Genomic DNA, 521,810 nt, shown 5'->3' on the forward strand with positions numbered 1-521,810 from the left:
TTAGCAAAAGAGGGAGGACTTGGCGTACCAAATCTGCAGAATGAAATATCAGCGCTGTCATATACAAAGAATGCTCGTAGTCTCTTGGCCACCGACCACCCGGTCAACGTATCTGGTCGATATCTTTTGTCGAGTACACTGTCAACCGTCTTCAACCTTACTTGTAACAGATGTGTCCCTCATGCCGGAAAAGTCCACCAGTCCTACAAGGAATTCACGGATCAAACGAGAAATCTTAAAATAAAAGTACACGATTTTGATTGGAGTAAGATTGCTAATAAACAGGTTTGCGTATTAATGAGAACTGATGACGAAGTCAAAGTTAAGCGGGACCATCCAAACATGAACTGGGAAGCGATCTTTTGGGAAGCTTCAAACCGATCGATTGAACCGTCTCGAAGAGATCTACTCTGGAGAACAGCGCATAAAATTTTACCCTGTGCATAGCCAACTAGAACCCCCAACTTTGCTCTCTTTTCCAACTTACGTTTTCGACTTTGTGGAGGTATGTGAGCAAAAACCAGACAACCCACTCTTCTCAAATACGCTGCGCTAGGTATCCGGCCTATGATGTATTCTAGTGGTACTTTTTCCAGTAACGAAAGACGAGATAAGTTTCGCAAGTGTGCAGCAGTATTTATCAGTTCAGCCCATAATGGTATAGGTAGTTTGGATTCCTCCATCATAGCTCGAATACCATTCAACAACCCCAGTAGCACACGGAATCCGATTTCAGATCGGATAAGGGTCGCTGAGTCGGGAAAGGGTCTGCGTCGTATGACACGCTTCATGCCGACTTAATGCCGACTAAACATTTTGTTTATTTTTTTCCTAACAGTCGGCCCGACGTTATATTAAGGGGCTGTTAAAAACCTGCGACTCAGTTTTTTTAAGTCAGATTGTGCTTGCTATGCCAGCGCATATCCGACGGTCGGGCCAACGATATTTGAAGTATATTTTCCGGACTTTTTGGAAGTGGGGTTGTGCACTTCATGAAGATCCAATATCGACTTGTGCATTTTTCTTCCATTTTATGTAGAGGTCGGGCCAACGATATTTGAAGTACATTTTCCGGACTTTTTGGAAGTCGGGTTGTGCACTTCATGAAGACCCAATATCGACTTGTGCGTTTTTCTTCCATTTTATGTAGAGGTCGGGCCAACGATATTTTAAGCGGTTTAGACAACATAAATTCCAGAAATATTTAGGGTCGGGTTGTGCACTTCATGCAGACCCAATGCCGACTAGGGTATGTTTTGCTTCGGTTTTATTTAGACGTCGGGCCAACGATATTTTAAGCATGCATTCGGGACTTTTAAGGAGTTGGTCTGTGAACGTCATGCAGACCGATTGCCGACTTGTGCGTTTTCCTTCCATTTTATGTAGAGGTCGGGCCAACGATATTTTAAGTGGTGTAGACAACATAAATTCCAGAACCTTTTAGGGTCGGGTTGTGCACTTCATGCAAACCCAATGCCGACTAGGGTATGTTTTGCTTCGGTTTTATTTAGACGTCGGGCCAACGATATTTGAAGTATATTTTCCGGACTTTTTGGAAGTCGGGCTTTGCACGTCATGAAGACCGAATATCGACTTGTGCGTTTTCCTTCCATTTTATGTAGAGGTCGGGCCAACGATATTTTAAGTGGTGTAGACAACTGACAACATAAATTCCAGAACCTTTTAGGGTCGGGTTGTGCACTTCATGCCGACCCAATGCCGACTAGGGTATGTTTTGCTTCGGTTTTATTTAGACGTCGGGCCAAAGATATTTTCCGGACTTTTTGGAAGTCGGGCTTTGCACGTCATGAAGACAGAATATCGACTTGTGCGTTTTCCTTCCATTTTATGTAGAGGTCGGGCCAACGATATTTTAAGTGGTGTAGACAACTGACAACATAAATTCCAGAACCTTTTAGGGTCGGGTTGTGCACTTCATGCAGACCCAATGCCGACTAGGGTATGTTTTGCTTCGGTTTTATTTAGACGTCGGGCCAACGATATTTTAAGCATGCATTCGGGACTTTTAAGGAGTTGGTCTGTGAACGTCATGCAGACCGATTGCCGACTTGTGCGTTTTCCTTCCATTTTATGTAGAGGTCGGGCCAACGATATTTTAAGTGGTGTAGACAACATAAATTCCAGAACCTTTTAGGGTCGGGTTGTGCACTTCATGCAAACCCAATGCCGACTAGGGTATGTTTTGCTTCGGTTTTATTTAGACGTCGGGCCAACGATATTTGAAGTATATTTTCCGGACTTTTTGGAAGTCGGGCTTTGCACGTCATGAAGACCGAATATCGACTTGTGCGTTTTCCTTCCATTTTATGTAGAGGTCGGGCCAACGATATTTTAAGTGGTGTAGACAACTGACAACATAAATTCCAGAACCTTTTAGGGTCGGGTTGTGCACTTCATGCCGACCCAATGCCGACTAGGGTATGTTTTGCTTCGGTTTTATTTAGACGTCGGGCCAAAGATATTTTCCGGACTTTTTGGAAGTCGGGCTTTGCACGTCATGAAGACAGAATATCGACTTGTGCGTTTTCCTTCCATTTTATGTAGAGGTCGGGCCAACGATATTTTAAGTGGTGTAGACAACTGACAACATAAATTCCAGAACCTTTTAGGGTCGGGTTGTGCACTTCATGCAGACCCAATGCCGACTAGGGTATGTTTTGCTTCGGTTTTATTTAGACGTCGGGCCAACGATATTTTAAGCATGCATTCGGGACTTTTAAGGAGTTGGTCTGTGAACGTCATGCAGACCGATTGCCGACTTGTGCGTTTTCCTTCCATTTTATGTAGCGGTCGGGCCAACGATATTTTAAGTGGTGTAGACAACATAAATTCCAGAACCTTTTAGGGTCGGGTTGTGCACTTCATGCAGACCCAATGCCGACTAGGGTATGTTTTGCTTCGGTTTTATTTAGACGTCGGGCCAACGATATTTGAAGTATATTTTCCGGACTTTTTGGAAGTCGGGCTTTGCACGTCATGAAGACCGAATATCGACTTGTGCGTTTTCCTTCCATTTTATGTAGAGGTCGGGCCAACGATATTTTAAGTGGTGTAGACAACTGACAACATAAATTCCAGAACCTTTTAGGGTCGGGTTGTGCACTTCATGCCGACCCAATGCCGACTAGGGTATGTTTTGCTTCGGTTTTATTTAGACGTCGGGCCAAAGATATTTTCCGGACTTTTTGGAAGTCGGGCTTTGCACGTCATGAAGACAGAATATCGACTTGTGCGTTTTCCTTCCATTTTATGTAGAGGTCGGGCCAACGATATTTTAAGTGGTGTAGACAACTGACAACATAAATTCCAGAACCTTTTAGGGTCGGGTTGTGCACTTCATGCAGACCCAATGCCGACTAGGGTATGTTTTGCTTCGGTTTTATTTAGACGTCGGGCCAACGATATTTTAAGCATGCATTCGGGACTTTTAAGGAGTTGGTCTGTGAACGTCATGCAGACCGATTGCCGACTTGTGCGTTTTCCTTCCATTTTATGTAGCGGTCGGGCCAACGATATTTTAAGTGGTGTAGACAACATAAATTCCAGAACCTTTTAGGGTCGGGTTGTGCACTTCATGCAGACCCAATGCCGACTAGGGTATGTTTTGCTTCGGTTTTATTTAGACGTCGGGCCAACGATATTTTAAGCATGCATTCGGGACTTTTAAGGAGTTGGTCTGTGAACGTCATGCAGACCGATTGCCGACTTGTGCGTTTTCCTTCCATTTTATGTAGAGGTCGGGCCAACGATATTTTAAGTGGTGTAGACAACATAAATTCCAGAACCTTTTAGGGTCGGGTTGTGCACTTCATGCAGACCCAATGTCGACTAGGGTATGTTTTGCTTCGGTTTTATTTAGACGTCGGGCCAACGATATTTTAAGATTACGTTTGGAAATTGTGTGAAGTCGGGCTGTGCACGTCGAGCTGACCTTTCATTTTATGAAGACGTCGGGCCAACGATATTTTAAGCGGAAGATAAAACAAATTCCGGCCTATGTTAGAGTCGGGTTGTGCACGTTATGTGGACCCAATGCTGACTAGTGATTGTTTTGCTTCCTTTATATACGAAGAATTCGGAAAAATTATATTTAATTTAAGAATTAAGTTGTATGTATTCTAGCTTTTTCGTCTGTATTCTGGTGCTCATTTAATTTTTATCCACCAAAATAATTAAGGGGTGGAATTACATTTGATTTGTATTGTTCTTAACTAAATATTAAGTTTTTAGTTAGATTTTTGTGTTATTTAATCCTTACGCGTGTTTTCTGGCATACCTGTCAATCGGCTTGCCGTATATCTGGCAGCCTTGGTTAGAAACGGCAAGTCGGCAACTCAGAGAACGAACGAGGTTCAGCTAGTCGAGACTCGAGAGAGTGCATGTTAGTTTTATGTTTTTAAAGGAAAATATCTTATTTTTGAAAGGATTTTTATACTTCTGAAGGTATGTAAATTCATTAATAATAATTGTATCTTAAATGCAATTTTGTTTGTAATTGAAAAGTATTTATAATACAAATGTTATACCCACGTTAGGCCTAGCCTTAAAATTTCCAAGACAGGAACGAGTTTTCAAAGAGGCAAAGGCTTAGGCACAAAATAAATTACCCTAGACACGGTTTATAGAATTTACACAGGTTGGAGCACTTGGGATATGGGAGGGTCCACTTACTAGCTACTCTCGCGGTTAGAAGTTTGAAATCAGGCTAAGGTACCGAAAGCGTCATCTGGCGAAAACTACTGATTTAATTTTACTAAATATTTCGGGACTCCAACAGAATCCAACTCATGGCTCATGCGCAGGTTTTATAAATTTCATATTTAACTGAGGTAAATATATTGTTTATTATAATTCTTTATTTTTTATATTATTTAATCCTAAACGCCTTATATTTTTTAAAAATTGTATTTTGGAATGTGTTTTAAGCTTCCTATTTAAAACTATTATATTATTATTAAGCCTTAGCGTAGATAGACACGTGGATTTTTTATCTATAATCTTGGTGGTTTATTAGGATGTCTTGCTCCGTTTTTAAATGTCCTTCTGGAAAGAAAAAGGGAAATTAAAAAATACACATTTTTCGAGCAAAAGATGACAAACAGCTGGAAGTATGGTCTAATGTTAATAAAAGAAAAGATGGCAAACATCTCACATCTAAATCACGGATATGCCACAAGCATTTTGCGGATAAATATATCCTTAATTGTTATGAACACATAATTAAAGGAGAAATTGTGAAAACACCGAGAGGTCGTTGGGATTTATTGCCAGATGCAATTCCGGAACTTGAACCGTATAGGCCTGATACAGTATTTTCTGATATAACTAATTATCCAAGAACATCCTCTTTATCAACACCGTTAACTAGCCATCATACAAGTACCCCAAAAATAATTTTGCAAATAGGTTCTACTGGTTTTTCCCCTTCTAAAAAGAAGACGAGTCCTATAAACAAAGAGAACAGTTTCGCATCATTCTTGGAAAATGAAATTTGCAGTGATAGCGAGTTATCATTATCCTATATTGATAAAACCAGCACACTTGAGAAGCGAACCGGATTATTTAACATTGATAGTATAGAAAACATATCTAAAAAAATTACTAGTTCTCTAAATAACGTTGAAAGGGCACTAGAACTATTTGAAATTATTCATGAAATTAAACTACCAACAAGACAATGGAATATTTTAAAATATAACGTTGAAAGGCAAACTTCTTTCATTTATCACGAGCGACAAAGTGATGGAACATATTACCCTTCTAAACAAATATTGATTGAACCAAGAAAGTCAACACAAAATCAGTACAATATCAAGGTTTTTGTTAGATTTGAAAAATTAGATATCTCAAAATTTAAGGATTTTCCAGAATACTGCTCTACTCTAGAAGAAGTTTCAAACGTTCTAAGCATTTTACACAAAATGGTAATTTGTTACGGAGCGCAGGTCAAGGAATTGTTTCACAAAAGCAAATACTCTGAAAAGTGTTCAATAGTGGTACTGGATGAAGATAGCAACCCTCGATGTAAATCTAGGTGTAAATTATGCCAACTTGCATATTGGGCCAATGATAAGGCAGATAAATCTGCTACCAGCACATCATTATCTAAAGCTCCAAGGCTATCCTTGAAAAACATAAGAAATAATACAGCGTCTAAATTAAAGCTTTTTCAAAAAAAAAATATAGCTCCAGAAGAAAAACTCAAAATCTGGCGAAGAAACTTAACAATTTAAGAAACACCATTTCTGATTTGCAAAAAGATTTTTCTAGTGTTAAAGAAGTGACATTAAATCAAATCTTGGATAAACTAGAACCTAAACAAAAACTAGCGTTTGAATGTTGCATTGAAAATGGCCGCAAGAGCCCAAATGGATTTCGCTTTAAGACTGATTGGCTGCTGGAATGCCTAATGCTGCGGATCAAATCCCCCAAAGCTTACAGGCATTTGAGGGACGAACAAATACTACAATTGCCACACGAAAAAAACAATTTTAAGGCTTTTGCGTGGAAGTCCTTGCTCTTTTGGACTTAACGAGTTTGCTTTGAAATCCATTCAAAAAGAATTCGAAGATAAAGACAAAAGAAGCCGCATGGGGTGCATTGTATTTGATGAAATCAAATTAAAAGAAAGTATATCCTTTAATAAAGACACACACCTGTTTGATGGATTTGTTGACTTTGGTGATGAGACGAGAGTGGAAGACCAAAATAAACTTGCTGATCATGCACTGGTTTTCATGTTTAAGCCGTTTAATGCAAATTGGGCACAGCCTGTGGCTGTATGTGCATCCAGAGGGGCTGCACCGGCATCAGTTCTGGGGAAATTAATTTTATCGGTGATTGTTCAATTGGAAGAGCATGGATGCGAAGTTGTTTCCATTGTTAGTGTTGGTGCCTCAGCAAATAAATCAATCTGGAATTCGTTTGGAGTGAGCGGAGAAATTGACAATACTACTAATAAAATTCCTCATCCATGTCGGCCAACGGAGGACTACTTACATTTCATTTGTGATGTTCCTCATATTATTAAGTGTATTAGGAACCATTTAATGAAAGTAAACAAAGCTCAAGTACTTTCCCACATCCCAAAACGTTTTGTATGGTTATGATAACAAAACATTTTGTATGGTTATGATAACAAAACATTTTGTATGGTTATGATAACAAAACATTTTGTATGGTTATGATAACAAAACATTTTGTATTTTTATCAGTGGGGTGATCAAACCATCTTTTTCGACTCCTATGGATTTCTCTTAATTGCTGATGAAAGTGATACTGGTTTGCGGGCAATTAAAAAACTGTCTCAAGCCCATGTGAAACCCAATAACTTTCAAAAAATGAATGTGAAACTGACAGTGCAGGTAAGACTTTATCATCAAGCTTTTTAGCGCTCTTTATTGTTTAATTTTTAAACATATTAGTAACATTGAATGTTTGATTTTCTTCTCTAAGACATTTTTTATCGATATTTTAAACTTACTTTTCTTATTAAAATGGTAGTAGGCCTATATGAAAAAATTAAATTAGGGTTATTTAACTTATTTTGGACTTTAAACTGCAAACTAATAAAGTATATTTTCAAAATTCGCGGTTTATTTTTAAACCAAAATAGCAACTCTATATTTTCGTCGCGTTTTAAATTTAAATTTTAAAATATATAAATTAAATAAAAAAACAGGTGAAGATTTGTTGTATTTATATTTCAAATGAACTTTTAACAAATTGTATATGAAGAATATTAGTACTCTTTATAACATACAGGTGGCGCATAGATAGCTTAATCTGGAACAGGGTTGGCAGGCAGTAGAAAATAAGTGGACCTAATCGCTAGCAGGTACGAAGGCACAGAGAGCTCCAACCTGTGTAAATTCTATAAACCGTGCCCTAGACAACAATGACTTGAATTCTAGAGGAGACTATATAAAGTTATTGGGATAGAAGAACAAGTAGAAATAGATAGAACAGCTTTGGAGCCTGTTAGAAGGGTAGCGGCAACAGAAGGTGGAGGGGTAGATTCAGAAGCCAGTGACATAGTTGTTCCCATGACGTTTCTCTACTTTTTAACTGGAGTGGCGGAAATGGGAAAATTACACTCAAAGATATGCAATTAAAGCATGTCATAATAGGTATAATTGATTTAGTTAAATATTTATACGTTGAACCCATTGATTAAAGTTATTTATATTTAGATGCTGTTTTCTACGAACCTGAAAGTGGTGAAAGATATACACGTAGAAAGTGCCATAAGAATGTGACCGACAAGGTGGGCGACTTAAAAGAAATTTAAAAGCTCAAAAATCTAACGCTAAAGTGAATGAGAACGATTTGGAAGTGGAATGAAGTCGCTGAAAGCATACAGACTTTTTTACTGCATTTTAAAAATTTTGTTGTGTATGGATCGTTGAAGTACAATCTAGTCTAGCTTATTGTTATTCAGATTTTTTTAAAGAAATCTCAGAAGTATGAGCTATGAAAATATAATTTTTTGTGCTAAATATATAACGTCTCAAGAACATAACATGTGATAATTTAAGTTATGAACTTGAAAGTTTTTGTGGTACCGTAATTGAAAATTTTAGTGCCCAAGACTCGTCCTCAATGGTTTTTAGTTATCTTCTATTTTGTGTGAGAATTTTGTACTACAGGAATTTAGCATTTGAGTTCCTAGTGTGTGGCCTCTATGTTATTAAAACTGCAGTACAAATATGTGAAATTTAATGAATATTTAATTAACTAATGCAGTAATTATAGTGACTTAAAAAATAATTTTTAGATGTGAAAAATTTCATGGTCAAAGATTCTCAGCCTCCATAGTTAAGTGGCTTAGAAGTTATATATGTGTTATTTTTATATTTAAACATTTTTGGTAGAGAAATTGAAAGTTATTACCTGTAATATTCGGCCTCTATTTTCATATTTTTATACGGTGAACATTTTGTGATAGAGGAACTAAAAGTTTTAGTTCTGAAGCGGCCACTTTAATATATGTGCCATGATTGTACAAATATTGAACATTTTGTATTAAAACATTATAACGTTAAATATAATGTTATGTACCGATATACCCATAAAAATAGTTAGCCTCTAAAAACCGGTTTAAGAAATATTTTTACAAGTAACTATCAGTATGACGCATATTGGTAGGGCCGACTACTGTTTTATGGGTGGGCTTTAATGAAAGAAATTGAGCCAATTAATATGCTGACCTCGACGTTACGACTCACTGCCGACTTAAAACATGCAGTCGGCCGACGGTGAAGTTAGGACCCTTTGGCGAAATAAAAGCCGACCAAGTCGGCCCGCAAGGTTAATTGAGGAGGGGGCGTATGTTTAGAAACCCGTCGGGCCGTCTGATATACAGTCTTCTGGTCGTTAAAATAAGGGTTCCCAAGACGTAGCGACTCACAGCCGACCAAAACCATACAGTCGGCCGACGGTGACATTTTGACCCTTTAGCGGAATAAAAGCGGGGAAGGCACTTTCAGCGACTTCGGCCCGACGATTTCGTGCTACTGGGGAAGCTTCTGTTGGCTCTTTCTGCGACCCCATTCATTGGTGGCGAATAAACATTGGTTCTTTCATGAACGATACCTTCATCTTGACAAAAAGAGCCAAATTGCTTCGTACAGTATTCTAACCCATCATCGGTTCTAACGGCTTTTATTTTTAGGCCTGTTTGCCGTTCCATCCAAGCCTTATAACGCTTGAAACACTCAATGGCTTCAGATTTACGGGTCATGGTATACACTGTAATAAAACGACTTCTATCATCGATAAATGAAATGTAATATTTGGCTCCCCCTAGCGAAACATCGGGGGCTGGTCCCCACACATCCGAATGTATTAACTCAAGAATATTCCTGCTTCTGATAAGTCCATTAGTCTTATGAGCCTGTCTCGTGCTCTTAGATTTCTTACATGCTATACATGTATCCAAATGTCCTTTTAATGAGTCAACACCTCTCAACATACCATGATTCGCCATATACTTTAGATCCGCCTCGTTTAAATGCCCCATACGTCGATGCCAGAGCTCAACATCCTTTAACGGATGAACATCCTCCACCATCATTGCGCATGAATTATCGCCCTCATTATCAGGTGGTTCAGCTAGCATCGACAATATAGAAGTTATCCTTAGATAAATCAGCCTCAAAAGCGAACTGTCCCTGGGGGAAAAATGTCTGAAACACTGACTTTTTAAAGTTCCAGAATACCCAGCTTCGTCCATCATACGGATGGAAATTAAATTCCTTCCCATCTTGGGCGCATTTATGACATCCCGTAATAAGAAATAATTCTTCGGCTCACCTGCCATTTGTAGCCATATGTCCCCACGACCTGCAACCTTTGATGTGCCTTCTCCAACTGTTGCTTCTGATGAGAGGCTCGTGAAGGTGTAAAACCAGTCCCTCCGGTTGCAAAAATGGTGCGTGGCTGCACAAACGAGTACCCACATATCTGAGGTAGATGTGGTAACCATCGCTGATGCGTAAAAAGCACCCTTTAATGTGGCCTTCGGTTTCTTCTTCATCTTGTCAGTATTCTTTTGAGTACAATCTGCGGCACGGTGACCTTTACGTCCACATACATAGCAACCGCCATGGAAAGGCTTGGTTTTCTTGTCTTGCGCCTTATCATTGGATGGGGCTTTCTTGTCGATTGTAGCGGTAACCGTCTTTCCCTGAACAATAAATGCGTCGACTTTATTTGCGATCTCTTGCTCCTTTTGCATTTGTCTGCCCTGTTCAGTAATCAGCATCTTTTTTATCTTTTTGGGTTTAAAATCGGCATCAGCTGATTGGTATATCTGATATGATAGGGCATCATAGGACTCTGGTAGCGATCCTATAAGTAAGTATGAAACATCGTCATCACTAGAGCTCGGCGTTTGGATAAGAATTAATCACTTTATTTATTTTTATCCAAAACACATATTTATCCACAAATTATCCAAAAAAATCTATTATTTTTACATGTTACATTGCTTTTTAGTCTGGATAATATCCACGAATAAACAGTTAATCGTAATTTTTATGGTTAATCGAAATATTAGCGGTTAATTTATCTGTTTCGCCGAGCTCTAGTCATCACTCACAGCTCTCCCTGCGTTTTCAAGTTCCCTCTTGATGGCATAGACTCGGCCAACGAACCCAGACATACTCTCTCCCTCTTGATAGAAGACTCCGAAAAACTGTTTCTCCAGCATGGCAATCCTTGCCCGTGATTTAGGTTCGAAAGTTTCCTCAGAATGGTCCAAATCTCCGTAGCATCCGCTGCCCCTTCTATGATACTTCGTAAATCATCGCTGATCGCTAGAGCGAGCATTGCATGAGCCTTGGACTGGTTAACTTCTTCTGATGCCACTAATTAAAACTAGTTCTAACTAACGTTTTTAACTCTATAATATTCTCCAGAAGAACTTTTAGAATTGGGAGAGCTTTACCTTTAACTAGTCCTAGACGGAGGGGTAGCTAGGCTAACCGTAAACTTTTTCATTAAAAAGACGTTAACGTTCACTATTTAAAAACTATCGGCTTTATTTCTTTTGAGAGAAAAAATATTCGGGCTTCCGCTCGCAACAAATTTCAAATGACAACAGCCAAAAAAAACCCCGCGATTTCTTGCGCGTTAACCTCTCACGTTCTAATTTTAAAGTTTAACAATTAGATTACATATGTGAGTTACGTACAATTAATTTAGGTACTACAATTATTGGAAAAGTTGTCAAATTCTACACTCCCCACAAAAATAATGACACTTATTTTTATACAAGAATATTGTTGCAATATTATTCTGTAACCTCTAAATTGTACAGGAGTTGGATGGGGCGCCTGATGATGTTGCGATTGGGCATTCTTACTAGACAAGACCTGATGATACTATCGCGGCACTTCTGTACTTCAGATACGACTCCCATTTTCCAGGTATGTTTGGGAGCATTCTCATCATGCACTATGACTACACTTCCAACTTTTATAGGGTTTTCATTTTTGGCGATTTTTACGTGATGAGCTGCGCGTAATTCTATCAAATATTCGGCTCTCCACCGTTTCCATAAACGTTCTGTTACTGCTAAGCAATGTTTATGCCGCCGCAAGAGGTCATGTCTGGAATTCAGAACTAGCTAGTGCTTTACATTTAGCGGGGGCATCTGCGTTATGCGTTTCTAAAGTAAGAAATGTGCCGGCGTGAGTGGCGTAGGTTCTTCTGTCTCACTCGCGATATACGTGATGGGCCTCGAGTTTATTATGGCTTCTGTTTCTAACAGCACTGTCTCCATTTCCGGATAGGTTAGTTTAGAGCTGCTAAGGTGTTTCGTTCCCACATTCCGCCCCACCAGGTGTCTCTGTCGGCGATAAAATGCCAAACTATTCCCTTGTTTCCAAAAAATTGGCGAACTTCTTCGTTTTCAATATTCTTCCAGATTAGTTGTAGGTCCTTGTTGGCGCGAACAAAGGTCTTCGCATTGTCGGTGTAAACAGTGTGGGGCACCCCTTTGCGGGAAATCAACCTTCGGAAGGCGAGCAAAAACTCGGTATGTTGTCATGGACGGAACCAACTCGAGATGTATCCCACGGGTCACTGCACAGGTGAATTGACAAATGTATGATTTCTCCATCTTTTTCCCGATATTTACGTAAACAAGACCCGCGAAGTCGATTCCTACAGTTTCATAGGCTGGTGCTTCTACTATTCGGTCCCTAGGTAGTTGGGCTACCGGAGCTTCGCCAGGCTTAGCTCTTGATTTCTTACAAATTGTATAGTTTCTGACAACGACTCTCGCCAACTGTCGGCCCGCTATAATCCAATATCGACCACGCGCTTGGGTAAGTGTGTTTTGGATGCCTGAATGGTAGACTTGTTCATGGCTTCTTTTTATAAGTAGTTCGGCTAGTCTTTGCGTTCGATTTATTATGATAGGGTGCTTTTCTTCTTCGCTCAGATCCGATTGGTCCAGTCTTCCGCCGACACACAGTAAGCCATTTTGGTTCAGTATTGGCTTCAATGTTTTCACTTTGGAATTAATGCTGATTTTGCCGCCAGCCTTCAAGCTTTTGATTTCGTCGGCATAATCTTCGTGCTGAATAGCGCGAATCCAATGAATTTCGGCTTCTCCTATTTCCTTAGCTGTGATAGCGCCTTTAACTAGTTCTGAACCCTGTAGTCTTCTGACAATTCGGTAGATGAGAGCCGTAATTTGGAAAACCTTGTCAATGGAATTAAATTTTGTCAGATTTATTGAAGTCGGTAGTCCAGTTTTGTTTTTACAATAGTTAGGGCTGATATCATTATTTTCGATATTTCGGCTTCGGCGTCTTCTGTATTTGTTTCCGGCTTCTTATTTACTGGCCATTTCGAGCTATCGCTCAAAAGCCATTTTGGCCCGTGCCACCATTGGTCGTTCTTCACGAGTTCGTCGGCTCTTATTCCCCTGGTGGGAATATCCGTGGGGTTCTCAACTCCTGGACAATGGTTCCAGTTATCTCTATTAGAATTTTTCTGGATCTCAAGAACTCGATTTCGGACGAACGGTTTAAATTTTTTGATGTCGATATTTTCTTTCTTGATCCAAGTCACGCATATCGTCGAGTCAGTCCACAGAAACAATGGAATACCTTCCGATTTAAAAATGTTTTTTACACTCGCTATTAACCGTGAGCCAATTAGGCATCCCATGAGTTCCAAGCGTGGAAGATAAATTTATTTTAGAGGTGCTACTCTGGTTTTGCATGTTATGAAAGAAGCTCCAACCTTGTTTGAGGACGTGATATAACGAATGTAGACGACAGCTGCGTAGGCTCGAGTACTCGCATCGCAGAAACAGTGAATTTCTCGATGCACGATTTCTTCTGACTCTGTAAAATAGCATCTTCTTATATGCACGTGGTGGATCAGCGGCATCTCCTCTAGTCATTGTTGGTACTGGATGCCGATATTAGCTGGTAATTTGGCGTCCCATTGGATTCGGGGTGGTTCCCAAAGTTTCTGAAACAGAAACTTTGCCCTGACGGTGAAGGGTGGATCAAAATGCGCTCTACGGCACTCAAGACTGATCTCTTGGTCATCTTGGCTTCTTGAAGGACTTCAATTAGGTCGGATAAATCGAATGATAACAAGTCCGGCTCCGGGTCCCATTTGAGGCCCAAGATTTTCTGATTTCCAGAATCTGATTCCACATCAAATTTAATACCCTTTCCTGGGGACGCAGCATCGTCTCCCCACCTTTGGCGTAGTTCCTCCGAGTTCGTTTTCCATTTTCGGAGGTTCATACTGGCTCTATTGAGAATACTTTGAGCCTCCTTTGAGAGTTTGTAAGCCTTATCCACGGTGTCTGAGCCCCGTCACGTAGTCATCTACGAATAAATCTTCATCTGAGGTAGCTGCCAGAAGAAAAGGAGAAGATTCATCTTCCAGGACTCTGCCTCCTTTCTCTTTCATCCACAAAAACCTTACGGAATCCCTTTCTTCGGCTTGAAATCCTATTTGGAGAAAAGCCTTCTCTATGTCGGCGGTTACTGCTATTTGGTGAGTTCTAAAACGTAGAAGCAGCCTAAGCGTATCGGGGTTTAAATTTGGGCCACTGTCTAAACATTCGTTCAATGAAGGAGAATCTTTAGAATGCGATGACGCATCATAGACGACACGCAATTTGGTTGTTGAACTTGCTTCACGTGTTACTGGTTGATGTGGTAAATAATATGTGCCTTCCGGAAAGGGTTTCTGAGTATTAACTGGTTCTACGATTTTGTTCTGGAGTTGTTCTTCTATTACTTTCTTGTAATCGTTGTATAACGCCGTCTCTTCATTAAATCTTCGGGCTAACCTTTTGGTACGGTTTGTCACTACAGTTATTTGGTAATTCTGTTTTGGTTGTTTTCCATGGCAGACAAACGGAATATCGATTATTTTCCTATGTGCATCGGTTTCGGAACTGGTTTATGGCGTCTTCGGCCGTTGGATCGGCTTCCACTTGAGTGCTGACCCCTAAAGACTCCAGGTCCCAAAAGGACCTCAAGGTGGACTCCAGTTGTGTTTCTGCTAGATTTACTCGCATCACCGTTATGTTATTGCATTTTTCTTTTTGGCTCGGTCTGCCGGCCGTCTGGACGGGCCCTTGCATCGCCCAACCGAACTTCGTTTCCAAGGCGACTAAAGTGTCCCCAAATCTTTATATTTTTCCGGTAAGTACGTCCCAATAAACATCGGCTCCAATAAGTATACCAATACTTGTGATACTGGATGTTTCTTCGGCTAACTCAAGGCCTCTGGAATTTGCATAGGCTTCAATTTCCTTGCAGTTTACTGAGGTGACAGCGTTGCATAGGTACAGAACTTCAATTGCGGACACTTCTATGACCTGATTCGGATCATAACGTCACCTTTACTATTTTACGTCTGGCCTCTCCTGGATTCTGGTTTCCGAAGTTTTTGATCGACATTTGCTTTTCGCCGATGACGGGTAAATGGAGTCGTTTCGAGATGTCTTCCTTAATGAATGTTGCCTGGCTTCCAGCATCAAGCAGCAACCTCACTCGCTGGTTGTTTGGAGGATAGAATGGATTTTTCGCTATTACGCGTGCGTTTTGAAGGAGTACGGTTTTCTTCTTATTTATTAGGGTTTGGGTGACGACCGTTGGTGTGGTTTCGTTGGTGTTTTTCGATGGGGTAGTATCTTTGGGTCTTTTGTGCGCGGTGTTATTTTCGCAGAGGGCGCTACTGTCTTTCTTTGGGCAAAAACGACACGGAAACCTTGAATTGCAATGTTTAGCGCGATGGTTAATACGGGTACAAATGTAACACCGTCTCGAATCACGTACGAGCCGTTTCTTTTCTTCAAGGGTGTAATTGGAACAGTCCATTGTAGCATGCGACGATCCCTTACAAAATATACAATATATTTTTCTTTCGGTGACGCCGGTCGTAAGGGCCGAGAAACTGCTTGGCTGAACCTTCTTGGTTGATTCGATCTTTTGATATTTAGAATGGGTCGATTTGATATCGCGTTTGATATTACCTTTTAAAATGGCACTTGTTTCTCTACCCTCTACTTCCTTTCGAATAAATTCGATAAGGGCGTCTACATCGAAACTGGAATTGGTATCACATCCCAAACCATATTTCAATCGCATATCACCAGGCAAACAGCCAATGAAATGTGAACATAGGGAGTCACTGTTCGCGACAATGTCGACTCCTATAGCTCTTAAACTTCTTACACTTACTGAACAAGTATCGTAAAATTTACGTAAAGTTAACAAATCATAAGTGTCATCTATGGGTTTCAGTTCATGGATTTTCTTAAATAAATCTTGCTTAACGAGATGGGTTTTACTGTACCTTTCGATTAAAATCTTTAGGGCTTCGTTATAATTATCGTCTGACGCGTGCATTTGCATTAGTAAATCTCTCGGGGCGCCTTCAAAATAATTTAACAAGTAATTGAACTTTTCTATCTTTTTTATTTTCTTTCCTCCTACCGCGGATTGAAACTGGCTATAAAATCCAGGTCACTGTAATATGTCCCCTGAAAACGTCTTAAGCGTGAGCATTGGCAATCTTGATTCTTCGTAATTGATCTGCACCACTGATCTCCCTGATTGTCCTTGGCTTGGTGACGAATTGGACCTTGAGGTTTTCTTTCCTTGAATCCACCTGTTGACCTGTTGTCTCATAAGTGTTATTTTCTCACTATATTCCTGCTGTGTATCCATCTCTTTCGCAATCATGTCTACGGAGGCTCCATCCATTAGGTTTATTATTTTTTAGTCCGTTTTCTGAAGGCTTTCTTCCTTTAACTCTATTAGGGCCAGCTGATCTTCTACATCATTTACTGTCGAGTGGTTATCGGTTAACATGTATTTAATCTTGGTTTCAAGGGTGGTAGTGTTCTGACGAACAATGCCTCGCACTGTTCGTAGCCTCTTCAGTTTATTTATTTATTTATATAATTGCTCAATAAGCCTCAGGTGGGCTTTTGTTTGAGCATCGCTACAGAAAGACGCAAAACCAAAAAAATTAAAAAAAAATAAATAAAGGGAGAAACGAAAACAAATGAGTAAATTTGGAAATATTGGTTAAAAATCAAGTAACGCGAGAGGTATCATTAAAATGAAAAAAGGCAGAGACATGGCGGCGAAACGTGTGGCGATTGGGGATAGAAACAATCTCTTGGGGAAGGGAATTCCAATCATTAATCACACTACAGGAAAAATGATTTAGACGCTGAGCGATACGAACTCGGGGCTTGGAGAGTTTGAGGGAATGGCCCCGGGTTTTGGAAGGAGCTAAGAGAGAAGAAATCGTCAAAATTTAGATTTAAGTTATTATAAAAAAAATCGTGAAGCAAACAGAGATCATTAACACGGTGTCGAAGATGTACCGGGTTGATGCGAAGGTGCGGCAGGGAGAGACGAAATTTTGTGGGGAAGCTTAGCGAAGGCATTTTGAGCTTTTTGGAGAGCAAGGATATCCGATTGGAGACGAGGGCGCCAGATTGGGGAACAGAAATCCAAGTGGGGGAGAATTAGGGAATTATATAGGGTACGAATTAGCCTAGGAGAGCGGAAGAAAATATTGCGACGGACAACACCAGTAATAGAGCGAATTTTCTTAGAAATTTTATTTGTGTGACTCGAGAATTTCAGAGAAAGATCCATAATAATGCCTAAATCGCGTTCAGAGAGAGTGGTGTTAATTGGGGCATCCCTAATAAAATATGTGTGATTGGGGTTATTCCTTCCTAAGTGTAAGACGGAGCATTTGTCGGTGTTAAAAGATAACCCCTTAGAGTCGGCCCAGAGAACAACAGCGTTAAGGTTAGATTGAAGACACAGACAATCAGGAGAGGATTTTATACAATGAAATAATTTAGTGTCATCCGCAAAGAGCTCAATGAACGCATCACGGACAACATCAGGGAGGGAGTTAATTAAGACGTTAAACAGAAGGGGACCAAGGACAGAACCCTGGGGGACACCACAATGGACATCAGCCCAATCAGAGACTTCACCGTGAATCACAACACGCTGTTTACTAGAAGAAAGGTAATCCGCGAGCCAAGCAAGCGCATCACCACAAACACCGGTGTCTTGAAGGGCGGAAAGATTAGCGGCGTGGGGGAGGGAGTCGAACGCCTTTCTAAAATCCAGAAGAATTACGTCGACGGTGAAGCCCTCATCAAGCCAACTTGACCAACGATTAGAAGCAGACAGGAGGTTAGAGATACAGGATCGTTTAGGTAGAAAGCCATGCTGGGCATTACTGAAAAATTTTGAGGAAGAGAGGAAGCAAAGCAGCTGTTCAAAAGCCAAGGTTTCAGACAATTTAGGAACCTGGTTTAAAACGCAAATGGGGCGAAAGTTAGATGGAAGATCGCGGGGACCCTTTTTGTGAATTGGAGTGACATTTGCCTCCTTCCAAGAAGGAGGCAACGAACAATTCGAGAAGGAGAATGAAATAAGAAGGTAAAGGGGGAAAACAAGGGAAGTGGCACAATTGCGTAATAAGAGTGGATGAATACCGTCGGAGCCCGGAGACTTGTCAATTTTTAGTTTCCCAAGTAGACGACTAATATCAGCTGGCGTACAGGTAAATTTGTCAAAAGTAGAGAGAGGGGCAGGGCAAGAAGGAGACGGGACATAGGGCAGAGGTTGAATAGCAGAGGCAAAATACTGATTAAAAACATTGGCGGCCTCCATGGAAGAAGTCGTAGAGGAGCCATCAGATTTTTTAATTTCAATTATTTTATGGCGAGTAACGCGAAATCGATTGACGTGAGAATAGAAAGCTTTAGGGTTGATCTTTACGAGACTGGAAAGAGCTGCCTCAGATTTTCTCCTCAAATTACGCGAGTGATTAGTGTGGCCGTTGCGAGCCTTACGATAAGAGGCAACATGTCCAGAGATAATTGACTGGGAAGCGTGTCGTTTTTTAGATTGATTTAGGCGACACCAGGCAATAGATTTAGCTTTTCTGCTTAAGGCAGAGCGGCGGTTAGAGTTATTATTACGCTGCTTCGGCTTACTAAATGGGATAAAGGACGAAATACCGGCAGTTAAGAGGGAACTAAAGGCAACCCAAGAGTCAGCGAGGGAATCACGGGAAAGCGTCAGAGACCAATCAATACGTGAAAGAAAGTCATTAAAAGCGTCATAGTTCCCTTTGTAAAAATTAGGTTTAGGCCGAAAAATGGGAGCCATACAAAGCAAGGCAAAATTGAAGAAAATAATACCGTGGTCACTAGTACCCAAAGGAGGAAAAAGAGAAGTGTTCGAAACCAGACCGGGGTCAGAGGAAAAAATTAAATCAAGAGTGTTGTCGCGACACAGTGCACCGCCAGATCTAGTTGGGAAATTAACAAACTGGGAGAGGGAGGAATCAGTTATACAATCAAAAAAGAGTTTCGTTTGGGCACAGGCACCTACACGCGGAATATTATTAAGCCAGTCTATAGAGGGATCATTAAAGTCTCCTAAGAGTAATAAACTATAACGCTTCGCGTCACAATGAGAACAAAGAGCAGAGATTAAAGAAATAACATACGCGTGGTTGTGATAATGAGCATTATTCGAACGATATATAACGCAAATAACAATAGTTAGATCGGAGGTTACGACCTGGACTGCGACAGATTCGACACCATAGAGATCAGTGCCCATTGAACAGTCAATAGCAACATCATGAAAGTTAAAAGGCCGAACCAATAGAGACTCTTGGATAAACAGCGCAACACCTCCATGAGGGCGACGAACACCCCCCATAGGGTCTTTAACACGATCGTGGCGAAACAGCGAGAAACCTGGTATGTTTAGTTCAGCGCGAGAAATGTCTTTGTTCCACCAAGTTTCGGTAATAGCGACAAGAGTTATTCCAAATTTTAGGATCAGCGAGTTCAGTTCATCAATTTTATAACCCGATAAACCACCAGCATTACAAAAGAGAGCATTAGAGACTCTAGGGGAAGTATCAGGGGGCAAACCTAAAACAGCGTCGGAGGTCCGATGGTATAAAGTGGACAGTTGGTCCGTTAAACATTTAACGTAGGTGGGTCGAGAAGGACGAAAGGCAACTAGGGGATAGTTCAAAGTTGAGTTGTCTGGAGTTCCGGGAGCAACGAGAGTTGGGGAACATCATGCACTGTATGAAGAGGCACCGTAGTAAGGAAATGATCCTGGCGAGTTCTGGAGTGGTGGTGGCTGTAAACGTTGCAAAGGTGCCGGCTGCAGAGTAGGGAACGTGAAATTCTGGGAGCTAACACGAAGAGGCGACGAAATTCCAAGAGAGTGCGGTGGATGATGAGAAAATGACGCCTTTGGGACCGCACCATTGGCAAGACTGGAAAGCGGACGCAAGGGAAGCGAGGGTTGGTTCCACTTTACAACATTGAAGTTACGAATAGTCCAGCCCTGCTCGCCGGCGTTGATCTTCGCGTTCAGTTCGTCTTTGGCCTTGATGAAACGTCGACGCTGATTTGGGGTAAAATCAGAGCGGGCAGCGAAGGGATACGAGTTGTCAGCCATGTGCTGCTGGCGGACGAAGGAAAAAACTTTCTCCTTGTGGTGAGGGAGCTCCAATACCACCTTGATGGGGCGAGGCCGAGAAGTAATTGGTGGAATCGTGCGACCAAGTCGGTATAGCCGGACGAAGCTATTAATACCACACTGAGAGAGAAAGCTAGCGACGTCAGCATGATCACCAGAGGAAGAGGATTCCGGGAATCCGAAGAGAAGTACGTTGTGCCAGCGCGAAACGGCTGAGGCAGATTCACTGCAGGCAGTGTCAATGGCGGCAAAAATCGTGGATGAAGACTTGGAAATCATTTCAGCCACTTTGGTCTCGGAGCAAAATGTTGATTCCAGTTTTTGAAAAGAGTCTGAATCCCATTGAGTTAGAACAGGATTTAATTTGCTTAAAACATCGTCAGCGATAGACGAAGCTTGTTGGTGAAGTAATGTAGTCAACGCTGCGTGGCGAGAGTCCAATTCATTCCTAACACTTGTAGTTTCGGCAGAGATCAAGACTGATAGGTTATTGATTTCAGTCTTGTTGGAAATTTCAAATGCAGTAAATTTAGATTGGAGATCAACCACCGAGGAGTTACATCGGGAGATTTCATCACTAGTGCCGCAAAGTAGTTTCTAGTGCGAGGAGCCTGTTATTAGCAGATTGTTCGGAGTGGCGCAAGGATGCGTTATCCAATTTCAGGAGATCGAATTCTTTCTGGAGCGTAGATTGAGTATGCTCGATGGTACAAAACTTACAGGTAAAAGGAGTTGAGTCGTTTATATCCTCGAGCTTGATTTGGTTGAATAGCGGCGTATTCTCGAAGAGTACCCATCGACGACAAGCTTTACAACTAACCCAGTCAATACTACTGTCGATAACATCACGTTTAATGTATGGAGTTTGGAAGCTCTTGGAAGCAGAGTCGCCTGGACTCTACTGTTTTTGTCCTTGTCCTTGACCATGGCGAAGATTACCAAAAGAAGTCTTCCAAAAGATTTTATTTAACTTGTGTATCACTTTTGCAAAGCGAATGGAGTTCCCACCAATTCATAGAAGTATCACAAACAAAATACCCTAACCCTAACTTTAATTAAAGAAATATACTTGTAAATAAATATGCTAGGCCTAACATATATAGATTAGCTAAGCCTAACTCTTAAAAAAAAGAGAAATTCAAAACCAAATTTGAAAAACGGCGCGAGAAAAAAAATCATGCGACTGCGCGTGTCAAAGCTTAATTTTCTGTGTCGTTGTCGGAAGCCGCACTATCCTCTGTAGGTACTGTTGGCATTGTCTTTAGGTTTCGATTTCCGATTTTTATTTTACCGTATTTTCCCGGGTTTCGGCACCATATAATATTTTCCGGGAGAGCTTTACCTTTAACTAGGCTAATAATAATAATAATCAGCTAGGCTAGTCCTAGCCGACTGAATAAACTAGGATCTAGACGGAGGAGTAGCTAGGCTAACCGTAAACTTTTTCATTAAAAAGACGTTAACGTTCACTATTTAAAAACTATCGGCTTTATTTCTTTTGAGAGAAAAAATATTCGGGCTTCCGCTCGCGACAAATTTCAAATGACAACAACCAAAAAAAACCCGCGCTTTCTTGCGCGTTATCCTCTCACGTTCTAATTTTAAAGTTAAAAAATGGGGCTAGAAATGTCATTAACAATTAGATTACATATGTGAGTTACGTACAATTAATTTAGGTACTACAATTATTGGAAAAGATGTCAAATTTTAGTTACAAGATGTCGCGTAAACAATATTTTATAAACTCCAGCCTAGAAACCAGCCACTTTACAGACTCTTTTCAGTTTGGCGTGATCAGCCTTCTATGATGCAAAGACCAAGACAAGATGGAGGAGTAAGGTGCTGGGAGGCCTTTGACACTTCTCAATGTCGACCGGAAACTGTTTGCAAAAATTCTTGAAAATCGTTTACCGGCAGTCATGGAAAATATAATTGGCCCATCACAGACGGCTGGAGTAAAACATCGTACTCTGTACAGTAATCTTCTAGTTCATACCACAGAGAGGAGAGCATCCGGTGTCTTACTGGCGGTGGGCCTCAACAAAGCTTTTTATGGGTTGGACCAAGATTTTATTTCTAGAGCCATGACAAGTTTTTGAATTCCGAATGATTTCATTCAAGCCGTCCAATGCCTCTACAAACATTCGTATAGCAGTAAAGTTTTCTTCACGAGAAATTATGCTACTACGTAACGTAACAAAAGATAAAAGTCCAACTTGACCAAAAAATGGACTCCGTTCTTCTCGACATTTATTATCGTTCTCCCATTTTTCGCGCTTTCTTTCTAAAAATAACCGTTCGGTACCAGGCACGGAGATGCCCTTACAAAAGAAAATACCACTCCCCGTAGAAATAAAGAAAAACAGGAAAAAAAGGCTATTCCCGATGAGAGAAAGTTCTCAATAGATCGATGACCTTGAAATGTTCGAATGTCCTCCTTTTTGGGAAAACAATATGGTCAAAACCCATTAGGTTTTTCTACACTCCCGGGCCATGAGCTTGCTCATCACTGAAACAATATCTGTTTCTTTCTTTCTATTTATTAACTTCCAACAAACACAACAACTTAACACCATCGCAATTTCTCATCGCGACCGAAATTACATTCGAGGACTCGAGCGACTTTCCATTGTTGCCTTGGCAACTTGTCATCGGATATAATGACCACGTCTCCTGCCTTCAGTTCTCCTTCTTTGTCAACACGTTTGCTTTCATGTGCCGTCTTCATTTCTAGTAGGTATTCATGGCTCCATCTCCGAAATAAGCGATTCAGGATAGTATTCTGATACTTCCATCTTTTTCGTAAGTTACTGGAACTAGCGTCTCGAACTGTCAGGGGAAAAGGAATAGAGTATAATCGTCGACCGATAAGAAAACTGGATGGGGTTAAAGGTTCAGGGTCGATAGAATCATCGTTAAGGTACGTGATTGGTCTGCTATTGATGGTGGACTCTGTCTCTGTTAAGACAGTCCCCATCTCTTCAAAATTGAGGAACGCATTCCCCAACGTCTTCTTCAAAGCAGTCTTTATCGTCTTAACCAGTCTCTCGTAAAATCCTCCGTACCAAGGCACTCTCTTCAATAATGAATTTACATTGGATGCCTCGAGAGCCTTCTTGAAGGTCTTAGCGTTGTCCGAATAAATCGTACTGATCAGAGCTCTTCGGGAAACAAACCGCCGAAGAGCCAGTAGGAAACATTCGGTTGTCAAATTGGACACCAACTCTAAATGCACAGCTCTCGTGGTTCCACAAGTAAATAAGGCGATATAAGCCTTCTCCCGCTTTCCGTTTAGTCCCTTAACGTATACCGGGCCGGCGAAATCCAACCCTGTTACTACGAAGGGAGACGACTCGTTGATTCGATCTCGGGGTAAAGGGGCCCACTCCACGTCCATGGGCTTCAATCTCCATTTCTTGCAGGTAAAACAACCTCGCAAGACCTTCTTCGTTGTTTGTCGGGCCTTTGGTATCCAAAAAAATTATCTCAATTCTGTTAGCGTGGCCGCCACTCCAGAATGCATTACTCTGCGATGAGCGGATAGGATGAGCATATGAGTAAGTTGATGATCATTCGGCAGAAGAATAGGATGTTTAGTCTCAAATGAGAAGATCGATTCTTGTAATCTGCCTCCTATTCTGATGATTCCCTCATCGTCTAGGAACGGTTTCAGGTTCCCGACTTTCGATTGGTGTGGAAAATCGGCTTTCCTTTCCATGGCCACAACTTCTTCTTCGAATTTTTCCAACTGGCTTTGTTTTATCCAGTAGAGTTTAGCTTGCCAAAGTTCTCCAGCGGTTAAATTGTCGGGCTGATTTTTCCTTCTGACTGTTGCTAGAGTATATCGCTTTACCCAAGCGGTGACTGACTAATTTTTCGACGTTTTCATACCTGTTAATATCTAACAAGGCTTCTCGTTTGGGTCCGATTACAACGTTATTTTGAGTTGTCTCTTGACGCGACCCTCTTCGTTCGTCTTTCATCTTCTCATCGTCAAGTTTTATCTCAGAGCGGTTTACCCAGAATTCATTAGGCTGACTGAGCCACGGGGGACCGTGCCAGCAGGTAGCGTTCCCTTTCAGTTTTCCGATTCCTTGGCCTCGACTCAAAAAATCCGCTGGGTTCTCCTTTCCTTTGCAATGTTTCCAAGCCATTGGTTGCGTTGAGTTTTGGATTTCGGAAACCCTATTGGCGACAAAGGGCTTCCAATCTTCTGGCGAACCTCTTACCCAGCTGATTGCGATTGTTGAGTCACTCCAATAGAAAACATCAGATTCTTGAACCGGAAATAACTTCCTTAGACGGGTAGTTAGTCGAGCACCGATCAACGCTCCCAACAACTCTAATCTAGGGAATTTTACCCTCTTAAGGGGTGCCACCCTTGTCTTCGAGGAAACCATATTTACGATTATTTGTCCCGTATTAGAGACGAATCTGACATACAGGACCGCTCCATAAGCCTTTTCGCTCGCGTCCGAGAAACAATGTAATTGACATTGCGTTACACTTTCCGAGCACCAGTCATGCCATTCACGGGACAATTCTTCAGGTAACAGATCTTCCCAATCTAATCCGCATTGAAAATTCTTTGAAAAATAATCTTAATCCTTACCACAAAGGGTGATATGAGACCCAACGGGTCAAATAGTCGGGCGGAGGTTTTCAATACACTTCGTTTGGTGTCCTCTAGCATCGTCAACAATTTTATTAGGTCTTTGGCGTCGTACGAAAACTCATCCGTTTGAGGATTCCAGGGAACGCCCAGTACCTTTCTGATTGGGAATTCTTCTATGGACGATACGTCAATTTCTTCTTCTTTCAAACGCTCACATAGTGATTGCGAGTTCGATTGAAACTTTCTCAAGTTCATTTTTGCATCCCGTAGAATACCTTTGGCTTCTAGAGCGATCCGATAGGCTTCTTCATCATTCCTAAATCGTCCGCGTAAGTATCGTCGTTGATTATCTTCACTGTTTCCGGGTATTGATTTACGTATTTTTCCGTGTGGTATCTTATTGTCCTTGCGAGTATGAAAGGGCTGGACGAGACTCCGAACAGAACTCGAGTGAATCGTAGATGAATTATCTTCGTGGGCTCTTGTAAATCAATCGCTTCCTGGAACCACAAGAATCTTACGGCGTCTCTGTCTTCCCGTTGAATTTCAATTTGAAGGATGGCCTTCTCAATGTCCGCCGTAATTACCACTCGATGAAAGCGAAATTTGACTAATACGTCCTGAATATCTGGGTTTAAATGAGGACCCGTTAGAACGCAGTCATTTAATGATAATTTTCCCTTTTCGTGGACTGAGCCGTCGAAAACCACTCGCACTTTCGTTGTCGCGCGTCCGGGGTCAACTACCGCCCGATGTGGCAGATAACTAATAGGCCTTCCAATTATTTTATCATCCACTCGCTCAACGATTCCTTCTTCCAGATACTGTTGGAAAGTATTTCGGTATTCGGAGAATAATTCTTCATTTTCCTTGAATCGAGTGACGAGGTTCAGAAGTCTTCTTTTAGATGCCTGGTAATTGAGCGACAATTCTTCTGGTGGTTTTGCCCACAGAAGCGGTACAGAGTAGCGGCCATTTTCGTATTTTACGGAACTATTAAATAGCTTTATCGCTTCTTCATCCAGCGCACCTACTTTTCAACCAGAGTCCGAGTCCGCTATTCCTAATGACTCCAATTCCAAGAATTTTCGTAATTCTTTCGATATTTCTTCCTGTTCGAGAAATTTAGTATTGATAAGGTTAACACAAACTGTATTAACTGCCCTTCCATCATTCGGGTTCGAGCTTTCCGTGGGTCCTTGTACCACCCACCCAAACGGGCTTTCTACGGCGGTTAACCCCTCTTCGTTTAATTTTTCTATTCGGCCTGTTATAATTCTCCAATAAAAATCCGAGCCTATTAAAACGGATATCCCGTCTTCTCTGTCGTTCTTGTCTTTGTATAGTGGTTTATCAGCCATTGTTAGCTTTTTGTTTTCAAGTGCTTTCTTTATTTCAGTTCCTGGAACGTTGAAAGCTGCCGTGTTAATAGAGGGCGTTTCCAAAGCTACCACTTGAACCCATTTCTGAGGCTCGGTTAGACTTCTTAAAGTTAGTAGAACCTTCCTACTTCGCACCTTTTTCGGCGTCTTCCCTCCGAACGTATGGATTTCGAGATCTATTTCCCCCACAACGGGGAGGTCGAGCTTCCTAGACAGAGCTTCTAAAAGGAAGGTTCTTTGACTACCGCTGTCAATCAAGATCCGTACGGGTTGGGATTTCAATCCCCCCCTCCGCCTTTACTCTCGCCGTTTGTAAGAGAACGGAATCTGACCATTCTCTCTCTTCCGTAGCCACCGAGTTGTTACTCGTGACGTTACTGTCGATTTTGGGGGTTATTTCCCCTTTTTTCTTTTCTTCCGCCTCGGGCTCTTCGCATACGGCTTCGTGATGCCTTCGCTCGCATCGTGAACACTTTATTTTCTCCGAGCAGGTTCTCGGTAGGTGGCGACCGTATACGCATATGTAGCAACGACCCAACTTTTTCAAAAACCCCTTCCTTTCTCCTACGTCAGTTACCTTAAAATAAAACAGGCTTCGCTTTTGTGATTTACCTTTTGGCAAAATAAACAGGGAAATTCTGTACCCGTAGCTAAACTAGCAGCGGATGCCCTGCTTGGTTGAGTGCTGGTAAGCTCCGATTTCGGTGGGTCAGGGCGCCTCCAATTTGAATTTCCCGCTCCTCGGACTTTATATCTTTGTGACTGCGCGTCATTCTTTTTCTTCGAATCATCGGTCTCCTTAGCTTTCGCTGCCTTCGTGCTTTTATATGACCGGGCTCGTTCCCTACTTTGTACTTCTTTCCTCAGAAATTCCATCAAATCCAATAGGTTTAATTCGCTATCATTTTCGTTTGTTCGGGTATAGTACAAATTAATGTCTTCTGGTAATTGATCTAAAATCATTGGGCATAATATTGTTCCATAGTTATTGCCCGCCGCTACTCCTAGCACGTGTAGGCTTTTAACTTCAACCTCGCATTTATCAAAGAAATTTCGCAACCCCACTACGTCTTTTGAATTTACTATCGGTTCCATGTGTCTTAACTTATTAATGTGGACTATAACCTGATCGTTCTTTCCTTCAAATCGCTTCTTTAGTAATTCTAAGGCATTTCTGTAATTTTCTTCACCTAATTCTAGGCCTTCTATGACATTCGCCGCGGTTCCCTCCAAATATGATCTGAGGTAGCAAAACTTATTTATGGGGTTTATTCCACAATTGTTATGAATTGCCGCCTCGAATAAGAACCAATTATTTTACCACTTGTTTGTGTCACCATTGAATTTAGTAATTCTAGCTTCGGAAGATAAGTGATTTGAGGAGGAGCAAAGGGGTTCTGATTTCCTTGACTTTGCCCCGACGGCTGAGTTTGGGCAGTTAAACTAGCTTGAATAGGATAAGGTATTAAAACAGGAGTAGTTACCACCGATCCAGGATGATTGGAGGTCGACGTTAATCCAGCGCTGATTGGTTGATTAATCACGATTGCTGGCGAAGCAACCATCGCTTCGAGTGAATCTTCAATCTGGTATGACCAAATTAACACAGTTTCTTGAAATTCTTCCGATTGTGAAATATCCTCTTCTATTTTTTCAACCTCTAATGCATCTTGAATAATAGTATCCATCCCTTTAAGTGCTTCCGCTTTTTCTTCCAGTGTCTTAAGCCACGCTTTTAATTTATTTTTGTTTACACCCTCCGGTCTATCATATTCCTCTTTTAGTTTATTACTCGTCTTCGTAATTTGCCCTCTGGCCGCTGCTCTCCTCTTTATTAACCGTTTCAGGTCTTCATCTTCAAATACTGGGTCTTCTAAGAATTGGTTTCCACCTGGTTGTCCGTCTGCCATAGCACCTTCTTGTATTTCTCATTCTTTATTTCTCGCCTTCTTTACTAATTACGCGAAACAATTCCGTCCTAATCTAAAGGAATTCCCGGGTTTCGGCACCATAAAGTTTTCTTCACGAGAAATTATGCTACTACGTAACGTAACAAAAGATTTATTTTACAAAAATTACAAGTTAAAAATGAAAGTCCAACTAGACCAAAAAATGGCCTCCGTTCTTCTCGACATTTATTATCGTTCTCCCATTTTTCGCGCTTTCTTTCTAAAAATAACCGTTCGGTACCAGGCACGGAGATGCCCTTACAAAAGAAAATACCACTCCCCGTAGAAATAAAGAAAAACAGGAAAAAAAGGCTATTCCCGATGAGAGAAAGTTCGCAATAGATCGAATGTCCTCCTTTTTGGGAAAACAATATGGTCAAAACCCATTAGGTTTTTCTACAAGCAGAATCTTGGTAAATGGGCATTTATCGGAAAAAGTTCGCAGTGAACAGGGTGTTTGTCAGATGATATTAATTTTCTTCTAGAAGATTGCGAATCTTTGGTCCTTACCATGGACACAATTCAGAAGTTTTGCTTAGCGTCAGTTATTTTAAACAAATTAAATATCAGATATTGTAAATTTTGAATTATAAATTGATACTTGTAGATTCTTACAAAATAAAATATCAAAGGGACTGATACTTCATGGTTTTAAAATATTTATTTTCTTGGAGCTTTCGGACCGAGGTCCTTCGTCAGCCGTTAACTCATTATTAATAAACATTTTACAAATTTAAACATAAAAAATTATACTAAAAAACATAATTCTACAACAATTTTTCATTAAACAGCATTACCCCATAAACTGGTTTATTTTTCAGTTTTTTAATTTTATTTCCCCCCACCCTTTTAAATTTATATTCCCTTTATCTAAATTTAATTCACCCCTATCGTTAATATACACCGCCTCTTTAAAACATCGTTTAAACCATTTTTCTTCTTGGCATACAATTTTTGTGGATCCCCAGTCTATTTCGTGTCTATTCTCTTTTTTTATGTGCATAGCAAGTCCATTGCTTTCATCTTTTTTCTCCACACATTTTTTGTGTTCGTTTTGTCTTTTTTTTAGCTGTCTCTTTGTTTGTCCTATATATTTTTTATTGCATTTGCATTTAATTTCATATACCACTCCTGTTTGATTTTGATCGACTACTTTAGGTTTATTTTAAAGTATTTGACGTTTTATTTATAAGAGTGATATTATGTTTTTTTAGTTGCCTAGCAGATTTTTCAGAAATTCCATTTAAGTAGGGTAAAGTTTAAATATTTTTAGGTTTTTCTTTTTTTATATTATTTTTAACTAGATTTTCATTAAATATCTGCGCAACTAATTGTTTTGGGTAACCGCTATTTATAAATTGTTTTTCAAAAATATCTTTATCTCCTCGGGGATCATCTGATAAACATTCGATCTTATTTTTAAAGGACTTTACTATTCCTACTTTTATATTTTTTTGATGGGATGATTTAAAATTCAAAATTTTTTTAGAGTGGGTATCTTTTTGATATAAAGTACAATTTATGGTTTTATTATCATGTTTCAATCGGAGGTCTAAAAATGGTAAACTTTTTTTATTTTCATTTTCAAATGTAAATTGTATATCTTTATGAATTTTATTTACTATTTTTAATAATTCATTTTCCTCTAGCTGTCTGTTTTTAATTAAAAATACGTCATCCATAAAACGTCTCCACAATTTAACATATTTGATAATTTTTGTTTTTTTCATTATACTATCTTCTATATGTTCCATCACTAGATTTGCTATCGGGGCTGATAAAGGGTTCCCCATTGCTAGCCCTTTATTTTGAGTATAAAATTCTCCTTCAAACACAAAATAAGTATCATTTAAACACACTTCCGCAAGACTTAAAATAGTTGCTACACTTAAAGTAGTCCTAATTCCTAGATTTTTGTCTGCTTTTAATTTTGATTTTAATATATTCAAAGCTAAAGATATCGGTATACTTCCGTATAAATTTACCACATCGAGACTACACAATTCATCGTTCTCATTTAGTGTTTGTTTTTTTATATCAGTCAAAAATTCATATGTGTTTTTTAACGACAGTTTATTTTCCCCTAATTTATAATAACTTGTAGATTCATTTGAAAATAAATTTGTTATTATGAAAAGGCTTTTACAATTCATTTTATTTATTTTAATGTTTTGTACTAATTTAATAAACAATAAAAGCCTTTTACTAAAGTTTTGGGATCCCTGGCAAATTCATTCAAACCGTTAAAAACCTCTACAAGAATTCGTACAGCAGAGTCTCGGTAAATGGCCACCAAACCGATAATGTTCTGATCAATAGAGGTGTCCGACAAGTCTGCCCATTGTCTCCGGCGCTTTTCACGATTGCCATAGAAGTCCTTCTGTACAACGTGCGTCGAAACCACAATATCCGGGGTATCGATGGTCCAGGCTTCATCCGTCAAGAAGATAACATGTCGATCAGTCACGCCGACGACATCAACGACATCAACTTTCTTCTGGAGGACAGCGACTCCCTGTCTCAAACCTTGAAAACGGTGCTGGACTTTTGTTCAGCATCAGGAAGTCGCATTAACATGGAGAAGACGAAAGCTCTCAAACTGGGTCACGCCGCAGCAATCGAAATACGTAAATCGTTGATGATTAGCTACTCTAACAAGCCATTGAAAATACTAGGAATCCTTTTCTCAAGTAGCGGACCTTCCCCACAAAATGCAGAAATCTTTCTCGGTCGTTTTCGAGATGACGTACTACGCTCCTGGGAAAAAGTGGACTTATCCCTTTTGGGGAAGGCTCAAGTAATTCGTCAAATCGCAGATCCATCTATGACGTACTGCGTGCCACTATTTTCCTTCGCTAACGAAGATATCGCCAAGCTCATTGCTCTCATGCTTAAGTTCATTTGGTCGAATAAACCCGAATGGATTTCTCGCAGCACACTGTATCTGCCGGCTAAAGAGGGAGGTCTCGGTGTCCTGAATCTCCAAAACGTAATTTCTTCTCTGGCATATACGAGAAACGCTCGCTGTCAATCGGTTCTCGACCATCCAGTCAATGTTACAGTTAAATACCTTCTATCGAGCACTCTGGTCACCGTATTTGGTCTTTCATGGGACAAATGCTCGTCTCACGCCGGAGAAATCCATCAGTTGTACAAAGACTTTACCGTACTCACGAGATAATTTAAAACCAAAGACAAGGACTTCGACCAGAGAAAGACCTCGAATAAACAGGTTGGCACTCTCTTACGGAAGACAGTGAAAATCAAAGTGGTACGTGACCAACCCAGGATGAACTGGAAAGCCATTTTCTGGGAGGCATCCAACAGAGCGATCGAGTCGACAAGAAGAGATCTCCTTTGGAAAACTGCCCATCGGATCCTGCCAGTACGGGTCTATCTTCGAAGGCATAAAATGTCCATCCCATTTGGCAACAGCTACGCAATTTCTTCAGGCTACGTTTCATCTCCGCAAACGCCGCCGTCTTCCAACAGCCTCTTCCAGTCATCACTCCTCTCCGATATGTCTTTCGAATCATTGCTTCCGAACTGCGGTTTCAAGCGTGGGATGCAAGGAACTCAGAGGTATTCGGAAAGAAAGCCGTTTCAACGTTCCTAATGTTTGCCAAAGCAGGGGCAAGAATTCTTTAACGGGCCAGAGCTGATCTCCAACAATTAAAAAGAGCTGCCGCGATGAACTGACGATTGTTCGAATTATTGGGGAAGAAATCAAAGATCTTTTATTTTAATTAAATGGTTAGGCTGTGTTAAATTTTACTGAAGCTGCCTTTAATTTTATTTTTACGACTATGATCATGTATACCATAACAAGTTTATATTTTATATATATATTTTTTCGTTTTCACTTAAAATGCAACAAGCTTAAATATATTTGAAAAGAATCATTGTAAAATTTGAAGAATATTCAATTTAGCAAATTTGATTAGGCTTTTTTTACAATTCAATTTATTTTTTGTTTTGTAAATAATGTAACAAACAATAAAAGCCTTTTACTGTAGTTTTTTTTAAACGTAGTCGGGTTAGTTTTCGTAGTCATGGCGCCTTCGGGGCGTCTTAAGCGCCCTCTCTCACTGAAAGTGGATGTCGGTGGAGACAGCCTTAAGTTTTTGGACGTTGCCAAGGCCTTCTACGATCAATTCGGACCAACTTCCATCAGATGTTGCCAGCCAAAGGGTCGTGGGCTCTTCCACATGACCTATTCTTCAAGTGACGAATTTACCAAGATCTTTATGACTGGGTCCATCAAGATCAGCCAAGGTTCTTTTGAAATTTTGCCAGTGGACTCCGACGAGCTGGTGATCACTGTCATCGGCGCTCCTTACGAACTGGATCACGCAGTTGTGAGCAGTAGTCTTCGTCCATATGGTGACGTCCTTTCTTGGGACTTCGAGACGGAAAAGGATTTTCCGCAACTAACCAACGGTAACCGAGTGCTTAAAATGAAAGTCCGAACGCCCATCCCCAACGTCATCATGGTAGGAAGTTACAGAGTAAACATTCAGTACCGGGGCATGTAACGCCAATGCTACAAATGTGGAGGAATGGATCATCTAGCGAGGTCGTGTACTACAGAAGATCGCCGATGGGTTCAAAAAGCCGCCGAGTTCGCCATTGAAGAATACCAGAGGTCCCTCAACATTTCCTCCGGGCTAGAGGAAGTACACGCGGAAACTGTCGATAAACAACCTGTTACCAAAGATCTACAAACGAATCCTCTTATCTCCTTTGAGGACGTGCCAAGTGGTAATCCATCCCAGCCAGCTGGTTCGACGGCAGGTACTTCCGAGCAATCCTGGGAAAGCGCCGAGGAATTAGATCTTGTCAAAAGAACTGAAGATTCCAGGGCAAACCAGCATGTCCCACAGTCATCTTCAAACCCAGCTTCTCCTAGTCCCTCTGTGAAAGAGCCATTATGGGCCGACGATCCAGACTTACCACCCCTAGAGGTTATTGTTATGTCACCGATGATATGAGGCAAGTGGTGACAATTAAAACAACTTTATTAACAGTGAAGATAAAACGAATGAACATTTACAAAGTGAACCATTACGAGTTTGAGGCCAGACTCCCTTATGATAGGATTGATCGGCTTTATATATTGCCCGATAATTGGTCAAATGGTTTTTTTTTCTTTAGATAAGACAATCTTATCTTGACCAAACATATCCCCCACGTTTTTAGCGCCAGAAAGCTACGTAGTCGTGACGTACTGGTTGTTTTACAACGCTTCCAAACCGGGTAGTTACTTGGGAGCTTGACCCCTGACGATGGGTACTGTTGGTTAACTCTGTGTCCGGAGTCGAATCAGGATTTGCCCTTGTAGACGTTACTCCACTCGATGACGTGCCCTGATTGGGATCTGGAACTTCTGATAGCGAACTCGGAGCCGAAAGTTGACCAGGTACAGTATCTGCTTTTGGTGACGCAGGAACAAATTGTGCGGTGACCACAGGCTCTTGGTGATGTAGCTGCGGTAACGGGATCAAATGATGACGGTTGCGTTGAATGACTCCGGAGGATGTCTTCACCAAGTAGGATCTCGGACGAACTGCCTTGCCGATGACTCGTCCCTCCGTGCGTTTGTCAACAATCCAGACTCGCGTACCCTCGACTAAGCCCGTGAGAGTCCTCGTTCCGTGATGACGATCGTAGTGAAACTTTTGCATCTCTTTCGCGCGTTCCTCTTTCTGTACGACGACCTCCTTGTCAGGAACTGGCAACAGTAGTGATGATTTGACAGGAACAGTTGTTCGGAGACGCCAGTTCATCAACAGCTCCGCCGGGCTGTACCCATATCCGCAGCAGGTCTTCAAGGTGAACAGCCTCTAGTCGATAGAAAAATGTAGTTAAGGGAAGTCGGCAAAACCGATCCGTAACTTTCGGACAAGGATTGGCTCTGAGCGCTGGGCCGGTCGGGCTGAGGTCAGAAGGGGGTCTGGCACTGCACCGAGACTGGGCGAGACTGGCCGGCAACGGTTCAATTGAGCTCGGACCAACGTCCCACTGTCCCTATCTGGTGGTGTGATGGGGTCACTGGAGCCTGTGGGGGGCTCCATACCCGGCTCTCAAGGTCATGTGATCGGGGCGCTGGGTCACTGGAACCTCATGGGTGTTCCACACTCGTCATTCTGTGACTTACTAAGGAGGGTAGTTTGCAGTGGAAGAGGAAGCCACTCTAGTCCTCAGCTGTGCGAGGGTGGGTCTCGGGCAGCCCATGGTGTCGCCTTTTGTTGGGCCATGATGAGGGCGTTTGTTTGCTATATGTGAGGCAGTCAAGATGGCTGTCTCACTGGCCGAACGTTGTTTCGCAAAGCGCACTTTTGCCCGGGGCTGGTTGTTTTAGGTGGCCGCTGTAGTGCTTAAGGCGGAGCAGCGGGGTACAAATACATATACTTATGTCTAATTAAAAGCATTACAGTAACCCCTGTAATGCTTTGGCGGTGCACGGGGTATATAAATACAACAATCTGATGTCTAATTAAAACCGAGCATTGCGATGGCCGTTGATCGGTGTTGACGCAATCTGATTTCTGCCCAGTGCTCTGAATGTCAAAGTGAAGAAATTCAACCAAGCGCGGGTAACTATGACTCTCACCTCTGATGAAGTCGCCTCTGCGGTTCGTAGTCAATCCGCTTCGTCTCCTGGTCCATATGAGTTGTTATTGAAGGATCTGAGAAACAAAATGTTAAATTCTCATCTCACTTTGATATTTAATATTTTCCTATTTGTGAAAAACGTTCCCGATGACCTCAAGCAAGCAAGAAGGGAGGTCTAAAACAAGCCTCTAATTGCAGACCTATAACTATTTCTTCCATCTTAATTCAAATTTTCCACAACATTCTTGCTAAAAGATTAAGTGAAGCACTTGATCTGAACCCCTGCCAGCAAGCATTTCTGCCTCTTGATGGTGCCATGGCTAATACTTTAATTCTGGATCATGTAATTAATCGTGCCAAGAAAAAAAGGAAGAGCCTGTCATTAACGTCTATTGATCTTGCAAAGGCCTTCGACTCGGTCTCCTTATGGTCTATTAATAGAAGTTTAAATCGTCTTGGAATTGAGGAGGAATTCATTGAATATATAATAAATACATATACAAATTCAACAACGACCATTTCCTTAGGGAACTTCATGACCGATGTCATAAATATTCACAGAGGCGTGAAGCAAGGGGATCCAATATCCCCTCTTCTATTCAATGCGTAATCGATGAGCTGTTGGATTCCTTACCTGATCACTTGGGAACTCAATGGCTGAGGGGGTCATTACTGCTTTGACCTATGCAGACGACATAATTTTTTAAGCGACTCAGAGTACGGCATGCGTCGCATCCTTGACATCGCGTCTCATTTCTTCTCTGCACGTAGTCTTAAGATTGATATTGGAAAATGTCTGTCATTGGTTCTAAGAAAGAAAGGCAAGACGGGCAAAATTGTCCCGCATCTTTTGCCAATTTTCAATTTGGAGGGTCAGTGTGTCAGAATTTATAGCCCGGTGTACCTAGTAACAGAGACCATACCACCGGAGGTCTATCATCATAGTGCCCTACGCCAGCGTCCACCTAGCCCGGACAGGTGACAAATCCAGCATGGGTAGCAGAACCCTACTACTGATGGTCGCACCTTTGACGCAAGCCACTCAACCCAGCAGAAGGTGCAGCAATGGGTGGACCAATCCCCACTTCGCACACAGCAGTGGGATTTAGAATGGATGCTATAGCAACTCCAGCCGACACCCTACCTACGTAGGTAAGGAGCCAAACCCTTTGGAGAGAGCTCCTAAAGGGGAACGACGAGCACACAGCAGTCCAAGTAACCCGGCACAGCTGGCACCGGAGATCCTGGTGTGGTTCCAAAAGCCCGGAAACAGGACCGCCGTGCCCGCATATGGAGGCCCGCCGCCCCACAGCAGGCTACCCAATCCGCCGAGGCGACCAGTTTGCCTGGACAATCTCCGTTAGCCTGAACCGAAGCTCAGTATCCAGCCCAAACCTGACCGAAGTCGGAGGTGGAGATAGGACCATTTGATCAGAGCTAACATCTCCCAGTGCGCCACCGCCCTTATGGGTTACAAGAGCCGGACCCCGACTCCCCGGTAAAGCCACCAGTTATTGCACACTCTAACCCATTTAGGGCCAATTTGGAGGGTCAATGTATTCCGGCTTTAAAAATCTGTGCCAAATTTGTGTATCTGGGCGTGGATTTCAGTTTTGATGGCAAAGTCGAACACCAAATTCCATCTTTGGTCGAAAAACTTGAACTTCTGCGGAGGACTCCCTTAAAACCTATGCAGAAAATCGTAATTTTGAGGATGTTTTTATTACCACGCAACGTACATGTACTTACTTTGGGCTACTCGTGATGGGGGCTTGGGAATACCACCTTTTTCCCTGAGAATGCCTCTAAATATTTTGAATAGACTTGATGCCCTGAAAACTAATCGGTCAGATATTGTGCGTAGCCTCAGTACCTCGTCTACACTGGCTCAACAGGTTGCCCGTGTGCAGCAATTTTTGGGAGGTCTGGGTCAATCGGCAGCAGCCATAAATCTATTTCATAAAACTGAATTGTCTCGTACGGTGTATGGCGCCGGTCTTCAACAAGGTGATCCAAGGATTGGTAACTTCTGGCTGGGTAAAAATGCAAAGGCGTCAAACGGCGAAAATTCTATTAAAAACCTGAAGTTAAGGACCAATTTACTTCCATGTCGTGGCGCACCAGCAAATAAAAATGGAGAGAGACTTTCTCGTTTTGGTTGTGGTCGAGTTGAGTCTATTTCTCACATTAGTCAGGGTTGTCCGGTCACGCATACGGCCAGATGTTCTCGTCATGATAAAATTTTCGATTTTTTGTTAAAATCCGTTAAGTTGAAACATTGGATTGTTGTGAGGGAACCCGTTTTACGTGTACCGTCTGAGAGTCTGATGAGCTTTACTGTGAAGCCTGATATTATCCTGATTAGTCGCTCTGAGGTTATTGTTTGTGATGTAGGAGTTGTATGGGAAAGCCCTAGAACCCTCAATGAATCTTATACTGCCAAAGCCAACGTATATGATAGACCAAATGTCCGAGATTATTTTGCTGAGAAATACCCGGGTAGAGTAATTTCGTTTCATGCCTTTGTGGTATCTGCCAGAGGACTTTACTGCCAGAAAAACGATGAATTTTAAGATAAAGGTGGTTGAGATTGTTATGGAGCAAACTATCAGAATTTATCAATCTTTTATGAGGGCTGTATATGTGAGGGCTTTTGATGGCTCAGCTCGTTCAACTTAATGAATTTTATATCTGAGAAAAATATGAATTGAAATGTATCTATTGGTTATATATCTTTTAATTATTTTGGTTATATTAGTGTATTTATTTTTCTATATTTTTATCTTCTGTTGTGTCAACGCCCGAGATTGGTCCTTTAAGTAGGAGCTCAAGCCATCCCCTCTGATCTTGGGTTTTTTCGGGGCTCTGGCGCTCTACCTGGGCAATACCAGTTTTTTACTTCGATTTTTCAAAATTATATATTTTTATTAACAAATTTTGTTTTAACTTGTCAAAACTGATTTGGTGTCGGAGTGTTTTTTTTCCGGGTGGCGTCCGGGGCTCTCTTGGGCTCCGGCGTCAGCCGTGATTCTGTAAACTGTTATCATTGAGTGATCCTAATGAAAATAAATAATATTTAGCCAAACGCATCGTCATCTAATTAGTGATGCGCATGAATATATTAACGAGATTCCCACGGTCCGTATCTACTATCTAGCGAAACCACAGCCAAGGGAACGGGCTTGGCAAAAACAACGGGGAAAGAAGACCCTGTTGATCATGACTCTAGTCTGACTCTGTGAAGAGACATGAGAGGTGTAGCATAAGTGGGAGGTCACTTGCGGCCGCCGGTGTAATACCACTACTTTCATCGTTTCTTTACTTACTCGGTGAAGCGGAGAGCGAACCGAATGGTTCACCTTTCTAGCACTAAGTGCCGGGGACAGTGTCAGGCGGGGAGTTTGACTGGGGTGGTACATCTGTCAAAAGGTAACGCAGGTGTCCTAAGGCGAGCTCAGCGAGGACAGAAACCTCGCGTAGAGCAAAAGGGCAAGTGCTAGCTTGATCTTGATTTTCAATATGAATACGGACCGCGAAAGCGGGGCCTATCGATCCTTTTGACTTTAATGAGTTTTAAGCAAGAGGTGTCAGAAAAGTTACCACAGGGGTAACTGGCTTGTGGCGGCCAAGCGTTCATAGTGACGTCGCTTTTTGATCCTTCGATGTCGGCTCTTCCTATCATTACGAAGCAGAATTCGCCAAGCGTTGGATTGTTCATCCACTAATAGGGAACGTGAGCTGGGCTTAGACCGTCGCGAGACAGGTTAGTTTTACCCTACTGTTGACATGTCGTTGCAATAGTAATCCTGCTCAGTACGAGAGGAACCGCAGGTTCGGACACTTGGTACATGTGCTTGGTCGAGCAGCCAGTGGTGCGAAGCTACCATCCGTAGGATTATGACTGAACGCCTCTAAGTCAGAATCCTGTCTAGTCGCTGCATTGATATCGTTCGTGCCTTTTGCGTTTGTTGGCTACGCTAGTCGAGATGCGTTTCGGCGCGGTCTCGGCGAAAAAGCCTTCTTAAAATAGCATTGAAAAGCTTGCAGAGTTTCGCGGCTTTGGCTTGTTGATTTTAATCTTCGGAGAAACGTTATTGCACCAAATCGTCCGTAGACGACTTAGGTACCGGTCGGGGTGTTGTACTTAATAGAGCAGCCACCATACTGCGATTTATTGAGACTCATCCTCTGACTGGAGGGTTTGTATTTTTTTTCTTTAGATAAGACAATCTTATCTTGATCAAACAATTATACCTGCTCCTGAACCGACTTACAGCGAAACCTTGAAGAAAAAGACGTTGTCCACCGAGAAGAACGGAATTCCCGCCGAATCCTTAACTTTATTGAAAACATTTTTTATTTAGGTTTTAAAATTGTTACTTTAAACATCGAGGGTCTAAGACGTTTAAGAAAGTAAAGAAGTCATTGCAACGTTTATCCATGTGGAAAAAGTAGACATTTTATGTATCCAAGAAAACATTTTGTTAAATCTGATAACTGAAAGTACTATTTATTTAAAAAATTATTTAATTTTTATAAGTTACGAGTAATTTTAAAAACAAGTTCTTTTAAATTGTAAATATATTTTGATTTGATATTTTTAATGTGTTTTTTCCTTTAATATATATTTCTGTAATATGATTAGGCTTTTTTTACAATCAAAATTTTTTTTTGTAAAATAATTTTATAAACAATAAAGCCTTTTACTAAAGATTACCGTGGGGAGGAGCAATATCATGAGCCTTTAAGCTATTTTTGAATACTCTACCTTGTGGTAGAGTTCGCTATGAATCTAATAATAAACACCTACCTTCGCAGAACACCTGTGTTTCAATGTTTCGACGTTTAAATTTCACGAATGACTATAACGCCGCTAGCTACGGCGTGGTTTTTTTTTCAAATGGCATCAAAAATTTTAGAACGATTAAATGATACTTTTGGTCATGGTCATCAGTTAAGCGAAGGAAAAAAAGAAAATTGCAGACGATTCCTTTAACAATTACATTTTGAGTTAATAACAAAATTCCTTTTTTAACACCTTACAAGAAAGGTAATTTGTGCGTATCTCATGATAAAGTAATATTAATAAAATATAGTGTAAAAGGGTTTGATACAATAATCGTTTAATTTATAGTAGCCACGATACATTATGCTCTAGCTTCTCCTCAATCGCTTTAATCTTTCGCCTTTTACTAAATTTTTTATTGGTAGTTTTTTATTTTAACGCAGTCGGGCCGTCTTAAGCGCCCTCTCTCGCTGAAAGTTGACGTCGATGGAGACAACTTGAAGTACCTGGATGTTGCCAAAGCTTTTTTCGACCAGTTCGGGCCATTGTCAATCAGATGTTGCCAGCCGAAAGGCCGAGGGGTGTTTCACGTCACTTGCTCAACTACTGATGAATACGGAAAAATCTTATCTGCTGGAGCTGTCAAGATCGATCAAGGCTCGTTCCAAGTTCTTCCCGTTGATTCAGATGAGCTGTTGATCACAGTCAGCGGCGCCTCTTATGAATTAGACGCAGCAGTAGTAAGCAACGGCCTACGACCTTACAGTGACGTTTTGTCTTGGGATTATGAAACGGACAAGGACTACCCGCAACTCACCAACGGAAAAAGAATCATCAAGCTAAAGGTACGAACGCCAGTTTCCAACGTTATCATGGCTGGAAGCTACCGGGTCAATGTCCAATATCGTGGTATCAAGCGTCAATGTTACAAATGCGGGGGAAGCGACCATCTAGCTAGGTCATGCGATTCTGAAGACCGTCGTTGGGTTCAGAAAGCGGCAGATCGTGCTCTTGGGGATTACGAAAAGTCCCTCAATGTTGCTGTCGGAGAAGAAGATAAGGAGACCCATGAGACGGCTAAATTACCCGAAGGACAATCTATCAGCGTCATTAACTTCGAAGATTTGCCTAGTGGAGCCCCATCCCACTTTGAAGAAGAACAAGATATTCCCAACGAATATTCTCAAGAGAAGGCGGATGACTTAGAAAACTAGGAGATTGCCCAGGATACAAGTCGATCAGTCTGCCGTGGAGCCCATACCAGCTTCGTCTAGTTCGTCTCAAACCCACCCTTGTGGGCTGACGATCCTGATCTACATCCGAACCTACTTATAGTGATACCTTAAAAAACAAGCCGGTACCTATTGAGAATAAAGCTCCTTCGACCGTTCCTCCCACGTTGTTGAAACCCCCGCAAACGAAGAACAGTCAACCCGCTACGTCAAACGCAGCGCCAACCAGGGTTAGAACAGCCCCAAAGCGTCCTGGCAGCGCTACGGGTGGTAACCCACGTAAAAAGTAACTTTCTTTTGAATTATTACTTTTTCCAAAGTTTTATATCGACATTTTAAGATATTTGATATTTTATCTATCTTATAATGAGTGTTTTAAAAATTGGTACTCTTAACGTAGAAGGTTTACGAAATTTTAATAAACAAAAAGATATTGCCGCTTTTTTTCGCTCGGAAGAGCTAGATATTTTATGTATACAAGAAAGCCATTTAATTAGATCTGATAATTTTGCATACTTAAAGAAACTTTTTAAAGCGCAGGAAATTTTTTTATAGCGTAGGTAGCAACTTTAGCCGCGGCACCACTATTTTCGTGAAAAAAGATGCTCGCACTCGTTTCCGCAGCCTCCGCTTGGACGATTCCGGACGCGTTGTTTGCGTAGACATAGATTTCAACGACTCACGAATAAGAATTTTAACCGTTTACGCTCCCAACAGAATGGGCGAAAGATCACGTTTTTTCGACAGCTTACTTCAGTACGTGGATGGACCGTTTTCTTACCTATTCGTACTTGGAGACTTTAACTGCATTCCGGACACGAACCTGGACAAGGAAGGTGGTAATGTCCTCGTCGACGCGTCGGAAAACCTGCTGGAGCGTAAAATGGGATCTTTGGACTTGGTAGATATCTGGCGTCTTCGTAATCCGGGAGCTCGCGAGTTCCCCTGGGAAGCCAAAAAAGTTAAATGTCACCTAGATAGAATTTACTCATCGCATCACTTGGTACCCAATGTCCGAGTTTGCACCATTACTCGCTTGAGAAGCTCGGCAAATTACGTCTTAGATCATCGCGCTGTCATCCTAGAGGTCAATATTCCGCAATCAGTTCCGAGAGGCAAAGGCGTTTGGAGACTAAATGATTCCGTTCTGGAGGATGTGGACTTTGTTGCGGAAGTGAAACCCACAATCAATAGTCTGAGTGAAGCAGTTCATTCAACCTCCGATTGGGAGACCTGCAAAACTAAGCTCACTGTTCTTTTCCGGAAGGAAGGAAAAATCCGCGCTTCGGCATCTAGAAAAGATGCTCATTTTTTGCGATGGGCCTTGTCTTTGTTGGAACGTCTTCCAAAGGAAGCCAAGGACATATATAAGAGGTAAACTCCACGAGAAATACGAGTCAAAACTACGTCACCAGAGAGCCAGAGAACACGGGCAAGACCTGGCAATGGAAATGAAATTCAAATCCGATTTCTATTGTCGCCGAGCGACAAAACGAAAAAAAAAACAGCTTTATCCGAAATCCACACCGGTACAAGAATTCTTACTAATAAGAATTCCATCCAGGAGGAAGTAAGAAGATACTACCAAGAACTGTAGGAGAAGACAGCCACTGATCGTTCCAACCTGGCCTCCTTACTACAAGACCTTCCTCAAGTTCCTGAGCATATGAAAAATTCGCTTACTGCCAAAATCTCTGTCACTGAATGCACCACGGCACTGAAGACCTTTTCACGTCGAAAAGCTCCAGGACCAGACGGTCTGACGATTTGGTTTTATCGAACTTTCTGGCAAGAACTAAAGCAGGTGCTTACCAACGTCTTTAACGAGAGTCTAGAGAATGGCCAGTTCAAGCAAAAGTCAATCCAATACCAAAAAGCGTAACACACCTTACCAATAATAAAGTACAAAACAGCCACTTAACTGAATATTGAAGATTAAACGACCGCTCGTATATCAATAAACGTCAACTATATCATACATTTTAAGTCGATAATAAAACCCGTAAAATAAATTACAGATTTTCGACGTAGTTATAATCAAACCGGATAAGCTTCAAGACACAACGTCTACAATAAATAGGTTTCTCTACAGATGGTCCATCTCGAGGAAGAAGTAAACACGCTTAAAAAATTAACAGAAAAAAATAAACGACACAAAGTTTCCTCCAAAAATGAACCATTTCGAGGAAGAACTAAATACGCTTCAAAAAATTAAAGATAAAAATTTACGTCAGGGAAAAAACAACGATACCAAAGAATATAAAAGAAAAAAACGATCTCGTTCAGTAAAAAAACTCAAATAAAAGTACCATCAGACCCTTCCTTTGCCTGGAATTCAGCCACTTATTATATTGAAAAAAATTATAATTTTAAAACAAAATTTGTGTATTCGAAAACAATTAAGTCGCGATTTGAGTGGAGCATGGACGAATTACTTCTGTAACGCTATCTCGAAAGTTTGTTACTGCATCGTATCAGCTTTGGCGGATTCAGGGAGGGAGAGACGCGCGCTCGACTTTTCAGGGGCATGACATGTGATCCCTACGTCATTTTCCAGCCGGTTCCGTCGTCCGCTCTCGAAGTTAGTTCTTTCTAATTTCTGAAATACGTACTTGTTCTGTTATTTCATGGATTAAACACTTGTGTTTAATGGTTATTTGATCTACAAGTTTATTACCAAGATCTACAAAATATAATTTAGGTATAATAAATTATTTATTTTATATTGGTAATATAATATGAACTGGAACCACATTGTTATATTTCTCAATTAATTTTTTTCATAGGCATTATCTCCTTGTCGAACCCTTGGACATTCTAGTCCCTGCTGCTATGTCTGTCGTTTGCACGTTCGTGAAAGAATATAGCGGAAGGTGTCATTATCTTCAGAAAAATGAGCTGAATCCGAATTTCGATGGTGGAAGCTCGTCAAACGTGTCAGGGGGGCGCTAGGCCACCGAAACCACTTAATTATGGTTTAATTTTTAAATTATTTCATTTAAAGTGAAATAAATATTTTAAACGCTTATATTTGACAATAGGCCGTAAATATACTTGAATAAAAATTTCAACGTCCTAAGTTGATTATTTCCGCGGCGGGGAGCCACTAAAGCCAGCCCCGCCCACCCTTAGCGGAAATCTTCAATACTTTTCATAAATATGGGATATTAGGTATCAAACGAAAGCTAAAAACCTCTTCGAAATACTCTTTAAAGAAAATATATAAATAAATTGAAACTAGAAACCCTATTTTATTTCCAATATATGGGAAAGGGAAAGTTCGGTTCAAAGTTTTTTCGACGGGCCATTTTACTTGGGTAATTATGGGATTAAGGTCGGCTCGACCGCTACCAAAGGTTTCCAGTGTCGGGTGGCAATTTTGTTGAAAAGAGAATGGATACAGGCAGTTTCTCAGTTTTGTTTTGAAGGAATAACGGCAGTTCGTTATCATTTTTGGAGGCGCATAGTTGCTACAGTGTATATTGTGCTGTTTTATAATTATGTCTAGTGTGTTTAAAAGAGAAAACTGCATTTTCTGCAAAATCCTGAAGAGCAATCGTTACAGAAAATTTCTGATCTGATCGTGGAGCTGGCTGCGCTTAAAGATGAAGACAGTCAAATATTTTTAACGAAAATGAAAGGTGATGTATCACTAAATAATCTTAAACTTAATAAATGTTCTTGGCATCTATCTTGCTACAAAAGGTTTACGCATAAATCGTATAAGCAAAGAGTTGTAAAACACTTTGAGAAATCTGTCGAAGATAAAACGTGTTTTGAAAATGTGGTTCCCGAACCTTTGATTTTAGTCCCCAGTTCTTCACCAACTTTTACTAGAAGCAAAACTTTGAAGTACCTAAAAACTCAATGTTTTTTCTGTGATGAAAAGGGTTCGAAAAAAAAACCCCTTGCATGCAATATCATATGATCGAAGTGGCGTATCTCTGAAGCAAGCAGTTGATTTGTGCAATAATGATATTTGGCGCGTGCGACTGAGCGAATGTATAAGTGACATAGACGCGTGACATAGACGCGCACGCGGTAGATGTTATGTACCACCTCAACTGTTGGAACAAAAACGTTATAAAAGTACTGCGTCGTAATAAACATTTTGAAAATCCAGTTCAGAGACAAAACGCGGCCATAATAGCTTCGGAAATAGAGTTTATTAACCTGGTCGAAGAATGTCTCGTTGGAGAGAATGTATAACTACGATAGCTGACTTACATAATGCGTATTTAAATATATGCATTTGGACTCAAGTAAAGACGACCTAATGTCTCGAAGAAAACTGAAAGATTTCTTAAATGAAGAAATTTTAGGTATCGAATTTTCACAACCAAGAAAAAACGCGAATCAGAACGCGTTTTTTTGAAAACCACGAAGAATTCGGCATTGATAAGATTGGAGGAAGACAATAATGAAGACCGTCTAAGGTCCCTTTTTAAGGCCACGAACGTAATCAGAAACTTAGTTACATCTTCAAAAAAATGGGAATATAACGGGTCTATCGAAATGGATGAGACCGCTTTACCGCGAGAGCTGGTTTTGTTTTTCAAGTGGTGTATGGTTGGAAAAGCCACGCTTTTATCTGATTCCCGGCGGGGCAGCGAAATTGACCACAGATCCATTCGCCTCGCTCAATCTCTAATATTTGAGACCTTAACACCTCGACAAGAGAGAGAAGGGTTACCCCTGGGGGATTGAGATAATGAATCTGATATCTTATCACAATCCCCCAGCGGTAACAACAAGATTTTCTCTCTCTGCTTTCCCCCTTTCATCCCCCAATCCCCCAATGGTAATCGCAAGATTTACTCTCTGCTTCCCTCCGAGTTATCACAATCCCCCAGATATCTTATCACAATCCCCCAGCGGTAACAACAAGATTTTCTCTCTCTGCTTTCCCCCTTTCATCCCCCAATCCCCCAATGGTAATCGCAAGATTTACTCTCTGCTTCCCTCCGAGTTATCACAATCCCCCAGATATCTTATCACAATCCCCCAGCGGTAACAACAAGATTTTCTCTCTCTCTCTCTGCTTTCCCCCTTTCATCCCCCAATCCCCCAATGGTAATCGCAAGATTTTCTCTCTGCTTGCCTCCGAGTTATCACAATCCCCCAGATATCTTATCACAATCCCCCAGCGGTAACAACAAGATTTTGTCTCTCTCTCTCTGCTTTCCCCCCTTTCATCCCCCAATCCCCCAATGGTAATCGCCAAGATTTTTCCTCACGCAGATTTCTGGAGGATGGACTTTACCCCTCAGCTATCTCCCATTCTCCAGAATAGTTTTCCTCGTGCAGATTTATGGAGGGTGGAATTTACCCCTCTCTACTCTTACCCCCACCTCGTTAACCATAATTTCCACTATGGCTTCCGAACCCCTTAATTTCTAATCTCTAGGCAATAAAAACAAGAAATACACATTTCCAATTTTTTTTTACTTTTAATTACATGATTGCGTAAAACAGGTTCTTATATTAGACCGACAATATAAATAACGCGTTTAAATCGTATTTTATCAATATAAAAAAACTAACTCGATCTTCGTAAGGAATATGTACAATTTCATTTAAAGGGTTGAAACGAACTACCTTCTGCAAGTGCAGTTTGTATAAATAATTTTATTAAAAGTTCTACCTCACCACGTCTGACCGGAATAGATATGAAATCGTCATCCTCCAGTGCCGCTGACCTTGGTGGTGCCGGGATCTCCCATTCTTGCGAAAGGTACTTTTTTTCCGATGGTGAATTATCCCTCGACGGACAGTGTGGAAAGAATCTAGCATGTTCCCATTCTGGTACGTCTCCTGATTCCCAGTGTTCTAAGATTCCATGGCACTTGTAACATCGTACTTCATCGCCCCGCTGAATATAGTAGAATCCAGCCTTCGCTAGTTGTTCCTTAGTGACGTGTGGATTTCTCCAGTGACGAAAAGTTTCAAGTCGATACGCTTCGATGTCCATACTGTAAAACTGATAGTTTCTATAAGCTATTGTCAACATTCTTAAGCCTAATTGGTTAAGCCTAAATTTCAATAAATTATGTTTTTCTATTTATTTTGGTTAGAGTCTAAGGATATTTGGTTAGAATCTAAGTCTATTTACTTAAATTTAAACAAGGCCTAATTTCCCACTACAGTAAAATAATAAAGTCACTTACTTTTACGGAAATCCTTAAGCCTCTGCCTGTAAATAGAGTCGAGAGGTCGGCGTACGGAGTGCAAAAATCTACGTGTCTCTTCTCGAGGGGGTCCAGGAACTAAAAGAACGCTGAGTCGTATATCTAGAGATCAAATAACACTCGAAACTACAAGTAAATCCTGATTTCTCCTTGGCTGAAACAAATTGACGTCACGGGAGATTGTAAAGCATAACCAAAAATAGAGGTTACTGCTCATTGGTTGTCAATAAAAAATTCGTCACGTGTTAAATTAGGCAAATTAGAATAGCTGAAAATACATTGCGCTTACTTCGCCTCTAATTTACTTCTGATACAACTTTGATAAAAATTAATCGTGTTTCGGGGCTCCCGCTGGAGGAAATCTTAGAGACTATTAACTAGGCAGAATACACTATTTTAGCAATTGCATATAATCCTGGTTATTGTAATGGTTGATATATACTGAAATGATTATTGTAGGATAGGAAAATAAAAGAATCGTGATAAAAGTAATTTTTTTTATTCCATAATAATTGGTATGGAGAGTAGTATAACTGGGGTTCTTCGGTTTCCCCTTCCATAAAAACTTGTCGAGGTTAACGGTAATAGTTAGTGTAGGGAGCTGTTGGCTCGATCTCGTGGCATGCAGGGCTTGCCACCACCCTCCTACGCATTGTAACCCGGCCACCTGAATTAATGGCTTCAAAAGTCGCTTGATGACTTAGGCCTAAGGTGGTGCCTTGGGTATTAGCCTAGCTGATTGATTATTATTGATTGATTGATTATTGGTGTTCTACAAATTGTAGGAACATCCGATTTCCAGCGGCGTCCTCTCTCTCCTCAATGCTAACAGAACAATACATAAAATTTTAACTTTAGTACAGCATAAATAATTCGTGAAATTTAATTTATTACCTTATTCTAAGCTCAAATTTTATAGAATCATCATTCCTGCTTGCCCATAAAACCCTATTTATCTCTTCAATTCTACATGAAGAAAATTCAAATCTTAATTTTTTTGTCCCAAAAGTTATTTAAATGTTAAAATAATATTTCTCCTTCTTTCCCTTGATGAAATCTAAGTTAGAGAGTGTGGAATCTATTCAGTGGGTAAAGTCGGTAAATTTTTCCATGGGTTAAATAGTGTTCGTAGATAATTAATTTCGCGAGACTGGGGATTTCCACCATCTTCCTCTTAGCGTACGTCACGAGAAGATGGTTTAGGTTCGTGCAAAGTCTAACAAATTTACAGATAAGAGTCCGCATTGTAGTACGTTCTTGCAGAGGACTGGTTGACTTAACGAAATTCTGGAAAAAAGGGGTAAGTGATTTTCAATAAAGAGTCTTTTTTGTTACGTTTTAAAGTATTTATTAAGAGTGAAAAAAGTTACATAGGAAAAATTGTTTACAATTGTTTTTTCGCGTACATGAGTTTATATTATTAAATAAAATGGCCGAGTCAAATTTCAATCTTTTTTATCATTACAAGGCCCAAAGCTAACTAAATCTCAGTTAAATTATCTAAGGCAATGTTTTTTTTTTCACCAATCTTATTTTGCGTGTACTAAAGATATTTTGTTAGTGACGGGTAAAAAACATCTTTCAATGGTTCAAGACGGTAACAGATTTCAATGACTTTTAGAGAGTACTTTAAATAGAACGTGCGGAAATAATGCAATAATATATTTCTACCAATGTTTTGTTTTCATGCTAGATTGCGTAAACCACCCTGTTATCCTAACTATTATACCAATACTTTCTGATTATATTTTAATTTTTTTGTTTTTGGATGGTTTATTTTATTCGAAAGTAAATGGTTTGGCGCTCGTAGAAGCGCGCGCATGTTTTCGAGAGAGGTCGGGTCATATCTCTAAAAGATACCAGATAGCGTGGGAATATATTGTTTTATCCTCTGGAAATGGATTTTTTCCAGTCAGTCACCATACCTCTCTCTCTAGCTATTGGATTCGCCAAATTCGATGTGATGATTTTTCTAGCATGATTTGCGAAAGATAAAAATATCTTGCGGTCGTTTTTTTCCCAATTTTTGGAAAACTTTTGGTAGTACGTTTTTGTACTCTGTCCTTTAGTTCTATGCAAAATATACATTACGCAATATTCACCGCAAACGTTACTAGTTAGTCCTTGCAATCGTCTTTTACTAAATGTCCACGTCTTACACAATTAATTTAAATATTTTCTGATTGGTGATAAAAAGGGAGGAAGCCCCATTGAATCAAAATAGAATCCTCGTTTTCAGCCATCAACGTAGAGGCAAATCCAATGAGAACCTGTTTCTCTCCTTTTATCAAAATTAATGATAAGCGATTGTGGATATTTCGTGAGGGGTTTTAAATTATCGGAAGAAAAAACGCCTAAAAAGTTCGGTGTTTTATACAGTGCCTGAAATAAGTCAACGTTTGTCGTAGTCATTTTAATAGTCTCGAATAATGTTCCTATTTTTATCTATCTGTAAACAAGATTGAAATTCGGCGTACACGATAACGACTGTAGAATCTTTTAAATGGGTACCAAATCCTAAATATAAACGTAGTTGCCCTCTCTTTACGGAGTTCCAAAACGTGACGTCACTGGCCGAATTGTCAGGTTTTAAATCAAAAGCGTATAAGGCAAAGCCTAGAGGAAAGTGAGCCAAGGCGATGTGGTTTCCCTCGTCTTTGTAGAGTATCCCAGTTCCCGAGAATAGCGAATGATAGGCTAGCGTAAATTGTTTACTATTAAAATTAGGGGTCAACGCTTTCGAAGGGATTTGTTCGTTATCAACGTATAGAGCCAAATAATTTAGGTCGAAATTTTCAAAATTATAAGGATTAGACTTAACGGAGCCCTAATACGCTTTGTTGGTGGCTAAACCAATAATGACTCTGTTGGGCATCGGACCTAAGAATATATTGTCAAAACTATCGTTCTGAATAGAACTAGCCAATGTTTTAGCTTTAATTTCGGTACGAGTAAAGGGATATTTGGCATTGCTACGTAATAATCCTTGCTGATGGGCTAATAAAATTTTAGGCATAATTTTAACTTTACGTACAATTAGAGCAGCGTCTATAAATTCGACTTTATACGCGGCGACAGTGTCGCTAAAAAGGGTAAAATTATCGCTATTTCTAGTTAGTGAAACCTTAAGTTGTACGCCATTAATTAAATATTTGTTGAAATTAAAAATGTCACAAAAAATGTTCCCGTAAAGTTCAATTTCTTTTGATTCAGCGGCTAGAGCCTGACGTTTTATGAATCCGGCGTTTGTTATCAGATCCATACTTCTAGCCGTGTCATCGTACCATCCAGATGTCGCTAGGTGAGTGTTTTTTGCATCGTACCCAAAGTTGAGCAAGGTTTCGATATAGGCCCTATAGGGGTAATTCGCGGCCGATGGTGAAACCGTCGTATCATTGAGTTTCACTTCGCATTGTTTGAATAGCGAATGCAGAGAATTGTTCACGAGCGAAACGTTAGACCCGGCATCCAAGTTGTCACCGTTGGTCTTGACGATTTTGACTTTACAATATATCATTGTCATTGCCCAATCTGTGTAAGAGTCTCCCGTACCCGGTACCACGAATTCGATGATAGAACTGCTGTCGATAGATGAAATTGGCTTACACCATACCGTTTGACCTTTTTCAACGCTGAGTTGAGTTGGTAGTTCGTTGAAAATATTTAATTCGCTTTTAAGTACTTCCATTTTTAGAGAGCAAAAATATCGCGAACCGTACGCGTGAACTTGCGGCGTTTAACTGAACTTTTTTTCTTTGTGCGGGGCTTCTTCAATGTTTTCTTAGTAGTTTTTCTTCTCTTGCGACGACCCGAACCTTCTTGCGCAGCCATTTCGTCCACAGTTTCTGTCATTCGTTTATTGGCTGACGTTTTTAAGTCCTGACCTTGCAAGACGTCTCCGAGTACTTTCTTTCCTGTAGAAAGAGCCCTTTTTCCCACGTATTTGGCAGACTGTTTTAGGAATGGGAATACAAACCTAGCTAGCCCTGAAAAAAAGCTACCAATTCGGGTCCTTTTTGTCCCGCAAACCCAGAGAAATAAGGTAAATCTACTCCGCCCCCCGCCTGATTTAAATAATATTGCATGTAGGGACAATTTCTATCAACGTACTGGTAAGCCATTTTTTACGGAGCTCGTCGTAAATGTACTTTACACGTGACTGAACCAAACTGAAATGGCACGAATTCCCCTAAACTAGTTCTTATATTAATGTCGATACTGTTTAAGGTAATGCGGAGAATCGAAAGTTTTTGAAACGGTTGATAAATGGGGCGCGTTTTGGTCTACAACAATTGTTCGCAAAAGGGGGGCTAATGTATCCCCTACCATTTCATTTCTAACCAAATCGGAATACACGAACATAAGATCGGGGACGAATAAGTTTAATTGCATAGGGGTATCTGATCTGATTGCTTGCTTAGGAGAAATATCAGTAAAATTATCTCTAAATCCTAAAATTTTCCTCAACTCTGGCGTTAACTCGAGTTTGCAATAATGTTTACTATAGGAAGTGTATTGTACGTGTCCACTTTCTAAACTATATTCAAATTTTCCTAAAGAATCATTATCGAACTCTGAATTAGCGCTTTCCTTTAAATCAAGGTTCAAACTTTTAATACTTTCATTAAATACAGCCAAAAGTTCATGAGGATTTTTGTAGTAGCCCTGAGGTATCTCGCGGAAGTCGTACGTATATTTGTAATCTACTATGTGGGCTGGAGGGTTCGATAGTAAGTCCTTAATTTCTATTCCGCACCCCATTGGTTCGCTTACGTTATAAAAAGATAAAGGATAAATAATTTCTACCAGGGCAATTTCCCAATCTCCGCGTAAACTAATGGGTTTGGCCAACGTTGTAGTATACGAGGCTAGAGTATTTTCTGAATTGTTTTTATTCTTATCTCTAGTATTACTAGGAAAAGTTATGTAAATCCCAGACGTCATCTTGATTAACACAACTATTAAACGATGGAGGATATCCTAGCCAACTAACGTACAATTGTTTTACTCCGTTTTTAGTTCTCTCTCGTAAAACCTTGTTTAACTTGAACGAACGAGGCGCGCTGACCTTTTGAAGCTCTCGAAAATAGAACGTCCCTTTTATATCGATTTCTGATAAGTCTTTTATTTTATAAACGGGGGGATATCTTTTAACTATAGCTACGACTTTAAATATTTCTTCGGTATAATTAGCTTCGAAACCCTTTTGAAATATCATTTTAGTTGTATTTATTCTAACCAAATCCCCTACTTGGAATTGCGGTTTCATTTTCAGTTTCTCGGCATAATATTTAGAGTAAATATTATTGTACACACGTAATACGTTATTTTCCGAAACGTCATTAGGGGCCATTTTAATTGAGCTATGGTAAGAGGAATTGTAAGCTTCGACCAAGTCCTGTAAGACTTCCAAATAACTATTTGTGGAGTTATGGGTAAAATATCTATACATTTTTGTTTTTAACGTTCTATTAAACCTTTCTACGATAGGGGCTTTTATCTCGTCATTTTCGGTACTAAAAAATTTAACTTTATTCTTTTTGAAATATCCTTGTACTTCTTTATTTCTAAATTCCGTGCCCTTGTCCGATTGAAATTTATCAGGAATTCCGTCTTTAAAAACAATTTTTATATTTTTCAAAACCTCTTTCCCCGATTTAGTTTTAAGAGGTAACCCCCACGCTTTTCTACTAAAACAGTCTATAATTGTTAAAATGTATTTGTATCCGTCATTATCAGCCTCTAACGAGCGCATATCGTTAATATCCGCCTGGTATTGTTCCCTTATATTACTAATTACTATTTTATTTCGTTGAAACTTTTTATATTTCGGCCTATGCATCGTAAAAGCGTCGATTCCTCTTAACCATTTTTCTACAGTTTCCCTACTTAAGCCGTGAGACTTTACGGACTTTAATAACCTTTCAGCGCCTCCGAAAGACGCCGGATGCTTCGGGTCAAAATATATTTTTTCTAAAATAGCTTCGCCCATACTTCCGACTTTTGCGCGCGACTCCTTGTTTGTTTATAAGAGTGATGAGAAGAGTCAGACGTGGAGTTATCTCGGTCGAGGCTACGAGTGGAGCGGGGCTTATCTGTCCTGCGCGCGCGCCCTCTTTGAGGAACCGGATACTCGCGCTTAACGGGAGAACGTCGTTGTCGGGCGCTCGGAGCTAGCGGGGAGGGAAAGCCTGGGATCGATGGTGAAGAGTTAAATTGGGTTAAATTGGAAATAAACGCGAAATATCCGATAGGTTTTGGCTAGGCTTTAGGATTTAAATACGCTTTGGCAATTTCGCTAATATTGGAACCTTTAATAGGTCGACCGTTTATTACGAGCTCCCCGTTTTCATCCCACCGTATTCTTTCGGGTACAGTTTCCAACTGATCCACCATGTTTGCGCTTTTTGGTAATATATCAAAGGCAAATCGTCTATCCAGTCCCTACTTAGCGAGTCGAATGCGGGGGCAATTTCGATTTCTTTAGGAGCCGAGGCTTGCTTACGTAGATTTCCGTGTCTCATTAAAGCTTGTTCGTATAAAATCCATTTCGAGGCGTCGTCTAAATCTTTCATATTTAATATTTGGTCCATCTTAACGTCTAATTCAGAGACTGTCAGAGCGAGGGGGTGCGGGAACGGGTCTGGCTTTAAAACGCCGCTAGGGACGAGAATCATTTTTCTGGCGTGTTTCATTGTTTACTACCGAATATAGAACCAAGAAGGGTTGAAACGACGGGTAGAAGAAACGAGAAAAATCCGCCCCCAGACTGAACTAACAATTTCTTTTTACTTTTCCAAGCTACCCGCTTACTAGCTAGTTTTCGAAGGGTATTTTTATGACGAGATAACCTGGTTTTTTGGGTATTTGATAGTTTTACGTTACCAATTAAAGTGTTATGAATACATTCACTGATAGCGTCTATGAGGGATTTGTCGGCTTTAGCTAAAATGGCTTTTCTTTGAACGGGTTTGCAACGACCGAGATATCGGAGAGCGTCTCTCTCGATACGTACTCTACGAGACATGATTCATAACTGATAGAAATTACGAAATGTTAGTTCTATTTATTTATTTAGGGAGATAAGCGTAGCACGTTTCTCCCGGTAAAATATTAGTCAAGACTCTTTGATCTTCGGGACAAGTTTGAGTTAAATTGAATACAAGGTAACCGTGAGGTCTCGAAGTCGCGTCTTCGTAAGCGTCAACTACAAAACGCCACTTATCAGGGAACATTTGTCTAGCGAGATAAGCCACTTGCTGACGGTCTCGGGGGCTTTTCAATAAAATTATGTAATGCGAATTCAGGGAAATGGATCTGCTATCTTTTGATTGATGGAATAAGTTCTGTGTAATAAAAATAACGCTTAGAGAACGGTGATGGGTCCCTTTCACGAATAAATCACCAATTTGACCTTTACTCTCGCTCATCTGGTCGTCGATAACTAATAATATAGGATCTTTTCCGTCATAATCAGATAAAACAGGCAATCCTTCTTTAAAAACTACCCTGTGCTTCATTTTATCGTATAGAGCTTGCCATTCTCCGTAATACCAATGTATTTCTTTGAAACCCGGAACAAACATTTCTTCTTCGTGATTAATTATAGATTCAATTAAATAGCTTTTGCCACTCTGACTCGGGCCTGCCGTTACGCAATTAAACGGATGAATAAATTGCATGGTTATCTCCCTTCGAGTACTAGCGTACAAATGAAAATTGTACGTTCTCAGCTAAGCGCTGAATGCTGTCCGTACTGAGGGACGACATGATAAAATTATCTTCCAAAGATAAAGAGTGACATGTGTCATCTGATTCTAGAAAGGGTGAGGGAGCATCCATAGGCGTATACGAGGGCGAAAAACGTACTTCGTCAGGTGGAATAGAACTAGGTCTTAAAAGGGGTGAAGGTAAATTATCGATAGGGGGCGAACAGATTTGATGGGTTAGTTGATATTCTCTAAGATAATCTCGTACCATTGTCATTTCTTTTAAACGTTCCAATTGCGAATCAGTTACTGTAGTTAAGGAAAGGGTAGGGTCTTGGGTATCAGTTAAATCTATTATTTCCATTTCTGGAGAATTGGGTAAAGTTACTATGGGTACTTCCGGGAGCTCGTTATCAGTTATATCAATCAATTCAGGGGAGTCGATTATAATCATTTCCGGGGTATCAACTAAATTAATTTCTGGGTATTGTACACCTTTCATTTTAATGCCGATTTACTTAAACCTTATTCAAAAAATTACGATAAAAAAAATCAAAATAAACTTACGTAGAGAGAGAGAGAGAGAGAGAGCGCGCTTCAAAAATCCTGGTACTAGACGCACAAAGAACAACAATAGAGTGACGTTCCCCCGGTTCAGGCACCCCCCCTTATATAGGGCCTAGGGGAAGATAGTAAGCTTATCTCTTATTCCCCAAAGAACTTGTTCAGTTCTCGAGAATATATTAGGGTTATGCTAAAATTTATACTTATTTACGCAAAATATTCCATTTAACTTCATTTCCGATATGGACACTGAAGTACAAACATCTGCCATAATCACCGTCCTGAAACAACCTTCTAAAATTATAGCCGTAGTGATTATTTTAATTACAATTTTCTTATTTGAGTTCATTTTGTGGTATTTTGAAAACGTTTCTACCGTAAAATTGTAACTTTTTTCACTGTAGTTCACAAAATGGTATTAAAAGTATACTAATTTTATGTTAATTTCTATTAAATGTATTGTTTTCTAGGATATGATTGCATCACAAGCTCTCGAGAGGAAACTACAATGGGTTTTTTTCTTCTTCCAAGTGGATTAATATGTGACGTCAATGGGAATAATTAGAGGCAGTTTCGAGCACGGGACGGTTTAATTTCGAGTGTCTAGAACTGTTATCTCAGAGAGAGAGAGAGCCGATAGAATTTGAGGGTTATTTGAAGTTTAGATCACGTGATGAATTAATCTCAACAAGATAGGAACTGCGTCATTTCTCTCTGAGACGCTGAACTGAAAAGAAGTGCATCCTCATCTACCGTAAACATGGAAAAACGATCTATTGGTAAGCATTATTTTATTAATACTATTACTATTTCAATAGACAAAGGCTTAACATTTTCATTTTCTATAGCCGAGACGCATACCGTATCCAAACGCAGGGGCCAAGAAAGACGTATCAACATAAAAATCACGTTAGGAGGATCAGTCTACATTTCTTTTGGTTTCGACGGATCAAAATTACAAGTTCTCTTCTTCAAAAAATCGAACGAAAATATTCTGTTCCTGACCTCCGAAGCTTTCACCAATCTACTCTCTCTTTGGGGAGAGCTTTTCGCCGCTACGCAAACCGGAGCATCGTCTCTAACCCACAACATCATCGACTATCACGACAACAACGTATCCGTCGTCGCCACTACCAACAACATCAAATTGAACTCTGCCTACGGTCATGTTCTGGATCTGGGAGCTCGCGAAATCGGTGAGTTCCAAAAAAAAATTGATTTTATTCGGTTTCAAATAAATCTTTTAAACGAACATAAAAATGTTATCGAATGCATGTACTTAGCTATTGTTAAAAACCTTAAAAAAATTCACGAATTATTATATGGAAAACCTTTCGAGGGTTTATTTTTGTACCCTGATCAATTTAATTCGTACCATCAAGTAAAATCTTATTTTGGCTGTTTTAAATCACCCTCGGAAGTACTACAAGATTTTACTAATTTACTCGTAGATAATCAATTAACCTGTAAACTTAGCTACTTTAATTTGTTTTCATTGTGTAATGCACAAGATAACCATCTAATGGAATATCTGATAGTACCTACTAACATGTAAACAAAGTTCTAAAATAAAATAAAAAATTAATTAAATTGAAAATAACTTGTTATTATTGCCTAGAGATTAGAAATTAAGGAGTTCTGAAGCGATAAGCAAACGGGTAAAAATCTATTCTCCAGATATCTGCGCGAGCAAAACAAATTCTGGAGAATGGGGATGGGGGAAAGCAACTGGTGATTAGAAGGGGTGAAAGCAATGGGGGAAAGGAGCTGGTGAACGAGAGATAAAGTATCCAGTGAATGGGGGTTGGGGGAAAGCAACCCGTGAACGGGAGAATCTGGTGATTAGAAATTCTGGTGATTGAGATGAGGGAGAGGCGCGGGTGGGGGAGGAACGGGGGAACAGAGGGAGCCAAGCTACAGCCCCGAAACAGGATTAATTTTTATCAAAGTTGTATCAGAAGTAAATTAGTGCGAAGTAAGCGCAATGTATTTTCAGCTATTCTAATTTGCCTAATTTAACACGTGACGAATTTTTTATCGCTAACCGATGAGCAGTAACCTCTATTTTTGGTTACATTTTACATTCTCCGCTAACCGATGAGCAGTAACCTCTATTTTTGGTTACATTTTACATTCTCCCGTGACGTTAATTGGTTTCAGCCAATGAGAAATCAGGATTTACTTGAAGTTTCGAGTGTTATTTGATCTCTAGATATACGACTCAACGTTCTTTTAGTTCCTGGACCTCATCGAGAAGAGACACGTAGATTTTCGCGCTCCGTTCCCCGCCTTCTCGACTCTATTTACTGGCAAAGGCTTCAGGATTTCCGTAAAAGTAAGTGACTTTATTATTTTACTGTAGAGGGAAATTAGGCCTTGTTTAAATTGAAGTAAATAGACTTAGATTCTAGTCAAATAGTCATAGAGTCTAACCAAAATAAATAGAAAAACATTTATTGAAATTTAGGCTTAACCAATTAGGCTTAAGAATGTTGACAATAGCTTATAGAAACTATCAGTTTACAGTATGGACATCGAAGCGTATCGACTTGAAACTTTTCGTCACTGGAGAAATCCGCACGTTACTAAGGAACAACTAGCGAAGGCTGGATTCTACTATATTCAGCGGGGCGATGAAGTACGATGTTACAAGTGCCATGGCGTATTAGAAGGATGGGAATCAGGAGACGTACCAGAACTTGAACATGCTAGATTCTTTCCAAACTGTCCGGCTAGGGATAATTCACCATCGGAAAAAAAGTACCTTTCGCTAGAATGGGACATTCCCCCGACGCCAAAAGCAACTACGGTCTCTGACAAAAGCTTCTCACCTGTACCAGAAGAAGACGTTTGTGACTGTCCCTCGGATGTCAGACGATACTGTTGCTAAACACTACAAATACGTGAGTTAGAACTTTTAATTAAATTAAGTTGCAGGAGATCGTTTCACCCCATTTAAATGCCTGTAAACTTAACTACTTTAATTTGTTTTAATTGTGTAATGTACAAGATAACCATCTAATGGAATATCTGATAGTACCTACTAACATGTAAAACAAAGTTCTAAAATAAAAAATTAAATGTAAATAACTTGTTTTTATTACCTAGAGATTAGAAAATTAAGGGGTTCTGAAGCGATAAGCAAACGGGTAAAAAATCTAATCTCCAGATATCTGCGCGAGGAAAACTAATTTTGGAGAATGGGGATGGGGGAAAGCAACTGGTGATTAGAAGGGGTGAAAGCAATGGGGGAAAGGAGCTGGTGAACGAGAGATAAATTATCCAGTGAATGGGGGTTGGGGGAAAGCAACCCGTGAACGGGAGAATCTGGTGATTAGAAATTCTGGTGATTGAGAGAGAGAGGCGCGGGTGGGGGAGGAACGGGATAGGCGCGGGTGAACGGCGGGAGCCAAGCTCTTTGTGTCCTTCTGGTGATTGAGAATGAAATTCTCAATCACCAGAAGGACATCCCCCTCTCTTTCTTGGTAGTATCTTCGTACCTTCTCCCGGATTTCGTTCTGAGTGGTTAAAGTCGTCGTGCCAGCTTTGACTTCCGATAGTACTTCTCTCTTACGAGACAACTTTTGGCGACAGTAGAAGTCTCAATCAAATTTCGTATCCATCACTAGTTCTTGACCATGTTCCTTCGATCTTTGTAGCCGGAGTTTAGATTCATAAAGTGCGTGAAGTTTGCCTCGGATGTTAGTTAGATCTTCCCAGGTGAAAGATTTAACTCCCGGATTACGAAGTCTCCGGATATCGACCAGATTAAGCGAATCCATTTTCTAGGAGAAAATTGATGTCGTCGGCGTGGCTTATGGATTTCATTAATTCCTGGTGGGCCATGCCCGGGCCAGCGATGCCTTTGATTTTATGGTTTCGGCGAACACTGTGCAAGAGTACTTCTATCACGATGGTGAAAAGAGCCGGAGACAAAGGGCAGCCATGACGCACTGCCCGTTCGATAAGAACTTTGTCTGAAAGATGACCATTTACCATGACTCTGCTATATAGAGGCATTGGACGGCTTGAATAAAAACATCCGGAATTCCAAATCTTGCCATGGCCTTGTAGAGAAAATCCTGATCCACCCGATCAAAAGCTTTATTAAGATCAACAGCCAGTAAGATACCGGATGCCTTTCTTTCTGCGGTATTTTCTAAAAGATTGCGTAAGTAAAGAAGATTGCTGTACAAAGTACGACCTTTTACACCTGCCGTCTGTGATGGGCCAATTATTTTCACCATTACTGTTTACAATCAATTTTCCAGAACTTTGGCGAACAACTTCCTGTCGACATTTAGTAGAGTTAGAGGCCTCCAGGCGCCTAACTCTTCCATCTTCTCCTGGTCTTTGCAAAGAAGGCTGATCATGCCAAACTGGAAAGAGTCCGTAAAGTGGCCATCATCTAAGCTCGCGTTAAAAACATTAGTCTTGCTTTAACTCTTGCCAATAAGTACGGTAAAAAGAAGCCGTCAGTCCATCAGGACCAAGTGCTTTGCAACGTGAGAAAGACTTCAACCGTGATAGCGCCCATTAGAGATGCCCTCATGTCATCAGGAACCTTTGGCAAGTCGTGGAAAAGCGAGTCGAGATAGAAGTTGTCTGTGGGAATATTTTCATACAGCTCCTGATGGTACCATCTCACCTCTTCAATAATCTCTTCTTGACTGGTTAAAGTCGTGAAACACTTTGAACCTTCGACAAAGTGACTTTTTGCCGAGCCTTCTTTTGGCGACAGTAAAAATCGGAGCTGAAATGCAATTCCGCTGCAATTTCCTGGCCATGTTCTTTCGCTCTCTGTAACTATAGTCTGGATTCATACAGCGCATGTAGTTTACTTTTGATATTCGTTATTTCTCTGATGACTCTCGTGTCCTTGTCTCTGTTCGGAATGCACTCCAGTAAGAACAGGGACCAACGGGAAAATTGAGCCTCCTTTCGAGTTGACGCTGCCCGAGCTTTCCCATCGGTTCGAAAAATTTCTGCCATCTGGACTTTGCAGGTTTCCCAATCTTCACACGACTGCACCGTAACAGCAAGACTACTAATCTTTGGCTTGACTACCGCTTCAATATCCATGTCCTCTAAAACATAATAATTTAAACGTCAGACACCCATACCTCTAGGAATGACTTGAGGTATATTGACGTCCAAAATGACTGCCCGATGGTCTGTGACGTATGACGTTGTACTGCCCAATGGAGTGATCAAGCAGTCCCTAACACTGGAAACTAGGTTGGAAGGCACATAGATCCTGTCTAGACGACATTTTACTTTTTTGGCCTCCCAAGTAAAAGCTCGGGCTGCAGGATTGCGCAGACGCCAAATATCCACCAAGTTGAGAGATTCCATCTTCCGCTCGAGTACCATCGCTGACGCGTCTACTAAAACGTTGCCGCCTTCCTTGTCAAGGTCAATGTCAGGTACGCAGTTGAAATCGACGAGAATGAATAAGTGCGGAAATGGACTATCCAAGTACTGGTGAAGGCTGTTGAAAAAACGTCTTCTTTAGCCCATTTTGTTGGGAGCGTAAACAGTAAGAATTCTTATTCGGGAATCGTTGTAATCAAAGTCGACGCTGACTATACGGCCAGATGAATCCGGTCGAAAACTGCGGAAAAGTGTACGGGAACCTTTTTTGATAAAAATAGTTGAGGCCAAGGAAATGATTGATTCAATAACTTTTTCAGTTGATTCTTCGTCGAACGAAATGAGGACATCGGAATTTGCTTCGAGAGTGTCTTCAGCTATTACTTTCTTCTCCGATGGCAAAGCGACCGAAGACTTGGTTGCCATACCCAAGTCGTGTTCCATTGGCTTCTGCGTTCTTTCGTACTTTTCAAAAGCACGATTAGCGGCTTTCTGTACCCATCGACGATCTTTTGAGGTGCATTTTCTGGCAAGGTGGTCGCCATCTCCACACTTGTAACATTGGCGCTTGACGCCACGATACTGGATGTTTACTCTGTAGCTTCCGGCTAAGATGACATTTGGAACTGGTATTCTAACTTTTAATTTGATAAGTCTATTTCCGTTTGTAAGTAGCGGGTACTCTTTGTGGGCTTCATACTCCTAGGACAGGACATCGCCGTATGGTCGTAATCCGCCACTGTTAACAGCAGGATCCAGTTCATAAGGAGCACCAACGACAGTGATCATCAGCTCATCGGAGTCAACGGGAGATACTTGGAACGTACCATGACCAATCTTAATGGCACCGGCACCGAAGATCTTTTCATATTCTTCCTTTGACGAACAAGTGACATGGAACACTCCTCGACACTTGGGCTGACAAAAAATGATTGAAGCCGGACTAAACTCATCGAAGACGGCTTTGGCAACATCAAGGTACTTGAGATTATCTCCTCCTACGTCTTGTTTCAAAGAGAGCGGACGTTTCAACCGCCCTGAGGACGGTGCCCTGATTCGAAATCACCCGACTGCGCGACAAACTATTTAAAAATTATTAAAAAACAAAATCACTTTTTAGTAAAAGGCTTGTATTGTTTATTAAATTAGTACAATTAAAAAATTAATTATTAATTAGTTGTATAAAGCATTCTCAATTTTTTAAAAATAATACAACAAAAAACATTTAAAATATTAAATTAAAAAATATTTACAAATGACAAGAGCATGTTTTTAAAATGACTCGGAACTTATTTAAAATTAAATTTTTTTAAAAACGTACTTATAATAGCGTAATATTTAAAAAGCGAGATGCAACTGTTCATTTAAAGCTGAATAATGGGGAATTTGCCGTGGCACCACTTATCAACGAAGTCAGTACGATTTAATTGCTCGTGGTCAGATCTTGCCCTGAGGCGAATCCTCGAACGAGCTTTTGCCAACATAAGAACTACGGGCACATCCTTTTGGGAGTAGACTCAAGGCGGATGCACACAGAAGGTTCGCGAGCGATTTCGTGCGAAATTTACGCGCGCAATTCGCGTCGAATCGCGGAGGTTTCGCGCGACGGCTATACACACTCGAGGTCTCTACGGCCGCGCAAACTCGCTGTCAACATGGATGCTGTCAATATGGAGGATCTGGGGATCACGTTATTACTTCGAAGAAGACAGTTATTATTATCAATAATAAAACTTCGCAGGCAGAAACAAATTAAGAGGTCGAAATGGGTTAGAGGAATATTTCTAAGAAGATTACAACAGGGAGCTTATCATAATTTAGTAAATGAAATGAGGATGGAAGACAAAGATGGTAAGCCTTTGCCCAATGACTTTCATTTGAAGTTTACGTTTTATATTATAATAACCAATTTGTAGGTTATTTCAATTTTATGCGTATGACTCCCGAATCTTTTGACGATCTATTAAAACTGGTAGGACCTCTAATAACCAAGAAAAATTCTAATTGGAGGAAATGTATCTCAGCACCAGAGAGATTAGCCTGCACTTTACGGTACCAACATATTGACACAGTTTAAATATACAATTACTTATCGGTATTATAATTGACAGATTTCTGGCTTCTGGTGAATCCATGGTTGACATTAGCTATCACTTTAGAATTGCACATTCAACCGTGTCAAAAATTGTACGAGAAACTAGTGAAGCACTGTGGAAAGTTTTATTGCCCGCATATTTACCTGTTCCAAGTTGTGAAAAATGGCAGAAAATTGAAAAGGAATTTTGGGAAATTTGGAATTTCCCAAATTGCATTGGGGCCATTGATGGCAAACATTGTGTGATGCAAGCACCAGCAAATGGTGGATCATTGTTATATAATTACAAAGGCACTCACAGTATTGTTTTAATGGCAGTTTGTGACGCGAACTACTGTTTAACACTTGTGGACATACGTGACTCTGGTCATCATAGTGATGGTGGAGTGTTTGCAAATTCTCAATTTGGAAAAGGTCTAGAAAATGGAAAAATTAATGTTCCTAGACCAAAACCATTTATTGGATCTCAAGGGCTAGAAATACCACATGTTTTAGTAGGTGACGAGGCGTTTCCATTAAAGCCTTATTTAATGAGGCCATTTTCTGGTTGTGATTTAACATTTGAAAGGATAATTTACAATTATCGACTTTCTCGAGCTAGGAGAGTAATTGAAAATGCGTTTGGAATTTTGGCCGCACGCTGGAGAATATTTAGAAAACCTATCATCGCTGATACCCCGAATGTGGAAAGCTTTGTTAAAGCTACTATTGTTTTACACAATTATTTAAAAAGAAATGATGATAGAGGAAAACCTGAAGAGAGAAGGTATTGCCCACCAAAGTATGCGGATTATGTAGACGCAGAAGGAGAACTTCAAGAAGGTGCCTGGAGACAGGAAGAAACACTAGGTCTAATTAATGGTGGCCAATTTGGCTCCAATAGATCTTCAAGAGATGCAGTCAACATTAGAGATGAGTTTCTTAATTTTTTTAAATCACCAGTAGGTGAGGTTGCATGGCAAAATGACTATATTTTAAGGGGAACAAAGCCTACTAATTCTAAATGAACACTGTGGTGGCTTTAATACATAAGAAACCTGGAAAATGCATAGGGCCTCGCATAAACACATATTCACATTTACCCATATTTATTCCCGTTTACCAATATTTATTCACCGTTAACCATATTTATTCATATTTACCCATATGTATTCTGATTTACTCATATTGGCATTTCCCATGTCTATTTCCATTTACCCAAATTTATTTGTTTACCTCCATTTATTCTAATTTACCCAAATTTATTCGAATTTTACCCAAATTATTAAAATTTATTCAAATTATTAAATTTACCCAAACTTATTGATATTTACCCAAATTATTAAAATTTATTCAAATTATTAAATTTACCCAAACTTATTGAAATTTACCCATGTATATTTCCCTTTACTCAAATTGTATCGCATTCACCCAAATTTATTTCCATTAAATCAAATTTTATAGCATTCACCCAAATTGTGTCTCATTTACCCAAATTTAATAGTTTTTTCCTTATTTACATGATTCTAAATTCTACTCTTATCGTTAGGAGTTAAAGAAAATTTTCATTAGCTCCATTGAAATTGTATTTGGTAACGAAAAATTATTGTTGTTAAGTAGATAACGATAAGAGTAGAATTAAGGCTCTGAATTACACTAATTATTCATAATTAATGAAACATTAATTAGATATTAAAAAATTGTGAAAATATACAAACGTTTTACTTTTATTATAAAACATTTTTAATAATTATTTAAACAACTAATATAAAAAAAGGTGTAAGACAAAAAAGTTAATGATAATTAAAATTTTCGTAAATTTTCACTAATAGAATGTTAAAAATGGTTTAAGATAAAACGAAATTAGTGATAATGATATGAATGAGCATGAAAATATCAATTGTTATGTATACATAACACCATTATGTAATTAAAATTTTATTGTTCTAATTTATTTAACTGGGCTAATTTTACTTCATTAATTATGTTTTGAATTTTAACAATGCTGTGTATCTTATCATGCTCATTCATATCCTTAAGTTCAGCTGCAATATAGGAACCAAAAAGGTCTTCCTTATCATTTTTGTTTTCTTTTCCACTAGGTCGGTTTACGACTGCCTCAATTATTTTGTCAGTTTTCTTTAAAGAATTTAAAAGTTCATCTTCAGTTTCTTTTCTAATTTTTTTATCACTTTTTCCTTTTTTCCCAGAACTGCTTTCTACATCTGAAGTTCCCACCATATTAAATTTTCTTTTTTGGCAATTATTTGTTTGTGGAGATGGACTGCTTGAGATTGAAACTTCAGTGTTTACCACCTCGAAACTTCTATTTTCTGATATATTATCGAAACTCAAATTAATGTCTTTCGAAACTCCGCAACCTCCTTCCTCATTTTCAGACTTTCCATTCTCAATAGAGCTAAAAATTGCCTCCGCCTCATCATCATTAAGGACATTCCCAACAGATCTGTAAGATGTAAATGTATTACAATACTGAAAATTGTTACCCATTTATTAGAATATTTTACTGTATGTTGAACGTGGTCCCATAAAAATGACAACTTATTAAACAGTGGCCATGTCTTTCCATGAGAACCACTGGGTTTCTTTATTTCTTTGACAAATTTGTCACGAATTTTTTTACAGTGTTTTTGGGCCTCTTCAACTGCAAATGAATTATGGGTTATGGCAGAGTTGGCACTTACAATAATAAAATGTTAAATCTTTTCCCTACCTGAAAAATTCAACTCTTTTGCTATGGAAATCCAAGAGGAGTTTTTATGTCCCTGTGATGGAAATGTTTATGCTGCATGTTATACAAATGCTCGTACTTTCGAACCTCGTCAATAACTTTCATATCCAAATCCATTTTTAATTTTTAATTAAAATTTAAATCGTCGAAAAGAGAGAAAGCGCCAAAATTCCCAAAACGAAACAAACAATTGTTTGTAATAAGCTTATTTTGATCACGTGAAAAAAAGTATTCTTTCTATTGGTCAGCCTGAAAAAGTTGCGCGAAGTTCGCTTGTGAAATTAGAGAAAAATCCTATTCCCGGCGAACCGTCGCTCGCTCGCTCGCGAAAGGTAAACGTTTTCAGGGCGCATGCGCGCGATAGTTTCGCGCGAAATCGCTCGTGAACCTTCTGTGTGCATCCGCCTTTATGCGTTCCTCGAATCCCACGCTTGAAAACGGAGCTCCGCTGCTATGATACGGAAGGCGTAGCGCAAATGACTTGGAACTAGGATGATTTCTTGATAGACCGCTGATTTGGCCGAGAGGAAACGCAGATAGAAATTTGCTTGTTTGTCGCTGATGTCCAATCAAAGCAAGTGTCTCTTGTTTTGAACTTCTTGACCTGCTCGACGAAAGCCTTGTACAGATGGTGTACTTCTCCAGCGTGTAAGCGGTGACTGTCCCAAGGAAGGCGGAACAAGGTGCTGACTGTACTTGACAGGAAGTAGATCGAGGAATCGTGGATCGGGTGGTCGGAGGCTTGTACCGAGCGCGCATTTCTAGTGAATGAAAGCGCTGCGATTTCGTTCCTCAAATTTTGAGCGCCAATTCCTCCTTCTTTTGGCGACTGGTAAACGGTGTCTCTCGATACCCATTCTGGTTTTCAGACCCGATGAAGCTGAACATGAAGCTCGTGAGTCTGGTATTGTTGAAGTGCGAGAAGGAAACCAAGGGCACGCCGTACGTCAAAGACGGCACACCAATCTGACGCAGAACTTGCGTTTTACCGAGGAAGGACAGCTTAATTTTTTCCCAAGACCGAAGAACCTCATGGAACCGTTTTAGAAAGACTTCTTTGTTTTTTTCGGATGATCCACTGCTGGTGAAAAGGATGCCGAGTATCTATAGAGGCTTGTCCGAAAAATTTATATTTAAGGACTTTGGAATTTCGTAGATTCCTGTGCAACCCATTTCCAGAGCCTTTGTCTTCGCCAGGTTGATTCGGCTTCCAGATGCCGAACAGAAAGAATGCGTCAGGGCCATGGTTTATTGTAATGACTCGCTGTCCTCCAAAAGGAACTTGATATCATCGGCATGACGGAGTGATTTGTGGTCCTCATCTTGAGTGGACCCTGGACCCTTTAGACCTCGGATCTTGGGATTTTGGTGGACATTGTGAAGAAGAACTTCTAAACGAGAGTGAAAAGCACCGGCGATAGCGGACAGCCTTGACGAACTCCCCTCTCTATGAGAATTATTCTAGATAGGTGATCATTAACCATCACTTTGCTGTACAAACTTTGGATTGCCTTGATAAAGGCTTTCGGAATACCAAAACGCTCCATAGCGCCGAAGAGGAAGTCCTGGTCCACACGATCAAAGGCTTTATTCAATTCCACCGCCAACCATTTCTTTCCGTCATATGAACCAAGGTATCACGTAGGTAGAGAAGGTTGTTATACAGTGACCTCCCCTTGAATCCCGCTGTTTGCGTCAGATCGATTAATTTGTCTATAACCGCTGATATGCGCATTTCGAGGATGTGGGCAAACAACTTTCTCCAGGGTCCAAGTTCTTCCTTTTTCTCTTCATCCTTGCACAGAAGGCTGATCATGCCAAACTGGAAGGAGTCGGTGAACTGACCATTTTCTAAACATTGACCATTATTTGTTTCAGTTCTTGCCAAAAGGTGCGATAGAATAAAACCGTCGGTCCATCAGGCCCTGGAGCTTTTCGGCGCGAGAAGGTCTTCAGTGCTTTAGTGCATTCGGTGGCAGTGATTCTGGTATTGAGAAAATCTTTCATGTTCTCAGGAACCTGAGGGAGATCTTTAATTAAGGATGTAAGTCTGGCACTGTCAGTGGCGCCCTTCTTGTACAGTTCTTGGTAGAACCTTCTAACTTCCTCTTGAATTTCATCCTGGTCAGTGATGGTGGTCGTACCCGTAAAAATCTCTAACAACGCTACTTTCTTCCAATTCATCGCTTGACGGCAGTAGAAATCGTATTCGAATTTCCTCTCCATGGCAATTTCTTGAACATGCTCTCTCGCTCTCTGGAATCTTAGCTGGGATTCATACTCTTCGTGGAGTTTGCTCCGAATTCTGGAGATTCCAGTAATCACTTCAATGTCTATGGCGTCCTTCGGAAGACGATCCAACAAAGATAGAGACCATCTAAGGAAGAGGACTCTTTTTCTAGATGACGCAGCTCGGGATTTTCCAAATTTCCGGAAAAGATTGGCGAATTTGGTTTTGCAAGTCTCCCAATCGTCGCAAGAATGGACGGCTTCGGCCAAGTTATGAATTTCCGGTTTCACATCCGCAACGAAGTCCAAGTCCTCCAAAACAGAATCATTAAGCCTCCAAATGTCTTTACCTCTGGGAGTGGCTTGCGGAACTTCCACCTCTAAGATAACAGCCCGGTGATCGGAGACGTACGAGGCTGAACTGCCTAGGGGAGAAATGGTGCAGGAACGGTAAATAGATACGGTCTAAGCGACATTTTACATTTTTTGCTTCCCAGGTGAAAGTGCGGACTCCAGGATTACGAAGCCGCCAGATGTCAACTAGGTTGAGGGATTCCATTTTCCGCTCCAAAAGTTTTGCCGAAGCGTTGACGCCTTCCTTGTCCAGGTTCAAATTAGAAACGCAGTTGAAGTCGCCGAGTACGAGCAAGTGAGAGAACGGGCCGTCGGGCATTTAAATTAGTTTCCGTTAGACATATGATGTCTAACTCTTCGTCAATGAGATTAGTATAAAGGTTATTTAATTTGATGCGAACACCTCTAACGTTCGGTTATTTAATTTTCAATATCGCGTTACTCATGGTGTGAGTATAATTAAAGCAACGGAGCTGTGACTGGTTACTATGACTTTTCTTATACTTCTACGATGATTGGCTTGTTCTTAGTAATGGTAGCTTCAGACGGGCGTGGGAGACAAGTTTTGTTTAAGTTAGGATTAATTTCTGCTTTATCCAGATCGGTTGTATTAATTTCTACTATTAGGCACTAGTCGGTAGTTTGAGATAGGTGGAGGCGTCCTGTGAATTATTTTCTTAAAATGTTCTATGGCCAAATCTCGGTTAGTAGTAGCTGATGGAAGTCTGAAGATCTGGGGGAAATATAGAATGAGTCGTATGTATTGTATTTGGTTTTTAGTTTGTAGATATTGAAGGAGCGGAATTTAGATTGGTCATGTATTAATTCTTTAATTTCGTTAGCTGTCGTGTCGGGCTTGAAGCGTGTGACGAAAGCTGCAGATTTCTTTAAGATAGTTAGTTTTTCAGACCGGGGTGCTTGATACGATGGATTGTTAGAGTTGCCGATGATTATATTACTGTTGGAATTCGTTCTCGATGGTCTCTTACGGTTAGTTATCAATGTCCAATTACTGCGTTTGTCCTTTCCTTGATCGTCTGAATTTGTCGTATACGTTCTTTGACCGCCGTCTCCCCGCACTCTTCTTCGCATGATAATGGATTATTAGTATTAATTTCTCAAAGGGCATTTGTAATATCGGCTCGGTCAGAAGTCAATAAGATACCATTTTATGGGGAAAATTTAACGATCTAATTCTAAGTCTACGGACAACGAAGACTCTGAACAAACCAAAATGTCCAATACAGAGCTATTAAATGAATTAAATCAATTAACACTAAGCTTGGAAAATTAACTAATAAAGTACAAGAGACAAAATTAGTAATCCAATCAACTATGACCTTTTTTATTTCAACTTTCCTTAAAATTATGGTATTTCGATTACTGACATTCTTTAGTTCTGATTTAACCAACTCCATTTCGGTAATAGATTAACGATAGTTTGAAAAAAGTGATTAAGTATGGATGTCTCATTTCTAGTCTCAGTTTCCCGCCGCTGCAGCTCCGTTATCATATAAAGCATGGATGAGAATATAAACTGAGTTTTGACTGGCGTAGCATCTTTTTTCATAAGTGGCTTCGAACCGAACAGAAGTACACTATTTACATGGTCCGGGAAGCTGAAAATAAGATCCCTACTTATCTTGGATCGTTTTCTTGACTTAGAATGACGGGATCGAGTGCGGTTCTTTTTCTATAAGTTCACATTTATTGCAAATCCCACTAACTTTGTCATAAATTTTAGACAAATCTTCAATGAAAATACCCAGACATTTTAGAGGATGCATTTTTTTGGCAGTACCGACAAAGTAATTTACTTTGGGCACCTTTGAATAGTTCCTCGCATATAGGGCAGTTGTAATGGCTGCTCGACATGATGGCTAGATAAGATTATTTTTTAACGTACACAAATAAGATAACTGGTTGCAACAGGATTCAATGTTATTCCTATTAAAAAACCACCACTTAAACAGCCGAAAGTTCCGACGGAAAAGTTTTTGATTTTCACAAATGTTTATCGTACAAAAAAACACTGAGTATTTAAAGTATATACAAATTAAAAATAAACAAAATATAATTAAAAATGAAAAAGTTTTACGTAATGTTAAATTATGCTTAGTTTAAGCCATTAGTTTAGTCATTCGTGAAATTTAAACGTCGAAACATTGAAACTTTAAAGGTTTTCACACAGGTGTTTTGCGATGTGGGTGTTTATTTTTAGATTCAAAGCGAACTCTACCACAAGGTAGAGTATTCAAAAATAGCTTAAAGGCTCATAATATTGCTCCTCCCCACGGTAATCTTTAGTAAAAGGCGAAAGATTAAAGCGATTGAGGAGAAGCTAGAGCATAATATATCGTGGCTACTATAAGTAAAATGATTATTGTATCAAACCATGTTACACTATATTTTATTTGTATGAATTACAAGTAATAAAGCGAAGATTTTAATTACATTACTTTATCATGAGAAACGCACAAATTACCGTTCTTGTAAGAAGGTGTTAAAAAAAGAAATTTTGTTATTAACTCAACATGTAATTGTTAAAGGAATCGTCTGCAATTTTCTTTTTTTTCCTTCGCTTAACTGCTGACCATGACCATGACCATGACCAAAATTATCATTTAATCGTTCGAAATTTTTTGATGCCATTTCAATAAAACCCCGCCGTAGCTGGCGGCGTTATAGTCATTCGTGAAATTTAAACGTCGAAACATTGAAACTTTAAAGGTTTTCACACAGGTGTTTTGCGATGTGGGTGTTTATTTTTAGATTCAAAGCGAACTCTACCACAAGGTAGAGTATTCAAAAATAGCTTAAAGGCTCATAATATTGCTCCTCCCCACGGTAATCTTTAGTAAAAGGCGAAAGATTAAAGCGATTGAGGAGAAGCTAGAGCATAATATATCGTGGCTACTATAAGTAAAATGATTATTGTATCAAACCATGTTACACTATATTTTATTTGTATGAATTACAAGTAATAAAGCGAAGATTTTAATTACATTACTTTATCATGAGAAACGCACAAATTACCGTTCTTGTAAGAAGGTGTTAAAAAAAGAAATTTTGTTATTAACTCAACATGTAATTGTTAAAGGAATCGTCTGCAATTTTCTTTTTTTTCCTTCGCTTAACTGCTGACCATGACCATGACCATGACCAAAATTATCATTTAATCGTTCGAAATTTTTTGATGCCATTTCAATAAAACCCCGCCGTAGCTGGCGGCGTTATAGTCATTCGTGAAATTTAAACGTCGAAACATTGAAACTTTAAAGGTTTTCACACAGGTGTTTTGCGATGTGGGTGTTTATTTTTAGATTCAAAGCGAACTCTACCACAAGGTAGAGTATTCAAAAATAGCTTAAAGGCTCATAATATTGCTCCTCCCCACGGTAATCTTTAGTAAAAGGCGAAAGATTAAAGCGATTGAGGAGAAGCTAGAGCATAATATATCGTGGCTACTATAAGTAAAATGATTATTGTATCAAACCATGTTACACTATATTTTATTTGTATGAATTACAAGTAATAAAGCGAAGATTTTAATTACATTACTTTATCATGAGAAACGCACAAATTACCGTTCTTGTAAGAAGGTGTTAAAAAAAGAAATTTTGTTATTAACTCAACATGTAATTGTTAAAGGAATCGTCTGCAATTTTCTTTTTTTTCCTTCGCTTAACTGCTGACCATGACCATGACCATGACCAAAATTATCATTTAATCGTTCGAAATTTTTTGATGCCATTTCAATAAAACCCCGCCGTAGCTGGCGGCGTTATAGTCATTCGTGAAATTTAAACGTCGAAACATTGAAACTTTAAAGGTTTTCACACAGGTGTTTTGCGATGTGGGTGTTTATTTTTAGATTCAAAGCGAACTCTACCACAAGGTAGAGTATTCAAAAATAGCTTAAAGGCTCATAATATTGCTCCTCCCCACGGTAATCTTTAGTAAAAGGCGAAAGATTAAAGCGATTGAGGAGAAGCTAGAGCATAATATATCGTGGCTACTATAAGTAAAATGATTATTGTATCAAACCATGTTACACTATATTTTATTTGTATGAATTACAAGTAATAAAGCGAAGATTTTAATTACATTACTTTATCATGAGAAACGCACAAATTACCGTTCTTGTAAGAAGGTGTTAAAAAAAGAAATTTTGTTATTAACTCAACATGTAATTGTTAAAGGAATCGTCTGCAATTTTCTTTTTTTTCCTTCGCTTAACTGCTGACCATGACCATGACCATGACCAAAATTATCATTTAATCGTTCGAAATTTTTTGATGCCATTTCAATAAAACCCCGCCGTAGCTGGCGGCGTTATAGTCATTCGTGAAATTTAAACGTCGAAACATTGAAACTTTAAAGGTTTTCACACAGGTGTTTTGCGATGTGGGTGTTTATTTTTAGATTCAAAGCGAACTCTACCACAAGGTAGAGTATTCAAAAATAGCTTAAAGGCTCATAATATTGCTCCTCCCCACGGTAATCTTTAGTAAAAGGCGAAAGATTAAAGCGATTGAGGAGAAGCTAGAGCATAATATATCGTGGCTACTATAAGTAAAATGATTATTGTATCAAACCATGTTACACTATATTTTATTTGTATGAATTACAAGTAATAAAGCGAAGATTTTAATTACATTACTTTATCATGAGAAACGCACAAATTACCGTTCTTGTAAGAAGGTGTTAAAAAAAGAAATTTTGTTATTAACTCAACATGTAATTGTTAAAGGAATCGTCTGCAATTTTCTTTTTTTTCCTTCGCTTAACTGCTGACCATGACCATGACCATGACCAAAATTATCATTTAATCGTTCGAAATTTTTTGATGCCATTTCAATAAAACCCCGCCGTAGCTGGCGGCGTTATAGTCATTCGTGAAATTTAAACGTCGAAACATTGAAACTTTAAAGGTTTTCACACAGGTGTTTTGCGATGTGGGTGTTTATTTTTAGATTCAAAGCGAACTCTACCACAAGGTAGAGTATTCAAAAATAGCTTAAAGGCTCATAATATTGCTCCTCCCCACGGTAATCTTTAGTAAAAGGCGAAAGATTAAAGCGATTGAGGAGAAGCTAGAGCATAATATATCGTGGCTACTATAAGTAAAATGATTATTGTATCAAACCATGTTACACTATATTTTATTTGTATGAATTACAAGTAATAAAGCGAAGATTTTAATTACATTACTTTATCATGAGAAACGCACAAATTACCGTTCTTGTAAGAAGGTGTTAAAAAAAGAAATTTTGTTATTAACTCAACATGTAATTGTTAAAGGAATCGTCTGCAATTTTCTTTTTTTTCCTTCGCTTAACTGCTGACCATGACCATGACCATGACCAAAATTATCATTTAATCGTTCGAAATTTTTTGATGCCATTTCAATAAAACCCCGCCGTAGCTGGCGGCGTTATAGTCATTCGTGAAATTTAAACGTCGAAACATTGAAACTTTAAAGGTTTTCACACAGGTGTTTTGCGATGTGGGTGTTTATTTTTAGATTCAAAGCGAACTCTACCACAAGGTAGAGTATTCAAAAATAGCTTAAAGGCTCATAATATTGCTCCTCCCCACGGTAATCTTTAGTAAAAGGCGAAAGATTAAAGCGATTGAGGAGAAGCTAGAGCATAATATATCGTGGCTACTATAAGTAAAATGATTATTGTATCAAACCATGTTACACTATATTTTATTTGTATGAATTACAAGTAATAAAGCGAAGATTTTAATTACATTACTTTATCATGAGAAACGCACAAATTACCGTTCTTGTAAGAAGGTGTTAAAAAAAGAAATTTTGTTATTAACTCAACATGTAATTGTTAAAGGAATCGTCTGCAATTTTCTTTTTTTTCCTTCGCTTAACTGCTGACCATGACCATGACCATGACCAAAATTATCATTTAATCGTTCGAAATTTTTTGATGCCATTTCAATAAAACCCCGCCGTAGCTGGCGGCGTTATAGTCATTCGTGAAATTTAAACGTCGAAACATTGAAACTTTAAAGGTTTTCACACAGGTGTTTTGCGATGTGGGTGTTTATTTTTAGATTCAAAGCGAACTCTACCACAAGGTAGAGTATTCAAAAATAGCTTAAAGGCTCATAATATTGCTCCTCCCCACGGTAATCTTTAGTAAAAGGCGAAAGATTAAAGCGATTGAGGAGAAGCTAGAGCATAATATATCGTGGCTACTATAAGTAAAATGATTATTGTATCAAACCATGTTACACTATATTTTATTTGTATGAATTACAAGTAATAAAGCGAAGATTTTAATTACATTACTTTATCATGAGAAACGCACAAATTACCGTTCTTGTAAGAAGGTGTTAAAAAAAGAAATTTTGTTATTAACTCAACATGTAATTGTTAAAGGAATCGTCTGCAATTTTCTTTTTTTTCCTTCGCTTAACTGCTGACCATGACCATGACCATGACCAAAATTATCATTTAATCGTTCGAAATTTTTTGATGCCATTTCAATAAAACCCCGCCGTAGCTGGCGGCGTTATAGTCATTCGTGAAATTTAAACGTCGAAACATTGAAACTTTAAAGGTTTTCACACAGGTGTTTTGCGATGTGGGTGTTTATTTTTAGATTCAAAGCGAACTCTACCACAAGGTAGAGTATTCAAAAATAGCTTAAAGGCTCATAATATTGCTCCTCCCCACGGTAATCTTTAGTAAAAGGCGAAAGATTAAAGCGATTGAGGAGAAGCTAGAGCATAATATATCGTGGCTACTATAAGTAAAATGATTATTGTATCAAACCATGTTACACTATATTTTATTTGTATGAATTACAAGTAATAAAGCGAAGATTTTAATTACATTACTTTATCATGAGAAACGCACAAATTACCGTTCTTGTAAGAAGGTGTTAAAAAAAGAAATTTTGTTATTAACTCAACATGTAATTGTTAAAGGAATCGTCTGCAATTTTCTTTTTTTTCCTTCGCTTAACTGCTGACCATGACCATGACCATGACCAAAATTATCATTTAATCGTTCGAAATTTTTTGATGCCATTTCAATAAAACCCCGCCGTAGCTGGCGGCGTTATAGTCATTCGTGAAATTTAAACGTCGAAACATTGAAACTTTAAAGGTTTTCACACAGGTGTTTTGCGATGTGGGTGTTTATTTTTAGATTCAAAGCGAACTCTACCACAAGGTAGAGTATTCAAAAATAGCTTAAAGGCTCATAATATTGCTCCTCCCCACGGTAATCTTTAGTAAAAGGCGAAAGATTAAAGCGATTGAGGAGAAGCTAGAGCATAATATATCGTGGCTACTATAAGTAAAATGATTATTGTATCAAACCATGTTACACTATATTTTATTTGTATGAATTACAAGTAATAAAGCGAAGATTTTAATTACATTACTTTATCATGAGAAACGCACAAATTACCGTTCTTGTAAGAAGGTGTTAAAAAAAGAAATTTTGTTATTAACTCAACATGTAATTGTTAAAGGAATCGTCTGCAATTTTCTTTTTTTTCCTTCGCTTAACTGCTGACCATGACCATGACCATGACCAAAATTATCATTTAATCGTTCGAAATTTTTTGATGCCATTTCAATAAAACCCCGCCGTAGCTGGCGGCGTTATAGTCATTCGTGAAATTTAAACGTCGAAACATTGAAACTTTAAAGGTTTTCACACAGGTGTTTTGCGATGTGGGTGTTTATTTTTAGATTCAAAGCGAACTCTACCACAAGGTAGAGTATTCAAAAATAGCTTAAAGGCTCATAATATTGCTCCTCCCCACGGTAATCTTTAGTAAAAGGCGAAAGATTAAAGCGATTGAGGAGAAGCTAGAGCATAATATATCGTGGCTACTATAAGTAAAATGATTATTGTATCAAACCATGTTACACTATATTTTATTTGTATGAATTACAAGTAATAAAGCGAAGATTTTAATTACATTACTTTATCATGAGAAACGCACAAATTACCGTTCTTGTAAGAAGGTGTTAAAAAAAGAAATTTTGTTATTAACTCAACATGTAATTGTTAAAGGAATCGTCTGCAATTTTCTTTTTTTTCCTTCGCTTAACTGCTGACCATGACCATGACCATGACCAAAATTATCATTTAATCGTTCGAAATTTTTTGATGCCATTTCAATAAAACCCCGCCGTAGCTGGCGGCGTTATAGTCATTCGTGAAATTTAAACGTCGAAACATTGAAACTTTAAAGGTTTTCACACAGGTGTTTTGCGATGTGGGTGTTTATTTTTAGATTCAAAGCGAACTCTACCACAAGGTAGAGTATTCAAAAATAGCTTAAAGGCTCATAATATTGCTCCTCCCCACGGTAATCTTTAGTAAAAGGCGAAAGATTAAAGCGATTGAGGAGAAGCTAGAGCATAATATATCGTGGCTACTATAAGTAAAATGATTATTGTATCAAACCATGTTACACTATATTTTATTTGTATGAATTACAAGTAATAAAGCGAAGATTTTAATTACATTACTTTATCATGAGAAACGCACAAATTACCGTTCTTGTAAGAAGGTGTTAAAAAAAGAAATTTTGTTATTAACTCAACATGTAATTGTTAAAGGAATCGTCTGCAATTTTCTTTTTTTTCCTTCGCTTAACTGCTGACCATGACCATGACCATGACCAAAATTATCATTTAATCGTTCGAAATTTTTTGATGCCATTTCAATAAAACCCCGCCGTAGCTGGCGGCGTTATAGTCATTCGTGAAATTTAAACGTCGAAACATTGAAACTTTAAAGGTTTTCACACAGGTGTTTTGCGATGTGGGTGTTTATTTTTAGATTCAAAGCGAACTCTACCACAAGGTAGAGTATTCAAAAATAGCTTAAAGGCTCATAATATTGCTCCTCCCCACGGTAATCTTTAGTAAAAGGCGAAAGATTAAAGCGATTGAGGAGAAGCTAGAGCATAATATATCGTGGCTACTATAAGTAAAATGATTATTGTATCAAACCATGTTACACTATATTTTATTTGTATGAATTACAAGTAATAAAGCGAAGATTTTAATTACATTACTTTATCATGAGAAACGCACAAATTACCGTTCTTGTAAGAAGGTGTTAAAAAAAGAAATTTTGTTATTAACTCAACATGTAATTGTTAAAGGAATCGTCTGCAATTTTCTTTTTTTTCCTTCGCTTAACTGCTGACCATGACCATGACCATGACCAAAATTATCATTTAATCGTTCGAAATTTTTTGATGCCATTTCAATAAAACCCCGCCGTAGCTGGCGGCGTTATAGTCATTCGTGAAATTTAAACGTCGAAACATTGAAACTTTAAAGGTTTTCACACAGGTGTTTTGCGATGTGGGTGTTTATTTTTAGATTCAAAGCGAACTCTACCACAAGGTAGAGTATTCAAAAATAGCTTAAAGGCTCATAATATTGCTCCTCCCCACGGTAATCTTTAGTAAAAGGCGAAAGATTAAAGCGATTGAGGAGAAGCTAGAGCATAATATATCGTGGCTACTATAAGTAAAATGATTATTGTATCAAACCATGTTACACTATATTTTATTTGTATGAATTACAAGTAATAAAGCGAAGATTTTAATTACATTACTTTATCATGAGAAACGCACAAATTACCGTTCTTGTAAGAAGGTGTTAAAAAAAGAAATTTTGTTATTAACTCAACATGTAATTGTTAAAGGAATCGTCTGCAATTTTCTTTTTTTTCCTTCGCTTAACTGCTGACCATGACCATGACCATGACCAAAATTATCATTTAATCGTTCGAAATTTTTTGATGCCATTTCAATAAAACCCCGCCGTAGCTGGCGGCGTTATAGTCATTCGTGAAATTTAAACGTCGAAACATTGAAACTTTAAAGGTTTTCACACAGGTGTTTTGCGATGTGGGTGTTTATTTTTAGATTCAAAGCGAACTCTACCACAAGGTAGAGTATTCAAAAATAGCTTAAAGGCTCATAATATTGCTCCTCCCCACGGTAATCTTTAGTAAAAGGCGAAAGATTAAAGCGATTGAGGAGAAGCTAGAGCATAATATATCGTGGCTACTATAAGTAAAATGATTATTGTATCAAACCATGTTACACTATATTTTATTTGTATGAATTACAAGTAATAAAGCGAAGATTTTAATTACATTACTTTATCATGAGAAACGCACAAATTACCGTTCTTGTAAGAAGGTGTTAAAAAAAGAAATTTTGTTATTAACTCAACATGTAATTGTTAAAGGAATCGTCTGCAATTTTCTTTTTTTTCCTTCGCTTAACTGCTGACCATGACCATGACCATGACCAAAATTATCATTTAATCGTTCGAAATTTTTTGATGCCATTTCAATAAAACCCCGCCGTAGCTGGCGGCGTTATAGTCATTCGTGAAATTTAAACGTCGAAACATTGAAACTTTAAAGGTTTTCACACAGGTGTTTTGCGATGTGGGTGTTTATTTTTAGATTCAAAGCGAACTCTACCACAAGGTAGAGTATTCAAAAATAGCTTAAAGGCTCATAATATTGCTCCTCCCCACGGTAATCTTTAGTAAAAGGCGAAAGATTAAAGCGATTGAGGAGAAGCTAGAGCATAATATATCGTGGCTACTATAAGTAAAATGATTATTGTATCAAACCATGTTACACTATATTTTATTTGTATGAATTACAAGTAATAAAGCGAAGATTTTAATTACATTACTTTATCATGAGAAACGCACAAATTACCGTTCTTGTAAGAAGGTGTTAAAAAAAGAAATTTTGTTATTAACTCAACATGTAATTGTTAAAGGAATCGTCTGCAATTTTCTTTTTTTTCCTTCGCTTAACTGCTGACCATGACCATGACCATGACCAAAATTATCATTTAATCGTTCGAAATTTTTTGATGCCATTTCAATAAAACCCCGCCGTAGCTGGCGGCGTTATAGTCATTCGTGAAATTTAAACGTCGAAACATTGAAACTTTAAAGGTTTTCACACAGGTGTTTTGCGATGTGGGTGTTTATTTTTAGATTCAAAGCGAACTCTACCACAAGGTAGAGTATTCAAAAATAGCTTAAAGGCTCATAATATTGCTCCTCCCCACGGTAATCTTTAGTAAAAGGCGAAAGATTAAAGCGATTGAGGAGAAGCTAGAGCATAATATATCGTGGCTACTATAAGTAAAATGATTATTGTATCAAACCATGTTACACTATATTTTATTTGTATGAATTACAAGTAATAAAGCGAAGATTTTAATTACATTACTTTATCATGAGAAACGCACAAATTACCGTTCTTGTAAGAAGGTGTTAAAAAAAGAAATTTTGTTATTAACTCAACATGTAATTGTTAAAGGAATCGTCTGCAATTTTCTTTTTTTTCCTTCGCTTAACTGCTGACCATGACCATGACCATGACCAAAATTATCATTTAATCGTTCGAAATTTTTTGATGCCATTTCAATAAAACCCCGCCGTAGCTGGCGGCGTTATAGTCATTCGTGAAATTTAAACGTCGAAACATTGAAACTTTAAAGGTTTTCACACAGGTGTTTTGCGATGTGGGTGTTTATTTTTAGATTCAAAGCGAACTCTACCACAAGGTAGAGTATTCAAAAATAGCTTAAAGGCTCATAATATTGCTCCTCCCCACGGTAATCTTTAGTAAAAGGCGAAAGATTAAAGCGATTGAGGAGAAGCTAGAGCATAATATATCGTGGCTACTATAAGTAAAATGATTATTGTATCAAACCATGTTACACTATATTTTATTTGTATGAATTACAAGTAATAAAGCGAAGATTTTAATTACATTACTTTATCATGAGAAACGCACAAATTACCGTTCTTGTAAGAAGGTGTTAAAAAAAGAAATTTTGTTATTAACTCAACATGTAATTGTTAAAGGAATCGTCTGCAATTTTCTTTTTTTTCCTTCGCTTAACTGCTGACCATGACCATGACCATGACCAAAATTATCATTTAATCGTTCGAAATTTTTTGATGCCATTTCAATAAAACCCCGCCGTAGCTGGCGGCGTTATAGTCATTCGTGAAATTTAAACGTCGAAACATTGAAACTTTAAAGGTTTTCACACAGGTGTTTTGCGATGTGGGTGTTTATTTTTAGATTCAAAGCGAACTCTACCACAAGGTAGAGTATTCAAAAATAGCTTAAAGGCTCATAATATTGCTCCTCCCCACGGTAATCTTTAGTAAAAGGCGAAAGATTAAAGCGATTGAGGAGAAGCTAGAGCATAATATATCGTGGCTACTATAAGTAAAATGATTATTGTATCAAACCATGTTACACTATATTTTATTTGTATGAATTACAAGTAATAAAGCGAAGATTTTAATTACATTACTTTATCATGAGAAACGCACAAATTACCGTTCTTGTAAGAAGGTGTTAAAAAAAGAAATTTTGTTATTAACTCAACATGTAATTGTTAAAGGAATCGTCTGCAATTTTCTTTTTTTTCCTTCGCTTAACTGCTGACCATGACCATGACCATGACCAAAATTATCATTTAATCGTTCGAAATTTTTTGATGCCATTTCAATAAAACCCCGCCGTAGCTGGCGGCGTTATAGTCATTCGTGAAATTTAAACGTCGAAACATTGAAACTTTAAAGGTTTTCACACAGGTGTTTTGCGATGTGGGTGTTTATTTTTAGATTCAAAGCGAACTCTACCACAAGGTAGAGTATTCAAAAATAGCTTAAAGGCTCATAATATTGCTCCTCCCCACGGTAATCTTTAGTAAAAGGCGAAAGATTAAAGCGATTGAGGAGAAGCTAGAGCATAATATATCGTGGCTACTATAAGTAAAATGATTATTGTATCAAACCATGTTACACTATATTTTATTTGTATGAATTACAAGTAATAAAGCGAAGATTTTAATTACATTACTTTATCATGAGAAACGCACAAATTACCGTTCTTGTAAGAAGGTGTTAAAAAAAGAAATTTTGTTATTAACTCAACATGTAATTGTTAAAGGAATCGTCTGCAATTTTCTTTTTTTTCCTTCGCTTAACTGCTGACCATGACCATGACCATGACCAAAATTATCATTTAATCGTTCGAAATTTTTTGATGCCATTTCAATAAAACCCCGCCGTAGCTGGCGGCGTTATAGTCATTCGTGAAATTTAAACGTCGAAACATTGAAACTTTAAAGGTTTTCACACAGGTGTTTTGCGATGTGGGTGTTTATTTTTAGATTCAAAGCGAACTCTACCACAAGGTAGAGTATTCAAAAATAGCTTAAAGGCTCATAATATTGCTCCTCCCCACGGTAATCTTTAGTAAAAGGCGAAAGATTAAAGCGATTGAGGAGAAGCTAGAGCATAATATATCGTGGCTACTATAAGTAAAATGATTATTGTATCAAACCATGTTACACTATATTTTATTTGTATGAATTACAAGTAATAAAGCGAAGATTTTAATTACATTACTTTATCATGAGAAACGCACAAATTACCGTTCTTGTAAGAAGGTGTTAAAAAAAGAAATTTTGTTATTAACTCAACATGTAATTGTTAAAGGAATCGTCTGCAATTTTCTTTTTTTTCCTTCGCTTAACTGCTGACCATGACCATGACCATGACCAAAATTATCATTTAATCGTTCGAAATTTTTTGATGCCATTTCAATAAAACCCCGCCGTAGCTGGCGGCGTTATAGTCATTCGTGAAATTTAAACGTCGAAACATTGAAACTTTAAAGGTTTTCACACAGGTGTTTTGCGATGTGGGTGTTTATTTTTAGATTCAAAGCGAACTCTACCACAAGGTAGAGTATTCAAAAATAGCTTAAAGGCTCATAATATTGCTCCTCCCCACGGTAATCTTTAGTAAAAGGCGAAAGATTAAAGCGATTGAGGAGAAGCTAGAGCATAATATATCGTGGCTACTATAAGTAAAATGATTATTGTATCAAACCATGTTACACTATATTTTATTTGTATGAATTACAAGTAATAAAGCGAAGATTTTAATTACATTACTTTATCATGAGAAACGCACAAATTACCGTTCTTGTAAGAAGGTGTTAAAAAAAGAAATTTTGTTATTAACTCAACATGTAATTGTTAAAGGAATCGTCTGCAATTTTCTTTTTTTTCCTTCGCTTAACTGCTGACCATGACCATGACCATGACCAAAATTATCATTTAATCGTTCGAAATTTTTTGATGCCATTTCAATAAAACCCCGCCGTAGCTGGCGGCGTTATAGTCATTCGTGAAATTTAAACGTCGAAACATTGAAACTTTAAAGGTTTTCACACAGGTGTTTTGCGATGTGGGTGTTTATTTTTAGATTCAAAGCGAACTCTACCACAAGGTAGAGTATTCAAAAATAGCTTAAAGGCTCATAATATTGCTCCTCCCCACGGTAATCTTTAGTAAAAGGCGAAAGATTAAAGCGATTGAGGAGAAGCTAGAGCATAATATATCGTGGCTACTATAAGTAAAATGATTATTGTATCAAACCATGTTACACTATATTTTATTTGTATGAATTACAAGTAATAAAGCGAAGATTTTAATTACATTACTTTATCATGAGAAACGCACAAATTACCGTTCTTGTAAGAAGGTGTTAAAAAAAGAAATTTTGTTATTAACTCAACATGTAATTGTTAAAGGAATCGTCTGCAATTTTCTTTTTTTTCCTTCGCTTAACTGCTGACCATGACCATGACCATGACCAAAATTATCATTTAATCGTTCGAAATTTTTTGATGCCATTTCAATAAAACCCCGCCGTAGCTGGCGGCGTTATAGTCATTCGTGAAATTTAAACGTCGAAACATTGAAACTTTAAAGGTTTTCACACAGGTGTTTTGCGATGTGGGTGTTTATTTTTAGATTCAAAGCGAACTCTACCACAAGGTAGAGTATTCAAAAATAGCTTAAAGGCTCATAATATTGCTCCTCCCCACGGTAATCTTTAGTAAAAGGCGAAAGATTAAAGCGATTGAGGAGAAGCTAGAGCATAATATATCGTGGCTACTATAAGTAAAATGATTATTGTATCAAACCATGTTACACTATATTTTATTTGTATGAATTACAAGTAATAAAGCGAAGATTTTAATTACATTACTTTATCATGAGAAACGCACAAATTACCGTTCTTGTAAGAAGGTGTTAAAAAAAGAAATTTTGTTATTAACTCAACATGTAATTGTTAAAGGAATCGTCTGCAATTTTCTTTTTTTTCCTTCGCTTAACTGCTGACCATGACCATGACCATGACCAAAATTATCATTTAATCGTTCGAAATTTTTTGATGCCATTTCAATAAAACCCCGCCGTAGCTGGCGGCGTTATAGTCATTCGTGAAATTTAAACGTCGAAACATTGAAACTTTAAAGGTTTTCACACAGGTGTTTTGCGATGTGGGTGTTTATTTTTAGATTCAAAGCGAACTCTACCACAAGGTAGAGTATTCAAAAATAGCTTAAAGGCTCATAATATTGCTCCTCCCCACGGTAATCTTTAGTAAAAGGCGAAAGATTAAAGCGATTGAGGAGAAGCTAGAGCATAATATATCGTGGCTACTATAAGTAAAATGATTATTGTATCAAACCATGTTACACTATATTTTATTTGTATGAATTACAAGTAATAAAGCGAAGATTTTAATTACATTACTTTATCATGAGAAACGCACAAATTACCGTTCTTGTAAGAAGGTGTTAAAAAAAGAAATTTTGTTATTAACTCAACATGTAATTGTTAAAGGAATCGTCTGCAATTTTCTTTTTTTTCCTTCGCTTAACTGCTGACCATGACCATGACCATGACCAAAATTATCATTTAATCGTTCGAAATTTTTTGATGCCATTTCAATAAAACCCCGCCGTAGCTGGCGGCGTTATAGTCATTCGTGAAATTTAAACGTCGAAACATTGAAACTTTAAAGGTTTTCACACAGGTGTTTTGCGATGTGGGTGTTTATTTTTAGATTCAAAGCGAACTCTACCACAAGGTAGAGTATTCAAAAATAGCTTAAAGGCTCATAATATTGCTCCTCCCCACGGTAATCTTTAGTAAAAGGCGAAAGATTAAAGCGATTGAGGAGAAGCTAGAGCATAATATATCGTGGCTACTATAAGTAAAATGATTATTGTATCAAACCATGTTACACTATATTTTATTTGTATGAATTACAAGTAATAAAGCGAAGATTTTAATTACATTACTTTATCATGAGAAACGCACAAATTACCGTTCTTGTAAGAAGGTGTTAAAAAAAGAAATTTTGTTATTAACTCAACATGTAATTGTTAAAGGAATCGTCTGCAATTTTCTTTTTTTTCCTTCGCTTAACTGCTGACCATGACCATGACCATGACCAAAATTATCATTTAATCGTTCGAAATTTTTTGATGCCATTTCAATAAAACCCCGCCGTAGCTGGCGGCGTTATAGTCATTCGTGAAATTTAAACGTCGAAACATTGAAACTTTAAAGGTTTTCACACAGGTGTTTTGCGATGTGGGTGTTTATTTTTAGATTCAAAGCGAACTCTACCACAAGGTAGAGTATTCAAAAATAGCTTAAAGGCTCATAATATTGCTCCTCCCCACGGTAATCTTTAGTAAAAGGCGAAAGATTAAAGCGATTGAGGAGAAGCTAGAGCATAATATATCGTGGCTACTATAAGTAAAATGATTATTGTATCAAACCATGTTACACTATATTTTATTTGTATGAATTACAAGTAATAAAGCGAAGATTTTAATTACATTACTTTATCATGAGAAACGCACAAATTACCGTTCTTGTAAGAAGGTGTTAAAAAAAGAAATTTTGTTATTAACTCAACATGTAATTGTTAAAGGAATCGTCTGCAATTTTCTTTTTTTTCCTTCGCTTAACTGCTGACCATGACCATGACCATGACCAAAATTATCATTTAATCGTTCGAAATTTTTTGATGCCATTTCAATAAAACCCCGCCGTAGCTGGCGGCGTTATAGTCATTCGTGAAATTTAAACGTCGAAACATTGAAACTTTAAAGGTTTTCACACAGGTGTTTTGCGATGTGGGTGTTTATTTTTAGATTCAAAGCGAACTCTACCACAAGGTAGAGTATTCAAAAATAGCTTAAAGGCTCATAATATTGCTCCTCCCCACGGTAATCTTTAGTAAAAGGCGAAAGATTAAAGCGATTGAGGAGAAGCTAGAGCATAATATATCGTGGCTACTATAAGTAAAATGATTATTGTATCAAACCATGTTACACTATATTTTATTTGTATGAATTACAAGTAATAAAGCGAAGATTTTAATTACATTACTTTATCATGAGAAACGCACAAATTACCGTTCTTGTAAGAAGGTGTTAAAAAAAGAAATTTTGTTATTAACTCAACATGTAATTGTTAAAGGAATCGTCTGCAATTTTCTTTTTTTTCCTTCGCTTAACTGCTGACCATGACCATGACCATGACCAAAATTATCATTTAATCGTTCGAAATTTTTTGATGCCATTTCAATAAAACCCCGCCGTAGCTGGCGGCGTTATAGTCATTCGTGAAATTTAAACGTCGAAACATTGAAACTTTAAAGGTTTTCACACAGGTGTTTTGCGATGTGGGTGTTTATTTTTAGATTCAAAGCGAACTCTACCACAAGGTAGAGTATTCAAAAATAGCTTAAAGGCTCATAATATTGCTCCTCCCCACGGTAATCTTTAGTAAAAGGCGAAAGATTAAAGCGATTGAGGAGAAGCTAGAGCATAATATATCGTGGCTACTATAAGTAAAATGATTATTGTATCAAACCATGTTACACTATATTTTATTTGTATGAATTACAAGTAATAAAGCGAAGATTTTAATTACATTACTTTATCATGAGAAACGCACAAATTACCGTTCTTGTAAGAAGGTGTTAAAAAAAGAAATTTTGTTATTAACTCAACATGTAATTGTTAAAGGAATCGTCTGCAATTTTCTTTTTTTTCCTTCGCTTAACTGCTGACCATGACCATGACCATGACCAAAATTATCATTTAATCGTTCGAAATTTTTTGATGCCATTTCAATAAAACCCCGCCGTAGCTGGCGGCGTTATAGTCATTCGTGAAATTTAAACGTCGAAACATTGAAACTTTAAAGGTTTTCACACAGGTGTTTTGCGATGTGGGTGTTTATTTTTAGATTCAAAGCGAACTCTACCACAAGGTAGAGTATTCAAAAATAGCTTAAAGGCTCATAATATTGCTCCTCCCCACGGTAATCTTTAGTAAAAGGCGAAAGATTAAAGCGATTGAGGAGAAGCTAGAGCATAATATATCGTGGCTACTATAAGTAAAATGATTATTGTATCAAACCATGTTACACTATATTTTATTTGTATGAATTACAAGTAATAAAGCGAAGATTTTAATTACATTACTTTATCATGAGAAACGCACAAATTACCGTTCTTGTAAGAAGGTGTTAAAAAAAGAAATTTTGTTATTAACTCAACATGTAATTGTTAAAGGAATCGTCTGCAATTTTCTTTTTTTTCCTTCGCTTAACTGCTGACCATGACCATGACCATGACCAAAATTATCATTTAATCGTTCGAAATTTTTTGATGCCATTTCAATAAAACCCCGCCGTAGCTGGCGGCGTTATAGTCATTCGTGAAATTTAAACGTCGAAACATTGAAACTTTAAAGGTTTTCACACAGGTGTTTTGCGATGTGGGTGTTTATTTTTAGATTCAAAGCGAACTCTACCACAAGGTAGAGTATTCAAAAATAGCTTAAAGGCTCATAATATTGCTCCTCCCCACGGTAATCTTTAGTAAAAGGCGAAAGATTAAAGCGATTGAGGAGAAGCTAGAGCATAATATATCGTGGCTACTATAAGTAAAATGATTATTGTATCAAACCATGTTACACTATATTTTATTTGTATGAATTACAAGTAATAAAGCGAAGATTTTAATTACATTACTTTATCATGAGAAACGCACAAATTACCGTTCTTGTAAGAAGGTGTTAAAAAAAGAAATTTTGTTATTAACTCAACATGTAATTGTTAAAGGAATCGTCTGCAATTTTCTTTTTTTTCCTTCGCTTAACTGCTGACCATGACCATGACCATGACCAAAATTATCATTTAATCGTTCGAAATTTTTTGATGCCATTTCAATAAAACCCCGCCGTAGCTGGCGGCGTTATAGTCATTCGTGAAATTTAAACGTCGAAACATTGAAACTTTAAAGGTTTTCACACAGGTGTTTTGCGATGTGGGTGTTTATTTTTAGATTCAAAGCGAACTCTACCACAAGGTAGAGTATTCAAAAATAGCTTAAAGGCTCATAATATTGCTCCTCCCCACGGTAATCTTTAGTAAAAGGCGAAAGATTAAAGCGATTGAGGAGAAGCTAGAGCATAATATATCGTGGCTACTATAAGTAAAATGATTATTGTATCAAACCATGTTACACTATATTTTATTTGTATGAATTACAAGTAATAAAGCGAAGATTTTAATTACATTACTTTATCATGAGAAACGCACAAATTACCGTTCTTGTAAGAAGGTGTTAAAAAAAGAAATTTTGTTATTAACTCAACATGTAATTGTTAAAGGAATCGTCTGCAATTTTCTTTTTTTTCCTTCGCTTAACTGCTGACCATGACCATGACCATGACCAAAATTATCATTTAATCGTTCGAAATTTTTTGATGCCATTTCAATAAAACCCCGCCGTAGCTGGCGGCGTTATAGTCATTCGTGAAATTTAAACGTCGAAACATTGAAACTTTAAAGGTTTTCACACAGGTGTTTTGCGATGTGGGTGTTTATTTTTAGATTCAAAGCGAACTCTACCACAAGGTAGAGTATTCAAAAATAGCTTAAAGGCTCATAATATTGCTCCTCCCCACGGTAATCTTTAGTAAAAGGCGAAAGATTAAAGCGATTGAGGAGAAGCTAGAGCATAATATATCGTGGCTACTATAAGTAAAATGATTATTGTATCAAACCATGTTACACTATATTTTATTTGTATGAATTACAAGTAATAAAGCGAAGATTTTAATTACATTACTTTATCATGAGAAACGCACAAATTACCGTTCTTGTAAGAAGGTGTTAAAAAAAGAAATTTTGTTATTAACTCAACATGTAATTGTTAAAGGAATCGTCTGCAATTTTCTTTTTTTTCCTTCGCTTAACTGCTGACCATGACCATGACCATGACCAAAATTATCATTTAATCGTTCGAAATTTTTTGATGCCATTTCAATAAAACCCCGCCGTAGCTGGCGGCGTTATAGTCATTCGTGAAATTTAAACGTCGAAACATTGAAACTTTAAAGGTTTTCACACAGGTGTTTTGCGATGTGGGTGTTTATTTTTAGATTCAAAGCGAACTCTACCACAAGGTAGAGTATTCAAAAATAGCTTAAAGGCTCATAATATTGCTCCTCCCCACGGTAATCTTTAGTAAAAGGCGAAAGATTAAAGCGATTGAGGAGAAGCTAGAGCATAATATATCGTGGCTACTATAAGTAAAATGATTATTGTATCAAACCATGTTACACTATATTTTATTTGTATGAATTACAAGTAATAAAGCGAAGATTTTAATTACATTACTTTATCATGAGAAACGCACAAATTACCGTTCTTGTAAGAAGGTGTTAAAAAAAGAAATTTTGTTATTAACTCAACATGTAATTGTTAAAGGAATCGTCTGCAATTTTCTTTTTTTTCCTTCGCTTAACTGCTGACCATGACCATGACCATGACCAAAATTATCATTTAATCGTTCGAAATTTTTTGATGCCATTTCAATAAAACCCCGCCGTAGCTGGCGGCGTTATAGTCATTCGTGAAATTTAAACGTCGAAACATTGAAACTTTAAAGGTTTTCACACAGGTGTTTTGCGATGTGGGTGTTTATTTTTAGATTCAAAGCGAACTCTACCACAAGGTAGAGTATTCAAAAATAGCTTAAAGGCTCATAATATTGCTCCTCCCCACGGTAATCTTTAGTAAAAGGCGAAAGATTAAAGCGATTGAGGAGAAGCTAGAGCATAATATATCGTGGCTACTATAAGTAAAATGATTATTGTATCAAACCATGTTACACTATATTTTATTTGTATGAATTACAAGTAATAAAGCGAAGATTTTAATTACATTACTTTATCATGAGAAACGCACAAATTACCGTTCTTGTAAGAAGGTGTTAAAAAAAGAAATTTTGTTATTAACTCAACATGTAATTGTTAAAGGAATCGTCTGCAATTTTCTTTTTTTTCCTTCGCTTAACTGCTGACCATGACCATGACCATGACCAAAATTATCATTTAATCGTTCGAAATTTTTTGATGCCATTTCAATAAAACCCCGCCGTAGCTGGCGGCGTTATAGTCATTCGTGAAATTTAAACGTCGAAACATTGAAACTTTAAAGGTTTTCACACAGGTGTTTTGCGATGTGGGTGTTTATTTTTAGATTCAAAGCGAACTCTACCACAAGGTAGAGTATTCAAAAATAGCTTAAAGGCTCATAATATTGCTCCTCCCCACGGTAATCTTTAGTAAAAGGCGAAAGATTAAAGCGATTGAGGAGAAGCTAGAGCATAATATATCGTGGCTACTATAAGTAAAATGATTATTGTATCAAACCATGTTACACTATATTTTATTTGTATGAATTACAAGTAATAAAGCGAAGATTTTAATTACATTACTTTATCATGAGAAACGCACAAATTACCGTTCTTGTAAGAAGGTGTTAAAAAAAGAAATTTTGTTATTAACTCAACATGTAATTGTTAAAGGAATCGTCTGCAATTTTCTTTTTTTTCCTTCGCTTAACTGCTGACCATGACCATGACCATGACCAAAATTATCATTTAATCGTTCGAAATTTTTTGATGCCATTTCAATAAAACCCCGCCGTAGCTGGCGGCGTTATAGTCATTCGTGAAATTTAAACGTCGAAACATTGAAACTTTAAAGGTTTTCACACAGGTGTTTTGCGATGTGGGTGTTTATTTTTAGATTCAAAGCGAACTCTACCACAAGGTAGAGTATTCAAAAATAGCTTAAAGGCTCATAATATTGCTCCTCCCCACGGTAATCTTTAGTAAAAGGCGAAAGATTAAAGCGATTGAGGAGAAGCTAGAGCATAATATATCGTGGCTACTATAAGTAAAATGATTATTGTATCAAACCATGTTACACTATATTTTATTTGTATGAATTACAAGTAATAAAGCGAAGATTTTAATTACATTACTTTATCATGAGAAACGCACAAATTACCGTTCTTGTAAGAAGGTGTTAAAAAAAGAAATTTTGTTATTAACTCAACATGTAATTGTTAAAGGAATCGTCTGCAATTTTCTTTTTTTTCCTTCGCTTAACTGCTGACCATGACCATGACCATGACCAAAATTATCATTTAATCGTTCGAAATTTTTTGATGCCATTTCAATAAAACCCCGCCGTAGCTGGCGGCGTTATAGTCATTCGTGAAATTTAAACGTCGAAACATTGAAACTTTAAAGGTTTTCACACAGGTGTTTTGCGATGTGGGTGTTTATTTTTAGATTCAAAGCGAACTCTACCACAAGGTAGAGTATTCAAAAATAGCTTAAAGGCTCATAATATTGCTCCTCCCCACGGTAATCTTTAGTAAAAGGCGAAAGATTAAAGCGATTGAGGAGAAGCTAGAGCATAATATATCGTGGCTACTATAAGTAAAATGATTATTGTATCAAACCATGTTACACTATATTTTATTTGTATGAATTACAAGTAATAAAGCGAAGATTTTAATTACATTACTTTATCATGAGAAACGCACAAATTACCGTTCTTGTAAGAAGGTGTTAAAAAAAGAAATTTTGTTATTAACTCAACATGTAATTGTTAAAGGAATCGTCTGCAATTTTCTTTTTTTTCCTTCGCTTAACTGCTGACCATGACCATGACCATGACCAAAATTATCATTTAATCGTTCGAAATTTTTTGATGCCATTTCAATAAAACCCCGCCGTAGCTGGCGGCGTTATAGTCATTCGTGAAATTTAAACGTCGAAACATTGAAACTTTAAAGGTTTTCACACAGGTGTTTTGCGATGTGGGTGTTTATTTTTAGATTCAAAGCGAACTCTACCACAAGGTAGAGTATTCAAAAATAGCTTAAAGGCTCATAATATTGCTCCTCCCCACGGTAATCTTTAGTAAAAGGCGAAAGATTAAAGCGATTGAGGAGAAGCTAGAGCATAATATATCGTGGCTACTATAAGTAAAATGATTATTGTATCAAACCATGTTACACTATATTTTATTTGTATGAATTACAAGTAATAAAGCGAAGATTTTAATTACATTACTTTATCATGAGAAACGCACAAATTACCGTTCTTGTAAGAAGGTGTTAAAAAAAGAAATTTTGTTATTAACTCAACATGTAATTGTTAAAGGAATCGTCTGCAATTTTCTTTTTTTTCCTTCGCTTAACTGCTGACCATGACCATGACCATGACCAAAATTATCATTTAATCGTTCGAAATTTTTTGATGCCATTTCAATAAAACCCCGCCGTAGCTGGCGGCGTTATAGTCATTCGTGAAATTTAAACGTCGAAACATTGAAACTTTAAAGGTTTTCACACAGGTGTTTTGCGATGTGGGTGTTTATTTTTAGATTCAAAGCGAACTCTACCACAAGGTAGAGTATTCAAAAATAGCTTAAAGGCTCATAATATTGCTCCTCCCCACGGTAATCTTTAGTAAAAGGCGAAAGATTAAAGCGATTGAGGAGAAGCTAGAGCATAATATATCGTGGCTACTATAAGTAAAATGATTATTGTATCAAACCATGTTACACTATATTTTATTTGTATGAATTACAAGTAATAAAGCGAAGATTTTAATTACATTACTTTATCATGAGAAACGCACAAATTACCGTTCTTGTAAGAAGGTGTTAAAAAAAGAAATTTTGTTATTAACTCAACATGTAATTGTTAAAGGAATCGTCTGCAATTTTCTTTTTTTTCCTTCGCTTAACTGCTGACCATGACCATGACCATGACCAAAATTATCATTTAATCGTTCGAAATTTTTTGATGCCATTTCAATAAAACCCCGCCGTAGCTGGCGGCGTTATAGTCATTCGTGAAATTTAAACGTCGAAACATTGAAACTTTAAAGGTTTTCACACAGGTGTTTTGCGATGTGGGTGTTTATTTTTAGATTCAAAGCGAACTCTACCACAAGGTAGAGTATTCAAAAATAGCTTAAAGGCTCATAATATTGCTCCTCCCCACGGTAATCTTTAGTAAAAGGCGAAAGATTAAAGCGATTGAGGAGAAGCTAGAGCATAATATATCGTGGCTACTATAAGTAAAATGATTATTGTATCAAACCATGTTACACTATATTTTATTTGTATGAATTACAAGTAATAAAGCGAAGATTTTAATTACATTACTTTATCATGAGAAACGCACAAATTACCGTTCTTGTAAGAAGGTGTTAAAAAAAGAAATTTTGTTATTAACTCAACATGTAATTGTTAAAGGAATCGTCTGCAATTTTCTTTTTTTTCCTTCGCTTAACTGCTGACCATGACCATGACCATGACCAAAATTATCATTTAATCGTTCGAAATTTTTTGATGCCATTTCAATAAAACCCCGCCGTAGCTGGCGGCGTTATAGTCATTCGTGAAATTTAAACGTCGAAACATTGAAACTTTAAAGGTTTTCACACAGGTGTTTTGCGATGTGGGTGTTTATTTTTAGATTCAAAGCGAACTCTACCACAAGGTAGAGTATTCAAAAATAGCTTAAAGGCTCATAATATTGCTCCTCCCCACGGTAATCTTTAGTAAAAGGCGAAAGATTAAAGCGATTGAGGAGAAGCTAGAGCATAATATATCGTGGCTACTATAAGTAAAATGATTATTGTATCAAACCATGTTACACTATATTTTATTTGTATGAATTACAAGTAATAAAGCGAAGATTTTAATTACATTACTTTATCATGAGAAACGCACAAATTACCGTTCTTGTAAGAAGGTGTTAAAAAAAGAAATTTTGTTATTAACTCAACATGTAATTGTTAAAGGAATCGTCTGCAATTTTCTTTTTTTTCCTTCGCTTAACTGCTGACCATGACCATGACCATGACCAAAATTATCATTTAATCGTTCGAAATTTTTTGATGCCATTTCAATAAAACCCCGCCGTAGCTGGCGGCGTTATAGTCATTCGTGAAATTTAAACGTCGAAACATTGAAACTTTAAAGGTTTTCACACAGGTGTTTTGCGATGTGGGTGTTTATTTTTAGATTCAAAGCGAACTCTACCACAAGGTAGAGTATTCAAAAATAGCTTAAAGGCTCATAATATTGCTCCTCCCCACGGTAATCTTTAGTAAAAGGCGAAAGATTAAAGCGATTGAGGAGAAGCTAGAGCATAATATATCGTGGCTACTATAAGTAAAATGATTATTGTATCAAACCATGTTACACTATATTTTATTTGTATGAATTACAAGTAATAAAGCGAAGATTTTAATTACATTACTTTATCATGAGAAACGCACAAATTACCGTTCTTGTAAGAAGGTGTTAAAAAAAGAAATTTTGTTATTAACTCAACATGTAATTGTTAAAGGAATCGTCTGCAATTTTCTTTTTTTTCCTTCGCTTAACTGCTGACCATGACCATGACCATGACCAAAATTATCATTTAATCGTTCGAAATTTTTTGATGCCATTTCAATAAAACCCCGCCGTAGCTGGCGGCGTTATAGTCATTCGTGAAATTTAAACGTCGAAACATTGAAACTTTAAAGGTTTTCACACAGGTGTTTTGCGATGTGGGTGTTTATTTTTAGATTCAAAGCGAACTCTACCACAAGGTAGAGTATTCAAAAATAGCTTAAAGGCTCATAATATTGCTCCTCCCCACGGTAATCTTTAGTAAAAGGCGAAAGATTAAAGCGATTGAGGAGAAGCTAGAGCATAATATATCGTGGCTACTATAAGTAAAATGATTATTGTATCAAACCATGTTACACTATATTTTATTTGTATGAATTACAAGTAATAAAGCGAAGATTTTAATTACATTACTTTATCATGAGAAACGCACAAATTACCGTTCTTGTAAGAAGGTGTTAAAAAAAGAAATTTTGTTATTAACTCAACATGTAATTGTTAAAGGAATCGTCTGCAATTTTCTTTTTTTTCCTTCGCTTAACTGCTGACCATGACCATGACCATGACCAAAATTATCATTTAATCGTTCGAAATTTTTTGATGCCATTTCAATAAAACCCCGCCGTAGCTGGCGGCGTTATAGTCATTCGTGAAATTTAAACGTCGAAACATTGAAACTTTAAAGGTTTTCACACAGGTGTTTTGCGATGTGGGTGTTTATTTTTAGATTCAAAGCGAACTCTACCACAAGGTAGAGTATTCAAAAATAGCTTAAAGGCTCATAATATTGCTCCTCCCCACGGTAATCTTTAGTAAAAGGCGAAAGATTAAAGCGATTGAGGAGAAGCTAGAGCATAATATATCGTGGCTACTATAAGTAAAATGATTATTGTATCAAACCATGTTACACTATATTTTATTTGTATGAATTACAAGTAATAAAGCGAAGATTTTAATTACATTACTTTATCATGAGAAACGCACAAATTACCGTTCTTGTAAGAAGGTGTTAAAAAAAGAAATTTTGTTATTAACTCAACATGTAATTGTTAAAGGAATCGTCTGCAATTTTCTTTTTTTTCCTTCGCTTAACTGCTGACCATGACCATGACCATGACCAAAATTATCATTTAATCGTTCGAAATTTTTTGATGCCATTTCAATAAAACCCCGCCGTAGCTGGCGGCGTTATAGTCATTCGTGAAATTTAAACGTCGAAACATTGAAACTTTAAAGGTTTTCACACAGGTGTTTTGCGATGTGGGTGTTTATTTTTAGATTCAAAGCGAACTCTACCACAAGGTAGAGTATTCAAAAATAGCTTAAAGGCTCATAATATTGCTCCTCCCCACGGTAATCTTTAGTAAAAGGCGAAAGATTAAAGCGATTGAGGAGAAGCTAGAGCATAATATATCGTGGCTACTATAAGTAAAATGATTATTGTATCAAACCATGTTACACTATATTTTATTTGTATGAATTACAAGTAATAAAGCGAAGATTTTAATTACATTACTTTATCATGAGAAACGCACAAATTACCGTTGTAAGAAGGTGTTAAAAAAAGAAATTTTGTTATTAACTCAACATGTAATTGTTAAAGGAATCGTCTGCAATTTTCTTTTTTTTCCTTCGCTTAACTGCTGACCATGACCATGACCATGACCAAAATTATCATTTAATCGTTCGAAATTTTTTGATGCCATTTCAATAAAACCCCGCCGTAGCTGGCGGCGTTATAGTCATTCGTGAAATTTAAACGTCGAAACATTGAAACTTTAAAGGTTTTCACACAGGTGTTTTGCGATGTGGGTGTTTATTTTTAGATTCAAAGCGAACTCTACCACAAGGTAGAGTATTCAAAAATAGCTTAAAGGCTCATAATATTGCTCCTCCCCACGGTAATCTTTAGTAAAAGGCGAAAGATTAAAGCGATTGAGGAGAAGCTAGAGCATAATATATCGTGGCTACTATAAGTAAAATGATTATTGTATCAAACCATGTTACACTATATTTTATTTGTATGAATTACAAGTAATAAAGCGAAGATTTTAATTACATTACTTTATCATGAGAAACGCACAAATTACCGTTCTTGTAAGAAGGTGTTAAAAAAAGAAATTTTGTTATTAACTCAACATGTAATTGTTAAAGGAATCGTCTGCAATTTTCTTTTTTTTCCTTCGCTTAACTGCTGACCATGACCATGACCATGACCAAAATTATCATTTAATCGTTCGAAATTTTTTGATGCCATTTCAATAAAACCCCGCCGTAGCTGGCGGCGTTATAGTCATTCGTGAAATTTAAACGTCGAAACATTGAAACTTTAAAGGTTTTCACACAGGTGTTTTGCGATGTGGGTGTTTATTTTTAGATTCAAAGCGAACTCTACCACAAGGTAGAGTATTCAAAAATAGCTTAAAGGCTCATAATATTGCTCCTCCCCACGGTAATCTTTAGTAAAAGGCGAAAGATTAAAGCGATTGAGGAGAAGCTAGAGCATAATATATCGTGGCTACTATAAGTAAAATGATTATTGTATCAAACCATGTTACACTATATTTTATTTGTATGAATTACAAGTAATAAAGCGAAGATTTTAATTACATTACTTTATCATGAGAAACGCACAAATTACCGTTCTTGTAAGAAGGTGTTAAAAAAAGAAATTTTGTTATTAACTCAACATGTAATTGTTAAAGGAATCGTCTGCAATTTTCTTTTTTTTCCTTCGCTTAACTGCTGACCATGACCATGACCATGACCAAAATTATCATTTAATCGTTCGAAATTTTTTGATGCCATTTCAATAAAACCCCGCCGTAGCTGGCGGCGTTATAGTCATTCGTGAAATTTAAACGTCGAAACATTGAAACTTTAAAGGTTTTCACACAGGTGTTTTGCGATGTGGGTGTTTATTTTTAGATTCAAAGCGAACTCTACCACAAGGTAGAGTATTCAAAAATAGCTTAAAGGCTCATAATATTGCTCCTCCCCACGGTAATCTTTAGTAAAAGGCGAAAGATTAAAGCGATTGAGGAGAAGCTAGAGCATAATATATCGTGGCTACTATAAGTAAAATGATTATTGTATCAAACCATGTTACACTATATTTTATTTGTATGAATTACAAGTAATAAAGCGAAGATTTTAATTACATTACTTTATCATGAGAAACGCACAAATTACCGTTCTTGTAAGAAGGTGTTAAAAAAAGAAATTTTGTTATTAACTCAACATGTAATTGTTAAAGGAATCGTCTGCAATTTTCTTTTTTTTCCTTCGCTTAACTGCTGACCATGACCATGACCATGACCAAAATTATCATTTAATCGTTCGAAATTTTTTGATGCCATTTCAATAAAACCCCGCCGTAGCTGGCGGCGTTATAGTCATTCGTGAAATTTAAACGTCGAAACATTGAAACTTTAAAGGTTTTCACACAGGTGTTTTGCGATGTGGGTGTTTATTTTTAGATTCAAAGCGAACTCTACCACAAGGTAGAGTATTCAAAAATAGCTTAAAGGCTCATAATATTGCTCCTCCCCACGGTAATCTTTAGTAAAAGGCGAAAGATTAAAGCGATTGAGGAGAAGCTAGAGCATAATATATCGTGGCTACTATAAGTAAAATGATTATTGTATCAAACCATGTTACACTATATTTTATTTGTATGAATTACAAGTAATAAAGCGAAGATTTTAATTACATTACTTTATCATGAGAAACGCACAAATTACCGTTCTTGTAAGAAGGTGTTAAAAAAAGAAATTTTGTTATTAACTCAACATGTAATTGTTAAAGGAATCGTCTGCAATTTTCTTTTTTTTCCTTCGCTTAACTGCTGACCATGACCATGACCATGACCAAAATTATCATTTAATCGTTCGAAATTTTTTGATGCCATTTCAATAAAACCCCGCCGTAGCTGGCGGCGTTATAGTCATTCGTGAAATTTAAACGTCGAAACATTGAAACTTTAAAGGTTTTCACACAGGTGTTTTGCGATGTGGGTGTTTATTTTTAGATTCAAAGCGAACTCTACCACAAGGTAGAGTATTCAAAAATAGCTTAAAGGCTCATAATATTGCTCCTCCCCACGGTAATCTTTAGTAAAAGGCGAAAGATTAAAGCGATTGAGGAGAAGCTAGAGCATAATATATCGTGGCTACTATAAGTAAAATGATTATTGTATCAAACCATGTTACACTATATTTTATTTGTATGAATTACAAGTAATAAAGCGAAGATTTTAATTACATTACTTTATCATGAGAAACGCACAAATTACCGTTCTTGTAAGAAGGTGTTAAAAAAAGAAATTTTGTTATTAACTCAACATGTAATTGTTAAAGGAATCGTCTGCAATTTTCTTTTTTTTCCTTCGCTTAACTGCTGACCATGACCATGACCATGACCAAAATTATCATTTAATCGTTCGAAATTTTTTGATGCCATTTCAATAAAACCCCGCCGTAGCTGGCGGCGTTATAGTCATTCGTGAAATTTAAACGTCGAAACATTGAAACTTTAAAGGTTTTCACACAGGTGTTTTGCGATGTGGGTGTTTATTTTTAGATTCAAAGCGAACTCTACCACAAGGTAGAGTATTCAAAAATAGCTTAAAGGCTCATAATATTGCTCCTCCCCACGGTAATCTTTAGTAAAAGGCGAAAGATTAAAGCGATTGAGGAGAAGCTAGAGCATAATATATCGTGGCTACTATAAGTAAAATGATTATTGTATCAAACCATGTTACACTATATTTTATTTGTATGAATTACAAGTAATAAAGCGAAGATTTTAATTACATTACTTTATCATGAGAAACGCACAAATTACCGTTCTTGTAAGAAGGTGTTAAAAAAAGAAATTTTGTTATTAACTCAACATGTAATTGTTAAAGGAATCGTCTGCAATTTTCTTTTTTTTCCTTCGCTTAACTGCTGACCATGACCATGACCATGACCAAAATTATCATTTAATCGTTCGAAATTTTTTGATGCCATTTCAATAAAACCCCGCCGTAGCTGGCGGCGTTATAGTCATTCGTGAAATTTAAACGTCGAAACATTGAAACTTTAAAGGTTTTCACACAGGTGTTTTGCGATGTGGGTGTTTATTTTTAGATTCAAAGCGAACTCTACCACAAGGTAGAGTATTCAAAAATAGCTTAAAGGCTCATAATATTGCTCCTCCCCACGGTAATCTTTAGTAAAAGGCGAAAGATTAAAGCGATTGAGGAGAAGCTAGAGCATAATATATCGTGGCTACTATAAGTAAAATGATTATTGTATCAAACCATGTTACACTATATTTTATTTGTATGAATTACAAGTAATAAAGCGAAGATTTTAATTACATTACTTTATCATGAGAAACGCACAAATTACCGTTCTTGTAAGAAGGTGTTAAAAAAAGAAATTTTGTTATTAACTCAACATGTAATTGTTAAAGGAATCGTCTGCAATTTTCTTTTTTTTCCTTCGCTTAACTGCTGACCATGACCATGACCATGACCAAAATTATCATTTAATCGTTCGAAATTTTTTGATGCCATTTCAATAAAACCCCGCCGTAGCTGGCGGCGTTATAGTCATTCGTGAAATTTAAACGTCGAAACATTGAAACTTTAAAGGTTTTCACACAGGTGTTTTGCGATGTGGGTGTTTATTTTTAGATTCAAAGCGAACTCTACCACAAGGTAGAGTATTCAAAAATAGCTTAAAGGCTCATAATATTGCTCCTCCCCACGGTAATCTTTAGTAAAAGGCGAAAGATTAAAGCGATTGAGGAGAAGCTAGAGCATAATATATCGTGGCTACTATAAGTAAAATGATTATTGTATCAAACCATGTTACACTATATTTTATTTGTATGAATTACAAGTAATAAAGCGAAGATTTTAATTACATTACTTTATCATGAGAAACGCACAAATTACCGTTCTTGTAAGAAGGTGTTAAAAAAAGAAATTTTGTTATTAACTCAACATGTAATTGTTAAAGGAATCGTCTGCAATTTTCTTTTTTTTCCTTCGCTTAACTGCTGACCATGACCATGACCATGACCAAAATTATCATTTAATCGTTCGAAATTTTTTGATGCCATTTCAATAAAACCCCGCCGTAGCTGGCGGCGTTATAGTCATTCGTGAAATTTAAACGTCGAAACATTGAAACTTTAAAGGTTTTCACACAGGTGTTTTGCGATGTGGGTGTTTATTTTTAGATTCAAAGCGAACTCTACCACAAGGTAGAGTATTCAAAAATAGCTTAAAGGCTCATAATATTGCTCCTCCCCACGGTAATCTTTAGTAAAAGGCGAAAGATTAAAGCGATTGAGGAGAAGCTAGAGCATAATATATCGTGGCTACTATAAGTAAAATGATTATTGTATCAAACCATGTTACACTATATTTTATTTGTATGAATTACAAGTAATAAAGCGAAGATTTTAATTACATTACTTTATCATGAGAAACGCACAAATTACCGTTCTTGTAAGAAGGTGTTAAAAAAAGAAATTTTGTTATTAACTCAACATGTAATTGTTAAAGGAATCGTCTGCAATTTTCTTTTTTTTCCTTCGCTTAACTGCTGACCATGACCATGACCATGACCAAAATTATCATTTAATCGTTCGAAATTTTTTGATGCCATTTCAATAAAACCCCGCCGTAGCTGGCGGCGTTATAGTCATTCGTGAAATTTAAACGTCGAAACATTGAAACTTTAAAGGTTTTCACACAGGTGTTTTGCGATGTGGGTGTTTATTTTTAGATTCAAAGCGAACTCTACCACAAGGTAGAGTATTCAAAAATAGCTTAAAGGCTCATAATATTGCTCCTCCCCACGGTAATCTTTAGTAAAAGGCGAAAGATTAAAGCGATTGAGGAGAAGCTAGAGCATAATATATCGTGGCTACTATAAGTAAAATGATTATTGTATCAAACCATGTTACACTATATTTTATTTGTATGAATTACAAGTAATAAAGCGAAGATTTTAATTACATTACTTTATCATGAGAAACGCACAAATTACCGTTCTTGTAAGAAGGTGTTAAAAAAAGAAATTTTGTTATTAACTCAACATGTAATTGTTAAAGGAATCGTCTGCAATTTTCTTTTTTTTCCTTCGCTTAACTGCTGACCATGACCATGACCATGACCAAAATTATCATTTAATCGTTCGAAATTTTTTGATGCCATTTCAATAAAACCCCGCCGTAGCTGGCGGCGTTATAGTCATTCGTGAAATTTAAACGTCGAAACATTGAAACTTTAAAGGTTTTCACACAGGTGTTTTGCGATGTGGGTGTTTATTTTTAGATTCAAAGCGAACTCTACCACAAGGTAGAGTATTCAAAAATAGCTTAAAGGCTCATAATATTGCTCCTCCCCACGGTAATCTTTAGTAAAAGGCGAAAGATTAAAGCGATTGAGGAGAAGCTAGAGCATAATATATCGTGGCTACTATAAGTAAAATGATTATTGTATCAAACCATGTTACACTATATTTTATTTGTATGAATTACAAGTAATAAAGCGAAGATTTTAATTACATTACTTTATCATGAGAAACGCACAAATTACCGTTCTTGTAAGAAGGTGTTAAAAAAAGAAATTTTGTTATTAACTCAACATGTAATTGTTAAAGGAATCGTCTGCAATTTTCTTTTTTTTCCTTCGCTTAACTGCTGACCATGACCATGACCATGACCAAAATTATCATTTAATCGTTCGAAATTTTTTGATGCCATTTCAATAAAACCCCGCCGTAGCTGGCGGCGTTATAGTCATTCGTGAAATTTAAACGTCGAAACATTGAAACTTTAAAGGTTTTCACACAGGTGTTTTGCGATGTGGGTGTTTATTTTTAGATTCAAAGCGAACTCTACCACAAGGTAGAGTATTCAAAAATAGCTTAAAGGCTCATAATATTGCTCCTCCCCACGGTAATCTTTAGTAAAAGGCGAAAGATTAAAGCGATTGAGGAGAAGCTAGAGCATAATATATCGTGGCTACTATAAGTAAAATGATTATTGTATCAAACCATGTTACACTATATTTTATTTGTATGAATTACAAGTAATAAAGCGAAGATTTTAATTACATTACTTTATCATGAGAAACGCACAAATTACCGTTCTTGTAAGAAGGTGTTAAAAAAAGAAATTTTGTTATTAACTCAACATGTAATTGTTAAAGGAATCGTCTGCAATTTTCTTTTTTTTCCTTCGCTTAACTGCTGACCATGACCATGACCATGACCAAAATTATCATTTAATCGTTCGAAATTTTTTGATGCCATTTCAATAAAACCCCGCCGTAGCTGGCGGCGTTATAGTCATTCGTGAAATTTAAACGTCGAAACATTGAAACTTTAAAGGTTTTCACACAGGTGTTTTGCGATGTGGGTGTTTATTTTTAGATTCAAAGCGAACTCTACCACAAGGTAGAGTATTCAAAAATAGCTTAAAGGCTCATAATATTGCTCCTCCCCACGGTAATCTTTAGTAAAAGGCGAAAGATTAAAGCGATTGAGGAGAAGCTAGAGCATAATATATCGTGGCTACTATAAGTAAAATGATTATTGTATCAAACCATGTTACACTATATTTTATTTGTATGAATTACAAGTAATAAAGCGAAGATTTTAATTACATTACTTTATCATGAGAAACGCACAAATTACCGTTCTTGTAAGAAGGTGTTAAAAAAAGAAATTTTGTTATTAACTCAACATGTAATTGTTAAAGGAATCGTCTGCAATTTTCTTTTTTTTCCTTCGCTTAACTGCTGACCATGACCATGACCATGACCAAAATTATCATTTAATCGTTCGAAATTTTTTGATGCCATTTCAATAAAACCCCGCCGTAGCTGGCGGCGTTATAGTCATTCGTGAAATTTAAACGTCGAAACATTGAAACTTTAAAGGTTTTCACACAGGTGTTTTGCGATGTGGGTGTTTATTTTTAGATTCAAAGCGAACTCTACCACAAGGTAGAGTATTCAAAAATAGCTTAAAGGCTCATAATATTGCTCCTCCCCACGGTAATCTTTAGTAAAAGGCGAAAGATTAAAGCGATTGAGGAGAAGCTAGAGCATAATATATCGTGGCTACTATAAGTAAAATGATTATTGTATCAAACCATGTTACACTATATTTTATTTGTATGAATTACAAGTAATAAAGCGAAGATTTTAATTACATTACTTTATCATGAGAAACGCACAAATTACCGTTCTTGTAAGAAGGTGTTAAAAAAAGAAATTTTGTTATTAACTCAACATGTAATTGTTAAAGGAATCGTCTGCAATTTTCTTTTTTTTCCTTCGCTTAACTGCTGACCATGACCATGACCATGACCAAAATTATCATTTAATCGTTCGAAATTTTTTGATGCCATTTCAATAAAACCCCGCCGTAGCTGGCGGCGTTATAGTCATTCGTGAAATTTAAACGTCGAAACATTGAAACTTTAAAGGTTTTCACACAGGTGTTTTGCGATGTGGGTGTTTATTTTTAGATTCAAAGCGAACTCTACCACAAGGTAGAGTATTCAAAAATAGCTTAAAGGCTCATAATATTGCTCCTCCCCACGGTAATCTTTAGTAAAAGGCGAAAGATTAAAGCGATTGAGGAGAAGCTAGAGCATAATATATCGTGGCTACTATAAGTAAAATGATTATTGTATCAAACCATGTTACACTATATTTTATTTGTATGAATTACAAGTAATAAAGCGAAGATTTTAATTACATTACTTTATCATGAGAAACGCACAAATTACCGTTCTTGTAAGAAGGTGTTAAAAAAAGAAATTTTGTTATTAACTCAACATGTAATTGTTAAAGGAATCGTCTGCAATTTTCTTTTTTTTCCTTCGCTTAACTGCTGACCATGACCATGACCATGACCAAAATTATCATTTAATCGTTCGAAATTTTTTGATGCCATTTCAATAAAACCCCGCCGTAGCTGGCGGCGTTATAGTCATTCGTGAAATTTAAACGTCGAAACATTGAAACTTTAAAGGTTTTCACACAGGTGTTTTGCGATGTGGGTGTTTATTTTTAGATTCAAAGCGAACTCTACCACAAGGTAGAGTATTCAAAAATAGCTTAAAGGCTCATAATATTGCTCCTCCCCACGGTAATCTTTAGTAAAAGGCGAAAGATTAAAGCGATTGAGGAGAAGCTAGAGCATAATATATCGTGGCTACTATAAGTAAAATGATTATTGTATCAAACCATGTTACACTATATTTTATTTGTATGAATTACAAGTAATAAAGCGAAGATTTTAATTACATTACTTTATCATGAGAAACGCACAAATTACCGTTCTTGTAAGAAGGTGTTAAAAAAAGAAATTTTGTTATTAACTCAACATGTAATTGTTAAAGGAATCGTCTGCAATTTTCTTTTTTTTCCTTCGCTTAACTGCTGACCATGACCATGACCATGACCAAAATTATCATTTAATCGTTCGAAATTTTTTGATGCCATTTCAATAAAACCCCGCCGTAGCTGGCGGCGTTATAGTCATTCGTGAAATTTAAACGTCGAAACATTGAAACTTTAAAGGTTTTCACACAGGTGTTTTGCGATGTGGGTGTTTATTTTTAGATTCAAAGCGAACTCTACCACAAGGTAGAGTATTCAAAAATAGCTTAAAGGCTCATAATATTGCTCCTCCCCACGGTAATCTTTAGTAAAAGGCGAAAGATTAAAGCGATTGAGGAGAAGCTAGAGCATAATATATCGTGGCTACTATAAGTAAAATGATTATTGTATCAAACCATGTTACACTATATTTTATTTGTATGAATTACAAGTAATAAAGCGAAGATTTTAATTACATTACTTTATCATGAGAAACGCACAAATTACCGTTCTTGTAAGAAGGTGTTAAAAAAAGAAATTTTGTTATTAACTCAACATGTAATTGTTAAAGGAATCGTCTGCAATTTTCTTTTTTTTCCTTCGCTTAACTGCTGACCATGACCATGACCATGACCAAAATTATCATTTAATCGTTCGAAATTTTTTGATGCCATTTCAATAAAACCCCGCCGTAGCTGGCGGCGTTATAGTCATTCGTGAAATTTAAACGTCGAAACATTGAAACTTTAAAGGTTTTCACACAGGTGTTTTGCGATGTGGGTGTTTATTTTTAGATTCAAAGCGAACTCTACCACAAGGTAGAGTATTCAAAAATAGCTTAAAGGCTCATAATATTGCTCCTCCCCACGGTAATCTTTAGTAAAAGGCGAAAGATTAAAGCGATTGAGGAGAAGCTAGAGCATAATATATCGTGGCTACTATAAGTAAAATGATTATTGTATCAAACCATGTTACACTATATTTTATTTGTATGAATTACAAGTAATAAAGCGAAGATTTTAATTACATTACTTTATCATGAGAAACGCACAAATTACCGTTCTTGTAAGAAGGTGTTAAAAAAAGAAATTTTGTTATTAACTCAACATGTAATTGTTAAAGGAATCGTCTGCAATTTTCTTTTTTTTCCTTCGCTTAACTGCTGACCATGACCATGACCATGACCAAAATTATCATTTAATCGTTCGAAATTTTTTGATGCCATTTCAATAAAACCCCGCCGTAGCTGGCGGCGTTATAGTCATTCGTGAAATTTAAACGTCGAAACATTGAAACTTTAAAGGTTTTCACACAGGTGTTTTGCGATGTGGGTGTTTATTTTTAGATTCAAAGCGAACTCTACCACAAGGTAGAGTATTCAAAAATAGCTTAAAGGCTCATAATATTGCTCCTCCCCACGGTAATCTTTAGTAAAAGGCGAAAGATTAAAGCGATTGAGGAGAAGCTAGAGCATAATATATCGTGGCTACTATAAGTAAAATGATTATTGTATCAAACCATGTTACACTATATTTTATTTGTATGAATTACAAGTAATAAAGCGAAGATTTTAATTACATTACTTTATCATGAGAAACGCACAAATTACCGTTCTTGTAAGAAGGTGTTAAAAAAAGAAATTTTGTTATTAACTCAACATGTAATTGTTAAAGGAATCGTCTGCAATTTTCTTTTTTTTCCTTCGCTTAACTGCTGACCATGACCATGACCATGACCAAAATTATCATTTAATCGTTCGAAATTTTTTGATGCCATTTCAATAAAACCCCGCCGTAGCTGGCGGCGTTATAGTCATTCGTGAAATTTAAACGTCGAAACATTGAAACTTTAAAGGTTTTCACACAGGTGTTTTGCGATGTGGGTGTTTATTTTTAGATTCAAAGCGAACTCTACCACAAGGTAGAGTATTCAAAAATAGCTTAAAGGCTCATAATATTGCTCCTCCCCACGGTAATCTTTAGTAAAAGGCGAAAGATTAAAGCGATTGAGGAGAAGCTAGAGCATAATATATCGTGGCTACTATAAGTAAAATGATTATTGTATCAAACCATGTTACACTATATTTTATTTGTATGAATTACAAGTAATAAAGCGAAGATTTTAATTACATTACTTTATCATGAGAAACGCACAAATTACCGTTCTTGTAAGAAGGTGTTAAAAAAAGAAATTTTGTTATTAACTCAACATGTAATTGTTAAAGGAATCGTCTGCAATTTTCTTTTTTTTCCTTCGCTTAACTGCTGACCATGACCATGACCATGACCAAAATTATCATTTAATCGTTCGAAATTTTTTGATGCCATTTCAATAAAACCCCGCCGTAGCTGGCGGCGTTATAGTCATTCGTGAAATTTAAACGTCGAAACATTGAAACTTTAAAGGTTTTCACACAGGTGTTTTGCGATGTGGGTGTTTATTTTTAGATTCAAAGCGAACTCTACCACAAGGTAGAGTATTCAAAAATAGCTTAAAGGCTCATAATATTGCTCCTCCCCACGGTAATCTTTAGTAAAAGGCGAAAGATTAAAGCGATTGAGGAGAAGCTAGAGCATAATATATCGTGGCTACTATAAGTAAAATGATTATTGTATCAAACCATGTTACACTATATTTTATTTGTATGAATTACAAGTAATAAAGCGAAGATTTTAATTACATTACTTTATCATGAGAAACGCACAAATTACCGTTCTTGTAAGAAGGTGTTAAAAAAAGAAATTTTGTTATTAACTCAACATGTAATTGTTAAAGGAATCGTCTGCAATTTTCTTTTTTTTCCTTCGCTTAACTGCTGACCATGACCATGACCATGACCAAAATTATCATTTAATCGTTCGAAATTTTTTGATGCCATTTCAATAAAACCCCGCCGTAGCTGGCGGCGTTATAGTCATTCGTGAAATTTAAACGTCGAAACATTGAAACTTTAAAGGTTTTCACACAGGTGTTTTGCGATGTGGGTGTTTATTTTTAGATTCAAAGCGAACTCTACCACAAGGTAGAGTATTCAAAAATAGCTTAAAGGCTCATAATATTGCTCCTCCCCACGGTAATCTTTAGTAAAAGGCGAAAGATTAAAGCGATTGAGGAGAAGCTAGAGCATAATATATCGTGGCTACTATAAGTAAAATGATTATTGTATCAAACCATGTTACACTATATTTTATTTGTATGAATTACAAGTAATAAAGCGAAGATTTTAATTACATTACTTTATCATGAGAAACGCACAAATTACCGTTCTTGTAAGAAGGTGTTAAAAAAAGAAATTTTGTTATTAACTCAACATGTAATTGTTAAAGGAATCGTCTGCAATTTTCTTTTTTTTCCTTCGCTTAACTGCTGACCATGACCATGACCATGACCAAAATTATCATTTAATCGTTCGAAATTTTTTGATGCCATTTCAATAAAACCCCGCCGTAGCTGGCGGCGTTATAGTCATTCGTGAAATTTAAACGTCGAAACATTGAAACTTTAAAGGTTTTCACACAGGTGTTTTGCGATGTGGGTGTTTATTTTTAGATTCAAAGCGAACTCTACCACAAGGTAGAGTATTCAAAAATAGCTTAAAGGCTCATAATATTGCTCCTCCCCACGGTAATCTTTAGTAAAAGGCGAAAGATTAAAGCGATTGAGGAGAAGCTAGAGCATAATATATCGTGGCTACTATAAGTAAAATGATTATTGTATCAAACCATGTTACACTATATTTTATTTGTATGAATTACAAGTAATAAAGCGAAGATTTTAATTACATTACTTTATCATGAGAAACGCACAAATTACCGTTCTTGTAAGAAGGTGTTAAAAAAAGAAATTTTGTTATTAACTCAACATGTAATTGTTAAAGGAATCGTCTGCAATTTTCTTTTTTTTCCTTCGCTTAACTGCTGACCATGACCATGACCATGACCAAAATTATCATTTAATCGTTCGAAATTTTTTGATGCCATTTCAATAAAACCCCGCCGTAGCTGGCGGCGTTATAGTCATTCGTGAAATTTAAACGTCGAAACATTGAAACTTTAAAGGTTTTCACACAGGTGTTTTGCGATGTGGGTGTTTATTTTTAGATTCAAAGCGAACTCTACCACAAGGTAGAGTATTCAAAAATAGCTTAAAGGCTCATAATATTGCTCCTCCCCACGGTAATCTTTAGTAAAAGGCGAAAGATTAAAGCGATTGAGGAGAAGCTAGAGCATAATATATCGTGGCTACTATAAGTAAAATGATTATTGTATCAAACCATGTTACACTATATTTTATTTGTATGAATTACAAGTAATAAAGCGAAGATTTTAATTACATTACTTTATCATGAGAAACGCACAAATTACCGTTCTTGTAAGAAGGTGTTAAAAAAAGAAATTTTGTTATTAACTCAACATGTAATTGTTAAAGGAATCGTCTGCAATTTTCTTTTTTTTCCTTCGCTTAACTGCTGACCATGACCATGACCATGACCAAAATTATCATTTAATCGTTCGAAATTTTTTGATGCCATTTCAATAAAACCCCGCCGTAGCTGGCGGCGTTATAGTCATTCGTGAAATTTAAACGTCGAAACATTGAAACTTTAAAGGTTTTCACACAGGTGTTTTGCGATGTGGGTGTTTATTTTTAGATTCAAAGCGAACTCTACCACAAGGTAGAGTATTCAAAAATAGCTTAAAGGCTCATAATATTGCTCCTCCCCACGGTAATCTTTAGTAAAAGGCGAAAGATTAAAGCGATTGAGGAGAAGCTAGAGCATAATATATCGTGGCTACTATAAGTAAAATGATTATTGTATCAAACCATGTTACACTATATTTTATTTGTATGAATTACAAGTAATAAAGCGAAGATTTTAATTACATTACTTTATCATGAGAAACGCACAAATTACCGTTCTTGTAAGAAGGTGTTAAAAAAAGAAATTTTGTTATTAACTCAACATGTAATTGTTAAAGGAATCGTCTGCAATTTTCTTTTTTTTCCTTCGCTTAACTGCTGACCATGACCATGACCATGACCAAAATTATCATTTAATCGTTCGAAATTTTTTGATGCCATTTCAATAAAACCCCGCCGTAGCTGGCGGCGTTATAGTCATTCGTGAAATTTAAACGTCGAAACATTGAAACTTTAAAGGTTTTCACACAGGTGTTTTGCGATGTGGGTGTTTATTTTTAGATTCAAAGCGAACTCTACCACAAGGTAGAGTATTCAAAAATAGCTTAAAGGCTCATAATATTGCTCCTCCCCACGGTAATCTTTAGTAAAAGGCGAAAGATTAAAGCGATTGAGGAGAAGCTAGAGCATAATATATCGTGGCTACTATAAGTAAAATGATTATTGTATCAAACCATGTTACACTATATTTTATTTGTATGAATTACAAGTAATAAAGCGAAGATTTTAATTACATTACTTTATCATGAGAAACGCACAAATTACCGTTCTTGTAAGAAGGTGTTAAAAAAAGAAATTTTGTTATTAACTCAACATGTAATTGTTAAAGGAATCGTCTGCAATTTTCTTTTTTTTCCTTCGCTTAACTGCTGACCATGACCATGACCATGACCAAAATTATCATTTAATCGTTCGAAATTTTTTGATGCCATTTCAATAAAACCCCGCCGTAGCTGGCGGCGTTATAGTCATTCGTGAAATTTAAACGTCGAAACATTGAAACTTTAAAGGTTTTCACACAGGTGTTTTGCGATGTGGGTGTTTATTTTTAGATTCAAAGCGAACTCTACCACAAGGTAGAGTATTCAAAAATAGCTTAAAGGCTCATAATATTGCTCCTCCCCACGGTAATCTTTAGTAAAAGGCGAAAGATTAAAGCGATTGAGGAGAAGCTAGAGCATAATATATCGTGGCTACTATAAGTAAAATGATTATTGTATCAAACCATGTTACACTATATTTTATTTGTATGAATTACAAGTAATAAAGCGAAGATTTTAATTACATTACTTTATCATGAGAAACGCACAAATTACCGTTCTTGTAAGAAGGTGTTAAAAAAAGAAATTTTGTTATTAACTCAACATGTAATTGTTAAAGGAATCGTCTGCAATTTTCTTTTTTTTCCTTCGCTTAACTGCTGACCATGACCATGACCATGACCAAAATTATCATTTAATCGTTCGAAATTTTTTGATGCCATTTCAATAAAACCCCGCCGTAGCTGGCGGCGTTATAGTCATTCGTGAAATTTAAACGTCGAAACATTGAAACTTTAAAGGTTTTCACACAGGTGTTTTGCGATGTGGGTGTTTATTTTTAGATTCAAAGCGAACTCTACCACAAGGTAGAGTATTCAAAAATAGCTTAAAGGCTCATAATATTGCTCCTCCCCACGGTAATCTTTAGTAAAAGGCGAAAGATTAAAGCGATTGAGGAGAAGCTAGAGCATAATATATCGTGGCTACTATAAGTAAAATGATTATTGTATCAAACCATGTTACACTATATTTTATTTGTATGAATTACAAGTAATAAAGCGAAGATTTTAATTACATTACTTTATCATGAGAAACGCACAAATTACCGTTCTTGTAAGAAGGTGTTAAAAAAAGAAATTTTGTTATTAACTCAACATGTAATTGTTAAAGGAATCGTCTGCAATTTTCTTTTTTTTCCTTCGCTTAACTGCTGACCATGACCATGACCATGACCAAAATTATCATTTAATCATGGTCAGCAGTTAAGCGAAGGAAAAAAAAGAAAATTGCAGACGATTCCTTTAACAATTACATGTTGAGTTAATAACAAAATTTCTTTTTTTAACACCTTCTTACAAGAACGGTAATTTGTGCGTTTCTCATGATAAAGTAATGTAATTAAAATCTTCGCTTTATTACTTGTAATTCATACAAATAAAATATAGTGTAACATGGTTTGATACAATAATCATTTTACTTATAGTAGCCACGATATATTATGCTCTAGCTTCTCCTCAATCGCTTTAATCTTTCGCCTTTTACTAAAGATTACCGTGGGGAGGAGCAATATTATGAGCCTTTAAGCTATTTTTGAATACTCTACCTTGTGGTAGAGTTCGCTTTGAATCTAAAAATAAACACCCACATCGCAAAACACCTGTGTGAAAACCTTTAAAGTTTCAATGTTTCGACGTTTAAATTTCACGAATGACTATAACGCCGCCAGCTACGGCGGGGTTTTATTGAAATGGCATCAAAAAATTTCGAACGATTAAATGATAATTTTGGTCATGGTCATGGTCATGGTCAGCAGTTAAGCGAAGGAAAAAAAAGAAAATTGCAGACGATTCCTTTAACAATTACATGTTGAGTTAATAACAAAATTTCTTTTTTTAACACCTTCTTACAAGAACGGTAATTTGTGCGTTTCTCATGATAAAGTAATGTAATTAAAATCTTCGCTTTATTACTTGTAATTCATACAAATAAAATATAGTGTAACATGGTTTGATACAATAATCATTTTACTTATAGTAGCCACGATATATTATGCTCTAGCTTCTCCTCAATCGCTTTAATCTTTCGCCTTTTACTAAAGATTACCGTGGGGAGGAGCAATATTATGAGCCTTTAAGCTATTTTTGAATACTCTACCTTGTGGTAGAGTTCGCTTTGAATCTAAAAATAAACACCCACATCGCAAAACACCTGTGTGAAAACCTTTAAAGTTTCAATGTTTCGACGTTTAAATTTCACGAATGACTATAACGCCGCCAGCTACGGCGGGGTTTTATTGAAATGGCATCAAAAAATTTCGAACGATTAAATGATAATTTTGGTCATGGTCATGGTCATGGTCAGCAGTTAAGCGAAGGAAAAAAAAGAAAATTGCAGACGATTCCTTTAACAATTACATGTTGAGTTAATAACAAAATTTCTTTTTTTAACACCTTCTTACAAGAACGGTAATTTGTGCGTTTCTCATGATAAAGTAATGTAATTAAAATCTTCGCTTTATTACTTGTAATTCATACAAATAAAATATAGTGTAACATGGTTTGATACAATAATCATTTTACTTATAGTAGCCACGATATATTATGCTCTAGCTTCTCCTCAATCGCTTTAATCTTTCGCCTTTTACTAAAGATTACCGTGGGGAGGAGCAATATTATGAGCCTTTAAGCTATTTTTGAATACTCTACCTTGTGGTAGAGTTCGCTTTGAATCTAAAAATAAACACCCACATCGCAAAACACCTGTGTGAAAACCTTTAAAGTTTCAATGTTTCGACGTTTAAATTTCACGAATGACTATAACGCCGCCAGCTACGGCGGGGTTTTATTGAAATGGCATCAAAAAATTTCGAACGATTAAATGATAATTTTGGTCATGGTCATGGTCATGGTCAGCAGTTAAGCGAAGGAAAAAAAAGAAAATTGCAGACGATTCCTTTAACAATTACATGTTGAGTTAATAACAAAATTTCTTTTTTTAACACCTTCTTACAAGAACGGTAATTTGTGCGTTTCTCATGATAAAGTAATGTAATTAAAATCTTCGCTTTATTACTTGTAATTCATACAAATAAAATATAGTGTAACATGGTTTGATACAATAATCATTTTACTTATAGTAGCCACGATATATTATGCTCTAGCTTCTCCTCAATCGCTTTAATCTTTCGCCTTTTACTAAAGATTACCGTGGGGAGGAGCAATATTATGAGCCTTTAAGCTATTTTTGAATACTCTACCTTGTGGTAGAGTTCGCTTTGAATCTAAAAATAAACACCCACATCGCAAAACACCTGTGTGAAAACCTTTAAAGTTTCAATGTTTCGACGTTTAAATTTCACGAATGACTATAACGCCGCCAGCTACGGCGGGGTTTTATTGAAATGGCATCAAAAAATTTCGAACGATTAAATGATAATTTTGGTCATGGTCATGGTCATGGTCAGCAGTTAAGCGAAGGAAAAAAAAGAAAATTGCAGACGATTCCTTTAACAATTACATGTTGAGTTAATAACAAAATTTCTTTTTTTAACACCTTCTTACAAGAACGGTAATTTGTGCGTTTCTCATGATAAAGTAATGTAATTAAAATCTTCGCTTTATTACTTGTAATTCATACAAATAAAATATAGTGTAACATGGTTTGATACAATAATCATTTTACTTATAGTAGCCACGATATATTATGCTCTAGCTTCTCCTCAATCGCTTTAATCTTTCGCCTTTTACTAAAGATTACCGTGGGGAGGAGCAATATTATGAGCCTTTAAGCTATTTTTGAATACTCTACCTTGTGGTAGAGTTCGCTTTGAATCTAAAAATAAACACCCACATCGCAAAACACCTGTGTGAAAACCTTTAAAGTTTCAATGTTTCGACGTTTAAATTTCACGAATGACTATAACGCCGCCAGCTACGGCGGGGTTTTATTGAAATGGCATCAAAAAATTTCGAACGATTAAATGATAATTTTGGTCATGGTCATGGTCATGGTCAGCAGTTAAGCGAAGGAAAAAAAAGAAAATTGCAGACGATTCCTTTAACAATTACATGTTGAGTTAATAACAAAATTTCTTTTTTTAACACCTTCTTACAAGAACGGTAATTTGTGCGTTTCTCATGATAAAGTAATGTAATTAAAATCTTCGCTTTATTACTTGTAATTCATACAAATAAAATATAGTGTAACATGGTTTGATACAATAATCATTTTACTTATAGTAGCCACGATATATTATGCTCTAGCTTCTCCTCAATCGCTTTAATCTTTCGCCTTTTACTAAAGATTACCGTGGGGAGGAGCAATATTATGAGCCTTTAAGCTATTTTTGAATACTCTACCTTGTGGTAGAGTTCGCTTTGAATCTAAAAATAAACACCCACATCGCAAAACACCTGTGTGAAAACCTTTAAAGTTTCAATGTTTCGACGTTTAAATTTCACGAATGACTATAACGCCGCCAGCTACGGCGGGGTTTTATTGAAATGGCATCAAAAAATTTCGAACGATTAAATGATAATTTTGGTCATGGTCATGGTCATGGTCAGCAGTTAAGCGAAGGAAAAAAAAGAAAATTGCAGACGATTCCTTTAACAATTACATGTTGAGTTAATAACAAAATTTCTTTTTTTAACACCTTCTTACAAGAACGGTAATTTGTGCGTTTCTCATGATAAAGTAATGTAATTAAAATCTTCGCTTTATTACTTGTAATTCATACAAATAAAATATAGTGTAACATGGTTTGATACAATAATCATTTTACTTATAGTAGCCACGATATATTATGCTCTAGCTTCTCCTCAATCGCTTTAATCTTTCGCCTTTTACTAAAAAATTGAGTTTGTTTTTTTTAAATAGTTTTTCGCGCAGTCGGGTGTTTTTGAATCATGGCGCCGTCCTCAGGGCGGTTGAAACGTCCGCTTTCTCTGAAATTAGATGTAGGAGGAGATAACCTGAAGTACCTAGATGTTGCCAGAGCTTTCTTTGATCAGTTTGGTCCGTCGTCAATTATCTGTTGCCAGCCCAAGGGTAGAGGCGTGTTTCACGTAACCTGTTCAACGAAGGAAGAGTACGACAAGATTTTCGGATCCGGAGCTATCAATATTGGTCAAGGTTCGTTCCAAGTTTCACCTGTCGATTCTGATGAGCTGATGATTACCGTCGTCGGCGCCCCTTACGAATTGGATCCTGCTGTTGTCAGTGGTGGACTGCGACCATACGGCGATGTCCTGTCATGGGAGTACGAAGCTGATAAGGAATTCCCTCAACTTACGAATGGAAATAGACTAATCAAGATTAAAGTCAGATCACCAGTTCCAAATGTCATCCAAGCTGGTAGTTACCGAATTAATATACAGTATCGTGGAGTTAAGCGCCAATGTTATAAATGTGGAGACTGCGATCATCTTGCCCGGGATTGTACTTCCGAAGATAAACGATGGGTTCAGAAAGCCGCCGATCGTGCGTTGGAAGAATACGAAAGAACAAGGAAAACTAATGGATCAGAGTCAAGTACGGCCGACATGGCGTCTTCTGACACGCCTTCGTCTTCTAACGATGCTGCGGACATTAAAGAATCAGACAACATTCCTCCAGGAAAACCCGACGTTCTCATCTCCTTCACCGAAGAGACACCACGGACAGATGCTCAAACTGGCACTTCGAATATACAGGGAGACGTAGTTCCCAGCTCCGACAAGCCTAGCCCTTTGGTTACCTCACAGTCTAACACATTGTCATCAAGCCACTCGAATTTTCCGCCTTTGTGGGCCGACGACCCAGGCCTCCCACCCTTGAAGGAACCTACAGATCGCACATTTAGTGAGTCAGTGCAAAACACGAACTGTACTACAGCTAAGAAGGACCCTCCAGCTACACCTTCTGCAGCCCAAAAATCGGGGCAACCGAAGAAACCTTCCTTTAGTATAGCTCCAGAGAGAACTAGGACCACTCCAAAGCGCCCCGGCAACTTCTCTGGTGGTATTCCAAGTAAGAAGTAACCAACTTTTTATTGACTTTTAACTGTATTTTATTTTGTTTTTAAACTTAATAATTTTTATGAGTGTTTTAAAAATAGGGACTTTAAATGTAGAAGGTCTACGCAAATTTAAAAAGCAGAGAGATATAGCGGGTTTTTTTCGTTCAACCGAATTAGATATTTTTTGCATTCAGGAGAGTCACTTAATTAAGACCGATAATTTTGTTTATTTAAAAAAGCTCTTTGACGCGCAGGGTATTTATTTTAGTGTAGGAAGTAATTTCAGTCGCGGCACCACTATTTTTGTAAAAAATAGCTCCCGTTTACGTTTCTGCAGCTATCGATCGGACTCTGTCGGCCGAATAGTTAGCGTCGACATTGAGTTGAACAGTTCACGAATAAGAATTTTAACGGTTTACGCTCCCAACAAAATGGGAGAGAGAACTCGTTTCTTCAACACTTTGCACCAGTTCTTAGACGGCCCATTCTGTCACTTATTTGTTCTCGGCGACTTCAATTGTGTCGCTGACATGAACCTCGACAAAGAAGGCGGCAACGTATTAGTGGACGCGTCAGCCAGGGTACTTGAACTAAAGATGGATTCTCTCAAGTTGGTCGACATTTGGCGTCTGCGTAATCCAGCAGTAAGGCGTTTACGTGGGAAGCGAAAAAAGTAAGGTGTCGGTTGGACAGGATCTACGTACCGTCCAATCTAGTTGCTGGCGTGCAAGACTGCTCTATCACACCATTGGGCAGTGCCGCGTCATATGTCTCCGACCATCGAGCCGTTTTTTTGGACGTTATGATACCCCAAGCCATCCCAAGAGGTAAGGGTGTCTGGCGGCTAAATAACTCTGTTTTCGACGACACGGAATTTTTAGCGGAACTTAATCCCGAAGTAAGCCGTCTGGTGGAGGCGGTGCAGTCCTGCGAAGATTGGGAAACCTGCAAAATCAAGCTCGCGGACCTGTTTCGAGCCAAAGGAAAAGCTCGGGCCGCGTCGAATAGAAAGGAAGCTCACTTTCTGCGTTGGTCCCTGTCCTTGTTGGAACGCCTTCCTACTCGAGACAGAGATAAGACAGTCGTCGCTGAAATATCTCATATCAGAAGTAAATTGCACGCTCAGTATGAATCCAAATTACAGCTACAGCGAGGGAGAGAGCACGGACAGGAAATTGCAAGAGAAATGCATTTCAACTCCGACTTCTACTGCCGGCAAAAGATGGCTCGTCAAAAAGTTGCTTTGTCCGAGGTTGAAACCGACTCGGCGACTCTTTCTAGACAGGAAGACATTTTGGAAGAGGTTAGACGCTACTACCAGGAGCTGTATGAGGAAGGTGCAACGGATCAATCCTTTCAAGAGTCGTTATTCCAAGATTTGCCGAAGATACCAGACGATGCGAAGGACGCCCTTACGGCCAATATCACGGTTGCTGAATGCACGAAGGCAATGAAATCTTTCTCCCGACGAAAAGCTCCAGGCCCTGACGGCCTAACAGTTACCTTTTATCTCACCTACTGGCAAATTTTAAGACAAGTTCTGACTAATGTTTTTAACACGAGCTTAGCGAATGGCCATTTTACAGACTCCTTCCAGTTTGGGATGATTAGCCTTTTATGCAAGGACTGTGAAAAGAAGCGAGAGCTGAGCGCCTGGAGACCTCTATCTCTACTCAATGTCGACCGGAAATTGTTTGCGAAAATTCTAGAAAATCGATTGTCTGCCGTTATGGATAAAATAATTGGCCCATCGCAGACGGCAGGAGTTAAAGGTCGGTCACTTTATAGTAATCTTATTTACCTACGCAATCTTTTGTTACATACCTCAGAAAGGAAGGCTTCCGGTATTTTACTAGCCGTCGATCTAAACAAAGCATTTGACCGGGTGGACCAGGATTTTCTTTATGGCGCTATGGCAGGGTTTGGCATTCCGGAAGGTTTTATTCAAGCCGTCCAATGCCTGTATAAAAACTCGTATAGCAGAGTCATCGTTAATGGACATTTATCAGAAAAAGTACGCGTTGAAAAGGGTGTTCGTCAGGGCTGCCCCTTGTCTCCGGCCCTCTTCACCATCGCCATAGAAGTTCTGCTACACAGTGTCCGCCGAAACAGCAACATCCGGGGCATTGCTGGCCCAGGCGTCACCCATCAGGACAGTCACAAGTCTATCAGCCACGCAGATGACATAAATTTTCTACTGGAAGACAGCGACTCTCTGGTCCATACCATGGCTACGATCAATAAGTTCTGTTCAGCTTCGGGCAGTCGCATGAACTTAGAGAAAACCAAAGCCCTGGAACTTGGTCGTGCAGGTAAATACGAAATACCGAACTCATTGAAAATCCAATTTACAGACGAGCCCCTGAAAATACTTGGCATACTCTTTACGAGTTGCGGTCCTTCCATGGGAAACGAGGAGATTTTTCTCGAACGTTTTCGGAAGATTCTTCACTCCTGGAGCAAGGAAGATTTGTCTCTATTGGGAAAGGCGCAAGTACTTCGCCAGCTTGGAGTACCCGCTTTGTCATACGGCGTTCCTTTGGTCAACTTTTCGACGGAAGACATCCAAAAGATCACGGCTTTGATGTTCAAATTTATTTGGTCGAACAAACCTGAGTGGGTGGCTCGAAACACCCTGTATCTGCCAGCAAAGGAGGGAGGCTTGGGGGTACCAAACCTCAGTAATGAAATCGCAGCGCTGTCCTACACGAGGAATGTCCGGAGTCTGCTGGCGACCGACCACCCGGTCAACACATCAGTCCGCTATCTTCTGTCAAGTACCTTGTCCACCGTCTTTGGTCAATTTTGGGACAGACGTCTTCCGCACGCCGGGGAAGTCCACCAGTCATATAAGGATTTCACCGCTCAAACGAGGGATTTCAAAATTAAAGACAGAAATTTCGAATGGAGTAAGTCCACTAATAAAGAGGTCAGCGCTTTTTTACGAACAGATCCTGACATCAAAGCTAAGCGAGATCTTCCAAATATAAATTGGGAAGCGATATTTTGGGAAGCGGCTAACCGAGACATCGAACCGTCACGAAGAGATTTACTCTGGAAAACCGCGCATCGTATTCTGCCTGTCCGGTTCTTCCTACAGGCTCATGGGATGTATAATTCTTGGACGTGTCCCTTTTGCCGGGACCCTGAAACCGTAATTCACGCTCTCTTCGACTGCCTCTCCGTCAGACCAATTTGGCATCACCTTCGACGTTTCTTCCGCCTTCGTTTCATCACGGCGAGAGTCGCTGTTTATCAAGAAATTATCCCGGTAACCGGTCCCCTTCGCTACGTCTTCCGGATCTTGGTATCGGAACTTCGGTTCCAGGCGTGGGACGCGCGCAACTCTAAAGTATATTCTCGCCAAGACGTGTCAACCTTCGTAATGCTTGCCAAAGCCCGCTCTCGGATACTGCTAAGGGCCAGAGCCGACTTTCTCCATTTTCAGAAACCAGACTTTACCGATAAGTGGTGCCGCGCGGAATTACCATTGGTTCAGATCAAAGATAATAATGAATTAGTTCTTTTATTTTAACGTTTCTTTTAAATTTACAAAAATGTACTGTGTTGCTTTTAAAATTTTTTGAAAAATGTAAAATTTATTGTTATTTGTAAATATGTATAGGCTTTTACAATTCAACTATTTTTATTTTTGGATTGTATTAATTTAATTACAAACAATAAAAGCCTTTTACTAAATTTTTTTACTGGTAGTTTTTTAATTTTATCGCAGTCGGATTTTTTAGCGTAGTCATGGCGCCTTCGGGCCGTCTTAAGCGCCCTCTGTCGCTGAAAGTGGATGTCGGTGGAGATAACCTGAAGTTCCTGGATGTTGCCAAAGCCTTTTTCGACCAGTTTGGACCCGCTTCTATCAGATGTTGCCAGCCAAAGGGTCGTGGACTCTTCCACATCACTTGCTCCTCAAGCGACGATTTTTCTAGGATATTTGCATCTGGTTCTATCAATATCGGCCAAGCCTCCTTTGCAGTTCTACCAGTGGACTCCGACGAGTTAGTTATAACTGTCATCGGCGCTCCTTACGAACTTGACCAGGCAGTAGTTAGCAGTAGCCTTCTTCCATATGGCGACGTCTTATCTTGGGACTTTGAGATGGACAAGGAATATCCGCAGCTTTCCAATGGAAACCGAGTACTTAAGATGAAAATCCGAACGCCAATACCCAATGTCATCATGGCAGGAAGCTACAGAGTGAACATTCAATACCGGGGCATGAAACGCCAATGTTACAAATGTGGAGGAATGGATCATCTTGCTAGAGAATGCGTGAATGAAGATCGCAGCTGGGTTCAGAAGGCGGCCGATCGGGCTTTGGAAAAGTTTCAGAAATCAACGGCGGACACGGAGGATACTCCATCAGACGCTTCCTCCAAAGGGGCAACGTTGGAAGTCGAGGATCACCATGCGCAAGACCAAAGAAACCACGAGCTTCAATCACAGGTTAAAAAGATAAATGCTAAACCGGAATCTGCCGTCTCTTCGGAAAAAGTGCCCAAGGAAATTGTTTCGCAAAAAGAAGGTGTCAATGGTAATAATGAGCAGTCCAAAGAAGTTCAAGAAAATAGTTCTCCAGTTTCCTCTCAGTCCTCCCCGACATCTCCAGTTTCTCCAAGTCTTGACGGAACTCCGCCACCCTCGCCTCCCAATCAATGGGCAGATGAGCCAGTTTCGCAAGATCGTTCATCCAGCAACACCGTTAAAACGTCAACAGTTCCCGTTTCGCCAGAGAAGAAAGGCCCTATCACGGCTGTATCGGTGTGGAAAGCACAACAAAGGAAAAACAGTACCACAATCACGCCCACCTTTGCTCCAGGAAGGGTCAGAACAGCGCCGAAGCGCCCAAGTACTTCCTCTGCGGGGGGAAACCCACGGAAGAAATAACAATTCAAGAGATCTGTCGTTAAAAGTAGTGCTGCCTTGATTTTCGATAGGATAACATTTTAATTGAAGATAGTAGCTCTGTTAAATTTTATTGATTTTAAAAGATATAAGTGTATAAATATTATTTTTTAAGTGTTAGATTATGTGGATTTTAACGTTGATATTTTTTCGTCTTTATTATAATTGAAACTGGAATAACTTAAGGAAAAAAAAAAAAAAAAACGTAAATTTTTATGTAGAAATATTTGAATAGGCTTTTTTTACAATCAAATTTATTTTTTTGTAAATAATTTAACAAACAATAAAAGCCTTTTACTAAAGATTACCGTGGGGAGGAGCAATATTATGAGCCTTTAAGCTATTTTTGAATACTCTACCTTGTGGTAGAGTTCGCTTTGAATCTAAAAATAAACACCCACATCGCAAAACACCTGTGTGAAAACCTTTAAAGTTTCAATGTTTCGACGTTTAAATTTCACGAATGACTATAACGCCGCCAGCTACGGCGGGGTTTTATTGAAATGGCATCAAAAAATTTCGAACGATTAAATGATAATTTTGGTCATGGTCATGGTCATGGTCAGCAGTTAAGCGAAGGAAAAAAAAGAAAATTGCAGACGATTCCTTTAACAATTACATGTTGAGTTAATAACAAAATTTCTTTTTTTAACACCTTCTTACAAGAACGGTAATTTGTGCGTTTCTCATGATAAAGTAATGTAATTAAAATCTTCGCTTTATTACTTGTAATTCATACAAATAAAATATAGTGTAACATGGTTTGATACAATAATCATTTTACTTATAGTAGCCACGATATATTATGCTCTAGCTTCTCCTCAATCGCTTTAATCTTTCGCCTTTTACTAAAGATTACCGTGGGGAGGAGCAATATTATGAGCCTTTAAGCTATTTTTGAATACTCTACCTTGTGGTAGAGTTCGCTTTGAATCTAAAAATAAACACCCACATCGCAAAACACCTGTGTGAAAACCTTTAAAGTTTCAATGTTTCGACGTTTAAATTTCACGAATGACTATAACGCCGCCAGCTACGGCGGGGTTTTATTGAAATGGCATCAAAAAATTTCGAACGATTAAATGATAATTTTGGTCATGGTCATGGTCATGGTCAGCAGTTAAGCGAAGGAAAAAAAAGAAAATTGCAGACGATTCCTTTAACAATTACATGTTGAGTTAATAACAAAATTTCTTTTTTTAACACCTTCTTACAAGAACGGTAATTTGTGCGTTTCTCATGATAAAGTAATGTAATTAAAATCTTCGCTTTATTACTTGTAATTCATACAAATAAAATATAGTGTAACATGGTTTGATACAATAATCATTTTACTTATAGTAGCCACGATATATTATGCTCTAGCTTCTCCTCAATCGCTTTAATCTTTCGCCTTTCACTAAAGATTACCGTGGGGAGGAGCAATATTATGAGCCTTTAAGCTATTTTTGAATACTCTACCTTGTGGTAGAGTTCGCTTTGAATCTAAAAATAAACACCCACATCGCAAAACACCTGTGTGAAAACCTTTAAAGTTTCAATGTTTCGACGTTTAAATTTCACGAATGACTATAACGCCGCCAGCTACGGCGGGGTTTTATTGAAATGGCATCAAAAAATTTCGAACGATTAAATGATAATTTTGGTCATGGTCATGGTCATGGTCAGCAGTTAAGCGAAGGAAAAAAAAGAAAATTGCAGACGATTCCTTTAACAATTACATGTTGAGTTAATAACAAAATTTCTTTTTTTAACACCTTCTTACAAGAACGGTAATTTGTGCGTTTCTCATGATAAAGTAATGTAATTAAAATCTTCGCTTTATTACTTGTAATTCATACAAATAAAATATAGTGTAACATGGTTTGATACAATAATCATTTTACTTATAGTAGCCACGATATATTATGCTCTAGCTTCTCCTCAATCGCTTTAATCTTTCGCCTTTTACTAAAGATTACCGTGGGGAGGAGCAATATTATGAGCCTTTAAGCTATTTTTGAATACTCTACCTTGTGGTAGAGTTCGCTTTGAATCTAAAAATAAACACCCACATCGCAAAACACCTGTGTGAAAACCTTTAAAGTTTCAATGTTTCGACGTTTAAATTTCACGAATGACTATAACGCCGCCAGCTACGGCGGGGTTTTATTGAAATGGCATCAAAAAATTTCGAACGATTAAATGATAATTTTGGTCATGGTCATGGTCATGGTCAGCAGTTAAGCGAAGGAAAAAAAAGAAAATTGCAGACGATTCCTTTAACAATTACATGTTGAGTTAATAACAAAATTTCTTTTTTTAACACCTTCTTACAAGAACGGTAATTTGTGCGTTTCTCATGATAAAGTAATGTAATTAAAATCTTCGCTTTATTACTTGTAATTCATACAAATAAAATATAGTGTAACATGGTTTGATACAATAATCATTTTACTTATAGTAGCCACGATATATTATGCTCTAGCTTCTCCTCAATCGCTTTAATCTTTCGCCTTTTACTAAAAAAGTGAGTGTGTTTTTTAATAGTTTTTCGCACAGTCGGTTGTTTTCGAATCATGGCGCCGTCCTCAGGGCGGTTGAAACGTCCGCTTTCTCTGAAATTAGATGTAGGAGGAGATAACCTGAAGTACCTAGATGTTGCCAGAGCTTTCTTTGATCAGTTTGGTCCGTCGTCAATTATCTGTTGCCAGCCCAAGGGTAGAGGCGTGTTTCACGTAACCTGTTCAACGAAGGAAGAGTACGACAAGATTTTCGGATCCGGAGCTATCAATATTGGTCAAGGTTCGTTCCAAGTTTCACCTGTCGATTCTGATGAGCTGATGATTACCGTCGTCGGCGCCCCTTACGAATTGGATCCTGCTGTTGTCAGTGGTGGACTGCGACCATACGGCGATGTCCTGTCATGGGAGTACGAAGCTGATAAGGAATTCCCTCAACTTACGAATGGAAATAGACTAATCAAGATTAAAGTCAGATCACCAGTTCCGAATGTCATCCAAGCTGGTAGTTACCGAATTAATATACAGTATCGTGGAGTTAAGCGCCAATGTTATAAATGTGGAGACTGCGATCATCTTGCCCGGGATTGTACTTCCGAAGATAAACGATGGGTTCAGAAAGCCGCCGATCGTGCGTTGGAAGAATACGAAAGAACAAGGAAAACTAATGGATCAGAGTCAAGTACGGCCGACATGGCGTCTTCTGACACGCCTTCGTCTTCTAACGATGCTGCGGACATTAAAGAATCAGACAACATTCCTCCAGGAAAACCCGACGTTCTCATCTCCTTCACCGAAGAGACACCACGGACAGATGCTCAAACTGGCACTTCGAATATACAGGGAGACGTAGTTCCCAGCTCTGACAAGCCTAGCCCTTTGGTTACCTCACAGTCTAACACATTGTCATCAAGCCACTCGAATTTTCCGCCTTTGTGGGCCGACGACCCAGGCCTCCCACCCTTGAAGGAACCTACAGATCGCACATTTAGTGAGTCAGTGCAAAACACGAACTGTACTACAGCTAAGAAGGACCCTCCAGCTACACCTTCTGCAGCCCAAAAATCGGGGCAACCGAAGAAACCTTCCTTTAGTATAGCTCCAGAGAGAACTAGGACCACTCCAAAGCGCCCCGGCAACTTCTCTGGTGGTATTCCCCGTAAGAAGTAACCAACTTTTTATTGACTTTTAACTGTATTTTATTTTGTTTTTAAACTTAATAATTTTTATGAGTGTTTTAAAAATAGGGACTTTAAATGTAGAAGGTCTACGCAAATTTAAAAAGCAGAGAGATATAGCGGGTTTTTTTCGTTCAACCGAATTAGATATTTTTTGCATTCAGGAGAGTCACTTAATTAAGACCGATAATTTTGCTTATTTAAAAAAGCTCTTTGACGCGCAGGGTATTTATTTTAGTGTAGGAAGTAATTTCAGTCGCGGCACCACTATTTTTGTAAAAAATAGCTCCCGTTTACGTTTCTGCAGCTATCGATCGGACTCTGTCGGCCGAATAGTTAGCGTCGACATTGAGTTGAACAGTTCACGAATAAGAATTTTAACGGTTTACGCTCCCAACAAAATGGGAGAGAGAACTCGTTTCTTCAACACTTTGCACCAGTTCTTAGACGGCCCATTCTGTCACTTATTTGTTCTCGGCGACTTCAATTGTGTCGCTGACATGAACCTCGACAAAGAAGGCGGCAACGTATTAGTGGACGCGTCAGCCAGGGTACTTGAACTAAAGATGGATTCTCTCAAGTTGGTCGACATTTGGCGTCTGCGTAATCCAGCAGTCAAGGCGTTTACGTGGGAAGCGAAAAAAGTAAGGTGTCGGTTGGACAGGATCTACGTACCGTCCAATCTAGTTGCCGGCGTGCAAGACTGCTCTATCACACCATTGGGCAGTGCCGCGTCATATGTCTCCGACCATCGAGCCGTTTTTTTGGACGTTATGATACCCCAAGCCATCCCAAGAGGTAAGGGTGTCTGGCGGCTAAATAACTCTGTTTTCGAGGACACGGAATTTTTAGCGGAACTTAATCCCGAAGTAAGCCGTCTGGTGGAGGCGGTGCAGTCGTGCGAAGATTGGGAAACCTGCAAAGTCAAGCTCGCGGACCTGTTTCGAGCCAAAGGAAAAGCTCAGGCCGCGTCGAATAGAAAGGAAGCTCACTTTCTGCGTTGGTCCCTGTCCTTGTTGGAACGCCTTCCTACTCGAGACAGAGATAAGACAGTCGTCGCTGAAATATCTCATATCAGAAGTAAATTGCACGCTCAGTATGAATCCAAATTACAGCTACAGCGAGGGAGAGAGCACGGACAGGAAATTGCGAGAGAAATGCATTTCAACTCCGACTTCTACTGCCGGCAAAAGATGGCTCGTCAAAAAGTTGCTTTGTCCGAGGTTGAAACCGACTCGGCGACTCTTTCTAGACAGGAAGACATTTTGGAAGAGGTTAGACGCTACTACCAGGAGCTGTATGAGGAAGGTGCAACGGATCAATCCTTTCAAGAGTCGTTATTCCAAGATTTGCCGAAGATACCAGACGACGCGAAGGACGCCCTTACGGCCAATATCACGGTTGCTGAATGCACGAAGGCAATGAAATCTTTCTCCCGACGAAAAGCTCCAGGCCCTGACGGCCTAACAGTTACCTTTTATCTCACCTACTGGCAAATTTTAAGACAAGTTCTGACTAATGTTTTTAACACGAGCTTAGCGAATGGCCATTTTACAGACTCCTTCCAGTTTGGGATGATTAGCCTTTTATGCAAGGACTGTGAAAAGAAGCGAGAGCTGAGCGCCTGGAGACCTCTATCTCTACTCAATGTCGACCGGAAATTGTTTGCGAAAATTCTAGAAAATCGATTGTCTGCCGTTATGGATAAAATAATTGGCCCATCGCAGACGGCAGGAGTTAAAGGTCGGTCACTTTATAGTAATCTTATTTACCTACGCAATCTTTTGTTACATACCTCAGAAAGGAAGGCTTCCGGTATTTTACTAGCCGTCGATCTAAACAAAGCATTTGACCGGGTGGACCAGGATTTTCTTTATGGCGCTATGGCAGGGTTTGGCATTCCGGAAGGTTTTATTCAAGCCATCCAATGCCTGTATAAAAACTCGTATAGCAGAGTCATCGTTAATGGACATTTATCAGAAAAAGTACGCGTTGAAAAGGGTGTTCGTCAGGGCTGCCCCTTGTCTCCGGCCCTCTTCACCATCGCCATAGAAGTTCTGCTACACAGTGTCCGCCGAAACAGCAACATCCGGGGCATTGCTGGCCCAGGCGTCACCCATCAGGACAGTCACAAGTCTATCAGCCACGCAGATGACATAAATTTTCTACTGGAAGACAGCGACTCTCTGGTCCATACCATGGCTACGATCAATAAGTTCTGTTCAGCTTCGGGCAGTCGCATGAACTTAGAGAAAACCAAAGCCCTGGAACTTGGTCGTGCAGGTAAATACGAAATACCGAACTCATTGAAAATCCAATTTACAGACGAGCCCCTGAAAATACTTGGCATACTCTTTACGAGTTGCGGTCCTTCCATGGGAAACGAGGAGATTTTTCTCGAACGTTTTCGGAAGATTCTTCACTCCTGGAGCAAGGAAGATTTGTCTCTATTGGGAAAGGCGCAAGTACTTCGCCAGCTTGGAGTACCCGCTTTGTCATACGGCGTTCCTTTGGTCAACTTTTCGACGGAAGACATCCAAAAGATCACGGCTTTGATGTTCAAATTTATTTGGTCGAACAAACCTGAGTGGGTGGCTCGAAACACCCTGTATCTGCCAGCAAAGGAGGGAGGCTTGGGGGTACCAAACCTCAGTAATGAAATCGCAGCGCTGTCCTACACGAGGAATGTCCGGAGTCTGCTGGCGACCGACCACCCGGTCAACACATCAGTCCGCTATCTTCTGTCAAGTACCTTGTCCACCGTCTTTGGTCAATTTTGGGACAGACGTCTTCCACACGCCGGGGAAGTCCACCAGTCATATAAGGATTTCACCGCTCAAACGAGGGATTTCAAAATTAAAGACAGAAATTTCGAATGGAGTAAGTCCACTAATAAAGAGGTCAGCGCTTTTTTACGAACAGATCCTGACATCAAAGCTAAGCGAGATCTTCCAAATATAAATTGGGAAGCGATATTCTGGGAAGCGGCTAACCGAGACATCGAACCGTCACGAAGAGATTTACTCTGGAAAACCGCGCATCGTATTCTGCCTGTCCGGTTCTTCCTACAGGCTCATGGGATGTATAATTCTTGGACGTGTCCCTTTTGCCGGGACCCTGAAACCGTAATTCACGCTCTCTTCGACTGCCTCTCCGTCAGACCAATTTGGCATCACCTTCGACGTTTCTTCCGCCTTCGTTTCATCACGGCGAGAGTCGCTGTTTATCAAGAAATTATCCCGGTAACCGGTCCCCTTCGCTACGTCTTCCGGATCTTGGTATCGGAACTTCGGTTCCAGGCGTGGGACGCGCGCAACTCTAAAGTATATTCTCGCCAAGACGTGTCAACCTTCGTAATGCTTGCCAAAGCCCGCTCTCGGATACTGCTAAGGGCCAGAGCCGACTTTCTCCATTTTCAGAAACCAGACTTTACCGATAAGTGGTGCCGCGCGGAATTACCATTAGTTCAGATCAAAGATAATAATGAATTAGTTCTTTTATTTTAACGTTTCTTTTAAATTTACAAAAATGTACTGTGTTGCTTTTAAAATTTTTTGAAAAATGTAAAATTTATTGTTATTTGTAAATATGTATAGGCTTTTACAATTCAACTATTTTTATTTTTGGATTGTATTAATTTAATTACAAACAATAAAAGCCTTTTACTAAAGATTACCGTGGGGAGGAGCAATATTATGAGCCTTTAAGCTATTTTTGAATACTCTACCTTGTGGTAGAGTTCGCTTTGAATCTAAAAATAAACACCCACATCGCAAAACACCTGTGTGAAAACCTTTAAAGTTTCAATGTTTCGACGTTTAAATTTCACGAATGACTATAACGCCGCCAGCTACGGCGGGGTTTTATTGAAATGGCATCAAAAAATTTCGAACGATTAAATGATAATTTTGGTCATGGTCATGGTCATGGTCAGCAGTTAAGCGAAGGAAAAAAAAGAAAATTGCAGACGATTCCTTTAACAATTACATGTTGAGTTAATAACAAAATTTCTTTTTTTAACACCTTCTTACAAGAACGGTAATTTGTGCGTTTCTCATGATAAAGTAATGTAATTAAAATCTTCGCTTTATTACTTGTAATTCATACAAATAAAATATAGTGTAACATGGTTTGATACAATAATCATTTTACTTATAGTAGCCACGATATATTATGCTCTAGCTTCTCCTCAATCGCTTTAATCTTTCGCCTTTTACTAAAGATTACCGTGGGGAGGAGCAATATTATGAGCCTTTAAGCTATTTTTGAATACTCTACCTTGTGGTAGAGTTCGCTTTGAATCTAAAAATAAACACCCACATCGCAAAACACCTGTGTGAAAACCTTTAAAGTTTCAATGTTTCGACGTTTAAATTTCACGAATGACTATAACGCCGCCAGCTACGGCGGGGTTTTATTGAAATGGCATCAAAAAATTTCGAACGATTAAATGATAATTTTGGTCATGGTCATGGTCATGGTCAGCAGTTAAGCGAAGGAAAAAAAAGAAAATTGCAGACGATTCCTTTAACAATTACATGTTGAGTTAATAACAAAATTTCTTTTTTTAACACCTTCTTACAAGAACGGTAATTTGTGCGTTTCTCATGATAAAGTAATGTAATTAAAATCTTCGCTTTATTACTTGTAATTCATACAAATAAAATATAGTGTAACATGGTTTGATACAATAATCATTTTACTTATAGTAGCCACGATATATTATGCTCTAGCTTCTCCTCAATCGCTTTAATCTTTCGCCTTTTACTAAAGATTACCGTGGGGAGGAGCAATATTATGAGCCTTTAAGCTATTTTTGAATACTCTACCTTGTGGTAGAGTTCGCTTTGAATCTAAAAATAAACACCCACATCGCAAAACACCTGTGTGAAAACCTTTAAAGTTTCAATGTTTCGACGTTTAAATTTCACGAATGACTATAACGCCGCCAGCTACGGCGGGGTTTTATTGAAATGGCATCAAAAAATTTCGAACGATTAAATGATAATTTTGGTCATGGTCATGGTCATGGTCAGCAGTTAAGCGAAGGAAAAAAAAGAAAATTGCAGACGATTCCTTTAACAATTACATGTTGAGTTAATAACAAAATTTCTTTTTTTAACACCTTCTTACAAGAACGGTAATTTGTGCGTTTCTCATGATAAAGTAATGTAATTAAAATCTTCGCTTTATTACTTGTAATTCATACAAATAAAATATAGTGTAACATGGTTTGATACAATAATCATTTTACTTATAGTAGCCACGATATATTATGCTCTAGCTTCTCCTCAATCGCTTTAATCTTTCGCCTTTTACTAAAGATTACCGTGGGGAGGAGCAATATTATGAGCCTTTAAGCTATTTTTGAATACTCTACCTTGTGGTAGAGTTCGCTTTGAATCTAAAAATAAACACCCACATCGCAAAACACCTGTGTGAAAACCTTTAAAGTTTCAATGTTTCGACGTTTAAATTTCACGAATGACTATAACGCCGCCAGCTACGGCGGGGTTTTATTGAAATGGCATCAAAAAATTTCGAACGATTAAATGATAATTTTGGTCATGGTCATGGTCATGGTCAGCAGTTAAGCGAAGGAAAAAAAAGAAAATTGCAGACGATTCCTTTAACAATTACATGTTGAGTTAATAACAAAATTTCTTTTTTTAACACCTTCTTACAAGAACGGTAATTTGTGCGTTTCTCATGATAAAGTAATGTAATTAAAATCTTCGCTTTATTACTTGTAATTCATACAAATAAAATATAGTGTAACATGGTTTGATACAATAATCATTTTACTTATAGTAGCCACGATATATTATGCTCTAGCTTCTCCTCAATCGCTTTAATCTTTCGCCTTTTACTAAAGATTACCGTGGGGAGGAGCAATATTATGAGCCTTTAAGCTATTTTTGAATACTCTACCTTGTGGTAGAGTTCGCTTTGAATCTAAAAATAAACACCCACATCGCAAAACACCTGTGTGAAAACCTTTAAAGTTTCAATGTTTCGACGTTTAAATTTCACGAATGACTATAACGCCGCCAGCTACGGCGGGGTTTTATTGAAATGGCATCAAAAAATTTCGAACGATTAAATGATAATTTTGGTCATGGTCATGGTCATGGTCAGCAGTTAAGCGAAGGAAAAAAAAGAAAATTGCAGACGATTCCTTTAACAATTACATGTTGAGTTAATAACAAAATTTCTTTTTTTAACACCTTCTTACAAGAACGGTAATTTGTGCGTTTCTCATGATAAAGTAATGTAATTAAAATCTTCGCTTTATTACTTGTAATTCATACAAATAAAATATAGTGTAACATGGTTTGATACAATAATCATTTTACTTATAGTAGCCACGATATATTACGCTCTAGCTTCTCCTCAATCGCTTTAATCTTTCGCCTTTTACTAAAGATTACCGTGGGGAGGAGCAATATTATGAGCCTTTAAGCTATTTTTGTATACTCTACCTTGTGGTAGAGTTCGCTTTGAATCTAAAAATAAACACCCACATCGCAAAACACCTGTGTGAAAACCTTTAAAGTTTCAATGTTTCGACGTTTAAATTTCACGAATGACTATAACGCCGCCAGCTACGGCGGGGTTTTATTGAAATGGCATCAAAAAATTTCGAACGATTAAATGATAATTTTGGTCATGGTCATGGTCATGGTCCGCAGTTAAGCGAAGGAAAAAAAAGAAAATTGCAGACGATTCCTTTAACAATTACATGTTGAGTTAATAACAAAATTTCTTTTTTTAACACCTTCTTACAAGAACGGTAATTTGTGCGTTTCTCATGATAAAGTAATGTAATTAAAATCTTCGCTTTATTACTTGTAATTCATACAAATAAAATATAGTGTAACATGGTTTGATACAATAATCATTTTACTTATAGTAGCCACGATATATTACGCTCTAGCTTCTCCTCAATCGCTTTAATCTTTCGCCTTTTACTAAAGATTACCGTGGGGAGGAGCAATATTATGAGCCTTTAAGCTATTTTTGAATACTCTACCTTGTGGTAGAGTTCGCTTTGAATCTAAAAATAAACACCCACATCGCAAAACACCTGTGTGAAAACCTTTAAAGTTTCAATGTTTCGACGTTTAAATTTCACGAATGACTATAACGCCGCCAGCTACGGCGGGGTTTTATTGAAATGGCATCAAAAAATTTCGAACGATTAAATGATAATTTTGGTCATGGTCATGGTCATGGTCAGCAGTTAAGCGAAGGAAAAAAAAGAAAATTGCAGACGATTCCTTTAACAATTACATGTTGAGTTAATAACAAAATTTCTTTTTTTAACACCTTCTTACAAGAACGGTAATTTGTGCGTTTCTCATGATAAAGTAATGTAATTAAAATCTTCGCTTTATTACTTGTAATTCATACAAATAAAATATAGTGTAACATGGTTTGATACAATAATCATTTTACTTATAGTAGCCACGATATATTATGCTCTAGCTTCTCCTCAATCGCTTTAATCTTTCGCCTTTTACTAAAGATTACCGTGGGGAGGAGCAATATTATGAGCCTTTAAGCTATTTTTGAATACTCTACCTTGTGGTAGAGTTCGCTTTGAATCTAAAAATAAACACCCACATCGCAAAACACCTGTGTGAAAACCTTTAAAGTTTCAATGTTTCGACGTTTAAATTTCACGAATGACTATAACGCCGCCAGCTACGGCGGGGTTTTATTGAAATGGCATCAAAAAATTTCGAACGATTAAATGATAATTTTGGTCATGGTCATGGTCATGGTCAGCAGTTAAGCGAAGGAAAAAAAAGAAAATTGCAGACGATTCCTTTAACAATTACATGTTGAGTTAATAACAAAATTTCTTTTTTTAACACCTTCTTACAAGAACGGTAATTTGTGCGTTTCTCATGATAAAGTAATGTAATTAAAATCTTCGCTTTATTACTTGTAATTCATACAAATAAAATATAGTGTAACATGGTTTGATACAATAATCATTTTACTTATAGTAGCCACGATATATTATGCTCTAGCTTCTCCTCAATCGCTTTAATCTTTCGCCTTTTACTAAAGATTACCGTGGGGAGGAGCAATATTATGAGCCTTTAAGCTATTTTTGAATACTCTACCTTGTGGTAGAGTTCGCTTTGAATCTAAAAATAAACACCCACATCGCAAAACACCTGTGTGAAAACCTTTAAAGTTTCAATGTTTCGACGTTTAAATTTCACGAATGACTATAACGCCGCCAGCTACGGCGGGGTTTTATTGAAATGGCATCAAAAAATTTCGAACGATTAAATGATAATTTTGGTCATGGTCATGGTCATGGTCAGCAGTTAAGCGAAGGAAAAAAAAGAAAATTGCAGACGATTCCTTTAACAATTACATGTTGAGTTAATAACAAAATTTCTTTTTTTAACACCTTCTTACAAGAACGGTAATTTGTGCGTTTCTCATGATAAAGTAATGTAATTAAAATCTTCGCTTTATTACTTGTAATTCATACAAATAAAATATAGTGTAACATGGTTTGATACAATAATCATTTTACTTATAGTAGCCACGATATATTATGCTCTAGCTTCTCCTCAATCGCTTTAATCTTTCGCCTTTTACTAAAGATTACCGTGGGGAGGAGCAATATTATGAGCCTTTAAGCTATTTTTGTATACTCTACCTTGTGGTAGAGTTCGCTTTGAATCTAAAAATAAACACCCACATCGCAAAACACCTGTGTGAAAACCTTTAAAGTTTCAATGTTTCGACGTTTAAATTTCACGAATGACTATAACGCCGCCAGCTACGGCGGGGTTTTATTGAAATGGCATCAAAAAATTTCGAACGATTAAATGATAATTTTGGTCATGGTCATGGTCATGGTCAGCAGTTAAGCGAAGGAAAAAAAAGAAAATTGCAGACGATTCCTTTAACAATTACATGTTGAGTTAATAACAAAATTTCTTTTTTTAACACCTTCTTACAAGAACGGTAATTTGTGCGTTTCTCATGATAAAGTAATGTAATTAAAATCTTCGCTTTATTACTTGTAATTCATACAAATAAAATATAGTGTAACATGGTTTGATACAATAATCATTTTACTTATAGTAGCCACGATATATTATGCTCTAGCTTCTCCTCAATCGCTTTAATCTTTCGCCTTTTACTAAAGATTACCGTGGGGAGGAGCAATATTATGAGCCTTTAAGCTATTTTTGAATACTCTACCTTGTGGTAGAGTTCGCTTTGAATCTAAAAATAAACACCCACATCGCAAAACACCTGTGTGAAAACCTTTAAAGTTTCAATGTTTCGACGTTTAAATTTCACGAATGACTATAACGCCGCCAGCTACGGCGGGGTTTTAATGAAATGGCATCAAAAAATTTCGAACGATTAAATGATAATTTTGGTCATGGTCATGGTCATGGTCAGCAGTTAAGCGAAGGAAAAAAAAGAAAATTGCAGACGATTCCTTTAACAATTACATGTTGAGTTAATAACAAAATTTCTTTTTTTAACACCTTCTTACAAGAACGGTAATTTGTGCGTTTCTCATGATAAAGTAACGTAATTAAAATCTTCGCTTTATTACTTGTAATTCATACAAATAAAATATAGTGTAACATGGTTTGATACAATAATCATTTTACTTATAGTAGCCACGATATATTATGCTCTAGCTTCTCCTCAATCGCTTTAATCTTTCGCCTTTTACTAAAGATTACCGTGGGGAGGAGCAATATTATGAGCCTTTAAGCTATTTTTGAATACTCTACCTTGTGGTAGAGTTCGCTTTGAATCTAAAAATAAACACCCACATCGCAAAACACCTGTGTGAAAACCTTTAAAGTTTCAATGTTTCGACGTTTAAATTTCACGAATGACTATAACGCCGCCAGCTACGGCGGGGTTTTATTGAAATGGCATCAAAAAATTTCGAACGATTAAATGATAATTTTGGTCATGGTCATGGTCATGGTCAGCAGTTAAGCGAAGGAAAAAAAAGAAAATTGCAGACGATTCCTTTAACAATTACATGTTGAGTTAATAACAAAATTTCTTTTTTTAACACCTTCTTACAAGAACGGTAATTTGTGCGTTTCTCATGATAAAGTAATGTAATTAAAATCTTCGCTTTATTACTTGTAATTCATACAAATAAAATATAGTGTAACATGGTTTGATACAATAATCATTTTACTTATAGTAGCCACGATATATTATGCTCTAGCTTCTCCTCAATCGCTTTAATCTTTCGCCTTTTACTAAAGATTACCGTGGGGAGGAGCAATATTATGAGCCTTTAAGCTATTTTTGAATACTCTACCTTGTGGTAGAGTTCGCTTTGAATCTAAAAATAAACACCCACATCGCAAAACACCTGTGTGAAAACCTTTAAAGTTTCAATGTTTCGACGTTTAAATTTCACGAATGACTATAACGCCGCCAGCTACGGCGGGGTTTTATTGAAATGGCATCAAAAAATTTCGAACGATTAAATGATAATTTTGGTCATGGTCATGGTCATGGTCAGCAGTTAAGCGAAGGAAAAAAAAGAAAATTGCAGACGATTCCTTTAACAATTACATGTTGAGTTAATAACAAAATTTCTTTTTTTAACACCTTCTTACAAGAACGGTAATTTGTGCGTTTCTCATGATAAAGTAATGTAATTAAAATCTTCGCTTTATTACTTGTAATTCATACAAATAAAATATAGTGTAACATGGTTTGATACAATAATCATTTTACTTATAGTAGCCACGATATATTATGCTCTAGCTTCTCCTCAATCGCTTTAATCTTTCGCCTTTTACTAAAGATTACCGTGGGGAGGAGCAATATTATGAGCCTTTAAGCTATTTTTGAATACTCTACCTTGTGGTAGAGTTCGCTTTGAATCTAAAAATAAACACCCACATCGCAAAACACCTGTGTGAAAACCTTTAAAGTTTCAATGTTTCGACGTTTAAATTTCACGAATGACTATAACGCCGCCAGCTACGGCGGGGTTTTATTGAAATGGCATCAAAAAATTTCGAACGATTAAATGATAATTTTGGTCATGGTCATGGTCATGGTCAGCAGTTAAGCGAAGGAAAAAAAAGAAAATTGCAGACGATTCCTTTAACAATTACATGTTGAGTTAATAACAAAATTTCTTTTTTTAACACCTTCTTACAAGAACGGTAATTTGTGCGTTTCTCATGATAAAGTAATGTAATTAAAATCTTCGCTTTATTACTTGTAATTCATACAAATAAAATATAGTGTAACATGGTTTGATACAATAATCATTTTACTTATAGTAGCCACGATATATTATGCTCTAGCTTCTCCTCAATCGCTTTAATCTTTCGCCTTTTACTAAAGATTACCGTGGGGAGGAGCAATATTATGAGCCTTTAAGCTATTTTTGAATACTCTACCTTGTGGTAGAGTTCGCTTTGAATCTAAAAATAAACACCCACATCGCAAAACACCTGTGTGAAAACCTTTAAAGTTTCAATGTTTCGACGTTTAAATTTCACGAATGACTATAACGCCGCCAGCTACGGCGGGGTTTTATTGAAATGGCATCAAAAAATTTCGAACGATTAAATGATAATTTTGGTCATGGTCATGGTCATGGTCAGCAGTTAAGCGAAGGAAAAAAAAGAAAATTGCAGACGATTCCTTTAACAATTACATGTTGAGTTAATAACAAAATTTCTTTTTTTAACACCTTCTTACAAGAACGGTAATTTGTGCGTTTCTCATGATAAAGTAATGTAATTAAAATCTTCGCTTTATTACTTGTAATTCATACAAATAAAATATAGTGTAACATGGTTTGATACAATAATCATTTTACTTATAGTAGCCACGATATATTATGCTCTAGCTTCTCCTCAATCGCTTTAATCTTTCGCCTTTTACTAAAGATTACCGTGGGGAGGAGCAATATTATGAGCCTTTAAGCTATTTTTGAATACTCTACCTTGTGGTAGAGTTCGCTTTGAATCTAAAAATAAACACCCACATCGCAAAACACCTGTGTGAAAACCTTTAAAGTTTCAATGTTTCGACGTTTAAATTTCACGAATGACTATAACGCCGCCAGCTACGGCGGGGTTTTATTGAAATGGCATCAAAAAATTTCGAACGATTAAATGATAATTTTGGTCATGGTCATGGTCATGGTCAGCAGTTAAGCGAAGGAAAAAAAAGAAAATTGCAGACGATTCCTTTAACAATTACATGTTGAGTTAATAACAAAATTTCTTTTTTTAACACCTTCTTACAAGAACGGTAATTTGTGCGTTTCTCATGATAAAGTAATGTAATTAAAATCTTCGCTTTATTACTTGTAATTCATACAAATAAAATATAGTGTAACATGGTTTGATACAATAATCATTTTACTTATAGTAGCCACGATATATTATGCTCTAGCTTCTCCTCAATCGCTTTAATCTTTCGCCTTTTACTAAAGATTACCGTGGGGAGGAGCAATATTATGAGCCTTTAAGCTATTTTTGAATACTCTACCTTGTGGTAGAGTTCGCTTTGAATCTAAAAATAAACACCCACATCGCAAAACACCTGTGTGAAAACCTTTAAAGTTTCAATGTTTCGACGTTTAAATTTCACGAATGACTATAACGCCGCCAGCTACGGCGGGGTTTTATTGAAATGGCATCAAAAAATTTCGAACGATTAAATGATAATTTTGGTCATGGTCATGGTCATGGTCAGCAGTTAAGCGAAGGAAAAAAAAGAAAATTGCAGACGATTCCTTTAACAATTACATGTTGAGTTAATAACAAAATTTCTTTTTTTAACACCTTCTTACAAGAACGGTAATTTGTGCGTTTCTCATGATAAAGTAATGTAATTAAAATCTTCGCTTTATTACTTGTAATTCATACAAATAAAATATAGTGTAACATGGTTTGATACAATAATCATTTTACTTATAGTAGCCACGATATATTATGCTCTAGCTTCTCCTCAATCGCTTTAATCTTTCGCCTTTTACTAAAGATTACCGTGGGGAGGAGCAATATTATGAGCCTTTAAGCTATTTTTGAATACTCTACCTTGTGGTAGAGTTCGCTTTGAATCTAAAAATAAACACCCACATCGCAAAACACCTGTGTGAAAACCTTTAAAGTTTCAATGTTTCGACGTTTAAATTTCACGAATGACTATAACGCCGCCAGCTACGGCGGGGTTTTATTGAAATGGCATCAAAAAATTTCGAACGATTAAATGATAATTTTGGTCATGGTCATGGTCATGGTCAGCAGTTAAGCGAAGGAAAAAAAAGAAAATTGCAGACGATTCCTTTAACAATTACATGTTGAGTTAATAACAAAATTTCTTTTTTTAACACCTTCTTACAAGAACGGTAATTTGTGCGTTTCTCATGATAAAGTAATGTAATTAAAATCTTCGCTTTATTACTTGTAATTCATACAAATAAAATATAGTGTAACATGGTTTGATACAATAATCATTTTACTTATAGTAGCCACGATATATTATGCTCTAGCTTCTCCTCAATCGCTTTAATCTTTCGCCTTTTACTAAAGATTACCGTGGGGAGGAGCAATATTATGAGCCTTTAAGCTATTTTTGAATACTCTACCTTGTGGTAGAGTTCGCTTTGAATCTAAAAATAAACACCCACATCGCAAAACACCTGTGTGAAAACCTTTAAAGTTTCAATGTTTCGACGTTTAAATTTCACGAATGACTATAACGCCGCCAGCTACGGCGGGGTTTTATTGAAATGGCATCAAAAAATTTCGAACGATTAAATGATAATTTTGGTCATGGTCATGGTCATGGTCAGCAGTTAAGCGAAGGAAAAAAAAGAAAATTGCAGACGATTCCTTTAACAATTACATGTTGAGTTAATAACAAAATTTCTTTTTTTAACACCTTCTTACAAGAACGGTAATTTGTGCGTTTCTCATGATAAAGTAATGTAATTAAAATCTTCGCTTTATTACTTGTAATTCATACAAATAAAATATAGTGTAACATGGTTTGATACAATAATCATTTTACTTATAGTAGCCACGATATATTATGCTCTAGCTTCTCCTCAATCGCTTTAATCTTTCGCCTTTTACTAAAGATTACCGTGGGGAGGAGCAATATTATGAGCCTTTAAGCTATTTTTGAATACTCTACCTTGTGGTAGAGTTCGCTTTGAATCTAAAAATAAACACCCACATCGCAAAACACCTGTGTGAAAACCTTTAAAGTTTCAATGTTTCGACGTTTAAATTTCACGAATGACTATAACGCCGCCAGCTACGGCGGGGTTTTATTGAAATGGCATCAAAAAATTTCGAACGATTAAATGATAATTTTGGTCATGGTCATGGTCATGGTCAGCAGTTAAGCGAAGGAAAAAAAAGAAAATTGCAGACGATTCCTTTAACAATTACATGTTGAGTTAATAACAAAATTTCTTTTTTTAACACCTTCTTACAAGAACGGTAATTTGTGCGTTTCTCATGATAAAGTAATGTAATTAAAATCTTCGCTTTATTACTTGTAATTCATACAAATAAAATATAGTGTAACATGGTTTGATACAATAATCATTTTACTTATAGTAGCCACGATATATTATGCTCTAGCTTCTCCTCAATCGCTTTAATCTTTCGCCTTTTACTAAAGATTACCGTGGGGAGGAGCAATATTATGAGCCTTTAAGCTATTTTTGAATACTCTACCTTGTGGTAGAGTTCGCTTTGAATCTAAAAATAAACACCCACATCGCAAAACACCTGTGTGAAAACCTTTAAAGTTTCAATGTTTCGACGTTTAAATTTCACGAATGACTATAACGCCGCCAGCTACGGCGGGGTTTTATTGAAATGGCATCAAAAAATTTCGAACGATTAAATGATAATTTTGGTCATGGTCATGGTCATGGTCAGCAGTTAAGCGAAGGAAAAAAAAGAAAATTGCAGACGATTCCTTTAACAATTACATGTTGAGTTAATAACAAAATTTCTTTTTTTAACACCTTCTTACAAGAACGGTAATTTGTGCGTTTCTCATGATAAAGTAATGTAATTAAAATCTTCGCTTTATTACTTGTAATTCATACAAATAAAATATAGTGTAACATGGTTTGATACAATAATCATTTTACTTATAGTAGCCACGATATATTATGCTCTAGCTTCTCCTCAATCGCTTTAATCTTTCGCCTTTTACTAAAGATTACCGTGGGGAGGAGCAATATTATGAGCCTTTAAGCTATTTTTGAATACTCTACCTTGTGGTAGAGTTCGCTTTGAATCTAAAAATAAACACCCACATCGCAAAACACCTGTGTGAAAACCTTTAAAGTTTCAATGTTTCGACGTTTAAATTTCACGAATAAAAAGAAATTTTGTTATTAACTCAACATGTAATTGTTAAAGGAATCGTCTGCAATTTTCTTTTTTTTCCTTCGCTTAACTGCTGACCATGACCATGACCAAAATTATCATTTAATCGTTCGAAATTTTTTGATGCCATTTCAATAAAACCCCGCCGTAGCTGGCGGCGTTATAGTCATTCGTGAAATTTAAACGTCGAAACATTGAAACTTTAAAGGTTTTCACACAGGTGTTTTGCGATGTGGGTGTTTATTTTTAGATTCAAAGCGAACTCTACCACAAGGTAGAGTATTCAAAAATAGCTTAAAGGCTCATAATATTGCTCCTCCCCACGGTAATCTTTAGTAAAAGGCGAAAGATTAAAGCGATTGAGGAGAAGCTAGAGCATAATATATCGTGGCTACTATAAGTAAAATGATTATTGTATCAAACCATGTTACACTATATTTTATTTGTATGAATTACAAGTAATAAAGCGAAGATTTTAATTACATTACTTTATCATGAGAAACGCACAAATTACCGTTCTTGTAAGAAGGTGTTAAAAAAAGAAATATTGTTATTAACTCAACATGTAATTGTTAAAGGAATCGTCTGCAATTTTCTTTTTTTTCCTTCGCTTAACTGCTGACCATGACCATGACCATGACCAAAATTATCATTTAATCGTTCGAAATTTTTTGATGCCATTTCAATAAAACCCCGCCGTAGCTGGCGGCGTTATAGTCATTCGTGAAATTTAAACGTCGAAACATTGAAACTTTAAAGGTTTTCACACAGGTGTTTTGCGATGTGGGTGTTTATTTTTAGATTCAAAGCGAACTCTACCACAAGGTAGAGTATTCAAAAATAGCTTAAAGGCTCATAATATTGCTCCTCCCCACGGTAATCTTTAGTAAAAGGCGAAAGATTATAGCGATTGAGGAGAAGCTAGAGCATAATATATCGTGGCTACTATAAGTAAAATGATTATTGTATCAAACCATGTTACACTTTATTTTATTTGTATGAATTACAAGTAATAAAGCGAAGATTTTAATTACATTACTTTATCATGAGAAACGCACAAATTACCGTTCTTGTAAGAAGGTGTTAAAAAAAGAAATTTTGTTATTAACTCAACATGTAATTGTTAAAGGAATCGTCTGCAATTTTCTTTTTTTTCCTTCGCTTAACTGCTGACCATGACCATGACCATGACCAAAATTATCATTTAATCGTTCGAAATTTTTTGATGCCATTTCAATAAAACCCCGCCGTAGCTGGCGGCGTTATAGTCATTCGTGAAATTTAAACGTCGAAACATTGAAACTTTAAAGGTTTTCACACAGGTGTTTTGCGATGTGGGTGTTTATTTTTAGATTCAAAGCGAACTCTACCACAAGGTAGAGTATTCAAAAATAGCTTAAAGGCTCATAATATTGCTCCTCCCCACGGTAATCTTTAGTAAAAGGCGAAAGATTAAAGCGATTGAGGAGAAGCTAGAGCATAATATATCGTGGCTACTATAAGTAAAATGATTATTGTATCAAACCATGTTACACTATATTTTATTTGTATGAATTACAAGTAATAAAGCGAAGATTTTAATTACATTACTTTATCATGAGAAACGCACAAATTACCGTTCTTGTAAGAAGGTGTTAAAAAAAGAAATATTGTTATTAACTCAACATGTAATTGTTAAAGGAATCGTCTGCAATTTTCTTTTTTTTCCTTCGCTTAACTGCTGACCATGACCATGACCATGACCAAAATTATCATTTAATCGTTCGAAATTTTTTGATGCCATTTCAATAAAACCCCGCCGTAGCTGGCGGCGTTATAGTCATTCGTGAAATTTAAACGTCGAAACATTGAAACTTTAAAGGTTTTCACACAGGTGTTTTGCGATGTGGGTGTTTATTTTTAGATTCAAAGCGAACTCTACCACAAGGTAGAGGATTCAAAAATAGCTTAAAGGCTCATAATATTGCTCCTCCCCACGGTAATCTTTAGTAAAAGGCGAAAGATTAAAGCGATTGAGGAGAAGCTAGAGCATAATATATCGTGGCTACTATAAGTAAAATGATTATTGTATCAAACCATGTTACACTATATTTTATTTGTATGAATTACAAGTAATAAAGCGAAGATTTTAATTACATTACTTTATCATGAGAAACGCACAAATTACCGTTCTTGTAAGAAGGTGTTAAAAAAAGAAATATTGTTATTAACTCAACATGTAATTGTTAAAGGAATCGTCTGCAATTTTCTTTTTTTTCCTTCGCTTAACTGCTGACCATGACCATGACCATGACCAAAATTATCATTTAATCGTTCGAAATTTTTTGATGCCATTTCAATAAAACCCCGCCGTAGCTGGCGGCGTTATAGTCATTCGTGAAATTTAAACGTCGAAACATTGAAACTTTAAAGGTTTTCACACAGGTGTTTTGCGATGTGGGTGTTTATTTTTAGATTCAAAGCGAACTCTACCACAAGGTAGAGGATTCAAAAATAGCTTAAAGGCTCATAATATTGCTCCTCCCCACGGTAATCTTTAGTAAAAGGCGAAAGATTAAAGCGATTGAGGAGAAGCTAGAGCATAATATATCGTGGCTACTATAAGTAAAATGATTATTGTATCAAACCATGTTACACTATATTTTATTTGTATGAATTACAAGTAATAAAGCGAAGATTTTAATTACATTACTTTATCATGAGAAACGCACAAATTACCGTTCTTGTAAGAAGGTGTTAAAAAAAGAAATTTTGTTATTAACTCAACATGTAATTGTTAAAGGAATCGTCTGCAATTTTCTTTTTTTTCCTTCGCTTAACTGCTGACCATGACCATGACCATGACCAAAATTATCATTTAATCGTTCGAAATTTTTTGATGCCATTTCAATAAAACCCCGCCGTAGCTGGCGGCGTTATAGTCATTCGTGAAATTTAAACGTCGAAACATTGAAACTTTAAAGGTTTTCACACAGGTGTTTTGCGATGTGGGTGTTTATTTTTAGATTCAAAGCGAACTCTACCACAAGGTAGAGTATTCAAAAATAGCTTAAAGGCTCATAATATTGCTCCTCCCCACGGTAATCTTTAGTAAAAGGCGAAAGATTAAAGCGATTGAGGAGAAGCTAGAGCATAATATATCGTGGCTACTATAAGTAAAATGATTATTGTATCAAACCATGTTACACTATATTTTATTTGTATGAATTACAAGTAATAAAGCGAAGATTTTAATTACATTACTTTATCATGAGAAACGCACAAATTACCGTTCTTGTAAGAAGGTGTTAAAAAAAGAAATTTTGTTATTAACTCAACATGTAATTGTTAAAGGAATCGTCTGCAATTTTCTTTTTTTTCCTTCGCTTAACTGCTGACCATGACCATGACCATGACCAAAATTATCATTTAATCGTTCGAAATTTTTTGATGCCATTTCAATAAAACCCCGCCGTAGCTGGCGGCGTTATAGTCATTCGTGAAATTTAAACGTCGAAACATTGAAACTTTAAAGGTTTTCACACAGGTGTTTTGCGATGTGGGTGTTTATTTTTAGATTCAAAGCGAACTCTACCACAAGGTAGAGTATTCAAAAATAGCTTAAAGGCTCATAATATTGCTCCTCCCCACGGTAATCTTTAGTAAAAGGCGAAAGATTAAAGCGATTGAGGAGAAGCTAGAGCATAATATATCGTGGCTACTATAAGTAAAATGATTATTGTATCAAACCATGTTACACTATATTTTATTTGTATGAATTACAAGTAATAAAGCGAAGATTTTAATTACATTACTTTATCATGAGAAACGCACAAATTACCGTTCTTGTAAGAAGGTGTTAAAAAAAGAAATTTTGTTATTAACTCAACATGTAATTGTTAAAGGAATCGTCTGCAATTTTCTTTTTTTTCCTTCGCTTAACTGCTGACCATGACCATGACCATGACCAAAATTATCATTTAATCGTTCGAAATTTTTTGATGCCATTTCAATAAAACCCCGCCGTAGCTGGCGGCGTTATAGTCATTCGTGAAATTTAAACGTCGAAACATTGAAACTTTAAAGGTTTTCACACAGGTGTTTTGCGATGTGGGTGTTTATTTTTAGATTCAAAGCGAACTCTACCACAAGGTAGAGTATTCAAAAATAGCTTAAAGGCTCATAATATTGCTCCTCCCCACGGTAATCTTTAGTAAAAGGCGAAAGATTAAAGCGATTGAGGAGAAGCTAGAGCATAATATATCGTGGCTACTATAAGTAAAATGATTATTGTATCAAACCATGTTACACTATATTTTATTTGTATGAATTACAAGTAATAAAGCGAAGATTTTAATTACATTACTTTATCATGAGAAACGCACAAATTACCGTTCTTGTAAGAAGGTGTTAAAAAAAGAAATTTTGTTATTAACTCAACATGTAATTGTTAAAGGAATCGTCTGCAATTTTCTTTTTTTTCCTTCGCTTAACTGCTGACCATGACCATGACCATGACCAAAATTATCATTTAATCGTTCGAAATTTTTTGATGCCATTTCAATAAAACCCCGCCGTAGCTGGCGGCGTTATAGTCATTCGTGAAATTTAAACGTCGAAACATTGAAACTTTAAAGGTTTTCACACAGGTGTTTTGCGATGTGGGTGTTTATTTTTAGATTCAAAGCGAACTCTACCACAAGGTAGAGTATTCAAAAATAGCTTAAAGGCTCATAATATTGCTCCTCCCCACGGTAATCTTTAGTAAAAGGCGAAAGATTAAAGCGATTGAGGAGAAGCTAGAGCATAATATATCGTGGCTACTATAAGTAAAATGATTATTGTATCAAACCATGTTACACTATATTTTATTTGTATGAATTACAAGTAATAAAGCGAAGATTTTAATTACATTACTTTATCATGAGAAACGCACAAATTACCGTTCTTGTAAGAAGGTGTTAAAAAAAGAAATTTTGTTATTAACTCAACATGTAATTGTTAAAGGAATCGTCTGCAATTTTCTTTTTTTTCCTTCGCTTAACTGCTGACCATGACCATGACCATGACCAAAATTATCATTTAATCGTTCGAAATTTTTTGATGCCATTTCAATAAAACCCCGCCGTAGCTGGCGGCGTTATAGTCATTCGTGAAATTTAAACGTCGAAACATTGAAACTTTAAAGGTTTTCACACAGGTGTTTTGCGATGTGGGTGTTTATTTTTAGATTCAAAGCGAACTCTACCACAAGGTAGAGTATTCAAAAATAGCTTAAAGGCTCATAATATTGCTCCTCCCCACGGTAATCTTTAGTAAAAGGCGAAAGATTAAAGCGATTGAGGAGAAGCTAGAGCATAATATATCGTGGCTACTATAAGTAAAATGATTATTGTATCAAACCATGTTACACTATATTTTATTTGTATGAATTACAAGTAATAAAGCGAAGATTTTAATTACATTACTTTATCATGAGAAACGCACAAATTACCGTTCTTGTAAGAAGGTGTTAAAAAAAGAAATTTTGTTATTAACTCAACATGTAATTGTTAAAGGAATCGTCTGCAATTTTCTTTTTTTTCCTTCGCTTAACTGCTGACCATGACCATGACCATGACCAAAATTATCATTTAATCGTTCGAAATTTTTTGATGCCATTTCAATAAAACCCCGCCGTAGCTGGCGGCGTTATAGTCATTCGTGAAATTTAAACGTCGAAACATTGAAACTTTAAAGGTTTTCACACAGGTGTTTTGCGATGTGGGTGTTTATTTTTAGATTCAAAGCGAACTCTACCACAAGGTAGAGTATTCAAAAATAGCTTAAAGGCTCATAATATTGCTCCTCCCCACGGTAATCTTTAGTAAAAGGCGAAAGATTAAAGCGATTGAGGAGAAGCTAGAGCATAATATATCGTGGCTACTATAAGTAAAATGATTATTGTATCAAACCATGTTACACTATATTTTATTTGTATGAATTACAAGTAATAAAGCGAAGATTTTAATTACATTACTTTATCATGAGAAACGCACAAATTACCGTTCTTGTAAGAAGGTGTTAAAAAAAGAAATTTTGTTATTAACTCAACATGTAATTGTTAAAGGAATCGTCTGCAATTTTCTTTTTTTTCCTTCGCTTAACTGCTGACCATGACCATGACCATGACCAAAATTATCATTTAATCGTTCGAAATTTTTTGATGCCATTTCAATAAAACCCCGCCGTAGCTGGCGGCGTTATAGTCATTCGTGAAATTTAAACGTCGAAACATTGAAACTTTAAAGGTTTTCACACAGGTGTTTTGCGATGTGGGTGTTTATTTTTAGATTCAAAGCGAACTCTACCACAAGGTAGAGTATTCAAAAATAGCTTAAAGGCTCATAATATTGCTCCTCCCCACGGTAATCTTTAGTAAAAGGCGAAAGATTAAAGCGATTGAGGAGAAGCTAGAGCATAATATATCGTGGCTACTATAAGTAAAATGATTATTGTATCAAACCATGTTACACTATATTTTATTTGTATGAATTACAAGTAATAAAGCGAAGATTTTAATTACATTACTTTATCATGAGAAACGCACAAATTACCGTTCTTGTAAGAAGGTGTTAAAAAAAGAAATTTTGTTATTAACTCAACATGTAATTGTTAAAGGAATCGTCTGCAATTTTCTTTTTTTTCCTTCGCTTAACTGCTGACCATGACCATGACCATGACCAAAATTATCATTTAATCGTTCGAAATTTTTTGATGCCATTTCAATAAAACCCCGCCGTAGCTGGCGGCGTTATAGTCATTCGTGAAATTTAAACGTCGAAACATTGAAACTTTAAAGGTTTTCACACAGGTGTTTTGCGATGTGGGTGTTTATTTTTAGATTCAAAGCGAACTCTACCACAAGGTAGAGTATTCAAAAATAGCTTAAAGGCTCATAATATTGCTCCTCCCCACGGTAATCTTTAGTAAAAGGCGAAAGATTAAAGCGATTGAGGAGAAGCTAGAGCATAATATATCGTGGCTACTATAAGTAAAATGATTATTGTATCAAACCATGTTACACTATATTTTATTTGTATGAATTACAAGTAATAAAGCGAAGATTTTAATTACATTACTTTATCATGAGAAACGCACAAATTACCGTTCTTGTAAGAAGGTGTTAAAAAAAGAAATTTTGTTATTAACTCAACATGTAATTGTTAAAGGAATCGTCTGCAATTTTCTTTTTTTTCCTTCGCTTAACTGCTGACCATGACCATGACCATGACCAAAATTATCATTTAATCGTTCGAAATTTTTTGATGCCATTTCAATAAAACCCCGCCGTAGCTGGCGGCGTTATAGTCATTCGTGAAATTTAAACGTCGAAACATTGAAACTTTAAAGGTTTTCACACAGGTGTTTTGCGATGTGGGTGTTTATTTTTAGATTCAAAGCGAACTCTACCACAAGGTAGAGTATTCAAAAATAGCTTAAAGGCTCATAATATTGCTCCTCCCCACGGTAATCTTTAGTAAAAGGCGAAAGATTAAAGCGATTGAGGAGAAGCTAGAGCATAATATATCGTGGCTACTATAAGTAAAATGATTATTGTATCAAACCATGTTACACTATATTTTATTTGTATGAATTACAAGTAATAAAGCGAAGATTTTAATTACATTACTTTATCATGAGAAACGCACAAATTACCGTTCTTGTAAGAAGGTGTTAAAAAAAGAAATTTTGTTATTAACTCAACATGTAATTGTTAAAGGAATCGTCTGCAATTTTCTTTTTTTTCCTTCGCTTAACTGCTGACCATGACCATGACCATGACCAAAATTATCATTTAATCGTTCGAAATTTTTTGATGCCATTTCAATAAAACCCCGCCGTAGCTGGCGGCGTTATAGTCATTCGTGAAATTTAAACGTCGAAACATTGAAACTTTAAAGGTTTTCACACAGGTGTTTTGCGATGTGGGTGTTTATTTTTAGATTCAAAGCGAACTCTACCACAAGGTAGAGTATTCAAAAATAGCTTAAAGGCTCATAATATTGCTCCTCCCCACGGTAATCTTTAGTAAAAGGCGAAAGATTAAAGCGATTGAGGAGAAGCTAGAGCATAATATATCGTGGCTACTATAAGTAAAATGATTATTGTATCAAACCATGTTACACTATATTTTATTTGTATGAATTACAAGTAATAAAGCGAAGATTTTAATTACATTACTTTATCATGAGAAACGCACAAATTACCGTTCTTGTAAGAAGGTGTTAAAAAAAGAAATTTTGTTATTAACTCAACATGTAATTGTTAAAGGAATCGTCTGCAATTTTCTTTTTTTTCCTTCGCTTAACTGCTGACCATGACCATGACCATGACCAAAATTATCATTTAATCGTTCGAAATTTTTTGATGCCATTTCAATAAAACCCCGCCGTAGCTGGCGGCGTTATAGTCATTCGTGAAATTTAAACGTCGAAACATTGAAACTTTAAAGGTTTTCACACAGGTGTTTTGCGATGTGGGTGTTTATTTTTAGATTCAAAGCGAACTCTACCACAAGGTAGAGTATTCAAAAATAGCTTAAAGGCTCATAATATTGCTCCTCCCCACGGTAATCTTTAGTAAAAGGCGAAAGATTAAAGCGATTGAGGAGAAGCTAGAGCATAATATATCGTGGCTACTATAAGTAAAATGATTATTGTATCAAACCATGTTACACTATATTTTATTTGTATGAATTACAAGTAATAAAGCGAAGATTTTAATTACATTACTTTATCATGAGAAACGCACAAATTACCGTTCTTGTAAGAAGGTGTTAAAAAAAGAAATTTTGTTATTAACTCAACATGTAATTGTTAAAGGAATCGTCTGCAATTTTCTTTTTTTTCCTTCGCTTAACTGCTGACCATGACCATGACCATGACCAAAATTATCATTTAATCGTTCGAAATTTTTTGATGCCATTTCAATAAAACCCCGCCGTAGCTGGCGGCGTTATAGTCATTCGTGAAATTTAAACGTCGAAACATTGAAACTTTAAAGGTTTTCACACAGGTGTTTTGCGATGTGGGTGTTTATTTTTAGATTCAAAGCGAACTCTACCACAAGGTAGAGTATTCAAAAATAGCTTAAAGGCTCATAATATTGCTCCTCCCCACGGTAATCTTTAGTAAAAGGCGAAAGATTAAAGCGATTGAGGAGAAGCTAGAGCATAATATATCGTGGCTACTATAAGTAAAATGATTATTGTATCAAACCATGTTACACTATATTTTATTTGTATGAATTACAAGTAATAAAGCGAAGATTTTAATTACATTACTTTATCATGAGAAACGCACAAATTACCGTTCTTGTAAGAAGGTGTTAAAAAAAGAAATTTTGTTATTAACTCAACATGTAATTGTTAAAGGAATCGTCTGCAATTTTCTTTTTTTTCCTTCGCTTAACTGCTGACCATGACCATGACCATGACCAAAATTATCATTTAATCGTTCGAAATTTTTTGATGCCATTTCAATAAAACCCCGCCGTAGCTGGCGGCGTTATAGTCATTCGTGAAATTTAAACGTCGAAACATTGAAACTTTAAAGGTTTTCACACAGGTGTTTTGCGATGTGGGTGTTTATTTTTAGATTCAAAGCGAACTCTACCACAAGGTAGAGTATTCAAAAATAGCTTAAAGGCTCATAATATTGCTCCTCCCCACGGTAATCTTTAGTAAAAGGCGAAAGATTAAAGCGATTGAGGAGAAGCTAGAGCATAATATATCGTGGCTACTATAAGTAAAATGATTATTGTATCAAACCATGTTACACTATATTTTATTTGTATGAATTACAAGTAATAAAGCGAAGATTTTAATTACATTACTTTATCATGAGAAACGCACAAATTACCGTTCTTGTAAGAAGGTGTTAAAAAAAGAAATTTTGTTATTAACTCAACATGTAATTGTTAAAGGAATCGTCTGCAATTTTCTTTTTTTTCCTTCGCTTAACTGCTGACCATGACCATGACCATGACCAAAATTATCATTTAATCGTTCGAAATTTTTTGATGCCATTTCAATAAAACCCCGCCGTAGCTGGCGGCGTTATAGTCATTCGTGAAATTTAAACGTCGAAACATTGAAACTTTAAAGGTTTTCACACAGGTGTTTTGCGATGTGGGTGTTTATTTTTAGATTCAAAGCGAACTCTACCACAAGGTAGAGTATTCAAAAATAGCTTAAAGGCTCATAATATTGCTCCTCCCCACGGTAATCTTTAGTAAAAGGCGAAAGATTAAAGCGATTGAGGAGAAGCTAGAGCATAATATATCGTGGCTACTATAAGTAAAATGATTATTGTATCAAACCATGTTACACTATATTTTATTTGTATGAATTACAAGTAATAAAGCGAAGATTTTAATTACATTACTTTATCATGAGAAACGCACAAATTACCGTTCTTGTAAGAAGGTGTTAAAAAAAGAAATTTTGTTATTAACTCAACATGTAATTGTTAAAGGAATCGTCTGCAATTTTCTTTTTTTTCCTTCGCTTAACTGCTGACCATGACCATGACCATGACCAAAATTATCATTTAATCGTTCGAAATTTTTTGATGCCATTTCAATAAAACCCCGCCGTAGCTGGCGGCGTTATAGTCATTCGTGAAATTTAAACGTCGAAACATTGAAACTTTAAAGGTTTTCACACAGGTGTTTTGCGATGTGGGTGTTTATTTTTAGATTCAAAGCGAACTCTACCACAAGGTAGAGTATTCAAAAATAGCTTAAAGGCTCATAATATTGCTCCTCCCCACGGTAATCTTTAGTAAAAGGCGAAAGATTAAAGCGATTGAGGAGAAGCTAGAGCATAATATATCGTGGCTACTATAAGTAAAATGATTATTGTATCAAACCATGTTACACTATATTTTATTTGTATGAATTACAAGTAATAAAGCGAAGATTTTAATTACATTACTTTATCATGAGAAACGCACAAATTACCGTTCTTGTAAGAAGGTGTTAAAAAAAGAAATATTGTTATTAACTCAACATGTAATTGTTAAAGGAATCGTCTGCAATTTTCTTTTTTTTCCTTCGCTTAACTGCTGACCATGACCATGACCATGACCAAAATTATCATTTAATCGTTCGAAATTTTTTGATGCCATTTCAATAAAACCCCGCCGTAGCTGGCGGCGTTATAGTCATTCGTGAAATTTAAACGTCGAAACATTGAAACTTTAAAGGTTTTCACACAGGTGTTTTGCGATGTGGGTGTTTATTTTTAGATTCAAAGCGAACTCTACCACAAGGTAGAGTATTCAAAAATAGCTTAAAGGCTCATAATATTGCTCCTCCCCACGGTAATCTTTAGTAAAAGGCGAAAGATTATAGCGATTGAGGAGAAGCTAGAGCATAATATATCGTGGCTACTATAAGTAAAATGATTATTGTATCAAACCATGTTACACTTTATTTTATTTGTATGAATTACAAGTAATAAAGCGAAGATTTTAATTACATTACTTTATCATGAGAAACGCACAAATTACCGTTCTTGTAAGAAGGTGTTAAAAAAAGAAATTTTGTTATTAACTCAACATGTAATTGTTAAAGGAATCGTCTGCAATTTTCTTTTTTTTCCTTCGCTTAACTGCTGACCATGACCATGACCATGACCAAAATTATCATTTAATCGTTCGAAATTTTTTGATGCCATTTCAATAAAACCCCGCCGTAGCTGGCGGCGTTATAGTCATTCGTGAAATTTAAACGTCGAAACATTGAAACTTTAAAGGTTTTCACACAGGTGTTTTGCGATGTGGGTGTTTATTTTTAGATTCAAAGCGAACTCTACCACAAGGTAGAGTATTCAAAAATAGCTTAAAGGCTCATAATATTGCTCCTCCCCACGGTAATCTTTAGTAAAAGGCGAAAGATTAAAGCGATTGAGGAGAAGCTAGAGCATAATATATCGTGGCTACTATAAGTAAAATGATTATTGTATCAAACCATGTTACACTATATTTTATTTGTATGAATTACAAGTAATAAAGCGAAGATTTTAATTACATTACTTTATCATGAGAAACGCACAAATTACCGTTCTTGTAAGAAGGTGTTAAAAAAAGAAATATTGTTATTAACTCAACATGTAATTGTTAAAGGAATCGTCTGCAATTTTCTTTTTTTTCCTTCGCTTAACTGCTGACCATGACCATGACCATGACCAAAATTATCATTTAATCGTTCGAAATTTTTTGATGCCATTTCAATAAAACCCCGCCGTAGCTGGCGGCGTTATAGTCATTCGTGAAATTTAAACGTCGAAACATTGAAACTTTAAAGGTTTTCACACAGGTGTTTTGCGATGTGGGTGTTTATTTTTAGATTCAAAGCGAACTCTACCACAAGGTAGAGTATTCAAAAATAGCTTAAAGGCTCATAATATTGCTCCTCCCCACGGTAATCTTTAGTAAAAGGCGAAAGATTAAAGCGATTGAGGAGAAGCTAGAGCATAATATATCGTGGCTACTATAAGTAAAATGATTATTGTATCAAACCATGTTACACTATATTTTATTTGTATGAATTACAAGTAATAAAGCGAAGATTTTAATTACATTACTTTATCATGAGAAACGCACAAATTACCGTTCTTGTAAGAAGGTGTTAAAAAAAGAAATTTTGTTATTAACTCAACATGTAATTGTTAAAGGAATCGTCTGCAATTTTCTTTTTTTTCCTTCGCTTAACTGCTGACCATGACCATGACCATGACCAAAATTATCATTTAATCGTTCGAAATTTTTTGATGCCATTTCAATAAAACCCCGCCGTAGCTGGCGGCGTTATAGTCATTCGTGAAATTTAAACGTCGAAACATTGAAACTTTAAAGGTTTTCACACAGGTGTTTTGCGATGTGGGTGTTTATTTTTAAATTCAAAGCGAACTCTACCACAAGGTAGAGTATTCAAAAATAGCTTAAAGGCTCATAATATTGCTCCTCCCCACGGTAATCTTTAGTAAAAGGCGAAAGATTAAAGCGATTGAGGAGAAGCTAGAGCATAATATATCGTGGCTACTATAAGTAAAATGATTATTGTATCAAACCATGTTACACTATATTTTATTTGTATGAATTACAAGTAATAAAGCGAAGATTTTAATTACATTACTTTATCATGAGAAACGCACAAATTACCGTTCTTGTAAGAAGGTGTTAAAAAAAGAAATATTGTTATTAACTCAACATGTAATTGTTAAAGGAATCGTCTGCAATTTTCTTTTTTTTCCTTCGCTTAACTGCTGACCATGACCATGACCATGACCAAAATTATCATTTAATCGTTCGAAATTTTTTGATGCCATTTCAATAAAACCCCGCCGTAGCTGGCGGCGTTATAGTCATTCGTGAAATTTAAACGTCGAAACATTGAAACTTTAAAGGTTTTCACACAGGTGTTTTGCGATGTGGGTGTTTATTTTTAGATTCAAAGCGAACTCTACCACAAGGTAGAGTATTCAAAAATAGCTTAAAGGCTCATAATATTGCTCCTCCCCACGGTAATCTTTAGTAAAAGGCGAAAGATTAAAGCGATTGAGGAGAAGCTAGAGCATAATATATCGTGGCTACTATAAGTAAAATGATTATTGTATCAAACCATGTTACACTATATTTTATTTGTATGAATTACAAGTAATAAAGCGAAGATTTTAATTACATTACTTTATCATGAGAAACGCACAAATTACCGTTCTTGTAAGAAGGTGTTAAAAAAAGAAATTTTGTTATTAACTCAACATGTAATTGTTAAAGGAATCGTCTGCAATTTTCTTTTTTTTCCTTCGCTTAACTGCTGACCATGACCATGACCATGACCAAAATTATCATTTAATCGTTCGAAATTTTTTGATGCCATTTCAATAAAACCCCGCCGTAGCTGGCGGCGTTATAGTCATTCGTGAAATTTAAACGTCGAAACATTGAAACTTTAAAGGTTTTCACACAGGTGTTTTGCGATGTGGGTGTTTATTTTTAGATTCAAAGCGAACTCTACCACAAGGTAGAGTATTGAAAAATAGCTTAAAGGCTCATAATATTGCTCCTCCCCACGGTAATCTTTAGTAAAAGGCGAAAGATTAAAGCGATTGAGGAGAAGCTAGAGCATAATATATCGTGGCTACTATAAGTAAAATGATTATTGTATCAAACCATGTTACACTATATTTTATTTGTATGAATTACAAGTAATAAAGCGAAGATTTTAATTACATTACTTTATCATGAGAAACGCACAAATTACCGTTCTTGTAAGAAGGTGTTAAAAAAAGAAATTTTGTTATTAACTCAACATGTAATTGTTAAAGGAATCGTCTGCAATTTTCTTTTTTTTCCTTCGCTTAACTGCTGACCATGACCATGACCATGACCAAAATTATCATTTAATCGTTCGAAATTTTTTGATGCCATTTCAATAAAACCCCGCCGTAGCTGGCGGCGTTATAGTCATTCGTGAAATTTAAACGTCGAAACATTGAAACTTTAAAGGTTTTCACACAGGTGTTTTGCGATGTGGGTGTTTATTTTTAGATTCAAAGCGAACTCTACCACAAGGTAGAGTATTCAAAAATAGCTTAAAGGCTCATAATATTGCTCCTCCCCACGGTAATCTTTAGTAAAAGGCGAAAGATTAAAGCGATTGAGGAGAAGCTAGAGCATAATATATCGTGGCTACTATAAGTAAAATGATTATTGTATCAAACCATGTTACACTATATTTTATTTGTATGAATTACAAGTAATAAAGCGAAGATTTTAATTACATTACTTTATCATGAGAAACGCACAAATTACCGTTCTTGTAAGAAGGTGTTAAAAAAAGAAATTTTGTTATTAACTCAACATGTAATTGTTAAAGGAATCGTCTGCAATTTTCTTTTTTTTCCTTCGCTTAACTGCTGACCATGACCATGACCATGACCAAAATTATCATTTAATCGTTCGAAATTTTTTGATGCCATTTCAATAAAACCCCGCCGTAGCTGGCGGCGTTATAGTCATTCGTGAAATTTAAACGTCGAAACATTGAAACTTTAAAGGTTTTCACACAGGTGTTTTGCGATGTGGGTGTTTATTTTTAGATTCAAAGCGAACTCTACCACAAGGTAGAGTATTGAAAAATAGCTTAAAGGCTCATAATATTGCTCCTCCCCACGGTAATCTTTAGTAAAAGGCGAAAGATTAAAGCGATTGAGGAGAAGCTAGAGCATAATATATCGTGGCTACTATAAGTAAAATGATTATTGTATCAAACCATGTTACACTATATTTTATTTGTATGAATTACAAGTAATAAAGCGAAGATTTTAATTACATTACTTTATCATGAGAAACGCACAAATTACCGTTCTTGTAAGAAGGTGTTAAAAAAAGAAATTTTGTTATTAACTCAACATGTAATTGTTAAAGGAATCGTCTGCAATTTTCTTTTTTTTCCTTCGCTTAACTGCTGACCATGACCATGACCATGACCAAAATTATCATTTAATCGTTCGAAATTTTTTGATGCCATTTCAATAAAACCCCGCCGTAGCTGGCGGCGTTATAGTCATTCGTGAAATTTAAACGTCGAAACATTGAAACTTTAAAGGTTTTCACACAGGTGTTTTGCGATGTGGGTGTTTATTTTTAGATTCAAAGCGAACTCTACCACAAGGTAGAGTATTCAAAAATAGCTTAAAGGCTCATAATATTGCTCCTCCCCACGGTAATCTTTAGTAAAAGGCGAAAGATTAAAGCGATTGAGGAGAAGCTAGAGCATAATATATCGTGGCTACTATAAGTAAAATGATTATTGTATCAAACCATGTTACACTATATTTTATTTGTATGAATTACAAGTAATAAAGCGAAGATTTTAATTACATTACTTTATCATGAGAAACGCACAAATTACCGTTCTTGTAAGAAGGTGTTAAAAAAAGAAATTTTGTTATTAACTCAACATGTAATTGTTAAAGGAATCGTCTGCAATTTTCTTTTTTTTCCTTCGCTTAACTGCTGACCATGACCATGACCATGACCAAAATTATCATTTAATCGTTCGAAATTTTTTGATGCCATTTCAATAAAACCCCGCCGTAGCTGGCGGCGTTATAGTCATTCGTGAAATTTAAACGTCGAAACATTGAAACTTTAAAGGTTTTCACACAGGTGTTTTGCGATGTGGGTGTTTATTTTTAGATTCAAAGCGAACTCTACCACAAGGTAGAGTATTCAAAAATAGCTTAAAGGCTCATAATATTGCTCCTCCCCACGGTAATCTTTAGTAAAAGGCGAAAGATTAAAGCGATTGAGGAGAAGCTAGAGCATAATATATCGTGGCTACTATAAGTAAAATGATTATTGTATCAAACCATGTTACACTATATTTTATTTGTATGAATTACAAGTAATAAAGCGAAGATTTTAATTACATTACTTTATCATGAGAAACGCACAAATTACCGTTCTTGTAAGAAGGTGTTAAAAAAAGAAATTTTGTTATTAACTCAACATGTAATTGTTAAAGGAATCGTCTGAAATTTTCTTTTTTTTCCTTCGCTTAACTGCTGACCATGACCATGACCATGACCAAAATTATCATTTAATCGTTCGAAATTTTTTGATGCCATTTCAATAAAACCCCGCCGTAGCTGGCGGCGTTATAGTCATTCGTGAAATTTAAACGTCGAAACATTGAAACTTTAAAGGTTTTCACACAGGTGTTTTGCGATGTGGGTGTTTATTTTTAGATTCAAAGCGAACTCTACCACAAGGTAGAGTATTCAAAAATAGCTTAAAGGCTCATAATATTGCTCCTCCCCACGGTAATCTTTAGTAAAAGGCGAAAGATTAAAGCGATTGAGGAGAAGCTAGAGCATAATATATCGTGGCTACTATAAGTAAAATGATTATTGTATCAAACCATGTTACACTATATTTTATTTGTATGAATTACAAGTAATAAAGCGAAGATTTTAATTACATTACTTTATCATGAGAAACGCACAAATTACCGTTCTTGTAAGAAGGTGTTAAAAAAAGAAATTTTGTTATTAACTCAACATGTAATTGTTAAAGGAATCGTCTGCAATTTTCTTTTTTTTCCTTCGCTTAACTGCTGACCATGACCATGACCATGACCAAAATTATCATTTAATCGTTCGAAATTTTTTGATGCCATTTCAATAAAACCCCGCCGTAGCTGGCGGCGTTATAGTCATTCGTGAAATTTAAACGTCGAAACATTGAAACTTTAAAGGTTTTCACACAGGTGTTTTGCGATGTGGGTGTTTATTTTTAGATTCAAAGCGAACTCTACCACAAGGTAGAGTATTCAAAAATAGCTTAAAGGCTCATAATATTGCTCCTCCCCACGGTAATCTTTAGTAAAAGGCGAAAGATTAAAGCGATTGAGGAGAAGCTAGAGCATAATATATCGTGGCTACTATAAGTAAAATGATTATTGTATCAAACCATGTTACACTATATTTTATTTGTATGAATTACAAGTAATAAAGCGAAGATTTTAATTACATTACTTTATCATGAGAAACGCACAAATTACCGTTCTTGTAAGAAGGTGTTAAAAAAAGAAATTTTGTTATTAACTCAACATGTAATTGTTAAAGGAATCGTCTGCAATTTTCTTTTTTTTCCTTCGCTTAACTGCTGACCATGACCATGACCATGACCAAAATTATCATTTAATCGTTCGAAATTTTTTGATGCCATTTCAATAAAACCCCGCCGTAGCTGGCGGCGTTATAGTCATTCGTGAAATTTAAACGTCGAAACATTGAAACTTTAAAGGTTTTCACACAGGTGTTTTGCGATGTGGGTGTTTATTTTTAGATTCAAAGCGAACTCTACCACAAGGTAGAGTATTCAAAAATAGCTTAAAGGCTCATAATATTGCTCCTCCCCACGGTAATCTTTAGTAAAAGGCGAAAGATTAAAGCGATTGAGGAGAAGCTAGAGCATAATATATCGTGGCTACTATAAGTAAAATGATTATTGTATCAAACCATGTTACACTATATTTTATTTGTATGAATTACAAGTAATAAAGCGAAGATTTTAATTACATTACTTTATCATGAGAAACGCACAAATTACCGTTCTTGTAAGAAGGTGTTAAAAAAAGAAATTTTGTTATTAACTCAACATGTAATTGTTAAAGGAATCGTCTGCAATTTTCTTTTTTTTCCTTCGCTTAACTGCTGACCATGACCATGACCATGACCAAAATTATCATTTAATCGTTCGAAATTTTTTGATGCCATTTCAATAAAACCCCGCCGTAGCTGGCGGCGTTATAGTCATTCGTGAAATTTAAACGTCGAAACATTGAAACTTTAAAGGTTTTCACACAGGTGTTTTGCGATGTGGGTGTTTATTTTTAGATTCAAAGCGAACTCTACCACAAGGTAGAGTATTCAAAAATAGCTTAAAGGCTCATAATATTGCTCCTCCCCACGGTAATCTTTAGTAAAAGGCGAAAGATTAAAGCGATTGAGGAGAAGCTAGAGCATAATATATCGTGGCTACTATAAGTAAAATGATTATTGTATCAAACCATGTTACACTATATTTTATTTGTATGAATTACAAGTAATAAAGCGAAGATTTTAATTACATTACTTTATCATGAGAAACGCACAAATTACCGTTCTTGTAAGAAGGTGTTAAAAAAAGAAATTTTGTTATTAACTCAACATGTAATTGTTAAAGGAATCGTCTGCAATTTTCTTTTTTTTCCCTTCGCTTAACTGCTGACCATGACCATGACCATGACCAAAATTATCATTTAATCGTTCGAAATTTTTTGATGCCATTTCAATAAAACCCCGCCGTAGCTGGCGGCGTTATAGTCATTCGTGAAATTTAAACGTCGAAACATTGAAACTTTAAAGGTTTTCACACAGGTGTTTTGCGATGTGGGTGTTTATTTTTAGATTCAAAGCGAACTCTACCACAAGGTAGAGTATTCAAAAATAGCTTAAAGGCTCATAATATTGCTCCTCCCCACGGTAATCTTTAGTAAAAGGCGAAAGATTAAAGCGATTGAGGAGAAGCTAGAGCATAATATATCGTGGCTACTATAAGTAAAATGATTATTGTATCAAACCATGTTACACTATATTTTATTTGTATGAATTACAAGTAATAAAGCGAAGATTTTAATTACATTACTTTATCATGAGAAACGCACAAATTACCGTTCTTGTAAGAAGGTGTTAAAAAAAGAAATTTTGTTATTAACTCAACATGTAATTGTTAAAGGAATCGTCTGCAATTTTCTTTTTTTTCCTTCGCTTAACTGCTGACCATGACCATGACCATGACCAAAATTATCATTTAATCGTTCGAAATTTTTTGATGCCATTTCAATAAAACCCCGCCGTAGCTGGCGGCGTTATAGTCATTCGTGAAATTTAAACGTCGAAACATTGAAACTTTAAAGGTTTTCACACAGGTGTTTTGCGATGTGGGTGTTTATTTTTAGATTCAAAGCGAACTCTACCACAAGGTAGAGTATTCAAAAATAGCTTAAAGGCTCATAATATTGCTCCTCCCCACGGTAATCTTTAGTAAAAGGCGAAAGATTAAAGCGATTGAGGAGAAGCTAGAGCATAATATATCGTGGCTACTATAAGTAAAATGATTATTGTATCAAACCATGTTACACTATATTTTATTTGTATGAATTACAAGTAATAAAGCGAAGATTTTAATTACATTACTTTATCATGAGAAACGCACAAATTACCGTTCTTGTAAGAAGGTGTTAAAAAAAGAAATTTTGTTATTAACTCAACATGTAATTGTTAAAGGAATCGTCTGCAATTTTCTTTTTTTTCCTTCGCTTAACTGCTGACCATGACCATGACCATGACCAAAATTATCATTTAATCGTTCGAAATTTTTTGATGCCATTTCAATAAAACCCCGCCGTAGCTGGCGGCGTTATAGTCATTCGTGAAATTTAAACGTCGAAACATTGAAACTTTAAAGGTTTTCACACAGGTGTTTTGCGATGTGGGTGTTTATTTTTAGATTCAAAGCGAACTCTACCACAAGGTAGAGTATTCAAAAATAGCTTAAAGGCTCATAATATTGCTCCTCCCCACGGTAATCTTTAGTAAAAGGCGAAAGATTAAAGCGATTGAGGAGAAGCTAGAGCGTAATATATCGTGGCTACTATAAGTAAAATGATTATTGTATCAAACCATGTTACACTATATTTTATTTGTATGAATTACAAGTAATAAAGCGAAGATTTTAATTACATTACTTTATCATGAGAAACGCACAAATTACCGTTCTTGTAAGAAGGTGTTAAAAAAAGAAATTTTGTTATTAACTCAACATGTAATTGTTAAAGGAATCGTCTGCAATTTTCTTTTTTTTCCTTCGCTTAACTGCTGACCATGACCATGACCATGACCAAAATTATCATTTAATCGTTCGAAATTTTTTGATGCCATTTCAATAAAACCCCGCCGTAGCTGGCGGCGTTATAGTCATTCGTGAAATTTAAACGTCGAAACATTGAAACTTTAAAGGTTTTCACACAGGTGTTTTGCGATGTGGGTGTTTATTTTTAGATTCAAAGCGAACTCTACCACAAGGTAGAGTATACAAAAATAGCTTAAAGGCTCATAATATTGCTCCTCCCCACGGTAATCTTTAGTAAAAGGCGAAAGATTAAAGCGATTGAGGAGAAGCTAGAGCGTAATATATCGTGGCTACTATAAGTAAAATGATTATTGTATCAAACCATGTTACACTATATTTTATTTGTATGAATTACAAGTAATAAAGCGAAGATTTTAATTACATTACTTTATCATGAGAAACGCACAAATTACCGTTCTTGTAAGAAGGTGTTAAAAAAAGAAATTTTGTTATTAACTCAACATGTAATTGTTAAAGGAATCGTCTGCAATTTTCTTTTTTTTCCTTCGCTTAACTGCTGACCATGACCATGACCATGACCAAAATTATCATTTAATCGTTCGAAATTTTTTGATGCCATTTCAATAAAACCCCGCCGTAGCTGGCGGCGTTATAGTCATTCGTGAAATTTAAACGTCGAAACATTGAAACTTTAAAGGTTTTCACACAGGTGTTTTGCGATGTGGGTGTTTATTTTTAGATTCAAAGCGAACTCTACCACAAGGTAGAGTATTCAAAAATAGCTTAAAGGCTCATAATATTGCTCCTCCCCACGGTAATCTTTAGTAAAAGGCGAAAGATTAAAGCGATTGAGGAGAAGCTAGAGCATAATATATCGTGGCTACTATAAGTAAAATGATTATTGTATCAAACCATGTTACACTATATTTTATTTGTATGAATTACAAGTAATAAAGCGAAGATTTTAATTACATTACTTTATCATGAGAAACGCACAAATTACCGTTCTTGTAAGAAGGTGTTAAAAAAAGAAATTTTGTTATTAACTCAACATGTAATTGTTAAAGGAATCGTCTGCAATTTTCTTTTTTTCCTTCGCTTAACTGCTGACCATGACCATGACCATGACCATGACCAAAATTATCATTTAATCGTTCGAAATTTTTTGATGCCATTTCAATAAAACCCCGCCGTAGCTGGCGGCGTTATAGTCATTCGTGAAATTTAAACGTCGAAACATTGAAACTTTAAAGGTTTTCACACAGGTGTTTTGCGATGTGGGTGTTTATTTTTAGATTCAAAGCGAACTCTACCACAAGGTAGAGTATTCAAAAATAGCTTAAAGGCTCATAATATTGCTCCTCCCCACGGTAATCTTTAGTAAAAGGCGAAAGATTAAAGCGATTGAGGAGAAGCTAGAGCATAATATATCGTGGCTACTATAAGTAAAATGATTATTGTATCAAACCATGTTACACTATATTTTATTTGTATGAATTACAAGTAATAAAGCGAAGATTTTAATTACATTACTTTATCATGAGAAACGCACAAATTACCGTTCTTGTAAGAAGGTGTTAAAAAAAGAAATTTTGTTATTAACTCAACATGTAATTGTTAAAGGAATCGTCTGCAATTTTCTTTTTTTTCCTTCGCTTAACTGCTGACCATGACCATGACCATGACCAAAATTATCATTTAATCGTTCGAAATTTTTTGATGCCATTTCAATAAAACCCCGCCGTAGCTGGCGGCGTTATAGTCATTCGTGAAATTTAAACGTCGAAACATTGAAACTTTAAAGGTTTTCACACAGGTGTTTTGCGATGTGGGTGTTTATTTTTAGATTCAAAGCGAACTCTACCACAAGGTAGAGTATTCAAAAATAGCTTAAAGGCTCATAATATTGCTCCTCCCCACGGTAATCTTTAGTAAAAGGCGAAAGATTAAAGCGATTGAGGAGAAGCTAGAGCATAATATATCGTGGCTACTATAAGTAAAATGATTATTGTATCAAACCATGTTACACTATATTTTATTTGTATGAATTACAAGTAATAAAGCGAAGATTTTAATTACATTACTTTATCATGAGAAACGCACAAATTACCGTTCTTGTAAGAAGGTGTTAAAAAAAGAAATTTTGTTATTAACTCAACATGTAATTGTTAAAGGAATCGTCTGCAATTTTCTTTTTTTTCCTTCGCTTAACTGCTGACCATGACCATGACCATGACCAAAATTATCATTTAATCGTTCGAAATTTTTTGATGCCATTTCAATAAAACCCCGCCGTAGCTGGCGGCGTTATAGTCATTCGTGAAATTTAAACGTCGAAACATTGAAACTTTAAAGGTTTTCACACAGGTGTTTTGCGATGTGGGTGTTTATTTTTAGATTCAAAGCGAACTCTACCACAAGGTAGAGTATTCAAAAATAGCTTAAAGGCTCATAATATTGCTCCTCCCCACGGTAATCTTTAGTAAAAGGCGAAAGATTAAAGCGATTGAGGAGAAGCTAGAGCATAATATATCGTGGCTACTATAAGTAAAATGATTATTGTATCAAACCATGTTACACTATATTTTATTTGTATGAATTACAAGTAATAAAGCGAAGATTTTAATTACATTACTTTATCATGAGAAACGCACAAATTACCGTTCTTGTAAGAAGGTGTTAAAAAAAGAAATTTTGTTATTAACTCAACATGTAATTGTTAAAGGAATCGTCTGCAATTTTCTTTTTTTTCCTTCGCTTAACTGCTGACCATGACCATGACCATGACCAAAATTATCATTTAATCGTTCGAAATTTTTTGATGCCATTTCAATAAAACCCCGCCGTAGCTGGCGGCGTTATAGTCATTCGTGAAATTTAAACGTCGAAACATTGAAACTTTAAAGGTTTTCACACAGGTGTTTTGCGATGTGGGTGTTTATTTTTAGATTCAAAGCGAACTCTACCACAAGGTAGAGTATTCAAAAATAGCTTAAAGGCTCATAATATTGCTCCTCCCCACGGTAATCTTTAGTAAAAGGCGAAAGATTAAAGCGATTGAGGAGAAGCTAGAGCATAATATATCGTGGCTACTATAAGTAAAATGATTATTGTATCAAACCATGTTACACTATATTTTATTTGTATGAATTACAAGTAATAAAGCGAAGATTTTAATTACATTACTTTATCATGAGAAACGCACAAATTACCGTTCTTGTAAGAAGGTGTTAAAAAAAGAAATTTTGTTATTAACTCAACATGTAATTGTTAAAGGAATCGTCTGCAATTTTCTTTTTTTTCCTTCGCTTAACTGCTGACCATGACCATGACCATGACCAAAATTATCATTTAATCGTTCGAAATTTTTTGATGCCATTTCAATAAAACCCCGCCGTAGCTGGCGGCGTTATAGTCATTCGTGAAATTTAAACGTCGAAACATTGAAACTTTAAAGGTTTTCACACAGGTGTTTTGCGATGTGGGTGTTTATTTTTAGATTCAAAGCGAACTCTACCACAAGGTAGAGTATTCAAAAATAGCTTAAAGGCTCATAATATTGCTCCTCCCCACGGTAATCTTTAGTAAAAGGCGAAAGATTAAAGCGATTGAGGAGAAGCTAGAGCATAATATATCGTGGCTACTATAAGTAAAATGATTATTGTATCAAACCATGTTACACTATATTTTATTTGTATGAATTACAAGTAATAAAGCGAAGATTTTAATTACATTACTTTATCATGAGAAACGCACAAATTACCGTTCTTGTAAGAAGGTGTTAAAAAAAGAAATTTTGTTATTAACTCAACATGTAATTGTTAAAGGAATCGTCTGCAATTTTCTTTTTTTTCCTTCGCTTAACTGCTGACCATGACCATGACCATGACCAAAATTATCATTTAATCGTTCGAAATTTTTTGATGCCATTTCAATAAAACCCCGCCGTAGCTGGCGGCGTTATAGTCATTCGTGAAATTTAAACGTCGAAACATTGAAACTTTAAAGGTTTTCACACAGGTGTTTTGCGATGTGGGTGTTTATTTTTAGATTCAAAGCGAACTCTACCACAAGGTAGAGTATTCAAAAATAGCTTAAAGGCTCATAATATTGCTCCTCCCCACGGTAATCTTTAGTAAAAGGCGAAAGATTAAAGCGATTGAGGAGAAGCTAGAGCATAATATATCGTGGCTACTATAAGTAAAATGATTATTGTATCAAACCATGTTACACTATATTTTATTTGTATGAATTACAAGTAATAAAGCGAAGATTTTAATTACATTACTTTATCATGAGAAACGCACAAATTACCGTTCTTGTAAGAAGGTGTTAAAAAAAGAAATTTTGTTATTAACTCAACATGTAATTGTTAAAGGAATCGTCTGCAATTTTCTTTTTTTTCCTTCGCTTAACTGCTGACCATGACCATGACCATGACCAAAATTATCATTTAATCGTTCGAAATTTTTTGATGCCATTTCAATAAAACCCCGCCGTAGCTGGCGGCGTTATAGTCATTCGTGAAATTTAAACGTCGAAACATTGAAACTTTAAAGGTTTTCACACAGGTGTTTTGCGATGTGGGTGTTTATTTTTAGATTCAAAGCGAACTCTACCACAAGGTAGAGTATTCAAAAATAGCTTAAAGGCTCATAATATTGCTCCTCCCCACGGTAATCTTTAGTAAAAGGCGAAAGATTAAAGCGATTGAGGAGAAGCTAGAGCATAATATATCGTGGCTACTATAAGTAAAATGATTATTGTATCAAACCATGTTACACTATATTTTATTTGTATGAATTACAAGTAATAAAGCGAAGATTTTAATTACATTACTTTATCATGAGAAACGCACAAATTACCGTTCTTGTAAGAAGGTGTTAAAAAAAGAAATTTTGTTATTAACTCAACATGTAATTGTTAAAGGAATCGTCTGCAATTTTCTTTTTTTTCCTTCGCTTAACTGCTGACCATGACCATGACCATGACCAAAATTATCATTTAATCGTTCGAAATTTTTTGATGCCATTTCAATAAAACCCCGCCGTAGCTGGCGGCGTTATAGTCATTCGTGAAATTTAAACGTCGAAACATTGAAACTTTAAAGGTTTTCACACAGGTGTTTTGCGATGTGGGTGTTTATTTTTAGATTCAAAGCGAACTCTACCACAAGGTAGAGTATTCAAAAATAGCTTAAAGGCTCATAATATTGCTCCTCCCCACGGTAATCTTTAGTAAAAGGCGAAAGATTAAAGCGATTGAGGAGAAGCTAGAGCGTAATATATCGTGGCTACTATAAGTAAAATGATTATTGTATCAAACCATGTTACACTATATTTTATTTGTATGAATTACAAGTAATAAAGCGAAGATTTTAATTACATTACTTTATCATGAGAAACGCACAAATTACCGTTCTTGTAAGAAGGTGTTAAAAAAAGAAATTTTGTTATTAACTCAACATGTAATTGTTAAAGGAATCGTCTGCAATTTTCTTTTTTTTCCTTCGCTTAACTGCTGACCATGACCATGACCATGACCAAAATTATCATTTAATCGTTCGAAATTTTTTGATGCCATTTCAATAAAACCCCGCCGTAGCTGGCGGCGTTATAGTCATTCGTGAAATTTAAACGTCGAAACATTGAAACTTTAAAGGTTTTCACACAGGTGTTTTGCGATGTGGGTGTTTATTTTTAGATTCAAAGCGAACTCTACCACAAGGTAGAGTATTCAAAAATAGCTTAAAGGCTCATAATATTGCTCCTCCCCACGGTAATCTTTAGTAAAAGGCGAAAGATTAAAGCGATTGAGGAGAAGCTAGAGCATAATATATCGTGGCTACTATAAGTAAAATGATTATTGTATCAAACCATGTTACACTATATTTTATTTGTATGAATTACAAGTAATAAAGCGAAGATTTTAATTACATTACTTTATCATGAGAAACGCACAAATTACCGTTCTTGTAAGAAGGTGTTAAAAAAAGAAATTTTGTTATTAACTCAACATGTAATTGTTAAAGGAATCGTCTGCAATTTTCTTTTTTTTCCTTCGCTTAACTGCTGACCATGACCATGACCATGACCAAAATTATCATTTAATCGTTCGAAATTTTTTGATGCCATTTCAATAAAACCCCGCCGTAGCTGGCGGCGTTATAGTCATTCGTGAAATTTAAACGTCGAAACATTGAAACTTTAAAGGTTTTCACACAGGTGTTTTGCGATGTGGGTGTTTATTTTTAGATTCAAAGCGAACTCTACCACAAGGTAGAGTATTCAAAAATAGCTTAAAGGCTCATAATATTGCTCCTCCCCACGGAAATCTTTAGTAAAAGGCGAAAGATTAAAGCGATTGAGGAGAAGCTAGAGCATAATATATCGTGGCTACTATAAGTAAAATGATTATTGTATCAAACCATGTTACACTATATTTTATTTGTATGAATTACAAGTAATAAAGCGAAGATTTTAATTACATTACTTTATCATGAGAAACGCACAAATTACCGTTCTTGTAAGAAGGTGTTAAAAAAAGAAATTTTGTTATTAACTCAACATGTAATTGTTAAAGGAATCGTCTGCAATTTTCTTTTTTTTCCTTCGCTTAACTGCTGACCATGACCATGACCATGACCAAAATTATCATTTAATCGTTCGAAATTTTTTGATGCCATTTCAATAAAACCCCGCCGTAGCTGGCGGCGTTATAGTCATTCGTGAAATTTAAACGTCGAAACATTGAAACTTTAAAGGTTTTCACACAGGTGTTTTGCGATGTGGGTGTTTATTTTTAGATTCAAAGCGAACTCTACCACAAGGTAGAGTATTCAAAAATAGCTTAAAGGCTCATAATATTGCTCCTCCCCACGGTAATCTTTAGTAAAAGGCGAAAGATTAAAGCGATTGAGGAGAAGCTAGAGCATAATATATCGTGGCTACTATAAGTAAAATGATTATTGTATCAAACCATGTTACACTATATTTTATTTGTATGAATTACAAGTAATAAAGCGAAGATTTTAATTACATTACTTTATCATGAGAAACGCACAAATTACCGTTCTTGTAAGAAGGTGTTAAAAAAAGAAATTTTGTTATTAACTCAACATGTAATTGTTAAAGGAATCGTCTGCAATTTTCTTTTTTTTCCTTCGCTTAACTGCTGACCATGACCATGACCATGACCAAAATTATCATTTAATCGTTCGAAATTTTTTGATGCCATTTCAATAAAACCCCGCCGTAGCTGGCGGCGTTATAGTCATTCGTGAAATTTAAACGTCGAAACATTGAAACTTTAAAGGTTTTCACACAGGTGTTTTGCGATGTGGGTGTTTATTTTTAGATTCAAAGCGAACTCTACCACAAGGTAGAGTATTCAAAAATAGCTTAAAGGCTCATAATATTGCTCCTCCCCACGGTAATCTTTAGTAAAAGGCGAAAGATTAAAGCGATTGAGGAGAAGCTAGAGCATAATATATCGTGGCTACTATAAGTAAAATGATTATTGTATCAAACCATGTTACACTATATTTTATTTGTATGAATTACAAGTAATAAAGCGAAGATTTTAATTACATTACTTTATCATGAGAAACGCACAAATTACCGTTCTTGTAAGAAGGTGTTAAAAAAAGAAATTTTGTTATTAACTCAACATGTAATTGTTAAAGGAATCGTCTGCAATTTTCTTTTTTTTCCTTCGCTTAACTGCTGACCATGACCATGACCATGACCAAAATTATCATTTAATCGTTCGAAATTTTTTGATGCCATTTCAATAAAACCCCGCCGTAGCTGGCGGCGTTATAGTCATTCGTGAAATTTAAACGTCGAAACATTGAAACTTTAAAGGTTTTCACACAGGTGTTTTGCGATGTGGGTGTTTATTTTTAGATTCAAAGCGAACTCTACCACAAGGTAGAGTATTCAAAAATAGCTTAAAGGCTCATAATATTGCTCCTCCCCACGGTAATCTTTAGTAAAAGGCGAAAGATTAAAGCGATTGAGGAGAAGCTAGAGCATAATATATCGTGGCTACTATAAGTAAAATGATTATTGTATCAAACCATGTTACACTATATTTTATTTGTATGAATTACAAGTAATAAAGCGAAGATTTTAATTACATTACTTTATCATGAGAAACGCACAAATTACCGTTCTTGTAAGAAGGTGTTAAAAAAAGAAATTTTGTTATTAACTCAACATGTAATTGTTAAAGGAATCGTCTGCAATTTTCTTTTTTTTCCTTCGCTTAACTGCTGACCATGACCATGACCATGACCAAAATTATCATTTAATCGTTCGAAATTTTTTGATGCCATTTCAATAAAACCCCGCCGTAGCTGGCGGCGTTATAGTCATTCGTGAAATTTAAACGTCGAAACATTGAAACTTTAAAGGTTTTCACACAGGTGTTTTGCGATGTGGGTGTTTATTTTTAGATTCAAAGCGAACTCTACCACAAGGTAGAGTATTCAAAAATAGCTTAAAGGCTCATAATATTGCTCCTCCCCACGGTAATCTTTAGTAAAAGGCGAAAGATTAAAGCGATTGAGGAGAAGCTAGAGCATAATATATCGTGGCTACTATAAGTAAAATGATTATTGTATCAAACCATGTTACACTATATTTTATTTGTATGAATTACAAGTAATAAAGCGAAGATTTTAATTACATTACTTTATCATGAGAAACGCACAAATTACCGTTCTTGTAAGAAGGTGTTAAAAAAAGAAATTTTGTTATTAACTCAACATGTAATTGTTAAAGGAATCGTCTGCAATTTTCTTTTTTTTCCTTCGCTTAACTGCTGACCATGACCATGACCATGACCAAAATTATCATTTAATCGTTCGAAATTTTTTGATGCCATTTCAATAAAACCCCGCCGTAGCTGGCGGCGTTATAATCATTCGTGAAATTTAAACGTCGAAACATTGAAACTTTAAAGGTTTTCACACAGGTGTTTTGCGATGTGGGTGTTTATTTTTAGATTCAAAGCGAACTCTACCACAAGGTAGAGTATTCAAAAATAGCTTAAAGGCTCATAATATTGCTCCTCCCCACGGTAATCTTTAGTAAAAGGCGAAAGATTAAAGCGATTGAGGAGAAGCTAGAGCATAATATATCGTGGCTACTATAAGTAAAATGATTATTGTATCAAACCATGTTACACTATATTTTATTTGTATGAATTACAAGTAATAAAGCGAAGATTTTAATTACATTACTTTATCATGAGAAACGCACAAATTACCGTTCTTGTAAGAAGGTGTTAAAAAAAGAAATTTTGTTATTAACTCAACATGTAATTGTTAAAGGAATCGTCTGCAATTTTCTTTTTTTTCCTTCGCTTAACTGCTGACCATGACCATGACCATGACCAAAATTATCATTTAATCGTTCGAAATTTTTTGATGCCATTTCAATAAAACCCCGCCGTAGCTGGCGGCGTTATAGTCATTCGTGAAATTTAAACGTCGAAACATTGAAACTTTAAAGGTTTTCACACAGGTGTTTTGCGATGTGGGTGTTTATTTTTAGATTCAAAGCGAACTCTACCACAAGGTAGAGTATTCAAAAATAGCTTAAAGGCTCATAATATTGCTCCTCCCCACGGTAATCTTTAGTAAAAGGCGAAAGATTAAAGCGATTGAGGAGAAGCTAGAGCATAATATATCGTGGCTACTATAAGTAAAATGATTATTGTATCAAACCATGTTACACTATATTTTATTTGTATGAATTACAAGTAATAAAGCGAAGATTTTAATTACATTACTTTATCATGAGAAACGCACAAATTACCGTTCTTGTAAGAAGGTGTTAAAAAAAGAAATTTTGTTATTAACTCAACATGTAATTGTTAAAGGAATCGTCTGCAATTTTCTTTTTTTTCCTTCGCTTAACTGCTGACCATGACCATGACCATGACCAAAATTATCATTTAATCGTTCGAAATTTTTTGATGCCATTTCAATAAAACCCCGCCGTAGCTGGCGGCGTTATAGTCATTCGTGAAATTTAAACGTCGAAACATTGAAACTTTAAAGGTTTTCACACAGGTGTTTTGCGATGTGGGTGTTTATTTTTAGATTCAAAGCGAACTCTACCACAAGGTAGAGTATTCAAAAATAGCTTAAAGGCTCATAATATTGCTCCTCCCCACGGTAATCTTTAGTAAAAGGCGAAAGATTAAAGCGATTGAGGAGAAGCTAGAGCATAATATATCGTGGCTACTATAAGTAAAATGATTATTGTATCAAACCATGTTACACTATATTTTATTTGTATGAATTACAAGTAATAAAGCGAAGATTTTAATTACATTACTTTATCATGAGAAACGCACAAATTACCGTTCTTGTAAGAAGGTGTTAAAAAAAGAAATTTTGTTATTAACTCAACATGTAATTGTTAAAGGAATCGTCTGCAATTTTCTTTTTTTTCCTTCGCTTAACTGCTGACCATGACCATGACCATGACCAAAATTATCATTTAATCGTTCGAAATTTTTTGATGCCATTTCAATAAAACCCCGCCGTAGCTGGCGGCGTTATAGTCATTCGTGAAATTTAAACGTCGAAACATTGAAACTTTAAAGGTTTTCACACAGGTGTTTTGCGATGTGGGTGTTTATTTTTAGATTCAAAGCGAACTCTACCACAAGGTAGAGTATTCAAAAATAGCTTAAAGGCTCATAATATTGCTCCTCCCCACGGTAATCTTTAGTAAAAGGCGAAAGATTAAAGCGATTGAGGAGAAGCTAGAGCATAATATATCGTGGCTACTATAAGTAAAATGATTATTGTATCAAACCATGTTACACTATATTTTATTTGTATGAATTACAAGTAATAAAGCGAAGATTTTAATTACATTACTTTATCATGAGAAACGCACAAATTACCGTTCTTGTAAGAAGGTGTTAAAAAAAGAAATTTTGTTATTAACTCAACATGTAATTGTTAAAGGAATCGTCTGCAATTTTCTTTTTTTTCCTTCGCTTAACTGCTGACCATGACCATGACCATGACCAAAATTATCATTTAATCGTTCGAAATTTTTTGATGCCATTTCAATAAAACCCCGCCGTAGCTGGCGGCGTTATAGTCATTCGTGAAATTTAAACGTCGAAACATTGAAACTTTAAAGGTTTTCACACAGGTGTTTTGCGATGTGGGTGTTTATTTTTAGATTCAAAGCGAACTCTACCACAAGGTAGAGTACTCAAAAATAGCTTAAAGGCTCATAATATTGCTCCTCCCCACGGTAATCTTTAGTAAAAGGCGAAAGATTAAAGCGATTGAGGAGAAGCTAGAGCATAATATATCGTGGCTACTATAAGTAAAATGATTATTGTATCAAACCATGTTACACTATATTTTATTTGTATGAATTACAAGTAATAAAGCGAAGATTTTAATTACATTACTTTATCATGAGAAACGCACAAATTACCGTTCTTGTAAGAAGGTGTTAAAAAAAGAAATTTTGTTATTAACTCAACATGTAATTGTTAAAGGAATCGTCTGCAATTTTCTTTTTTTTCCTTCGCTTAACTGCTGACCATGACCATGACCATGACCAAAATTATCATTTAATCGTTCGAAATTTTTTGATGCCATTTCAATAAAACCCCGCCGTAGCTGGCGGCGTTATAGTCATTCGTGAAATTTAAACGTCGAAACATTGAAACTTTAAAGGTTTTCACACAGGTGTTTTGCGATGTGGGTGTTTATTTTTAGATTCAAAGCGAACTCTACCACAAGGTAGAGTATTCAAAAATAGCTTAAAGGCTCATAATATTGCTCCTCCCCACGGTAATCTTTAGTAAAAGGCGAAAGATTAAAGCGATTGAGGAGAAGCTAGAGCATAATATATCGTGGCTACTATAAGTAAAATGATTATTGTATCAAACCATGTTACACTATATTTTATTTGTATGAATTACAAGTAATAAAGCGAAGATTTTAATTACATTACTTTATCATGAGAAACGCACAAATTACCGTTCTTGTAAGAAGGTGTTAAAAAAAGAAATTTTGTTATTAACTCAACATGTAATTGTTAAAGGAATCGTTTGCAATTTTCTTTTTTTTCCTTCGCTTAACTGCTGACCATGACCATGACCATGACCAAAATTATCATTTAATCGTTCGAAATTTTTTGATGCCATTTCAATAAAACCCCGCCGTAGCTGGCGGCGTTATAGTCATTCGTGAAATTTAAACGTCGAAACATTGAAACTTTAAAGGTTTTCACACAGGTGTTTTGCGATGTGGGTGTTTATTTTTAGATTCAAAGCGAACTCTACCACAAGGTAGAGTATTCAAAAATAGCTTAAAGGCTCATAATATTGCTCCTCCCCACGGTAATCTTTAGTAAAAGGCGAAAGATTAAAGCGATTGAGGAGAAGCTAGAGCATAATATATCGTGGCTACTATAAGTAAAATGATTATTGTATCAAACCATGTTACACTATATTTTATTTGTATGAATTACAAGTAATAAAGCGAAGATTTTAATTACATTACTTTATCATGAGAAACGCACAAATTACCGTTCTTGTAAGAAGGTGTTAAAAAAAGAAATTTTGTTATTAACTCAACATGTAATTGTTAAAGGAATCGTCTGCAATTTTCTTTTTTTTCCTTCGCTTAACTGCTGACCATGACCATGACCATGACCAAAATTATCATTTAATCGTTCGAAATTTTTTGATGCCATTTCAATAAAACCCCGCCGTAGCTGGCGGCGTTATAGTCATTCGTGAAATTTAAACGTCGAAACATTGAAACTTTAAAGGTTTTCACACAGGTGTTTTGCGATGTGGGTGTTTATTTTTAGATTCAAAGCGAACTCTACCACAAGGTAGAGTATTCAAAAATAGCTTAAAGGCTCATAATATTGCTCCTCCCCACGGTAATCTTTAGTAAAAGGCGAAAGATTAAAGCGATTGAGGAGAAGCTAGAGCATAATATATCGTGGCTACTATAAGTAAAATGATTATTGTATCAAACCATGTTACACTATATTTTATTTGTATGAATTACAAGTAATAAAGCGAAGATTTTAATTACATTACTTTATCATGAGAAACGCACAAATTACCGTTCTTGTAAGAAGGTGTTAAAAAAAGAAATTTTGTTATTAACTCAACATGTAATTGTTAAAGGAATCGTCTGCAATTTTCTTTTTTTTCCTTCGCTTAACTGCTGACCATGACCATGACCATGACCAAAATTATCATTTAATCGTTCGAAATTTTTTGATGCCATTTCAATAAAACCCCGCCGTAGCTGGCGGCGTTATAGTCATTCGTGAAATTTAAACGTCGAAACATTGAAACTTTAAAGGTTTTCACACAGGTGTTTTGCGATGTGGGTGTTTATTTTTAGATTCAAAGCGAACTCTACCACAAGGTAGAGTATTCAAAAATAGCTTAAAGGCTCATAATATTGCTCCTCCCCACGGTAATCTTTAGTAAAAGGCGAAAGATTAAAGCGATTGAGGAGAAGCTAGAGCATAATATATCGTGGCTACTATAAGTAAAATGATTATTGTATCAAACCATGTTACACTATATTTTATTTGTATGAATTACAAGTAATAAAGCGAAGATTTTAATTACATTACTTTATCATGAGAAACGCACAAATTACCGTTCTTGTAAGAAGGTGTTAAAAAAAGAAATTTTGTTATTAACTCAACATGTAATTGTTAAAGGAATCGTCTGCAATTTTCTTTTTTTTCCTTCGCTTAACTGCTGACCATGACCATGACCATGACCAAAATTATCATTTAATCGTTCGAATTTTTTTGATGCCATTTCAATAAAACCCCGCCGTAGCTGGCGGCGTTATAGTCATTCGTGAAATTTAAACGTCGAAACATTGAAACTTTAAAGGTTTTCACACAGGTGTTTTGCGATGTGGGTGTTTATTTTTAGATTCAAAGCGAACTCTACCACAAGGTAGAGTACTCAAAAATAGCTTAAAGGCTCATAATATTGCTCCTCCCCACGGTAATCTTTAGTAAAAGGCGAAAGATTAAAGCGATTGAGGAGAAGCTAGAGCATAATATATCGTGGCTACTATAAGTAAAATGATTATTGTATCAAACCATGTTACACTATATTTTATTTGTATGAATTACAAGTAATAAAGCGAAGATTTTAATTACATTACTTTATCATGAGAAACGCACAAATTACCGTTCTTGTAAGAAGGTGTTAAAAAAAGAAATTTTGTTATTAACTCAACATGTAATTGTTAAAGGAATCGTCTGCAATTTTCTTTTTTTTCCTTCGCTTAACTGCTGACCATGACCATGACCATGACCAAAATTATCATTTAATCGTTCGAAATTTTTTGATGCCATTTCAATAAAACCCCGCCGTAGCTGGCGGCGTTATAGTCATTCGTGAAATTTAAACGTCGAAACATTGAAACTTTAAAGGTTTTCACACAGGTGTTTTGCGATGTGGGTGTTTATTTTTAGATTCAAAGCGAACTCTACCACAAGGTAGAGTATTCAAAAATAGCTTAAAGGCTCATAATATTGCTCCTCCCCACGGTAATCTTTAGTAAAAGGCGAAAGATTAAAGCGATTGAGGAGAAGCTAGAGCATAATATATCGTGGCTACTATAAGTAAAATGATTATTGTATCAAACCATGTTACACTATATTTTATTTGTATGAATTACAAGTAATAAAGCGAAGATTTTAATTACATTACTTTATCATGAGAAACGCACAAATTACCGTTCTTGTAAGAAGGTGTTAAAAAAAGAAATTTTGTTATTAACTCAACATGTAATTGTTAAAGGAATCGTCTGCAATTTTCTTTTTTTTCCTTCGCTTAACTGCTGACCATGACCATGACCATGACCAAAATTATCATTTAATCGTTCGAAATTTTTTGATGCCATTTCAATAAAACCCCGCCGTAGCTGGCGGCGTTATAGTCATTCGTGAAATTTAAACGTCGAAACATTGAAACTTTAAAGGTTTTCACACAGGTGTTTTGCGATGTGGGTGTTTATTTTTAGATTCAAAGCGAACTCTACCACAAGGTAGAGTATTCAAAAATAGCTTAAAGGCTCATAATATTGCTCCTCCCCACGGTAATCTTTAGTAAAAGGCGAAAGATTAAAGCATAAAGGCTCATAATATTGCTCCTCCCCACGGTAATCTTTAGTAAAAGGCGAAAGATTAAAGCGATTGAGGAGAAGCTAGAGCATAATATATCGTGGCTACTATAAGTAAAATGATTATTGTATCAAACCATGTTACACTATATTTTATTTGTATGAATTACAAGTAATAAAGCGAAGATTTTAATTACATTACTTTATCATGAGAAACGCACAAATTACCGTTCTTGTAAGAAGGTGTTAAAAAAAGAAATTTTGTTATTAACTCAACATGTAATTGTTAAAGGAATCGTCTGCAATTTTCTTTTTTTTCCTTCGCTTAACTGCTGACCATGACCATGACCATGACCAAAATTATCATTTAATCGTTCGAAATTTTTTGATGCCATTTCAATAAAACCCCGCCGTAGCTGGCGGCGTTATAGTCATTCGTGAAATTTAAACGTCGAAACATTGAAACTTTAAAGGTTTTCACACAGGTGTTTTGCGATGTGGGTGTTTATTTTTAGATTCAAAGCGAACTCTACCACAAGGTAGAGTATTCAAAAATAGCTTAAAGGCTCATAATATTGCTCCTCCCCACGGTAATCTTTAGTAAAAGGCGAAAGATTAAAGCGATTGAGGAGAAGCTAGAGCATAATATATCGTGGCTACTATAAGTAAAATGATTATTGTATCAAACCATGTTACACTATATTTTATTTGTATGAATTACAAGTAATAAAGCGAAGATTTTAATTACATTACTTTATCATGAGAAACGCACAAATTACCGTTCTTGTAAGAAGGTGTTAAAAAAAGAAATTTTGTTATTAACTCAACATGTAATTGTTAAAGGAATCGTCTGCAATTTTCTTTTTTTTCCTTCGCTTAACTGCTGACCATGACCATGACCATGACCAAAATTATCATTTAATCGTTCGAAATTTTTTGATGCCATTTCAATAAAACCCCGCCGTAGCTGGCGGCGTTATAGTCATTCGTGAAATTTAAACGTCGAAACATTGAAACTTTAAAGGTTTTCACACAGGTGTTTTGCGATGTGGGTGTTTATTTTTAGATTCAAAGCGAACTCTACCACAAGGTAGAGTATTCAAAAATAGCTTAAAGGCTCATAATATTGCTCCTCCCCACGGTAATCTTTAGTAAAAGGCGAAAGATTAAAGCGATTGAGGAGAAGCTAGAGCATAATATATCGTGGCTACTATAAGTAAAATGATTATTGTATCAAACCATGTTACACTATATTTTATTTGTATGAATTACAAGTAATAAAGCGAAGATTTTAATTACATTACTTTATCATGAGAAACGCACAAATTACCGTTCTTGTAAGAAGGTGTTAAAAAAAGAAATTTTGTTATTAACTCAACATGTAATTGTTAAAGGAATCGTCTGCAATTTTCTTTTTTTTCCTTCGCTTAACTGCTGACCATGACCATGACCATGACCAAAATTATCATTTAATCGTTCGAAATTTTTTGATGCCATTTCAATAAAACCCCGCCGTAGCTGGCGGCGTTATAGTCATTCGTGAAATTTAAACGTCGAAGCATTGAAACTTTAAAGGTTTTCACACAGGTGTTTTGCGATGTGGGTGTTTATTTTTAGATTCAAAGCGAACTCTACCACAAGGTAGAGTATTCAAAAATAGCTTAAAGGCTCATAATATTGCTCCTCCCCACGGTAATCTTTAGTAAAAGGCGAAAGATTAAAGCGATTGAGGAGAAGCTAGAGCATAATATATCGTGGCTACTATAAGTAAAATGATTATTGTATCAAACCATGTTACACTATATTTTATTTGTATGAATTACAAGTAATAAAGCGAAGATTTTAATTACATTACTTTATCATGAGAAACGCACAAATTACCGTTCTTGTAAGAAGGTGTTAAAAAAAGAAATTTTGTTATTAACTCAACATGTAATTGTTAAAGGAATCGTCTGCAATTTTCTTTTTTTTCCTTCGCTTAACTGCTGACCATGACCATGACCATGACCAAAATTATCATTTAATCGTTCGAAATTTTTTGATGCCATTTCAATAAAACCCCGCCGTAGCTGGCGGCGTTATAGTCATTCGTGAAATTTAAACGTCGAAACATTGAAACTTTAAAGGTTTTCACACAGGTGTTTTGCGATGTGGGTGTTTATTTTTAGATTCAAAGCGAACTCTACCACAAGGTAGAGTATTCAAAAATAGCTTAAAGGCTCATAATATTGCTCCTCCCCACGGTAATCTTTAGTAAAAGGCGAAAGATTAAAGCGATTGAGGAGAAGCTAGAGCATAATATATCGTGGCTACTATAAGTAAAATGATTATTGTATCAAACCATGTTACACTATATTTTATTTGTATGAATTACAAGTAATAAAGCGAAGATTTTAATTACATTACTTTATCATGAGAAACGCACAAATTACCGTTCTTGTAAGAAGGTGTTAAAAAAAGAAATTTTGTTATTAACTCAACATGTAATTGTTAAAGGAATCGTCTGCAATTTTCTTTTTTTTCCTTCGCTTAACTGCTGACCATGACCATGACCATGACCAAAATTATCATTTAATCGTTCGAAATTTTTTGATGCCATTTCAATAAAACCCCGCCGTAGCTGGCGGCGTTATAGTCATTCGTGAAATTTAAACGTCGAAACATTGAAACTTTAAAGGTTTTCACACAGGTGTTTTGCGATGTGGGTGTTTATTTTTAGATTCAAAGCGAACTCTACCACAAGGTAGAGTATTCAAAAATAGCTTAAAGGCTCATAATATTGCTCCTCCCCACGGTAATCTTTAGTAAAAGGCGAAAGATTAAAGCGATTGAGGAGAAGCTAGAGCATAATATATCGTGGCTACTATAAGTAAAATGATTATTGTATCAAACCATGTTACACTATATTTTATTTGTATGAATTACAAGTAATAAAGCGAAGATTTTAATTACATTACTTTATCATGAGAAACGCACAAATTACCGTTCTTGTAAGAAGGTGTTAAAAAAAGAAATTTTGTTATTAACTCAACATGTAATTGTTAAAGGAATCGTCTGCAATTTTCTTTTTTTTCCTTCGCTTAACTGCTGACCATGACCATGACCATGACCAAAATTATCATTTAATCGTTCGAAATTTTTTGATGCCATTTCAATAAAACCCCGCCGTAGCTGGCGGCGTTATAGTCATTCGTGAAATTTAAACGTCGAAACATTGAAACTTTAAAGGTTTTCACACAGGTGTTTTGCGATGTGGGTGTTTATTTTTAGATTCAAAGCGAACTCTACCACAAGGTAGAGTATTCAAAAATAGCTTAAAGGCTCATAATATTGCTCCTCCCCACGGTAATCTTTAGTAAAAGGCGAAAGATTAAAGCGATTGAGGAGAAGCTAGAGCATAATATATCGTGGCTACTATAAGTAAAATGATTATTGTATCAAACCATGTTACACTATATTTTATTTGTATGAATTACAAGTAATAAAGCGAAGATTTTAATTACATTACTTTATCATGAGAAACGCACAAATTACCGTTCTTGTAAGAAGGTGTTAAAAAAAGAAATTTTGTTATTAACTCAACATGTAATTGTTAAAGGAATCGTCTGCAATTTTCTTTTTTTTCCTTCGCTTAACTGCTGACCATGACCATGACCATGACCAAAATTATCATTTAATCGTTCGAAATTTTTTGATGCCATTTCAATAAAACCCCGCCGTAGCTGGCGGCGTTATAGTCATTCGTGAAATTTAAACGTCGAAACATTGAAACTTTAAGGTTTTCACACAGGTGTTTTGCGATGTGGGTGTTTATTTTTAGATTCAAAGCGAACTCTACCACAAGGTAGAGTATTCAAAAATAGCTTAAAGGCTCATAATATTGCTCCTCCCCACGGTAATCTTTAATAAAAGGCGAAAGATTAAAGCGATTGAGGAGAAGCTAGAGCATAATATATCGTGGCTACTATAAGTAAAATGATTATTGTATCAAACCATGTTACACTATATTTTATTTGTATGAATTACAAGTAATAAAGCGAAGATTTTAATTACATTACTTTATCATGAGAAACGCACAAATTACCGTTCTTGTAAGAAGGTGTTAAAAAAAGAAATTTTGTTATTAACTCAACATGTAATTGTTAAAGGAATCGTCTGCAATTTTCTTTTTTTTCCTTCGCTTAACTGCTGACCATGACCATGACCATGACCAAAATTATCATTTAATCGTTCGAAATTTTTTGATGCCATTTCAATAAAACCCCGCCGTAGCTGGCGGCGTTATAGTCATTCGTGAAATTTAAACGTCGAAACATTGAAACTTTAAAGGTTTTCACACAGGTGTTTTGCGATGTGGGTGTTTATTTTTAGATTCAAAGCGAACTCTACCACAAGGTAGAGTATTCAAAAATAGCTTAAAGGCTCATAATATTGCTCCTCCCCACGGTAATCTTTAGTAAAAGGCGAAAGATTAAAGCGATTGAGGAGAAGCTAGAGCATAATATATCGTGGCTACTATAAGTAAAATGATTATTGTATCAAACCATGTTACACTATATTTTATTTGTATGAATTACAAGTAATAAAGCGAAGATTTTAATTACATTACTTTATCATGAGAAACGCACAAATTACCGTTCTTGTAAGAAGGTGTTAAAAAAAGAAATTTTGTTATTAACTCAACATGTAATTGTTAAAGGAATCGTCTGCAATTTTCTTTTTTTTCCTTCGCTTAACTGCTGACCATGACCATGACCATGACCAAAATTATCATTTAATCGTTCGAAATTTTTTGATGCCATTTCAATAAAACCCCGCCGTAGCTGGCGGCGTTATAGTCATTCGTGAAATTTAAACGTCGAAACATTGAAACTTTAAAGGTTTTCACACAGGTGTTTTGCGATGTGGGTGTTTATTTTTAGATTCAAAGCGAACTCTACCACAAGGTAGAGTATTCAAAAATAGCTTAAAGGCTCATAATATTGCTCCTCCCCACGGTAATCTTTAGTAAAAGGCGAAAGATTAAAGCGATTGAGGAGAAGCTAGAGCATAATATATCGTGGCTACTATAAGTAAAATGATTATTGTATCAAACCATGTTACACTATATTTTATTTGTATGAATTACAAGTAATAAAGCGAAGATTTTAATTACATTACTTTATCATGAGAAACGCACAAATTACCGTTCTTGTAAGAAGGTGTTAAAAAAAGAAATTTTGTTATTAACTCAACATGTAATTGTTAAAGGAATCGTCTGCAATTTTCTTTTTTTTCCTTCGCTTAACTGCTGACCATGACCATGACCATGACCAAAATTATCATTTAATCGTTCGAAATTTTTTGATGCCATTTCAATAAAACCCCGCCGTAGCTGGCGGCGTTATAGTCATTCGTGAAATTTAAACGTCGAAACATTGAAACTTTAAAGGTTTTCACACAGGTGTTTTGCGATGTGGGTGTTTATTTTTAGATTCAAAGCGAACTCTACCACAAGGTAGAGTATTCAAAAATAGCTTAAAGGCTCATAATATTGCTCCTCCCCACGGTAATCTTTAGTAAAAGGCGAAAGATTAAAGCGATTGAGGAGAAGCTAGAGCATAATATATCGTGGCTACTATAAGTAAAATGATTATTGTATCAAACCATGTTACACTATATTTTATTTGTATGAATTACAAGTAATAAAGCGAAGATTTTAATTACATTACTTTATCATGAGAAACGCACAAATTACCGTTCTTGTAAGAAGGTGTTAAAAAAAGAAATTTTGTTATTAACTCAACATGTAATTGTTAAAGGAATCGTCTGCAATTTTCTTTTTTTTCCTTCGCTTAACTGCTGACCATGACCATGACCATGACCAAAATTATCATTTAATCGTTCGAAATTTTTTGATGCCATTTCAATAAAACCCCGCCGTAGCTGGCGGCGTTATAGTCATTCGTGAAATTTAAACGTCGAAACATTGAAACTTTAAAGGTTTTCACACAGGTGTTTTGCGATGTGGGTGTTTATTTTTAGATTCAAAGCGAACTCTACCACAAGGTAGAGTATTCAAAAATAGCTTAAAGGCTCATAATATTGCTCCTCCCCACGGTAATCTTTAGTAAAAGGCGAAAGATTAAAGCGATTGAGGAGAAGCTAGAGCATAATATATCGTGGCTACTATAAGTAAAATGATTATTGTATCAAACCATGTTACACTATATTTTATTTGTATGAATTACAAGTAATAAAGCGAAGATTTTAATTACATTACTTTATCATGAGAAACGCACAAATTACCGTTCTTGTAAGAAGGTGTTAAAAAAAGAAATTTTGTTATTAACTCAACATGTAATTGTTAAAGGAATCGTCTGCAATTTTCTTTTTTTTCCTTCGCTTAACTGCTGACCATGACCATGACCATGACCAAAATTATCATTTAATCGTTCGAAATTTTTTGATGCCATTTCAATAAAACCCCGCCGTAGCTGGCGGCGTTATAGTCATTCGTGAAATTTAAACGTCGAAACATTGAAACTTTAAAGGTTTTCACACAGGTGTTTTGCGATGTGGGTGTTTATTTTTAGATTCAAAGCGAACTCTACCACAAGGTAGAGTATTCAAAAATAGCTTAAAGGCTCATAATATTGCTCCTCCCCACGGTAATCTTTAGTAAAAGGCGAAAGATTAAAGCGATTGAGGAGAAGCTAGAGCATAATATATCGTGGCTACTATAAGTAAAATGATTATTGTATCAAACCATGTTACACTATATTTTATTTGTATGAATTACAAGTAATAAAGCGAAGATTTTAATTACATTACTTTATCATGAGAAACGCACAAATTACCGTTCTTGTAAGAAGGTGTTAAAAAAAGAAATTTTGTTATTAACTCAACATGTAATTGTTAAAGGAATCGTCTGCAATTTTCTTTTTTTTCCTTCGCTTAACTGCTGACCATGACCATGACCATGACCAAAATTATCATTTAATCGTTCGAAATTTTTTGATGCCATTTCAATAAAACCCCGCCGTAGCTGGCGGCGTTATAGTCATTCGTGAAATTTAAACGTCGAAACATTGAAACTTTAAAGGTTTTCACACAGGTGTTTTGCGATGTGGGTGTTTATTTTTAGATTCAAAGCGAACTCTACCACAAGGTAGAGTATTCAAAAATAGCTTAAAGGCTCATAATATTGCTCCTCCCCACGGTAATCTTTAGTAAAAGGCGAAAGATTAAAGCGATTGAGGAGAAGCTAGAGCATAATATATCGTGGCTACTATAAGTAAAATGATTATTGTATCAAACCATGTTACACTATATTTTATTTGTATGAATTACAAGTAATAAAGCGAAGATTTTAATTACATTACTTTATCATGAGAAACGCACAAATTACCGTTCTTGTAAGAAGGTGTTAAAAAAAGAAATTTTGTTATTAACTCAACATGTAATTGTTAAAGGAATCGTCTGCAATTTTCTTTTTTTTCCTTCGCTTAACTGCTGACCATGACCATGACCATGACCAAAATTATCATTTAATCGTTCGAAATTTTTTGATGCCATTTCAATAAAACCCCGCCGTAGCTGGCGGCGTTATAGTCATTCGTGAAATTTAAACGTCGAAACATTGAAACTTTAAAGGTTTTCACACAGGTGTTTTGCGATGTGGGTGTTTATTTTTAGATTCAAAGCGAACTCTACCACAAGGTAGAGTATTCAAAAATAGCTTAAAGGCTCATAATATTGCTCCTCCCCACGGTAATCTTTAGTAAAAGGCGAAAGATTAAAGCGATTGAGGAGAAGCTAGAGCATAATATATCGTGGCTACTATAAGTAAAATGATTATTGTATCAAACCATGTTACACTATATTTTATTTGTATGAATTACAAGTAATAAAGCGAAGATTTTAATTACATTACTTTATCATGAGAAACGCACAAATTACCGTTCTTGTAAGAAGGTGTTAAAAAAAGAAATTTTGTTATTAACTCAACATGTAATTGTTAAAGGAATCGTCTGCAATTTTCTTTTTTTTCCTTCGCTTAACTGCTGACCATGACCATGACCATGACCAAAATTATCATTTAATCGTTCGAAATTTTTTGATGCCATTTCAATAAAACCCCGCCGTAGCTGGCGGCGTTATAGTCATTCGTGAAATTTAAACGTCGAAACATTGAAACTTTAAAGGTTTTCACACAGGTGTTTTGCGATGTGGGTGTTTATTTTTAGATTCAAAGCGAACTCTACCACAAGGTAGAGTATTCAAAAATAGCTTAAAGGCTCATAATATTGCTCCTCCCCACGGTAATCTTTAGTAAAAGGCTTTTATTGTTTATTAAATTAGTACAATTAAAAATAAATAATTAATTAATTGTACAAAGCCTTCTCAAATTTTCAAAAGGAATACAACAAAAAACATTTAAAATATTAAATCAAAAAATATTTACAAATGACAAGAGCATGATTTTAAAATGACTCGGAACTTATTTAAAATTTGAAAATTTCTTATAAACGTACTCAAAATAGCGTACTCAAAATAGCGTAATATTTAAAAAGCGAGATGCAACTCTTCATTTAAAACCTGAACAATGGGGAATTCGCCGTGGCACCACTTATCAACGAAGTCAGGACGATCTAATTGCTGGTGGTCAGATCTTGCCCTCAGGAGAATCCTCGAACGAGCTTTTGCCAACATAAGAACTACGGGCACATCCTTTTGCGAGTAGACTTTTGCGTTCCTCGAATCCCACGCTTGAAAACGGAGCTCCGCTGCTATGATACGGAAGGCGTAGCGCAAATGGGCTGGAACTGGGATGATTTCTTGATAGACCGCTGCTTTGGCCGAGAGGAAACGCAGATTGAAAAAACGTCGGAGATGTTGCCAAATGGGGTAAACATGGGCGCAATCGAAGAGCACGTGTGTCACCGTTTCGGGAGACGTGCAAAAAGGGCAAGTCCAAGAGGTTGCCATACCATGATTTTTCAGAAAGAAACGAACGGGCAAAACATGATGGGCTGTTTTCCAAAAAAGATCTCTTCGAGTTGGTTCTATTGACCGATTAGCAGCCTCCCAAAACACCGCTTCCCATTTTACATTCGGTGACTCCTTTACTACTCTCACTTCCGTTTTGTTTCTGAGAGCATCGCGTATTTGCTTGTTTGTCGCTGATGTCCAATCAAAGCAAGTGTCTCTTGTTTTTAACTTCTTGACCTGCTCGACGAAGGCCTCGTACAGATGGTGTACTTCTCCGGCGTGTAGGCGGTGACTGTCCCAAGGAAGGCGGAACAAGGTGCTGACTGTACTTGACAGGAAATAGATCGAGGAATCGTGGATTGGGTGGTCGGAGGCTTGTAACGCGCGCGCATTTCTTGTGAATGAAAGTGCCGAGATTTCATTCCTCAAATTAGGAGCACCGAGGCCTCCTTCTTTCGGCGTCTGGTAAACGGTGTCTCTCGAAACCCATTCTGGTTTTTCAGACCAGATAAAGGTGAACATGAGGCTCGTGATTCTGTTGATGTTCAAGTGCGAGAAGGAAACCAAGGGCACGCCGTACGTCAAAGCTGGCACACCAATCTGACGCAAAACTTGCGTTTTACCGAGGAAGGACAGCTGAGTTTTTCCCCAAGACCGAAGAACCTCATGGAACCGATTCAGAAAGATGTCTTCGTTTTTTTCGGATGATCCACTGCTGGTGAAAAGGATGCCGAGAATCTTTAGAGGCTTGTCCGAAAAATTAATATTTAAGGACTTTGGTATTTCGTAGATTCCTGCGCGACCGAGTTCCAGAGCCTTTGTCTTCTCTAGGTTGATTCGGCTTCCTGATGCTGAACAGAAAGAATGCGCCAGAGCCATGGTTTGGCTTAGAGACTCGGTGTCTTCCAAAAGGAAATTGATGTCATCGGCATGACTGAGAGATTTTTGGTTCTCAACTTGTGTGGACCCTGGACCTTTTAGACCCCGGATCATGGGATTTTGGCGGACATTGTGCAGAAGAACTTCTATAACGATAGTGAAAAGGACCGGTGATAGAGGACAGCCTTGACGAACTCCTCTCTCTATGAAAACCTTTCTCGATAGGTGACCATTAACCATTACTCTACTGTACGAGTTTTTGTACAGACTTTGGATTGCCTTAATAAAAGCCTTCGGAATGCCGAAAGCCTCCATAGCGGCGAAGAGGAAGTCCTGGTCCACACGATCGAAGGCTTTATTCAAATCCACCGCGAGCAACAGACCAGAACCATTTCTTTCCGTGGTATGAACCAAGGTATCACGTAAGTACAGAAGGTTGTTGTACAGAGATCTTCCCTTGACTCCCGCTGTTTGCGTGGGACCGATTATTTGGTCCATAACCGTTGCTATCCGCATCTCGAGGATCTTGGCAAATAACTTCCTGTCAAGGTTAAGAAGCGTGAGCGGCCTCCAAGCTCCAAGTTCTTCCTTTTTCTCTTCGTCCTTGCACAGAAGGCTGATCATGCCAAACTGGAAGGAGTCGGTGAACTGACCATTTTCTAGGCTTTCGTTGAAAACGTTGACTATTATTTGTTTTAGTTCTTGCCAAAAGGTACGATAGAATCCCACCGTCAGTCCATCAGGCCCTGGAGCTTTTCGGCGCGAGAAGGTCCTCAGTGCTTTAGTGCATTCGGTGACAGTGATTCTAGCATTGAGTGAATCTTTCATGTTGTCAGGAACCTGAGGGAGATCTTTAAATAAGGAGGTTAGTCTGGAACTGTCAGTGGCGCTCTTCTTGTACAGATCTTGGTAAAATCTCCTAACTTCCTCTTGAATTTCCTCCTGGTCAGTAATGGTTCTCGTACCCGTAACAATCTCCGACAGCGCTACTTTCTTCCGATTCATCGCTTGACGGCAGTAGAAGTCGGAGTCGAATTTCATTTCCATGGCAATTTCTTGACCATGTTCTTTCGCCCTCTGGAATCTTAGCTTGGATTCATACTCTTCATGGAGTTTGCTCCGTATGTTGGAGATTTCGGTTATTACTTCTATGTCTCTTGCGTCCTTCGGGAGACGATCCAACAAAGACAGAGACCATCTAAGAAAGTGGACCCTTTTTCTAGATGACGCTGCTCGGGATTTCCCTAATTTCCGAAAAAGATCGGCGAATTTCGTTTTGCAAGTCTCCCAGTCGTCGCAAGAGTGGACGGCTTCGGCCAAATTTTGAATTTCCGGTTTCACATCCGCAACAAAATCTGAGTCCTCCAAAACAGAATCATTAAGCCTCCAAATGCCTTTACCTCTGGGAGTGGCTAGCGGAACTTCCACCTCTAAGATAACAGCCTGGTGATCGGTGACGTACGAGGCTGTACTGCCTAGGGGAGTAATGGTGCAGGAACGGACGCTGGTAACAAGCTGGGATGGTAAATAGATACGGTCTAAGCGACATTTTACATTTTTTGCTTCCCAGGTGAAAGTGCGGACTCCAGGATTGCGAAGCCGCCAGATGTCAACTAGGTTGAGTGATTCCATTTTCCGCTCCAAATTTTTGGCCGAAGCGTCAACGAGAACGTTGCCGCCTTCCTTGTCCAGGTTCAAATTCGAAACGCAGTTGAAGTCTCCGAGTACAAGCAAATAAGAGAACGGGCCATCGACGTACTGGTGCAAGCTATTGAAGAGTAGTGACCTTTCACCCATCCTATTAGGAGCGTAAATGGATAATATACGGAGTCGAGAATCATTATAGTCTAGATCCACACACACTACACGCCCCGACGTGTCCAACCGGAGACTGCGAAACTGAGTGCGAGCGCCCTGTCTAACGAAGATAGTGGTGCCACGACTGAAGTTACTCCCTACGCTATAAAATATATCCTGCGCTTTAAATAATTTCTTAAGGTAATTAAAGTTATCAGATCTAACTAAGTGACTTTCTTGAATACATAAAATGTCTATTTCTTCAGCACGGAAGAACGCGGCAATATCTTTTTGTTTTTTTAAATTACGTAAACCCTCTACATTTAAAGTCCCTATTTTTAAAACACTCATAAAAATATATATTAAAAGCTACAATTTATTACTAAAAGTCAATAAAAAAACTAATTATACTGGTTACTTCTTGCGAGGAATTCCACCCGAAAAGGTACCAGGGCGTTTAGGAGCAGTCCTGGTTCTTTCAGGAGCTGAGCTGCTGGAACTGTTCTTAGGATATTTGGATTTCAGTGTGGTGAAAGACGGTGCCGAGGAAACTTTCTTGACGGTAGGAGTAGTCGTATTTTTTATGGACTCGCTAAAGGTACGTTCAGTAGGTTCTTTTGGGGATGCAAGTTCTGGATCTTCAGCCCACAAAGGTGGGAAATTCGAGTGGCTCGGGGATAGTGGGTTTGGCTGCTTGGAGACAGTAGGACTGGGATAGCTGGTTCTGGGAACTTCGGCCACTTCATCTCTCGCTGAGTGAGAAGGGCTAGATTCTGCATCTTCAGGTTTGGACATCGATTCCATGTTTTCGTGGGACTCTTGTTCGAACGACATAAGAACAACCGGATTAACTATCGGAGTGTCATCAACTGGTTTCTGCTCCATAGGTTTCTGCGTTTTTTCGTACTCCTCTATCGCACGATCAGCGGCTTTTTGTACCCATCGACGATCTTGTGAAGTACATTCTCTGGCCAGGTGGTCGCAATCTCCACACTTGTAACACTGGCGCTTGACGCCACGATACTGGATGTTGACTCGGTAGCTACCGGCTAAGATGACATTTGGTACAGGTGATCTTACTTTCAATTTAATAAGTCTGTTTCCGTTTGTAAGAAGCGGGTACTCTTTGTCGGCTTCATACTCCCATGACAGGACATCGCCGTATGGTCGTAATCCACCACTGATGACAGCAGGATCCAGTTCATAAGGGGCGCCAACGACGGTGATCATCAGCTCATCGGAGTCAACGGGAGATACTTGGAACGTAGCTTGACCAATTTTAATGGCACCAGAAACAAAGATCTTTTCATATTCTTCCTTTGACGCACAAGTGACATGGTACACTCCACGACCCTTGGGCTGACAACAAATAATTGAAGCCGGACCAAACTCATCGAAGAAGGCTTTGGCAACATCAAGGTATTTCAGATTATCACCTCCTACATCTAGTTTCAGAGAGAGCGGACGTTTCAACCGCCCTGAGGACGGCGCCATGATTCGAAAACAACCGACTGCGCGAAAAACTAATAAAAACTATTAAAAAACACACTCACTTTTTTAGTAAAAGGCTTTTATTGTGTATTAAATTATTTACAAAACAAAAAAAAATTGATTTGTAAAAAAGCCCTAACTTAATAACTTAAAATATATTACAAGTTAATCATACATTCAATTTTAAACAGACAAAAATATAGTTCTTAAAATGCAATTACTCTGATAATGATAAAATTTTCCATACAGTATAAATTTGATTAGAATAAAAGATCTAGGTTTTCGACCCCAATAACTCGAACTATTGGCAACTCAGCGCGGCACCACTTATCAAGGAAATCAGGTTTCTTCAACTGTTGAAGATCAGCCCTGGCCCGTAATATAATCCTCGATCTTGCTTTTGCCAGCATAAGGAACGTTGAAACGTCCTTCTTCCCATATACTTTTGAATTTCGAGCATCCCATGCTTGGAACCGCAATTCTGACGCGATAATTCGGAAAACGTAACGGAGAGGAGTGACGACTGGGACCGTCTGTTGAAAGACGGCAGCGCTTGCGGAGATGAAAGGCAACCGGAAAAAGTATCGAAAGTGTTGCCACATGCGTTGGACGTTGGTGCAGTCAAACAGCGCGTGAATAATGGTTTCAGGAGCCGGACATAATGGACACTTCCAGGAGTCAGACATGTTATGCTGTTGAAGGTAAAACCTTACTGGCAAGATCCGATGGACAGTTTTCCAGAGGAGATCTCTTCTTGACGACTCAATCGCCCGATTGGAGGCCTCCCAGAAAATTGATTTCCAGTTCATTTTGGGTTGATCCCGGACCACTTTGATTTCTACTTCTTTTCGTAGAAGGGCGCCAATCTGTTTGTTGGAGGACTTTTTCCAGTCGAAATTCTTGTCTTTGTTCTTAAATTCTCTCGTTAGCCTGGTGAAGTCTTTGTAAGACTGATGGGTTTCTCCAGCATGAGGCACGCGTTTGTCCCAAGACAGGCCAAATACAGTAACGAGAGTACTTGATAGAAGGTAATTCACGGTGACGTTGACGGGATGAAAGGGAGTAGATAAACAACGTGCGTTCCTCGTGTAAGATAACGCCAGGATTTCGTTTTGCAGGTTCGGGACCCCAAGACCGCCTTCTTTAGCTGGCAAATACAATGTGTTGCGAGATACCCACTCAGTTTTATTCGTCCACATGAATTTGAACATGAGAGCCGTGAGCTTAGCAATATCATCTTTGGCGAAGGAAATCAGTGGGACACCATACGTTAAAGATGGAACTGCGATTTGACGAATTACTTGAGCCTTCCCTAGGAGGGATAGGTCAACTTTTTCCCAGGAACGTAGAGCCTCTCGGAAACGACCAAGAAAAATCTCTTCATTTAACGGGGAAAGTCCATTGCTACAGAAGTGAATTCCGAGTATCTTCAATGGCTTATTTGTGTAGGCAATCTTCGCCGATTTCGGTAATTCAATTGCTTCACCGTGGCCCAGTTTGAGGGCTTTCGTCTTTTCCATGTTGACGCAACTGCCTGATGATGAGCAAAAGTCCTGGACCGTTACCATAGTTTCATACAAGGATTCGCTGTCTGCCAAGAGGAAGTTAATGTCATCGGCGTGGCTGATTGACTTGTTGTCATTTTGTCGGGAAAAGCCTGGTCCATCGATGCCCCGAATATTTCGGCTTCTACGGATATTGGCAAGAAGAACTTCTATGGTAATGGTAAAGAGTGCTGGAGACAAGGGACAACCTTGTCGGACACCCCTTTTGATAAAAACCTTTTCGGTTAAATGGCCGTTTATCGAGATCTTACTATAAGAATTCTTGTAGAGGTTCTTCAGTGCAAGAATGAAACTGTCCGGGATTCCAAAACTGGCCATGGCGTTGTAAAGGAAGTTGTGATCTATCCGGTCGAAAGCTTTATTCAGGTCCAGCGCCACCAAGACTGCGGGAACATTCCTCTTGTCGATATGCGCTAGCAGGTTACGTAAATAGAATAAATTGCTGTATAACGTACGGCCTTTGACTCCCGCGGTTTGCGTAGGACCTATTATTGATTCCATTACCGAGGACAGACGGCTTTCAAGTATCTTGGCAAATAATTTCCTGTCCACATTCAGCAGCGTTAGAGGCCTCCAGGCTCCGAGTTCTTGCTTCATTTTTTCGTCCTTGCATAACAGACTTATCATACCGGACTTAAAAGAGTCCGTGAAGTGACCATTCTCCATACTAGTATTGAAGACGTTAGTGATTACGTGTTTCAGGGTTTCCCAGTACATCAAATAGAACGAAACCGTGAGGCCATCAGGTCCTGGAACTTTTTTACGAGAGAAAGTCTTAAGGGCCGCGGTACATTCAGCGACAGATATTTCAGCAGTCAAGGTAGCTTTCCTGTCTTCGGGAATCTTTGGAAGATCTCGTAGTAAGACGTTCTGCTTGGGCTGGTCCGTGGCACCTTCGTCATAGAGTTCTTGGTAGTATCTTTGTACTTCCTCCCGGATTTCGTCCTGAGTGGTTAAAGTCGTCGTGCCAGCTTTGATTTCCGATAGTACTTCTCTCTTACGAGACATCTTTTGGCGACAGTAGAAGTCTGAATCAAATTTCGTTTCCAACGCTATTTCTTGACCATGTTCCTTCGATCTTTGTAGCCGGAGTTTAGACTCATATAATGCGTGAAGTTTGCCTCTAATGTCAGTTAGTTCAGATACAACGGGAGTGTCTTGGTCTTCTTTGGGTAGACGTTCTAGAAGGGACATGGACCAACGTAAGAAATGTGCCTCTTTTCTGGTAGACGCAGCTCGGGTTTTGCCCTCCTCACGGAAGAGATCAGCGACCTTAACTTTGAACTCCTCCCAGTCCTCGCAGGACTGCACTCCTTCGATAAGATCAGTGATTTTGGGATTCAGGGCCTCAACAAAGTCGGCATCTTCTAAGACGGTGTCGTTGAGTCTCCAGACGCTGTTGCCTCTAGGAACTGAGTGCGGGATACAGACCTCCAGGATGACGGCACGATGGTCCGATACGTACGACGAAGAACTGCCCAGGGAGGTGATAGTGCAGTCTAGAACATGGGAAACCAAGTCTGCTGGCACGTAAATTCTGTCTAAACGACATTTTACATTCTTCGCTTCCCAGGTGAAAGATTTAACTCCCGGATTACGAAGTCTCCAGATATCGACCAGATTAAGCGAATCCATTTTCTGTTCCAGGGTTTTCGCCGACGCATCGCCGAATAGGTTACCGCCTTCCTTGTCAAGGTCGATGTTCGCTACACAGTTAAAATCTCCGAGAACGAACAGATGCGAAAACGGGCCGTCCAAGTAATGATGGAAACTATTAAAAAAACGGGTCCTATCCCCCATCGAATTCGGTGAATAAACATTTAATATTCTAATCCTGGAGGCGTTAAAGTCCAAGTCGACGCAAACAACGCGACCGGAATTATCCAAACGGAGACTGCGGAAAACAGCGAGAGATCCCTTTTTAACAAAGAAAGCGGTGCCACGGCTGAAATTGCTGCCCTCGCTAAAAAACAACTCCTCTGCGTTAAAAAGTTTTTTTAAGAACTTAAAATTGTCAGACCTAATCAAATGGCTCTCTTGAATGCAAAAAATATCAAGTTCTACTGTACGAAAAAAACCCGCAATATCCTTTTGTTTTTTAAGACTACGTAACCCCTCTACATTAAAAGTTCCAATTCTTAAAACCCCCATAAAATTGAATAAATTAAAAACAACAAAGGCATATCAAAAGTCAATAAAAAAAGTTCAACTGCAGTTACTTCTTACGCGCATTGCCGCTCGAAAAACTGCCTGGACGCTTCGGATTGGTCCGAACTCTTCCTGGTACTGTACTAGGTGGTATGGTCTTCAGTTGACTGATCTTTGGACGTGGAGGAATCTGCGTGGTCGATGTCTCTGATTGAAGTATTTTGTTATCGGTAGGTGGTGTCTTATTTTTCAAAGTGTCGCTGTAGGAACGGTTAGGCCCAAGGGCGACTTCGATGGGCGGGAGATCTGGGTCGTCAGCCCATAAGGGCGCGAGCTCAGACGTGCTAAGTGAGGCTGCATTCAAGGAGGACAGAGATGAGTGCTGGTTTGCCCTGGACTCGTCGAGAACTTCATCTCCTTCATCGATAGGAACTGACTGGTTTGGCGGTGGCTGGGATGCTGACTCACTTGTCTCCTCCTCGAAAGAAATAAGGAGACTGTTTTGTACCTCGTTGCTAACCATAGACTCTTCATCGGCTATTTTGTCTTTAGCCGATAGTACTTCGGGAGATTCCTCTACTGGAGTGCCATCAGCGGTCGATTTCGAAGTCTGGGAATTCTCGTACGCTTCCAAAGCCACTTCAGCCGCTTTCTGGACCCAACGACGGTCTTCCGTGGTACACACTCGAGCAAGATGATCACTATCTCCGCATTTATAACACTGGCGCTTGACACCTCGGTACTGGATATTTACCCTAAAACTCCCGGCAAGTATGACGTTCGGGACAGGCGCTCTCATCTTCAGTTTGACAATTCTATTTCCATTCGTGAGTTGCGGGAAGTCTTTGTCCGCTTCGTAGTCCCACGAGAGGACATCGCCATAAGGTCGCAGTCCTCCGCTGACGACGGCTTGGTCTAGTTCATAAGGGGCACCGATAACGGTGATCACCATCTCATCTGAGTCAACTGGGGAGACTTGGAAGGAACCTTGGCCAATCGTGATGGAACCGGAACTAAAAATTTTATCATATTCTTCTTTCGATGAACAGGTTACGTGGAACACGCCTCTACCTTTCGGCTGACAACACCTGATTGACGCAGGTCCAAATTGGTCGAAGAAAGCCTTTGCGACATCCAGAAATTTCAGATTGTCTCCTCCAACATCGAGCTTGAGAGAAAGCGGACGTTTCAACCGCCCCGAGGACGGCGCCATGATTCGAAAACACCCGACTGCGCGATAAACTATTAAAAACTATTAAAAACCAAACTCAATTTTTTAGTAAAAGGCGAAAGATTAAAGCGATTGAGGAGAAGCTAGAGCATAATATATCGTGGCTACTATAAATAAAATGATTATTGTATCAAACCATGTTACACTATATTTTATTTGTATGAATTAAAAGTAATAAAGCGAAGATTTGAATTACATTACTTTATCATGAGAAACGCACAAATTACCGTTCTTGTAAGAAGGTGTTAAAAAAAGGAATTTTGTTATTAACTCAACATGTAATTGTTAAAGGAATCGTCTGCAATTTTCTTTTTTTTCCTTCGCTTAACTGCTGACCATGACCAAAATTATCATTTAATCGTTCGAAATTTTTTGATGCCATTTGAATAAAACCCCGCCGTAGCTAGCGGCGTTATAGTCATTCGTGAAATTTAAACGTCGAAACATTGAAACTTTAAAGGTTTTCACACAGGTGTTTTGCGAAGGTGGGTGTTTATTTTTAGATTCAAAGCGAACTCTACCACAAGGTAGAGTATTCAAAAATAGCTTAAAGGCTCATGATATTGCTCCTCCCCACGGTAATCTTTAGTAAAAGGCGAAAGATTAAAGCGATTGAGGAGAAGCTAGAGCATAATATATCGTGGCTACTATAAATAAAATGATTATTGTATCAAACCATGTTACACTATATTTTATTTGTATGAATTAAAAGTAATAAAGCGAAGATTTGAATTACATTACTTTATCATGAGAAACGCACAAATTACCGTTCTTGTAAGAAGGTGTTAAAAAAAGGAATTTTGTTATTAACTCAACATGTAATTGTTAAAGGAATCGTCTGCAATTTTCTTTTTTTTCCTTCGCTTAACTGCTGACCATGACCAAAATTATCATTTAATCGTTCGAAATTTTTTGATGCCATTTGAATAAAACCCCGCCGTAGCTAGCGGCGTTATAGTCATTCGTGAAATTTAAACGTCGAAACATTGAAACTTTAAAGGTTTTCACACAGGTGTTTTGCGAAGGTGGGTGTTTATTTTTAGATTCAAAGCGAACTCTACCACAAGGTAGAGTATTCAAAAATAGCTTAAAGGCTCATGATATTGCTCCTCCCCACGGTAATCTTTAGTAAAAGGCTTTTATTGTTTGTAATTAAATTAATACAATCCAAAAATAAAAATAGTTGAATTGTAAAAGCCTATACATATTTACAAATAACAATAAATTTTACATTTTTCAAAAAATTTTAAAAGCAACACAGTACATTTTTGTAAATTTAAAAGAAACGTTAAAATAAAAGAACTAATTCATTATTATCTTTGATCTGAACTAATGGTAATTCCGCGCGGCACCACTTATCGGTAAAGTCTGGTTTCTGAAAATGGAGAAAGTCGGCTCTGGCCCTTAGCAGTATCCGAGAGCGGGCTTTGGCAAGCATTACGAAGGTTGACACGTCTTGGCGAGAATATACTTTAGAGTTGCGCGCGTCCCACGCCTGGAACCGAAGTTCCGATACCAAGATCCGGAAGACGTAGCGAAGGGGACCGGTTACCGGGATAATTTCTTGATAAACAGCGACTCTCGCCGTGATGAAACGAAGGCGGAAGAAACGTCGAAGGTGATGCCAAATTGGTCTGACGGAGAGGCAGTCGAAGAGAGCGTGAATTACGGTTTCAGGGTCCCGGCAAAAGGGACACGTCCAAGAATTATACATCCCATGAGCCTGTAGGAAGAACCGGACAGGCAGAATACGATGCGCGGTTTTCCAGAGTAAATCTCTTCGTGACGGTTCGATGTCTCGGTTAGCCGCTTCCCAGAATATCGCTTCCCAATTTATATTTGGAAGATCTCGCTTAGCTTTGATGTCAGGATCTGTTCGTAAAAAAGCGCTGACCTCTTTATTAGTGGATTTACTCCATTCGAAATTTCTGTCTTTAATTTTGAAATCCCTCGTTTGAGCGGTGAAATCCTTATATGACTGGTGGACTTCCCCGGCGTGTGGAAGACGTCTGTCCCAAAATTGACCAAAGACGGTGGACAAGGTACTTGACAGAAGATAGCGGACTGATGTGTTGACCGGGTGGTCGGTCGCCAGCAGACTCCGGACATTCCTCGTGTAGGACAGCGCTGCGATTTCATTACTGAGGTTTGGTACCCCCAAGCCTCCCTCCTTTGCTGGCAGATACAGGGTGTTTCGAGCCACCCACTCAGGTTTGTTCGACCAAATAAATTTGAACATCAAAGCCGTGATCTTTTGGATGTCTTCCGTCGAAAAGTTGACCAAAGGAACGCCGTATGACAAAGCGGGTACTCCAAGCTGGCGAAGTACTTGCGCCTTTCCCAATAGAGACAAATCTTCCTTGCTCCAGGAGTGAAGAATCTTCCGAAAACGTTCGAGAAAAATCTCCTCGTTTCCCATGGAAGGACCGCAACTCGTAAAGAGTATGCCAAGTATTTTCAGGGGCTCGTCTGTAAATTGGATTTTCAATGAGTTCGGTATTTCGTATTTACCTGCACGACCAAGTTCCAGGGCTTTGGTTTTCTCTAAGTTCATGCGACTGCCCGAAGCTGAACAGAACTTATTGATCGTAGCCATGGTATGGACCAGAGAGTCGCTGTCTTCCAGTAGAAAATTTATGTCATCTGCGTGGCTGATAGACTTGTGACTGTCCTGATGGGTGACGCCTGGGCCAGCAATGCCCCGGATGTTGCTGTTTCGGCGGACACTGTGCAGCAGAACTTCTATGGCGATGGTGAAGAGGGCCGGAGACAAGGGGCAGCCCTGACGAACACCCTTTTCAACGCGTACTTTTTCTGATAAATGTCCATTAACGATGACTCTGCTATACGAGTTTTTATACAGGCATTGGATGGCTTGAATAAAACCTTCCGGAATGCCAAACCCTGCCATAGCGCCATAAAGAAAATCCTGGTCCACCCGGTCAAATGCTTTGTTTAGATCGACGGCTAGTAAAATACCGGAAGCCTTCCTTTCTGAGGTATGTAACAAAAGATTGCGTAGGTAAATAAGATTACTATAAAGTGACCGACCTTTAACTCCTGCCGTCTGCGATGGGCCAATTATTTTATCCATAACGGCAGACAATCGATTTTCTAGAATTTTCGCAAACAATTTCCGGTCGACATTGAGTAGAGATAGAGGTCTCCAGGCGCTCAGCTCTCGCTTCTTTTCACAGTCCTTGCATAAAAGGCTAATCATCCCAAACTGGAAGGAGTCTGTAAAATGGCCATTCGCTAAGCTCGTGTTAAAAACATTAGTCAGAACTTGTCTTAAAATTTGCCAGTAGGTGAGATAAAAGGTAACTGTTAGGCCGTCAGGGCCTGGAGCTTTTCGTCGGGAGAAAGATTTCATTGCCTTCGTGCATTCAGCAACCGTGATATTGGCCGTAAGGGCGTCCTTCGCGTCGTCTGGTATCTTCGGCAAATCTTGGAATAACGACTCTTGAAAGGATTGATCCGTTGCACCTTCCTCATACAGCTCCTGGTAGTAGCGTCTAACCTCTTCCAAAATGTCTTCCTGTCTAGAAAGAGTCGCCGAGTCGGTTTCAACCTCGGACAAAGCAACTTTTTGACGAGCCATCTTTTGCCGGCAGTAGAAGTCGGAGTTGAAATGCATTTCTCTCGCAATTTCCTGTCCGTGCTCTCTCCCTCGCTGTAGCTGTAATTTGGATTCATACTGAGCGTGCAATTTACTTCTGATATGAGATATTTCAGCGATGACTGTCTTATCTCTGTCTCGAGTAGGAAGGCGTTCCAACAAGGACAGGGACCAACGCAGAAAGTGAGCTTCCTTTCTATTCGACGCGGCCTGAGCTTTTCCTTTGGCTCGAAACAGGTCCGCGAGCTTGACTTTGCAGGTTTCCCAATCTTCGCACGACTGCACCGCCTCCACCAGACGGCTTACTTCGGGATTAAGTTCCGCTAAAAATTCCGTGTCCTCGAAAACAGAGTTATTTAGCCGCCAGACACCCTTACCTCTTGGGATGGCTTGGGGTATCATAACGTCCAAAAAAACGGCTCGATGGTCGGAGACATATGACGCGGCACTGCCCAATGGTGTGATAGAGCAGTCTTGCACGCCGGCAACTAGATTGGACGGTACGTAGATCCTGTCCAACCGACACCTTACTTTTTTCGCTTCCCACGTAAACGCCTTGACTGCTGGATTACGCAGACGCCAAATGTCGACCAACTTGAGAGAATCCATCTTTAGTTCAAGTACCCTGGCTGACGCGTCCACTAATACGTTGCCGCCTTCTTTGTCGAGGTTCATGTCAGCGACACAATTGAAGTCGCCGAGAACAAATAAGTGACAGAATGGGCCGTCTAAGAACTGGTGCAAAGTGTTGAAGAAACGAGTTCTCTCTCCCATTTTGTTGGGAGCGTAAACCGTTAAAATTCTTATTCGTGAACTGTTCAACTCAATGTCGACGCTAACTATTCGGCCGACAGAGTCCGATCGATAGCTGCAGAAACGTAAACGGGAGCTATTTTTTACAAAAATAGTGGTGCCGCGACTGAAATTACTTCCTACACTAAAATAAATACCCTGCGCGTCAAAGAGCTTTTTTAAATAAACAAAATTATCGGTCTTAATTAAGTGACTCTCCTGAATGCAAAAAATATCTAATTCGGTTGAACGAAAAAAACCCGCTATATCTCTCTGCTTTTTAAATTTGCGTAGACCTTCTACATTTAAAGTCCCTATTTTTAAAACACTCATAAAAATTATTAAGTTTAAAAACAAAATAAAATACAGTTAAAAGTCAATAAAAAGTTGGTTACTTCTTACGGGGAATACCACCAGAGAAGTTGCCGGGGCGCTTTGGAGTGGTCCTAGTTCTCTCTGGAGCTATACTAAAGGAAGGTTTCTTCGGTTGCCCCGATTTTTGGGCTGCAGAAGGTGTAGCTGGAGGGTCCTTCTTAGCTGTAGTACAGTTCGTGTTTTGCACTGACTCACTAAATGTGCGATCTGTAGGTTCCTTCAAGGGTGGGAGGCCTGGGTCGTCGGCCCACAAAGGCGGAAAATTCGAGTGGCTTGATGACAATGTGTTAGACTGTGAGGTAACCAAAGGGCTAGGCTTGTCGGAGCTGGGAACTACGTCTCCCTGTATATTCGAAGTGCCAGTTTGAGCATCTGTCCGTGGTGTCTCTTCGGTGAAGGAGATGAGAACGTCGGGTTTTCCTGGAGGAATGTTGTCTGATTCTTTAATGTCCGCAGCATCGTTAGAAGACGAAGGCGTGTCAGAAGACGCCATGTCGGCCGTACTTGACTCTGATCCATTAGTTTTCCTTGTTCTTTCGTATTCTTCCAACGCACGATCGGCGGCTTTCTGAACCCATCGTTTATCTTCGGAAGTACAATCCCGGGCAAGATGATCGCAGTCTCCACATTTATAACATTGGCGCTTAACTCCACGATACTGTATATTAATTCGGTAACTACCAGCTTGGATGACATTCGGAACTGGTGATCTGACTTTAATCTTGATTAGTCTATTTCCATTCGTAAGTTGAGGGAATTCCTTATCAGCTTCGTACTCCCATGACAGGACATCGCCGTATGGTCGCAGTCCACCACTGACAACAGCAGGATCCAATTCGTAAGGGGCGCCGACGACGGTAATCATCAGCTCATCAGAATCGACAGGTGAAACTTGGAACGAACCTTGACCAATATTGATAGCTCCGGATCCGAAAATCTTGTCGTACTCTTCCTTCGTTGAACAGGTTATGTGAAACACGCCTCTACCCTTGGGCTGGCAACAGATAATTGACGACGGACCAAACTGATCAAAGAAAGCTCTGGCAACATCTAGGTACTTCAGGTTATCTCCTCCTACATCTAATTTCAGAGAAAGCGGACGTTTCAACCGCCCTGAGGACGGCGCCATGATTCAAAAACACCCGACTGCGCGAAAAACTATTTAAAACTATTAAAAAACAAACTCAATTTTTAGTAAAAGGCGAAAGATTAAAGCGATTGAGGAGAAGCTAGAGCATAATATATCGTGGCTACTATAAATAAAATGATTATTGTATCAAACCATGTTACACTATATTTTATTTGTATGAATTAAAAGTAATAAAGCGAAGATTTGAATTACATTACTTTATCATGAGAAACGCACAAATTACCGTTCTTGTAAGAAGGTGTTAAAAAAAGGAATTTTGTTATTAACTCAACATGTAATTGTTAAAGGAATCGTCTGCAATTTTCTTTTTTTTCCTTCGCTTAACTGCTGACCATGACCAAAATTATCATTTAATCGTTCGAAATTTTTTGATGCCATTTGAATAAAACCCCGCCGTAGCTAGCGGCGTTATAGTCATTCGTGAAATTTAAACGTCGAAACATTGAAACTTTAAAGGTTTTCACACAGGTGTTTTGCGAAGGTGGGTGTTTATTTTTAGATTCAAAGCGAACTCTACCACAAGGTAGAGTATTCAAAAATAGCTTAAAGGCTCATGATATTGCTCCTCCCCACGGTAATCTTTAGTAAAAGGCGAAAGATTAAAGCGATTGAGGAGAAGCTAGAGCATAATATATCGTGGCTACTATAAATAAAATGATTATTGTATCAAACCATGTTACACTATATTTTATTTGTATGAATTAAAAGTAATAAAGCGAAGATTTGAATTACATTACTTTATCATGAGAAACGCACAAATTACCGTTCTTGTAAGAAGGTGTTAAAAAAAGGAATTTTGTTATTAACTCAACATGTAATTGTTAAAGGAATCGTCTGCAATTTTCTTTTTTTTCCTTCGCTTAACTGCTGACCATGACCAAAATTATCATTTAATCGTTCGAAATTTTTTGATGCCATTTGAATAAAACCCCGCCGTAGCTAGCGGCGTTATAGTCATTCGTGAAATTTAAACGTCGAAACATTGAAACTTTAAAGGTTTTCACACAGGTGTTTTGCGAAGGTGGGTGTTTATTTTTAGATTCAAAGCGAACTCTACCACAAGGTAGAGTATTCAAAAATAGCTTAAAGGCTCATGATATTGCTCCTCCCCACGGTAATCTTTAGTAAAAGGCTTTTATTGTTTATTAATTAAATTATTTTTACAAAACAAAATAAATTTTGGTTGTAAAAAAAAGCCTAATCAAATTATCTACAATAAATTTTACAGCGTTTCTTTTTCATTTTTTCAGCCAGCTTCAATTAAAAATAAAAAACGAAAATTTAAATATAAACGTTATAGTACACATAATCTAAAAATTAAAAATAATATTAGTACACTGATATCATTTAAAATCAATAAAATCTCACGCAACAATAATATTCAATTAAAAACCTATCTAAAATCAAGGTTGCACCACTTTTGACGACAGTTCAATTGAATTGTTACTTCTTCCGTGGGTTTCCCCCCGCAGAAGAAGTGCTTGGGCGCTTCGGCGCTGTTCTAACCCTTCCTGGAGCAAAGGTGGGCGTGATCGTTGAATTGTTTTTCCTTTGTTGGGCTTTCCACACTGAAACCGCCGTGATGGGAACTTTTTTTTCTGTAGGAACGGGATCCGGTGAAATTTTAACAGTGTCGCTATATGAACGGTCTGGTGATACTGGCTCATCTGTGCAATGAATGGGAGGCGGGAGTTGTGGAGTTCCGGTAACACTTGGAGACGTTGGAGACGACGGGGAGGACTGAGAGGAAACTGGTGAACTATCGTATTTAACTTCTTCTATTTCGTTGCTGACCATAGACTTTTCTTCGGCTTTTTTGTCTTTAGCAGAGGTAACTTCGGGAGATTCCTCTACTGGAGTGCCATCTGCGGTCGATTTTAAAGTCTGGGAACTCTCATACGCTTCCAAAGCCACTTCGGCTGCTTTCTGGACCCAACGACGGTCTTCCGTGGTACATGCTCGAGCAAGATGATCACTAGATCCGCATCTGTAACACTGACGCTTGACGCCTCGGTACTGGATATTTACCCTGAAACTCCCGGCAAGTATGACGTTCGGGACAGGCGCTCTCATCTTCAGTTTAACGATTCGATTTCCATTCGTGAGTTGCGGGAAGTCCTTGTCCACTTCGTAGTCCCACGAGAGGACATCGCCATAAGGTCTCAGTCCTCCGCTGACAACGGCTTGGTCTAGTTCATAAGGGGCACCGATAACGGTGATCAACATCTCATCTGAATCAACTGGGGAGACTTGGAAGGAACCTTGGCCGATCGTGATGGAACCGGAACTAAAAATTTTATCATATTCTTCTTTCGATGAACAGGTTACGTGGAACACGCCTCTACCTTTCGGCTGACAACACCTGATTGACGCAGGTCCAAATTGGTCGAAAAAAGCCCTTGCGACATCCAGAAACTTCAGATTATCTCCTCCGACATCAATTTTCAGCGACAGAGGGCGCTTAAGACGGCCCGAAGGCGCCATGACCACGTACAAAAACCGGACTACGTTTAAAATAAAAAAACTACCAGTAAAAAATTAGTAAAAGGCGAAAGATTAAAGCGATTGAGGAGAAGCTAGAGCATAATATATCGTGGCTACTATAAATAAAATGATTATTGTATCAAACCATGTTACACTATATTTTATTTGTATGAATTAAAAGTAATAAAGCGAAGATTTGAATTACATTACTTTATCATGAGAAACGCACAAATTACCGTTCTTGTAAGAAGGTGTTAAAAAAAGGAATTTTGTTATTAACTCAACATGTAATTGTTAAAGGAATCGTCTGCAATTTTCTTTTTTTTCCTTCGCTTAACTGCTGACCATGACCAAAATTATCATTTAATCGTTCGAAATTTTTTGATGCCATTTGAATAAAACCCCGCCGTAGCTAGCGGCGTTATAGTCATTCGTGAAATTTAAACGTCGAAACATTGAAACTTTAAAGGTTTTCACACAGGTGTTTTGCGAAGGTGGGTGTTTATTTTTAGATTCAAAGCGAACTCTACCACAAGGTAGAGTATTCAAAAATAGCTTAAAGGCTCATGATATTGCTCCTCCCCACGGTAATCTTTAGTAAAAGGCTTTTATTGTTTATTAAATTAAATTATTTACAAAACAAAATAAATTTTGATTGTAAAAAAAGCCTATTCAAAATTCACATTATTATATTTACATTAAATTAAACGTTTTTTCCAAAATATTTAAGCTAGGTTCTTTTAAAATAAAGACGAAATATAAAACCATAATTCAAGTCGTAAAAAATAATACTTATACAATGTTATCTTTTAAAATCAATAAAATCAAAAAAAGATTCACAAAACCACACCATTCAAGTAAACTAAAAGGTTTCCTTATTTTTCAACAATAAGTCAGATTATTGGAAAATCAGGACTTTTAACAAAATGCGGGTTATTTTTTCCGTGGGTTTCCCCCCGAAGAGGAAGTACTGGGACGCTTTGGCGCTGTCCTGACTCTCCCTGGAGCAAAAATGGGCGTGATTGTGGAACTGTTTTTTCTCTGTTGTGCTTTCCACACTGATACAGCCGTGATAGGACCTTTCTTTTCTGGCGAAACGGGAACTGTAGAAGCTTTAACGGTTTTGCTGGATGAACGATCTTGCGAAACTGGCTCATCTGTCTCTTGAATGGGTGGCGGGGTTGGTGGAGTTCCGTCGGGACTTGGAGAAGCTGGAGACGTCGGGGAGGACTGAGAGGAAACTGGCAAACTATTCTCTTTAACTTCTTTGGACTGCTCATTACGTATACCATTGGCACCTTCTTTTTGCGAAACAATTTCCTTGGGAACTTCTTCCGAAGAGACGGCAGATTCTGGTTTAGCATTTATCTTTATAACCTGTGATTGTTGATCGTGAATTCTTTGGTCTTGCGCATGGCGGTTCTCTTCTCCCAACGTTGCCCCTTTGGGGGAAGCGTCTGATGGAGTATCCTCTGAGTTCGCTGTTAATTTCTGACATTTTTCATACTCTTCCAAAGCCCGATCGGCCGCCTTCTGCACCCACCGGCGATCTTCATTGGCGCATTCTCGAGCAAGATGGTCAGTTCCTCCACATTTATAGCATTGGCGTTTGATGCCCCGGTACTGAATATTAACCCTGTAGCTCCCTGCCATGATGACGTTGGGGATTGGCGATCGGACTTTAATTTTCAGCAAACGATTTCCGTTGGTAAGTTGCGGAAACTCTTTTTCCATCTCAAACTCCCAAGAAAGGACGTCACCGTAGGGGCGAAGACTACTGCTCACTACTGCGTGATCCAGTTCGTAGGGAGCGCCGATGACAGTGATCAACAGCTCGTCGGAGTCCACTGGTGAAACTGCGAACGAGCCTTGGCCAATCTGGATGGACCCGGTTCCAAAGATCTCTGCAAAATGGTCGCTTGAAGAGCAGGTGATGTGGAAGAGTCCACGACCCTTTGGCTGGCAACATCTGATAGAAGCAGGTCCGAACTGGTCATAGAAGGCTTTGGCAACGTCCAGGAACTTCAGGCTATCACCACCGACATCCACTTTCAGCGACAGAGGGCGCTTAAGACGGCCCGAAGGCGCCATGACTACGTTAAAAAACCGACTGCGAAAAAAATTAAAAAACTACCAGTTAAAAATTTAGTAAAAGGCGAAAGATTAAAGCGATTGAGGAGAAGCTAGAGCATAATATATCGTGGCTACTATAAATAAAATGATTATTGTATCAAACCATGTTACACTATATTTTATTTGTATGAATTAAAAGTAATAAAGCGAAGATTTGAATTACATTACTTTATCATGAGAAACGCACAAATTACCGTTCTTGTAAGAAGGTGTTAAAAAAAGGAATTTTGTTATTAACTCAACATGTAATTGTTAAAGGAATCGTCTGCAATTTTCTTTTTTTTCCTTCGCTTAACTGCTGACCATGACCAAAATTATCATTTAATCGTTCGAAATTTTTTGATGCCATTTGAATAAAACCCCGCCGTAGCTAGCGGCGTTATAGTCATTCGTGAAATTTAAACGTCGAAACATTGAAACTTTAAAGGTTTTCACACAGGTGTTTTGCGAAGGTGGGTGTTTATTTTTAGATTCAAAGCGAACTCTACCACAAGGTAGAGTATTCAAAAATAGCTTAAAGGCTCATGATATTGCTCCTCCCCACGGTAATCTTTAGTAAAAGGCGAAAGATTAAAGCGATTGAGGAGAAGCTAGAGCATAATATATCGTGGCTACTATAAATAAAATGATTATTGTATCAAACCATGTTACACTATATTTTATTTGTATGAATTAAAAGTAATAAAGCGAAGATTTGAATTACATTACTTTATCATGAGAAACGCACAAATTACCGTTCTTGTAAGAAGGTGTTAAAAAAAGGAATTTTGTTATTAACTCAACATGTAATTGTTAAAGGAATCGTCTGCAATTTTCTTTTTTTTCCTTCGCTTAACTGCTGACCATGACCAAAATTATCATTTAATCGTTCGAAATTTTTTGATGCCATTTGAATAAAACCCCGCCGTAGCTAGCGGCGTTATAGTCATTCGTGAAATTTAAACGTCGAAACATTGAAACTTTAAAGGTTTTCACACAGGTGTTTTGCGAAGGTGGGTGTTTATTTTTAGATTCAAAGCGAACTCTACCACAAGGTAGAGTATTCAAAAATAGCTTAAAGGCTCATGATATTGCTCCTCCCCACGGTAATCTTTAGTAAAAGGCTTTTATTGTTTATTAAATTATTTTTACAAAACAAAATAAATTGATTGTAAAAAAAGCCTATTCAGAATTACAGAAATATATACAAAAAGGAGAAACAGATTTAAAATCAAATTTTACAATTACTCGTAACTTTTTTTTAAAATTATATCATTCTTTTTAAATAAAACGTACTTAAAGCTATCAGATCTAACGAAAAAGACTTCTGTGATTTATAAAACGTCTATTTTTTCTACTCGTAAAAAACGTGGCAATGACTTTTCACTTCCTTAACGTCGTTGAACCTCGACGCTAAAAGCTTTCTTTAAAAGCTTAGTAAAAGAATAATTGTTACTTTTTCCGCGGGTTTCCGCTTGTTGCGCTACCAGGGCGCTTTGGGGCAGTTCTTATCCTGTTAGGAACTAAATTCTGCGTCACAGGCTGACTCTTCTTTTTTAGCGGGGTTTTCAATATGGTCAAGGATTTGGCGGGAACTCCGTTCTTCTCGGTGGACAAGGTCTCTTTCTTCAGGGTTTCACTGTAAGTCGGTTCAGGTTCAGGTTCAGGTTCAGGTTCAGGAGCAGGTATAGATTCCAGGGGTGGTAAATCTGGATCGTTGGACCTTAATGGCTGGGGCGTAGAGGAACTAGGAGAAGCTGGATTTGATGCGGGCTGAGAGACATGCTGGTTAGAGCTTGAATCTTCAGTTCTCTTGACATGTTCTAAATCATCGGCACTTTTCCAGGACTGCTCGGAAAAACTTGCCGTGCATCCAGCTGTCTCGGATGAAGTACCACTTAACACGTCCTCCAAGGAAATAAGAGGATTCTTCTGTGTTTCATTGCTAACCGGATGTTCATCAGCAGTTTCAGCGTCTACTTCTTTAACCTCGGTAGCGATGTTGATTGACCTTTGGTATTCTTCCATTGCGATATCAGCGGCTTTTTGCACCCAGCGGCGATCTTCGTTGGTACACGATCTTGCTAGATGATCAGTTCCTCCGCATTTGTAACATTGGCGTTTGATGCCCCGGTACTGGATGTTTACTCGGTAACTTCCTGCCATGATGACGTTGGGAATTGGCGTTCGGACTTTCATTTTCATGACTCGATTTCCGTTGGTGAGTTGCGGAAAATCCTTTTCTGTCTCAAATTCCCAAGAAACGACGTCACCGTATGGACGAAGGCTACTGCTCACAACTGCGTGATCCAATTCGTAGGGAGCGCCGATGACAGTGATCAACAGCTCGTCGGAGTCCACTGGTGAAACTGCGAACGAGCCTTGGCCAATCTGGATGGACCCGGTCCCAAAGATCTTAGCATAATGGTCACTTGAAGAGCAGGTGATGTGGAAGAGCCCACGACCCTTTGGCTGGCAACATCTGATAGAAGCAGGTCCGAACTGGTCATAGAAGGCTTTGGCAACATCCAGGAACTTCAGGTTATCTCCACCGACATCCACTTTCAGCGACAGAGGGCGCTTAAGACGGCCCGAAGGCGCCATGACTACGTTAAAAAACCGACTGCGATAAAATTAGAAAACTACCAGTAAAAAATTTAGTAAAAGGCGAAAGATTAAAGCGATTGAGGAGAAGCTAGAGCATAATATATCGTGGCTACTATAAATAAAATGATTATTGTATCAAACCATGTTACACTATATTTTATTTGTATGAATTAAAAGTAATAAAGCGAAGATTTGAATTACATTACTTTATCATGAGAAACGCACAAATTACCGTTCTTGTAAGAAGGTGTTAAAAAAAGGAATTTTGTTATTAACTCAACATGTAATTGTTAAAGGAATCGTCTGCAATTTTCTTTTTTTTCCTTCGCTTAACTGCTGACCATGACCAAAATTATCATTTAATCGTTCGAAATTTTTTGATGCCATTTGAATAAAACCCCGCCGTAGCTAGCGGCGTTATAGTCATTCGTGAAATTTAAACGTCGAAACATTGAAACTTTAAAGGTTTTCACACAGGTGTTTTGCGAAGGTGGGTGTTTATTTTTAGATTCAAAGCGAACTCTACCACAAGGTAGAGTATTCAAAAATAGCTTAAAGGCTCATGATATTGCTCCTCCCCACGGTAATCTTTAGTAAAAGGCGAAAGATTAAAGCGATTGAGGAGAAGCTAGAGCATAATATATCGTGGCTACTATAAATAAAATGATTATTGTATCAAACCATGTTACACTATATTTTATTTGTATGAATTAAAAGTAATAAAGCGAAGATTTGAATTACATTACTTTATCATGAGAAACGCACAAATTACCGTTCTTGTAAGAAGGTGTTAAAAAAAGGAATTTTGTTATTAACTCAACATGTAATTGTTAAAGGAATCGTCTGCAATTTTCTTTTTTTTCCTTCGCTTAACTGCTGACCATGACCAAAATTATCATTTAATCGTTCGAAATTTTTTGATGCCATTTGAATAAAACCCCGCCGTAGCTAGCGGCGTTATAGTCATTCGTGAAATTTAAACGTCGAAACATTGAAACTTTAAAGGTTTTCACACAGGTGTTTTGCGAAGGTGGGTGTTTATTTTTAGATTCAAAGCGAACTCTACCACAAGGTAGAGTATTCAAAAATAGCTTAAAGGCTCATGATATTGCTCATCCCCACGGTAATCTTTAGTAAAAGGCGAAAGATTAAAGCGATTGAGGAGAAGCTAGAGCATAATATATCGTGGCTACTATAAGTAAAATGATTATTGTATCAAACCATGTTACACTATATTTTATTTGTATGAATTACAAGTAATAAAGCGAAGATTTTAATTACATTACTTTATCATGAGAAACGCACAAATTACCGTTCTTGTAAGAAGGTGTTAAAAAAAGAAATTTTGTTATTAACTCAACATGTAATTGTTAAAGGAATCGTCTGCAATTTTCTTTTTTTTCCTTCGCTTAACTGCTGACCATGACCATGACCATGACCAAAATTATCATTTAATCGTTCGAAATTTTTTGATGCCATTTCAATAAAACCCCGCCGTAGCTGGCGGCGTTATAGTCATTCGTGAAATTTAAACGTCGAAACATTGAAACTTTAAAGGTTTTCACACAGGTGTTTTGCGATGTGGGTGTTTATTTTTAGATTCAAAGCGAACTCTACCACAAGGTAGAGTATTCAAAAATAGCTTAAAGGCTCATAATATTGCTCCTCCCCACGGTAATCTTTAGTAAAAGGCTTTTATTGTTTATTAATTAAATTATTTTTACAAAACAAAATAAATTTTGGTTGTAAAAAAAAGCCCAATCAAATTATCTACAATAAATTTTACAGCGTTTCTTTTTCATTTTTTCAGCCAGCTTCAATTAAAAATAAAAAACGAAAATTTAAATATAAACGTTATAGTACACATAATCTAAAAATTAAAAATAATATTAGTACACTGATATCATTTAAAATCAATAAAATCTCACGCAACAATAATATTCAATTAAAAACCTATCTAAAATCAAGGTTGCACCACTTTTGACGACAGTTCAATTGAATTGTTACTTCTTCCGTGGGTTTCCCCCCGCAGAAGAAGTGCTTGGGCGCTTCGGCGCTGTTCTAACCCTTCCTGGAGCAAAGGTGGGCGTGATCGTTGAATTGTTTTTCCTTTGTTGGGCTTTCCACACTGAAACCGCCGTGATGGGAACTTTTTTTTCTGTAGGAACGGGATCCGGTGAAATTTTAACAGTGTCGCTATATGAACGGTCTGGTGATACTGGCTCATCTGTGCAATGAATGGGAGGCGGGAGTTGTGGAGTTCCGGTAACACTTGGAGACGTTGGAGACGACGGGGAGGACTGAGAGGAAACTGGTGAACTATCGTATTTAACTTCTTCTATTTCGTTGCTGACCATAGACTTTTCTTCGGCTTTTTTGTCTTTAGCAGAGGTAACTTCGGGAGATTCCTCTACTGGAGTGCCATCTGCGGTCGATTTTAAAGTCTGGGAACTCTCATACGCTTCCAAAGCCACTTCGGCTGCTTTCTGGACCCAACGACGGTCTTCCGTGGTACATGCTCGAGCAAGATGATCACTAGATCCGCATCTGTAACACTGACGCTTGACGCCTCGGTACTGGATATTTACCCTGAAACTCCCGGCAAGTATGACGTTCGGGACAGGCGCTCTCATCTTCAGTTTAACGATTCGATTTCCATTCGTGAGTTGCGGGAAGTCCTTGTCCACTTCGTAGTCCCACGAGAGGACATCGCCATAAGGTCTCAGTCCTCCGCTGACAACGGCTTGGTCTAGTTCATAAGGGGCACCGATAACGGTGATCAACATCTCATCTGAATCAACTGGGGAGACTTGGAAGGAACCTTGGCCGATCGTGATGGAACCGGAACTAAAAATTTTATCATATTCTTCTTTCGATGAACAGGTTACGTGGAACACGCCTCTACCTTTCGGCTGACAACACCTGATTGACGCAGGTCCAAATTGGTCGAAAAAAGCCCTTGCGACATCCAGAAACTTCAGATTATCTCCTCCGACATCAATTTTCAGCGACAGAGGGCGCTTAAGACGGCCCGAAGGCGCCATGACCACGTACAAAAACCGGACTACGTTTAAAATAAAAAAACTACCAGTAAAAAAATAGTAAAAGGCGAAAGATTAAAGCGATTGAGGAGAAGCTAGAGCATAATATATCGTGGCTACTATAAGTAAAATGATTATTGTATCAAACCATGTTACACTATATTTTATTTGTATGAATTACAAGTAATAAAGCGAAGATTTTAATTACATTACTTTATCATGAGAAACGCACAAATTACCGTTCTTGTAAGAAGGTGTTAAAAAAAGAAATTTTGTTATTAACTCAACATGTAATTGTTAAAGGAATCGTCTGCAATTTTCTTTTTTTTCCTTCGCTTAACTGCTGACCATGACCATGACCATGACCAAAATTATCATTTAATCGTTCGAAATTTTTTGATGCCATTTCAATAAAACCCCGCCGTAGCTGGCGGCGTTATAGTCATTCGTGAAATTTAAACGTCGAAACATTGAAACTTTAAAGGTTTTCACACAGGTGTTTTGCGATGTGGGTGTTTATTTTTAGATTCAAAGCGAACTCTACCACAAGGTAGAGTATTCAAAAATAGCTTAAAGGCTCATAATATTGCTCCTCCCCACGGTAATCTTTAGTAAAAGGCGAAAGATTAAAGCGATTGAGGAGAAGCTAGAGCATAATATATCGTGGCTACTATAAGTAAAATGATTATTGTATCAAACCATGTTACACTATATTTTATTTGTATGAATTACAAGTAATAAAGCGAAGATTTTAATTACATTACTTTATCATGAGAAACGCACAAATTACCGTTCTTGTAAGAAGGTGTTAAAAAAAGAAATTTTGTTATTAACTCAACATGTAATTGTTAAAGGAATCGTCTGCAATTTTCTTTTTTTTCCTTCGCTTAACTGCTGACCATGACCATGACCATGACCAAAATTATCATTTAATCGTTCGAAATTTTTTGATGCCATTTCAATAAAACCCCGCCGTAGCTGGCGGCGTTACAGTCATTCGTGAAATTTAAACGTCGAAACATTGAAACTTTAAAGGTTTTCACACAGGTGTTTTGCGATGTGGGTGTTTATTTTTAGATTCAAAGCGAACTCTACCACAAGGTAGAGTATTCAAAAATAGCTTAAAGGCTCATAATATTGCTCCTCCCCACGGTAATCTTTAGTAAAAGGCGAAAGATTAAAGCGATTGAGGAGAAGCTAGAGCATAATATATCGTGGCTACTATAAGTAAAATGATTATTGTATCAAACCATGTTACACTATATTTTATTTGTATGAATTACAAGTAATAAAGCGAAGATTTTAATTACATTACTTTATCATGAGAAACGCACAAATTACCGTTCTTGTAAGAAGGTGTTAAAAAAAGAAATTTTGTTATTAACTCAACATGTAATTGTTAAAGGAATCGTCTGCAATTTTCTTTTTTTTCCTTCGCTTAACTGCTGACCATGACCATGACCATGACCAAAATTATCATTTAATCGTTCGAAATTTTTTGATGCCATTTCAATAAAACCCCGCCGTAGCTGGCGGCGTTATAGTCATTCGTGAAATTTAAACGTCGAAACATTGAAACTTTAAAGGTTTTCACACAGGTGTTTTGCGATGTGGGTGTTTATTTTTAGATTCAAAGCGAACTCTACCACAAGGTAGAGTATTCAAAAATAGCTTAAAGGCTCATAATATTGCTCCTCCCCACGGTAATCTTTAGTAAAAGGCGAAAGATTAAAGCGATTGAGGAGAAGCTAGAGCATAATATATCGTGGCTACTATAAGTAAAATGATAATTGTATCAAACCATGTTACACTATATTTTATTTGTATGAATTACAAGTAATAAAGCGAAGATTTTAATTACATTACTTTATCATGAGAAACGCACAAATTACCGTTCTTGTAAGAAGGTGTTAAAAAAAGAAATTTTGTTATTAACTCAACATGTAATTGTTAAAGGAATCGTCTGCAATTTTCTTTTTTTTCCTTCGCTTAACTGCTGACCATGACCATGACCATGACCAAAATTATCATTTAATCGTTCGAAATTTTTTGATGCCATTTCAATAAAACCCCGCCGTAGCTGGCGGCGTTATAGTCATTCGTGAAATTTAAACGTCGAAACATTGAAACTTTAAAGGTTTTCACACAGGTGTTTTGCGATGTGGGTGTTTATTTTTAGATTCAAAGCGAACTCTACCACAAGGTAGAGTATTCAAAAATAGCTTAAAGGCTCATAATATTGCTCCTCCCCACGGTAATCTTTAGTAAAAGGCGAAAGATTAAAGCGATTGAGGAGAAGCTAGAGCATAATATATCGTGGCTACTATAAGTAAAATGATTATTGTATCAAACCATGTTACACTATATTTTATTTGTATGAATTACAAGTAATAAAGCGAAGATTTTAATTACATTACTTTATCATGAGAAACGCACAAATTACCGTTCTTGTAAGAAGGTGTTAAAAAAAGAAATTTTGTTATTAACTCAACATGTAATTGTTAAAGGAATCGTCTGCAATTTTCTTTTTTTTCCTTCGCTTAACTGCTGACCATGACCATGACCATGACCAAAATTATCATTTAATCGTTCGAAATTTTTTGATGCCATTTCAATAAAACCCCGCCGTAGCTGGCGGCGTTATAGTCATTCGTGAAATTTAAACGTCGAAACATTGAAACTTTAAAGGTTTTCACACAGGTGTTTTGCGATGTGGGTGTTTATTTTTAGATTCAAAGCGAACTCTACCACAAGGTAGAGTATTCAAAAATAGCTTAAAGGCTCATAATATTGCTCCTCCCCACGGTAATCTTTAGTAAAAGGCGAAAGATTAAAGCGATTGAGGAGAAGCTAGAGCATAATATATCGTGGCTACTATAAGTAAAATGATTATTGTATCAAACCATGTTACACTATATTTTATTTGTATGAATTACAAGTAATAAAGCGAAGATTTTAATTACATTACTTTATCATGAGAAACGCACAAATTACCGTTCTTGTAAGAAGGTGTTAAAAAAAGAAATTTTGTTATTAACTCAACATGTAATTGTTAAAGGAATCGTCTGCAATTTTCTTTTTTTTCCTTCGCTTAACTGCTGACCATGACCATGACCATGACCAAAATTATCATTTAATCGTTCGAAATTTTTTGATGCCATTTCAATAAAACCCCGCCGTAGCTGGCGGCGTTATAGTCATTCGTGAAATTTAAACGTCGAAACATTGAAACTTTAAAGGTTTTCACACAGGTGTTTTGCGATGTGGGTGTTTATTTTTAGATTCAAAGCGAACTCTACCACAAGGTAGAGTATTCAAAAATAGCTTAAAGGCTCATAATATTGCTCCTCCCCACGGTAATCTTTAGTAAAAGGCGAAAGATTAAAGCGATTGAGGAGAAGCTAGAGCATAATATATCGTGGCTACTATAAGTAAAATGATTATTGTATCAAACCATGTTACACTATATTTTATTTGTATGAATTACAAGTAATAAAGCGAAGATTTTAATTACATTACTTTATCATGAGAAACGCACAAATTACCGTTCTTGTAAGAAGGTGTTAAAAAAAGAAATTTTGTTATTAACTCAACATGTAATTGTTAAAGGAATCGTCTGCAATTTTCTTTTTTTTCCTTCGCTTAACTGCTGACCATGACCATGACCATGACCAAAATTATCATTTAATCGTTCGAAATTTTTTGATGCCATTTCAATAAAACCCCGCCGTAGCTGGCGGCGTTATAGTCATTCGTGAAATTTAAACGTCGAAACATTGAAACTTTAAAGGTTTTCACACAGGTGTTTTGCGATGTGGGTGTTTATTTTTAGATTCAAAGCGAACTCTACCACAAGGTAGAGTATTCAAAAATAGCTTAAAGGCTCATAATATTGCTCCTCCCCACGGTAATCTTTAGTAAAAGGCGAAAGATTAAAGCGATTGAGGAGAAGCTAGAGCATAATATATCGTGGCTACTATAAGTAAAATGATTATTGTATCAAACCATGTTACACTATATTTTATTTGTATGAATTACAAGTAATAAAGCGAAGATTTTAATTACATTACTTTATCATGAGAAACGCACAAATTACCGTTCTTGTAAGAAGGTGTTAAAAAAAGAAATTTTGTTATTAACTCAACATGTAATTGTTAAAGGAATCGTCTGCAATTTTCTTTTTTTTCCTTCGCTTAACTGCTGACCATGACCATGACCATGACCAAAATTATCATTTAATCGTTCGAAATTTTTTGATGCCATTTCAATAAAACCCCGCCGTAGCTGGCGGCGTTATAGTCATTCGTGAAATTTAAACGTCGAAACATTGAAACTTTAAAGGTTTTCACACAGGTGTTTTGCGATGTGGGTGTTTATTTTTAGATTCAAAGCGAACTCTACCACAAGGTAGAGTATTCAAAAATAGCTTAAAGGCTCATAATATTGCTCCTCCCCACGGTAATCTTTAGTAAAAGGCGAAAGATTAAAGCGATTGAGGAGAAGCTAGAGCATAATATATCGTGGCTACTATAAGTAAAATGATTATTGTATCAAACCATGTTACACTATATTTTATTTGTATGAATTACAAGTAATAAAGCGAAGATTTTAATTACATTACTTTATCATGAGAAACGCACAAATTACCGTTCTTGTAAGAAGGTGTTAAAAAAAGAAATTTTGTTATTAACTCAACATGTAATTGTTAAAGGAATCGTCTGCAATTTTCTTTTTTTTCCTTCGCTTAACTGCTGACCATGACCATGACCATGACCAAAATTATCATTTAATCGTTCGAAATTTTTTGATGCCATTTCAATAAAACCCCGCCGTAGCTGGCGGCGTTATAGTCATTCGTGAAATTTAAACGTCGAAACATTGAAACTTTAAAGGTTTTCACACAGGTGTTTTGCGATGTGGGTGTTTATTTTTAGATTCAAAGCGAACTCTACCACAAGGTAGAGTATTCAAAAATAGCTTAAAGGCTCATAATATTGCTCCTCCCCACGGTAATCTTTAGTAAAAGGCGAAAGATTAAAGCGATTGAGGAGAAGCTAGAGCATAATATATCGTGGCTACTATAAGTAAAATGATTATTGTATCAAACCATGTTACACTATATTTTATTTGTATGAATTACAAGTAATAAAGCGAAGATTTTAATTACATTACTTTATCATGAGAAACGCACAAATTACCGTTCTTGTAAGAAGGTGTTAAAAAAAGAAATTTTGTTATTAACTCAACATGTAATTGTTAAAGGAATCGTCTGCAATTTTCTTTTTTTTCCTTCGCTTAACTGCTGACCATGACCATGACCATGACCAAAATTATCATTTAATCGTTCGAAATTTTTTGATGCCATTTCAATAAAACCCCGCCGTAGCTGGCGGCGTTATAGTCATTCGTGAAATTTAAACGTCGAAACATTGAAACTTTAAAGGTTTTCACACAGGTGTTTTGCGATGTGGGTGTTTATTTTTAGATTCAAAGCGAACTCTACCACAAGGTAGAGTATTCAAAAATAGCTTAAAGGCTCATAATATTGCTCCTCCCCACGGTAATCTTTAGTAAAAGGCGAAAGATTAAAGCGATTGAGGAGAAGCTAGAGCATAATATATCGTGGCTACTATAAGTAAAATGATTATTGTATCAAACCATGTTACACTATATTTTATTTGTATGAATTACAAGTAATAAAGCGAAGATTTTAATTACATTACTTTATCATGAGAAACGCACAAATTACCGTTCTTGTAAGAAGGTGTTAAAAAAAGAAATTTTGTTATTAACTCAACATGTAATTGTTAAAGGAATCGTCTGCAATTTTCTTTTTTTTCCTTCGCTTAACTGCTGACCATGACCATGACCATGACCAAAATTATCATTTAATCGTTCGAAATTTTTTGATGCCATTTCAATAAAACCCCGCCGTAGCTGGCGGCGTTATAGTCATTCGTGAAATTTAAACGTCGAAACATTGAAACTTTAAAGGTTTTCACACAGGTGTTTTGCGATGTGGGTGTTTATTTTTAGATTCAAAGCGAACTCTACCACAAGGTAGAGTATTCAAAAATAGCTTAAAGGCTCATAATATTGCTCCTCCCCACGGTAATCTTTAGTAAAAGGCGAAAGATTAAAGCGATTGAGGAGAAGCTAGAGCATAATATATCGTGGCTACTATAAGTAAAATGATTATTGTATCAAACCATGTTACACTATATTTTATTTGTATGAATTACAAGTAATAAAGCGAAGATTTTAATTACATTACTTTATCATGAGAAACGCACAAATTACCGTTCTTGTAAGAAGGTGTTAAAAAAAGAAATTTTGTTATTAACTCAACATGTAATTGTTAAAGGAATCGTCTGCAATTTTCTTTTTTTTCCTTCGCTTAACTGCTGACCATGACCATGACCATGACCAAAATTATCATTTAATCGTTCGAAATTTTTTGATGCCATTTCAATAAAACCCCGCCGTAGCTGGCGGCGTTATAGTCATTCGTGAAATTTAAACGTCGAAACATTGAAACTTTAAAGGTTTTCACACAGGTGTTTTGCGATGTGGGTGTTTATTTTTAGATTCAAAGCGAACTCTACCACAAGGTAGAGTATTCAAAAATAGCTTAAAGGCTCATAATATTGCTCCTCCCCACGGTAATCTTTAGTAAAAGGCGAAAGATTAAAGCGATTGAGGAGAAGCTAGAGCATAATATATCGTGGCTACTATAAGTAAAATGATTATTGTATCAAACCATGTTACACTATATTTTATTTGTATGAATTACAAGTAATAAAGCGAAGATTTTAATTACATTACTTTATCATGAGAAACGCACAAATTACCGTTCTTGTAAGAAGGTGTTAAAAAAAGAAATTTTGTTATTAACTCAACATGTAATTGTTAAAGGAATCGTCTGCAATTTTCTTTTTTTTCCTTCGCTTAACTGCTGACCATGACCATGACCATGACCAAAATTATCATTTAATCGTTCGAAATTTTTTGATGCCATTTCAATAAAACCCCGCCGTAGCTGGCGGCGTTATAGTCATTCGTGAAATTTAAACGTCGAAACATTGAAACTTTAAAGGTTTTCACACAGGTGTTTTGCGATGTGGGTGTTTATTTTTAGATTCAAAGCGAACTCTACCACAAGGTAGAGTATTCAAAAATAGCTTAAAGGCTCATAATATTGCTCCTCCCCACGGTAATCTTTAGTAAAAGGCGAAAGATTAAAGCGATTGAGGAGAAGCTAGAGCATAATATATCGTGGCTACTATAAGTAAAATGATTATTGTATCAAACCATGTTACACTATATTTTATTTGTATGAATTACAAGTAATAAAGCGAAGATTTTAATTACATTACTTTATCATGAGAAACGCACAAATTACCGTTCTTGTAAGAAGGTGTTAAAAAAAGAAATTTTGTTATTAACTCAACATGTAATTGTTAAAGGAATCGTCTGCAATTTTCTTTTTTTTCCTTCGCTTAACTGCTGACCATGACCATGACCATGACCAAAATTATCATTTAATCGTTCGAAATTTTTTGATGCCATTTCAATAAAACCCCGCCGTAGCTGGCGGCGTTATAGTCATTCGTGAAATTTAAACGTCGAAACATTGAAACTTTAAAGGTTTTCACACAGGTGTTTTGCGATGTGGGTGTTTATTTTTAGATTCAAAGCGAACTCTACCACAAGGTAGAGTATTCAAAAATAGCTTAAAGGCTCATAATATTGCTCCTCCCCACGGTAATCTTTAGTAAAAGGCGAAAGATTAAAGCGATTGAGGAGAAGCTAGAGCATAATATATCGTGGCTACTATAAGTAAAATGATTATTGTATCAAACCATGTTACACTATATTTTATTTGTATGAATTACAAGTAATAAAGCGAAGATTTTAATTACATTACTTTATCATGAGAAACGCACAAATTACCGTTCTTGTAAGAAGGTGTTAAAAAAAGAAATTTTGTTATTAACTCAACATGTAATTGTTAAAGGAATCGTCTGCAATTTTCTTTTTTTTCCTTCGCTTAACTGCTGACCATGACCATGACCATGACCAAAATTATCATTTAATCGTTCGAAATTTTTTGATGCCATTTCAATAAAACCCCGCCGTAGCTGGCGGCGTTATAGTCATTCGTGAAATTTAAACGTCGAAACATTGAAACTTTAAAGGTTTTCACACAGGTGTTTTGCGATGTGGGTGTTTATTTTTAGATTCAAAGCGAACTCTACCACAAGGTAGAGTATTCAAAAATAGCTTAAAGGCTCATAATATTGCTCCTCCCCACGGTAATCTTTAGTAAAAGGCGAAAGATTAAAGCGATTGAGGAGAAGCTAGAGCATAATATATCGTGGCTACTATAAGTAAAATGATTATTGTATCAAACCATGTTACACTATATTTTATTTGTATGAATTACAAGTAATAAAGCGAAGATTTTAATTACATTACTTTATCATGAGAAACGCACAAATTACCGTTCTTGTAAGAAGGTGTTAAAAAAAGAAATTTTGTTATTAACTCAACATGTAATTGTTAAAGGAATCGTCTGAAATTTTCTTTTTTTTCCTTCGCTTAACTGCTGACCATGACCATGACCATGACCAAAATTATCATTTAATCGTTCGAAATTTTTTGATGCCATTTCAATAAAACCCCGCCGTAGCTGGCGGCGTTATAGTCATTCGTGAAATTTAAACGTCGAAACATTGAAACTTTAAAGGTTTTCACACAGGTGTTTTGCGATGTGGGTGTTTATTTTTAGATTCAAAGCGAACTCTACCACAAGGTAGAGTATTCAAAAATAGCTTAAAGGCTCATAATATTGCTCCTCCCCACGGTAATCTTTAGTAAAAGGCGAAAGATTAAAGCGATTGAGGAGAAGCTAGAGCATAATATATCGTGGCTACTATAAGTAAAATGATTATTGTATCAAACCATGTTACACTATATTTTATTTGTATGAATTACAAGTAATAAAGCGAAGATTTTAATTACATTACTTTATCATGAGAAACGCACAAATTACCGTTCTTGTAAGAAGGTGTTAAAAAAAGAAATTTTGTTATTAACTCAACATGTAATTGTTAAAGGAATCGTCTGCAATTTTCTTTTTTTTCCTTCGCTTAACTGCTGACCATGACCATGACCATGACCAAAATTATCATTTAATCGTTCGAAATTTTTTGATGCCATTTCAATAAAACCCCGCCGTAGCTGGCGGCGTTATAGTCATTCGTGAAATTTAAACGTCGAAACATTGAAACTTTAAAGGTTTTCACACAGGTGTTTTGCGATGTGGGTGTTTATTTTTAGATTCAAAGCGAACTCTACCACAAGGTAGAGTATTCAAAAATAGCTTAAAGGCTCATAATATTGCTCCTCCCCACGGTAATCTTTAGTAAAAGGCGAAAGATTAAAGCGATTGAGGAGAAGCTAGAGCATAATATATCGTGGCTACTATAAGTAAAATGATTATTGTATCAAACCATGTTACACTATATTTTATTTGTATGAATTACAAGTAATAAAGCGAAGATTTTAATTACATTACTTTATCATGAGAAACGCACAAATTACCGTTCTTGTAAGAAGGTGTTAAAAAAAGAAATTTTGTTATTAACTCAACATGTAATTGTTAAAGGAATCGTCTGCAATTTTCTTTTTTTTCCTTCGCTTAACTGCTGACCATGACCATGACCATGACCAAAATTATCATTTAATCGTTCGAAATTTTTTGATGCCATTTCAATAAAACCCCGCCGTAGCTGGCGGCGTTATAGTCATTCGTGAAATTTAAACGTCGAAACATTGAAACTTTAAAGGTTTTCACACAGGTGTTTTGCGATGTGGGTGTTTATTTTTAGATTCAAAGCGAACTCTACCACAAGGTAGAGTATTCAAAAATAGCTTAAAGGCTCATAATATTGCTCCTCCCCACGGTAATCTTTAGTAAAAGGCGAAAGATTAAAGCGATTGAGGAGAAGCTAGAGCATAATATATCGTGGCTACTATAAGTAAAATGATTATTGTATCAAACCATGTTACACTATATTTTATTTGTATGAATTACAAGTAATAAAGCGAAGATTTTAATTACATTACTTTATCATGAGAAACGCACAAATTACCGTTCTTGTAAGAAGGTGTTAAAAAAAGAAATTTTGTTATTAACTCAACATGTAATTGTTAAAGGAATCGTCTGAAATTTTCTTTTTTTTCCTTCGCTTAACTGCTGACCATGACCATGACCATGACCAAAATTATCATTTAATCGTTCGAAATTTTTTGATGCCATTTCAATAAAACCCCGCCGTAGCTGGCGGCGTTATAGTCATTCGTGAAATTTAAACGTCGAAACATTGAAACTTTAAAGGTTTTCACACAGGTGTTTTGCGATGTGGGTGTTTATTTTTAGATTCAAAGCGAACTCTACCACAAGGTAGAGTATTCAAAAATAGCTTAAAGGCTCATAATATTGCTCCTCCCCACGGTAATCTTTAGTAAAAGGCGAAAGATTAAAGCGATTGAGGAGAAGCTAGAGCATAATATATCGTGGCTACTATAAGTAAAATGATTATTGTATCAAACCATGTTACACTATATTTTATTTGTATGAATTACGAGTAATAAAGCGAAGATTTTAATTACATTACTTTATCATGAGAAACGCACAAATTACCGTTCTTGTAAGAAGGTGTTAAAAAAAGAAATTTTGTTATTAACTCAACATGTAATTGTTAAAGGAATCGTCTGCAATTTTCTTTTTTTTCCTTCGCTTAACTGCTGACCATGACCATGACCATGACCAAAATTATCATTTAATCGTTCGAAATTTTTTGATGCCATTTCAATAAAACCCCGCCGTAGCTGGCGGCGTTATAGTCATTCGTGAAATTTAAACGTCGAAACATTGAAACTTTAAAGGTTTTCACACAGGTGTTTTGCGATGTGGGTGTTTATTTTTAGATTCAAAGCGAACTCTACCACAAGGTAGAGTATTCAAAAATAGCTTAAAGGCTCATAATATTGCTCCTCCCCACGGTAATCTTTAGTAAAAGGCGAAAGATTAAAGCGATTGAGGAGAAGCTAGAGCATAATATATCGTGGCTACTATAAGTAAAATGATTATTGTATCAAACCATGTTACACTATATTTTATTTGTATGAATTACGAGTAATAAAGCGAAGATTTTAATTACATTACTTTATCATGAGAAACGCACAAATTACCGTTCTTGTAAGAAGGTGTTAAAAAAAGAAATTTTGTTATTAACTCAACATGTAATTGTTAAAGGAATCGTCTGCAATTTTCTTTTTTTTCCTTCGCTTAACTGCTGACCATGACCATGACCATGACCAAAATTATCATTTAATCGTTCGAAATTTTTTGATGCCATTTCAATAAAACCCCGCCGTAGCTGGCGGCGTTATAGTCATTCGTGAAATTTAAACGTCGAAACATTGAAACTTTAAAGGTTTTCACACAGGTGTTTTGCGATGTGGGTGTTTATTTTTAGATTCAAAGCGAACTCTACCACAAGGTAGAGTATTCAAAAATAGCTTAAAGGCTCATAATATTGCTCCTCCCCACGGTAATCTTTAGTAAAAGGCGAAAGATTAAAGCGATTGAGGAGAAGCTAGAGCATAATATATCGTGGCTACTATAAGTAAAATGATTATTGTATCAAACCATGTTACACTATATTTTATTTGTATGAATTACAAGTAATAAAGCGAAGATTTTAATTACATTACTTTATCATGAGAAACGCACAAATTACCGTTCTTGTAAGAAGGTGTTAAAAAAAGAAATTTTGTTATTAACTCAACATGTAATTGTTAAAGGAATCGTCTGCAATTTTCTTTTTTTTCCTTCGCTTAACTGCTGACCATGACCATGACCATGACCAAAATTATCATTTAATCGTTCGAAATTTTTTGATGCCATTTCAATAAAACCCCGCCGTAGCTGGCGGCGTTATAGTCATTCGTGAAATTTAAACGTCGAAACATTGAAACTTTAAAGGTTTTCACACAGGTGTTTTGCGATGTGGGTGTTTATTTTTAGATTCAAAGCGAACTCTACCACAAGGTAGAGTATTCAAAAATAGCTTAAAGGCTCATAATATTGCTCCTCCCCACGGTAATCTTTAGTAAAAGGCGAAAGATTAAAGCGATTGAGGAGAAGCTAGAGCATAATATATCGTGGCTACTATAAGTAAAATGATTATTGTATCAAACCATGTTACACTATATTTTATTTGTATGAATTACAAGTAATAAAGCGAAGATTTTAATTACATTACTTTATCATGAGAAACGCACAAATTACCGTTCTTGTAAGAAGGTGTTAAAAAAAGAAATTTTGTTATTAACTCAACATGTAATTGTTAAAGGAATCGTCTGCAATTTTCTTTTTTTTCCTTCGCTTAACTGCTGACCATGACCATGACCATGACCAAAATTATCATTTAATCGTTCGAAATTTTTTGATGCCATTTCAATAAAACCCCGCCGTAGCTGGCGGCGTTATAGTCATTCGTGAAATTTAAACGTCGAAACATTGAAACTTTAAAGGTTTTCACACAGGTGTTTTGCGATGTGGGTGTTTATTTTTAGATTCAAAGCGAACTCTACCACAAGGTAGAGTATTCAAAAATAGCTTAAAGGCTCATAATATTGCTCCTCCCCACGGTAATCTTTAGTAAAAGGCGAAAGATTAAAGCGATTGAGGAGAAGCTAGAGCATAATATATCGTGGCTACTATAAGTAAAATGATTATTGTATCAAACCATGTTACACTATATTTTATTTGTATGAATTACAAGTAATAAAGCGAAGATTTTAATTACATTACTTTATCATGAGAAACGCACAAATTACCGTTCTTGTAAGAAGGTGTTAAAAAAAGAAATTTTGTTATTAACTCAACATGTAATTGTTAAAGGAATCGTCTGCAATTTTCTTTTTTTTCCTTCGCTTAACTGCTGACCATGACCATGACCATGACCAAAATTATCATTTAATCGTTCGAAATTTTTTGATGCCATTTCAATAAAACCCCGCCGTAGCTGGCGGCGTTATAGTCATTCGTGAAATTTAAACGTCGAAACATTGAAACTTTAAAGGTTTTCACACAGGTGTTTTGCGATGTGGGTGTTTATTTTTAGATTCAAAGCGAACTCTACCACAAGGTAGAGTATTCAAAAATAGCTTAAAGGCTCATAATATTGCTCCTCCCCACGGTAATCTTTAGTAAAAGGCGAAAGATTAAAGCGATTGAGGAGAAGCTAGAGCATAATATATCGTGGCTACTATAAGTAAAATGATTATTGTATCAAACCATGTTACACTATATTTTATTTGTATGAATTACAAGTAATAAAGCGAAGATTTTAATTACATTACTTTATCATGAGAAACGCACAAATTACCGTTCTTGTAAGAAGGTGTTAAAAAAAGAAATTTTGTTATTAACTCAACATGTAATTGTTAAAGGAATCGTCTGAAATTTTCTTTTTTTTCCTTCGCTTAACTGCTGACCATGACCATGACCATGACCAAAATTATCATTTAATCGTTCGAAATTTTTTGATGCCATTTCAATAAAACCCCGCCGTAGCTGGCGGCGTTATAGTCATTCGTGAAATTTAAACGTCGAAACATTGAAACTTTAAAGGTTTTCACACAGGTGTTTTGCGATGTGGGTGTTTATTTTTAGATCAAAGCGAACTCTACCACAAGGTAGAGTATTCAAAAATAGCTTAAAGGCTCATAATATTGCTCCTCCCCACGGTAATCTTTAGTAAAAGGCGAAAGATTAAAGCGATTGAGGAGAAGCTAGAGCATAATATATCGTGGCTACTATAAGTAAAATGATTATTGTATCAAACCATGTTACACTATATTTTATTTGTATGAATTACAAGTAATAAAGCGAAGATTTTAATTACATTACTTTATCATGAGAAACGCACAAATTACCGTTCTTGTAAGAAGGTGTTAAAAAAAGAAATTTTGTTATTAACTCAACATGTAATTGTTAAAGGAATCGTCTGCAATTTTCTTTTTTTTCCTTCGCTTAACTGCTGACCATGACCATGACCATGACCAAAATTATCATTTAATCGTTCGAAATTTTTTGATGCCATTTCAATAAAACCCCGCCGTAGCTGGCGGCGTTATAGTCATTCGTGAAATTTAAACGTCGAAACATTGAAACTTTAAAGGTTTTCACACAGGTGTTTTGCGATGTGGGTGTTTATTTTTAGATTCAAAGCGAACTCTACCACAAGGTAGAGTATTCAAAAATAGCTTAAAGGCTCATAATATTGCTCCTCCCCACGGTAATCTTTAGTAAAAGGCGAAAGATTAAAGCGATTGAGGAGAAGCTAGAGCATAATATATCGTGGCTACTATAAGTAAAATGATTATTGTATCAAACCATGTTACACTATATTTTATTTGTATGAATTACAAGTAATAAAGCGAAGATTTTAATTACATTACTTTATCATGAGAAACGCACAAATTACCGTTCTTGTAAGAAGGTGTTAAAAAAAGAAATTTTGTTATTAACTCAACATGTAATTGTTAAAGGAATCGTCTGCAATTTTCTTTTTTTTCCTTCGCTTAACTGCTGACCATGACCATGACCATGACCAAAATTATCATTTAATCGTTCGAAATTTTTTGATGCCATTTCAATAAAACCCCGCCGTAGCTGGCGGCGTTATAGTCATTCGTGAAATTTAAACGTCGAAACATTGAAACTTTAAAGGTTTTCACACAGGTGTTTTGCGATGTGGGTGTTTATTTTTAGATTCAAAGCGAACTCTACCACAAGGTAGAGTATTCAAAAATAGCTTAAAGGCTCATAATATTGCTCCTCCCCACGGTAATCTTTAGTAAAAGGCTTTTATTGTTTATTAATTAAATTATTTTTACAAAACAAAATAAATTTTGGTTGTAAAAAAAAGCCTAATCAAATTATCTACAATAAATTTTACAGCGTTTCTTTTTCATTTTTTCAGCCAGCTTCAATTAAAAATAAAAAACGAAAATTTAAATATAAACATTATAGTACACATAATCTAAAAATTAAAAATAATATTAGTACACTGATATCATTTAAAATCAATAAAATCTCACGCAACAATAATATTCAATTAAAAACCTATCTAAAATCAAGGTTGCACCACTTTTGACGACAGTTCAATTGAATTGTTACTTCTTCCGTGGGTTTCCCCCCGCAGAAGAAGTGCTTGGGCGCTTCGGCGCTGTTCTAACCCTTCCTGGAGCAAAGGTGGGCGTGATCGTTGAATTGTTTTTCCTTTGTTGGGCTTTCCACACTGAAACCGCCGTGATGGGAACTTTTTTTTCTGTAGGAACGGGATCCGGTGAAATTTTAACAGTGTCGCTATATGAACGGTCTGGTGATACTGGCTCATCTGTGCAATGAATGGGAGGCGGGAGTTGTGGAGTTCCGGTAACACTTGGAGACGTTGGAGACGACGGGGAAGACTGAGAGGAAACTGGTGAACTATCGTATTTAACTTCTTCTATTTCGTTGCTGACCATAGACTTTTCTTCGGCTTTTTTGTCTTTAGCAGAGGTAACTTCGGGAGATTCCTCTACTGGAGTGCCATCTGCGGTCGATTTTAAAGTCTGGGAACTCTCATACGCTTCCAAAGCCACTTCGGCTGCTTTCTGGACCCAACGACGGTCTTCCGTGGTACATGCTCGAGCAAGATGATCACTAGATCCGCATCTGTAACACTGACGCTTGACGCCTCGGTACTGGATATTTACCCTGAAACTCCCGGCAAGTATGACGTTCGGGACAGGCGCTCTCATCTTCATTTTAACAATTCTATTTCCATTCGTGAGTTGCGGGAAGTCCTTGTCCACTTCGTAGTCCCACGAGAGGACATCGCCATAAGGTCGCAGTCCTCCGCTGACGACGGCTTGGTCAAGTTCATAAGGGGCACCGATAACGGTGATCACCATCTCATCTGAATCAACTGGGGAGACTTGGAAGGAACCTTGTCCGATCGTGATGGAACCGGAACTAAAAATTTTTTCATATTCTTCTTTCGATGAGCAGGTTACGTGGAACACGCCTCTACCTTTCGGCTGACAACACCTGATTGACGCAGGTCCAAATTGGTCGAAGAAAGCCCTTGCGACATCCAGAAACTTCAGATTATCTCCTCCGACATCAATTTTCAGCGACAGAGGGCGCTTAAGACGGCCCGAAGGCGCCATGACCACGTACAAAACCCGGACTACGTTTAAAATAAAAAACTACCAGTAAAAAAAATTTAGTAAAAGGCGAAAGATTAAAGCGATTGAGGAGAAGCTAGAGCATAATATATCGTGGCTACTATAAGTAAAATGATTATTGTATCAAACCATGTTACACTATATTTTATTTGTATGAATTACAAGTAATAAAGCGAAGATTTTAATTACATTACTTTATCATGAGAAACGCACAAATTACCGTTCTTGTAAGAAGGTGTTAAAAAAAGAAATTTTGTTATTAACTCAACATGTAATTGTTAAAGGAATCGTCTGAAATTTTCTTTTTTTTCCTTCGCTTAACTGCTGACCATGACCATGACCATGACCAAAATTATCATTTAATCGTTCGAAATTTTTTGATGCCATTTCAATAAAACCCCGCCGTAGCTGGCGGCGTTATAGTCATTCGTGAAATTTAAACGTCGAAACATTGAAACTTTAAAGGTTTTCACACAGGTGTTTTGCGATGTGGGTGTTTATTTTTAGATTCAAAGCGAACTCTACCACAAGGTAGAGTATTCAAAAATAGCTTAAAGGCTCATAATATTGCTCCTCCCCACGGTAATCTTTAGTAAAAGGCGAAAGATTAAAGCGATTGAGGAGAAGCTAGAGCATAATATATCGTGGCTACTATAAGTAAAATGATTATTGTATCAAACCATGTTACACTATATTTTATTTGTATGAATTACAAGTAATAAAGCGAAGATTTTAATTACATTACTTTATCATGAGAAACGCACAAATTACCGTTCTTGTAAGAAGGTGTTAAAAAAAGAAATTTTGTTATTAACTCAACATGTAATTGTTAAAGGAATCGTCTGCAATTTTCTTTTTTTTCCTTCGCTTAACTGCTGACCATGACCATGACCATGACCAAAATTATCATTTAATCGTTCGAAATTTTTTGATGCCATTTCAATAAAACCCCGCCGTAGCTGGCGGCGTTATAGTCATTCGTGAAATTTAAACGTCGAAACATTGAAACTTTAAAGGTTTTCACACAGGTGTTTTGCGATGTGGGTGTTTATTTTTAGATTCAAAGCGAACTCTACCACAAGGTAGAGTATTCAAAAATAGCTTAAAGGCTCATAATATTGCTCCTCCCCACGGTAATCTTTAGTAAAAGGCGAAAGATTAAAGCGATTGAGGAGAAGCTAGAGCATAATATATCGTGGCTACTATAAGTAAAATGATTATTGTATCAAACCATGTTACACTATATTTTATTTGTATGAATTACAAGTAATAAAGCGAAGATTTTAATTACATTACTTTATCATGAGAAACGCACAAATTACCGTTCTTGTAAGAAGGTGTTAAAAAAAGAAATTTTGTTATTAACTCAACATGTAATTGTTAAAGGAATCGTCTGCAATTTTCTTTTTTTTCCTTCGCTTAACTGCTGACCATGACCATGACCATGACCAAAATTATCATTTAATCGTTCGAAATTTTTTGATGCCATTTCAATAAAACCCCGCCGTAGCTGGCGGCGTTATAGTCATTCGTGAAATTTAAACGTCGAAACATTGAAACTTTAAAGGTTTTCACACAGGTGTTTTGCGATGTGGGTGTTTATTTTTAGATTCAAAGCGAACTCTACCACAAGGTAGAGTATTCAAAAATAGCTTAAAGGCTCATAATATTGCTCCTCCCCACGGTAATCTTTAGTAAAAGGCGAAAGATTAAAGCGATTGAGGAGAAGCTAGAGCATAATATATCGTGGCTACTATAAGTAAAATGATTATTGTATCAAACCATGTTACACTATATTTTATTTGTATGAATTACAAGTAATAAAGCGAAGATTTTAATTACATTACTTTATCATGAGAAACGCACAAATTACCGTTCTTGTAAGAAGGTGTTAAAAAAAGAAATTTTGTTATTAACTCAACATGTAATTGTTAAAGGAATCGTCTGCAATTTTCTTTTTTTTCCTTCGCTTAACTGCTGACCATGACCATGACCATGACCAAAATTATCATTTAATCGTTCGAAATTTTTTGATGCCATTTCAATAAAACCCCGCCGTAGCTGGCGGCGTTATAGTCATTCGTGAAATTTAAACGTCGAAACATTGAAACTTTAAAGGTTTTCACACAGGTGTTTTGCGATGTGGGTGTTTATTTTTAGATTCAAAGCGAACTCTACCACAAGGTAGAGTATTCAAAAATAGCTTAAAGGCTCATAATATTGCTCCTCCCCACGGTAATCTTTAGTAAAAGGCGAAAGATTAAAGCGATTGAGGAGAAGCTAGAGCATAATATATCGTGGCTACTATAAGTAAAATGATTATTGTATCAAACCATGTTACACTATATTTTATTTGTATGAATTACAAGTAATAAAGCGAAGATTTTAATTACATTACTTTATCATGAGAAACGCACAAATTACCGTTCTTGTAAGAAGGTGTTAAAAAAAGAAATTTTGTTATTAACTCAACATGTAATTGTTAAAGGAATCGTCTGCAATTTTCTTTTTTTTCCTTCGCTTAACTGCTGACCATGACCATGACCATGACCAAAATTATCATTTAATCGTTCGAAATTTTTTGATGCCATTTCAATAAAACCCCGCCGTAGCTGGCGGCGTTATAGTCATTCGTGAAATTTAAACGTCGAAACATTGAAACTTTAAAGGTTTTCACACAGGTGTTTTGCGATGTGGGTGTTTATTTTTAGATTCAAAGCGAACTCTACCACAAGGTAGAGTATTCAAAAATAGCTTAAAGGCTCATAATATTGCTCCTCCCCACGGTAATCTTTAGTAAAAGGCGAAAGATTAAAGCGATTGAGAAGAAGCTAGAGCATAATATATCGTGGCTACTATAAGTAAAATGATTATTGTATCAAACCATGTTACACTATATTTTATTTGTATGAATTACAAGTAATAAAGCGAAGATTTTAATTACATTACTTTATCATGAGAAACGCACAAATTACCGTTCTTGTAAGAAGGTGTTAAAAAAAGAAATTTTGTTATTAACTCAACATGTAATTGTTAAAGGAATCGTCTGCAATTTTCTTTTTTTTCCTTCGCTTAACTGCTGACCATGACCATGACCATGACCAAAATTATCATTTAATCGTTCGAAATTTTTTGATGCCATTTCAATAAAACCCCGCCGTAGCTGGCGGCGTTATAGTCATTCGTGAAATTTAAACGTCGAAACATTGAAACTTTAAAGGTTTTCACACAGGTGTTTTGCGATGTGGGTGTTTATTTTTAGATTCAAAGCGAACTCTACCACAAGGTAGAGTATTCAAAAATAGCTTAAAGGCTCATAATATTGCTCCTCCCCACGGTAATCTTTAGTAAAAGGCGAAAGATTAAAGCGATTGAGGAGAAGCTAGAGCATAATATATCGTGGCTACTATAAGTAAAATGATTATTGTATCAAACCATGTTACACTATATTTTATTTGTATGAATTACAAGTAATAAAGCGAAGATTTTAATTACATTACTTTATCATGAGAAACGCACAAATTACCGTTCTTGTAAGAAGGTGTTAAAAAAAGAAATTTTGTTATTAACTCAACATGTAATTGTTAAAGGAATCGTCTGCAATTTTCTTTTTTTTCCTTCGCTTAACTGCTGACCATGACCATGACCATGACCAAAATTATCATTTAATCGTTCGAAATTTTTTGATGCCATTTCAATAAAACCCCGCCGTAGCTGGCGGCGTTATAGTCATTCGTGAAATTTAAACGTCGAAACATTGAAACTTTAAAGGTTTTCACACAGGTGTTTTGCGATGTGGGTGTTTATTTTTAGATTCAAAGCGAACTCTACCACAAGGTAGAGTATTCAAAAATAGCTTAAAGGCTCATAATATTGCTCCTCCCCACGGTAATCTTTAGTAAAAGGCGAAAGATTAAAGCGATTGAGGAGAAGCTAGAGCATAATATATCGTGGCTACTATAAGTAAAATGATTATTGTATCAAACCATGTTACACTATATTTTATTTGTATGAATTACAAGTAATAAAGCGAAGATTTTAATTACATTACTTTATCATGAGAAACGCACAAATTACCGTTCTTGTAAGAAGGTGTTAAAAAAAGAAATTTTGTTATTAACTCAACATGTAATTGTTAAAGGAATCGTCTGCAATTTTCTTTTTTTTCCTTCGCTTAACTGCTGACCATGACCATGACCATGACCAAAATTATCATTTAATCGTTCGAAATTTTTTGATGCCATTTCAATAAAACCCCGCCGTAGCTGGCGGCGTTATAGTCATTCGTGAAATTTAAACGTCGAAACATTGAAACTTTAAAGGTTTTCACACAGGTGTTTTGCGATGTGGGTGTTTATTTTTAGATTCAAAGCGAACTCTACCACAAGGTAGAGTATTCAAAAATAGCTTAAAGGCTCATAATATTGCTCCTCCCCACGGTAATCTTTAGTAAAAGGCGAAAGATTAAAGCGATTGAGGAGAAGCTAGAGCATAATATATCGTGGCTACTATAAGTAAAATGATTATTGTATCAAACCATGTTACACTATATTTTATTTGTATGAATTACAAGTAATAAAGCGAAGATTTTAATTACATTACTTTATCATGAGAAACGCACAAATTACCGTTCTTGTAAGAAGGTGTTAAAAAAAGAAATTTTGTTATTAACTCAACATGTAATTGTTAAAGGAATCGTCTGCAATTTTCTTTTTTTTCCTTCGCTTAACTGCTGACCATGACCATGACCATGACCAAAATTATCATTTAATCGTTCGAAATTTTTTGATGCCATTTCAATAAAACCCCGCCGTAGCTGGCGGCGTTATAGTCATTCGTGAAATTTAAACGTCGAAACATTGAAACTTTAAAGGTTTTCACACAGGTGTTTTGCGATGTGGGTGTTTATTTTTAGATTCAAAGCGAACTCTACCACAAGGTAGAGTATTCAAAAATAGCTTAAAGGCTCATAATATTGCTCCTCCCCACGGTAATCTTTAGTAAAAGGCGAAAGATTAAAGCGATTGAGGAGAAGCTAGAGCATAATATATCGTGGCTACTATAAGTAAAATGATTATTGTATCAAACCATGTTACACTATATTTTATTTGTATGAATTACAAGTAATAAAGCGAAGATTTTAATTACATTACTTTATCATGAGAAACGCACAAATTACCGTTCTTGTAAGAAGGTGTTAAAAAAAGAAATTTTGTTATTAACTCAACATGTAATTGTTAAAGGAATCGTCTGCAATTTTCTTTTTTTTCCTTCGCTTAACTGCTGACCATGACCATGACCATGACCAAAATTATCATTTAATCGTTCGAAATTTTTTGATGCCATTTCAATAAAACCCCGCCGTAGCTGGCGGCGTTATAGTCATTCGTGAAATTTAAACGTCGAAACATTGAAACTTTAAAGGTTTTCACACAGGTGTTTTGCGATGTGGGTGTTTATTTTTAGATTCAAAGCGAACTCTACCACAAGGTAGAGTATTCAAAAATAGCTTAAAGGCTCATAATATTGCTCCTCCCCACGGTAATCTTTAGTAAAAGGCGAAAGATTAAAGCGATTGAGGAGAAGCTAGAGCATAATATATCGTGGCTACTATAAGTAAAATGATTATTGTATCAAACCATGTTACACTATATTTTATTTGTATGAATTACAAGTAATAAAGCGAAGATTTTAATTACATTACTTTATCATGAGAAACGCACAAATTACCGTTCTTGTAAGAAGGTGTTAAAAAAAGAAATTTTGTTATTAACTCAACATGTAATTGTTAAAGGAATCGTCTGCAATTTTCTTTTTTTTCCTTCGCTTAACTGCTGACCATGACCATGACCATGACCAAAATTATCATTTAATCGTTCGAAATTTTTTGATGCCATTTCAATAAAACCCCGCCGTAGCTGGCGGCGTTATAGTCATTCGTGAAATTTAAACGTCGAAACATTGAAACTTTAAAGGTTTTCACACAGGTGTTTTGCGATGTGGGTGTTTATTTTTAGATTCAAAGCGAACTCTACCACAAGGTAGAGTATTCAAAAATAGCTTAAAGGCTCATAATATTGCTCCTCCCCACGGTAATCTTTAGTAAAAGGCGAAAGATTAAAGCGATTGAGGAGAAGCTAGAGCATAATATATCGTGGCTACTATAAGTAAAATGATTATTGTATCAAACCATGTTACACTATATTTTATTTGTATGAATTACAAGTAATAAAGCGAAGATTTTAATTACATTACTTTATCATGAGAAACGCACAAATTACCGTTCTTGTAAGAAGGTGTTAAAAAAAGAAATTTTGTTATTAACTCAACATGTAATTGTTAAAGGAATCGTCTGCAATTTTCTTTTTTTTCCTTCGCTTAACTGCTGACCATGACCATGACCATGACCAAAATTATCATTTAATCGTTCGAAATTTTTTGATGCCATTTCAATAAAACCCCGCCGTAGCTGGCGGCGTTATAGTCATTCGTGAAATTTAAACGTCGAAACATTGAAACTTTAAAGGTTTTCACACAGGTGTTTTGCGATGTGGGTGTTTATTTTTAGATTCAAAGCGAACTCTACCACAAGGTAGAGTATTCAAAAATAGCTTAAAGGCTCATAATATTGCTCCTCCCCACGGTAATCTTTAGTAAAAGGCGAAAGATTAAAGCGATTGAGGAGAAGCTAGAGCATAATATATCGTGGCTACTATAAGTAAAATGATTATTGTATCAAACCATGTTACACTATATTTTATTTGTATGAATTACAAGTAATAAAGCGAAGATTTTAATTACATTACTTTATCATGAGAAACGCACAAATTACCGTTCTTGTAAGAAGGTGTTAAAAAAAGAAATTTTGTTATTAACTCAACATGTAATTGTTAAAGGAATCGTCTGCAATTTTCTTTTTTTTCCTTCGCTTAACTGCTGACCATGACCATGACCATGACCAAAATTATCATTTAATCGTTCGAAATTTTTTGATGCCATTTCAATAAAACCCCGCCGTAGCTGGCGGCGTTATAGTCATTCGTGAAATTTAAACGTCGAAACATTGAAACTTTAAAGGTTTTCACACAGGTGTTTTGCGATGTGGGTGTTTATTTTTAGATTCAAAGCGAACTCTACCACAAGGTAGAGTATTCAAAAATAGCTTAAAGGCTCATAATATTGCTCCTCCCCACGGTAATCTTTAGTAAAAGGCGAAAGATTAAAGCGATTGAGGAGAAGCTAGAGCATAATATATCGTGGCTACTATAAGTAAAATGATTATTGTATCAAACCATGTTACACTATATTTTATTTGTATGAATTACAAGTAATAAAGCGAAGATTTTAATTACATTACTTTATCATGAGAAACGCACAAATTACCGTTCTTGTAAGAAGGTGTTAAAAAAAGAAATTTTGTTATTAACTCAACATGTAATTGTTAAAGGAATCGTCTGCAATTTTCTTTTTTTTCCTTCGCTTAACTGCTGACCATGACCATGACCATGACCAAAATTATCATTTAATCGTTCGAAATTTTTTGATGCCATTTCAATAAAACCCCGCCGTAGCTGGCGGCGTTATAGTCATTCGTGAAATTTAAACGTCGAAACATTGAAACTTTAAAGGTTTTCACACAGGTGTTTTGCGATGTGGGTGTTTATTTTTAGATTCAAAGCGAACTCTACCACAAGGTAGAGTATTAGAAAATAGCTTAAAGGCTCATAATATTGCTCCTCCCCACGGTAATCTTTAGTAAAAGGCGAAAGATTAAAGCGATTGAGGAGAAGCTAGAGCATAATATATCGTGGCTACTATAAGTAAAATGATTATTGTATCAAACCATGTTACACTATATTTTATTTGTATGAATTACAAGTAATAAAGCGAAGATTTTAATTACATTACTTTATCATGAGAAACGCACAAATTACCGTTCTTGTAAGAAGGTGTTAAAAAAAGAAATTTTGTTATTAACTCAACATGTAATTGTTAAAGGAATCGTCTGCAATTTTCTTTTTTTTCCTTCGCTTAACTGCTGACCATGACCATGACCATGACCAAAATTATCATTTAATCGTTCGAAATTTTTTGATGCCATTTCAATAAAACCCCGCCGTAGCTGGCGGCGTTATAGTCATTCGTGAAATTTAAACGTCGAAACATTGAAACTTTAAAGGTTTTCACACAGGTGTTTTGCGATGTGGGTGTTTATTTTTAGATTCAAAGCGAACTCTACCACAAGGTAGAGTATTCAAAAATAGCTTAAAGGCTCATAATATTGCTCCTCCCCACGGTAATCTTTAGTAAAAGGCGAAAGATTAAAGCGATTGAGGAGAAGCTAGAGCATAATATATCGTGGCTACTATAAGTAAAATGATTATTGTATCAAACCATGTTACACTATATTTTATTTGTATGAATTACAAGTAATAAAGCGAAGATTTTAATTACATTACTTTATCATGAGAAACGCACAAATTACCGTTCTTGTAAGAAGGTGTTAAAAAAAGAAATTTTGTTATTAACTCAACATGTAATTGTTAAAGGAATCGTCTGCAATTTTCTTTTTTTTCCTTCGCTTAACTGCTGACCATGACCATGACCATGACCAAAATTATCATTTAATCGTTCGAAATTTTTTGATGCCATTTCAATAAAACCCCGCCGTAGCTGGCGGCGTTATAGTCATTCGTGAAATTTAAACGTCGAAACATTGAAACTTTAAAGGTTTTCACACAGGTGTTTTGCGATGTGGGTGTTTATTTTTAGATTCAAAGCGAACTCTACCACAAGGTAGAGTATTCAAAAATAGCTTAAAGGCTCATAATATTGCTCCTCCCCACGGTAATCTTTAGTAAAAGGCGAAAGATTAAAGCGATTGAGGAGAAGCTAGAGCATAATATATCGTGGCTACTATAAGTAAAATGATTATTGTATCAAACCATGTTACACTATATTTTATTTGTATGAATTACAAGTAATAAAGCGAAGATTTTAATTACATTACTTTATCATGAGAAACGCACAAATTACCGTTCTTGTAAGAAGGTGTTAAAAAAAGAAATTTTGTTATTAACTCAACATGTAATTGTTAAAGGAATCGTCTGCAATTTTCTTTTTTTTCCTTCGCTTAACTGCTGACCATGACCATGACCATGACCAAAATTATCATTTAATCGTTCGAAATTTTTTGATGCCATTTCAATAAAACCCCGCCGTAGCTGGCGGCGTTATAGTCATTCGTGAAATTTAAACGTCGAAACATTGAAACTTTAAAGGTTTTCACACAGGTGTTTTGCGATGTGGGTGTTTATTTTTAGATTCAAAGCGAACTCTACCACAAGGTAGAGTATTCAAAAATAGCTTAAAGGCTCATAATATTGCTCCTCCCCACGGTAATCTTTAGTAAAAGGCGAAAGATTAAAGCGATTGAGGAGAAGCTAGAGCATAATATATCGTGGCTACTATAAGTAAAATGATTATTGTATCAAACCATGTTACACTATATTTTATTTGTATGAATTACAAGTAATAAAGCGAAGATTTTAATTACATTACTTTATCATGAGAAACGCACAAATTACCGTTCTTGTAAGAAGGTGTTAAAAAAAGAAATTTTGTTATTAACTCAACATGTAATTGTTAAAGGAATCGTCTGCAATTTTCTTTTTTTTCCTTCGCTTAACTGCTGACCATGACCATGACCATGACCAAAATTATCATTTAATCGTTCGAAATTTTTTGATGCCATTTCAATAAAACCCCGCCGTAGCTGGCGGCGTTATAGTCATTCGTGAAATTTAAACGTCGAAACATTGAAACTTTAAAGGTTTTCACACAGGTGTTTTGCGATGTGGGTGTTTATTTTTAGATTCAAAGCGAACTCTACCACAAGGTAGAGTATTCAAAAATAGCTTAAAGGCTCATAATATTGCTCCTCCCCACGGTAATCTTTAGTAAAAGGCGAAAGATTAAAGCGATTGAGGAGAAGCTAGAGCATAATATATCGTGGCTACTATAAGTAAAATGATTATTGTATCAAACCATGTTACACTATATTTTATTTGTATGAATTACAAGTAATAAAGCGAAGATTTTAATTACATTACTTTATCATGAGAAACGCACAAATTACCGTTCTTGTAAGAAGGTGTTAAAAAAAGAAATTTTGTTATTAACTCAACATGTAATTGTTAAAGGAATCGTCTGCAATTTTCTTTTTTTTCCTTCGCTTAACTGCTGACCATGACCATGACCATGACCAAAATTATCATTTAATCGTTCGAAATTTTTTGATGCCATTTCAATAAAACCCCGCCGTAGCTGGCGGCGTTATAGTCATTCGTGAAATTTAAACGTCGAAACATTGAAACTTTAAAGGTTTTCACACAGGTGTTTTGCGATGTGGGTGTTTATTTTTAGATTCAAAGCGAACTCTACCACAAGGTAGAGTATTCAAAAATAGCTTAAAGGCTCATAATATTGCTCCTCCCCACGGTAATCTTTAGTAAAAGGCGAAAGATTAAAGCGATTGAGGAGAAGCTAGAGCATAATATATCGTGGCTACTATAAGTAAAATGATTATTGTATCAAACCATGTTACACTATATTTTATTTGTATGAATTACAAGTAATAAAGCGAAGATTTTAATTACATTACTTTATCATGAGAAACGCACAAATTACCGTTCTTGTAAGAAGGTGTTAAAAAAAGAAATTTTGTTATTAACTCAACATGTAATTGTTAAAGGAATCGTCTGCAATTTTCTTTTTTTTCCTTCGCTTAACTGCTGACCATGACCATGACCATGACCAAAATTATCATTTAATCGTTCGAAATTTTTTGATGCCATTTCAATAAAACCCCGCCGTAGCTGGCGGCGTTATAGTCATTCGTGAAATTTAAACGTCGAAACATTGAAACTTTAAAGGTTTTCACACAGGTGTTTTGCGATGTGGGTGTTTATTTTTAGATTCAAAGCGAACTCTACCACAAGGTAGAGTATTCAAAAATAGCTTAAAGGCTCATAATATTGCTCCTCCCCACGGTAATCTTTAGTAAAAGGCGAAAGATTAAAGCGATTGAGGAGAAGCTAGAGCATAATATATCGTGGCTACTATAAGTAAAATGATTATTGTATCAAACCATGTTACACTATATTTTATTTGTATGAATTACAAGTAATAAAGCGAAGATTTTAATTACATTACTTTATCATGAGAAACGCACAAATTACCGTTCTTGTAAGAAGGTGTTAAAAAAAGAAATTTTGTTATTAACTCAACATGTAATTGTTAAAGGAATCGTCTGCAATTTTCTTTTTTTTCCTTCGCTTAACTGCTGACCATGACCATGACCATGACCAAAATTATCATTTAATCGTTCGAAATTTTTTGATGCCATTTCAATAAAACCCCGCCGTAGCTGGCGGCGTTATAGTCATTCGTGAAATTTAAACGTCGAAACATTGAAACTTTAAAGGTTTTCACACAGGTGTTTTGCGATGTGGGTGTTTATTTTTAGATTCAAAGCGAACTCTACCACAAGGTAGAGTATTCAAAAATAGCTTAAAGGCTCATAATATTGCTCCTCCCCACGGTAATCTTTAGTAAAAGGCGAAAGATTAAAGCGATTGAGGAGAAGCTAGAGCATAATATATCGTGGCTACTATAAGTAAAATGATTATTGTATCAAACCATGTTACACTATATTTTATTTGTATGAATTACAAGTAATAAAGCGAAGATTTTAATTACATTACTTTATCATGAGAAACGCACAAATTACCGTTCTTGTAAGAAGGTGTTAAAAAAAGAAATTTTGTTATTAACTCAACATGTAATTGTTAAAGGAATCGTCTGCAATTTTCTTTTTTTTCCTTCGCTTAACTGCTGACCATGACCATGACCATGACCAAAATTATCATTTAATCGTTCGAAATTTTTTGATGCCATTTCAATAAAACCCCGCCGTAGCTGGCGGCGTTATAGTCATTCGTGAAATTTAAACGTCGAAACATTGAAACTTTAAAGGTTTTCACACAGGTGTTTTGCGATGTGGGTGTTTATTTTTAGATTCAAAGCGAACTCTACCACAAGGTAGAGTATTCAAAAATAGCTTAAAGGCTCATAATATTGCTCCTCCCCACGGTAATCTTTAGTAAAAGGCGAAAGATTAAAGCGATTGAGGAGAAGCTAGAGCATAATATATCGTGGCTACTATAAGTAAAATGATTATTGTATCAAACCATGTTACACTATATTTTATTTGTATGAATTACAAGTAATAAAGCGAAGATTTTAATTACATTACTTTATCATGAGAAACGCACAAATTACCGTTCTTGTAAGAAGGTGTTAAAAAAAGAAATTTTGTTATTAACTCAACATGTAATTGTTAAAGGAATCGTCTGCAATTTTCTTTTTTTTCCTTCGCTTAACTGCTGACCATGACCATGACCATGACCAAAATTATCATTTAATCGTTCGAAATTTTTTGATGCCATTTCAATAAAACCCCGCCGTAGCTGGCGGCGTTATAGTCATTCGTGAAATTTAAACGTCGAAACATTGAAACTTTAAAGGTTTTCACACAGGTGTTTTGCGATGTGGGTGTTTATTTTTAGATTCAAAGCGAACTCTACCACAAGGTAGAGTATTCAAAAATAGCTTAAAGGCTCATAATATTGCTCCTCCCCACGGTAATCTTTAGTAAAAGGCGAAAGATTAAAGCGATTGAGGAGAAGCTAGAGCATAATATATCGTGGCTACTATAAGTAAAATGATTATTGTATCAAACCATGTTACACTATATTTTATTTGTATGAATTACAAGTAATAAAGCGAAGATTTTAATTACATTACTTTATCATGAGAAACGCACAAATTACCGTTCTTGTAAGAAGGTGTTAAAAAAAGAAATTTTGTTATTAACTCAACATGTAATTGTTAAAGGAATCGTCTGCAATTTTCTTTTTTTTCCTTCGCTTAACTGCTGACCATGACCATGACCATGACCAAAATTATCATTTAATCGTTCGAAATTTTTTGATGCCATTTCAATAAAACCCCGCCGTAGCTGGCGGCGTTATAGTCATTCGTGAAATTTAAACGTCGAAACATTGAAACTTTAAAGGTTTTCACACAGGTGTTTTGCGATGTGGGTGTTTATTTTTAGATTCAAAGCGAACTCTACCACAAGGTAGAGTATTCAAAAATAGCTTAAAGGCTCATAATATTGCTCCTCCCCACGGTAATCTTTAGTAAAAGGCGAAAGATTAAAGCGATTGAGGAGAAGCTAGAGCATAATATATCGTGGCTACTATAAGTAAAATGATTATTGTATCAAACCATGTTACACTATATTTTATTTGTATGAATTACAAGTAATAAAGCGAAGATTTTAATTACATTACTTTATCATGAGAAACGCACAAATTACCGTTCTTGTAAGAAGGTGTTAAAAAAAGAAATTTTGTTATTAACTCAACATGTAATTGTTAAAGGAATCGTCTGCAATTTTCTTTTTTTTCCTTCGCTTAACTGCTGACCATGACCATGACCATGACCAAAATTATCATTTAATCGTTCGAAATTTTTTGATGCCATTTCAATAAAACCCCGCCGTAGCTGGCGGCGTTATAGTCATTCGTGAAATTTAAACGTCGAAACATTGAAACTTTAAAGGTTTTCACACAGGTGTTTTGCGATGTGGGTGTTTATTTTTAGATTCAAAGCGAACTCTACCACAAGGTAGAGTATTCAAAAATAGCTTAAAGGCTCATAATATTGCTCCTCCCCACGGTAATCTTTAGTAAAAGGCGAAAGATTAAAGCGATTGAGGAGAAGCTAGAGCATAATATATCGTGGCTACTATAAGTAAAATGATTATTGTATCAAACCATGTTACACTATATTTTATTTGTATGAATTACAAGTAATAAAGCGAAGATTTTAATTACATTACTTTATCATGAGAAACGCACAAATTACCGTTCTTGTAAGAAGGTGTTAAAAAAAGAAATTTTGTTATTAACTCAACATGTAATTGTTAAAGGAATCGTCTGCAATTTTCTTTTTTTTCCTTCGCTTAACTGCTGACCATGACCATGACCATGACCAAAATTATCATTTAATCGTTCGAAATTTTTTGATGCCATTTCAATAAAACCCCGCCGTAGCTGGCGGCGTTATAGTCATTCGTGAAATTTAAACGTCGAAACATTGAAACTTTAAAGGTTTTCACACAGGTGTTTTGCGATGTGGGTGTTTATTTTTAGATTCAAAGCGAACTCTACCACAAGGTAGAGTATTCAAAAATAGCTTAAAGGCTCATAATATTGCTCCTCCCCACGGTAATCTTTAGTAAAAGGCGAAAGATTAAAGCGATTGAGGAGAAGCTAGAGCATAATATATCGTGGCTACTATAAGTAAAATGATTATTGTATCAAACCATGTTACACTATATTTTATTTGTATGAATTACAAGTAATAAAGCGAAGATTTTAATTACATTACTTTATCATGAGAAACGCACAAATTACCGTTCTTGTAAGAAGGTGTTAAAAAAAGAAATTTTGTTATTAACTCAACATGTAATTGTTAAAGGAATCGTCTGCAATTTTCTTTTTTTTCCTTCGCTTAACTGCTGACCATGACCATGACCATGACCAAAATTATCATTTAATCGTTCGAAATTTTTTGATGCCATTTCAATAAAACCCCGCCGTAGCTGGCGGCGTTATAGTCATTCGTGAAATTTAAACGTCGAAACATTGAAACTTTAAAGGTTTTCACACAGGTGTTTTGCGATGTGGGTGTTTATTTTTAGATTCAAAGCGAACTCTACCACAAGGTAGAGTATTCAAAAATAGCTTAAAGGCTCATAATATTGCTCCTCCCCACGGTAATCTTTAGTAAAAGGCGAAAGATTAAAGCGATTGAGGAGAAGCTAGAGCATAATATATCGTGGCTACTATAAGTAAAATGATTATTGTATCAAACCATGTTACACTATATTTTATTTGTATGAATTACAAGTAATAAAGCGAAGATTTTAATTACATTACTTTATCATGAGAAACGCACAAATTACCGTTCTTGTAAGAAGGTGTTAAAAAAAGAAATTTTGTTATTAACTCAACATGTAATTGTTAAAGGAATCGTCTGCAATTTTCTTTTTTTTCCTTCGCTTAACTGCTGACCATGACCATGACCATGACCAAAATTATCATTTAATCGTTCGAAATTTTTTGATGCCATTTCAATAAAACCCCGCCGTAGCTGGCGGCGTTATAGTCATTCGTGAAATTTAAACGTCGAAACATTGAAACTTTAAAGGTTTTCACACAGGTGTTTTGCGATGTGGGTGTTTATTTTTAGATTCAAAGCGAACTCTACCACAAGGTAGAGTATTCAAAAATAGCTTAAAGGCTCATAATATTGCTCCTCCCCACGGTAATCTTTAGTAAAAGGCGAAAGATTAAAGCGATTGAGGAGAAGCTAGAGCATAATATATCGTGGCTACTATAAGTAAAATGATTATTGTATCAAACCATGTTACACTATATTTTATTTGTATGAATTACAAGTAATAAAGCGAAGATTTTAATTACATTACTTTATCATGAGAAACGCACAAATTACCGTTCTTGTAAGAAGGTGTTAAAAAAAGAAATTTTGTTATTAACTCAACATGTAATTGTTAAAGGAATCGTCTGCAATTTTCTTTTTTTTCCTTCGCTTAACTGCTGACCATGACCATGACCATGACCAAAATTATCATTTAATCGTTCGAAATTTTTTGATGCCATTTCAATAAAACCCCGCCGTAGCTGGCGGCGTTATAGTCATTCGTGAAATTTAAACGTCGAAACATTGAAACTTTAAAGGTTTTCACACAGGTGTTTTGCGATGTGGGTGTTTATTTTTAGATTCAAAGCGAACTCTACCACAAGGTAGAGTATTCAAAAATAGCTTAAAGGCTCATAATATTGCTCCTCCCCACGGTAATCTTTAGTAAAAGGCGAAAGATTAAAGCGATTGAGGAGAAGCTAGAGCATAATATATCGTGGCTACTATAAGTAAAATGATTATTGTATCAAACCATGTTACACTATATTTTATTTGTATGAATTACAAGTAATAAAGCGAAGATTTTAATTACATTACTTTATCATGAGAAACGCACAAATTACCGTTCTTGTAAGAAGGTGTTAAAAAAAGAAATTTTGTTATTAACTCAACATGTAATTGTTAAAGGAATCGTCTGCAATTTTCTTTTTTTTCCTTCGCTTAACTGCTGACCATGACCATGACCATGACCAAAATTATCATTTAATCGTTCGAAATTTTTTGATGCCATTTCAATAAAACCCCGCCGTAGCTGGCGGCGTTATAGTCATTCGTGAAATTTAAACGTCGAAACATTGAAACTTTAAAGGTTTTCACACAGGTGTTTTGCGATGTGGGTGTTTATTTTTAGATTCAAAGCGAACTCTACCACAAGGTAGAGTATTCAAAAATAGCTTAAAGGCTCATAATATTGCTCCTCCCCACGGTAATCTTTAGTAAAAGGCGAAAGATTAAAGCGATTGAGGAGAAGCTAGAGCATAATATATCGTGGCTACTATAAGTAAAATGATTATTGTATCAAACCATGTTACACTATATTTTATTTGTATGAATTACAAGTAATAAAGCGAAGATTTTAATTACATTACTTTATCATGAGAAACGCACAAATTACCGTTCTTGTAAGAAGGTGTTAAAAAAAGAAATTTTGTTATTAACTCAACATGTAATTGTTAAAGGAATCGTCTGCAATTTTCTTTTTTTTCCTTCGCTTAACTGCTGACCATGACCATGACCATGACCAAAATTATCATTTAATCGTTCGAAATTTTTTGATGCCATTTCAATAAAACCCCGCCGTAGCTGGCGGCGTTATAGTCATTCGTGAAATTTAAACGTCGAAACATTGAAACTTTAAAGGTTTTCACACAGGTGTTTTGCGATGTGGGTGTTTATTTTTAGATTCAAAGCGAACTCTACCACAAGGTAGAGTATTCAAAAATAGCTTAAAGGCTCATAATATTGCTCCTCCCCACGGTAATCTTTAGTAAAAGGCGAAAGATTAAAGCGATTGAGGAGAAGCTAGAGCATAATATATCGTGGCTACTATAAGTAAAATGATTATTGTATCAAACCATGTTACACTATATTTTATTTGTATGAATTACAAGTAATAAAGCGAAGATTTTAATTACATTACTTTATCATGAGAAACGCACAAATTACCGTTCTTGTAAGAAGGTGTTAAAAAAAGAAATTTTGTTATTAACTCAACATGTAATTGTTAAAGGAATCGTCTGCAATTTTCTTTTTTTTCCTTCGCTTAACTGCTGACCATGACCATGACCATGACCAAAATTATCATTTAATCGTTCGAAATTTTTTGATGCCATTTCAATAAAACCCCGCCGTAGCTGGCGGCGTTATAGTCATTCGTGAAATTTAAACGTCGAAACATTGAAACTTTAAAGGTTTTCACACAGGTGTTTTGCGATGTGGGTGTTTATTTTTAGATTCAAAGCGAACTCTACCACAAGGTAGAGTATTCAAAAATAGCTTAAAGGCTCATAATATTGCTCCTCCCCACGGTAATCTTTAGTAAAAGGCGAAAGATTAAAGCGATTGAGGAGAAGCTAGAGCATAATATATCGTGGCTACTATAAGTAAAATGATTATTGTATCAAACCATGTTACACTATATTTTATTTGTATGAATTACAAGTAATAAAGCGAAGATTTTAATTACATTACTTTATCATGAGAAACGCACAAATTACCGTTCTTGTAAGAAGGTGTTAAAAAAAGAAATTTTGTTATTAACTCAACATGTAATTGTTAAAGGAATCGTCTGCAATTTTCTTTTTTTTCCTTCGCTTAACTGCTGACCATGACCATGACCATGACCAAAATTATCATTTAATCGTTCGAAATTTTTTGATGCCATTTCAATAAAACCCCGCCGTAGCTGGCGGCGTTATAGTCATTCGTGAAATTTAAACGTCGAAACATTGAAACTTTAAAGGTTTTCACACAGGTGTTTTGCGATGTGGGTGTTTATTTTTAGATTCAAAGCGAACTCTACCACAAGGTAGAGTATTCAAAAATAGCTTAAAGGCTCATAATATTGCTCCTCCCCACGGTAATCTTTAGTAAAAGGCGAAAGATTAAAGCGATTGAGGAGAAGCTAGAGCATAATATATCGTGGCTACTATAAGTAAAATGATTATTGTATCAAACCATGTTACACTATATTTTATTTGTATGAATTACAAGTAATAAAGCGAAGATTTTAATTACATTACTTTATCATGAGAAACGCACAAATTACCGTTCTTGTAAGAAGGTGTTAAAAAAAGAAATTTTGTTATTAACTCAACATGTAATTGTTAAAGGAATCGTCTGCAATTTTCTTTTTTTTCCTTCGCTTAACTGCTGACCATGACCATGACCATGACCAAAATTATCATTTAATCGTTCGAAATTTTTTGATGCCATTTCAATAAAACCCCGCCGTAGCTGGCGGCGTTATAGTCATTCGTGAAATTTAAACGTCGAAACATTGAAACTTTAAAGGTTTTCACACAGGTGTTTTGCGATGTGGGTGTTTATTTTTAGATTCAAAGCGAACTCTACCACAAGGTAGAGTATTCAAAAATAGCTTAAAGGCTCATAATATTGCTCCTCCCCACGGTAATCTTTAGTAAAAGGCGAAAGATTAAAGCGATTGAGGAGAAGCTAGAGCATAATATATCGTGGCTACTATAAGTAAAATGATTATTGTATCAAACCATGTTACACTATATTTTATTTGTATGAATTACAAGTAATAAAGCGAAGATTTTAATTACATTACTTTATCATGAGAAACGCACAAATTACCGTTCTTGTAAGAAGGTGTTAAAAAAAGAAATTTTGTTATTAACTCAACATGTAATTGTTAAAGGAATCGTCTGCAATTTTCTTTTTTTTCCTTCGCTTAACTGCTGACCATGACCATGACCATGACCAAAATTATCATTTAATCGTTCGAAATTTTTTGATGCCATTTCAATAAAACCCCGCCGTAGCTGGCGGCGTTATAGTCATTCGTGAAATTTAAACGTCGAAACATTGAAACTTTAAAGGTTTTCACACAGGTGTTTTGCGATGTGGGTGTTTATTTTTAGATTCAAAGCGAACTCTACCACAAGGTAGAGTATTCAAAAATAGCTTAAAGGCTCATAATATTGCTCCTCCCCACGGTAATCTTTAGTAAAAGGCGAAAGATTAAAGCGATTGAGGAGAAGCTAGAGCATAATATATCGTGGCTACTATAAGTAAAATGATTATTGTATCAAACCATGTTACACTATATTTTATTTGTATGAATTACAAGTAATAAAGCGAAGATTTTAATTACATTACTTTATCATGAGAAACGCACAAATTACCGTTCTTGTAAGAAGGTGTTAAAAAAAGAAATTTTGTTATTAACTCAACATGTAATTGTTAAAGGAATCGTCTGCAATTTTCTTTTTTTTCCTTCGCTTAACTGCTGACCATGACCATGACCATGACCAAAATTATCATTTAATCGTTCGAAATTTTTTGATGCCATTTCAATAAAACCCCGCCGTAGCTGGCGGCGTTATAGTCATTCGTGAAATTTAAACGTCGAAACATTGAAACTTTAAAGGTTTTCACACAGGTGTTTTGCGATGTGGGTGTTTATTTTTAGATTCAAAGCGAACTCTACCACAAGGTAGAGTATTCAAAAATAGCTTAAAGGCTCATAATATTGCTCCTCCCCACGGTAATCTTTAGTAAAAGGCGAAAGATTAAAGCGATTGAGGAGAAGCTAGAGCATAATATATCGTGGCTACTATAAGTAAAATGATTATTGTATCAAACCATGTTACACTATATTTTATTTGTATGAATTACAAGTAATAAAGCGAAGATTTTAATTACATTACTTTATCATGAGAAACGCACAAATTACCGTTCTTGTAAGAAGGTGTTAAAAAAAGAAATTTTGTTATTAACTCAACATGTAATTGTTAAAGGAATCGTCTGCAATTTTCTTTTTTTTCCTTCGCTTAACTGCTGACCATGACCATGACCATGACCAAAATTATCATTTAATCGTTCGAAATTTTTTGATGCCATTTCAATAAAACCCCGCCGTAGCTGGCGGCGTTATAGTCATTCGTGAAATTTAAACGTCGAAACATTGAAACTTTAAAGGTTTTCACACAGGTGTTTTGCGATGTGGGTGTTTATTTTTAGATTCAAAGCGAACTCTACCACAAGGTAGAGTATTCAAAAATAGCTTAAAGGCTCATAATATTGCTCCTCCCCACGGTAATCTTTAGTAAAAGGCGAAAGATTAAAGCGATTGAGGAGAAGCTAGAGCATAATATATCGTGGCTACTATAAGTAAAATGATTATTGTATCAAACCATGTTACACTATATTTTATTTGTATGAATTACAAGTAATAAAGCGAAGATTTTAATTACATTACTTTATCATGAGAAACGCACAAATTACCGTTCTTGTAAGAAGGTGTTAAAAAAAGAAATTTTGTTATTAACTCAACATGTAATTGTTAAAGGAATCGTCTGCAATTTTCTTTTTTTTCCTTCGCTTAACTGCTGACCATGACCATGACCATGACCAAAATTATCATTTAATCGTTCGAAATTTTTTGATGCCATTTCAATAAAACCCCGCCGTAGCTGGCGGCGTTATAGTCATTCGTGAAATTTAAACGTCGAAACATTGAAACTTTAAAGGTTTTCACACAGGTGTTTTGCGATGTGGGTGTTTATTTTTAGATTCAAAGCGAACTCTACCACAAGGTAGAGTATTCAAAAATAGCTTAAAGGCTCATAATATTGCTCCTCCCCACGGTAATCTTTAGTAAAAGGCGAAAGATTAAAGCGATTGAGGAGAAGCTAGAGCATAATATATCGTGGCTACTATAAGTAAAATGATTATTGTATCAAACCATGTTACACTATATTTTATTTGTATGAATTACAAGTAATAAAGCGAAGATTTTAATTACATTACTTTATCATGAGAAACGCACAAATTACCGTTCTTGTAAGAAGGTGTTAAAAAAAGAAATTTTGTTATTAACTCAACATGTAATTGTTAAAGGAATCGTCTGCAATTTTCTTTTTTTTCCTTCGCTTAACTGCTGACCATGACCATGACCATGACCAAAATTATCATTTAATCGTTCGAAATTTTTTGATGCCATTTCAATAAAACCCCGCCGTAGCTGGCGGCGTTATAGTCATTCGTGAAATTTAAACGTCGAAACATTGAAACTTTAAAGGTTTTCACACAGGTGTTTTGCGATGTGGGTGTTTATTTTTAGATTCAAAGCGAACTCTACCACAAGGTAGAGTATTCAAAAATAGCTTAAAGGCTCATAATATTGCTCCTCCCCACGGTAATCTTTAGTAAAAGGCGAAAGATTAAAGCGATTGAGGAGAAGCTAGAGCATAATATATCGTGGCTACTATAAGTAAAATGATTATTGTATCAAACCATGTTACACTATATTTTATTTGTATGAATTACAAGTAATAAAGCGAAGATTTTAATTACATTACTTTATCATGAGAAACGCACAAATTACCGTTCTTGTAAGAAGGTGTTAAAAAAAGAAATTTTGTTATTAACTCAACATGTAATTGTTAAAGGAATCGTCTGCAATTTTCTTTTTTTTCCTTCGCTTAACTGCTGACCATGACCATGACCATGACCAAAATTATCATTTAATCGTTCGAAATTTTTTGATGCCATTTCAATAAAACCCCGCCGTAGCTGGCGGCGTTATAGTCATTCGTGAAATTTAAACGTCGAAACATTGAAACTTTAAAGGTTTTCACACAGGTGTTTTGCGATGTGGGTGTTTATTTTTAGATTCAAAGCGAACTCTACCACAAGGTAGAGTATTCAAAAATAGCTTAAAGGCTCATAATATTGCTCCTCCCCACGGTAATCTTTAGTAAAAGGCGAAAGATTAAAGCGATTGAGGAGAAGCTAGAGCATAATATATCGTGGCTACTATAAGTAAAATGATTATTGTATCAAACCATGTTACACTATATTTTATTTGTATGAATTACAAGTAATAAAGCGAAGATTTTAATTACATTACTTTATCATGAGAAACGCACAAATTACCGTTCTTGTAAGAAGGTGTTAAAAAAAGAAATTTTGTTATTAACTCAACATGTAATTGTTAAAGGAATCGTCTGCAATTTTCTTTTTTTTCCTTCGCTTAACTGCTGACCATGACCATGACCATGACCAAAATTATCATTTAATCGTTCGAAATTTTTTGATGCCATTTCAATAAAACCCCGCCGTAGCTGGCGGCGTTATAGTCATTCGTGAAATTTAAACGTCGAAACATTGAAACTTTAAAGGTTTTCACACAGGTGTTTTGCGATGTGGGTGTTTATTTTTAGATTCAAAGCGAACTCTACCACAAGGTAGAGTATTCAAAAATAGCTTAAAGGCTCATAATATTGCTCCTCCCCACGGTAATCTTTAGTAAAAGGCGAAAGATTAAAGCGATTGAGGAGAAGCTAGAGCATAATATATCGTGGCTACTATAAGTAAAATGATTATTGTATCAAACCATGTTACACTATATTTTATTTGTATGAATTACAAGTAATAAAGCGAAGATTTTAATTACATTACTTTATCATGAGAAACGCACAAATTACCGTTCTTGTAAGAAGGTGTTAAAAAAAGAAATTTTGTTATTAACTCAACATGTAATTGTTAAAGGAATCGTCTGCAATTTTCTTTTTTTTCCTTCGCTTAACTGCTGACCATGACCATGACCATGACCAAAATTATCATTTAATCGTTCGAAATTTTTTGATGCCATTTCAATAAAACCCCGCCGTAGCTGGCGGCGTTATAGTCATTCGTGAAATTTAAACGTCGAAACATTGAAACTTTAAAGGTTTTCACACAGGTGTTTTGCGATGTGGGTGTTTATTTTTAGATTCAAAGCGAACTCTACCACAAGGTAGAGTATTCAAAAATAGCTTAAAGGCTCATAATATTGCTCCTCCCCACGGTAATCTTTAGTAAAAGGCGAAAGATTAAAGCGATTGAGGAGAAGCTAGAGCATAATATATCGTGGCTACTATAAGTAAAATGATTATTGTATCAAACCATGTTACACTATATTTTATTTGTATGAATTACAAGTAATAAAGCGAAGATTTTAATTACATTACTTTATCATGAGAAACGCACAAATTACCGTTCTTGTAAGAAGGTGTTAAAAAAAGAAATTTTGTTATTAACTCAACATGTAATTGTTAAAGGAATCGTCTGCAATTTTCTTTTTTTTCCTTCGCTTAACTGCTGACCATGACCATGACCATGACCAAAATTATCATTTAATCGTTCGAAATTTTTTGATGCCATTTCAATAAAACCCCGCCGTAGCTGGCGGCGTTATAGTCATTCGTGAAATTTAAACGTCGAAACATTGAAACTTTAAAGGTTTTCACACAGGTGTTTTGCGATGTGGGTGTTTATTTTTAGATTCAAAGCGAACTCTACCACAAGGTAGAGTATTCAAAAATAGCTTAAAGGCTCATAATATTGCTCCTCCCCACGGTAATCTTTAGTAAAAGGCGAAAGATTAAAGCGATTGAGGAGAAGCTAGAGCATAATATATCGTGGCTACTATAAGTAAAATGATTATTGTATCAAACCATGTTACACTATATTTTATTTGTATGAATTACAAGTAATAAAGCGAAGATTTTAATTACATTACTTTATCATGAGAAACGCACAAATTACCGTTCTTGTAAGAAGGTGTTAAAAAAAGAAATTTTGTTATTAACTCAACATGTAATTGTTAAAGGAATCGTCTGCAATTTTCTTTTTTTTCCTTCGCTTAACTGCTGACCATGACCATGACCATGACCAAAATTATCATTTAATCGTTCGAAATTTTTTGATGCCATTTCAATAAAACCCCGCCGTAGCTGGCGGCGTTATAGTCATTCGTGAAATTTAAACGTCGAAACATTGAAACTTTAAAGGTTTTCACACAGGTGTTTTGCGATGTGGGTGTTTATTTTTAGATTCAAAGCGAACTCTACCACAAGGTAGAGTATTCAAAAATAGCTTAAAGGCTCATAATATTGCTCCTCCCCACGGTAATCTTTAGTAAAAGGCGAAAGATTAAAGCGATTGAGGAGAAGCTAGAGCATAATATATCGTGGCTACTATAAGTAAAATGATTATTGTATCAAACCATGTTACACTATATTTTATTTGTATGAATTACAAGTAATAAAGCGAAGATTTTAATTACATTACTTTATCATGAGAAACGCACAAATTACCGTTCTTGTAAGAAGGTGTTAAAAAAAGAAATTTTGTTATTAACTCAACATGTAATTGTTAAAGGAATCGTCTGCAATTTTCTTTTTTTTCCTTCGCTTAACTGCTGACCATGACCATGACCATGACCAAAATTATCATTTAATCGTTCGAAATTTTTTGATGCCATTTCAATAAAACCCCGCCGTAGCTGGCGGCGTTATAGTCATTCGTGAAATTTAAACGTCGAAACATTGAAACTTTAAAGGTTTTCACACAGGTGTTTTGCGATGTGGGTGTTTATTTTTAGATTCAAAGCGAACTCTACCACAAGGTAGAGTATTCAAAAATAGCTTAAAGGCTCATAATATTGCTCCTCCCCACGGTAATCTTTAGTAAAAGGCGAAAGATTAAAGCGATTGAGGAGAAGCTAGAGCATAATATATCGTGGCTACTATAAGTAAAATGATTATTGTATCAAACCATGTTACACTATATTTTATTTGTATGAATTACAAGTAATAAAGCGAAGATTTTAATTACATTACTTTATCATGAGAAACGCACAAATTACCGTTCTTGTAAGAAGGTGTTAAAAAAAGAAATTTTGTTATTAACTCAACATGTAATTGTTAAAGGAATCGTCTGCAATTTTCTTTTTTTTCCTTCGCTTAACTGCTGACCATGACCATGACCATGACCAAAATTATCATTTAATCGTTCGAAATTTTTTGATGCCATTTCAATAAAACCCCGCCGTAGCTGGCGGCGTTATAGTCATTCGTGAAATTTAAACGTCGAAACATTGAAACTTTAAAGGTTTTCACACAGGTGTTTTGCGATGTGGGTGTTTATTTTTAGATTCAAAGCGAACTCTACCACAAGGTAGAGTATTCAAAAATAGCTTAAAGGCTCATAATATTGCTCCTCCCCACGGTAATCTTTAGTAAAAGGCGAAAGATTAAAGCGATTGAGGAGAAGCTAGAGCATAATATATCGTGGCTACTATAAGTAAAATGATTATTGTATCAAACCATGTTACACTATATTTTATTTGTATGAATTACAAGTAATAAAGCGAAGATTTTAATTACATTACTTTATCATGAGAAACGCACAAATTACCGTTCTTGTAAGAAGGTGTTAAAAAAAGAAATTTTGTTATTAACTCAACATGTAATTGTTAAAGGAATCGTCTGCAATTTTCTTTTTTTTCCTTCGCTTAACTGCTGACCATGACCATGACCATGACCAAAATTATCATTTAATCGTTCGAAATTTTTTGATGCCATTTCAATAAAACCCCGCCGTAGCTGGCGGCGTTATAGTCATTCGTGAAATTTAAACGTCGAAACATTGAAACTTTAAAGGTTTTCACACAGGTGTTTTGCGATGTGGGTGTTTATTTTTAGATTCAAAGCGAACTCTACCACAAGGTAGAGTATTCAAAAATAGCTTAAAGGCTCATAATATTGCTCCTCCCCACGGTAATCTTTAGTAAAAGGCGAAAGATTAAAGCGATTGAGGAGAAGCTAGAGCATAATATATCGTGGCTACTATAAGTAAAATGATTATTGTATCAAACCATGTTACACTATATTTTATTTGTATGAATTACAAGTAATAAAGCGAAGATTTTAATTACATTACTTTATCATGAGAAACGCACAAATTACCGTTCTTGTAAGAAGGTGTTAAAAAAAGAAATTTTGTTATTAACTCAACATGTAATTGTTAAAGGAATCGTCTGCAATTTTCTTTTTTTTCCTTCGCTTAACTGCTGACCATGACCATGACCATGACCAAAATTATCATTTAATCGTTCGAAATTTTTTGATGCCATTTCAATAAAACCCCGCCGTAGCTGGCGGCGTTATAGTCATTCGTGAAATTTAAACGTCGAAACATTGAAACTTTAAAGGTTTTCACACAGGTGTTTTGCGATGTGGGTGTTTATTTTTAGATTCAAAGCGAACTCTACCACAAGGTAGAGTATTCAAAAATAGCTTAAAGGCTCATAATATTGCTCCTCCCCACGGTAATCTTTAGTAAAAGGCGAAAGATTAAAGCGATTGAGGAGAAGCTAGAGCATAATATATCGTGGCTACTATAAGTAAAATGATTATTGTATCAAACCATGTTACACTATATTTTATTTGTATGAATTACAAGTAATAAAGCGAAGATTTTAATTACATTACTTTATCATGAGAAACGCACAAATTACCGTTCTTGTAAGAAGGTGTTAAAAAAAGAAATTTTGTTATTAACTCAACATGTAATTGTTAAAGGAATCGTCTGCAATTTTCTTTTTTTTCCTTCGCTTAACTGCTGACCATGACCATGACCATGACCAAAATTATCATTTAATCGTTCGAAATTTTTTGATGCCATTTCAATAAAACCCCGCCGTAGCTGGCGGCGTTATAGTCATTCGTGAAATTTAAACGTCGAAACATTGAAACTTTAAAGGTTTTCACACAGGTGTTTTGCGATGTGGGTGTTTATTTTTAGATTCAAAGCGAACTCTACCACAAGGTAGAGTATTCAAAAATAGCTTAAAGGCTCATAATATTGCTCCTCCCCACGGTAATCTTTAGTAAAAGGCGAAAGATTAAAGCGATTGAGGAGAAGCTAGAGCATAATATATCGTGGCTACTATAAGTAAAATGATTATTGTATCAAACCATGTTACACTATATTTTATTTGTATGAATTACAAGTAATAAAGCGAAGATTTTAATTACATTACTTTATCATGAGAAACGCACAAATTACCGTTCTTGTAAGAAGGTGTTAAAAAAAGAAATTTTGTTATTAACTCAACATGTAATTGTTAAAGGAATCGTCTGCAATTTTCTTTTTTTTCCTTCGCTTAACTGCTGACCATGACCATGACCATGACCAAAATTATCATTTAATCGTTCGAAATTTTTTGATGCCATTTCAATAAAACCCCGCCGTAGCTGGCGGCGTTATAGTCATTCGTGAAATTTAAACGTCGAAACATTGAAACTTTAAAGGTTTTCACACAGGTGTTTTGCGATGTGGGTGTTTATTTTTAGATTCAAAGCGAACTCTACCACAAGGTAGAGTATTCAAAAATAGCTTAAAGGCTCATAATATTGCTCCTCCCCACGGTAATCTTTAGTAAAAGGCGAAAGATTAAAGCGATTGAGGAGAAGCTAGAGCATAATATATCGTGGCTACTATAAGTAAAATGATTATTGTATCAAACCATGTTACACTATATTTTATTTGTATGAATTACAAGTAATAAAGCGAAGATTTTAATTACATTACTTTATCATGAGAAACGCACAAATTACCGTTCTTGTAAGAAGGTGTTAAAAAAAGAAATTTTGTTATTAACTCAACATGTAATTGTTAAAGGAATCGTCTGCAATTTTCTTTTTTTTCCTTCGCTTAACTGCTGACCATGACCATGACCATGACCAAAATTATCATTTAATCGTTCGAAATTTTTTGATGCCATTTCAATAAAACCCCGCCGTAGCTGGCGGCGTTATAGTCATTCGTGAAATTTAAACGTCGAAACATTGAAACTTTAAAGGTTTTCACACAGGTGTTTTGCGATGTGGGTGTTTATTTTTAGATTCAAAGCGAACTCTACCACAAGGTAGAGTATTCAAAAATAGCTTAAAGGCTCATAATATTGCTCCTCCCCACGGTAATCTTTAGTAAAAGGCGAAAGATTAAAGCGATTGAGGAGAAGCTAGAGCATAATATATCGTGGCTACTATAAGTAAAATGATTATTGTATCAAACCATGTTACACTATATTTTATTTGTATGAATTACAAGTAATAAAGCGAAGATTTTAATTACATTACTTTATCATGAGAAACGCACAAATTACCGTTCTTGTAAGAAGGTGTTAAAAAAAGAAATTTTGTTATTAACTCAACATGTAATTGTTAAAGGAATCGTCTGCAATTTTCTTTTTTTTCCTTCGCTTAACTGCTGACCATGACCATGACCATGACCAAAATTATCATTTAATCGTTCGAAATTTTTTGATGCCATTTCAATAAAACCCCGCCGTAGCTGGCGGCGTTATAGTCATTCGTGAAATTTAAACGTCGAAACATTGAAACTTTAAAGGTTTTCACACAGGTGTTTTGCGATGTGGGTGTTTATTTTTAGATTCAAAGCGAACTCTACCACAAGGTAGAGTATTCAAAAATAGCTTAAAGGCTCATAATATTGCTCCTCCCCACGGTAATCTTTAGTAAAAGGCGAAAGATTAAAGCGATTGAGGAGAAGCTAGAGCATAATATATCGTGGCTACTATAAGTAAAATGATTATTGTATCAAACCATGTTACACTATATTTTATTTGTATGAATTACAAGTAATAAAGCGAAGATTTTAATTACATTACTTTATCATGAGAAACGCACAAATTACCGTTCTTGTAAGAAGGTGTTAAAAAAAGAAATTTTGTTATTAACTCAACATGTAATTGTTAAAGGAATCGTCTGCAATTTTCTTTTTTTTCCTTCGCTTAACTGCTGACCATGACCATGACCATGACCAAAATTATCATTTAATCGTTCGAAATTTTTTGATGCCATTTCAATAAAACCCCGCCGTAGCTGGCGGCGTTATAGTCATTCGTGAAATTTAAACGTCGAAACATTGAAACTTTAAAGGTTTTCACACAGGTGTTTTGCGATGTGGGTGTTTATTTTTAGATTCAAAGCGAACTCTACCACAAGGTAGAGTATTCAAAAATAGCTTAAAGGCTCATAATATTGCTCCTCCCCACGGTAATCTTTAGTAAAAGGCGAAAGATTAAAGCGATTGAGGAGAAGCTAGAGCATAATATATCGTGGCTACTATAAGTAAAATGATTATTGTATCAAACCATGTTACACTATATTTTATTTGTATGAATTACAAGTAATAAAGCGAAGATTTTAATTACATTACTTTATCATGAGAAACGCACAAATTACCGTTCTTGTAAGAAGGTGTTAAAAAAAGAAATTTTGTTATTAACTCAACATGTAATTGTTAAAGGAATCGTCTGCAATTTTCTTTTTTTTCCTTCGCTTAACTGCTGACCATGACCATGACCATGACCAAAATTATCATTTAATCGTTCGAAATTTTTTGATGCCATTTCAATAAAACCCCGCCGTAGCTGGCGGCGTTATAGTCATTCGTGAAATTTAAACGTCGAAACATTGAAACTTTAAAGGTTTTCACACAGGTGTTTTGCGATGTGGGTGTTTATTTTTAGATTCAAAGCGAACTCTACCACAAGGTAGAGTATTCAAAAATAGCTTAAAGGCTCATAATATTGCTCCTCCCCACGGTAATCTTTAGTAAAAGGCGAAAGATTAAAGCGATTGAGGAGAAGCTAGAGCATAATATATCGTGGCTACTATAAGTAAAATGATTATTGTATCAAACCATGTTACACTATATTTTATTTGTATGAATTACAAGTAATAAAGCGAAGATTTTAATTACATTACTTTATCATGAGAAACGCACAAATTACCGTTCTTGTAAGAAGGTGTTAAAAAAAGAAATTTTGTTATTAACTCAACATGTAATTGTTAAAGGAATCGTCTGCAATTTTCTTTTTTTTCCTTCGCTTAACTGCTGACCATGACCATGACCATGACCAAAATTATCATTTAATCGTTCGAAATTTTTTGATGCCATTTCAATAAAACCCCGCCGTAGCTGGCGGCGTTATAGTCATTCGTGAAATTTAAACGTCGAAACATTGAAACTTTAAAGGTTTTCACACAGGTGTTTTGCGATGTGGGTGTTTATTTTTAGATTCAAAGCGAACTCTACCACAAGGTAGAGTATTCAAAAATAGCTTAAAGGCTCATAATATTGCTCCTCCCCACGGTAATCTTTAGTAAAAGGCGAAAGATTAAAGCGATTGAGGAGAAGCTAGAGCATAATATATCGTGGCTACTATAAGTAAAATGATTATTGTATCAAACCATGTTACACTATATTTTATTTGTATGAATTACAAGTAATAAAGCGAAGATTTTAATTACATTACTTTATCATGAGAAACGCACAAATTACCGTTCTTGTAAGAAGGTGTTAAAAAAAGAAATTTTGTTATTAACTCAACATGTAATTGTTAAAGGAATCGTCTGCAATTTTCTTTTTTTTCCTTCGCTTAACTGCTGACCATGACCATGACCATGACCAAAATTATCATTTAATCGTTCGAAATTTTTTGATGCCATTTCAATAAAACCCCGCCGTAGCTGGCGGCGTTATAGTCATTCGTGAAATTTAAACGTCGAAACATTGAAACTTTAAAGGTTTTCACACAGGTGTTTTGCGATGTGGGTGTTTATTTTTAGATTCAAAGCGAACTCTACCACAAGGTAGAGTATTCAAAAATAGCTTAAAGGCTCATAATATTGCTCCTCCCCACGGTAATCTTTAGTAAAAGGCGAAAGATTAAAGCGATTGAGGAGAAGCTAGAGCATAATATATCGTGGCTACTATAAGTAAAATGATTATTGTATCAAACCATGTTACACTATATTTTATTTGTATGAATTACAAGTAATAAAGCGAAGATTTTAATTACATTACTTTATCATGAGAAACGCACAAATTACCGTTCTTGTAAGAAGGTGTTAAAAAAAGAAATTTTGTTATTAACTCAACATGTAATTGTTAAAGGAATCGTCTGCAATTTTCTTTTTTTTCCTTCGCTTAACTGCTGACCATGACCATGACCATGACCAAAATTATCATTTAATCGTTCGAAATTTTTTGATGCCATTTCAATAAAACCCCGCCGTAGCTGGCGGCGTTATAGTCATTCGTGAAATTTAAACGTCGAAACATTGAAACTTTAAAGGTTTTCACACAGGTGTTTTGCGATGTGGGTGTTTATTTTTAGATTCAAAGCGAACTCTACCACAAGGTAGAGTATTCAAAAATAGCTTAAAGGCTCATAATATTGCTCCTCCCCACGGTAATCTTTAGTAAAAGGCGAAAGATTAAAGCGATTGAGGAGAAGCTAGAGCATAATATATCGTGGCTACTATAAGTAAAATGATTATTGTATCAAACCATGTTACACTATATTTTATTTGTATGAATTACAAGTAATAAAGCGAAGATTTTAATTACATTACTTTATCATGAGAAACGCACAAATTACCGTTCTTGTAAGAAGGTGTTAAAAAAAGAAATTTTGTTATTAACTCAACATGTAATTGTTAAAGGAATCGTCTGCAATTTTCTTTTTTTTCCTTCGCTTAACTGCTGACCATGACCATGACCATGACCAAAATTATCATTTAATCGTTCGAAATTTTTTGATGCCATTTCAATAAAACCCCGCCGTAGCTGGCGGCGTTATAGTCATTCGTGAAATTTAAACGTCGAAACATTGAAACTTTAAAGGTTTTCACACAGGTGTTTTGCGATGTGGGTGTTTATTTTTAGATTCAAAGCGAACTCTACCACAAGGTAGAGTATTCAAAAATAGCTTAAAGGCTCATAATATTGCTCCTCCCCACGGTAATCTTTAGTAAAAGGCGAAAGATTAAAGCGATTGAGGAGAAGCTAGAGCATAATATATCGTGGCTACTATAAGTAAAATGATTATTGTATCAAACCATGTTACACTATATTTTATTTGTATGAATTACAAGTAATAAAGCGAAGATTTTAATTACATTACTTTATCATGAGAAACGCACAAATTACCGTTCTTGTAAGAAGGTGTTAAAAAAAGAAATTTTGTTATTAACTCAACATGTAATTGTTAAAGGAATCGTCTGCAATTTTCTTTTTTTTCCTTCGCTTAACTGCTGACCATGACCATGACCATGACCAAAATTATCATTTAATCGTTCGAAATTTTTTGATGCCATTTCAATAAAACCCCGCCGTAGCTGGCGGCGTTATAGTCATTCGTGAAATTTAAACGTCGAAACATTGAAACTTTAAAGGTTTTCACACAGGTGTTTTGCGATGTGGGTGTTTATTTTTAGATTCAAAGCGAACTCTACCACAAGGTAGAGTATTCAAAAATAGCTTAAAGGCTCATAATATTGCTCCTCCCCACGGTAATCTTTAGTAAAAGGCGAAAGATTAAAGCGATTGAGGAGAAGCTAGAGCATAATATATCGTGGCTACTATAAGTAAAATGATTATTGTATCAAACCATGTTACACTATATTTTATTTGTATGAATTACAAGTAATAAAGCGAAGATTTTAATTACATTACTTTATCATGAGAAACGCACAAATTACCGTTCTTGTAAGAAGGTGTTAAAAAAAGAAATTTTGTTATTAACTCAACATGTAATTGTTAAAGGAATCGTCTGCAATTTTCTTTTTTTTCCTTCGCTTAACTGCTGACCATGACCATGACCATGACCAAAATTATCATTTAATCGTTCGAAATTTTTTGATGCCATTTCAATAAAACCCCGCCGTAGCTGGCGGCGTTATAGTCATTCGTGAAATTTAAACGTCGAAACATTGAAACTTTAAAGGTTTTCACACAGGTGTTTTGCGATGTGGGTGTTTATTTTTAGATTCAAAGCGAACTCTACCACAAGGTAGAGTATTCAAAAATAGCTTAAAGGCTCATAATATTGCTCCTCCCCACGGTAATCTTTAGTAAAAGGCGAAAGATTAAAGCGATTGAGGAGAAGCTAGAGCATAATATATCGTGGCTACTATAAGTAAAATGATTATTGTATCAAACCATGTTACACTATATTTTATTTGTATGAATTACAAGTAATAAAGCGAAGATTTTAATTACATTACTTTATCATGAGAAACGCACAAATTACCGTTCTTGTAAGAAGGTGTTAAAAAAAGAAATTTTGTTATTAACTCAACATGTAATTGTTAAAGGAATCGTCTGCAATTTTCTTTTTTTTCCTTCGCTTAACTGCTGACCATGACCATGACCATGACCAAAATTATCATTTAATCGTTCGAAATTTTTTGATGCCATTTCAATAAAACCCCGCCGTAGCTGGCGGCGTTATAGTCATTCGTGAAATTTAAACGTCGAAACATTGAAACTTTAAAGGTTTTCACACAGGTGTTTTGCGATGTGGGTGTTTATTTTTAGATTCAAAGCGAACTCTACCACAAGGTAGAGTATTCAAAAATAGCTTAAAGGCTCATAATATTGCTCCTCCCCACGGTAATCTTTAGTAAAAGGCGAAAGATTAAAGCGATTGAGGAGAAGCTAGAGCATAATATATCGTGGCTACTATAAGTAAAATGATTATTGTATCAAACCATGTTACACTATATTTTATTTGTATGAATTACAAGTAATAAAGCGAAGATTTTAATTACATTACTTTATCATGAGAAACGCACAAATTACCGTTCTTGTAAGAAGGTGTTAAAAAAAGAAATTTTGTTATTAACTCAACATGTAATTGTTAAAGGAATCGTCTGCAATTTTCTTTTTTTTCCTTCGCTTAACTGCTGACCATGACCATGACCATGACCAAAATTATCATTTAATCGTTCGAAATTTTTTGATGCCATTTCAATAAAACCCCGCCGTAGCTGGCGGCGTTATAGTCATTCGTGAAATTTAAACGTCGAAACATTGAAACTTTAAAGGTTTTCACACAGGTGTTTTGCGATGTGGGTGTTTATTTTTAGATTCAAAGCGAACTCTACCACAAGGTAGAGTATTCAAAAATAGCTTAAAGGCTCATAATATTGCTCCTCCCCACGGTAATCTTTAGTAAAAGGCGAAAGATTAAAGCGATTGAGGAGAAGCTAGAGCATAATATATCGTGGCTACTATAAGTAAAATGATTATTGTATCAAACCATGTTACACTATATTTTATTTGTATGAATTACAAGTAATAAAGCGAAGATTTTAATTACATTACTTTATCATGAGAAACGCACAAATTACCGTTCTTGTAAGAAGGTGTTAAAAAAAGAAATTTTGTTATTAACTCAACATGTAATTGTTAAAGGAATCGTCTGCAATTTTCTTTTTTTTCCTTCGCTTAACTGCTGACCATGACCATGACCATGACCAAAATTATCATTTAATCGTTCGAAATTTTTTGATGCCATTTCAATAAAACCCCGCCGTAGCTGGCGGCGTTATAGTCATTCGTGAAATTTAAACGTCGAAACATTGAAACTTTAAAGGTTTTCACACAGGTGTTTTGCGATGTGGGTGTTTATTTTTAGATTCAAAGCGAACTCTACCACAAGGTAGAGTATTCAAAAATAGCTTAAAGGCTCATAATATTGCTCCTCCCCACGGTAATCTTTAGTAAAAGGCGAAAGATTAAAGCGATTGAGGAGAAGCTAGAGCATAATATATCGTGGCTACTATAAGTAAAATGATTATTGTATCAAACCATGTTACACTATATTTTATTTGTATGAATTACAAGTAATAAAGCGAAGATTTTAATTACATTACTTTATCATGAGAAACGCACAAATTACCGTTCTTGTAAGAAGGTGTTAAAAAAAGAAATTTTGTTATTAACTCAACATGTAATTGTTAAAGGAATCGTCTGCAATTTTCTTTTTTTTCCTTCGCTTAACTGCTGACCATGACCATGACCATGACCAAAATTATCATTTAATCGTTCGAAATTTTTTGATGCCATTTCAATAAAACCCCGCCGTAGCTGGCGGCGTTATAGTCATTCGTGAAATTTAAACGTCGAAACATTGAAACTTTAAAGGTTTTCACACAGGTGTTTTGCGATGTGGGTGTTTATTTTTAGATTCAAAGCGAACTCTACCACAAGGTAGAGTATTCAAAAATAGCTTAAAGGCTCATAATATTGCTCCTCCCCACGGTAATCTTTAGTAAAAGGCGAAAGATTAAAGCGATTGAGGAGAAGCTAGAGCATAATATATCGTGGCTACTATAAGTAAAATGATTATTGTATCAAACCATGTTACACTATATTTTATTTGTATGAATTACAAGTAATAAAGCGAAGATTTTAATTACATTACTTTATCATGAGAAACGCACAAATTACCGTTCTTGTAAGAAGGTGTTAAAAAAAGAAATTTTGTTATTAACTCAACATGTAATTGTTAAAGGAATCGTCTGCAATTTTCTTTTTTTTCCTTCGCTTAACTGCTGACCATGACCATGACCATGACCAAAATTATCATTTAATCGTTCGAAATTTTTTGATGCCATTTCAATAAAACCCCGCCGTAGCTGGCGGCGTTATAGTCATTCGTGAAATTTAAACGTCGAAACATTGAAACTTTAAAGGTTTTCACACAGGTGTTTTGCGATGTGGGTGTTTATTTTTAGATTCAAAGCGAACTCTACCACAAGGTAGAGTATTCAAAAATAGCTTAAAGGCTCATAATATTGCTCCTCCCCACGGTAATCTTTAGTAAAAGGCGAAAGATTAAAGCGATTGAGGAGAAGCTAGAGCATAATATATCGTGGCTACTATAAGTAAAATGATTATTGTATCAAACCATGTTACACTATATTTTATTTGTATGAATTACAAGTAATAAAGCGAAGATTTTAATTACATTACTTTATCATGAGAAACGCACAAATTACCGTTCTTGTAAGAAGGTGTTAAAAAAAGAAATTTTGTTATTAACTCAACATGTAATTGTTAAAGGAATCGTCTGCAATTTTCTTTTTTTTCCTTCGCTTAACTGCTGACCATGACCATGACCATGACCAAAATTATCATTTAATCGTTCGAAATTTTTTGATGCCATTTCAATAAAACCCCGCCGTAGCTGGCGGCGTTATAGTCATTCGTGAAATTTAAACGTCGAAACATTGAAACTTTAAAGGTTTTCACACAGGTGTTTTGCGATGTGGGTGTTTATTTTTAGATTCAAAGCGAACTCTACCACAAGGTAGAGTATTCAAAAATAGCTTAAAGGCTCATAATATTGCTCCTCCCCACGGTAATCTTTAGTAAAAGGCGAAAGATTAAAGCGATTGAGGAGAAGCTAGAGCATAATATATCGTGGCTACTATAAGTAAAATGATTATTGTATCAAACCATGTTACACTATATTTTATTTGTATGAATTACAAGTAATAAAGCGAAGATTTTAATTACATTACTTTATCATGAGAAACGCACAAATTACCGTTCTTGTAAGAAGGTGTTAAAAAAAGAAATTTTGTTATTAACTCAACATGTAATTGTTAAAGGAATCGTCTGCAATTTTCTTTTTTTTCCTTCGCTTAACTGCTGACCATGACCATGACCATGACCAAAATTATCATTTAATCGTTCGAAATTTTTTGATGCCATTTCAATAAAACCCCGCCGTAGCTGGCGGCGTTATAGTCATTCGTGAAATTTAAACGTCGAAACATTGAAACTTTAAAGGTTTTCACACAGGTGTTTTGCGATGTGGGTGTTTATTTTTAGATTCAAAGCGAACTCTACCACAAGGTAGAGTATTCAAAAATAGCTTAAAGGCTCATAATATTGCTCCTCCCCACGGTAATCTTTAGTAAAAGGCGAAAGATTAAAGCGATTGAGGAGAAGCTAGAGCATAATATATCGTGGCTACTATAAGTAAAATGATTATTGTATCAAACCATGTTACACTATATTTTATTTGTATGAATTACAAGTAATAAAGCGAAGATTTTAATTACATTACTTTATCATGAGAAACGCACAAATTACCGTTCTTGTAAGAAGGTGTTAAAAAAAGAAATTTTGTTATTAACTCAACATGTAATTGTTAAAGGAATCGTCTGCAATTTTCTTTTTTTTCCTTCGCTTAACTGCTGACCATGACCATGACCATGACCAAAATTATCATTTAATCGTTCGAAATTTTTTGATGCCATTTCAATAAAACCCCGCCGTAGCTGGCGGCGTTATAGTCATTCGTGAAATTTAAACGTCGAAACATTGAAACTTTAAAGGTTTTCACACAGGTGTTTTGCGATGTGGGTGTTTATTTTTAGATTCAAAGCGAACTCTACCACAAGGTAGAGTATTCAAAAATAGCTTAAAGGCTCATAATATTGCTCCTCCCCACGGTAATCTTTAGTAAAAGGCGAAAGATTAAAGCGATTGAGGAGAAGCTAGAGCATAATATATCGTGGCTACTATAAGTAAAATGATTATTGTATCAAACCATGTTACACTATATTTTATTTGTATGAATTACAAGTAATAAAGCGAAGATTTTAATTACATTACTTTATCATGAGAAACGCACAAATTACCGTTCTTGTAAGAAGGTGTTAAAAAAAGAAATTTTGTTATTAACTCAACATGTAATTGTTAAAGGAATCGTCTGCAATTTTCTTTTTTTTCCTTCGCTTAACTGCTGACCATGACCATGACCATGACCAAAATTATCATTTAATCGTTCGAAATTTTTTGATGCCATTTCAATAAAACCCCGCCGTAGCTGGCGGCGTTATAGTCATTCGTGAAATTTAAACGTCGAAACATTGAAACTTTAAAGGTTTTCACACAGGTGTTTTGCGATGTGGGTGTTTATTTTTAGATTCAAAGCGAACTCTACCACAAGGTAGAGTATTCAAAAATAGCTTAAAGGCTCATAATATTGCTCCTCCCCACGGTAATCTTTAGTAAAAGGCGAAAGATTAAAGCGATTGAGGAGAAGCTAGAGCATAATATATCGTGGCTACTATAAGTAAAATGATTATTGTATCAAACCATGTTACACTATATTTTATTTGTATGAATTACAAGTAATAAAGCGAAGATTTTAATTACATTACTTTATCATGAGAAACGCACAAATTACCGTTCTTGTAAGAAGGTGTTAAAAAAAGAAATTTTGTTATTAACTCAACATGTAATTGTTAAAGGAATCGTCTGCAATTTTCTTTTTTTTCCTTCGCTTAACTGCTGACCATGACCATGACCATGACCAAAATTATCATTTAATCGTTCGAAATTTTTTGATGCCATTTCAATAAAACCCCGCCGTAGCTGGCGGCGTTATAGTCATTCGTGAAATTTAAACGTCGAAACATTGAAACTTTAAAGGTTTTCACACAGGTGTTTTGCGATGTGGGTGTTTATTTTTAGATTCAAAGCGAACTCTACCACAAGGTAGAGTATTCAAAAATAGCTTAAAGGCTCATAATATTGCTCCTCCCCACGGTAATCTTTAGTAAAAGGCGAAAGATTAAAGCGATTGAGGAGAAGCTAGAGCATAATATATCGTGGCTACTATAAGTAAAATGATTATTGTATCAAACCATGTTACACTATATTTTATTTGTATGAATTACAAGTAATAAAGCGAAGATTTTAATTACATTACTTTATCATGAGAAACGCACAAATTACCGTTCTTGTAAGAAGGTGTTAAAAAAAGAAATTTTGTTATTAACTCAACATGTAATTGTTAAAGGAATCGTCTGCAATTTTCTTTTTTTTCCTTCGCTTAACTGCTGACCATGACCATGACCATGACCAAAATTATCATTTAATCGTTCGAAATTTTTTGATGCCATTTCAATAAAACCCCGCCGTAGCTGGCGGCGTTATAGTCATTCGTGAAATTTAAACGTCGAAACATTGAAACTTTAAAGGTTTTCACACAGGTGTTTTGCGATGTGGGTGTTTATTTTTAGATTCAAAGCGAACTCTACCACAAGGTAGAGTATTCAAAAATAGCTTAAAGGCTCATAATATTGCTCCTCCCCACGGTAATCTTTAGTAAAAGGCGAAAGATTAAAGCGATTGAGGAGAAGCTAGAGCATAATATATCGTGGCTACTATAAGTAAAATGATTATTGTATCAAACCATGTTACACTATATTTTATTTGTATGAATTACAAGTAATAAAGCGAAGATTTTAATTACATTACTTTATCATGAGAAACGCACAAATTACCGTTCTTGTAAGAAGGTGTTAAAAAAAGAAATTTTGTTATTAACTCAACATGTAATTGTTAAAGGAATCGTCTGCAATTTTCTTTTTTTTCCTTCGCTTAACTGCTGACCATGACCATGACCATGACCAAAATTATCATTTAATCGTTCGAAATTTTTTGATGCCATTTCAATAAAACCCCGCCGTAGCTGGCGGCGTTATAGTCATTCGTGAAATTTAAACGTCGAAACATTGAAACTTTAAAGGTTTTCACACAGGTGTTTTGCGATGTGGGTGTTTATTTTTAGATTCAAAGCGAACTCTACCACAAGGTAGAGTATTCAAAAATAGCTTAAAGGCTCATAATATTGCTCCTCCCCACGGTAATCTTTAGTAAAAGGCGAAAGATTAAAGCGATTGAGGAGAAGCTAGAGCATAATATATCGTGGCTACTATAAGTAAAATGATTATTGTATCAAACCATGTTACACTATATTTTATTTGTATGAATTACAAGTAATAAAGCGAAGATTTTAATTACATTACTTTATCATGAGAAACGCACAAATTACCGTTCTTGTAAGAAGGTGTTAAAAAAAGAAATTTTGTTATTAACTCAACATGTAATTGTTAAAGGAATCGTCTGCAATTTTCTTTTTTTTCCTTCGCTTAACTGCTGACCATGACCATGACCATGACCAAAATTATCATTTAATCGTTCGAAATTTTTTGATGCCATTTCAATAAAACCCCGCCGTAGCTGGCGGCGTTATAGTCATTCGTGAAATTTAAACGTCGAAACATTGAAACTTTAAAGGTTTTCACACAGGTGTTTTGCGATGTGGGTGTTTATTTTTAGATTCAAAGCGAACTCTACCACAAGGTAGAGTATTCAAAAATAGCTTAAAGGCTCATAATATTGCTCCTCCCCACGGTAATCTTTAGTAAAAGGCGAAAGATTAAAGCGATTGAGGAGAAGCTAGAGCATAATATATCGTGGCTACTATAAGTAAAATGATTATTGTATCAAACCATGTTACACTATATTTTATTTGTATGAATTACAAGTAATAAAGCGAAGATTTTAATTACATTACTTTATCATGAGAAACGCACAAATTACCGTTCTTGTAAGAAGGTGTTAAAAAAAGAAATTTTGTTATTAACTCAACATGTAATTGTTAAAGGAATCGTCTGCAATTTTCTTTTTTTTCCTTCGCTTAACTGCTGACCATGACCATGACCATGACCAAAATTATCATTTAATCGTTCGAAATTTTTTGATGCCATTTCAATAAAACCCCGCCGTAGCTGGCGGCGTTATAGTCATTCGTGAAATTTAAACGTCGAAACATTGAAACTTTAAAGGTTTTCACACAGGTGTTTTGCGATGTGGGTGTTTATTTTTAGATTCAAAGCGAACTCTACCACAAGGTAGAGTATTCAAAAATAGCTTAAAGGCTCATAATATTGCTCCTCCCCACGGTAATCTTTAGTAAAAGGCGAAAGATTAAAGCGATTGAGGAGAAGCTAGAGCATAATATATCGTGGCTACTATAAGTAAAATGATTATTGTATCAAACCATGTTACACTATATTTTATTTGTATGAATTACAAGTAATAAAGCGAAGATTTTAATTACATTACTTTATCATGAGAAACGCACAAATTACCGTTCTTGTAAGAAGGTGTTAAAAAAAGAAATTTTGTTATTAACTCAACATGTAATTGTTAAAGGAATCGTCTGCAATTTTCTTTTTTTTCCTTCGCTTAACTGCTGACCATGACCATGACCATGACCAAAATTATCATTTAATCGTTCGAAATTTTTTGATGCCATTTCAATAAAACCCCGCCGTAGCTGGCGGCGTTATAGTCATTCGTGAAATTTAAACGTCGAAACATTGAAACTTTAAAGGTTTTCACACAGGTGTTTTGCGATGTGGGTGTTTATTTTTAGATTCAAAGCGAACTCTACCACAAGGTAGAGTATTCAAAAATAGCTTAAAGGCTCATAATATTGCTCCTCCCCACGGTAATCTTTAGTAAAAGGCGAAAGATTAAAGCGATTGAGGAGAAGCTAGAGCATAATATATCGTGGCTACTATAAGTAAAATGATTATTGTATCAAACCATGTTACACTATATTTTATTTGTATGAATTACAAGTAATAAAGCGAAGATTTTAATTACATTACTTTATCATGAGAAACGCACAAATTACCGTTCTTGTAAGAAGGTGTTAAAAAAAGAAATTTTGTTATTAACTCAACATGTAATTGTTAAAGGAATCGTCTGCAATTTTCTTTTTTTTCCTTCGCTTAACTGCTGACCATGACCATGACCATGACCAAAATTATCATTTAATCGTTCGAAATTTTTTGATGCCATTTCAATAAAACCCCGCCGTAGCTGGCGGCGTTATAGTCATTCGTGAAATTTAAACGTCGAAACATTGAAACTTTAAAGGTTTTCACACAGGTGTTTTGCGATGTGGGTGTTTATTTTTAGATTCAAAGCGAACTCTACCACAAGGTAGAGTATTCAAAAATAGCTTAAAGGCTCATAATATTGCTCCTCCCCACGGTAATCTTTAGTAAAAGGCGAAAGATTAAAGCGATTGAGGAGAAGCTAGAGCATAATATATCGTGGCTACTATAAGTAAAATGATTATTGTATCAAACCATGTTACACTATATTTTATTTGTATGAATTACAAGTAATAAAGCGAAGATTTTAATTACATTACTTTATCATGAGAAACGCACAAATTACCGTTCTTGTAAGAAGGTGTTAAAAAAAGAAATTTTGTTATTAACTCAACATGTAATTGTTAAAGGAATCGTCTGCAATTTTCTTTTTTTTCCTTCGCTTAACTGCTGACCATGACCATGACCATGACCAAAATTATCATTTAATCGTTCGAAATTTTTTGATGCCATTTCAATAAAACCCCGCCGTAGCTGGCGGCGTTATAGTCATTCGTGAAATTTAAACGTCGAAACATTGAAACTTTAAAGGTTTTCACACAGGTGTTTTGCGATGTGGGTGTTTATTTTTAGATTCAAAGCGAACTCTACCACAAGGTAGAGTATTCAAAAATAGCTTAAAGGCTCATAATATTGCTCCTCCCCACGGTAATCTTTAGTAAAAGGCGAAAGATTAAAGCGATTGAGGAGAAGCTAGAGCATAATATATCGTGGCTACTATAAGTAAAATGATTATTGTATCAAACCATGTTACACTATATTTTATTTGTATGAATTACAAGTAATAAAGCGAAGATTTTAATTACATTACTTTATCATGAGAAACGCACAAATTACCGTTCTTGTAAGAAGGTGTTAAAAAAAGAAATTTTGTTATTAACTCAACATGTAATTGTTAAAGGAATCGTCTGCAATTTTCTTTTTTTTCCTTCGCTTAACTGCTGACCATGACCATGACCATGACCAAAATTATCATTTAATCGTTCGAAATTTTTTGATGCCATTTCAATAAAACCCCGCCGTAGCTGGCGGCGTTATAGTCATTCGTGAAATTTAAACGTCGAAACATTGAAACTTTAAAGGTTTTCACACAGGTGTTTTGCGATGTGGGTGTTTATTTTTAGATTCAAAGCGAACTCTACCACAAGGTAGAGTATTCAAAAATAGCTTAAAGGCTCATAATATTGCTCCTCCCCACGGTAATCTTTAGTAAAAGGCGAAAGATTAAAGCGATTGAGGAGAAGCTAGAGCATAATATATCGTGGCTACTATAAGTAAAATGATTATTGTATCAAACCATGTTACACTATATTTTATTTGTATGAATTACAAGTAATAAAGCGAAGATTTTAATTACATTACTTTATCATGAGAAACGCACAAATTACCGTTCTTGTAAGAAGGTGTTAAAAAAAGAAATTTTGTTATTAACTCAACATGTAATTGTTAAAGGAATCGTCTGCAATTTTCTTTTTTTTCCTTCGCTTAACTGCTGACCATGACCATGACCATGACCAAAATTATCATTTAATCGTTCGAAATTTTTTGATGCCATTTCAATAAAACCCCGCCGTAGCTGGCGGCGTTATAGTCATTCGTGAAATTTAAACGTCGAAACATTGAAACTTTAAAGGTTTTCACACAGGTGTTTTGCGATGTGGGTGTTTATTTTTAGATTCAAAGCGAACTCTACCACAAGGTAGAGTATTCAAAAATAGCTTAAAGGCTCATAATATTGCTCCTCCCCACGGTAATCTTTAGTAAAAGGCGAAAGATTAAAGCGATTGAGGAGAAGCTAGAGCATAATATATCGTGGCTACTATAAGTAAAATGATTATTGTATCAAACCATGTTACACTATATTTTATTTGTATGAATTACAAGTAATAAAGCGAAGATTTTAATTACATTACTTTATCATGAGAAACGCACAAATTACCGTTCTTGTAAGAAGGTGTTAAAAAAAGAAATTTTGTTATTAACTCAACATGTAATTGTTAAAGGAATCGTCTGCAATTTTCTTTTTTTTCCTTCGCTTAACTGCTGACCATGACCATGACCATGACCAAAATTATCATTTAATCGTTCGAAATTTTTTGATGCCATTTCAATAAAACCCCGCCGTAGCTGGCGGCGTTATAGTCATTCGTGAAATTTAAACGTCGAAACATTGAAACTTTAAAGGTTTTCACACAGGTGTTTTGCGATGTGGGTGTTTATTTTTAGATTCAAAGCGAACTCTACCACAAGGTAGAGTATTCAAAAATAGCTTAAAGGCTCATAATATTGCTCCTCCCCACGGTAATCTTTAGTAAAAGGCGAAAGATTAAAGCGATTGAGGAGAAGCTAGAGCATAATATATCGTGGCTACTATAAGTAAAATGATTATTGTATCAAACCATGTTACACTATATTTTATTTGTATGAATTACAAGTAATAAAGCGAAGATTTTAATTACATTACTTTATCATGAGAAACGCACAAATTACCGTTCTTGTAAGAAGGTGTTAAAAAAAGAAATTTTGTTATTAACTCAACATGTAATTGTTAAAGGAATCGTCTGCAATTTTCTTTTTTTTCCTTCGCTTAACTGCTGACCATGACCATGACCATGACCAAAATTATCATTTAATCGTTCGAAATTTTTTGATGCCATTTCAATAAAACCCCGCCGTAGCTGGCGGCGTTATAGTCATTCGTGAAATTTAAACGTCGAAACATTGAAACTTTAAAGGTTTTCACACAGGTGTTTTGCGATGTGGGTGTTTATTTTTAGATTCAAAGCGAACTCTACCACAAGGTAGAGTATTCAAAAATAGCTTAAAGGCTCATAATATTGCTCCTCCCCACGGTAATCTTTAGTAAAAGGCGAAAGATTAAAGCGATTGAGGAGAAGCTAGAGCATAATATATCGTGGCTACTATAAGTAAAATGATTATTGTATCAAACCATGTTACACTATATTTTATTTGTATGAATTACAAGTAATAAAGCGAAGATTTTAATTACATTACTTTATCATGAGAAACGCACAAATTACCGTTCTTGTAAGAAGGTGTTAAAAAAAGAAATTTTGTTATTAACTCAACATGTAATTGTTAAAGGAATCGTCTGCAATTTTCTTTTTTTTCCTTCGCTTAACTGCTGACCATGACCATGACCATGACCAAAATTATCATTTAATCGTTCGAAATTTTTTGATGCCATTTCAATAAAACCCCGCCGTAGCTGGCGGCGTTATAGTCATTCGTGAAATTTAAACGTCGAAACATTGAAACTTTAAAGGTTTTCACACAGGTGTTTTGCGATGTGGGTGTTTATTTTTAGATTCAAAGCGAACTCTACCACAAGGTAGAGTATTCAAAAATAGCTTAAAGGCTCATAATATTGCTCCTCCCCACGGTAATCTTTAGTAAAAGGCGAAAGATTAAAGCGATTGAGGAGAAGCTAGAGCATAATATATCGTGGCTACTATAAGTAAAATGATTATTGTATCAAACCATGTTACACTATATTTTATTTGTATGAATTACAAGTAATAAAGCGAAGATTTTAATTACATTACTTTATCATGAGAAACGCACAAATTACCGTTCTTGTAAGAAGGTGTTAAAAAAAGAAATTTTGTTATTAACTCAACATGTAATTGTTAAAGGAATCGTCTGCAATTTTCTTTTTTTTCCTTCGCTTAACTGCTGACCATGACCATGACCATGACCAAAATTATCATTTAATCGTTCGAAATTTTTTGATGCCATTTCAATAAAACCCCGCCGTAGCTGGCGGCGTTATAGTCATTCGTGAAATTTAAACGTCGAAACATTGAAACTTTAAAGGTTTTCACACAGGTGTTTTGCGATGTGGGTGTTTATTTTTAGATTCAAAGCGAACTCTACCACAAGGTAGAGTATTCAAAAATAGCTTAAAGGCTCATAATATTGCTCCTCCCCACGGTAATCTTTAGTAAAAGGCGAAAGATTAAAGCGATTGAGGAGAAGCTAGAGCATAATATATCGTGGCTACTATAAGTAAAATGATTATTGTATCAAACCATGTTACACTATATTTTATTTGTATGAATTACAAGTAATAAAGCGAAGATTTTAATTACATTACTTTATCATGAGAAACGCACAAATTACCGTTCTTGTAAGAAGGTGTTAAAAAAAGAAATTTTGTTATTAACTCAACATGTAATTGTTAAAGGAATCGTCTGCAATTTTCTTTTTTTTCCTTCGCTTAACTGCTGACCATGACCATGACCATGACCAAAATTATCATTTAATCGTTCGAAATTTTTTGATGCCATTTCAATAAAACCCCGCCGTAGCTGGCGGCGTTATAGTCATTCGTGAAATTTAAACGTCGAAACATTGAAACTTTAAAGGTTTTCACACAGGTGTTTTGCGATGTGGGTGTTTATTTTTAGATTCAAAGCGAACTCTACCACAAGGTAGAGTATTCAAAAATAGCTTAAAGGCTCATAATATTGCTCCTCCCCACGGTAATCTTTAGTAAAAGGCGAAAGATTAAAGCGATTGAGGAGAAGCTAGAGCATAATATATCGTGGCTACTATAAGTAAAATGATTATTGTATCAAACCATGTTACACTATATTTTATTTGTATGAATTACAAGTAATAAAGCGAAGATTTTAATTACATTACTTTATCATGAGAAACGCACAAATTACCGTTCTTGTAAGAAGGTGTTAAAAAAAGAAATTTTGTTATTAACTCAACATGTAATTGTTAAAGGAATCGTCTGCAATTTTCTTTTTTTTCCTTCGCTTAACTGCTGACCATGACCATGACCATGACCAAAATTATCATTTAATCGTTCGAAATTTTTTGATGCCATTTCAATAAAACCCCGCCGTAGCTGGCGGCGTTATAGTCATTCGTGAAATTTAAACGTCGAAACATTGAAACTTTAAAGGTTTTCACACAGGTGTTTTGCGATGTGGGTGTTTATTTTTAGATTCAAAGCGAACTCTACCACAAGGTAGAGTATTCAAAAATAGCTTAAAGGCTCATAATATTGCTCCTCCCCACGGTAATCTTTAGTAAAAGGCGAAAGATTAAAGCGATTGAGGAGAAGCTAGAGCATAATATATCGTGGCTACTATAAGTAAAATGATTATTGTATCAAACCATGTTACACTATATTTTATTTGTATGAATTACAAGTAATAAAGCGAAGATTTTAATTACATTACTTTATCATGAGAAACGCACAAATTACCGTTCTTGTAAGAAGGTGTTAAAAAAAGAAATTTTGTTATTAACTCAACATGTAATTGTTAAAGGAATCGTCTGCAATTTTCTTTTTTTTCCTTCGCTTAACTGCTGACCATGACCATGACCATGACCAAAATTATCATTTAATCGTTCGAAATTTTTTGATGCCATTTCAATAAAACCCCGCCGTAGCTGGCGGCGTTATAGTCATTCGTGAAATTTAAACGTCGAAACATTGAAACTTTAAAGGTTTTCACACAGGTGTTTTGCGATGTGGGTGTTTATTTTTAGATTCAAAGCGAACTCTACCACAAGGTAGAGTATTCAAAAATAGCTTAAAGGCTCATAATATTGCTCCTCCCCACGGTAATCTTTAGTAAAAGGCGAAAGATTAAAGCGATTGAGGAGAAGCTAGAGCATAATATATCGTGGCTACTATAAGTAAAATGATTATTGTATCAAACCATGTTACACTATATTTTATTTGTATGAATTACAAGTAATAAAGCGAAGATTTTAATTACATTACTTTATCATGAGAAACGCACAAATTACCGTTCTTGTAAGAAGGTGTTAAAAAAAGAAATTTTGTTATTAACTCAACATGTAATTGTTAAAGGAATCGTCTGCAATTTTCTTTTTTTTCCTTCGCTTAACTGCTGACCATGACCATGACCATGACCAAAATTATCATTTAATCGTTCGAAATTTTTTGATGCCATTTCAATAAAACCCCGCCGTAGCTGGCGGCGTTATAGTCATTCGTGAAATTTAAACGTCGAAACATTGAAACTTTAAAGGTTTTCACACAGGTGTTTTGCGATGTGGGTGTTTATTTTTAGATTCAAAGCGAACTCTACCACAAGGTAGAGTATTCAAAAATAGCTTAAAGGCTCATAATATTGCTCCTCCCCACGGTAATCTTTAGTAAAAGGCGAAAGATTAAAGCGATTGAGGAGAAGCTAGAGCATAATATATCGTGGCTACTATAAGTAAAATGATTATTGTATCAAACCATGTTACACTATATTTTATTTGTATGAATTACAAGTAATAAAGCGAAGATTTTAATTACATTACTTTATCATGAGAAACGCACAAATTACCGTTCTTGTAAGAAGGTGTTAAAAAAAGAAATTTTGTTATTAACTCAACATGTAATTGTTAAAGGAATCGTCTGCAATTTTCTTTTTTTTCCTTCGCTTAACTGCTGACCATGACCATGACCATGACCAAAATTATCATTTAATCGTTCGAAATTTTTTGATGCCATTTCAATAAAACCCCGCCGTAGCTGGCGGCGTTATAGTCATTCGTGAAATTTAAACGTCGAAACATTGAAACTTTAAAGGTTTTCACACAGGTGTTTTGCGATGTGGGTGTTTATTTTTAGATTCAAAGCGAACTCTACCACAAGGTAGAGTATTCAAAAATAGCTTAAAGGCTCATAATATTGCTCCTCCCCACGGTAATCTTTAGTAAAAGGCGAAAGATTAAAGCGATTGAGGAGAAGCTAGAGCATAATATATCGTGGCTACTATAAGTAAAATGATTATTGTATCAAACCATGTTACACTATATTTTATTTGTATGAATTACAAGTAATAAAGCGAAGATTTTAATTACATTACTTTATCATGAGAAACGCACAAATTACCGTTCTTGTAAGAAGGTGTTAAAAAAAGAAATTTTGTTATTAACTCAACATGTAATTGTTAAAGGAATCGTCTGCAATTTTCTTTTTTTTCCTTCGCTTAACTGCTGACCATGACCATGACCATGACCAAAATTATCATTTAATCGTTCGAAATTTTTTGATGCCATTTCAATAAAACCCCGCCGTAGCTGGCGGCGTTATAGTCATTCGTGAAATTTAAACGTCGAAACATTGAAACTTTAAAGGTTTTCACACAGGTGTTTTGCGATGTGGGTGTTTATTTTTAGATTCAAAGCGAACTCTACCACAAGGTAGAGTATTCAAAAATAGCTTAAAGGCTCATAATATTGCTCCTCCCCACGGTAATCTTTAGTAAAAGGCGAAAGATTAAAGCGATTGAGGAGAAGCTAGAGCATAATATATCGTGGCTACTATAAGTAAAATGATTATTGTATCAAACCATGTTACACTATATTTTATTTGTATGAATTACAAGTAATAAAGCGAAGATTTTAATTACATTACTTTATCATGAGAAACGCACAAATTACCGTTCTTGTAAGAAGGTGTTAAAAAAAGAAATTTTGTTATTAACTCAACATGTAATTGTTAAAGGAATCGTCTGCAATTTTCTTTTTTTTCCTTCGCTTAACTGCTGACCATGACCATGACCATGACCAAAATTATCATTTAATCGTTCGAAATTTTTTGATGCCATTTCAATAAAACCCCGCCGTAGCTGGCGGCGTTATAGTCATTCGTGAAATTTAAACGTCGAAACATTGAAACTTTAAAGGTTTTCACACAGGTGTTTTGCGATGTGGGTGTTTATTTTTAGATTCAAAGCGAACTCTACCACAAGGTAGAGTATTCAAAAATAGCTTAAAGGCTCATAATATTGCTCCTCCCCACGGTAATCTTTAGTAAAAGGCGAAAGATTAAAGCGATTGAGGAGAAGCTAGAGCATAATATATCGTGGCTACTATAAGTAAAATGATTATTGTATCAAACCATGTTACACTATATTTTATTTGTATGAATTACAAGTAATAAAGCGAAGATTTTAATTACATTACTTTATCATGAGAAACGCACAAATTACCGTTCTTGTAAGAAGGTGTTAAAAAAAGAAATTTTGTTATTAACTCAACATGTAATTGTTAAAGGAATCGTCTGCAATTTTCTTTTTTTTCCTTCGCTTAACTGCTGACCATGACCATGACCATGACCAAAATTATCATTTAATCGTTCGAAATTTTTTGATGCCATTTCAATAAAACCCCGCCGTAGCTGGCGGCGTTATAGTCATTCGTGAAATTTAAACGTCGAAACATTGAAACTTTAAAGGTTTTCACACAGGTGTTTTGCGATGTGGGTGTTTATTTTTAGATTCAAAGCGAACTCTACCACAAGGTAGAGTATTCAAAAATAGCTTAAAGGCTCATAATATTGCTCCTCCCCACGGTAATCTTTAGTAAAAGGCGAAAGATTAAAGCGATTGAGGAGAAGCTAGAGCATAATATATCGTGGCTACTATAAGTAAAATGATTATTGTATCAAACCATGTTACACTATATTTTATTTGTATGAATTACAAGTAATAAAGCGAAGATTTTAATTACATTACTTTATCATGAGAAACGCACAAATTACCGTTCTTGTAAGAAGGTGTTAAAAAAAGAAATTTTGTTATTAACTCAACATGTAATTGTTAAAGGAATCGTCTGCAATTTTCTTTTTTTTCCTTCGCTTAACTGCTGACCATGACCATGACCATGACCAAAATTATCATTTAATCGTTCGAAATTTTTTGATGCCATTTCAATAAAACCCCGCCGTAGCTGGCGGCGTTATAGTCATTCGTGAAATTTAAACGTCGAAACATTGAAACTTTAAAGGTTTTCACACAGGTGTTTTGCGATGTGGGTGTTTATTTTTAGATTCAAAGCGAACTCTACCACAAGGTAGAGTATTCAAAAATAGCTTAAAGGCTCATAATATTGCTCCTCCCCACGGTAATCTTTAGTAAAAGGCGAAAGATTAAAGCGATTGAGGAGAAGCTAGAGCATAATATATCGTGGCTACTATAAGTAAAATGATTATTGTATCAAACCATGTTACACTATATTTTATTTGTATGAATTACAAGTAATAAAGCGAAGATTTTAATTACATTACTTTATCATGAGAAACGCACAAATTACCGTTCTTGTAAGAAGGTGTTAAAAAAAGAAATTTTGTTATTAACTCAACATGTAATTGTTAAAGGAATCGTCTGCAATTTTCTTTTTTTTCCTTCGCTTAACTGCTGACCATGACCATGACCATGACCAAAATTATCATTTAATCGTTCGAAATTTTTTGATGCCATTTCAATAAAACCCCGCCGTAGCTGGCGGCGTTATAGTCATTCGTGAAATTTAAACGTCGAAACATTGAAACTTTAAAGGTTTTCACACAGGTGTTTTGCGATGTGGGTGTTTATTTTTAGATTCAAAGCGAACTCTACCACAAGGTAGAGTATTCAAAAATAGCTTAAAGGCTCATAATATTGCTCCTCCCCACGGTAATCTTTAGTAAAAGGCGAAAGATTAAAGCGATTGAGGAGAAGCTAGAGCATAATATATCGTGGCTACTATAAGTAAAATGATTATTGTATCAAACCATGTTACACTATATTTTATTTGTATGAATTACAAGTAATAAAGCGAAGATTTTAATTACATTACTTTATCATGAGAAACGCACAAATTACCGTTCTTGTAAGAAGGTGTTAAAAAAAGAAATTTTGTTATTAACTCAACATGTAATTGTTAAAGGAATCGTCTGCAATTTTCTTTTTTTTCCTTCGCTTAACTGCTGACCATGACCATGACCATGACCAAAATTATCATTTAATCGTTCGAAATTTTTTGATGCCATTTCAATAAAACCCCGCCGTAGCTGGCGGCGTTATAGTCATTCGTGAAATTTAAACGTCGAAACATTGAAACTTTAAAGGTTTTCACACAGGTGTTTTGCGATGTGGGTGTTTATTTTTAGATTCAAAGCGAACTCTACCACAAGGTAGAGTATTCAAAAATAGCTTAAAGGCTCATAATATTGCTCCTCCCCACGGTAATCTTTAGTAAAAGGCGAAAGATTAAAGCGATTGAGGAGAAGCTAGAGCATAATATATCGTGGCTACTATAAGTAAAATGATTATTGTATCAAACCATGTTACACTATATTTTATTTGTATGAATTACAAGTAATAAAGCGAAGATTTTAATTACATTACTTTATCATGAGAAACGCACAAATTACCGTTCTTGTAAGAAGGTGTTAAAAAAAGAAATTTTGTTATTAACTCAACATGTAATTGTTAAAGGAATCGTCTGCAATTTTCTTTTTTTTCCTTCGCTTAACTGCTGACCATGACCATGACCATGACCAAAATTATCATTTAATCGTTCGAAATTTTTTGATGCCATTTCAATAAAACCCCGCCGTAGCTGGCGGCGTTATAGTCATTCGTGAAATTTAAACGTCGAAACATTGAAACTTTAAAGGTTTTCACACAGGTGTTTTGCGATGTGGGTGTTTATTTTTAGATTCAAAGCGAACTCTACCACAAGGTAGAGTATTCAAAAATAGCTTAAAGGCTCATAATATTGCTCCTCCCCACGGTAATCTTTAGTAAAAGGCGAAAGATTAAAGCGATTGAGGAGAAGCTAGAGCATAATATATCGTGGCTACTATAAGTAAAATGATTATTGTATCAAACCATGTTACACTATATTTTATTTGTATGAATTACAAGTAATAAAGCGAAGATTTTAATTACATTACTTTATCATGAGAAACGCACAAATTACCGTTCTTGTAAGGTGTTAAAAAAAGAAATTTTGTTATTAACTCAACATGTAATTGTTAAAGGAATCGTCTGCAATTTTCTTTTTTTTCCTTCGCTTAACTGCTGACCATGACCATGACCATGACCAAAATTATCATTTAATCGTTCGAAATTTTTTGATGCCATTTCAATAAAACCCCGCCGTAGCTGGCGGCGTTATAGTCATTCGTGAAATTTAAACGTCGAAACATTGAAACTTTAAAGGTTTTCACACAGGTGTTTTGCGATGTGGGTGTTTATTTTTAGATTCAAAGCGAACTCTACCACAAGGTAGAGTATTCAAAAATAGCTTAAAGGCTCATAATATTGCTCCTCCCCACGGTAATCTTTAGTAAAAGGCGAAAGATTAAAGCGATTGAGGAGAAGCTAGAGCATAATATATCGTGGCTACTATAAGTAAAATGATTATTGTATCAAACCATGTTACACTATATTTTATTTGTATGAATTACAAGTAATAAAGCGAAGATTTTAATTACATTACTTTATCATGAGAAACGCACAAATTACCGTTCTTGTAAGAAGGTGTTAAAAAAAGAAATTTTGTTATTAACTCAACATGTAATTGTTAAAGGAATCGTCTGCAATTTTCTTTTTTTTCCTTCGCTTAACTGCTGACCATGACCATGACCATGACCAAAATTATCATTTAATCGTTCGAAATTTTTTGATGCCATTTCAATAAAACCCCGCCGTAGCTGGCGGCGTTATAGTCATTCGTGAAATTTAAACGTCGAAACATTGAAACTTTAAAGGTTTTCACACAGGTGTTTTGCGATGTGGGTGTTTATTTTTAGATTCAAAGCGAACTCTACCACAAGGTAGAGTATTCAAAAATAGCTTAAAGGCTCATAATATTGCTCCTCCCCACGGTAATCTTTAGTAAAAGGCGAAAGATTAAAGCGATTGAGGAGAAGCTAGAGCATAATATATCGTGGCTACTATAAGTAAAATGATTATTGTATCAAACCATGTTACACTATATTTTATTTGTATGAATTACAAGTAATAAAGCGAAGATTTTAATTACATTACTTTATCATGAGAAACGCACAAATTACCGTTCTTGTAAGAAGGTGTTAAAAAAAGAAATTTTGTTATTAACTCAACATGTAATTGTTAAAGGAATCGTCTGCAATTTTCTTTTTTTTCCTTCGCTTAACTGCTGACCATGACCATGACCATGACCAAAATTATCATTTAATCGTTCGAAATTTTTTGATGCCATTTCAATAAAACCCCGCCGTAGCTGGCGGCGTTATAGTCATTCGTGAAATTTAAACGTCGAAACATTGAAACTTTAAAGGTTTTCACACAGGTGTTTTGCGATGTGGGTGTTTATTTTTAGATTCAAAGCGAACTCTACCACAAGGTAGAGTATTCAAAAATAGCTTAAAGGCTCATAATATTGCTCCTCCCCACGGTAATCTTTAGTAAAAGGCGAAAGATTAAAGCGATTGAGGAGAAGCTAGAGCATAATATATCGTGGCTACTATAAGTAAAATGATTATTGTATCAAACCATGTTACACTATATTTTATTTGTATGAATTACAAGTAATAAAGCGAAGATTTTAATTACATTACTTTATCATGAGAAACGCACAAATTACCGTTCTTGTAAGAAGGTGTTAAAAAAAGAAATTTTGTTATTAACTCAACATGTAATTGTTAAAGGAATCGTCTGCAATTTTCTTTTTTTTCCTTCGCTTAACTGCTGACCATGACCATGACCATGACCAAAATTATCATTTAATCGTTCGAAATTTTTTGATGCCATTTCAATAAAACCCCGCCGTAGCTGGCGGCGTTATAGTCATTCGTGAAATTTAAACGTCGAAACATTGAAACTTTAAAGGTTTTCACACAGGTGTTTTGCGATGTGGGTGTTTATTTTTAGATTCAAAGCGAACTCTACCACAAGGTAGAGTATTCAAAAATAGCTTAAAGGCTCATAATATTGCTCCTCCCCACGGTAATCTTTAGTAAAAGGCGAAAGATTAAAGCGATTGAGGAGAAGCTAGAGCATAATATATCGTGGCTACTATAAGTAAAATGATTATTGTATCAAACCATGTTACACTATATTTTATTTGTATGAATTACAAGTAATAAAGCGAAGATTTTAATTACATTACTTTATCATGAGAAACGCACAAATTACCGTTCTTGTAAGAAGGTGTTAAAAAAAGAAATTTTGTTATTAACTCAACATGTAATTGTTAAAGGAATCGTCTGCAATTTTCTTTTTTTTCCTTCGCTTAACTGCTGACCATGACCATGACCATGACCAAAATTATCATTTAATCGTTCGAAATTTTTTGATGCCATTTCAATAAAACCCCGCCGTAGCTGGCGGCGTTATAGTCATTCGTGAAATTTAAACGTCGAAACATTGAAACTTTAAAGGTTTTCACACAGGTGTTTTGCGATGTGGGTGTTTATTTTTAGATTCAAAGCGAACTCTACCACAAGGTAGAGTATTCAAAAATAGCTTAAAGGCTCATAATATTGCTCCTCCCCACGGTAATCTTTAGTAAAAGGCGAAAGATTAAAGCGATTGAGGAGAAGCTAGAGCATAATATATCGTGGCTACTATAAGTAAAATGATTATTGTATCAAACCATGTTACACTATATTTTATTTGTATGAATTACAAGTAATAAAGCGAAGATTTTAATTACATTACTTTATCATGAGAAACGCACAAATTACCGTTCTTGTAAGAAGGTGTTAAAAAAAGAAATTTTGTTATTAACTCAACATGTAATTGTTAAAGGAATCGTCTGCAATTTTCTTTTTTTTCCTTCGCTTAACTGCTGACCATGACCATGACCATGACCAAAATTATCATTTAATCGTTCGAAATTTTTTGATGCCATTTCAATAAAACCCCGCCGTAGCTGGCGGCGTTATAGTCATTCGTGAAATTTAAACGTCGAAACATTGAAACTTTAAAGGTTTTCACACAGGTGTTTTGCGATGTGGGTGTTTATTTTTAGATTCAAAGCGAACTCTACCACAAGGTAGAGTATTCAAAAATAGCTTAAAGGCTCATAATATTGCTCCTCCCCACGGTAATCTTTAGTAAAAGGCGAAAGATTAAAGCGATTGAGGAGAAGCTAGAGCATAATATATCGTGGCTACTATAAGTAAAATGATTATTGTATCAAACCATGTTACACTATATTTTATTTGTATGAATTACAAGTAATAAAGCGAAGATTTTAATTACATTACTTTATCATGAGAAACGCACAAATTACCGTTCTTGTAAGAAGGTGTTAAAAAAAGAAATTTTGTTATTAACTCAACATGTAATTGTTAAAGGAATCGTCTGCAATTTTCTTTTTTTTCCTTCGCTTAACTGCTGACCATGACCATGACCATGACCAAAATTATCATTTAATCGTTCGAAATTTTTTGATGCCATTTCAATAAAACCCCGCCGTAGCTGGCGGCGTTATAGTCATTCGTGAAATTTAAACGTCGAAACATTGAAACTTTAAAGGTTTTCACACAGGTGTTTTGCGATGTGGGTGTTTATTTTTAGATTCAAAGCGAACTCTACCACAAGGTAGAGTATTCAAAAATAGCTTAAAGGCTCATAATATTGCTCCTCCCCACGGTAATCTTTAGTAAAAGGCGAAAGATTAAAGCGATTGAGGAGAAGCTAGAGCATAATATATCGTGGCTACTATAAGTAAAATGATTATTGTATCAAACCATGTTACACTATATTTTATTTGTATGAATTACAAGTAATAAAGCGAAGATTTTAATTACATTACTTTATCATGAGAAACGCACAAATTACCGTTCTTGTAAGAAGGTGTTAAAAAAAGAAATTTTGTTATTAACTCAACATGTAATTGTTAAAGGAATCGTCTGCAATTTTCTTTTTTTTCCTTCGCTTAACTGCTGACCATGACCATGACCATGACCAAAATTATCATTTAATCGTTCGAAATTTTTTGATGCCATTTCAATAAAACCCCGCCGTAGCTGGCGGCGTTATAGTCATTCGTGAAATTTAAACGTCGAAACATTGAAACTTTAAAGGTTTTCACACAGGTGTTTTGCGATGTGGGTGTTTATTTTTAGATTCAAAGCGAACTCTACCACAAGGTAGAGTATTCAAAAATAGCTTAAAGGCTCATAATATTGCTCCTCCCCACGGTAATCTTTAGTAAAAGGCGAAAGATTAAAGCGATTGAGGAGAAGCTAGAGCATAATATATCGTGGCTACTATAAGTAAAATGATTATTGTATCAAACCATGTTACACTATATTTTATTTGTATGAATTACAAGTAATAAAGCGAAGATTTTAATTACATTACTTTATCATGAGAAACGCACAAATTACCGTTCTTGTAAGAAGGTGTTAAAAAAAGAAATTTTGTTATTAACTCAACATGTAATTGTTAAAGGAATCGTCTGCAATTTTCTTTTTTTTCCTTCGCTTAACTGCTGACCATGACCATGACCATGACCAAAATTATCATTTAATCGTTCGAAATTTTTTGATGCCATTTCAATAAAACCCCGCCGTAGCTGGCGGCGTTATAGTCATTCGTGAAATTTAAACGTCGAAACATTGAAACTTTAAAGGTTTTCACACAGGTGTTTTGCGATGTGGGTGTTTATTTTTAGATTCAAAGCGAACTCTACCACAAGGTAGAGTATTCAAAAATAGCTTAAAGGCTCATAATATTGCTCCTCCCCACGGTAATCTTTAGTAAAAGGCGAAAGATTAAAGCGATTGAGGAGAAGCTAGAGCATAATATATCGTGGCTACTATAAGTAAAATGATTATTGTATCAAACCATGTTACACTATATTTTATTTGTATGAATTACAAGTAATAAAGCGAAGATTTTAATTACATTACTTTATCATGAGAAACGCACAAATTACCGTTCTTGTAAGAAGGTGTTAAAAAAAGAAATTTTGTTATTAACTCAACATGTAATTGTTAAAGGAATCGTCTGCAATTTTCTTTTTTTTCCTTCGCTTAACTGCTGACCATGACCATGACCATGACCAAAATTATCATTTAATCGTTCGAAATTTTTTGATGCCATTTCAATAAAACCCCGCCGTAGCTGGCGGCGTTATAGTCATTCGTGAAATTTAAACGTCGAAACATTGAAACTTTAAAGGTTTTCACACAGGTGTTTTGCGATGTGGGTGTTTATTTTTAGATTCAAAGCGAACTCTACCACAAGGTAGAGTATTCAAAAATAGCTTAAAGGCTCATAATATTGCTCCTCCCCACGGTAATCTTTAGTAAAAGGCGAAAGATTAAAGCGATTGAGGAGAAGCTAGAGCATAATATATCGTGGCTACTATAAGTAAAATGATTATTGTATCAAACCATGTTACACTATATTTTATTTGTATGAATTACAAGTAATAAAGCGAAGATTTTAATTACATTACTTTATCATGAGAAACGCACAAATTACCGTTCTTGTAAGAAGGTGTTAAAAAAAGAAATTTTGTTATTAACTCAACATGTAATTGTTAAAGGAATCGTCTGCAATTTTCTTTTTTTTCCTTCGCTTAACTGCTGACCATGACCATGACCATGACCAAAATTATCATTTAATCGTTCGAAATTTTTTGATGCCATTTCAATAAAACCCCGCCGTAGCTGGCGGCGTTATAGTCATTCGTGAAATTTAAACGTCGAAACATTGAAACTTTAAAGGTTTTCACACAGGTGTTTTGCGATGTGGGTGTTTATTTTTAGATTCAAAGCGAACTCTACCACAAGGTAGAGTATTCAAAAATAGCTTAAAGGCTCATAATATTGCTCCTCCCCACGGTAATCTTTAGTAAAAGGCGAAAGATTAAAGCGATTGAGGAGAAGCTAGAGCATAATATATCGTGGCTACTATAAGTAAAATGATTATTGTATCAAACCATGTTACACTATATTTTATTTGTATGAATTACAAGTAATAAAGCGAAGATTTTAATTACATTACTTTATCATGAGAAACGCACAAATTACCGTTCTTGTAAGAAGGTGTTAAAAAAAGAAATTTTGTTATTAACTCAACATGTAATTGTTAAAGGAATCGTCTGCAATTTTCTTTTTTTTCCTTCGCTTAACTGCTGACCATGACCATGACCATGACCAAAATTATCATTTAATCGTTCGAAATTTTTTGATGCCATTTCAATAAAACCCCGCCGTAGCTGGCGGCGTTATAGTCATTCGTGAAATTTAAACGTCGAAACATTGAAACTTTAAAGGTTTTCACACAGGTGTTTTGCGATGTGGGTGTTTATTTTTAGATTCAAAGCGAACTCTACCACAAGGTAGAGTATTCAAAAATAGCTTAAAGGCTCATAATATTGCTCCTCCCCACGGTAATCTTTAGTAAAAGGCGAAAGATTAAAGCGATTGAGGAGAAGCTAGAGCATAATATATCGTGGCTACTATAAGTAAAATGATTATTGTATCAAACCATGTTACACTATATTTTATTTGTATGAATTACAAGTAATAAAGCGAAGATTTTAATTACATTACTTTATCATGAGAAACGCACAAATTACCGTTCTTGTAAGAAGGTGTTAAAAAAAGAAATTTTGTTATTAACTCAACATGTAATTGTTAAAGGAATCGTCTGCAATTTTCTTTTTTTTCCTTCGCTTAACTGCTGACCATGACCATGACCATGACCAAAATTATCATTTAATCGTTCGAAATTTTTTGATGCCATTTCAATAAAACCCCGCCGTAGCTGGCGGCGTTATAGTCATTCGTGAAATTTAAACGTCGAAACATTGAAACTTTAAAGGTTTTCACACAGGTGTTTTGCGATGTGGGTGTTTATTTTTAGATTCAAAGCGAACTCTACCACAAGGTAGAGTATTCAAAAATAGCTTAAAGGCTCATAATATTGCTCCTCCCCACGGTAATCTTTAGTAAAAGGCGAAAGATTAAAGCGATTGAGGAGAAGCTAGAGCATAATATATCGTGGCTACTATAAGTAAAATGATTATTGTATCAAACCATGTTACACTATATTTTATTTGTATGAATTACAAGTAATAAAGCGAAGATTTTAATTACATTACTTTATCATGAGAAACGCACAAATTACCGTTCTTGTAAGAAGGTGTTAAAAAAAGAAATTTTGTTATTAACTCAACATGTAATTGTTAAAGGAATCGTCTGCAATTTTCTTTTTTTTCCTTCGCTTAACTGCTGACCATGACCATGACCATGACCAAAATTATCATTTAATCGTTCGAAATTTTTTGATGCCATTTCAATAAAACCCCGCCGTAGCTGGCGGCGTTATAGTCATTCGTGAAATTTAAACGTCGAAACATTGAAACTTTAAAGGTTTTCACACAGGTGTTTTGCGATGTGGGTGTTTATTTTTAGATTCAAAGCGAACTCTACCACAAGGTAGAGTATTCAAAAATAGCTTAAAGGCTCATAATATTGCTCCTCCCCACGGTAATCTTTAGTAAAAGGCGAAAGATTAAAGCGATTGAGGAGAAGCTAGAGCATAATATATCGTGGCTACTATAAGTAAAATGATTATTGTATCAAACCATGTTACACTATATTTTATTTGTATGAATTACAAGTAATAAAGCGAAGATTTTAATTACATTACTTTATCATGAGAAACGCACAAATTACCGTTCTTGTAAGAAGGTGTTAAAAAAAGAAATTTTGTTATTAACTCAACATGTAATTGTTAAAGGAATCGTCTGCAATTTTCTTTTTTTTCCTTCGCTTAACTGCTGACCATGACCATGACCATGACCAAAATTATCATTTAATCGTTCGAAATTTTTTGATGCCATTTCAATAAAACCCCGCCGTAGCTGGCGGCGTTATAGTCATTCGTGAAATTTAAACGTCGAAACATTGAAACTTTAAAGGTTTTCACACAGGTGTTTTGCGATGTGGGTGTTTATTTTTAGATTCAAAGCGAACTCTACCACAAGGTAGAGTATTCAAAAATAGCTTAAAGGCTCATAATATTGCTCCTCCCCACGGTAATCTTTAGTAAAAGGCGAAAGATTAAAGCGATTGAGGAGAAGCTAGAGCATAATATATCGTGGCTACTATAAGTAAAATGATTATTGTATCAAACCATGTTACACTATATTTTATTTGTATGAATTACAAGTAATAAAGCGAAGATTTTAATTACATTACTTTATCATGAGAAACGCACAAATTACCGTTCTTGTAAGAAGGTGTTAAAAAAAGAAATTTTGTTATTAACTCAACATGTAATTGTTAAAGGAATCGTCTGCAATTTTCTTTTTTTTCCTTCGCTTAACTGCTGACCATGACCATGACCATGACCAAAATTATCATTTAATCGTTCGAAATTTTTTGATGCCATTTCAATAAAACCCCGCCGTAGCTGGCGGCGTTATAGTCATTCGTGAAATTTAAACGTCGAAACATTGAAACTTTAAAGGTTTTCACACAGGTGTTTTGCGATGTGGGTGTTTATTTTTAGATTCAAAGCGAACTCTACCACAAGGTAGAGTATTCAAAAATAGCTTAAAGGCTCATAATATTGCTCCTCCCCACGGTAATCTTTAGTAAAAGGCGAAAGATTAAAGCGATTGAGGAGAAGCTAGAGCATAATATATCGTGGCTACTATAAGTAAAATGATTATTGTATCAAACCATGTTACACTATATTTTATTTGTATGAATTACAAGTAATAAAGCGAAGATTTTAATTACATTACTTTATCATGAGAAACGCACAAATTACCGTTCTTGTAAGAAGGTGTTAAAAAAAGAAATTTTGTTATTAACTCAACATGTAATTGTTAAAGGAATCGTCTGCAATTTTCTTTTTTTTCCTTCGCTTAACTGCTGACCATGACCATGACCATGACCAAAATTATCATTTAATCGTTCGAAATTTTTTGATGCCATTTCAATAAAACCCCGCCGTAGCTGGCGGCGTTATAGTCATTCGTGAAATTTAAACGTCGAAACATTGAAACTTTAAAGGTTTTCACACAGGTGTTTTGCGATGTGGGTGTTTATTTTTAGATTCAAAGCGAACTCTACCACAAGGTAGAGTATTCAAAAATAGCTTAAAGGCTCATAATATTGCTCCTCCCCACGGTAATCTTTAGTAAAAGGCGAAAGATTAAAGCGATTGAGGAGAAGCTAGAGCATAATATATCGTGGCTACTATAAGTAAAATGATTATTGTATCAAACCATGTTACACTATATTTTATTTGTATGAATTACAAGTAATAAAGCGAAGATTTTAATTACATTACTTTATCATGAGAAACGCACAAATTACCGTTCTTGTAAGAAGGTGTTAAAAAAAGAAATTTTGTTATTAACTCAACATGTAATTGTTAAAGGAATCGTCTGCAATTTTCTTTTTTTTCCTTCGCTTAACTGCTGACCATGACCATGACCATGACCAAAATTATCATTTAATCGTTCGAAATTTTTTGATGCCATTTCAATAAAACCCCGCCGTAGCTGGCGGCGTTATAGTCATTCGTGAAATTTAAACGTCGAAACATTGAAACTTTAAAGGTTTTCACACAGGTGTTTTGCGATGTGGGTGTTTATTTTTAGATTCAAAGCGAACTCTACCACAAGGTAGAGTATTCAAAAATAGCTTAAAGGCTCATAATATTGCTCCTCCCCACGGTAATCTTTAGTAAAAGGCGAAAGATTAAAGCGATTGAGGAGAAGCTAGAGCATAATATATCGTGGCTACTATAAGTAAAATGATTATTGTATCAAACCATGTTACACTATATTTTATTTGTATGAATTACAAGTAATAAAGCGAAGATTTTAATTACATTACTTTATCATGAGAAACGCACAAATTACCGTTCTTGTAAGAAGGTGTTAAAAAAAGAAATTTTGTTATTAACTCAACATGTAATTGTTAAAGGAATCGTCTGCAATTTTCTTTTTTTTCCTTCGCTTAACTGCTGACCATGACCATGACCATGACCAAAATTATCATTTAATCGTTCGAAATTTTTTGATGCCATTTCAATAAAACCCCGCCGTAGCTGGCGGCGTTATAGTCATTCGTGAAATTTAAACGTCGAAACATTGAAACTTTAAAGGTTTTCACACAGGTGTTTTGCGATGTGGGTGTTTATTTTTAGATTCAAAGCGAACTCTACCACAAGGTAGAGTATTCAAAAATAGCTTAAAGGCTCATAATATTGCTCCTCCCCACGGTAATCTTTAGTAAAAGGCGAAAGATTAAAGCGATTGAGGAGAAGCTAGAGCATAATATATCGTGGCTACTATAAGTAAAATGATTATTGTATCAAACCATGTTACACTATATTTTATTTGTATGAATTACAAGTAATAAAGCGAAGATTTTAATTACATTACTTTATCATGAGAAACGCACAAATTACCGTTCTTGTAAGAAGGTGTTAAAAAAAGAAATTTTGTTATTAACTCAACATGTAATTGTTAAAGGAATCGTCTGCAATTTTCTTTTTTTTCCTTCGCTTAACTGCTGACCATGACCATGACCATGACCAAAATTATCATTTAATCGTTCGAAATTTTTTGATGCCATTTCAATAAAACCCCGCCGTAGCTGGCGGCGTTATAGTCATTCGTGAAATTTAAACGTCGAAACATTGAAACTTTAAAGGTTTTCACACAGGTGTTTTGCGATGTGGGTGTTTATTTTTAGATTCAAAGCGAACTCTACCACAAGGTAGAGTATTCAAAAATAGCTTAAAGGCTCATAATATTGCTCCTCCCCACGGTAATCTTTAGTAAAAGGCGAAAGATTAAAGCGATTGAGGAGAAGCTAGAGCATAATATATCGTGGCTACTATAAGTAAAATGATTATTGTATCAAACCATGTTACACTATATTTTATTTGTATGAATTACAAGTAATAAAGCGAAGATTTTAATTACATTACTTTATCATGAGAAACGCACAAATTACCGTTCTTGTAAGAAGGTGTTAAAAAAAGAAATTTTGTTATTAACTCAACATGTAATTGTTAAAGGAATCGTCTGCAATTTTCTTTTTTTTCCTTCGCTTAACTGCTGACCATGACCATGACCATGACCAAAATTATCATTTAATCGTTCGAAATTTTTTGATGCCATTTCAATAAAACCCCGCCGTAGCTGGCGGCGTTATAGTCATTCGTGAAATTTAAACGTCGAAACATTGAAACTTTAAAGGTTTTCACACAGGTGTTTTGCGATGTGGGTGTTTATTTTTAGATTCAAAGCGAACTCTACCACAAGGTAGAGTATTCAAAAATAGCTTAAAGGCTCATAATATTGCTCCTCCCCACGGTAATCTTTAGTAAAAGGCGAAAGATTAAAGCGATTGAGGAGAAGCTAGAGCATAATATATCGTGGCTACTATAAGTAAAATGATTATTGTATCAAACCATGTTACACTATATTTTATTTGTATGAATTACAAGTAATAAAGCGAAGATTTTAATTACATTACTTTATCATGAGAAACGCACAAATTACCGTTCTTGTAAGAAGGTGTTAAAAAAAGAAATTTTGTTATTAACTCAACATGTAATTGTTAAAGGAATCGTCTGCAATTTTCTTTTTTTTCCTTCGCTTAACTGCTGACCATGACCATGACCATGACCAAAATTATCATTTAATCGTTCGAAATTTTTTGATGCCATTTCAATAAAACCCCGCCGTAGCTGGCGGCGTTATAGTCATTCGTGAAATTTAAACGTCGAAACATTGAAACTTTAAAGGTTTTCACACAGGTGTTTTGCGATGTGGGTGTTTATTTTTAGATTCAAAGCGAACTCTACCACAAGGTAGAGTATTCAAAAATAGCTTAAAGGCTCATAATATTGCTCCTCCCCACGGTAATCTTTAGTAAAAGGCGAAAGATTAAAGCGATTGAGGAGAAGCTAGAGCATAATATATCGTGGCTACTATAAGTAAAATGATTATTGTATCAAACCATGTTACACTATATTTTATTTGTATGAATTACAAGTAATAAAGCGAAGATTTTAATTACATTACTTTATCATGAGAAACGCACAAATTACCGTTCTTGTAAGAAGGTGTTAAAAAAAGAAATTTTGTTATTAACTCAACATGTAATTGTTAAAGGAATCGTCTGCAATTTTCTTTTTTTTCCTTCGCTTAACTGCTGACCATGACCATGACCATGACCAAAATTATCATTTAATCGTTCGAAATTTTTTGATGCCATTTCAATAAAACCCCGCCGTAGCTGGCGGCGTTATAGTCATTCGTGAAATTTAAACGTCGAAACATTGAAACTTTAAAGGTTTTCACACAGGTGTTTTGCGATGTGGGTGTTTATTTTTAGATTCAAAGCGAACTCTACCACAAGGTAGAGTATTCAAAAATAGCTTAAAGGCTCATAATATTGCTCCTCCCCACGGTAATCTTTAGTAAAAGGCGAAAGATTAAAGCGATTGAGGAGAAGCTAGAGCATAATATATCGTGGCTACTATAAGTAAAATGATTATTGTATCAAACCATGTTACACTATATTTTATTTGTATGAATTACAAGTAATAAAGCGAAGATTTTAATTACATTACTTTATCATGAGAAACGCACAAATTACCGTTCTTGTAAGAAGGTGTTAAAAAAAGAAATTTTGTTATTAACTCAACATGTAATTGTTAAAGGAATCGTCTGCAATTTTCTTTTTTTTCCTTCGCTTAACTGCTGACCATGACCATGACCATGACCAAAATTATCATTTAATCGTTCGAAATTTTTTGATGCCATTTCAATAAAACCCCGCCGTAGCTGGCGGCGTTATAGTCATTCGTGAAATTTAAACGTCGAAACATTGAAACTTTAAAGGTTTTCACACAGGTGTTTTGCGATGTGGGTGTTTATTTTTAGATTCAAAGCGAACTCTACCACAAGGTAGAGTATTCAAAAATAGCTTAAAGGCTCATAATATTGCTCCTCCCCACGGTAATCTTTAGTAAAAGGCGAAAGATTAAAGCGATTGAGGAGAAGCTAGAGCATAATATATCGTGGCTACTATAAGTAAAATGATTATTGTATCAAACCATGTTACACTATATTTTATTTGTATGAATTACAAGTAATAAAGCGAAGATTTTAATTACATTACTTTATCATGAGAAACGCACAAATTACCGTTCTTGTAAGAAGGTGTTAAAAAAAGAAATTTTGTTATTAACTCAACATGTAATTGTTAAAGGAATCGTCTGCAATTTTCTTTTTTTTCCTTCGCTTAACTGCTGACCATGACCATGACCATGACCAAAATTATCATTTAATCGTTCGAAATTTTTTGATGCCATTTCAATAAAACCCCGCCGTAGCTGGCGGCGTTATAGTCATTCGTGAAATTTAAACGTCGAAACATTGAAACTTTAAAGGTTTTCACACAGGTGTTTTGCGATGTGGGTGTTTATTTTTAGATTCAAAGCGAACTCTACCACAAGGTAGAGTATTCAAAAATAGCTTAAAGGCTCATAATATTGCTCCTCCCCACGGTAATCTTTAGTAAAAGGCGAAAGATTAAAGCGATTGAGGAGAAGCTAGAGCATAATATATCGTGGCTACTATAAGTAAAATGATTATTGTATCAAACCATGTTACACTATATTTTATTTGTATGAATTACAAGTAATAAAGCGAAGATTTTAATTACATTACTTTATCATGAGAAACGCACAAATTACCGTTCTTGTAAGAAGGTGTTAAAAAAAGAAATTTTGTTATTAACTCAACATGTAATTGTTAAAGGAATCGTCTGCAATTTTCTTTTTTTTCCTTCGCTTAACTGCTGACCATGACCATGACCATGACCAAAATTATCATTTAATCGTTCGAAATTTTTTGATGCCATTTCAATAAAACCCCGCCGTAGCTGGCGGCGTTATAGTCATTCGTGAAATTTAAACGTCGAAACATTGAAACTTTAAAGGTTTTCACACAGGTGTTTTGCGATGTGGGTGTTTATTTTTAGATTCAAAGCGAACTCTACCACAAGGTAGAGTATTCAAAAATAGCTTAAAGGCTCATAATATTGCTCCTCCCCACGGTAATCTTTAGTAAAAGGCGAAAGATTAAAGCGATTGAGGAGAAGCTAGAGCATAATATATCGTGGCTACTATAAGTAAAATGATTATTGTATCAAACCATGTTACACTATATTTTATTTGTATGAATTACAAGTAATAAAGCGAAGATTTTAATTACATTACTTTATCATGAGAAACGCACAAATTACCGTTCTTGTAAGAAGGTGTTAAAAAAAGAAATTTTGTTATTAACTCAACATGTAATTGTTAAAGGAATCGTCTGCAATTTTCTTTTTTTTCCTTCGCTTAACTGCTGACCATGACCATGACCATGACCAAAATTATCATTTAATCGTTCGAAATTTTTTGATGCCATTTCAATAAAACCCCGCCGTAGCTGGCGGCGTTATAGTCATTCGTGAAATTTAAACGTCGAAACATTGAAACTTTAAAGGTTTTCACACAGGTGTTTTGCGATGTGGGTGTTTATTTTTAGATTCAAAGCGAACTCTACCACAAGGTAGAGTATTCAAAAATAGCTTAAAGGCTCATAATATTGCTCCTCCCCACGGTAATCTTTAGTAAAAGGCGAAAGATTAAAGCGATTGAGGAGAAGCTAGAGCATAATATATCGTGGCTACTATAAGTAAAATGATTATTGTATCAAACCATGTTACACTATATTTTATTTGTATGAATTACAAGTAATAAAGCGAAGATTTTAATTACATTACTTTATCATGAGAAACGCACAAATTACCGTTCTTGTAAGAAGGTGTTAAAAAAAGAAATTTTGTTATTAACTCAACATGTAATTGTTAAAGGAATCGTCTGCAATTTTCTTTTTTTTCCTTCGCTTAACTGCTGACCATGACCATGACCATGACCAAAATTATCATTTAATCGTTCGAAATTTTTTGATGCCATTTCAATAAAACCCCGCCGTAGCTGGCGGCGTTATAGTCATTCGTGAAATTTAAACGTCGAAACATTGAAACTTTAAAGGTTTTCACACAGGTGTTTTGCGATGTGGGTGTTTATTTTTAGATTCAAAGCGAACTCTACCACAAGGTAGAGTATTCAAAAATAGCTTAAAGGCTCATAATATTGCTCCTCCCCACGGTAATCTTTAGTAAAAGGCGAAAGATTAAAGCGATTGAGGAGAAGCTAGAGCATAATATATCGTGGCTACTATAAGTAAAATGATTATTGTATCAAACCATGTTACACTATATTTTATTTGTATGAATTACAAGTAATAAAGCGAAGATTTTAATTACATTACTTTATCATGAGAAACGCACAAATTACCGTTCTTGTAAGAAGGTGTTAAAAAAAGAAATTTTGTTATTAACTCAACATGTAATTGTTAAAGGAATCGTCTGCAATTTTCTTTTTTTTCCTTCGCTTAACTGCTGACCATGACCATGACCATGACCAAAATTATCATTTAATCGTTCGAAATTTTTTGATGCCATTTCAATAAAACCCCGCCGTAGCTGGCGGCGTTATAGTCATTCGTGAAATTTAAACGTCGAAACATTGAAACTTTAAAGGTTTTCACACAGGTGTTTTGCGATGTGGGTGTTTATTTTTAGATTCAAAGCGAACTCTACCACAAGGTAGAGTATTCAAAAATAGCTTAAAGGCTCATAATATTGCTCCTCCCCACGGTAATCTTTAGTAAAAGGCGAAAGATTAAAGCGATTGAGGAGAAGCTAGAGCATAATATATCGTGGCTACTATAAGTAAAATGATTATTGTATCAAACCATGTTACACTATATTTTATTTGTATGAATTACAAGTAATAAAGCGAAGATTTTAATTACATTACTTTATCATGAGAAACGCACAAATTACCGTTCTTGTAAGAAGGTGTTAAAAAAAGAAATTTTGTTATTAACTCAACATGTAATTGTTAAAGGAATCGTCTGCAATTTTCTTTTTTTTCCTTCGCTTAACTGCTGACCATGACCATGACCATGACCAAAATTATCATTTAATCGTTCGAAATTTTTTGATGCCATTTCAATAAAACCCCGCCGTAGCTGGCGGCGTTATAGTCATTCGTGAAATTTAAACGTCGAAACATTGAAACTTTAAAGGTTTTCACACAGGTGTTTTGCGATGTGGGTGTTTATTTTTAGATTCAAAGCGAACTCTACCACAAGGTAGAGTATTCAAAAATAGCTTAAAGGCTCATAATATTGCTCCTCCCCACGGTAATCTTTAGTAAAAGGCGAAAGATTAAAGCGATTGAGGAGAAGCTAGAGCATAATATATCGTGGCTACTATAAGTAAAATGATTATTGTATCAAACCATGTTACACTATATTTTATTTGTATGAATTACAAGTAATAAAGCGAAGATTTTAATTACATTACTTTATCATGAGAAACGCACAAATTACCGTTCTTGTAAGAAGGTGTTAAAAAAAGAAATTTTGTTATTAACTCAACATGTAATTGTTAAAGGAATCGTCTGCAATTTTCTTTTTTTTCCTTCGCTTAACTGCTGACCATGACCATGACCATGACCAAAATTATCATTTAATCGTTCGAAATTTTTTGATGCCATTTCAATAAAACCCCGCCGTAGCTGGCGGCGTTATAGTCATTCGTGAAATTTAAACGTCGAAACATTGAAACTTTAAAGGTTTTCACACAGGTGTTTTGCGATGTGGGTGTTTATTTTTAGATTCAAAGCGAACTCTACCACAAGGTAGAGTATTCAAAAATAGCTTAAAGGCTCATAATATTGCTCCTCCCCACGGTAATCTTTAGTAAAAGGCGAAAGATTAAAGCGATTGAGGAGAAGCTAGAGCATAATATATCGTGGCTACTATAAGTAAAATGATTATTGTATCAAACCATGTTACACTATATTTTATTTGTATGAATTACAAGTAATAAAGCGAAGATTTTAATTACATTACTTTATCATGAGAAACGCACAAATTACCGTTCTTGTAAGAAGGTGTTAAAAAAAGAAATTTTGTTATTAACTCAACATGTAATTGTTAAAGGAATCGTCTGCAATTTTCTTTTTTTTCCTTCGCTTAACTGCTGACCATGACCATGACCATGACCAAAATTATCATTTAATCGTTCGAAATTTTTTGATGCCATTTCAATAAAACCCCGCCGTAGCTGGCGGCGTTATAGTCATTCGTGAAATTTAAACGTCGAAACATTGAAACTTTAAAGGTTTTCACACAGGTGTTTTGCGATGTGGGTGTTTATTTTTAGATTCAAAGCGAACTCTACCACAAGGTAGAGTATTCAAAAATAGCTTAAAGGCTCATAATATTGCTCCTCCCCACGGTAATCTTTAGTAAAAGGCGAAAGATTAAAGCGATTGAGGAGAAGCTAGAGCATAATATATCGTGGCTACTATAAGTAAAATGATTATTGTATCAAACCATGTTACACTATATTTTATTTGTATGAATTACAAGTAATAAAGCGAAGATTTTAATTACATTACTTTATCATGAGAAACGCACAAATTACCGTTCTTGTAAGAAGGTGTTAAAAAAAGAAATTTTGTTATTAACTCAACATGTAATTGTTAAAGGAATCGTCTGAAATTTTCTTTTTTTTCCTTCGCTTAACTGCTGACCATGACCATGACCATGACCAAAATTATCATTTAATCGTTCGAAATTTTTTGATGCCATTTCAATAAAACCCCGCCGTAGCTGGCGGCGTTATAGTCATTCGTGAAATTTAAACGTCGAAACATTGAAACTTTAAAGGTTTTCACACAGGTGTTTTGCGATGTGGGTGTTTATTTTTAGATTCAAAGCGAACTCTACCACAAGGTAGAGTATTCAAAAATAGCTTAAAGGCTCATAATATTGCTCCTCCCCACGGTAATCTTTAGTAAAAGGCGAAAGATTAAAGCGATTGAGGAGAAGCTAGAGCATAATATATCGTGGCTACTATAAGTAAAATGATTATTGTATCAAACCATGTTACACTATATTTTATTTGTATGAATTACAAGTAATAAAGCGAAGATTTTAATTACATTACTTTATCATGAGAAACGCACAAATTACCGTTCTTGTAAGAAGGTGTTAAAAAAAGAAATTTTGTTATTAACTCAACATGTAATTGTTAAAGGAATCGTCTGCAATTTTCTTTTTTTTCCTTCGCTTAACTGCTGACCATGACCATGACCATGACCAAAATTATCATTTAATCGTTCGAAATTTTTTGATGCCATTTCAATAAAACCCCGCCGTAGCTGGCGGCGTTATAGTCATTCGTGAAATTTAAACGTCGAAACATTGAAACTTTAAAGGTTTTCACACAGGTGTTTTGCGATGTGGGTGTTTATTTTTAGATTCAAAGCGAACTCTACCACAAGGTAGAGTATTCAAAAATAGCTTAAAGGCTCATAATATTGCTCCTCCCCACGGTAATCTTTAGTAAAAGGCGAAAGATTAAAGCGATTGAGGAGAAGCTAGAGCATAATATATCGTGGCTACTATAAGTAAAATGATTATTGTATCAAACCATGTTACACTATATTTTATTTGTATGAATTACAAGTAATAAAGCGAAGATTTTAATTACATTACTTTATCATGAGAAACGCACAAATTACCGTTCTTGTAAGAAGGTGTTAAAAAAAGAAATTTTGTTATTAACTCAACATGTAATTGTTAAAGGAATCGTCTGCAATTTTCTTTTTTTTCCTTCGCTTAACTGCTGACCATGACCATGACCATGACCAAAATTATCATTTAATCGTTCGAAATTTTTTGATGCCATTTCAATAAAACCCCGCCGTAGCTGGCGGCGTTATAGTCATTCGTGAAATTTAAACGTCGAAACATTGAAACTTTAAAGGTTTTCACACAGGTGTTTTGCGATGTGGGTGTTTATTTTTAGATTCAAAGCGAACTCTACCACAAGGTAGAGTATTCAAAAATAGCTTAAAGGCTCATAATATTGCTCCTCCCCACGGTAATCTTTAGTAAAAGGCGAAAGATTAAAGCGATTGAGGAGAAGCTAGAGCATAATATATCGTGGCTACTATAAGTAAAATGATTATTGTATCAAACCATGTTACACTATATTTTATTTGTATGAATTACAAGTAATAAAGCGAAGATTTTAATTACATTACTTTATCATGAGAAACGCACAAATTACCGTTCTTGTAAGAAGGTGTTAAAAAAAGAAATTTTGTTATTAACTCAACATGTAATTGTTAAAGGAATCGTCTGAAATTTTCTTTTTTTTCCTTCGCTTAACTGCTGACCATGACCATGACCATGACCAAAATTATCATTTAATCGTTCGAAATTTTTTGATGCCATTTCAATAAAACCCCGCCGTAGCTGGCGGCGTTATAGTCATTCGTGAAATTTAAACGTCGAAACATTGAAACTTTAAAGGTTTTCACACAGGTGTTTTGCGATGTGGGTGTTTATTTTTAGATTCAAAGCGAACTCTACCACAAGGTAGAGTATTCAAAAATAGCTTAAAGGCTCATAATATTGCTCCTCCCCACGGTAATCTTTAGTAAAAGGCGAAAGATTAAAGCGATTGAGGAGAAGCTAGAGCATAATATATCGTGGCTACTATAAGTAAAATGATTATTGTATCAAACCATGTTACACTATATTTTATTTGTATGAATTACGAGTAATAAAGCGAAGATTTTAATTACATTACTTTATCATGAGAAACGCACAAATTACCGTTCTTGTAAGAAGGTGTTAAAAAAAGAAATTTTGTTATTAACTCAACATGTAATTGTTAAAGGAATCGTCTGCAATTTTCTTTTTTTTCCTTCGCTTAACTGCTGACCATGACCATGACCATGACCAAAATTATCATTTAATCGTTCGAAATTTTTTGATGCCATTTCAATAAAACCCCGCCGTAGCTGGCGGCGTTATAGTCATTCGTGAAATTTAAACGTCGAAACATTGAAACTTTAAAGGTTTTCACACAGGTGTTTTGCGATGTGGGTGTTTATTTTTAGATTCAAAGCGAACTCTACCACAAGGTAGAGTATTCAAAAATAGCTTAAAGGCTCATAATATTGCTCCTCCCCACGGTAATCTTTAGTAAAAGGCGAAAGATTAAAGCGATTGAGGAGAAGCTAGAGCATAATATATCGTGGCTACTATAAGTAAAATGATTATTGTATCAAACCATGTTACACTATATTTTATTTGTATGAATTACGAGTAATAAAGCGAAGATTTTAATTACATTACTTTATCATGAGAAACGCACAAATTACCGTTCTTGTAAGAAGGTGTTAAAAAAAGAAATTTTGTTATTAACTCAACATGTAATTGTTAAAGGAATCGTCTGCAATTTTCTTTTTTTTCCTTCGCTTAACTGCTGACCATGACCATGACCATGACCAAAATTATCATTTAATCGTTCGAAATTTTTTGATGCCATTTCAATAAAACCCCGCCGTAGCTGGCGGCGTTATAGTCATTCGTGAAATTTAAACGTCGAAACATTGAAACTTTAAAGGTTTTCACACAGGTGTTTTGCGATGTGGGTGTTTATTTTTAGATTCAAAGCGAACTCTACCACAAGGTAGAGTATTCAAAAATAGCTTAAAGGCTCATAATATTGCTCCTCCCCACGGTAATCTTTAGTAAAAGGCGAAAGATTAAAGCGATTGAGGAGAAGCTAGAGCATAATATATCGTGGCTACTATAAGTAAAATGATTATTGTATCAAACCATGTTACACTATATTTTATTTGTATGAATTACAAGTAATAAAGCGAAGATTTTAATTACATTACTTTATCATGAGAAACGCACAAATTACCGTTCTTGTAAGAAGGTGTTAAAAAAAGAAATTTTGTTATTAACTCAACATGTAATTGTTAAAGGAATCGTCTGCAATTTTCTTTTTTTTCCTTCGCTTAACTGCTGACCATGACCATGACCATGACCAAAATTATCATTTAATCGTTCGAAATTTTTTGATGCCATTTCAATAAAACCCCGCCGTAGCTGGCGGCGTTATAGTCATTCGTGAAATTTAAACGTCGAAACATTGAAACTTTAAAGGTTTTCACACAGGTGTTTTGCGATGTGGGTGTTTATTTTTAGATTCAAAGCGAACTCTACCACAAGGTAGAGTATTCAAAAATAGCTTAAAGGCTCATAATATTGCTCCTCCCCACGGTAATCTTTAGTAAAAGGCGAAAGATTAAAGCGATTGAGGAGAAGCTAGAGCATAATATATCGTGGCTACTATAAGTAAAATGATTATTGTATCAAACCATGTTACACTATATTTTATTTGTATGAATTACAAGTAATAAAGCGAAGATTTTAATTACATTACTTTATCATGAGAAACGCACAAATTACCGTTCTTGTAAGAAGGTGTTAAAAAAAGAAATTTTGTTATTAACTCAACATGTAATTGTTAAAGGAATCGTCTGCAATTTTCTTTTTTTTCCTTCGCTTAACTGCTGACCATGACCATGACCATGACCAAAATTATCATTTAATCGTTCGAAATTTTTTGATGCCATTTCAATAAAACCCCGCCGTAGCTGGCGGCGTTATAGTCATTCGTGAAATTTAAACGTCGAAACATTGAAACTTTAAAGGTTTTCACACAGGTGTTTTGCGATGTGGGTGTTTATTTTTAGATTCAAAGCGAACTCTACCACAAGGTAGAGTATTCAAAAATAGCTTAAAGGCTCATAATATTGCTCCTCCCCACGGTAATCTTTAGTAAAAGGCGAAAGATTAAAGCGATTGAGGAGAAGCTAGAGCATAATATATCGTGGCTACTATAAGTAAAATGATTATTGTATCAAACCATGTTACACTATATTTTATTTGTATGAATTACAAGTAATAAAGCGAAGATTTTAATTACATTACTTTATCATGAGAAACGCACAAATTACCGTTCTTGTAAGAAGGTGTTAAAAAAAGAAATTTTGTTATTAACTCAACATGTAATTGTTAAAGGAATCGTCTGCAATTTTCTTTTTTTTCCTTCGCTTAACTGCTGACCATGACCATGACCATGACCAAAATTATCATTTAATCGTTCGAAATTTTTTGATGCCATTTCAATAAAACCCCGCCGTAGCTGGCGGCGTTATAGTCATTCGTGAAATTTAAACGTCGAAACATTGAAACTTTAAAGGTTTTCACACAGGTGTTTTGCGATGTGGGTGTTTATTTTTAGATTCAAAGCGAACTCTACCACAAGGTAGAGTATTCAAAAATAGCTTAAAGGCTCATAATATTGCTCCTCCCCACGGTAATCTTTAGTAAAAGGCGAAAGATTAAAGCGATTGAGGAGAAGCTAGAGCATAATATATCGTGGCTACTATAAGTAAAATGATTATTGTATCAAACCATGTTACACTATATTTTATTTGTATGAATTACAAGTAATAAAGCGAAGATTTTAATTACATTACTTTATCATGAGAAACGCACAAATTACCGTTCTTGTAAGAAGGTGTTAAAAAAAGAAATTTTGTTATTAACTCAACATGTAATTGTTAAAGGAATCGTCTGAAATTTTCTTTTTTTTCCTTCGCTTAACTGCTGACCATGACCATGACCATGACCAAAATTATCATTTAATCGTTCGAAATTTTTTGATGCCATTTCAATAAAACCCCGCCGTAGCTGGCGGCGTTATAGTCATTCGTGAAATTTAAACGTCGAAACATTGAAACTTTAAAGGTTTTCACACAGGTGTTTTGCGATGTGGGTGTTTATTTTTAGATCAAAGCGAACTCTACCACAAGGTAGAGTATTCAAAAATAGCTTAAAGGCTCATAATATTGCTCCTCCCCACGGTAATCTTTAGTAAAAGGCGAAAGATTAAAGCGATTGAGGAGAAGCTAGAGCATAATATATCGTGGCTACTATAAGTAAAATGATTATTGTATCAAACCATGTTACACTATATTTTATTTGTATGAATTACAAGTAATAAAGCGAAGATTTTAATTACATTACTTTATCATGAGAAACGCACAAATTACCGTTCTTGTAAGAAGGTGTTAAAAAAAGAAATTTTGTTATTAACTCAACATGTAATTGTTAAAGGAATCGTCTGCAATTTTCTTTTTTTTCCTTCGCTTAACTGCTGACCATGACCATGACCATGACCAAAATTATCATTTAATCGTTCGAAATTTTTTGATGCCATTTCAATAAAACCCCGCCGTAGCTGGCGGCGTTATAGTCATTCGTGAAATTTAAACGTCGAAACATTGAAACTTTAAAGGTTTTCACACAGGTGTTTTGCGATGTGGGTGTTTATTTTTAGATTCAAAGCGAACTCTACCACAAGGTAGAGTATTCAAAAATAGCTTAAAGGCTCATAATATTGCTCCTCCCCACGGTAATCTTTAGTAAAAGGCGAAAGATTAAAGCGATTGAGGAGAAGCTAGAGCATAATATATCGTGGCTACTATAAGTAAAATGATTATTGTATCAAACCATGTTACACTATATTTTATTTGTATGAATTACAAGTAATAAAGCGAAGATTTTAATTACATTACTTTATCATGAGAAACGCACAAATTACCGTTCTTGTAAGAAGGTGTTAAAAAAAGAAATTTTGTTATTAACTCAACATGTAATTGTTAAAGGAATCGTCTGCAATTTTCTTTTTTTTCCTTCGCTTAACTGCTGACCATGACCATGACCATGACCAAAATTATCATTTAATCGTTCGAAATTTTTTGATGCCATTTCAATAAAACCCCGCCGTAGCTGGCGGCGTTATAGTCATTCGTGAAATTTAAACGTCGAAACATTGAAACTTTAAAGGTTTTCACACAGGTGTTTTGCGATGTGGGTGTTTATTTTTAGATTCAAAGCGAACTCTACCACAAGGTAGAGTATTCAAAAATAGCTTAAAGGCTCATAATATTGCTCCTCCCCACGGTAATCTTTAGTAAAAGGCTTTTATTGTTTATTAATTAAATTATTTTTACAAAACAAAATAAATTTTGGTTGTAAAAAAAAGCCTAATCAAATTATCTACAATAAATTTTACAGCGTTTCTTTTTCATTTTTTCAGCCAGCTTCAATTAAAAATAAAAAACGAAAATTTAAATATAAACATTATAGTACACATAATCTAAAAATTAAAAATAATATTAGTACACTGATATCATTTAAAATCAATAAAATCTCACGCAACAATAATATTCAATTAAAAACCTATCTAAAATCAAGGTTGCACCACTTTTGACGACAGTTCAATTGAATTGTTACTTCTTCCGTGGGTTTCCCCCCGCAGAAGAAGTGCTTGGGCGCTTCGGCGCTGTTCTAACCCTTCCTGGAGCAAAGGTGGGCGTGATCGTTGAATTGTTTTTCCTTTGTTGGGCTTTCCACACTGAAACCGCCGTGATGGGAACTTTTTTTTCTGTAGGAACGGGATCCGGTGAAATTTTAACAGTGTCGCTATATGAACGGTCTGGTGATACTGGCTCATCTGTGCAATGAATGGGAGGCGGGAGTTGTGGAGTTCCGGTAACACTTGGAGACGTTGGAGACGACGGGGAAGACTGAGAGGAAACTGGTGAACTATCGTATTTAACTTCTTCTATTTCGTTGCTGACCATAGACTTTTCTTCGGCTTTTTTGTCTTTAGCAGAGGTAACTTCGGGAGATTCCTCTACTGGAGTGCCATCTGCGGTCGATTTTAAAGTCTGGGAACTCTCATACGCTTCCAAAGCCACTTCGGCTGCTTTCTGGACCCAACGACGGTCTTCCGTGGTACATGCTCGAGCAAGATGATCACTAGATCCGCATCTGTAACACTGACGCTTGACGCCTCGGTACTGGATATTTACCCTGAAACTCCCGGCAAGTATGACGTTCGGGACAGGCGCTCTCATCTTCATTTTAACAATTCTATTTCCATTCGTGAGTTGCGGGAAGTCCTTGTCCACTTCGTAGTCCCACGAGAGGACATCGCCATAAGGTCGCAGTCCTCCGCTGACGACGGCTTGGTCAAGTTCATAAGGGGCACCGATAACGGTGATCACCATCTCATCTGAATCAACTGGGGAGACTTGGAAGGAACCTTGTCCGATCGTGATGGAACCGGAACTAAAAATTTTTTCATATTCTTCTTTCGATGAGCAGGTTACGTGGAACACGCCTCTACCTTTCGGCTGACAACACCTGATTGACGCAGGTCCAAATTGGTCGAAGAAAGCCCTTGCGACATCCAGAAACTTCAGATTATCTCCTCCGACATCAATTTTCAGCGACAGAGGGCGCTTAAGACGGCCCGAAGGCGCCATGACCACGTACAAAACCCGGACTACGTTTAAAATAAAAAACTACCAGTAAAAAAAATTTAGTAAAAGGCGAAAGATTAAAGCGATTGAGGAGAAGCTAGAGCATAATATATCGTGGCTACTATAAGTAAAATGATTATTGTATCAAACCATGTTACACTATATTTTATTTGTATGAATTACAAGTAATAAAGCGAAGATTTTAATTACATTACTTTATCATGAGAAACGCACAAATTACCGTTCTTGTAAGAAGGTGTTAAAAAAAGAAATTTTGTTATTAACTCAACATGTAATTGTTAAAGGAATCGTCTGAAATTTTCTTTTTTTTCCTTCGCTTAACTGCTGACCATGACCATGACCATGACCAAAATTATCATTTAATCGTTCGAAATTTTTTGATGCCATTTCAATAAAACCCCGCCGTAGCTGGCGGCGTTATAGTCATTCGTGAAATTTAAACGTCGAAACATTGAAACTTTAAAGGTTTTCACACAGGTGTTTTGCGATGTGGGTGTTTATTTTTAGATTCAAAGCGAACTCTACCACAAGGTAGAGTATTCAAAAATAGCTTAAAGGCTCATAATATTGCTCCTCCCCACGGTAATCTTTAGTAAAAGGCGAAAGATTAAAGCGATTGAGGAGAAGCTAGAGCATAATATATCGTGGCTACTATAAGTAAAATGATTATTGTATCAAACCATGTTACACTATATTTTATTTGTATGAATTACAAGTAATAAAGCGAAGATTTTAATTACATTACTTTATCATGAGAAACGCACAAATTACCGTTCTTGTAAGAAGGTGTTAAAAAAAGAAATTTTGTTATTAACTCAACATGTAATTGTTAAAGGAATCGTCTGCAATTTTCTTTTTTTTCCTTCGCTTAACTGCTGACCATGACCATGACCATGACCAAAATTATCATTTAATCGTTCGAAATTTTTTGATGCCATTTCAATAAAACCCCGCCGTAGCTGGCGGCGTTATAGTCATTCGTGAAATTTAAACGTCGAAACATTGAAACTTTAAAGGTTTTCACACAGGTGTTTTGCGATGTGGGTGTTTATTTTTAGATTCAAAGCGAACTCTACCACAAGGTAGAGTATTCAAAAATAGCTTAAAGGCTCATAATATTGCTCCTCCCCACGGTAATCTTTAGTAAAAGGCGAAAGATTAAAGCGATTGAGGAGAAGCTAGAGCATAATATATCGTGGCTACTATAAGTAAAATGATTATTGTATCAAACCATGTTACACTATATTTTATTTGTATGAATTACAAGTAATAAAGCGAAGATTTTAATTACATTACTTTATCATGAGAAACGCACAAATTACCGTTCTTGTAAGAAGGTGTTAAAAAAAGAAATTTTGTTATTAACTCAACATGTAATTGTTAAAGGAATCGTCTGCAATTTTCTTTTTTTTCCTTCGCTTAACTGCTGACCATGACCATGACCATGACCAAAATTATCATTTAATCGTTCGAAATTTTTTGATGCCATTTCAATAAAACCCCGCCGTAGCTGGCGGCGTTATAGTCATTCGTGAAATTTAAACGTCGAAACATTGAAACTTTAAAGGTTTTCACACAGGTGTTTTGCGATGTGGGTGTTTATTTTTAGATTCAAAGCGAACTCTACCACAAGGTAGAGTATTCAAAAATAGCTTAAAGGCTCATAATATTGCTCCTCCCCACGGTAATCTTTAGTAAAAGGCGAAAGATTAAAGCGATTGAGGAGAAGCTAGAGCATAATATATCGTGGCTACTATAAGTAAAATGATTATTGTATCAAACCATGTTACACTATATTTTATTTGTATGAATTACAAGTAATAAAGCGAAGATTTTAATTACATTACTTTATCATGAGAAACGCACAAATTACCGTTCTTGTAAGAAGGTGTTAAAAAAAGAAATTTTGTTATTAACTCAACATGTAATTGTTAAAGGAATCGTCTGCAATTTTCTTTTTTTTCCTTCGCTTAACTGCTGACCATGACCATGACCATGACCAAAATTATCATTTAATCGTTCGAAATTTTTTGATGCCATTTCAATAAAACCCCGCCGTAGCTGGCGGCGTTATAGTCATTCGTGAAATTTAAACGTCGAAACATTGAAACTTTAAAGGTTTTCACACAGGTGTTTTGCGATGTGGGTGTTTATTTTTAGATTCAAAGCGAACTCTACCACAAGGTAGAGTATTCAAAAATAGCTTAAAGGCTCATAATATTGCTCCTCCCCACGGTAATCTTTAGTAAAAGGCGAAAGATTAAAGCGATTGAGGAGAAGCTAGAGCATAATATATCGTGGCTACTATAAGTAAAATGATTATTGTATCAAACCATGTTACACTATATTTTATTTGTATGAATTACAAGTAATAAAGCGAAGATTTTAATTACATTACTTTATCATGAGAAACGCACAAATTACCGTTCTTGTAAGAAGGTGTTAAAAAAAGAAATTTTGTTATTAACTCAACATGTAATTGTTAAAGGAATCGTCTGCAATTTTCTTTTTTTTCCTTCGCTTAACTGCTGACCATGACCATGACCATGACCAAAATTATCATTTAATCGTTCGAAATTTTTTGATGCCATTTCAATAAAACCCCGCCGTAGCTGGCGGCGTTATAGTCATTCGTGAAATTTAAACGTCGAAACATTGAAACTTTAAAGGTTTTCACACAGGTGTTTTGCGATGTGGGTGTTTATTTTTAGATTCAAAGCGAACTCTACCACAAGGTAGAGTATTCAAAAATAGCTTAAAGGCTCATAATATTGCTCCTCCCCACGGTAATCTTTAGTAAAAGGCGAAAGATTAAAGCGATTGAGAAGAAGCTAGAGCATAATATATCGTGGCTACTATAAGTAAAATGATTATTGTATCAAACCATGTTACACTATATTTTATTTGTATGAATTACAAGTAATAAAGCGAAGATTTTAATTACATTACTTTATCATGAGAAACGCACAAATTACCGTTCTTGTAAGAAGGTGTTAAAAAAAGAAATTTTGTTATTAACTCAACATGTAATTGTTAAAGGAATCGTCTGCAATTTTCTTTTTTTTCCTTCGCTTAACTGCTGACCATGACCATGACCATGACCAAAATTATCATTTAATCGTTCGAAATTTTTTGATGCCATTTCAATAAAACCCCGCCGTAGCTGGCGGCGTTATAGTCATTCGTGAAATTTAAACGTCGAAACATTGAAACTTTAAAGGTTTTCACACAGGTGTTTTGCGATGTGGGTGTTTATTTTTAGATTCAAAGCGAACTCTACCACAAGGTAGAGTATTCAAAAATAGCTTAAAGGCTCATAATATTGCTCCTCCCCACGGTAATCTTTAGTAAAAGGCGAAAGATTAAAGCGATTGAGGAGAAGCTAGAGCATAATATATCGTGGCTACTATAAGTAAAATGATTATTGTATCAAACCATGTTACACTATATTTTATTTGTATGAATTACAAGTAATAAAGCGAAGATTTTAATTACATTACTTTATCATGAGAAACGCACAAATTACCGTTCTTGTAAGAAGGTGTTAAAAAAAGAAATTTTGTTATTAACTCAACATGTAATTGTTAAAGGAATCGTCTGCAATTTTCTTTTTTTTCCTTCGCTTAACTGCTGACCATGACCATGACCATGACCAAAATTATCATTTAATCGTTCGAAATTTTTTGATGCCATTTCAATAAAACCCCGCCGTAGCTGGCGGCGTTATAGTCATTCGTGAAATTTAAACGTCGAAACATTGAAACTTTAAAGGTTTTCACACAGGTGTTTTGCGATGTGGGTGTTTATTTTTAGATTCAAAGCGAACTCTACCACAAGGTAGAGTATTCAAAAATAGCTTAAAGGCTCATAATATTGCTCCTCCCCACGGTAATCTTTAGTAAAAGGCGAAAGATTAAAGCGATTGAGGAGAAGCTAGAGCATAATATATCGTGGCTACTATAAGTAAAATGATTATTGTATCAAACCATGTTACACTATATTTTATTTGTATGAATTACAAGTAATAAAGCGAAGATTTTAATTACATTACTTTATCATGAGAAACGCACAAATTACCGTTCTTGTAAGAAGGTGTTAAAAAAAGAAATTTTGTTATTAACTCAACATGTAATTGTTAAAGGAATCGTCTGCAATTTTCTTTTTTTTCCTTCGCTTAACTGCTGACCATGACCATGACCATGACCAAAATTATCATTTAATCGTTCGAAATTTTTTGATGCCATTTCAATAAAACCCCGCCGTAGCTGGCGGCGTTATAGTCATTCGTGAAATTTAAACGTCGAAACATTGAAACTTTAAAGGTTTTCACACAGGTGTTTTGCGATGTGGGTGTTTATTTTTAGATTCAAAGCGAACTCTACCACAAGGTAGAGTATTCAAAAATAGCTTAAAGGCTCATAATATTGCTCCTCCCCACGGTAATCTTTAGTAAAAGGCGAAAGATTAAAGCGATTGAGGAGAAGCTAGAGCATAATATATCGTGGCTACTATAAGTAAAATGATTATTGTATCAAACCATGTTACACTATATTTTATTTGTATGAATTACAAGTAATAAAGCGAAGATTTTAATTACATTACTTTATCATGAGAAACGCACAAATTACCGTTCTTGTAAGAAGGTGTTAAAAAAAGAAATTTTGTTATTAACTCAACATGTAATTGTTAAAGGAATCGTCTGCAATTTTCTTTTTTTTCCTTCGCTTAACTGCTGACCATGACCATGACCATGACCAAAATTATCATTTAATCGTTCGAAATTTTTTGATGCCATTTCAATAAAACCCCGCCGTAGCTGGCGGCGTTATAGTCATTCGTGAAATTTAAACGTCGAAACATTGAAACTTTAAAGGTTTTCACACAGGTGTTTTGCGATGTGGGTGTTTATTTTTAGATTCAAAGCGAACTCTACCACAAGGTAGAGTATTCAAAAATAGCTTAAAGGCTCATAATATTGCTCCTCCCCACGGTAATCTTTAGTAAAAGGCGAAAGATTAAAGCGATTGAGGAGAAGCTAGAGCATAATATATCGTGGCTACTATAAGTAAAATGATTATTGTATCAAACCATGTTACACTATATTTTATTTGTATGAATTACAAGTAATAAAGCGAAGATTTTAATTACATTACTTTATCATGAGAAACGCACAAATTACCGTTCTTGTAAGAAGGTGTTAAAAAAAGAAATTTTGTTATTAACTCAACATGTAATTGTTAAAGGAATCGTCTGCAATTTTCTTTTTTTTCCTTCGCTTAACTGCTGACCATGACCATGACCATGACCAAAATTATCATTTAATCGTTCGAAATTTTTTGATGCCATTTCAATAAAACCCCGCCGTAGCTGGCGGCGTTATAGTCATTCGTGAAATTTAAACGTCGAAACATTGAAACTTTAAAGGTTTTCACACAGGTGTTTTGCGATGTGGGTGTTTATTTTTAGATTCAAAGCGAACTCTACCACAAGGTAGAGTATTCAAAAATAGCTTAAAGGCTCATAATATTGCTCCTCCCCACGGTAATCTTTAGTAAAAGGCGAAAGATTAAAGCGATTGAGGAGAAGCTAGAGCATAATATATCGTGGCTACTATAAGTAAAATGATTATTGTATCAAACCATGTTACACTATATTTTATTTGTATGAATTACAAGTAATAAAGCGAAGATTTTAATTACATTACTTTATCATGAGAAACGCACAAATTACCGTTCTTGTAAGAAGGTGTTAAAAAAAGAAATTTTGTTATTAACTCAACATGTAATTGTTAAAGGAATCGTCTGCAATTTTCTTTTTTTTCCTTCGCTTAACTGCTGACCATGACCATGACCATGACCAAAATTATCATTTAATCGTTCGAAATTTTTTGATGCCATTTCAATAAAACCCCGCCGTAGCTGGCGGCGTTATAGTCATTCGTGAAATTTAAACGTCGAAACATTGAAACTTTAAAGGTTTTCACACAGGTGTTTTGCGATGTGGGTGTTTATTTTTAGATTCAAAGCGAACTCTACCACAAGGTAGAGTATTCAAAAATAGCTTAAAGGCTCATAATATTGCTCCTCCCCACGGTAATCTTTAGTAAAAGGCGAAAGATTAAAGCGATTGAGGAGAAGCTAGAGCATAATATATCGTGGCTACTATAAGTAAAATGATTATTGTATCAAACCATGTTACACTATATTTTATTTGTATGAATTACAAGTAATAAAGCGAAGATTTTAATTACATTACTTTATCATGAGAAACGCACAAATTACCGTTCTTGTAAGAAGGTGTTAAAAAAAGAAATTTTGTTATTAACTCAACATGTAATTGTTAAAGGAATCGTCTGCAATTTTCTTTTTTTTCCTTCGCTTAACTGCTGACCATGACCATGACCATGACCAAAATTATCATTTAATCGTTCGAAATTTTTTGATGCCATTTCAATAAAACCCCGCCGTAGCTGGCGGCGTTATAGTCATTCGTGAAATTTAAACGTCGAAACATTGAAACTTTAAAGGTTTTCACACAGGTGTTTTGCGATGTGGGTGTTTATTTTTAGATTCAAAGCGAACTCTACCACAAGGTAGAGTATTCAAAAATAGCTTAAAGGCTCATAATATTGCTCCTCCCCACGGTAATCTTTAGTAAAAGGCGAAAGATTAAAGCGATTGAGGAGAAGCTAGAGCATAATATATCGTGGCTACTATAAGTAAAATGATTATTGTATCAAACCATGTTACACTATATTTTATTTGTATGAATTACAAGTAATAAAGCGAAGATTTTAATTACATTACTTTATCATGAGAAACGCACAAATTACCGTTCTTGTAAGAAGGTGTTAAAAAAAGAAATTTTGTTATTAACTCAACATGTAATTGTTAAAGGAATCGTCTGCAATTTTCTTTTTTTTCCTTCGCTTAACTGCTGACCATGACCATGACCATGACCAAAATTATCATTTAATCGTTCGAAATTTTTTGATGCCATTTCAATAAAACCCCGCCGTAGCTGGCGGCGTTATAGTCATTCGTGAAATTTAAACGTCGAAACATTGAAACTTTAAAGGTTTTCACACAGGTGTTTTGCGATGTGGGTGTTTATTTTTAGATTCAAAGCGAACTCTACCACAAGGTAGAGTATTCAAAAATAGCTTAAAGGCTCATAATATTGCTCCTCCCCACGGTAATCTTTAGTAAAAGGCGAAAGATTAAAGCGATTGAGGAGAAGCTAGAGCATAATATATCGTGGCTACTATAAGTAAAATGATTATTGTATCAAACCATGTTACACTATATTTTATTTGTATGAATTACAAGTAATAAAGCGAAGATTTTAATTACATTACTTTATCATGAGAAACGCACAAATTACCGTTCTTGTAAGAAGGTGTTAAAAAAAGAAATTTTGTTATTAACTCAACATGTAATTGTTAAAGGAATCGTCTGCAATTTTCTTTTTTTTCCTTCGCTTAACTGCTGACCATGACCATGACCATGACCAAAATTATCATTTAATCGTTCGAAATTTTTTGATGCCATTTCAATAAAACCCCGCCGTAGCTGGCGGCGTTATAGTCATTCGTGAAATTTAAACGTCGAAACATTGAAACTTTAAAGGTTTTCACACAGGTGTTTTGCGATGTGGGTGTTTATTTTTAGATTCAAAGCGAACTCTACCACAAGGTAGAGTATTCAAAAATAGCTTAAAGGCTCATAATATTGCTCCTCCCCACGGTAATCTTTAGTAAAAGGCGAAAGATTAAAGCGATTGAGGAGAAGCTAGAGCATAATATATCGTGGCTACTATAAGTAAAATGATTATTGTATCAAACCATGTTACACTATATTTTATTTGTATGAATTACAAGTAATAAAGCGAAGATTTTAATTACATTACTTTATCATGAGAAACGCACAAATTACCGTTCTTGTAAGAAGGTGTTAAAAAAAGAAATTTTGTTATTAACTCAACATGTAATTGTTAAAGGAATCGTCTGCAATTTTCTTTTTTTTCCTTCGCTTAACTGCTGACCATGACCATGACCATGACCAAAATTATCATTTAATCGTTCGAAATTTTTTGATGCCATTTCAATAAAACCCCGCCGTAGCTGGCGGCGTTATAGTCATTCGTGAAATTTAAACGTCGAAACATTGAAACTTTAAAGGTTTTCACACAGGTGTTTTGCGATGTGGGTGTTTATTTTTAGATTCAAAGCGAACTCTACCACAAGGTAGAGTATTCAAAAATAGCTTAAAGGCTCATAATATTGCTCCTCCCCACGGTAATCTTTAGTAAAAGGCGAAAGATTAAAGCGATTGAGGAGAAGCTAGAGCATAATATATCGTGGCTACTATAAGTAAAATGATTATTGTATCAAACCATGTTACACTATATTTTATTTGTATGAATTACGAGTAATAAAGCGAAGATTTTAATTACATTACTTTATCATGAGAAACGCACAAATTACCGTTCTTGTAAGAAGGTGTTAAAAAAAGAAATTTTGTTATTAACTCAACATGTAATTGTTAAAGGAATCGTCTGCAATTTTCTTTTTTTTCCTTCGCTTAACTGCTGACCATGACCATGACCATGACCAAAATTATCATTTAATCGTTCGAAATTTTTTGATGCCATTTCAATAAAACCCCGCCGTAGCTGGCGGCGTTATAGTCATTCGTGAAATTTAAACGTCGAAACATTGAAACTTTAAAGGTTTTCACACAGGTGTTTTGCGATGTGGGTGTTTATTTTTAGATTCAAAGCGAACTCTACCACAAGGTAGAGTATTCAAAAATAGCTTAAAGGCTCATAATATTGCTCCTCCCCACGGTAATCTTTAGTAAAAGGCGAAAGATTAAAGCGATTGAGGAGAAGCTAGAGCATAATATATCGTGGCTACTATAAGTAAAATGATTATTGTATCAAACCATGTTACACTATATTTTATTTGTATGAATTACAAGTAATAAAGCGAAGATTTTAATTACATTACTTTATCATGAGAAACGCACAAATTACCGTTCTTGTAAGAAGGTGTTAAAAAAAGAAATTTTGTTATTAACTCAACATGTAATTGTTAAAGGAATCGTCTGCAATTTTCTTTTTTTTCCTTCGCTTAACTGCTGACCATGACCATGACCATGACCAAAATTATCATTTAATCGTTCGAAATTTTTTGATGCCATTTCAATAAAACCCCGCCGTAGCTGGCGGCGTTATAGTCATTCGTGAAATTTAAACGTCGAAACATTGAAACTTTAAAGGTTTTCACACAGGTGTTTTGCGATGTGGGTGTTTATTTTTAGATTCAAAGCGAACTCTACCACAAGGTAGAGTATTCAAAAATAGCTTAAAGGCTCATAATATTGCTCCTCCCCACGGTAATCTTTAGTAAAAGGCGAAAGATTAAAGCGATTGAGGAGAAGCTAGAGCATAATATATCGTGGCTACTATAAGTAAAATGATTATTGTATCAAACCATGTTACACTATATTTTATTTGTATGAATTACAAGTAATAAAGCGAAGATTTTAATTACATTACTTTATCATGAGAAACGCACAAATTACCGTTCTTGTAAGAAGGTGTTAAAAAAAGAAATTTTGTTATTAACTCAACATGTAATTGTTAAAGGAATCGTCTGCAATTTTCTTTTTTTTCCTTCGCTTAACTGCTGACCATGACCATGACCATGACCAAAATTATCATTTAATCGTTCGAAATTTTTTGATGCCATTTCAATAAAACCCCGCCGTAGCTGGCGGCGTTATAGTCATTCGTGAAATTTAAACGTCGAAACATTGAAACTTTAAAGGTTTTCACACAGGTGTTTTGCGATGTGGGTGTTTATTTTTAGATTCAAAGCGAACTCTACCACAAGGTAGAGTATTCAAAAATAGCTTAAAGGCTCATAATATTGCTCCTCCCCACGGTAATCTTTAGTAAAAGGCGAAAGATTAAAGCGATTGAGGAGAAGCTAGAGCATAATATATCGTGGCTACTATAAGTAAAATGATTATTGTATCAAACCATGTTACACTATATTTTATTTGTATGAATTACAAGTAATAAAGCGAAGATTTTAATTACATTACTTTATCATGAGAAACGCACAAATTACCGTTCTTGTAAGAAGGTGTTAAAAAAAGAAATTTTGTTATTAACTCAACATGTAATTGTTAAAGGAATCGTCTGCAATTTTCTTTTTTTTCCTTCGCTTAACTGCTGACCATGACCATGACCATGACCAAAATTATCATTTAATCGTTCGAAATTTTTTGATGCCATTTCAATAAAACCCCGCCGTAGCTGGCGGCGTTATAGTCATTCGTGAAATTTAAACGTCGAAACATTGAAACTTTAAAGGTTTTCACACAGGTGTTTTGCGATGTGGGTGTTTATTTTTAGATTCAAAGCGAACTCTACCACAAGGTAGAGTATTCAAAAATAGCTTAAAGGCTCATAATATTGCTCCTCCCCACGGTAATCTTTAGTAAAAGGCGAAAGATTAAAGCGATTGAGGAGAAGCTAGAGCATAATATATCGTGGCTACTATAAGTAAAATGATTATTGTATCAAACCATGTTACACTATATTTTATTTGTATGAATTACAAGTAATAAAGCGAAGATTTTAATTACATTACTTTATCATGAGAAACGCACAAATTACCGTTCTTGTAAGAAGGTGTTAAAAAAAGAAATTTTGTTATTAACTCAACATGTAATTGTTAAAGGAATCGTCTGCAATTTTCTTTTTTTTCCTTCGCTTAACTGCTGACCATGACCATGACCATGACCAAAATTATCATTTAATCGTTCGAAATTTTTTGATGCCATTTCAATAAAACCCCGCCGTAGCTGGCGGCGTTATAGTCATTCGTGAAATTTAAACGTCGAAACATTGAAACTTTAAAGGTTTTCACACAGGTGTTTTGCGATGTGGGTGTTTATTTTTAGATTCAAAGCGAACTCTACCACAAGGTAGAGTATTCAAAAATAGCTTAAAGGCTCATAATATTGCTCCTCCCCACGGTAATCTTTAGTAAAAGGCGAAAGATTAAAGCGATTGAGGAGAAGCTAGAGCATAATATATCGTGGCTACTATAAGTAAAATGATTATTGTATCAAACCATGTTACACTATATTTTATTTGTATGAATTACAAGTAATAAAGCGAAGATTTTAATTACATTACTTTATCATGAGAAACGCACAAATTACCGTTCTTGTAAGAAGGTGTTAAAAAAAGAAATTTTGTTATTAACTCAACATGTAATTGTTAAAGGAATCGTCTGCAATTTTCTTTTTTTTCCTTCGCTTAACTGCTGACCATGACCATGACCATGACCAAAATTATCATTTAATCGTTCGAAATTTTTTGATGCCATTTCAATAAAACCCCGCCGTAGCTGGCGGCGTTATAGTCATTCGTGAAATTTAAACGTCGAAACATTGAAACTTTAAAGGTTTTCACACAGGTGTTTTGCGATGTGGGTGTTTATTTTTAGATTCAAAGCGAACTCTACCACAAGGTAGAGTATTCAAAAATAGCTTAAAGGCTCATAATATTGCTCCTCCCCACGGTAATCTTTAGTAAAAGGCGAAAGATTAAAGCGATTGAGGAGAAGCTAGAGCATAATATATCGTGGCTACTATAAGTAAAATGATTATTGTATCAAACCATGTTACACTATATTTTATTTGTATGAATTACAAGTAATAAAGCGAAGATTTTAATTACATTACTTTATCATGAGAAACGCACAAATTACCGTTCTTGTAAGAAGGTGTTAAAAAAAGAAATTTTGTTATTAACTCAACATGTAATTGTTAAAGGAATCGTCTGCAATTTTCTTTTTTTTCCTTCGCTTAACTGCTGACCATGACCATGACCATGACCAAAATTATCATTTAATCGTTCGAAATTTTTTGATGCCATTTCAATAAAACCCCGCCGTAGCTGGCGGCGTTATAGTCATTCGTGAAATTTAAACGTCGAAACATTGAAACTTTAAAGGTTTTCACACAGGTGTTTTGCGATGTGGGTGTTTATTTTTAGATTCAAAGCGAACTCTACCACAAGGTAGAGTATTCAAAAATAGCTTAAAGGCTCATAATATTGCTCCTCCCCACGGTAATCTTTAGTAAAAGGCGAAAGATTAAAGCGATTGAGGAGAAGCTAGAGCATAATATATCGTGGCTACTATAAGTAAAATGATTATTGTATCAAACCATGTTACACTATATTTTATTTGTATGAATTACAAGTAATAAAGCGAAGATTTTAATTACATTACTTTATCATGAGAAACGCACAAATTACCGTTCTTGTAAGAAGGTGTTAAAAAAAGAAATTTTGTTATTAACTCAACATGTAATTGTTAAAGGAATCGTCTGCAATTTTCTTTTTTTTCCTTCGCTTAACTGCTGACCATGACCATGACCATGACCAAAATTATCATTTAATCGTTCGAAATTTTTTGATGCCATTTCAATAAAACCCCGCCGTAGCTGGCGGCGTTATAGTCATTCGTGAAATTTAAACGTCGAAACATTGAAACTTTAAAGGTTTTCACACAGGTGTTTTGCGATGTGGGTGTTTATTTTTAGATTCAAAGCGAACTCTACCACAAGGTAGAGTATTCAAAAATAGCTTAAAGGCTCATAATATTGCTCCTCCCCACGGTAATCTTTAGTAAAAGGCGAAAGATTAAAGCGATTGAGGAGAAGCTAGAGCATAATATATCGTGGCTACTATAAGTAAAATGATTATTGTATCAAACCATGTTACACTATATTTTATTTGTATGAATTACAAGTAATAAAGCGAAGATTTTAATTACATTACTTTATCATGAGAAACGCACAAATTACCGTTCTTGTAAGAAGGTGTTAAAAAAAGAAATTTTGTTATTAACTCAACATGTAATTGTTAAAGGAATCGTCTGCAATTTTCTTTTTTTTCCTTCGCTTAACTGCTGACCATGACCATGACCATGACCAAAATTATCATTTAATCGTTCGAAATTTTTTGATGCCATTTCAATAAAACCCCGCCGTAGCTGGCGGCGTTATAGTCATTCGTGAAATTTAAACGTCGAAACATTGAAACTTTAAAGGTTTTCACACAGGTGTTTTGCGATGTGGGTGTTTATTTTTAGATTCAAAGCGAACTCTACCACAAGGTAGAGTATTCAAAAATAGCTTAAAGGCTCATAATATTGCTCCTCCCCACGGTAATCTTTAGTAAAAGGCGAAAGATTAAAGCGATTGAGGAGAAGCTAGAGCATAATATATCGTGGCTACTATAAGTAAAATGATTATTGTATCAAACCATGTTACACTATATTTTATTTGTATGAATTACGAGTAATAAAGCGAAGATTTTAATTACATTACTTTATCATGAGAAACGCACAAATTACCGTTCTTGTAAGAAGGTGTTAAAAAAAGAAATTTTGTTATTAACTCAACATGTAATTGTTAAAGGAATCGTCTGCAATTTTCTTTTTTTTCCTTCGCTTAACTGCTGACCATGACCATGACCATGACCAAAATTATCATTTAATCGTTCGAAATTTTTTGATGCCATTTCAATAAAACCCCGCCGTAGCTGGCGGCGTTATAGTCATTCGTGAAATTTAAACGTCGAAACATTGAAACTTTAAAGGTTTTCACACAGGTGTTTTGCGATGTGGGTGTTTATTTTTAGATTCAAAGCGAACTCTACCACAAGGTAGAGTATTCAAAAATAGCTTAAAGGCTCATAATATTGCTCCTCCCCACGGTAATCTTTAGTAAAAGGCGAAAGATTAAAGCGATTGAGGAGAAGCTAGAGCATAATATATCGTGGCTACTATAAGTAAAATGATTATTGTATCAAACCATGTTACACTATATTTTATTTGTATGAATTACGAGTAATAAAGCGAAGATTTTAATTACATTACTTTATCATGAGAAACGCACAAATTACCGTTCTTGTAAGAAGGTGTTAAAAAAAGAAATTTTGTTATTAACTCAACATGTAATTGTTAAAGGAATCGTCTGCAATTTTCTTTTTTTTCCTTCGCTTAACTGCTGACCATGACCATGACCATGACCAAAATTATCATTTAATCGTTCGAAATTTTTTGATGCCATTTCAATAAAACCCCGCCGTAGCTGGCGGCGTTATAGTCATTCGTGAAATTTAAACGTCGAAACATTGAAACTTTAAAGGTTTTCACACAGGTGTTTTGCGATGTGGGTGTTTATTTTTAGATTCAAAGCGAACTCTACCACAAGGTAGAGTATTCAAAAATAGCTTAAAGGCTCATAATATTGCTCCTCCCCACGGTAATCTTTAGTAAAAGGCGAAAGATTAAAGCGATTGAGGAGAAGCTAGAGCATAATATATCGTGGCTACTATAAGTAAAATGATTATTGTATCAAACCATGTTACACTATATTTTATTTGTATGAATTACAAGTAATAAAGCGAAGATTTTAATTACATTACTTTATCATGAGAAACGCACAAATTACCGTTCTTGTAAGAAGGTGTTAAAAAAAGAAATTTTGTTATTAACTCAACATGTAATTGTTAAAGGAATCGTCTGCAATTTTCTTTTTTTTCCTTCGCTTAACTGCTGACCATGACCATGACCATGACCAAAATTATCATTTAATCGTTCGAAATTTTTTGATGCCATTTCAATAAAACCCCGCCGTAGCTGGCGGCGTTATAGTCATTCGTGAAATTTAAACGTCGAAACATTGAAACTTTAAAGGTTTTCACACAGGTGTTTTGCGATGTGGGTGTTTATTTTTAGATTCAAAGCGAACTCTACCACAAGGTAGAGTATTCAAAAATAGCTTAAAGGCTCATAATATTGCTCCTCCCCACGGTAATCTTTAGTAAAAGGCGAAAGATTAAAGCGATTGAGGAGAAGCTAGAGCATAATATATCGTGGCTACTATAAGTAAAATGATTATTGTATCAAACCATGTTACACTATATTTTATTTGTATGAATTACGAGTAATAAAGCGAAGATTTTAATTACATTACTTTATCATGAGAAACGCACAAATTACCGTTCTTGTAAGAAGGTGTTAAAAAAAGAAATTTTGTTATTAACTCAACATGTAATTGTTAAAGGAATCGTCTGCAATTTTCTTTTTTTTCCTTCGCTTAACTGCTGACCATGACCATGACCATGACCAAAATTATCATTTAATCGTTCGAAATTTTTTGATGCCATTTCAATAAAACCCCGCCGTAGCTGGCGGCGTTATAGTCATTCGTGAAATTTAAACGTCGAAACATTGAAACTTTAAAGGTTTTCACACAGGTGTTTTGCGATGTGGGTGTTTATTTTTAGATTCAAAGCGAACTCTACCACAAGGTAGAGTATTCAAAAATAGCTTAAAGGCTCATAATATTGCTCCTCCCCACGGTAATCTTTAGTAAAAGGCGAAAGATTAAAGCGATTGAGGAGAAGCTAGAGCATAATATATCGTGGCTACTATAAGTAAAATGATTATTGTATCAAACCATGTTACACTATATTTTATTTGTATGAATTACAAGTAATAAAGCGAAGATTTTAATTACATTACTTTATCATGAGAAACGCACAAATTACCGTTCTTGTAAGAAGGTGTTAAAAAAAGAAATTTTGTTATTAACTCAACATGTAATTGTTAAAGGAATCGTCTGCAATTTTCTTTTTTTTCCTTCGCTTAACTGCTGACCATGACCATGACCATGACCAAAATTATCATTTAATCGTTCGAAATTTTTTGATGCCATTTCAATAAAACCCCGCCGTAGCTGGCGGCGTTATAGTCATTCGTGAAATTTAAACGTCGAAACATTGAAACTTTAAAGGTTTTCACACAGGTGTTTTGCGATGTGGGTGTTTATTTTTAGATTCAAAGCGAACTCTACCACAAGGTAGAGTATTCAAAAATAGCTTAAAGGCTCATAATATTGCTCCTCCCCACGGTAATCTTTAGTAAAAGGCGAAAGATTAAAGCGATTGAGGAGAAGCTAGAGCATAATATATCGTGGCTACTATAAGTAAAATGATTATTGTATCAAACCATGTTACACTATATTTTATTTGTATGAATTACAAGTAATAAAGCGAAGATTTTAATTACATTACTTTATCATGAGAAACGCACAAATTACCGTTCTTGTAAGAAGGTGTTAAAAAAAGAAATTTTGTTATTAACTCAACATGTAATTGTTAAAGGAATCGTCTGCAATTTTCTTTTTTTTCCTTCGCTTAACTGCTGACCATGACCATGACCATGACCAAAATTATCATTTAATCGTTCGAAATTTTTTGATGCCATTTCAATAAAACCCCGCCGTAGCTGGCGGCGTTATAGTCATTCGTGAAATTTAAACGTCGAAACATTGAAACTTTAAAGGTTTTCACACAGGTGTTTTGCGATGTGGGTGTTTATTTTTAGATTCAAAGCGAACTCTACCACAAGGTAGAGTATTCAAAAATAGCTTAAAGGCTCATAATATTGCTCCTCCCCACGGTAATCTTTAGTAAAAGGCGAAAGATTAAAGCGATTGAGGAGAAGCTAGAGCATAATATATCGTGGCTACTATAAGTAAAATGATTATTGTATCAAACCATGTTACACTATATTTTATTTGTATGAATTACAAGTAATAAAGCGAAGATTTTAATTACATTACTTTATCATGAGAAACGCACAAATTACCGTTCTTGTAAGAAGGTGTTAAAAAAAGAAATTTTGTTATTAACTCAACATGTAATTGTTAAAGGAATCGTCTGCAATTTTCTTTTTTTTCCTTCGCTTAACTGCTGACCATGACCATGACCATGACCAAAATTATCATTTAATCGTTCGAAATTTTTTGATGCCATTTCAATAAAACCCCGCCGTAGCTGGCGGCGTTATAGTCATTCGTGAAATTTAAACGTCGAAACATTGAAACTTTAAAGGTTTTCACACAGGTGTTTTGCGATGTGGGTGTTTATTTTTAGATTCAAAGCGAACTCTACCACAAGGTAGAGTATTCAAAAATAGCTTAAAGGCTCATAATATTGCTCCTCCCCACGGTAATCTTTAGTAAAAGGCGAAAGATTAAAGCGATTGAGGAGAAGCTAGAGCATAATATATCGTGGCTACTATAAGTAAAATGATTATTGTATCAAACCATGTTACACTATATTTTATTTGTATGAATTACAAGTAATAAAGCGAAGATTTTAATTACATTACTTTATCATGAGAAACGCACAAATTACCGTTCTTGTAAGAAGGTGTTAAAAAAAGAAATTTTGTTATTAACTCAACATGTAATTGTTAAAGGAATCGTCTGCAATTTTCTTTTTTTTCCTTCGCTTAACTGCTGACCATGACCATGACCATGACCAAAATTATCATTTAATCGTTCGAAATTTTTTGATGCCATTTCAATAAAACCCCGCCGTAGCTGGCGGCGTTATAGTCATTCGTGAAATTTAAACGTCGAAACATTGAAACTTTAAAGGTTTTCACACAGGTGTTTTGCGATGTGGGTGTTTATTTTTAGATTCAAAGCGAACTCTACCACAAGGTAGAGTATTCAAAAATAGCTTAAAGGCTCATAATATTGCTCCTCCCCACGGTAATCTTTAGTAAAAGGCGAAAGATTAAAGCGATTGAGGAGAAGCTAGAGCATAATATATCGTGGCTACTATAAGTAAAATGATTATTGTATCAAACCATGTTACACTATATTTTATTTGTATGAATTACAAGTAATAAAGCGAAGATTTTAATTACATTACTTTATCATGAGAAACGCACAAATTACCGTTCTTGTAAGAAGGTGTTAAAAAAAGAAATTTTGTTATTAACTCAACATGTAATTGTTAAAGGAATCGTCTGCAATTTTCTTTTTTTTCCTTCGCTTAACTGCTGACCATGACCATGACCATGACCAAAATTATCATTTAATCGTTCGAAATTTTTTGATGCCATTTCAATAAAACCCCGCCGTAGCTGGCGGCGTTATAGTCATTCGTGAAATTTAAACGTCGAAACATTGAAACTTTAAAGGTTTTCACACAGGTGTTTTGCGATGTGGGTGTTTATTTTTAGATTCAAAGCGAACTCTACCACAAGGTAGAGTATTCAAAAATAGCTTAAAGGCTCATAATATTGCTCCTCCCCACGGTAATCTTTAGTAAAAGGCGAAAGATTAAAGCGATTGAGGAGAAGCTAGAGCATAATATATCGTGGCTACTATAAGTAAAATGATTATTGTATCAAACCATGTTACACTATATTTTATTTGTATGAATTACAAGTAATAAAGCGAAGATTTTAATTACATTACTTTATCATGAGAAACGCACAAATTACCGTTCTTGTAAGAAGGTGTTAAAAAAAGAAATTTTGTTATTAACTCAACATGTAATTGTTAAAGGAATCGTCTGCAATTTTCTTTTTTTTCCTTCGCTTAACTGCTGACCATGACCATGACCATGACCAAAATTATCATTTAATCGTTCGAAATTTTTTGATGCCATTTCAATAAAACCCCGCCGTAGCTGGCGGCGTTATAGTCATTCGTGAAATTTAAACGTCGAAACATTGAAACTTTAAAGGTTTTCACACAGGTGTTTTGCGATGTGGGTGTTTATTTTTAGATTCAAAGCGAACTCTACCACAAGGTAGAGTATTCAAAAATAGCTTAAAGGCTCATAATATTGCTCCTCCCCACGGTAATCTTTAGTAAAAGGCGAAAGATTAAAGCGATTGAGGAGAAGCTAGAGCATAATATATCGTGGCTACTATAAGTAAAATGATTATTGTATCAAACCATGTTACACTATATTTTATTTGTATGAATTACAAGTAATAAAGCGAAGATTTTAATTACATTACTTTATCATGAGAAACGCACAAATTACCGTTCTTGTAAGAAGGTGTTAAAAAAAGAAATTTTGTTATTAACTCAACATGTAATTGTTAAAGGAATCGTCTGCAATTTTCTTTTTTTTCCTTCGCTTAACTGCTGACCATGACCATGACCATGACCAAAATTATCATTTAATCGTTCGAAATTTTTTGATGCCATTTCAATAAAACCCCGCCGTAGCTGGCGGCGTTATAGTCATTCGTGAAATTTAAACGTCGAAACATTGAAACTTTAAAGGTTTTCACACAGGTGTTTTGCGATGTGGGTGTTTATTTTTAGATTCAAAGCGAACTCTACCACAAGGTAGAGTATTCAAAAATAGCTTAAAGGCTCATAATATTGCTCCTCCCCACGGTAATCTTTAGTAAAAGGCGAAAGATTAAAGCGATTGAGGAGAAGCTAGAGCATAATATATCGTGGCTACTATAAGTAAAATGATTATTGTATCAAACCATGTTACACTATATTTTATTTGTATGAATTACAAGTAATAAAGCGAAGATTTTAATTACATTACTTTATCATGAGAAACGCACAAATTACCGTTCTTGTAAGAAGGTGTTAAAAAAAGAAATTTTGTTATTAACTCAACATGTAATTGTTAAAGGAATCGTCTGCAATTTTCTTTTTTTTCCTTCGCTTAACTGCTGACCATGACCATGACCATGACCAAAATTATCATTTAATCGTTCGAAATTTTTTGATGCCATTTCAATAAAACCCCGCCGTAGCTGGCGGCGTTATAGTCATTCGTGAAATTTAAACGTCGAAACATTGAAACTTTAAAGGTTTTCACACAGGTGTTTTGCGATGTGGGTGTTTATTTTTAGATTCAAAGCGAACTCTACCACAAGGTAGAGTATTCAAAAATAGCTTAAAGGCTCATAATATTGCTCCTCCCCACGGTAATCTTTAGTAAAAGGCGAAAGATTAAAGCGATTGAGGAGAAGCTAGAGCATAATATATCGTGGCTACTATAAGTAAAATGATTATTGTATCAAACCATGTTACACTATATTTTATTTGTATGAATTACAAGTAATAAAGCGAAGATTTTAATTACATTACTTTATCATGAGAAACGCACAAATTACCGTTCTTGTAAGAAGGTGTTAAAAAAAGAAATTTTGTTATTAACTCAACATGTAATTGTTAAAGGAATCGTCTGCAATTTTCTTTTTTTTCCTTCGCTTAACTGCTGACCATGACCATGACCATGACCAAAATTATCATTTAATCGTTCGAAATTTTTTGATGCCATTTCAATAAAACCCCGCCGTAGCTGGCGGCGTTATAGTCATTCGTGAAATTTAAACGTCGAAACATTGAAACTTTAAAGGTTTTCACACAGGTGTTTTGCGATGTGGGTGTTTATTTTTAGATTCAAAGCGAACTCTACCACAAGGTAGAGTATTCAAAAATAGCTTAAAGGCTCATAATATTGCTCCTCCCCACGGTAATCTTTAGTAAAAGGCGAAAGATTAAAGCGATTGAGGAGAAGCTAGAGCATAATATATCGTGGCTACTATAAGTAAAATGATTATTGTATCAAACCATGTTACACTATATTTTATTTGTATGAATTACAAGTAATAAAGCGAAGATTTTAATTACATTACTTTATCATGAGAAACGCACAAATTACCGTTCTTGTAAGAAGGTGTTAAAAAAAGAAATTTTGTTATTAACTCAACATGTAATTGTTAAAGGAATCGTCTGCAATTTTCTTTTTTTTCCTTCGCTTAACTGCTGACCATGACCATGACCATGACCAAAATTATCATTTAATCGTTCGAAATTTTTTGATGCCATTTCAATAAAACCCCGCCGTAGCTGGCGGCGTTATAGTCATTCGTGAAATTTAAACGTCGAAACATTGAAACTTTAAAGGTTTTCACACAGGTGTTTTGCGATGTGGGTGTTTATTTTTAGATTCAAAGCGAACTCTACCACAAGGTAGAGTATTCAAAAATAGCTTAAAGGCTCATAATATTGCTCCTCCCCACGGTAATCTTTAGTAAAAGGCGAAAGATTAAAGCGATTGAGGAGAAGCTAGAGCATAATATATCGTGGCTACTATAAGTAAAATGATTATTGTATCAAACCATGTTACACTATATTTTATTTGTATGAATTACGAGTAATAAAGCGAAGATTTTAATTACATTACTTTATCATGAGAAACGCACAAATTACCGTTCTTGTAAGAAGGTGTTAAAAAAAGAAATTTTGTTATTAACTCAACATGTAATTGTTAAAGGAATCGTCTGCAATTTTCTTTTTTTTCCTTCGCTTAACTGCTGACCATGACCATGACCATGACCAAAATTATCATTTAATCGTTCGAAATTTTTTGATGCCATTTCAATAAAACCCCGCCGTAGCTGGCGGCGTTATAGTCATTCGTGAAATTTAAACGTCGAAACATTGAAACTTTAAAGGTTTTCACACAGGTGTTTTGCGATGTGGGTGTTTATTTTTAGATTCAAAGCGAACTCTACCACAAGGTAGAGTATTCAAAAATAGCTTAAAGGCTCATAATATTGCTCCTCCCCACGGTAATCTTTAGTAAAAGGCGAAAGATTAAAGCGATTGAGGAGAAGCTAGAGCATAATATATCGTGGCTACTATAAGTAAAATGATTATTGTATCAAACCATGTTACACTATATTTTATTTGTATGAATTACGAGTAATAAAGCGAAGATTTTAATTACATTACTTTATCATGAGAAACGCACAAATTACCGTTCTTGTAAGAAGGTGTTAAAAAAAGAAATTTTGTTATTAACTCAACATGTAATTGTTAAAGGAATCGTCTGCAATTTTCTTTTTTTTCCTTCGCTTAACTGCTGACCATGACCATGACCATGACCAAAATTATCATTTAATCGTTCGAAATTTTTTGATGCCATTTCAATAAAACCCCGCCGTAGCTGGCGGCGTTATAGTCATTCGTGAAATTTAAACGTCGAAACATTGAAACTTTAAAGGTTTTCACACAGGTGTTTTGCGATGTGGGTGTTTATTTTTAGATTCAAAGCGAACTCTACCACAAGGTAGAGTATTCAAAAATAGCTTAAAGGCTCATAATATTGCTCCTCCCCACGGTAATCTTTAGTAAAAGGCGAAAGATTAAAGCGATTGAGGAGAAGCTAGAGCATAATATATCGTGGCTACTATAAGTAAAATGATTATTGTATCAAACCATGTTACACTATATTTTATTTGTATGAATTACAAGTAATAAAGCGAAGATTTTAATTACATTACTTTATCATGAGAAACGCACAAATTACCGTTCTTGTAAGAAGGTGTTAAAAAAAGAAATTTTGTTATTAACTCAACATGTAATTGTTAAAGGAATCGTCTGCAATTTTCTTTTTTTTCCTTCGCTTAACTGCTGACCATGACCATGACCATGACCAAAATTATCATTTAATCGTTCGAAATTTTTTGATGCCATTTCAATAAAACCCCGCCGTAGCTGGCGGCGTTATAGTCATTCGTGAAATTTAAACGTCGAAACATTGAAACTTTAAAGGTTTTCACACAGGTGTTTTGCGATGTGGGTGTTTATTTTTAGATTCAAAGCGAACTCTACCACAAGGTAGAGTATTCAAAAATAGCTTAAAGGCTCATAATATTGCTCCTCCCCACGGTAATCTTTAGTAAAAGGCGAAAGATTAAAGCGATTGAGGAGAAGCTAGAGCATAATATATCGTGGCTACTATAAGTAAAATGATTATTGTATCAAACCATGTTACACTATATTTTATTTGTATGAATTACAAGTAATAAAGCGAAGATTTTAATTACATTACTTTATCATGAGAAACGCACAAATTACCGTTCTTGTAAGAAGGTGTTAAAAAAAGAAATTTTGTTATTAACTCAACATGTAATTGTTAAAGGAATCGTCTGCAATTTTCTTTTTTTTCCTTCGCTTAACTGCTGACCATGACCATGACCATGACCAAAATTATCATTTAATCGTTCGAAATTTTTTGATGCCATTTCAATAAAACCCCGCCGTAGCTGGCGGCGTTATAGTCATTCGTGAAATTTAAACGTCGAAACATTGAAACTTTAAAGGTTTTCACACAGGTGTTTTGCGATGTGGGTGTTTATTTTTAGATTCAAAGCGAACTCTACCACAAGGTAGAGTATTCAAAAATAGCTTAAAGGCTCATAATATTGCTCCTCCCCACGGTAATCTTTAGTAAAAGGCGAAAGATTAAAGCGATTGAGGAGAAGCTAGAGCATAATATATCGTGGCTACTATAAGTAAAATGATTATTGTATCAAACCATGTTACACTATATTTTATTTGTATGAATTACAAGTAATAAAGCGAAGATTTTAATTACATTACTTTATCATGAGAAACGCACAAATTACCGTTCTTGTAAGAAGGTGTTAAAAAAAGAAATTTTGTTATTAACTCAACATGTAATTGTTAAAGGAATCGTCTGCAATTTTCTTTTTTTTCCTTCGCTTAACTGCTGACCATGACCATGACCATGACCAAAATTATCATTTAATCGTTCGAAATTTTTTGATGCCATTTCAATAAAACCCCGCCGTAGCTGGCGGCGTTATAGTCATTCGTGAAATTTAAACGTCGAAACATTGAAACTTTAAAGGTTTTCACACAGGTGTTTTGCGATGTGGGTGTTTATTTTTAGATTCAAAGCGAACTCTACCACAAGGTAGAGTATTCAAAAATAGCTTAAAGGCTCATAATATTGCTCCTCCCCACGGTAATCTTTAGTAAAAGGCGAAAGATTAAAGCGATTGAGGAGAAGCTAGAGCATAATATATCGTGGCTACTATAAGTAAAATGATTATTGTATCAAACCATGTTACACTATATTTTATTTGTATGAATTACAAGTAATAAAGCGAAGATTTTAATTACATTACTTTATCATGAGAAACGCACAAATTACCGTTCTTGTAAGAAGGTGTTAAAAAAAGAAATTTTGTTATTAACTCAACATGTAATTGTTAAAGGAATCGTCTGCAATTTTCTTTTTTTTCCTTCGCTTAACTGCTGACCATGACCATGACCATGACCAAAATTATCATTTAATCGTTCGAAATTTTTTGATGCCATTTCAATAAAACCCCGCCGTAGCTGGCGGCGTTATAGTCATTCGTGAAATTTAAACGTCGAAACATTGAAACTTTAAAGGTTTTCACACAGGTGTTTTGCGATGTGGGTGTTTATTTTTAGATTCAAAGCGAACTCTACCACAAGGTAGAGTATTCAAAAATAGCTTAAAGGCTCATAATATTGCTCCTCCCCACGGTAATCTTTAGTAAAAGGCGAAAGATTAAAGCGATTGAGGAGAAGCTAGAGCATAATATATCGTGGCTACTATAAGTAAAATGATTATTGTATCAAACCATGTTACACTATATTTTATTTGTATGAATTACAAGTAATAAAGCGAAGATTTTAATTACATTACTTTATCATGAGAAACGCACAAATTACCGTTCTTGTAAGAAGGTGTTAAAAAAAGAAATTTTGTTATTAACTCAACATGTAATTGTTAAAGGAATCGTCTGCAATTTTCTTTTTTTTCCTTCGCTTAACTGCTGACCATGACCATGACCATGACCAAAATTATCATTTAATCGTTCGAAATTTTTTGATGCCATTTCAATAAAACCCCGCCGTAGCTGGCGGCGTTATAGTCATTCGTGAAATTTAAACGTCGAAACATTGAAACTTTAAAGGTTTTCACACAGGTGTTTTGCGATGTGGGTGTTTATTTTTAGATTCAAAGCGAACTCTACCACAAGGTAGAGTATTCAAAAATAGCTTAAAGGCTCATAATATTGCTCCTCCCCACGGTAATCTTTAGTAAAAGGCGAAAGATTAAAGCGATTGAGGAGAAGCTAGAGCATAATATATCGTGGCTACTATAAGTAAAATGATTATTGTATCAAACCATGTTACACTATATTTTATTTGTATGAATTACAAGTAATAAAGCGAAGATTTTAATTACATTACTTTATCATGAGAAACGCACAAATTACCGTTCTTGTAAGAAGGTGTTAAAAAAAGAAATTTTGTTATTAACTCAACATGTAATTGTTAAAGGAATCGTCTGCAATTTTCTTTTTTTTCCTTCGCTTAACTGCTGACCATGACCATGACCATGACCAAAATTATCATTTAATCGTTCGAAATTTTTTGATGCCATTTCAATAAAACCCCGCCGTAGCTGGCGGCGTTATAGTCATTCGTGAAATTTAAACGTCGAAACATTGAAACTTTAAAGGTTTTCACACAGGTGTTTTGCGATGTGGGTGTTTATTTTTAGATTCAAAGCGAACTCTACCACAAGGTAGAGTATTCAAAAATAGCTTAAAGGCTCATAATATTGCTCCTCCCCACGGTAATCTTTAGTAAAAGGCGAAAGATTAAAGCGATTGAGGAGAAGCTAGAGCATAATATATCGTGGCTACTATAAGTAAAATGATTATTGTATCAAACCATGTTACACTATATTTTATTTGTATGAATTACAAGTAATAAAGCGAAGATTTTAATTACATTACTTTATCATGAGAAACGCACAAATTACCGTTCTTGTAAGAAGGTGTTAAAAAAAGAAATTTTGTTATTAACTCAACATGTAATTGTTAAAGGAATCGTCTGCAATTTTCTTTTTTTTCCTTCGCTTAACTGCTGACCATGACCATGACCATGACCAAAATTATCATTTAATCGTTCGAAATTTTTTGATGCCATTTCAATAAAACCCCGCCGTAGCTGGCGGCGTTATAGTCATTCGTGAAATTTAAACGTCGAAACATTGAAACTTTAAAGGTTTTCACACAGGTGTTTTGCGATGTGGGTGTTTATTTTTAGATTCAAAGCGAACTCTACCACAAGGTAGAGTATTCAAAAATAGCTTAAAGGCTCATAATATTGCTCCTCCCCACGGTAATCTTTAGTAAAAGGCGAAAGATTAAAGCGATTGAGGAGAAGCTAGAGCATAATATATCGTGGCTACTATAAGTAAAATGATTATTGTATCAAACCATGTTACACTATATTTTATTTGTATGAATTACAAGTAATAAAGCGAAGATTTTAATTACATTACTTTATCATGAGAAACGCACAAATTACCGTTCTTGTAAGAAGGTGTTAAAAAAAGAAATTTTGTTATTAACTCAACATGTAATTGTTAAAGGAATCGTCTGCAATTTTCTTTTTTTTTCCTTCGCTTAACTGCTGACCATGACCATGACCATGACCAAAATTATCATTTAATCGTTCGAAATTTTTTGATGCCATTTCAATAAAACCCCGCCGTAGCTGGCGGCGTTATAGTCATTCGTGAAATTTAAACGTCGAAACATTGAAACTTTAAAGGTTTTCACACAGGTGTTTTGCGATGTGGGTGTTTATTTTTAGATTCAAAGCGAACTCTACCACAAGGTAGAGTATTCAAAAATAGCTTAAAGGCTCATAATATTGCTCCTCCCCACGGTAATCTTTAGTAAAAGGCGAAAGATTAAAGCGATTGAGGAGAAGCTAGAGCATAATATATCGTGGCTACTATAAGTAAAATGATTATTGTATCAAACCATGTTACACTATATTTTATTTGTATGAATTACAAGTAATAAAGCGAAGATTTTAATTACATTACTTTATCATGAGAAACGCACAAATTACCGTTCTTGTAAGAAGGTGTTAAAAAAAGAAATTTTGTTATTAACTCAACATGTAATTGTTAAAGGAATCGTCTGCAATTTTCTTTTTTTTTCCTTCGCTTAACTGCTGACCATGACCATGACCATGACCAAAATTATCATTTAATCGTTCGAAATTTTTTGATGCCATTTCAATAAAACCCCGCCGTAGCTGGCGGCGTTATAGTCATTCGTGAAATTTAAACGTCGAAACATTGAAACTTTAAGGTTTTCACACAGGTGTTTTGCGATGTGGGTGTTTATTTTTAGATTCAAAGCGAACTCTACCACAAGGTAGAGTATTCAAAAATAGCTTAAAGGCTCATAATATTGCTCCTCCCCACGGTAATCTTTAATAAAAGGCGAAAGATTAAAGCGATTGAGGAGAAGCTAGAGCATAATATATCGTGGCTACTATAAGTAAAATGATTATTGTATCAAACCATGTTACACTATATTTTATTTGTATGAATTACAAGTAATAAAGCGAAGATTTTAATTACATTACTTTATCATGAGAAACGCACAAATTACCGTTCTTGTAAGAAGGTGTTAAAAAAAGAAATTTTGTTATTAACTCAACATGTAATTGTTAAAGGAATCGTCTGCAATTTTCTTTTTTTTCCTTCGCTTAACTGCTGACCATGACCATGACCATGACCAAAATTATCATTTAATCGTTCGAAATTTTTTGATGCCATTTCAATAAAACCCCGCCGTAGCTGGCGGCGTTATAGTCATTCGTGAAATTTAAACGTCGAAACATTGAAACTTTAAAGGTTTTCACACAGGTGTTTTGCGATGTGGGTGTTTATTTTTAGATTCAAAGCGAACTCTACCACAAGGTAGAGTATTCAAAAATAGCTTAAAGGCTCATAATATTGCTCCTCCCCACGGTAATCTTTAGTAAAAGGCGAAAGATTAAAGCGATTGAGGAGAAGCTAGAGCATAATATATCGTGGCTACTATAAGTAAAATGATTATTGTATCAAACCATGTTACACTATATTTTATTTGTATGAATTACAAGTAATAAAGCGAAGATTTTAATTACATTACTTTATCATGAGAAACGCACAAATTACCGTTCTTGTAAGAAGGTGTTAAAAAAAGAAATTTTGTTATTAACTCAACATGTAATTGTTAAAGGAATCGTCTGCAATTTTCTTTTTTTTCCTTCGCTTAACTGCTGACCATGACCATGACCATGACCAAAATTATCATTTAATCGTTCGAAATTTTTTGATGCCATTTCAATAAAACCCCGCCGTAGCTGGCGGCGTTATAGTCATTCGTGAAATTTAAACGTCGAAACATTGAAACTTTAAAGGTTTTCACACAGGTGTTTTGCGATGTGGGTGTTTATTTTTAGATTCAAAGCGAACTCTACCACAAGGTAGAGTATTCAAAAATAGCTTAAAGGCTCATAATATTGCTCCTCCCCACGGTAATCTTTAGTAAAAGGCGAAAGATTAAAGCGATTGAGGAGAAGCTAGAGCATAATATATCGTGGCTACTATAAGTAAAATGATTATTGTATCAAACCATGTTACACTATATTTTATTTGTATGAATTACAAGTAATAAAGCGAAGATTTTAATTACATTACTTTATCATGAGAAACGCACAAATTACCGTTCTTGTAAGAAGGTGTTAAAAAAAGAAATTTTGTTATTAACTCAACATGTAATTGTTAAAGGAATCGTCTGCAATTTTCTTTTTTTTCCTTCGCTTAACTGCTGACCATGACCATGACCATGACCAAAATTATCATTTAATCGTTCGAAATTTTTTGATGCCATTTCAATAAAACCCCGCCGTAGCTGGCGGCGTTATAGTCATTCGTGAAATTTAAACGTCGAAACATTGAAACTTTAAAGGTTTTCACACAGGTGTTTTGCGATGTGGGTGTTTATTTTTAGATTCAAAGCGAACTCTACCACAAGGTAGAGTATTCAAAAATAGCTTAAAGGCTCATAATATTGCTCCTCCCCACGGTAATCTTTAGTAAAAGGCGAAAGATTAAAGCGATTGAGGAGAAGCTAGAGCATAATATATCGTGGCTACTATAAGTAAAATGATTATTGTATCAAACCATGTTACACTATATTTTATTTGTATGAATTACAAGTAATAAAGCGAAGATTTTAATTACATTACTTTATCATGAGAAACGCACAAATTACCGTTCTTGTAAGAAGGTGTTAAAAAAAGAAATTTTGTTATTAACTCAACATGTAATTGTTAAAGGAATCGTCTGCAATTTTCTTTTTTTTCCTTCGCTTAACTGCTGACCATGACCATGACCATGACCAAAATTATCATTTAATCGTTCGAAATTTTTTGATGCCATTTCAATAAAACCCCGCCGTAGCTGGCGGCGTTATAGTCATTCGTGAAATTTAAACGTCGAAACATTGAAACTTTAAGGTTTTCACACAGGTGTTTTGCGATGTGGGTGTTTATTTTTAGATTCAAAGCGAACTCTACCACAAGGTAGAGTATTCAAAAATAGCTTAAAGGCTCATAATATTGCTCCTCCCCACGGTAATCTTTAATAAAAGGCGAAAGATTAAAGCGATTGAGGAGAAGCTAGAGCATAATATATCGTGGCTACTATAAGTAAAATGATTATTGTATCAAACCATGTTACACTATATTTTATTTGTATGAATTACAAGTAATAAAGCGAAGATTTTAATTACATTACTTTATCATGAGAAACGCACAAATTACCGTTCTTGTAAGAAGGTGTTAAAAAAAGAAATTTTGTTATTAACTCAACATGTAATTGTTAAAGGAATCGTCTGCAATTTTCTTTTTTTTCCTTCGCTTAACTGCTGACCATGACCATGACCATGACCAAAATTATCATTTAATCGTTCGAAATTTTTTGATGCCATTTCAATAAAACCCCGCCGTAGCTGGCGGCGTTATAGTCATTCGTGAAATTTAAACGTCGAAACATTGAAACTTTAAAGGTTTTCACACAGGTGTTTTGCGATGTGGGTGTTTATTTTTAGATTCAAAGCGAACTCTACCACAAGGTAGAGTATTCAAAAATAGCTTAAAGGCTCATAATATTGCTCCTCCCCACGGTAATCTTTAGTAAAAGGCGAAAGATTAAAGCGATTGAGGAGAAGCTAGAGCATAATATATCGTGGCTACTATAAGTAAAATGATTATTGTATCAAACCATGTTACACTATATTTTATTTGTATGAATTACAAGTAATAAAGCGAAGATTTTAATTACATTACTTTATCATGAGAAACGCACAAATTACCGTTCTTGTAAGAAGGTGTTAAAAAAAGAAATTTTGTTATTAACTCAACATGTAATTGTTAAAGGAATCGTCTGCAATTTTCTTTTTTTTCCTTCGCTTAACTGCTGACCATGACCATGACCATGACCAAAATTATCATTTAATCGTTCGAAATTTTTTGATGCCATTTCAATAAAACCCCGCCGTAGCTGGCGGCGTTATAGTCATTCGTGAAATTTAAACGTCGAAACATTGAAACTTTAAAGGTTTTCACACAGGTGTTTTGCGATGTGGGTGTTTATTTTTAGATTCAAAGCGAACTCTACCACAAGGTAGAGTATTCAAAAATAGCTTAAAGGCTCATAATATTGCTCCTCCCCACGGTAATCTTTAGTAAAAGGCGAAAGATTAAAGCGATTGAGGAGAAGCTAGAGCATAATATATCGTGGCTACTATAAGTAAAATGATTATTGTATCAAACCATGTTACACTATATTTTATTTGTATGAATTACAAGTAATAAAGCGAAGATTTTAATTACATTACTTTATCATGAGAAACGCACAAATTACCGTTCTTGTAAGAAGGTGTTAAAAAAAGAAATTTTGTTATTAACTCAACATGTAATTGTTAAAGGAATCGTCTGCAATTTTCTTTTTTTTCCTTCGCTTAACTGCTGACCATGACCATGACCATGACCAAAATTATCATTTAATCGTTCGAAATTTTTTGATGCCATTTCAATAAAACCCCGCCGTAGCTGGCGGCGTTATAGTCATTCGTGAAATTTAAACGTCGAAACATTGAAACTTTAAAGGTTTTCACACAGGTGTTTTGCGATGTGGGTGTTTATTTTTAGATTCAAAGCGAACTCTACCACAAGGTAGAGTATTCAAAAATAGCTTAAAGGCTCATAATATTGCTCCTCCCCACGGTAATCTTTAGTAAAAGGCGAAAGATTAAAGCGATTGAGGAGAAGCTAGAGCATAATATATCGTGGCTACTATAAGTAAAATGATTATTGTATCAAACCATGTTACACTATATTTTATTTGTATGAATTACAAGTAATAAAGCGAAGATTTTAATTACATTACTTTATCATGAGAAACGCACAAATTACCGTTCTTGTAAGAAGGTGTTAAAAAAAGAAATTTTGTTATTAACTCAACATGTAATTGTTAAAGGAATCGTCTGCAATTTTCTTTTTTTTCCTTCGCTTAACTGCTGACCATGACCATGACCATGACCAAAATTATCATTTAATCGTTCGAAATTTTTTGATGCCATTTCAATAAAACCCCGCCGTAGCTGGCGGCGTTATAGTCATTCGTGAAATTTAAACGTCGAAACATTGAAACTTTAAAGGTTTTCACACAGGTGTTTTGCGATGTGGGTGTTTATTTTTAGATTCAAAGCGAACTCTACCACAAGGTAGAGTATTCAAAAATAGCTTAAAGGCTCATAATATTGCTCCTCCCCACGGTAATCTTTAGTAAAAGGCGAAAGATTAAAGCGATTGAGGAGAAGCTAGAGCATAATATATCGTGGCTACTATAAGTAAAATGATTATTGTATCAAACCATGTTACACTATATTTTATTTGTATGAATTACAAGTAATAAAGCGAAGATTTTAATTACATTACTTTATCATGAGAAACGCACAAATTACCGTTCTTGTAAGAAGGTGTTAAAAAAAGAAATTTTGTTATTAACTCAACATGTAATTGTTAAAGGAATCGTCTGCAATTTTCTTTTTTTTCCTTCGCTTAACTGCTGACCATGACCATGACCATGACCAAAATTATCATTTAATCGTTCGAAATTTTTTGATGCCATTTCAATAAAACCCCGCCGTAGCTGGCGGCGTTATAGTCATTCGTGAAATTTAAACGTCGAAACATTGAAACTTTAAAGGTTTTCACACAGGTGTTTTGCGATGTGGGTGTTTATTTTTAGATTCAAAGCGAACTCTACCACAAGGTAGAGTATTCAAAAATAGCTTAAAGGCTCATAATATTGCTCCTCCCCACGGTAATCTTTAGTAAAAGGCGAAAGATTAAAGCGATTGAGGAGAAGCTAGAGCATAATATATCGTGGCTACTATAAGTAAAATGATTATTGTATCAAACCATGTTACACTATATTTTATTTGTATGAATTACAAGTAATAAAGCGAAGATTTTAATTACATTACTTTATCATGAGAAACGCACAAATTACCGTTCTTGTAAGAAGGTGTTAAAAAAAGAAATTTTGTTATTAACTCAACATGTAATTGTTAAAGGAATCGTCTGCAATTTTCTTTTTTTTCCTTCGCTTAACTGCTGACCATGACCATGACCATGACCAAAATTATCATTTAATCGTTCGAAATTTTTTGATGCCATTTCAATAAAACCCCGCCGTAGCTGGCGGCGTTATAGTCATTCGTGAAATTTAAACGTCGAAACATTGAAACTTTAAAGGTTTTCACACAGGTGTTTTGCGATGTGGGTGTTTATTTTTAGATTCAAAGCGAACTCTACCACAAGGTAGAGTATTCAAAAATAGCTTAAAGGCTCATAATATTGCTCCTCCCCACGGTAATCTTTAGTAAAAGGCGAAAGATTAAAGCGATTGAGGAGAAGCTAGAGCATAATATATCGTGGCTACTATAAGTAAAATGATTATTGTATCAAACCATGTTACACTATATTTTATTTGTATGAATTACAAGTAATAAAGCGAAGATTTTAATTACATTACTTTATCATGAGAAACGCACAAATTACCGTTCTTGTAAGAAGGTGTTAAAAAAAGAAATTTTGTTATTAACTCAACATGTAATTGTTAAAGGAATCGTCTGCAATTTTCTTTTTTTTCCTTCGCTTAACTGCTGACCATGACCATGACCATGACCAAAATTATCATTTAATCGTTCGAAATTTTTTGATGCCATTTCAATAAAACCCCGCCGTAGCTGGCGGCGTTATAGTCATTCGTGAAATTTAAACGTCGAAACATTGAAACTTTAAAGGTTTTCACACAGGTGTTTTGCGATGTGGGTGTTTATTTTTAGATTCAAAGCGAACTCTACCACAAGGTAGAGTATTCAAAAATAGCTTAAAGGCTCATAATATTGCTCCTCCCCACGGTAATCTTTAGTAAAAGGCGAAAGATTAAAGCGATTGAGGAGAAGCTAGAGCATAATATATCGTGGCTACTATAAGTAAAATGATTATTGTATCAAACCATGTTACACTATATTTTATTTGTATGAATTACAAGTAATAAAGCGAAGATTTTAATTACATTACTTTATCATGAGAAACGCACAAATTACCGTTCTTGTAAGAAGGTGTTAAAAAAAGAAATTTTGTTATTAACTCAACATGTAATTGTTAAAGGAATCGTCTGCAATTTTCTTTTTTTTCCTTCGCTTAACTGCTGACCATGACCATGACCATGACCAAAATTATCATTTAATCGTTCGAAATTTTTTGATGCCATTTCAATAAAACCCCGCCGTAGCTGGCGGCGTTATAGTCATTCGTGAAATTTAAACGTCGAAACATTGAAACTTTAAAGGTTTTCACACAGGTGTTTTGCGATGTGGGTGTTTATTTTTAGATTCAAAGCGAACTCTACCACAAGGTAGAGTATTCAAAAATAGCTTAAAGGCTCATAATATTGCTCCTCCCCACGGTAATCTTTAGTAAAAGGCGAAAGATTAAAGCGATTGAGGAGAAGCTAGAGCATAATATATCGTGGCTACTATAAGTAAAATGATTATTGTATCAAACCATGTTACACTATATTTTATTTGTATGAATTACAAGTAATAAAGCGAAGATTTTAATTACATTACTTTATCATGAGAAACGCACAAATTACCGTTCTTGTAAGAAGGTGTTAAAAAAAGAAATTTTGTTATTAACTCAACATGTAATTGTTAAAGGAATCGTCTGCAATTTTCTTTTTTTTCCTTCGCTTAACTGCTGACCATGACCATGACCATGACCAAAATTATCATTTAATCGTTCGAAATTTTTTGATGCCATTTCAATAAAACCCCGCCGTAGCTGGCGGCGTTATAGTCATTCGTGAAATTTAAACGTCGAAACATTGAAACTTTAAAGGTTTTCACACAGGTGTTTTGCGATGTGGGTGTTTATTTTTAGATTCAAAGCGAACTCTACCACAAGGTAGAGTATTCAAAAATAGCTTAAAGGCTCATAATATTGCTCCTCCCCACGGTAATCTTTAGTAAAAGGCGAAAGATTAAAGCGATTGAGGAGAAGCTAGAGCATAATATATCGTGGCTACTATAAGTAAAATGATTATTGTATCAAACCATGTTACACTATATTTTATTTGTATGAATTACAAGTAATAAAGCGAAGATTTTAATTACATTACTTTATCATGAGAAACGCACAAATTACCGTTCTTGTAAGAAGGTGTTAAAAAAAGAAATTTTGTTATTAACTCAACATGTAATTGTTAAAGGAATCGTCTGCAATTTTCTTTTTTTTCCTTCGCTTAACTGCTGACCATGACCATGACCATGACCAAAATTATCATTTAATCGTTCGAAATTTTTTGATGCCATTTCAATAAAACCCCGCCGTAGCTGGCGGCGTTATAGTCATTCGTGAAATTTAAACGTCGAAACATTGAAACTTTAAAGGTTTTCACACAGGTGTTTTGCGATGTGGGTGTTTATTTTTAGATTCAAAGCGAACTCTACCACAAGGTAGAGTATTCAAAAATAGCTTAAAGGCTCATAATATTGCTCCTCCCCACGGTAATCTTTAGTAAAAGGCGAAAGATTAAAGCGATTGAGGAGAAGCTAGAGCATAATATATCGTGGCTACTATAAGTAAAATGATTATTGTATCAAACCATGTTACACTATATTTTATTTGTATGAATTACAAGTAATAAAGCGAAGATTTTAATTACATTACTTTATCATGAGAAACGCACAAATTACCGTTCTTGTAAGAAGGTGTTAAAAAAAGAAATTTTGTTATTAACTCAACATGTAATTGTTAAAGGAATCGTCTGCAATTTTCTTTTTTTTCCTTCGCTTAACTGCTGACCATGACCATGACCATGACCAAAATTATCATTTAATCGTTCGAAATTTTTTGATGTCATTTCAATAAAACCCCGCCGTAGCTGGCGGCGTTATAATCATTCGTGAAATTTAAACGTCGAAACATTGAAACTTTAAAGGTTTTCACACAGGTGTTTTGCGATGTGGGTGTTTATTTTTAGATTCAAAGCGAACTCTACCACAAGGTAGAGTATTCAAAAATAGCTTAAAGGCTCATAATATTGCTCCTCCCCACGGTAATCTTTAGTAAAAGGCGAAAGATTAAAGCGATTGAGGAGAAGCTAGAGCATAATATATCGTGGCTACTATAAGTAAAATGATTATTGTATCAAACCATGTTACACTATATTTTATTTGTATGAATTACAAGTAATAAAGCGAAGATTTTAATTACATTACTTTATCATGAGAAACGCACAAATTACCGTTCTTGTAAGAAGGTGTTAAAAAAAGAAATTTTGTTATTAACTCAACATGTAATTGTTAAAGGAATCGTCTGCAATTTTCTTTTTTTTCCTTCGCTTAACTGCTGACCATGACCATGACCATGACCAAAATTATCATTTAATCGTTCGAAATTTTTTGATGCCATTTCAATAAAACCCCGCCGTAGCTGGCGGCGTTATAGTCATTCGTGAAATTTAAACGTCGAAACATTGAAACTTTAAAGGTTTTCACACAGGTGTTTTGCGATGTGGGTGTTTATTTTTAGATTCAAAGCGAACTCTACCACAAGGTAGAGTATTCAAAAATAGCTTAAAGGCTCATAATATTGCTCCTCCCCACGGTAATCTTTAGTAAAAGGCGAAAGATTAAAGCGATTGAGGAGAAGCTAGAGCATAATATATCGTGGCTACTATAAGTAAAATGATTATTGTATCAAACCATGTTACACTATATTTTATTTGTATGAATTACAAGTAATAAAGCGAAGATTTTAATTACATTACTTTATCATGAGAAACGCACAAATTACCGTTCTTGTAAGAAGGTGTTAAAAAAAGAAATTTTGTTATTAACTCAACATGTAATTGTTAAAGGAATCGTCTGCAATTTTCTTTTTTTTCCTTCGCTTAACTGCTGACCATGACCATGACCATGACCAAAATTATCATTTAATCGTTCGAAATTTTTTGATGCCATTTCAATAAAACCCCGCCGTAGCTGGCGGCGTTATAGTCATTCGTGAAATTTAAACGTCGAAACATTGAAACTTTAAAGGTTTTCACACAGGTGTTTTGCGATGTGGGTGTTTATTTTTAGATTCAAAGCGAACTCTACCACAAGGTAGAGTATTCAAAAATAGCTTAAAGGCTCATAATATTGCTCCTCCCCACGGTAATCTTTAGTAAAAGGCGAAAGATTAAAGCGATTGAGGAGAAGCTAGAGCATAATATATCGTGGCTACTATAAGTAAAATGATTATTGTATCAAACCATGTTACACTATATTTTATTTGTATGAATTACAAGTAATAAAGCGAAGATTTTAATTACATTACTTTATCATGAGAAACGCACAAATTACCGTTCTTGTAAGAAGGTGTTAAAAAAAGAAATTTTGTTATTAACTCAACATGTAATTGTTAAAGGAATCGTCTGCAATTTTCTTTTTTTTCCTTCGCTTAACTGCTGACCATGACCATGACCATGACCAAAATTATCATTTAATCGTTCGAAATTTTTTGATGCCATTTCAATAAAACCCCGCCGTAGCTGGCGGCGTTATAGTCATTCGTGAAATTTAAACGTCGAAACATTGAAACTTTAAAGGTTTTCACACAGGTGTTTTGCGATGTGGGTGTTTATTTTTAGATTCAAAGCGAACTCTACCACAAGGTAGAGTATTCAAAAATAGCTTAAAGGCTCATAATATTGCTCCTCCCCACGGTAATCTTTAGTAAAAGGCGAAAGATTAAAGCGATTGAGGAGAAGCTAGAGCATAATATATCGTGGCTACTATAAGTAAAATGATTATTGTATCAAACCATGTTACACTATATTTTATTTGTATGAATTACAAGTAATAAAGCGAAGATTTTAATTACATTACTTTATCATGAGAAACGCACAAATTACCGTTCTTGTAAGAAGGTGTTAAAAAAAGAAATTTTGTTATTAACTCAACATGTAATTGTTAAAGGAATCGTCTGCAATTTTCTTTTTTTTTCCTTCGCTTAACTGCTGACCATGACCATGACCATGACCAAAATTATCATTTAATCGTTCGAAATTTTTTGATGCCATTTCAATAAAACCCCGCCGTAGCTGGCGGCGTTATAGTCATTCGTGAAATTTAAACGTCGAAACATTGAAACTTTAAAGGTTTTCACACAGGTGTTTTGCGATGTGGGTGTTTATTTTTAGATTCAAAGCGAACTCTACCACAAGGTAGAGTATTCAAAAATAGCTTAAAGGCTCATAATATTGCTCCTCCCCACGGTAATCTTTAGTAAAAGGCGAAAGATTAAAGCGATTGAGGAGAAGCTAGAGCATAATATATCGTGGCTACTATAAGTAAAATGATTATTGTATCAAACCATGTTACACTATATTTTATTTGTATGAATTACAAGTAATAAAGCGAAGATTTTAATTACATTACTTTATCATGAGAAACGCACAAATTACCGTTCTTGTAAGAAGGTGTTAAAAAAAGAAATTTTGTTATTAACTCAACATGTAATTGTTAAAGGAATCGTCTGCAATTTTCTTTTTTTTCCTTCGCTTAACTGCTGACCATGACCATGACCATGACCAAAATTATCATTTAATCGTTCGAAATTTTTTGATGCCATTTCAATAAAACCCCGCCGTAGCTGGCGGCGTTATAGTCATTCGTGAAATTTAAACGTCGAAACATTGAAACTTTAAAGGTTTTCACACAGGTGTTTTGCGATGTGGGTGTTTATTTTTAGATTCAAAGCGAACTCTACCACAAGGTAGAGTACTCAAAAATAGCTTAAAGGCTCATAATATTGCTCCTCCCCACGGTAATCTTTAGTAAAAGGCGAAAGATTAAAGCGATTGAGGAGAAGCTAGAGCATAATATATCGTGGCTACTATAAGTAAAATGATTATTGTATCAAACCATGTTACACTATATTTTATTTGTATGAATTACAAGTAATAAAGCGAAGATTTTAATTACATTACTTTATCATGAGAAACGCACAAATTACCGTTCTTGTAAGAAGGTGTTAAAAAAAGAAATTTTGTTATTAACTCAACATGTAATTGTTAAAGGAATCGTCTGCAATTTTCTTTTTTTTCCTTCGCTTAACTGCTGACCATGACCATGACCATGACCAAAATTATCATTTAATCGTTCGAAATTTTTTGATGCCATTTCAATAAAACCCCGCCGTAGCTGGCGGCGTTATAGTCATTCGTGAAATTTAAACGTCGAAACATTGAAACTTTAAAGGTTTTCACACAGGTGTTTTGCGATGTGGGTGTTTATTTTTAGATTCAAAGCGAACTCTACCACAAGGTAGAGTATTCAAAAATAGCTTAAAGGCTCATAATATTGCTCCTCCCCACGGTAATCTTTAGTAAAAGGCGAAAGATTAAAGCGATTGAGGAGAAGCTAGAGCATAATATATCGTGGCTACTATAAGTAAAATGATTATTGTATCAAACCATGTTACACTATATTTTATTTGTATGAATTACAAGTAATAAAGCGAAGATTTTAATTACATTACTTTATCATGAGAAACGCACAAATTACCGTTCTTGTAAGAAGGTGTTAAAAAAAGAAATTTTGTTATTAACTCAACATGTAATTGTTAAAGGAATCGTTTGCAATTTTCTTTTTTTTCCTTCGCTTAACTGCTGACCATGACCATGACCATGACCAAAATTATCATTTAATCGTTCGAAATTTTTTGATGCCATTTCAATAAAACCCCGCCGTAGCTGGCGGCGTTATAGTCATTCGTGAAATTTAAACGTCGAAACATTGAAACTTTAAAGGTTTTCACACAGGTGTTTTGCGATGTGGGTGTTTATTTTTAGATTCAAAGCGAACTCTACCACAAGGTAGAGTATTCAAAAATAGCTTAAAGGCTCATAATATTGCTCCTCCCCACGGTAATCTTTAGTAAAAGGCGAAAGATTAAAGCGATTGAGGAGAAGCTAGAGCATAATATATCGTGGCTACTATAAGTAAAATGATTATTGTATCAAACCATGTTACACTATATTTTATTTGTATGAATTACAAGTAATAAAGCGAAGATTTTAATTACATTACTTTATCATGAGAAACGCACAAATTACCGTTCTTGTAAGAAGGTGTTAAAAAAAGAAATTTTGTTATTAACTCAACATGTAATTGTTAAAGGAATCGTCTGCAATTTTCTTTTTTTTCCTTCGCTTAACTGCTGACCATGACCATGACCATGACCAAAATTATCATTTAATCGTTCGAAATTTTTTGATGCCATTTCAATAAAACCCCGCCGTAGCTGGCGGCGTTATAGTCATTCGTGAAATTTAAACGTCGAAACATTGAAACTTTAAAGGTTTTCACACAGGTGTTTTGCGATGTGGGTGTTTATTTTTAGATTCAAAGCGAACTCTACCACAAGGTAGAGTATTCAAAAATAGCTTAAAGGCTCATAATATTGCTCCTCCCCACGGTAATCTTTAGTAAAAGGCGAAAGATTAAAGCGATTGAGGAGAAGCTAGAGCATAATATATCGTGGCTACTATAAGTAAAATGATTATTGTATCAAACCATGTTACACTATATTTTATTTGTATGAATTACAAGTAATAAAGCGAAGATTTTAATTACATTACTTTATCATGAGAAACGCACAAATTACCGTTCTTGTAAGAAGGTGTTAAAAAAAGAAATTTTGTTATTAACTCAACATGTAATTGTTAAAGGAATCGTCTGCAATTTTCTTTTTTTTCCTTCGCTTAACTGCTGACCATGACCATGACCATGACCAAAATTATCATTTAATCGTTCGAAATTTTTTGATGCCATTTCAATAAAACCCCGCCGTAGCTGGCGGCGTTATAGTCATTCGTGAAATTTAAACGTCGAAACATTGAAACTTTAAAGGTTTTCACACAGGTGTTTTGCGATGTGGGTGTTTATTTTTAGATTCAAAGCGAACTCTACCACAAGGTAGAGTATTCAAAAATAGCTTAAAGGCTCATAATATTGCTCCTCCCCACGGTAATCTTTAGTAAAAGGCGAAAGATTAAAGCGATTGAGGAGAAGCTAGAGCATAATATATCGTGGCTACTATAAGTAAAATGATTATTGTATCAAACCATGTTACACTATATTTTATTTGTATGAATTACAAGTAATAAAGCGAAGATTTTAATTACATTACTTTATCATGAGAAACGCACAAATTACCGTTCTTGTAAGAAGGTGTTAAAAAAAGAAATTTTGTTATTAACTCAACATGTAATTGTTAAAGGAATCGTCTGCAATTTTCTTTTTTTTCCTTCGCTTAACTGCTGACCATGACCATGACCATGACCAAAATTATCATTTAATCGTTCGAATTTTTTTGATGCCATTTCAATAAAACCCCGCCGTAGCTGGCGGCGTTATAGTCATTCGTGAAATTTAAACGTCGAAACATTGAAACTTTAAAGGTTTTCACACAGGTGTTTTGCGATGTGGGTGTTTATTTTTAGATTCAAAGCGAACTCTACCACAAGGTAGAGTACTCAAAAATAGCTTAAAGGCTCATAATATTGCTCCTCCCCACGGTAATCTTTAGTAAAAGGCGAAAGATTAAAGCGATTGAGGAGAAGCTAGAGCATAATATATCGTGGCTACTATAAGTAAAATGATTATTGTATCAAACCATGTTACACTATATTTTATTTGTATGAATTACAAGTAATAAAGCGAAGATTTTAATTACATTACTTTATCATGAGAAACGCACAAATTACCGTTCTTGTAAGAAGGTGTTAAAAAAAGAAATTTTGTTATTAACTCAACATGTAATTGTTAAAGGAATCGTCTGCAATTTTCTTTTTTTTCCTTCGCTTAACTGCTGACCATGACCATGACCATGACCAAAATTATCATTTAATCGTTCGAAATTTTTTGATGCCATTTCAATAAAACCCCGCCGTAGCTGGCGGCGTTATAGTCATTCGTGAAATTTAAACGTCGAAACATTGAAACTTTAAAGGTTTTCACACAGGTGTTTTGCGATGTGGGTGTTTATTTTTAGATTCAAAGCGAACTCTACCACAAGGTAGAGTATTCAAAAATAGCTTAAAGGCTCATAATATTGCTCCTCCCCACGGTAATCTTTAGTAAAAGGCGAAAGATTAAAGCGATTGAGGAGAAGCTAGAGCATAATATATCGTGGCTACTATAAGTAAAATGATTATTGTATCAAACCATGTTACACTATATTTTATTTGTATGAATTACAAGTAATAAAGCGAAGATTTTAATTACATTACTTTATCATGAGAAACGCACAAATTACCGTTCTTGTAAGAAGGTGTTAAAAAAAGAAATTTTGTTATTAACTCAACATGTAATTGTTAAAGGAATCGTCTGCAATTTTCTTTTTTTTCCTTCGCTTAACTGCTGACCATGACCATGACCATGACCAAAATTATCATTTAATCGTTCGAAATTTTTTGATGCCATTTCAATAAAACCCCGCCGTAGCTGGCGGCGTTATAGTCATTCGTGAAATTTAAACGTCGAAACATTGAAACTTTAAAGGTTTTCACACAGGTGTTTTGCGATGTGGGTGTTTATTTTTAGATTCAAAGCGAACTCTACCACAAGGTAGAGTATTCAAAAATAGCTTAAAGGCTCATAATATTGCTCCTCCCCACGGTAATCTTTAGTAAAAGGCGAAAGATTAAAGCATAAAGGCTCATAATATTGCTCCTCCCCACGGTAATCTTTAGTAAAAGGCGAAAGATTAAAGCGATTGAGGAGAAGCTAGAGCATAATATATCGTGGCTACTATAAGTAAAATGATTATTGTATCAAACCATGTTACACTATATTTTATTTGTATGAATTACAAGTAATAAAGCGAAGATTTTAATTACATTACTTTATCATGAGAAACGCACAAATTACCGTTCTTGTAAGAAGGTGTTAAAAAAAGAAATTTTGTTATTAACTCAACATGTAATTGTTAAAGGAATCGTCTGCAATTTTCTTTTTTTTCCTTCGCTTAACTGCTGACCATGACCATGACCATGACCAAAATTATCATTTAATCGTTCGAAATTTTTTGATGCCATTTCAATAAAACCCCGCCGTAGCTGGCGGCGTTATAGTCATTCGTGAAATTTAAACGTCGAAACATTGAAACTTTAAAGGTTTTCACACAGGTGTTTTGCGATGTGGGTGTTTATTTTTAGATTCAAAGCGAACTCTACCACAAGGTAGAGTATTCAAAAATAGCTTAAAGGCTCATAATATTGCTCCTCCCCACGGTAATCTTTAGTAAAAGGCGAAAGATTAAAGCGATTGAGGAGAAGCTAGAGCATAATATATCGTGGCTACTATAAGTAAAATGATTATTGTATCAAACCATGTTACACTATATTTTATTTGTATGAATTACAAGTAATAAAGCGAAGATTTTAATTACATTACTTTATCATGAGAAACGCACAAATTACCGTTCTTGTAAGAAGGTGTTAAAAAAAGAAATTTTGTTATTAACTCAACATGTAATTGTTAAAGGAATCGTCTGCAATTTTCTTTTTTTTCCTTCGCTTAACTGCTGACCATGACCATGACCATGACCAAAATTATCATTTAATCGTTCGAAATTTTTTGATGCCATTTCAATAAAACCCCGCCGTAGCTGGCGGCGTTATAGTCATTCGTGAAATTTAAACGTCGAAACATTGAAACTTTAAAGGTTTTCACACAGGTGTTTTGCGATGTGGGTGTTTATTTTTAGATTCAAAGCGAACTCTACCACAAGGTAGAGTATTCAAAAATAGCTTAAAGGCTCATAATATTGCTCCTCCCCACGGTAATCTTTAGTAAAAGGCGAAAGATTAAAGCGATTGAGGAGAAGCTAGAGCATAATATATCGTGGCTACTATAAGTAAAATGATTATTGTATCAAACCATGTTACACTATATTTTATTTGTATGAATTACAAGTAATAAAGCGAAGATTTTAATTACATTACTTTATCATGAGAAACGCACAAATTACCGTTCTTGTAAGAAGGTGTTAAAAAAAGAAATTTTGTTATTAACTCAACATGTAATTGTTAAAGGAATCGTCTGCAATTTTCTTTTTTTTCCTTCGCTTAACTGCTGACCATGACCATGACCATGACCAAAATTATCATTTAATCGTTCGAAATTTTTTGATGCCATTTCAATAAAACCCCGCCGTAGCTGGCGGCGTTATAGTCATTCGTGAAATTTAAACGTCGAAGCATTGAAACTTTAAAGGTTTTCACACAGGTGTTTTGCGATGTGGGTGTTTATTTTTAGATTCAAAGCGAACTCTACCACAAGGTAGAGTATTCAAAAATAGCTTAAAGGCTCATAATATTGCTCCTCCCCACGGTAATCTTTAGTAAAAGGCGAAAGATTAAAGCGATTGAGGAGAAGCTAGAGCATAATATATCGTGGCTACTATAAGTAAAATGATTATTGTATCAAACCATGTTACACTATATTTTATTTGTATGAATTACAAGTAATAAAGCGAAGATTTTAATTACATTACTTTATCATGAGAAACGCACAAATTACCGTTCTTGTAAGAAGGTGTTAAAAAAAGAAATTTTGTTATTAACTCAACATGTAATTGTTAAAGGAATCGTCTGCAATTTTCTTTTTTTTCCTTCGCTTAACTGCTGACCATGACCATGACCATGACCAAAATTATCATTTAATCGTTCGAAATTTTTTGATGCCATTTCAATAAAACCCCGCCGTAGCTGGCGGCGTTATAGTCATTCGTGAAATTTAAACGTCGAAACATTGAAACTTTAAAGGTTTTCACACAGGTGTTTTGCGATGTGGGTGTTTATTTTTAGATTCAAAGCGAACTCTACCACAAGGTAGAGTATTCAAAAATAGCTTAAAGGCTCATAATATTGCTCCTCCCCACGGTAATCTTTAGTAAAAGGCGAAAGATTAAAGCGATTGAGGAGAAGCTAGAGCATAATATATCGTGGCTACTATAAGTAAAATGATTATTGTATCAAACCATGTTACACTATATTTTATTTGTATGAATTACAAGTAATAAAGCGAAGATTTTAATTACATTACTTTATCATGAGAAACGCACAAATTACCGTTCTTGTAAGAAGGTGTTAAAAAAAGAAATTTTGTTATTAACTCAACATGTAATTGTTAAAGGAATCGTCTGCAATTTTCTTTTTTTTCCTTCGCTTAACTGCTGACCATGACCATGACCATGACCAAAATTATCATTTAATCGTTCGAAATTTTTTGATGCCATTTCAATAAAACCCCGCCGTAGCTGGCGGCGTTATAGTCATTCGTGAAATTTAAACGTCGAAACATTGAAACTTTAAAGGTTTTCACACAGGTGTTTTGCGATGTGGGTGTTTATTTTTAGATTCAAAGCGAACTCTACCACAAGGTAGAGTATTCAAAAATAGCTTAAAGGCTCATAATATTGCTCCTCCCCACGGTAATCTTTAGTAAAAGGCGAAAGATTAAAGCGATTGAGGAGAAGCTAGAGCATAATATATCGTGGCTACTATAAGTAAAATGATTATTGTATCAAACCATGTTACACTATATTTTATTTGTATGAATTACAAGTAATAAAGCGAAGATTTTAATTACATTACTTTATCATGAGAAACGCACAAATTACCGTTCTTGTAAGAAGGTGTTAAAAAAAGAAATTTTGTTATTAACTCAACATGTAATTGTTAAAGGAATCGTCTGCAATTTTCTTTTTTTTCCTTCGCTTAACTGCTGACCATGACCATGACCATGACCAAAATTATCATTTAATCGTTCGAAATTTTTTGATGCCATTTCAATAAAACCCCGCCGTAGCTGGCGGCGTTATAGTCATTCGTGAAATTTAAACGTCGAAACATTGAAACTTTAAAGGTTTTCACACAGGTGTTTTGCGATGTGGGTGTTTATTTTTAGATTCAAAGCGAACTCTACCACAAGGTAGAGTATTCAAAAATAGCTTAAAGGCTCATAATATTGCTCCTCCCCACGGTAATCTTTAGTAAAAGGCGAAAGATTAAAGCGATTGAGGAGAAGCTAGAGCATAATATATCGTGGCTACTATAAGTAAAATGATTATTGTATCAAACCATGTTACACTATATTTTATTTGTATGAATTACAAGTAATAAAGCGAAGATTTTAATTACATTACTTTATCATGAGAAACGCACAAATTACCGTTCTTGTAAGAAGGTGTTAAAAAAAGAAATTTTGTTATTAACTCAACATGTAATTGTTAAAGGAATCGTCTGCAATTTTCTTTTTTTTCCTTCGCTTAACTGCTGACCATGACCATGACCATGACCAAAATTATCATTTAATCGTTCGAAATTTTTTGATGCCATTTCAATAAAACCCCGCCGTAGCTGGCGGCGTTATAGTCATTCGTGAAATTTAAACGTCGAAACATTGAAACTTTAAAGGTTTTCACACAGGTGTTTTGCGATGTGGGTGTTTATTTTTAGATTCAAAGCGAACTCTACCACAAGGTAGAGTATTCAAAAATAGCTTAAAGGCTCATAATATTGCTCCTCCCCACGGTAATCTTTAGTAAAAGGCGAAAGATTAAAGCGATTGAGGAGAAGCTAGAGCATAATATATCGTGGCTACTATAAGTAAAATGATTATTGTATCAAACCATGTTACACTATATTTTATTTGTATGAATTACAAGTAATAAAGCGAAGATTTTAATTACATTACTTTATCATGAGAAACGCACAAATTACCGTTCTTGTAAGAAGGTGTTAAAAAAAGAAATTTTGTTATTAACTCAACATGTAATTGTTAAAGGAATCGTCTGCAATTTTCTTTTTTTTCCTTCGCTTAACTGCTGACCATGACCATGACCATGACCAAAATTATCATTTAATCGTTCGAAATTTTTTGATGCCATTTCAATAAAACCCCGCCGTAGCTGGCGGCGTTATAGTCATTCGTGAAATTTAAACGTCGAAACATTGAAACTTTAAAGGTTTTCACACAGGTGTTTTGCGATGTGGGTGTTTATTTTTAGATTCAAAGCGAACTCTACCACAAGGTAGAGTATTCAAAAATAGCTTAAAGGCTCATAATATTGCTCCTCCCCACGGTAATCTTTAGTAAAAGGCGAAAGATTAAAGCGATTGAGGAGAAGCTAGAGCATAATATATCGTGGCTACTATAAGTAAAATGATTATTGTATCAAACCATGTTACACTATATTTTATTTGTATGAATTACAAGTAATAAAGCGAAGATTTTAATTACATTACTTTATCATGAGAAACGCACAAATTACCGTTCTTGTAAGAAGGTGTTAAAAAAAGAAATTTTGTTATTAACTCAACATGTAATTGTTAAAGGAATCGTCTGCAATTTTCTTTTTTTTCCTTCGCTTAACTGCTGACCATGACCATGACCATGACCAAAATTATCATTTAATCGTTCGAAATTTTTTGATGCCATTTCAATAAAACCCCGCCGTAGCTGGCGGCGTTATAGTCATTCGTGAAATTTAAACGTCGAAACATTGAAACTTTAAAGGTTTTCACACAGGTGTTTTGCGATGTGGGTGTTTATTTTTAGATTCAAAGCGAACTCTACCACAAGGTAGAGTATTCAAAAATAGCTTAAAGGCTCATAATATTGCTCCTCCCCACGGTAATCTTTAGTAAAAGGCTTTTATTGTTTATTAATTAAATTATTTTTACAAAACAAAATAAATTTTGGTTGTAAAAAAAAGCCCAATCAAATTATCTACAATAAATTTTACAGCGTTTCTTTTTCATTTTTTCAGCCAGCTTCAATTAAAAATAAAAAACGAAAATTTAAATATAAACGTTATAGTACACATAATCTAAAAATTAAAAATAATATTAGTACACTGATATCATTTAAAATCAATAAAATCTCACGCAACAATAATATTCAATTAAAAACCTATCTAAAATCAAGGTTGCACCACTTTTGACGACAGTTCAATTGAATTGTTACTTCTTCCGTGGGTTTCCCCCCGCAGAAGAAGTGCTTGGGCGCTTCGGCGCTGTTCTAACCCTTCCTGGAGCAAAGGTGGGCGTGATCGTTGAATTGTTTTTCCTTTGTTGGGCTTTCCACACTGAAACCGCCGTGATGGGAACTTTTTTTTCTGTAGGAACGGGATCCGGTGAAATTTTAACAGTGTCGCTATATGAACGGTCTGGTGATACTGGCTCATCTGTGCAATGAATGGGAGGCGGGAGTTGTGGAGTTCCGGTAACACTTGGAGACGTTGGAGACGACGGGGAGGACTGAGAGGAAACTGGTGAACTATCGTATTTAACTTCTTCTATTTCGTTGCTGACCATAGACTTTTCTTCGGCTTTTTTGTCTTTAGCAGAGGTAACTTCGGGAGATTCCTCTACTGGAGTGCCATCTGCGGTCGATTTTAAAGTCTGGGAACTCTCATACGCTTCCAAAGCCACTTCGGCTGCTTTCTGGACCCAACGACGGTCTTCCGTGGTACATGCTCGAGCAAGATGATCACTAGATCCGCATCTGTAACACTGACGCTTGACGCCTCGGTACTGGATATTTACCCTGAAACTCCCGGCAAGTATGACGTTCGGGACAGGCGCTCTCATCTTCAGTTTAACGATTCGATTTCCATTCGTGAGTTGCGGGAAGTCCTTGTCCACTTCGTAGTCCCACGAGAGGACATCGCCATAAGGTCTCAGTCCTCCGCTGACAACGGCTTGGTCTAGTTCATAAGGGGCACCGATAACGGTGATCAACATCTCATCTGAATCAACTGGGGAGACTTGGAAGGAACCTTGGCCGATCGTGATGGAACCGGAACTAAAAATTTTATCATATTCTTCTTTCGATGAACAGGTTACGTGGAACACGCCTCTACCTTTCGGCTGACAACACCTGATTGACGCAGGTCCAAATTGGTCGAAAAAAGCCCTTGCGACATCCAGAAACTTCAGATTATCTCCTCCGACATCAATTTTCAGCGACAGAGGGCGCTTAAGACGGCCCGAAGGCGCCATGACCACGTACAAAAACCGGACTACGTTTAAAATAAAAAAACTACCAGTAAAAAAATAGTAAAAGGCGAAAGATTAAAGCGATTGAGGAGAAGCTAGAGCATAATATATCGTGGCTACTATAAGTAAAATGATTATTGTATCAAACCATGTTACACTATATTTTATTTGTATGAATTACAAGTAATAAAGCGAAGATTTTAATTACATTACTTTATCATGAGAAACGCACAAATTACCGTTCTTGTAAGAAGGTGTTAAAAAAAGAAATTTTGTTATTAACTCAACATGTAATTGTTAAAGGAATCGTCTGCAATTTTCTTTTTTTTCCTTCGCTTAACTGCTGACCATGACCATGACCATGACCAAAATTATCATTTAATCGTTCGAAATTTTTTGATGCCATTTCAATAAAACCCCGCCGTAGCTGGCGGCGTTATAGTCATTCGTGAAATTTAAACGTCGAAACATTGAAACTTTAAAGGTTTTCACACAGGTGTTTTGCGATGTGGGTGTTTATTTTTAGATTCAAAGCGAACTCTACCACAAGGTAGAGTATTCAAAAATAGCTTAAAGGCTCATAATATTGCTCCTCCCCACGGTAATCTTTAGTAAAAGGCGAAAGATTAAAGCGATTGAGGAGAAGCTAGAGCATAATATATCGTGGCTACTATAAGTAAAATGATTATTGTATCAAACCATGTTACACTATATTTTATTTGTATGAATTACAAGTAATAAAGCGAAGATTTTAATTACATTACTTTATCATGAGAAACGCACAAATTACCGTTCTTGTAAGAAGGTGTTAAAAAAAGAAATTTTGTTATTAACTCAACATGTAATTGTTAAAGGAATCGTCTGCAATTTTCTTTTTTTTCCTTCGCTTAACTGCTGACCATGACCATGACCATGACCAAAATTATCATTTAATCGTTCGAAATTTTTTGATGCCATTTCAATAAAACCCCGCCGTAGCTGGCGGCGTTATAGTCATTCGTGAAATTTAAACGTCGAAACATTGAAACTTTAAAGGTTTTCACACAGGTGTTTTGCGATGTGGGTGTTTATTTTTAGATTCAAAGCGAACTCTACCACAAGGTAGAGTATTCATAAATAGCTTAAAGGCTCATAATATTGCTCCTCCCCACGGTAATCTTTAGTAAAAGGCGAAAGATTAAAGCGATTGAGGAGAAGCTAGAGCATAATATATCGTGGCTACTATAAGTAAAATGATTATTGTATCAAACCATGTTACACTATATTTTATTTGTATGAATTACAAGTAATAAAGCGAAGATTTTAATTACATTACTTTATCATGAGAAACGCACAAATTACCGTTCTTGTAAGAAGGTGTTAAAAAAAGAAATTTTGTTATTAACTCAACATGTAATTGTTAAAGGAATCGTCTGCAATTTTCTTTTTTTTCCTTCGCTTAACTGCTGACCATGACCATGACCATGACCAAAATTATCATTTAATCGTTCGAAATTTTTTGATGCCATTTCAATAAAACCCCGCCGTAGCTGGCGGCGTTATAGTCATTCGTGAAATTTAAACGTCGAAACATTGAAACTTTAAAGGTTTTCACACAGGTGTTTTGCGATGTGGGTGTTTATTTTTAGATTCAAAGCGAACTCTACCACAAGGTAGAGTATTCAAAAATAGCTTAAAGGCTCATAATATTGCTCCTCCCCACGGTAATCTTTAGTAAAAGGCGAAAGATTAAAGCGATTGAGGAGAAGCTAGAGCATAATATATCGTGGCTACTATAAGTAAAATGATTATTGTATCAAACCATGTTACACTATATTTTATTTGTATGAATTACAAGTAATAAAGCGAAGATTTTAATTACATTACTTTATCATGAGAAACGCACAAATTACCGTTCTTGTAAGAAGGTGTTAAAAAAAGAAATTTTGTTATTAACTCAACATGTAATTGTTAAAGGAATCGTCTGCAATTTTCTTTTTTTTCCTTCGCTTAACTGCTGACCATGACCATGACCAAAATTATCATTTAATCGTTCGAAATTTTTTGATGCCATTTCAATAAAACCCCGCCGTAGCTGGCGGCGTTATAGTCATTCGTGAAATTTAAACGTCGAAACATTGAAACTTTAAAGGTTTTCACACAGGTGTTTTGCGATGTGGGTGTTTATTTTTAGATTCAAAGCGAACTCTACCACAAGGTAGAGTATTCAAAAATAGCTTAAAGGCTCATAATATTGCTCCTCCCCACGGTAATCTTTAGTAAAAGGCGAAAGATTAAAGCGATTGAGGAGAAGCTAGAGCATAATATATCGTGGCTACTATAAGTAAAATGATTATTGTATCAAACCATGTTACACTATATTTTATTTGTATGAATTACAAGTAATAAAGCGAAGATTTTAATTACATTACTTTATCATGAGAAACGCACAAATTACCGTTCTTGTAAGAAGGTGTTAAAAAAAGAAATTTTGTTATTAACTCAACATGTAATTGTTAAAGGAATCGTCTGCAATTTTCTTTTTTTTCCTTCGCTTAACTGCTGACCATGACCATGACCATGACCAAAATTATCATTTAATCGTTCGAAATTTTTTGATGCCATTTCAATAAAACCCCGCCGTAGCTGGCGGCGTTATAGTCATTCGTGAAATTTAAACGTCGAAACATTGAAACTTTAAAGGTTTTCACACAGGTGTTTTGCGATGTGGGTGTTTATTTTTAGATTCAAAGCGAACTCTACCACAAGGTAGAGTATTCATAAATAGCTTAAAGGCTCATAATATTGCTCCTCCCCACGGTAATCTTTAGTAAAAGGCGAAAGATTAAAGCGATTGAGGAGAAGCTAGAGCATAATATATCGTGGCTACTATAAGTAAAATGATTATTGTATCAAACCATGTTACACTATATTTTATTTGTATGAATTACAAGTAATAAAGCGAAGATTTTAATTACATTACTTTATCATGAGAAACGCACAAATTACCGTTCTTGTAAGAAGGTGTTAAAAAAAGAAATTTTGTTATTAACTCAACATGTAATTGTTAAAGGAATCGTCTGCAATTTTCTTTTTTTTCCTTCGCTTAACTGCTGACCATGACCATGACCATGACCAAAATTATCATTTAATCGTTCGAAATTTTTTGATGCCATTTCAATAAAACCCCGCCGTAGCTGGCGGCGTTATAGTCATTCGTGAAATTTAAACGTCGAAACATTGAAACTTTAAAGGTTTTCACACAGGTGTTTTGCGATGTGGGTGTTTATTTTTAGATTCAAAGCGAACTCTACCACAAGGTAGAGTATTCAAAAATAGCTTAAAGGCTCATAATATTGCTCCTCCCCACGGTAATCTTTAGTAAAAGGCGAAAGATTAAAGCGATTGAGGAGAAGCTAGAGCATAATATATCGTGGCTACTATAAGTAAAATGATAATTGTATCAAACCATGTTACACTATATTTTATTTGTATGAATTACAAGTAATAAAGCGAAGATTTTAATTACATTACTTTATCATGAGAAACGCACAAATTACCGTTCTTGTAAGAAGGTGTTAAAAAAAGAAATTTTGTTATTAACTCAACATGTAATTGTTAAAGGAATCGTCTGCAATTTTCTTTTTTTTCCTTCGCTTAACTGCTGACCATGACCATGACCATGACCAAAATTATCATTTAATCGTTCGAAATTTTTTGATGCCATTTCAATAAAACCCCGCCGTAGCTGGCGGCGTTATAGTCATTCGTGAAATTTAAACGTCGAAACATTGAAACTTTAAAGGTTTTCACACAGGTGTTTTGCGATGTGGGTGTTTATTTTTAGATTCAAAGCGAACTCTACCACAAGGTAGAGTATTCAAAAATAGCTTAAAGGCTCATAATATTGCTCCTCCCCACGGTAATCTTTAGTAAAAGGCGAAAGATTAAAGCGATTGAGGAGAAGCTAGAGCATAATATATCGTGGCTACTATAAGTAAAATGATTATTGTATCAAACCATGTTACACTATATTTTATTTGTATGAATTACAAGTAATAAAGCGAAGATTTTAATTACATTACTTTATCATGAGAAACGCACAAATTACCGTTCTTGTAAGAAGGTGTTAAAAAAAGAAATTTTGTTATTAACTCAACATGTAATTGTTAAAGGAATCGTCTGCAATTTTCTTTTTTTTCCTTCGCTTAACTGCTGACCATGACCATGACCATGACCAAAATTATCATTTAATCGTTCGAAATTTTTTGATGCCATTTCAATAAAACCCCGCCGTAGCTGGCGGCGTTATAGTCATTCGTGAAATTTAAACGTCGAAACATTGAAACTTTAAAGGTTTTCACACAGGTGTTTTGCGATGTGGGTGTTTATTTTTAGATTCAAAGCGAACTCTACCACAAGGTAGAGTATTCAAAAATAGCTTAAAGGCTCATAATATTGCTCCTCCCCACGGTAATCTTTAGTAAAAGGCGAAAGATTAAAGCGATTGAGGAGAAGCTAGAGCATAATATATCGTGGCTACTATAAGTAAAATGATTATTGTATCAAACCATGTTACACTATATTTTATTTGTATGAATTACAAGTAATAAAGCGAAGATTTTAATTACATTACTTTATCATGAGAAACGCACAAATTACCGTTCTTGTAAGAAGGTGTTAAAAAAAGAAATTTTGTTATTAACTCAACATGTAATTGTTAAAGGAATCGTCTGCAATTTTCTTTTTTTTCCTTCGCTTAACTGCTGACCATGACCATGACCATGACCAAAATTATCATTTAATCGTTCGAAATTTTTTGATGCCATTTCAATAAAACCCCGCCGTAGCTGGCGGCGTTATAGTCATTCGTGAAATTTAAACGTCGAAACATTGAAACTTTAAAGGTTTTCACACAGGTGTTTTGCGATGTGGGTGTTTATTTTTAGATTCAAAGCGAACTCTACCACAAGGTAGAGTATTCAAAAATAGCTTAAAGGCTCATAATATTGCTCCTCCCCACGGTAATCTTTAGTAAAAGGCGAAAGATTAAAGCGATTGAGGAGAAGCTAGAGCATAATATATCGTGGCTACTATAAGTAAAATGATTATTGTATCAAACCATGTTACACTATATTTTATTTGTATGAATTACAAGTAATAAAGCGAAGATTTTAATTACATTACTTTATCATGAGAAACGCACAAATTACCGTTCTTGTAAGAAGGTGTTAAAAAAAGAAATTTTGTTATTAACTCAACATGTAATTGTTAAAGGAATCGTCTGCAATTTTCTTTTTTTTCCTTCGCTTAACTGCTGACCATGACCATGACCATGACCAAAATTATCATTTAATCGTTCGAAATTTTTTGATGCCATTTCAATAAAACCCCGCCGTAGCTGGCGGCGTTATAGTCATTCGTGAAATTTAAACGTCGAAACATTGAAACTTTAAAGGTTTTCACACAGGTGTTTTGCGATGTGGGTGTTTATTTTTAGATTCAAAGCGAACTCTACCACAAGGTAGAGTATTCAAAAATAGCTTAAAGGCTCATAATATTGCTCCTCCCCACGGTAATCTTTAGTAAAAGGCGAAAGATTAAAGCGATTGAGGAGAAGCTAGAGCATAATATATCGTGGCTACTATAAGTAAAATGATTATTGTATCAAACCATGTTACACTATATTTTATTTGTATGAATTACAAGTAATAAAGCGAAGATTTTAATTACATTACTTTATCATGAGAAACGCACAAATTACCGTTCTTGTAAGAAGGTGTTAAAAAAAGAAATTTTGTTATTAACTCAACATGTAATTGTTAAAGGAATCGTCTGCAATTTTCTTTTTTTTCCTTCGCTTAACTGCTGACCATGACCATGACCATGACCAAAATTATCATTTAATCGTTCGAAATTTTTTGATGCCATTTCAATAAAACCCCGCCGTAGCTGGCGGCGTTATAGTCATTCGTGAAATTTAAACGTCGAAACATTGAAACTTTAAAGGTTTTCACACAGGTGTTTTGCGATGTGGGTGTTTATTTTTAGATTCAAAGCGAACTCTACCACAAGGTAGAGTATTCAAAAATAGCTTAAAGGCTCATAATATTGCTCCTCCCCACGGTAATCTTTAGTAAAAGGCGAAAGATTAAAGCGATTGAGGAGAAGCTAGAGCATAATATATCGTGGCTACTATAAGTAAAATGATTATTGTATCAAACCATGTTACACTATATTTTATTTGTATGAATTACAAGTAATAAAGCGAAGATTTTAATTACATTACTTTATCATGAGAAACGCACAAATTACCGTTCTTGTAAGAAGGTGTTAAAAAAAGAAATTTTTTTATTAACTCAACATGTAATTGTTAAAGGAATCGTCTGCAATTTTCTTTTTTTTCCTTCGCTTAACTGCTGACCATGACCATGACCATGACCAAAATTATCATTTAATCGTTCGAAATTTTTTGATGCCATTTCAATAAAACCCCGCCGTAGCTGGCGGCGTTATAGTCATTCGTGAAATTTAAACGTCGAAACATTGAAACTTTAAAGGTTTTCACACAGGTGTTTTGCGATGTGGGTGTTTATTTTTAGATTCAAAGCGAACTCTACCACAAGGTAGAGTATTCAAAAATAGCTTAAAGGCTCATAATATTGCTCCTCCCCACGGTAATCTTTAGTAAAAGGCGAAAGATTAAAGCGATTGAGGAGAAGCTAGAGCATAATATATCGTGGCTACTATAAGTAAAATGATTATTGTATCAAACCATGTTACACTATATTTTATTTGTATGAATTACAAGTAATAAAGCGAAGATTTTAATTACATTACTTTATCATGAGAAACGCACAAATTACCGTTCTTGTAAGAAGGTGTTAAAAAAAGAAATTTTGTTATTAACTCAACATGTAATTGTTAAAGGAATCGTCTGCAATTTTCTTTTTTTTCCTTCGCTTAACTGCTGACCATGACCATGACCATGACCAAAATTATCATTTAATCGTTCGAAATTTTTTGATGCCATTTCAATAAAACCCCGCCGTAGCTGGCGGCGTTATAGTCATTCGTGAAATTTAAACGTCGAAACATTGAAACTTTAAAGGTTTTCACACAGGTGTTTTGCGATGTGGGTGTTTATTTTTAGATTCAAAGCGAACTCTACCACAAGGTAGAGTATTCAAAAATAGCTTAAAGGCTCATAATATTGCTCCTCCCCACGGTAATCTTTAGTAAAAGGCGAAAGATTAAAGCGATTGAGGAGAAGCTAGAGCATAATATATCGTGGCTACTATAAGTAAAATGATTATTGTATCAAACCATGTTACACTATATTTTATTTGTATGAATTACAAGTAATAAAGCGAAGATTTTAATTACATTACTTTATCATGAGAAACGCACAAATTACCGTTCTTGTAAGAAGGTGTTAAAAAAAGAAATTTTGTTATTAACTCAACATGTAATTGTTAAAGGAATCGTCTGCAATTTTCTTTTTTTTCCTTCGCTTAACTGCTGACCATGACCATGACCATGACCAAAATTATCATTTAATCGTTCGAAATTTTTTGATGCCATTTCAATAAAACCCCGCCGTAGCTGGCGGCGTTATAGTCATTCGTGAAATTTAAACGTCGAAACATTGAAACTTTAAAGGTTTTCACACAGGTGTTTTGCGATGTGGGTGTTTATTTTTAGATTCAAAGCGAACTCTACCACAAGGTAGAGTATTCAAAAATAGCTTAAAGGCTCATAATATTGCTCCTCCCCACGGTAATCTTTAGTAAAAGGCGAAAGATTAAAGCGATTGAGGAGAAGCTAGAGCATAATATATCGTGGCTACTATAAGTAAAATGATTATTGTATCAAACCATGTTACACTATATTTTATTTGTATGAATTACAAGTAATAAAGCGAAGATTTTAATTACATTACTTTATCATGAGAAACGCACAAATTACCGTTCTTGTAAGAAGGTGTTAAAAAAAGAAATTTTGTTATTAACTCAACATGTAATTGTTAAAGGAATCGTCTGCAATTTTCTTTTTTTTCCTTCGCTTAACTGCTGACCATGACCATGACCATGACCAAAATTATCATTTAATCGTTCGAAATTTTTTGATGCCATTTCAATAAAACCCCGCCGTAGCTGGCGGCGTTATAGTCATTCGTGAAATTTAAACGTCGAAACATTGAAACTTTAAAGGTTTTCACACAGGTGTTTTGCGATGTGGGTGTTTATTTTTAGATTCAAAGCGAACTCTACCACAAGGTAGAGTATTCAAAAATAGCTTAAAGGCTCATAATATTGCTCCTCCCCACGGTAATCTTTAGTAAAAGGCGAAAGATTAAAGCGATTGAGGAGAAGCTAGAGCATAATATATCGTGGCTACTATAAGTAAAATGATTATTGTATCAAACCATGTTACACTATATTTTATTTGTATGAATTACAAGTAATAAAGCGAAGATTTTAATTACATTACTTTATCATGAGAAACGCACAAATTACCGTTCTTGTAAGAAGGTGTTAAAAAAAGAAATTTTGTTATTAACTCAACATGTAATTGTTAAAGGAATCGTCTGCAATTTTCTTTTTTTTCCTTCGCTTAACTGCTGACCATGACCATGACCATGACCAAAATTATCATTTAATCGTTCGAAATTTTTTGATGCCATTTCAATAAAACCCCGCCGTAGCTGGCGGCGTTATAGTCATTCGTGAAATTTAAACGTCGAAACATTGAAACTTTAAAGGTTTTCACACAGGTGTTTTGCGATGTGGGTGTTTATTTTTAGATTCAAAGCGAACTCTACCACAAGGTAGAGTATTCAAAAATAGCTTAAAGGCTCATAATATTGCTCCTCCCCACGGTAATCTTTAGTAAAAGGCGAAAGATTAAAGCGATTGAGGAGAAGCTAGAGCATAATATATCGTGGCTACTATAAGTAAAATGATTATTGTATCAAACCATGTTACACTATATTTTATTTGTATGAATTACAAGTAATAAAGCGAAGATTTTAATTACATTACTTTATCATGAGAAACGCACAAATTACCGTTCTTGTAAGAAGGTGTTAAAAAAAGAAATTTTGTTATTAACTCAACATGTAATTGTTAAGGAATCGTCTGCAATTTTCTTTTTTTTCCTTCGCTTAACTGCTGACCATGACCATGACCATGACCAAAATTATCATTTAATCGTTCGAAATTTTTTGATGCCATTTCAATAAAACCCCGCCGTAGCTGGCGGCGTTATAGTCATTCGTGAAATTTAAACGTCGAAACATTGAAACTTTAAAGGTTTTCACACAGGTGTTTTGCGATGTGGGTGTTTATTTTTAGATTCAAAGCGAACTCTACCACAAGGTAGAGTATTCAAAAATAGCTTAAAGGCTCATAATATTGCTCCTCCCCACGGTAATCTTTAGTAAAAGGCGAAAGATTAAAGCGATTGAGGAGAAGCTAGAGCATAATATATCGTGGCTACTATAAGTAAAATGATTATTGTATCAAACCATGTTACACTATATTTTATTTGTATGAATTACAAGTAATAAAGCGAAGATTTTAATTACATTACTTTATCATGAGAAACGCACAAATTACCGTTCTTGTAAGAAGGTGTTAAAAAAAGAAATTTTGTTATTAACTCAACATGTAATTGTTAAAGGAATCGTCTGCAATTTTCTTTTTTTTCCTTCGCTTAACTGCTGACCATGACCATGACCATGACCAAAATTATCATTTAATCGTTCGAAATTTTTTGATGCCATTTCAATAAAACCCCGCCGTAGCTGGCGGCGTTATAGTCATTCGTGAAATTTAAACGTCGAAACATTGAAACTTTAAAGGTTTTCACACAGGTGTTTTGCGATGTGGGTGTTTATTTTTAGATTCAAAGCGAACTCTACCACAAGGTAGAGTATTCAAAAATAGCTTAAAGGCTCATAATATTGCTCCTCCCCACGGTAATCTTTAGTAAAAGGCGAAAGATTAAAGCGATTGAGGAGAAGCTAGAGCATAATATATCGTGGCTACTATAAGTAAAATGATTATTGTATCAAACCATGTTACACTATATTTTATTTGTATGAATTACAAGTAATAAAGCGAAGATTTTAATTACATTACTTTATCATGAGAAACGCACAAATTACCGTTCTTGTAAGAAGGTGTTAAAAAAAGAAATTTTGTTATTAACTCAACATGTAATTGTTAAAGGAATCGTCTGCAATTTTCTTTTTTTTCCTTCGCTTAACTGCTGACCATGACCATGACCATGACCAAAATTATCATTTAATCGTTCGAAATTTTTTGATGCCATTTCAATAAAACCCCGCCGTAGCTGGCGGCGTTATAGTCATTCGTGAAATTTAAACGTCGAAACATTGAAACTTTAAAGGTTTTCACACAGGTGTTTTGCGATGTGGGTGTTTATTTTTAGATTCAAAGCGAACTCTACCACAAGGTAGAGTATTCAAAAATAGCTTAAAGGCTCATAATATTGCTCCTCCCCACGGTAATCTTTAGTAAAAGGCGAAAGATTAAAGCGATTGAGGAGAAGCTAGAGCATAATATATCGTGGCTACTATAAGTAAAATGATTATTGTATCAAACCATGTTACACTATATTTTATTTGTATGAATTACAAGTAATAAAGCGAAGATTTTAATTACATTACTTTATCATGAGAAACGCACAAATTACCGTTCTTGTAAGAAGGTGTTAAAAAAAGAAATTTTGTTATTAACTCAACATGTAATTGTTAAAGGAATCGTCTGCAATTTTCTTTTTTTTCCTTCGCTTAACTGCTGACCATGACCATGACCATGACCAAAATTATCATTTAATCGTTCGAAATTTTTTGATGCCATTTCAATAAAACCCCGCCGTAGCTGGCGGCGTTATAGTCATTCGTGAAATTTAAACGTCGAAACATTGAAACTTTAAAGGTTTTCACACAGGTGTTTTGCGATGTGGGTGTTTATTTTTAGATTCAAAGCGAACTCTACCACAAGGTAGAGTATTCAAAAATAGCTTAAAGGCTCATAATATTGCTCCTCCCCACGGTAATCTTTAGTAAAAGGCGAAAGATTAAAGCGATTGAGGAGAAGCTAGAGCATAATATATCGTGGCTACTATAAGTAAAATGATTATTGTATCAAACCATGTTACACTATATTTTATTTGTATGAATTACAAGTAATAAAGCGAAGATTTTAATTACATTACTTTATCATGAGAAACGCACAAATTACCGTTCTTGTAAGAAGGTGTTAAAAAAAGAAATTTTGTTATTAACTCAACATGTAATTGTTAAAGGAATCGTCTGCAATTTTCTTTTTTTTCCTTCGCTTAACTGCTGACCATGACCATGACCATGACCAAAATTATCATTTAATCGTTCGAAATTTTTTGATGCCATTTCAATAAAACCCCGCCGTAGCTGGCGGCGTTATAGTCATTCGTGAAATTTAAACGTCGAAACATTGAAACTTTAAAGGTTTTCACACAGGTGTTTTGCGATGTGGGTGTTTATTTTTAGATTCAAAGCGAACTCTACCACAAGGTAGAGTATTCAAAAATAGCTTAAAGGCTCATAATATTGCTCCTCCCCACGGTAATCTTTAGTAAAAGGCGAAAGATTAAAGCGATTGAGGAGAAGCTAGAGCATAATATATCGTGGCTACTATAAGTAAAATGATTATTGTATCAAACCATGTTACACTATATTTTATTTGTATGAATTACAAGTAATAAAGCGAAGATTTTAATTACATTACTTTATCATGAGAAACGCACAAATTACCGTTCTTGTAAGAAGGTGTTAAAAAAAGAAATTTTGTTATTAACTCAACATGTAATTGTTAAAGGAATCGTCTGCAATTTTCTTTTTTTTCCTTCGCTTAACTGCTGACCATGACCATGACCATGACCAAAATTATCATTTAATCGTTCGAAATTTTTTGATGCCATTTCAATAAAACCCCGCCGTAGCTGGCGGCGTTATAGTCATTCGTGAAATTTAAACGTCGAAACATTGAAACTTTAAAGGTTTTCACACAGGTGTTTTGCGATGTGGGTGTTTATTTTTAGATTCAAAGCGAACTCTACCACAAGGTAGAGTATTCAAAAATAGCTTAAAGGCTCATAATATTGCTCCTCCCCACGGTAATCTTTAGTAAAAGGCTTTTATTGTTTATTAAATTAGTACAATTAAAAATAAATAATTAATTAATTGTACAAAGCCTTCTCAAATTTTCAAAAGGAATACAACAAAAAACATTTAAAATATTAAATCAAAAAATATTTACAAATGACAAGAGCATGATTTTAAAATGACTCGGAACTTATTTAAAATTTGAAAATTTCTTATAAACGTACTCAAAATAGCGTACTCAAAATAGCGTAATATTTAAAAAGCGAGATGCAACTCTTCATTTAAAACCTGAACAATGGGGAATTCGCCGTGGCACCACTTATCAACGAAGTCAGGACGATCTAATTGCTGGTGGTCAGATCTTGCCCTCAGGAGAATCCTCGAACGAGCTTTTGCCAACATAAGAACTACGGGCACATCCTTTTGCGAGTAGACTTTTGCGTTCCTCGAATCCCACGCTTGAAAACGGAGCTCCGCTGCTATGATACGGAAGGCGTAGCGCAAATGGGCTGGAACTGGGATGATTTCTTGATAGACCGCTGCTTTGGCCGAGAGGAAACGCAGATTGAAAAAACGTCGGAGATGTTGCCAAATGGGGTAAACATGGGCGCAATCGAAGAGCACGTGTGTCACCGTTTCGGGAGACGTGCAAAAAGGGCAAGTCCAAGAGGTTGCCATACCATGATTTTTCAGAAAGAAACGAACGGGCAAAACATGATGGGCTGTTTTCCAAAAAAGATCTCTTCGAGTTGGTTCTATTGACCGATTAGCAGCCTCCCAAAACACCGCTTCCCATTTTACATTCGGTGACTCCTTTACTACTCTCACTTCCGTTTTGTTTCTGAGAGCATCGCGTATTTGCTTGTTTGTCGCTGATGTCCAATCAAAGCAAGTGTCTCTTGTTTTTAACTTCTTGACCTGCTCGACGAAGGCCTCGTACAGATGGTGTACTTCTCCGGCGTGTAGGCGGTGACTGTCCCAAGGAAGGCGGAACAAGGTGCTGACTGTACTTGACAGGAAATAGATCGAGGAATCGTGGATTGGGTGGTCGGAGGCTTGTAACGCGCGCGCATTTCTTGTGAATGAAAGTGCCGAGATTTCATTCCTCAAATTAGGAGCACCGAGGCCTCCTTCTTTCGGCGTCTGGTAAACGGTGTCTCTCGAAACCCATTCTGGTTTTTCAGACCAGATAAAGGTGAACATGAGGCTCGTGATTCTGTTGATGTTCAAGTGCGAGAAGGAAACCAAGGGCACGCCGTACGTCAAAGCTGGCACACCAATCTGACGCAAAACTTGCGTTTTACCGAGGAAGGACAGCTGAGTTTTTCCCCAAGACCGAAGAACCTCATGGAACCGATTCAGAAAGATGTCTTCGTTTTTTTCGGATGATCCACTGCTGGTGAAAAGGATGCCGAGAATCTTTAGAGGCTTGTCCGAAAAATTAATATTTAAGGACTTTGGTATTTCGTAGATTCCTGCGCGACCGAGTTCCAGAGCCTTTGTCTTCTCTAGGTTGATTCGGCTTCCTGATGCTGAACAGAAAGAATGCGCCAGAGCCATGGTTTGGCTTAGAGACTCGGTGTCTTCCAAAAGGAAATTGATGTCATCGGCATGACTGAGAGATTTTTGGTTCTCAACTTGTGTGGACCCTGGACCTTTTAGACCCCGGATCATGGGATTTTGGCGGACATTGTGCAGAAGAACTTCTATAACGATAGTGAAAAGGACCGGTGATAGAGGACAGCCTTGACGAACTCCTCTCTCTATGAAAACCTTTCTCGATAGGTGACCATTAACCATTACTCTACTGTACGAGTTTTTGTACAGACTTTGGATTGCCTTAATAAAAGCCTTCGGAATGCCGAAAGCCTCCATAGCGGCGAAGAGGAAGTCCTGGTCCACACGATCGAAGGCTTTATTCAAATCCACCGCGAGCAACAGACCAGAACCATTTCTTTCCGTGGTATGAACCAAGGTATCACGTAAGTACAGAAGGTTGTTGTACAGAGATCTTCCCTTGACTCCCGCTGTTTGCGTGGGACCGATTATTTGGTCCATAACCGTTGCTATCCGCATCTCGAGGATCTTGGCAAATAACTTCCTGTCAAGGTTAAGAAGCGTGAGCGGCCTCCAAGCTCCAAGTTCTTCCTTTTTCTCTTCGTCCTTGCACAGAAGGCTGATCATGCCAAACTGGAAGGAGTCGGTGAACTGACCATTTTCTAGGCTTTCGTTGAAAACGTTGACTATTATTTGTTTTAGTTCTTGCCAAAAGGTACGATAGAATCCCACCGTCAGTCCATCAGGCCCTGGAGCTTTTCGGCGCGAGAAGGTCCTCAGTGCTTTAGTGCATTCGGTGACAGTGATTCTAGCATTGAGTGAATCTTTCATGTTGTCAGGAACCTGAGGGAGATCTTTAAATAAGGAGGTTAGTCTGGAACTGTCAGTGGCGCTCTTCTTGTACAGATCTTGGTAAAATCTCCTAACTTCCTCTTGAATTTCCTCCTGGTCAGTAATGGTTCTCGTACCCGTAACAATCTCCGACAGCGCTACTTTCTTCCGATTCATCGCTTGACGGCAGTAGAAGTCGGAGTCGAATTTCATTTCCATGGCAATTTCTTGACCATGTTCTTTCGCCCTCTGGAATCTTAGCTTGGATTCATACTCTTCATGGAGTTTGCTCCGTATGTTGGAGATTTCGGTTATTACTTCTATGTCTCTTGCGTCCTTCGGGAGACGATCCAACAAAGACAGAGACCATCTAAGAAAGTGGACCCTTTTTCTAGATGACGCTGCTCGGGATTTCCCTAATTTCCGAAAAAGATCGGCGAATTTCGTTTTGCAAGTCTCCCAGTCGTCGCAAGAGTGGACGGCTTCGGCCAAATTTTGAATTTCCGGTTTCACATCCGCAACAAAATCTGAGTCCTCCAAAACAGAATCATTAAGCCTCCAAATGCCTTTACCTCTGGGAGTGGCTAGCGGAACTTCCACCTCTAAGATAACAGCCTGGTGATCGGTGACGTACGAGGCTGTACTGCCTAGGGGAGTAATGGTGCAGGAACGGACGCTGGTAACAAGCTGGGATGGTAAATAGATACGGTCTAAGCGACATTTTACATTTTTTGCTTCCCAGGTGAAAGTGCGGACTCCAGGATTGCGAAGCCGCCAGATGTCAACTAGGTTGAGTGATTCCATTTTCCGCTCCAAATTTTTGGCCGAAGCGTCAACGAGAACGTTGCCGCCTTCCTTGTCCAGGTTCAAATTCGAAACGCAGTTGAAGTCTCCGAGTACAAGCAAATAAGAGAACGGGCCATCGACGTACTGGTGCAAGCTATTGAAGAGTAGTGACCTTTCACCCATCCTATTAGGAGCGTAAATGGATAATATACGGAGTCGAGAATCATTATAGTCTAGATCCACACACACTACACGCCCCGACGTGTCCAACCGGAGACTGCGAAACTGAGTGCGAGCGCCCTGTCTAACGAAGATAGTGGTGCCACGACTGAAGTTACTCCCTACGCTATAAAATATATCCTGCGCTTTAAATAATTTCTTAAGGTAATTAAAGTTATCAGATCTAACTAAGTGACTTTCTTGAATACATAAAATGTCTATTTCTTCAGCACGGAAGAACGCGGCAATATCTTTTTGTTTTTTTAAATTACGTAAACCCTCTACATTTAAAGTCCCTATTTTTAAAACACTCATAAAAATATATATTAAAAGCTACAATTTATTACTAAAAGTCAATAAAAAAACTAATTATACTGGTTACTTCTTGCGAGGAATTCCACCCGAAAAGGTACCAGGGCGTTTAGGAGCAGTCCTGGTTCTTTCAGGAGCTGAGCTGCTGGAACTGTTCTTAGGATATTTGGATTTCAGTGTGGTGAAAGACGGTGCCGAGGAAACTTTCTTGACGGTAGGAGTAGTCGTATTTTTTATGGACTCGCTAAAGGTACGTTCAGTAGGTTCTTTTGGGGATGCAAGTTCTGGATCTTCAGCCCACAAAGGTGGGAAATTCGAGTGGCTCGGGGATAGTGGGTTTGGCTGCTTGGAGACAGTAGGACTGGGATAGCTGGTTCTGGGAACTTCGGCCACTTCATCTCTCGCTGAGTGAGAAGGGCTAGATTCTGCATCTTCAGGTTTGGACATCGATTCCATGTTTTCGTGGGACTCTTGTTCGAACGACATAAGAACAACCGGATTAACTATCGGAGTGTCATCAACTGGTTTCTGCTCCATAGGTTTCTGCGTTTTTTCGTACTCCTCTATCGCACGATCAGCGGCTTTTTGTACCCATCGACGATCTTGTGAAGTACATTCTCTGGCCAGGTGGTCGCAATCTCCACACTTGTAACACTGGCGCTTGACGCCACGATACTGGATGTTGACTCGGTAGCTACCGGCTAAGATGACATTTGGTACAGGTGATCTTACTTTCAATTTAATAAGTCTGTTTCCGTTTGTAAGAAGCGGGTACTCTTTGTCGGCTTCATACTCCCATGACAGGACATCGCCGTATGGTCGTAATCCACCACTGATGACAGCAGGATCCAGTTCATAAGGGGCGCCAACGACGGTGATCATCAGCTCATCGGAGTCAACGGGAGATACTTGGAACGTAGCTTGACCAATTTTAATGGCACCAGAAACAAAGATCTTTTCATATTCTTCCTTTGACGCACAAGTGACATGGTACACTCCACGACCCTTGGGCTGACAACAAATAATTGAAGCCGGACCAAACTCATCGAAGAAGGCTTTGGCAACATCAAGGTATTTCAGATTATCACCTCCTACATCTAGTTTCAGAGAGAGCGGACGTTTCAACCGCCCTGAGGACGGCGCCATGATTCGAAAACAACCGACTGCGCGAAAAACTAATAAAAACTATTAAAAAACACACTCACTTTTTTAGTAAAAGGCTTTTATTGTGTATTAAATTATTTACAAAACAAAAAAAAATTGATTTGTAAAAAAGCCCTAACTTAATAACTTAAAATATATTACAAGTTAATCATACATTCAATTTTAAACAGACAAAAATATAGTTCTTAAAATGCAATTACTCTGATAATGATAAAATTTTCCATACAGTATAAATTTGATTAGAATAAAAGATCTAGGTTTTCGACCCCAATAACTCGAACTATTGGCAACTCAGCGCGGCACCACTTATCAAGGAAATCAGGTTTCTTCAACTGTTGAAGATCAGCCCTGGCCCGTAATATAATCCTCGATCTTGCTTTTGCCAGCATAAGGAACGTTGAAACGTCCTTCTTCCCATATACTTTTGAATTTCGAGCATCCCATGCTTGGAACCGCAATTCTGACGCGATAATTCGGAAAACGTAACGGAGAGGAGTGACGACTGGGACCGTCTGTTGAAAGACGGCAGCGCTTGCGGAGATGAAAGGCAACCGGAAAAAGTATCGAAAGTGTTGCCACATGCGTTGGACGTTGGTGCAGTCAAACAGCGCGTGAATAATGGTTTCAGGAGCCGGACATAATGGACACTTCCAGGAGTCAGACATGTTATGCTGTTGAAGGTAAAACCTTACTGGCAAGATCCGATGGACAGTTTTCCAGAGGAGATCTCTTCTTGACGACTCAATCGCCCGATTGGAGGCCTCCCAGAAAATTGATTTCCAGTTCATTTTGGGTTGATCCCGGACCACTTTGATTTCTACTTCTTTTCGTAGAAGGGCGCCAATCTGTTTGTTGGAGGACTTTTTCCAGTCGAAATTCTTGTCTTTGTTCTTAAATTCTCTCGTTAGCCTGGTGAAGTCTTTGTAAGACTGATGGGTTTCTCCAGCATGAGGCACGCGTTTGTCCCAAGACAGGCCAAATACAGTAACGAGAGTACTTGATAGAAGGTAATTCACGGTGACGTTGACGGGATGAAAGGGAGTAGATAAACAACGTGCGTTCCTCGTGTAAGATAACGCCAGGATTTCGTTTTGCAGGTTCGGGACCCCAAGACCGCCTTCTTTAGCTGGCAAATACAATGTGTTGCGAGATACCCACTCAGTTTTATTCGTCCACATGAATTTGAACATGAGAGCCGTGAGCTTAGCAATATCATCTTTGGCGAAGGAAATCAGTGGGACACCATACGTTAAAGATGGAACTGCGATTTGACGAATTACTTGAGCCTTCCCTAGGAGGGATAGGTCAACTTTTTCCCAGGAACGTAGAGCCTCTCGGAAACGACCAAGAAAAATCTCTTCATTTAACGGGGAAAGTCCATTGCTACAGAAGTGAATTCCGAGTATCTTCAATGGCTTATTTGTGTAGGCAATCTTCGCCGATTTCGGTAATTCAATTGCTTCACCGTGGCCCAGTTTGAGGGCTTTCGTCTTTTCCATGTTGACGCAACTGCCTGATGATGAGCAAAAGTCCTGGACCGTTACCATAGTTTCATACAAGGATTCGCTGTCTGCCAAGAGGAAGTTAATGTCATCGGCGTGGCTGATTGACTTGTTGTCATTTTGTCGGGAAAAGCCTGGTCCATCGATGCCCCGAATATTTCGGCTTCTACGGATATTGGCAAGAAGAACTTCTATGGTAATGGTAAAGAGTGCTGGAGACAAGGGACAACCTTGTCGGACACCCCTTTTGATAAAAACCTTTTCGGTTAAATGGCCGTTTATCGAGATCTTACTATAAGAATTCTTGTAGAGGTTCTTCAGTGCAAGAATGAAACTGTCCGGGATTCCAAAACTGGCCATGGCGTTGTAAAGGAAGTTGTGATCTATCCGGTCGAAAGCTTTATTCAGGTCCAGCGCCACCAAGACTGCGGGAACATTCCTCTTGTCGATATGCGCTAGCAGGTTACGTAAATAGAATAAATTGCTGTATAACGTACGGCCTTTGACTCCCGCGGTTTGCGTAGGACCTATTATTGATTCCATTACCGAGGACAGACGGCTTTCAAGTATCTTGGCAAATAATTTCCTGTCCACATTCAGCAGCGTTAGAGGCCTCCAGGCTCCGAGTTCTTGCTTCATTTTTTCGTCCTTGCATAACAGACTTATCATACCGGACTTAAAAGAGTCCGTGAAGTGACCATTCTCCATACTAGTATTGAAGACGTTAGTGATTACGTGTTTCAGGGTTTCCCAGTACATCAAATAGAACGAAACCGTGAGGCCATCAGGTCCTGGAACTTTTTTACGAGAGAAAGTCTTAAGGGCCGCGGTACATTCAGCGACAGATATTTCAGCAGTCAAGGTAGCTTTCCTGTCTTCGGGAATCTTTGGAAGATCTCGTAGTAAGACGTTCTGCTTGGGCTGGTCCGTGGCACCTTCGTCATAGAGTTCTTGGTAGTATCTTTGTACTTCCTCCCGGATTTCGTCCTGAGTGGTTAAAGTCGTCGTGCCAGCTTTGATTTCCGATAGTACTTCTCTCTTACGAGACATCTTTTGGCGACAGTAGAAGTCTGAATCAAATTTCGTTTCCAACGCTATTTCTTGACCATGTTCCTTCGATCTTTGTAGCCGGAGTTTAGACTCATATAATGCGTGAAGTTTGCCTCTAATGTCAGTTAGTTCAGATACAACGGGAGTGTCTTGGTCTTCTTTGGGTAGACGTTCTAGAAGGGACATGGACCAACGTAAGAAATGTGCCTCTTTTCTGGTAGACGCAGCTCGGGTTTTGCCCTCCTCACGGAAGAGATCAGCGACCTTAACTTTGAACTCCTCCCAGTCCTCGCAGGACTGCACTCCTTCGATAAGATCAGTGATTTTGGGATTCAGGGCCTCAACAAAGTCGGCATCTTCTAAGACGGTGTCGTTGAGTCTCCAGACGCTGTTGCCTCTAGGAACTGAGTGCGGGATACAGACCTCCAGGATGACGGCACGATGGTCCGATACGTACGACGAAGAACTGCCCAGGGAGGTGATAGTGCAGTCTAGAACATGGGAAACCAAGTCTGCTGGCACGTAAATTCTGTCTAAACGACATTTTACATTCTTCGCTTCCCAGGTGAAAGATTTAACTCCCGGATTACGAAGTCTCCAGATATCGACCAGATTAAGCGAATCCATTTTCTGTTCCAGGGTTTTCGCCGACGCATCGCCGAATAGGTTACCGCCTTCCTTGTCAAGGTCGATGTTCGCTACACAGTTAAAATCTCCGAGAACGAACAGATGCGAAAACGGGCCGTCCAAGTAATGATGGAAACTATTAAAAAAACGGGTCCTATCCCCCATCGAATTCGGTGAATAAACATTTAATATTCTAATCCTGGAGGCGTTAAAGTCCAAGTCGACGCAAACAACGCGACCGGAATTATCCAAACGGAGACTGCGGAAAACAGCGAGAGATCCCTTTTTAACAAAGAAAGCGGTGCCACGGCTGAAATTGCTGCCCTCGCTAAAAAACAACTCCTCTGCGTTAAAAAGTTTTTTTAAGAACTTAAAATTGTCAGACCTAATCAAATGGCTCTCTTGAATGCAAAAAATATCAAGTTCTACTGTACGAAAAAAACCCGCAATATCCTTTTGTTTTTTAAGACTACGTAACCCCTCTACATTAAAAGTTCCAATTCTTAAAACCCCCATAAAATTGAATAAATTAAAAACAACAAAGGCATATCAAAAGTCAATAAAAAAAGTTCAACTGCAGTTACTTCTTACGCGCATTGCCGCTCGAAAAACTGCCTGGACGCTTCGGATTGGTCCGAACTCTTCCTGGTACTGTACTAGGTGGTATGGTCTTCAGTTGACTGATCTTTGGACGTGGAGGAATCTGCGTGGTCGATGTCTCTGATTGAAGTATTTTGTTATCGGTAGGTGGTGTCTTATTTTTCAAAGTGTCGCTGTAGGAACGGTTAGGCCCAAGGGCGACTTCGATGGGCGGGAGATCTGGGTCGTCAGCCCATAAGGGCGCGAGCTCAGACGTGCTAAGTGAGGCTGCATTCAAGGAGGACAGAGATGAGTGCTGGTTTGCCCTGGACTCGTCGAGAACTTCATCTCCTTCATCGATAGGAACTGACTGGTTTGGCGGTGGCTGGGATGCTGACTCACTTGTCTCCTCCTCGAAAGAAATAAGGAGACTGTTTTGTACCTCGTTGCTAACCATAGACTCTTCATCGGCTATTTTGTCTTTAGCCGATAGTACTTCGGGAGATTCCTCTACTGGAGTGCCATCAGCGGTCGATTTCGAAGTCTGGGAATTCTCGTACGCTTCCAAAGCCACTTCAGCCGCTTTCTGGACCCAACGACGGTCTTCCGTGGTACACACTCGAGCAAGATGATCACTATCTCCGCATTTATAACACTGGCGCTTGACACCTCGGTACTGGATATTTACCCTAAAACTCCCGGCAAGTATGACGTTCGGGACAGGCGCTCTCATCTTCAGTTTGACAATTCTATTTCCATTCGTGAGTTGCGGGAAGTCTTTGTCCGCTTCGTAGTCCCACGAGAGGACATCGCCATAAGGTCGCAGTCCTCCGCTGACGACGGCTTGGTCTAGTTCATAAGGGGCACCGATAACGGTGATCACCATCTCATCTGAGTCAACTGGGGAGACTTGGAAGGAACCTTGGCCAATCGTGATGGAACCGGAACTAAAAATTTTATCATATTCTTCTTTCGATGAACAGGTTACGTGGAACACGCCTCTACCTTTCGGCTGACAACACCTGATTGACGCAGGTCCAAATTGGTCGAAGAAAGCCTTTGCGACATCCAGAAATTTCAGATTGTCTCCTCCAACATCGAGCTTGAGAGAAAGCGGACGTTTCAACCGCCCCGAGGACGGCGCCATGATTCGAAAACACCCGACTGCGCGATAAACTATTAAAAACTATTAAAAACCAAACTCAATTTTTTAGTAAAAGGCGAAAGATTAAAGCGATTGAGGAGAAGCTAGAGCATAATATATCGTGGCTACTATAAATAAAATGATTATTGTATCAAACCATGTTACACTATATTTTATTTGTATGAATTAAAAGTAATAAAGCGAAGATTTGAATTACATTACTTTATCATGAGAAACGCACAAATTACCGTTCTTGTAAGAAGGTGTTAAAAAAAGGAATTTTGTTATTAACTCAACATGTAATTGTTAAAGGAATCGTCTGCAATTTTCTTTTTTTTCCTTCGCTTAACTGCTGACCATGACCAAAATTATCATTTAATCGTTCGAAATTTTTTGATGCCATTTGAATAAAACCCCGCCGTAGCTAGCGGCGTTATAGTCATTCGTGAAATTTAAACGTCGAAACATTGAAACTTTAAAGGTTTTCACACAGGTGTTTTGCGAAGGTGGGTGTTTATTTTTAGATTCAAAGCGAACTCTACCACAAGGTAGAGTATTCAAAAATAGCTTAAAGGCTCATGATATTGCTCCTCCCCACGGTAATCTTTAGTAAAAGGCGAAAGATTAAAGCGATTGAGGAGAAGCTAGAGCATAATATATCGTGGCTACTATAAATAAAATGATTATTGTATCAAACCATGTTACACTATATTTTATTTGTATGAATTAAAAGTAATAAAGCGAAGATTTGAATTACATTACTTTATCATGAGAAACGCACAAATTACCGTTCTTGTAAGAAGGTGTTAAAAAAAGGAATTTTGTTATTAACTCAACATGTAATTGTTAAAGGAATCGTCTGCAATTTTCTTTTTTTTCCTTCGCTTAACTGCTGACCATGACCAAAATTATCATTTAATCGTTCGAAATTTTTTGATGCCATTTGAATAAAACCCCGCCGTAGCTAGCGGCGTTATAGTCATTCGTGAAATTTAAACGTCGAAACATTGAAACTTTAAAGGTTTTCACACAGGTGTTTTGCGAAGGTGGGTGTTTATTTTTAGATTCAAAGCGAACTCTACCACAAGGTAGAGTATTCAAAAATAGCTTAAAGGCTCATGATATTGCTCCTCCCCACGGTAATCTTTAGTAAAAGGCTTTTATTGTTTGTAATTAAATTAATACAATCCAAAAATAAAAATAGTTGAATTGTAAAAGCCTATACATATTTACAAATAACAATAAATTTTACATTTTTCAAAAAATTTTAAAAGCAACACAGTACATTTTTGTAAATTTAAAAGAAACGTTAAAATAAAAGAACTAATTCATTATTATCTTTGATCTGAACTAATGGTAATTCCGCGCGGCACCACTTATCGGTAAAGTCTGGTTTCTGAAAATGGAGAAAGTCGGCTCTGGCCCTTAGCAGTATCCGAGAGCGGGCTTTGGCAAGCATTACGAAGGTTGACACGTCTTGGCGAGAATATACTTTAGAGTTGCGCGCGTCCCACGCCTGGAACCGAAGTTCCGATACCAAGATCCGGAAGACGTAGCGAAGGGGACCGGTTACCGGGATAATTTCTTGATAAACAGCGACTCTCGCCGTGATGAAACGAAGGCGGAAGAAACGTCGAAGGTGATGCCAAATTGGTCTGACGGAGAGGCAGTCGAAGAGAGCGTGAATTACGGTTTCAGGGTCCCGGCAAAAGGGACACGTCCAAGAATTATACATCCCATGAGCCTGTAGGAAGAACCGGACAGGCAGAATACGATGCGCGGTTTTCCAGAGTAAATCTCTTCGTGACGGTTCGATGTCTCGGTTAGCCGCTTCCCAGAATATCGCTTCCCAATTTATATTTGGAAGATCTCGCTTAGCTTTGATGTCAGGATCTGTTCGTAAAAAAGCGCTGACCTCTTTATTAGTGGATTTACTCCATTCGAAATTTCTGTCTTTAATTTTGAAATCCCTCGTTTGAGCGGTGAAATCCTTATATGACTGGTGGACTTCCCCGGCGTGTGGAAGACGTCTGTCCCAAAATTGACCAAAGACGGTGGACAAGGTACTTGACAGAAGATAGCGGACTGATGTGTTGACCGGGTGGTCGGTCGCCAGCAGACTCCGGACATTCCTCGTGTAGGACAGCGCTGCGATTTCATTACTGAGGTTTGGTACCCCCAAGCCTCCCTCCTTTGCTGGCAGATACAGGGTGTTTCGAGCCACCCACTCAGGTTTGTTCGACCAAATAAATTTGAACATCAAAGCCGTGATCTTTTGGATGTCTTCCGTCGAAAAGTTGACCAAAGGAACGCCGTATGACAAAGCGGGTACTCCAAGCTGGCGAAGTACTTGCGCCTTTCCCAATAGAGACAAATCTTCCTTGCTCCAGGAGTGAAGAATCTTCCGAAAACGTTCGAGAAAAATCTCCTCGTTTCCCATGGAAGGACCGCAACTCGTAAAGAGTATGCCAAGTATTTTCAGGGGCTCGTCTGTAAATTGGATTTTCAATGAGTTCGGTATTTCGTATTTACCTGCACGACCAAGTTCCAGGGCTTTGGTTTTCTCTAAGTTCATGCGACTGCCCGAAGCTGAACAGAACTTATTGATCGTAGCCATGGTATGGACCAGAGAGTCGCTGTCTTCCAGTAGAAAATTTATGTCATCTGCGTGGCTGATAGACTTGTGACTGTCCTGATGGGTGACGCCTGGGCCAGCAATGCCCCGGATGTTGCTGTTTCGGCGGACACTGTGCAGCAGAACTTCTATGGCGATGGTGAAGAGGGCCGGAGACAAGGGGCAGCCCTGACGAACACCCTTTTCAACGCGTACTTTTTCTGATAAATGTCCATTAACGATGACTCTGCTATACGAGTTTTTATACAGGCATTGGATGGCTTGAATAAAACCTTCCGGAATGCCAAACCCTGCCATAGCGCCATAAAGAAAATCCTGGTCCACCCGGTCAAATGCTTTGTTTAGATCGACGGCTAGTAAAATACCGGAAGCCTTCCTTTCTGAGGTATGTAACAAAAGATTGCGTAGGTAAATAAGATTACTATAAAGTGACCGACCTTTAACTCCTGCCGTCTGCGATGGGCCAATTATTTTATCCATAACGGCAGACAATCGATTTTCTAGAATTTTCGCAAACAATTTCCGGTCGACATTGAGTAGAGATAGAGGTCTCCAGGCGCTCAGCTCTCGCTTCTTTTCACAGTCCTTGCATAAAAGGCTAATCATCCCAAACTGGAAGGAGTCTGTAAAATGGCCATTCGCTAAGCTCGTGTTAAAAACATTAGTCAGAACTTGTCTTAAAATTTGCCAGTAGGTGAGATAAAAGGTAACTGTTAGGCCGTCAGGGCCTGGAGCTTTTCGTCGGGAGAAAGATTTCATTGCCTTCGTGCATTCAGCAACCGTGATATTGGCCGTAAGGGCGTCCTTCGCGTCGTCTGGTATCTTCGGCAAATCTTGGAATAACGACTCTTGAAAGGATTGATCCGTTGCACCTTCCTCATACAGCTCCTGGTAGTAGCGTCTAACCTCTTCCAAAATGTCTTCCTGTCTAGAAAGAGTCGCCGAGTCGGTTTCAACCTCGGACAAAGCAACTTTTTGACGAGCCATCTTTTGCCGGCAGTAGAAGTCGGAGTTGAAATGCATTTCTCTCGCAATTTCCTGTCCGTGCTCTCTCCCTCGCTGTAGCTGTAATTTGGATTCATACTGAGCGTGCAATTTACTTCTGATATGAGATATTTCAGCGATGACTGTCTTATCTCTGTCTCGAGTAGGAAGGCGTTCCAACAAGGACAGGGACCAACGCAGAAAGTGAGCTTCCTTTCTATTCGACGCGGCCTGAGCTTTTCCTTTGGCTCGAAACAGGTCCGCGAGCTTGACTTTGCAGGTTTCCCAATCTTCGCACGACTGCACCGCCTCCACCAGACGGCTTACTTCGGGATTAAGTTCCGCTAAAAATTCCGTGTCCTCGAAAACAGAGTTATTTAGCCGCCAGACACCCTTACCTCTTGGGATGGCTTGGGGTATCATAACGTCCAAAAAAACGGCTCGATGGTCGGAGACATATGACGCGGCACTGCCCAATGGTGTGATAGAGCAGTCTTGCACGCCGGCAACTAGATTGGACGGTACGTAGATCCTGTCCAACCGACACCTTACTTTTTTCGCTTCCCACGTAAACGCCTTGACTGCTGGATTACGCAGACGCCAAATGTCGACCAACTTGAGAGAATCCATCTTTAGTTCAAGTACCCTGGCTGACGCGTCCACTAATACGTTGCCGCCTTCTTTGTCGAGGTTCATGTCAGCGACACAATTGAAGTCGCCGAGAACAAATAAGTGACAGAATGGGCCGTCTAAGAACTGGTGCAAAGTGTTGAAGAAACGAGTTCTCTCTCCCATTTTGTTGGGAGCGTAAACCGTTAAAATTCTTATTCGTGAACTGTTCAACTCAATGTCGACGCTAACTATTCGGCCGACAGAGTCCGATCGATAGCTGCAGAAACGTAAACGGGAGCTATTTTTTACAAAAATAGTGGTGCCGCGACTGAAATTACTTCCTACACTAAAATAAATACCCTGCGCGTCAAAGAGCTTTTTTAAATAAACAAAATTATCGGTCTTAATTAAGTGACTCTCCTGAATGCAAAAAATATCTAATTCGGTTGAACGAAAAAAACCCGCTATATCTCTCTGCTTTTTAAATTTGCGTAGACCTTCTACATTTAAAGTCCCTATTTTTAAAACACTCATAAAAATTATTAAGTTTAAAAACAAAATAAAATACAGTTAAAAGTCAATAAAAAGTTGGTTACTTCTTACGGGGAATACCACCAGAGAAGTTGCCGGGGCGCTTTGGAGTGGTCCTAGTTCTCTCTGGAGCTATACTAAAGGAAGGTTTCTTCGGTTGCCCCGATTTTTGGGCTGCAGAAGGTGTAGCTGGAGGGTCCTTCTTAGCTGTAGTACAGTTCGTGTTTTGCACTGACTCACTAAATGTGCGATCTGTAGGTTCCTTCAAGGGTGGGAGGCCTGGGTCGTCGGCCCACAAAGGCGGAAAATTCGAGTGGCTTGATGACAATGTGTTAGACTGTGAGGTAACCAAAGGGCTAGGCTTGTCGGAGCTGGGAACTACGTCTCCCTGTATATTCGAAGTGCCAGTTTGAGCATCTGTCCGTGGTGTCTCTTCGGTGAAGGAGATGAGAACGTCGGGTTTTCCTGGAGGAATGTTGTCTGATTCTTTAATGTCCGCAGCATCGTTAGAAGACGAAGGCGTGTCAGAAGACGCCATGTCGGCCGTACTTGACTCTGATCCATTAGTTTTCCTTGTTCTTTCGTATTCTTCCAACGCACGATCGGCGGCTTTCTGAACCCATCGTTTATCTTCGGAAGTACAATCCCGGGCAAGATGATCGCAGTCTCCACATTTATAACATTGGCGCTTAACTCCACGATACTGTATATTAATTCGGTAACTACCAGCTTGGATGACATTCGGAACTGGTGATCTGACTTTAATCTTGATTAGTCTATTTCCATTCGTAAGTTGAGGGAATTCCTTATCAGCTTCGTACTCCCATGACAGGACATCGCCGTATGGTCGCAGTCCACCACTGACAACAGCAGGATCCAATTCGTAAGGGGCGCCGACGACGGTAATCATCAGCTCATCAGAATCGACAGGTGAAACTTGGAACGAACCTTGACCAATATTGATAGCTCCGGATCCGAAAATCTTGTCGTACTCTTCCTTCGTTGAACAGGTTATGTGAAACACGCCTCTACCCTTGGGCTGGCAACAGATAATTGACGACGGACCAAACTGATCAAAGAAAGCTCTGGCAACATCTAGGTACTTCAGGTTATCTCCTCCTACATCTAATTTCAGAGAAAGCGGACGTTTCAACCGCCCTGAGGACGGCGCCATGATTCAAAAACACCCGACTGCGCGAAAAACTATTTAAAACTATTAAAAAACAAACTCAATTTTTAGTAAAAGGCGAAAGATTAAAGCGATTGAGGAGAAGCTAGAGCATAATATATCGTGGCTACTATAAATAAAATGATTATTGTATCAAACCATGTTACACTATATTTTATTTGTATGAATTAAAAGTAATAAAGCGAAGATTTGAATTACATTACTTTATCATGAGAAACGCACAAATTACCGTTCTTGTAAGAAGGTGTTAAAAAAAGGAATTTTGTTATTAACTCAACATGTAATTGTTAAAGGAATCGTCTGCAATTTTCTTTTTTTTCCTTCGCTTAACTGCTGACCATGACCAAAATTATCATTTAATCGTTCGAAATTTTTTGATGCCATTTGAATAAAACCCCGCCGTAGCTAGCGGCGTTATAGTCATTCGTGAAATTTAAACGTCGAAACATTGAAACTTTAAAGGTTTTCACACAGGTGTTTTGCGAAGGTGGGTGTTTATTTTTAGATTCAAAGCGAACTCTACCACAAGGTAGAGTATTCAAAAATAGCTTAAAGGCTCATGATATTGCTCCTCCCCACGGTAATCTTTAGTAAAAGGCGAAAGATTAAAGCGATTGAGGAGAAGCTAGAGCATAATATATCGTGGCTACTATAAATAAAATGATTATTGTATCAAACCATGTTACACTATATTTTATTTGTATGAATTAAAAGTAATAAAGCGAAGATTTGAATTACATTACTTTATCATGAGAAACGCACAAATTACCGTTCTTGTAAGAAGGTGTTAAAAAAAGGAATTTTGTTATTAACTCAACATGTAATTGTTAAAGGAATCGTCTGCAATTTTCTTTTTTTTCCTTCGCTTAACTGCTGACCATGACCAAAATTATCATTTAATCGTTCGAAATTTTTTGATGCCATTTGAATAAAACCCCGCCGTAGCTAGCGGCGTTATAGTCATTCGTGAAATTTAAACGTCGAAACATTGAAACTTTAAAGGTTTTCACACAGGTGTTTTGCGAAGGTGGGTGTTTATTTTTAGATTCAAAGCGAACTCTACCACAAGGTAGAGTATTCAAAAATAGCTTAAAGGCTCATGATATTGCTCCTCCCCACGGTAATCTTTAGTAAAAGGCTTTTATTGTTTATTAATTAAATTATTTTTACAAAACAAAATAAATTTTGGTTGTAAAAAAAAGCCTAATCAAATTATCTACAATAAATTTTACAGCGTTTCTTTTTCATTTTTTCAGCCAGCTTCAATTAAAAATAAAAAACGAAAATTTAAATATAAACGTTATAGTACACATAATCTAAAAATTAAAAATAATATTAGTACACTGATATCATTTAAAATCAATAAAATCTCACGCAACAATAATATTCAATTAAAAACCTATCTAAAATCAAGGTTGCACCACTTTTGACGACAGTTCAATTGAATTGTTACTTCTTCCGTGGGTTTCCCCCCGCAGAAGAAGTGCTTGGGCGCTTCGGCGCTGTTCTAACCCTTCCTGGAGCAAAGGTGGGCGTGATCGTTGAATTGTTTTTCCTTTGTTGGGCTTTCCACACTGAAACCGCCGTGATGGGAACTTTTTTTTCTGTAGGAACGGGATCCGGTGAAATTTTAACAGTGTCGCTATATGAACGGTCTGGTGATACTGGCTCATCTGTGCAATGAATGGGAGGCGGGAGTTGTGGAGTTCCGGTAACACTTGGAGACGTTGGAGACGACGGGGAGGACTGAGAGGAAACTGGTGAACTATCGTATTTAACTTCTTCTATTTCGTTGCTGACCATAGACTTTTCTTCGGCTTTTTTGTCTTTAGCAGAGGTAACTTCGGGAGATTCCTCTACTGGAGTGCCATCTGCGGTCGATTTTAAAGTCTGGGAACTCTCATACGCTTCCAAAGCCACTTCGGCTGCTTTCTGGACCCAACGACGGTCTTCCGTGGTACATGCTCGAGCAAGATGATCACTAGATCCGCATCTGTAACACTGACGCTTGACGCCTCGGTACTGGATATTTACCCTGAAACTCCCGGCAAGTATGACGTTCGGGACAGGCGCTCTCATCTTCAGTTTAACGATTCGATTTCCATTCGTGAGTTGCGGGAAGTCCTTGTCCACTTCGTAGTCCCACGAGAGGACATCGCCATAAGGTCTCAGTCCTCCGCTGACAACGGCTTGGTCTAGTTCATAAGGGGCACCGATAACGGTGATCAACATCTCATCTGAATCAACTGGGGAGACTTGGAAGGAACCTTGGCCGATCGTGATGGAACCGGAACTAAAAATTTTATCATATTCTTCTTTCGATGAACAGGTTACGTGGAACACGCCTCTACCTTTCGGCTGACAACACCTGATTGACGCAGGTCCAAATTGGTCGAAAAAAGCCCTTGCGACATCCAGAAACTTCAGATTATCTCCTCCGACATCAATTTTCAGCGACAGAGGGCGCTTAAGACGGCCCGAAGGCGCCATGACCACGTACAAAAACCGGACTACGTTTAAAATAAAAAAACTACCAGTAAAAAATTAGTAAAAGGCGAAAGATTAAAGCGATTGAGGAGAAGCTAGAGCATAATATATCGTGGCTACTATAAATAAAATGATTATTGTATCAAACCATGTTACACTATATTTTATTTGTATGAATTAAAAGTAATAAAGCGAAGATTTGAATTACATTACTTTATCATGAGAAACGCACAAATTACCGTTCTTGTAAGAAGGTGTTAAAAAAAGGAATTTTGTTATTAACTCAACATGTAATTGTTAAAGGAATCGTCTGCAATTTTCTTTTTTTTCCTTCGCTTAACTGCTGACCATGACCAAAATTATCATTTAATCGTTCGAAATTTTTTGATGCCATTTGAATAAAACCCCGCCGTAGCTAGCGGCGTTATAGTCATTCGTGAAATTTAAACGTCGAAACATTGAAACTTTAAAGGTTTTCACACAGGTGTTTTGCGAAGGTGGGTGTTTATTTTTAGATTCAAAGCGAACTCTACCACAAGGTAGAGTATTCAAAAATAGCTTAAAGGCTCATGATATTGCTCCTCCCCACGGTAATCTTTAGTAAAAGGCTTTTATTGTTTATTAAATTAAATTATTTACAAAACAAAATAAATTTTGATTGTAAAAAAAGCCTATTCAAAATTCACATTATTATATTTACATTAAATTAAACGTTTTTTCCAAAATATTTAAGCTAGGTTCTTTTAAAATAAAGACGAAATATAAAACCATAATTCAAGTCGTAAAAAATAATACTTATACAATGTTATCTTTTAAAATCAATAAAATCAAAAAAAGATTCACAAAACCACACCATTCAAGTAAACTAAAAGGTTTCCTTATTTTTCAACAATAAGTCAGATTATTGGAAAATCAGGACTTTTAACAAAATGCGGGTTATTTTTTCCGTGGGTTTCCCCCCGAAGAGGAAGTACTGGGACGCTTTGGCGCTGTCCTGACTCTCCCTGGAGCAAAAATGGGCGTGATTGTGGAACTGTTTTTTCTCTGTTGTGCTTTCCACACTGATACAGCCGTGATAGGACCTTTCTTTTCTGGCGAAACGGGAACTGTAGAAGCTTTAACGGTTTTGCTGGATGAACGATCTTGCGAAACTGGCTCATCTGTCTCTTGAATGGGTGGCGGGGTTGGTGGAGTTCCGTCGGGACTTGGAGAAGCTGGAGACGTCGGGGAGGACTGAGAGGAAACTGGCAAACTATTCTCTTTAACTTCTTTGGACTGCTCATTACGTATACCATTGGCACCTTCTTTTTGCGAAACAATTTCCTTGGGAACTTCTTCCGAAGAGACGGCAGATTCTGGTTTAGCATTTATCTTTATAACCTGTGATTGTTGATCGTGAATTCTTTGGTCTTGCGCATGGCGGTTCTCTTCTCCCAACGTTGCCCCTTTGGGGGAAGCGTCTGATGGAGTATCCTCTGAGTTCGCTGTTAATTTCTGACATTTTTCATACTCTTCCAAAGCCCGATCGGCCGCCTTCTGCACCCACCGGCGATCTTCATTGGCGCATTCTCGAGCAAGATGGTCAGTTCCTCCACATTTATAGCATTGGCGTTTGATGCCCCGGTACTGAATATTAACCCTGTAGCTCCCTGCCATGATGACGTTGGGGATTGGCGATCGGACTTTAATTTTCAGCAAACGATTTCCGTTGGTAAGTTGCGGAAACTCTTTTTCCATCTCAAACTCCCAAGAAAGGACGTCACCGTAGGGGCGAAGACTACTGCTCACTACTGCGTGATCCAGTTCGTAGGGAGCGCCGATGACAGTGATCAACAGCTCGTCGGAGTCCACTGGTGAAACTGCGAACGAGCCTTGGCCAATCTGGATGGACCCGGTTCCAAAGATCTCTGCAAAATGGTCGCTTGAAGAGCAGGTGATGTGGAAGAGTCCACGACCCTTTGGCTGGCAACATCTGATAGAAGCAGGTCCGAACTGGTCATAGAAGGCTTTGGCAACGTCCAGGAACTTCAGGCTATCACCACCGACATCCACTTTCAGCGACAGAGGGCGCTTAAGACGGCCCGAAGGCGCCATGACTACGTTAAAAAACCGACTGCGAAAAAAATTAAAAAACTACCAGTTAAAAATTTAGTAAAAGGCGAAAGATTAAAGCGATTGAGGAGAAGCTAGAGCATAATATATCGTGGCTACTATAAATAAAATGATTATTGTATCAAACCATGTTACACTATATTTTATTTGTATGAATTAAAAGTAATAAAGCGAAGATTTGAATTACATTACTTTATCATGAGAAACGCACAAATTACCGTTCTTGTAAGAAGGTGTTAAAAAAAGGAATTTTGTTATTAACTCAACATGTAATTGTTAAAGGAATCGTCTGCAATTTTCTTTTTTTTCCTTCGCTTAACTGCTGACCATGACCAAAATTATCATTTAATCGTTCGAAATTTTTTGATGCCATTTGAATAAAACCCCGCCGTAGCTAGCGGCGTTATAGTCATTCGTGAAATTTAAACGTCGAAACATTGAAACTTTAAAGGTTTTCACACAGGTGTTTTGCGAAGGTGGGTGTTTATTTTTAGATTCAAAGCGAACTCTACCACAAGGTAGAGTATTCAAAAATAGCTTAAAGGCTCATGATATTGCTCCTCCCCACGGTAATCTTTAGTAAAAGGCGAAAGATTAAAGCGATTGAGGAGAAGCTAGAGCATAATATATCGTGGCTACTATAAATAAAATGATTATTGTATCAAACCATGTTACACTATATTTTATTTGTATGAATTAAAAGTAATAAAGCGAAGATTTGAATTACATTACTTTATCATGAGAAACGCACAAATTACCGTTCTTGTAAGAAGGTGTTAAAAAAAGGAATTTTGTTATTAACTCAACATGTAATTGTTAAAGGAATCGTCTGCAATTTTCTTTTTTTTCCTTCGCTTAACTGCTGACCATGACCAAAATTATCATTTAATCGTTCGAAATTTTTTGATGCCATTTGAATAAAACCCCGCCGTAGCTAGCGGCGTTATAGTCATTCGTGAAATTTAAACGTCGAAACATTGAAACTTTAAAGGTTTTCACACAGGTGTTTTGCGAAGGTGGGTGTTTATTTTTAGATTCAAAGCGAACTCTACCACAAGGTAGAGTATTCAAAAATAGCTTAAAGGCTCATGATATTGCTCCTCCCCACGGTAATCTTTAGTAAAAGGCTTTTATTGTTTATTAAATTATTTTTACAAAACAAAATAAATTGATTGTAAAAAAAGCCTATTCAGAATTACAGAAATATATACAAAAAGGAGAAACAGATTTAAAATCAAATTTTACAATTACTCGTAACTTTTTTTTAAAATTATATCATTCTTTTTAAATAAAACGTACTTAAAGCTATCAGATCTAACGAAAAAGACTTCTGTGATTTATAAAACGTCTATTTTTTCTACTCGTAAAAAACGTGGCAATGACTTTTCACTTCCTTAACGTCGTTGAACCTCGACGCTAAAAGCTTTCTTTAAAAGCTTAGTAAAAGAATAATTGTTACTTTTTCCGCGGGTTTCCGCTTGTTGCGCTACCAGGGCGCTTTGGGGCAGTTCTTATCCTGTTAGGAACTAAATTCTGCGTCACAGGCTGACTCTTCTTTTTTAGCGGGGTTTTCAATATGGTCAAGGATTTGGCGGGAACTCCGTTCTTCTCGGTGGACAAGGTCTCTTTCTTCAGGGTTTCACTGTAAGTCGGTTCAGGTTCAGGTTCAGGTTCAGGTTCAGGAGCAGGTATAGATTCCAGGGGTGGTAAATCTGGATCGTTGGACCTTAATGGCTGGGGCGTAGAGGAACTAGGAGAAGCTGGATTTGATGCGGGCTGAGAGACATGCTGGTTAGAGCTTGAATCTTCAGTTCTCTTGACATGTTCTAAATCATCGGCACTTTTCCAGGACTGCTCGGAAAAACTTGCCGTGCATCCAGCTGTCTCGGATGAAGTACCACTTAACACGTCCTCCAAGGAAATAAGAGGATTCTTCTGTGTTTCATTGCTAACCGGATGTTCATCAGCAGTTTCAGCGTCTACTTCTTTAACCTCGGTAGCGATGTTGATTGACCTTTGGTATTCTTCCATTGCGATATCAGCGGCTTTTTGCACCCAGCGGCGATCTTCGTTGGTACACGATCTTGCTAGATGATCAGTTCCTCCGCATTTGTAACATTGGCGTTTGATGCCCCGGTACTGGATGTTTACTCGGTAACTTCCTGCCATGATGACGTTGGGAATTGGCGTTCGGACTTTCATTTTCATGACTCGATTTCCGTTGGTGAGTTGCGGAAAATCCTTTTCTGTCTCAAATTCCCAAGAAACGACGTCACCGTATGGACGAAGGCTACTGCTCACAACTGCGTGATCCAATTCGTAGGGAGCGCCGATGACAGTGATCAACAGCTCGTCGGAGTCCACTGGTGAAACTGCGAACGAGCCTTGGCCAATCTGGATGGACCCGGTCCCAAAGATCTTAGCATAATGGTCACTTGAAGAGCAGGTGATGTGGAAGAGCCCACGACCCTTTGGCTGGCAACATCTGATAGAAGCAGGTCCGAACTGGTCATAGAAGGCTTTGGCAACATCCAGGAACTTCAGGTTATCTCCACCGACATCCACTTTCAGCGACAGAGGGCGCTTAAGACGGCCCGAAGGCGCCATGACTACGTTAAAAAACCGACTGCGATAAAATTAGAAAACTACCAGTAAAAAATTTAGTAAAAGGCGAAAGATTAAAGCGATTGAGGAGAAGCTAGAGCATAATATATCGTGGCTACTATAAATAAAATGATTATTGTATCAAACCATGTTACACTATATTTTATTTGTATGAATTAAAAGTAATAAAGCGAAGATTTGAATTACATTACTTTATCATGAGAAACGCACAAATTACCGTTCTTGTAAGAAGGTGTTAAAAAAAGGAATTTTGTTATTAACTCAACATGTAATTGTTAAAGGAATCGTCTGCAATTTTCTTTTTTTTCCTTCGCTTAACTGCTGACCATGACCAAAATTATCATTTAATCGTTCGAAATTTTTTGATGCCATTTGAATAAAACCCCGCCGTAGCTAGCGGCGTTATAGTCATTCGTGAAATTTAAACGTCGAAACATTGAAACTTTAAAGGTTTTCACACAGGTGTTTTGCGAAGGTGGGTGTTTATTTTTAGATTCAAAGCGAACTCTACCACAAGGTAGAGTATTCAAAAATAGCTTAAAGGCTCATGATATTGCTCCTCCCCACGGTAATCTTTAGTAAAAGGCGAAAGATTAAAGCGATTGAGGAGAAGCTAGAGCATAATATATCGTGGCTACTATAAATAAAATGATTATTGTATCAAACCATGTTACACTATATTTTATTTGTATGAATTAAAAGTAATAAAGCGAAGATTTGAATTACATTACTTTATCATGAGAAACGCACAAATTACCGTTCTTGTAAGAAGGTGTTAAAAAAAGGAATTTTGTTATTAACTCAACATGTAATTGTTAAAGGAATCGTCTGCAATTTTCTTTTTTTTCCTTCGCTTAACTGCTGACCATGACCAAAATTATCATTTAATCGTTCGAAATTTTTTGATGCCATTTGAATAAAACCCCGCCGTAGCTAGCGGCGTTATAGTCATTCGTGAAATTTAAACGTCGAAACATTGAAACTTTAAAGGTTTTCACACAGGTGTTTTGCGAAGGTGGGTGTTTATTTTTAGATTCAAAGCGAACTCTACCACAAGGTAGAGTATTCAAAAATAGCTTAAAGGCTCATGATATTGCTCATCCCCACGGTAATCTTTAGTAAAAGGCGAAAGATTAAAGCGATTGAGGAGAAGCTAGAGCATAATATATCGTGGCTACTATAAGTAAAATGATTATTGTATCAAACCATGTTACACTATATTTTATTTGTATGAATTACAAGTAATAAAGCGAAGATTTTAATTACATTACTTTATCATGAGAAACGCACAAATTACCGTTCTTGTAAGAAGGTGTTAAAAAAAGAAATTTTGTTATTAACTCAACATGTAATTGTTAAAGGAATCGTCTGCAATTTTCTTTTTTTTCCTTCGCTTAACTGCTGACCATGACCATGACCATGACCAAAATTATCATTTAATCGTTCGAAATTTTTTGATGCCATTTCAATAAAACCCCGCCGTAGCTGGCGGCGTTATAGTCATTCGTGAAATTTAAACGTCGAAACATTGAAACTTTAAAGGTTTTCACACAGGTGTTTTGCGATGTGGGTGTTTATTTTTAGATTCAAAGCGAACTCTACCACAAGGTAGAGTATTCAAAAATAGCTTAAAGGCTCATAATATTGCTCCTCCCCACGGTAATCTTTAGTAAAAGGCTTTTATTGTTTATTAATTAAATTATTTTTACAAAACAAAATAAATTTTGGTTGTAAAAAAAAGCCCAATCAAATTATCTACAATAAATTTTACAGCGTTTCTTTTTCATTTTTTCAGCCAGCTTCAATTAAAAATAAAAAACGAAAATTTAAATATAAACGTTATAGTACACATAATCTAAAAATTAAAAATAATATTAGTACACTGATATCATTTAAAATCAATAAAATCTCACGCAACAATAATATTCAATTAAAAACCTATCTAAAATCAAGGTTGCACCACTTTTGACGACAGTTCAATTGAATTGTTACTTCTTCCGTGGGTTTCCCCCCGCAGAAGAAGTGCTTGGGCGCTTCGGCGCTGTTCTAACCCTTCCTGGAGCAAAGGTGGGCGTGATCGTTGAATTGTTTTTCCTTTGTTGGGCTTTCCACACTGAAACCGCCGTGATGGGAACTTTTTTTTCTGTAGGAACGGGATCCGGTGAAATTTTAACAGTGTCGCTATATGAACGGTCTGGTGATACTGGCTCATCTGTGCAATGAATGGGAGGCGGGAGTTGTGGAGTTCCGGTAACACTTGGAGACGTTGGAGACGACGGGGAGGACTGAGAGGAAACTGGTGAACTATCGTATTTAACTTCTTCTATTTCGTTGCTGACCATAGACTTTTCTTCGGCTTTTTTGTCTTTAGCAGAGGTAACTTCGGGAGATTCCTCTACTGGAGTGCCATCTGCGGTCGATTTTAAAGTCTGGGAACTCTCATACGCTTCCAAAGCCACTTCGGCTGCTTTCTGGACCCAACGACGGTCTTCCGTGGTACATGCTCGAGCAAGATGATCACTAGATCCGCATCTGTAACACTGACGCTTGACGCCTCGGTACTGGATATTTACCCTGAAACTCCCGGCAAGTATGACGTTCGGGACAGGCGCTCTCATCTTCAGTTTAACGATTCGATTTCCATTCGTGAGTTGCGGGAAGTCCTTGTCCACTTCGTAGTCCCACGAGAGGACATCGCCATAAGGTCTCAGTCCTCCGCTGACAACGGCTTGGTCTAGTTCATAAGGGGCACCGATAACGGTGATCAACATCTCATCTGAATCAACTGGGGAGACTTGGAAGGAACCTTGGCCGATCGTGATGGAACCGGAACTAAAAATTTTATCATATTCTTCTTTCGATGAACAGGTTACGTGGAACACGCCTCTACCTTTCGGCTGACAACACCTGATTGACGCAGGTCCAAATTGGTCGAAAAAAGCCCTTGCGACATCCAGAAACTTCAGATTATCTCCTCCGACATCAATTTTCAGCGACAGAGGGCGCTTAAGACGGCCCGAAGGCGCCATGACCACGTACAAAAACCGGACTACGTTTAAAATAAAAAAACTACCAGTAAAAAAATAGTAAAAGGCGAAAGATTAAAGCGATTGAGGAGAAGCTAGAGCATAATATATCGTGGCTACTATAAGTAAAATGATTATTGTATCAAACCATGTTACACTATATTTTATTTGTATGAATTACAAGTAATAAAGCGAAGATTTTAATTACATTACTTTATCATGAGAAACGCACAAATTACCGTTCTTGTAAGAAGGTGTTAAAAAAAGAAATTTTGTTATTAACTCAACATGTAATTGTTAAAGGAATCGTCTGCAATTTTCTTTTTTTTCCTTCGCTTAACTGCTGACCATGACCATGACCATGACCAAAATTATCATTTAATCGTTCGAAATTTTTTGATGCCATTTCAATAAAACCCCGCCGTAGCTGGCGGCGTTATAGTCATTCGTGAAATTTAAACGTCGAAACATTGAAACTTTAAAGGTTTTCACACAGGTGTTTTGCGATGTGGGTGTTTATTTTTAGATTCAAAGCGAACTCTACCACAAGGTAGAGTATTCAAAAATAGCTTAAAGGCTCATAATATTGCTCCTCCCCACGGTAATCTTTAGTAAAAGGCGAAAGATTAAAGCGATTGAGGAGAAGCTAGAGCATAATATATCGTGGCTACTATAAGTAAAATGATTATTGTATCAAACCATGTTACACTATATTTTATTTGTATGAATTACAAGTAATAAAGCGAAGATTTTAATTACATTACTTTATCATGAGAAACGCACAAATTACCGTTCTTGTAAGAAGGTGTTAAAAAAAGAAATTTTGTTATTAACTCAACATGTAATTGTTAAAGGAATCGTCTGCAATTTTCTTTTTTTTCCTTCGCTTAACTGCTGACCATGACCATGACCATGACCAAAATTATCATTTAATCGTTCGAAATTTTTTGATGCCATTTCAATAAAACCCCGCCGTAGCTGGCGGCGTTACAGTCATTCGTGAAATTTAAACGTCGAAACATTGAAACTTTAAAGGTTTTCACACAGGTGTTTTGCGATGTGGGTGTTTATTTTTAGATTCAAAGCGAACTCTACCACAAGGTAGAGTATTCAAAAATAGCTTAAAGGCTCATAATATTGCTCCTCCCCACGGTAATCTTTAGTAAAAGGCGAAAGATTAAAGCGATTGAGGAGAAGCTAGAGCATAATATATCGTGGCTACTATAAGTAAAATGATTATTGTATCAAACCATGTTACACTATATTTTATTTGTATGAATTACAAGTAATAAAGCGAAGATTTTAATTACATTACTTTATCATGAGAAACGCACAAATTACCGTTCTTGTAAGAAGGTGTTAAAAAAAGAAATTTTGTTATTAACTCAACATGTAATTGTTAAAGGAATCGTCTGCAATTTTCTTTTTTTTCCTTCGCTTAACTGCTGACCATGACCATGACCATGACCAAAATTATCATTTAATCGTTCGAAATTTTTTGATGCCATTTCAATAAAACCCCGCCGTAGCTGGCGGCGTTATAGTCATTCGTGAAATTTAAACGTCGAAACATTGAAACTTTAAAGGTTTTCACACAGGTGTTTTGCGATGTGGGTGTTTATTTTTAGATTCAAAGCGAACTCTACCACAAGGTAGAGTATTCAAAAATAGCTTAAAGGCTCATAATATTGCTCCTCCCCACGGTAATCTTTAGTAAAAGGCGAAAGATTAAAGCGATTGAGGAGAAGCTAGAGCATAATATATCGTGGCTACTATAAGTAAAATGATAATTGTATCAAACCATGTTACACTATATTTTATTTGTATGAATTACAAGTAATAAAGCGAAGATTTTAATTACATTACTTTATCATGAGAAACGCACAAATTACCGTTCTTGTAAGAAGGTGTTAAAAAAAGAAATTTTGTTATTAACTCAACATGTAATTGTTAAAGGAATCGTCTGCAATTTTCTTTTTTTTCCTTCGCTTAACTGCTGACCATGACCATGACCATGACCAAAATTATCATTTAATCGTTCGAAATTTTTTGATGCCATTTCAATAAAACCCCGCCGTAGCTGGCGGCGTTATAGTCATTCGTGAAATTTAAACGTCGAAACATTGAAACTTTAAAGGTTTTCACACAGGTGTTTTGCGATGTGGGTGTTTATTTTTAGATTCAAAGCGAACTCTACCACAAGGTAGAGTATTCAAAAATAGCTTAAAGGCTCATAATATTGCTCCTCCCCACGGTAATCTTTAGTAAAAGGCGAAAGATTAAAGCGATTGAGGAGAAGCTAGAGCATAATATATCGTGGCTACTATAAGTAAAATGATTATTGTATCAAACCATGTTACACTATATTTTATTTGTATGAATTACAAGTAATAAAGCGAAGATTTTAATTACATTACTTTATCATGAGAAACGCACAAATTACCGTTCTTGTAAGAAGGTGTTAAAAAAAGAAATTTTGTTATTAACTCAACATGTAATTGTTAAAGGAATCGTCTGCAATTTTCTTTTTTTTCCTTCGCTTAACTGCTGACCATGACCATGACCATGACCAAAATTATCATTTAATCGTTCGAAATTTTTTGATGCCATTTCAATAAAACCCCGCCGTAGCTGGCGGCGTTATAGTCATTCGTGAAATTTAAACGTCGAAACATTGAAACTTTAAAGGTTTTCACACAGGTGTTTTGCGATGTGGGTGTTTATTTTTAGATTCAAAGCGAACTCTACCACAAGGTAGAGTATTCAAAAATAGCTTAAAGGCTCATAATATTGCTCCTCCCCACGGTAATCTTTAGTAAAAGGTGAAAGATTAAAGCGATTGAGGAGAAGCTAGAGCATAATATATCGTGGCTACTATAAGTAAAATGATTATTGTATCAAACCATGTTACACTATATTTTATTTGTATGAATTACAAGTAATAAAGCGAAGATTTTAATTACATTACTTTATCATGAGAAACGCACAAATTACCGTTCTTGTAAGAAGGTGTTAAAAAAAGAAATTTTGTTATTAACTCAACATGTAATTGTTAAAGGAATCGTCTGCAATTTTCTTTTTTTTCCTTCGCTTAACTGCTGACCATGACCATGACCATGACCAAAATTATCATTTAATCGTTCGAAATTTTTTGATGCCATTTCAATAAAACCCCGCCGTAGCTGGCGGCGTTATAGTCATTCGTGAAATTTAAACGTCGAAACATTGAAACTTTAAAGGTTTTCACACAGGTGTTTTGCGATGTGGGTGTTTATTTTTAGATTCAAAGCGAACTCTACCACAAGGTAGAGTATTCAAAAATAGCTTAAAGGCTCATAATATTGCTCCTCCCCACGGTAATCTTTAGTAAAAGGCGAAAGATTAAAGCGATTGAGGAGAAGCTAGAGCATAATATATCGTGGCTACTATAAGTAAAATGATTATTGTATCAAACCATGTTACACTATATTTTATTTGTATGAATTACAAGTAATAAAGCGAAGATTTTAATTACATTACTTTATCATGAGAAACGCACAAATTACCGTTCTTGTAAGAAGGTGTTAAAAAAAGAAATTTTGTTATTAACTCAACATGTAATTGTTAAAGGAATCGTCTGCAATTTTCTTTTTTTTCCTTCGCTTAACTGCTGACCATGACCATGACCATGACCAAAATTATCATTTAATCGTTCGAAATTTTTTGATGCCATTTCAATAAAACCCCGCCGTAGCTGGCGGCGTTATAGTCATTCGTGAAATTTAAACGTCGAAACATTGAAACTTTAAAGGTTTTCACACAGGTGTTTTGCGATGTGGGTGTTTATTTTTAGATTCAAAGCGAACTCTACCACAAGGTAGAGTATTCAAAAATAGCTTAAAGGCTCATAATATTGCTCCTCCCCACGGTAATCTTTAGTAAAAGGCGAAAGATTAAAGCGATTGAGGAGAAGCTAGAGCATAATATATCGTGGCTACTATAAGTAAAATGATTATTGTATCAAACCATGTTACACTATATTTTATTTGTATGAATTACAAGTAATAAAGCGAAGATTTTAATTACATTACTTTATCATGAGAAACGCACAAATTACCGTTCTTGTAAGAAGGTGTTAAAAAAAGAAATTTTGTTATTAACTCAACATGTAATTGTTAAAGGAATCGTCTGCAATTTTCTTTTTTTTCCTTCGCTTAACTGCTGACCATGACCATGACCATGACCAAAATTATCATTTAATCGTTCGAAATTTTTTGATGCCATTTCAATAAAACCCCGCCGTAGCTGGCGGCGTTATAGTCATTCGTGAAATTTAAACGTCGAAACATTGAAACTTTAAAGGTTTTCACACAGGTGTTTTGCGATGTGGGTGTTTATTTTTAGATTCAAAGCGAACTCTACCACAAGGTAGAGTATTCAAAAATAGCTTAAAGGCTCATAATATTGCTCCTCCCCACGGTAATCTTTAGTAAAAGGCGAAAGATTAAAGCGATTGAGGAGAAGCTAGAGCATAATATATCGTGGCTACTATAAGTAAAATGATTATTGTATCAAACCATGTTACACTATATTTTATTTGTATGAATTACAAGTAATAAAGCGAAGATTTTAATTACATTACTTTATCATGAGAAACGCACAAATTACCGTTCTTGTAAGAAGGTGTTAAAAAAAGAAATTTTTTTATTAACTCAACATGTAATTGTTAAAGGAATCGTCTGCAATTTTCTTTTTTTTCCTTCGCTTAACTGCTGACCATGACCATGACCATGACCAAAATTATCATTTAATCGTTCGAAATTTTTTGATGCCATTTCAATAAAACCCCGCCGTAGCTGGCGGCGTTATAGTCATTCGTGAAATTTAAACGTCGAAACATTGAAACTTTAAAGGTTTTCACACAGGTGTTTTGCGATGTGGGTGTTTATTTTTAGATTCAAAGCGAACTCTACCACAAGGTAGAGTATTCAAAAATAGCTTAAAGGCTCATAATATTGCTCCTCCCCACGGTAATCTTTAGTAAAAGGCGAAAGATTAAAGCGATTGAGGAGAAGCTAGAGCATAATATATCGTGGCTACTATAAGTAAAATGATTATTGTATCAAACCATGTTACACTATATTTTATTTGTATGAATTACAAGTAATAAAGCGAAGATTTTAATTACATTACTTTATCATGAGAAACGCACAAATTACCGTTCTTGTAAGAAGGTGTTAAAAAAAGAAATTTTGTTATTAACTCAACATGTAATTGTTAAAGGAATCGTCTGCAATTTTCTTTTTTTTCCTTCGCTTAACTGCTGACCATGACCATGACCATGACCAAAATTATCATTTAATCGTTCGAAATTTTTTGATGCCATTTCAATAAAACCCCGCCGTAGCTGGCGGCGTTATAGTCATTCGTGAAATTTAAACGTCGAAACATTGAAACTTTAAAGGTTTTCACACAGGTGTTTTGCGATGTGGGTGTTTATTTTTAGATTCAAAGCGAACTCTACCACAAGGTAGAGTATTCAAAAATAGCTTAAAGGCTCATAATATTGCTCCTCCCCACGGTAATCTTTAGTAAAAGGCGAAAGATTAAAGCGATTGAGGAGAAGCTAGAGCATAATATATCGTGGCTACTATAAGTAAAATGATTATTGTATCAAACCATGTTACACTATATTTTATTTGTATGAATTACAAGTAATAAAGCGAAGATTTTAATTACATTACTTTATCATGAGAAACGCACAAATTACCGTTCTTGTAAGAAGGTGTTAAAAAAAGAAATTTTGTTATTAACTCAACATGTAATTGTTAAAGGAATCGTCTGCAATTTTCTTTTTTTTCCTTCGCTTAACTGCTGACCATGACCATGACCATGACCAAAATTATCATTTAATCGTTCGAAATTTTTTGATGCCATTTCAATAAAACCCCGCCGTAGCTGGCGGCGTTATAGTCATTCGTGAAATTTAAACGTCGAAACATTGAAACTTTAAAGGTTTTCACACAGGTGTTTTGCGATGTGGGTGTTTATTTTTAGATTCAAAGCGAACTCTACCACAAGGTAGAGTATTCAAAAATAGCTTAAAGGCTCATAATATTGCTCCTCCCCACGGTAATCTTTAGTAAAAGGCGAAAGATTAAAGCGATTGAGGAGAAGCTAGAGCATAATATATCGTGGCTACTATAAGTAAAATGATTATTGTATCAAACCATGTTACACTATATTTTATTTGTATGAATTACAAGTAATAAAGCGAAGATTTTAATTACATTACTTTATCATGAGAAACGCACAAATTACCGTTCTTGTAAGAAGGTGTTAAAAAAAGAAATTTTGTTATTAACTCAACATGTAATTGTTAAAGGAATCGTCTGCAATTTTCTTTTTTTTCCTTCGCTTAACTGCTGACCATGACCATGACCATGACCAAAATTATCATTTAATCGTTCGAAATTTTTTGATGCCATTTCAATAAAACCCCGCCGTAGCTGGCGGCGTTATAGTCATTCGTGAAATTTAAACGTCGAAACATTGAAACTTTAAAGGTTTTCACACAGGTGTTTTGCGATGTGGGTGTTTATTTTTAGATTCAAAGCGAACTCTACCACAAGGTAGAGTATTCAAAAATAGCTTAAAGGCTCATAATATTGCTCCTCCCCACGGTAATCTTTAGTAAAAGGCGAAAGATTAAAGCGATTGAGGAGAAGCTAGAGCATAATATATCGTGGCTACTATAAGTAAAATGATTATTGTATCAAACCATGTTACACTATATTTTATTTGTATGAATTACAAGTAATAAAGCGAAGATTTTAATTACATTACTTTATCATGAGAAACGCACAAATTACCGTTCTTGTAAGAAGGTGTTAAAAAAAGAAATTTTGTTATTAACTCAACATGTAATTGTTAAAGGAATCGTCTGCAATTTTCTTTTTTTTCCTTCGCTTAACTGCTGACCATGACCATGACCATGACCAAAATTATCATTTAATCGTTCGAAATTTTTTGATGCCATTTCAATAAAACCCCGCCGTAGCTGGCGGCGTTATAGTCATTCGTGAAATTTAAACGTCGAAACATTGAAACTTTAAAGGTTTTCACACAGGTGTTTTGCGATGTGGGTGTTTATTTTTAGATTCAAAGCGAACTCTACCACAAGGTAGAGTATTCAAAAATAGCTTAAAGGCTCATAATATTGCTCCTCCCCACGGTAATCTTTAGTAAAAGGCGAAAGATTAAAGCGATTGAGGAGAAGCTAGAGCATAATATATCGTGGCTACTATAAGTAAAATGATTATTGTATCAAACCATGTTACACTATATTTTATTTGTATGAATTACAAGTAATAAAGCGAAGATTTTAATTACATTACTTTATCATGAGAAACGCACAAATTACCGTTCTTGTAAGAAGGTGTTAAAAAAAGAAATTTTGTTATTAACTCAACATGTAATTGTTAAAGGAATCGTCTGCAATTTTCTTTTTTTTCCTTCGCTTAACTGCTGACCATGACCATGACCATGACCAAAATTATCATTTAATCGTTCGAAATTTTTTGATGCCATTTCAATAAAACCCCGCCGTAGCTGGCGGCGTTATAGTCATTCGTGAAATTTAAACGTCGAAACATTGAAACTTTAAAGGTTTTCACACAGGTGTTTTGCGATGTGGGTGTTTATTTTTAGATTCAAAGCGAACTCTACCACAAGGTAGAGTATTCAAAAATAGCTTAAAGGCTCATAATATTGCTCCTCCCCACGGTAATCTTTAGTAAAAGGCGAAAGATTAAAGCGATTGAGGAGAAGCTAGAGCATAATATATCGTGGCTACTATAAGTAAAATGATTATTGTATCAAACCATGTTACACTATATTTTATTTGTATGAATTACAAGTAATAAAGCGAAGATTTTAATTACATTACTTTATCATGAGAAACGCACAAATTACCGTTCTTGTAAGAAGGTGTTAAAAAAAGAAATTTTGTTATTAACTCAACATGTAATTGTTAAAGGAATCGTCTGCAATTTTCTTTTTTTTCCTTCGCTTAACTGCTGACCATGACCATGACCATGACCAAAATTATCATTTAATCGTTCGAAATTTTTTGATGCCATTTCAATAAAACCCCGCCGTAGCTGGCGGCGTTATAGTCATTCGTGAAATTTAAACGTCGAAACATTGAAACTTTAAAGGTTTTCACACAGGTGTTTTGCGATGTGGGTGTTTATTTTTAGATTCAAAGCGAACTCTACCACAAGGTAGAGTATTCAAAAATAGCTTAAAGGCTCATAATATTGCTCCTCCCCACGGTAATCTTTAGTAAAAGGCGAAAGATTAAAGCGATTGAGGAGAAGCTAGAGCATAATATATCGTGGCTACTATAAGTAAAATGATTATTGTATCAAACCATGTTACACTATATTTTATTTGTATGAATTACAAGTAATAAAGCGAAGATTTTAATTACATTACTTTATCATGAGAAACGCACAAATTACCGTTCTTGTAAGAAGGTGTTAAAAAAAGAAATTTTGTTATTAACTCAACATGTAATTGTTAAAGGAATCGTCTGCAATTTTCTTTTTTTTCCTTCGCTTAACTGCTGACCATGACCATGACCATGACCAAAATTATCATTTAATCGTTCGAAATTTTTTGATGCCATTTCAATAAAACCCCGCCGTAGCTGGCGGCGTTATAGTCATTCGTGAAATTTAAACGTCGAAACATTGAAACTTTAAAGGTTTTCACACAGGTGTTTTGCGATGTGGGTGTTTATTTTTAGATTCAAAGCGAACTCTACCACAAGGTAGAGTATTCAAAAATAGCTTAAAGGCTCATAATATTGCTCCTCCCCACGGTAATCTTTAGTAAAAGGCTTTTATTGTTTATTAAATTAGTACAATTAAAAATAAATAATTAATTAATTGTACAAAGCCTTCTCAAATTTTCAAAAGGAATACAACAAAAAACATTTAAAATATTAAATCAAAAAATATTTACAAATGACAAGAGCATGATTTTAAAATGACTCGGAACTTATTTAAAATTTGAAAATTTCTTATAAACGTACTCAAAATAGCGTACTCAAAATAGCGTAATATTTAAAAAGCGAGATGCAACTCTTCATTTAAAACCTGAACAATGGGGAATTCGCCGTGGCACCACTTATCAACGAAGTCAGGACGATCTAATTGCTGGTGGTCAGATCTTGCCCTCAGGAGAATCCTCGAACGAGCTTTTGCCAACATAAGAACTACGGGCACATCCTTTTGCGAGTAGACTTTTGCGTTCCTCGAATCCCACGCTTGAAAACGGAGCTCCGCTGCTATGATACGGAAGGCGTAGCGCAAATGGGCTGGAACTGGGATGATTTCTTGATAGACCGCTGCTTTGGCCGAGAGGAAACGCAGATTGAAAAAACGTCGGAGATGTTGCCAAATGGGGTAAACATGGGCGCAATCGAAGAGCACGTGTGTCACCGTTTCGGGAGACGTGCAAAAAGGGCAAGTCCAAGAGGTTGCCATACCATGATTTTTCAGAAAGAAACGAACGGGCAAAACATGATGGGCTGTTTTCCAAAAAAGATCTCTTCGAGTTGGTTCTATTGACCGATTAGCAGCCTCCCAAAACACCGCTTCCCATTTTACATTCGGTGACTCCTTTACTACTCTCACTTCCGTTTTGTTTCTGAGAGCATCGCGTATTTGCTTGTTTGTCGCTGATGTCCAATCAAAGCAAGTGTCTCTTGTTTTTAACTTCTTGACCTGCTCGACGAAGGCCTCGTACAGATGGTGTACTTCTCCGGCGTGTAGGCGGTGACTGTCCCAAGGAAGGCGGAACAAGGTGCTGACTGTACTTGACAGGAAATAGATCGAGGAATCGTGGATTGGGTGGTCGGAGGCTTGTAACGCGCGCGCATTTCTTGTGAATGAAAGTGCCGAGATTTCATTCCTCAAATTAGGAGCACCGAGGCCTCCTTCTTTCGGCGTCTGGTAAACGGTGTCTCTCGAAACCCATTCTGGTTTTTCAGACCAGATAAAGGTGAACATGAGGCTCGTGATTCTGTTGATGTTCAAGTGCGAGAAGGAAACCAAGGGCACGCCGTACGTCAAAGCTGGCACACCAATCTGACGCAAAACTTGCGTTTTACCGAGGAAGGACAGCTGAGTTTTTCCCCAAGACCGAAGAACCTCATGGAACCGATTCAGAAAGATGTCTTCGTTTTTTTCGGATGATCCACTGCTGGTGAAAAGGATGCCGAGAATCTTTAGAGGCTTGTCCGAAAAATTAATATTTAAGGACTTTGGTATTTCGTAGATTCCTGCGCGACCGAGTTCCAGAGCCTTTGTCTTCTCTAGGTTGATTCGGCTTCCTGATGCTGAACAGAAAGAATGCGCCAGAGCCATGGTTTGGCTTAGAGACTCGGTGTCTTCCAAAAGGAAATTGATGTCATCGGCATGACTGAGAGATTTTTGGTTCTCAACTTGTGTGGACCCTGGACCTTTTAGACCCCGGATCATGGGATTTTGGCGGACATTGTGCAGAAGAACTTCTATAACGATAGTGAAAAGGACCGGTGATAGAGGACAGCCTTGACGAACTCCTCTCTCTATGAAAACCTTTCTCGATAGGTGACCATTAACCATTACTCTACTGTACGAGTTTTTGTACAGACTTTGGATTGCCTTAATAAAAGCCTTCGGAATGCCGAAAGCCTCCATAGCGGCGAAGAGGAAGTCCTGGTCCACACGATCGAAGGCTTTATTCAAATCCACCGCGAGCAACAGACCAGAACCATTTCTTTCCGTGGTATGAACCAAGGTATCACGTAAGTACAGAAGGTTGTTGTACAGAGATCTTCCCTTGACTCCCGCTGTTTGCGTGGGACCGATTATTTGGTCCATAACCGTTGCTATCCGCATCTCGAGGATCTTGGCAAATAACTTCCTGTCAAGGTTAAGAAGCGTGAGCGGCCTCCAAGCTCCAAGTTCTTCCTTTTTCTCTTCGTCCTTGCACAGAAGGCTGATCATGCCAAACTGGAAGGAGTCGGTGAACTGACCATTTTCTAGGCTTTCGTTGAAAACGTTGACTATTATTTGTTTTAGTTCTTGCCAAAAGGTACGATAGAATCCCACCGTCAGTCCATCAGGCCCTGGAGCTTTTCGGCGCGAGAAGGTCCTCAGTGCTTTAGTGCATTCGGTGACAGTGATTCTAGCATTGAGTGAATCTTTCATGTTGTCAGGAACCTGAGGGAGATCTTTAAATAAGGAGGTTAGTCTGGAACTGTCAGTGGCGCTCTTCTTGTACAGATCTTGGTAAAATCTCCTAACTTCCTCTTGAATTTCCTCCTGGTCAGTAATGGTTCTCGTACCCGTAACAATCTCCGACAGCGCTACTTTCTTCCGATTCATCGCTTGACGGCAGTAGAAGTCGGAGTCGAATTTCATTTCCATGGCAATTTCTTGACCATGTTCTTTCGCCCTCTGGAATCTTAGCTTGGATTCATACTCTTCATGGAGTTTGCTCCGTATGTTGGAGATTTCGGTTATTACTTCTATGTCTCTTGCGTCCTTCGGGAGACGATCCAACAAAGACAGAGACCATCTAAGAAAGTGGACCCTTTTTCTAGATGACGCTGCTCGGGATTTCCCTAATTTCCGAAAAAGATCGGCGAATTTCGTTTTGCAAGTCTCCCAGTCGTCGCAAGAGTGGACGGCTTCGGCCAAATTTTGAATTTCCGGTTTCACATCCGCAACAAAATCTGAGTCCTCCAAAACAGAATCATTAAGCCTCCAAATGCCTTTACCTCTGGGAGTGGCTAGCGGAACTTCCACCTCTAAGATAACAGCCTGGTGATCGGTGACGTACGAGGCTGTACTGCCTAGGGGAGTAATGGTGCAGGAACGGACGCTGGTAACAAGCTGGGATGGTAAATAGATACGGTCTAAGCGACATTTTACATTTTTTGCTTCCCAGGTGAAAGTGCGGACTCCAGGATTGCGAAGCCGCCAGATGTCAACTAGGTTGAGTGATTCCATTTTCCGCTCCAAATTTTTGGCCGAAGCGTCAACGAGAACGTTGCCGCCTTCCTTGTCCAGGTTCAAATTCGAAACGCAGTTGAAGTCTCCGAGTACAAGCAAATAAGAGAACGGGCCATCGACGTACTGGTGCAAGCTATTGAAGAGTAGTGACCTTTCACCCATCCTATTAGGAGCGTAAATGGATAATATACGGAGTCGAGAATCATTATAGTCTAGATCCACACACACTACACGCCCCGACGTGTCCAACCGGAGACTGCGAAACTGAGTGCGAGCGCCCTGTCTAACGAAGATAGTGGTGCCACGACTGAAGTTACTCCCTACGCTATAAAATATATCCTGCGCTTTAAATAATTTCTTAAGGTAATTAAAGTTATCAGATCTAACTAAGTGACTTTCTTGAATACATAAAATGTCTATTTCTTCAGCACGGAAGAACGCGGCAATATCTTTTTGTTTTTTTAAATTACGTAAACCCTCTACATTTAAAGTCCCTATTTTTAAAACACTCATAAAAATATATATTAAAAGCTACAATTTATTACTAAAAGTCAATAAAAAAACTAATTATACTGGTTACTTCTTGCGAGGAATTCCACCCGAAAAGGTACCAGGGCGTTTAGGAGCAGTCCTGGTTCTTTCAGGAGCTGAGCTGCTGGAACTGTTCTTAGGATATTTGGATTTCAGTGTGGTGAAAGACGGTGCCGAGGAAACTTTCTTGACGGTAGGAGTAGTCGTATTTTTTATGGACTCGCTAAAGGTACGTTCAGTAGGTTCTTTTGGGGATGCAAGTTCTGGATCTTCAGCCCACAAAGGTGGGAAATTCGAGTGGCTCGGGGATAGTGGGTTTGGCTGCTTGGAGACAGTAGGACTGGGATAGCTGGTTCTGGGAACTTCGGCCACTTCATCTCTCGCTGAGTGAGAAGGGCTAGATTCTGCATCTTCAGGTTTGGACATCGATTCCATGTTTTCGTGGGACTCTTGTTCGAACGACATAAGAACAACCGGATTAACTATCGGAGTGTCATCAACTGGTTTCTGCTCCATAGGTTTCTGCGTTTTTTCGTACTCCTCTATCGCACGATCAGCGGCTTTTTGTACCCATCGACGATCTTGTGAAGTACATTCTCTGGCCAGGTGGTCGCAATCTCCACACTTGTAACACTGGCGCTTGACGCCACGATACTGGATGTTGACTCGGTAGCTACCGGCTAAGATGACATTTGGTACAGGTGATCTTACTTTCAATTTAATAAGTCTGTTTCCGTTTGTAAGAAGCGGGTACTCTTTGTCGGCTTCATACTCCCATGACAGGACATCGCCGTATGGTCGTAATCCACCACTGATGACAGCAGGATCCAGTTCATAAGGGGCGCCAACGACGGTGATCATCAGCTCATCGGAGTCAACGGGAGATACTTGGAACGTAGCTTGACCAATTTTAATGGCACCAGAAACAAAGATCTTTTCATATTCTTCCTTTGACGCACAAGTGACATGGTACACTCCACGACCCTTGGGCTGACAACAAATAATTGAAGCCGGACCAAACTCATCGAAGAAGGCTTTGGCAACATCAAGGTATTTCAGATTATCACCTCCTACATCTAGTTTCAGAGAGAGCGGACGTTTCAACCGCCCTGAGGACGGCGCCATGATTCGAAAACAACCGACTGCGCGAAAAACTAATAAAAACTATTAAAAAACACACTCACTTTTTTAGTAAAAGGCTTTTATTGTGTATTAAATTATTTACAAAACAAAAAAAAATTGATTTGTAAAAAAGCCCTAACTTAATAACTTAAAATATATTACAAGTTAATCATACATTCAATTTTAAACAGACAAAAATATAGTTCTTAAAATGCAATTACTCTGATAATGATAAAATTTTCCATACAGTATAAATTTGATTAGAATAAAAGATCTAGGTTTTCGACCCCAATAACTCGAACTATTGGCAACTCAGCGCGGCACCACTTATCAAGGAAATCAGGTTTCTTCAACTGTTGAAGATCAGCCCTGGCCCGTAATATAATCCTCGATCTTGCTTTTGCCAGCATAAGGAACGTTGAAACGTCCTTCTTCCCATATACTTTTGAATTTCGAGCATCCCATGCTTGGAACCGCAATTCTGACGCGATAATTCGGAAAACGTAACGGAGAGGAGTGACGACTGGGACCGTCTGTTGAAAGACGGCAGCGCTTGCGGAGATGAAAGGCAACCGGAAAAAGTATCGAAAGTGTTGCCACATGCGTTGGACGTTGGTGCAGTCAAACAGCGCGTGAATAATGGTTTCAGGAGCCGGACATAATGGACACTTCCAGGAGTCAGACATGTTATGCTGTTGAAGGTAAAACCTTACTGGCAAGATCCGATGGACAGTTTTCCAGAGGAGATCTCTTCTTGACGACTCAATCGCCCGATTGGAGGCCTCCCAGAAAATTGATTTCCAGTTCATTTTGGGTTGATCCCGGACCACTTTGATTTCTACTTCTTTTCGTAGAAGGGCGCCAATCTGTTTGTTGGAGGACTTTTTCCAGTCGAAATTCTTGTCTTTGTTCTTAAATTCTCTCGTTAGCCTGGTGAAGTCTTTGTAAGACTGATGGGTTTCTCCAGCATGAGGCACGCGTTTGTCCCAAGACAGGCCAAATACAGTAACGAGAGTACTTGATAGAAGGTAATTCACGGTGACGTTGACGGGATGAAAGGGAGTAGATAAACAACGTGCGTTCCTCGTGTAAGATAACGCCAGGATTTCGTTTTGCAGGTTCGGGACCCCAAGACCGCCTTCTTTAGCTGGCAAATACAATGTGTTGCGAGATACCCACTCAGTTTTATTCGTCCACATGAATTTGAACATGAGAGCCGTGAGCTTAGCAATATCATCTTTGGCGAAGGAAATCAGTGGGACACCATACGTTAAAGATGGAACTGCGATTTGACGAATTACTTGAGCCTTCCCTAGGAGGGATAGGTCAACTTTTTCCCAGGAACGTAGAGCCTCTCGGAAACGACCAAGAAAAATCTCTTCATTTAACGGGGAAAGTCCATTGCTACAGAAGTGAATTCCGAGTATCTTCAATGGCTTATTTGTGTAGGCAATCTTCGCCGATTTCGGTAATTCAATTGCTTCACCGTGGCCCAGTTTGAGGGCTTTCGTCTTTTCCATGTTGACGCAACTGCCTGATGATGAGCAAAAGTCCTGGACCGTTACCATAGTTTCATACAAGGATTCGCTGTCTGCCAAGAGGAAGTTAATGTCATCGGCGTGGCTGATTGACTTGTTGTCATTTTGTCGGGAAAAGCCTGGTCCATCGATGCCCCGAATATTTCGGCTTCTACGGATATTGGCAAGAAGAACTTCTATGGTAATGGTAAAGAGTGCTGGAGACAAGGGACAACCTTGTCGGACACCCCTTTTGATAAAAACCTTTTCGGTTAAATGGCCGTTTATCGAGATCTTACTATAAGAATTCTTGTAGAGGTTCTTCAGTGCAAGAATGAAACTGTCCGGGATTCCAAAACTGGCCATGGCGTTGTAAAGGAAGTTGTGATCTATCCGGTCGAAAGCTTTATTCAGGTCCAGCGCCACCAAGACTGCGGGAACATTCCTCTTGTCGATATGCGCTAGCAGGTTACGTAAATAGAATAAATTGCTGTATAACGTACGGCCTTTGACTCCCGCGGTTTGCGTAGGACCTATTATTGATTCCATTACCGAGGACAGACGGCTTTCAAGTATCTTGGCAAATAATTTCCTGTCCACATTCAGCAGCGTTAGAGGCCTCCAGGCTCCGAGTTCTTGCTTCATTTTTTCGTCCTTGCATAACAGACTTATCATACCGGACTTAAAAGAGTCCGTGAAGTGACCATTCTCCATACTAGTATTGAAGACGTTAGTGATTACGTGTTTCAGGGTTTCCCAGTACATCAAATAGAACGAAACCGTGAGGCCATCAGGTCCTGGAACTTTTTTACGAGAGAAAGTCTTAAGGGCCGCGGTACATTCAGCGACAGATATTTCAGCAGTCAAGGTAGCTTTCCTGTCTTCGGGAATCTTTGGAAGATCTCGTAGTAAGACGTTCTGCTTGGGCTGGTCCGTGGCACCTTCGTCATAGAGTTCTTGGTAGTATCTTTGTACTTCCTCCCGGATTTCGTCCTGAGTGGTTAAAGTCGTCGTGCCAGCTTTGATTTCCGATAGTACTTCTCTCTTACGAGACATCTTTTGGCGACAGTAGAAGTCTGAATCAAATTTCGTTTCCAACGCTATTTCTTGACCATGTTCCTTCGATCTTTGTAGCCGGAGTTTAGACTCATATAATGCGTGAAGTTTGCCTCTAATGTCAGTTAGTTCAGATACAACGGGAGTGTCTTGGTCTTCTTTGGGTAGACGTTCTAGAAGGGACATGGACCAACGTAAGAAATGTGCCTCTTTTCTGGTAGACGCAGCTCGGGTTTTGCCCTCCTCACGGAAGAGATCAGCGACCTTAACTTTGAACTCCTCCCAGTCCTCGCAGGACTGCACTCCTTCGATAAGATCAGTGATTTTGGGATTCAGGGCCTCAACAAAGTCGGCATCTTCTAAGACGGTGTCGTTGAGTCTCCAGACGCTGTTGCCTCTAGGAACTGAGTGCGGGATACAGACCTCCAGGATGACGGCACGATGGTCCGATACGTACGACGAAGAACTGCCCAGGGAGGTGATAGTGCAGTCTAGAACATGGGAAACCAAGTCTGCTGGCACGTAAATTCTGTCTAAACGACATTTTACATTCTTCGCTTCCCAGGTGAAAGATTTAACTCCCGGATTACGAAGTCTCCAGATATCGACCAGATTAAGCGAATCCATTTTCTGTTCCAGGGTTTTCGCCGACGCATCGCCGAATAGGTTACCGCCTTCCTTGTCAAGGTCGATGTTCGCTACACAGTTAAAATCTCCGAGAACGAACAGATGCGAAAACGGGCCGTCCAAGTAATGATGGAAACTATTAAAAAAACGGGTCCTATCCCCCATCGAATTCGGTGAATAAACATTTAATATTCTAATCCTGGAGGCGTTAAAGTCCAAGTCGACGCAAACAACGCGACCGGAATTATCCAAACGGAGACTGCGGAAAACAGCGAGAGATCCCTTTTTAACAAAGAAAGCGGTGCCACGGCTGAAATTGCTGCCCTCGCTAAAAAACAACTCCTCTGCGTTAAAAAGTTTTTTTAAGAACTTAAAATTGTCAGACCTAATCAAATGGCTCTCTTGAATGCAAAAAATATCAAGTTCTACTGTACGAAAAAAACCCGCAATATCCTTTTGTTTTTTAAGACTACGTAACCCCTCTACATTAAAAGTTCCAATTCTTAAAACCCCCATAAAATTGAATAAATTAAAAACAACAAAGGCATATCAAAAGTCAATAAAAAAAGTTCAACTGCAGTTACTTCTTACGCGCATTGCCGCTCGAAAAACTGCCTGGACGCTTCGGATTGGTCCGAACTCTTCCTGGTACTGTACTAGGTGGTATGGTCTTCAGTTGACTGATCTTTGGACGTGGAGGAATCTGCGTGGTCGATGTCTCTGATTGAAGTATTTTGTTATCGGTAGGTGGTGTCTTATTTTTCAAAGTGTCGCTGTAGGAACGGTTAGGCCCAAGGGCGACTTCGATGGGCGGGAGATCTGGGTCGTCAGCCCATAAGGGCGCGAGCTCAGACGTGCTAAGTGAGGCTGCATTCAAGGAGGACAGAGATGAGTGCTGGTTTGCCCTGGACTCGTCGAGAACTTCATCTCCTTCATCGATAGGAACTGACTGGTTTGGCGGTGGCTGGGATGCTGACTCACTTGTCTCCTCCTCGAAAGAAATAAGGAGACTGTTTTGTACCTCGTTGCTAACCATAGACTCTTCATCGGCTATTTTGTCTTTAGCCGATAGTACTTCGGGAGATTCCTCTACTGGAGTGCCATCAGCGGTCGATTTCGAAGTCTGGGAATTCTCGTACGCTTCCAAAGCCACTTCAGCCGCTTTCTGGACCCAACGACGGTCTTCCGTGGTACACACTCGAGCAAGATGATCACTATCTCCGCATTTATAACACTGGCGCTTGACACCTCGGTACTGGATATTTACCCTAAAACTCCCGGCAAGTATGACGTTCGGGACAGGCGCTCTCATCTTCAGTTTGACAATTCTATTTCCATTCGTGAGTTGCGGGAAGTCTTTGTCCGCTTCGTAGTCCCACGAGAGGACATCGCCATAAGGTCGCAGTCCTCCGCTGACGACGGCTTGGTCTAGTTCATAAGGGGCACCGATAACGGTGATCACCATCTCATCTGAGTCAACTGGGGAGACTTGGAAGGAACCTTGGCCAATCGTGATGGAACCGGAACTAAAAATTTTATCATATTCTTCTTTCGATGAACAGGTTACGTGGAACACGCCTCTACCTTTCGGCTGACAACACCTGATTGACGCAGGTCCAAATTGGTCGAAGAAAGCCTTTGCGACATCCAGAAATTTCAGATTGTCTCCTCCAACATCGAGCTTGAGAGAAAGCGGACGTTTCAACCGCCCCGAGGACGGCGCCATGATTCGAAAACACCCGACTGCGCGATAAACTATTAAAAACTATTAAAAACCAAACTCAATTTTTTAGTAAAAGGCGAAAGATTAAAGCGATTGAGGAGAAGCTAGAGCATAATATATCGTGGCTACTATAAATAAAATGATTATTGTATCAAACCATGTTACACTATATTTTATTTGTATGAATTAAAAGTAATAAAGCGAAGATTTGAATTACATTACTTTATCATGAGAAACGCACAAATTACCGTTCTTGTAAGAAGGTGTTAAAAAAAGGAATTTTGTTATTAACTCAACATGTAATTGTTAAAGGAATCGTCTGCAATTTTCTTTTTTTTCCTTCGCTTAACTGCTGACCATGACCAAAATTATCATTTAATCGTTCGAAATTTTTTGATGCCATTTGAATAAAACCCCGCCGTAGCTAGCGGCGTTATAGTCATTCGTGAAATTTAAACGTCGAAACATTGAAACTTTAAAGGTTTTCACACAGGTGTTTTGCGAAGGTGGGTGTTTATTTTTAGATTCAAAGCGAACTCTACCACAAGGTAGAGTATTCAAAAATAGCTTAAAGGCTCATGATATTGCTCCTCCCCACGGTAATCTTTAGTAAAAGGCGAAAGATTAAAGCGATTGAGGAGAAGCTAGAGCATAATATATCGTGGCTACTATAAATAAAATGATTATTGTATCAAACCATGTTACACTATATTTTATTTGTATGAATTAAAAGTAATAAAGCGAAGATTTGAATTACATTACTTTATCATGAGAAACGCACAAATTACCGTTCTTGTAAGAAGGTGTTAAAAAAAGGAATTTTGTTATTAACTCAACATGTAATTGTTAAAGGAATCGTCTGCAATTTTCTTTTTTTTCCTTCGCTTAACTGCTGACCATGACCAAAATTATCATTTAATCGTTCGAAATTTTTTGATGCCATTTGAATAAAACCCCGCCGTAGCTAGCGGCGTTATAGTCATTCGTGAAATTTAAACGTCGAAACATTGAAACTTTAAAGGTTTTCACACAGGTGTTTTGCGAAGGTGGGTGTTTATTTTTAGATTCAAAGCGAACTCTACCACAAGGTAGAGTATTCAAAAATAGCTTAAAGGCTCATGATATTGCTCCTCCCCACGGTAATCTTTAGTAAAAGGCTTTTATTGTTTGTAATTAAATTAATACAATCCAAAAATAAAAATAGTTGAATTGTAAAAGCCTATACATATTTACAAATAACAATAAATTTTACATTTTTCAAAAAATTTTAAAAGCAACACAGTACATTTTTGTAAATTTAAAAGAAACGTTAAAATAAAAGAACTAATTCATTATTATCTTTGATCTGAACTAATGGTAATTCCGCGCGGCACCACTTATCGGTAAAGTCTGGTTTCTGAAAATGGAGAAAGTCGGCTCTGGCCCTTAGCAGTATCCGAGAGCGGGCTTTGGCAAGCATTACGAAGGTTGACACGTCTTGGCGAGAATATACTTTAGAGTTGCGCGCGTCCCACGCCTGGAACCGAAGTTCCGATACCAAGATCCGGAAGACGTAGCGAAGGGGACCGGTTACCGGGATAATTTCTTGATAAACAGCGACTCTCGCCGTGATGAAACGAAGGCGGAAGAAACGTCGAAGGTGATGCCAAATTGGTCTGACGGAGAGGCAGTCGAAGAGAGCGTGAATTACGGTTTCAGGGTCCCGGCAAAAGGGACACGTCCAAGAATTATACATCCCATGAGCCTGTAGGAAGAACCGGACAGGCAGAATACGATGCGCGGTTTTCCAGAGTAAATCTCTTCGTGACGGTTCGATGTCTCGGTTAGCCGCTTCCCAGAATATCGCTTCCCAATTTATATTTGGAAGATCTCGCTTAGCTTTGATGTCAGGATCTGTTCGTAAAAAAGCGCTGACCTCTTTATTAGTGGATTTACTCCATTCGAAATTTCTGTCTTTAATTTTGAAATCCCTCGTTTGAGCGGTGAAATCCTTATATGACTGGTGGACTTCCCCGGCGTGTGGAAGACGTCTGTCCCAAAATTGACCAAAGACGGTGGACAAGGTACTTGACAGAAGATAGCGGACTGATGTGTTGACCGGGTGGTCGGTCGCCAGCAGACTCCGGACATTCCTCGTGTAGGACAGCGCTGCGATTTCATTACTGAGGTTTGGTACCCCCAAGCCTCCCTCCTTTGCTGGCAGATACAGGGTGTTTCGAGCCACCCACTCAGGTTTGTTCGACCAAATAAATTTGAACATCAAAGCCGTGATCTTTTGGATGTCTTCCGTCGAAAAGTTGACCAAAGGAACGCCGTATGACAAAGCGGGTACTCCAAGCTGGCGAAGTACTTGCGCCTTTCCCAATAGAGACAAATCTTCCTTGCTCCAGGAGTGAAGAATCTTCCGAAAACGTTCGAGAAAAATCTCCTCGTTTCCCATGGAAGGACCGCAACTCGTAAAGAGTATGCCAAGTATTTTCAGGGGCTCGTCTGTAAATTGGATTTTCAATGAGTTCGGTATTTCGTATTTACCTGCACGACCAAGTTCCAGGGCTTTGGTTTTCTCTAAGTTCATGCGACTGCCCGAAGCTGAACAGAACTTATTGATCGTAGCCATGGTATGGACCAGAGAGTCGCTGTCTTCCAGTAGAAAATTTATGTCATCTGCGTGGCTGATAGACTTGTGACTGTCCTGATGGGTGACGCCTGGGCCAGCAATGCCCCGGATGTTGCTGTTTCGGCGGACACTGTGCAGCAGAACTTCTATGGCGATGGTGAAGAGGGCCGGAGACAAGGGGCAGCCCTGACGAACACCCTTTTCAACGCGTACTTTTTCTGATAAATGTCCATTAACGATGACTCTGCTATACGAGTTTTTATACAGGCATTGGATGGCTTGAATAAAACCTTCCGGAATGCCAAACCCTGCCATAGCGCCATAAAGAAAATCCTGGTCCACCCGGTCAAATGCTTTGTTTAGATCGACGGCTAGTAAAATACCGGAAGCCTTCCTTTCTGAGGTATGTAACAAAAGATTGCGTAGGTAAATAAGATTACTATAAAGTGACCGACCTTTAACTCCTGCCGTCTGCGATGGGCCAATTATTTTATCCATAACGGCAGACAATCGATTTTCTAGAATTTTCGCAAACAATTTCCGGTCGACATTGAGTAGAGATAGAGGTCTCCAGGCGCTCAGCTCTCGCTTCTTTTCACAGTCCTTGCATAAAAGGCTAATCATCCCAAACTGGAAGGAGTCTGTAAAATGGCCATTCGCTAAGCTCGTGTTAAAAACATTAGTCAGAACTTGTCTTAAAATTTGCCAGTAGGTGAGATAAAAGGTAACTGTTAGGCCGTCAGGGCCTGGAGCTTTTCGTCGGGAGAAAGATTTCATTGCCTTCGTGCATTCAGCAACCGTGATATTGGCCGTAAGGGCGTCCTTCGCGTCGTCTGGTATCTTCGGCAAATCTTGGAATAACGACTCTTGAAAGGATTGATCCGTTGCACCTTCCTCATACAGCTCCTGGTAGTAGCGTCTAACCTCTTCCAAAATGTCTTCCTGTCTAGAAAGAGTCGCCGAGTCGGTTTCAACCTCGGACAAAGCAACTTTTTGACGTGCCATCTTTTGCCGGCAGTAGAAGTCGGAGTTGAAATGCATTTCTCTCGCAATTTCCTGTCCGTGCTCTCTCCCTCGCTGTAGCTGTAATTTGGATTCATACTGAGCGTGCAATTTACTTCTGATATGAGATATTTCAGCGATGACTGTCTTATCTCTGTCTCGAGTAGGAAGGCGTTCCAACAAGGACAGGGACCAACGCAGAAAGTGAGCTTCCTTTCTATTCGACGCGGCCTGAGCTTTTCCTTTGGCTCGAAACAGGTCCGCGAGCTTGACTTTGCAGGTTTCCCAATCTTCGCACGACTGCACCGCCTCCACCAGACGGCTTACTTCGGGATTAAGTTCCGCTAAAAATTCCGTGTCCTCGAAAACAGAGTTATTTAGCCGCCAGACACCCTTACCTCTTGGGATGGCTTGGGGTATCATAACGTCCAAAAAAACGGCTCGATGGTCGGAGACATATGACGCGGCACTGCCCAATGGTGTGATAGAGCAGTCTTGCACGCCGGCAACTAGATTGGACGGTACGTAGATCCTGTCCAACCGACACCTTACTTTTTTCGCTTCCCACGTAAACGCCTTGACTGCTGGATTACGCAGACGCCAAATGTCGACCAACTTGAGAGAATCCATCTTTAGTTCAAGTACCCTGGCTGACGCGTCCACTAATACGTTGCCGCCTTCTTTGTCGAGGTTCATGTCAGCGACACAATTGAAGTCGCCGAGAACAAATAAGTGACAGAATGGGCCGTCTAAGAACTGGTGCAAAGTGTTGAAGAAACGAGTTCTCTCTCCCATTTTGTTGGGAGCGTAAACCGTTAAAATTCTTATTCGTGAACTGTTCAACTCAATGTCGACGCTAACTATTCGGCCGACAGAGTCCGATCGATAGCTGCAGAAACGTAAACGGGAGCTATTTTTTACAAAAATAGTGGTGCCGCGACTGAAATTACTTCCTACACTAAAATAAATACCCTGCGCGTCAAAGAGCTTTTTTAAATAAACAAAATTATCGGTCTTAATTAAGTGACTCTCCTGAATGCAAAAAATATCTAATTCGGTTGAACGAAAAAAACCCGCTATATCTCTCTGCTTTTTAAATTTGCGTAGACCTTCTACATTTAAAGTCCCTATTTTTAAAACACTCATAAAAATTATTAAGTTTAAAAACAAAATAAAATACAGTTAAAAGTCAATAAAAAGTTGGTTACTTCTTACGGGGAATACCACCAGAGAAGTTGCCGGGGCGCTTTGGAGTGGTCCTAGTTCTCTCTGGAGCTATACTAAAGGAAGGTTTCTTCGGTTGCCCCGATTTTTGGGCTGCAGAAGGTGTAGCTGGAGGGTCCTTCTTAGCTGTAGTACAGTTCGTGTTTTGCACTGACTCACTAAATGTGCGATCTGTAGGTTCCTTCAAGGGTGGGAGGCCTGGGTCGTCGGCCCACAAAGGCGGAAAATTCGAGTGGCTTGATGACAATGTGTTAGACTGTGAGGTAACCAAAGGGCTAGGCTTGTCGGAGCTGGGAACTACGTCTCCCTGTATATTCGAAGTGCCAGTTTGAGCATCTGTCCGTGGTGTCTCTTCGGTGAAGGAGATGAGAACGTCGGGTTTTCCTGGAGGAATGTTGTCTGATTCTTTAATGTCCGCAGCATCGTTAGAAGACGAAGGCGTGTCAGAAGACGCCATGTCGGCCGTACTTGACTCTGATCCATTAGTTTTCCTTGTTCTTTCGTATTCTTCCAACGCACGATCGGCGGCTTTCTGAACCCATCGTTTATCTTCGGAAGTACAATCCCGGGCAAGATGATCGCAGTCTCCACATTTATAACATTGGCGCTTAACTCCACGATACTGTATATTAATTCGGTAACTACCAGCTTGGATGACATTCGGAACTGGTGATCTGACTTTAATCTTGATTAGTCTATTTCCATTCGTAAGTTGAGGGAATTCCTTATCAGCTTCGTACTCCCATGACAGGACATCGCCGTATGGTCGCAGTCCACCACTGACAACAGCAGGATCCAATTCGTAAGGGGCGCCGACGACGGTAATCATCAGCTCATCAGAATCGACAGGTGAAACTTGGAACGAACCTTGACCAATATTGATAGCTCCGGATCCGAAAATCTTGTCGTACTCTTCCTTCGTTGAACAGGTTATGTGAAACACGCCTCTACCCTTGGGCTGGCAACAGATAATTGACGACGGACCAAACTGATCAAAGAAAGCTCTGGCAACATCTAGGTACTTCAGGTTATCTCCTCCTACATCTAATTTCAGAGAAAGCGGACGTTTCAACCGCCCTGAGGACGGCGCCATGATTCAAAAACACCCGACTGCGCGAAAAACTATTTAAAACTATTAAAAAACAAACTCAATTTTTAGTAAAAGGCGAAAGATTAAAGCGATTGAGGAGAAGCTAGAGCATAATATATCGTGGCTACTATAAATAAAATGATTATTGTATCAAACCATGTTACACTATATTTTATTTGTATGAATTAAAAGTAATAAAGCGAAGATTTGAATTACATTACTTTATCATGAGAAACGCACAAATTACCGTTCTTGTAAGAAGGTGTTAAAAAAAGGAATTTTGTTATTAACTCAACATGTAATTGTTAAAGGAATCGTCTGCAATTTTCTTTTTTTTCCTTCGCTTAACTGCTGACCATGACCAAAATTATCATTTAATCGTTCGAAATTTTTTGATGCCATTTGAATAAAACCCCGCCGTAGCTAGCGGCGTTATAGTCATTCGTGAAATTTAAACGTCGAAACATTGAAACTTTAAAGGTTTTCACACAGGTGTTTTGCGAAGGTGGGTGTTTATTTTTAGATTCAAAGCGAACTCTACCACAAGGTAGAGTATTCAAAAATAGCTTAAAGGCTCATGATATTGCTCCTCCCCACGGTAATCTTTAGTAAAAGGCGAAAGATTAAAGCGATTGAGGAGAAGCTAGAGCATAATATATCGTGGCTACTATAAATAAAATGATTATTGTATCAAACCATGTTACACTATATTTTATTTGTATGAATTAAAAGTAATAAAGCGAAGATTTGAATTACATTACTTTATCATGAGAAACGCACAAATTACCGTTCTTGTAAGAAGGTGTTAAAAAAAGGAATTTTGTTATTAACTCAACATGTAATTGTTAAAGGAATCGTCTGCAATTTTCTTTTTTTTCCTTCGCTTAACTGCTGACCATGACCAAAATTATCATTTAATCGTTCGAAATTTTTTGATGCCATTTGAATAAAACCCCGCCGTAGCTAGCGGCGTTATAGTCATTCGTGAAATTTAAACGTCGAAACATTGAAACTTTAAAGGTTTTCACACAGGTGTTTTGCGAAGGTGGGTGTTTATTTTTAGATTCAAAGCGAACTCTACCACAAGGTAGAGTATTCAAAAATAGCTTAAAGGCTCATGATATTGCTCCTCCCCACGGTAATCTTTAGTAAAAGGCTTTTATTGTTTATTAATTAAATTATTTTTACAAAACAAAATAAATTTTGGTTGTAAAAAAAAGCCTAATCAAATTATCTACAATAAATTTTACAGCGTTTCTTTTTCATTTTTTCAGCCAGCTTCAATTAAAAATAAAAAACGAAAATTTAAATATAAACGTTATAGTACACATAATCTAAAAATTAAAAATAATATTAGTACACTGATATCATTTAAAATCAATAAAATCTCACGCAACAATAATATTCAATTAAAAACCTATCTAAAATCAAGGTTGCACCACTTTTGACGACAGTTCAATTGAATTGTTACTTCTTCCGTGGGTTTCCCCCCGCAGAAGAAGTGCTTGGGCGCTTCGGCGCTGTTCTAACCCTTCCTGGAGCAAAGGTGGGCGTGATCGTTGAATTGTTTTTCCTTTGTTGGGCTTTCCACACTGAAACCGCCGTGATGGGAACTTTTTTTTCTGTAGGAACGGGATCCGGTGAAATTTTAACAGTGTCGCTATATGAACGGTCTGGTGATACTGGCTCATCTGTGCAATGAATGGGAGGCGGGAGTTGTGGAGTTCCGGTAACACTTGGAGACGTTGGAGACGACGGGGAGGACTGAGAGGAAACTGGTGAACTATCGTATTTAACTTCTTCTATTTCGTTGCTGACCATAGACTTTTCTTCGGCTTTTTTGTCTTTAGCAGAGGTAACTTCGGGAGATTCCTCTACTGGAGTGCCATCTGCGGTCGATTTTAAAGTCTGGGAACTCTCATACGCTTCCAAAGCCACTTCGGCTGCTTTCTGGACCCAACGACGGTCTTCCGTGGTACATGCTCGAGCAAGATGATCACTAGATCCGCATCTGTAACACTGACGCTTGACGCCTCGGTACTGGATATTTACCCTGAAACTCCCGGCAAGTATGACGTTCGGGACAGGCGCTCTCATCTTCAGTTTAACGATTCGATTTCCATTCGTGAGTTGCGGGAAGTCCTTGTCCACTTCGTAGTCCCACGAGAGGACATCGCCATAAGGTCTCAGTCCTCCGCTGACAACGGCTTGGTCTAGTTCATAAGGGGCACCGATAACGGTGATCAACATCTCATCTGAATCAACTGGGGAGACTTGGAAGGAACCTTGGCCGATCGTGATGGAACCGGAACTAAAAATTTTATCATATTCTTCTTTCGATGAACAGGTTACGTGGAACACGCCTCTACCTTTCGGCTGACAACACCTGATTGACGCAGGTCCAAATTGGTCGAAAAAAGCCCTTGCGACATCCAGAAACTTCAGATTATCTCCTCCGACATCAATTTTCAGCGACAGAGGGCGCTTAAGACGGCCCGAAGGCGCCATGACCACGTACAAAAACCGGACTACGTTTAAAATAAAAAAACTACCAGTAAAAAATTAGTAAAAGGCGAAAGATTAAAGCGATTGAGGAGAAGCTAGAGCATAATATATCGTGGCTACTATAAATAAAATGATTATTGTATCAAACCATGTTACACTATATTTTATTTGTATGAATTAAAAGTAATAAAGCGAAGATTTGAATTACATTACTTTATCATGAGAAACGCACAAATTACCGTTCTTGTAAGAAGGTGTTAAAAAAAGGAATTTTGTTATTAACTCAACATGTAATTGTTAAAGGAATCGTCTGCAATTTTCTTTTTTTTCCTTCGCTTAACTGCTGACCATGACCAAAATTATCATTTAATCGTTCGAAATTTTTTGATGCCATTTGAATAAAACCCCGCCGTAGCTAGCGGCGTTATAGTCATTCGTGAAATTTAAACGTCGAAACATTGAAACTTTAAAGGTTTTCACACAGGTGTTTTGCGAAGGTGGGTGTTTATTTTTAGATTCAAAGCGAACTCTACCACAAGGTAGAGTATTCAAAAATAGCTTAAAGGCTCATGATATTGCTCCTCCCCACGGTAATCTTTAGTAAAAGGCTTTTATTGTTTATTAAATTAAATTATTTACAAAACAAAATAAATTTTGATTGTAAAAAAAGCCTATTCAAAATTCACATTATTATATTTACATTAAATTAAACGTTTTTTCCAAAATATTTAAGCTAGGTTCTTTTAAAATAAAGACGAAATATAAAACCATAATTCAAGTCGTAAAAAATAATACTTATACAATGTTATCTTTTAAAATCAATAAAATCAAAAAAAGATTCACAAAACCACACCATTCAAGTAAACTAAAAGGTTTCCTTATTTTTCAACAATAAGTCAGATTATTGGAAAATCAGGACTTTTAACAAAATGCGGGTTATTTTTTCCGTGGGTTTCCCCCCGAAGAGGAAGTACTGGGACGCTTTGGCGCTGTCCTGACTCTCCCTGGAGCAAAAATGGGCGTGATTGTGGAACTGTTTTTTCTCTGTTGTGCTTTCCACACTGATACAGCCGTGATAGGACCTTTCTTTTCTGGCGAAACGGGAACTGTAGAAGCTTTAACGGTTTTGCTGGATGAACGATCTTGCGAAACTGGCTCATCTGTCTCTTGAATGGGTGGCGGGGTTGGTGGAGTTCCGTCGGGACTTGGAGAAGCTGGAGACGTCGGGGAGGACTGAGAGGAAACTGGCAAACTATTCTCTTTAACTTCTTTGGACTGCTCATTACGTATACCATTGGCACCTTCTTTTTGCGAAACAATTTCCTTGGGAACTTCTTCCGAAGAGACGGCAGATTCTGGTTTAGCATTTATCTTTATAACCTGTGATTGTTGATCGTGAATTCTTTGGTCTTGCGCATGGCGGTTCTCTTCTCCCAACGTTGCCCCTTTGGGGGAAGCGTCTGATGGAGTATCCTCTGAGTTCGCTGTTAATTTCTGACATTTTTCATACTCTTCCAAAGCCCGATCGGCCGCCTTCTGCACCCACCGGCGATCTTCATTGGCGCATTCTCGAGCAAGATGGTCAGTTCCTCCACATTTATAGCATTGGCGTTTGATGCCCCGGTACTGAATATTAACCCTGTAGCTCCCTGCCATGATGACGTTGGGGATTGGCGATCGGACTTTAATTTTCAGCAAACGATTTCCGTTGGTAAGTTGCGGAAACTCTTTTTCCATCTCAAACTCCCAAGAAAGGACGTCACCGTAGGGGCGAAGACTACTGCTCACTACTGCGTGATCCAGTTCGTAGGGAGCGCCGATGACAGTGATCAACAGCTCGTCGGAGTCCACTGGTGAAACTGCGAACGAGCCTTGGCCAATCTGGATGGACCCGGTTCCAAAGATCTCTGCAAAATGGTCGCTTGAAGAGCAGGTGATGTGGAAGAGTCCACGACCCTTTGGCTGGCAACATCTGATAGAAGCAGGTCCGAACTGGTCATAGAAGGCTTTGGCAACGTCCAGGAACTTCAGGCTATCACCACCGACATCCACTTTCAGCGACAGAGGGCGCTTAAGACGGCCCGAAGGCGCCATGACTACGTTAAAAAACCGACTGCGAAAAAAATTAAAAAACTACCAGTTAAAAATTTAGTAAAAGGCGAAAGATTAAAGCGATTGAGGAGAAGCTAGAGCATAATATATCGTGGCTACTATAAATAAAATGATTATTGTATCAAACCATGTTACACTATATTTTATTTGTATGAATTAAAAGTAATAAAGCGAAGATTTGAATTACATTACTTTATCATGAGAAACGCACAAATTACCGTTCTTGTAAGAAGGTGTTAAAAAAAGGAATTTTGTTATTAACTCAACATGTAATTGTTAAAGGAATCGTCTGCAATTTTCTTTTTTTTCCTTCGCTTAACTGCTGACCATGACCAAAATTATCATTTAATCGTTCGAAATTTTTTGATGCCATTTGAATAAAACCCCGCCGTAGCTAGCGGCGTTATAGTCATTCGTGAAATTTAAACGTCGAAACATTGAAACTTTAAAGGTTTTCACACAGGTGTTTTGCGAAGGTGGGTGTTTATTTTTAGATTCAAAGCGAACTCTACCACAAGGTAGAGTATTCAAAAATAGCTTAAAGGCTCATGATATTGCTCCTCCCCACGGTAATCTTTAGTAAAAGGCGAAAGATTAAAGCGATTGAGGAGAAGCTAGAGCATAATATATCGTGGCTACTATAAATAAAATGATTATTGTATCAAACCATGTTACACTATATTTTATTTGTATGAATTAAAAGTAATAAAGCGAAGATTTGAATTACATTACTTTATCATGAGAAACGCACAAATTACCGTTCTTGTAAGAAGGTGTTAAAAAAAGGAATTTTGTTATTAACTCAACATGTAATTGTTAAAGGAATCGTCTGCAATTTTCTTTTTTTTCCTTCGCTTAACTGCTGACCATGACCAAAATTATCATTTAATCGTTCGAAATTTTTTGATGCCATTTGAATAAAACCCCGCCGTAGCTAGCGGCGTTATAGTCATTCGTGAAATTTAAACGTCGAAACATTGAAACTTTAAAGGTTTTCACACAGGTGTTTTGCGAAGGTGGGTGTTTATTTTTAGATTCAAAGCGAACTCTACCACAAGGTAGAGTATTCAAAAATAGCTTAAAGGCTCATGATATTGCTCCTCCCCACGGTAATCTTTAGTAAAAGGCTTTTATTGTTTATTAAATTATTTTTACAAAACAAAATAAATTGATTGTAAAAAAAGCCTATTCAGAATTACAGAAATATATACAAAAAGGAGAAACAGATTTAAAATCAAATTTTACAATTACTCGTAACTTTTTTTTAAAATTATATCATTCTTTTTAAATAAAACGTACTTAAAGCTATCAGATCTAACGAAAAAGACTTCTGTGATTTATAAAACGTCTATTTTTTCTACTCGTAAAAAACGTGGCAATGACTTTTCACTTCCTTAACGTCGTTGAACCTCGACGCTAAAAGCTTTCTTTAAAAGCTTAGTAAAAGAATAATTGTTACTTTTTCCGCGGGTTTCCGCTTGTTGCGCTACCAGGGCGCTTTGGGGCAGTTCTTATCCTGTTAGGAACTAAATTCTGCGTCACAGGCTGACTCTTCTTTTTTAGCGGGGTTTTCAATATGGTCAAGGATTTGGCGGGAACTCCGTTCTTCTCGGTGGACAAGGTCTCTTTCTTCAGGGTTTCACTGTAAGTCGGTTCAGGTTCAGGTTCAGGTTCAGGTTCAGGAGCAGGTATAGATTCCAGGGGTGGTAAATCTGGATCGTTGGACCTTAATGGCTGGGGCGTAGAGGAACTAGGAGAAGCTGGATTTGATGCGGGCTGAGAGACATGCTGGTTAGAGCTTGAATCTTCAGTTCTCTTGACATGTTCTAAATCATCGGCACTTTTCCAGGACTGCTCGGAAAAACTTGCCGTGCATCCAGCTGTCTCGGATGAAGTACCACTTAACACGTCCTCCAAGGAAATAAGAGGATTCTTCTGTGTTTCATTGCTAACCGGATGTTCATCAGCAGTTTCAGCGTCTACTTCTTTAACCTCGGTAGCGATGTTGATTGACCTTTGGTATTCTTCCATTGCGATATCAGCGGCTTTTTGCACCCAGCGGCGATCTTCGTTGGTACACGATCTTGCTAGATGATCAGTTCCTCCGCATTTGTAACATTGGCGTTTGATGCCCCGGTACTGGATGTTTACTCGGTAACTTCCTGCCATGATGACGTTGGGAATTGGCGTTCGGACTTTCATTTTCATGACTCGATTTCCGTTGGTGAGTTGCGGAAAATCCTTTTCTGTCTCAAATTCCCAAGAAACGACGTCACCGTATGGACGAAGGCTACTGCTCACAACTGCGTGATCCAATTCGTAGGGAGCGCCGATGACAGTGATCAACAGCTCGTCGGAGTCCACTGGTGAAACTGCGAACGAGCCTTGGCCAATCTGGATGGACCCGGTCCCAAAGATCTTAGCATAATGGTCACTTGAAGAGCAGGTGATGTGGAAGAGCCCACGACCCTTTGGCTGGCAACATCTGATAGAAGCAGGTCCGAACTGGTCATAGAAGGCTTTGGCAACATCCAGGAACTTCAGGTTATCTCCACCGACATCCACTTTCAGCGACAGAGGGCGCTTAAGACGGCCCGAAGGCGCCATGACTACGTTAAAAAACCGACTGCGATAAAATTAGAAAACTACCAGTAAAAAATTTAGTAAAAGGCGAAAGATTAAAGCGATTGAGGAGAAGCTAGAGCATAATATATCGTGGCTACTATAAATAAAATGATTATTGTATCAAACCATGTTACACTATATTTTATTTGTATGAATTAAAAGTAATAAAGCGAAGATTTGAATTACATTACTTTATCATGAGAAACGCACAAATTACCGTTCTTGTAAGAAGGTGTTAAAAAAAGGAATTTTGTTATTAACTCAACATGTAATTGTTAAAGGAATCGTCTGCAATTTTCTTTTTTTTCCTTCGCTTAACTGCTGACCATGACCAAAATTATCATTTAATCGTTCGAAATTTTTTGATGCCATTTGAATAAAACCCCGCCGTAGCTAGCGGCGTTATAGTCATTCGTGAAATTTAAACGTCGAAACATTGAAACTTTAAAGGTTTTCACACAGGTGTTTTGCGAAGGTGGGTGTTTATTTTTAGATTCAAAGCGAACTCTACCACAAGGTAGAGTATTCAAAAATAGCTTAAAGGCTCATGATATTGCTCCTCCCCACGGTAATCTTTAGTAAAAGGCGAAAGATTAAAGCGATTGAGGAGAAGCTAGAGCATAATATATCGTGGCTACTATAAATAAAATGATTATTGTATCAAACCATGTTACACTATATTTTATTTGTATGAATTAAAAGTAATAAAGCGAAGATTTGAATTACATTACTTTATCATGAGAAACGCACAAATTACCGTTCTTGTAAGAAGGTGTTAAAAAAAGGAATTTTGTTATTAACTCAACATGTAATTGTTAAAGGAATCGTCTGCAATTTTCTTTTTTTTCCTTCGCTTAACTGCTGACCATGACCAAAATTATCATTTAATCGTTCGAAATTTTTTGATGCCATTTGAATAAAACCCCGCCGTAGCTAGCGGCGTTATAGTCATTCGTGAAATTTAAACGTCGAAACATTGAAACTTTAAAGGTTTTCACACAGGTGTTTTGCGAAGGTGGGTGTTTATTTTTAGATTCAAAGCGAACTCTACCACAAGGTAGAGTATTCAAAAATAGCTTAAAGGCTCATGATATTGCTCATCCCCACGGTAATCTTTAGTAAAAGGCGAAAGATTAAAGCGATTGAGGAGAAGCTAGAGCATAATATATCGTGGCTACTATAAATAAAATGATTATTGTATCAAACCATGTTACACTATATTTTATTTGTATGAATTAAAAGTAATAAAGCGAAGATTTGAATTACATTACTTTATCATGAGAAACGCACAAATTACCGTTCTTGTAAGAAGGTGTTAAAAAAAGGAATTTTGTTATTAACTCAACATGTAATTGTTAAAGGAATCGTCTGCAATTTTCTTTTTTTTCCTTCGCTTAACTGCTGACCATGACCAAAATTATCATTTAATCGTTCGAAATTTTTTGATGCCATTTGAATAAAACCCCGCCGTAGCTAGCGGCGTTATAGTCATTCGTGAAATTTAAACGTCGAAACATTGAAACTTTAAAGGTTTTCACACAGGTGTTTTGCGAAGGTGGGTGTTTATTTTTAGATTCAAAGCGAACTCTACCACAAGGTAGAGTATTCAAAAATAGCTTAAAGGCTCATGATATTGCTCCTCCCCACGGTAATCTTTAGTAAAAGGCGAAAGATTAAAGCGATTGAGGAGAAGCTAGAGCATAATATATCGTGGCTACTATAAATAAAATGATTATTGTATCAAACCATGTTACACTATATTTTATTTGTATGAATTAAAAGTAATAAAGCGAAGATTTGAATTACATTACTTTATCATGAGAAACGCACAAATTACCGTTCTTGTAAGAAGGTGTTAAAAAAAGGAATTTTGTTATTAACTCAACATGTAATTGTTAAAGGAATCGTCTGCAATTTTCTTTTTTTTCCTTCGCTTAACTGCTGACCATGACCAAAATTATCATTTAATCGTTCGAAATTTTTTGATGCCATTTGAATAAAACCCCGCCGTAGCTAGCGGCGTTATAGTCATTCGTGAAATTTAAACGTCGAAACATTGAAACTTTAAAGGTTTTCACACAGGTGTTTTGCGAAGGTGGGTGTTTATTTTTAGATTCAAAGCGAACTCTACCACAAGGTAGAGTATTCAAAAATAGCTTAAAGGCTCATGATATTGCTCCTCCCCACGGTAATCTTTAGTAAAAGGCGAAAGATTAAAGCGATTGAGGAGAAGCTAGAGCATAATATATCGTGGCTACTATAAATAAAATGATTATTGTATCAAACCATGTTACACTATATTTTATTTGTATGAATTAAAAGTAATAAAGCGAAGATTTGAATTACATTACTTTATCATGAGAAACGCACAAATTACCGTTCTTGTAAGAAGGTGTTAAAAAAAGGAATTTTGTTATTAACTCAACATGTAATTGTTAAAGGAATCGTCTGCAATTTTTTTTTTTCCTTCGCTTAACTGCTGACCATGACCAAAATTATCATTTAATCGTTCGAAATTTTTTGATGCCATTTGAATAAAACCCCGCCGTAGCTAGCGGCGTTATAGTCATTCGTGAAATTTAAACGTCGAAACATTGAAACTTTAAAGGTTTTCACACAGGTGTTTTGCGAAGGTGGGTGTTTATTTTTAGATTCAAAGCGAACTCTACCACAAGGTAGAGTATTCAAAAATAGCTTAAAGGCTCATGATATTGCTCCTCCCCACGGTAATCTTTAGTAAAAGGCGAAAGATTAAAGCGATTGAGGAGAAGCTAGAGCATAATATATCGTGGCTACTATAAATAAAATGATTATTGTATCAAACCATGTTACACTATATTTTATTTGTATGAATTAAAAGTAATAAAGCGAAGATTTGAATTACATTACTTTATCATGAGAAACGCACAAATTACCGTTCTTGTAAGAAGGTGTTAAAAAAAGGAATTTTGTTATTAACTCAACATGTAATTGTTAAAGGAATCGTCTGCAATTTTCTTTTTTTTCCTTCGCTTAACTGCTGACCATGACCAAAATTATCATTTAATCGTTCGAAATTTTTTGATGCCATTTGAATAAAACCCCGCCGTAGCTAGCGGCGTTATAGTCATTCGTGAAATTTAAACGTCGAAACATTGAAACTTTAAAGGTTTTCACACAGGTGTTTTGCGAAGGTGGGTGTTTATTTTTAGATTCAAAGCGAACTCTACCACAAGGTAGAGTATTCAAAAATAGCTTAAAGGCTCATGATATTGCTCCTCCCCACGGTAATCTTTAGTAAAAGGCTTTTATTGTTTATTAAATTATTTACAAAACAAAATTGAATTGTAAAAAAGCCTAATCAAATTTTCTGCATTAAACTAACGTTAATTTTTACAACCTATCTTTTCTATGTGTTTAAACTAGTTACATTTAAAAATAAAGACGAAATCTAAATTATAAACAGTATATAACTAAAAATTAAAGTCGTAAAAAATAATAATTATACACGGATAACGTTAAAAAATCAATAAAATTATACACAACTAAACCATTGAAATCAACTAAAAGGTTTCTGTTTTTTCTTCCTATAAATCAAACTATCAGAAAATCAGGACTTCAAAAAATGCAGGCTATTTTTTTCTCGGTTTTCCCCCCGAAGAGGAAGTGCTTGGGCGCTTCGGCGCGGTCCGGACCCTCCCTGGAGCCAAGGTGGGCGTGATCGTTGAGCTGTGTTTTGTTTGCTGAGCTTTCCACACTGTAACTGCCGTGATAGGAACTTTGTTTTCTGTTGGAACTGGAACTGTAGAATTGGTAACGGTTTCGCTGAAGGAATGATCTTGTGAAACTGGCTCATCTGTGCAATGAATGGGAGGCTGGGGTGGTGGGGTTCCGTAGAGACTTGAGGATGTTGGAGACTTCGGGGAGGACTGAGTGGCAATTGGCGCATTACTGTCTTTAACTTCTTGTATTTCGTTGCTGACCATAGACTTTTCTTCGCCTCTTTTGTCTTTTGCAGAGTTAACTTCGGGAGAATCCTCTACTGGAGTGCCATCTGCGGTCGATTTTGAAGTCTGGGAACTCTCAAACGCTTCCAAAGCCACTTCGGCCGCTTTCTGGACCCAATGACGGTCTTCCGTGGTACACGCTCGAGCAAGATGATCACCATCTCCGCATTTGTAACACTGGCGCTTGACACCTCGGTATTGAATATTTACCCTAAAACTCCCGGCAAGTATGACGTTCGGGACAGGCGCTCTCATCTTCATTTTAACAATTCTATTTCCATTCGTGAGTTGAGGGAAGTCCTTGTCCACTTCGTAGTTCCACGAGAGGACATCGCCATAAGGTCGCAGTCCTCCGCTGACGACGGCTTGGTCTAGTTCATAAGGGGCACCGATAACGGTGATCACCATCTCATCTGAATCAACTGGGGAGACTTGGAAGGAACCTTGGCCGATCGTGATGGAACCGGAACTAAAAACTTTTTCATATTCTTCTTTCGATGAGCAGGTTACGTGGAACACGCCTCTACCTTTCGGCTGACAACACCTGATTGACGCAGGTCCAAATTGGTCGAAAAAAGCCCTTGCGACATCCAGAAACTTCAGATTATCTCCTCCGACATCAATTTTCAGCGACAGAGGGCGCTTAAGACGGCCCGAAGGCGCCATGATCACGTAAACAAACCGGACTACGTTAAAATTAAAAAACTACCAGTAAAAAAAATTTAGTAAAAGGCGAAAGATTAAAGCGATTGAGGAGAAGCTAGAGCATAATATATCGTGGCTACTATAAATAAAATGATTATTGTATCAAACCATGTTACACTATATTTTATTTGTATGAATTAAAAGTAATAAAGCGAAGATTTGAATTACATTACTTTATCATGAGAAACGCACAAATTACCGTTCTTGTAAGAAGGTGTTAAAAAAAGGAATTTTGTTATTAACTCAACATGTAATTGTTAAAGGAATCGTCTGCAATTTTCTTTTTTTTCCTTCGCTTAACTGCTGACCATGACCAAAATTATCATTTAATCGTTCGAAATTTTTTGATGCCATTTGAATAAAACCCCGCCGTAGCTAGCGGCGTTATAGTCATTCGTGAAATTTAAACGTCGAAACATTGAAACTTTAAAGGTTTTCACACAGGTGTTTTGCGAAGGTGGGTGTTTATTTTTAGATTCAAAGCGAACTCTACCACAAGGTAGAGTATTCAAAAATAGCTTAAAGGCTCATGATATTGCTCCTCCCCACGGTAATCTTTAGTAAAAGGCTTTTATTGTTTGTAATTAAATTAATACAATCCAAAAATAAAAATAGTTGAATTGTAAAAGCCTAAACATATTTACAAATAACAATAAATTTTACATTTTTCAAAAAATTTTAAAAGCAACACAGTACATTTTTGTAAATTTAAAAGAAACGTTAAAATAAAAGAACTAATTCATTATTATCTTTGATCTGAACTAATGGTAATTCCGCGCGGCACCACTTATCGGTAAAGTCTGGTTTCTGAAAATGGAGAAAGTCGGCTCTGGCCCTTAGCAGTATCCGAGAGCGGGCTTTGGCAAGCATTACGAAGGTTGACACGTCTTGGCGAGAATATACTTTAGAGTTGCGCGCGTCCCACGCCTGGAACCGAAGTTCCGATACCAAGATCCGGAAGACGTAGCGAAGGGGACCGGTTACCGGGATAATTTCTTGATAAACAGCGACTCTCGCCGTGATGAAACGAAGGCGGAAGAAACGTCGAAGGTGATGCCAAATTGGTCTGACGGAGAGGCAGTCGAAGAGAGCGTGAATTACGGTTTCAGGGTCCCGGCAAAAGGGACACGTCCAAGAATTATACATCCCATGAGCCTGTAGGAAGAACCGGACAGGCAGAATACGATGCGCGGTTTTCCAGAGTAAATCTCTTCGTGACGGTTCGATGTCTCGGTTAGCCGCTTCCCAGAATATCGCTTCCCAATTTATATTTGGAAGATCTCGCTTAGCTTTGATGTCAGGATCTGTTCGTAAAAAAGCGCTGACCTCTTTATTAGTGGACTTACTCCATTCGAAATTTCTGTCTTTAATTTTGAAATCCCTCGTTTGAGCGGTGAAATCCTTATATGACTGGTGGACTTCCCCGGCGTGTGGAAGACGTCTGTCCCAAAATTGACCAAAGACGGTGGACAAGGTACTTGACAGAAGATAGCGGACTGATGTGTTGACCGGGTGGTCGGTCGCCAGCAGACTCCGGACATTCCTCGTGTAGGACAGCGCTGCGATTTCATTACTGAGGTTTGGTACCCCCAAGCCTCCCTCCTTTGCTGGCAGATACAGGGTGTTTCGAGCCACCCACTCAGGTTTGTTCGACCAAATAAATTTGAACATCAAAGCCGTGATCTTTTGGATGTCTTCCGTCGAAAAGTTGACCAAAGGAACGCCGTATGACAAAGCGGGTACTCCAAGCTGGCGAAGTACTCGCGCCTTTCCCAATAGAGACAAATCTTCCTTGCTCCAGGAGTGAAGAATCTTCCGAAAACGTTCGAGAAAAATCTCCTCGTTTCCCATGGAAGGACCGCAACTCGTAAAGAGTATGCCAAGTATTTTCAGGGGCTCGTCTGTAAATTGGATTTTCAATGAGTTCGGTATTTCGTATTTACCTGCACGACCAAGTTCCAGGGCTTTGGTTTTCTCTAAGTTCATGCGACTGCCCGAAGCTGAACAGAACTTATTGATCGTAGCCATGGTATGGACCAGAGAGTCGCTGTCTTCCAGTAGAAAATTTATGTCATCTGCGTGGCTGATAGACTTGTGACTGTCCTGATGGGTGACGCCTGGGCCAGCAATGCCCCGGATGTTGCTGTTTCGGCGGACACTGTGTAGCAGAACTTCTATGGCGATGGTTAAGAGGGCCGGAGACAAGGGGCAGCCCTGACGAACACCCTTTTCAACGCGTACTTTTTCTGATAAATGTCCATTAACGATGACTCTGCTATACGAGTTTTTATACAGGCATTGGATGGCTTGAATAAAACCTTCCGGAATGCCAAACCCTGCCATAGCGCCATAAAGAAAATCCTGGTCCACCCGGTCAAATGCTTTGTTTAGATCGACGGCTAGTAAAATACCGGAAGCCTTCCTTTCTGAGGTATGTAACAAAAGATTGCGTAGGTAAATAAGATTACTATAAAGTGACCGACCTTTAACTCCTGCCGTCTGCGATGGGCCAATTATTTTATCCATAACGGCAGACAATCGATTTTCTAGAATTTTCGCAAACAATTTCCGGTCGACATTGAGTAGAGATAGAGGTCTCCAGGCGCTCAGCTCTTGCTTCTTTTCACAGTCCTTGCATAAAAGGCTAATCATCCCAAACTGGAAGGAGTCTGTAAAATGGCCATTCGCTAAGCTCGTGTTAAAAACATTAGTCAGAACTTGTCTTAAAATTTGCCAGTAGGTGAGATAAAAGGTAACTGTTAGGCCGTCAGGGCCTGGAGCTTTTCGTCGTGAGAAAGATTTCATTGCCTTCGTGCATTCAGCAACCGTGATATTGGCCGTAAGGGCGTCCTTCGCGTCGTCTGGTATCTTCGGCAAATCTTGGAATAACGACTCTGAAAGGATTGATCCGTTGCACCTTCCTCGTACAGCTCCTGGTAGTAGCGTCTAACCTCTTCCAAAATGTCTTCCTGTCTAGAAAGAGTCGCCGAGTCGGTTTCGACCTCGGACAAAGCAACTTTTTGACGAGCCATCTTTTGCCGGCAGTAGAAGTCGGAGTTGAAATGCATTTCTCTCGCAATTTCCTGTCCGTGCTCTCTCCCTCGCTGTAGCTGTAATTTGGATTCATACTGGGCGTGCAATTTACTTCTGATATGAGATATTTCAGCGACGACTGTCTTATCTCTGTCTCGAGTAGGAAGGCGTTCCAACAAGGACAGGGACCAACGCAGAAAGTGAGCTTCCTTTCTATTCGAAGCGGCCCGAGCTTTTCCTTTGGCTCGAAACAGGTCCGCGAGCTTGACTTTGCAGGTTTCCCAATCTTCGCACGACTGCACCGCCTCCACGAGACGGCTTACTTCGGGATTAAGTTCCGCTAAAAATTCCGTGTCCTCGAAAACAGAGTTATTTAGCCGCCAGACACCCTTACCTCTTGGGATGGCTTGGGGTATCATAACGTCCAAAAAAACGGCTCGATGGTCGGAGACATATGACGCGGCACTGCCCAATGGTGTGATAGAGCAGTCTTGCACGCCGGCAACTAGATTGGACGGTACGTAGATCCTGTCCAACCGACACCTTACTTTTTTCGCTTCCCACGTAAACGCCTTGACTGCTGGATTACGCAGACGCCAAATGTCGACCAACTTGAGAGAATCCATCTTTAGTTCAAGTACCCTGGCTGACGCGTCCACTAATACGTTGCCGCCTTCTTTGTCGAGGTTCATGTCAGCGACACAATTGAAGTCGCCGAGAACAAATAAGTGACAGAATGGGCCGTCTAAGAACTGGTGCAAAGTGTTGAAGAAACGAGTTCTCTCTCCCATTTTGTTGGGAGCGTAAACCGTTAAAATTCTTATTCGTGAACTGTTCAACTCAATGTCGACGCTAACTATTCGGCCGACAGAGTCCGATCGATAGCTGCAGAAACGTAAACGGGAGCTATTTTTTACAAAAATAGTGGTGCCGCGACTGAAATTACTTCCTACACTAAAATAAATACCCTGCGCGTCAAAGAGCTTTTTTAAATAAACAAAATTATCGGTCTTAATTAAGTGACTCTCCTGAATGCAAAAAATATCTAATTCGGTTGAACGAAAAAAACCCGCTATATCTCTCTGCTTTTTAAATTTGCGTAGACCTTCTACATTTAAAGTCCCTATTTTTAAAACACTCATAAAAATTATTAAGTTTAAAAACAAAATAAAATACAGTTAAAAGTCAATAAAAAGTTGGTTACTTCTTACGGGGAATACCACCAGAGAAGTTGCCGGGGCGCTTTGGAGTGGTCCTAGTTCTCTCTGGAGCTATACTTAAGGAAGGTTTCTTCGGTTGCCCCGATTTTTGGGCTGCAGAAGGTGTAGCTGGAGGGTCCTTCTTAGCTGTAGTACAGTTCGTGTTTTGCACTGACTCACTAAATGTGCGATCTGTAGGTTCCTTCAAGGGTGGGAGGCCTGGGTCGTCGGCCCACAAAGGCGGAAAATTCGAGTGGCTTGATGACAATGTGTTAGACTGTGAGGTAACCAAAGGGCTAGGCTTGTCGGAGCTGGGAACTACGTCTCCCTGTATATTCGAAGTGCCAGTTTGAGCATCTGTCCGTGGTGTCTCTTCGGTGAAGGAGATGAGAACGTCGGGTTTTCCTGGAGGAATGTTGTCTGATTCTTTAATGTCCGCAGCATCGTTAGAAGACGAAGGCGTGTCAGAAGACGCCATGTCGGCCGTACTTGACTCTGATCCATTAGTTTTCCTTGTTCTTTCGTATTCTTCCAACGCACGATCGGCGGCTTTCTGAACCCATCGTTTATCTTCGGAAGTACAATCCCGGGCAAGATGATCGCAGTCTCCACATTTATAACATTGGCGCTTAACTCCACGATACTGTATATTAATTCGGTAACTACCAGCTTGGATGACATTCGGAACTGGTGATCTGACTTTAATCTTGATTAGTCTATTTCCATTCGTAAGTTGAGGGAATTCCTTATCAGCTTCGTACTCCCATGACAGGACATCGCCGTATGGTCGCAGTCCACCACTGACAACAGCAGGATCCAATTCGTAAGGGGCGCCGACGACGGTAATCATCAGCTCATCAGAATCGACAGGTGAAACTTGGAACGAACCTTGACCAATATTGATAGCTCCGGATCCGAAAATCTTGTCGTACTCTTCCTTCGTTGAACAGGTTACGTGAAACACGCCTCTACCCTTGGGCTGGCAACAGATAATTGACGACGGACCAAACTGATCAAAGAAAGCTCTGGCAACATCTAGGTACTTCAGGTTATCTCCTTTTAGTAAAAGGCTTTTATTGTTTGTTAAATTATTTACAAAAAAATAAATTTGATTGTAAAAAAAGCCTATTCAAATATTTCTACATAAAAATTTACGTTTTTTTTTTTTTCCTTAAGTTTATGCCAGTTTCAATTATAATAAAGACGAAAAAATATCAACGTTAAAATCCACATAATCTAACACTTAAAAAATAATATTTATACACTTATATCTTTTAAAATCAATGAAATTTAACAGAGCTACTATCTTCAATTAAAATGTTATCCTATCGAAAATCAAGGCAGCACTACTTTTAACGACAGATCTCTTGAATTGTTATTTCTTCCGTGGGTTTCCCCCCGCAGAGGAAGTACTTGGGCGCTTCGGCGCTGTTCTGACCCTTCCTGGAGCAAAGGTGGGCGTGATTGTGGTACTGTTTTTCCTTTGTTGTGCTTTCCACACCGATACAGCCGTGATAGGGCCTTTCTTCTCTGGCGAAACGGGAACTGTTGACGTTTTAACGGTGTTGCTGGATGAACGATCTTGCGAAACTGGCTCATCTGCCCATTGATTGGGAGGCGAGGGTGGCGGAGTTCCGTCAAGACTTGGAGAAACTGGAGATGTCGGGGAGGACTGAGAGGAAACTGGAGAACTATTTTCTTGAACTTCTTTGGACTGCTCATTATTACCATTGACACCTTCTTTTTGCGAAACAATTTCCTTGGGCACTTTTTCCGAAGAGACGGCAGATTCCGGTTTAGCATTTTTCTTTTTAACCTGTGATTGAAGCTCGTGGTTTCTTTGGTCTTGCGCATGGTGATCCTCGACTTCCAACGTTGCCCCTTTGGAGGAAGCGTCTGATGGAGTATCCTCCGTGTCCGCCGTTGATTTCTGAAACTTTTCCAAAGCCCGATCGGCCGCCTTCTGAACCCAGCTGCGATCTTCATTCACGCATTCTCTAGCAAGATGATCCATTCCTCCACATTTGTAACATTGGCGTTTCATGCCCCGGTATTGAATGTTCACTCTGTAGCTTCCTGCCATGATGACATTGGGTATTGGCGTTCGGATTTTCATCTTAAGTACTCGGTTTCCATTGGAAAGCTGCGGATATTCCTTGTCCATCTCAAAGTCCCAAGATAAGACGTCGCCATATGGAAGAAGGCTACTGCTAACTACTGCCTGGTCAAGTTCGTAAGGAGCACCGATGACAGTTATAACTAACTCGTCGGAGTCCACTGGTAGAACTGCAAAGGAGGCTTGGCCGATATTGATAGAACCAGATGCAAATATCCTAGAAAAATCGTCGCTTGAGGAGCAAGTGATGTGGAAGAGTCCACGACCCTTTGGCTGGCAACATCTGATAGAAGCGGGTCCAAACTGGTCGAAAAAGGCTTTGGCAACATCCAGGAACTTCAGGTTATCTCCACCGACATCCACTTTCAGCGACAGAGGGCGCTTAAGACGGCCCGAAGGCGCCATGACTACGTTAAAAAACCGACTGCGATAAAATTAGAAAACTACCAGTAAAAAATTTAGTAAAAGGCGAAAGATTAAAGCGATTGAGGAGAAGCTAGAGCATAATATATCGTGGCTACTATAAATAAAATGATTATTGTATCAAACCATGTTACACTATATTTTATTTGTATGAATTAAAAGTAATAAAGCGAAGATTTGAATTACATTACTTTATCATGAGAAACGCACAAATTACCGTTCTTGTAAGAAGGTGTTAAAAAAAGGAATTTTGTTATTAACTCAACATGTAATTGTTAAAGGAATCGTCTGCAATTTTCTTTTTTTTCCTTCGCTTAACTGCTGACCATGACCAAAATTATCATTTAATCGTTCGAAATTTTTTGATGCCATTTGAATAAAACCCCGCCGTAGCTAGCGGCGTTATAGTCATTCGTGAAATTTAAACGTCGAAACATTGAAACTTTAAAGGTTTTCACACAGGTGTTTTGCGAAGGTGGGTGTTTATTTTTAGATTCAAAGCGAACTCTACCACAAGGTAGAGTATTCAAAAATAGCTTAAAGGCTCATGATATTGCTCCTCCCCACGGTAATCTTTAGTAAAAGGCTTTTATTGTTTATTAAATTATTTACAAAACAAAATTGAATTGTAAAAAAAGCCTAATCAAATTTTCTGCATTAAACTAACGTTAATTTTTACAACCTATCTTTTCTATGTGTTTAAACTAGTTACATTTAAAAATAAAGACGAAATCTAAATTATAAACAGTATATAACTAAAAATTAAAGTCGTAAAAAATAATAATTATACACGGATAACGTTAAAAAATCAATAAAATTATACACAACTAAACCATTGAAATCAACTAAAAGGTTTCTGTTTTTTCTTCCTATAAATCAAACTATCAGAAAATCAGGACTTCAAAAAATGCAGGCTATTTTTTTCTCGGTTTTCCCCCCGAAGAGGAAGTGCTTGGGCGCTTCGGCGCGGTCCGGACCCTCCCTGGAGCCAAGGTGGGCGTGATCGTTGAGCTGTGTTTTGTTTGCTGAGCTTTCCACACTGTAACTGCCGTGATAGGAACTTTGTTTTCTGTTGGAACTGGAACTGTAGAATTGGTAACGGTTTCGCTGAAGGAATGATCTTGTGAAACTGGCTCATCTGTGCAATGAATGGGAGGCTGGGGTGGTGGGGTTCCGTAGAGACTTGAGGATGTTGGAGACTTCGGGGAGGACTGAGTGGCAATTGGCGCATTACTGTCTTTAACTTCTTGTATTTCGTTGCTGACCATAGACTTTTCTTCGCCTCTTTTGTCTTTTGCAGAGTTAACTTCGGGAGAATCCTCTACTGGAGTGCCATCTGCGGTCGATTTTGAAGTCTGGGAACTCTCAAACGCTTCCAAAGCCACTTCGGCCGCTTTCTGGACCCAATGACGGTCTTCCGTGGTACACGCTCGAGCAAGATGATCACCATCTCCGCATTTGTAACACTGGCGCTTGACACCTCGGTATTGAATATTTACCCTAAAACTCCCGGCAAGTATGACGTTCGGGACAGGCGCTCTCATCTTCATTTTAACAATTCTATTTCCATTCGTGAGTTGAGGGAAGTCCTTGTCCACTTCGTAGTTCCACGAGAGGACATCGCCATAAGGTCGCAGTCCTCCGCTGACGACGGCTTGGTCTAGTTCATAAGGGGCACCGATAACGGTGATCACCATCTCATCTGAATCAACTGGGGAGACTTGGAAGGAACCTTGGCCGATCGTGATGGAACCGGAACTAAAAACTTTTTCATATTCTTCTTTCGATGAGCAGGTTACGTGGAACACGCCTCTACCTTTCGGCTGACAACACCTGATTGACGCAGGTCCAAATTGGTCGAAAAAAGCCCTTGCGACATCCAGAAACTTCAGATTATCTCCTCCGACATCAATTTTCAGCGACAGAGGGCGCTTAAGACGGCCCGAAGGCGCCATGATCACGTAAACAAACCGGACTACGTTAAAATTAAAAAACTACCAGTAAAAAAAATTTAGTAAAAGGCGAAAGATTAAAGCATAATATATCGTGGCTACTATAAATAAAATGATTATTGTATCAAACCATGTTACACTATATTTTATTTGTATGAATTAAAAGTAATAAAGCGAAGATTTGAATTACATTACTTTATCATGAGAAACGCACAAATTACCGTTCTTGTAAGAAGGTGTTCAAAAAAGAAATTTTGTTATTAACTCAACATGTAATTGTTAAAGGAATCGTCTGCAATTTTCTTTTTTTTCCTTCGCTTAACCGCTGACCATGACCAAAATTATCATTTAATCGTTCGAAATTTTTTGATGCCATTTGAATAAAACCCCGCCGTAGCTAGCGGCGTTATAGTCATTCGTGAAATTTAAACGTCGAAACATTGAAACTTTAAAGGTTTTCACACAGGTGTTTTGCGAAGGTAGCTGTTTTGCGAAGGTGGGTGTTTATTTTTAGATTCAAAGCGAACTCTACCACAAGGTAGAGTATTCAAAAATAGCTTAAAGGCTCATGATATTGCTCCTCCCCACGGTAATCTTTAGTTAAAGGCTTTTATTGTTTATTAAATTATTTACAAAACAAAATTGAATTGTATAAAAAGCCTATGCAATCAATCTAATTTACATTAATTTTTACACTGTTTTTTCAATTATAATTAAGCTGGTTTCATTAAAAAATAGACGAAATATAAACGATAAAGAACACATAAGTCAAATCGTAAAAATAATACTAATATACAACATTTAAAAACAATAAAATTTCACACAACTTAAAATATTCAATTAATATAACAGATTTGGGTCTACTTTCACAATTATCAAACTATCAGAAAAATAGAGGCAACAATACTTTTGAGGACAGTTCTGTTTAATTTTGGAGAACTACTTTGGTCCGTAAAATTGTTCTTGACCAACCCTTGGCCTACATTAGGAGCTTTTAAACAACCTTCTTCAGAATGCGTGTTATTTTTTTCGAGGATTTCCCCCCGACGAGGAAGTACTTGGGCGCTTCGGCGCTGTTCTGGTTCTCCCTGGAGCAAAGTTGGGCGTGATTGGTGACCTGTTTTTTGATTGTTGAGCTTTCTTTACCGATACTGCCGTGATGGGACCTTTTTTTTCTGTAGGAACATGAACTGTATTATATTTTACGGTGTCGCTAAAGGAACGGGCTGGCGAAACTGGCTCATCTGCCCATTGATTGGGAGGCGAGGGTGGTGGAGTTCCGTCGAAGCTTGGAGATGTCGGGGAGGACTGAGAGGAAATTGGCGAACTTGTGTCTTTAACTTCTTGTGACTGCTTCTTCCTTGCTTCTTTTTCCGGTACGTTTTCATAGGGCACTTCTTTCGAAGAGACGGCAGCTTCTGGTTCAGCATTTATCATTTTATCTTGTAATTGTAGATCATTGGTCGTTGGTCTTGCGCAAGGTTGTCCTCTTCTCCCACCGTTGCCCCTTTGGAGGAAGCGTCTGAGGGAGTATCCTCCGTTTCCGTTGTTGATTTCTTTGACTTTTCATACTCTTCTAGATCCCGATCAGCGGCCTTCTGCACCCAGCGACGATCTTCATTAATGCATTCTCTGGCAAGATGATCCGTTTCTCCACGTTTGTAGCATTGTCGTTTGATTCCCCGGTACTGAATATTTACCCTGTAGCTTCCTGCCATGATTACATTGGGTATTGGCGTTCGAACTTTCATCGTAAGAACTCTGTTTCCATTGGAGAGCTGCGGATATTCCTTGTCCGTCTCAAAGACCCAAGACAAGACGTCACCATACGGAATAAGGCTACTGCTAACGAACGCCTGGTCCAATTCGTAAAGAGCACCGATGACAGTTATAACTAGCTCATCGGAGTCCACTGGTACAACTGCGAAAGAGGCTTGTCCAATATTGATACAACCAGTTCCAAAGATTCTGGCAAAATCGTCGCTTGAAGAGCAAGTGATGTGGAAGAGTCCACGACCCTTTGGCTGACAACATCTGATAGAAGCGGGTCCAAACTGGTCGAAAAAGGCTTTGGCAACATCCAGGAACTTTAGATTCTCCACCGACGTCAACTTTCAGCGACAGAGGGCGCTTAAGACGGCCCGAAGGCGCCATGACTACGTTAAAAAACCGACTGCGATTTAATTAAAAAACTACCAGTAAAAAATTTAGTAAAAGGCTTTTATTGTTTGTTAAATTAGTACAATTAAAAATAAATAATTAATTAATTGTACAAAGCCTTCTCAAATTTTCAAAAGGAATACAACAAAAAACATTTAAAATATTAAATCAAAAAATATTTACAAATGACAAGAGCATGATTTTAAAATGACTCGGAACTTATTTAAAATTTGAAAATTTCTTATAAACGTACTCAAAATAGCGTAATATTTAAAAAGCGAGATGTAACTCTTCATTTAAAACCTGAACAATGGGGAATTCGCCGTGGCACCACTTATCAACGAAGTCAGGACGATCTAATTGCTGGTGGTCAGATCTTGCCCTCAGGAGAATCCTCGAACGAGCTTTTGCCAACATAAGAACTACGGGCACATCCTTTTGCGAGTAGACTTTTGCGTTCCTCGAATCCCTTGCTTGAAATTGGAGCTCCGCTGCCATGATACGGAAGGCGTAGCGCAGATGACTCGGAACTGGGATGATTTCTTGATAGACCGCAGCTTTGGCCGAGAGGAAACGCAGATTGAAAAAACGTCGGAGATGTTGCCAAATGGGGTGAACATGGGCGCAATCACAGAGTACGTGTATCACCGTTTCGGGAGACTTCCAAAAAGGGCAAGTCCCGGAGGTTGTCATTCCATGATTTTTCAGAAAGAAATGAACGGGCTGTTTTCGAAAAAAGATCTCTTTGAGTTGGTTCTATTGACCGATTAGCAGCCTCCCAAAACACCGCTTCTCATTTTACATTCGGTGACTCCTTTACTACTCTCACTTCCATTTTGTTTCTGAGAGCATCGCGTATTTGCTTGTTTGTCGCTGATGTCCAATCAAAGCAAGAGTCTCTTGTTTTGAACTTCTTGACCTGCTCGACGAAGCCTTGTGCAGATGGTGTACTTCTCTACTGTGTGAGTGGCCACTGTCCCAAGGAACGCGAAACAAGGTGCTGACTGTACTTGACAGGGAGTAGATCGAGCAATCGTGGATCGGGTGGTCGGAGGCTTGTAACGCGCGTGCATTTCTTGTGAATGAAAGTGCCGAGATTTCATTCCTCAAATTCGGAGCGCCGAGGCCTCCTTCTTTCGGCGTCTGGTAAACGTTGTCTCTCGATACCCATTCTGGTTTTTCAGACCAGATGAAGCTGAACATGAGGCTCGTGAGTCTGTTGATGTTCAAGTGCGAAAAGAAAACCAAGGGCACGCCGTACGTCAAAGCTGGCACACCAATCTGACGCAGAACTGAATTTTTTCCCAAGACCGAAGAAACTCATGGAACCGATTTCGAAAGATTTCTTCGTTTTTTCGGATGGTCCACTGCTGGTGAATAGGATGCCGGGAATATTTAGAGGCTTGTCCGAAAAATTAATATTTAAGGACTTTGGTATTTCGTAGATTCCTGCGCTACCAAGTTCCAGAGCCTTTGTTTTTTCCAGGTTGATTCGGCTTCCTGATGCTGAACAGAAAGAATGCGCCAGGGCCATGCTTTGGCTTAGAGACTCGGTGTCCTTAAAAAGGAAATTGATGTCATCGGCATGACTGAGTGATTTTTGGTCCTCAACTTGTGTGGACCCTGGACCTTTTAGACCCCGGATCATGGGATTTTAGTGGACATTGTGCAGAAGAACTTCTATAACGATAGTGAAAAGGACCGGTGATAGAGGACAGCCTTGACGAACTCCCCTCTCTATGAAAACCTTTCTTGATAGATGACCATTAACCATAACTCTACTGTACGAGTTTTTGTACAGACTTTGGATTGCGTTGATAAAAGTTTCGGAATTCCGAAAGCCTCCATAGCGGCGAAGAGGAAGTCCTGGTCCACACGATAGAAGGCTTTATTCAAATCCACCGCGAGCAACAAACCAGAACCATTTCTTTCCGTCGTATGAACCAAGGTATCACGTAAGTACAGAAGGTTGTTGTACAGAGATCTTCCCTTGACTCCCGCTGTTTGCGTGGGACCGATTATTTGGTCCATAACCGTTGCTATCCACATCTCGAGGATCTTGGCAAATAACTTCCTGTCAAGGTTAAGAAGCGTGAGTGGCCTCCAAGCTCCAAGTTCTTCCTTTTTCTCTTCGTCCTTGCACAGAAGGCTGATCATGCCAAACTGGAAGGAGTCGGTGAACTGACCATTTTCTAGGCTTTCGTTGAAAACGTTGACTATTATTGGTTTCAGTTCTTGCCAAAAGGTACGATAGAATCCAACCGTCAGTCCATCAGGCCCGGGAGCTTTTCGGTGCGAGAAGGTCCTCAGTGCTTTAGTGCTTTCGGTGACAGTGTTTCTAGCATTGAGTCAGTAATGGTTCTCGTACCCGTAACAATCTCGGACTTGGACAACGCTACTTTCTTCCAATTCATCGCTTGACGGCAGTAGAAATCGTAGTCGAATTTCCTCACCATGGCAATTTCTTGAACATGCTCTCTCGCTCTTTGGAATCTTAGCTTGGATTCATACTCTTCGTGGAGTTTGCTCCGAATGCTGGAGATTCCAGTAATCACTTCAATGTCTATGGCGTCCTTCGGAAGACGATCCAACAAAGATAGAGACCATCTAAGAAAGTGGACCCTTTTTCTAGATGACGCAGCTCGGGATTTTCCAAATTTCCGGAAAAGATTGGCGAATTTGGTTTTGCAAGTCTCCCAATCGTCGCAAGAATGAACGGCTTCGGCGAAGTTATGAATTTCCGGCCTCCAAATGCCTTTACCTCTGGGAGTGGCTTGCGGAACTTCCACCTCTAAGATAACAGCCTGGTGATCGGTGACGTACGAGGCTAAACTGCCTAGGGGAGTAATGGTGCAGGAACGGACGCTGGAAACAAGCTGGGATGGTAAATAGATACGGTCTAAGCGACATTTTACATTTTTTGCTTCCCAGGTGAAAGTGCGGACTCCAGGATTACGAAGCCGCCAGATGTCAAATAGGTTGAATGATTCCATTTTCCGCTCCAAAAGTTTTGCCAAAGCGTCAACGAGAACGTTGCCGCTTTCCTTGTCCATGTTTAAATTAGAAACGCAGTTGTAGTCTCCTAGTACGAGCAAATGAGAGAACGGGCCATCGACGTACTGGTGCAAGCTGTTGAAGAGTAGTGACCTTTGCCCATCTTATTAGGAGCGTAAACGGATAATATTCGGAGTCGATAATCATTATAGTCTACATCCACGCACACTATACGCCCCGACGTGTCCAACCGGAGACTGCGAAACTGAGTGCGAGCGCCTTGGTTAACGAAGATAGTGGTGCCACGACTGAAATTCCTCCCTACGCTATAAATATTCCCTGCGCCTTAAATAATTTCTTTGGGTAATTAAAGTTATCTGTTCTAACTTAATGACTTTCTTGAATACATAAAATGACTATTTCTTCAACACGGAAGAACGCGGCAATGTATTTTTGTTTTCTAAAACTTCGTAGACCCTCGACGTCAAAAGTAGCTATCTTTAAAATACTCATTGAAAACGTAAATAAAAACAACTGTTTTTTTTTCCGCGGGTTGCCGCTCGTGGCGCTACCAGGGCGCTTCAGGGCCGTTCGAATCCTTGATGGAACCGGATTCTGGTAAAACTGCAAAAAAGCCTTGGCCGATATTGATAGAAGGCGCCATGACTACGTAAACAAACCCGACTGCGTTAAAAAGAACGACTATTAAAAAAATTTAGTTAAAGGCGAAAGATTAAGACGATTGAGGAGAAGCCAGGCAATAACTAGAGATCCTATATAGCTACGCTAAGGAGATGTGAAAGTTAATCTCGTGGCCATAGGAAAATTCCGTACAGTGTCTACCCCCGTGTTACCCCTACAATACCCCAGCGCCTCTACGGCAGGTAGTAAAACGATTTATTTTCCACAGACAAGTTAAGAGATAAGTGGACGCGCAACTTAGTATTTTATTTAGTCTTTACCTAAAAGACGCGCGAGATTCAATTGTTATGAACTTGGAATTATTATTACATATTAAATTTTATTTACTAAACTACATAATTAGATTCTTTCTTTTTTCACTAATTTAATAAATTAACACTACATTAAATAATATTCCATGATGAATGAATTTAGCTTATACTAAATTAAATACAAAGTAAAATTTAATTTATGAAAGGATAAAAACTTCGTTAGATTTGCATATTTAATAAACATATTAAATATGCAAATCTAACGAAGTTTTTAGCCTTTCATAAATTATCTATCGCATATTGTACGTGCAAACATACTAAGCCAAAGTAAAATTTAAAAAAAACACATTTTATTGCAAGACTATGTAAAACATCACATCTAGCTTAGTGTTTTAGTTTCATCGCTTACCTATCTACTCTGTCTTGTACTCTTTTCACTTCTTTACCCAAATTTATTCAATTTATTCAAGCAAAGTTAGAAAATCTAACAAAATAATTGGTTATATAGTCCAGTAATGCGGAACACTGACCTTCTGAAGCCTTAAACCAATTATCTACGTTATTATCTATATGCCTTACAAGCCGCTCTTTTACTTTAGACATATGTATAATCTTTGGGAACATTTCATCAAATTATCTGTTGATGTTAGATAAATATTTACTGAATGCACCACTTGGAATAGTTAGTTTTCTCACTGAGTCAACATCATATGATTTAAATGATGCAAAAATATTATCACTCGAAAGTTCTCATTAATAGTCAAGCAGCTGACTCTTAAATGATTCACAGGATAAATGGATTTTGTTCTGGAAACATTTTTTCAAAATAAATCCATTAATATAATTTAATGTATTGCTGTTGTCTTCATCTGATTCTTTAATTTGATGAAACATTGTTTCAAAATATTTATGTTCTTTGAGTGTTTCCATTTCTGGGCTCTCTCTTCAATAACTATTGGAATTTGTTTTGATTTTTCAAATGTATCAACATTAAAAAGTAACGTGTCAGCATCTGCAATGCAATTTGACTTGCTGGACGGTTTTAACAAAGAATTTACACTGGCAGCTGTATAACTATTGCGGAACTGCTGACATGTTGGGTGGTCTCTGTTACCACCATATTGACGGATAACTCCAAAAAAATTCCAACAAATCTTAGTTGCATTTCCCAGTTAACAAAAATTTAAAGTCGTATTTGGTAGTCACTTCATCATAATCATATAAGGCTAAAATGGCCTGAATCGCCAACTTCCATCCTTCTACACATGGAATTGTAGAAAATTTGCACGATGGAAGTTTCCATAGTTTCAACCACTCTGCCATATCTTCTAAAATCACCTTATGCGGTGACTTTTCAGTCATTGGTCCCTTGCATGAGACGTTCTGGTTAAATTTAACACTTCTTGAGTTAAATAAATCGAATAAGTCGTTCATCCGCTCAACAAATTCGGCAGTTAATGAAGTTTCAAGAGGAAGAAGAGTTTGACTCGTATAACTGTAGATAGCTGTTGCCACTGACTTGGAGAAAACTTGGGCGGTTAGTGGGACGCGAATCTTTGAAAAATTTGTTAAGTAGAGGTGTTTTTTTTTAAGTTTATATGTCCTTTTAAATTTACCCATTTTTGATTCTAAATCATGCAAAAGCAAAAGGTGGTCCCATTTTGCAGTTAAACCTAGAATGGAAATGGGATATTTATAGAAATTGTTTCTCACACTTTTCAGTAAGTGCTGTGGGTCGAATAATGCGTATATTTTTCCCTTTGACGGGCTAAGTAAATATGGTTTTTCTGAACAAATTCTTAATTCTTTGTACATTTTGCGATTATTATTACCTTGATCGCATACTAGTACTTTAAAATTATTCCAGCTTTTCTAGTTTCTTGATACACTCGTAAAGTAAAGCCGTTTGGTTTTGTGCTGGACAACCTCCTTCATTAGTTAAGAGAAATCCAAGGGGTTGTTTCCATTTCATTTTGAGGCCTTTTGCCATAAAAACTAAAGCTTGATTGGCATGTTTTTGAGTCCTTCCTAGAGAACCATAGTCTTCAAACCCCTCTATTCCATCGCTTACTTGGTTATATGCCAAGCCCTCTGTTAAACTGACTTCATCCAGAGCCAAAACACAATGTCTTTCATCTGCTTTTTCTCTTCAAATTTGTGTTTTAGTTGTTGAAACACTTTTTCGTCAAACCCCGGTCTAATTTGACATTTAGATAACCAGGAGTCCAGGACTGAATGGTACGTTTTGTAGGTAGGCAAAACAATGATGACCATTGCTTGTACGCTCTGGGGCTGTGATAGTATAAAGATAAAGCCATTGTCTTAATCAAAGTAGAGTAGCGTCTTCCTCTTTTCTTGCTAGCTTGAAGCTTCATTTCCGATTGAAATAGTTCTTTAGCAAAACTATTTACAATTGCTACTTTCTGTTGACAGTTCTTGTTTTTTGGGTTCCATAGTTGTTTAATTTGGTGATCTCTTCTGTAAAGTTTAACACGTTGACTATTTATAATTTTCTTCAGTTTGTCTTCTTTGGATTTGGATTCCTCGTACAAAAAAGAATGTTCTTGATTTTGGCATGATGTCTTTCGTGTAAGTAATTCATTGATTTGATTGAAAGACATATTTGGTGTATTATCACAGGCGGCATTTCTTGTAGAAATGTTTTTCTCGACATCCAAGGTTGATAGATTACTTTTCTGATATTGGTTGAAAGACATATTTAGGGTATTATCACAGGTGGAATTTCTTAGAGTGACGTTTTTTTCGACATCCAGGGTTGATAGATTTATTTTCTGATTTTTGTTGCATGACGTATCGAGCGCTTCTGGAATATTATCACGGGTTAAATTTGGGATATTATTCAGAGGAACTTCATTCTCATTATCCGGTGTAGATAGGTTTCTTTTCATATTTACTGATGAAACTTCAGGTGAAACCAGATTAGTGTATCCACCATCTTTCATTAGTAGTCTTCTTTTAACAGTAGTTGCACTCGTTATATTATCACAGGTCAAATTTGAGATCTTTCTCTGAGGAACTTCTCTCTCATTATCCGGTGTAGATAGGTTTCTTTTCTTATTAACTGATGAAGCTTCAGATGAAACTAGATTAGTGTCTCCACTATCATTCATTAGTAGTCTTCTTTTAACAGAAGTTGCACTCGGTGAGTTAGCAATAGATAAATTTGACACAGAATCCCCCAAAAACAATGAAGAGCTGTTTTTTCTACATAAAGAAATATTTTTATCAGCTGTTTCTAAATTTAATAACCTGTAAAAATATTTACTTAGGCTTGTATTAACTCCAAAGAGGACATCAGATCTATGTCTCAATGTGGGTGACTTGGAGCCTCATGAGCGGCCGTAATACTTTTATAACGTTCCAATAATATCATATTGTATATTCATTCAAGTTACAAACACAACAAATGGCGACGGAGATGGGATTGATGAAAAAGGATTAATCGAAATCTAAATTGGATGCTATTCATTCCGCCCACAACATACAAAAAGGACTAGGGAAAATCCATAAAGAAAAAGGGCAAAGGTTGGAAAACTTTATGTAAATACTACTTCTAAAGTCAAAATTCCATTCCGCGGCCAAATAAAAGACCACGGAAACGAGAAAAAGGCGAATACAAGAAGACAAGGAAGCAGCAAAGGCTTATGCCACTAAGCCTTTTTCACCACGCATATAAATCGCCGTGGACGAAACTAAGAATCAACACTCCAATATATAAATCCAACCTCCGGGTTGTTGGTCTCAATTGGGATACTATTTGAAGCAAAAGTACGAAATGGTTTAAATGAGTTTATTGGTCATTATCACTCCAATTGGGGACCTTTTCATATCGAATTAGTTCAAATTGTGTTGCGCATACTCCAATTGGAATTTCCATTATAACCAGTTGGTTTCAATCGAGGTCAGATTGGTACCAATTGTAAATTTCATCTGCAAGTGTTCCCTAATGGGCCTCTAACATATCCCAATTTGAATTTGATTTGTTTCGAATGTTTTTTTCGAAAGGGATGGGAGATAAAGGAGCCAGAATCAAGGAATCAATATTCCATCAGGTTAACTGCATTTTTTACTGTAAATGACACTAAAGACGAAAAGAAGGCTTCATATCTGTTCACTGTCTTGGGGGCCACGGAGCTGTCCCTATTAACCAATTGTTGTATATGTAAATATAGTGATGACGTAATTAGAGATAGAGGGCGCATGCATAGGTTAGGAGGTCTGAAGGTGAGGTGAACGGACGATTAGGACATTCGGTATTTGGGCACCGTGCGATACAGTATGACGATTGTATAATGATTATGAATAGTGTAAATAAATTAGTTTTATTATCTATCTAATTAGTCGTTATTGTCAATGTCAAACAACGTACATAACAACTGGCGACGGGGATAAAGATAAGGAAAAAGACTACAGGAATCGGGCCTTGGCGACGCCATTTTGAAAAACAAAAAGGAACAGCTCTTCGTAAGCCTAACCACTCAAGATGCCTACATATGGTCACTTAGATCGGTTCGATGCCAATACCGAATCATGGGTCGCATACTCCGAAAGAATGGAACAATTTTTGCAGCTAACGATATCATAGATATCAATAAACAGAAGGCAATATTATTATCCAGCATTGGAGCAGAAACTTATGGAGTCCTGAGAAATCTGTTATTTACCAGATAAGCCGGCAAATAAATCCTTTCAATATTTAGTACAGCTATTGAAAGATCGTTTTAATCCAATCCCTACTGAAGCAGCTCAAAGATTCAAGTTCCGTAATAGGATGAGACAAAGCAATGAAACATTAGCAGTCTACGTTGCCGAACTAAGAAAACTTGCGGAGCATTGCAACTATGGAGCGGAGTTGGATAACATGATCAGGGATATGATAGTATCAGGAATTGAAGATGAGCGAGCGCAAGTACGACTCTTAGAAGAAGACTCATTAACTCTTGCCAAAGCCATGAGTATTGCTCAAGCTGGGCAATCTGCCTCGAGAGATGCACTTACTTTGAAGATATCCAATGGTCAATACAACGGGGGAGCTACGCCATATATAATACGAATAAGCAACGACATAGAGGAAGCTCATACCTTCGTGGACGGGAAAACACACACAGAAATGGCAATGAGCGTATGCACCATCAATCTGGGAACACCAAATGTATCCGATGTGAAAGAACAGATCACAATTCTAAATCATGCCCATATCTCCAATCAAAATGTCGTAATTAAATGTCAGAAAATAGGGCATTTGGAAAGAGCTTCTTTTGGCAAGACAGTCACCAATAATAGAGGTCGTGGAAATAGTAGAACTCATCATTTACAAAAATACGACGTGTCAGAGTATATGTTGTACCATATACGGAGTACACAAGAGACTAAAAGTCGAGTTAAAATTGTGAAACGTGAAGAAAATATACCAGTACCTGGGCCTATTTTTGAACATCTTACTGTTAATGGTATTGCTGTGACGATGGAAGTCGATACCGGAGCTGGATTCACACTTATATCACAAACCGAATTTAAGAAGATTCCCAACACAGAGGAAATTAAACCATGCCACATTTCTTTGACATCATATTCCGGACATGATGTAAAGATTATTGGACAAGTCATGGTCAACGTGGAATTTAAAGGACGTAAAGCCAAGCTACCTCTAATAGTATGTAAAGGCCAACGACCAACATTGTGTGGAAGACTGTGGATATATTCCGAATTACAAATCATACCATCTAAAATATCGCATATACGAAACAATGACTCAACGGTGGAAGAAATGTTAAGACAGTATGCAGAAGTATTTTCTCCAGGAATTGGCAAATTAAAAAGTTTCAAAGTTCATCTATATCGAATACCAGACTGTCAACCAACTTTTATGAAGGCACGGAGCTTACCATATGCCACTAAAGAAAAAGTGGAGCTGGAAATCGATAGATTGGCACAGGAAGGAATCATTTCCAGCATACCCCATTCACAATTTGCAGCACCGATTGTCACGGTTATAAAGCCAAATGGACAAGTACGTTTATGCGGATATTTTTCCCTTACAGCCAATAAAGCCATCGAGGTAGAGAAGTATCCTATTCCCAAAGCTGAGGATATTTTCGCCAACATGGCTGGGTGTAAAATCTTTATCAGGCTAGACATGAAGGAAGCCTATTCACAATTGGAATTGGACGATGAATCAAAGGAGCTATTGGTGATAAGCACATCAAAAGGACTTTATCGAAATAACCGTCTACCATATGGTGTGTCATCAGCTTCGGCAATATTCCAACGTTGTATGGAGACTATTCTACAAGGTATTAAAAGAGTGTCACCTTTTCAGGACGACATCCTCCCCTGTAGCACAAAGAGTCGATTTAGGGTCGGGCTTTAGTCGAATAGTCGCTTTTCGGTCCTGGTCCAAATGCCGACTCTAAAAGTCTTAAACCTTTTTGAGATAATTTCGCGTAAGTACGCTTTTGATCCCTTTTAAGGTCGGTATGGTGACCATATATTTTGGACTACTTGCCGACTCAAAAACGACCTTACTAAGTTTAGTATTAATTTATAAGAGTAACGAAATTCAGATAGTAAATAAGAAACAAACTTTCTTATTATGCCCTGTAGCACATTTAATTCGGGCCGACGTCGGACAAAGCCCTCAAATGGCTAGGCTGGCCGACGGTCGGCCGACCTTTGGTCTTTCACCTAAATGCCCTAGGGAGTTATGGTCGGCCGGCCTTTAAAGCATGACTCTATGCCGACTAAAAATGTACCTGTTTCTTACTCCAGAACGACGTTGGGCCACAGTCGGCCCAATTTCAAACCGTGACTCTATAACGACTATTAATGTGATGGTTAACCGACTCCAAAACGTCGTCGGGCCGACTGCCTAAAATTGCGTATTTCTATTGCGTATCGATTCTGATGCTAGAGGGTTTATACGAAAAACCAAGACACCGGAATCAATTCTAGTAGGATTGTCCGCCATCTTGGAAAATAGCCGCCAATGTTTAAAATATTGTTACTCGAACCCAACCAACACGTAGAATAAAATATGAGTAGTCACTTTTATTCCACGTGTTTTGACAATCTTTGGTAAGTCTGTTAACCCTGTAACGCCGCGCCTTAATTACAGAGAGTTGATTTAGGCTCGGGCTTTGGTCGTAAAGTCGCTTTTCGGTCCTAGTCCAGATGCCGACTCTAAAAGTCGTAAACGTTTTTGCGATAATTGCAGTTAAGTACGTTTTTTATCCCTTTTAAAGTCGGTATGGTGACCTAATAGATTGGACCACTTACCGACCCAATAAGTCTTATCAATGCAACTATTAATTAGAGTCCGAACGTGGACCTTAAATTGTAATTGCAGTCGTGACTTGAAAAAGCCATTGCACATTTATAACACGACTAATGGTCGACTTATATCCAACAGTTTATTTTTAAATTAATCGCGCAGAACTGTGAAAATTAGCGATTTAATAGAACAAATTAAAACAGTTTTTTAAATAATTTCTTTTCTTTACTCTATTTTGTCGAAAAAGATCATATATTCAGCCTGAAAATGTTTGCTTTTTCAAAAATCTCTTAACTCAAGTAGGTCATATTCGTGTAATTAAATATTTTAGGGAAATACATTGTTAATTCAAATCGAGGGAATGTTCTGCGAGCACTGCTAAAACATTTTCTGCCTCTTAAACTGTTTGGATTGAATCTGATATTACGATAAATCGTTGATTCATGTTTACAAACTTAGAAAAAGATGTTACCAATACAAACACAGCTAAATATTTTTTAGGAAATCAAATTGGTACGTTTTTTAGGTCGAGTCGGAAATACGGTTAAATTGGTCGTCGGCCCAACGTCGTTTCGGAGTCGCTAAACTGTCTACTTGAAGTCGGCTCAGAGTTATTTCAGATTCGGCCAGTAGTCATTTAAGAGTCGGTTACATATCCATATTAAGTAAAATTTTCTAGTCGATCGACGGTCAGCCGACCATTATTCTACTAGGACAATATTTGTCGGCCCCATATGCGGCTAGGACATTTCGACTAAAAAAAGGAAGGTCGGCCAACTGTCGGCCGACCATGCTGATCGACCTTTTTTGTCGACATCGGCCCGACCTCAAATTGCTACATGGGATTACTTTTTTAAGTTGGCATACAGTCAAACGTTAAAGGTAGGCCGACCGTCGGCCGACCCTTTTTCGGGTAGGACATTTCGACTCAAAATAGTACGGTCGGCCGACCACAGATTTTTAATAATTCGTCGACGTCGGCCCGACTCTGAAACAATTCTTTTGTGCTGCAGGGGCTATTGGGTGGACAATCTTAAACAATTGCAAGCCGTATCGAAGAGATTTAAAGAAGCAGGTATTAAACTCCGTATGGAGAAATGCGCTTTTTTACAACCATCCTTGGACTTCCTCGGATACCATTTGGATGAAAATGGATTGCATCCGCAAGTCTCGAAAACCAAAGCAGTTGATGAGGCTCCTCAACCAGAAAATATAGAAGACCTAAGAGCATTTTTGGGGTTAGTTAACTATTACGGCAAGTTCATCCATAATTGTGCACAATTACTGGCACCATTATACCAACTTCTATGTAAAGACGCGAAGTGGCAATGGGGTGAAGCTCAAGAAAAAGCATTCAAAGACGCTAAATCCACTTTAACAGCATCAACATTGCTGGTACACTATAATCCAGAGTTACAACTTTATCTCGCATGTGACGCATCACCAAAGGGAGTTGGAGCGGTATGGTCTCATATTGTAAATGGTCAAGAAAAACCAACCGCTTATGCAAGTAGGACGTTAATATCGGCTGAGAAAAATTATTCTCAGATCGAGAAAGAAGCTCTCGCCATCAGTTTTGGAGTGGTAAGATTCAAAGACTATTTACTTGGACGAAAATTTGTGCTAATTACGGATCATAAGCCGTTGGTAACCATCTTTTCATCATCTAAACCCATTCCTCAGACTGCAGCTGGATGGGCATTGTTGCTGGGTGGTTATAGCTATGAGATACAATACAAAAATGGAGCACAACATTCCAATGCAGATGGGTTAAGCAGGTTACCATTGAAGACGGAAGAAAAACCTGTACCAGTCCCAAGTGAATATGTACACAGTATTGCTGAGCTGAATATGGCACCATTGAACGCAGAGATACTCGCAAGAGAGACAGAAAAAGACATAGTCTTACAGCAAGTTTTCAAATATATGCAAAACGGATGGCCCAAGAAAGTACAACTTGAACTCAAGCCATACTTAAGAAGAAAATTTGACTTTGCAATTCATCAAGGAATCCTAATGGCCAGTAGCAAAGTGGTAATTCTACGAAGCTGTCAAGAGGAGGTTCTCCGAGTGTTGCATAGCTCACACCAGGGCATTGTTCAAACCAAACAATTGGCCCATAGCAAAGTATGGTGGCCTGAACTTAACGCTAGTATTGAAAGTAGAATCAAGAAATGTCACATTTGTCAACAAATGCGCCTATGCCTAAAGTACAATATTCAAGTTGGCCAAAAGAGCAACAACCATGGATAAGAACGCATATTGATTTTGCTGGTCCTGTTCACGGAAAATATCTTCTAATCCTTGTAGACTCAATGTCAAAATGGATGGAGATAGGCGTAACAAGCAATACCAGTTCAGCCGTCGTTATAGCATTCCTAAGACAGAACATGGCACGTTATGGTCTGATGGACACATTAGTAAGCGATAATGCAACCTGTTTCACGAGTGGTGATTTTCAAACGTTCATGAAGAATAATGGAGTAAAGCATGTTACCATAGCGCCTCATCATCCCGCTTCCAATGGGCCAGCAGAAAGAGCGGTGAGAACGGTTAAAACCGCACTTAAAAAGCTAAATGGAACTACAAATGCAAAACTCGAAACCATATACGATGGACTTCAAAAATATCCAGAGGGTTCCTTAGAGACCAGAATAGCAAGATTCTTAATCAACTACCGGAGAACGCCTCAAGCTCAAGGAAAATCACCAGCTGAAATGTTTTTTTGGAAGACCAATCAAGACAATAGAAGTTTCCAAACAGAACAAAAAGTTTTTGCTAAAAACTTTGGAAAAGGGGAGAGTTGGATAGCAGGAGTCATCAAAAAGCGATTACGCAATATGATGTACGAAGTTGCAAGTGATAGAGGAATACTGAGAAAACATCAAAACCAATTACGACGCAGGGAGGAAAATCCGAACATTAAATAATCAAATAATCAAATAATCAGCTAGGCTAACACCCAAGGCACCACCTTAGGCCTAAGTCATCATGCGACTTTTGAAGCCCTTAATTCAGGTGGCCGGGTTACAATGCTTAGGAAGGTGGTGGCAAGCCCTGCATGCCACGAGATCGAGCCAACAGCTCCCTACACTAATAAAAAGAACACACCAACAGAGGAAAGAGAACCCGGTCGATTCAATATTAATCAAAGTATGAAGTTAAACCAAAATCAGGGATACAGGTCAGCCGCGACTACAATTGCACATCAAATACCACCAGTGCAGAACAGAAATAGTCAGCCTGAAATTCAGAGTGTAATTAGAGTACCCGCTATAGAACCTATAAATTCCACAACCTTGACGAGCAGCAAGCAACAAACTCGAACAGAATCATCTTGTCAGAATTACGACCAGAGTCATAAAAAGTCAACTCAACTACAGCAGGAACATCCAGTCAACACGCACCAGAATCTTCAAGAGTCAATAATAGAGACGAGTCAACAACTAGTTCCACTCGACCATTCTCAACCACCATGTAGTGTCAATCCAGATCAACCAGTTACAGAAGCCTCTCAAACTATCAGTCATGCTAACGCTGATGTTAACGAATCAAGAGTACGCTGTCCCCAGTCAAAAATAATTGTTCGAAAAGACTGTATTAAATCACCAACTTCAAATAATTCCAGAACTACAGCGAGAAGATCAGTTAGACAGCGCAAACCAGTAAAAAGACTTTCCTTGTAAATAATTGAACATAAAGTTACGATTTATAAAAGACTCAAGCTTTTATCTTAAAGGGAGAGTGATGTTGTATATGTAAATATAGTGATGACGTAATTAGAGATAGAGGGCACATGCATAGGTTAGGAGGTCTGAAGGTGAGGTGAACGGACGATTAGGACATTCGGTATTTGGGCACCGTGCGATACAGTATGACGATTGTATAATTATTATGAATAGTGTAAATAAATTAGTTTTATTATCTATCTAATTAGTCGTTATTGTCAATGACAAACAACGTACATAACAACTGGCGACGGGGATAAAGATTAGGAAAAAGACTACGTACGACGCACAACGACGTACAGGAATCGGGCCTTGGCGACGCCATTTTGAAAAACAAAAAGGAACAGCTCTTCGTAAGCCTAACCACTCAAGATGCCTACATATAGTCACTTGGATCGGTTCGATGCCAACACCGAATCATGGGTCGCATACTCCGAAAGAATGGAACAATTTTTTGCAGCTTACGATATCATAGATATCAATAAACAGAAGGCCATCTTGTCCTACCTAAAGACATAACGACCGAAAAATACGATGATCTGGTAGCAAAGCTAAAGAACCATTATAATCCGACACCATGCAAGTACGTCGAACGATTCAAATTCTCGAGCAGGAACCGCAAGGCTGGTGAATCAATAGCAACAATACTATCTGAACTCCGCCGGTTAACACGCTACTGTGGATTTGAAGGAGATAATCTAAACGAACGCCTGCTGGAACAGTTGGTACTGGGAATAAACTATGTCCAGATGCAGAACAAGATATGTGAAGAATGCGAAAAAATGCGAAAATAACGCTTGATGAAATAACTAAAGCTGTCCAAAGCATGGAGCAAAATACCCGAAATGTGGCAATACCAAATCAAAATCAAAACTTCAAAGAGACTTCTACAGACAGCATAAATGCAATAACTCATCATCAGCATCAACACCGATTGCATCCAGCAAATCAAAGCAAAGTCAGCAATCACTCGCAACAACCACAAAATAAGAAATTGGGAAACAAAAAGGTCCAGAAACCAGGAAGCAACCGCCCATCTCAAGGACCATGCTTACGCTGTGCTAGACAAGGCCATATTCCAAGCGAATGCCCGTTCATAGACGAAATATGTCACAAATGCCAGAAAAAGGGGCATTTGGCAGCAGCCTGCAGAACACCAGCGGAAGAGATTCAGCGACATTCAAAAAAGGCTCCACGTCACAAATTCCATAGGTCAAGTCATTACATTCATGGGGGCGATCAGCAAAGTAACAATCTTGGAGAATACGGATACCCGGTGTACAACATCACGAGCAAATCCCCAGATAGTACAACATTCTCCGAAGGAGATAATCACATCCCGCCAGCGGGAGTAGCCAAATTCGAGGTAAACAACACGATTGTATACCCTTCGATCTGGACAACGGCTCAGGGCATGCAATGATCACCCACGAATGGTTCAGGAAGCTGAAATCAAAATCTGAAGTCACTCCTTATACAAGCGCACCTATTCAAGCATACACGGGACACAGCCTAAACCTCATAGGTAGAGCGTAAGTCACCGTCACGTACAAGGAGAAGACCACAAATCTTCCTGTCCTCATAGTGGAGGGAACCGGCCCAAACCTCTTCGGTCGCAAATGGCTGTACTCTGAGCTACACATCCTACCTTCCATTTATTCTGTGTAAAAAATAAACAAGGTTTCGCTACATTGGAAGCTATCCTAGACAAGAACGCAGACCGTTTCTCTCCTGGATTAGGAAAACTTAAGGGAGTCAAAGTACATCTTTACTTAAAGAATGACGCACGGCCCAAGTACTGCCACGCTCGTACAATCCCCGACGCATTAAAGGCAGACGTCGAAGAGGAACTGCAAAGGATGGTCGACATCGGCATCCTAGAACCCGTTGCATTTTCCAACTTCGCGTCACCTATCGTTCCCGTCCAGAAGATAAAGAAAATTGAAACCCAGGAACATGGAAATTCAACACCATCTACATCACGCTCCATTCGAAGCTGCGGGGATTTCAAATCCTGCTGTAAATCCGAACCTGGACTCGGAAATATACCTCTTGCCACGGGCAGATAAAATATTTTCAAAGCTTTCGGGGCTGCAAATTTTTCACGCGAATTGACCTCAAAGAGGCTTACAACCAGCTCGAGTTAGACGAAGAGTCACAGAAATTCACAGTAATCAACACTACAAAAGGACTCTTCAGGTACAAAACACTTCCCCAAGGAATCTTGTCTTCTTCAGCGATTTTCCAACGCCACATGGAAAACATTCTACAGAACTACAAGAACGTATCACCGTATCAAGATGCCATCTTGTTGGCCGGCAAAACGGAAAACGAGCACCTCTCACACTTGAACGCAGTCCTGACTACCTTAAAGGACCATGGATTTAAATTACGCATCGACAAATGCCATTTTCTACAACTCAGGGTAGAATTATTGGGGCACCTATTGGACGCGGAAGGATTACACCCGCAGCCAAGACAGCAAGATGCTGGCCATAATGGCCGCCCCGGCACCCACCAATGTAGAACAACTACGTTAGTTCTTAGGACTTTTGAACTTTTACACCAGATTCCTACCGAACAACCCGCACGGTACTGATGAGTTCCAAATAGAACGAAACCGGTCTACCGTTGGAATTTCTGGCTATTTTATTTAATTTTAATTTAGTTTATTACTCGAAGATCTATTTGATCCGAGTTTCGCGTTTTTTGCTCGAAGACCTATTGGGTACGAGTTAGTAGTAAGTTTTTTAATTTCTTCAAATTTGTTTAGGATTTAGCTATATTATCCCTTTTAATTATGGACTAATCTACTTTTTCGCGTATTTTATCATCCTTCTCACAGTCCATAGGTGGTTTCTTCTAACTTAACTTATCGTATATTCTATTCTCCACCACACTCCCCCCTTTTCGGCTTTCCGTTGCTATATGCAACGCGTTTTGAAATTTTAAATGTTTAGGCTTAGTTTCTCCTTTAGATTTGACAGTCGCCAGCCAGATTTCCCGCACGGTACTGATGAGTTCCAAATAGAACGAAACCGGTCTACCGTTGGAATTTCTGGCTATTTTATTTAATTTTAATTTAGTTTATTACTCGAAGATCTATTTGATCCGAGTTTCGCGTTTTTTGCTCGAAGACCTATTGGGTACGAGTTAGTAGTAAGTTTTTTAATTTCTTCAAATTTGTTTAGGATTTAGCTATATTATCCCTTTTAATTATGGACTAATCTACTTTTTCGCGTATTTTATCATCCTTCTCACAGTCCATAGGTGGTTTCTTCTAACTTAACTTATCGTATATTCTATTCTCCACCACACTCCCCCCTTTTCGGCTTTCCGTTGCTATATGCAACGCGTTTTGAAATTTTAAATGTTTAGGCTTAGTTTCTCCTTTAGATTTGACAGTCGCCAGCCAGATTTCCCGCACGGTACTGATGAGTTCCAAATAGAACGAAACCGGTCTACCGTTGGAATTTCTGGCTATTTTATTTAATTTTAATTTAGTTTATTACTCGAAGATCTATTTGATCCGAGTTTCGCGTTTTTTGCTCGAAGACCTATTGGGTACGAGTTAGTAGTAAGGTTTTTAATTTCTTCAAATTTGTTTAGGATTTAGCTATATTATCCCTTTTAATTATGGACTAATCTACTTTTTCGCCTATTTTATCATCCTTCTCACAGTCCATAGGTGGTTTCTTCTAACTTAACTTATCGTATATTCTATTCTCCACCACACTCCCCCCTTTTCGGCTTTCCGTTGCTATATGCAACGCGTTTTGAAATTTTAAATGTTTAGGCTTAGTTTCTCCTTTAGATTTGACAGTCGCCAGCCAGATTTCCCGCACGGTACTGATGAGTTCCAAATAGAACGAAACCGGTCTACCGTTGGAATTTCTGGCTATTTTATTTAATTTTAATTTAGTTTATTACTCGAAGATCTATTTGATCCGAGTTTCGCGTTTTTTGCTCGAAGACCTATTGGGTACGAGTTAGTAGTAAGTTTTTTAATTTCTTCAAATTTGTTTAGGATTTAGCTATATTATCCCTTTTAATTATGGACTAATCTACTTTTTCGCGTATTTTATCATCCTTCTCACAGTCCATTGGTGGTTTCTTCTAACTTAACTTATCGTATATTCTATTCTCCACCACACTCCCCCCTTTTCGGCTTTCCGTTGCTATATGCAACGCGTTTTGAAATTTTAAATGTTTAGGCTTAGTTTCTCCTTTAGATTTGACAGTCGCCAGCCAGATTTCCCGCACGGTACTGATGAGTTCCAAATAGAACGAAACCGGTCTACCGTTGGAATTTCTGGCTATTTTATTTAATTTTAATTTAGTTTATTACTCGAAGATCTATTTGATCCGAGTTTCGCGTTTTTTGCTCGAAGACCTATTGGGTACGAGTTAGTAGTAAGGTTTTTAATTTCTTCAAATTTGTTTAGGATTTAGCTATATTATCCCTTTTAATTATGGACTAATCTACTTTTTCGCCTATTTTATCATCCTTCTCACAGTCCATAGGTGGTTTCTTCTAACTTAACTTATCGTATATTCTATTCTCCACCACACTCCCCCCTTTTCGGCTTTCCGTTGCTATATGCAACGCGTTTTGAAATTTTAAATGTTTAGGCTTAGTTTCTCCTTTAGATTTGACAGTCGCCAGCCAGATTTCCCGCACGGTACTGATGAGTTCCAAATAGAACGAAACCGGTCTACCGTTGGAATTTCTGGCTATTTTATTTAATTTTAATTTAGTTTATTACTCGAAGATCTATTTGATCCGAGTTTCGCGTTTTTTGCTCGAAGACCTATTGGGTACGAGTTAGTAGTAAGTTTTTTAATTTCTTCAAATTTGTTTAGGATTTAGCTATATTATCCCTTTTAATTATGGACTAATCTACTTTTTCGCGTATTTTATCATCCTTCTCACAGTCCATAGGTGGTTTCTTCTAACTTAACTTATCGTATATTCTATTCTCCACCACACTCCCCCCTTTTCGGCTTTCCGTTGCTATATGCAACGCGTTTTGAAATTTTAAATGTTTAGGCTTAGTTTCTCCTTTAGATTTGACAGTCGCCAGCCAGATTTCCCGCACGGTACTGATGAGTTCCAAATAGAACGAAACCGGTCTACCGTTGGAATTTCTGGCTATTTTATTTAATTTTAATTTAGTTTATTACTCGAAGATCTATTTGATCCGAGTTTCGCGTTTTTTGCTCGAAGACCTATTGGGTACGAGTTAGTAGTAAGTTTTTTAATTTCTTCAAATTTGTTTAGGATTTAGCTATATTATCCCTTTTAATTATGGACTAATCTACTTTTTCGCGTATTTTATCATCCTTCTCACAGTCCATAGGTGGTTTCTTCTAACGCCACCAAACTAGCCCCTCTTTACGACCTGCCACAAAAGGTCACCAAGTGGTCATGGGCAGAGCCACAGCAAAATGCCTTTGCCGAAGTAAAGAGTACAATACAGAAATCGAATTTACTCATACACTATGATGTTACCAAGGAGGTACATCTAGCAACAGACGCTTCTCCAGTTGGGGTGGGGGCAGTGATATCGCACCTCAATGCGGATGGCATCGTCCAACCCATAGCGTTTGCCTCCAGAAGCCTCACCAAGGCCGAGCGAAATTACTCGCAAATAGAAAAAGAGACCCTTGGAATCATCTTTGGAGTCCACAAGTTCAGGGACTACCTATACGGAAGGAAATTCATCCTGCACACGGAACACCAACCCCTAGTCACTCTTTTTGGAGAAAACGGACAAATTCCACCCATGGCAGCAGCGCGAATTCAGCGCTGGGCTTTAATCCTTGCCGCATATGACTACGAAATACGGTTTCGAAAGGGATCACTGAATGGGAACGCTGATGCTCTCAGCCGGTTACCTCTGCCAACATCAATGATCAACACACCACTGCGATCGGAGTATGTCCTGCTCCTTTCAGCGATGAATGGAGGACCCGTAAGCGCAAAAATGATAGTAGAAGCTACAAAAAGGGACCCAATTCTTCAGGAAGTGTGGATAAACATGCAAAGTGGATGGAGGAACCGAAACATCCCAGCTGAAATAAAACCATACCACAGAGTTGTCAAACGTGGATAATATATTACTGCGAGGAAATAGGGTTGTAATTCCGAAATTTCATCACCCAGAAGTGCTGCAGGAATTACACAGCACCCATCAAGGCATTGTCTCTATGAAGAGTTCCACCAGAGCCACGATCTGGTGGCCAGAAATCAATCATGATATTGAAACAACTGTCCGGGAATGTGCAAATTGACAAAACAATGCACCCATGCCGAAGTCAACGCATCAACCATGGCCCAAATCCACAAAACCATGGCAGAGGGTCCATGCCGATTTTGCTGGCCCCATAGAGAACAAGTACATCCTGGTTATCGTAGACTCATACAGCAAATAGCTGGAGCTAGATATCACAACGAATACGTCCACTGAAGCTGTCACACGGGCGCTTCGCCAACACATAGCCAGGTACGGAATAATGCAGACGTTGGTCACAGACAACGGAACAAGCTTCACAAGCAGAAACTTTCAAGAGTTTACGGAACAAAATAGTATCAGGCTTCACTGAAAATTAAAAACTCTTCCGAGGAGAGGTATATTTTGGCTTGCCAACTTGTTTACGTATGAAATTTTAAAGGTCAAATCTTGTTTTAGCGCAGTCAGCAGAGATAAGAAGGTTAAAGGGTAGAACCTGTACTGCCGTGCAAAGCACAAAAGCATTAACGACCAAAACCAAAATATGGAGAAAACCCGCGAAATTCAAACTTTCTTTGCCTTAAGGTACCCCAACTTACTTCTTTAAAGTTTATATAGTAGACTTGGATTTTTCAACTCAAATTATATTCTAGTACTAAACAATTTACAGGCCAAACGATATTTCAGAAATATCATTAAAAAATGCTTTTTACCACGTATATGTTGGAGTATTTATGTCTTAAAACGAGAGAAAAATGCGTCTTGATTTGACTTTTAAAGAAAATAAACACATTAATGCGTTTTTGGTTTGAAAATAATGCAAAAACCTAAAATAATGCGTTTTGCAACAAGTCATTTCTCTAAGAACAAAAATTTTAAACTTGAAAATTAGTTCAAAATTGAATTTAAATAAGGTGAAATAAAACCAAAATCTGTAAATCGAAAATTTGGTCGTTGATGCATTTGTGCTTTGCACGACAGTGTAGCCCTGTGGGTGATCCACTTTGTTAGTTTTTTGTAATTTATTTACGGGTTTTCTAATCGTCTTAAACATATAGTTGCAATACAGCGAAGGCGTTCATTTAACGTTTATTGATATTCGAGCTTGCGTTTACTCAAGTGGCTCTTTGTGCTTTGTTGATGGTAAGGTTTTTGCTTCTTGTTAATACATTTGGTGTGGATATTTGGATATCTTCGATTCCTAATACAGTCATTGGTTTCCTGGGTTTGCGAGTCAATATATGATATTGGAAATTGGACGGCATTGGTCTTTTTCATGCGGTATGTGTCACAACGTCAACTGGAAGTCTACGAGTCGTCCACTACCAGATGTAGAAAATAGCTATTCTACGGTATCTTCATCAAGGGCGAGTGTTGAAATAAAATGAGCGTTAAAAATGCGGCAAGTATGCCGTAAGCGAGTAAAATACAAATACCCTCTGTAGATATTTCTTTCATTAAAATTTGCTTCGTATTATATTTAAATTATAAAATTGTTCTGTAAATAGGGTTAAATTCAATTGTGCATTGTTTTAGTACGTCTAACTCGCTGTTGTAACTACTTAATTTATAATTATTCTGAATAAATTAAACTCGGTTGTTTCGTCTCAATTATTTTAATTAAAATTAAAATTTTATACCGGGCGGGATTGAACCGGGATTACGATTTTAGTAAATCACTCTGAATTGCGGAGATATCTTTACGGGACGTCTCGAGAAATTAATACCACTATAGAGGTATATTTTGGCTTGCCAACTTGTTTGCTAAGCCTTAACATGCCAAAAAAGTTACCTGGTTAAAAGGAAACACTTGTTGCATACCGTACTGCAAAAGTAATACGTTTAGTTCTAAAGGAATTAGTTTTCATCTTTTTCGGAAAGATAATTTTATACGAAATGAATTAACTCAGCCTCCATGAGAAGCCTTAAAATTGCTCGGTAATATAAAAATATTCCGTATAATTTTAATTATTTATACCATAAGAGGATGATAATAATAATAATATTATATGTCGTTAGTTTTAGTAACATTATATATTTTATCTTAAAATATATTATCGAAAATTAACATTAGTATGTTCCTTATACACGTGAGCCGACGCATTTCTGACGCAAAATTCTCATGAGGGCAAAAACGCGTCTGCAATTGGCTTAAATATGACATTTAGGCTAGCCATTCTAACCCTTTAACCAACCGACCGGAAATAGTTCCTTCCCAGATGAATTTGGAGAGGGGAGTAAAAACCGAGTATCTTTTATTGAAGCGTCCATTAGCTTGTTACTAGTTTTAGAATTAAAAAAATGGCTGTCTGCAAAGTGTTTGTGGCAAACTTTATAAGAATAGACACTTGGCACTTCGCAGCTTTGACCATGGCCGCCATTGTGGTCATATTTTTCTCCCGCAATAAAAACTATTGAAAAAAACTGTGACGTAGCACTGCCCAAGTCCCTATTGTAAAGCTGAAATGCGGTTTTTCCAAAAAGGTCTTTCCTATTTACATTTTCAAGCCATTTATTGCACCTAAAAAGTTGTACAATTTCGTACATTGTTTTATACCAAGGTGTTTCAAATTAGTAATGTAAAATATAAGTACCTTTTTTGTCTTTAGGGAATTTGTAAAAAGATCCAGATGACTTGTTAAAACATTAAAACAATTTACAGACACACATCTATTTGGATTTTGGAGCCATTTTTGTCAAACATTCTTCTTATAAATTTCTCCGGAATCCTCTTAGTTTTTGCTTGCTTTTTTGTTTACGTTTCTGGTAGTTTTACTCCGTTGCACTAGATGGCGCTGCAATGCGTTTGGGTGATAATATCACACCATAGAAAATATAATTTTTATCATACCATGTTACACTATATATTGGTAATATAAATTACAAATATATATAGAGTAGTTATAAGTTCCGTATTTTTTTATCTTAAATATATAGTTTAGTATATTTAAAAAACAGTGTTAGTAAATAAATTTTAATTTTGTATTTGTTTTTAATTTAAATTGGATGTATTTCATTATGTTTGAAGATTTGGTTTTACACAAACAACATACGTCATTTGGATTGCACATTAGAAATGCTACCAGATCTCTTAATTAAGAATATAGACCTTGAATAATGTGAAAAACTAATTGTACATTTGAAAATGGCATAAAACAGACCAAAAATCATATTAATCAGAGTTTTACAGACAATTTTAATAGAGTGTAAAAAATCCTTCTAAAGAACTGAATCAGATGCCTTAAAATTTTGAATAAAACCAATGACTATACCAGTTATTTCGTAGTATATTATGTTGTTTGTGGCATGGCTGAAATGGAGGAAGCATGGATGAAGTTAATGGTAAAACAACTGTTACTTTAATTACTTATAATTAATTGTATATTTTATTAGTGAAATAATTATACTTTCAAATTGATTTGTGAATCGCATATTTTTAATTGAAGTGTTATGAGCTAAGCTTTCGTGGGGTACACTCGAAAACATTTCAAATGCATATTTGCTGTCAGTTTTTTCTTAAGAAAATATCTAACTGTTTTACGTAAATGTTTTGCATGTAGATATAACCTCATCCAAGATATCACTCAGTGTTATAATACTTCCTCTTTCATTTTCTATGATTGGCGTTAACTTCCTATTAATTTTAAGTCACAGTCCAAAATATTTGTGTAAGTTAATTTTATTTTTTCCCATGAACTCGACAATATTCCACGTTTTACCAAACGTTGAGTAATACTTGAGGTATCTGAGATCAAAAGCAAATTTCTTTAGCTAAACATGTCTGACTTCAGTGAAAATTGATTAAATTTACACCTTAAAAACACTATTTTAAAACTAGACTACAGTGAGGACCTTCTAGAATTATAATAAATGTATTTCAATAGCTGATCATTTTATTTATTTTTGATTTCATGTGTCAAAAACATTTAATAAATTTCAAATAATATTACCTATATAAAATACATTATATCCAACTAAATAATTAAGAATTTGGTCAAAGTGAACTAAGCTACTATTTGATTGCTTTGCGTTAACTTCGGTGAAAAGGCTTAGTCTTATGCATTTGATAGCTAATCTATGTTAGGCTAAATAACATTCCATTTTAGATTTATGAAATTTGGAGAGATTTAGTGTTATACATTTTTGGTTTGATGATATTTCAGATAATAGTAAAAGTATTTTAAGTCTATTGGAAACATAATGAAATCACAAACTGTTTGCTGGCAAACTCCTCTTTAGTTTTTAAAACAGAGTTTCACCCCAGTATGATAATGTTTCAGATGAAGTGCCTACCATTTGTGAAATTTGCTTGAACGAAATTGAGAATGATTATGTTTCGTTATCTGGGAGCGATTATCACCATGAATGTTTTAGGTAATACTCACAAGGAGACATCCCGAAGTGTAACCCACCGATTTTGTTCAAACTCGGGGGATGTATCATGAAAAATCCTAAAGGGAATTTATTCAATGGGCAACCATTTTGCCATGACAACGAAAAATGTTTTTGACAACAACAAATGGAAATTTTCCCATTGAAAATAACATGGGATTCTGAAAGATTCCTAGGGCACCACCCCCTGTGAAAAATTTGAACAAATTTTCAAAATGTCGAAAATGGCGAAAAAAGAAATAAAAATTGACAATAAAAACATCAAAATTGATCAACTTTTGATCAATTTGAGGTCAAAATCCCATGTTATTTTCAATGGGAAAATTTAATATTTTGTATTGTCAAAAACATTTTTCGTTGCCATGGCAAAACGGTTGCCCATTGAATAAATTCCCTTTAGGATTTTTCATCATACATGAACGTCTACCAATCCCCCGAGTTTGAACAAAATCGGTGGGTTACACTTCGGGATGTCTCCTTGTCAGTCATTGTTATTTTCGTTTTTTTTTGTCATGTTTATCTATATTATTTAATTTTAGGTGTTCAGTTTGTGATTGCTCACTAAGTAATTGGTGTTTTGAAAAGGATGGTATATTATTTTGTAAAAATGACTACTGGGGAAAATTTGGGGAAGCTTGTCAAGAATGTGGTGATATTATATCCGGACCAGTTATGGTTGCGGGTGATCACAAATTCCATCCCGAATGCTTCAAATGCGCAAGTTGCGGTGGATTTATTGGAGATGGCGATTCGTATGCCCTTGTTGAAAGATCTAAGCTTTATTGGTAAGTAAATATCTTGTAATTAAGGTATTTGGTTACGTAGATGTAAAACTTAAATGATTTTTATGTAGTGGTTCGTGCTATAAAAGACATATGCAGCCACTTTCAAGATCATCATCTCCTTTTGTAAAACAACCACACAGTATTCAGTTAGTTGAAATTCCGGCCATATCCAATGGTAGTCAACGAGGCATCAAGCTCTCGCTTGATCGCACCAAAAGTCTCAATATCAGTGACGGTTTATGTTTGGGAGTTCATATCACGGAGTATGTTTAGCTTACTTCGCACTAGAGTTATATTAAAGACATACTAATTTCCCACTTCATTTATGCAGTCTTGATGAAAATTCTGATCTGATGGCATTGCATATCGGTGATCGCATACTTGAAGTTAATGGAACTCCTGTGAATGAACAATCTCTTAACAAAGTAAAAGTTATCTTCCACTATTATTGAGCTCTTTTATCATGATAATCCTTTCAGCAGATTGAAGAATTAATTCGATTGACAAACAAAACGCTCCAGTTAACGATAGAACACGATCCTAATAGTCAAAAACGAAGTCGAAACATACCCTCCTACCAAAGGCCAGCTCGTGTACCTGTTGACAGAGAAAGACTGTATAAAAAGAAAGAAGACACTGCGGTACGATCCAGACAGTTACGAAGAGGCAAAGACAATAAAGAACGGGCATCTTCGTTGCCAAGACTTCAAGCGTGGTAAACTAAAAATGCTAAATCTATAGCTTAAGTTATTAATTGATCAATTTGTTGTGCAGCGAACCAATGTCTTCTTGCAAACATTTACCATACGATCTGAGTCGAACCAAGTCATTCCGGGTTGAACCCAAGAACCACCGTATCTTTCGCGGTACTGATCTAGTCCAAGGTAAATTGTTAGGCAAAGGATTTTTTGGGCAAGTTTTCCAAGTGACACACAAGGAGACAGGGGAAGTCATGGTTTTGAAGGAATTGTACAGGGTTGACGAAGAGGCTCAAAAAAACTTTCTCAAAGAAGTGGCAGTGCTACGTTCTCTAAGTCATGACAATGTTTTGCACTTTATTGGCGTTCTCTACAAGGACAAGAAGCTCCATCTTGTTACAGAGTACATCAGTGGCGGGACCCTGAAGGAAATTCTCCATGATCAGATGGAGCCTCTGTCTTGGGAACAACGTATTAATTTTGCCAGAGATATTACGTCAGGGATGGTATGTTGATCTTTATTTTACTTAATTTTTAAGTAGCTTTGTAATACACACAGAAGGCTTAGCTTTTTAAGACTTTATGGAAATATTTCAATGCAATTATATTTGATTAAAATTAATCGCCAATTTTAATAGCTCAAATAATTTACTGGTGATATGGTAACATTTATTTCAGGCGTATTTACATTCCATGAACATAATTCACAGAGATTTAAACTCAAATAATTGCTTAGTCAAAGATGTAAGTTACGTTTATCTGTTAATTCTATTTAAATACTTTGATGAGTTATTAAAATACGTTTTCCTAACTTTCCAGGACCGTACAGTCGTAGTGGCTGATTTTGGCCTTGCTAGAATTATATCTGACCAAAGCAATCAATTAACTACTCCTAAACGGTTCGGAAAACGTTGTGGTCATAAGAAGTTTGAACGTAAAAAAAGGTACACTGTTGTTGGTAATCCCTATTGGATGGCCCCTGAAATGATGAAAGGCAAAAAGTATGATGAGAAAGTGGACATTTTCTCCTTTGGAATAGTGCTTTGTGAAGTGAGTAAATGAATTCACTTCGCTTCGTCAAGAAAAATAAAACAATTTGTGTTGATAGATTATTGGCAGGGTCCGAGCTGATCCAGATTACCTCCCGAGGTCAAATGACTTTGGTCTGAACACTGTGGTATTCAAGGAGAAATTTTGTAAAGACTGCCCTGAAAATTTTTATAAAATTGCTTTTCTATGCTGTGATCTTGATCCTGATAAAAGGTAAATTTTGTTCCCTACTTTTAGAAAGTTAATTTGATGGTGGATAGTAGATAATTGGGCAAAATATGAACACACCAATGCATGTCCAATTTTTTTTTTATACTTTAGACGATACTGAACATTTTTGTTCAAAGTTATTTTGCAGAAATTAAAATTGGTGGTGTGTTGATATTCACCCAATAATTGGCCAGTAGTCGAAATTTTCAAAGCACATTCCTAAGGTTGTTTCATTATCTAAGGTGATAATTCTGCACATTTCTAAAGAAATTCTAACATAAATGATTGCAATTCCCACTTTGAAAGTTTCTAAACAGGGCTGTGCTTAGGGGGTGGCGTGCCGGGCCATCACACAGGGCCGCTAAAAATTTACCATAGAGATGTATATACCGGAGGGCCGTTATACTCAAAATTTTTCAGTTTCGCCCGGGGGCCCCGAGACCTCTAAGCACGGCCCTGTTTCTAAATAATGCAACTATCCCAGCCTCAAGAAGCCGTTTTGGTCATCCTTCTGCTGGCGCCTTAAGCCCCAAACACACTTTGTTTTTAGGAAAATTTATCAATAATGGCTTTGGCTTAGGTATGAATTGCTCTAGTATTGTCCTTGTATAAACACCTTTAATGTTTGTCAGTCACATAACATCACCCACGCTTTCTCCTATTGATAAAATACTTACATCTAAAACGGCGGCCATGTAGTGCTACTTCAATGAAGAACTTTTTGCCCAACTTTGATGAAAACCTGAAATTTTTTTATATTTTTGAAGGGTTTGTCAAAGAAGGTGAATTACGCAGCTTGTTTTAAATTAATTTTAAGCTCTTCAACAAACAATTAATTAATTCCTAGGACCAGGCTGGTCGAACGGTTCCATTGCTCCCGAGTTAGGCTTAGCTATTTTCTCAAAAAAATTTTACATTTTATTTTATTTAAATTAATTTTAAACGGATTTTAAAGTCAAATGAATGACTAATTGATCCTCTAAACAATCACCTTGGTGAAAAAAAAATGTCAAAAAGTGAAAGCAGTAATAGTGGTTCAAGCACACGAAGTTTTATCGTTCCAGAAGAACTATATTGCCTATCCAAAGGATGTAAGTTCAAGAGGAGAGAAAGTGGCCGAAAGATGGTCACTTGCGATATCTAGCTCATCTTTTTTCACATTCAATGTGTTGAAAGTACTGCTAAACAAGCACTACGCTTTTATTGCTGCCCAACATGTAGAAAACGACTGACACAACAACCATCATGTCCATATCAACGGACCTTTAGCCATGTTGGCAAATCTGTAGAAGGAAATCAAGTTGCTGAAATAAAACAAGAAGTTCCAAAAATTCAAGAGCAACTTGAGGAACTACAACATGATCTGAAAAATGAAATTACATCTACAAATGATGATTTAAACAAAAGGTTTGAAGTATTTCATGAAACTCTTAAGGATTCGCTAAAACTACTTGACTCAAAGATTGAATATCTTGAACGAAACCAAAAACTATAGGTGAACAAACAAAACAGCGAGAAAATTCCCAACCACCACCTTTTAATAATAGTCAAGATACTTTGGCAACAAATGAAAGAAAATCTTATCGGGATGTAACCTATAAACAACCTTACCACAATATTTCAAATGAAACTCCATGGAGACAAACCACTATAAAACGAACTGAAAACATGCCTTCAAGCAATATTGTCTTACAATTTAAGAATACAAACAATAACAAACACAAGAGACCCGCAAATATGGGAAGAAAACTTTGGAAAATGCCAGATGGAAAGCAAGCAATGTGCAAAATAAAACCTTCCAATAACGTTAATGACTGAGTTGACGATCTGACATAAACTTGGCCCTTTCGTTCCCAAGATGCCCCTTATGCCCAGGCACCCAATAAAGTTGAACTTTATTTTGCAACCCAAGAGCACAGAGGAGATCCAAGCAGCTAAAAACCAGTTAAGAAAGTATACTATACTGGCTGAGAGCTCTACGAGCGACCTGGCTATCCGAATAAATCTGGATCACCTTCCCATGATACCCCTGATGTAAACAGTAAGCAACACAGGAGCAAATGGCAAAAATTTCTGACTGGAATACACTAGTGTGTATCCCTAGGCTTTCATAGAAGCCAAAATTATTAGTAAGGCAATACATCCCCACACCAGTGCCATAGTGGGCCTTAGACCCATCAGTAAACCCAGTAAATATCCCAATAGAGCTTGGTGTGGCTATGCACCCAATTATTAGCCTTCTACCAGCCATTTTGCTTAAGCCTATAGGCACCTAAAAAGGCAGCTTCCTCAATAAAAAGGTGGAGAGGAAGCATATTCAGGTGAATTTGAGAAGCGCTTGGTGCTGTTCTCGTGGCTCCTGTAATGCCGACACAAGCCAGCCTTTGTAGAGTGCGCAGATCAAACTGCACAGTCCTTAAAGTAACTTTGTCCACCAGACCACAGCTGCATAGGAAAGGATAGGTCTGATGATCATAGTGTACAGCCAGTACACAGCTCTGGGGCTTAGGCCCCAGGTCTTGCTAACTGTACTTCTAGTTCTCCAAAATAACATTTTACCCTTCTTGACTATATAGTCAAGGTGTGGCTTCCATGTTAGTTTACTATCTAGGATGACACCGAGGTACTTCACCTCGGTACTCTCCACTAGGTCCTTTCCAAATAAGGAAATACCCTCGAACATGCCTTTTATCCTTTTACGAGTAAAAGGAACCAAGACAGTTTTATTAGGATTAACCATGAGGTTGACCTCCCTGCACCAGCTCTCAACTGATGCTAGAGCCCTCCTCATTACATCCTTCACAGTTACCGGGAATTTCCCAGTAATGATGATAGCAATATCATCGGCATAACCGAAACAGCGGCATCCTCCCCTGTTCAACCTCCGAACAAGCTCATCCACCACCAGGCACCAAAGAAGGGGAGAGAGAACCCCCCCTTGTGGGCAACCACGACTGGTGGAGACCATAAGGGAGTCACCCAGCAAGGAGGATGTCACTTTCCGACCTGTTAACATAGATTTGATCCAAAGGTAGAATGTGTCATTGATACCAAATCTTTTAGCAGCCTTCAGTATAACTGCACTGGAGACCTTATCAAAGGCTCCCTCTATATCAAGAAAAACCTTGAACTCAATTGCCCTTTCCAGGCAGCTGCTGATACCATGCAGGGCAGTCTCAGTAGACCTGACTTTCTGATAGGCATGCTGAGCAGCCGACAGAGGAGAGTTACAAGGAACCTCCTCTCTAATATAGTTGTCCACCATTTTCTCCAGAATTTTTAGGAGACTAATTGGCCTAAATGCCATAGCTTCCAGGTAATCAGATTTGCCAGGCTTAGGTATAAAGATTGCCTAAGACAGCTTCCACGTGCTAGGTTTATGCCCTAGAGCAATACAAGCCCTGTAGATTCTCAGCAGCAGAGGGCAGAGAATATCACTGCCCTCCTGTAAAAGGATAGGAAAAATCCCATCCGGTCCCGGGGACTTATAGGGTTTAAGTGACTTTATCGCCCATTTAAGTATAGAATGCGTGACGACCTTATTCGCCACAGCCCAATCTTCCCTTTTGGTTCGATTGATCCTCAAAGGGAGAGTGTCAGTGCCACCATTACTGGTGACCTTAGAGTCCAGAAAGTGTACATCTAACATATCTGTCAGAGTGTCCTTACCGGACATGGAAAAACTACCATCTTTCAACCTAATGGTGTCTAGATGGTTAGTATTATCGTGTGCCAAAATTTTCATTAGTTTGGCTTATATATACCTCGCACTTAATGTTTATCAAGAATGTTACCATTCACTACCTCTGTAAGGATGCGTTTACAGCGGATTGGTTGGTGGGAGGATTTAACCAGAAGGAATTGGTCTCCGGGGGGTCACGGCTTTCAGTAATGAAGGCCGTCGACCTACCGAAACCTTTCAAGGTAGCCTTCCGCACCAAGGACGTCTACACCAAGGATGGCAATGTCCTCCTTCGTAGACTCAGGACCTACAACAACGCGCTAAATACGCAATGTTGGAAGGTCGTAAATAAAGCCGATGAGCCGACTGCCATCCGCTGGATCTTCCAGGTGGATGGAGAGTCGGTTAAGGCTATCAAGGAGGCAGGACACCGAGCCTTAACGGGTCTGGACAGTGGTATCTTTAAGATACTTCATGAACCTGACCCGACAGCTCCGGTGGATCCTGTAAAGGAGGGTGGTTCAGTCGAACCCTCTGCCTTGGAGATCTCAAGGATGGAAGATGAGGCTCTGGCTGGCGGGGACTCCGGAGAGGACATTCCAATGGAAGATAATCTCGTGGAGGAGCTAAAGGCCTTTGCTTTGTCGGACACCGACGAGATCAAAGAGGTTGTACCACTGGAGGGTGCAACAGGGGGGCAGGCTAGGGATGTAAGTCAGACCGGTGGGTGTGTTGGGGTTTCCACAAACACAACCACCACTGTGTCTGAATAGACATCTAAGGCCTGCAACCGAGCTCACCTTAAACCAAGATGAGTGTAAAGGTGCTGCAAATTAATTTGCACCACTGCAAGGCAGCCACTGCAGTTCTCTGCAGGAGGTTCGCAAAGGAGAGCTTCGACGTCGCTCTCATACAGGAGCCATGAACTGCCAATGGAAAGATACTTGGTCTCCAAAATGCAGGTAATATATTCTATGATTATAACTCTGCTACACCGAGGGCTTGTGCACTGACACGCAAGGGCATTCATGCCCTTCCGCTCTCAGTGCACACCTCCAGGGATATTGCCACGGTAAAGCTCATCACGGAAGGTGGGGAGGTTACTATGGCATCGGCATACCTACCATACGACGATGCTCTCCCCCCTCTCTCGCAGGGGGTGACCAGATTGGTCAGCTACTGTGAGGGTTCGGGGAGGAGGCTAGTCATCGGTTGCGATGCTAATGCGCACCACGAAATCTGGGGCAGCTCAGACTGCAACCAGCGCGGTAACGACTTAATGGAATATCTGGTTAGTACCAGACTTAACATTTTGAATAAGAACAATGTACCAACTTTTGTTACTTCTAACAGAAGTGAGGTCATTGATCTCACACTGTGTACAGTAAATGTCGCAGATAAAATCAAGAACTGGCATGTGTCTAACGAACCGTCTTTGTCCGATCACAGACACATTTGCTTCAATATTCTGGTCAAACCTGTATGGGCTTGTACCACTATTCGTAACCCTAGGGGCACAGATTGGTCCGGTTACAGGGAAGACTTAAATTTCTTCCTAAAGGGTGATAAGCCACGGCTGTCATCGGTGTTGGATTTTGATTTGGCTGTTGAACGCGTTCAACAGTCCATTATCGACTCCTATCACCGCAACTGTCCGGCAAAGCCTGCCAACCGGCCAAGGCTAGTGCCTTGGTGGAACAACGAGATTGGCAGGCTGCGCAAGGAAACTCGTAGGCTCTTTAATAGGGCAAAGAAGGGGGGTGATTGGGATGCCTATAAACGCACCCTCACCACCTACCACAAGTCTATCCGCGATGCCAAGAAGGCTTCATGGAGACTGTGAGAACATAGCGGATGTTCCCAGTACGGCCAAATTAATGAAAATTTTGGCACACGATAATACTAAGCATCTTGACACCATTAAGTTGAAAGATGGTAGTTTTTCCACGTCCGGTAAGGACACTCTGACACATATGTTAGATGTACACTTTCCGGACTCTAAGCTCACTAGCAATGGTAACACTGACAATCGCCCTTTGAGGATCAATCGAACCAAAAGGGAAGATTGGGCAGTGGCGAATAAGGTCGCCACGCATTCCAGACTTATATGGGCTGTAAAGTCATTTAAACCCTATAAGTCCCCGGGACCGGATGGGATTTTTCCTATCCTCTTACAGGAGGGCATTGATATTCTATGCCCTATGCTGCTGAGAATCTACAGGACTTGTATTGCTCTAGGGCATTTACCTAGCACCTGGAAGCTTTCTCAAGCGATCTTCATACCTAAGCCTGGTAAATCTGATTACCTGGAAGCTAAGGCATTTAGGCCAATTAGTCTTACCTCTTTTCTCCTAAAAATTCTGGAGAAAATGGTGGACAACTACATTAGGGAGGAGGCTCTTTGCAACTCTCCTCTGTCGACTGCGCAGCATGCTTACCAGAAGGGCAGGTCTACTGAGACCGCCCTGCATGGTATCAGCAGCTGCCGGGAAAAAGCAATTGAGCACAAGGAAATTGCGTTAGCAGTTTTCCTTGATATTGAGGGAGCCTTTGATAAGGTCTCCAGCGCAGTTATACTTAAGGCTGCGAAAAGGTTTGGTATCAATGACACATTGTGCCTTTGGATCAAATCTATGTTAACTGACCGAAAAGTGGTATCCTCCTTGCTGGGTGACTCCCTTATGGTCTCCACCAGTCGTGGTTGCCCACAGGGGGGCGTTCTTTCTCCCCTTCTGTGGTGCCTGGTGGTGGATGAACTCGTTCGGAGGTTGAACAGGGGAGGATGCCGCTGTTTCGGTTACGCCGATGATATTGCTATCATCATTACTGGGAAATTCCCGGCAACGGTGAAGGACGTAATGAGGAGGGCCCTAGCATCAGTTGAGAGCTGGTGCAGGGAGGTCAACCTCATGGTTAATCCTAATAAAACTGTCTTGGTTCCTTTTACTCGTAGAAGGATAAAAGGTATGTTTGAGGGTATTTCCTTATTTGGAAAGGACCTAGTGGAGAGCACCGAGGTGAAGTACCTCAGGGTCATCCTGGATAGCAAACTAACATGGAAACCACACCTTGACTACATAGTCAAGAGGGGCAAAATGTTATTTTGGAGAACTAGAAGTGCAGTTAGCAAGACCTGGGGCTTAAGCCCCAGGACTGTGTACTGGCTGTACACCATGATCATTAGACCTATCCTGTCTTATGCAGCTGTGGTCTGGTGGCCAAGGGTTACTTTAAGGACTGTGCAGTTTGATCTCTGAAAAGGCTGGCTTGTGTCGGCATTACAGGAGCCATGAGAACAGCCCCAAGCGCTTCTCTGGAAATACTCCTGAATATGCTTCCTCTCCACCTTTTTATTGAGGAAGCTGCCCTTTTAGGTGCCTATAGGCTTAACCAAAATGGCTGGTGGAAGGCTAATAATTGGGAGCATAGCCACACCAAGCTCTTCCGAGATATGTCCAATCAGATGCCGATTTTAACAATGGGCTCTGATCTGATGGTTACTAAACTCCACTTTAGTAAACCTTTTGAGGTCAACTTCCCTAGCCGTGCGGAGTGGAGTCACTTGACCCTCGGTACCAGAGGAGAGATCGTCTGGTTCACTGATGGGTCTAAGACACACTATGGCACTGGTGCGGGGATGTATTGCCTTACTAATAATTTTGGCTTTTATGAAAGTCTAGGGATACACACTAGTGTATTCCAGGCTGAAATTTTTGCCATTTGCTCCTGTGTTGCTCACTGTTTACATCAGGGGTATCATGGGAAGGTTATCCAGATTTATTCAGATAGCCAGGCTGCTCTTAGAGCTCTCAGCCAGTATAGTATTCTTTCTAAACTGGTTTTTAGCTGCTTAGATCTCCTCTGCACTCTTGGGTTGCACAATAAAGTTCAACTTTGTTGGGTACCTGGGCATAAGGGGCATCTTGGGAACGAAAGGGCCGACGCCTTGGCCAAGGAAGGTGCGAGGGCTGGGTTCATTGGTCCAGAACCTGATTCTCCCCATCTCCCGAGGACTTGTACGCGGCTTAATCTCCAAGTTTATGTGGGATCGTCAACTCAGACAATGGTCTGAAATTGAGGGTCAAAGGCAGGCCAAAGAGTTCACTCTTGGCCCTTCTAGGGAGAGAGCTAGAGAATTTCTCTCGCTCTCTAGGTCCAGTATTAGGATTGTTACTGGCCTACTAACAGGTCACTGCCATCTTAACAGACATTTAACGCTTATTGGGGTCAGTGATGACCTGATTTGCAGATCTTGTCTAGCTGAGGAGGAAACTGCCTCACATGTACTCTGTAGCTGCGATTACTATGCAGCCCAGAGGTTTGAGCATTTGGGTATGCATCGGTTGGAGACGTATGACGTCTCTAATATCATGGCCGGGCAGATTTTAAGCTTTATGTCGGCAATAGGACTTATTTAAGTCAACCAGTTTGGGGATGCACAATGGACCTTAGGTCGAAGTGTTTGGCTTGCCACCCCACTCAATAATAATAATAATAATAATACTGGGTGTATAGATCTACAGCAAACAAATATTCCTTGCAAAGTACTGACAGATATTATCAGATCGTTACTCGACCACTATTCCCCGAAACTCCATAAAAGGGTTCATACAAATTTACCCAAATTAAGAAAGCATCATGGATTAAACTCAGAGTATCACGAAGCCCAATTTAAAACTTATAGAAACTTGGTAGTAGAAGAAAAACGACAAGCAAAGAAAAACTTCTATGCCAATAACTTCTCTAAAGCAAAAAATATCTCAGAAACCTGGAAATTAATAAACTTAAATATGACAAATAAACCTGTAAGGCAAAAAGAAATTATCCTAAATATAAATGGGAAGCTCCTAAACAACCCGCTGGGTGTCGCGAATAGCTTTAGTGACTTCTTCGAATCAGGTCCCACAGTTGCTACAAACCATGATAAGGTGGACTCTCAAATTATCGATAATATACCAAATGGACAGGAAAACCAGTTTAAACTTGAAAATGTATCAGTAAAGGAAGTAAAGAAATTGATAAGGAAAATGCGTCAGTCAAACGCAGTTGGAATGGATGGAATTTCCCCAACTGACTACAATATACTACTCCATTCCAGTTTGCAGATGACACCACAATGTCAACAAATTATGAAAATTGTAATACAGTAATTGAACACCTTGATAAAGAATATAAAAACTGTAAGGACTGGTTTAACGATATCAAAATGGAAATAAATCCCTCGAAATCTAAGGTCATATTTTTTGAACCGAAGGAGAAACTACAAACCATAGATCATGTAACAGAATTGCCTGTTTCAAAAATCAAAAGGGTGAGGACCATCAAGTATCTCGGTTTTGACATCGATGATAAATTAAGCTTAGTTGAAAATCGCACATTGAGAATATAATTAGTAAAATAAAATCACGAATATTTATTTTGCCGCATGTTCGCTCTTATATTCTGATGACGGTTTTAAATTTATGGTATAAGACAGCTGTAATCCCCATTCTCGACTATGGTGACCTCTTATATGGAACTGCCAAAAATTCAACTTTAAATCAGTTACAAATCATGCAAAATACGATGGGTAAAATAGTGTTAGGAGTTAACAGAAGAACTTTGACAAACAGCGTGCATATACAATATCTTGGTTAATGCTAGAATCTAGGCGAAAACTCCACTTGGCGTGTCTAATTTTTAAAGCCCGTAAGGGCTTACTACCAACATATATGAATTAATTATTTATGCGTCCTTCCGAAATACATAAATACAACACCAGAGGGGCTACAGCGGCATGCTATATATCATCACAAAGCTCAAAAAACTCCCAGAAACGAATCTCTTACAGTGGAGGATTTTATCTATTACGGACTTTACTACTTTTAAAAATAAGTTGAATGATTTTTATTATAAATGTCAAAGTTTCTAAATTATGTATTTTTATATTAATATTATTTATTCAGTTAAATTAGTCAGAACCTCTTGAAAAATATTTGACTGCAACTAAAGTAGATATCCTGAATAAACATGCTTTATTATTATTATTATTATTATTATTATTATTAATTGGTTAAGTTATCTGCAGTTTTAATTATTTTGGCTGCAATTTTCCAAGATGGTGGAAATTCTATCTGTGGGAGAATGTGTGAAATTTCACCATATGAAAGAGGGGCAAAAAATATGTTAAGTTAAAATTTTCTTCAGGGTCAAAACCTTTTTTCCTGATCTAGAATTTTTATTTTTACCACCATTATTTGTACAAATAGAAATTAATCAGTATAACTGTGCAATGCCATAGGAAAAAATTTTAACACCCATAAGGTGGTGAGGTGAATTATTTATTCCCTAAGCAAAGTTATTAAATACCCCATGTAAACTCAAGCTCATAAGAATAATGGGGAAAAAATTATTTATTTATTTACCCATATATTATAGGCCTCCATTCGAACAACTTGTACAATGGTTACAAAACATGGCCATGCATATCGCAGTTGGTTCAACATTACCTTTTGAAGTTATCTACGAAATATGTAACTACAGTGGTCGGACTCCGCCATCATCTTCTGCTGAATCAACACCGGAAGCTCTAACGCCTGAACCATGCTGTCCATTGTTGGACACCATCACGGAACAAACTCCAGACTCACCACCGTCAACACCACACCCTGTTGAAAATGAGAGGTTAGTAACAAACAACCCTGTAACGTCAACTCGTTTGTAAGCGTACAACTTTTAATTTACATAAAAGTTAGTATAGAAATTTGCAAATGTGTCTTAAAATACCCGGTGCTGAAATTTTTGCTATATACAGCAATCTTATGTAGTCAAATCTTTAAACATTGCTCAAAAAATGAGTACTTAAAAAGTAGCAATCATTCCATTGGTGAAAATTGTATATTTTGTTATTATTTACCTTTTCATATATCATCAAAAAGTATTCCCAAAAAGTTTTTATTAAGTTTTTAAAATTCGATAACCAAATCATTTATTTTGCTTCTTTTTGAAGTATTCTTTATTTTTATATATAATCAGTAATTACTCTTGATGAAATTATTTTTTAAGTGAGGCACCCCTCCTTAAAATTGCCACTGTTAAAATTTAAAAGATTAAAAAGTTAGTATTAAGGCACCCATATTTTGACTGCTACATTGTTGTTGCTGCTATAGCGCAGCTAAATTGAAGATTTTTTATGTAGTGGGAGTTTGAGCTAAATTGAAAATTTGTGCCAAAACGCGCTATGGCTTCACACCTTGCTTGAAATGTGAAATTCGTTGATCTACGAATAAATATAGAAGTTTATGCTCCCTTTGAAGAACGTATGGGTGTAGTGTATTACAGCCCCGCATAACTTATTGGTTTTATTTTTTTTAATCACTGGTTGCCAAGGTACTCATTGGTAGTGAAATTATTTGGCAGAAATGAGAAATCGTTAACATATATTTTCCAATAAAACTGGGATTTATCCTGTTTTTCACTAATAAAGCACATTCCATGGGTTAGGTTAAGCGACGGTGGTTAGATGACAAAATTACCTGTTTTTTTTATGTATTAATAACGCCATGAATTTTCATTTCCACCAAAACGTTTTTCCATCACTGTGTTCTTTACCATCTAGTGATTAAAGAAAAGGTCAAGTGGGGTTGTAATGCAATTTTGCATTCAGGTACCATTCTTGCATTTTTTATAGTGAAATTTTATCTGCGTTTTCTTCGCACACCATATGTACAAATGGTGAATACAGTCAGCTTTGGGGAGTGTCCAAAAAAATTCAAGCAGATAAACTTTTGTTACAAACTATACAAGAATAGGTTTAAAATCTCTGCCTTCTCATATTCTTAGATACCTGAATACATTCTTGATAACATTGTGAAGTTGTTTATAAAATGAATTTTTCTTAGCTCGACACCTAATGTTATTAAACATTACAATGGGTAACACTAAGTCGAAACTAAAATATTTAGTGAAATGCAACGTATTGTCGGCAATTTTTTTATATATATTTTAATGCACTTTAATTATACACCTAATATAATCTTCAACCTTGACTGCGAAACATTGAACATTGCTCTAATGCCAAAATTGGAATAAATTTAAAGCAATACTCCGCTAGAATTTTAAAATGGCTAGTGTTGTAATCAGCTTTTTGTCAAACAACCAATTAGGCCCAAATCCCCCAATTTATTTAGGTTGGTGATTTTTTTAAATTTTGCATCTATCATATTTAAAAAAAAATAAAGCAATAATTAGTACCAGTTTCGGTTAATACTGCATTCTCTTAACATTTCTATTTTTTTATATATTTTGAAAATGGGGCTACTCTTTACTTTTTTTTAAATATGATGCTCTAAGTACTTAAAAAGAAAGTATAATTATTATTTTATATTAATATATTTACATTTACATAATGTACTCTGAAATTTTAGAATCTCCCACCTACAAATGTATTTTTTCTACCTAACTTGTAAACCATAAATTTGTGGTCAATCATGCTAGTGAAATGCAGAAAAATTTACCCATAGAAGAGTTGCATTTTTGATTTATTTAAAAACCATGTAGGCCCGTGACCATGTTTAACTGTGACAATCATGTTATAAAAGCAATATTTCATCAAATCAAAAATATCATTTATAAGACTTATTCATCTGTTTTTCCTCAATAATACTTATTTTCTATGAAAGACTTTAAAGTTAAAATTATATAAAGACTAACAAAATTTGTATTTTTGAGGTTTTGCTGGTCAGAACCATTTTTGTTTATATTGTAAGCTAGTTTCCTCCACGGAAATATTTTGTGCTTTGAAAAATGTGTATTGTTCGTTTTCTCTTATAAATGTTTTGTACTTTTTTGATTACTATGTTTGCGTTTCAGTGTTTCATAAAGTAAGCCTATAATAGTGGCTTATTTAATTTTATATTGTTCCAGTAACTTTATTTCATCGTACATATTTACAATATTAACATCATAACGTTTGCAATAATGAAATTTATTCAGATTTATCATCATTAATGATGTCATTTTCATTCAGAATGCTATGACATTCATTGCGATGGTTAGACCAATCTTTACGTTGACAGAATGAGCCGCAATAACTGACATTGTTGCAACCAGTGCAATCTGAAAATGCCTCCCTGTTACAGTTGGCGCATAGCTGTGGAATAACATCTTATATTATTAATTTATTATATAAATCTTTTAGAGAGAAGTATCTCCTTATCCTGGTGATAATAATAATAAAAGCATCTTTATTGAGGATATCAACATTAGTTATAAGCTAGTTTACATATTGGTCCTCGAGTTAAATTAACAAAGAGCGATAAACAATAAATAAATAACCAAAAGACTTCTAACAATTTAAAATCAGTTTTGTCAGAAGTTTTCCTTCTAGGGATATTTAAACGACTGCTTCACAATGTGCTTCTAACCTAATTTATTAACTTGAAATATACCTTCGCAGAATCCTGCTGAGTTTTAAAATTGTTTCAGAAGGAAAATAATGCAGGGCGAAAGTAACATTACTACTTAAACTATTATATTGACCAAATAGTTTTTTTAATTTCTACATTTTACATCATTAAGCGAAATAATACCGAGACAAAATTTAGAGCATTATGCAGCTTAGACATCTGTGATTGAGTATTTTGGAAACCTGGCTCTAGCCTGCGAAGGTTTAATTTTAATAACCTTGAAGGATAGTTTTGGATACTTCTCTCTTTATAGGTATATTATATAATTCTGATCATAGTGTTGAAATAATTTGTGCTAAGTGGTTTACTAATCAAAATTCAGGTAATTATCAGCACACCAACGCACAACAGTTTGTTTTTTTATACTGAATATTTTTGTGTCAAATTTATTTTGCGGGAATTCAAATTCGCAGAGATATTTTTTGAAAATTAACGTTTTCTAGCGTTACTTTTCCGTTTGTGCTATAGTAAGGTTTTTGTGCAATATTGGGCGGGGACAATGTCCTCTAGGTCACGATGCTAGACAGCCCATCATGATTATCAAAAATGGATTTGGGGTGGTACTGAGTGCCCCTAGCTTGAGAGCTAAGTGAACGTGCAGCGCCAACACTTAAGTTTGATTATATTTTGGTATTTTTCCATGATACTTTTTTACTCTCGTCTTGTTGGAGATAGGTGCTTTATCAAAATTTGCAGACAGCACGCGGGCATAATGCAGAGGAGCGTGGCCATGTAAAAAGTTTTACTAACATTTAATTTACGTTAGTTTAACCATTTTTGCAAATAAAAATTGTAAAATGCTTTACTTTTATTGCATATTTATTTCTTTTAAGCCCATCACATATCCTACTTCACCTACAACTATGAAGCGGGCCGAATTTTGGCTAAAAAAACGTTAATTTCCAAAATTAACGTTGATATCTCCGCGAATTTTCATTGCCGCAAAATATGTTGATATTTTGCTCAAAATTCATGCAGCTGTGTACCTGTCCAATTTATTGTGTACTAAAATGTATAAAATTTTATTGCTTATGCAATAAACTAGATAAAAAAAATTACATGCTCCATTCTTACTTTTCCAGTAGATTCCACTTCTACTTCAACAATATTATGTATCTCAGCACGTGCTTGTTGCAGGGCTTGCTGCACTGCAATTTCTTTCTCAGATCTTGCTTCCAAAATTGCGCGTGACAAGTTCATTTGTGCCTCAATTTTTGATGTATTTAGGGCCTGAAATAGTTATTTTTATGTTAGTGCCATCTCAAATTTCACAAGCAAGAAAATTTCTTGCCTCTTTCTTTTCATTTTCCATTTGCAACCGCAATTGCTGCAAACTCACTTCCCTGGATTCCAAGCTTTGAGCTTTAACCGCTTCAACCTGTTTTTGTATTTCTTGAACTTGTCGTGCTAGATTTTTAACCATCTAGTTTTATAAGAAAAAAGGGAATTTTAACTGTTTGTTGACTTAAGCGGAAATTGAATGTTGAATGTACCTCTTCCAATTGCCACCAATGTCTTTGCTCTTGAAAATCCAAACTAGAGCCCCCGTTGCGGGTGTTCTGCACAGCTGGAGTAACAGGGGCTACTATCACTGAGCCGCTATCATCACTTATAAAACTAGAGTGATTAATGCCAATTGTATCCACAAAGTTTGCCCCAGCATTTTCTTGACCAGATAGCGAGTTAGGGCTAACACTTACAACCATAGCTATTAAATATGAAGTATTTTTAGACATTTTTAATTAAATTTACACTTAATAACCGACCTTCTCTATCAGATAGGCTATTTTCATCTGCGTTTTCTTTATTAATCTCCTCCTTTTTACGCCGTTTGTACGGAGTAAATAGCCGTACAGGACCACTCTGTAATTAAACTAACGTATGTTATCCACTGATTTTGCTATAAATGACATAATGCGTACCACAGTTTCATCATCACAGCATGCAGCGCAAGTACAAGAAGTAGCGTGTGGTTGAAGTAAACCCTCCTCAATTAAGCAATGCAATGTACGACCAGCATAACGTATGCTGCGTTTCCAGTCTTTACTATTTGCCCTGCCACAAACAGCTTCAAATTCGGATGGTGTGTACCAGTGTTCATTAACTTTAATGCACCTACCCCTGCCCCCTTTTAAATGAAGGAAAATTACACCTTGCGCATAACAATGATTTTTGACGAAAAAAGGTTATTTACCAGAACCAAATCTACTTTTATGTAATTCACCGCTTATGTTACGACAACGTACAGGTAGGACAGGGTCGTGAACAGAAGGATCCCAGTTATATTTATTTCTTTTGAGGGTTGGCGGTAATGGAGATACTATGGTGTATGTATTACGATTAAAACTTGTTGAGGCCTCCGCGGAAGATGTTACGGGGTCTTTAGTGACCGCGACATCAATGGCTTGTCCATTAATAACAATTGTTTTGAAACCGGCCTCTTCGAGTTGTTCAGCTGTCAGGGAAGTCGCGAAAATGACCTCGGTATTTGGTTCCGGAGAAGTCCGGATACCTTCGTCAGTCTCGAAGACGTCCGAAGATTTCGTGTCGTCTGTTTCCATTAAGTAGGCAATTTTTCCATATCGACTCAATCATGAAACATTATAAAATAGCGGTTTTGGTGAAAATTTGAAGGTGAAGACGGATTAAACTTTATTTAGGCAATAATTTGGGCAGACAAAATGGCTAACTAGTAAAATTTTAGTATCTTCTGACCAAAAATTTCTTCGCTTTGGGATTTGGCGGAAATTAACGAATCCCGAGCGATACCCGAATACCTGCCCGGAAATTTTATCGCCATTACGCAATCTCATCGGTCTTAGTTTACACGATGACTACGCGTTGTGAAAATGTTTTGATAATTTATTGATAGATGGCGATAGCGTGGACAAGTCATGATTGTTTCTAATGTAAATCCTTGTGAATTGTGAGGCTGGGATTTAAAATCAGCATATACATTTTTGAAATTTTTCTGTTCGTTTTTGCTAGTATAAAATTTTTTGAGTGGAATAATAATTAGATATGATGAAACAATAAGATTTCTATGGATGAAACATTTCCCAATTTTTGTGCCCAACTAAATATTTTTCAATGTAAAAATATAGTATTTTTGACTTTCAAAGACATGGGGTTTGTCGTAAACAATTATTTATTCAATAAACGTTGTACTTTATGTTATATAAAACCGTACGTAGTCTAGATTATCTTTGATAAAACACAATATTAATCGGATTTCACGAACTCGGCTAAAAATTAGTGGTAGCCACCATTTCCTAAGTTGGCGCATTGAATTGGGAATGGTACCGCTATAATTTCAGTTTAAATCTGCGTTCCGCCACGGCCAACTTAGATCCACTGCTACTCGCACTAGTGCGAGTAGCAGTGGATCTAAGTTGGCCGTGGTTCCGCGAAAAAAAATCAAAATTTAAACTCTACCATTTGTCGGTGACGTCATCCGCTTTTAGCGGCGGGAACTATATCTAATGAAAATGACTTTTTCCAATATTCCATCTTGAAAGTGATAGAGGGCACCACCGTATAATGATAGAGTTGACCACTGAGTGCCAGGGCTGGACATAAGGCACTAGTCACGGCATTTGACTACTAAAGCAAATAATAATAATAATAATCAGCTAGGCTAATACCCAAGGCACCACCTTAGGCCTACTAAAATTAATCTAAATCTGGGGGTTCTCTAGTCACTTGGACTAGTGAAAAATTTACCTAAATATTCATATATAATGACGAATATGGCGTATCATAATTCCAGAATTCATCAATCCCATTTTATTTAAAAAAAATCACATCATGTTATAATAAACTCCTATTTTAATTCTGACGGGTAAAGCAAAATTATGGCTGCCCTTCTGGTTTTTATACCCCCATTTTTACCCCCTAGTCAGTGACTACTAAAATAAATTAAGATAGGAGGCTCACAAGTCAGGCTGATTATTAAAAAAAATATCCATATGTCCAACCCTGCCGAGTGCGCCAACTCGAAATTTCAGAATTTGTTTCGCGTAACCAGGCTTGGAAATAAGGTTTATTTCTAAACTGGTCTATTTGGCCAGTGACTCCCAACTCTTGAATTATTTAAGTGGTCACGTAGACCAGTTGGTTAATAATACGGTAGATAATTTTGAATTAATAAACTGGACACTGGACCAGTGAACCTCTAGCTTTTGAATAAAAAAACTGGTCCGAGCAATTAATAAACTGGTCTTTGACCCAGTGACCACCGCTTATTTCCAAGCCTGCGCGTAACCATGGACACTGGCGTAACCACGACTCCCGAACGAGCCTATGTAATTCCACGGACATTCAATATATTGAATGTCCGTGGTAATTTTAGCGGTACTATTCCTAATTCAATGGTTACATCCTCCTAGACTTAAGTCTACTATTAAGCTATTGTTTAATCCACCATTGACTCACTGAGTATGGCCACGGCCAACTTTGATCTCACACGGAATTTCGGCGAATGGGTTGGAAGCTATAGCGCCGGCTCAAAGTTGACCGTAGTATGGCAGTTTCCATCCGTTATTTTTTTCAAGATGGCTGCTGATTTCAACGAAAACCAGTGGGTCTCATTTATTTGATGTGACCAACAAACCCAGAAACGTTCAACCGAATCCGTAAACAGTTACGTTATTTATCTAGTCAGGATTCTCAAGAACGTTTAAATTACTAACTGGCATAGATTTTTATGTTAATTGAAAACAAGATGGCGTGGTGGGAGTAAGGGGTTTAACTCTAGCGTTAAAGGAAGAATGCACATCCACAGTCTCAACGAATTTTACATTTCTGCCCAGGGCCGGATTAAGTGATAGCCCCCCTAATGAGCTTAGAGTCAAACCTTATTTTATTTATTTAAAAAAAAATTAGGTTTCGTGATTTGATATGAAATATTTCCTATTTCCAGCCCCCTTAATTCGGCCCGGTTTCTGCCACCAGGTCTAAAACAGATTAGGATATATTGGCGCTATTTACGTAAAAAACAATTCGTTTCTCGTGTTAAAGGGAATAATAACCTCTGGTATTTCTGTCGCCCTCCGAGGGTTCCAATATTGTCCGCTGCCTCCCATGGCATTTCACACCTGCGGCGCTGATAATCGCTGATTGTGAAGGGAATAAAGGAAATTGATGGGGTCTTCCATAAAGAACGCGTTGGAGTTTCTATTCCCATTAACAGACGTTTTTTCGATTTAGTCACGAGAATACTTCCTATTACATTTCGATCTATATTTTCCATAATAACTTAAAATTCAAAGGAGAAGCCCCTTAATTTAGCCAGTCAATTGGGTAGAAAACGTCACCGAGCCGGGAGTTAGTAGAGAGCCGAACTTAATTTAAGTGTAACTCGTTTTTGGCAGCCAGTGAAATGCGTTGAACCTGTTTTCTGGGACGGATTTTCCTGCTACCTGTTAAGGTCAATGCCTAGATATAATTTTATTTCTTCAACATGATTGTTTGCAAAGAACCTTTTTACCCATTGGATCAATGAACTACTTTATTCAGACATTCGTAAAGCTGAGTGAAAATACGTGGTAACCCGAATTTAGCGAAAATTTAGATAAAGTTATATTACCTATAATTCTATATTAATTTAAAATTTGTATTTCCCTAAGGAAATAACTTTAAAATTTTATATGGTTTGTCTGTATAATACCCTTGTCAGACGAGGATTGGTTTATTTAAACCAAGTTTATTTTTCGTACAAATTTAAGTATATAACTTAATCTTTGGTTCGCTAAACGTATTGTGTATAAGCATCGCCTGAAATGTACTACAGGTATTGCAACTCTAAGTTAGCCTATCATTGCATAAAAGTGATCGAAGTAGAAATATTTTTTAATGCAAATTTGATTTAGATAAGATTTTCAGGGCGTATTAATGTGGTTTAGAAAATAGTGATAGTGAAAAATGAAAGTTTAAGAATAAATTATTTTGCAATACTGAGCCAAAAAATAATTTAATTTTTAAATTGGTTCGTTTTTGTAGGTGTATCAGACAGTATAATATTTTTATTGGCAGTTTTTGATAGCTCTGTTTTGTGCCAAAAAAAAACATTTTATTATATTATTAATAGTGATAGTGAAAAATGAATGTTTCTGAATAAATTGTTTTGCAATACTGAGCCAAAAATAATTTAATTTTTAAATTGGTTCATTTTGGTAGGTGTATCAGACAGTATAATATTTTTATTGGCAGTTTTTGATTGCTCTGTTTTGTGCCCAAAAAAAAACATTTTATTATATTATTAATAGTGATAGTGAAAAATGAATGTTTCTGAATAAATTGTTTTGCAATACTGAGCCAAAAATAATTTAATTTTTAAATTGGTTCATTTTGGTAGGTGTATCAGACAGTATAATATTTTTATTGGCAGTTTTTGATTGCTCTGTTTTGTGCCCAAAAAAATACAAATTTTATTATATTATTTTAAATTGGAAACATATTATCGATAATGTTTCGTGATTTTTGAAAATCTGAGCACCCTCAACAAATCACGAATTTTTTATATAAATACTATAAAAAAATGCCTACAGACGAATATTGTGGTAACAATGACACCCCAAATCCAATAAATTTTGTTGTACACCTGATTTTATAAAGTCGAATAAATCTATTGGCCTTATAAAAAAATTATGTTTTCGAAAATGGAATTTAAAATAAAAATAGGTGTATAACAACAATTTCTAAGCTACATTAGCATGCCCTACAAATTCCATTTAAACAGGGACTCGTTATTTCCCTTCGAGTAAAATTTTCTAAAAACTAACATTTTTGAGTTGCTATATTGTGGCACTGAGCCAGCGACATGTCTGGAGGGGAAAACACTTTCACTTATGTTTTGCCAAGAATTTAGTTATTTCTACTTTGGGCATCATGGTCTAATTTTCGTTAGCCACGAGAAAGGGCGGGAAGGAAAAAGTAACCGTCGTCGGAGGACGTCAGTTTTAGGGAACCAATGAGATACCGGGATGATTAGATTAGTTCTAGGGGGGGAGGAGCTTTCTGTTAGAGCGTGAGGTGGATTGGGAACAACGCTAAAAATCGTCGTAGTCATTTTCCCGCGGCAAATACATTTTTGTTTTTTACGTACTAATATATTTTTCTCGATCGTTGCAACGCGTTTTCTTGTTTATTACCGCAATTTTTGGTTGCCATTAGCCTCTTTCTAATTCATTTCATATTCATGTTTATCATTAGTCTGTTATTGCGGAAATTTAGTTTATATTATATATTTGTTTGTATATTTTAACATACCTAATTAAATTCATTATTTAGAGTTTAATTTCTTTTATTTAATTTCATAAATCTATTATTTAATTTAATAGATTTCAATATCTCTTATTTATTAGTAATAACTATTATTTTGAGTTCAACGTTTAATTTCTTTCCTTTAATTATTTATTTCCCCTAAATATAATTGACTAATTGAATTTTTTTGCCGTTGTGTCTAATTTATTACGGGTAGTTCTTGTCATTGTGTCTTATTTATTACGGGTAGCTCTTGTCATTGTGTCTAATTTATTTTGCGGGTAGCTCAGGTCATTGTGTCTAATTTCTATTGGTAAATTCTTGTCGTTGTGTCTAATTTCTATTTGTAAATTCTAGTCGTTGTGTCAAATTTCTATTGGTAAATTCTAGTCGTCGTGTCTAATTTCTCAGAGTAAATTCTTTTTGTGTCTAATTTCTCAGAGGAAATTCTTGTTGTGTCTAATCTCTTAGTGAAAATACTTGTTGTGTCTAATTTATTACGGGTAGTTCTTGTCATTGTGTCTTATTTATTACGGGTAGCTCTTGTCATTGTGTCTAATTTATTTTGCGGGTAGCTCAGGTCATTGTGTCTAATTTCTATTGGTAAATTCTTGTCGTTGTGTCTAATTTCTATTGGTAAATTCTAGTCGTCGTGTCTAATTTCTCAGAGTAAATTCTTGTGGTGTCTAATTTCTCAGAGTAAAGTCTTTTTGTGTCTAATTTCTCAGAGGAAATTCTTGTTGTGTCTAATCTCTTAGTGAAAATACTTGTTGTGTCTAATTTATTACGGGTAGTTCTTGTCATTGTGTCTTATTTATTACGGGTAGCTCTTGTCATTGTGTCTAATTTATTTTGCGGGTAGCTCAGGTCATTGTGTCTAATTTCTATTGGTAAATTCTTGTCGTTGTGTCTAATTTCTATTTGTAAATTCTAGTCGTTGTGTCAAATTTCTATTGGTAAATTCTAGTCGTCGTGTCTAATTTCTCAGAGTAAATTCTGTCTAATTTCTCAGAGGAAATTCTTGTTGTGTCTAATCTCTTAGTGAAAATACTTGTTGTGTCTAATTTCTCAGAGGAAATTCTTGTTGTGTCTAATATCTTCGGTGAAATTCTCGTTGTGTTTAATCTCTTCGGTGAAATTCTTGCTGTGTGTAATCTCTTCGGTGAAATTCTTGCTGTGTTTAATTTCTGAGGCAAACGTTTGGCCGATATGTCTAATTTATCAGGGGTATTCTCGCCGTTGGGTATCATTTCTTAACCTATTAGGGGAAATTGTATTCTTGTTGTTAAAATTGTCTGATATCAAAATAACCAAAAGTGAAAAATAATATAACTGGAAGTGAAAGTAAAATCCCCAGAAGTATTTCGTTTATAAACAACAGGTACAACGCGTTGAGCAGATACATTTCAGTGCTAAAACAAAATTTCCCGGATTTCCAGACATATGAGTCACCGTTTACATGTTGTACGCGTATTCGCTACACGTTTTACAGTGGGAATTTAATGTCTATTTTTTATCTTAGTCTTAATAAAAGACTCTAGATTATTATAGTGTCTAAAAAAATATTTGAAAGTATAATTAAAATTTGCCAGAAAGTTTAAAGTTTTATTTTTAATTAATTACCAAATTAACTAAAATAACACTAGATCATTATGTCAATTTCTCTTATGGCACCTGGATGCTGCAATAATATTCCGGCAATTGTCATAATAGTTAAAAGTATGTGTTTATAGTTAGTATAGGTACGCGCCATAACCTTGACTATTTTCTAAATAATTAGGATTGCAGGATGGCATTTCCTTTGAACTTGAAACGGTCAATTTTCCGTTTTCCGTTGAAGCGTGTCGTAACTGACATCCAGCGACAGAGATCTCGTAAACTAGCCTCAGGATTGAAGTGTTCGGGAGATGTATAAAATCGGCGAAAGAACCAGTTACAGACTTTAGTTGAGATCTTTTTTGATTCCGCCCGACGATTCTGGAAATACTTTCACTTTGATCTCTGAAGTTTGGAGATAAAGCTCTTATTTTTTTCCGTCTGATAGTTAAATGTTATATTCTCATTTTGTGGAACAGTAGAGAAAATTTGAGGTTAGTTTCTCATTATATTTTCTTTATCTTTTTCGTATAAAATTTACTATTAAGTCATAATTTCGATTTATGGGTTTTAGATTTCTTAAATATTTAACTGCCTTTTATAAGTTAATATTTTTAAGGAATTTTATTTTCAAATGAGCTAAGTTATTTTAAATAAATTGTTAAACATCTAACTGAGTTTTATAAGTAATTTTAAGGTATTTAATTTTTTGAATTTTAAATAAATTGTTAAATATCTAACTGAGTTTTATAAGTAATTTTAAGGTATTTATTTTTTTAATTTTATATAAATTGTTAAATATCTAACTGAGTTTTATAAGTAATTTTAAGGTATTTATTTTTTTAATTTTAAATAAATTGTTAAATATCTAACTGAGTTTTATAAGTAATTTTAAGGTATTTATTTTTTTTTAATTTTAAATAAATTGTGAAATATCTAATAAATTACTGACATTTTTAAATTAGTTGTGTTCTGAGAACTTTGAAATTTTACGAAGTAATGAAATTGTTAATTTTATAAAGTCAATATTTTTAAGGAATTTTATTTCGATATCAGCTAAGTTATTTTAAGTACTAATTTTAATAAACTACTGACATTTTTAAATTGGTTGTGTTGTGAGTACTAAATTTTGGGAAAAAATTATATTGTTAAATTTTATAAGTCAATACTTTTAAGGAAAAATTTCAAATGTGGGACCCCTCGATAAGAATCAATTTTCCCCGCACTATTTTGGTAACTAAACTCTTTTGGAAAAATCGATCGGAGCCTGCGAATGGTATAAAATTAGCAGCATTAGGAGCTGGATACTAATCACCTAAGATATATATTATTTATATCTGCATATAGGCTAATAATAAAAATAAATAAATAAAGCGTGAAGACCCCAGAATTTTAGGCAACAAACCACTAAACAGCGCCGAAAATGTCGTAATAGGCGAAACTATAAAGTCAAAGGGGGCTTAAAAGATGGTAGTCACGTGACTTTTCGGAGAACTGCAGCACCATCTATCCTAAGAAATACGAACTATTATTCGTTTAAAATGGTTTAAATTTTGATCAATTCATCTAAATTATCTAATTATTATTATTATTAATTAAAACATTTTGTAATAGAAAGGTGTAAGTTAATTATCTGTCTGCAGTATCTGGAAGGAATAATTTTTATTTTACCGTCACACGGCCAACTATGAATACGAGTTACCGAATCGAGGTTGGCTGTGATATGGTAGTCACGTGATTTTGTTTTCCCATTTTAACAAGTTGGTTAAGAAATTTACTTCATAGTTTCGTGACTTCATAGTTTCGGCTATTGAGCGGACAATATATTAACCCTTTCTGAGTGACAGAAATGCTTCAGGATTTATTCCCTTTAAAGAAATCAATAGTTCTTTTTATAAAATAACCTTGGCCATCTTGTTGAAATGTTGCCTCCCCGCTTCAGCTGTGGATCCGTTTTCTCTCCCACTATAGAGTTTATGAACTCATTCTTAGGCATTGGCTGAACTATTCCAGGGCAACATTTCAACAAGTTGGGCAAGCGTTAAGACATTTTATAAAATCAACTATTTAAATAAAAAAAACAATTAATGTAATTCCAACAACGTCCACTTCTGAAAACCAAGACGATGTAATAGGGTATTATAAGAACAATTCCAGTATTTTAATTATTTTATAATTAACACTTAGATAACAATAGATAAGCCGCGCCACTGTTACTAATGGCCAACCCTTTTTTTAAAGGTTATCATTTGAAACATTTTTAAAAAAACCTAATTCTTTTTCGAAGAGTACCGCCTTTAGGAAGCGAAAGTTCGAAACCGGACTGTAATTTTAAATTTTGGACAATGTGGTAGCTCGAACGGAAGAAATAACCATTAAAAAAGCATTATTATCGCAGCGAGAAGCCGAAGAGTTCGCGTTAACCTGAATTACGAGACTTTTGATCAGTTTCTGACCCGAGGCGCTGTTTCTTATCTGGAACATGATATTTTATGCATCTTTTGATAGCCAATTATCGCTCCCGCCTAATTTTTGTTTCATATTAAATAGATCTTTAAAAAAAACCCGCATTACGTCAAGACAAAAGTGTATAATGTAATATCATAGAAGTTTCCACCTAGGCTATAGCGGGAAATTATAGATGTATACACTTGGAATGTCTAAGGGTTTAATGGCCAACGTGTCGCGAATGCGTTTGGAGAAACGGCCGGGGCTTTGAACGAAGGTTCGTAAAATAAAATGCATAATAAATGAACTACTTCGAATCGAAGACGCAAAGAATATAAAGCCCCAGGAATGGAAGGTGTAGCTCCGTCTAGTGGAGCTTTTGCGCCTCTCGTTTTTAAAGATAGACCGGGTTGCGTTAACCGTTTCCGGTTACTCTGATTTGCTCTGCCGGAAGTTCCTATCGCAACCAAAACACGCGGCCAATAATATCAATCCTTCCATTCCTGGGGCTTTATATTCTTTGGAAGACGTGACGCGTTTTTTCAAATTGATTGACTGATTCAATCCGAAAATAAACTTAACAAGCTACCAGAAATTGATTTAAGCAATACGATTATTTATCACACTCATAATCTCGAAGAATTTATCATGATATTATAGTTTAAAAATAGAAAAGTATGTAAATGATTCAAATGATCTTATATTCCAGACAAGGCTTAGTGTCGACTAGGAGCAGAGTTTAGCTTAGCACGTCGCGAGCAGGGCCGTTTTAACCTTTCCGTAGGCCTTATTTATTTACCGACTTTTCGGAAATTTGTAGGCCCTATTATATTGAATCGTAGGAACTAATGTATCCTAAAATTTTCGTAGGCCCTAGGCACTTTGCCTATTCTGCCTTATGGATAAGGTGGCCCTAGTCGCGAGCACAAATCTCGTCTGAATATTACGCCCTTTTCAGTGGCGTAGCTGAGAACTCAGAGGCCCCCTTTTTCAATTTTTTTTATGGGTAGTGCCCCCCCCCCCAACGCGCCGCGGGCCCTGCTGACCATCAGCTACGCCACTGGCCCTTTTCTATGAAAATGATCAGGGTCGTTAAACATTCCAAGTGTATACATATTTAGACAATCACCATTGTAGCAAGAACCAATTTACGTAACGAAGAACTTGGAAGTTGGAATCGGCACAGTTTTCATTTTCATGCAGTTCTACCAATTTTCCTATTTATTTATGTAAGAGTCGGATGGCGTCATCTAGTGACTGGAATCAAAATGGCAACTTTCACATATGTGTACTAATTTTCAAAATTTATAGCTACTTTGGAAAATACTGCAACGAAAATTTTTTATAAACTTAATTATTTTTATAATATTAATTAATGGTGAACAAAATTACATAATAAATAAATATAATTTAAATTAAATTAAATTATTAAACTTAGTTTATACGCGATATTACAATATTATAAAATATAAATTATAATATATACGTATTTATAAAAAATCATAAAATTGTAATAATTAAAATAATAATAGTTGTGAAAAATATCTCACGAGATGGCGCTCTAGACCTAAAATCAAGATGTCGGCTGAAATCGGGCTAACACGAGGGGTCCGACACTCGTCTAAAATGCGTACGAAATTTGAAAATCTTCAAATCTTTTCCTGCAGATTTGAAAATTTGACCGAAATTTCATAAATTTACAAAAGTTGCAGAATTTCCAAATTTTTTATGTGATTTGCAAATTTCAATGAGATTTGATAGGGATTGTAAAATTTTGATGAGATTTGATAGGGATTTGGAAATTTTAACGAGATTTGATAGTGATCGTCATTTTAATATTTCATTAATTTGACTGTTTTTCGAAAATCTGTAGCTCTTTCGAGCTCGGTTCACATTTCTCTCATTATCTCATATCTATTCAAGGGGCCTCAAATCGTTTTCGTCAAAGTCTCTAGTGTGAACGCGACTCAAGTCGTGTTCACACTAGAGACTTTGAGAACCGTTTTCGATCGTTTTGAAAAGTATAATTTCATTTTTCAACGATCAAGCTATCGAAGTGGCTCAAAAAAATCAAGTTCACCATTCCAAAACGGTCGAAAACGGCTCTCAAAGGCTAGTGTGAACCGCGTTAATTATCTTCAAACCGTTTCAAAGGGCTTCGAAATCGGTTTCGTGACGTAACACCGTCCTTCCAAAGTGGTCCAAAACCGTTTAGAAATCGATTCCAACGTGTGACCAAAGCTGATGAGAAACGCAAATTAAGATTGTAATTAGGAAACTTACTGCAGTTAGATATTTAAATTTGAAATTTATATAATTTTAAAGCAACAAAGCCAGAGTATTTCTTTAAGGGATATCTAAGCTTTTGAATTTCCAAAGGTGTGTTAATAATTGCGTTTTAATGTGAAGACTCCAATTTTATTGAATTTACTTAACTAATCAATCTAAAAGTGTGTATTACTCGGTTTATTATGACTAAAGGGTAGTACATCAACATTTCGATATTACCAACATGTCCGGGATTTCACCGCTCGGATTTTAACGTAATATTCAGGTAGTATTTTTTCGATAGACAAAGAGTGTAACAGTACTTTTTAATTTGTAAATTCGACGAAATATCATTAATTCTGGACCGAGCGAGAAACAACAAGACGTACGACGGTCAGAATACACACAATCCTTCTAATGTGTTAAGTTTGTTTGAGATATTCACAGCAATTACCTGCAACGCCGGTATCACAACCAATATATTTCCACGGTCACACATAATTGTATTTACACTTATTTGTTACTTCTAGTCATACTTTGAGTGTCACACTTATTTCTTCTGGTTATACGACAAAGACTAGTTCGATCAGTTTCATACTTATTTGTTACTTCTGATCACACTTATTTGTTACGTTGAGTGTCACACTTATTACTTCCGGTCAAACGCCTAAGACTAGGTAGATCAGTGTCATACTTAATTGTTACTTCTGGCCATACGTTGAAAGCGCGGCGCACTCTGAACGGCCTTGAAAAACGCTAGAGGGAAACACACGGATTTACAATGTTGGAAATTGCGGGGGTCCGTATACGCTGCGCAAAAAACCTTACTTAGAATTAAAATTAAGGAACGTATTTGCAACTATAGGTTATACATGTATGTAAACTACAGCTATTCAAAAATATAACTTAAATTAAGGACCTGTATGTAGATTTTTAGACCAAAATATAAAACCACGAAAATTGGGTCCCGTAAATTACCCTGAAAACTATACTTTAATTTAATATTTACTGATATAACTGAAGTTGTAGGTCCGCTGAATCCTAACCTATCCAATAATATTTTTTTAATGTTATCGGACTTAATTGTAAATAAAATATCAACCACATAAAGCGAAACCACCACGGCGGCATCGGCATCGGCTATACTGTACGGAAGACCTTGGAGTAGAGAAGTTCGCACACGAGAAAATGGAATCTCTGTTCTCGGCCTTTAAGACACAGAAGTGAAACGTTTACGCTGTATCAAGAATGAATTTATTTACATTTAGAGACTCTGTTGAGACGACTTTAAGCGTTGATCCCAATCCCTGTCAGACTCCAACAGTAAGCTAATTCCCCTAATATAAATCAAAGCAGCATATTATCACATGGGTTCCATATAAAACTGACGTCTTACAGCGCGATTGAAGCCTGCCAGGAGTTAAGTCAACCATGATGCCAGTGGCGTGTCTCAACAGATTCATACTCCCTAAATATATATATATATGTATTCTGGGTTGTATGTGGTATCTTCGTGCAGGGCCGGATTACCCAATAGGCTCACTTGGCCTGGTACTAGGGCACCAAGCCTACAAGGGGCACCAGGATGTTTCGCGAAAATATTAAAAGTACAAAAATTTTATCATTTACTTTTCACAATTTTTTTTTTCCGGAGTAATTTGAGTAAATGCGTCCACATTTCTCGATACCATGTAAAGCAATCATTTATTAACGTCACTAAAACACCCGCAAAGTCTACATCGAAATTGTATTTTCCAACCATATTTGTCAATTATAAATTGTGGGATCGCCACTGAAAGCAGGGGCGTAGGAACGTTCTAGAAGTTGGAGGGGGCAAAGATAAACGAAAAGGGGTCTGGAGAATGGTTTTTAATTTTTAATGGAGTGTAGCTTCTCCGAATGCATGTTACCACTATGTAAATGGGCGGGAAAAGACTGAAATTTAAACACAGTTGAGGTTCTATAAACTGTATATGCTTTTAAAATGATAATTTTAGACTTTTGAAGATTTCAACTGACTTAAAGGTTGGAGGGGGCAATAACATTAGTTGCCCCTCCCAGCAAAATTCTAGGGAGGGGCATTGCCCCCCCTGCCCCTCCCGGTTCCTACGCCCCTGACTGAAAGGGGGCACCAAAATTAGCCCATAGGGACTCACAAGGTCCTAATCCGGCACTGTCTTCGTGGGCTTGATGAGGATTCAGATGGGCTCAATTTTTCCACTAAACTTTGAAATGATCCAGGTTGTAAACTGTACCATGAAAATTTAGAACTGATTTTCCGTCACTTTACTCGGGAATATTTTTCCGCTTCCTAAAACACGTGCTAACAGTCCCATAGACAAGGGGGGGATTTCCGTGTTAAACCCCCTTGGTTGTAACTTTGGCTGTAATAAAATTTCACCTCCTTCTCGACCCCCCTTAGGTATTTTATATAGTTTGAACCCCTCCCTTGAAGGACTTCTGGCTACGCCACTGCGGGCTTATGTAGTCTCACCCTCAAATTGCATACGATTCTGTGACCCTTTAAACCGAATATAACCTTTATGCAAGACGAAATTTCTGAAATTCCTGTCCTAAAGCTTTTCTGAGAATTTCGTAGGCCTAACAAGGTGAAAGTAATACCAGAAGTATACATAATACCGGTATATCTGTTAGGAATATCCACCTACGTATCTGGCTTGAAACATGTACCCTTGGACGAATAATTACTGGACTCGAAACCAAATGGCGCGCTTGGAAAGATTTCTATCCAAATATTAAACACGTGACCAATATTAGCGGACGACGTTAAGCCTAGCGTTCTTAGCTCGTCACTGTCGTCAAAGCTTACACCTTTATAACAATTTTGGGAATGATATAATAAATGTATAAGTATTTTTGTTATTGAATATTTAAGAAATTCAGAAAATATAATGGATATACCTTCCAAATGCTTTTGGGAACCTGTTGAAGGTAATTGGTAGGCACAAATTATGAAGTGAACTACACATGCAAAACATTAAACCGAACTTCCTATTTAAATTAATTTAATCATTACCATTTCATTTTTATTCCAATATAATTATTACTAAGTAATCTAAAGCCTTTTAAAATCCCAAAAGCCTCACTTCTATTAAAAACGCAGAGTAGACGACGGAATGCGGGTCATCCAACATTTTTACGCACGTGTTTTGTATTTGGATATAAATATTTCGCGATTCTCTCGGTAGGAGCGCTGACGGGCGGTGCAAATTGTGGAAACGGGGATTTTGCTTAGGTTTCGAGTCCAGTAATTATTAGTCCAACATGTACCTACACAAGCTCCCGTTGATTTAAAAAAAAAACGTTTGGGAAGAAAAAATAATAAAATACCGTTGTATCTTTTAATACTATTTCATCGATAAAATTATGGTTTATTAATAGGTAAATAACCCCTCCGCGGTGTAATTTTAACATTTTACATCTTTAAGCGAGCTAATTGACTCTGTGAATTTTGAAATCCGCGATTCGACGGGAAATTCGCGGTCATCTTATTGGCTACTTCTCTTCAATGAGATATTTCATAAACTTCTGGTAATACGCAGCTGTTTAAGCTTGTTAGATAATTTAATTCCCGAGAAAAATCGAGGTTGATAAGAAATGTTTGTATATATTAAATTGTGCAAACTTGGCAAAGTTGCGTATCCGCAGACGATATAGATTTCAATACCTAAGCAAAAATTGAAATTTATGTTACAAACCGGTTTATCATTTAGGACTTATGCATAATTAAATTTATAAAGTTCCTGGCTCTTCAGTTCGTTCTTTTCTCGTTTTCGGGTCCATGCGGAGATGGTCTGCCTAAACTGACATTTTTGCATTTTAGTAAGTTTTTTTCTTGTTTTAAATTTTGAGGGTAATTTTTAAATTTTTTAAATCTTCAAAAATAATTTGCTACCTCGGTACCAAAATGTTAAGTTCTAAACGGAATATAACCTCTAGTATTTTTGTCACCCAGGACAAAGGGTTGAACGTTGTTGCGAAGGTGGTCACTGAAACTCCGTAATTGTTTATTGATCTGTTTTACGTTTCGTATAATTTTGAATATTAGAAACAATAATGAATTGTTTTATGCTTCGTGATAATGACTAACAAGGAGACATCCCGAGGTGTTTCAAACTCGGGGGCTTAGTAGACCTTCATGTAACTTGAAAGCTCCTAAAGGGAAAAGTTTCAATGGCCATTCGTTTTACCATGGCAACCAAAAATATTTTTCACAACTTAAATTTAAACTTTATCTACGTAAAATACCATTGCCATATTAAATAAATTCAAAATCTAAAATTTTCGTAAAACAATTGGGTAAAATTGATAAAATTGGGTAAAACCAATTAAATACAAACCGTAATTTTTCCATGCTTTTTTACGTAGAGAAAGTTAATTAAATTTGAGTTGTGAAAAACATTTTTGGTTGCCATGGCAAAACGAATGGCCATTGAAACTTTTCCCTTTAGGAGCGCTCAAGGTACATGAAGGTCTACTTAACAGGGTTGAAATGGAACCAACCACACAGGATATAACCATTATACGCTGTATTTTTACCAACCTTGGGATATAACCACCTTGTTAAAACCGGCTATAGCCACTTGGAAAAATCAATATTTTTTGTTTTTTTTTTTAAAAACATTTTTTTTCAATATTTTACTAAAATAATAGCTTTTATTTAGTTCAGCATTTGTTTCATATTTAAACAAATTGGGAGGAGTTCAAATTTACCTCTAATTGAGGGGGACAGGGGTAGGTTCAAAGTTCAAAAGTTCGCTGCCTCGCTTCGGTGACTCGGTTGGCACGTCCTTACAAAAACTAGGGGGCGAATAAAAAGAATTTAATTATTTAATATAGTTTTTTGCTTACTTTGTTTAGTTTCTAATTTACAACAATAACGGCAAACAATTTCCTACTTAGAAAGTTAATAAGAGGCTCTTTCCATGAGCGCACCCAGAGCGACCCTTCGGTGTCGACGCATCTGAACGGTCCTGAAAATTACGCGACGCGATATCGCCGCCTGTTTCCATTGTCGAATCGAACCCCCACTGATGAGTAGATCGCTCCATTTGTAGCGCTACTAACTGGCACTTTGAAGCATTTATCCTAATATTTTCTTTCTAGCCCAATGCGGTGGATTAAGTCAAACTCGACTTTCACCCAAACTAATTTGACTTACGCTTACGCCACAAATTTATACGTTCATATAAATGTAAATTTGACGGTGAAATTAGTGAAGCAGTTTGGATATATAATTCAGATTGTACCTGATCATGTGAGAAAAAGATAACGGATTGATATGTTCAGATAGAAATTAGAAGCGCTAGATTTACCAGTTATTTTTGAATTCGGAAATTGGCTAAGAGGCACACCGAGTATAGAAGGAATAAGGAGAGAAACACCCAAAATGTAGTGAGAACGATGCGATGACCGTTTCCAAGAAACAAAAACGAGCGATATTTTGTCCCCGGAACACCTCTTTTGTCGTGCCAAGAAGGTCGACCACTTTTATCGCACTAACCCGTTTCCATGACCGTTGAGATGCGTCGACACCAAAAGGTCGCTGTGGGTGCGCTCATGGAAAGAGCCTCTAACATAAGTAAAAGAGGCGGTTTAAATTTTAGCCGGCTTTTACCGAAAAAAACGGTTATAACCAATTAAAACCACTGGTCTGTATTTTTACAAAAAAAATCCGGCTTTTTTCAACCCTGCTACTTAACCTCCCGAGTTCGAAAAAAATCCGATCGGCGACAGAAGTGAGGGGGCAAGGAAAACGGCACCAGCGTGCGCTTCAACCTAGCTTCAACGGCGTTGGAAGACGTCAGTTTTAACTAGTTGTTAATTTTCTGGAAAAATAAAATGCAGAAAAATTTCCAGAAAAAAACAATTTGATTTAAATCATGATTAAATTCAAGATTTAAATCGAAAGTCAAATAAAGTTATTTAAAAAAATCATGGATTTAAATCACCCAATGTATTTCAATGGAGCAATAAAAAATGGCAAAAATTTAAAATGCGTAAAAAATCTGGTCAAACTAAAATATTAAATAGTAATTAAATTTAATTAAGATTTCATTTAATTCATGATTAGCTAACTGATAAAAGTAAAATATCCGTTAACTATACAGGAAAAGATCCATTAATTGTATAAAAATCAATAAATTCCGTAAAATCAAAAAAAATCCATTAATTTGATTTTTATTAAAAAAAATCAAAAAAGTGGCAACCCTGCCGGGTAGTTACAAAAAGATGGACACTTATCTCGTAAGTGATACGTTATAAATTTTTGTTAATACGGAATGTAACATATCATCCAAAGCCTACTGCGTAAATATTATAATAATAGGTTATTTATTATAAGTAATACATCAGTTTTGAGAAATTAGAACTTCGTTCCAATTTAGCTCGACGTTGGTAAATGTGTTATATTAGAGGAGTTAAGCGTCCATTTCAACTGAAACTTCAGAATGTTTTTATAACAAGTTAGCTTGACGATCCGTCTAGACGTTCCCGTTCGTAACGCGGAGCGCTAAACCTCTCCGAGTCTGTTTTTGACAAATTTGTCTCGTGATGGAAACTTCGGAAGTAGATGTTTGTGACAAATTTCGCAGGTGGTTAGGGTACGTAACTTCTACACATAGTTATGACGCGCCTAACCACAAAACGTACAAAACTCTTCGTAAGCAACGGCGCAATATAAGATGTTTCTCGTTTCTAGGCGCTGTTCAGACTGCAAACCATGAAGTTGCTGCTGATAGTCTTGTGCGCTGTCGGTGCGCACGCGGTGACCAAACATGAAGAATACGATTATATTATAGGTAAGTGTTGTTAGATGTTACGTAAGTCTGTGATGCCAATTTTGCTCTGTTTAAGAGCAAATTCTATTTTTTGGGGTAATCGAATGGAATATTGCTTTTCTAGTCACGTGAAATACCAAATCAAATATTTGGAACGTCGAATAGTTTGCTCGAATATTTTTTAATGCAAAAGCAGAGCCAGATAACTGATCAAATACCAAATAATATTTCGAATACCAAATAACGTGACGTATTTAGTTTAACAGTGTTAGTTTTAGTATTACTTTGTTGCTCTAGGAAACCCTCCAAGGCTCAATAGTCTAGCCAATAAGAGACCTAACAGCTGACTGAGCAGCACGACACTAGGCGCGAAACTCGAAAATCAAGAAAATCCAAGCACTTATTCGACCAGTTTTGCAAACTATTTGAAATACTTTCTCGAACGTTCAACTATTTAATCAGGACCAACGAATATTCGCGAACATTTTCAATGTCTATTCGATCGAATTATTTGGTGTGAAAATTTTCAATGCCTATTCGATTTGGTATTCGGTCGAATTATTTGGTGTGAAAATTTTCAATGTCTATTCGATTTGGTATTCGATCGAATTATTTAGTGTGAACATTTTCAATGTCTATTCGATTTGGTATTCGATCGAATTATGTGGTGTAACCGAATATCTTGCACACTCCTATTCTTAAAATCTCCGTCTTATTGTAATGGCGGAGTTGACCTATTTCCAAAAATTAAAATAAATTTATCGCCTGTAAAAAAAACCACACAATGTTAGTAGTAGTGGTATAAATCGACAGACATTTTACAAGATAACGCTATTAGATACCGATTTTTAAACACCCGAAGTCAGCAGTCTGAAACATAGAAAGTTTCAATTTTTCCAAGGCCTCAAAAAATATCCATTTTCAGTTTTTTTATGTTTACCGGAGTTGAACCTTATTTATAAATTTAAATAAAGAGCGTTTCAAAAGGTTATGCAAAATTTTTAAGGAGTTGTAGGGTGAGTTGAGAAATATGCCTGTTTTTATTCCCATTTTCCTACGATGAGTTAAAAGAGCGCCAGAGAAATTCAAAGTGTGGCCTACTAGCCCCTGGAAGTAAGCTGCAACAAGTGCAAAACCAAGTAGCAGGGAAACGCGAACATTAAGGTTTGGGTTCGTATGATAGGTAAAAAGGACTTTGTAGACAAATCGAGGTAACCAGCGTAAAAAAGGAAACTTAAACAGTATTTAAAGTACCTGCTGCTTGGTTTTGCGCTTGTTGCAATTTTTTATAATTAACCGAAATTAAAGTCTGATATATAGAAATTACGTTAATAACAATGTTATTATAGTTAAATTAAAATTAAAAAAAACAGTGCGAATTTCAATAGTCTGATTTCGTACCAAAATTTGGATTTAAAATAATAAATTAATATTAATAATTTGAAAAAAAATTTCTTTCAACGTTATCGGTGCTTTGGGATTTCCAGTGATATTTGGCAGTTGAAACAAACTGTGAAATCGAAATGTATATGTAAGTGTATGTAAATGTAAAAGTGGTGGGGAAAGCGAACATAGCGAGGTTAAGAGAGCTGTGAGTATTATCTAAACAGAAGCTTATGATTTCGTGTGCCCTGGTTTACCGCATATGTATCTCCTTCTATACTCGACTCGTACCTATTTTCGCCTTAATTATACAAGGCTTAGGCGCATTTCGATTTGGACCAGTATTTAATTTATTTATAAATTAATGTATTTTCTCAAAAAGCCCGCGTGTCATAAATGGGCTTGGTGCTGCTCTGGGCCCAAGTTTACTTTAATGAGTGCAACTGCACTCGGGACAATAGCAATCCTCGATCGTTTCCCATCTGCCACCACTCTATTTTATAACTCTTGGCTTTTTAGGCCAAAGGGCCTATTTTACAATATTTTGTCATGGAAAAATTTGAGACCAAATTATTATTATTTTTTCCTAGCATTACTATACTTTAAATTGTGTCCTACATTAAGTTTTACCTAAAATTAAATTCAATTAGAATTAAAAACCCAGAGTTTTAACAACCACCTAGTATTACACAAAATGTGACAGTATGCAATATGAAGTTTAGTCCGTGGTCTAAAATATTCGAATTCAAAAGTAGTAAAGCCAAAAAAAAGAAAATGATAATGTGTTGTCGTTCTTCTAACTTCTAAATCGCTTTGCTTATAGTCTCTCTATAGTATAGAGAGACTATAAGCAAAGCGATTTAGAAGTTATAGAGTCTATACACTCTTTTACGCGCCTTTATTTCCCCCCTCTTACTTGCGTCCCGCTCGTCAGCCATTGCCTCTGCCCTCAGCGGGGAGTCTAGCATCCACCCTTTGGGTATCCGTAATGGAGGATAGGGCTGAAAGGTAGAAAACCAAACATGGACGCGCCCAGGAAAATACCGCGAAAAAGAGTGTATAGTTACAAATATTACCCACTTATAGTATATTTAAAAGACAGTTGGCCTACTTGAACAGGCTAAATAATGGTGGAATTAATGGTGTGATATTAGGCGTGGATGTAGCTTTATTCTGTACAAGCTACAAGTTCCCTCTTCACGTTTTCAGTGGGTGGCTTAACATCTCTATTGTTTTTTTAAAGGGAGTTTGAACTATCATATTTAATAAATAAACAAAATCAGCTAGGCTAATCACGGACATTCAATATACAGGACGAGTCACTGAATTGAAAACTTCGCAGCGAAACGTCCCACGTCTCAGCGGATACTTTTCGCGCCAAGAGAGTCGATGTAAACAAACCGTGACGTCACGATTTTGAAAGCACATGTAAAAGTCGTCTACTTTGCTCGCTTTGCCTACAAATGAAGATATATTAATTTTAGAATTTAAAATAAATTATCCTAATAATAAATTAGTAAAGAAAAGTTTATTACTCGGCGAAGCAAATAATTTGAAAGGAGAGGAACGAGTATTCAATAAAGTAAAGAGATCGCAACGAAAAAGTCTAAGCCTAGGGCTCATTTTCTAACAAATTCAGGAGAAACCATTCCTACTATAGAGTAGTGTCAGTGCTACATCACGCAACGTCACCCATTCTTTTTCCTATAGAGAAAAAAACGCGCCTAAAATGGCGGCCATGGCCAAAGCTACGAGGTGATACTACTCTATAACCAAATGTGTGTTATTGTGGAGCATTCATACGCAAACTAATTTAAAAAAAATTGCACAACAATCTCTTATAAATGGTTTATTGTATCACCACCATACCTGTTTCTACCTGGCGATCCATTCTTTACCTAAATGATAATGATTTCGTAGGTTTTGAAAATGGTACAAAAAAACTTTTTCCTTGCTCTTCATAAAAAGCGAGTCATTTTTACAGCTCCCATTAACACATCTTTTAGCTTTTCCCATTGTTAAACGTATCTGGGATTAACTTATCAACAAAATAATGAAACATTTACAAGACAATAGTAAAAGGCTAAAGCTCGCCTAATTAACACTCGGCTCCGCCATTTTGTTTGTTTACATCGTCTCTCCTTTTAACTGATAAATTTTGTTTCAGTACTGCCATATTTTGGGACAAGTAAGGCGAGAATAAAAAACATGGGCGACTCCATTCAGTGACTCGTCCTGTATATTGAATGTCCGTGGGCTAATGGGGGATCAACGAATTTTAGATTTCTTCCACCAGGTTGAACAAAAATCTATATGTGAGGGGCGCTAATTACGTTAAAAACAGGTCGTAGCGCAGGTTTACAGATGATTTTTCGGTTTGTTTTATAATCCCTGGACACACGCGGTTGAGATTTCTTTGGGAAACGGATTCAACTTTTATTAATTATTTTCGTTGTCAATTTTAGTCGGAGGAGGTTCATCTGGCGCCACACTGGTAGGGCGTCTCTCCGAGGAAGAGCAAATGAGCGTGGTTCTGCTTGAAGCGGGTGGCTACCCCAGTGCCTTCAGCGACATTCCCCTGCTGGCGTCCAAGCTGATTGGCTCCGACATCGACTGGAAGTACACCACCGTGCCGCAAAAGAACAGCTTCTTGGGGACCGTAGATCAGAAGGCCAGGTGGCCTCGCGGGAAGGTCCTTGGTGGTACCAGTATCCTGAACGCCATGAACTACGTCCGTGGTAACAGAAGAGACTACGACCATTGGTTGGCAATGGGCAACGAAGGCTGGGGCTACGAGGACGTGCTGCCCTATTTCAAGAAGTCCGAAGGGTTCAGAGTGCCCAATTCCCCCCGGGTCAGTCCCGAGGAACGAGCCAGTAAGAAACTCGTTGAATCATTGTCAAAAAAACCTTGATCTCTAGTACCGGGCTTAACTGTTAGATGGTGTCCCCTTGGTATCGGAATGACTGTCTGATTGTCTGCTATTTAACAGCTATTTCACTGGGATAGGAAGGCTCGTTTATTCTTATTAACGTACTTTGATTCCGTCAAGGTCAAATCGTCTTGTTTGACTACGCTGAAATTTGACCTTGGGGGAATCGAAAGACGCCGTCCACCTTTCAAGGGTCTCTTAAGCTGGGGTTTGTATAACGCATTTTTACCGCATGCTGCTTGTCCTTCTTTACAGCATCTTTCTTATTATATATATATAATATTGTCAAGCATTGTTGATTTAAAAGAAATCGTAAAACATGTTGTCAATTTTGGTCGTATGTAACAATAACATAACTAATTCACACGGAACATGCAATAAACGGACCCAAAAATTCCATGATCCTTGAGCTATTGAGGAATTCAAAATCTGCATCACTAACTTCCGTTTCCCATCAGTAAAGCTGATGACGCGTTTTTCATCACGGAGTTGGAAGTGACGTAAATTACGTAACATCCCGTGGACAATTAGGTTTCATTAAAGAAAATGCTTTTATGGCATACTTATGAGTTATTATGTTTCATGTGATTTGGTGTATTACTTCATGCTAAGCCCGAAACGTAGGCCTGCCTAAATTTCATAATGTATGGATATTCGAGATATTTGAATATTGTCCAGCAATGTTGATTTAAACATATTGTGAATTTTGAGTTGTGCTATGATGTACAACTTGACGCTCCGCCCACAACTTAGGCGCGCCAATATTTAACACAATAATATTCGTCTATGAATATTGTTCAGCAGCGTTGCCTGAACTTTGAGCTCTACAACTATGATGTACTACTTCACGCTCCGCCCACAACTTAGGCACGCCTACATTTCATAATTTAAGAAATAGTATAACATATTGTCAACTTTGAGCTCTACAACTATGATGTACTACTTCACGCTCCGCCCACAACTTAGGCACGCCTACATTTCATAATGTAAGAAATAGTATACCATATTGTCAACTTTGAGCTCTACAACTATTATGTATTACTTCACGCTCCGCCCACAACGTATGCACGCCTACATTTAAGAATATTCGTAATCTATGAATGGCGTTAAATATCAATATGATAATATCTTATTTTCTTCAAGCGTATCACAGCGAAGAGGGGCCGCTTACTGTTTCTTGGCCCGTCTACTCCACACGCCTCCAAGATGTCTTCTTAGAAGCTGGATACTCTTTTGGTTACGAGTTTCTGGATTATAACAGCAAACATCAAGCCGGTATGTTTCTAAATTTTGATGCCGTCATACGCGTAACGATAATATTTAGAAAAGAAACAGTAGACGAAATTTGAAGTAAACCAAATTCATCCCAACTAACTTTGTGTTTTTCAAAAATAAAATGATATGAGATTTTAATTTATGAAACAAAGTAAACCTAAAGCGCAATGCGGCAGAACTCACGATGGGCTAATTTTTAAATTATATTCACTAATAATATTAATTATTACGGTATATTAGATATAATATTGTTACATAAGTGTGACACTTCGTATTCTTCACATGCAAAGGTTTTACTGAGTGCTATTCACGAGACAGACTGCATTACGGGCTTCGGCGCAGTTTTGCGTCCGCTTGCTAACGCGTCACACGTAGCCTTTGACAGCGCCACGCTAGGGGGAGATTTTCTTCTTGTGATGACGTCACTCCGTTACTAGCTCTCAGTAAAATATTCCCCAAAGTGACAAACTTGAAATTAGGGGCAGTCCGGGGGTCATTGACTCTCAAAATAAATGCTTAGACCCTTGAAATAAATCATTCAAAGAGGGGTCGAGGGTCACCAGGACCCCAAATGATATGAAAAACGTGTAAGATAATTTTACGATATATCATAAACTATATGCTTTTCCTGTCGTTTCTGCATATATTTATTTAATTTCCACTACCCCATTTCACTTCCTTACGAGTCAGTGACCCTCATGAAACATAGACATGAGGGGGGTCGGGGCTCCGAAGGACCCCCGTCAAAAATACCCCTCTATTTGCAAGTCTGGGAACGTGGTACTGTTGTTAAAAAGAGTTAAAAAATCTGTCGCAACATTTATGGCCTTGATAATGTTATTCGATTTATTTTTTCCAGGTTTTTCGCCGAACCAAGCCACTATCAGAGATGGTTCCAGGTGTAGTACCGAAAAGGCCTTCCTAAGGCCAGCTTATGGCAGACCTAACTTGGAAGTTGTAACGTACGCTCACGTTACCAAGGTAAACAAGTTTTTTCCCTTACCTTTCTTGCTATTACATCTAGCATTATTAATATGATAGCAATAAGTATGACACTTCCTATTGTTTAACTGCAAATTTTATCAACGGCACTGACACACTCGGGCCAGCTCCGAGCCTCTGACTAGACCTTGCAACCGAACTGACTTATACATTATCGTCCTTGGTAGTAGTATATTTCGCCTTGGGCTTATTTAGACAGGGGATCTGCGTTGAACCTAGGAGCAAAAGTCGTACATTTTCTTGCGTACATTTTTCATTCGTTAGACGCTTTAGCGCCTGCTGCCGTCGGAAGGGAAAATTTCGGAAATAGGTGGGTTTACTGATGTATAACTGCCACTGGGTAGTAAGTCATAGGGGCATGGCGATGTTAGGATTTTGTTTTTAATTTCAGAAGTTCTTGAGATGGCGCCACTAGTACGTTTTCGCTACAATTTAGCAACTATTGGCGCCATCTCTCGATTGAAAGAAGCTAAAAAATCCGAATTTTTGCTTACCCCTGTAAAGAAACCTCGGCGTCGAACGAACTGTAAACCGACCTATTGTCTTCTCCCTGCCGGTAAAACGTTCAGCGTAAAGGCTCGTCCAATGAAAACTGTACGCAACACTGCGTTAGCGTGTTTAAAGGCTAGCTGCGTTCTCCTTGAGTTTGTTGCTTCTAGGTTGAACTAACCTTGATTGTGACTATGGAAATGAGTTCGATGATATTTATTTTTGTCATACTTACTGGTATTGTGTTACCTATACTTCTAGTATAACGTTAATTATTAATTGTTACAACAGATTCTCTTCGATGACAATAACCGGGCCATTGGTGTCCAATACGAAATTGATAAGAAACCTTACGTAGTCCACGCTAAGCGTGAAGTTATATTATCAGCTGGAACTATTGAGTCGCCTAAACTATTGATGTTATCCGGAGTTGGACCCAGAGAACACTTGGAAAGTCTAAACGTAAGTTTTCAAAAGCAAACAGAAGTTTTAAAACAAGTTTTTAAGAACGGCCGGTTTTTGTGACCAAAGCTTTAAATATTAAAATTTATTATATTTGAAATATCGTTATTCTTATAAATTATATACGCCTGAAAATTCGAAATTGAGTAAAATATGAATAGCTTAACGTCACAACGCAAGATTTAACAAGTTGGTAAGCCAAAATATACCTCTCCTCGAAATAGTTTCTAATTCTCAGTGAAGCGTAACATGTATCTGTGGTTCTCTCGTAGAACACTCACTTGTCGTGCAGGAGGGCTCGGGTTCGAATCCCGTCCGATACTAACGCAAGTTGAAAAAATTTATACCACACCCTAATTCTAAGAAACTGCGAACGCAGTGATTACACTCTGCCCCGAAAATGCTTACGCGTTCGCAGCCCAGACAGACAACCCACAGACACGCTAGGAGAGGTAAAAATGCAACTTACAGATAAGGTAAATTTATATAATTTTTTTTTCAGATTCCAGTGGTGGCGGACATCCCAGCGGTGGGCCAGAACTTACAAGAGCACGTAGCAGCTGGTGGCGCCACCTTCCAAGCTAATGTCAGCGAGGCCATCAACCATCTGTGGTACTCGATGGAGTATTTTATGGAACAATACCGAAGTGGCAAAGGTTGTTCGTCACGTCTTACTTTGACTATTTGGTAATTTATATTAATGATATTATTGTGGCGCAACAGGACCCCTGACGGTACCTTACGGGCTGCAAGGTTTGGCTTTCCTGAAGACGAAATTCGCCAACTTGTCTGATGACTACCCTGACATTCAGTTCACTTACGTCACGAGTATGGGTGGTGGACTCTTCGTCGATAGGGTGACTTGATTTCTTTAACATTATTTCTTAGAAAATAAGGTGGGCCTAAATCGAACTTAAATTTTTCTTATCAAATTTATTAGTTACTATTTTAAAGATAATAATTTTTTTAAATTTGTGCTAGTAAGTTTTATTTTGAAACTACTTTTTACAAAACTTCTTTCTATAAAATAATCCCCAACTGTCTTGCCCCCCTGCCGAATATTTCTGCCAAAACATTGATGACGGCTTTAGCAGTATAACTAGTGCTTTAAACCAAAGTCGGATATTTGATTTTTGATCCAAAGATAACAGATTTTTAAAGTCAGTTCAGATATCGGATTTTGGTTTTGACGTCATTATCTGCCCAGATCATATTTCCTTCTCAGTTTGAAAGTCGGATAAATATCTATCCGTGATAAATGTTTGTTTTTTTTTAATCTATCAGATCGGCTATCCGAGTATCTGTGGCACCTAGGAGCAACAAACGCAAGGAGAACGCAGCTAGCCTTTAAAAACGCTAAGGCAGTGTTTGTACAAATTTCATTGGACGAACCTTCACGCTGAACGTTTTACGGAAAGGGGGAAGACAATTTCCGAATTTTTCCTTTCCGTCTAAGTCTAACCAATAAAAACTGTACACAAGAAAATGCACGGCTTTTGACGGGTTGCGTTCTCCTTGCGTGGGGTGCTGAGTTTGTTGCTCCTAGGTGGCACTATCGGATGAGTTCCAGCATATCGACCTTGACCTCTACATTTTTTGGCAATTTATCGACAACTTATTTTTTTAAAGAAACCTAGTATTATTTTATCAACACCTGCCATAGTTGAAAAAATATATATACAATTTTTTTTAATATAGAGATAACAGCTAAGAATGTCGATCAGTTACGGCTTACGGATATTTAAAAGTTACCGATCAGATCAGATCTAATTTCTTATCAGATATTGAAATTAAACCTAACAGTTTACGAGTTTTAAAAGCAGATATCGAAATCACATGTAGAATAAGATAATATCAAAACTTTAAGCACTAGTAAGTCTAGTCTAGGTAGCAAGAACTCTGTATTTGACTTTGATGGGGATATTATGAAAACACCTATGGTAGTTACTATAGCACGTTTTCCCAATTTCGTGGAGAGATTTGTTTGGCAACTTCGTAAAGTGCCACAGCATCCTTTGAAAAATTCTGCCCGAATAACCGATTCAACCAATAAAATTCTGGAAACTAGCGCAACTAACTGTGAAAAATATGAAATTAGGTGGTATTTTATTAACCATTTAACTATAGCAAATTGAACCCTTTTAGCTTTTCGGTCGCCAACCTGTAGCTGGTATCGACATGTACAGCATAGGACCCATTCTGCTCAGGCCTAAAAGCATCGGTTACATTGCACTGAACAGCACCGACCCTTACGACCAACCAATCATCGACCCGAACACTTTCGGCCACGAAGACGACTTCAAAATATTAAAAGAAGGTAAAAGAGTGTTTCCAAGAAAGTATTAATTTATACTAAGGGAGAATGACTCTATGTTGAGACGATTCTTAGCGTTGCTCCCAATTCCCGTCATGCTCTAACAGTACGCTCCTCCCCCTAACAAATTATACAATCCGCCCGGTAGCTTATGGGTTCCCTATAACTGACATCTTCAGACGCAATTTAGGCACAAGTCGGTGACGATTTTCAACCCCTCCTCTCTTTCGTGTATGGGGGAAATTCGACTATGATTCCCGAGAATCGTGTCAACTAACAAAGTTATTCTCGCGCAGTAGAAATAAATGAATTCTTGGTGTTTCTTACGTTAAAAAGCCTTATTTTCCTTGATTCAAAAACTAATGTTGATATTTAGTAAGATTTTTCAACGTAAACGATACATAGGCTGCCTTCAGTAACTCTAAAAATGCTCAGTGGTCAGCGGTTTTTTACTGAACGGGTTTTTTGACTTCCGGTTTTGACGTCACGTTGAGTAACGAAGCCATCGGCTGTAAGAACAGGTATTTCCGTTGCTCAACGGTCACGTGACGTCAGAGCACGGTGTAAGGCTAGCTGCAGACGCCGCAACAGACGATATTTAAAAAAAAATACAACAAGCGTAAATAGTAGTCAACGGTTTCAACCAGATCCTACGTCACGTTAGCAACAGTCTCAACGATAATAATTTTTTTAGATACTTCGTTGACAGTTACTTAACTCAGTCATAATAACAGGGAACATGTGAGCAGCACCATGTTCACCTCTTGATTCCCGGGCGAAAAACCATGCCCGTCTCCCTTTTCCCGTGTAATATGGGGGAAGACACTTCGGTACTATAACTCACCAGGAGACATCCCGAGGTGTTTCTCCCTGATTTTTTTCAAACTCGGAGGTTAAGTAGACCTTCATGTACCTTGAAAGCTCCTAAAGGGAATAGTTTCAATGGCCATTCGTTTTGCCATGGCAACCAAAAGTGTTTTTCACAACTCAAGTTCAAACTAGTATGGGAAAATCTCGGCTTTACCGGAAATTCGTGCTAGTATTTTTCCGCCAAATGTAATAGATATTTTGCCTTTCTTAACCTGCAACTGACATAGTGAGTATAGCCAGGGCTAGATTAACCAATAGGCCGACTAGGGCTGAGCCTATGGCACCAACAGTGGCGTAGCTGAGAACTAAGAGGCCCCCCCTCTTTATTTATTTTTATGGTTAGCGCCCCCCCCCCTGAAGCTCGAGGCCCCCCGCACAGCGGGCCCTGCGGACCATCAGCTTCGCCACTGGGCACCAAGACTACAAGGGGCACGCGAGTGTTTCAAAAATATTAAAAGTACAAACATTTTCTCATTTACTTTTCACAATTTTTTTTCCGGAGTAATTTTTGTAAATGCGTCGACATTTTTCGATACCATGTAAAGCAATCATTTATTAACGTCACTAAAACACCCGCAAAGTCTACATTGAAATTGTATTTTCCATCCATTTGTCAATAATAAATTGCGAGAGCGCCTACGCCACTGAAAGGGGGCACCCAAACTAGCTTGGGCCTAGTATAGCTCAAGCTCTCTCTGTGTCCGTGTAGGCTGAGAACATTTAGCAGTAATCATAAAAACAGAGGCTATAGTCGCGGCTACGTATTCTCTGGGAAACTGAATAGATTCTTGACAATAATATCGTAATTGTGTAGGTTTCCGACTGGCTTTGGCTGTTGGTTTGTCTCCTCCCTTCCAACGATACGACGCCAAACCCATTTTGAACGTTTGCAACGTAAAGTTCGAGTTTGGAAGCGAAGAATACTTGAACTGTTGCGTCAGAACCTTCACCGCTCCGCTGTACCATCCCATTGGCACTTGCAGAATGGGACCCGACGGAGATACTAATTCAGTCGTTGACCCTCAACTCAGGTAAAATATTTACGGTGGACTAACAACATGTTACTCTTATCGGCTATGTCCTCAACTAGGCATTTCTCAAAACATTGCCTGAAGACCTTTTCACACGAGCCAACTTTTCAAATCAAAATGCTGAGTCAACAAAAATGGATCAGTGATCCATTTTTTTCTCGCGTACTTTTTTGGTGGATCAACTCATCGAACTTTTATTCACACGAACCAACTAGTTGACTCAACTCAAGTTGACTCATCTAGTTGGATCAAAATGTTGGCTCGTGTGAAAAGGCCTTTAGTTAATTAATTAAACAGGCCTCCAGCAAGGGGGTAACTTTTAAATTACACCCCAAAATTCGTTATAATTAAGAAGTTTGCACTTTGCTTGCAACACCATTTTTTTGGTTGGTCACGTTTCTTCGTTGCGTTTTTGGAATTTGAATCCTTACAAATGAAATTAGAAGCTGACGTTCTAATATACAGAAATGAATCGTCTTTATACCCATCGTGAAATTTGGGCCTCGAAGTACTTAAAATTGGTGAATTGGTCGATCCACTTGTTTTTCAAAGAGTGAAATATATATAATCGACCGAATTGAGTCTAGGTGGCGTAACGGCGCTAGCTTCTCCGAGTTAGCGACTGTGATCTAGCGTCTGTTACAAAAAATTAAAAAGTCATAAGAACGTTTATTTTTAAACAAACTTATCGAAATATAAGCAAACGATGCAAAAATTATATTAAAGTATCATTATTTCTAAAGTCAAATTTACGAATAACGTATAGATGTATACTTCTATCGTAAGAGATTTGTTATATACACTTCTGGTTCAACGTTTAACTTCTGGTGTAACACGCATTTTTGAAATTATTTATACCATTGGTCATAGAGCTAACACTTTAGGAATTAACACTAAAACAACTGCAGCGACACTAAGTCTATCTAAATTATGCCTTATTTTTCAGCGTTTAAGTGAACTGAGCAGTGAGCCCGTTTTTATGCGAACGTAGTCCATTATCGGATTAGTAGTCCCTGAATAGACCCATGTTGGAAGTTGGGGGGCCGAAAATTTACATTTTTACCTGGAAACTCAGCATTTTAACGGAACATCCGTTTCCTTACTTCCGCCTGTATATTTCAATGGCGGTCACGTGGTTCAAAACGTCACAAACAGGATGTTCCGTCCACAGGTCTCACTTAAGCCTCGTCTGCGGCCCCTCTTTTGTTATGGGTCTATTATTAATTTTTACAGGAATCCATACCTATACTTGGAATGCTTATCCTACCACACGTACGAGATAAAAAATCCCCTCTCACGTTGTTGTTTGTTAAGTTAACATAGTGACGTCAAAAAACCCGTCAGCCACATCGAGACGAAAACCTGCCGCGATAAGCATTCCAAGTAAAGGTATGGATTCCTGTTTTTTACCATAAAGTAACACCATCTAAATAACTATTCTTGCACATAATGTTTTTCGCAAAGTTATTTTTATTCGTGAAGTTTTTTTTCTTTTTCGCAAAGTTAACTTTTGCAAAGCTATTTTTTTATTTTCTTAATTTTGACCTAAATAGCGTGCCATAGTCGTATGTTAGCCCTTTTGGCTGGACTTTAGTAAAAGTTTCTAAGGTAACTCCCCATAACTGATTAAAACGTAAAATATCTAAATAGCACCATGTAGTGGTGACTATCTGAAATATAATAACCCTTATGGAATCTAAGTGGAAGCTAACGAACTTCATTAACTTCTGATCTAATTATCTTACCGGTTTAAAGGATCTTGAATAACGGAAAGACTGTGATATTTAACCGTGTATTTCTATGACAGGGTGAAAGGACTGAATGGTTTGCGAGTGGTGGACAGTTCCATTATTCCCGGTTTCGTATCTGGCAACACCAACGCGGCGGCCATCATGGTGGCCGAGAAAGCTGCGGATATCATCAAGGACTCTTTTTACCAGTTCGTCAAAGACGACAAGTTCAACTTGTCTCCAGCCACCGAAATCAACGTCAACACAGCCGGCACTGTAGAAGTGGTCTCCTCGTAATAAATCATTTTGGTTCTTTTATTTAAAATTGGAATTCTTTATTTACACACATATTTACACTTTCACAAATAATAATATTATATGACTAACAAACTATGGCTTGAGAAGCAACCTCGGTTCAAAAGCGCGCCTTATGTAAATAAATTTATCTTAAAGGGGAACGGTCAAGCTTTATCCAGTTAAATAGCCCTATAGCCCATTAAAAACTAAAATTTATGGCGAAAACCGCATAAAAAGATATTGAGTGGTTAATTTTTAATAAAATAAACAAATTTCGCGAAATCGAAAAGCGCGCGTCCGTCGCGACAAATGGTGAGAAGTTGGTGATACAGAAAAACAACGTAAAAGCGCGCGCTGCTGAAGACGCAAAAAATATGTTTTGCGCGCGCGGCGCGTTTCAGTTATAAGAGATCTAAGCCTAAATTGCGCGATTTTAAAAGTTAGGAAAGTTCGCAAATCGCTCATACGGGGTTAGGGGCTCTGGCGGCATCCCCTAAGATGGCGGTGAAAATTCAAACCCAAACACCTGGCGTTATTTTTCGTTTCAACCTTTTGGGCCAAAAGCTATTTTTTCAAGACAAAAAAAGGTACGTGTTAGTATATTGAACGTCTTGTTGATCTTTTGATACGGAAATAAGGCCATATTTGGAAAAGCTTGGCCGTTCCCCTTTAAAAAAAATTTAGTCATGACCGGGTTCAATCCCAGTTTGTGGCACTGGGTGAAAACAATTCCTTTTGCGTTGAGTTTGCAAGTTCTCTTCCCACTGGTTAAAGGGGTTTTCCCCAAGTTCTTCGGTTTCCTCTTTCCATGAAACATTGTAGAGGTTAACGGTAATAGTTAGTGTAGAGAGCTGTTGGCTAGCGTGGAATGAAGGGCTTGCCACCACCCTCCTACGCATTGTAAGCCGGCCACCTGAATTCATGGCTTTAAACGTCGCTAGATGACTTGGGCCTAGCGTGGTGCTTTGGGTAGTAGCCTAGCTGATTATTACCTCTCCGAGGGGACTATGTACCCTAGGAGGGTTTTTACAATCACCGTGTCTGTCTGTCGGTCTGGGCTGCGAACGCGTACGCATTTTCGAGGCAAAGTGTAATCACGCAGTTTCTTGAAATCACTGAATAGTTCTTTTTATAAATTCAGATACGCTTGCCGAACTTGTTTTTATGTTGCTCTTACGTCACGAAGTCATAGCTTTATTATGATAAAATACGCGAAAAAGTAGATTAGTCCATAATTAAAAGGGATAATATATCTAAATCCTAAACAAATTTGAAGAAATTAAAAAACTTACTAATAACTCGTACCGATAGGTCTTCGAGCGAATCTCGGATCAAATAGATCTTCGAGTAATAAACTACATAAAAACTAAATAAAATAGCCAGAAATTCCAACGGTAGACAGGTTTCGTTCTATTTGGAACTCATCAGTACCGAGCGGGAAATCTGGCTGGTGACTGTTATATCGAAAAGAGAAACTAAGCCTAAACATTAAAAATTTCAAAACGCGTTGCATAGTAACGGATAGCCGAAAAGGGGGGAGTGTGGTGGAGAATAGTATATACGATAAGTTAAGTTAGAAGAGACCACCTATGGACTGTGAGAAGGATCATAAAATACGCGAAAAAGTAGATTAGTCCATAATTAAAAGGGATAATATATCTAAATCCTAAACAAATTTGAAGAAATTAAAAAACTTACTAATAATAGCTTTATTATAATAGTTTCGACACGCGCGGTTTGCACGCGCACGTGAAAATCTGAGGTTTTTCGCGCCCTCGTAATATTACCAAAGTTAAAGATGTGACGTAGTAGCTACATTCAAACAAGAAGGCCACGTTAATTTATAAAAACCCCTATTAGGGAAAAAGCTTCTCTTTTTCTTTCGCCCCGATGGGGGCTTGTTTGTTTTAGTATGGGGAAACAAAATTCGCGTAAGTGGCATTCCCGTGGCTCGGGAAATTCTCCGACTTCCAAAAAGCTTTCTTCACGTCGCAATTCGCTGGCGAAATTAGCGGCTTACGGCTCGGACGATAACACGTCTGACGCTGAGGTTTCTGGTTCTGTGGTCATTGTCCCGGCCATGTTTACCGTGCACTCTGCTGATTCCTCACCTGTTACGCCGAGGGAGCTATGTGCCGCTTTCGATTCCACGAAGGTTGGTAAGGTTGCAGATTTGCGTTTTCTTTCTGACGGTCGTTTCTGTGCTCAGCCGGTTTCCGCAAAGGAAAGGCAAGCGCTTTTAAATCTTCCTACGTCGGTTTGTGGTCTTACCTTCACTGTCCAGGAAGAGTTGCATCAGCACCTTTATCGTCGTAAGCTAATTTATGTCCCGGTTTCATATCTCCCAGATTATCTGACCTCGGAACTTCGCACGGATGGAAATGGTTTTCCACAAGAGATTCGGCGTCTTGGGGCTAGTAGCAAGCTTGTCCTTCTTGGCTTTTCTTGTGAGTCTGATATTCCCGATTATGTCTATATTTATTGTCAACGGTTCGCGGCGCTTCCGTTTGAGGAGCGTCCGTTGAAATGCCGGAACTATCTTCGCTATGACCATTCTAAGAATAAATGTCGTTCGGAACAGCAGTGAGCTAGGTGTGGGGGGGGGGCATGAATCCTCTGGCTGTTTGGTGTCTCCAATGTGTTTCCTGTGGTGGTGATCATGTTGCGGCTTCTCGAAGCTGTTGGGTTTTTAAGCGGGAATTGGACGTTAAACGTCTCCAATCAGAACGCCGGATTTCGTTCCCGGAGGCCCGTGCCCTTTACTCCTACGCTGGGGCGGCGAAGACTCGTTCCTTTACGCCCTCCGCCCCGTCGTTCACGGTGGAAGCTTTCCCCCCTCTTCCGCCGGCTTCAGTCTGCTCGCAGACTTCTTCTTCCCGTCAGTCACCTGAGTTTTTGTCTTCCGTTATATCTTTCCTCAGGGCTCTGCTCCTCTGGCAGACTTTACGGCTTTGCAGCAGTTTCTGGCTGATACTTATTGTGTCTTTGGGGATTTTAACGCCCATCATGTTTTCTGGGGGAATTCCATTGAGGACGGTGCGGGTCGTGTTGTGACGGAATGGTATCTTGAGTCCGATAATATGGTTCTGCTTAATGATGGCACGGGTCATAGCGGCCAACGTGACTCGGTGATTGATTAACTCGGCATAGTGTAACTAAATACATTTCGGAGAAATGAGACTTCGGTGATATGAGCTTTCGGAGTAAAAGAAAGAATGTGTCAATTCGGTGAAAAGGGAATTCGGTGATATGGGAATTCGGAGAAATGGTAATTCGGTGATATGGGGATTCGGAGAAATGGGAATTCGGAGAAACGAGAATTCGCAGATGTGAGGTCACTAAATACATTTCGGAGAAATGGGACTTCGGAGATATGAACTTTCGGAGTAAAAGCAATTCGGAATTATATCAATTCGGAGAAAAGAGAATTCGGTGATATGGGAATTCGGAGAAAGGAGAATACGGCGTTGTGAGCAGCCTTGGAAATAAGGTTTTATTTTAAACTGGTCCTTATGACCAGTGACCCCCTAGCATATGAATTATTAAACTGGTCCTTATGACCAGTGACCCCCTAGCTTAGGAATTATTAAACTGGTCTTATATAAAATGTTCTAATGTCATTTATAAGCCTAAAAAACCTATACTACATGTTTAGAAGTTAGATTATGTTGGTAACATTAACTTTACACGTATTCAAAATAGTTAACTGTATTTTATGAGTACCACAAGAATAGTACAATATAGTACTATCTCACCTAAGACTACTACCATAGCCTAGAAGACGCTCGTAATTTACCGTATTATCTCTCTTTCTCTAGGCCCCGTAACTCCAGAGTCTCCGGTCCGTTACCGCGTAGCCAGGTAGCCTACCGTACTCCAGGGAAAGCGAGACTAGAGGATTGAGGGTTTGAGGCCAGAGGGGGGTTAGACAGTTCGACTCGTTCGAGAGATGCGAGCGAAGGGACTCTACATAAAACCTCGACGTGCGCCCGCGGCGCTAGTAAGCGGAGTCGCTGTACATATAAATCCAGTGAATAGGGAAATCAAAATTGATTGATTATTTGGAATTATTAAACTGGTCACCTTCTCTTTTTTTGTTATTATTTCGAATTAATAAACTGGACACGGTGACCAGTGACCCCCCAAATTTTGAATAAATAAACTGGTCTGAGCAATTAATTAACTGGTCTTTGACCACCTGACCACCGTTATTTCCAAGGCTGGTTGTGAGCAGAGTTGCCAGAATAATATTTTAGATCTCGCACAAACCAACTTTAAAACTAGCCCAAATTCCCGCACAAGCCAAAATCTGATTAACCCCAAAAGAGCCCAAATTCCCGCCCAAGAAAAATGACCGATTTCTGCTATAGAACGGGAATTGGCGCGTTATTTGAAAATTATTTTGGAAAATTATTGAAAACATCACAGTTTGCAAAGCTGGTTCCAGCTTATATTTTCTAGGAACGTTGATTCCCGTTATGAAGGATGGGGTTGGAAGGGGGAAAACCGGTACCCGTTACTTCGCCTCGAATTTTTGGCACCAGCCCAAAAAACCGTCTCCCGCCCAGAGGTTTTTTCCCCCGCAACAGCCTCCGCAAAGCAGCCCAATTTGGGCGGAAAACCGCCCATCTGGCAACTCTGGTTGTGAGGTCGACCCGAAAAAAAACCCCTAATGACGGTAAACTTGTTAAATCAAATTTTTTAATAATACTTAAAGTTCGACGGATTGAAAAATTACGTTTGAAATTCTAATTTTTTCAGCCAATTTTAAAATTATAGTACATTATCGTACACGCAAGCTGAATTGTCGAAAAATGCGTACTATATAGTACGTCATTGAAAATATCCTACCGTTCCTACCACAGAAATCTCATAGGCTTGAATGCTGCCGTGTAGCTGGCAAATGGATCAAACGCCGTGGCAGACGATAGCTAGATCTCAACCAATCAGAGCTTCAAGAGTGGTTCTGCCAAGAGTCGAACGTCACCAGAGATAATGACGTCACCTAGCTCATTATTTTTCATAACGTTACCAAAACCGAATTTGATCATAATTCTTCAAATACGGCGCTCTCGGCGAACAACAAGTTTTCTGCAGACATAACTTTTTAATTATTTTTAATATTTTATTTACAAAAATGCCTTCGCGGTGTTTTATTCCGTCGTGTAAAAAGCGTCGATATTCCGGTCGCGAAAATATGTAATTTTCAGGTAATAAACATTAGGCCTCGGCTAATAAACGGCGGGAAATTTAGATGTTTAGGCTTAATGTTTATGAAGCGCACCTGCAAATGAAACGGAGCTATCTTCTTCCAAATAGGTTTACAGATTCCTTATTACAAATATATTTAAGAAAACAAATATTAAATTTAATACTTTTACGATTATATTTAAGTTATTACCCGCAAGCTGTTACGATCTCAAAATCGGGAAAAAACCAGCGAAATCCGACGGGAATTTCCCGAGCTTGGCTGTCGATTGCATCGTCTGCAATTGACTCCCGCGAGAGTAGCGGAACCACTCTACGGCCTCTCATTGGCTGAAGGTTCAATACGAACTGGCGACAAACTCGGCCATAGGCGGCAGCATTCTAGTTACCTATGAGATTTCTATGGTTCCTACGTTCCAAAAATGAGCTCGAAATTATCGACGTATACGATAATTATCGTACATCTGGCAACGCTGAGTCTGAAATATACTATATTTTCCAAGGCTCATTACAGTGCTGCCATGTCACAAAACTGAAATTATAATATCGTCCATAGAAATCTCATAGGTACCTATAATCAAAGATAATTTAAACTCGTACCCTAGATTCAAAATCACTCTCTCGTGCTTTGCCGATAGCGTGTACCCACTTCCCGCTGGAACTTAGAAAAAATTCACTCCATGGTTTGCGCCTTACCGCAACCGATATAGACCGATTTTTCTGAGGTCACGTGCCGGAAAAGGGTAAACGCTTCGTAACAAAATCAATGGGAAACAGCTCTCAGTATTCGAATCTAGGGTACGAGTTTAAATTCCCTTTACTTTCCCTGTATTGAATTTTAGTCAGTCACTCATTAAAGTTGAAAACTAAATCATGTAATATTTAAACCAATCACCAGTAGAATGAGCTGGTAGAACAGGACGGGAATCAGCAACAGACGCCTCCTGAGCGTCGTGATCGGCCAGAATCGTCACCACCGCCTCAGCGGAAGATCATCATCATGTCGAGAGCGGGAAGCTCGACGACGGGCCACCGCCGCAGCTTGTAAAGCACGCTTACAAGCAGTAGACCATCAAGGGGGAGGACCAGGATGACTTAAAGACGAAGACCCCCCATTGCGAGGAATAGTTTGCTCCGCCACGCCAATAAGCGTACAGGTAAGCCATTCTACCACACGATCAGGTAATAAATCGGAAAAGCAAGACCAATCAACCGCGGCAAGAAGTTCAGGATACCTCAGCCAATCCGCCTTACAAACGTCCCAACGCAAAGGAGTATGGAGCACCGGAGGAATTTAAACTCGTACCCTAGATTCGAATACTGAGAGCTGTTTCCCATTGATTTTGTTACGAAGCGTTTACCCTTTTCCGGCACGTGACCTCAGAAAAATCGGCCTATATCGGTTGCGGTAAGGCGCAAACCATGGAGTGAATTTTTTCTAAGTTCCAGCGGGAAGTGGGTACACGCTATCGGCAAAGCACGAGAGAGTGATTTTGAATCTAGGGTACGAGTTTAAATTATCTTTGATTATAGGTACCTATGAGATTTCTATGGACGATATTATAATTTCAGTTTTGTGACATGGCAGCACTGTAATGAGCCTTGGAAAATATAGTATATTTCAGACTCAGCGTTGCCAGATGTACGATAATTATCGTATACGTCGATAATTTCGAGCTCATTTTTGGAACGTAGGAACCATAGAAATCTCATAGGTAACTAGAATGCTGCCGCCTACGGCCGAGTTTGTCGCCAGTTCGTATTGAACCTTCAGCCAATGAGAGGCCGTAGAGTGGTTCCGCTACTCTCGCGGGAGTCAATTGCAGACGATGCAATCGACAGCCAAGCTCGGGAAATTCCCGTCGGATTTCGCTGGTTTTTTCCCGATTTTGAGATCGTAACAGCTTTCGGGTAATAACTTAAATATAATCGTAAAAGTATTAAATTTAATATTTGTTTTCTTAAATATATTTGTAATAAGGAATCTGTAAACCTATTTGGAAGAAGATAGCTCCGTTTCATTTGCAGGTGCGCTTCATAAACATTAAGCCTAAACATCTAAATTTCCCGCCGTTTATTAGCCGAGGCCTAATGTTTATTACCTGAAAATTACATATTTTCGCGACCGGAATATCGACGCTTTTTACACGACGGAATAAAACACCGCGAAGGCATTTTTGTAAATAAAATATTAAAAATAATTAAAAAGTTATGTCTGCAGAAAACTTGTTGTTCGCCGAGAGCGCCGTATTTGAAGAATTATGATCAAATTCGGTTTTGGTAACGTTATGAAAAATAATGAGCTAGGTGACGTCATTATCTCTGGTGACGTTCGACTCTTGGCAGAACCACTCTTGAAGCTCTGATTGGTTGAGATCTAGCTATCGTCTGCCACGGCGTTTGATCCATTTGCCAGCTACACGGCAGCATTCAAGCCTATGAGATTTCTGTGGTAGGAACGGTAGGATATTTTCAATGACGTACTATATAGTACGCATTTTTCGACAATTCAGCTTGCGTGTACGATAATGTACTATAATTTTAAAATTGGCTGAAAAAATTAGAATTTCAAACGTAATTTTTCAATCCGTCGAACTTTAAGTATTATTAAAAAATTTGATTTAACAAGTTTACCGTCATTAGGGGTTTTTTTTCGGGTCGACCTCACAACCAGAGTTGCCAGATGGGCGGTTTTCCGCCCAAATTGGGCTGCTTTGCGGAGGCTGTTGCGGGGGAAAAAACCTCTGGGCGGGAGACGGTTTTTTGGGCTGGTGCCAAAAATTCGAGGCGAAGTAACGGGTACCGGTTTTCCCCCTTCCAACCCCATCCTTCATAACGGGAATCAACGTTCCTAGAAAATATAAGCTGGAACCAGCTTTGCAAACTGTGATGTTTTCAATAATTTTCCAAAATAATTTTCAAATAACGCGCCAATTCCCGTTCTATAGCAGAAATCGGTCATTTTTCTTGGGCGGGAATTTGGGCT

At 36.7% G+C, this 521,810-nt stretch overlaps 7 protein-coding genes, 483 non-coding genes and 3 pseudogenes across 493 annotated transcripts; 34 read left to right on the plus strand and 459 right to left on the minus strand.

Annotated features, from left to right (window-relative positions):
- Window positions 1-12,436: 12,436 nt before the first annotated feature.
- LOC149957806 (uncharacterized) lies at window positions 12,437-16,418 on the minus strand. Its single transcript, XM_090167141.1, has 7 exons — window positions 15,422-16,418; window positions 15,256-15,378; window positions 14,947-15,177; window positions 14,386-14,870; window positions 13,952-14,327; window positions 13,297-13,643; window positions 12,437-13,234 (listed from the first exon to the last, which is right to left on the minus strand). The coding sequence occupies exons 1-7, from the start codon at window positions 16,416-16,418 to the stop codon at window positions 12,437-12,439; spliced, it is 3,357 nt and encodes a 1,118-aa protein (XP_090023267.1).
- Window positions 16,419-23,133: 6,715 nt separating this feature from the next.
- LOC149957807 (uncharacterized) lies at window positions 23,134-25,437 on the minus strand. Its single transcript, XM_090167142.1, has 5 exons — window positions 25,237-25,437; window positions 25,011-25,153; window positions 24,459-24,800; window positions 24,094-24,319; window positions 23,134-24,030 (listed from the first exon to the last, which is right to left on the minus strand). Exons 1-5 carry the CDS (start codon window positions 25,435-25,437, stop codon window positions 23,134-23,136), a joined length of 1,809 nt encoding a protein of 602 aa, XP_090023268.1.
- A 29-nt stretch (window positions 25,438-25,466) lies between these two features.
- On the minus strand, window positions 25,467-28,474 carry LOC149957808 (uncharacterized). Its single transcript, XM_090167143.1, has 4 exons — window positions 27,858-28,474; window positions 27,209-27,804; window positions 26,254-26,785; window positions 25,467-26,175 (listed from the first exon to the last, which is right to left on the minus strand). Exons 1-4 carry the CDS (start codon window positions 28,472-28,474, stop codon window positions 25,467-25,469), a joined length of 2,454 nt encoding a protein of 817 aa, XP_090023269.1.
- A 9,840-nt stretch (window positions 28,475-38,314) lies between these two features.
- On the plus strand, window positions 38,315-39,331 carry LOC149957809 (large subunit ribosomal RNA; annotated as a pseudogene).
- An 18,592-nt stretch (window positions 39,332-57,923) lies between these two features.
- LOC149957810 (death-associated inhibitor of apoptosis 2-like) lies at window positions 57,924-58,581 on the plus strand. The gene is made up of 2 exons (XM_090164909.1): window positions 57,924-57,942; window positions 58,127-58,581. The coding sequence occupies exon 2, from the start codon at window positions 58,135-58,137 to the stop codon at window positions 58,495-58,497; it is 363 nt and encodes a 120-aa protein (XP_090021035.1). The 5' UTR covers window positions 57,924-57,942; window positions 58,127-58,134; the 3' UTR covers window positions 58,498-58,581.
- Window positions 58,582-70,620: 12,039 nt separating this feature from the next.
- Window positions 70,621-70,739, minus strand: LOC149957811 (U5 spliceosomal RNA). Its single transcript, XR_016478821.1, has one exon. It is a non-coding gene; the product is annotated as a U5 spliceosomal RNA (small nuclear RNA).
- Window positions 70,740-71,171: 432 nt separating this feature from the next.
- Window positions 71,172-71,290, minus strand: LOC149957812 (U5 spliceosomal RNA). The gene has a single exon (XR_016478823.1). It is a non-coding gene; the product is annotated as a U5 spliceosomal RNA (small nuclear RNA).
- A 432-nt stretch (window positions 71,291-71,722) lies between these two features.
- Window positions 71,723-71,841, minus strand: LOC149957813 (U5 spliceosomal RNA). Its single transcript, XR_016478824.1, has one exon. It is a non-coding gene; the product is annotated as a U5 spliceosomal RNA (small nuclear RNA).
- Window positions 71,842-72,273: 432 nt separating this feature from the next.
- On the minus strand, window positions 72,274-72,392 carry LOC149957814 (U5 spliceosomal RNA). The gene has a single exon (XR_016478825.1). It is a non-coding gene; the product is annotated as a U5 spliceosomal RNA (small nuclear RNA).
- Window positions 72,393-72,824: 432 nt separating this feature from the next.
- LOC149957815 (U5 spliceosomal RNA) lies at window positions 72,825-72,943 on the minus strand. Its single transcript, XR_016478826.1, has one exon. It is a non-coding gene; the product is annotated as a U5 spliceosomal RNA (small nuclear RNA).
- A 432-nt stretch (window positions 72,944-73,375) lies between these two features.
- On the minus strand, window positions 73,376-73,494 carry LOC149957816 (U5 spliceosomal RNA). Its single transcript, XR_016478827.1, has one exon. It is a non-coding gene; the product is annotated as a U5 spliceosomal RNA (small nuclear RNA).
- Window positions 73,495-73,926: 432 nt separating this feature from the next.
- Window positions 73,927-74,045, minus strand: LOC149957817 (U5 spliceosomal RNA). Its single transcript, XR_016478828.1, has one exon. It is a non-coding gene; the product is annotated as a U5 spliceosomal RNA (small nuclear RNA).
- A 432-nt stretch (window positions 74,046-74,477) lies between these two features.
- Window positions 74,478-74,596, minus strand: LOC149957818 (U5 spliceosomal RNA). Its single transcript, XR_016478829.1, has one exon. It is a non-coding gene; the product is annotated as a U5 spliceosomal RNA (small nuclear RNA).
- A 432-nt stretch (window positions 74,597-75,028) lies between these two features.
- LOC149957819 (U5 spliceosomal RNA) lies at window positions 75,029-75,147 on the minus strand. The gene has a single exon (XR_016478830.1). It is a non-coding gene; the product is annotated as a U5 spliceosomal RNA (small nuclear RNA).
- Window positions 75,148-75,579: 432 nt separating this feature from the next.
- Window positions 75,580-75,698, minus strand: LOC149957820 (U5 spliceosomal RNA). Its single transcript, XR_016478831.1, has one exon. It is a non-coding gene; the product is annotated as a U5 spliceosomal RNA (small nuclear RNA).
- A 432-nt stretch (window positions 75,699-76,130) lies between these two features.
- On the minus strand, window positions 76,131-76,249 carry LOC149957821 (U5 spliceosomal RNA). The gene has a single exon (XR_016478832.1). It is a non-coding gene; the product is annotated as a U5 spliceosomal RNA (small nuclear RNA).
- A 432-nt stretch (window positions 76,250-76,681) lies between these two features.
- On the minus strand, window positions 76,682-76,800 carry LOC149957822 (U5 spliceosomal RNA). Its single transcript, XR_016478834.1, has one exon. It is a non-coding gene; the product is annotated as a U5 spliceosomal RNA (small nuclear RNA).
- Window positions 76,801-77,232: 432 nt separating this feature from the next.
- On the minus strand, window positions 77,233-77,351 carry LOC149957823 (U5 spliceosomal RNA). Its single transcript, XR_016478835.1, has one exon. It is a non-coding gene; the product is annotated as a U5 spliceosomal RNA (small nuclear RNA).
- A 432-nt stretch (window positions 77,352-77,783) lies between these two features.
- On the minus strand, window positions 77,784-77,902 carry LOC149957824 (U5 spliceosomal RNA). The gene has a single exon (XR_016478836.1). It is a non-coding gene; the product is annotated as a U5 spliceosomal RNA (small nuclear RNA).
- A 432-nt stretch (window positions 77,903-78,334) lies between these two features.
- Window positions 78,335-78,453, minus strand: LOC149957825 (U5 spliceosomal RNA). Its single transcript, XR_016478837.1, has one exon. It is a non-coding gene; the product is annotated as a U5 spliceosomal RNA (small nuclear RNA).
- Window positions 78,454-78,885: 432 nt separating this feature from the next.
- Window positions 78,886-79,004, minus strand: LOC149957826 (U5 spliceosomal RNA). Its single transcript, XR_016478838.1, has one exon. It is a non-coding gene; the product is annotated as a U5 spliceosomal RNA (small nuclear RNA).
- Window positions 79,005-79,436: 432 nt separating this feature from the next.
- LOC149957827 (U5 spliceosomal RNA) lies at window positions 79,437-79,555 on the minus strand. The gene has a single exon (XR_016478839.1). It is a non-coding gene; the product is annotated as a U5 spliceosomal RNA (small nuclear RNA).
- A 432-nt stretch (window positions 79,556-79,987) lies between these two features.
- LOC149957828 (U5 spliceosomal RNA) lies at window positions 79,988-80,106 on the minus strand. Its single transcript, XR_016478840.1, has one exon. It is a non-coding gene; the product is annotated as a U5 spliceosomal RNA (small nuclear RNA).
- Window positions 80,107-80,538: 432 nt separating this feature from the next.
- LOC149957829 (U5 spliceosomal RNA) lies at window positions 80,539-80,657 on the minus strand. Its single transcript, XR_016478841.1, has one exon. It is a non-coding gene; the product is annotated as a U5 spliceosomal RNA (small nuclear RNA).
- Window positions 80,658-81,089: 432 nt separating this feature from the next.
- Window positions 81,090-81,208, minus strand: LOC149957830 (U5 spliceosomal RNA). The gene has a single exon (XR_016478842.1). It is a non-coding gene; the product is annotated as a U5 spliceosomal RNA (small nuclear RNA).
- A 432-nt stretch (window positions 81,209-81,640) lies between these two features.
- Window positions 81,641-81,759, minus strand: LOC149957831 (U5 spliceosomal RNA). The gene has a single exon (XR_016478843.1). It is a non-coding gene; the product is annotated as a U5 spliceosomal RNA (small nuclear RNA).
- A 432-nt stretch (window positions 81,760-82,191) lies between these two features.
- On the minus strand, window positions 82,192-82,310 carry LOC149957832 (U5 spliceosomal RNA). The gene has a single exon (XR_016478845.1). It is a non-coding gene; the product is annotated as a U5 spliceosomal RNA (small nuclear RNA).
- Window positions 82,311-82,742: 432 nt separating this feature from the next.
- On the minus strand, window positions 82,743-82,861 carry LOC149957833 (U5 spliceosomal RNA). The gene has a single exon (XR_016478846.1). It is a non-coding gene; the product is annotated as a U5 spliceosomal RNA (small nuclear RNA).
- A 432-nt stretch (window positions 82,862-83,293) lies between these two features.
- LOC149957834 (U5 spliceosomal RNA) lies at window positions 83,294-83,412 on the minus strand. Its single transcript, XR_016478847.1, has one exon. It is a non-coding gene; the product is annotated as a U5 spliceosomal RNA (small nuclear RNA).
- Window positions 83,413-83,844: 432 nt separating this feature from the next.
- On the minus strand, window positions 83,845-83,963 carry LOC149957835 (U5 spliceosomal RNA). The gene has a single exon (XR_016478848.1). It is a non-coding gene; the product is annotated as a U5 spliceosomal RNA (small nuclear RNA).
- Window positions 83,964-84,395: 432 nt separating this feature from the next.
- On the minus strand, window positions 84,396-84,514 carry LOC149957836 (U5 spliceosomal RNA). The gene has a single exon (XR_016478849.1). It is a non-coding gene; the product is annotated as a U5 spliceosomal RNA (small nuclear RNA).
- Window positions 84,515-84,946: 432 nt separating this feature from the next.
- Window positions 84,947-85,065, minus strand: LOC149957837 (U5 spliceosomal RNA). Its single transcript, XR_016478850.1, has one exon. It is a non-coding gene; the product is annotated as a U5 spliceosomal RNA (small nuclear RNA).
- A 432-nt stretch (window positions 85,066-85,497) lies between these two features.
- On the minus strand, window positions 85,498-85,616 carry LOC149957838 (U5 spliceosomal RNA). The gene has a single exon (XR_016478851.1). It is a non-coding gene; the product is annotated as a U5 spliceosomal RNA (small nuclear RNA).
- A 432-nt stretch (window positions 85,617-86,048) lies between these two features.
- Window positions 86,049-86,167, minus strand: LOC149957839 (U5 spliceosomal RNA). Its single transcript, XR_016478852.1, has one exon. It is a non-coding gene; the product is annotated as a U5 spliceosomal RNA (small nuclear RNA).
- A 432-nt stretch (window positions 86,168-86,599) lies between these two features.
- LOC149957840 (U5 spliceosomal RNA) lies at window positions 86,600-86,718 on the minus strand. The gene has a single exon (XR_016478853.1). It is a non-coding gene; the product is annotated as a U5 spliceosomal RNA (small nuclear RNA).
- Window positions 86,719-87,150: 432 nt separating this feature from the next.
- Window positions 87,151-87,269, minus strand: LOC149957841 (U5 spliceosomal RNA). Its single transcript, XR_016478854.1, has one exon. It is a non-coding gene; the product is annotated as a U5 spliceosomal RNA (small nuclear RNA).
- A 432-nt stretch (window positions 87,270-87,701) lies between these two features.
- On the minus strand, window positions 87,702-87,820 carry LOC149957842 (U5 spliceosomal RNA). Its single transcript, XR_016478856.1, has one exon. It is a non-coding gene; the product is annotated as a U5 spliceosomal RNA (small nuclear RNA).
- A 432-nt stretch (window positions 87,821-88,252) lies between these two features.
- LOC149957843 (U5 spliceosomal RNA) lies at window positions 88,253-88,371 on the minus strand. The gene has a single exon (XR_016478857.1). It is a non-coding gene; the product is annotated as a U5 spliceosomal RNA (small nuclear RNA).
- Window positions 88,372-88,803: 432 nt separating this feature from the next.
- Window positions 88,804-88,922, minus strand: LOC149957844 (U5 spliceosomal RNA). The gene has a single exon (XR_016478858.1). It is a non-coding gene; the product is annotated as a U5 spliceosomal RNA (small nuclear RNA).
- A 432-nt stretch (window positions 88,923-89,354) lies between these two features.
- On the minus strand, window positions 89,355-89,473 carry LOC149957845 (U5 spliceosomal RNA). Its single transcript, XR_016478859.1, has one exon. It is a non-coding gene; the product is annotated as a U5 spliceosomal RNA (small nuclear RNA).
- A 432-nt stretch (window positions 89,474-89,905) lies between these two features.
- LOC149957846 (U5 spliceosomal RNA) lies at window positions 89,906-90,024 on the minus strand. The gene has a single exon (XR_016478860.1). It is a non-coding gene; the product is annotated as a U5 spliceosomal RNA (small nuclear RNA).
- Window positions 90,025-90,456: 432 nt separating this feature from the next.
- Window positions 90,457-90,575, minus strand: LOC149957847 (U5 spliceosomal RNA). Its single transcript, XR_016478861.1, has one exon. It is a non-coding gene; the product is annotated as a U5 spliceosomal RNA (small nuclear RNA).
- Window positions 90,576-91,007: 432 nt separating this feature from the next.
- On the minus strand, window positions 91,008-91,126 carry LOC149957848 (U5 spliceosomal RNA). The gene has a single exon (XR_016478862.1). It is a non-coding gene; the product is annotated as a U5 spliceosomal RNA (small nuclear RNA).
- A 432-nt stretch (window positions 91,127-91,558) lies between these two features.
- On the minus strand, window positions 91,559-91,677 carry LOC149957849 (U5 spliceosomal RNA). The gene has a single exon (XR_016478863.1). It is a non-coding gene; the product is annotated as a U5 spliceosomal RNA (small nuclear RNA).
- Window positions 91,678-92,109: 432 nt separating this feature from the next.
- On the minus strand, window positions 92,110-92,228 carry LOC149957850 (U5 spliceosomal RNA). Its single transcript, XR_016478864.1, has one exon. It is a non-coding gene; the product is annotated as a U5 spliceosomal RNA (small nuclear RNA).
- A 432-nt stretch (window positions 92,229-92,660) lies between these two features.
- On the minus strand, window positions 92,661-92,779 carry LOC149957851 (U5 spliceosomal RNA). Its single transcript, XR_016478865.1, has one exon. It is a non-coding gene; the product is annotated as a U5 spliceosomal RNA (small nuclear RNA).
- A 432-nt stretch (window positions 92,780-93,211) lies between these two features.
- Window positions 93,212-93,330, minus strand: LOC149957852 (U5 spliceosomal RNA). The gene has a single exon (XR_016478867.1). It is a non-coding gene; the product is annotated as a U5 spliceosomal RNA (small nuclear RNA).
- A 432-nt stretch (window positions 93,331-93,762) lies between these two features.
- On the minus strand, window positions 93,763-93,881 carry LOC149957853 (U5 spliceosomal RNA). The gene has a single exon (XR_016478868.1). It is a non-coding gene; the product is annotated as a U5 spliceosomal RNA (small nuclear RNA).
- Window positions 93,882-94,313: 432 nt separating this feature from the next.
- On the minus strand, window positions 94,314-94,432 carry LOC149957854 (U5 spliceosomal RNA). The gene has a single exon (XR_016478869.1). It is a non-coding gene; the product is annotated as a U5 spliceosomal RNA (small nuclear RNA).
- Window positions 94,433-94,864: 432 nt separating this feature from the next.
- LOC149957855 (U5 spliceosomal RNA) lies at window positions 94,865-94,983 on the minus strand. The gene has a single exon (XR_016478870.1). It is a non-coding gene; the product is annotated as a U5 spliceosomal RNA (small nuclear RNA).
- Window positions 94,984-95,415: 432 nt separating this feature from the next.
- On the minus strand, window positions 95,416-95,534 carry LOC149957856 (U5 spliceosomal RNA). Its single transcript, XR_016478871.1, has one exon. It is a non-coding gene; the product is annotated as a U5 spliceosomal RNA (small nuclear RNA).
- Window positions 95,535-95,963: 429 nt separating this feature from the next.
- On the minus strand, window positions 95,964-96,082 carry LOC149957857 (U5 spliceosomal RNA). The gene has a single exon (XR_016478872.1). It is a non-coding gene; the product is annotated as a U5 spliceosomal RNA (small nuclear RNA).
- Window positions 96,083-96,514: 432 nt separating this feature from the next.
- On the minus strand, window positions 96,515-96,633 carry LOC149957858 (U5 spliceosomal RNA). Its single transcript, XR_016478873.1, has one exon. It is a non-coding gene; the product is annotated as a U5 spliceosomal RNA (small nuclear RNA).
- A 432-nt stretch (window positions 96,634-97,065) lies between these two features.
- Window positions 97,066-97,184, minus strand: LOC149957859 (U5 spliceosomal RNA). The gene has a single exon (XR_016478874.1). It is a non-coding gene; the product is annotated as a U5 spliceosomal RNA (small nuclear RNA).
- A 432-nt stretch (window positions 97,185-97,616) lies between these two features.
- Window positions 97,617-97,735, minus strand: LOC149957860 (U5 spliceosomal RNA). The gene has a single exon (XR_016478875.1). It is a non-coding gene; the product is annotated as a U5 spliceosomal RNA (small nuclear RNA).
- A 432-nt stretch (window positions 97,736-98,167) lies between these two features.
- On the minus strand, window positions 98,168-98,286 carry LOC149957861 (U5 spliceosomal RNA). The gene has a single exon (XR_016478876.1). It is a non-coding gene; the product is annotated as a U5 spliceosomal RNA (small nuclear RNA).
- A 432-nt stretch (window positions 98,287-98,718) lies between these two features.
- On the minus strand, window positions 98,719-98,837 carry LOC149957862 (U5 spliceosomal RNA). The gene has a single exon (XR_016478878.1). It is a non-coding gene; the product is annotated as a U5 spliceosomal RNA (small nuclear RNA).
- A 432-nt stretch (window positions 98,838-99,269) lies between these two features.
- On the minus strand, window positions 99,270-99,388 carry LOC149957863 (U5 spliceosomal RNA). The gene has a single exon (XR_016478879.1). It is a non-coding gene; the product is annotated as a U5 spliceosomal RNA (small nuclear RNA).
- A 432-nt stretch (window positions 99,389-99,820) lies between these two features.
- LOC149957864 (U5 spliceosomal RNA) lies at window positions 99,821-99,939 on the minus strand. The gene has a single exon (XR_016478880.1). It is a non-coding gene; the product is annotated as a U5 spliceosomal RNA (small nuclear RNA).
- Window positions 99,940-100,371: 432 nt separating this feature from the next.
- Window positions 100,372-100,490, minus strand: LOC149957865 (U5 spliceosomal RNA). The gene has a single exon (XR_016478881.1). It is a non-coding gene; the product is annotated as a U5 spliceosomal RNA (small nuclear RNA).
- A 432-nt stretch (window positions 100,491-100,922) lies between these two features.
- On the minus strand, window positions 100,923-101,041 carry LOC149957866 (U5 spliceosomal RNA). The gene has a single exon (XR_016478882.1). It is a non-coding gene; the product is annotated as a U5 spliceosomal RNA (small nuclear RNA).
- A 432-nt stretch (window positions 101,042-101,473) lies between these two features.
- Window positions 101,474-101,592, minus strand: LOC149957867 (U5 spliceosomal RNA). Its single transcript, XR_016478883.1, has one exon. It is a non-coding gene; the product is annotated as a U5 spliceosomal RNA (small nuclear RNA).
- Window positions 101,593-102,024: 432 nt separating this feature from the next.
- Window positions 102,025-102,143, minus strand: LOC149957868 (U5 spliceosomal RNA). The gene has a single exon (XR_016478884.1). It is a non-coding gene; the product is annotated as a U5 spliceosomal RNA (small nuclear RNA).
- Window positions 102,144-102,575: 432 nt separating this feature from the next.
- Window positions 102,576-102,694, minus strand: LOC149957869 (U5 spliceosomal RNA). Its single transcript, XR_016478885.1, has one exon. It is a non-coding gene; the product is annotated as a U5 spliceosomal RNA (small nuclear RNA).
- A 432-nt stretch (window positions 102,695-103,126) lies between these two features.
- On the minus strand, window positions 103,127-103,245 carry LOC149957870 (U5 spliceosomal RNA). The gene has a single exon (XR_016478886.1). It is a non-coding gene; the product is annotated as a U5 spliceosomal RNA (small nuclear RNA).
- A 432-nt stretch (window positions 103,246-103,677) lies between these two features.
- On the minus strand, window positions 103,678-103,796 carry LOC149957871 (U5 spliceosomal RNA). Its single transcript, XR_016478887.1, has one exon. It is a non-coding gene; the product is annotated as a U5 spliceosomal RNA (small nuclear RNA).
- A 432-nt stretch (window positions 103,797-104,228) lies between these two features.
- On the minus strand, window positions 104,229-104,347 carry LOC149957872 (U5 spliceosomal RNA). Its single transcript, XR_016478889.1, has one exon. It is a non-coding gene; the product is annotated as a U5 spliceosomal RNA (small nuclear RNA).
- A 432-nt stretch (window positions 104,348-104,779) lies between these two features.
- LOC149957873 (U5 spliceosomal RNA) lies at window positions 104,780-104,898 on the minus strand. Its single transcript, XR_016478890.1, has one exon. It is a non-coding gene; the product is annotated as a U5 spliceosomal RNA (small nuclear RNA).
- Window positions 104,899-105,330: 432 nt separating this feature from the next.
- LOC149957874 (U5 spliceosomal RNA) lies at window positions 105,331-105,449 on the minus strand. Its single transcript, XR_016478891.1, has one exon. It is a non-coding gene; the product is annotated as a U5 spliceosomal RNA (small nuclear RNA).
- A 432-nt stretch (window positions 105,450-105,881) lies between these two features.
- LOC149957875 (U5 spliceosomal RNA) lies at window positions 105,882-106,000 on the minus strand. Its single transcript, XR_016478892.1, has one exon. It is a non-coding gene; the product is annotated as a U5 spliceosomal RNA (small nuclear RNA).
- A 432-nt stretch (window positions 106,001-106,432) lies between these two features.
- Window positions 106,433-106,551, minus strand: LOC149957876 (U5 spliceosomal RNA). The gene has a single exon (XR_016478893.1). It is a non-coding gene; the product is annotated as a U5 spliceosomal RNA (small nuclear RNA).
- Window positions 106,552-106,983: 432 nt separating this feature from the next.
- Window positions 106,984-107,102, minus strand: LOC149957877 (U5 spliceosomal RNA). The gene has a single exon (XR_016478894.1). It is a non-coding gene; the product is annotated as a U5 spliceosomal RNA (small nuclear RNA).
- A 432-nt stretch (window positions 107,103-107,534) lies between these two features.
- Window positions 107,535-107,653, minus strand: LOC149957878 (U5 spliceosomal RNA). The gene has a single exon (XR_016478895.1). It is a non-coding gene; the product is annotated as a U5 spliceosomal RNA (small nuclear RNA).
- Window positions 107,654-108,085: 432 nt separating this feature from the next.
- Window positions 108,086-108,204, minus strand: LOC149957879 (U5 spliceosomal RNA). The gene has a single exon (XR_016478896.1). It is a non-coding gene; the product is annotated as a U5 spliceosomal RNA (small nuclear RNA).
- Window positions 108,205-108,636: 432 nt separating this feature from the next.
- On the minus strand, window positions 108,637-108,755 carry LOC149957880 (U5 spliceosomal RNA). Its single transcript, XR_016478897.1, has one exon. It is a non-coding gene; the product is annotated as a U5 spliceosomal RNA (small nuclear RNA).
- A 432-nt stretch (window positions 108,756-109,187) lies between these two features.
- LOC149957881 (U5 spliceosomal RNA) lies at window positions 109,188-109,306 on the minus strand. Its single transcript, XR_016478898.1, has one exon. It is a non-coding gene; the product is annotated as a U5 spliceosomal RNA (small nuclear RNA).
- Window positions 109,307-109,738: 432 nt separating this feature from the next.
- LOC149957882 (U5 spliceosomal RNA) lies at window positions 109,739-109,857 on the minus strand. Its single transcript, XR_016478900.1, has one exon. It is a non-coding gene; the product is annotated as a U5 spliceosomal RNA (small nuclear RNA).
- A 432-nt stretch (window positions 109,858-110,289) lies between these two features.
- Window positions 110,290-110,408, minus strand: LOC149957883 (U5 spliceosomal RNA). The gene has a single exon (XR_016478901.1). It is a non-coding gene; the product is annotated as a U5 spliceosomal RNA (small nuclear RNA).
- Window positions 110,409-110,840: 432 nt separating this feature from the next.
- LOC149957884 (U5 spliceosomal RNA) lies at window positions 110,841-110,959 on the minus strand. Its single transcript, XR_016478902.1, has one exon. It is a non-coding gene; the product is annotated as a U5 spliceosomal RNA (small nuclear RNA).
- A 527-nt stretch (window positions 110,960-111,486) lies between these two features.
- On the plus strand, window positions 111,487-111,605 carry LOC149957885 (U5 spliceosomal RNA). Its single transcript, XR_016478903.1, has one exon. It is a non-coding gene; the product is annotated as a U5 spliceosomal RNA (small nuclear RNA).
- Window positions 111,606-112,037: 432 nt separating this feature from the next.
- LOC149957886 (U5 spliceosomal RNA) lies at window positions 112,038-112,156 on the plus strand. The gene has a single exon (XR_016478904.1). It is a non-coding gene; the product is annotated as a U5 spliceosomal RNA (small nuclear RNA).
- A 432-nt stretch (window positions 112,157-112,588) lies between these two features.
- On the plus strand, window positions 112,589-112,707 carry LOC149957887 (U5 spliceosomal RNA). The gene has a single exon (XR_016478906.1). It is a non-coding gene; the product is annotated as a U5 spliceosomal RNA (small nuclear RNA).
- Window positions 112,708-113,139: 432 nt separating this feature from the next.
- Window positions 113,140-113,258, plus strand: LOC149957888 (U5 spliceosomal RNA). The gene has a single exon (XR_016478907.1). It is a non-coding gene; the product is annotated as a U5 spliceosomal RNA (small nuclear RNA).
- A 432-nt stretch (window positions 113,259-113,690) lies between these two features.
- LOC149957889 (U5 spliceosomal RNA) lies at window positions 113,691-113,809 on the plus strand. The gene has a single exon (XR_016478908.1). It is a non-coding gene; the product is annotated as a U5 spliceosomal RNA (small nuclear RNA).
- Window positions 113,810-114,241: 432 nt separating this feature from the next.
- LOC149957890 (U5 spliceosomal RNA) lies at window positions 114,242-114,360 on the plus strand. The gene has a single exon (XR_016478909.1). It is a non-coding gene; the product is annotated as a U5 spliceosomal RNA (small nuclear RNA).
- A 7,348-nt stretch (window positions 114,361-121,708) lies between these two features.
- LOC149957891 (U5 spliceosomal RNA) lies at window positions 121,709-121,827 on the plus strand. Its single transcript, XR_016478910.1, has one exon. It is a non-coding gene; the product is annotated as a U5 spliceosomal RNA (small nuclear RNA).
- A 432-nt stretch (window positions 121,828-122,259) lies between these two features.
- Window positions 122,260-122,378, plus strand: LOC149957892 (U5 spliceosomal RNA). Its single transcript, XR_016479350.1, has one exon. It is a non-coding gene; the product is annotated as a U5 spliceosomal RNA (small nuclear RNA).
- Window positions 122,379-122,810: 432 nt separating this feature from the next.
- Window positions 122,811-122,929, plus strand: LOC149957893 (U5 spliceosomal RNA). The gene has a single exon (XR_016478912.1). It is a non-coding gene; the product is annotated as a U5 spliceosomal RNA (small nuclear RNA).
- Window positions 122,930-128,755: 5,826 nt separating this feature from the next.
- Window positions 128,756-128,874, plus strand: LOC149957894 (U5 spliceosomal RNA). Its single transcript, XR_016478913.1, has one exon. It is a non-coding gene; the product is annotated as a U5 spliceosomal RNA (small nuclear RNA).
- Window positions 128,875-129,306: 432 nt separating this feature from the next.
- LOC149957895 (U5 spliceosomal RNA) lies at window positions 129,307-129,425 on the plus strand. The gene has a single exon (XR_016478914.1). It is a non-coding gene; the product is annotated as a U5 spliceosomal RNA (small nuclear RNA).
- A 432-nt stretch (window positions 129,426-129,857) lies between these two features.
- LOC149957896 (U5 spliceosomal RNA) lies at window positions 129,858-129,976 on the plus strand. Its single transcript, XR_016478915.1, has one exon. It is a non-coding gene; the product is annotated as a U5 spliceosomal RNA (small nuclear RNA).
- A 432-nt stretch (window positions 129,977-130,408) lies between these two features.
- On the plus strand, window positions 130,409-130,527 carry LOC149957897 (U5 spliceosomal RNA). Its single transcript, XR_016478916.1, has one exon. It is a non-coding gene; the product is annotated as a U5 spliceosomal RNA (small nuclear RNA).
- Window positions 130,528-130,959: 432 nt separating this feature from the next.
- Window positions 130,960-131,078, plus strand: LOC149957898 (U5 spliceosomal RNA). Its single transcript, XR_016479326.1, has one exon. It is a non-coding gene; the product is annotated as a U5 spliceosomal RNA (small nuclear RNA).
- Window positions 131,079-131,510: 432 nt separating this feature from the next.
- LOC149957899 (U5 spliceosomal RNA) lies at window positions 131,511-131,629 on the plus strand. The gene has a single exon (XR_016479328.1). It is a non-coding gene; the product is annotated as a U5 spliceosomal RNA (small nuclear RNA).
- Window positions 131,630-132,061: 432 nt separating this feature from the next.
- Window positions 132,062-132,180, plus strand: LOC149957900 (U5 spliceosomal RNA). Its single transcript, XR_016478917.1, has one exon. It is a non-coding gene; the product is annotated as a U5 spliceosomal RNA (small nuclear RNA).
- Window positions 132,181-132,612: 432 nt separating this feature from the next.
- On the plus strand, window positions 132,613-132,731 carry LOC149957901 (U5 spliceosomal RNA). Its single transcript, XR_016478918.1, has one exon. It is a non-coding gene; the product is annotated as a U5 spliceosomal RNA (small nuclear RNA).
- Window positions 132,732-133,163: 432 nt separating this feature from the next.
- LOC149957902 (U5 spliceosomal RNA) lies at window positions 133,164-133,282 on the plus strand. Its single transcript, XR_016478820.1, has one exon. It is a non-coding gene; the product is annotated as a U5 spliceosomal RNA (small nuclear RNA).
- Window positions 133,283-133,714: 432 nt separating this feature from the next.
- On the plus strand, window positions 133,715-133,833 carry LOC149957903 (U5 spliceosomal RNA). Its single transcript, XR_016478919.1, has one exon. It is a non-coding gene; the product is annotated as a U5 spliceosomal RNA (small nuclear RNA).
- A 432-nt stretch (window positions 133,834-134,265) lies between these two features.
- LOC149957904 (U5 spliceosomal RNA) lies at window positions 134,266-134,384 on the plus strand. The gene has a single exon (XR_016478920.1). It is a non-coding gene; the product is annotated as a U5 spliceosomal RNA (small nuclear RNA).
- A 432-nt stretch (window positions 134,385-134,816) lies between these two features.
- On the plus strand, window positions 134,817-134,935 carry LOC149957905 (U5 spliceosomal RNA). Its single transcript, XR_016478921.1, has one exon. It is a non-coding gene; the product is annotated as a U5 spliceosomal RNA (small nuclear RNA).
- A 432-nt stretch (window positions 134,936-135,367) lies between these two features.
- Window positions 135,368-135,486, plus strand: LOC149957906 (U5 spliceosomal RNA). Its single transcript, XR_016478923.1, has one exon. It is a non-coding gene; the product is annotated as a U5 spliceosomal RNA (small nuclear RNA).
- Window positions 135,487-135,918: 432 nt separating this feature from the next.
- LOC149957907 (U5 spliceosomal RNA) lies at window positions 135,919-136,037 on the plus strand. The gene has a single exon (XR_016478924.1). It is a non-coding gene; the product is annotated as a U5 spliceosomal RNA (small nuclear RNA).
- A 432-nt stretch (window positions 136,038-136,469) lies between these two features.
- On the plus strand, window positions 136,470-136,588 carry LOC149957908 (U5 spliceosomal RNA). Its single transcript, XR_016478925.1, has one exon. It is a non-coding gene; the product is annotated as a U5 spliceosomal RNA (small nuclear RNA).
- Window positions 136,589-137,020: 432 nt separating this feature from the next.
- On the plus strand, window positions 137,021-137,139 carry LOC149957909 (U5 spliceosomal RNA). The gene has a single exon (XR_016478926.1). It is a non-coding gene; the product is annotated as a U5 spliceosomal RNA (small nuclear RNA).
- Window positions 137,140-137,571: 432 nt separating this feature from the next.
- Window positions 137,572-137,690, plus strand: LOC149957910 (U5 spliceosomal RNA). Its single transcript, XR_016478927.1, has one exon. It is a non-coding gene; the product is annotated as a U5 spliceosomal RNA (small nuclear RNA).
- A 432-nt stretch (window positions 137,691-138,122) lies between these two features.
- On the plus strand, window positions 138,123-138,241 carry LOC149957911 (U5 spliceosomal RNA). The gene has a single exon (XR_016478928.1). It is a non-coding gene; the product is annotated as a U5 spliceosomal RNA (small nuclear RNA).
- A 432-nt stretch (window positions 138,242-138,673) lies between these two features.
- On the plus strand, window positions 138,674-138,792 carry LOC149957912 (U5 spliceosomal RNA). Its single transcript, XR_016478929.1, has one exon. It is a non-coding gene; the product is annotated as a U5 spliceosomal RNA (small nuclear RNA).
- A 432-nt stretch (window positions 138,793-139,224) lies between these two features.
- LOC149957913 (U5 spliceosomal RNA) lies at window positions 139,225-139,343 on the plus strand. Its single transcript, XR_016478930.1, has one exon. It is a non-coding gene; the product is annotated as a U5 spliceosomal RNA (small nuclear RNA).
- A 432-nt stretch (window positions 139,344-139,775) lies between these two features.
- LOC149957914 (U5 spliceosomal RNA) lies at window positions 139,776-139,894 on the plus strand. Its single transcript, XR_016478931.1, has one exon. It is a non-coding gene; the product is annotated as a U5 spliceosomal RNA (small nuclear RNA).
- A 361-nt stretch (window positions 139,895-140,255) lies between these two features.
- On the minus strand, window positions 140,256-140,374 carry LOC149957915 (U5 spliceosomal RNA). Its single transcript, XR_016478932.1, has one exon. It is a non-coding gene; the product is annotated as a U5 spliceosomal RNA (small nuclear RNA).
- A 432-nt stretch (window positions 140,375-140,806) lies between these two features.
- LOC149957916 (U5 spliceosomal RNA) lies at window positions 140,807-140,925 on the minus strand. Its single transcript, XR_016479331.1, has one exon. It is a non-coding gene; the product is annotated as a U5 spliceosomal RNA (small nuclear RNA).
- Window positions 140,926-141,357: 432 nt separating this feature from the next.
- Window positions 141,358-141,476, minus strand: LOC149957917 (U5 spliceosomal RNA). Its single transcript, XR_016478934.1, has one exon. It is a non-coding gene; the product is annotated as a U5 spliceosomal RNA (small nuclear RNA).
- Window positions 141,477-141,908: 432 nt separating this feature from the next.
- Window positions 141,909-142,027, minus strand: LOC149957918 (U5 spliceosomal RNA). Its single transcript, XR_016479342.1, has one exon. It is a non-coding gene; the product is annotated as a U5 spliceosomal RNA (small nuclear RNA).
- Window positions 142,028-142,459: 432 nt separating this feature from the next.
- LOC149957919 (U5 spliceosomal RNA) lies at window positions 142,460-142,578 on the minus strand. The gene has a single exon (XR_016479343.1). It is a non-coding gene; the product is annotated as a U5 spliceosomal RNA (small nuclear RNA).
- A 432-nt stretch (window positions 142,579-143,010) lies between these two features.
- Window positions 143,011-143,129, minus strand: LOC149957920 (U5 spliceosomal RNA). The gene has a single exon (XR_016478935.1). It is a non-coding gene; the product is annotated as a U5 spliceosomal RNA (small nuclear RNA).
- Window positions 143,130-143,561: 432 nt separating this feature from the next.
- LOC149957921 (U5 spliceosomal RNA) lies at window positions 143,562-143,680 on the minus strand. Its single transcript, XR_016478936.1, has one exon. It is a non-coding gene; the product is annotated as a U5 spliceosomal RNA (small nuclear RNA).
- Window positions 143,681-144,112: 432 nt separating this feature from the next.
- LOC149957922 (U5 spliceosomal RNA) lies at window positions 144,113-144,231 on the minus strand. Its single transcript, XR_016478937.1, has one exon. It is a non-coding gene; the product is annotated as a U5 spliceosomal RNA (small nuclear RNA).
- A 432-nt stretch (window positions 144,232-144,663) lies between these two features.
- Window positions 144,664-144,782, minus strand: LOC149957923 (U5 spliceosomal RNA). Its single transcript, XR_016478938.1, has one exon. It is a non-coding gene; the product is annotated as a U5 spliceosomal RNA (small nuclear RNA).
- Window positions 144,783-145,214: 432 nt separating this feature from the next.
- Window positions 145,215-145,333, minus strand: LOC149957924 (U5 spliceosomal RNA). Its single transcript, XR_016478939.1, has one exon. It is a non-coding gene; the product is annotated as a U5 spliceosomal RNA (small nuclear RNA).
- A 432-nt stretch (window positions 145,334-145,765) lies between these two features.
- LOC149957925 (U5 spliceosomal RNA) lies at window positions 145,766-145,884 on the minus strand. The gene has a single exon (XR_016478940.1). It is a non-coding gene; the product is annotated as a U5 spliceosomal RNA (small nuclear RNA).
- Window positions 145,885-146,316: 432 nt separating this feature from the next.
- On the minus strand, window positions 146,317-146,435 carry LOC149957926 (U5 spliceosomal RNA). The gene has a single exon (XR_016478941.1). It is a non-coding gene; the product is annotated as a U5 spliceosomal RNA (small nuclear RNA).
- A 432-nt stretch (window positions 146,436-146,867) lies between these two features.
- On the minus strand, window positions 146,868-146,986 carry LOC149957927 (U5 spliceosomal RNA). Its single transcript, XR_016478942.1, has one exon. It is a non-coding gene; the product is annotated as a U5 spliceosomal RNA (small nuclear RNA).
- A 432-nt stretch (window positions 146,987-147,418) lies between these two features.
- Window positions 147,419-147,537, minus strand: LOC149957928 (U5 spliceosomal RNA). Its single transcript, XR_016478943.1, has one exon. It is a non-coding gene; the product is annotated as a U5 spliceosomal RNA (small nuclear RNA).
- Window positions 147,538-147,969: 432 nt separating this feature from the next.
- On the minus strand, window positions 147,970-148,088 carry LOC149957929 (U5 spliceosomal RNA). The gene has a single exon (XR_016478945.1). It is a non-coding gene; the product is annotated as a U5 spliceosomal RNA (small nuclear RNA).
- Window positions 148,089-148,520: 432 nt separating this feature from the next.
- LOC149957930 (U5 spliceosomal RNA) lies at window positions 148,521-148,639 on the minus strand. Its single transcript, XR_016478946.1, has one exon. It is a non-coding gene; the product is annotated as a U5 spliceosomal RNA (small nuclear RNA).
- Window positions 148,640-149,071: 432 nt separating this feature from the next.
- Window positions 149,072-149,190, minus strand: LOC149957931 (U5 spliceosomal RNA). Its single transcript, XR_016478947.1, has one exon. It is a non-coding gene; the product is annotated as a U5 spliceosomal RNA (small nuclear RNA).
- Window positions 149,191-149,622: 432 nt separating this feature from the next.
- LOC149957932 (U5 spliceosomal RNA) lies at window positions 149,623-149,741 on the minus strand. Its single transcript, XR_016478948.1, has one exon. It is a non-coding gene; the product is annotated as a U5 spliceosomal RNA (small nuclear RNA).
- Window positions 149,742-150,173: 432 nt separating this feature from the next.
- On the minus strand, window positions 150,174-150,292 carry LOC149957933 (U5 spliceosomal RNA). Its single transcript, XR_016478949.1, has one exon. It is a non-coding gene; the product is annotated as a U5 spliceosomal RNA (small nuclear RNA).
- A 432-nt stretch (window positions 150,293-150,724) lies between these two features.
- On the minus strand, window positions 150,725-150,843 carry LOC149957934 (U5 spliceosomal RNA). Its single transcript, XR_016478950.1, has one exon. It is a non-coding gene; the product is annotated as a U5 spliceosomal RNA (small nuclear RNA).
- Window positions 150,844-151,275: 432 nt separating this feature from the next.
- LOC149957935 (U5 spliceosomal RNA) lies at window positions 151,276-151,394 on the minus strand. Its single transcript, XR_016479332.1, has one exon. It is a non-coding gene; the product is annotated as a U5 spliceosomal RNA (small nuclear RNA).
- A 432-nt stretch (window positions 151,395-151,826) lies between these two features.
- LOC149957936 (U5 spliceosomal RNA) lies at window positions 151,827-151,945 on the minus strand. The gene has a single exon (XR_016478951.1). It is a non-coding gene; the product is annotated as a U5 spliceosomal RNA (small nuclear RNA).
- Window positions 151,946-152,377: 432 nt separating this feature from the next.
- LOC149957937 (U5 spliceosomal RNA) lies at window positions 152,378-152,496 on the minus strand. Its single transcript, XR_016478952.1, has one exon. It is a non-coding gene; the product is annotated as a U5 spliceosomal RNA (small nuclear RNA).
- Window positions 152,497-152,928: 432 nt separating this feature from the next.
- Window positions 152,929-153,047, minus strand: LOC149957938 (U5 spliceosomal RNA). The gene has a single exon (XR_016478953.1). It is a non-coding gene; the product is annotated as a U5 spliceosomal RNA (small nuclear RNA).
- A 432-nt stretch (window positions 153,048-153,479) lies between these two features.
- Window positions 153,480-153,598, minus strand: LOC149957939 (U5 spliceosomal RNA). The gene has a single exon (XR_016478954.1). It is a non-coding gene; the product is annotated as a U5 spliceosomal RNA (small nuclear RNA).
- Window positions 153,599-154,030: 432 nt separating this feature from the next.
- Window positions 154,031-154,149, minus strand: LOC149957940 (U5 spliceosomal RNA). The gene has a single exon (XR_016479333.1). It is a non-coding gene; the product is annotated as a U5 spliceosomal RNA (small nuclear RNA).
- Window positions 154,150-154,581: 432 nt separating this feature from the next.
- LOC149957941 (U5 spliceosomal RNA) lies at window positions 154,582-154,700 on the minus strand. The gene has a single exon (XR_016478956.1). It is a non-coding gene; the product is annotated as a U5 spliceosomal RNA (small nuclear RNA).
- A 432-nt stretch (window positions 154,701-155,132) lies between these two features.
- LOC149957942 (U5 spliceosomal RNA) lies at window positions 155,133-155,251 on the minus strand. Its single transcript, XR_016479335.1, has one exon. It is a non-coding gene; the product is annotated as a U5 spliceosomal RNA (small nuclear RNA).
- Window positions 155,252-155,683: 432 nt separating this feature from the next.
- Window positions 155,684-155,802, minus strand: LOC149957943 (U5 spliceosomal RNA). The gene has a single exon (XR_016478957.1). It is a non-coding gene; the product is annotated as a U5 spliceosomal RNA (small nuclear RNA).
- Window positions 155,803-156,234: 432 nt separating this feature from the next.
- LOC149957944 (U5 spliceosomal RNA) lies at window positions 156,235-156,353 on the minus strand. The gene has a single exon (XR_016478958.1). It is a non-coding gene; the product is annotated as a U5 spliceosomal RNA (small nuclear RNA).
- A 432-nt stretch (window positions 156,354-156,785) lies between these two features.
- Window positions 156,786-156,904, minus strand: LOC149957945 (U5 spliceosomal RNA). Its single transcript, XR_016478959.1, has one exon. It is a non-coding gene; the product is annotated as a U5 spliceosomal RNA (small nuclear RNA).
- Window positions 156,905-157,336: 432 nt separating this feature from the next.
- On the minus strand, window positions 157,337-157,455 carry LOC149957946 (U5 spliceosomal RNA). The gene has a single exon (XR_016478960.1). It is a non-coding gene; the product is annotated as a U5 spliceosomal RNA (small nuclear RNA).
- Window positions 157,456-157,887: 432 nt separating this feature from the next.
- Window positions 157,888-158,006, minus strand: LOC149957947 (U5 spliceosomal RNA). The gene has a single exon (XR_016478961.1). It is a non-coding gene; the product is annotated as a U5 spliceosomal RNA (small nuclear RNA).
- Window positions 158,007-158,438: 432 nt separating this feature from the next.
- Window positions 158,439-158,557, minus strand: LOC149957948 (U5 spliceosomal RNA). The gene has a single exon (XR_016478962.1). It is a non-coding gene; the product is annotated as a U5 spliceosomal RNA (small nuclear RNA).
- A 433-nt stretch (window positions 158,558-158,990) lies between these two features.
- LOC149957949 (U5 spliceosomal RNA) lies at window positions 158,991-159,109 on the minus strand. Its single transcript, XR_016478963.1, has one exon. It is a non-coding gene; the product is annotated as a U5 spliceosomal RNA (small nuclear RNA).
- A 432-nt stretch (window positions 159,110-159,541) lies between these two features.
- LOC149957950 (U5 spliceosomal RNA) lies at window positions 159,542-159,660 on the minus strand. Its single transcript, XR_016478964.1, has one exon. It is a non-coding gene; the product is annotated as a U5 spliceosomal RNA (small nuclear RNA).
- Window positions 159,661-160,092: 432 nt separating this feature from the next.
- LOC149957951 (U5 spliceosomal RNA) lies at window positions 160,093-160,211 on the minus strand. Its single transcript, XR_016479329.1, has one exon. It is a non-coding gene; the product is annotated as a U5 spliceosomal RNA (small nuclear RNA).
- A 432-nt stretch (window positions 160,212-160,643) lies between these two features.
- Window positions 160,644-160,762, minus strand: LOC149957952 (U5 spliceosomal RNA). Its single transcript, XR_016479327.1, has one exon. It is a non-coding gene; the product is annotated as a U5 spliceosomal RNA (small nuclear RNA).
- A 432-nt stretch (window positions 160,763-161,194) lies between these two features.
- Window positions 161,195-161,313, minus strand: LOC149957953 (U5 spliceosomal RNA). The gene has a single exon (XR_016478965.1). It is a non-coding gene; the product is annotated as a U5 spliceosomal RNA (small nuclear RNA).
- A 437-nt stretch (window positions 161,314-161,750) lies between these two features.
- LOC149957954 (U5 spliceosomal RNA) lies at window positions 161,751-161,869 on the minus strand. Its single transcript, XR_016478967.1, has one exon. It is a non-coding gene; the product is annotated as a U5 spliceosomal RNA (small nuclear RNA).
- A 432-nt stretch (window positions 161,870-162,301) lies between these two features.
- On the minus strand, window positions 162,302-162,420 carry LOC149957955 (U5 spliceosomal RNA). The gene has a single exon (XR_016478968.1). It is a non-coding gene; the product is annotated as a U5 spliceosomal RNA (small nuclear RNA).
- Window positions 162,421-162,852: 432 nt separating this feature from the next.
- Window positions 162,853-162,971, minus strand: LOC149957956 (U5 spliceosomal RNA). Its single transcript, XR_016478969.1, has one exon. It is a non-coding gene; the product is annotated as a U5 spliceosomal RNA (small nuclear RNA).
- A 432-nt stretch (window positions 162,972-163,403) lies between these two features.
- On the minus strand, window positions 163,404-163,522 carry LOC149957957 (U5 spliceosomal RNA). The gene has a single exon (XR_016478970.1). It is a non-coding gene; the product is annotated as a U5 spliceosomal RNA (small nuclear RNA).
- A 432-nt stretch (window positions 163,523-163,954) lies between these two features.
- On the minus strand, window positions 163,955-164,073 carry LOC149957958 (U5 spliceosomal RNA). Its single transcript, XR_016478971.1, has one exon. It is a non-coding gene; the product is annotated as a U5 spliceosomal RNA (small nuclear RNA).
- A 432-nt stretch (window positions 164,074-164,505) lies between these two features.
- Window positions 164,506-164,624, minus strand: LOC149957959 (U5 spliceosomal RNA). The gene has a single exon (XR_016478972.1). It is a non-coding gene; the product is annotated as a U5 spliceosomal RNA (small nuclear RNA).
- Window positions 164,625-165,056: 432 nt separating this feature from the next.
- Window positions 165,057-165,175, minus strand: LOC149957960 (U5 spliceosomal RNA). Its single transcript, XR_016478973.1, has one exon. It is a non-coding gene; the product is annotated as a U5 spliceosomal RNA (small nuclear RNA).
- A 432-nt stretch (window positions 165,176-165,607) lies between these two features.
- LOC149957961 (U5 spliceosomal RNA) lies at window positions 165,608-165,726 on the minus strand. Its single transcript, XR_016479330.1, has one exon. It is a non-coding gene; the product is annotated as a U5 spliceosomal RNA (small nuclear RNA).
- Window positions 165,727-166,158: 432 nt separating this feature from the next.
- LOC149957962 (U5 spliceosomal RNA) lies at window positions 166,159-166,277 on the minus strand. Its single transcript, XR_016478974.1, has one exon. It is a non-coding gene; the product is annotated as a U5 spliceosomal RNA (small nuclear RNA).
- Window positions 166,278-166,709: 432 nt separating this feature from the next.
- Window positions 166,710-166,828, minus strand: LOC149957963 (U5 spliceosomal RNA). Its single transcript, XR_016479344.1, has one exon. It is a non-coding gene; the product is annotated as a U5 spliceosomal RNA (small nuclear RNA).
- Window positions 166,829-167,260: 432 nt separating this feature from the next.
- On the minus strand, window positions 167,261-167,379 carry LOC149957964 (U5 spliceosomal RNA). Its single transcript, XR_016478975.1, has one exon. It is a non-coding gene; the product is annotated as a U5 spliceosomal RNA (small nuclear RNA).
- A 432-nt stretch (window positions 167,380-167,811) lies between these two features.
- Window positions 167,812-167,930, minus strand: LOC149957965 (U5 spliceosomal RNA). Its single transcript, XR_016478976.1, has one exon. It is a non-coding gene; the product is annotated as a U5 spliceosomal RNA (small nuclear RNA).
- A 432-nt stretch (window positions 167,931-168,362) lies between these two features.
- On the minus strand, window positions 168,363-168,481 carry LOC149957966 (U5 spliceosomal RNA). The gene has a single exon (XR_016478978.1). It is a non-coding gene; the product is annotated as a U5 spliceosomal RNA (small nuclear RNA).
- Window positions 168,482-168,913: 432 nt separating this feature from the next.
- LOC149957967 (U5 spliceosomal RNA) lies at window positions 168,914-169,032 on the minus strand. Its single transcript, XR_016478979.1, has one exon. It is a non-coding gene; the product is annotated as a U5 spliceosomal RNA (small nuclear RNA).
- Window positions 169,033-169,464: 432 nt separating this feature from the next.
- LOC149957968 (U5 spliceosomal RNA) lies at window positions 169,465-169,583 on the minus strand. Its single transcript, XR_016478980.1, has one exon. It is a non-coding gene; the product is annotated as a U5 spliceosomal RNA (small nuclear RNA).
- A 432-nt stretch (window positions 169,584-170,015) lies between these two features.
- LOC149957969 (U5 spliceosomal RNA) lies at window positions 170,016-170,134 on the minus strand. The gene has a single exon (XR_016478981.1). It is a non-coding gene; the product is annotated as a U5 spliceosomal RNA (small nuclear RNA).
- A 432-nt stretch (window positions 170,135-170,566) lies between these two features.
- Window positions 170,567-170,685, minus strand: LOC149957970 (U5 spliceosomal RNA). Its single transcript, XR_016478982.1, has one exon. It is a non-coding gene; the product is annotated as a U5 spliceosomal RNA (small nuclear RNA).
- A 432-nt stretch (window positions 170,686-171,117) lies between these two features.
- Window positions 171,118-171,236, minus strand: LOC149957971 (U5 spliceosomal RNA). The gene has a single exon (XR_016478983.1). It is a non-coding gene; the product is annotated as a U5 spliceosomal RNA (small nuclear RNA).
- Window positions 171,237-171,668: 432 nt separating this feature from the next.
- On the minus strand, window positions 171,669-171,787 carry LOC149957972 (U5 spliceosomal RNA). The gene has a single exon (XR_016479338.1). It is a non-coding gene; the product is annotated as a U5 spliceosomal RNA (small nuclear RNA).
- Window positions 171,788-172,219: 432 nt separating this feature from the next.
- LOC149957973 (U5 spliceosomal RNA) lies at window positions 172,220-172,338 on the minus strand. The gene has a single exon (XR_016478984.1). It is a non-coding gene; the product is annotated as a U5 spliceosomal RNA (small nuclear RNA).
- Window positions 172,339-172,770: 432 nt separating this feature from the next.
- Window positions 172,771-172,889, minus strand: LOC149957974 (U5 spliceosomal RNA). Its single transcript, XR_016478985.1, has one exon. It is a non-coding gene; the product is annotated as a U5 spliceosomal RNA (small nuclear RNA).
- Window positions 172,890-173,321: 432 nt separating this feature from the next.
- On the minus strand, window positions 173,322-173,440 carry LOC149957975 (U5 spliceosomal RNA). The gene has a single exon (XR_016478986.1). It is a non-coding gene; the product is annotated as a U5 spliceosomal RNA (small nuclear RNA).
- A 432-nt stretch (window positions 173,441-173,872) lies between these two features.
- On the minus strand, window positions 173,873-173,991 carry LOC149957976 (U5 spliceosomal RNA). Its single transcript, XR_016478987.1, has one exon. It is a non-coding gene; the product is annotated as a U5 spliceosomal RNA (small nuclear RNA).
- A 432-nt stretch (window positions 173,992-174,423) lies between these two features.
- On the minus strand, window positions 174,424-174,542 carry LOC149957977 (U5 spliceosomal RNA). Its single transcript, XR_016479339.1, has one exon. It is a non-coding gene; the product is annotated as a U5 spliceosomal RNA (small nuclear RNA).
- Window positions 174,543-174,974: 432 nt separating this feature from the next.
- On the minus strand, window positions 174,975-175,093 carry LOC149957978 (U5 spliceosomal RNA). The gene has a single exon (XR_016478989.1). It is a non-coding gene; the product is annotated as a U5 spliceosomal RNA (small nuclear RNA).
- A 527-nt stretch (window positions 175,094-175,620) lies between these two features.
- Window positions 175,621-175,707, minus strand: LOC149957979 (U5 spliceosomal RNA; annotated as a pseudogene).
- A 432-nt stretch (window positions 175,708-176,139) lies between these two features.
- On the minus strand, window positions 176,140-176,258 carry LOC149957980 (U5 spliceosomal RNA). Its single transcript, XR_016478990.1, has one exon. It is a non-coding gene; the product is annotated as a U5 spliceosomal RNA (small nuclear RNA).
- A 432-nt stretch (window positions 176,259-176,690) lies between these two features.
- Window positions 176,691-176,809, minus strand: LOC149957981 (U5 spliceosomal RNA). Its single transcript, XR_016478991.1, has one exon. It is a non-coding gene; the product is annotated as a U5 spliceosomal RNA (small nuclear RNA).
- A 432-nt stretch (window positions 176,810-177,241) lies between these two features.
- LOC149957982 (U5 spliceosomal RNA) lies at window positions 177,242-177,360 on the minus strand. Its single transcript, XR_016478992.1, has one exon. It is a non-coding gene; the product is annotated as a U5 spliceosomal RNA (small nuclear RNA).
- Window positions 177,361-177,792: 432 nt separating this feature from the next.
- On the minus strand, window positions 177,793-177,911 carry LOC149957983 (U5 spliceosomal RNA). The gene has a single exon (XR_016478993.1). It is a non-coding gene; the product is annotated as a U5 spliceosomal RNA (small nuclear RNA).
- Window positions 177,912-178,343: 432 nt separating this feature from the next.
- On the minus strand, window positions 178,344-178,462 carry LOC149957984 (U5 spliceosomal RNA). Its single transcript, XR_016478994.1, has one exon. It is a non-coding gene; the product is annotated as a U5 spliceosomal RNA (small nuclear RNA).
- A 432-nt stretch (window positions 178,463-178,894) lies between these two features.
- Window positions 178,895-179,013, minus strand: LOC149957985 (U5 spliceosomal RNA). The gene has a single exon (XR_016478995.1). It is a non-coding gene; the product is annotated as a U5 spliceosomal RNA (small nuclear RNA).
- Window positions 179,014-179,444: 431 nt separating this feature from the next.
- On the minus strand, window positions 179,445-179,563 carry LOC149957986 (U5 spliceosomal RNA). Its single transcript, XR_016479352.1, has one exon. It is a non-coding gene; the product is annotated as a U5 spliceosomal RNA (small nuclear RNA).
- A 432-nt stretch (window positions 179,564-179,995) lies between these two features.
- LOC149957987 (U5 spliceosomal RNA) lies at window positions 179,996-180,114 on the minus strand. Its single transcript, XR_016478996.1, has one exon. It is a non-coding gene; the product is annotated as a U5 spliceosomal RNA (small nuclear RNA).
- A 432-nt stretch (window positions 180,115-180,546) lies between these two features.
- LOC149957988 (U5 spliceosomal RNA) lies at window positions 180,547-180,665 on the minus strand. Its single transcript, XR_016478997.1, has one exon. It is a non-coding gene; the product is annotated as a U5 spliceosomal RNA (small nuclear RNA).
- A 432-nt stretch (window positions 180,666-181,097) lies between these two features.
- On the minus strand, window positions 181,098-181,216 carry LOC149957989 (U5 spliceosomal RNA). The gene has a single exon (XR_016478998.1). It is a non-coding gene; the product is annotated as a U5 spliceosomal RNA (small nuclear RNA).
- A 432-nt stretch (window positions 181,217-181,648) lies between these two features.
- Window positions 181,649-181,767, minus strand: LOC149957990 (U5 spliceosomal RNA). Its single transcript, XR_016479000.1, has one exon. It is a non-coding gene; the product is annotated as a U5 spliceosomal RNA (small nuclear RNA).
- Window positions 181,768-182,199: 432 nt separating this feature from the next.
- Window positions 182,200-182,318, minus strand: LOC149957991 (U5 spliceosomal RNA). Its single transcript, XR_016479001.1, has one exon. It is a non-coding gene; the product is annotated as a U5 spliceosomal RNA (small nuclear RNA).
- A 432-nt stretch (window positions 182,319-182,750) lies between these two features.
- Window positions 182,751-182,869, minus strand: LOC149957992 (U5 spliceosomal RNA). The gene has a single exon (XR_016479002.1). It is a non-coding gene; the product is annotated as a U5 spliceosomal RNA (small nuclear RNA).
- A 432-nt stretch (window positions 182,870-183,301) lies between these two features.
- LOC149957993 (U5 spliceosomal RNA) lies at window positions 183,302-183,420 on the minus strand. The gene has a single exon (XR_016479003.1). It is a non-coding gene; the product is annotated as a U5 spliceosomal RNA (small nuclear RNA).
- A 10,791-nt stretch (window positions 183,421-194,211) lies between these two features.
- LOC149957994 (U5 spliceosomal RNA) lies at window positions 194,212-194,330 on the minus strand. Its single transcript, XR_016479309.1, has one exon. It is a non-coding gene; the product is annotated as a U5 spliceosomal RNA (small nuclear RNA).
- A 5,813-nt stretch (window positions 194,331-200,143) lies between these two features.
- On the minus strand, window positions 200,144-200,262 carry LOC149957995 (U5 spliceosomal RNA). The gene has a single exon (XR_016479310.1). It is a non-coding gene; the product is annotated as a U5 spliceosomal RNA (small nuclear RNA).
- A 4,469-nt stretch (window positions 200,263-204,731) lies between these two features.
- LOC149957996 (U5 spliceosomal RNA) lies at window positions 204,732-204,850 on the minus strand. Its single transcript, XR_016479311.1, has one exon. It is a non-coding gene; the product is annotated as a U5 spliceosomal RNA (small nuclear RNA).
- Window positions 204,851-207,355: 2,505 nt separating this feature from the next.
- On the minus strand, window positions 207,356-207,474 carry LOC149957997 (U5 spliceosomal RNA). Its single transcript, XR_016479313.1, has one exon. It is a non-coding gene; the product is annotated as a U5 spliceosomal RNA (small nuclear RNA).
- Window positions 207,475-207,895: 421 nt separating this feature from the next.
- Window positions 207,896-208,014, minus strand: LOC149957998 (U5 spliceosomal RNA). Its single transcript, XR_016479355.1, has one exon. It is a non-coding gene; the product is annotated as a U5 spliceosomal RNA (small nuclear RNA).
- Window positions 208,015-210,414: 2,400 nt separating this feature from the next.
- On the minus strand, window positions 210,415-210,533 carry LOC149957999 (U5 spliceosomal RNA). Its single transcript, XR_016479004.1, has one exon. It is a non-coding gene; the product is annotated as a U5 spliceosomal RNA (small nuclear RNA).
- Window positions 210,534-210,965: 432 nt separating this feature from the next.
- Window positions 210,966-211,084, minus strand: LOC149958000 (U5 spliceosomal RNA). Its single transcript, XR_016479005.1, has one exon. It is a non-coding gene; the product is annotated as a U5 spliceosomal RNA (small nuclear RNA).
- A 432-nt stretch (window positions 211,085-211,516) lies between these two features.
- Window positions 211,517-211,635, minus strand: LOC149958001 (U5 spliceosomal RNA). The gene has a single exon (XR_016479006.1). It is a non-coding gene; the product is annotated as a U5 spliceosomal RNA (small nuclear RNA).
- A 432-nt stretch (window positions 211,636-212,067) lies between these two features.
- On the minus strand, window positions 212,068-212,186 carry LOC149958002 (U5 spliceosomal RNA). Its single transcript, XR_016479007.1, has one exon. It is a non-coding gene; the product is annotated as a U5 spliceosomal RNA (small nuclear RNA).
- Window positions 212,187-212,618: 432 nt separating this feature from the next.
- LOC149958003 (U5 spliceosomal RNA) lies at window positions 212,619-212,737 on the minus strand. The gene has a single exon (XR_016479008.1). It is a non-coding gene; the product is annotated as a U5 spliceosomal RNA (small nuclear RNA).
- Window positions 212,738-213,169: 432 nt separating this feature from the next.
- On the minus strand, window positions 213,170-213,288 carry LOC149958004 (U5 spliceosomal RNA). Its single transcript, XR_016479009.1, has one exon. It is a non-coding gene; the product is annotated as a U5 spliceosomal RNA (small nuclear RNA).
- Window positions 213,289-213,720: 432 nt separating this feature from the next.
- LOC149958005 (U5 spliceosomal RNA) lies at window positions 213,721-213,839 on the minus strand. Its single transcript, XR_016479011.1, has one exon. It is a non-coding gene; the product is annotated as a U5 spliceosomal RNA (small nuclear RNA).
- A 432-nt stretch (window positions 213,840-214,271) lies between these two features.
- LOC149958006 (U5 spliceosomal RNA) lies at window positions 214,272-214,390 on the minus strand. Its single transcript, XR_016479012.1, has one exon. It is a non-coding gene; the product is annotated as a U5 spliceosomal RNA (small nuclear RNA).
- Window positions 214,391-214,822: 432 nt separating this feature from the next.
- LOC149958007 (U5 spliceosomal RNA) lies at window positions 214,823-214,941 on the minus strand. The gene has a single exon (XR_016479013.1). It is a non-coding gene; the product is annotated as a U5 spliceosomal RNA (small nuclear RNA).
- Window positions 214,942-215,373: 432 nt separating this feature from the next.
- Window positions 215,374-215,492, minus strand: LOC149958008 (U5 spliceosomal RNA). The gene has a single exon (XR_016479014.1). It is a non-coding gene; the product is annotated as a U5 spliceosomal RNA (small nuclear RNA).
- A 432-nt stretch (window positions 215,493-215,924) lies between these two features.
- LOC149958009 (U5 spliceosomal RNA) lies at window positions 215,925-216,043 on the minus strand. The gene has a single exon (XR_016479015.1). It is a non-coding gene; the product is annotated as a U5 spliceosomal RNA (small nuclear RNA).
- A 432-nt stretch (window positions 216,044-216,475) lies between these two features.
- Window positions 216,476-216,594, minus strand: LOC149958010 (U5 spliceosomal RNA). The gene has a single exon (XR_016479017.1). It is a non-coding gene; the product is annotated as a U5 spliceosomal RNA (small nuclear RNA).
- Window positions 216,595-217,026: 432 nt separating this feature from the next.
- Window positions 217,027-217,145, minus strand: LOC149958011 (U5 spliceosomal RNA). Its single transcript, XR_016479018.1, has one exon. It is a non-coding gene; the product is annotated as a U5 spliceosomal RNA (small nuclear RNA).
- Window positions 217,146-217,577: 432 nt separating this feature from the next.
- LOC149958012 (U5 spliceosomal RNA) lies at window positions 217,578-217,696 on the minus strand. The gene has a single exon (XR_016479019.1). It is a non-coding gene; the product is annotated as a U5 spliceosomal RNA (small nuclear RNA).
- A 432-nt stretch (window positions 217,697-218,128) lies between these two features.
- On the minus strand, window positions 218,129-218,247 carry LOC149958013 (U5 spliceosomal RNA). The gene has a single exon (XR_016479020.1). It is a non-coding gene; the product is annotated as a U5 spliceosomal RNA (small nuclear RNA).
- A 432-nt stretch (window positions 218,248-218,679) lies between these two features.
- On the minus strand, window positions 218,680-218,798 carry LOC149958014 (U5 spliceosomal RNA). Its single transcript, XR_016479021.1, has one exon. It is a non-coding gene; the product is annotated as a U5 spliceosomal RNA (small nuclear RNA).
- Window positions 218,799-219,230: 432 nt separating this feature from the next.
- On the minus strand, window positions 219,231-219,349 carry LOC149958015 (U5 spliceosomal RNA). The gene has a single exon (XR_016479023.1). It is a non-coding gene; the product is annotated as a U5 spliceosomal RNA (small nuclear RNA).
- Window positions 219,350-219,781: 432 nt separating this feature from the next.
- On the minus strand, window positions 219,782-219,900 carry LOC149958016 (U5 spliceosomal RNA). Its single transcript, XR_016479024.1, has one exon. It is a non-coding gene; the product is annotated as a U5 spliceosomal RNA (small nuclear RNA).
- Window positions 219,901-220,332: 432 nt separating this feature from the next.
- Window positions 220,333-220,451, minus strand: LOC149958017 (U5 spliceosomal RNA). The gene has a single exon (XR_016479025.1). It is a non-coding gene; the product is annotated as a U5 spliceosomal RNA (small nuclear RNA).
- Window positions 220,452-220,883: 432 nt separating this feature from the next.
- Window positions 220,884-221,002, minus strand: LOC149958018 (U5 spliceosomal RNA). The gene has a single exon (XR_016479026.1). It is a non-coding gene; the product is annotated as a U5 spliceosomal RNA (small nuclear RNA).
- A 432-nt stretch (window positions 221,003-221,434) lies between these two features.
- On the minus strand, window positions 221,435-221,553 carry LOC149958019 (U5 spliceosomal RNA). The gene has a single exon (XR_016479027.1). It is a non-coding gene; the product is annotated as a U5 spliceosomal RNA (small nuclear RNA).
- A 432-nt stretch (window positions 221,554-221,985) lies between these two features.
- LOC149958020 (U5 spliceosomal RNA) lies at window positions 221,986-222,104 on the minus strand. The gene has a single exon (XR_016479028.1). It is a non-coding gene; the product is annotated as a U5 spliceosomal RNA (small nuclear RNA).
- A 432-nt stretch (window positions 222,105-222,536) lies between these two features.
- LOC149958021 (U5 spliceosomal RNA) lies at window positions 222,537-222,655 on the minus strand. The gene has a single exon (XR_016479029.1). It is a non-coding gene; the product is annotated as a U5 spliceosomal RNA (small nuclear RNA).
- A 432-nt stretch (window positions 222,656-223,087) lies between these two features.
- LOC149958022 (U5 spliceosomal RNA) lies at window positions 223,088-223,206 on the minus strand. Its single transcript, XR_016479030.1, has one exon. It is a non-coding gene; the product is annotated as a U5 spliceosomal RNA (small nuclear RNA).
- A 431-nt stretch (window positions 223,207-223,637) lies between these two features.
- On the minus strand, window positions 223,638-223,756 carry LOC149958023 (U5 spliceosomal RNA). Its single transcript, XR_016479031.1, has one exon. It is a non-coding gene; the product is annotated as a U5 spliceosomal RNA (small nuclear RNA).
- Window positions 223,757-224,188: 432 nt separating this feature from the next.
- On the minus strand, window positions 224,189-224,307 carry LOC149958024 (U5 spliceosomal RNA). The gene has a single exon (XR_016479032.1). It is a non-coding gene; the product is annotated as a U5 spliceosomal RNA (small nuclear RNA).
- Window positions 224,308-226,709: 2,402 nt separating this feature from the next.
- Window positions 226,710-226,828, minus strand: LOC149958025 (U5 spliceosomal RNA). The gene has a single exon (XR_016479034.1). It is a non-coding gene; the product is annotated as a U5 spliceosomal RNA (small nuclear RNA).
- A 432-nt stretch (window positions 226,829-227,260) lies between these two features.
- LOC149958026 (U5 spliceosomal RNA) lies at window positions 227,261-227,379 on the minus strand. Its single transcript, XR_016479035.1, has one exon. It is a non-coding gene; the product is annotated as a U5 spliceosomal RNA (small nuclear RNA).
- Window positions 227,380-227,811: 432 nt separating this feature from the next.
- On the minus strand, window positions 227,812-227,930 carry LOC149958027 (U5 spliceosomal RNA). The gene has a single exon (XR_016479036.1). It is a non-coding gene; the product is annotated as a U5 spliceosomal RNA (small nuclear RNA).
- A 432-nt stretch (window positions 227,931-228,362) lies between these two features.
- LOC149958028 (U5 spliceosomal RNA) lies at window positions 228,363-228,481 on the minus strand. The gene has a single exon (XR_016479037.1). It is a non-coding gene; the product is annotated as a U5 spliceosomal RNA (small nuclear RNA).
- Window positions 228,482-228,913: 432 nt separating this feature from the next.
- On the minus strand, window positions 228,914-229,032 carry LOC149958029 (U5 spliceosomal RNA). Its single transcript, XR_016479336.1, has one exon. It is a non-coding gene; the product is annotated as a U5 spliceosomal RNA (small nuclear RNA).
- A 432-nt stretch (window positions 229,033-229,464) lies between these two features.
- Window positions 229,465-229,583, minus strand: LOC149958030 (U5 spliceosomal RNA). Its single transcript, XR_016479038.1, has one exon. It is a non-coding gene; the product is annotated as a U5 spliceosomal RNA (small nuclear RNA).
- A 432-nt stretch (window positions 229,584-230,015) lies between these two features.
- LOC149958031 (U5 spliceosomal RNA) lies at window positions 230,016-230,134 on the minus strand. Its single transcript, XR_016479039.1, has one exon. It is a non-coding gene; the product is annotated as a U5 spliceosomal RNA (small nuclear RNA).
- A 432-nt stretch (window positions 230,135-230,566) lies between these two features.
- Window positions 230,567-230,685, minus strand: LOC149958032 (U5 spliceosomal RNA). Its single transcript, XR_016479040.1, has one exon. It is a non-coding gene; the product is annotated as a U5 spliceosomal RNA (small nuclear RNA).
- A 432-nt stretch (window positions 230,686-231,117) lies between these two features.
- LOC149958033 (U5 spliceosomal RNA) lies at window positions 231,118-231,236 on the minus strand. The gene has a single exon (XR_016479041.1). It is a non-coding gene; the product is annotated as a U5 spliceosomal RNA (small nuclear RNA).
- Window positions 231,237-231,668: 432 nt separating this feature from the next.
- LOC149958034 (U5 spliceosomal RNA) lies at window positions 231,669-231,787 on the minus strand. Its single transcript, XR_016479042.1, has one exon. It is a non-coding gene; the product is annotated as a U5 spliceosomal RNA (small nuclear RNA).
- Window positions 231,788-232,219: 432 nt separating this feature from the next.
- On the minus strand, window positions 232,220-232,338 carry LOC149958035 (U5 spliceosomal RNA). Its single transcript, XR_016479043.1, has one exon. It is a non-coding gene; the product is annotated as a U5 spliceosomal RNA (small nuclear RNA).
- A 432-nt stretch (window positions 232,339-232,770) lies between these two features.
- On the minus strand, window positions 232,771-232,889 carry LOC149958036 (U5 spliceosomal RNA). Its single transcript, XR_016479045.1, has one exon. It is a non-coding gene; the product is annotated as a U5 spliceosomal RNA (small nuclear RNA).
- Window positions 232,890-233,321: 432 nt separating this feature from the next.
- On the minus strand, window positions 233,322-233,440 carry LOC149958037 (U5 spliceosomal RNA). The gene has a single exon (XR_016479046.1). It is a non-coding gene; the product is annotated as a U5 spliceosomal RNA (small nuclear RNA).
- A 432-nt stretch (window positions 233,441-233,872) lies between these two features.
- LOC149958038 (U5 spliceosomal RNA) lies at window positions 233,873-233,991 on the minus strand. Its single transcript, XR_016479348.1, has one exon. It is a non-coding gene; the product is annotated as a U5 spliceosomal RNA (small nuclear RNA).
- A 432-nt stretch (window positions 233,992-234,423) lies between these two features.
- LOC149958039 (U5 spliceosomal RNA) lies at window positions 234,424-234,542 on the minus strand. Its single transcript, XR_016479047.1, has one exon. It is a non-coding gene; the product is annotated as a U5 spliceosomal RNA (small nuclear RNA).
- A 432-nt stretch (window positions 234,543-234,974) lies between these two features.
- Window positions 234,975-235,093, minus strand: LOC149958040 (U5 spliceosomal RNA). Its single transcript, XR_016479048.1, has one exon. It is a non-coding gene; the product is annotated as a U5 spliceosomal RNA (small nuclear RNA).
- Window positions 235,094-235,525: 432 nt separating this feature from the next.
- LOC149958041 (U5 spliceosomal RNA) lies at window positions 235,526-235,644 on the minus strand. The gene has a single exon (XR_016479049.1). It is a non-coding gene; the product is annotated as a U5 spliceosomal RNA (small nuclear RNA).
- A 432-nt stretch (window positions 235,645-236,076) lies between these two features.
- LOC149958042 (U5 spliceosomal RNA) lies at window positions 236,077-236,195 on the minus strand. Its single transcript, XR_016479050.1, has one exon. It is a non-coding gene; the product is annotated as a U5 spliceosomal RNA (small nuclear RNA).
- Window positions 236,196-236,627: 432 nt separating this feature from the next.
- Window positions 236,628-236,746, minus strand: LOC149958043 (U5 spliceosomal RNA). Its single transcript, XR_016479051.1, has one exon. It is a non-coding gene; the product is annotated as a U5 spliceosomal RNA (small nuclear RNA).
- A 432-nt stretch (window positions 236,747-237,178) lies between these two features.
- Window positions 237,179-237,297, minus strand: LOC149958044 (U5 spliceosomal RNA). The gene has a single exon (XR_016479052.1). It is a non-coding gene; the product is annotated as a U5 spliceosomal RNA (small nuclear RNA).
- A 432-nt stretch (window positions 237,298-237,729) lies between these two features.
- LOC149958045 (U5 spliceosomal RNA) lies at window positions 237,730-237,848 on the minus strand. The gene has a single exon (XR_016479053.1). It is a non-coding gene; the product is annotated as a U5 spliceosomal RNA (small nuclear RNA).
- Window positions 237,849-238,280: 432 nt separating this feature from the next.
- On the minus strand, window positions 238,281-238,399 carry LOC149958046 (U5 spliceosomal RNA). The gene has a single exon (XR_016479054.1). It is a non-coding gene; the product is annotated as a U5 spliceosomal RNA (small nuclear RNA).
- A 432-nt stretch (window positions 238,400-238,831) lies between these two features.
- Window positions 238,832-238,950, minus strand: LOC149958047 (U5 spliceosomal RNA). Its single transcript, XR_016479056.1, has one exon. It is a non-coding gene; the product is annotated as a U5 spliceosomal RNA (small nuclear RNA).
- A 432-nt stretch (window positions 238,951-239,382) lies between these two features.
- On the minus strand, window positions 239,383-239,501 carry LOC149958048 (U5 spliceosomal RNA). The gene has a single exon (XR_016479057.1). It is a non-coding gene; the product is annotated as a U5 spliceosomal RNA (small nuclear RNA).
- Window positions 239,502-239,933: 432 nt separating this feature from the next.
- LOC149958049 (U5 spliceosomal RNA) lies at window positions 239,934-240,052 on the minus strand. The gene has a single exon (XR_016479058.1). It is a non-coding gene; the product is annotated as a U5 spliceosomal RNA (small nuclear RNA).
- A 432-nt stretch (window positions 240,053-240,484) lies between these two features.
- Window positions 240,485-240,603, minus strand: LOC149958050 (U5 spliceosomal RNA). The gene has a single exon (XR_016479059.1). It is a non-coding gene; the product is annotated as a U5 spliceosomal RNA (small nuclear RNA).
- A 432-nt stretch (window positions 240,604-241,035) lies between these two features.
- LOC149958051 (U5 spliceosomal RNA) lies at window positions 241,036-241,154 on the minus strand. Its single transcript, XR_016479060.1, has one exon. It is a non-coding gene; the product is annotated as a U5 spliceosomal RNA (small nuclear RNA).
- A 432-nt stretch (window positions 241,155-241,586) lies between these two features.
- LOC149958052 (U5 spliceosomal RNA) lies at window positions 241,587-241,705 on the minus strand. The gene has a single exon (XR_016479061.1). It is a non-coding gene; the product is annotated as a U5 spliceosomal RNA (small nuclear RNA).
- A 432-nt stretch (window positions 241,706-242,137) lies between these two features.
- On the minus strand, window positions 242,138-242,256 carry LOC149958053 (U5 spliceosomal RNA). Its single transcript, XR_016479062.1, has one exon. It is a non-coding gene; the product is annotated as a U5 spliceosomal RNA (small nuclear RNA).
- Window positions 242,257-242,688: 432 nt separating this feature from the next.
- LOC149958054 (U5 spliceosomal RNA) lies at window positions 242,689-242,807 on the minus strand. The gene has a single exon (XR_016479063.1). It is a non-coding gene; the product is annotated as a U5 spliceosomal RNA (small nuclear RNA).
- Window positions 242,808-243,239: 432 nt separating this feature from the next.
- On the minus strand, window positions 243,240-243,358 carry LOC149958055 (U5 spliceosomal RNA). Its single transcript, XR_016479064.1, has one exon. It is a non-coding gene; the product is annotated as a U5 spliceosomal RNA (small nuclear RNA).
- A 432-nt stretch (window positions 243,359-243,790) lies between these two features.
- LOC149958056 (U5 spliceosomal RNA) lies at window positions 243,791-243,909 on the minus strand. The gene has a single exon (XR_016479065.1). It is a non-coding gene; the product is annotated as a U5 spliceosomal RNA (small nuclear RNA).
- Window positions 243,910-244,341: 432 nt separating this feature from the next.
- LOC149958057 (U5 spliceosomal RNA) lies at window positions 244,342-244,460 on the minus strand. Its single transcript, XR_016479067.1, has one exon. It is a non-coding gene; the product is annotated as a U5 spliceosomal RNA (small nuclear RNA).
- A 432-nt stretch (window positions 244,461-244,892) lies between these two features.
- LOC149958058 (U5 spliceosomal RNA) lies at window positions 244,893-245,011 on the minus strand. Its single transcript, XR_016479068.1, has one exon. It is a non-coding gene; the product is annotated as a U5 spliceosomal RNA (small nuclear RNA).
- Window positions 245,012-245,443: 432 nt separating this feature from the next.
- LOC149958059 (U5 spliceosomal RNA) lies at window positions 245,444-245,562 on the minus strand. The gene has a single exon (XR_016479069.1). It is a non-coding gene; the product is annotated as a U5 spliceosomal RNA (small nuclear RNA).
- Window positions 245,563-245,994: 432 nt separating this feature from the next.
- On the minus strand, window positions 245,995-246,113 carry LOC149958060 (U5 spliceosomal RNA). Its single transcript, XR_016479070.1, has one exon. It is a non-coding gene; the product is annotated as a U5 spliceosomal RNA (small nuclear RNA).
- A 432-nt stretch (window positions 246,114-246,545) lies between these two features.
- Window positions 246,546-246,664, minus strand: LOC149958061 (U5 spliceosomal RNA). Its single transcript, XR_016479071.1, has one exon. It is a non-coding gene; the product is annotated as a U5 spliceosomal RNA (small nuclear RNA).
- A 432-nt stretch (window positions 246,665-247,096) lies between these two features.
- Window positions 247,097-247,215, minus strand: LOC149958062 (U5 spliceosomal RNA). The gene has a single exon (XR_016479072.1). It is a non-coding gene; the product is annotated as a U5 spliceosomal RNA (small nuclear RNA).
- A 432-nt stretch (window positions 247,216-247,647) lies between these two features.
- Window positions 247,648-247,766, minus strand: LOC149958063 (U5 spliceosomal RNA). The gene has a single exon (XR_016479073.1). It is a non-coding gene; the product is annotated as a U5 spliceosomal RNA (small nuclear RNA).
- A 432-nt stretch (window positions 247,767-248,198) lies between these two features.
- Window positions 248,199-248,317, minus strand: LOC149958064 (U5 spliceosomal RNA). Its single transcript, XR_016479074.1, has one exon. It is a non-coding gene; the product is annotated as a U5 spliceosomal RNA (small nuclear RNA).
- A 432-nt stretch (window positions 248,318-248,749) lies between these two features.
- LOC149958065 (U5 spliceosomal RNA) lies at window positions 248,750-248,868 on the minus strand. Its single transcript, XR_016479075.1, has one exon. It is a non-coding gene; the product is annotated as a U5 spliceosomal RNA (small nuclear RNA).
- Window positions 248,869-249,300: 432 nt separating this feature from the next.
- On the minus strand, window positions 249,301-249,419 carry LOC149958066 (U5 spliceosomal RNA). The gene has a single exon (XR_016479076.1). It is a non-coding gene; the product is annotated as a U5 spliceosomal RNA (small nuclear RNA).
- Window positions 249,420-249,851: 432 nt separating this feature from the next.
- On the minus strand, window positions 249,852-249,970 carry LOC149958067 (U5 spliceosomal RNA). Its single transcript, XR_016479078.1, has one exon. It is a non-coding gene; the product is annotated as a U5 spliceosomal RNA (small nuclear RNA).
- A 432-nt stretch (window positions 249,971-250,402) lies between these two features.
- LOC149958068 (U5 spliceosomal RNA) lies at window positions 250,403-250,521 on the minus strand. Its single transcript, XR_016479079.1, has one exon. It is a non-coding gene; the product is annotated as a U5 spliceosomal RNA (small nuclear RNA).
- A 432-nt stretch (window positions 250,522-250,953) lies between these two features.
- On the minus strand, window positions 250,954-251,072 carry LOC149958069 (U5 spliceosomal RNA). The gene has a single exon (XR_016479080.1). It is a non-coding gene; the product is annotated as a U5 spliceosomal RNA (small nuclear RNA).
- Window positions 251,073-251,504: 432 nt separating this feature from the next.
- LOC149958070 (U5 spliceosomal RNA) lies at window positions 251,505-251,623 on the minus strand. The gene has a single exon (XR_016479081.1). It is a non-coding gene; the product is annotated as a U5 spliceosomal RNA (small nuclear RNA).
- A 432-nt stretch (window positions 251,624-252,055) lies between these two features.
- Window positions 252,056-252,174, minus strand: LOC149958071 (U5 spliceosomal RNA). Its single transcript, XR_016479082.1, has one exon. It is a non-coding gene; the product is annotated as a U5 spliceosomal RNA (small nuclear RNA).
- Window positions 252,175-252,606: 432 nt separating this feature from the next.
- On the minus strand, window positions 252,607-252,725 carry LOC149958072 (U5 spliceosomal RNA). Its single transcript, XR_016479083.1, has one exon. It is a non-coding gene; the product is annotated as a U5 spliceosomal RNA (small nuclear RNA).
- Window positions 252,726-253,157: 432 nt separating this feature from the next.
- LOC149958073 (U5 spliceosomal RNA) lies at window positions 253,158-253,276 on the minus strand. Its single transcript, XR_016479084.1, has one exon. It is a non-coding gene; the product is annotated as a U5 spliceosomal RNA (small nuclear RNA).
- Window positions 253,277-253,708: 432 nt separating this feature from the next.
- Window positions 253,709-253,827, minus strand: LOC149958074 (U5 spliceosomal RNA). Its single transcript, XR_016479085.1, has one exon. It is a non-coding gene; the product is annotated as a U5 spliceosomal RNA (small nuclear RNA).
- A 432-nt stretch (window positions 253,828-254,259) lies between these two features.
- On the minus strand, window positions 254,260-254,378 carry LOC149958075 (U5 spliceosomal RNA). The gene has a single exon (XR_016479086.1). It is a non-coding gene; the product is annotated as a U5 spliceosomal RNA (small nuclear RNA).
- A 432-nt stretch (window positions 254,379-254,810) lies between these two features.
- Window positions 254,811-254,929, minus strand: LOC149958076 (U5 spliceosomal RNA). The gene has a single exon (XR_016479087.1). It is a non-coding gene; the product is annotated as a U5 spliceosomal RNA (small nuclear RNA).
- Window positions 254,930-255,361: 432 nt separating this feature from the next.
- LOC149958077 (U5 spliceosomal RNA) lies at window positions 255,362-255,480 on the minus strand. The gene has a single exon (XR_016479089.1). It is a non-coding gene; the product is annotated as a U5 spliceosomal RNA (small nuclear RNA).
- Window positions 255,481-255,912: 432 nt separating this feature from the next.
- LOC149958078 (U5 spliceosomal RNA) lies at window positions 255,913-256,031 on the minus strand. The gene has a single exon (XR_016479090.1). It is a non-coding gene; the product is annotated as a U5 spliceosomal RNA (small nuclear RNA).
- Window positions 256,032-256,463: 432 nt separating this feature from the next.
- LOC149958079 (U5 spliceosomal RNA) lies at window positions 256,464-256,582 on the minus strand. Its single transcript, XR_016479091.1, has one exon. It is a non-coding gene; the product is annotated as a U5 spliceosomal RNA (small nuclear RNA).
- Window positions 256,583-257,014: 432 nt separating this feature from the next.
- LOC149958080 (U5 spliceosomal RNA) lies at window positions 257,015-257,133 on the minus strand. The gene has a single exon (XR_016479092.1). It is a non-coding gene; the product is annotated as a U5 spliceosomal RNA (small nuclear RNA).
- A 432-nt stretch (window positions 257,134-257,565) lies between these two features.
- LOC149958081 (U5 spliceosomal RNA) lies at window positions 257,566-257,684 on the minus strand. The gene has a single exon (XR_016479093.1). It is a non-coding gene; the product is annotated as a U5 spliceosomal RNA (small nuclear RNA).
- Window positions 257,685-258,116: 432 nt separating this feature from the next.
- LOC149958082 (U5 spliceosomal RNA) lies at window positions 258,117-258,235 on the minus strand. The gene has a single exon (XR_016479094.1). It is a non-coding gene; the product is annotated as a U5 spliceosomal RNA (small nuclear RNA).
- Window positions 258,236-258,667: 432 nt separating this feature from the next.
- Window positions 258,668-258,786, minus strand: LOC149958083 (U5 spliceosomal RNA). Its single transcript, XR_016479095.1, has one exon. It is a non-coding gene; the product is annotated as a U5 spliceosomal RNA (small nuclear RNA).
- Window positions 258,787-259,218: 432 nt separating this feature from the next.
- Window positions 259,219-259,337, minus strand: LOC149958084 (U5 spliceosomal RNA). The gene has a single exon (XR_016479096.1). It is a non-coding gene; the product is annotated as a U5 spliceosomal RNA (small nuclear RNA).
- Window positions 259,338-259,769: 432 nt separating this feature from the next.
- LOC149958085 (U5 spliceosomal RNA) lies at window positions 259,770-259,888 on the minus strand. The gene has a single exon (XR_016479097.1). It is a non-coding gene; the product is annotated as a U5 spliceosomal RNA (small nuclear RNA).
- A 432-nt stretch (window positions 259,889-260,320) lies between these two features.
- LOC149958086 (U5 spliceosomal RNA) lies at window positions 260,321-260,439 on the minus strand. The gene has a single exon (XR_016479098.1). It is a non-coding gene; the product is annotated as a U5 spliceosomal RNA (small nuclear RNA).
- A 432-nt stretch (window positions 260,440-260,871) lies between these two features.
- Window positions 260,872-260,990, minus strand: LOC149958087 (U5 spliceosomal RNA). The gene has a single exon (XR_016479100.1). It is a non-coding gene; the product is annotated as a U5 spliceosomal RNA (small nuclear RNA).
- A 432-nt stretch (window positions 260,991-261,422) lies between these two features.
- Window positions 261,423-261,541, minus strand: LOC149958088 (U5 spliceosomal RNA). Its single transcript, XR_016479101.1, has one exon. It is a non-coding gene; the product is annotated as a U5 spliceosomal RNA (small nuclear RNA).
- A 432-nt stretch (window positions 261,542-261,973) lies between these two features.
- LOC149958089 (U5 spliceosomal RNA) lies at window positions 261,974-262,092 on the minus strand. Its single transcript, XR_016479102.1, has one exon. It is a non-coding gene; the product is annotated as a U5 spliceosomal RNA (small nuclear RNA).
- Window positions 262,093-262,524: 432 nt separating this feature from the next.
- On the minus strand, window positions 262,525-262,643 carry LOC149958090 (U5 spliceosomal RNA). Its single transcript, XR_016479103.1, has one exon. It is a non-coding gene; the product is annotated as a U5 spliceosomal RNA (small nuclear RNA).
- A 432-nt stretch (window positions 262,644-263,075) lies between these two features.
- LOC149958091 (U5 spliceosomal RNA) lies at window positions 263,076-263,194 on the minus strand. Its single transcript, XR_016479104.1, has one exon. It is a non-coding gene; the product is annotated as a U5 spliceosomal RNA (small nuclear RNA).
- Window positions 263,195-263,626: 432 nt separating this feature from the next.
- LOC149958092 (U5 spliceosomal RNA) lies at window positions 263,627-263,745 on the minus strand. Its single transcript, XR_016479105.1, has one exon. It is a non-coding gene; the product is annotated as a U5 spliceosomal RNA (small nuclear RNA).
- A 432-nt stretch (window positions 263,746-264,177) lies between these two features.
- LOC149958093 (U5 spliceosomal RNA) lies at window positions 264,178-264,296 on the minus strand. The gene has a single exon (XR_016479106.1). It is a non-coding gene; the product is annotated as a U5 spliceosomal RNA (small nuclear RNA).
- Window positions 264,297-264,728: 432 nt separating this feature from the next.
- Window positions 264,729-264,847, minus strand: LOC149958094 (U5 spliceosomal RNA). The gene has a single exon (XR_016479107.1). It is a non-coding gene; the product is annotated as a U5 spliceosomal RNA (small nuclear RNA).
- Window positions 264,848-265,279: 432 nt separating this feature from the next.
- On the minus strand, window positions 265,280-265,398 carry LOC149958095 (U5 spliceosomal RNA). The gene has a single exon (XR_016479108.1). It is a non-coding gene; the product is annotated as a U5 spliceosomal RNA (small nuclear RNA).
- Window positions 265,399-265,830: 432 nt separating this feature from the next.
- On the minus strand, window positions 265,831-265,949 carry LOC149958096 (U5 spliceosomal RNA). Its single transcript, XR_016479109.1, has one exon. It is a non-coding gene; the product is annotated as a U5 spliceosomal RNA (small nuclear RNA).
- A 432-nt stretch (window positions 265,950-266,381) lies between these two features.
- Window positions 266,382-266,500, minus strand: LOC149958097 (U5 spliceosomal RNA). Its single transcript, XR_016479111.1, has one exon. It is a non-coding gene; the product is annotated as a U5 spliceosomal RNA (small nuclear RNA).
- A 432-nt stretch (window positions 266,501-266,932) lies between these two features.
- On the minus strand, window positions 266,933-267,051 carry LOC149958098 (U5 spliceosomal RNA). The gene has a single exon (XR_016479112.1). It is a non-coding gene; the product is annotated as a U5 spliceosomal RNA (small nuclear RNA).
- Window positions 267,052-267,483: 432 nt separating this feature from the next.
- LOC149958099 (U5 spliceosomal RNA) lies at window positions 267,484-267,602 on the minus strand. Its single transcript, XR_016479113.1, has one exon. It is a non-coding gene; the product is annotated as a U5 spliceosomal RNA (small nuclear RNA).
- Window positions 267,603-268,034: 432 nt separating this feature from the next.
- LOC149958100 (U5 spliceosomal RNA) lies at window positions 268,035-268,153 on the minus strand. The gene has a single exon (XR_016479114.1). It is a non-coding gene; the product is annotated as a U5 spliceosomal RNA (small nuclear RNA).
- Window positions 268,154-268,585: 432 nt separating this feature from the next.
- LOC149958101 (U5 spliceosomal RNA) lies at window positions 268,586-268,704 on the minus strand. Its single transcript, XR_016479115.1, has one exon. It is a non-coding gene; the product is annotated as a U5 spliceosomal RNA (small nuclear RNA).
- Window positions 268,705-269,136: 432 nt separating this feature from the next.
- LOC149958102 (U5 spliceosomal RNA) lies at window positions 269,137-269,255 on the minus strand. Its single transcript, XR_016479116.1, has one exon. It is a non-coding gene; the product is annotated as a U5 spliceosomal RNA (small nuclear RNA).
- A 432-nt stretch (window positions 269,256-269,687) lies between these two features.
- Window positions 269,688-269,806, minus strand: LOC149958103 (U5 spliceosomal RNA). Its single transcript, XR_016479117.1, has one exon. It is a non-coding gene; the product is annotated as a U5 spliceosomal RNA (small nuclear RNA).
- A 432-nt stretch (window positions 269,807-270,238) lies between these two features.
- Window positions 270,239-270,357, minus strand: LOC149958104 (U5 spliceosomal RNA). The gene has a single exon (XR_016479118.1). It is a non-coding gene; the product is annotated as a U5 spliceosomal RNA (small nuclear RNA).
- Window positions 270,358-270,789: 432 nt separating this feature from the next.
- LOC149958105 (U5 spliceosomal RNA) lies at window positions 270,790-270,908 on the minus strand. The gene has a single exon (XR_016479119.1). It is a non-coding gene; the product is annotated as a U5 spliceosomal RNA (small nuclear RNA).
- A 432-nt stretch (window positions 270,909-271,340) lies between these two features.
- On the minus strand, window positions 271,341-271,459 carry LOC149958106 (U5 spliceosomal RNA). Its single transcript, XR_016479120.1, has one exon. It is a non-coding gene; the product is annotated as a U5 spliceosomal RNA (small nuclear RNA).
- Window positions 271,460-271,891: 432 nt separating this feature from the next.
- Window positions 271,892-272,010, minus strand: LOC149958107 (U5 spliceosomal RNA). Its single transcript, XR_016479122.1, has one exon. It is a non-coding gene; the product is annotated as a U5 spliceosomal RNA (small nuclear RNA).
- Window positions 272,011-272,442: 432 nt separating this feature from the next.
- Window positions 272,443-272,561, minus strand: LOC149958108 (U5 spliceosomal RNA). Its single transcript, XR_016479123.1, has one exon. It is a non-coding gene; the product is annotated as a U5 spliceosomal RNA (small nuclear RNA).
- A 432-nt stretch (window positions 272,562-272,993) lies between these two features.
- LOC149958109 (U5 spliceosomal RNA) lies at window positions 272,994-273,112 on the minus strand. The gene has a single exon (XR_016479124.1). It is a non-coding gene; the product is annotated as a U5 spliceosomal RNA (small nuclear RNA).
- Window positions 273,113-273,544: 432 nt separating this feature from the next.
- LOC149958110 (U5 spliceosomal RNA) lies at window positions 273,545-273,663 on the minus strand. The gene has a single exon (XR_016479125.1). It is a non-coding gene; the product is annotated as a U5 spliceosomal RNA (small nuclear RNA).
- A 432-nt stretch (window positions 273,664-274,095) lies between these two features.
- Window positions 274,096-274,214, minus strand: LOC149958111 (U5 spliceosomal RNA). The gene has a single exon (XR_016479126.1). It is a non-coding gene; the product is annotated as a U5 spliceosomal RNA (small nuclear RNA).
- A 432-nt stretch (window positions 274,215-274,646) lies between these two features.
- LOC149958112 (U5 spliceosomal RNA) lies at window positions 274,647-274,765 on the minus strand. The gene has a single exon (XR_016479128.1). It is a non-coding gene; the product is annotated as a U5 spliceosomal RNA (small nuclear RNA).
- Window positions 274,766-275,197: 432 nt separating this feature from the next.
- LOC149958113 (U5 spliceosomal RNA) lies at window positions 275,198-275,316 on the minus strand. Its single transcript, XR_016479129.1, has one exon. It is a non-coding gene; the product is annotated as a U5 spliceosomal RNA (small nuclear RNA).
- Window positions 275,317-275,748: 432 nt separating this feature from the next.
- On the minus strand, window positions 275,749-275,867 carry LOC149958114 (U5 spliceosomal RNA). Its single transcript, XR_016479130.1, has one exon. It is a non-coding gene; the product is annotated as a U5 spliceosomal RNA (small nuclear RNA).
- A 432-nt stretch (window positions 275,868-276,299) lies between these two features.
- LOC149958115 (U5 spliceosomal RNA) lies at window positions 276,300-276,418 on the minus strand. The gene has a single exon (XR_016479131.1). It is a non-coding gene; the product is annotated as a U5 spliceosomal RNA (small nuclear RNA).
- A 432-nt stretch (window positions 276,419-276,850) lies between these two features.
- On the minus strand, window positions 276,851-276,969 carry LOC149958116 (U5 spliceosomal RNA). The gene has a single exon (XR_016479132.1). It is a non-coding gene; the product is annotated as a U5 spliceosomal RNA (small nuclear RNA).
- Window positions 276,970-277,401: 432 nt separating this feature from the next.
- LOC149958117 (U5 spliceosomal RNA) lies at window positions 277,402-277,520 on the minus strand. The gene has a single exon (XR_016479134.1). It is a non-coding gene; the product is annotated as a U5 spliceosomal RNA (small nuclear RNA).
- Window positions 277,521-277,952: 432 nt separating this feature from the next.
- LOC149958118 (U5 spliceosomal RNA) lies at window positions 277,953-278,071 on the minus strand. The gene has a single exon (XR_016479135.1). It is a non-coding gene; the product is annotated as a U5 spliceosomal RNA (small nuclear RNA).
- A 432-nt stretch (window positions 278,072-278,503) lies between these two features.
- On the minus strand, window positions 278,504-278,622 carry LOC149958119 (U5 spliceosomal RNA). The gene has a single exon (XR_016479136.1). It is a non-coding gene; the product is annotated as a U5 spliceosomal RNA (small nuclear RNA).
- A 429-nt stretch (window positions 278,623-279,051) lies between these two features.
- LOC149958120 (U5 spliceosomal RNA) lies at window positions 279,052-279,170 on the minus strand. Its single transcript, XR_016479137.1, has one exon. It is a non-coding gene; the product is annotated as a U5 spliceosomal RNA (small nuclear RNA).
- Window positions 279,171-279,602: 432 nt separating this feature from the next.
- Window positions 279,603-279,721, minus strand: LOC149958121 (U5 spliceosomal RNA). The gene has a single exon (XR_016479138.1). It is a non-coding gene; the product is annotated as a U5 spliceosomal RNA (small nuclear RNA).
- A 432-nt stretch (window positions 279,722-280,153) lies between these two features.
- LOC149958122 (U5 spliceosomal RNA) lies at window positions 280,154-280,272 on the minus strand. Its single transcript, XR_016479139.1, has one exon. It is a non-coding gene; the product is annotated as a U5 spliceosomal RNA (small nuclear RNA).
- Window positions 280,273-280,704: 432 nt separating this feature from the next.
- Window positions 280,705-280,823, minus strand: LOC149958123 (U5 spliceosomal RNA). The gene has a single exon (XR_016479140.1). It is a non-coding gene; the product is annotated as a U5 spliceosomal RNA (small nuclear RNA).
- A 432-nt stretch (window positions 280,824-281,255) lies between these two features.
- LOC149958124 (U5 spliceosomal RNA) lies at window positions 281,256-281,374 on the minus strand. Its single transcript, XR_016479141.1, has one exon. It is a non-coding gene; the product is annotated as a U5 spliceosomal RNA (small nuclear RNA).
- A 432-nt stretch (window positions 281,375-281,806) lies between these two features.
- Window positions 281,807-281,925, minus strand: LOC149958125 (U5 spliceosomal RNA). Its single transcript, XR_016479142.1, has one exon. It is a non-coding gene; the product is annotated as a U5 spliceosomal RNA (small nuclear RNA).
- Window positions 281,926-282,357: 432 nt separating this feature from the next.
- On the minus strand, window positions 282,358-282,476 carry LOC149958126 (U5 spliceosomal RNA). The gene has a single exon (XR_016479143.1). It is a non-coding gene; the product is annotated as a U5 spliceosomal RNA (small nuclear RNA).
- A 432-nt stretch (window positions 282,477-282,908) lies between these two features.
- LOC149958127 (U5 spliceosomal RNA) lies at window positions 282,909-283,027 on the minus strand. The gene has a single exon (XR_016479145.1). It is a non-coding gene; the product is annotated as a U5 spliceosomal RNA (small nuclear RNA).
- Window positions 283,028-283,459: 432 nt separating this feature from the next.
- On the minus strand, window positions 283,460-283,578 carry LOC149958128 (U5 spliceosomal RNA). Its single transcript, XR_016479146.1, has one exon. It is a non-coding gene; the product is annotated as a U5 spliceosomal RNA (small nuclear RNA).
- A 432-nt stretch (window positions 283,579-284,010) lies between these two features.
- Window positions 284,011-284,129, minus strand: LOC149958129 (U5 spliceosomal RNA). Its single transcript, XR_016479147.1, has one exon. It is a non-coding gene; the product is annotated as a U5 spliceosomal RNA (small nuclear RNA).
- A 432-nt stretch (window positions 284,130-284,561) lies between these two features.
- On the minus strand, window positions 284,562-284,680 carry LOC149958130 (U5 spliceosomal RNA). Its single transcript, XR_016479148.1, has one exon. It is a non-coding gene; the product is annotated as a U5 spliceosomal RNA (small nuclear RNA).
- A 432-nt stretch (window positions 284,681-285,112) lies between these two features.
- LOC149958131 (U5 spliceosomal RNA) lies at window positions 285,113-285,231 on the minus strand. Its single transcript, XR_016479149.1, has one exon. It is a non-coding gene; the product is annotated as a U5 spliceosomal RNA (small nuclear RNA).
- Window positions 285,232-285,663: 432 nt separating this feature from the next.
- LOC149958132 (U5 spliceosomal RNA) lies at window positions 285,664-285,782 on the minus strand. Its single transcript, XR_016479150.1, has one exon. It is a non-coding gene; the product is annotated as a U5 spliceosomal RNA (small nuclear RNA).
- A 432-nt stretch (window positions 285,783-286,214) lies between these two features.
- Window positions 286,215-286,333, minus strand: LOC149958133 (U5 spliceosomal RNA). Its single transcript, XR_016479151.1, has one exon. It is a non-coding gene; the product is annotated as a U5 spliceosomal RNA (small nuclear RNA).
- Window positions 286,334-286,765: 432 nt separating this feature from the next.
- LOC149958134 (U5 spliceosomal RNA) lies at window positions 286,766-286,884 on the minus strand. Its single transcript, XR_016479152.1, has one exon. It is a non-coding gene; the product is annotated as a U5 spliceosomal RNA (small nuclear RNA).
- Window positions 286,885-287,316: 432 nt separating this feature from the next.
- On the minus strand, window positions 287,317-287,435 carry LOC149958135 (U5 spliceosomal RNA). Its single transcript, XR_016479154.1, has one exon. It is a non-coding gene; the product is annotated as a U5 spliceosomal RNA (small nuclear RNA).
- Window positions 287,436-287,867: 432 nt separating this feature from the next.
- Window positions 287,868-287,986, minus strand: LOC149958136 (U5 spliceosomal RNA). Its single transcript, XR_016479155.1, has one exon. It is a non-coding gene; the product is annotated as a U5 spliceosomal RNA (small nuclear RNA).
- A 432-nt stretch (window positions 287,987-288,418) lies between these two features.
- LOC149958137 (U5 spliceosomal RNA) lies at window positions 288,419-288,537 on the minus strand. Its single transcript, XR_016479157.1, has one exon. It is a non-coding gene; the product is annotated as a U5 spliceosomal RNA (small nuclear RNA).
- A 432-nt stretch (window positions 288,538-288,969) lies between these two features.
- On the minus strand, window positions 288,970-289,088 carry LOC149958138 (U5 spliceosomal RNA). The gene has a single exon (XR_016479158.1). It is a non-coding gene; the product is annotated as a U5 spliceosomal RNA (small nuclear RNA).
- Window positions 289,089-289,520: 432 nt separating this feature from the next.
- On the minus strand, window positions 289,521-289,639 carry LOC149958139 (U5 spliceosomal RNA). The gene has a single exon (XR_016479159.1). It is a non-coding gene; the product is annotated as a U5 spliceosomal RNA (small nuclear RNA).
- A 432-nt stretch (window positions 289,640-290,071) lies between these two features.
- Window positions 290,072-290,190, minus strand: LOC149958140 (U5 spliceosomal RNA). Its single transcript, XR_016479160.1, has one exon. It is a non-coding gene; the product is annotated as a U5 spliceosomal RNA (small nuclear RNA).
- A 432-nt stretch (window positions 290,191-290,622) lies between these two features.
- On the minus strand, window positions 290,623-290,741 carry LOC149958141 (U5 spliceosomal RNA). Its single transcript, XR_016479161.1, has one exon. It is a non-coding gene; the product is annotated as a U5 spliceosomal RNA (small nuclear RNA).
- Window positions 290,742-291,173: 432 nt separating this feature from the next.
- LOC149958142 (U5 spliceosomal RNA) lies at window positions 291,174-291,292 on the minus strand. The gene has a single exon (XR_016479162.1). It is a non-coding gene; the product is annotated as a U5 spliceosomal RNA (small nuclear RNA).
- Window positions 291,293-291,724: 432 nt separating this feature from the next.
- On the minus strand, window positions 291,725-291,843 carry LOC149958143 (U5 spliceosomal RNA). Its single transcript, XR_016479163.1, has one exon. It is a non-coding gene; the product is annotated as a U5 spliceosomal RNA (small nuclear RNA).
- Window positions 291,844-292,275: 432 nt separating this feature from the next.
- Window positions 292,276-292,394, minus strand: LOC149958144 (U5 spliceosomal RNA). The gene has a single exon (XR_016479164.1). It is a non-coding gene; the product is annotated as a U5 spliceosomal RNA (small nuclear RNA).
- A 432-nt stretch (window positions 292,395-292,826) lies between these two features.
- LOC149958145 (U5 spliceosomal RNA) lies at window positions 292,827-292,945 on the minus strand. Its single transcript, XR_016479165.1, has one exon. It is a non-coding gene; the product is annotated as a U5 spliceosomal RNA (small nuclear RNA).
- A 432-nt stretch (window positions 292,946-293,377) lies between these two features.
- LOC149958146 (U5 spliceosomal RNA) lies at window positions 293,378-293,496 on the minus strand. Its single transcript, XR_016479166.1, has one exon. It is a non-coding gene; the product is annotated as a U5 spliceosomal RNA (small nuclear RNA).
- Window positions 293,497-293,928: 432 nt separating this feature from the next.
- LOC149958147 (U5 spliceosomal RNA) lies at window positions 293,929-294,047 on the minus strand. Its single transcript, XR_016479168.1, has one exon. It is a non-coding gene; the product is annotated as a U5 spliceosomal RNA (small nuclear RNA).
- Window positions 294,048-294,479: 432 nt separating this feature from the next.
- Window positions 294,480-294,598, minus strand: LOC149958148 (U5 spliceosomal RNA). Its single transcript, XR_016479169.1, has one exon. It is a non-coding gene; the product is annotated as a U5 spliceosomal RNA (small nuclear RNA).
- A 432-nt stretch (window positions 294,599-295,030) lies between these two features.
- Window positions 295,031-295,149, minus strand: LOC149958149 (U5 spliceosomal RNA). Its single transcript, XR_016479170.1, has one exon. It is a non-coding gene; the product is annotated as a U5 spliceosomal RNA (small nuclear RNA).
- Window positions 295,150-295,581: 432 nt separating this feature from the next.
- Window positions 295,582-295,700, minus strand: LOC149958150 (U5 spliceosomal RNA). The gene has a single exon (XR_016479171.1). It is a non-coding gene; the product is annotated as a U5 spliceosomal RNA (small nuclear RNA).
- Window positions 295,701-296,132: 432 nt separating this feature from the next.
- LOC149958151 (U5 spliceosomal RNA) lies at window positions 296,133-296,251 on the minus strand. The gene has a single exon (XR_016479172.1). It is a non-coding gene; the product is annotated as a U5 spliceosomal RNA (small nuclear RNA).
- Window positions 296,252-296,683: 432 nt separating this feature from the next.
- On the minus strand, window positions 296,684-296,802 carry LOC149958152 (U5 spliceosomal RNA). Its single transcript, XR_016479173.1, has one exon. It is a non-coding gene; the product is annotated as a U5 spliceosomal RNA (small nuclear RNA).
- Window positions 296,803-297,234: 432 nt separating this feature from the next.
- On the minus strand, window positions 297,235-297,353 carry LOC149958153 (U5 spliceosomal RNA). Its single transcript, XR_016479174.1, has one exon. It is a non-coding gene; the product is annotated as a U5 spliceosomal RNA (small nuclear RNA).
- A 432-nt stretch (window positions 297,354-297,785) lies between these two features.
- Window positions 297,786-297,904, minus strand: LOC149958154 (U5 spliceosomal RNA). Its single transcript, XR_016479175.1, has one exon. It is a non-coding gene; the product is annotated as a U5 spliceosomal RNA (small nuclear RNA).
- A 432-nt stretch (window positions 297,905-298,336) lies between these two features.
- LOC149958155 (U5 spliceosomal RNA) lies at window positions 298,337-298,455 on the minus strand. Its single transcript, XR_016479176.1, has one exon. It is a non-coding gene; the product is annotated as a U5 spliceosomal RNA (small nuclear RNA).
- A 432-nt stretch (window positions 298,456-298,887) lies between these two features.
- LOC149958156 (U5 spliceosomal RNA) lies at window positions 298,888-299,006 on the minus strand. Its single transcript, XR_016479177.1, has one exon. It is a non-coding gene; the product is annotated as a U5 spliceosomal RNA (small nuclear RNA).
- Window positions 299,007-299,438: 432 nt separating this feature from the next.
- LOC149958157 (U5 spliceosomal RNA) lies at window positions 299,439-299,557 on the minus strand. The gene has a single exon (XR_016479179.1). It is a non-coding gene; the product is annotated as a U5 spliceosomal RNA (small nuclear RNA).
- Window positions 299,558-299,989: 432 nt separating this feature from the next.
- Window positions 299,990-300,108, minus strand: LOC149958158 (U5 spliceosomal RNA). The gene has a single exon (XR_016479180.1). It is a non-coding gene; the product is annotated as a U5 spliceosomal RNA (small nuclear RNA).
- A 432-nt stretch (window positions 300,109-300,540) lies between these two features.
- LOC149958159 (U5 spliceosomal RNA) lies at window positions 300,541-300,659 on the minus strand. Its single transcript, XR_016479181.1, has one exon. It is a non-coding gene; the product is annotated as a U5 spliceosomal RNA (small nuclear RNA).
- Window positions 300,660-301,091: 432 nt separating this feature from the next.
- Window positions 301,092-301,210, minus strand: LOC149958160 (U5 spliceosomal RNA). The gene has a single exon (XR_016479182.1). It is a non-coding gene; the product is annotated as a U5 spliceosomal RNA (small nuclear RNA).
- A 431-nt stretch (window positions 301,211-301,641) lies between these two features.
- LOC149958161 (U5 spliceosomal RNA) lies at window positions 301,642-301,760 on the minus strand. Its single transcript, XR_016479183.1, has one exon. It is a non-coding gene; the product is annotated as a U5 spliceosomal RNA (small nuclear RNA).
- A 432-nt stretch (window positions 301,761-302,192) lies between these two features.
- Window positions 302,193-302,311, minus strand: LOC149958162 (U5 spliceosomal RNA). The gene has a single exon (XR_016479184.1). It is a non-coding gene; the product is annotated as a U5 spliceosomal RNA (small nuclear RNA).
- A 2,402-nt stretch (window positions 302,312-304,713) lies between these two features.
- LOC149958163 (U5 spliceosomal RNA) lies at window positions 304,714-304,832 on the minus strand. The gene has a single exon (XR_016479185.1). It is a non-coding gene; the product is annotated as a U5 spliceosomal RNA (small nuclear RNA).
- A 432-nt stretch (window positions 304,833-305,264) lies between these two features.
- On the minus strand, window positions 305,265-305,383 carry LOC149958164 (U5 spliceosomal RNA). The gene has a single exon (XR_016479186.1). It is a non-coding gene; the product is annotated as a U5 spliceosomal RNA (small nuclear RNA).
- Window positions 305,384-305,815: 432 nt separating this feature from the next.
- LOC149958165 (U5 spliceosomal RNA) lies at window positions 305,816-305,934 on the minus strand. Its single transcript, XR_016479187.1, has one exon. It is a non-coding gene; the product is annotated as a U5 spliceosomal RNA (small nuclear RNA).
- Window positions 305,935-306,366: 432 nt separating this feature from the next.
- Window positions 306,367-306,485, minus strand: LOC149958166 (U5 spliceosomal RNA). Its single transcript, XR_016479188.1, has one exon. It is a non-coding gene; the product is annotated as a U5 spliceosomal RNA (small nuclear RNA).
- A 432-nt stretch (window positions 306,486-306,917) lies between these two features.
- Window positions 306,918-307,036, minus strand: LOC149958167 (U5 spliceosomal RNA). The gene has a single exon (XR_016479337.1). It is a non-coding gene; the product is annotated as a U5 spliceosomal RNA (small nuclear RNA).
- A 432-nt stretch (window positions 307,037-307,468) lies between these two features.
- LOC149958168 (U5 spliceosomal RNA) lies at window positions 307,469-307,587 on the minus strand. Its single transcript, XR_016479190.1, has one exon. It is a non-coding gene; the product is annotated as a U5 spliceosomal RNA (small nuclear RNA).
- Window positions 307,588-308,019: 432 nt separating this feature from the next.
- LOC149958169 (U5 spliceosomal RNA) lies at window positions 308,020-308,138 on the minus strand. The gene has a single exon (XR_016479191.1). It is a non-coding gene; the product is annotated as a U5 spliceosomal RNA (small nuclear RNA).
- A 432-nt stretch (window positions 308,139-308,570) lies between these two features.
- On the minus strand, window positions 308,571-308,689 carry LOC149958170 (U5 spliceosomal RNA). The gene has a single exon (XR_016479192.1). It is a non-coding gene; the product is annotated as a U5 spliceosomal RNA (small nuclear RNA).
- A 432-nt stretch (window positions 308,690-309,121) lies between these two features.
- LOC149958171 (U5 spliceosomal RNA) lies at window positions 309,122-309,240 on the minus strand. The gene has a single exon (XR_016479193.1). It is a non-coding gene; the product is annotated as a U5 spliceosomal RNA (small nuclear RNA).
- A 432-nt stretch (window positions 309,241-309,672) lies between these two features.
- Window positions 309,673-309,791, minus strand: LOC149958172 (U5 spliceosomal RNA). The gene has a single exon (XR_016479194.1). It is a non-coding gene; the product is annotated as a U5 spliceosomal RNA (small nuclear RNA).
- A 432-nt stretch (window positions 309,792-310,223) lies between these two features.
- Window positions 310,224-310,342, minus strand: LOC149958173 (U5 spliceosomal RNA). Its single transcript, XR_016479195.1, has one exon. It is a non-coding gene; the product is annotated as a U5 spliceosomal RNA (small nuclear RNA).
- A 432-nt stretch (window positions 310,343-310,774) lies between these two features.
- On the minus strand, window positions 310,775-310,893 carry LOC149958174 (U5 spliceosomal RNA). Its single transcript, XR_016479196.1, has one exon. It is a non-coding gene; the product is annotated as a U5 spliceosomal RNA (small nuclear RNA).
- A 432-nt stretch (window positions 310,894-311,325) lies between these two features.
- On the minus strand, window positions 311,326-311,444 carry LOC149958175 (U5 spliceosomal RNA). Its single transcript, XR_016479197.1, has one exon. It is a non-coding gene; the product is annotated as a U5 spliceosomal RNA (small nuclear RNA).
- A 432-nt stretch (window positions 311,445-311,876) lies between these two features.
- On the minus strand, window positions 311,877-311,995 carry LOC149958176 (U5 spliceosomal RNA). The gene has a single exon (XR_016479198.1). It is a non-coding gene; the product is annotated as a U5 spliceosomal RNA (small nuclear RNA).
- A 432-nt stretch (window positions 311,996-312,427) lies between these two features.
- On the minus strand, window positions 312,428-312,546 carry LOC149958177 (U5 spliceosomal RNA). Its single transcript, XR_016479199.1, has one exon. It is a non-coding gene; the product is annotated as a U5 spliceosomal RNA (small nuclear RNA).
- Window positions 312,547-312,978: 432 nt separating this feature from the next.
- Window positions 312,979-313,097, minus strand: LOC149958178 (U5 spliceosomal RNA). The gene has a single exon (XR_016479201.1). It is a non-coding gene; the product is annotated as a U5 spliceosomal RNA (small nuclear RNA).
- Window positions 313,098-313,529: 432 nt separating this feature from the next.
- On the minus strand, window positions 313,530-313,648 carry LOC149958179 (U5 spliceosomal RNA). Its single transcript, XR_016479202.1, has one exon. It is a non-coding gene; the product is annotated as a U5 spliceosomal RNA (small nuclear RNA).
- A 432-nt stretch (window positions 313,649-314,080) lies between these two features.
- LOC149958180 (U5 spliceosomal RNA) lies at window positions 314,081-314,199 on the minus strand. Its single transcript, XR_016479203.1, has one exon. It is a non-coding gene; the product is annotated as a U5 spliceosomal RNA (small nuclear RNA).
- A 432-nt stretch (window positions 314,200-314,631) lies between these two features.
- Window positions 314,632-314,750, minus strand: LOC149958181 (U5 spliceosomal RNA). Its single transcript, XR_016479204.1, has one exon. It is a non-coding gene; the product is annotated as a U5 spliceosomal RNA (small nuclear RNA).
- A 432-nt stretch (window positions 314,751-315,182) lies between these two features.
- LOC149958182 (U5 spliceosomal RNA) lies at window positions 315,183-315,301 on the minus strand. The gene has a single exon (XR_016479205.1). It is a non-coding gene; the product is annotated as a U5 spliceosomal RNA (small nuclear RNA).
- A 432-nt stretch (window positions 315,302-315,733) lies between these two features.
- LOC149958183 (U5 spliceosomal RNA) lies at window positions 315,734-315,852 on the minus strand. The gene has a single exon (XR_016479206.1). It is a non-coding gene; the product is annotated as a U5 spliceosomal RNA (small nuclear RNA).
- A 432-nt stretch (window positions 315,853-316,284) lies between these two features.
- Window positions 316,285-316,403, minus strand: LOC149958184 (U5 spliceosomal RNA). The gene has a single exon (XR_016479207.1). It is a non-coding gene; the product is annotated as a U5 spliceosomal RNA (small nuclear RNA).
- Window positions 316,404-316,835: 432 nt separating this feature from the next.
- Window positions 316,836-316,954, minus strand: LOC149958185 (U5 spliceosomal RNA). The gene has a single exon (XR_016479208.1). It is a non-coding gene; the product is annotated as a U5 spliceosomal RNA (small nuclear RNA).
- Window positions 316,955-317,386: 432 nt separating this feature from the next.
- LOC149958186 (U5 spliceosomal RNA) lies at window positions 317,387-317,505 on the minus strand. Its single transcript, XR_016479209.1, has one exon. It is a non-coding gene; the product is annotated as a U5 spliceosomal RNA (small nuclear RNA).
- Window positions 317,506-317,937: 432 nt separating this feature from the next.
- On the minus strand, window positions 317,938-318,056 carry LOC149958187 (U5 spliceosomal RNA). The gene has a single exon (XR_016479210.1). It is a non-coding gene; the product is annotated as a U5 spliceosomal RNA (small nuclear RNA).
- A 432-nt stretch (window positions 318,057-318,488) lies between these two features.
- On the minus strand, window positions 318,489-318,607 carry LOC149958188 (U5 spliceosomal RNA). The gene has a single exon (XR_016479212.1). It is a non-coding gene; the product is annotated as a U5 spliceosomal RNA (small nuclear RNA).
- A 432-nt stretch (window positions 318,608-319,039) lies between these two features.
- On the minus strand, window positions 319,040-319,158 carry LOC149958189 (U5 spliceosomal RNA). Its single transcript, XR_016479213.1, has one exon. It is a non-coding gene; the product is annotated as a U5 spliceosomal RNA (small nuclear RNA).
- A 432-nt stretch (window positions 319,159-319,590) lies between these two features.
- LOC149958190 (U5 spliceosomal RNA) lies at window positions 319,591-319,709 on the minus strand. The gene has a single exon (XR_016479214.1). It is a non-coding gene; the product is annotated as a U5 spliceosomal RNA (small nuclear RNA).
- A 432-nt stretch (window positions 319,710-320,141) lies between these two features.
- Window positions 320,142-320,260, minus strand: LOC149958191 (U5 spliceosomal RNA). Its single transcript, XR_016479215.1, has one exon. It is a non-coding gene; the product is annotated as a U5 spliceosomal RNA (small nuclear RNA).
- Window positions 320,261-320,692: 432 nt separating this feature from the next.
- On the minus strand, window positions 320,693-320,811 carry LOC149958192 (U5 spliceosomal RNA). The gene has a single exon (XR_016479216.1). It is a non-coding gene; the product is annotated as a U5 spliceosomal RNA (small nuclear RNA).
- Window positions 320,812-321,243: 432 nt separating this feature from the next.
- On the minus strand, window positions 321,244-321,362 carry LOC149958193 (U5 spliceosomal RNA). The gene has a single exon (XR_016479217.1). It is a non-coding gene; the product is annotated as a U5 spliceosomal RNA (small nuclear RNA).
- Window positions 321,363-321,794: 432 nt separating this feature from the next.
- On the minus strand, window positions 321,795-321,913 carry LOC149958194 (U5 spliceosomal RNA). The gene has a single exon (XR_016479218.1). It is a non-coding gene; the product is annotated as a U5 spliceosomal RNA (small nuclear RNA).
- Window positions 321,914-322,345: 432 nt separating this feature from the next.
- LOC149958195 (U5 spliceosomal RNA) lies at window positions 322,346-322,464 on the minus strand. The gene has a single exon (XR_016479219.1). It is a non-coding gene; the product is annotated as a U5 spliceosomal RNA (small nuclear RNA).
- Window positions 322,465-322,896: 432 nt separating this feature from the next.
- Window positions 322,897-323,015, minus strand: LOC149958196 (U5 spliceosomal RNA). Its single transcript, XR_016479220.1, has one exon. It is a non-coding gene; the product is annotated as a U5 spliceosomal RNA (small nuclear RNA).
- A 432-nt stretch (window positions 323,016-323,447) lies between these two features.
- On the minus strand, window positions 323,448-323,566 carry LOC149958197 (U5 spliceosomal RNA). The gene has a single exon (XR_016479221.1). It is a non-coding gene; the product is annotated as a U5 spliceosomal RNA (small nuclear RNA).
- A 432-nt stretch (window positions 323,567-323,998) lies between these two features.
- On the minus strand, window positions 323,999-324,117 carry LOC149958198 (U5 spliceosomal RNA). Its single transcript, XR_016479223.1, has one exon. It is a non-coding gene; the product is annotated as a U5 spliceosomal RNA (small nuclear RNA).
- Window positions 324,118-324,549: 432 nt separating this feature from the next.
- Window positions 324,550-324,668, minus strand: LOC149958199 (U5 spliceosomal RNA). Its single transcript, XR_016479224.1, has one exon. It is a non-coding gene; the product is annotated as a U5 spliceosomal RNA (small nuclear RNA).
- Window positions 324,669-325,100: 432 nt separating this feature from the next.
- Window positions 325,101-325,219, minus strand: LOC149958200 (U5 spliceosomal RNA). Its single transcript, XR_016479225.1, has one exon. It is a non-coding gene; the product is annotated as a U5 spliceosomal RNA (small nuclear RNA).
- A 432-nt stretch (window positions 325,220-325,651) lies between these two features.
- On the minus strand, window positions 325,652-325,770 carry LOC149958201 (U5 spliceosomal RNA). The gene has a single exon (XR_016479226.1). It is a non-coding gene; the product is annotated as a U5 spliceosomal RNA (small nuclear RNA).
- Window positions 325,771-326,202: 432 nt separating this feature from the next.
- Window positions 326,203-326,321, minus strand: LOC149958202 (U5 spliceosomal RNA). Its single transcript, XR_016479227.1, has one exon. It is a non-coding gene; the product is annotated as a U5 spliceosomal RNA (small nuclear RNA).
- Window positions 326,322-326,753: 432 nt separating this feature from the next.
- On the minus strand, window positions 326,754-326,872 carry LOC149958203 (U5 spliceosomal RNA). The gene has a single exon (XR_016479228.1). It is a non-coding gene; the product is annotated as a U5 spliceosomal RNA (small nuclear RNA).
- Window positions 326,873-327,304: 432 nt separating this feature from the next.
- Window positions 327,305-327,423, minus strand: LOC149958204 (U5 spliceosomal RNA). Its single transcript, XR_016479229.1, has one exon. It is a non-coding gene; the product is annotated as a U5 spliceosomal RNA (small nuclear RNA).
- A 432-nt stretch (window positions 327,424-327,855) lies between these two features.
- LOC149958205 (U5 spliceosomal RNA) lies at window positions 327,856-327,974 on the minus strand. The gene has a single exon (XR_016479230.1). It is a non-coding gene; the product is annotated as a U5 spliceosomal RNA (small nuclear RNA).
- Window positions 327,975-328,406: 432 nt separating this feature from the next.
- On the minus strand, window positions 328,407-328,525 carry LOC149958206 (U5 spliceosomal RNA). Its single transcript, XR_016479231.1, has one exon. It is a non-coding gene; the product is annotated as a U5 spliceosomal RNA (small nuclear RNA).
- Window positions 328,526-328,957: 432 nt separating this feature from the next.
- Window positions 328,958-329,076, minus strand: LOC149958207 (U5 spliceosomal RNA). The gene has a single exon (XR_016479232.1). It is a non-coding gene; the product is annotated as a U5 spliceosomal RNA (small nuclear RNA).
- A 432-nt stretch (window positions 329,077-329,508) lies between these two features.
- LOC149958208 (U5 spliceosomal RNA) lies at window positions 329,509-329,627 on the minus strand. Its single transcript, XR_016479234.1, has one exon. It is a non-coding gene; the product is annotated as a U5 spliceosomal RNA (small nuclear RNA).
- Window positions 329,628-330,059: 432 nt separating this feature from the next.
- Window positions 330,060-330,178, minus strand: LOC149958209 (U5 spliceosomal RNA). The gene has a single exon (XR_016479235.1). It is a non-coding gene; the product is annotated as a U5 spliceosomal RNA (small nuclear RNA).
- A 433-nt stretch (window positions 330,179-330,611) lies between these two features.
- On the minus strand, window positions 330,612-330,730 carry LOC149958210 (U5 spliceosomal RNA). The gene has a single exon (XR_016479236.1). It is a non-coding gene; the product is annotated as a U5 spliceosomal RNA (small nuclear RNA).
- A 432-nt stretch (window positions 330,731-331,162) lies between these two features.
- Window positions 331,163-331,281, minus strand: LOC149958211 (U5 spliceosomal RNA). The gene has a single exon (XR_016479353.1). It is a non-coding gene; the product is annotated as a U5 spliceosomal RNA (small nuclear RNA).
- A 432-nt stretch (window positions 331,282-331,713) lies between these two features.
- Window positions 331,714-331,832, minus strand: LOC149958212 (U5 spliceosomal RNA). The gene has a single exon (XR_016479237.1). It is a non-coding gene; the product is annotated as a U5 spliceosomal RNA (small nuclear RNA).
- A 432-nt stretch (window positions 331,833-332,264) lies between these two features.
- Window positions 332,265-332,383, minus strand: LOC149958213 (U5 spliceosomal RNA). The gene has a single exon (XR_016479238.1). It is a non-coding gene; the product is annotated as a U5 spliceosomal RNA (small nuclear RNA).
- A 432-nt stretch (window positions 332,384-332,815) lies between these two features.
- LOC149958214 (U5 spliceosomal RNA) lies at window positions 332,816-332,934 on the minus strand. The gene has a single exon (XR_016479240.1). It is a non-coding gene; the product is annotated as a U5 spliceosomal RNA (small nuclear RNA).
- A 431-nt stretch (window positions 332,935-333,365) lies between these two features.
- LOC149958215 (U5 spliceosomal RNA) lies at window positions 333,366-333,484 on the minus strand. The gene has a single exon (XR_016479354.1). It is a non-coding gene; the product is annotated as a U5 spliceosomal RNA (small nuclear RNA).
- Window positions 333,485-333,916: 432 nt separating this feature from the next.
- Window positions 333,917-334,035, minus strand: LOC149958216 (U5 spliceosomal RNA). The gene has a single exon (XR_016479241.1). It is a non-coding gene; the product is annotated as a U5 spliceosomal RNA (small nuclear RNA).
- Window positions 334,036-334,467: 432 nt separating this feature from the next.
- Window positions 334,468-334,586, minus strand: LOC149958217 (U5 spliceosomal RNA). Its single transcript, XR_016479242.1, has one exon. It is a non-coding gene; the product is annotated as a U5 spliceosomal RNA (small nuclear RNA).
- A 432-nt stretch (window positions 334,587-335,018) lies between these two features.
- Window positions 335,019-335,137, minus strand: LOC149958218 (U5 spliceosomal RNA). The gene has a single exon (XR_016479243.1). It is a non-coding gene; the product is annotated as a U5 spliceosomal RNA (small nuclear RNA).
- A 432-nt stretch (window positions 335,138-335,569) lies between these two features.
- Window positions 335,570-335,688, minus strand: LOC149958219 (U5 spliceosomal RNA). The gene has a single exon (XR_016479244.1). It is a non-coding gene; the product is annotated as a U5 spliceosomal RNA (small nuclear RNA).
- A 432-nt stretch (window positions 335,689-336,120) lies between these two features.
- On the minus strand, window positions 336,121-336,239 carry LOC149958220 (U5 spliceosomal RNA). The gene has a single exon (XR_016479246.1). It is a non-coding gene; the product is annotated as a U5 spliceosomal RNA (small nuclear RNA).
- A 432-nt stretch (window positions 336,240-336,671) lies between these two features.
- LOC149958221 (U5 spliceosomal RNA) lies at window positions 336,672-336,790 on the minus strand. The gene has a single exon (XR_016479247.1). It is a non-coding gene; the product is annotated as a U5 spliceosomal RNA (small nuclear RNA).
- A 432-nt stretch (window positions 336,791-337,222) lies between these two features.
- On the minus strand, window positions 337,223-337,341 carry LOC149958222 (U5 spliceosomal RNA). Its single transcript, XR_016479248.1, has one exon. It is a non-coding gene; the product is annotated as a U5 spliceosomal RNA (small nuclear RNA).
- A 432-nt stretch (window positions 337,342-337,773) lies between these two features.
- On the minus strand, window positions 337,774-337,892 carry LOC149958223 (U5 spliceosomal RNA). The gene has a single exon (XR_016479249.1). It is a non-coding gene; the product is annotated as a U5 spliceosomal RNA (small nuclear RNA).
- A 432-nt stretch (window positions 337,893-338,324) lies between these two features.
- LOC149958224 (U5 spliceosomal RNA) lies at window positions 338,325-338,443 on the minus strand. The gene has a single exon (XR_016479250.1). It is a non-coding gene; the product is annotated as a U5 spliceosomal RNA (small nuclear RNA).
- Window positions 338,444-338,875: 432 nt separating this feature from the next.
- LOC149958225 (U5 spliceosomal RNA) lies at window positions 338,876-338,994 on the minus strand. The gene has a single exon (XR_016479251.1). It is a non-coding gene; the product is annotated as a U5 spliceosomal RNA (small nuclear RNA).
- Window positions 338,995-339,426: 432 nt separating this feature from the next.
- On the minus strand, window positions 339,427-339,545 carry LOC149958226 (U5 spliceosomal RNA). Its single transcript, XR_016479252.1, has one exon. It is a non-coding gene; the product is annotated as a U5 spliceosomal RNA (small nuclear RNA).
- Window positions 339,546-339,977: 432 nt separating this feature from the next.
- On the minus strand, window positions 339,978-340,096 carry LOC149958227 (U5 spliceosomal RNA). The gene has a single exon (XR_016479253.1). It is a non-coding gene; the product is annotated as a U5 spliceosomal RNA (small nuclear RNA).
- A 432-nt stretch (window positions 340,097-340,528) lies between these two features.
- Window positions 340,529-340,647, minus strand: LOC149958228 (U5 spliceosomal RNA). The gene has a single exon (XR_016479254.1). It is a non-coding gene; the product is annotated as a U5 spliceosomal RNA (small nuclear RNA).
- A 432-nt stretch (window positions 340,648-341,079) lies between these two features.
- LOC149958229 (U5 spliceosomal RNA) lies at window positions 341,080-341,198 on the minus strand. The gene has a single exon (XR_016479255.1). It is a non-coding gene; the product is annotated as a U5 spliceosomal RNA (small nuclear RNA).
- A 433-nt stretch (window positions 341,199-341,631) lies between these two features.
- On the minus strand, window positions 341,632-341,750 carry LOC149958230 (U5 spliceosomal RNA). Its single transcript, XR_016479257.1, has one exon. It is a non-coding gene; the product is annotated as a U5 spliceosomal RNA (small nuclear RNA).
- A 432-nt stretch (window positions 341,751-342,182) lies between these two features.
- LOC149958231 (U5 spliceosomal RNA) lies at window positions 342,183-342,301 on the minus strand. Its single transcript, XR_016479340.1, has one exon. It is a non-coding gene; the product is annotated as a U5 spliceosomal RNA (small nuclear RNA).
- A 432-nt stretch (window positions 342,302-342,733) lies between these two features.
- On the minus strand, window positions 342,734-342,852 carry LOC149958232 (U5 spliceosomal RNA). Its single transcript, XR_016479258.1, has one exon. It is a non-coding gene; the product is annotated as a U5 spliceosomal RNA (small nuclear RNA).
- Window positions 342,853-343,284: 432 nt separating this feature from the next.
- LOC149958233 (U5 spliceosomal RNA) lies at window positions 343,285-343,403 on the minus strand. The gene has a single exon (XR_016479259.1). It is a non-coding gene; the product is annotated as a U5 spliceosomal RNA (small nuclear RNA).
- Window positions 343,404-343,835: 432 nt separating this feature from the next.
- LOC149958234 (U5 spliceosomal RNA) lies at window positions 343,836-343,954 on the minus strand. Its single transcript, XR_016479260.1, has one exon. It is a non-coding gene; the product is annotated as a U5 spliceosomal RNA (small nuclear RNA).
- A 432-nt stretch (window positions 343,955-344,386) lies between these two features.
- On the minus strand, window positions 344,387-344,505 carry LOC149958235 (U5 spliceosomal RNA). The gene has a single exon (XR_016479261.1). It is a non-coding gene; the product is annotated as a U5 spliceosomal RNA (small nuclear RNA).
- Window positions 344,506-344,937: 432 nt separating this feature from the next.
- Window positions 344,938-345,056, minus strand: LOC149958236 (U5 spliceosomal RNA). Its single transcript, XR_016479341.1, has one exon. It is a non-coding gene; the product is annotated as a U5 spliceosomal RNA (small nuclear RNA).
- Window positions 345,057-345,488: 432 nt separating this feature from the next.
- LOC149958237 (U5 spliceosomal RNA) lies at window positions 345,489-345,607 on the minus strand. The gene has a single exon (XR_016479262.1). It is a non-coding gene; the product is annotated as a U5 spliceosomal RNA (small nuclear RNA).
- A 527-nt stretch (window positions 345,608-346,134) lies between these two features.
- LOC149958238 (U5 spliceosomal RNA) lies at window positions 346,135-346,221 on the minus strand (annotated as a pseudogene).
- Window positions 346,222-346,653: 432 nt separating this feature from the next.
- LOC149958239 (U5 spliceosomal RNA) lies at window positions 346,654-346,772 on the minus strand. Its single transcript, XR_016479263.1, has one exon. It is a non-coding gene; the product is annotated as a U5 spliceosomal RNA (small nuclear RNA).
- A 432-nt stretch (window positions 346,773-347,204) lies between these two features.
- LOC149958240 (U5 spliceosomal RNA) lies at window positions 347,205-347,323 on the minus strand. Its single transcript, XR_016479264.1, has one exon. It is a non-coding gene; the product is annotated as a U5 spliceosomal RNA (small nuclear RNA).
- A 432-nt stretch (window positions 347,324-347,755) lies between these two features.
- LOC149958241 (U5 spliceosomal RNA) lies at window positions 347,756-347,874 on the minus strand. The gene has a single exon (XR_016479265.1). It is a non-coding gene; the product is annotated as a U5 spliceosomal RNA (small nuclear RNA).
- Window positions 347,875-348,306: 432 nt separating this feature from the next.
- LOC149958242 (U5 spliceosomal RNA) lies at window positions 348,307-348,425 on the minus strand. The gene has a single exon (XR_016479266.1). It is a non-coding gene; the product is annotated as a U5 spliceosomal RNA (small nuclear RNA).
- Window positions 348,426-348,857: 432 nt separating this feature from the next.
- On the minus strand, window positions 348,858-348,976 carry LOC149958243 (U5 spliceosomal RNA). Its single transcript, XR_016479268.1, has one exon. It is a non-coding gene; the product is annotated as a U5 spliceosomal RNA (small nuclear RNA).
- A 432-nt stretch (window positions 348,977-349,408) lies between these two features.
- LOC149958244 (U5 spliceosomal RNA) lies at window positions 349,409-349,527 on the minus strand. Its single transcript, XR_016479269.1, has one exon. It is a non-coding gene; the product is annotated as a U5 spliceosomal RNA (small nuclear RNA).
- Window positions 349,528-349,959: 432 nt separating this feature from the next.
- LOC149958245 (U5 spliceosomal RNA) lies at window positions 349,960-350,078 on the minus strand. The gene has a single exon (XR_016479270.1). It is a non-coding gene; the product is annotated as a U5 spliceosomal RNA (small nuclear RNA).
- A 432-nt stretch (window positions 350,079-350,510) lies between these two features.
- LOC149958246 (U5 spliceosomal RNA) lies at window positions 350,511-350,629 on the minus strand. Its single transcript, XR_016479271.1, has one exon. It is a non-coding gene; the product is annotated as a U5 spliceosomal RNA (small nuclear RNA).
- A 2,400-nt stretch (window positions 350,630-353,029) lies between these two features.
- On the minus strand, window positions 353,030-353,148 carry LOC149958247 (U5 spliceosomal RNA). The gene has a single exon (XR_016479272.1). It is a non-coding gene; the product is annotated as a U5 spliceosomal RNA (small nuclear RNA).
- A 432-nt stretch (window positions 353,149-353,580) lies between these two features.
- On the minus strand, window positions 353,581-353,699 carry LOC149958248 (U5 spliceosomal RNA). Its single transcript, XR_016479346.1, has one exon. It is a non-coding gene; the product is annotated as a U5 spliceosomal RNA (small nuclear RNA).
- A 432-nt stretch (window positions 353,700-354,131) lies between these two features.
- Window positions 354,132-354,250, minus strand: LOC149958249 (U5 spliceosomal RNA). Its single transcript, XR_016479273.1, has one exon. It is a non-coding gene; the product is annotated as a U5 spliceosomal RNA (small nuclear RNA).
- A 426-nt stretch (window positions 354,251-354,676) lies between these two features.
- Window positions 354,677-354,795, minus strand: LOC149958250 (U5 spliceosomal RNA). The gene has a single exon (XR_016479274.1). It is a non-coding gene; the product is annotated as a U5 spliceosomal RNA (small nuclear RNA).
- A 432-nt stretch (window positions 354,796-355,227) lies between these two features.
- LOC149958251 (U5 spliceosomal RNA) lies at window positions 355,228-355,346 on the minus strand. Its single transcript, XR_016479347.1, has one exon. It is a non-coding gene; the product is annotated as a U5 spliceosomal RNA (small nuclear RNA).
- Window positions 355,347-355,778: 432 nt separating this feature from the next.
- Window positions 355,779-355,897, minus strand: LOC149958252 (U5 spliceosomal RNA). The gene has a single exon (XR_016479275.1). It is a non-coding gene; the product is annotated as a U5 spliceosomal RNA (small nuclear RNA).
- Window positions 355,898-356,329: 432 nt separating this feature from the next.
- On the minus strand, window positions 356,330-356,448 carry LOC149958253 (U5 spliceosomal RNA). The gene has a single exon (XR_016479276.1). It is a non-coding gene; the product is annotated as a U5 spliceosomal RNA (small nuclear RNA).
- Window positions 356,449-356,880: 432 nt separating this feature from the next.
- Window positions 356,881-356,999, minus strand: LOC149958254 (U5 spliceosomal RNA). Its single transcript, XR_016479277.1, has one exon. It is a non-coding gene; the product is annotated as a U5 spliceosomal RNA (small nuclear RNA).
- A 432-nt stretch (window positions 357,000-357,431) lies between these two features.
- LOC149958255 (U5 spliceosomal RNA) lies at window positions 357,432-357,550 on the minus strand. Its single transcript, XR_016479279.1, has one exon. It is a non-coding gene; the product is annotated as a U5 spliceosomal RNA (small nuclear RNA).
- A 432-nt stretch (window positions 357,551-357,982) lies between these two features.
- Window positions 357,983-358,101, minus strand: LOC149958256 (U5 spliceosomal RNA). The gene has a single exon (XR_016479280.1). It is a non-coding gene; the product is annotated as a U5 spliceosomal RNA (small nuclear RNA).
- A 432-nt stretch (window positions 358,102-358,533) lies between these two features.
- Window positions 358,534-358,652, minus strand: LOC149958257 (U5 spliceosomal RNA). Its single transcript, XR_016479281.1, has one exon. It is a non-coding gene; the product is annotated as a U5 spliceosomal RNA (small nuclear RNA).
- A 432-nt stretch (window positions 358,653-359,084) lies between these two features.
- On the minus strand, window positions 359,085-359,203 carry LOC149958258 (U5 spliceosomal RNA). Its single transcript, XR_016479282.1, has one exon. It is a non-coding gene; the product is annotated as a U5 spliceosomal RNA (small nuclear RNA).
- A 432-nt stretch (window positions 359,204-359,635) lies between these two features.
- On the minus strand, window positions 359,636-359,754 carry LOC149958259 (U5 spliceosomal RNA). The gene has a single exon (XR_016479283.1). It is a non-coding gene; the product is annotated as a U5 spliceosomal RNA (small nuclear RNA).
- Window positions 359,755-360,186: 432 nt separating this feature from the next.
- Window positions 360,187-360,305, minus strand: LOC149958260 (U5 spliceosomal RNA). Its single transcript, XR_016479284.1, has one exon. It is a non-coding gene; the product is annotated as a U5 spliceosomal RNA (small nuclear RNA).
- Window positions 360,306-360,737: 432 nt separating this feature from the next.
- LOC149958261 (U5 spliceosomal RNA) lies at window positions 360,738-360,856 on the minus strand. Its single transcript, XR_016479285.1, has one exon. It is a non-coding gene; the product is annotated as a U5 spliceosomal RNA (small nuclear RNA).
- Window positions 360,857-361,288: 432 nt separating this feature from the next.
- LOC149958262 (U5 spliceosomal RNA) lies at window positions 361,289-361,407 on the minus strand. Its single transcript, XR_016479286.1, has one exon. It is a non-coding gene; the product is annotated as a U5 spliceosomal RNA (small nuclear RNA).
- A 431-nt stretch (window positions 361,408-361,838) lies between these two features.
- On the minus strand, window positions 361,839-361,957 carry LOC149958263 (U5 spliceosomal RNA). The gene has a single exon (XR_016479287.1). It is a non-coding gene; the product is annotated as a U5 spliceosomal RNA (small nuclear RNA).
- A 432-nt stretch (window positions 361,958-362,389) lies between these two features.
- LOC149958264 (U5 spliceosomal RNA) lies at window positions 362,390-362,508 on the minus strand. The gene has a single exon (XR_016479288.1). It is a non-coding gene; the product is annotated as a U5 spliceosomal RNA (small nuclear RNA).
- Window positions 362,509-362,940: 432 nt separating this feature from the next.
- Window positions 362,941-363,059, minus strand: LOC149958265 (U5 spliceosomal RNA). Its single transcript, XR_016479290.1, has one exon. It is a non-coding gene; the product is annotated as a U5 spliceosomal RNA (small nuclear RNA).
- A 432-nt stretch (window positions 363,060-363,491) lies between these two features.
- On the minus strand, window positions 363,492-363,610 carry LOC149958266 (U5 spliceosomal RNA). The gene has a single exon (XR_016479291.1). It is a non-coding gene; the product is annotated as a U5 spliceosomal RNA (small nuclear RNA).
- A 432-nt stretch (window positions 363,611-364,042) lies between these two features.
- LOC149958267 (U5 spliceosomal RNA) lies at window positions 364,043-364,161 on the minus strand. Its single transcript, XR_016479292.1, has one exon. It is a non-coding gene; the product is annotated as a U5 spliceosomal RNA (small nuclear RNA).
- Window positions 364,162-374,952: 10,791 nt separating this feature from the next.
- Window positions 374,953-375,071, minus strand: LOC149958268 (U5 spliceosomal RNA). Its single transcript, XR_016479314.1, has one exon. It is a non-coding gene; the product is annotated as a U5 spliceosomal RNA (small nuclear RNA).
- Window positions 375,072-380,884: 5,813 nt separating this feature from the next.
- LOC149958269 (U5 spliceosomal RNA) lies at window positions 380,885-381,003 on the minus strand. The gene has a single exon (XR_016479315.1). It is a non-coding gene; the product is annotated as a U5 spliceosomal RNA (small nuclear RNA).
- A 4,469-nt stretch (window positions 381,004-385,472) lies between these two features.
- LOC149958270 (U5 spliceosomal RNA) lies at window positions 385,473-385,591 on the minus strand. The gene has a single exon (XR_016479316.1). It is a non-coding gene; the product is annotated as a U5 spliceosomal RNA (small nuclear RNA).
- A 2,505-nt stretch (window positions 385,592-388,096) lies between these two features.
- LOC149958271 (U5 spliceosomal RNA) lies at window positions 388,097-388,215 on the minus strand. The gene has a single exon (XR_016479317.1). It is a non-coding gene; the product is annotated as a U5 spliceosomal RNA (small nuclear RNA).
- A 421-nt stretch (window positions 388,216-388,636) lies between these two features.
- LOC149958272 (U5 spliceosomal RNA) lies at window positions 388,637-388,755 on the minus strand. Its single transcript, XR_016479356.1, has one exon. It is a non-coding gene; the product is annotated as a U5 spliceosomal RNA (small nuclear RNA).
- A 2,400-nt stretch (window positions 388,756-391,155) lies between these two features.
- LOC149958273 (U5 spliceosomal RNA) lies at window positions 391,156-391,274 on the minus strand. Its single transcript, XR_016479293.1, has one exon. It is a non-coding gene; the product is annotated as a U5 spliceosomal RNA (small nuclear RNA).
- Window positions 391,275-391,706: 432 nt separating this feature from the next.
- Window positions 391,707-391,825, minus strand: LOC149958274 (U5 spliceosomal RNA). The gene has a single exon (XR_016479294.1). It is a non-coding gene; the product is annotated as a U5 spliceosomal RNA (small nuclear RNA).
- A 432-nt stretch (window positions 391,826-392,257) lies between these two features.
- On the minus strand, window positions 392,258-392,376 carry LOC149958275 (U5 spliceosomal RNA). Its single transcript, XR_016479295.1, has one exon. It is a non-coding gene; the product is annotated as a U5 spliceosomal RNA (small nuclear RNA).
- A 432-nt stretch (window positions 392,377-392,808) lies between these two features.
- Window positions 392,809-392,927, minus strand: LOC149958276 (U5 spliceosomal RNA). The gene has a single exon (XR_016479296.1). It is a non-coding gene; the product is annotated as a U5 spliceosomal RNA (small nuclear RNA).
- A 432-nt stretch (window positions 392,928-393,359) lies between these two features.
- LOC149958277 (U5 spliceosomal RNA) lies at window positions 393,360-393,478 on the minus strand. The gene has a single exon (XR_016479349.1). It is a non-coding gene; the product is annotated as a U5 spliceosomal RNA (small nuclear RNA).
- Window positions 393,479-393,910: 432 nt separating this feature from the next.
- LOC149958278 (U5 spliceosomal RNA) lies at window positions 393,911-394,029 on the minus strand. The gene has a single exon (XR_016479297.1). It is a non-coding gene; the product is annotated as a U5 spliceosomal RNA (small nuclear RNA).
- A 432-nt stretch (window positions 394,030-394,461) lies between these two features.
- Window positions 394,462-394,580, minus strand: LOC149958279 (U5 spliceosomal RNA). The gene has a single exon (XR_016479298.1). It is a non-coding gene; the product is annotated as a U5 spliceosomal RNA (small nuclear RNA).
- Window positions 394,581-395,012: 432 nt separating this feature from the next.
- On the minus strand, window positions 395,013-395,131 carry LOC149958280 (U5 spliceosomal RNA). Its single transcript, XR_016479299.1, has one exon. It is a non-coding gene; the product is annotated as a U5 spliceosomal RNA (small nuclear RNA).
- A 432-nt stretch (window positions 395,132-395,563) lies between these two features.
- On the minus strand, window positions 395,564-395,682 carry LOC149958281 (U5 spliceosomal RNA). The gene has a single exon (XR_016479301.1). It is a non-coding gene; the product is annotated as a U5 spliceosomal RNA (small nuclear RNA).
- Window positions 395,683-396,114: 432 nt separating this feature from the next.
- LOC149958282 (U5 spliceosomal RNA) lies at window positions 396,115-396,233 on the minus strand. The gene has a single exon (XR_016479302.1). It is a non-coding gene; the product is annotated as a U5 spliceosomal RNA (small nuclear RNA).
- Window positions 396,234-396,665: 432 nt separating this feature from the next.
- LOC149958283 (U5 spliceosomal RNA) lies at window positions 396,666-396,784 on the minus strand. The gene has a single exon (XR_016479303.1). It is a non-coding gene; the product is annotated as a U5 spliceosomal RNA (small nuclear RNA).
- A 432-nt stretch (window positions 396,785-397,216) lies between these two features.
- On the minus strand, window positions 397,217-397,335 carry LOC149958284 (U5 spliceosomal RNA). Its single transcript, XR_016479305.1, has one exon. It is a non-coding gene; the product is annotated as a U5 spliceosomal RNA (small nuclear RNA).
- A 432-nt stretch (window positions 397,336-397,767) lies between these two features.
- LOC149958285 (U5 spliceosomal RNA) lies at window positions 397,768-397,886 on the minus strand. Its single transcript, XR_016479306.1, has one exon. It is a non-coding gene; the product is annotated as a U5 spliceosomal RNA (small nuclear RNA).
- Window positions 397,887-398,318: 432 nt separating this feature from the next.
- On the minus strand, window positions 398,319-398,437 carry LOC149958286 (U5 spliceosomal RNA). The gene has a single exon (XR_016479307.1). It is a non-coding gene; the product is annotated as a U5 spliceosomal RNA (small nuclear RNA).
- Window positions 398,438-398,869: 432 nt separating this feature from the next.
- On the minus strand, window positions 398,870-398,988 carry LOC149958287 (U5 spliceosomal RNA). The gene has a single exon (XR_016479308.1). It is a non-coding gene; the product is annotated as a U5 spliceosomal RNA (small nuclear RNA).
- A 10,791-nt stretch (window positions 398,989-409,779) lies between these two features.
- Window positions 409,780-409,898, minus strand: LOC149958288 (U5 spliceosomal RNA). The gene has a single exon (XR_016479318.1). It is a non-coding gene; the product is annotated as a U5 spliceosomal RNA (small nuclear RNA).
- Window positions 409,899-415,711: 5,813 nt separating this feature from the next.
- LOC149958289 (U5 spliceosomal RNA) lies at window positions 415,712-415,830 on the minus strand. Its single transcript, XR_016479319.1, has one exon. It is a non-coding gene; the product is annotated as a U5 spliceosomal RNA (small nuclear RNA).
- Window positions 415,831-420,299: 4,469 nt separating this feature from the next.
- On the minus strand, window positions 420,300-420,418 carry LOC149958290 (U5 spliceosomal RNA). The gene has a single exon (XR_016479320.1). It is a non-coding gene; the product is annotated as a U5 spliceosomal RNA (small nuclear RNA).
- A 2,505-nt stretch (window positions 420,419-422,923) lies between these two features.
- LOC149958291 (U5 spliceosomal RNA) lies at window positions 422,924-423,042 on the minus strand. The gene has a single exon (XR_016479321.1). It is a non-coding gene; the product is annotated as a U5 spliceosomal RNA (small nuclear RNA).
- A 421-nt stretch (window positions 423,043-423,463) lies between these two features.
- On the minus strand, window positions 423,464-423,582 carry LOC149958292 (U5 spliceosomal RNA). The gene has a single exon (XR_016479358.1). It is a non-coding gene; the product is annotated as a U5 spliceosomal RNA (small nuclear RNA).
- Window positions 423,583-424,003: 421 nt separating this feature from the next.
- Window positions 424,004-424,122, minus strand: LOC149958293 (U5 spliceosomal RNA). Its single transcript, XR_016479322.1, has one exon. It is a non-coding gene; the product is annotated as a U5 spliceosomal RNA (small nuclear RNA).
- Window positions 424,123-424,543: 421 nt separating this feature from the next.
- Window positions 424,544-424,662, minus strand: LOC149958294 (U5 spliceosomal RNA). The gene has a single exon (XR_016479324.1). It is a non-coding gene; the product is annotated as a U5 spliceosomal RNA (small nuclear RNA).
- A 419-nt stretch (window positions 424,663-425,081) lies between these two features.
- Window positions 425,082-425,200, minus strand: LOC149958295 (U5 spliceosomal RNA). Its single transcript, XR_016479325.1, has one exon. It is a non-coding gene; the product is annotated as a U5 spliceosomal RNA (small nuclear RNA).
- A 37,277-nt stretch (window positions 425,201-462,477) lies between these two features.
- LIMK1 (LIM domain kinase 1) lies at window positions 462,478-478,719 on the plus strand. 4 transcript variants are annotated; one of them, XR_016478497.1, is made up of 13 exons: window positions 462,478-462,535; window positions 463,474-463,567; window positions 464,125-464,370; window positions 464,439-464,633; window positions 464,702-464,795; window positions 464,853-465,085; window positions 465,145-465,574; window positions 465,747-465,812; window positions 465,888-466,118; window positions 466,177-466,331; window positions 476,428-476,673; window positions 477,188-477,253; window positions 478,416-478,719. XR_016478497.1 is itself a non-coding variant. In XM_090165745.1 (12 exons), exons 1-12 carry the CDS (start codon window positions 462,520-462,522, stop codon window positions 478,462-478,464), a joined length of 2,055 nt encoding a protein of 684 aa, XP_090021871.1. In that variant the 5' UTR covers window positions 462,478-462,519; the 3' UTR covers window positions 478,465-478,719. The 4 variants fall into 4 exon arrangements, 2 of the variants coding, with proteins under 2 accessions (XP_090021871.1, XP_090021872.1); XR_016478498.1 differs by lacking the exon at window positions 478,416-478,719 and adding an exon at window positions 477,409-478,326; XM_090165745.1 differs by lacking the exon at window positions 477,188-477,253.
- A 192-nt stretch (window positions 478,720-478,911) lies between these two features.
- On the minus strand, window positions 478,912-482,262 carry LOC149958297 (deformed epidermal autoregulatory factor 1 homolog). The gene is made up of 7 exons (XM_090165744.1): window positions 481,651-482,262; window positions 481,379-481,584; window positions 481,223-481,319; window positions 480,950-481,164; window positions 480,748-480,879; window positions 480,531-480,686; window positions 478,912-479,140 (listed from the first exon to the last, which is right to left on the minus strand). The coding sequence occupies exons 1-7, from the start codon at window positions 482,015-482,017 to the stop codon at window positions 478,976-478,978; spliced, it is 1,338 nt and encodes a 445-aa protein (XP_090021870.1). The 5' UTR covers window positions 482,018-482,262; the 3' UTR covers window positions 478,912-478,975.
- Window positions 482,263-499,636: 17,374 nt separating this feature from the next.
- Window positions 499,637-513,640, plus strand: LOC149958298 (glucose dehydrogenase [FAD, quinone]-like). Its single transcript, XM_090165747.1, has 11 exons — window positions 499,637-499,654; window positions 499,753-499,852; window positions 503,680-504,090; window positions 505,290-505,421; window positions 506,281-506,402; window positions 507,204-507,374; window positions 507,877-508,030; window positions 508,098-508,231; window positions 509,520-509,691; window positions 511,373-511,589; window positions 513,397-513,640. The coding sequence occupies exons 2-11, from the start codon at window positions 499,774-499,776 to the stop codon at window positions 513,614-513,616; spliced, it is 1,812 nt and encodes a 603-aa protein (XP_090021873.1). The 5' UTR covers window positions 499,637-499,654; window positions 499,753-499,773; the 3' UTR covers window positions 513,617-513,640.
- Window positions 513,641-521,810: the final 8,170 nt, after the last annotated feature.

This window comes from Leiobunum rupestre, chromosome 2 (assembly GCF_980474605.1).
Source record: "Leiobunum rupestre chromosome 2, qqLeiRupe1.1.hap1, whole genome shotgun sequence".
Lineage (NCBI taxonomy): Eukaryota > Metazoa > Arthropoda > Arachnida > Opiliones > Sclerosomatidae > Leiobunum > Leiobunum rupestre.

Coding starts and splice junctions, on each gene's coding strand:
- LOC149957806 (XM_090167141.1), bottom strand. CDS start 16,418: ATGCACGCGTCAGACGATAATTATAACGAAGCCCTAAAGATTTTAATC. Junction 15,178..15,255: donor AGAAACATCCAGTATCACAA/GTATTGGTATAC, acceptor GGGACACTTTAG/TCGCCTTGGAAACGAAGTTC. Junction 13,644..13,951: donor CCAGCTAATATCGGCATCCA/GTACCAACAATG, acceptor TTAAATCGGAAG/GTATTCCATTGTTTCTGTGG.
- LOC149957810 (XM_090164909.1), top strand. CDS start 58,135: ATGGACATCGAAGCGTATCGACTTGAAACTTTTCGTCACTGGAGAAAT.
- LIMK1 (XM_090165745.1), top strand. Junction 466,332..476,427: donor GATCTTGATCCTGATAAAAG/GTAAATTTTGTT, acceptor CATATATTATAG/GCCTCCATTCGAACAACTTG. Junction 476,674..478,415: donor CACCCTGTTGAAAATGAGAG/GTTAGTAACAAA, acceptor CTGAAATTTTAG/AATCTCCCACCTACAAATGT.
- LOC149958297 (XM_090165744.1), bottom strand. CDS start 482,017: ATGGAAACAGACGACACGAAATCTTCGGACGTCTTCGAGACTGACGAA. Junction 480,880..480,949: donor ATTGGTGGCAATTGGAAGAG/GTACATTCAACA, acceptor TTATAAAACTAG/ATGGTTAAAAATCTAGCACG. Junction 479,141..480,530: donor AAGTGGAATCTACTGGAAAA/GTAAGAATGGAG, acceptor GTTATTCCACAG/CTATGCGCCAACTGTAACAG.
- LOC149958298 (XM_090165747.1), top strand. CDS start 499,774: ATGAAGTTGCTGCTGATAGTCTTGTGCGCTGTCGGTGCGCACGCGGTG. Junction 506,403..507,203: donor CGTACGCTCACGTTACCAAG/GTAAACAAGTTT, acceptor TTGTTACAACAG/ATTCTCTTCGATGACAATAA. Junction 508,232..509,519: donor GTGGACTCTTCGTCGATAGG/GTGACTTGATTT, acceptor GAACCCTTTTAG/CTTTTCGGTCGCCAACCTGT.
- LOC149957808 (XM_090167143.1), bottom strand. CDS start 28,474: ATGGCAGACGGACAACCAGGTGGAAACCAATTCTTAGAAGACCCAGTA. Junction 27,805..27,857: donor ATTGGTTCTTATTCGAGGCG/GCAATTCATAAC, acceptor TTGCTACCTCAG/ATCATATTTGGAGGGAACCG. Junction 26,176..26,253: donor CGAAAATTCTTGGAATTGGA/GTCATTAGGAAT, acceptor GCTATTTAATAG/TTCCGTAAAATACGAAAATG.
- LOC149957807 (XM_090167142.1), bottom strand. CDS start 25,437: ATGAACTTGAGAAAGTTTCAATCGAACTCGCAATCACTATGTGAGCGT. Junction 24,801..25,010: donor AAGGCTTATGGAGCGGTCCT/GTATGTCAGATT, acceptor AATCGCAATCAG/CTGGGTAAGAGGTTCGCCAG. Junction 24,320..24,458: donor GCCTTGTTAGATATTAACAG/GTATGAAAACGT, acceptor GATAAAACAAAG/CCAGTTGGAAAAATTCGAAG.